The sequence below is a fragment of the Siniperca chuatsi genome, linkage group LG4 (assembly GCF_020085105.1).
Source record: "Siniperca chuatsi isolate FFG_IHB_CAS linkage group LG4, ASM2008510v1, whole genome shotgun sequence".
Classification (NCBI taxonomy): domain Eukaryota; kingdom Metazoa; phylum Chordata; class Actinopteri; order Centrarchiformes; family Sinipercidae; genus Siniperca; species Siniperca chuatsi.
The window spans coordinates 15078251-15649602 of NC_058045.1; the positions used below are offsets into that span (position 1 = coordinate 15078251).

At 41.4% G+C, this 571352-nt stretch overlaps 33 protein-coding genes and 1 long non-coding RNA gene across 92 annotated transcripts in view; 22 read left to right on the forward strand and 12 right to left on the reverse strand.

The window, feature by feature from the left end:
• The first annotated feature begins 701 nt into the window (after positions 1-701).
• Positions 702-8915, forward strand: chkb (choline kinase beta). Of its 2 annotated transcripts, none has more exons than XM_044192896.1 (11): positions 702-1321; positions 2149-2257; positions 2464-2577; positions 2857-2990; positions 3057-3182; positions 4686-4744; positions 5676-5763; positions 5932-6040; positions 7157-7257; positions 7393-7474; positions 7624-8915. In XM_044192896.1, exons 1-11 carry the CDS (start codon positions 810-812, stop codon positions 7678-7680), a joined length of 1491 nt encoding a protein of 496 aa, XP_044048831.1. In that variant the 5' UTR covers positions 702-809; the 3' UTR covers positions 7681-8915. The 2 variants fall into 2 exon arrangements, with proteins under 2 accessions (XP_044048831.1, XP_044048832.1); XM_044192897.1 differs by having other exon boundaries at positions 3078-3182.
• Positions 8916-9200: 285 nt separating this feature from the next.
• Positions 9201-13075, forward strand: LOC122874694 (kelch-like protein 1). Of its 5 annotated transcripts, none has more exons than XM_044192905.1 (8): positions 9201-10139; positions 10245-10429; positions 10548-10712; positions 10796-10850; positions 11034-11212; positions 11333-11487; positions 11636-11793; positions 12466-13075. In XM_044192905.1, the coding sequence occupies exons 1-8, from the start codon at positions 10011-10013 to the stop codon at positions 12646-12648; spliced, it is 1209 nt and encodes a 402-aa protein (XP_044048840.1). In that variant the 5' UTR covers positions 9201-10010; the 3' UTR covers positions 12649-13075. The 5 variants fall into 5 exon arrangements, with proteins under 5 accessions (XP_044048840.1, XP_044048841.1, XP_044048836.1 ...); XM_044192906.1 differs by having other exon boundaries at positions 10548-10691; XM_044192901.1 differs by having other exon boundaries at positions 10548-10899.
• A 298-nt stretch (positions 13076-13373) lies between these two features.
• On the forward strand, positions 13374-21058 carry cpt1b (carnitine palmitoyltransferase 1B (muscle)). Of its 3 annotated transcripts, XM_044192898.1 has the most exons (19): positions 13375-13554; positions 14804-14946; positions 15164-15303; positions 15501-15672; positions 15885-15986; positions 16665-16802; positions 16888-16965; positions 17233-17340; positions 17585-17669; positions 17996-18191; positions 18284-18469; positions 18581-18686; positions 18773-18889; positions 19001-19165; positions 19283-19417; positions 19893-20045; positions 20183-20296; positions 20411-20503; positions 20630-21058. In XM_044192898.1, the coding sequence occupies exons 2-19, from the start codon at positions 14806-14808 to the stop codon at positions 20762-20764; spliced, it is 2364 nt and encodes a 787-aa protein (XP_044048833.1). In that variant the 5' UTR covers positions 13375-13554; positions 14804-14805; the 3' UTR covers positions 20765-21058. The 3 variants fall into 3 exon arrangements, with proteins under 3 accessions (XP_044048835.1, XP_044048834.1, XP_044048833.1); XM_044192900.1 differs by lacking the exon at positions 17233-17340 and having other exon boundaries at positions 13374-13554; XM_044192899.1 differs by lacking the exon at positions 15885-15986 and having other exon boundaries at positions 13374-13554.
• A 345-nt stretch (positions 21059-21403) lies between these two features.
• Positions 21404-32512, reverse strand: sephs1 (selenophosphate synthetase 1). Of its 4 annotated transcripts, none has more exons than XM_044192910.1 (10): positions 32436-32512; positions 30137-30259; positions 29911-30007; positions 29228-29331; positions 28934-29041; positions 27245-27399; positions 27024-27114; positions 26827-26926; positions 24931-25143; positions 21404-22678 (listed from the first exon to the last, which is right to left on the reverse strand). In XM_044192910.1, exons 2-10 carry the CDS (start codon positions 30230-30232, stop codon positions 22464-22466), a joined length of 1179 nt encoding a protein of 392 aa, XP_044048845.1. In that variant the 5' UTR covers positions 30233-30259; positions 32436-32512; the 3' UTR covers positions 21404-22463. The 4 variants fall into 4 exon arrangements, with proteins under 4 accessions (XP_044048845.1, XP_044048844.1, XP_044048846.1 ...); XM_044192909.1 differs by lacking the exon at positions 32436-32512 and adding an exon at positions 32186-32286; XM_044192911.1 differs by lacking the exon at positions 32436-32512 and adding an exon at positions 32109-32133.
• Positions 32513-32849: 337 nt separating this feature from the next.
• Positions 32850-38426, reverse strand: bend7 (BEN domain containing 7). Of its 2 annotated transcripts, none has more exons than XM_044192908.1 (10): positions 37744-38426; positions 37169-37246; positions 36730-37083; positions 36308-36424; positions 35859-36211; positions 35178-35285; positions 34872-34989; positions 34656-34769; positions 34354-34395; positions 32850-33820 (listed from the first exon to the last, which is right to left on the reverse strand). In XM_044192908.1, the coding sequence occupies exons 1-10, from the start codon at positions 37805-37807 to the stop codon at positions 33762-33764; spliced, it is 1407 nt and encodes a 468-aa protein (XP_044048843.1). In that variant the 5' UTR covers positions 37808-38426; the 3' UTR covers positions 32850-33761. The 2 variants fall into 2 exon arrangements, with proteins under 2 accessions (XP_044048843.1, XP_044048842.1); XM_044192907.1 differs by having other exon boundaries at positions 36308-36427.
• On the forward strand, positions 34407-36382 carry LOC122874697. The gene is made up of 3 exons (XR_006377656.1): positions 34407-34459; positions 36023-36169; positions 36279-36382. It is a non-coding gene; the product is annotated as an uncharacterized LOC122874697 (long non-coding RNA).
• Positions 38427-40100: 1674 nt separating the features above from the next.
• prpf18 (PRP18 pre-mRNA processing factor 18 homolog (yeast)) lies at positions 40101-47298 on the forward strand. Of its 2 annotated transcripts, XM_044192914.1 has the most exons (11): positions 40101-40279; positions 41274-41351; positions 41613-41639; positions 43113-43214; positions 43311-43424; positions 43634-43780; positions 43985-44053; positions 44931-45071; positions 45177-45248; positions 45331-45486; positions 46446-47298. In XM_044192914.1, exons 1-11 carry the CDS (start codon positions 40214-40216, stop codon positions 46524-46526), a joined length of 1053 nt encoding a protein of 350 aa, XP_044048849.1. In that variant the 5' UTR covers positions 40101-40213; the 3' UTR covers positions 46527-47298. The 2 variants fall into 2 exon arrangements, with proteins under 2 accessions (XP_044048849.1, XP_044048850.1); XM_044192915.1 differs by lacking the exon at positions 41613-41639 and having other exon boundaries at positions 40103-40279.
• Positions 47299-51755: 4457 nt separating this feature from the next.
• Positions 51756-61674, forward strand: si:dkey-234i14.6. The gene is made up of 5 exons (XM_044192916.1): positions 51756-52781; positions 55691-55867; positions 57523-57732; positions 59689-59902; positions 60433-61674. The coding sequence occupies exons 1-5, from the start codon at positions 52296-52298 to the stop codon at positions 60609-60611; spliced, it is 1266 nt and encodes a 421-aa protein (XP_044048851.1). The 5' UTR covers positions 51756-52295; the 3' UTR covers positions 60612-61674.
• A 45517-nt stretch (positions 61675-107191) lies between these two features.
• LOC122874702 (transcription factor Maf-like) lies at positions 107192-160850 on the forward strand. 3 transcript variants are annotated; one of them, XM_044192925.1, is made up of 3 exons: positions 107192-108787; positions 115483-115553; positions 116657-117055. In XM_044192925.1, the coding sequence occupies exons 1-2, from the start codon at positions 107811-107813 to the stop codon at positions 115508-115510; spliced, it is 1005 nt and encodes a 334-aa protein (XP_044048860.1). In that variant the 5' UTR covers positions 107192-107810; the 3' UTR covers positions 115511-115553; positions 116657-117055. The 3 variants fall into 3 exon arrangements, with proteins under 3 accessions (XP_044048860.1, XP_044048859.1, XP_044048858.1); XM_044192924.1 differs by lacking the exon at positions 116657-117055 and adding an exon at positions 116524-116542; XM_044192923.1 differs by lacking the exon at positions 116657-117055 and adding an exon at positions 154298-160850 and having other exon boundaries at positions 107193-108787.
• wwox (WW domain containing oxidoreductase) lies at positions 154240-282825 on the reverse strand. 3 transcript variants are annotated; one of them, XM_044192919.1, is made up of 10 exons: positions 282575-282825; positions 281651-281715; positions 281288-281345; positions 280982-281151; positions 272208-272314; positions 247661-247749; positions 243241-243426; positions 239342-239606; positions 168540-168621; positions 154240-155684 (listed from the first exon to the last, which is right to left on the reverse strand). In XM_044192919.1, the coding sequence occupies exons 1-10, from the start codon at positions 282679-282681 to the stop codon at positions 155407-155409; spliced, it is 1407 nt and encodes a 468-aa protein (XP_044048854.1). In that variant the 5' UTR covers positions 282682-282825; the 3' UTR covers positions 154240-155406. The 3 variants fall into 3 exon arrangements, with proteins under 3 accessions (XP_044048854.1, XP_044048855.1, XP_044048857.1); XM_044192920.1 differs by lacking the exon at positions 168540-168621 and having other exon boundaries at positions 282575-282824; XM_044192922.1 differs by lacking the exons at positions 154240-155684; positions 168540-168621 and adding an exon at positions 183655-184356 and having other exon boundaries at positions 282575-282824.
• Positions 282826-286626: 3801 nt separating this feature from the next.
• On the forward strand, positions 286627-307550 carry nfat5a (nuclear factor of activated T cells 5a). 2 transcript variants are annotated; one of them, XM_044192917.1, is made up of 12 exons: positions 286627-286987; positions 293859-293987; positions 296421-297051; positions 297218-297401; positions 298338-298528; positions 298645-298817; positions 299080-299214; positions 299341-299393; positions 299542-299674; positions 300058-300242; positions 300330-302493; positions 302667-307550. In XM_044192917.1, the coding sequence occupies exons 1-12, from the start codon at positions 286915-286917 to the stop codon at positions 303035-303037; spliced, it is 4422 nt and encodes a 1473-aa protein (XP_044048852.1). In that variant the 5' UTR covers positions 286627-286914; the 3' UTR covers positions 303038-307550. The 2 variants fall into 2 exon arrangements, with proteins under 2 accessions (XP_044048852.1, XP_044048853.1); XM_044192918.1 differs by lacking the exon at positions 286627-286987 and adding an exon at positions 295810-295872 and having other exon boundaries at positions 293857-293987.
• Positions 306153-309201, reverse strand: nudt7 (nudix (nucleoside diphosphate linked moiety X)-type motif 7). Of its 3 annotated transcripts, XM_044192928.1 has the most exons (5): positions 309054-309201; positions 308467-308652; positions 308225-308383; positions 308052-308123; positions 306153-306631 (listed from the first exon to the last, which is right to left on the reverse strand). In XM_044192928.1, exons 2-5 carry the CDS (start codon positions 308620-308622, stop codon positions 306578-306580), a joined length of 441 nt encoding a protein of 146 aa, XP_044048863.1. In that variant the 5' UTR covers positions 308623-308652; positions 309054-309201; the 3' UTR covers positions 306153-306577. The 3 variants fall into 3 exon arrangements, with proteins under 3 accessions (XP_044048863.1, XP_044048861.1, XP_044048862.1); XM_044192926.1 differs by lacking the exon at positions 306153-306631 and having other exon boundaries at positions 307535-308123; XM_044192927.1 differs by lacking the exons at positions 306153-306631; positions 309054-309201 and adding an exon at positions 308865-309028 and having other exon boundaries at positions 307535-308123.
• A 3359-nt stretch (positions 309202-312560) lies between these two features.
• Positions 312561-321113, reverse strand: hprt1l (hypoxanthine phosphoribosyltransferase 1, like). Of its 2 annotated transcripts, XR_006377726.1 has the most exons (10): positions 320741-321113; positions 320276-320382; positions 319715-319898; positions 319379-319444; positions 319248-319265; positions 318707-318789; positions 317274-317517; positions 314847-314893; positions 314242-314318; positions 313113-313151 (listed from the first exon to the last, which is right to left on the reverse strand). XR_006377726.1 is itself a non-coding variant. In XM_044193702.1 (9 exons), the coding sequence occupies exons 1-9, from the start codon at positions 320756-320758 to the stop codon at positions 313104-313106; spliced, it is 648 nt and encodes a 215-aa protein (XP_044049637.1). In that variant the 5' UTR covers positions 320759-321107; the 3' UTR covers positions 312561-313103. The 2 variants fall into 2 exon arrangements, 1 of the variants encoding a protein (XP_044049637.1); XM_044193702.1 differs by lacking the exon at positions 317274-317517 and having other exon boundaries at positions 312561-313151; positions 320741-321107.
• A 971-nt stretch (positions 321114-322084) lies between these two features.
• On the reverse strand, positions 322085-327524 carry psmd7 (proteasome 26S subunit, non-ATPase 7). The gene is made up of 8 exons (XM_044193701.1): positions 327386-327524; positions 326836-326927; positions 325047-325139; positions 324853-324950; positions 324652-324732; positions 324183-324274; positions 323726-323924; positions 322085-322708 (listed from the first exon to the last, which is right to left on the reverse strand). Exons 1-8 carry the CDS (start codon positions 327457-327459, stop codon positions 322445-322447), a joined length of 993 nt encoding a protein of 330 aa, XP_044049636.1. The 5' UTR covers positions 327460-327524; the 3' UTR covers positions 322085-322444.
• LOC122875019 (dynein light chain roadblock-type 2) lies at positions 327486-328628 on the forward strand. 2 transcript variants are annotated; one of them, XM_044193704.1, is made up of 4 exons: positions 327502-327618; positions 327891-327966; positions 328048-328215; positions 328332-328628. In XM_044193704.1, exons 1-4 carry the CDS (start codon positions 327502-327504, stop codon positions 328373-328375), a joined length of 405 nt encoding a protein of 134 aa, XP_044049639.1. In that variant the 3' UTR covers positions 328376-328628. The 2 variants fall into 2 exon arrangements, with proteins under 2 accessions (XP_044049638.1, XP_044049639.1); XM_044193703.1 differs by having other exon boundaries at positions 327486-327618; positions 327891-328215.
• Positions 328629-331122: 2494 nt separating this feature from the next.
• LOC122875025 (genetic suppressor element 1-like) lies at positions 331123-369219 on the reverse strand. 5 transcript variants are annotated; one of them, XM_044193717.1, is made up of 17 exons: positions 351799-351891; positions 351481-351675; positions 345903-346082; positions 344179-344378; positions 341277-341443; positions 340914-341117; positions 339886-340041; positions 338878-339179; positions 337362-337683; positions 336642-337249; positions 336342-336454; positions 335977-336256; positions 334954-335067; positions 334485-334865; positions 333974-334282; positions 333189-333292; positions 331123-333018 (listed from the first exon to the last, which is right to left on the reverse strand). In XM_044193717.1, exons 3-17 carry the CDS (start codon positions 346078-346080, stop codon positions 332881-332883), a joined length of 3576 nt encoding a protein of 1191 aa, XP_044049652.1. In that variant the 5' UTR covers positions 346081-346082; positions 351481-351675; positions 351799-351891; the 3' UTR covers positions 331123-332880. The 5 variants fall into 5 exon arrangements, with proteins under 5 accessions (XP_044049652.1, XP_044049648.1, XP_044049649.1 ...); XM_044193713.1 differs by lacking the exons at positions 351481-351675; positions 351799-351891 and adding an exon at positions 368535-369219; XM_044193714.1 differs by lacking the exons at positions 351481-351675; positions 351799-351891 and adding an exon at positions 354761-354914.
• A 16749-nt stretch (positions 369220-385968) lies between these two features.
• Positions 385969-389824, forward strand: LOC122875112 (F-box/LRR-repeat protein 14-like). Its single transcript, XM_044193905.1, has one exon. The coding sequence runs from the start codon at positions 386569-386571 to the stop codon at positions 387778-387780; it is 1212 nt and encodes a 403-aa protein (XP_044049840.1). The 5' UTR covers positions 385969-386568; the 3' UTR covers positions 387781-389824.
• A 140-nt stretch (positions 389825-389964) lies between these two features.
• Positions 389965-412773, reverse strand: LOC122875091 (ELKS/Rab6-interacting/CAST family member 1-like). Of its 13 annotated transcripts, none has more exons than XM_044193857.1 (22): positions 412562-412773; positions 410369-411150; positions 410043-410231; positions 407197-407488; positions 406191-406318; positions 405969-406043; positions 405712-405867; positions 405411-405578; positions 405011-405178; positions 404744-404881; positions 404468-404608; positions 404083-404223; positions 403720-403913; positions 400313-400324; positions 399352-399487; positions 399119-399250; positions 398797-398853; positions 398005-398165; positions 397664-397811; positions 396772-396867; positions 395497-395685; positions 389965-393007 (listed from the first exon to the last, which is right to left on the reverse strand). In XM_044193857.1, the coding sequence occupies exons 2-22, from the start codon at positions 410912-410914 to the stop codon at positions 392870-392872; spliced, it is 3405 nt and encodes a 1134-aa protein (XP_044049792.1). In that variant the 5' UTR covers positions 410915-411150; positions 412562-412773; the 3' UTR covers positions 389965-392869. The 13 variants fall into 13 exon arrangements, with proteins under 13 accessions (XP_044049792.1, XP_044049793.1, XP_044049791.1 ...); XM_044193858.1 differs by having other exon boundaries at positions 395497-395682; positions 405969-406046; XM_044193856.1 differs by having other exon boundaries at positions 405969-406046.
• Positions 412774-414037: 1264 nt separating this feature from the next.
• LOC122875090 (serine/threonine-protein kinase WNK1-like) lies at positions 414038-444930 on the forward strand. 3 transcript variants are annotated; one of them, XM_044193853.1, is made up of 28 exons: positions 414038-414252; positions 416036-417243; positions 426874-427046; positions 428493-428713; positions 430389-430546; positions 431878-431966; positions 432060-432279; positions 432439-432540; positions 432721-433099; positions 433216-433379; positions 433826-433909; positions 434294-434329; positions 434799-434933; positions 436302-436381; positions 436476-436638; positions 436726-436842; positions 437183-437296; positions 437384-437432; positions 437524-437667; positions 437935-438968; positions 439061-439135; positions 439263-439382; positions 439486-439804; positions 440467-440644; positions 440776-440963; positions 441120-441254; positions 441351-441580; positions 441738-444930. In XM_044193853.1, the coding sequence occupies exons 2-28, from the start codon at positions 416446-416448 to the stop codon at positions 442128-442130; spliced, it is 5898 nt and encodes a 1965-aa protein (XP_044049788.1). In that variant the 5' UTR covers positions 414038-414252; positions 416036-416445; the 3' UTR covers positions 442131-444930. The 3 variants fall into 3 exon arrangements, with proteins under 3 accessions (XP_044049788.1, XP_044049790.1, XP_044049789.1); XM_044193854.1 differs by lacking the exon at positions 414038-414252 and adding an exon at positions 414380-415022; XM_044193855.1 differs by lacking the exon at positions 434294-434329.
• Positions 444931-445392: 462 nt separating this feature from the next.
• Positions 445393-449738, reverse strand: rad52 (RAD52 homolog, DNA repair protein). Of its 4 annotated transcripts, XM_044193875.1 has the most exons (12): positions 449582-449738; positions 449265-449333; positions 448398-448499; positions 448013-448106; positions 447854-447921; positions 447559-447677; positions 447310-447385; positions 446974-447212; positions 446689-446873; positions 446069-446149; positions 445709-445948; positions 445393-445636 (listed from the first exon to the last, which is right to left on the reverse strand). In XM_044193875.1, the coding sequence occupies exons 2-12, from the start codon at positions 449316-449318 to the stop codon at positions 445575-445577; spliced, it is 1320 nt and encodes a 439-aa protein (XP_044049810.1). In that variant the 5' UTR covers positions 449319-449333; positions 449582-449738; the 3' UTR covers positions 445393-445574. The 4 variants fall into 4 exon arrangements, with proteins under 4 accessions (XP_044049810.1, XP_044049812.1, XP_044049813.1 ...); XM_044193877.1 differs by lacking the exon at positions 446069-446149; XM_044193878.1 differs by lacking the exon at positions 449582-449738 and having other exon boundaries at positions 448398-448486; positions 449265-449310.
• Positions 449739-451321: 1583 nt separating this feature from the next.
• prr5a (proline rich 5a (renal)) lies at positions 451322-460061 on the forward strand. Its single transcript, XM_044193873.1, has 11 exons — positions 451322-451594; positions 452802-452932; positions 455471-455596; positions 455705-455785; positions 456412-456460; positions 456640-456697; positions 456806-456897; positions 457007-457147; positions 457573-457708; positions 457816-458094; positions 458175-460061. Exons 1-11 carry the CDS (start codon positions 451553-451555, stop codon positions 458462-458464), a joined length of 1425 nt encoding a protein of 474 aa, XP_044049808.1. The 5' UTR covers positions 451322-451552; the 3' UTR covers positions 458465-460061.
• Positions 460062-460725: 664 nt separating this feature from the next.
• tmem60 (transmembrane protein 60) lies at positions 460726-462790 on the forward strand. Its single transcript, XM_044193879.1, has 2 exons — positions 460726-460919; positions 461188-462790. Exon 2 carries the CDS (start codon positions 461261-461263, stop codon positions 461663-461665), a length of 405 nt encoding a protein of 134 aa, XP_044049814.1. The 5' UTR covers positions 460726-460919; positions 461188-461260; the 3' UTR covers positions 461666-462790.
• A 672-nt stretch (positions 462791-463462) lies between these two features.
• On the reverse strand, positions 463463-474180 carry LOC122875094 (lysine-specific demethylase RSBN1L-like). Of its 2 annotated transcripts, none has more exons than XM_044193872.1 (8): positions 473384-474180; positions 473002-473127; positions 471860-472545; positions 468062-468199; positions 467784-467926; positions 467406-467573; positions 466863-466971; positions 463463-465972 (listed from the first exon to the last, which is right to left on the reverse strand). In XM_044193872.1, exons 1-8 carry the CDS (start codon positions 473865-473867, stop codon positions 464281-464283), a joined length of 3546 nt encoding a protein of 1181 aa, XP_044049807.1. In that variant the 5' UTR covers positions 473868-474180; the 3' UTR covers positions 463463-464280. The 2 variants fall into 2 exon arrangements, with proteins under 2 accessions (XP_044049807.1, XP_044049806.1); XM_044193871.1 differs by having other exon boundaries at positions 466863-466974; positions 473384-474174.
• Positions 472440-485812, forward strand: LOC122875093 (muscle M-line assembly protein unc-89-like). Its single transcript, XM_044193870.1, has 3 exons — positions 472440-472575; positions 479903-483444; positions 484608-485812. Exons 2-3 carry the CDS (start codon positions 480090-480092, stop codon positions 485315-485317), a joined length of 4065 nt encoding a protein of 1354 aa, XP_044049805.1. The 5' UTR covers positions 472440-472575; positions 479903-480089; the 3' UTR covers positions 485318-485812.
• A 948-nt stretch (positions 485813-486760) lies between these two features.
• Positions 486761-491832, forward strand: fam185a (family with sequence similarity 185 member A). The gene is made up of 8 exons (XM_044193395.1): positions 486761-487802; positions 488016-488125; positions 488319-488411; positions 488609-488747; positions 489272-489313; positions 489412-489507; positions 489623-489757; positions 489904-491832. Exons 1-8 carry the CDS (start codon positions 487373-487375, stop codon positions 490014-490016), a joined length of 1158 nt encoding a protein of 385 aa, XP_044049330.1. The 5' UTR covers positions 486761-487372; the 3' UTR covers positions 490017-491832.
• Positions 490801-507665, reverse strand: fbxl13 (F-box and leucine-rich repeat protein 13). Of its 4 annotated transcripts, XM_044193387.1 has the most exons (21): positions 506966-507665; positions 506627-506733; positions 505762-505858; positions 505554-505621; positions 501189-501343; positions 500648-500757; positions 500465-500563; positions 499506-499601; positions 499269-499404; positions 495712-495764; positions 495261-495361; positions 494685-494814; positions 494112-494210; positions 493796-493916; positions 493525-493687; positions 493316-493435; positions 493102-493225; positions 492922-493002; positions 492427-492561; positions 492151-492314; positions 490801-492065 (listed from the first exon to the last, which is right to left on the reverse strand). In XM_044193387.1, the coding sequence occupies exons 1-21, from the start codon at positions 507053-507055 to the stop codon at positions 491873-491875; spliced, it is 2442 nt and encodes an 813-aa protein (XP_044049322.1). In that variant the 5' UTR covers positions 507056-507665; the 3' UTR covers positions 490801-491872. The 4 variants fall into 4 exon arrangements, with proteins under 4 accessions (XP_044049322.1, XP_044049324.1, XP_044049323.1 ...); XM_044193389.1 differs by lacking the exon at positions 505762-505858; XM_044193388.1 differs by lacking the exons at positions 505554-505621; positions 505762-505858.
• LOC122874892 (leucine-rich repeat-containing protein 17-like) lies at positions 494608-499126 on the forward strand. 3 transcript variants are annotated; one of them, XM_044193391.1, is made up of 7 exons: positions 494608-494744; positions 496079-496211; positions 496331-496807; positions 496903-497117; positions 497819-497974; positions 498454-498595; positions 498677-499126. In XM_044193391.1, exons 2-7 carry the CDS (start codon positions 496087-496089, stop codon positions 498957-498959), a joined length of 1398 nt encoding a protein of 465 aa, XP_044049326.1. In that variant the 5' UTR covers positions 494608-494744; positions 496079-496086; the 3' UTR covers positions 498960-499126. The 3 variants fall into 3 exon arrangements, with proteins under 3 accessions (XP_044049326.1, XP_044049327.1, XP_044049329.1); XM_044193392.1 differs by having other exon boundaries at positions 494611-494744; positions 496065-496211; XM_044193394.1 differs by having other exon boundaries at positions 494614-494744; positions 496020-496211.
• LOC122874890 lies at positions 501955-505888 on the forward strand. The gene is made up of 5 exons (XM_044193386.1): positions 501955-502203; positions 502286-502344; positions 502420-504805; positions 505157-505193; positions 505286-505888. Exons 1-3 carry the CDS (start codon positions 502187-502189, stop codon positions 504801-504803), a joined length of 2460 nt encoding a protein of 819 aa, XP_044049321.1. The 5' UTR covers positions 501955-502186; the 3' UTR covers positions 504804-504805; positions 505157-505193; positions 505286-505888.
• Positions 507666-507876: 211 nt separating the features above from the next.
• On the forward strand, positions 507877-511774 carry armc10 (armadillo repeat containing 10). The gene is made up of 6 exons (XM_044193396.1): positions 507877-508410; positions 508680-508825; positions 509032-509166; positions 509291-509467; positions 509697-509768; positions 509991-511774. Exons 1-6 carry the CDS (start codon positions 508155-508157, stop codon positions 510240-510242), a joined length of 1038 nt encoding a protein of 345 aa, XP_044049331.1. The 5' UTR covers positions 507877-508154; the 3' UTR covers positions 510243-511774.
• Positions 511775-513110: 1336 nt separating this feature from the next.
• On the forward strand, positions 513111-530610 carry LOC122875609 (DENN domain-containing protein 5B-like). Its single transcript, XM_044194980.1, has 21 exons — positions 513111-513427; positions 517656-517765; positions 518521-519241; positions 519638-519825; positions 521119-521616; positions 521768-521999; positions 523154-523304; positions 524180-524270; positions 524361-524480; positions 524581-524733; positions 524883-524961; positions 525048-525123; positions 525301-525429; positions 525547-525668; positions 525798-525943; positions 526038-526156; positions 526678-526856; positions 527027-527109; positions 527403-527529; positions 527787-527961; positions 529250-530610. Exons 1-21 carry the CDS (start codon positions 513319-513321, stop codon positions 529431-529433), a joined length of 3792 nt encoding a protein of 1263 aa, XP_044050915.1. The 5' UTR covers positions 513111-513318; the 3' UTR covers positions 529434-530610.
• A 1009-nt stretch (positions 530611-531619) lies between these two features.
• LOC122875611 (SIN3-HDAC complex-associated factor-like) lies at positions 531620-538267 on the forward strand. 3 transcript variants are annotated; one of them, XM_044194986.1, is made up of 7 exons: positions 531620-531815; positions 531952-532013; positions 534247-534374; positions 534459-534558; positions 534657-534780; positions 534909-535059; positions 535990-538267. In XM_044194986.1, exons 3-7 carry the CDS (start codon positions 534247-534249, stop codon positions 536321-536323), a joined length of 837 nt encoding a protein of 278 aa, XP_044050921.1. In that variant the 5' UTR covers positions 531620-531815; positions 531952-532013; the 3' UTR covers positions 536324-538267. The 3 variants fall into 3 exon arrangements, with proteins under 3 accessions (XP_044050921.1, XP_044050919.1, XP_044050920.1); XM_044194984.1 differs by lacking the exon at positions 531952-532013 and having other exon boundaries at positions 531622-531815; XM_044194985.1 differs by lacking the exons at positions 531620-531815; positions 531952-532013 and adding an exon at positions 532041-532419.
• A 1539-nt stretch (positions 538268-539806) lies between these two features.
• Positions 539807-542767, forward strand: kxd1 (KxDL motif containing 1). Its single transcript, XM_044194987.1, has 5 exons — positions 539807-540039; positions 540374-540493; positions 540686-540838; positions 540916-540962; positions 541054-542767. Exons 2-5 carry the CDS (start codon positions 540396-540398, stop codon positions 541308-541310), a joined length of 555 nt encoding a protein of 184 aa, XP_044050922.1. The 5' UTR covers positions 539807-540039; positions 540374-540395; the 3' UTR covers positions 541311-542767.
• Positions 542768-543494: 727 nt separating this feature from the next.
• Positions 543495-548481, forward strand: ergic2 (ERGIC and golgi 2). Of its 2 annotated transcripts, none has more exons than XM_044194982.1 (13): positions 543495-544026; positions 544142-544250; positions 544346-544392; positions 544503-544570; positions 544716-544756; positions 545109-545210; positions 545362-545454; positions 545595-545650; positions 545846-545944; positions 546096-546193; positions 546288-546450; positions 547508-547587; positions 547752-548481. In XM_044194982.1, the coding sequence occupies exons 1-13, from the start codon at positions 543921-543923 to the stop codon at positions 547815-547817; spliced, it is 1128 nt and encodes a 375-aa protein (XP_044050917.1). In that variant the 5' UTR covers positions 543495-543920; the 3' UTR covers positions 547818-548481. The 2 variants fall into 2 exon arrangements, with proteins under 2 accessions (XP_044050917.1, XP_044050918.1); XM_044194983.1 differs by having other exon boundaries at positions 544203-544250.
• Positions 548482-548898: 417 nt separating this feature from the next.
• The window catches only part of LOC122875608 (membrane-associated guanylate kinase, WW and PDZ domain-containing protein 2-like), an 80202-nt gene continuing 57748 nt past the window's right edge, over positions 548899-571352 (reverse strand). For 4 of the 8 annotated variants that reach the window (XM_044194972.1, XM_044194976.1, XM_044194975.1 and 1 more), the window contains exons 8-22: positions 571346-571352; positions 570486-570668; positions 566723-567252; positions 565760-565928; positions 560433-560464; positions 559631-559823; positions 559402-559517; positions 558816-559008; positions 557348-557587; positions 555979-556164; positions 555224-555518; positions 554244-554463; positions 553926-554069; positions 553167-553305; positions 548899-552109 (exon numbers count right to left, since the gene is read on the reverse strand). The exon at positions 571346-571352 is cut by the window's right edge and continues 115 nt beyond it. In XM_044194972.1, the coding sequence (XP_044050907.1) occupies positions 551415-552109; positions 553167-553305; positions 553926-554069; positions 554244-554463; positions 555224-555518; positions 555979-556164; positions 557348-557587; positions 558816-559008; positions 559402-559517; positions 559631-559823; positions 560433-560464; positions 565760-565928; positions 566723-567252; positions 570486-570668; positions 571346-571352 (3342 nt within the window). In that variant the 3' untranslated portion in view covers positions 548899-551414. Of the gene's footprint in view, positions 552110-552687; positions 552799-553166; positions 553306-553925; positions 554070-554243; positions 554464-555223; positions 555519-555978; positions 556165-557347; positions 557588-558815; positions 559009-559401; positions 559518-559630; positions 559824-560432; positions 560465-565759; positions 565929-566722; positions 567253-570485; positions 570669-571345 lie in introns of all 8 variants that reach the window. The other 4 variants (XM_044194979.1, XM_044194977.1, XM_044194978.1 and 1 more) reach the window with 4 other exon arrangements.

Here is a 571352-nt window from a genome sequence, read left to right on the forward strand (position 1 = left end):
CGAAGCGACCACTGTCTCTATTTTGATAGCCGTTTGTGCATAATACGCAACCTTTTACTATGAGCCGAGAAGTAGAAAACAGGTCAGTTTTAGCCCCACTTCCTTAACTATTAACGTTAAAATACCCTCTGCTGCCTGGTCTTTCAAGTGGACAGACTGTTGAACCAAACTCCATTCTAAAAGCATGTGTTTTATGGTAGGGCCATATTTTTTCACAGTAAAAACTTTAGTCACACCATCAGTAAGACTCTTTTCTGATTCGCTTTGATCTGCAGGCACAATCGGCACACATGCCATTTACTCAGTAACATCATTAACTAACCTGTGATGAAGTGTTTGCCACAGATGTGCACGTACTGAATGGCCGGGTCCCACAGTTGACCATTTTCATCGTCTCTGTAGATGGCCTGATGCCACAGATCTTTTTACTGTCCTTCGCTCTTTGGGGGGGAAAAAGAAATTGTAAACAGGGTGTTTTTGTTTTGTTTGACGTGCAAAATGCGACGCAGCAGCTTTTAGGCATGGTGTTAACAGTTTTTTCAATTGGCTCTTTACAGCGCTTGTTTTCACTCAATAGGGGGCGTGGTCGTTCTGAAGACAGGAAAGTGACGTTTGCCTGCTCTGATCTGACGTGTAAATTTACCATCCAGCAACGACCAATGAGCTTAGCATGTGAACGCGGAAATTAATTGTGATTGGACGTTGAATACGCCTGTTTGGAACAGTCCAAAGCACAGGTCGCTGCGCGTGCGTGGAAGTGAAACAGTCATCTGAATATATACATTAATAGTTGCTATCAATCGCCCCCCATGCGATTCAGACCGGCCAACCATGTTTGGCTCTTCCGGTTAAGTAGCTTTAACGTTACCGGAGAACTGCGTTTGTCAGCGAGTCCCTCCTGCCGTTTCAGACCGACATTTCACACCGGTCTTCCTTTACTTTTTGCCCGGAAACTCACGATGCAGTCGAGTCGAAATGTGACCAGCAGCAGTTCTGGTGAGGATGGCCTGGGCAGAGCAGATAAACCGGGGTCGGGGCTTTTCAGTAACATTCCTGTTGTCACAACAGAAGACACGGGTCCTCCGGTGGAGAAGAAACGAGTGGAAAGCACGCTTATCGTTAACGAGAGAAAGTTGAGGACCCCGAGTCCTCTGTTTGGGGCCAACTGTGATGACGACTCTGAGGCAGAGTCCTTCCGGGATGGGAGAACCGAGGAGGTCGACCGGGACACCAGGGGCAGGGCGTTTGCTTGGTGCCGAGATTTTCTCTCAGGGTCGTGGAAGACCATCAAAGAGGATGATTTTCAAATCAGCATCGTCAGGTAAATAATGTCGACTGTACTGAGGATAAAATCACTAGAATGGCATTATCATTATCTAGAAGGATTTAGTCATTTTACACATTAATGTGTGGGGACCACTATTGTGTGTCCATTGTCTCCAATAATGACTTTATATTGACCATCATTCACTTAGCTCACTGTAACTAATACTTTTCATCGTTTGGCTTGGGATCATTTTAAATAATGTCTGCTTTGATCACCGCAAGTTGTTATGTCCTTAGTGTGGACATGAGTTGTGAGCAGTTGAACCGAAGGGTGATTTTCTTTCTTGGATTGTTTCATTTGAAGGATTTATAGTCATAAAGAGGTGAATGTATCTTGTATATCACAAGGGAAAAAAAGCTAAATTAGAAAAATATATAATTTTGTGTAACAGAAGTACCTGATGACTCCTCAGATTTTCCTGTGGACTCCTTAAGAAGTCTTATGGTATTGTTGCTGCTATTGAAATGTTCTAAATGCCATATTTGTTGTGATATCCATTCTGCATCCCTCTAACACTATAGGATTACCATTTATTTCTGTAAGGAGCCCTCAACTTAACCATCCAAGCTGAACACTATTTACAACAGACAGTTTTGTCTGTATGTGTGTGTTGAGATGCTAAACTAAACCTATTTTGTACTGTTTGAAGTTGGCTTTGCCAATATACATTGGCAGATGTCATGGCCAGCAAGGGTAAACACAACATAAAAGCATTCTAAGTAAAATCTACTGGTGTTGTCTGACTAATATGTATGACTAGATTCTGTGGGGTCATGTTCACTTTGCTCAGATGTGATAAGACTAGTGTTTTTGTTTTCCAGTGGTGGACTGAGTAATCTGCTATACCTGTGTAGTTTGCCTGACCATGTGCATTCTGTGGGAGAGGAACCTCGCCAGGTGCTCCTCAGAGTCTATGGTGCCATCTTACAGGTTGGTCTGTCTAGTAGGGGTTCTCATGAAGTTATTTGTCCATGAATGTGTGTGGCTGCACATATATAATTATCATGGAGAGAAAATTCTTTACCATTGTTTCAGTCAATCTACTGTAGCAGTGTCTTTGTCCTTCACATGGCAGTATGAACCAAACCAAAAACACCATCAAACTGTGTCTGACTGTCTGTCTTTCTGTGACGCAGGGAGTGGACTCCCTGGTGTTGGAGAGTGTGATGTTTGCCATCCTGGCAGAACGAACTCTTGGGCCAAAACTTTACGGCATATTCCCTGAGGGACGCTTAGAACAGTACCTTCCGGTATGATGCACACATACAATGTATGATAAAAACAGTTATTGTTTATTGACTAAAGCATTCAACATTCAGGGTCATGTGTAGAATGTTTTGTGCAGTGATTACAAAAAATAATTTCTCTTTAGAAATACTGAACAATACTATTTAGTTGCTTATATAACACCATAATTTTTGTGCAGATTTAAAGGTCCTAAAAGGACCACTTACTTGACCTAGGTAGCTTCTAATTTAAAAGGAAGCATTTGTATGAGTAGTCATGTCTTTGTGTCTCTGTTTTCTCAGAATACCCGCATGCACACAGATCAACTCTCAGATCCGGCCGTCTCAGCTGAGATTGCCACCAAGTTGGCACGTTTTCATGAAATGCTTATGCCCTTTAACAAAGAGCCTAAGTGGCTGTTTGGGACCATTGACAAGTAAGGACACCTTGATACCACTCTTTCTTCTACTAAAACTAACTGTTTTTTAATAATTAAATGTAGTTTGTTTTTTTTCCTTTTTAGATACATGGGTCAAGTGATGAAGCTTAATTTTGTACGTGAAGCACATGTGAAGAAGTACAAGAAGCTGATGAAGTTGGACCTGCCTGCTGAGCTGGAGAGCCTCCGGTGAGTTGGGGGACAAGCCTCAAATGGCCAAATACTGTATATTGTGTATGGAGTGGCTTTACATACATAAAGCCTTAAAGCTGTGGTAGGTAGGGTTAAGGAGAAAACCTCTAGCATCCCCTCTCCCCTCCTTCCAGTACCCACCAGTGTAAGTGAGAAAGTGCAAAGAAAAACCCTCCTGATCCAGAGCTTTCTGGTCAGTTTCAAAATTACTTTGAAGCCAAAGGCAAAGCAGAACGATGATGCAATCACTATTGCCTAACCAAGTGCCAACTAGATGTTGTTTAGTCAGCACCATCTCATATTACCTACTGTTATTTCCATCTAGACTTTAGGCAGAGTGGCAGTTTAGCCTGTACAACTACTCACATTTCAGGGCCACCACCAAAAACCTCAAGAACGTTTGATTAATCATCATGTCCCAGATGGCGAGAGGAACATGGGAGAGCAATTAAGCGGTTAAATGGTGTGTGTGCAGACCCTTTTGTTTGCCGATGAGACTACAAAGTAACCCTGCCAGCATGTGGATTCTGAAACCCAACGTGGGACAGCAAATGTATATTGATATGAAAAGATTGCATGTTACATGAATAAGGCTTTAAGGGTTATAGTTTTGATTTGTTACACACACACATTATACATTATCTTACATAATTGTAGGGACAGGACTAGCTGTATTTTTGTTTCCAGTCTAATGGCTGACCTTTGTTCCAGTCCCTCCATGACTTTACTGCTGGCTCCTGCTGGCAGTCTGACCTCAGCTGCCGGTAGAGAATCAGCCCAGTGTTTATTGTCTTTATCTATGAACACATTTGTTATCTTGTAGATATGTACCAGTTTCACAATGAAGCAGACTAAGATGTAACAGCCACTGCATGACAATCCCCTGGACTTCTGCTGCAGTCATTTGAAGTCCTCAAACGTATCTGTGTTGATAACATGTCTTTACACAGATATAAGATTTCAAGGTACTATGTTCTTAGCTTGCTCCAGGCAGTTCAGTCTATCAGTGACATCTAGGGTTTGATTATTTTTCTTTCCACTTTCAGGAATTATCCTCCCAGTATATTTCAGATTTCAGTTATATACTCCAAAGCTTCTAGAGAGTTGAACACCAGTTTTGCCACTTGTTCAATGAGCAATTCTGGATCATAAAATCATACACACTAAGAACATATTGGGTAATCTGACTGGGTTCATATGTAGATGCTTTGAATTGCTTGGTATATATTACCTATGATACCTCCATATATACCTACTGTCCAGTATAAATAACCACACTAAAATATGGATAGTTACATTAAATACAGTTAATCTTATGTATTGCTCATTGACATGACATGGCATTTTCACTTCTTTTCTTTGGGCTTAATTTCTCATAAATGAGTAATAATAATGTGTGAGTTACACTACCTGCATATGCAACACTGACAAGCTCTTTCTGGCCTCTCCCTTTTTCTTTCATCACCTACTCTGTTCATCTGGCTCTTGTCTCCACAACAGTGCATTGCTGGCAGCGACTCCATCGCCAGTTGTGTTCTGCCACAATGACGTCCAGGAAGGTAAATACTTATCCTTCGTTATCGTCACACCTCTAATTTGGGCCAATTGATCAACCCTCTGGCTTCACTGTCACATTGCTTAGGAGAGCAGTATATAACATAAGACAAAGGAATGCTAGGGTGTGGTTATTAATAGGGACAGCTCACATTCATACACTTCATCCTGTGAGTGAAAATTAGCCTCTGCAGTAGATGAGGTGGCATTCAGAGATTTAGGTTTCTAATTAAGGGGACTGTGTCACAGAACAGGTAATCTCCTAAAATGAACTTACATACTAAAAGTATGTGGCCACCTGAACATTATACCCATGATGTATGTGATTACAACGATATATCTCATTCCAAAATCATGTGCATTATTATGGTGCTATAACAGTCTCTGCTCTTCTGGGAAGCTTTCCACAAGATTTTGGAACCTGGCTGCAGGGATTTGCTCCCTTCAGCCACAAGAGCATTAGCAAAGTTTGGTGCTAAATTTGGGTGATAAGGCCTGGCTCGCAGTCGGCACTCCAACTCATCCCAAAGGTGTTAGATGGGGTTGAGGTCAGGGCTCTGTACAGGCCAGTCAAGTTCTTCCACACACTTCTTTATGGACCTGGCTTTGTGCATTGGGACGTGATGTCAGGGTGAAACAGAAAAGAGTCTTCGTCAAACTGTTGCCACAAAGTTGGAAGCACACAGATGTCATATATCATTGTATGGTGTAGCGTAAAGATTGACCATAATTGGAATTAAGGGGTCAGACCCCAGAACAAAAGTACCTTTATACATATACACACACAAGGACCACTCACCAGACCACCTGTGTGTGGTGACCAGTATGAATAGTTCAGATACATGTCATTATAACAGAAATACCACTTTTCCATTTTGTTAAGCTAAACTGTCCTCTGGTCTAAACCTTTTCTCACTCCTTGTTTTGCTGCTGCAGGTAATATTCTGATGCTGGAAGACAGGGACCACAACTCAACAGATAGACTCATGCTGATAGACTTTGAGTACAGCAGTTACAATTACAGGTAATATGTGAACTCTTCATAAAGGGATTGGTTTAGTTTTTCAGCATATCCAGTGAGTCACATCAACAGTATTGGTACCTTTTGTTTAGAAATCAGTGGTTTGAGCTCCAATTTTAGATTGTGCCCCTGTGTATTAATATGAATGCTATTATATTTTCTTTTGTGAAGGGGTTTTGACTTTGGGAACCATTTCTGTGAGTGGATGTATGACTACACCTATAACCAGTGGCCCTTCTACAAAGCCACTCCAGAGAACTATCCCACCAGAGAACAGCAGGTCAGTCTAAACACCTTACAGCTAAAGACTGTCTACCTTTCTGTGACCCAATCCTTGCTCTTAATAGAGGCTCACAAGAATAAAATTTAAACAGAATGGCTTCAATACTTACGCTTATGCTTGGCAAATAATTGCCACACTGCATTGTAATGGTAAAATGTAATTATAAGTATCAAAGTTAAAAGACATAAGAGTACTAGAAAACTGGAAACCTCAAATTAAATACTTACAGAGGAATATTAAGAAAAGTCAAAATCAAGCATAAAATTTTAAACTTAGTTTAATTCTAAGTGTATGCTTAAGATTAGAGAAAAGGTCAAATAGTGTAAGTGGAGGTTATCCTTTTGATGAAAGACAAAACCTGCAATTACTTAATTACTTACTTAATTAGAAGCATTAAATACATTAGGCAAAATGGCATTGGGGTTTTTCCTCAATATTTATAGTCATGCAGCATCTATGATTTTAACTATCAAAAGAGCATATAAATATTCCTAATTTTAGTATAACTCTGATAATTTATATTTGGATATAGAGTTGATTAAATATTTTTATAGACAGATACTATATACTACAGTGCTGATGTTTAAACCCAAGATCTAAGTGTTCTGGTTACACAGTGCCATCTAGTGGTAAAACTTGTTAATGCATTTTTGAGTTCAAGAGAGGGCTTATATCAAATGCTGTCACACGTGGGAAATCAATCGAATTGTTAATGAATTTTTTCCCCTTAGAGGGCTCTGCCCTCAGATATGTCAATACAACACACTAAACATTTATTGTCTGCTTGTTGGGTCCATTGTTTAAACCATAATTTCTCTTTCTGTGCACTTAAGTAATTTATTTGATAATTAGACATTGGAGGTCTTTCTTGAGTTTTTTTTATACCTATTGTTGAAACTTAAATCACTACCTTTTAAAGATAACCAAACATGAAAAAACAAAAATATTCAATGGAATGGAACAAAACTAAAACAAATTTAGGGATTATTTTCCTATAGTCATTATATAATACGAAGTGCATAAACAAATAAGGATGTAGCAAATTACCAACAAATGATAATTTTACTACATTTATTAAACATGTCACAATTCATTTTGCTTTTTTTATTGCAGCTTCATTTTATCAGAGGTTATTTGGCAGAACAGAGAAGATACTCAGACATTACCATGGACCAGACACAGATTGAAGAGGACATGATAATTGAAGCTAACAGGTAAGACATGATGTTGTATATGGTGTTACATAGAACGATTTAGAACAGTGGTGAATATGCATGATTAAATGTTATAGCAGAATCACCAGAGCCCTGGTTTTGTTTTGTCATCATCATTTTTGTTTTGATTTGTAGGTATGCATTAGCATCACACTTCCTCTGGGGGCTGTGGTCCATCATTCAAGCAAAGCTATCCAAGATTGAGTTTGGATACATGGTAAGGAGAGTTTTTCTCTTTTACAGTCTGATGCAGACACCAGCTGCATACTACATTTATTTCAATACATGCAATAATGTTTGTCACACATGTATTTAATGTTGAATTTTAGTAAACCTCGCCTCATAGTAAACCATATTGTTTTGCAGGACTATGCCCAGTGTCGTTTTGATGCCTATTACAAGCAAAAAAAGCTCTTCTCCTGATTTCCACCATGTTAATCAGAATACAACGTCTCAGCTATCTGTCCTTCATCATTCTTCAAGCTCATGTTTCTCTGTTGAGTTTCTTTTTTCAGCTATGTGTTTATTGAAACTGCAGTCCTATGCAGCACTGCTTATGGAATGTAGACATTTACATTTGAACACAGTGCAGGCATCATTTATTGAAGCACCTATCCCCATAGTGTGAAATTTTGTTAGAGCAGGTATAGCTCTGTAGCACTGAATGTTGTTGTATATCATTTAAGGGACTCAGTCAGTGTGATGTTCAGCTATTGTAATGGCCAATGTGGTTTGCCAGAGAATTAATGTATTTTAATTTCAGACAGTAAATTTTAATGTAATAGTAATTTCAAAAGCATTGAAGGCTTTTGTATATCTGTTTTTAGTCATTCTACCTCATTTCTTTCTTCTCATGTTCATTCTGCATTGGGGTTCTTTTTTAAAGGTCCAGTAAAGTTAAGTTAAAAACTTACATACATTCAGCAAATTATTACACAAGGGCTATTTTATACACGTCAACAATACTGTTAATTATTGTTAAACCATTTGAACAGTTACAAAGTGTAAGGCATTTAAGTCAGTAATATTGGATCTCTTAACTGTACATTTCTGCTGCACTTTTAACTGCCAGCCCGTATTTAAGTTAGCTTGTATTACCATCTGTCATCTACACCGTCTTATTTGTCATCTATGTATCATTCTATGCTGACAATATTATTCAGAGCTTTTTCTGTTCTTAGGTTTTGTTTTGTTTTTTGCCACAAATCATAACTTGGAATATCTAACCTGTAATATTCTTACCTATGTAACTTAAATGTCTGTCTGGCACATGTATGCTCTAAATTAGATCCAACAATAATTGAAATCTGTGTTAGATCATGACTTTCCCTTTAGCTTATTTGAATGTGAAGTAGGGTTTTAACATTTCCTTTTTCCTTTTATGATTCTCCTGTTTTTTTAGACTGTCTCCTGTATTTGACTTAATGTACTGACGTCAATTATGGTCTTGATATCCTTGTTTTACACATATGGCATCAGTTTATTCATGAGAAAAAGCTAGAAGCTTAACTGTGCCTCATTAACTACCTGTAGCTGTTGTTTTTAAAGCATCATTGTCCCAGCACAGTAAATTATGTGAAGACTTCTCTGTATTATGTTGGTCTTCTTTGCACTACTAAAAATATCATTCAAAAGCTAATAAACATATGTGCTTAGAACCTGTGTCAATAAACCTGTTTTTCTTTTCATTAACTCTGTATCTGTCTTAAAATATATTTTAACAAATGTATTGCTACATTTTGTGAAATACAAAGTTACTCATATTACTGTCACATAACTGCTACGTAACTCGAGTGCCCCATGATGACGTCTAGAGCAGAGTGAAGGAGACCATGTTTCATCCCAGAGGGTTGACTGTTGTCCCGCCTCCATGTGCCGAGAATAGACCAGTCAAAAAAAATGCACACTGCTCAAAGATTGAGGGACACTTCTGAATCGACTAGATCTGTTGCAGAACAAAAAGGAAATCTGAAGTTGAAGATGTAGCCTTGCGTTGCACTGCGCTGTTTTCTTTAACATGCTGTTTATGCCTGCATGTTGTCTTAAATCTTTGCTCTTAGCTGATTAGCTATTTTTGCTATAAAAGTGCACATGACTGTGAGAACTGCAGCAGGGAAAAGGAGACGAGCCGGTGGAACATGGACTAAACTGACTGGTCTGTCCTATTTTTCCATTGCAGTTGGAATTCAGTTGGAATGCTTGTCTTGCCTTATTTGAAGGCCTTACAGTGCCATTCTGAATGTGTGAGAGGTGTGAGAGGTGTGAGAGGCATCTTTAGAATTTTAACAATCAAATAACATGGCACAGACAGTTATAACAGACTAAACAACAACACTGTCAGTGAGATGAATCCTCTCATGAGATGTTTTATGATACTCTTTGAGTGGATAAGCTTATGGCTGAAATATGGTCTTACAAGACTTTGGGGAGCTTTTCCAGTAGTCAGCAATTGGATAGCATCCCCAGGTATCACAGACAGAGGAACATGCAAAGCAGACTCAGAGGAGTGGAAAACCAATGAGGCACTCCGTACATATCACCTTGGAGATGGAGATGAAACCATGGTTACAGTTCAAACCAGCACATGTGCATTCCATGTAAGTAAAAAAACAAAACAATGCTCCCAACCATACAGGTTAATCAAAAACTAACTGGAGGCCGCTGGAATTTTGGTTTAATAATTCATTTTTAAGGTGGACCTTGGGAGACTCTCAGAGTGCAGCGAGTACTTCCGAGCTTTGTCCCAGTCCAGAATGAGAGAGACCTCAGAGAGCCTCATCCACCTGGACCATGTGTCCTCCTCAGTCTTCTACAATCTCCTTGAGTTCGCCTTCTACAATAAATTTAAAGTCCCTCAGGAGGAGTTGGGCACACATATCCAGGTGTGCACACTTATATCTCCATGTCTATTTATCCCATTGGACATCTCATGCTTTCCTTTGCAAATGTTGTGCTGTAATATGCTTCCTCCCTTTCTGACTCTGGAGGTCAGCAGCTATCTCCTGGCTGAGGCCTTCCTCTCAAAGTGCCTGTCAGTCCTGGCAGATGAACTCAGCCCAGGTAACAGTTTGTCCTACCTGAGTCTGGCTCAGGAGATCTGTTGTGTGGAGCTGAAGATGACTGTGTTCACCTACCTGAGTAGAAACCTGCTGGAGCTGCCTGACCTCATCAAGTATGCAACACTTAACTGTATAACTACATGACATGAAATCTTTGAACTGTACTCAGGATTTGCTACAAGGACTGAGTTTGCTACATGTTCTTGTCCCTAAAACTGATTCATACCTCAGGTGTCTGAACGATGAAGAGAAGGACATAGTTGTCCACCTGAGGACACAAGGACACCAACGTCTCTGCAGCCTTAGGAAAGAGAACCTGACATCTTGGAATGATCCAGAAACAGAACGTGCCCGACATATCTTCACCCTGAAAGGGTCAGAGGACAGTGGAGATTGGTATCCAGTTACAGAGCTTCCTTTCAGGGCTGATAAGTGGTGTTTCACTACAGTGGTCCTGTATAACTACCTGTACATTATAGGAGGCTACCGGCAGCGTGTCAAGAGAGGCTGGGAGTTCAAGATGGCTTCCTTCAGGTATAATCCCTTTACTCATACATGGGTCACCACAGCTCCTCTGCTTAAGGTGAGACAGTCTTCTAGCTTGTGAATCAAGCTGATGACCAGTCTGTCTTAGCCAAAATAAAACTTCTCTTGTCTTTCCTTCCTCAGTCATTTGTATAACACTAATGAAAACTGTCACCTCTGTTGCATCCACAGCACAGAAGGCACTTCAGTGCAGTGGCCTGTGAAGACTGCATTTACGCTGTGGGAGGCTGGTACTTAGACTCACTGGTGACTCCGGACTCCAGCACGGCTCTCTATACAGCCGTGGAACGCTATGATCCATGGGACGACGCATGGAGGTTTGTGTCCTCTTTGTCACTGTCTTCCAGCTGGTAGGTTTTAGGGATGACCCTGAGAAATTGTTATATTCTTTTCTAATTGATATATTTCCCTTTCAGATTCCTTCAATTATTTGTTGGTGTATTAGTGACTGAATAGAATCTCTGCCTTAGGTTTGTTTCCTCACTGCCGCTCACTGACTTCCAGTTCACCATGTCCTTGTCCCATGACGTGCCCCTTGCCACTAGCCTTGGACACTGTCTCTATGTGTTGGGGAGCATCCAGAGGACTGGAGAAAAACTGCTGCTGCAGTACAACACGGGGAAAGGTAAGGCACAACAGCATAGCCCTGTTTGGCAAGAGGAATGTGTTTTTTTTACAGCCCAGAAAACTTGTACTTACAGTTTACACAATTCCTTAACATGCTAATCTGATTGTATGAAAAACTGTGCTTCTGTATTTTCTCTGTCTATTAGACTGCTGGTCTGAACTGCTTCCCACCCTTACCAGAGTAGATGCAGACCTCCCTACTCTTTACTTCCTGGGTGCCACTGACAGGTTGCTTGTGATTGGTACAAACAACTCAGAGAATGTGGTGACATCATTCTGTGTGCAGTCAAAGAGATGGGGACAGGTAAGAATCTAACAAGAGACTGTGTTGTTAAAAAGAAACATCACTTCTTCCTCACATTTAGATATAGCTGAGTTATGTGTGACATCTTTCATATTCATGCCTAATATTTTTAAAGGAGCTGTATGCGACATTTACTGCCACTAAATGTCATACTAGACCACCAGCATCTCAGACCAAAATACATGGGTGCTATGGCCCACCAGACTCCATTGAGAAAAACAGTAATTTTACCTTGCAGATTATCGTAAAACACACTTCATTCAAACTAGACAGATACAAAATAAAACTCACCAAAACAGTCTTTGTCAGTCTTTCCACTGTTCCAACAATCACCAACTCTGGTTTGATTGAAATAAATCCTTAATTTACCACGTTAGATGAGAAAAGAAACAGCCGTTATATCGCTCTCCTCTAAGCCAACAGTTTCACAGGAAGGACCTCACATGCACTAACATGCACATGCGGCTGGACAGGCTACCAAAACAAAGAACCGACAAGCTTGGATGACAACACACACAGAGGGCGTGTGACGTCATTCTCTGCGCAGGTTGCTGTTACTCCACTATATCTTTACATAGCAAATTGTTGTTTGCTGCTATATCAATGTTCAGTATCTCATATACAGAACCTTTAACTAAAGTCAAAATCTGTTTTATCCTTTTTTCTTTTTAGGCGCACAGGGCTGAGAAAGTGGCATTTGCAGGACAGGGGACAGTTGTAGGTGACCAGGTCCTGATGCCAAGTATAGAGCACAACACTGTTGCAAGGATGGATCTCCAAACTCTCTCCCTGAGAGTTCTTCCTCCTCTACCCATCTCCACCCGCTATGAAGCTATCTTTTATCTTAACTTTTAATGTTATAGTTAGCTTCTTTGCTATACTGTACATATTTTGTGATTGTTTTTGTGGCTGAATGTAATAGTGCTCAAGTCTTTCCCAAACATAAGGAGATAAACTCCCTGGGTGAATTATAAATTACAATTGCTTTGAACTACGATTCTCTTTGGACATTGGTACTTATTAGACTGTTGTGTACCTGTATATTCTGTATACATATAATTTCTGCTGTACAAAATCTCAATGGGATTTTTCTAGGTTAATAAAGATTATTTGTGAATAAGGATCTACGTACATAAGGTATCCTGAAATGTAAGACCCAGTCCATGACTGTTTGTCCAAAACAACATTTTGCTTTCTATCTTCTCTTGATAAACACCATTAGGTCCCATTTTCTAACCCTCTAATCGAAGCAAAGTCATGACGCTTGAATCTGCTGATAATAATCTGAAGGTTGTATGCTGTTATTCTTATCACACATATTTTTCATTATCACAGTTAAATACTGCTTGCACTCTCAGTCACTGAAAAGGAAATCACATTGCTGGTCACATTGCTCTCAGTTACTTCCTAACACAGCACTGCAGCAGATTCAGTTACATAGCAGAGACCTCAAGGCTCATTAGGCTCTGTCTATGTTTGGTGTCTTGTAACAAAAAGAAGCATGTCATGGGTGAGAGAGGATGAGGTAGAGAGGGAGAGAGAGAGAGAGTGGTGTTGAGGAAGGGGGATAGAGAGAGGGTTGGAAAGCACATGAAAAGACAGCTCTGATCTCACTACCTGAGGAAAGCCACATCAAGGGCACTAGAGTCACACAGCGCATACAAGCCTGAGTACAGAGGAATTTCACTGCCTCGCTGACACAAATCAAAGTCACAGCTTTGTTCTGCCTGAGTGGATTATACTGAATCTGTTCTAACAAAGGTAAAGTATTTGTAAGTCTTGTTCAGTTCTGCATGTAGTTGTGTTAGCTGCAGAGGTTTTTCTGGTTGATAGTAGTGTAAACTGTTTTAATTGCAGTACAGAGTATAACAGCTTATGGGGAAAATTCAAAATTATTGACATCTTTTAGTGTGTTGTTTTCCATGTGTTAAGCCTTGTATGTAAAAAACAATCAGGTGAAAATCATTGTGGGGAGGTTCAATGACACAGTCAAGTGCTGAAAAAATAAACGTTTCGTCTTTGTTCAGTTGTTTAGTAAAAATGAATGCTGACTGCTGGGTTTTCATCTGTTGGTTGTATTCTGTGTTTATATTTTCATGCCCATCTGAGGTCTGCGCACATGCTCAGCCGGTGCACTGCTATATCTGGCCATTGAACTTTGTCCCACTTGGTGACTGTTCAGTCATATGACATGGAAAAAGAAATCCTAGAACTGTCACCCTGACAATTACATGGAGTGGTTTGTGAACTCCAAATATTTTAATTTAGAATTTCACAAGGCTGTTGCATTTAAAAGGCAATGACTGCACTCTTCCAACTTTATATTACATTTATCTTTTCATGCTGACATCTGAGAATCCCAGTGGCCTTCCCTATCACATCATGTGCAAACACCTCAGACAAACAGTGCAACTTTCCTTCAAATAGTGTCCCAGCTCTGAGTCAGATCTGTGAGAGTCTGTTACTCTTTATGAAAATGTTATGATTAGTAAAGTGAATATAATACCAAAGGATTCTATAACTGTGCATGGCTCAATGGAACTTTGGGTCTTTGCAGCAGATTTTTTCCCATGGGGAATTGATAGGAATAAGAGTGTGCTATCTGATCTTTAAATAATACAAGATATGGAATATGGACATTGGGAGAATTAGCATCCAGAGCTGACACAAAAGCAAGATTATGACATAGATGACATTAAAAGCATAGAAGACCTCAAATGACTTAAAAGTTGATTGACCTGAAAATAGACCTATTTATTTTTCATTTCAGAATCTAAAATTCTGAAATACTTATTGACAATATAAACTTTACATTGAAACATATGGAGAAGGTAAACAGTTGTCAATATTTCAAATTGCAAAACAGTTTTCAGTATACTTTTTATCAGGACCCACATCTCCCACTGAACTTTTTATTCTTTTTTAATATTTATATTATAGTCATTATTTCCAGTCAGAAACCTGATGACTCAAAAAGCCCCCCTTTGATTTCCATGGTTGTATTATTCAGAGATGGCTGAGGCACATCAGGCGGTGGGCTTCCAGTTCACCGTGCGCCCAGATGGTTTGGACCTTAAACTGAGCCAAGAGGTCATCAAAAACATCTACCTGTCAGGAGTGACAGCATGGAAGAAGCGAGCCATTCAATTCAAGGTACAATAGCCAACACTTTAGATCTAGCTTTGGTTGTCAGTGTTGAAAAATGTGGAGTCAATCAGTAAGTTCACAAACAAGCTTTCAAGTATAGCATTTAAGATCTATAAAGGTATTTTCAATAGCTGTGCATTTTCTTTCACATTATCTAAACAGAACATAGATGATGAAGATTAATCCTGTGTTAATATTGAATCTTGTTGCTTTTTATTCACAGAATGGTGTATTGGCTGGAGTCTATCCTGCCAGTCCGTCCAGTTGGCTGATAGTTGTGATTGCAATAATGAGTTCCTTGTACATCCACATAGACCCATCTCTAGGAATGATTGACACAATCAAGGAAAACCTACCACACAGGTCAGAAATCTGCTGCAGCTAGTATTATGTCTTTCCTTGTTGTGTTTCAGTTTTTAAGTATTCTACTGGACCTTTTTGTTTGCTTAGACGGACATTGCAGTAAGTCAGCTATCTAAAAACAAAGTTATTCTGCATTTTTCTTTTTGATTTCATATGTTACCCTATTGTTGACAAAAGCTTTTGTCTTTTCTGAGCAGAGACTACATGTCAGTGCAGTCTCGAGCGGTGCTGAGTGCCATCATGTTTGCCACTGGACTGTGGCTGTTCCTCATCTACCTCTTGAGATACATTCTCAAAGCTCTACTCTCCTACCATGGATGGATTTTTGAATCCCATGGAAAAATGAGCACGTCAACAAAAGTGTGGCTGGTGCGTTTGTCCTTCTGTCTTCACTCACTCTGTCTAAATCTTTAATTGTGCTACGTGTGCCATTAAATTGTCTGGATGCCCGTACACTGTCCATTTAATCTTCATGTCGCTCACTCAGTGCGGAGGCTATGGTTGATTCTCGTTAGAATCTGTTATAAAGGTTCATCTCGTATACTGTATGTGTATGATGTTGGGGTGTTGTTTGTTATCAGAGCCTTGTGAAGATGTTCTCTGGGCGCAGACCGCTGCTCTACAGTTTCCAGGCCTCCTTACCCAGGCTCCCTGTGCCCAGTGTGGATGATACAATTCACAGGGTTTGTAATGATACAGCACTGACTTTCCATGACTGCAAACACACTACTGAATGTGGTCCATTAGTTTTTTTTAAATGAATGACATGGAAACACACTAAATGCATAATTTTTAACTATATGTGGGGTTTTGGTATTTTGGTTGAAAAAAACAAACTCTTGTGCACTTTGATAAGTTAGTTTGATAAGTTAGTTATGAAATTCTTCAAACATTTCAAGCTGTGGACTGGGAAAATACCTGACCTGCATGGGTAGAAGGTAGCCAGACTGGTAGATGGTAGTCAAGCATTGTCTAGATATGTATGTCAGCTTCTAACCACACTTACAGAAACTCATATACCAGAACTATATTTCAATGTTATAAAGTGTAACCTGACATCTAAACATTAATATTTGTCATGTTATCCCTTGATAATTTCAAACTGCCATTTATAACTTTTACACCTACATTTAAACCCATATCGCACATTAACTAAGCCTTTTTTTCTAACCACTACTGTTCTAGCTGCCTTCCTGTGCCCTGTGAAAGACACAATAGTACAGTAGTACATAGAAATCTGCCATGTCCCCTTAGATGCACATGTGCTGGATGTCTTTCTATTAGCTGCTCTATTATATCTGCTGTGTTTCTACATATACTGCTCCTTTGTCCTGACAACACACACTATGTTTTTCCAACAGTACCTTGAGTCAGTCCTTCCTCTGCTAGACAGTGAACAGTACAACCAAATGGAGATTTTGGCCAATGACTTTAAAGATTCCAAAGCAGCCCAGCTGCAGAGATACCTAATCTTGAAATCCTGGTGGGCAACAAATTATGTGAGTAGTGTTTACAAGTGATACAACACTGGAAATCAAATTCAATTGAGTTGTAATGTTATACAGTGTTAATAATCTTCTCTAGGTAAGTGACTGGTGGGAGGAGTACATCTACCTCAGGAGCAGGAGTCCTATCATGGTGAACAGTAACTTCTATATAATGGTAAGATAGACTTATTGGCTTGGTATAGCAGTGGAGTGCATTAGTAATGTTCTTTGTAAAATTATACCAATACAGAAATTATACATTAAAAGGCGGGAAAAGACTACATAACACTGATATATTTTATGAGAAGTACTAAACAAACAAAAATTCCTTTAATTCTTGAAACTTGCCAGTAACCGAGATAATATTTTGAATAAATGTCTATTTTTGTGAGTTAATAGACTCACTCTGCTTTCTCTGTGTGGTGAATGTATTTATGCAAAGGACCTCTTGTACGTGACTCCAACACACCGACAGGCTGCACGGGCAGGGAACGTGGTTCATGCCATGCTGCAGTACAGACGCAAGCTGGAACGTGGTGAACATGCCCCTGTAATGCTTGCCATGACTTTACTACCACTCTTCTCTAACCCTAGTCACCCAATTAGGTTGTAACCTACCCACTGTAAAACCATATATACTTCTTTTCCTATCTCTCATTCTTCTCATTTTCTACTCTTTGTCTTCTCTCTAGCCGAAGCATAAAAATTCAATTTTTCTGCTTCTTTAAATCTATTAATTTTCTTTCCCAACTAGGTTAAACTTAGTGATGATTTATTTTATTTCTTCTTATCAGCTGAGGGCTGTGGGGACCGTTCCTATGTGTTCCACTCAGATGGAGAGGATCTTTAACACCACCCGCATCCCTGGGATTGAAACAGGTAAGCAACTGCTTAGGTCTGCACAGTTTAAAGGGTAAAACAACACTCAGACGCATAGGGTAGACAGCTCCTGCTGTCCTGGGTTGAAACTTAAAATTTAAATACCTGCTTTGACATCACTAATTGAGGTATGTCAGGATTAGGTATATGGGCTAAAGGGGAGCATTCATCCGTCTGTTTGTACAAAAGGGTTATGCTGGTTCCTAAGTGGTTAGTCTTCTAATAATATTCAACATTTTATCTTTGAGATTAGTTATCTGGACCTTTCCCCTTACTTCGTCCTTTGTCCAAACGCCCTTCCTTTTCTTACTGGCCCTTCCCTGCAGATATTGTGCAGCACCTGACTGACCGTAAGCACCTGGTTGTTTACCACAAGGGCCGTCTCTTCCAAGTGTGGCTGTACACTGGAGGGCGCCACCTCTCACCCAGTGAACTTGAGACACAGTTTCAAAGGATCCTCAATGATACATCAGAACCCCAGCCAGGAGAACTCAAATTAGCTGCCCTGACTGCAGGAAACAGGTATACAATCACACACACATGCACAGGACACATATAAACATACACACGAAAAAGAAGATGTAAAATAGTTTTACTTTGACATCCCCTTCTAGACTTCCATGGGCTCAGGCTCGGATTAAATATTTCAGCCAGGGAGTAAACAAAGTGTCACTGGACGCCATTGAGTCAGCTGCCTTCTTCCTGGCACTAGATGACAAGCCACAGGGTTATGATCCTGCAAAGACCGGTTCCCTTGACAGTTACGCCAAGTCCCTGCTTCACGGAAAATGTTATGACAGGTAGGCAAAGAAGTAAAGGGAAGGTCTCTGCTTTTGGCTGCAGCACTGGTTAGACTTTTAGTGGTTTGTTTCCCTAAAAAAACAATAACTTTGTTCTTTCTTTTTTCACAGGTGGTTTGACAAGTCTGTCACCTTGATCTCTTATCCAAATGGAAAAATGGGTGTAAATGCTGAACATTCTTGGGCTGATGCACCAATTGTGGGACATATGTGGGAGGTATAAAATGTGTGCTGAAAATGTGTGCTCAAAACAATGATTCAAAGTTTTCAGATATCATCAGCCGTCATTTTCTGTGTGTGTAGTATGTCCTTGCAACAGACTGCTTCCAACTTGGCTACACAGAGGAAGGACACTGTAAAGGGGATGTGAACAAAGGCCTGCCTCATCCCACTCGACTACAGTGGCAGATTCCAAAGGAGGTACAGTAGAGCCTTACATCATTTATTGCCAATGACCTATTTGATTTGCATTCAATGGCATTACAAATCACAAAATGAATCAGGATTTCTTTTTGTTTTCCCCTCTCTTAGTGCCAAGACGTCATTGAGACTTCATACCTATCAGCCAAGCAGATAGCTGATGACGTGGACTTCCACGGCTGTCTGTTCACTGAGTTTGGGAAAGGACTGATCAAGAAGTGCAAGACCAGCCCCGATGCCTTTATTCAGCTGGCCCTGCAGCTGGCACAGTACAGGGTAGGGCTGCCATCATTTGTCCTGTCTCTGGAATGACATTACTCACATTATTACCTTTTGAATGTTTAATTGTATCATCCACCATCACTAAATTACTTTAAACCGTCTGCTTTATAGGACCAGGGAGTTTTCTGTCTGACATACGAGTCATCAATGACTCGTATGTTCAGAGACGGTCGGACAGAGACGGTACGCTCCTGCACTTCGGAGGCTGTTGCATTTGTCAGAGCCATGGAGGATGCAGATGCAACAGTAAGCAGAACACACAAAAATACTTAAAATAAATCAGGAAAACACAAAATAAAACCACAGAAGTCTGTTAAATATGCATTTTTAGTAGTGGATTCACAGGTGGGTCCAGCGGGGTTGAAGACATTAAAATCCTCTACTGGAATAAATAATTATAATTTTTTGCAGAATAATTGGACTTTGGAAATATCTGGTGTCAAATGTGTGCGTGTTATCAGGCTCACAAATTTTACAATCAGTGGCATGGTGTGTATGTACAGACTTGCTGTAAGTATTAAAGGTTACATTTTGAGAGGTCACTTTGTTGTGTTTAGGCCTTGGTCACCAAGACCTAGAGGCAATGTGTCTCTGCATGTCAGTGCCTTGGACTCTGAACTCCCTGATGTTCTGGCAGGATTAAATTGACACTCATGTCAGAAATAAGGTCATTGTGATATTATGTCAATGTCAACTTTGTGCCGGTTGTTTTTGTGATCAGAATGTCCAGAGACTTGCCCTATTTCGGAAGGCAGCAGATAAGCATCAAAACATGTATCGTCTGGCCATGACTGGTTCTGGTATCGACCGTCACCTCTTCTGTCTCTACATAGTGTCCAAATACCTTGGTGTTGACTCGCCATTTCTTAAGAAGGTAAGAACTATAATCATCTTTCATCTCTATAATTTTATTGGTTACTGATTCACATTTTTCCCTTAACCGACCTATCACAACCTTTCTCCTTTCTTATGTGCCCTTTTCCATACAACATTCAATGTCTTTGCTTCTAGGTGCTTTCAGAGCCCTGGAAGCTGTCTACCAGCCAGACTCCACAGCAGCAGCTCAATTTAGTTGACATCAACAAGTTCCCGAAATATGTGGGTGCTGGTGGTGGATTTGGCCCAGTGAGTTGAATTGTTTTATTTTAGGGATGTGCACAGTCACAACATTTCACCCTGTCATCCTGATTTGGGAGGGTTTTGTACAGTAATATTACAGCATCTCTTGTCTACCCGCAGGTGGCTGATGATGGTTACGGTGTGTCTTATATAATTGTTGGGGAAAACCTCATCACATTCCACATCTCCAGCAAGTTCTCCAGCCCTGACACCGTAAGAGCACAAAATGAGAGCAATGCATTTTATAGGTCCATCTCTATCTTTCAAAAGTCAATACTGTGTGTGTGTGTGTGTGTGTGTGTGTGTGTGTGTGTTATTGCTTTTCTGTGTGACCTGCAGGACTCATACCGGTTTGGTCAGCACATTTGGAAGGCCATGCTTGATATCCAAGCACTTTTCAAGTCTGAAAATGATAAGAAGATGGTGGAGAATGCAAAGCATGTACACCTGGAAAATGGGAAAAAACACATATAACAGACACTGTGGGATGGTATGCTGCATTTGGCTCTTTGTCATGCTTCATTCATACAAAAAAAACCCAATGTTTTGTTGACAGGTTACATTTATGATCTTTTTGCTTTTCTGGTAGGTCACATTATAAGAGCTGGTCATTCCACTCTGACAGACAATATGAACAGTTGTTACTCTAATTTATTACTATTTATACAATACTTTTTTTCAATGGTTGTTTCTCCAAACTTGAAACTTGTCAGTTTATGCCATAGACTGTATATAAATCTAATGTAATAAATCTAAATATAATCTTTATATTTCGTCTATGGTTTGTGCATATGAAAATTGTAAATATATCTGCTTAAAGAATTCAGTACTATGTTTGAAAATATAAATTCTTTGTTACATGCCAGTATTTGTGAATTTTCTGTCCATTTTAAGGTGTTTGTCATTTTTGATTAAAGATCATTATATATCGATATCGACTATATATAGTGCACCATCAGCTGCTTTTGTGCAATTGATCAAATGTAGACATACGAATCATTAGAAATTAATTAATATTGGTAACTTTGCTGATAATCATTTTCCATTCTTTACACATTTAAATGATTATTCAAATGCTTTTAATGCATCAAAAACAGACACAGAAAAACACCCTCTTAAAAGAGAAGTTTATTTTAAGATGTGGGGTGGAGGTCATATCTTGTTCTGATATCCATATGAACATTTACAGAGGTCTTCCAGATTAATCCTGGCTATTAGGATAAAGAAAAATGATCTGGACTTTGACCAGCTGGAAGCTTCATAACAGTAAGTCAGACTGCTCTCAGCACATCTTGCAGTAACATTCAGAGAGCTAAACTAAATGCACCTTCAACAAAGGCAACAAGCTCACTGATTAGAGTGCTTGTTGTCAACAACCCAGAATGCTTTTTACAGTTGCACAGATTTCTTCTTAGCTATGACTTTAAACCACAATTGATCTATGACTTCAGGTCAATGCAGGATGGAACCGCATCAATAGTTAAGTAAACAAATAAATCAGCAGTTTTATGATGTAAGCAGATAATGTCACATTCAATTTAGTTTATTCGCATGAGTGCAGCTCCCAGGTAGCCGGCAAAAACAAACCATCTTCTATTTGAATATTTATTAGTTTAGGTGGGGACAATACAAAAAGTCAAAGTAATAAAAAACAAACCATTCTGGTCACACTCAGTTTCTTTCAAGGCATCAGTTACAGCAATGAACTAAAACTAGGGTTTATAACTGTACAAAGTGAATGGACAAACAAAATTGCCATCACACGGTCCACTTGCTTGATGAGAGCAATTTTAAAAGACCCAAAGAGGCAACAGACACCAGACTTCCTAAGATTCAAAATGAATCAACAGTATCAGATTATTGTCTTCATCATCATCACCACCACATTTAACACAACAGAATACGACAGACACGAAAGGCAAATGGATTTTAAGTATGCTCTATTTCTTAACAAATTTTATCATGGGAATACTGCAGGTCCACTGGGTGATGACATGCCTTTGGGCCACTGTGTGGGGCTGTTTTTCATGTAGATGCACGCCAACCCAGTCTTTTCTGTGTACATACTATTCTGTGTATATATTTCAACACTCTAGGATGGTTTTATAGTTTATGTGTTTAAAATCACTCAGCAGAGCTTTTGGGTTCCGGTCTATGGTGCATCAAAGAAGGATTAAGAAGTTGCACCAGGAGTTGGGTTGACATTCTGCGTGGCTGCTTGTGGTGCCACCTCTATGATCCGTGGTTTGTCAATAATGCGAGCAGTGCGGTTTCCTTTCTCTACAATCCCGATGATCCACGCTTGGTGGCCCTCGCCGTATTTTGGGGATTTAATCTCGGCACAGAAGCGAGCAGCCTGCTCCCGAGGCAGACAGATAAGAAGGCCTCCTATAAAGAAAAGGAGATTTGGTCAGTCACAAGGGTGTCAAAAGACGTTTTGTTTAATGTGTAGTGATGTTGGGGAGTGCTCAGTTCTCTTACTACTAGATCTACGTGCTGCCTTTGATACTGATGCTGAGCACATTATTGTTGTCCTAAGGCACAAGGCCCAGGTGGCATTAGATTATTATGGGCTGTAGTGCGGTGGGTCTCATCCTATCTTTCTGACTGATATTATTAAGTCTCTGTAGGGATATATTTGTCTTTTTGGGCTCCTCTTTCCTGTTGTGTCTCTCAGGCTTTAAGTCTTGGTCCAGGCTTGTTCCCACTTAGACAGATCATTAGTAGTTTTAGTTTTTTTCTTAGCATTGTTACACAGTTGTGCCTTTCCCTCAAACCAAACCATTTATACAAGTTGGCTGTATTACAACAGTTTGCTTGACCCAGAAAAAACAAATAACAACAAAAAACCTGATGTCATTATCAGATCTAAGAGCATAGCATCAAATGTACAAATGAGCCTCAGACCAACTTTAACCTATACTAAGTCATATTCTCAGGACTCGTAATTAGCAAAAATTACTATGAGATTCTTGCTTTTTCCTACTTAAAATATTTCACAATTATGGCCTGATGTCTCTCACCATGTTGTAAAGTTATTCACACTCATCTTGTCCCAATTAGAACTCTTAGTTACACATACACCCAAACAAAGGCTGTTTACACCTGGCAATGACATGCATCTTGGGTGATCTGATCACAAGTGGACAGCTCTAAGTACAGGTGTGAATGCACCCAAGATGCATTGAGGAAGCATTGAGATCCGATCGCTCAGACCACATTAGGAGGTGGTCTGGGCCGCATATTGCCACATTCTTTTAACAGTGTGTACGCGAATGTGTCCTGGGCCATATTGAAGGACCGCCTACTCAACTGACATCCTCTGCGCAAACGGAAGTATGTACTCATTCACGCACCAACAGCATCAAGTGCGAAACAACAAGAAGAAGCCACAACAACAGGCAGTCTCCGATTGCTCTGTCTCAACTCTGTGATTTACAGTGTTTCCTGATGGACAGATAGCTTTACTTGTTGCTAAAGTAACCGCTAGCTGCACGGCTAATTGTAGCTGTTCAGCTGCTATGTAATCCTTGTGGGCAATAATGCACCGTCAATTTATGGCCACTAAAAGTGCTTATTTATTTCCACTGACAGGCTCCGATTGTTATTCTAAGTTTCTGACAACATTACGGAAAGGACCATACAGAGATAGACCTTTTTGTTAAAGAGTAAGATCCTTTTTGTTTAGAATTAGCAGTTATATTGCTCTCCTCAAAGCCACCAGACTAGATTGACAAATGCAGTAATTTTACCTCGCAGATCATCGTAAAACAAACTTCATTTAAACTCGACAGAAACGAAATAAAACTCACCAAAACCGTCTTGGTTTGTCTTTCCATTGTTCCAACAATCACCAACTCTGGTTTGGTGATTGTCAAAGCTTACAGCTACAATTAGCCGTGCAGCTAGCGGTTACTTTAGCAACAAGTAAAGCTATCTGTCCATCAGGAAACTCCGTAAATCACAGAGAGTCGAGGTAGAGCAGCCAGAGGACGTCAGAGGGAAAACCAGAAAATATTTTCTCCATAAAATGTGACCCAGTTTCACCAAAATCAGTGAATAAAATTATAAAGTTGTGTTTTTGTACAGTAATCAGTGAGGCCTCATTTTTCCTTGTCACATTTGTGGTCTGATAAACAGTAAATTCATCAGGTTAAAAACAACAATGCATTTGATATTTGCAAACGGAAATGATGTACGTGTTTGTTTACATATATAGGCTAGTGGGAAAGTGAGATCCGAGGACAAGCGGTCACTCGAGACGCAAGTGGGGACCATTCTAATGCCAAGTCTAAACTGACGTACTTGCAACTGTCCACTTGTGATCGGATCACCCAAGACGCATGTTAATGCCAGGTATAAACAGCCTCAAATTATCACTAGAGAAACCAGATTGAGAATGCTCCAGCAAGGGTCTTTTGTAAAACCAAACCAAGGGTGACTGAATCTTTGTTGTTGTGGCCCCCAGACCATAGTACAGCCTTTCATTAATGTTTTGGTATATTGGGCATTTTGTTATTTGTTTTTATTGACCTGTAAAGCACTTTATGAGGCTCACTCTAGATGCCATATACTGTACATTCAAAATAAACAATGGTTAGGGAAGAAAGAAAACAACAGAGCCATGTATACACACACACCTGATGTTTCAGGGCAGGTGCCGTGCATGAGTCCAAACATGTTCCCACAGGCCTTGGACACGGCGGCCATCTTGGCAAGCACCGGGAGATTGTGGATGACAAATGATACCTCACTTCGTTGTTGTCGTGCCAACGTCTGAGCGTGGCCAAGGATGCCAAACCCTGTGATGTCAGTGGCTGCGTGAGCATTGAAGGTGTGCATGAGACCAGCCGCTACATGGGAAGACAGAGAGAGAAAGAGAGAGAGAGACAAAGAGACTTAGAAGGGCTTTTAGATGATTAATTGGTTGATAAGGGATGCACACAACTGTTTTCAAACGTGTGCCATTTTGAACGCAAACAAATAACCATTATGATAACAGATATTGAAATTCAAGCATTAATCCTCATTAAGCTCTTAATAAATGAATAAGAGAACAATCTAATCCAAGAAAATAAATAAAAACACTAAATCGAACATGTGTACCCATGAAACACTTGGAAGAAATATTTCTGTGCATCTGTGTGACAGGGTCTGTTATTTGAGATGATTTCTAACATTTAAATTATTAGCAAAAGCTACTTAGCCACAGAGGGTGCAATACAGCCTAGCTGTAGCTCTGATGACTCTGCTGTGGTGGGAAGTATCAGCGGTGGTGATGAGACTGAGTACAGGGCTGTGGTGGATAACTTTGTCTCATGGTGTGAGCAGAACCATCTGCAGCTCAATGCGACAAAGTCTAAGGAGCTGGTTGTAGCACCGGTGACCCCGGTTTCCATCCAGGGGGTCAGTGTGGACATTGTAGAGGATTACAAATACCTGGGAGTACACATGGACAATAAACTGGACTGGGCTAAGAACACTCAAGCTCTGTACAGGAAGGGCCAGAGGCGCCTCTATTTTCTGAGGATGTTTTATGAGTCTGTGATGGCCAGTGCTATCCTGTATGCTGTTGCATGCTGGGGCAGCAGGTTGAGGGTAGCGGACGCTAACAGACTCAACAAACTGATCTGTAAGGCCAGTGACATTGTGGGGGTGGAGCTGGACTCTCTGGCGGTGGTGTCAGAGAGGAGGATGCTGGCCAAACTACATGCCATCTTGGACAGTATCTCCCACCCCACTCCATGACGTGCTGGTCAAACAAAGGAGCACCTTCAGCGGAAGACTCATCCCCCCAAAACGCACCACAGGAAGTCATTCCTGCCTGTGGCCATCAAACTCTTTAACTCCTCCCTCTAAGGTAGTCTATATGACCCTAAGTCATTAAACTGGACATTGATCATTAACATCACTGCAATACTTGACATCATTGTGCAATATTCTGTGTTAATACTGCTGTGCAATATACTCTGTTTTCAGTTTAAAATTCCCTATTTATTGATATTTATTCATACTTCTATTACTGCTGTGCAATATCCACCGTCTCATAATCATCTTAATAAGCTACACTTAACTTGATAGTACTCATTATCATTGCACTATTACTTATATTATTACATTGTATTATACCGTACATACTTATCAACCTCTAAATCCACTTTGGTACTTAGACTTATTTTAGCTTTTATACTTACATCCACTTTGTACTTAATTTATCTTATGTATGTATCTGTATTATAGCGTATTATATTTTAATTTGCTTAGTACTTCTATTACTGTGTGCATTGACGTGATAGTGAGCAGCTGTAACGAAAGAGTTTCCTCTCGGGGATCAATAAAGTATTTCTGATTCTGATTCTGAGCTGCCGCAGAGGATGCTGCTGTTTACACTTTTTTTCTCCCCAACAGCTGATGTAGCTTTGCTCAACTTGACATGTTTATTTAATGGAAAAATACTGACAATAATCAAAAATAAAAAAGTGTAAGGCAGTCATGACTGCAAATAAATTATTTGGACACATTCATAGCTGTTTTACCTGTCCTGTTGAGCCGAGCCATGTTCATCATGGCTTCATGGTAGGCCAGCTCTACATCTTCCTGGGTTACCACTAGCTTGATCTTGTTCCACTTCTCAGGCTGAGAGATTAAAAAAACAAACATATACAGCCAATGGCATTAGTGTGTATCCTAAAAACCCAGACAAAATTATTCACAAATCAGCACGCAGACTTACAATATCTAGCCACTGGTGAACTGCAACGGCCACTTGTGTTCCAAGTGGCTTGGTCAACACCAACACGTCTCCTGGCACTGCATTGTCTGGCCTGAGAAATGTCAAACATGGCATCATCAGGATTTTTTGGCATTACAACAAAATGATATTTTTTTCTGAAGAAGGTGTGAATAGCACAAACAGCATAAGTAAGGAAATAGGTAGTAGGAACTCATTCCCACATGATAAATTCGTTGGGCTGGCAGACTGTTGTAGCAACTCCTCCCATCACCACCCAGGGGTTGAGCACCGTCTGTCCTCCTGTTACAGATGTGCCTGCCTCCTCCGATGCATCCTTGAATCCCTGGATGATCAGTGGCATGACTTTGTCTCTCTCCTGTAAAGACCCAGGACATTCAGAGCAGAGACAGGCATCACAACGTAATATTACTACTAATAAACATGTGCGCCTGCAGCACTGTGTGTCAGACAGCGTGGTTAGCAACACTGGGGCCCCTCAGGGGACTGTCCTCTCTCCCTTCCTCTTCACCATCTACACCACAGACTTCAGCTACCACACAGAGTCCTGCCACCTTCAGAAGTTTTCTGATGACTCTGCTGTGGTGGGATGTATCAGCGGTGGTGATGAGACTGAGTACAGGGCTGTGGTGGGAAACTTTATCTCATGGTGTGAGCAGAACCATCTGCAGCTCAATGCGACAAAGTCTAAGGAGCTGGTTGTGGATCTACGGAGGGCCAAGGCACCAGTGACCCCGGTTTCCATCCAGGGGGTCAGTGTGGACATTGTGGAGGACTACAAGTACCTGGGAGTACACTTGGATAACAAACTGGACTGGACCAAGAACACTCAAGCTGTTTACAGGAAGGGCCAGAGCCACCTCTATTTTCTGAGGAGGCTGAGGTCCTTCAACATCTGCCGGACAACGCTGAAGATGTTCTATGAGTCTGTGGTGGCCAGTGCTATCCTGCATGCTGGGGCAGCAGGTTGAGGGTAGCGGACGCTAACAGACTAAATAAACTGACCCGTAAGGCCAGTGACATTGTGGGGGTGGAGCTGGACTCTCTGGCGGTGGTGTCAGAGAGGAGGATGCTGGCCAAACTACACGGCATCTTGGACAGTGTCTCCCACCCCACTCCATGACGTGCTGGTAAGCAAAGGAGCACCTTCAGCGGAAGACTCATCCCACCAAAAAGCACCACAGGAAGTCATTCCTGCCTGTGGCCATCAAACTATTTAACTCCTCCCTCTAAGGGTTAGTCTGTTTGACCCTAGGTAACTAAACTGGACATTGAGCATTACATCTCCGCCATAATTCATTATTAATAATTGTGCAATATTCGGTGTACTACTCCCGTGCAATATTAGTTTTCCCATGTTAGTTTTTCTTATTTATTGTATTGATATCATATACCTCTATTACTCTCGACAGTACATGCACCTCCGCTTATTATTACTATTACTTATTACATATGTGGTGACACTGTATTTTATACTGTACTTTCATCATCAACCAGTAAACCCACTTGGTACTCGACACTTAGTTTATCTTATACTTATACCGACAGGATACTTATTTATTTTCTGACCTGTTTATAGTGTTTATAGTGTATCATATCGTTTTCTAGTACTTTCTCCTGTGTGCACTGACGTAAGGCAAGCTACTTTAACAAAGAGTTTCCCTACGGGGATCAATAAAGTATTTCTGATTCTAATAACACTAATAATATCTTTCTTAACACTGTTCCTTATAGTGTTCATAACTGTTTCGTAACATGTTTTTTAATTTTGATTCTCAGAAACCTTTATGAGTTCTATTTGGTTTGTTCTGTCATCAACACAATTGGTTCTTTGCAGTTATTTGCCAGACACAAGATCCAAAAGTGAACGCAGCAACTGACATGCCTCTTACCTTCTCTGACATTTTATTGCTGACTCCCAGAAGCATCAACATGTTATCACACTCTGTCACTCCCATGGCATAAAGGTCACTTAGAACATTGGCACAAGCAATTCTTCCCTACAAAATAGAAATACTGACATTAAAGCACATAAAAGGGGTGTGTAAAGTAGGCCTACATCAGACCCAATAATACAGACGAACAAAGAATTATAACAGTGACATCCTTCCATTTGTCACATGTATGTATAATAATAGGACCACATTGGGGCAAAAAGTAATGACCATAAAAGAGGAGATCCATACCATCATGTAGGGGTCATCCACAATGGGGTAGATGTAATCTGTTGTCTGGACCAGAGAAAGGCCTCCATGTCTGAGGGGGATCACACAGGTGTCCATGCCTATGCCTTTAAAAATAAAAGACCTGTGATATTTTGAAGAGGTTTATGTTCTGTTGATGTATGTGTGATATGGTACTGTACAAACAAAACCGTAACTAAAGAAAGTCAGACAGCTTCAGGTTGAGCAGAATTTGACTGGTGGGCTTTAATGGAGAGGGAAATCATCAAATTACTCTAATTTTAGTGTGTATACACTAGTAGAGTGTCCATTTCAGAACTGAGGGTCAGGTGTTACTTAATACTTTTAAAGCAATTTCATCTTTTGTACCCTGATGTATTTCTTGCTTCCCTGATGCAAGAACCCTCACTAAATCGCAGTCAACATTGTCAGGTCATTTGGGGCTTACATATAATACAACAGGACTCTGTCACTGGTGTGGAAGAGTTCTATATGAAATAACTATGTCTTCAATGCAGCCACAAAACTGGTTTCAACCAATATGTCCAAAACTCGGCAACTCACACCAAAACAATCTAGATGGATAAATAGCACTACAGGTAAGAGGAAAAATATGTATTTTTGATTTGGGGGTGAACTGTCCCTTTAGGTTATTTGTTATTATAGTGCAATAAGATCATAATTACCTAATCGAGGCATAACTGCCCCCAGGAACTGTTCATCCTCTTGATAGTGGTTCTCCTGTAGAGTTTCTAGCAGCTTCTGTAACACATCTTGGGGCACCTGTGACCGAAGAAAATAACCACCATTTTCACACATCATATTGCTTATCTGGCTGAATACTTATTCATTTGTATAGCTATAAAAAAGACAATAATGCATCCAAGGCAGATTTTGATAAGGAGAGCCAACCTTGCAGCCTGTGCCCTTGAGCTCAGCAAAGCGTGTGAGCCTGAAGTTCTTGTCCAGCTCATAGCTTTCGGGGTTAAAGGACTCCCTCACGGACATGTCTGAAGAAACTCTGGGCCCTCACCACTAGAACCACATCAATGACCAGGAAAGAACAATGAAACTGGTGATTAGAAACACTGTTTGGATGTCACTTCTTTAAATAATAAAAAAAAAACTCATCTCATTCACCATAATGCCCTCTCAGATTATTCACAAATGTGCTTCTTTGTGCGTCAGTTCAAGTGAATCATGATAAACATACAAATCTATACAATCTGAAGCAAAAGCACTTCAAAAAATCCTGTTTCAGAGAGCAGTTGATTTAACTCTGTAGTCACATTTAGGGATGCAACTAACAATTATTTACATTATCAGTTAAACTGCCAGTTACATTCTTGATTAATCAATGAATTGTTTAGTCTATAAAATATCAGAAAATACTGAAAAATAGCTGTTAAAATTCCATAAAAGCACTTGCTAACACCTTTAAATGTTTCTTGTATTGTCTGACTAACAGTCCAAAAACCTAAAAGATATTCAGCTTATTATTGTTTACATTTATATAAAAACAGAGAAAAGCAGCAAATGAGCACAAATGAGAAGCTGGAAACGGGAAATGATTTGAACAATTAATTGATTCACGAAATAGTTCAAGATCAATTTTCTGTGGATCAACTAATCGATAAATTGACCAATCGTTTCAGCTCGTCATCTTTTGTCCCAGTGGTGGAAATATCTACAGAGCTGAATCAGCATTTAATAACAGTAAGTAACAATGTTTTGTAGACAAAATATGAGGTGCACTTTACCAAAGCAACCCAACACCACAAGTTACAGCTACAAACATGACCAGAATTAAATCAGCACCTCTCTGAAACTATCTCTACATTAAATTAACAATTCACAGGTGTAGTATTTTTGTACATCTATTGCATTGGTCTGCATTAGATTATCCAGATGTATGTATGTTCCAGGTAAAATAAATGGCAGTGATATTGTATATATTAAGAATAAAACAATCAATCAATGTGTATTTTCATTTTCAGGCACAAGATTTATTAGATTCTGTCAGTTTAGTAAGAAAAAAATGGAAAAAACACACTATTCAACTGTTACAAATTACAAGACTCTAAAATGAACACCTCTGTGCCACATACACACACCACTGGCAACATAAAACTGATTAACTAACCGACTTTAATATATTTAGGTTCAGCTAAATAAATTAATGACACTTGGCCACCAGTTAGAGAAGCCAGTCGGGTTATCGGCTACTTATAACCCCATTATGTTGTTTAAACAACCCTAAGTTGCTGAAGGGGCCTCTGTTAGTCAGTACACTGTGGGAGCGTTCAAGAGACGAAATGCTGCGAAGTTCATTCAACCCTTAGGTACTGGCTAAACATATTGGTGCTGACCAGAGGTAAACTCTGTCTATTCGGTGTGATGTACACTACATTATAAACTACTGGGCGCTCAACTTTGAGACACGTGTACTGATAGTGACAGCTACATCTTTCACGTTTGTGTTTGTTTTGCTAAAAGTGCAGTTTCGTTTCCATGCTAGCTCTTGCTCGCAAACGCCGATCCATGCATGAGGTGATGTGCATAAGCAGCTCTGTGCAACAAAGAACCGAGGTTGTCCGAGATTGCTAGCTGTAATACATTTAAAAAACACACACTGTGCAGGCTACAGCCTAAATGTAATACACAGTTGTGACACATAGCGCCAGCTCGTTGCACATGTAAGTTAAAAAGTTGCCGTAGAGCGCCGAACAAAAATGTCGGCGGCGGAAAAAATTAACCCTTTCCTGTCCCACGCCATGCGATGTGTGCAACATCAGAGTTCATATCAATAAAACAGCGCTAAACATGCTACTTGTGTATACTTTGTAATGATATGGTGCAATATAAGTGTTTACAATTGCCCTACATGCGATTTTAGCACCAACGCGGAGTTATATTCTTGCAACATTTCCCCTTTAATTGCTCTGCCCAGTTTATCCTTACCAGCTTCACGTTAGCGGTGGATCTCGACAGAAGAGCGGGGACGGCACCAGAATGCATTGGGGCTAGAATCGGGCGTCCTACGAGAAAGCCTGACGAAAAGTGAGGCTTGTTTGTCTTGTAACTCAGAACTAGACGACAAAATATTTAAGCTATCACGTACAATTGAATATATTTTAACGAAATTACGTATCCGACCACGATTCATCTTCATAAAACAATATATGGTTTACAATACGAAGAGGAAACTCACGAGATCTCAAAGGGTCCTCTGCCTGCACAGTGGCGGCTTTAACATCCCCTTTAATGAGCTGTGAAGTCTGGCAACAAAATCTCTACAATGGAGTGTACCTTTAATTTACTGTTTTCCCTCCAAATGCACCTAGAACAACATAACATATTCTGAGTAGGTGTGTGAGTACTTAACAAAGACTGAGGTTTATAAACTTGCATTTGTGAACTTATCTTTTGATAGAATTATTTCAATGCTGCAACAAATATTTTGTTACAGTGCTTTGTTACATTAGAACAGTACTATGTTTATTATTATTTCGGCCTCAAGAATGTTTCAGGAAGAAATCCAGCAATATGAAGCCTTTTTCTAATTTATAATGTTGTTAATTGTACTACTGTCTAGCATATAAAAAAAAAACAACACAAAACAAAATCAATGTCAAGAAACCATATTTAATGGTGGAAACAACTATTCATTTCATATGCACAGTGAACAGAAAGGAAAGAAAAATGCTGTGATTACATCACAATATTAACAACAATAGCACTGGTTATGCATAACCTAGAGATTCTAATAATGAAACGAAACAACTATTCATAGAATACTGTATATTTTGATATTGTCAGCCAGATGTAGCCTATCAATCTATTTTTAATTAGCAAAATTTGCCAAAAATACATCAGATATTTACTTTTGGATGTAATATTTGTAGCTGAGGTGGATGCTGTACTGCACATTACACCCACTGAAGTACTGGTCACTTAAAAGGCACAATCCACGATGGACAACTTCCCGTAAAAAGTAATTTGTGCAAAATATATGAATGCTATACTGTTACAGTACTTTGTCTCATTTTAGACTTGTGACTCATCCTAGTATTGACATATGAGAACTAGGCAAGCATGCTTTTAAAGCTGTAGCCTATAATGTAAACAGTAAGTCCCTTTTAAACATGAAAATGACCTGACATTTTTTAACCACTGTTTAGTTCAGTGTCTATTGGCACAAAATTCCAGATCCCAGTATGTGTCCATTGAAAAGTCTTAAGGACCACAAAAGGTGCAGTCTGTGTATGTGTCTGTGTGTGTGCGTGTGTGTGTGTGTGTGTGTGTGAGAGAGAGAGAGAGAGAGAGAGAGAGAAAGAGAGAGAGAAAGAGAGAGAGAGGATATCATTAAGCAGGCTCCTTCTTCATTTGGTTCCATTGTTTTTTTCCCTTTACATCCATAACACAGAGCAGATTACAACTGCAAAGGAAATATCTAAAGTGGCAAAATGCATCAAGTTAGAGAAGTAATGAAGACAATCAACAAATCTGCTGTAAGGCCATTGTGGCAGCCCTTGAATCAACCAGTCATGTTCACCACTGTCCCCTCCACACTTGCAAGCTTGTTATAGTTGCAGCCTATAAAGGAAGGAAGACAATAATGTTAAAATTTTAAATATCACTGCCAAAAAAGCCTCAACGCATTTGTGTGTGCATGTAAAGAGAACTGTGTTCACACATTAGGTGGATTTTTCATGGGGTCTCATAGCTTTCCTTGAAGAAGAAAAAACTGAGAAATGCTTTTGTGACAGCGAGAATGAAATAGAGAGGTGAATGAACTGATATGGTGCATGTTGTGAAGATAATTAGCTGACATTTTGGAAAGCTGCGTGAGAATGTCAAATGTCACAGCGACAGCATGACAAAGACATATGAGCCAATGAGTGAGTGCGTGTGTGTGTGTGTTGTGACAGTGAAGTGGTGAGAGGTAAAGACATTGTGGGTTCAGAGGGGGACTGATGGAAAGATGTTGTAGGATGTAGTACTGATACAAGGGGAAAGGTGCAGATACAGAAAGATAAAAGAAGACAACTGAATTAATGGGTAGGATAGCGTGTGTGTGTGCGTGTTAGCTGCCTGTATGTATGAACATTTTAATATGAGCTTCATACTTGTGGAAGGTCCATTTAAGACTTCTTCTGCTTCTGCAGCATCTGAGGAGCCAAAGGAAGAACAAGGTTAAACTGACACGTCCACAGAAGGTCTCCTCTTTGACTGGTAAACTTTGCAATTGACTTATACTAGCAAACTTACTGCTTAATAATAATACATTATACATTACATGCTCACAAAACCCTTATTTAGTGGTTAAAGAAGGATACAAGATGAAATATAAGTATACAGTATAAGCTACTTCAGTTAAAGACAATGGAGGGGTGGGGGGTGGACTTAGCAGCAGACTCTGTATCAGTACCTCGTTTCAGCCTCCTCCGGGCAAGTTTGATCTGATCTTGAAGGATCTGAACCCAGTCTCGTGGCCCGGGTAACTTCTCTATTCTGTGTTCAGTGCAGTATTTCTCTGTAAACACTGGACACAGTTCACACAACTATATTAATGTTTCCTCAAAAATACTGTGTCGTTATTGTACAAAGAGACTGATTCAATCTTTTGTTTCTTTCTCTCCCCTACCTTTAATGGCACCCACAATGTTCTGGTCCAAGCCCTTACGGTTATCATTGAGCCCTCTCTTCCTTTTACCATTTGGTAAGGAGTTAGCCAGGGTAGCATCGTCAAAGAAGGCACACACCTGAACACATAGTAGCTCCATGTTAAAACTTTGCTGAGCCTTTAGTGACCTTAGCTTATTATTGAAGTAAATGATTAGATGTTTGTGTTTTTAATTAAATGTAAGTAACCAGTGATGCCACATGACTGCAAAGTTAGCTACAATCAAAGGACAGAGGAATCGGCTCTTAAAAACGTATAGATGTGCACCAGTTTCCGGAACAGCAGGCTGCCAGAGCGTGTATAGTTGACCAGAATGGAGTCTAGCTGAGCTTTTGAGATATACACATCATGATCCTCTGCAAGACGCACCTCAGACTGAAAAAGAATCAAATAACACATAGTGTGAAGTATTATAGGAAAATTGCATTATTAGCATTATTGTCAAATAAAGCATGAGGATGATCACACAAAACTTGATATCTCGTACTTTCCAAAAATTATGATTTGAGTTCCTAAGAGGTCAAGAGACACAAATGTCCTCCTTAGCAGCATAGCATCACTTGGCAACAGCTTTTAATATATGCACATAAAGCTCATGGATTTTAAATTTCTTAAATGGAGTCAAACATGGTAAAGAGAGATGCTAAGGAGAGAACTTTTTATAATAGAAATAGAAACAATTTATGTAGTTCTGTATTTTAATAAAAAATCTGAAAGAAAAATTAAGGCAGCATTATTTAGTTAGATGAATTCAACACGTGTATTTCCACCTGCAAATTCTATGATTTTTCAGATGCATTTTAGGTTGAGTTAAAATAGAATTTCTTCTAAGTGTAAATACAGTAAATAAACACATCTAAAAACGTTCTACTGGGAGAGAGTGCAGTATGCTCAAATAATCAATTAGAGGTACACTAACTAATTCATGTACACTAACATGGAGCTTACCTCTAACGACTGAGGTTCCCTTAGTTGGTTCAGGAGAGGATTATGTGTGTTGTTCACAGTTACTGGATTATTCTGAGGTGGCAGCACAGAAACCTCAGAGGAGACACGCTGACTGTTGGGTGTAGATGAGTCTTGCTCTTTCTCACATTCCTCCCTCTTTCCAGATTCCGCAGGTGCAGCTATAAGTGGTGATGCCTCCAGGGGGGTAAGAGCAGCGCTTCTGGTACTAGACACAGTCACTGGTGTCACTTTATAGATCGGCCTCCTCTTGCGGGGCCTACAGCGAGGAGCGGGGCCTGGACCAAGACGAGGTTGGCATGGTGATGCCGCCTGTTCCTGTCTTTCCAAGGATGCTAGAAAAAGACAGTAACACATTATATTTTCTCTCTTTCTCTCTCTCTCTTTCTCACTCTCTCACAGTGTGTGAGTGTTTGTGTTCATCCACTGACCTTTTTGAGTCTGCATTAGCCTCCTCATGGCACGCAGTTCCTGCAAAATAGCCTGCAAGGTGCCCTTACAGTTACACATGCAGCAGGAGGTTTCTGGTACAGCAGGAAGGACTACATCTGCTGGAAAGTCAGGAGTGCGTTGGTTAGTGATTGTCTACTCCAACATTCAACATCCAACACTCATACTGGTGCAATGTGCTTTCTTGCCATGTCTCTGATAACAAAGTATGTATATGGGTGCATGAGTGTTTGACTGTCTTGTATGGATAAACAAGTGTCTGCCTTACACAAAAATACCTCAATATAGTGTTTGTCCCTCTATAACAAAACGCCTGTCTGGTGTTCAGCATCTCCTCTCTATTCTATCAGCATAATTTTTTTAAGGAAATGAAAGTTGATTTTCATGCTTTGGTGTACCGTACCGTTAGCTTCATTCACTTTGATCAGATCCTTGGTATTGTTGAGGATCCTCATGGCTTTGGAGCGGGTGCTGTACTGGCCACAGCCTGGACCGTTGGGGATGGGGGTGGATATGGATGAAGGTGAAGGCCCTGGGTCCCCTGCGGAGTTCCAGCTGTTGCTCTGGTGCTCCTCTGATACAAGAGATGAAGGTGCAAGCTGATGTACCCAGGTCAGATGCCTATCCTGGGGCTCCTTTGTTAAGCTGTCCTGCTCTGTTCCCACACGCTGATATACCCTGCCGGTCTTATCACTCAGAAGCCTCATCATTCCTGTGATTTGCCTCTTGATCTCCATCCCCTCGTCCCTGACCCAAACTAAGTTGAGAGAGATGGGTGTCGGTATAATTAGTGAGATCTGCCATGACATATCATAGAAATTAATCCTTACAGTGGCACATACCATCAGGCACAGCAGCAGCCTCAGTCTCTCCATTGGCATCTTTACAGCTGGAATTCATCATATATGAAGGGTCAAAAGCTGCGGAAAAAAACAGCAAGGTTTCGTTGTGGAATAGTTACAGTATAGCTGTAATGAAATTAAAGATGTAAAGATGAAGCTTGTGCAGGCTGATAGGAACTGTGATGTCAACCCCCACCACCACCACCACCACCTGTAGGTGGTATGAGTAGTGTAGGCAAGAGAGGTGGCCTAGAGCTTACGGCTCCTAAAAAAAGTAAACAATTTCAGCTGCATGTTGTATGTTCAGAATGCGCAACATGTGTTCATATTTTCATATTCGTTTACTTAATTTATTTTTGAATATATGTTGAGACTGATTCCCAGGAAGGTTTTCCACATGTAATACTTGAATCATAGAGTTAGCTGTTGTTGGTTAAAACCGAGGCACAGACTATGGGCATTGTCGTGGCCATCGCTTTTGTTTACAGAGTCGTCTCTGTTGGCACACAGCGCCAGACAAACACCCAGACACAGACGCGCGTCTTGCAAGGTCTTGCATTCATTCAGCAGCCTACCTTCATCCGTGACCAGTTTAAAGCTCTGTGACTTCCTTCTCCTCTTCCGTTCCCCAAACTGCATCTTCAGGGGGAATATAGTCTATAGTATATACAGCAAGTCGTGCAGTCGAAAATCGCTCTTCAGAAAGACGAAATCAATGACTAGGATACACTCAGCGGAATCACTGTCCGTCCTCCTTATTAATCAGTTAAATTTCTCCTCAGGCTGTGCTATAGATCCTGTCATCCACGGATTTTCACCGTGCTGATCTTAAATGGAGCTGATAAATGCTATTGTATGATGTATTCCCGTTCCCAACATGATGCTGGTTCTTCCCTCTCGCCATGTAAATAAATTAATGACTTTAATATTAAAAATTCGTCACATATCCCTTTGCGCCACCTGATGGTATGTTCTCATCTAAAAGGTCGAGTCAGACATTTGCTACTGTAGTGTCCAGACAATGGACTGGCATTTGAACAAAAGCAATGAGAGCGCAAGCATAAACTTTTTTTTTCTGGATTCTCAAATTATTATCACATGAATTCTGTTAGTAGTGACTTTATTGTTGTTAGAGCGCCTGATTTTCTAGATTTAAAAAAACAATTCAATGACCACCTCCAATGTTTGACTGGAGCGAGTAGCAGACTGAAACGCATTGGTGAGTGGGTTGTTCAGTTGTGTTAATGTTTGTAATTTGTTAGAACAAAATATCATCTCTCATGGCAGGCAGGACTTGTATAAATCCGCTTTCTTTAGGCATGTGGTGGATATCCATACCTATCTGAAGCTGATGGAGTGCATCAAAGGGTGAATTTTCTCTCTCTCCAGTCATGACCTCACTTCAGGCAACTGGATAAATTCTGAGTCTCTGGCAGAAAACAGGAGGTAGTATTGAATGCAAAGTGGAGGCCAGATAAGCTCACTTTTTCCATCATTTCCTTCATTCTCAACCCAAAATGGTTTCAGAAAGGTCTAATCATTTTCAATCCCCCTTCTTGGTATAAGAAACACAAACTATACCATTGTGAATGGTCACCCGCCAAACCTAAAACCTCTCAGCTTGCAAATAGCCTATTATTGCATTCAAAGAAGTGGAGCATCAGCTGTCTGTTTGGAATTTGGTTTAGTCCTTTATATTTTAGAATATGCAGCAAAATAGCCTATAGCCACATGACATGTCAGATCAGACAGAACAACATTTAAAATGTTGTATATATATCATAGATCATTATGTCCATAGTACCACTTGTAAAATATTTTCCTAATACTGCTCTATCCTGCATTTATGCACACACTTTATATCCTGCACTTGCTTATTGCACTTCTGGTTAGACCTAAACTGCATTTTGTTGCCTTGTACTTGTACATGTGTAATGACAATAAAGTTGAATCTAATCTAAAAAAATCTTGAATCTAATAAGTAGCTATTCAAACAATACTTTGGCAAGACTGTGTCTGAATATGGGCATGGCAATAAAGCCATATTGATTTCAATAAAACTAGGTTATTTGTTTAAAATTATTTTATTTGTTCCTGTCTAAATGTCCATATGCAATGACAGAGAAAAAGATGTAATGAACACATTGTTTAATTTAGAACTGTGTTTAAATAATTTAATCAACTGAAAAAGCCCATTGTATATGTGGTGGTATAGTATATATTGTTTTTTTAATTAATAGCCATACACTGTAAGCTACAGCTGTGAAAGAGCTTTAATCAACACCCAACTCAGAAATATATAACTTTGGAAAATCATTTTCACTTTTCAGAGTTTGTGCATGTTCATTTTGCTTTTCAGTTGCCTATACACTACCGCTCAAAGGTTTGGAAACACCTGCTATATTAATGTTTTTCTTCTTTCCTTCAATAATGGCTATTTTAACATAGATAAAAACAGTATAATTATACAACAAATGCATTATTTACATTTTACAAAGAGGACTTTCTACAATCTAAAAGCATGAGAGACCACTGAAAAATATAGAGTATTCGTCTCAGCCATCTGACTAAATCAAGCTTTTGTGGCAGGCGACTCCAAACTTTTGAGCGGTAGTGTATGTGCCATCACCCCTTTATTTTTTATTTTTTTTACTGTAGCCTAAAATATAATTTTCTTACAGTAACTATACCTTTATCCAAAGAATAACACACACAGCAGTGTTTTTGCTGTTTTATAATGCCCAAAGGAGAGTGCTTGGTCATGAAAATGATAAGGTTTTATGTTGGTATCCATGCTAAACTCTCTAAGAAAATAAGGCTTAAACGGTCAGTTTAAGCCCATACATTTTATTTCTACATTTTTATTTTGAAACACAATCAGCAAAACAAAGTGAATCACTGAGAACTCTTATACTGAAATTCAGTTGTCGGGTGTTTGGGTAAACATCCGGTTTAGGCGTTTAGGTTGTAGGGTTTTTTCAACAGTCCTGCATTTGTGGTTATTTGTTGAAATAAACGAATAACAACCACAATTACTTTACTGAAATGGATATACTGAAAGCTGAGATCGCAAGGAAAAGGAAACTCATCGAAGATAAAGAGCTTGTTGACGTGAGTAGCGGATTGCTTGTTTTTGTTAGCTTGGTAACTTAGCCCTGTTGCTAAACTGTTGACTAGCGTTAACTTAGCTAGCTTAGCTAGTTCAGTCAACGCTGTCTTTCCAGAATCATCGATGTGCAACATGCAACCTAGCTGTTATTGACAGATGTATCGGTACAGTACTGAACTCCACGTACGTTAACGTTAGTACCCTAGATATAGAAAGACTGATAGCACACTGAGGGTGATAATAGTAACAGTTATTTAAGGTAAATAAAAATAGCAGATAACACTACGTAACGTAGCGTTAACGTTAGATTATCATCATGTAAGATGATATTCTGATCTTCACTTTGATATTCCGCTTAAATTAAATTAGCTTTGCTTGCCGTCCGCTGCAGAAACACTGGGATTCAAACACAAAAATGTGCCACACACTGAAGAAAACCCATTCAGGAAACTACTAATACAATATTCAGTGTGATGGAAAGATTGGAATAAGCTTATGGATAGGTGATGCCTGCCAGCACAGCGGAAGTGTTGACAGCCTCATGTGGCAGTATGGTTCACTGTTCATCAATACAGATATAATGTCGAAGTTCAGGAAACATCAGTCTAACTCCTGTTTTCTATATACCGTGGCACTCTTACTCATGTTCTCCTTAAATTTGACTCTTACCTGTAACATAACATATCATGTTACCTCGTAGACTTACTTTAATAGTTATATCTTTAGCTTGCATGCAGTACAGTATGTTGTCACTTTTAGTCCAACACAGGTGAAAAAAAATATTTCTGTTGGCTAAACTACTAGCTATGTTTTATTAAAGATATACACACTACAATGCCATAGTGAAAGAGAAGGAAAGAATTAGCACATCTTTGTTGTGAGAGTGTTACTCTGGCATGCTTCTCTATGCTTCACCACCAGTATGACATTTTCATTGTGCTGTACATCCAGTTTGAATAAAAGTGTAAAATAAGTCAATTATATTTCTGCTTCCAGGGCTCCAAAAGATTCTTCAAAAGGGCTGATCTTGCACGCAAGGAACAAGAAGAGTACTTCAGAAAATGTGGATATAAGGTTGATATCAAGATCTCTCTCTCTCTCTCTCTCTCTTACTCACTCACACACACACACACACACACAAACACATCTAAATCACTATCTTTCTTCAGTTCAGTTTTATCTCATGTTTAGTATGACACTCTAACACTGTAGTTAAACTTTTTGATAGGGAAACAAAATAAGGCCAGGCTTTGATGCTCAGGTGTACATTAGTGTTTGTATCTGTGTTTACTGTGCTGTTTTTCCCCAACCTGCCTCTGCTGCCTGCATCTGTAGGTTCAGAGAGAGACTCCTGAGAGCCAGGTATGGGATTGCACAGTGAAAGTAGCTGACAGGATGCATGATAAAAGGATAAAACACACTGTGTCCCAAAGGCTTCCGCTTCCTTTGCACCGTTTCTGAAAGTTTACTCACTAAAGCCAGTGAGGATAAAAGCAGAAATAACATGGTGGAGGTATCTTTATTTTCCAGTGCGGTTATTAGAAATAACCCCATGAGGGCTGGGTGTTTTGGTGCAAGATAATGAGATAAATTCAACATCGGACAATTCATTCAATCATTAAACATATACTAATTTGATATCAGGCCTATAAAAATTGACATTTTCATCAGCTCTTCTCTGCTTATTGTGCTTGATAAATTTAGTATTCCAGGTGATTCTGAAAGGAGAGGGATTTTACTTTTATTTCATAGTACAATCTCTTGCTGTCTGAGTATCTAGCCAATTACACAAAGCATTTGAAATTATGAATTTATTCAAATTCACCTGCATTATGTGAATTTGCAGAACCGCCTCATGCTTCCAATACTCCACCATTGTCAATATTTATGCTTTTAACAATCTATTTATATGTGCAGAAACTGCTGGACCAGTTATGTGTTACAAACTATTTACAAACTTGGCAACAAACACTCGTCAGAAAACAAGGGAACAAGGAAAGGAATCCACAAAGCCAAAGTGGGACACAGACATGGTGTGGATTTCAGCATGGGATACTGAACTGAAATAAAAATAATAATTCTGTTATCAAGCTGCACTTCTTATTTTGCACATAATATGTGACAGCAGCTTTAATATTTAGACCAACTATAAGTTTTCCCTGGTTTTGTGTCACTAGTTTGCATTGCTTTGTACCAGTTGCTCTATGGAAAACTGCATTTCTACTTTGTGCAAGGCCAAAAATGTCAAACTTATTAAGCTATGCTCTTTGACATGCAGTATACCGTGATTATTTGAGCAAGGGCCATTGTTTGTTTGGAAGGCTTTTTGTAATCAGTTTCTGTTTGTTCTTTTAGATTGTGCTCCTTAAACCACAATCTAAGAGTACCGGGATGCATGTGCCTATGAAAGCATGATGTGGTAGCATACTTTGAATTTCCTTGTTGCAAAAAAAGACTGTTTTGCCTGTGTTTAGGCTTTAGGCGGTGCAGCCAGCATTCAAATTCCACTAAATGAAAGTTTAATGTAATATTCAATATGCTTGCTTTTATTGGTAAGTTATTAGGTGACTTCTCTTTATAGAAGAGCTACAGGTAAGATAGAGGTGTGAATGGGGCAATCCATTTTATCATAGTGACACACATCCCCTTCAATCTTGCGGTCTTATCTCATGAAGACAATGCAGATGCTTTTCACATATCCCAGTTGTATTAGTTTAATTTTCAATGGCCCAGAAAGAGCAATCTTTTGAAATTATCAAATTCTGGACCTTCATATTACCTCTACAACCCTCCAATAACTCAGTATATTTCTGTTCCCTCCATATTACTCTTAAGGTTGATAAAAAGGAAGAAGATGAGCCATCTACCTCAGCTAATCCAGTGCTAGAACTGGAACTAACAGAAGAGAAGCTGCCAATGACACTGTCACGGCAGGAAGTGAGTCATAAAAATATTAACACTTCCCTCACAGTAATTTTTCTTATTTTTCTATTACAAGTTAAATGTGTCTTTTGCATCGCCATACTTGTGTAGGTAATTCGGCGGCTTAGAGAACGAGGGGAACCAATCCGACTGTTTGGAGAGTCCGACTATGATGCCTTCCAGAGACTCAGGAAGATTGAGATTCTGACCCCAGAAGTAAACAAGGTAGGACTGAGTGTGTCTTGGAGTGGGACACATCATCCAGTAAAGATATGCTGATTCAAGTCCATCCTATCTAGGAAAAAAATCAAACAGCAACCTCTGCATTGCAGTGGATGTGGCAGTTTATTTATGTCATTATTTTAATAGTGTTATTGTCCTAATTTTTATTTTTAATTTCAATTGACACTGTTTAATGCTGCCTCTGTGTCTAGGGCTTGAGGAATGACTTGAAAGCAGCCATGGACAAGATTGACCAGCAGTACCTGAATGAGATTGTTGGAGGAACAGAGCCAGGAGAAAAGGACACACAGCACGACCTGAAAGTGCATGAAGAAAACACCACTATAGAAGAACTGGAGGTACATTGCATAATTAACTGGGTCAAGTTATGGGCAATTTATTAATAACTCTTGACTAATTTTGTAGTCACTATAATATTGTTTTAAGGTTCACAGGGATCACAAACTGAGAGTTGCAACATTTTTATCAGTTATACATTTTTATAAATTGTGTTAAAGCAGGTTATGATTCAGTTTATGTCTGATATTGAAACTCTCTTTTAGGCTCTTGGCAAAACCCTGGGAACAGGAGATGATGATGGAGACCAGGATGTTATTGACAAGTTTTTGAGGGTAAGGCAAGAAAATAATGAAAATAATGCTTAAACTTTTGGCTGCTATTAACATTGCCTTACGTTAAAGCAAGTGTGAAATAAAAACATATACATAAACATAGGAAATGTACTATTAAAATATATACAGATAGGTAAGATATGAAAATAATAATAATGATAATAATAATAATGTTGATGATGATAAAGATTGTTGACTTGCAGTTAAAAAATACAAATAAGTGAAAACTATACAAACACTGCAACATTTTTCTTATGTGTGTGTGTGTGTAGGTCATTCACTGTCCATCAGGTTGTGGCATGTTGATACATATCGGGCAGCAAGATCTGCCCTGTCTCCTTCTAGGAGTATTTTTAATTTTAGCTCTATGAAATCTGAGATTACAGAGTTGAACTTGTTAAAATATATGTTCCTTATTTCATTGAATGTTGTACATTGTAGGAGGACGTGCATCTCTGTCTCAAACTCACCTGTCGAACAATGACCACAAATACTGTTTTCTTTTGGTTGCCAGGATTTTTTGTGTCTTCCTTTTCCGATTGCCAGTTTGTGGTCACTGAGCCTGTACTTGGTTAGGATCTGTCTCTGCTTTCTATCTCTGACGGTAGAGAGAGATTCAGGGCCAGATAACATTCTGATCTACTTTGGCTTTTAGTTTATTCTTTCCAATTTTCCAAATAGGTTTCTTTACATTGTTGTTGTTTTTCATTTGTTTACAGTATTGATTTGCATTGTTCTTAAATAGATGAAGAGATATTACAAGTTATTTTGATGATGGGATGTTTTTTGTGATGTATTTTAACACCACCGGTCAAGAACAAATAATCGTAATCTGTCTACTATTTTGTTAATAGTCATGTGTCCTGTTGCATTCTAGTTTCTTCTTGGTGTTTGGGCCAAAGATCTGAACAGCCGAGAGGACCACGTGAAGCGAAGTGTTCAGGGCAAGCTGGCCAGTGCAACCCACTCCCAGACTGAGTCTTACCTCAAACCTCTCTTCAGGAAGCTCAGGAAGAAGGTAACATTTGTGGAGATAGTAAAACAAACTGCAAGGATGTTGTTTATAGAGTGGATATACATTTTTCATTTCTAATAGTTATAATTTCTCTACTATCTCTTTCAGAGTTTACCAGCTGACATCAAAGAGTCAATCACAGACATCATTAAATTCATGTTGGAGAGAGAATATGTCAAGGTACGTTATTATCTGTATAACAGTGTTTTTGACTAAGTTAGCTCCTTTATTAATTTACAAATTTATTCAACTTGTTGTCCAGGCAAATGATGCCTATCTGCAGATGGCCATTGGTAATGCTCCCTGGCCTATTGGTGTGACAATGGTGGGTATCCACGCCCGTACTGGGCGAGAAAAGATCTTCTCCAAGCACGTGGCCCACGTTCTCAACGATGAGACCCAGAGAAAATACATCCAGGTGAGATTATTACCTACAGATAGTGTCTAAATCTCTATTAGGTTGGGATTTGTTTCTAGGACAGTGACCCTCAATATCCAATACAAGCTAATAATGATTGCAAGATCATTACTCTGCCAGTGTAGGAATTTATCATTTTCATCTTTGTTGTATCCTCTATATTAAACCCATGACTGGTTGGACACCATGTGCCCACATTTCACAGTTAAATGTTGACATGGTGCATGGAAAATTATTGGAATTACACAATATAAATGAATGCCCCAAGCTCAGTGATAAAGCATCAGTGCATATTCTTTTCTCATCATTTCAGTTTATGAAATGCTATATTCGGACTATTGTGAATTTTGCACTACAAATTACAATCATTGTTATTTTGATTACTTATGTAGAGGTGCACTATTTTTTAAGACCCTTCTTGATAACATTTCTGTGCTTTCCGCGGAAGTGGTCTATTACTAAAATCAGAAAGACGCATATTGACTTTTCATATAGCCACATTCAGTAAGAAAATTGTATGACTGGGATTTATGTGGGACAACTGCTAAGCTGAAACCTGCTAACACAGTAGATATTTTGCATGTATTGCTGCATTATTCTTTTCATTGTACAGTCACCACATCTGCATGAATTGGCAATTGTCGTATGTTAATAATGTGTATTAAACCAACTGCTGAGGTTTATACGGAAGGTCAGGGTTAAGGTTATTGGCTGGTCATGTTACTAGAACTCAACAGATGATGTTATGCATCAATTTGCACATCAATATATCTCCTGAAACACTGTAGTCATGACATATACATATTAATGAAATGTTAATAGGTCTAAAAAAATAGTTAAATATGTTGATAGGCAAGCTGAGAAATTAATTCACCAGGTGGCATTAAAATTTCCTAATTTTTATACATTTCATTGCCACCTTAATTTCCTTGCCTTGTTTTTTATTTTTCTTTCTACAGGGACTGAAGAGGTTAATGACTATGTGCCAGAAACACTTCACGACTGATCCATCAAAGTGTGTGGAGTACAATGCTCTTTAACTTGTAATGTTAGCTTAACTTATCTCAAGGACTACACTGTCTTATCTCAAGGCTGTCATGTCCATTGTTATTACAATTCAAAATGGGAATTTTTCACAGCAGCTCAATTATGGGTTCTGGCATGACTGAAGTATGGTTGTGACAAAAATTTCTCAAAATGTTGTATATCAAGGGCCTTCAAGTACATGTTCACGTTGCGGGGGATAACTGAGAAAATGCAGAATTTGAGTAAGACCTGTTGTATACAGACAGAATTGTGCTAATTTACAAATGTAATAAACATATCTCATATTTAGCTGGAGAACACTGAACAACCCTAAAGTCTTATTACACTTGTCGTTGTGAACTACTGGGACAACCGATGCACCTGTCATGCCATTAATAGTCACAAGTCTTCAGTCCTTCGTGAGAACATGTTTGTTTATGGATGCTCTGAGGAGTCTTAACCAGGAAATAATTGCAGGAAATATTAAAAAGTGGACAGGTTTAACTTTGTTTACTGTTCAGATAATATTGAATTACACAAGTTTTTCAAAGATTAATTTATATGATGTGGAATGCAAAGTGTCATTTGCCAAGGAAGATCCTAGTGTAAATTTTATTACACCTGAGACATTACAGTTCTGAACTCTTTATTGACATGCTAAAATCAATGCAGATTCAATTATATGCGCATGTTTGAGTTTTCATGTTTTTCAGCAGATCATTAAACCAATCAGTGTGTCCCTGTAATATCCAAAAAAATAAATAAATAAAGTGTTGTTTTATTATACCGGCTGTTGAGATTGTTGGTTTTTATGCAGTCTTCAAGATATATTTAGTTCTGTGATTGTCGAGTTTTGCTCTCTTGTTTTCTGCAGCTCGACTGCTGAATGGGACTATTTTTAGCCACCATGGTTTTTGAAAATGTGTCTGCAGGGAAACAGTTTCTAATAAAGAACTCTCCTCTGTTAATGTGCCTTGACATGCCTCAGTAAAATTTTGGATTGCCCACTGTGTGACTTAAGAATTCATTAAGAATGTACTAGTAAGATGAAAGTAGCCAATTAAGGAACCAGTGTACTATTATGTGCTCTATTGGACAGCAATGAAAGAAACTAGATTTGCAACAACTGATAGTTGATGGAAACCTTCCAGTAGTTTGCTAAGATGGTAATATCCAGCGTCACACACTGACTTTATTACACTGAGTAACCATGGTGATCTGATCCGTTCCTTGTGGTCATAGTGTGTTCTCGGCTGCCTGAACCCACCACACCACAGTTTCATTCTGTCAGCTCTGAACAAGTCACTTACTTGAGACTGAGCTAGACAGGTTGACAATTGGCAGTGCAAATACCGTGAACTAGTGCTGGGTTTTCCTCCCACTTTCAGCACCCACATCTAACCCACAGTAAAGAAGACAATTATTTCCTTCTAACACTTACAGTGCCGAAACATATAAAACTCAAGAGTATGAAATAACCTGGTCAGAAGTCATTACATTTGTCCACCCATGGAGACGTTTATCTGCGTGTCCTTGAGATAAAGTATGCTAAATATTTTGGCTATTGTTCAGTCTAATCTGTTGTGCCACTGTCAGCTGCGACGTTTGCTTAACCAAGACCTTGAAACGATGGTCCAAAAGAAAGTATTTGCAATTAATTGTAAGTTAACAAGGAACCTTTGTATGTTATCATACCAGGGGGTTTGTGTGAGTTCTGTTACCTCCTAGACCTGTGGTATGCCCAACAGAAAGGAAATAATAAATTTTAGGTGGACATCCCAGAGATTAAGAAGGAGCTAAATTAAATTTCTAAGCATAATAAAAAGACCAGGCAGGAGAAACCCATTGTGCTACTTAGACAGATGTCAGACTGATCAGTGTAAAACACGTGCTGATACAGTGGGCAGTAATGGCGACTTGTCTGGCTTAGAAATTGTGCAGGAAAGGATGTTTAGGGTGAGCAAGGGAAGAAATTACTCCCTGAGAAGGAAATGGGACTAAAAAGGCTTTGCATTTTGGATACACTGCCATAACAAGTACTACTGTATGTCTTCCCTATTTTCAGAACGTACTGAGTTTGCAGTTATGTGTAACGCTACATGTTGGACTTCTTGCTCCTAACATTGATACATTTCGCATCAGATTAGTTTATGTGTTTCTGTGACACTTCCTGCTAACTGTGAATTTCTCAGTGGTTATTTGAATCTCAAAACATGATGCTCTCATTCACGTCAAGCCATTGTCTCTGTCTCTTGATTGTCCTCTTCATTTCACTTCAACTTGTCCAAACTATTCAAAGACTGCAAACTAATAGGTGGCCTCATCCCATTCTCTCGGCAGTGACCCTGTATGATTTGATACCGCCTGAACTCCCAAACAACAATGAGGGTTTGTATTCATTATGTGGGGGCCTAATTTGTTCTTTCTCTAATGACCTCAGATCTATGCATAGCCCCATTATTGGCTGTAAGATGTGGGCAAACTGGTAAAAACCTGCTTTCTGTGCTCCTTTTGCTTAGGCGTAGGATTGTGTCAGAGCAGGACGTGTGAGGGATCCACTCATTGTCATTAACACATTCAAATCTGCAGGCTTCTTGGAAGGATTTATCTCCATCACTCCTGTGTAACTGCTTATATTAGCATACCAATGTGGAAATCAAAGCAAAATTGTTGCTTAATTGTTTTCTAGTGTATTAATTCATGGTAATTTATGTGAGGAAGTACTTGAGCTAGGTGAGAAACAGCTCAACTAATCTCAATTTAGGTTAAAAAAAATCTATCCACAAACATGTAGAAATATTATTTAATCTGGTTATAAATGTTTCATGCATGCAGTATGTTCTGAGAATATTGTGCTTTTAATTTGTCTTTACCAAGCTGTCCTTTCAACTAATTCTGCATTAAGATCAAGACAACAGTTTAGTTCTATAAAGTGATTATCAGCGCGCCATTATGGAATATTTCAGCTCCTCATTTTGTTTCCAGGTGACCACTTTACGTTCAGTTCCAGAGAAATGCCTTGTCTGTGGTTGCCTGCCAGCTTGCAGGTCTTAACTGTAATTAAAGCTTCATTTCTCTTTTCATCTGCACTGGCTGGACAGTATGATCGTTGCCAGGCACCTGCAGAGATGGAAACCAATTACTGGTGGAGGCATCATGTATCACACCAATATGTCTCTCTCTCTCTCTCTCTCTCTCTCTCTCTCTCTCTCTCTCTCTCTCTCTCTCTCTGTATGTGTGTGTTTGTCTTTCTCCCCTCACTTTCTCTCTGGATCCCTGGCAATTTAAATGGATTTATGGATTTACCCACTGTTGTGCCATAGTCATAGACGAATATACCGTCTGAACCTCTCTGTCCGTCTCTTGTCAAGGCTTTGGCTTATATCAGGAGTCACTTAAGTAAATTGATGTCATCACCACCTTGAAAGTCACTAATAAAATGAGTTATTAGTGGGGCTCAAATGGGGCTTTAAGGTCAGAGCATTAGTTAAAATGCTAAATCTTTTGATGAATGTGATGCATTGGGGTCATTCAAGGGTGGCAGCAGAGAGGAGAAAAATCATGGGGAATTTCAGTGACAGAATATGGCGCTGAATGCTGTTCATTGGTAATATAATATTCATTCATTTATTCAGCTTTTTTATTTATTATTTCTATGAGAGGCATTACAATATACATGGTTCAAGGTAAAATTTATATCATTTTCTCAATATAGTACACAGGGGAATGAAATTGTGTTCCTTCAGTGCCACAGTGTACATAATTTAAGGACAGCTACAATAAAAAAAACAAGTGCAAAGACAGTCAAGTGCGAGTAGTATAAAGTGCGATGAATGAAAAGTGCAGTCACACATGTAAAGATGTGTCTTGTTTCATAAAAAACAGTTAAAAGTTCTAATGGATAAAAATGTACATTAAACAATAAGGGTGAAGGGAAGGGAACCCATACCACCCTGAATAGGAGAGGTCTGAACAGGTCACTTGTCGATCACAGTGCAGAAATAAGTTGAATGAAAAATGAAAAGAGAAATGCCACTGCATCTCCGCTCTGCTATTTTCAGTGTGCCATTACAATCCATTTTCAGCAGCAGCACCACATAAATGCATCTTTTCATATAAATTGGGCTTCCTCTGAAGAGCCATCAGTATGGTGAAGTGTGTTCATAGCCACTGCTTCCTTCAGTTCAGAGAGGACAGTAGGGAAAAGGAAAAGGAAAGGAAACAAAAGTCAAAATGGAAGCCACACACAACACTACAGTGATTAACATGGCCCATTAAGAGATATAGTCAAATGAAATGGAAATGCATGGCCCAGAGGGGTCCAGGAGAGACTAAAGAGGATGTGAGGCTTCCTCAAGCAGATATGATTTGCAGTAACATTCACCAGCACTCAGTCATCAGGACTACACTAGATGAGACACACATCCCTTTAGAGGTCCTGCATGCAGAATTCTGTAGGTCCATATTAAACATCCAAAGAAAAACATCAACCAATGCATGCAGAGCAGATTTAGGCTGTTACCCATTGATTAATTAAAAAAAGAACACTTAAAATTTGGTTACATCTCAAATTGAGCTCCCAAGACAAACTGAGTTTTCAGGCACTACAAACCCCAGAAACCCAAAAGAGTCTAAGAGTCCAAAGAGTCCCTTCTGTCAACTGGTCCTGAGACTTCCTGATCAAATAACGCCCAATACTGTTCAACCTCAGACCAGCACTGCTTTCCAACTGCTAATCAGGGTAAAGCAAATTATTAAATCAACAATAATTGCTATCTGGCCTAATCCATGAATACAAATTGGCAGAGTTTTTCTTTACTGTCAGAGATACAAAGCAGAGACCAAAATATCCTGACCAAATACAGACTCAGTGACCACAGTCTAGCCATAGAGAAAGGACTTTGGCAATATTGTTCACCTGACTTTCATGCCAATAAAGCATACTGAAATGAAACATTTTTTTAAATTGAATCTCCTCTCTTTTTTTTCTTCAGACCAACTCTGTTGACTCTCATCATCCAATCAGATTTGTCAGCATCAGCTTTTTACAGCACTTGTCTTCGCATTCCTAAGGGAACATTATTGTTGGAAAATAGATGTGTACACTTTGTAATCAGTCCTTTGGGATTATACAGTAGGTTTGCTGTTGCTGTCTGTGTGTGTGTGTGTGTGTGTGTGTGTGTGTGTGTGTATGTCTGTCTGTCTGTGTGTGTGTGAGAGAGAGAGAGAGAGAGAGAGAGAGAGAGAGAGAGAGATCGACGTCTCTTGTTTTAGCAGCAGTAAATCAATAGTTTCTCAAAGTAAAACCAAAGCACAACTGTCCAACCCCTGCAGTTTGCTGTTAAGCATCTATTGGATTTTAGGAGGGGAGAATCACATGCCTACGGCCAGCATCCCAGTGACTTTATGAAGTCCTGGCACTTTCAGATATGTGACTGATTTAAACCTTTACGCATAGACTGCTGATACATTAAACTGCTCATTTTGTGCTGACGCTCTTTAGACACACACATTACTTCAGGCTAGAGAGAGAGAGAGAGAGAGAGAGAGAGAGAGAGAGAGAGAGAGAGTGCTGCAACAACTCAACTTGCAGCGGGGGGAGTGGAGAGGACGCATGTGGCAAGTCGCAGCTGGTTTGGCTGTGTACATGGTTGTAAAGCCTGCTTCTTCCTTTCAACGAATGCGCAGATGATGAATGGACGTTCCGATAATTGATAAGGCAGGATACAGCTTTTTGCAAAACATCGCCTGGGACACACTACTGTATAATTTCTGCTCGCGGTATGGACGGGTTGCAGGCAGACAATGCTGGAGTTGGCGACATCGGGGAAAACGCGGAGGAAAGGTATCGTGCTCTAGCCTATGACACTGCTCTGAGCACTTTGGTGGCAGTGGCCGTGTACGTGGTGGTGAAAGTGAGCCTGGACGGCATCAGACAGTGGCGGGCCAGGATCTCGGTGCTCATCGTGGGTTCGGGACCCGTGGGGCTGACAGCCGCGCTGGTCGCTGTCCGCTCCGGTAAGGTGCTGAAACTGACCGTGCTGGATGAGAGGTACCGGACTGCCCTGCTCTGCCGGCCCCAGCAGATCGCCCTGGATCCTCACACTGTGAAGTTTCTGCTGGGACTTGGGGTGGACTTTGATAACATGGAGGGCTGCTGGCACAACGAGCATTTCTTCACCAGGATAGGAGTGTTTCAGGAGTACCTGCTGAGCATCCTGGAGCAGAAGAAACAGAAAGTGGACGTCAAGGTGCAGCTGGGAACCAAGGTATAGCCTCCTCAGTGATTTCAGTAGTTTGGAAAAACTACTGTCAATCATCTTATGGTTTTTATGCGTTACAGTGACACCTCAAGGCTTTACACAGTCTACAATAATGAACAGGTGGGCTTCATACTCAAAATAATCCTCATGTGCCAGTCTCCCAACTAGGCTATCAATCCTATGTTATACAACTTCAATTTCCTTTATACATTTCTCTCATGCAAATGTGTCAATAATACATTGAAGCAGAGCACTGATCTGTAAATAATGTGTGATGACTTTGTAGAGAGGAGAGAGAGACTCCTGTCTCACACTACCTCATCTTGTAATAACTGTGCCTTCATAGTCTGTCAGAACCTGATCCTCCCTAAGTGGCAGCGGTTAAAGAAAAGAGGCTGGTGTGTGCCTCCCCTTCAGCAGGGGTCTGATAGCTATCAGCAGTGATGGTGACAGAGATGTCTGTTCCTATGTCCAATCAGAAGCCCCAGTCTCCTCAGGCTCTTGAGTGAACCTGAACAAGGCTGCTGTCTGATACTGTAGCTCACTCCTTCCTTTGCTGACATTTAAAGAGCCTTTTCATTTTTTTTTGCGTCTCTCAGCAGGAGACAGTTTGCCCTTAAAGCACCGTGAAACACAGAGAACATATTTTTCTTACCAAACAGAATTGTATTTGTTATTGTTAGTTGTAAATTTATACTGCAGCAGCAATCATCCTTACATTTGGCTTTCTGTGAATCAGTTTGCTCATTTACACCACATACTGTAGATATACTATTCTATAATTTTCCCAAAGCTTCTCATCACACAACATTGTATAATGTCAGACTGAAAGCAGCTCATCAGTTGAAATAACCTGTTATGTAAGCTGACCTCAAACCTGAAGAGAATCCTCATTACTGTTTTTAGGCCAGTGGAAAGTAAAAGACAGAATTATAGTAAACAAATTCCAATCCAAACATATTATAGCATCAAAATAAAATGGATTATAAAATGTAATCCTATTTAGTTCCTAAGGATTTAATTACAGATTTCTACAAGGGATTTTGTGAGGGTATCCCCAAGCCCACTGCATATTAAATGAAACGTTACTGTGTGCCTGATTTCATAACATAACATCAAATACACCACAAATTGTGATCAATTATGATTATGATAAAATCACAAATCTTATCCCTGTTTTATTAAAAAGTTATTTATTTGTATAGCCCTCACTGTGGGCTTCATAACAAACACACACACACCAAGATAATGATAACATGAGAACAAAATCCCCAGTCAGACCTCAACTTAGGGCAAAGAAATAAATAAACTACTAACACGAAAACCTCAGAAGGGTTTCTCAGAGAGAAGCAATGAGTGCTCAGAGTGGGCAAACAATGATTAAATGTTCAGTGAATATTTGTGTCATGGCTGGAAGCCAGAAACAAGACTTTATTACTGCTTTATTAAGGTTGAGCTAGAGTACAGAGAACATAGCTATCTTAGCTGTACACTTGTGTGTTGCTACTCTTCCCTGGCTCTGGCCAGCGGCTTCTTTCCTCCTGAGCTCCAATGTCATTCCTGTTAGCTGCTGCTGTCCTTCTGCTATCCAGTGACTCACCAACCTTTGAAAGATGGAAGACAAGGTCAAGGTTTGATCACCACAAACTTCACTTTCGTTTAGAGTCACTGCCAAGTTTGCCATTTGCTCTTAATTAGTTAGTACATTGTGTTTGTGCTTGTCAGTGCTTCAGAGGTCTGAGAATACAAAAGGGGTCTTTTAAATTACCTGTTCTCTGCAGTCTAAATGGATGGAACATATATCTCTTTGCCTCTGAGCCATTATAGGCCCTGCAAGGTGCTTTTATTCTCCCTTTCAGCCTGTCAGTCTTTCCTCAATTCGCTTTGTCCTGCTTGGTTTCCTCCTCTGCACAGGCAAGTACCTGGTGTTTTACTGAGGGGCAGTGATGCATACACAGTCATAATAATAAATCTCTCTGAGAGATGCACTGTTGCCAAGACAAGCACAACCTCTGGAGCCCATTTTAATGGCTTGTTTGGGTAAATTACAATACAACCCACCTGTTTCTTAGATTAATAGGCTGTGGTAGAAGAAGAAATCAAATCCTTTGGTTAAGTCAAAGTTGTAATAATGCAAAATGTAACAGAAATATAATAGAAAATAGAAACTTCTAAACTATTAGCAGTAAAACGTATATAAAAAATAAAAAGTAAAAGTAGTAATACTTTTCAGAATGTTTGAATATTGATACTGTAACCTGTAGAGCTGAAATTAGTCGATCGATAGTAAATTAATTGGTTATTATTTTGAGAATTGATTGATCTTTTTTTTGAGTCTCTTTTTCTATCAAAAATGGCAAACATTACCTAGTTCCAGCTTCTCATTTGTGGGCATTAGCTGCTTTGCTTGTCTTACGTGGTAAAAGGAATATCTTTGGGTTTTGGACTGTTGATCGGGCAAAACAAGCTGAGGCCCCTTGAGCTTTAGGAAAATGTGACAGGCAATTTTCTGTCGTTGACATATTACAGACCGATTAGAAAATAATCGGCAGATTAATCAATAAAGAAACTAAGTATTACTTAGTTGCAGCCCTAATAACCTGTAAAACGTATTTTAAAGTTGCTCTAACTAGCCTACATATGTTATATAAAAACTTAATATGCATAATAATGTACATTTTTTATGAGAATCTTATTTTACAAAATACTTAATAACTGCAGCCACAACTTTAGTGAAGTGAAATATACAGTATCTAAGCTTCAGCACAGTAAATGTGCTTTGTTACTTCCAACCTCTGTTAATAGAGTGACCTGTTTTTAAGATGAAGCTATGAAAATGTAAATGAAACTGTAAATGAAATTCTAATATCCAATAAACAAATTTTCTTGTTTTTGTTCCTCTCTTGTTGTCTCAGTTTACAGAGGAATACCTGCGGCGGATCCCACACAATGAATGGCCACGTGTGATCGTGGTGGCTGACGGGTCGTGTGGCGACTCCTGCTCGGTGCTGGGCATCAGCTCTGACTACACTGTGGAGTCCTGCCATGCCTATGGAGCTAATGCAACTATAGAGAGACTAGACCAGAGACAGGTCAGGATACACACACACACACACACACACACACACACACACACACACTATCTGTATACACATACATGAACATACACATACACTAATGGATGCATTTACTCATGTGCACACACTGCGGCAATGACCAACAGGTTGCTGTTTGTGTAAAGAATGAAGGCAGCAGAAACAGGATATTGCAGGATATTACAGTCAAAGCAACGTTATTTGGCCTCATAAAGCTGATCTGAGCAAACACTGATGTGAACCTGCCAATAGCAGCTGAACACAATATCTGACTCTCATATTAACAGCCAGATTTCAGCAGACTGTTGGCTCTCATTAGCATCAACACTGGTCCTATTTTGATTTACTCATCGAATTTGATAAGAGCAGCTGTTGTTCTGATGGAGGCAGGTGATGCCGATGATAAAGCTTGCGATTCATTACGCCCCCCCAGCCAGACTCATAACTGTTCCCTGCCAGGTGAATATAAATCAAGATATTAAAATATCAGCTGCAATGTTTTTCACATAGTGCACCAAAGGTCACTTGACATTACATAAGCAGAAGGTTCCTTGAATGATGACTCAGTGATGTTACCAAGAGGCCCACAAAAGACTGAATAGATAAATATGGAACACTTCCACAGAGTAATCACCTCTAAAAATTGATTAAATACATTCTTTCTTTGACTGTGTAATATTATATGAGCTGCAGATTAAGAAATAAAGACAGAAGATAAGAAATGTGCAAAACAGCGACAGCCGACCAGCCTTTGGGCACTCATTCAGGCAGAAGTATTGTTCAGACAGACTGACAAACAAACATCACATCCCTACTGGTTCACTGGGGTGGGGACATTGAAAATGCAGACAAATGATATTTACAGCATTAGTCTGCTCGTCATCCTGCGCAGATCACATTATCCATTGTACTGTTCATAAAGACTGACTTATGTAGATGAAAGGTTGCTCCAAGGATTATATACAGTAACAATCTGTACAGAAGAGAGAATTAATTTGGAGAAACGAATAAACAGGTTGAGGTGAAAAGCTTCCGGGCTAATATTGACTAATATCTGAACACACGCATAGTATCCCTTTCTATTTTATGCGACCATAACCATTCATATCACGTTCTCTTTAGTGGCTGTGTGGCTGCCATTTATTGGCCCCTTTTCTCCCTGGCTGTTTCCTGTAGTGATTGAATTTACCTCCCAGGATATGACCTGGTTGTCCCTACCGTCCCTTCCATCCCCTTCCAGTCGCAGCTCTGTTCCCTCGCTATCTCCCATGGCTGCATTAAATGCTGTTTGATCCCACTTGGCTGGTTTATGTCACTGAAAAGAAAATTGATCAATTCTGGCTTAAGGGAAAATGGGGAGTCACTGCCATATCGATCCACTGAATAAAAATCAAGCTATTCTTAATCTCCACTCAAGTGACAACAGCCCAACAGGGAGAGAATAGGTAATGTCCTATGTCTTTTCACCACATACACATCATAGGGTGCATATATGTTAAGAATTAGACTTACTAAGTAGATATAATGTTAATGTCAAAATGATGACATCAAATGTGACACTAATCTCATTGGTGCTTCCTGTATATTTTATTATATCTGAAAGGATTTGATCTAGTGTCTCTTCTTTCTTTCCCTTTCTCTCTTAACTTCAGGTACCCACTCCAGAGATCCGTGCCCACAGCCTCTACTTCGACCTGTCCGCTTACGGAGTGGAGGCTCTCAGAGAGCACCGAAATCCCTCAGCCAAACCTGGCTTCCACCTGAAGATCTATGGCACCTTCAGAAACCGCTACATGGCCCTTTTCTGCCCCACGTCTGACACCAAGATGGTTCGCTTCCTCAGGCACACGGCCAACTCCTCTGTGAGACTCATATCCCCTTTTGATCAGATCTTTTCAGAGCTTTGTTTACTGCTTGTTGTTGACAAGGATTCTAGCTGAGAAGGATATGCAGCTGTATTTCTATGTTAATGTTGGGAAAGAAAGGTAATAATAATTCCTCACCATTCATTGAGCAAATGGTCTTTGACTGCACTATTGTGGGAGTCCATTAGTGTCTGTATGTGTATATGTTTGCTTGACTGCGTGTGTGTGTGTGAGTGTTTAAGTCTGTTGACGTACTTGAGTGTGAGTGTGTCTGAGCCAAAGAGAGCATGAGATGTGAGATGAAGAAATGGGGAAAGAGGGGGAGGAGAAAGTAGACCTCACCAGTGTGTGTGTGTGTGTGTGTGTGTGTGTGTGTGTGTGTGTGTGTGTGTGTGTGTGTGTGTGTGTGTGTGTGTGTGTGTGTGTGTGTGTGTGTGTGTGTGTGTGCGCGTAGATGCCATCTGTATCCTGCTGTTACACATCAGTGACTAAATGGAGGGCAGGATTTTTTCTTCCTGTGCTCAACAACAGGCTGTGGGTGCAGTTACAACCACGGGGCAGATGTTATGTTATTTAAACTCTCTATGTTTTCATACTGCTCTGATCATGCATAGCCTGTAGCCGCAGCATGTAGTGTAGTACACACAGGTACGTAGCAAGACCATCCTTGGAGCGCTTGTTGCTATGTGGGTGGCCATTCAGATGCACTGTTACTTGGTAACAGATGACTGCGCAAGTATGGGTCGAAGAAGAGCAGAGTTGAGCAGAGAGAAAGAGAAACAGAGGCAGAGAGAGCGAGAGAGAGGCTTGTCACTCGATACCCACAATTTCTGTAGAATCGATGAGAAGGCACACAGCAATGTTTGGACAGATTTTCTTCTTCAGCGTTCATGCATCAACATAAAATGATGATGTTCTTTTATGAGTCATTTCAGATGGTAAAAGGTTCAGCTGCTTTGGTACAGATAGAAGAAAGGATGCAAGGAAACCTGTTACTTCAGAAGTGGGACTTGGTCTTGACCTTGACCTTTGAATTAGGGGTACAACTCATGATTATTTTCATTACTGATAAATCTGAAGATTATTTTCTTGATTAATTGTTTCACCAATGAAATGTGAAGAAATAGTAAAAAAGAAAATGCCCATCGCAATTTCTCAGAGAAATTACATCTTCAGATTGCTTGGTTTGTCCAACCAACAGTTCAAAATAAAAAAATATGCAAGTTAATGTCATATATGACAAAGAAAAGCAGAGAATTGTCACATTTGACAAGATGGAACCAGAGAATCTTTGGCATTTTGCTTGTGAAATAATTAATTTGAGTATCACACATCAACAAATCGATTAATTAACTCATTGTTTCTGCTCTGGTTTGAATCAGTTGTGGAATTAGTCATGATGCATCTTTCCATGGCTCTCATCCCAGTGTTAATATAAAACTTTATATGTAAAGTGACCAACTCCTCAGTATAATCACGGCTCGATAAGCATACTTCCAGTGACTTGTATTAAAGCAATTCTTGATGGATTTTGCTGATTTTCATTGTAATCTCATCTATTTTTATATACCATTAAATTATTACAGTTGTCTCTGAATTTCATGGGAAGGCTTTATTCACCTCCCCAAATCCTCTACAGTCATGGTCCAAGAAGTTTACAGGATAACTAATTTCAGCTAATCAGCCTTTCTTCTTTTACACTAAGAAAACGAAAGGCACACACTGAAGTCAGGAAAACCATGGTGCTTCTTGCTATAGTTCCATTGTGGCAGCATGATCAAGAGTAGGATATACTGTAGATGAACAGGGCCTTAATACATGTATACATTTAATGGTGTTCATAAGCAAGTCAATTTACATAACAAGCTGAGGTTAAAAATTGGTGAAGTTTACCTTTAATAATGCTGCAGATCATGAGAAGTATCTTATATCTGTCTCTGTTTTGCTGCTCAGATCATGAAGAACATTTTCCACCAGTCCTTTAATGCCTATAAGACGGACATAGAGCCTCGACTCAACGACGTGACGCTCCACCACATGCAGTGCAGCCGCCGTCTGTTTGAGATTCAGTTGTCACACAGACGCATCAGCGCTGCCTACATAGAGGGGGACAATGTGGCAGTCACAGTGGAGGGGGAGGCAGCACGCGTCCTCAACTTCGACACAGGTACATATGTCTATAAAACACCAGTTATTGCATTGCTGAGAATAGGAGGGAATATTTGTCCTAAAACACAGTACAAGATTCCAATATGTGCCATCTTTTCTAACCTCAAAGTATTGCTGGGTGAGGTGAGACATCAAACATCAAAGACCCATATTAGCAGGGCAGAGAGCCCTTTAAATAAATGAGAAAGAGAGGAGAGGATAAATAATTTTTTATGCGTGCAGTATGTGTGCGTTGATGGGTGTGTGACTCATTAATGCACTCAATGGCCTTTCAGCCGACGCTTATCTGGTTTTGTCTCCATGCTGCTTCATGTTTATTTATGTGCCGTTGTGTTCTTTTCATTTAAGCCATAACTACGACTTCAAGGCTACAGTTTAGTATTTGTCTGCAAAATGGAAACAGTACTTCTTATCATAAATATGTGTTTTGCATTACTGAGATAGATTTTATTTGATATATGATGTCTGTGACTTATGTTTTCCCTTTCCTTTCTTCTCCACTTCTTCATCCTCCTCCTCATCCTCCAGGTTGTGGGGTGAATCTAGGTATGCGGGGTCTGGAGTCAATGGGGACGTTCATTTACCAGACAGCCACCGCCGTAGACCAGAATGATATTCTAGAGGCACTGACGGCTAAGATGCGGCACTCCAGACAGGTGGCTGAGACCTTCAAGCAGACAGGCCTGGCTGAATCAATGTATGAATGAAATAGGAGGACGACCTGGCGAATGCATAATGCCACCTAGTGGAAAGTGGTGGTGGATTATTTGTGTTTACAATGAATGTTTACAATGAATCATGAGTCTGATGCTGAAATGGACCACTAATGTTTGCATACTAAATGGAGCTGAATTAGTTGCAAACAGATGGATAATGGATGTAAACATGTTACCATTAGTCTTTGTAACATAGTGAGTGGATCTACTCTTAATGGATGGAGCTAGAATAACCAAGGCCACATTTAGTACAATACATTTGAAGCTGTTCTGATTTTTTTTATTTACAAAACTTGTTAATACAGCAAACTATGGCATAAAGATATATATAATCTCTTACAGTTGCAGTGACACAATATACATTGAGTACTAATGCGCCGCTCTTTGGATTTTGATTCCTAACTGTAAAGTGTGAGAATGTACGGGAAAGAAATCTAGAGAGTAGTTGTAATAAATGAAAACTCTGTGATCTTCATCATTTCCATCACTGTAGTCTTCTCCTTTTATTAGGGAAAGAATTGACTTAATTTCCAAAATCTAGCTGATTGTGCTCTCACATCAATGGTGCTAGATGATAAAAATGAGATTGTGCCGTTGCATCATCAGCTAGAGCTGAGAAATGTGTAAAACTGTTATTGTCCATGATTTAATGGAGGAACATGCGTGTAGAATCAGAAGTGAGGAGGCAACGGCTCCAAAGTGTTATTATCAAGCCTTTTGTCTTTGTGTTTGTTTGACAATGTGGTGATAATTGTGGTGACGACATTCTGAAGTATTTGCTAGAGTGGCCTATTTTTGTGTGCTGCCTTGTAAATTAAGATTTTTGGAATATTTAAAAAATGTAGAATATTGCAACCATATTATGGACAAACTGTATTATTAATGCATTTTTCTGGTGTCACATTTTCATTTTTTTAATTTTGCTCCAGGTGATCTGATATGACTCAAGTATTATTCCTAACAGTATATTACTTTCAGATGAAGGAGAGTATGCTGATAATAATGTTCTGCTCCTGTTGAAGTGCCAATAAATATGGTGATTTGGCAAAAGTGATATGGGTGGTCTTCACATTAAACCCTTTCATTTGTTTAATTAGAAATTAAAAATGCAATTTAATAAAGATAAAAGCAACCTAAATGTAGATGCTAGTCAGAGCAACAAAAAAGGAGAAAGTTAGTTCAATTATGGCAATCTATATAATGTGCATCAAAGTTGCCTTGATAATAAAGTTTTATGATAAAGCCAAATGTATCAATTAATCACATTTTGTCCCTGTAAATTAATTCATTAATTATAAAATAATTAATTAATTTGATCAATATCTGTGAGCTGCACCCTATGCAGACAGTACAGTATTGTCAGCACATACAGTAGTTTCCATAATGGCTAATATGAGGCAGTACTGTCCTCTAGTGGTGTAGTCTGTTGCATCTGCTCAGCCTGAAACTTTAACACCTCTCAGTCCTGTTTTTATAAGTAGGACGATTCATTTGGTATTTAATGCATAAAAGCAGCTGATCCCTTAAAGATAAAGTAAGTGATCACTATAGCTCACCAGTCACCAATGGGACTGACAGGAACACAATATCTCCCTCTAGGACACAAGTATTTTAAGGCTTTATTATTGGATTATTGGGAAATATCAATTTTGTTTGTGAAATCACTCTTTCTTTTCATTTTCTTTCAAGCACAATACCTCTACTTCTACTATCACTACTATTTTACTAGTATGACTCCTGATGCTTCTCCAGTTGTATTGCTTGATTGCAACTGCATGAAATACCTCAAGGGCTTAAGGAGTTGATCTTGTTTCCTCTCATCTCCTCTCCTCTCCTTTTCCCTCCTCTCGTCTCCTCCTGTGTATGTGAAAAGACATAGCACCTGTCCAAACTGCTATTCACAGCCTGCCCCTACATCTTTGAGATTAAAAAAATGATTTATAAAATGATAAATGTATTAAGAAATGATAATGTTCAGAAATACATTTTCCAAGTTCCAGAAAATTAGAATATGAGAATAACTGATATTAGGCTGGCATTAAGAGTAAGATGTCACAATATACTGTAACTGGCGCCATTATAGTACCGCGTGTTTACAATAACGTCTCCGGCTTACTAAGAACTTTTTCATTGGATGATCATCAGACTTTAAAAGAATGATGGACATAAATAGAGCTGCAAATAAAACAACAAATTCTAAAATCATCAAGATTTTAGATCATCATGGTTAATTATCTGTTGTAATCAATACTGCGATTATTCATATGGGACATTTCAGCAAGGCTGAATTTGATTCGAGGGTGATTTTATTCCATCCTGTCCTGTCATACATCATAGGTTCGGACCCAAAAGCACAACTCGAAAACCAAGTAGACAGGGATAAAAGTTACTCTGAGTCAGAAGACAGGCAAAGCCGTTTGCTCTGTCTAATTAAAAACATTCATCTGCAAGCTATGCCCTCCAAGGTCAATAGCCTGGACCTCTGAACTGGCCTCTGCTGAAGCACAAGGCCTTTCATTAGATTAAACACAATAATGAGGAAATCTTTTATCTTTGCATATAATTAAAGTAGGGATGAAGGACAACTTAATCAATGATGTGGAATGACAAGTTCGTAAATGAATTAGACCTGCCAATGGGGGCTTGACTGAGATCAATGACAAATGTTAAGCAGAGAGTGGATGGGTTGTAGTCACAGCAATGGGCATCTATCAGTCCAAACAAGAATATTTGATTCTGCGGTCATAGACTGAGATTTAGCTGGATTACTGATCAACCTCTGTGTTTGTGTGAGTGTGTGTGGCATTAAATGGGCAAAGGATCAGTTTCCAAAGAAACTGTAAAATCTTACTTTTCATTGTATATTAATGAGACAACACTTGTAAAGAATATTTGCACGTATACCACTGATCATGAGGTGCATTTTATATCTTTTTTGGATGACTTCAATTATGCTGAATTGCAACACATGCAACTTGAGAGTAAAGCCAGCATGGGTGTCTTATTTTAATAGCATCATCCAGCCAAACGAGGGCAGTGTTGTCCTTTGTAACAGCCTCCAGGGTCTCTGAGTTTAGCAGCCTGCAGAGCCAAAAGGCAAAACTGGAAGAGAAACTTGAAGGGATTGTAGACGGGATAGATGGATACTGTACAGCTGCTGTGTCCTGTTAAACATCCATAAAAGATAGATTAAAAAGAATTACAGTATTTTGTCACACTGAATGCAACTAGTCTGATGCAAAAAACAAATTCATCCTCTGACCTTGGCTCCTCAAATTGTTATATAGTATCAACTGAACAATTATAGTTTTTGTGTGTAAAAATAGCAATTGTCAGGGTGTAAAGTTTTCATTCCTTCGAGAAGCTTGACATACATTGTAGGGTAAGCAAAAAGAAGAAAGTGGTTTTTACGTTTCTTTACTGGCTGTGTGAGTTTGTGTTTGAGGAGATGGGAAAGGATGTGAGCACGAGCTTGTATTGACAAGCCTTCAGTTGATGTCTGACATACAGACAGGAAGTCACTGTCACATGACTGAGATATCGGCACCTTGTCCGATTGCACAGAGGGCCTCTTATGTATGCTGCCAGCACAAATACAGGCCAAGTCATTCATACACACACACACACACACACACACGCACACACACACAAAGAGAGCAAGAGTGAGAGGATGAGAACAAAGCCAGAAAAAAGGAAATGTAAAGACTTTTTTGGGGGGTGTTAGTTTTCCAGGGAAAGTGACTCACTTATTGTCTTATTGGTGAATCGTGAAATGTTCTTTTCTGCATTTGTATACATGAAACAGAGCGAGGTGAATCCTGGAGCTGGATTTCTACCTGACTTGGGTGTCTGTCGAACAATTATCAGTTCCCCTATCTGTTCGACTCCTATCTGTCCAATCACGCTCACGCCCAATTTCCCTAAACTGTCACAGCTAATAATTGGGCCTCTCTGTCAGGAAGGAAATCAGGCCCACTGTTGTAACTAAAACACACATCCCTCACCCCTCCCTTTATCCCCCCCTTTCCTTCTCCTTGTCTTCTTCCTTTCTCCATCACCCTGCTCCCCTAATACAGTAGAAATCAACTCTCCAGATAGAACACAGCCACCTCCTCTTCCTCCATCTCCTCTCCCCAGTCGGTGTGTGTGGGTGTGTGTGTGTTGGGGGGGGGGTACGTTGTGTGACAGTGGTAGCCTCAGGGCCAGGTTGCTGTTGACAGGGACGAGGGTCTCTGATTTGAGGAGAGCAGTCACACCAGTGACTGCAGCTGCCTCCCCAAGTGACACCTCCCTGTTAGTGGGGGAGATGTAGACGTGTGTGTGTGTGTGTGTGTGTGTGTGTGTGTGTGTGTGTGTGTGTGTGTGTGTGTGTGTGTGTGTGTGGCAGTGTTGATAGTGGGGTTGATGGACTGACTGGCTGCCTACAGTGCTCAGGACAAACAGGGAAACTTTCCCTGATGAGCTGACAGGCCCTCATGTTGAACACCTAACTGGGCTCCGGTTGGTGTTTGGACAAAGTGCAGAAGAGGTGAAGGCAAGAAAGAAGAAAATGAAAACACAAGCCAAGCAGGTCAGGGAAATAAAAAGCGGTGGAAAGAGGAAACTAAACAGCATCTAGTCCTAATATGTCATGCTTGTGTGCAGCGTGCATACATGTCTGTGTGGGTTTGTGTGTGTCTCCAGAGTCCAGGCTGTGTAGATCACCATTCCACCTTATCTAATTTCATTAATGTGATCCCCTGTCCATCCCCTGACGGCTTAATAGCCATTATTTGTGGGTCCCTTCAAATAAAGGCACAGCAGTAAATTGCAGTCTGTGGAAATCGAGATATAAACGCCACCCTGCATTACTGTATAATATCTTTCCCTTTAATTAACTGAAAGCCATGCTGACATTTATTGGATTGCAAGTTACTTGTTAATGGCAATAAATTGCGAAACAAAAAAAAAAATCATTGCTTATTTTACATCAATAATTTGTGGACCTTTTGCTAATGATTATTCATTACTCGCCTATGGGGACTGTCGTGTTTGGTGAGCTAAAGTGAATGAAGAATATAAAGATTTAAGTGGGCAGCATCTACTTAGTGCTATGGTCTTTGTGCCGTGCATTAAATGTCTCGCTCTGTTGCTGTCCCTTTACCCTGTCTTCTGCATCTGGTATTGGTGAAGAATGTGTTCAGTGAAATTTATTGCAAGTTCATTCCATCACACTGAACTACTTTTAAGGAGAAAGTGTTACTCTTCTGTGTTTTACTTGCATGCATTTACGATGATGGACGAGAAAAATGAACTGAAATCAGTTGATGTGCTTTCAACATTGATGTTTGCTGTGTTTTTGCTGATGGTTTTTAATCTTTTTTATGAGGCTTTAGTGATGGGTAACCCTTTGCCAAAGCAGCATGGTGTGCATTAGTCAAATTCATCATTCAACAGACTTCTGGGCCAGGAGTTTACTCCTCTTCATCACAGTATGTCACATGTAAAAAGTGTTTTATTAGTGACAATGAATCAGAACTGTATTTTCTGAATCATTTTGAAATAATACACTGTATAATTTAATCACCACTAGCATATTGGGAAGCAACATATTAATTGTAACTGAAGTACAGCAATAAATTCAAGCAAAAATTGGAGCAGTGATTGGTCAAAAATACTAATTAGCTAGCTGATACTCATTTTAAGTGATTACTTTTTTGGTTATAATGAAATTATTAAAGATGAAAACATTCATTAAAAAATGGCACAAGTTCAATGGCACATTTATTTAATTTTTGATAAATTGGAAGGAATTGTTTGTGGAAATTGTCACTTCATATTCTGTTGAAGGAATCAGCTACTAAAGAAGGATAAATAGACAAATATTATGTTTACTGAATACAGATTTAAGAAGGTAATCAGTAAGCTAGTTTCTTTATAATTAACATCCCCAAACCATATTGTGCACATAAAAGATAAATAATCCACAAGTGTATAAGGTATTTGTGTTGGCATGGCAACAGGCAGACCTCAAGTCTTCAGTTTGCCACTACTTTCAACAAAAAGCGTTCCTGTGCAGTGAAGGAACCCGTTTCCCTCTGTAGTGCCACTCTGTGTGTGCGTCACTCAGTTGCTACCAGCTTGCTATTTGGAAGAACATATTCCCTGTCGTAGCGGGCACCCGTCAGTGGGCGGGTGGCTCTCATCAGGCGCTGCCACTTGCTTGGTGCTGGCATTGATCTGGCATGGAGGGAACAGAGATCTGACAGCCCTGCCACAAAAATCAGACCCTTCAGATGCCAGGAAAAGAGACTTACTCCCCCGCCTCTCATTGCACACAAATGTAAGTACATGTGTGCCCACACAAACACAAAGTCAAAAAGAGCAGTCGGTCAGAGTGTACGCACGCAGCTACGATGTGTCAGTGCAGATCTAGTTGACGAGGCTCTACACGTAGAGAATGATTGGGGAGGAAGAGAATGGCAAGTGGAGGGAGGGGAGGCGGGGGCAGACAAAAACACAGTTTAAATGATTGGACATGAACGGAAGAGCCAGCTTACACTTGGCCTGATGACCCCTCCACCCCTGTGTACTCTCGCTCTACGGTAACCTCTCCACATTGCCATCCTGCCCCTGGGTGATTGCCCGGGTTATCCTTTCTTCTGCATCATCTGTTGTCTCCCGGTTGTGGATATGACCAGAGACAGGCTCTGAGAGAGACGTCCCTCTCCACCAATATCAAGCTGTGTCTCTCACACACTTGTCTCAAATGCTTCTTACTCATCCCTTCTGATGCCTCCCATCAACCTGTGAATGAGCAATTGTGACAGGGAGAGAGAGAGAGACAGAGGGAGACAGAAAGGGAAGGGGGTGAACGAAGGGGGCATTAGAGAGAGCTGTTTATTTTGCAAGGCTGACAGAAAACTCTCTGAAATGCTGAGTTGGGCTCACGTTGAGTAACATAGACTGTGACTTTTTAGGGGAGAAACAACCTGCTTTGGTAAACTTGGAATGACTTTGGAATAATCTGGACCCTCCTCCTCATATTGTGGAATGTCAGAAGAAAAATGCATTTCAGCAGTTAAAGCTGCACTATAGAGTCATACACAAACCATCTGAAATGACAGGTCAATCTCAAAATGTCTGCGGTTCATAATGTCATCTCTCTTGCTCTTTCTCTCCATCTCTGTCTCGCTGGATCAGTTTTCTACAACATTGTGTTTCCTGTATGTGTGCAGGCTTGTGCAACATCAACCAGAACAAGCTCTGCGATATCAGATGGTTTATCAAAGACTTATCGTCAGGCACCTGAAAAAAATCAGTGGCCAAGGGCTCAGTTTCATGTACAGTAAATCTAGGGAACCTTAAGGTGCTCTTGAAGATGAAAAACCTGGGCATTGATAAAACAGATTCCTAAGGCACTCTTAGGCAGACCAAGTAGGAAAAATATATAAAAATTCTTTGTTTAGTTGGGCATATCAGTGATTTAAAACGCTTCACATAGTCTTCGTCAGGGTGGAGATAATGAAAACAGAAGTGTTTCTGTGGTCTCAGAGCTAACGAAACAGTAAGTTCGAACAGTTTATTCATTCATTCAAGACATATACCACTGGCTCCTGTCTCACACCTCTCTTCAAACCATTCCTCTTTTGAGGAGCAGTTAATAGGACAGGTAATACTACAGAGGAGGGTTAAATAAAAGTATATGGCGTAACACAGCTAAAAAGCTATCATAGCCTCGTCCATTTTGAAATCTCTGGCTCTCCGTTCCCCCAAAGCTCAGCACTGTCAGGATGGCTTGCTACTGGTCAAACTTCACCAAAGTTGTACTCGACGCAAACAAATGTGCGGTTTTACTTTGCCCTCGCAAGGCAACCAAATGATGCTGCTGGGCCTTGAAGAGTATCTCATGTATTTACAGTAACTAAATGTCAGGCATTTGGGAACTTCATGTAATCTGTTATACATTTTTCAAATCACTGCTAACACCAAATGTTGCAACAATAATGAGAATTTTATCAAACAACCTCTGTTGGGCAATAAATGAATTAGACAATACAAAGTTAAGATAGAGATTACACCCTGCAAGTAATTTATAAATAAAGAACAGGCTTAAATAAAACCATGATAGCTTTACGTGGAATCACCAGCTTGTGGCAGATAGAGCTTTAAAACCAGCTTTCTTCACTTGGATCTTTAGTTAATCCAGAGTTATCCGCACTTCCTTTACATAACATTAGCTCAACATCCCCCAACACAAAGGGAATAAATCTTATCAGCCATCTGGACCATTCATTTACAAAATGATCAATTTCAATCAAAGGAAATTAGAGGAGAGCTTGATGTATTTGACAAATAGATCATTGGCCTGCTTTACCTCTGACCAGAGTGTGACGCCTTGTCAGACTATAATCTCTTTAGAATTATTAGAGAATTCAATTAGCCAGATTAAATGACACAGCCAAGAAACATGTTGCTAATACAGGGAGATGAAGTTGAATGGGCTGTCTCTGTTTTGCCATGTCACTGCCACTATTCTGCTACATTTACCTTAATCTTCTCCCTGACTCTCTGGCTTACTGCTCACCTCCCACCCTGTTTTGTAAACTGTCTAGAAACGTTTCTGCTTTTTTTTGTGTTTGGGACCATGTGCGTGTGTGTGTGTGTTGTTTGGCTCACGACAGTAGACGAGTGCCACTGAAAACAGGAATGAGATTAGAGAGGGCAATGGAGAGTGCAGCAGTGGCGAATCATCTCATAGACCCACTACAACAAGGAATGCCTTTAATGCCACACACACACACACACACACACACACACACTTACTATCTAAATATTTCCTTTGGTTACAGTTGAAATAAAAGTTCACAGCCCCTTACAAGTCCTCAGTGCTGTCTGAGCAATGCTGTCTGCAGTGGGACCATGTCATTATCCAGTGTGTGTGTGTGTATGTGTGTGTGTCCCACTCCAGCCTCCTCAGCCAGCAACATCACAGAGCCTGTATAAGCTCGAGTCCCAGGGGCTGTGTTACTGTGTCACTGGACCGGCGCCTCAATGCTTCCTCCACCAAATATTCTGGGTACCATGGTCACCGGCTCATAATCAAACCTCAGGGGCCCCTCTCCTCATGTACAGTACACACACACACACACACACACACACACACACACAGACACACACACACACACACAGACGAAACATGCTATAAGGAGTGAGATGTGCCATGTAACATCCACTTGCATACATGTGTATATGCCTCTTCATTCATAAAGAAAATCTGTGAATTTACTGTTCATATGAACACGATTCTTTGAACCTAACACATGGATGTAAGCATGTGTGACTTAATGTTTCAGCTGTGAAGAATGACAGAGTTTAACTGGCTGCATTTGTAGTATTAATTACGCCACATTTACAACCTCTTTGGTCCACACAGTTAAATTGCATTACTGTATATTTTGCTGTTTGAACTGAAATGAGACTGTAAACCATGTAGAATAATAAAAAGGATTTTCTGTTGTCTGTACAGACATATGTGTGACAACTAATTGCTCCTCAGATGATACACGGAAACTCCTTCAAACACACACAAAGCACAGAAAAGGAGGGAGAGAAAGAAGACTTTCTACATACACAGGGAGAGATTCATGTGAACAGTCCCACAATGACAGGGTAAACTGTATATATATATATATATATATATATTCCGTGTATCATCTGAGGAGCAATTAGGCAACAAGGAAGACGGCAACGGCCAAATACCTCCAACGAGTAAGGCAAGTCCTAAGAAGTCAGCTCAATGGCAAGAACAAGGCCCAGGCAATAAACAGCTACGCCCTGCCAGTGATCAGATACCCTGTGGGAATAATAAGGTGGCCAAAGGAAGAGATACAGACCACAGACGTTAAGACGCAAAGCTCCTCACCATGCATGGAGGGTTCCATCCCAAATCCAGCACCCTGAGACTGTACGCTAGCCGTAAGGAAGGCGGCCGTGGACTAGTGAGTGTGAGAGCCACTATCCAGGATGAAACATCCAAGATCCACAAGTACATCCAAGATAAGGCCCCAACAGATGACGTGCTCAGGGAATGTCTCAGGCAATGGGGAACAGAGGAAGACGTGCTGGAGGAAGGACCATCATGGGAGGACAAACCCCTACACGGGATGTACCACCGGAACATAACTGAAGTGGCTGATATCAAGAAGTCCTACCAATGGCTAGAGCGGGCTGGATTGAAGGACAGCACAGAGGCACTCATCATGGCTGCACAGGAGCAGGCCCTGAGCACCAGAGCAATAGAGGCCCAGATCTACCACACCAGACAAGACCCAAGGTGTAGGCTGTGCAAAGAGGCCCCTAAGACAATCCACCACATAACTGCAGGGTGTAAGATGCTGGCAGGAAAAGCATACATGGAGCGCCATAACCAAGTAGCTGGCATAGTGTACAGGAACATCTGCACTGAGTATGGACTGGAAACCCCGAGGTCAAAGTGGGAAACACCACCATAGGTGGTAGAGAATGACCGAGCCAAGATCCTGTGGGACTTCCAGATCCAGACCGACAGAATGGTAATGGCGAACCAGCCTGACATCGTGGTGGTTGACAAACAGCAGAGGAAAGCTGTTGTGGTTGACGTGGCAATACCAAGCGATGGCAACATCAGGAGAAAGGAACATGAAAAACTAGAGAAGTACCAAGGGCTCAGAGAAGAGCTGGAGAAGGCCTGGAAGGTGAAGGCAACAGTGGTGCCCGTGGTCATTGGAGCACTCGGGGCAGTGACCCCCAAACTGGAGGAGTGGCTACAGCAGATCCCTGGAAGAACACCAGACATCTCGGTCCAGAAGAGTGCAGTACTGGGAACAGCAAAGATACTGCGCAGAACCCTCAAGCTCCCAGGCCTCTGGTAGAGGACCCGAGCTCGAAGGACGAGACCACCCGCGGAGGGTGAAGGAAAAAGTTTTATATATATATAGAAATGGTTGTTTCCATAGAGGATACTGTACAGTATCTACCAGTTTAGTGCTTTATTTATTGAGCATGTATCATGCCTATTCTGGTGAAATTTTCTAACCTAAGTTGCATTTTTTATGGCCTCTGTACATTCAAAGTTATTTTACACATGTTTCCATGGAATTCCGTATTACATTGACTTCCACTGTTTGAAATCTTTGTTTGAATGATAATCGCATAAAAGGCTGAAAGTGTGAAAATATTGAATTGGTGTGTTTTCTATTGTAGAACACAATGTAGTGTAACAGGTCATATGGACTGGAGTTGCACGTGCAATGTTTTATAAGGAAATACTTATTTGCTAATTAATTTGTAAGACAAATTAGCACACTGATACAAGAGCAAAGATACTGAATTTGTTTGTTTGGACAGTTTATTTAATGAAACTAAATATACTGACTTGATTGGCAAATTTATTTGCTTATTGGTTACACTTGAACAAGCGTGATGTTGAAAAAGGTAAACATTTTTAATTAGTTTGCGTTGTTTGAAAGGAACTGATTCTGATGCAGTGACTGAAATTATTTTATTTTTTCACTTTAATTATTACATTTCACATTTATATTTGTCTTTTATGTGTATATTGTATCCAATAAATCATTATATTACTCTATATTCATTATTTAATACTTTCTCATAATTAATTAATCTAGCATATTTTAAGGGCAACCCTAAAAAAGAAAAGAAAAAAAGAACAACAGAGGTTAACATTTAGACCCCTTGTTTATCTTAAAGTCACCCATTGGCCCTACACAGTGGATTTCCTGCAAGATCTCCATTTACAATAGACTGAAACAGGTGCTAAACTTCCCACCTCCCATTAATTATTGGTATTTAATTTCACAGGCCTAGATGTGGCTGTTACACACACACACACACACACACACACACACACACATACACACACAATTTGAGCCATAAACCCCTTTCTGCCAGTGGCTGATGCACGGCACCCTGTTGACACACACTAACAGTGATATATACCACTGGATGAATCTCTAATTAAGCTTTGGCAGGGACTCCACAGTTACTTAGTGCCACACTTCATTATCTGCACATACTCCTGCTCCAATGGTACAGGCCCATCGTTGATTTAAGGTAACGTAAACAAAAAAGTCTCCTCACTACATTGCATCTGTTTCTACTCTTGAAACATTTTTCTGTCTTAGGTTTATGTAATGTTTGGTTTCAGTGAGTATAAATTTAAAGATACAATCTGGGATTTATTTGACCATCTAAATTTGTGGATATAGTCTCGTATGTTACCAAAAACCATATGATACTTCATCTGATGAAACATAAAGTAGTTTGGACATTTTTTGGGACTTTCAACAAGAGAAGGCATGCTGAAATTGCAGGCCAGGACACGACTGCCAGAGTTTTTATTTTTCTTCTTGAAGAAAAACACACCAGCCAATTTGCAGCAACTGAAAAACCTCTTACTGTCTGATACAATAGACAGTATTATGAAACAGCTTTTGCTCCCGGACCCACAGCCAATCAGTGAGTTGCATTACATCTGATCGCTGCATGCACCATGACAGGGAGAGGTCAAGAGTCCTGACCTGTGATGATGGCTGGGGTGACAGATGTCATGTCAACTTTGTAATGGCTTTGTTTTAATGACGGAGTGAGTCACTGCTTGTGTATACGCAGGATCACTGTTGAACACATATTGGATCACTGTCACACAATTTTCATTCTTCTCTGACGCAATATACTGTAACAACTTCTGATCTGTCTGTCACTCAGCATAATAATGTCCTGTCGGCTTGCTGGGGAACTAATTCTCCCATGAACTAGTGAAAACACGAACACAGTAAAAATACAAAGTGTGTAACCACTGCAAATTGTGATCATTAATGGAGAGTGAAAACACCTCTCAGTTAATAGTGATCTCCTGTCATACCCCATTTTGAAAAAAAATGAAAAGTTTACTGAGAGATGCAACTTTTCACTAATTAGCTATGTCAAAATTCTGCAACCTATCTAAAACATCTCTGTTTCTAACACAACCTATCATAATTTAATTTCCATTATCGGTATGTCCATACCAGTGCACTGAATTCTTTCTTTTTTTTTCTCTTGCTCCAGGCCCATTTCTCTCTCAACCATGGCCTTTTTTTACATCATTGTTTGACCAGTGCGGAGGCCTACATGTGTCTACAACATATAACAAACGAAATGAGGACTACAAATGAATTACAGGGGGTGTGAAATTCTTTAATAAGTGTTAAATGCTGAGTCGTGTTAAATTACAACCAAAGAAAGAGACTCTCTAAAGAATTAGCACTTAATTAGGTCTTAATTAGCATAATTATGCATGCTAACATTGTCTCGACAGAATAGCAGTTGTCAGGAGGGTTGAACCATCTGTAACAGCAGAGGATTAATGCATCATCTTTTATATCCAACAACGCTTTACCTCTTCTATCTCAAAGTGCTTTTCATTAATCAATTTCGCTTTTATTGGAGAGGAAATTTGTCATTTTTCATTATGTGCCATTATACCACTCCCTTTGCAGCTATAACGGTTCTAATTAGGCCTCAAGTGTATCCTTAAACACAAACACTTGAATAGACAGACACAGAGACGTGTTCACACACAGACATATACACACATGCACATTTATAGCAATTGGCAGTGTTGTGCTATGTTGACCGCACTTAACATGGATGTCATGAGCCGGTTCTGGTGCTGTTAAAGAAGGGACCGAGATAAGGGTGGGGAGAGGATTGACAATGAGGAGGAGAGGAGAGGCAGAGAGTTTGCAGAAGGAGGAGGGGGTTGGTAATCAATGAAAAGTCTTGAACTTAGGAAAACCTTTTCATGTTTGGTAATCAGCTAAGAGTACTTGTATCACCTCCCCAAGCTACAGAGGCGATGAGGACAGAAAGGAGAAGCAAGGAGAAAAAAGTGATGCCTGTTGAAAGAGAACAGGAGGTGAGATTTGCATGAACAAGCGTTTTAACTTTGTAGAGCAATCATAGGTGTCACAAATTTAATGCACGTTCATTCAAAGTAATTTTACATTACCTGCCCCAAAAACCTCCTGTCACCACTTTTGTTCAGGTTATTTTCCCAGTTCTGTAAACAACCAGTTATCTCTTGAAACTTTGATTGTATAACAAATTGTTGGGGGACTAGTTTGACAAAACAATCCCATCTCAAGGTCCACTTACTGGCTTTTTCCAGAGCTTTGGTCACCTGGTCTTCATTAGCGGATAGCAAGGGAATGCTAGTAAGTGGACCTTGATTTGGGATTTCTTTATCAAACCACTATAAGGACACTAAGTCTTAATTGGAAGATTACTTTAATCACTGGTATACATGGGCAAAGAAGTATTTAGAATTAAATATGACACAAAACTACAAGGGCTGACTTTATGATAAAGATGTTCATTTGAATTACTGTCTGCTTCATTGTTATACAAACAGGCTAACAATAATTTGGATGTCTTTTCTTGTTGCATTTCCACCTCTCTGCCTTTTTCTATATTCCATCAGAGGAATCGATGTCTTGATGGATAACAAGCAAGGCACATCTCACCTTCCTCTTTAGGGAAGGGTGACAAAATCACTCCCACTGCTGCCATTTCCATCTACCAGCCCTGCAACACACACGTTGACATACACTGAGGTGTGGCCAGGGCACATACACACCGTAGCTGCAATCTATAAAAGCCCTGAGCCTTAGGCGACCTTGAGACACTCCACTCACTCCGGCCTTGCCAATAGCATAAATGTGCGTGTCTGTGTGGATGTATGTATATGTGTGTATGTGTCAAGCATGTCTCGTCTCCAAACATTAATTTCGCCTTTCGCAGAAACTCTCCAACACTTATTTCATATAAAACTCTTCTAGCTGATGTACATGCTAATTCACTTCATATGATATTTAAAGTGGGAGTCGAACACTTGAACAAGGTCTACCCCTCTCCACCGCATCTCTCCCCCTTTCGTCTCCCTGGCCCACAGGGACATTAGCATTATCGATGAGCTCACCCCGTCACCTCAGACACAGGCTCTTAAAAGAGAATTATTTCATGCAAATGAGATATTGATGAGCTAATGATTAATTGGCTGCCTGACTGTGTTAATATGCAATAGCTGTCGTGTAATATGCATTTCTAATGACTCTGTCTCAGTGTGTTCAAACAAATGGGCGACTTTGATCATTGGGGTACTCAGAGGCTTTCCAGCATGTTAGCTCAGGGATAAAGCTTTGCCTGAGGGGTTTGTGTAAACTACCATGGTAATGCAACTGGAGAGAAAGTTCTTCTCTGTGGTTAGCTATATGTTATGTATAATATCAGAACAATATTGTTGCACAACTCTAACACAGACATACAGTCTGAAAGCAAAATAAGCAAGCAAAATTAAAAGGCATTTGAGAAATTTCACACGGACCACCTGACCACAGCCAAATCACCTGGTAGCATAAACATGTCTTTAACAAAGTATGACAATAGGTATATTCTATCTTTTAAAATAATTTCATAAAATCAATTTATAATTTTACATGATAGGTGAAAATGTAAAACATGTGCAGTAAGCTTGTTGTGATTTTTTAAACATATTCTGTGTACACATTTGATGCATATGTACAACACTGCAAGTTCACTGTAGAGTGTGAAAAAAGCACCATGAAAGCCAAGTTCTAAGTGCTGTTGCTGCATATGATGATATAACTGACACTGACAATGTTAAATTTTAGGTCTACAAAATGAATAAATCTGTTTCTGCCGTGTTGTTGGATTAGAGACGAGGGACATTTTTCTCTTAATTGTAAGGCTCACTTTTGCATCTTTTGAAATGCAGCTTTTCTGTGCACATTTCCATTTTAAGTAGACTCAGATGTAAGTATGAATGCATCATTTTATCAACCATTTACCAAACAACTAAAAATACACATATTTAAGAAGTAAATTAGTATATCTTACTTACCTCCTGGTGAACTCTGTCTCTTGTCTCTGATTGAGGTAGACCTTTGAACTGACTGACACATTCTGAATCTCATCTTCAAGTCAATCAGATTAATTATTTGAGCAGGAAGGAACCTTAACCTGAGTTAACTGTCAGTCAATAAACAGTCACCAGACCCATCTCCAGACATAAAGACTGCTCCATCCCACTACCTCATAAAACTTCATATCATTCACCATAGATCAACTGCGCACTGGAACATTTAAGGACAAAAAAAGCACAGTTTGATGGCTGTAACAGCCCCCATTGAACTAATGTCTGGTGATTTGACACAGATAACGTGATGGCTGACACCAGGCGGTTCCTAGCTTGGGCCATTTTGGTCCTAATGGTCCTTCTTCCAAAATGTTCTGATAATGGCGAAGTCGAAATATCTCTATAATGTCCTAATTTGTTCTAATCAAAATAGCTTGATAATGAAGAATACTATACAGCATAAATACAGTTCTACATTAAATATGAAATGTATGACCTTAATTGTGGTAATTCTTCATTTAAGTTTTTACAATATAAAATAAAGAGATAAAAACAAAATAATAGTTTTCACTTAAATTAACTGATATCCCATTGCCACTCTATAAACATGTATTAACATATGTTAACATAATATATACTATAATACAGTAAATACTAGTATGAAATGTGGCTTGCATTGAATGTCACATGCTAAACAATTTTGTATATTTAGACATTTAGGAGGGATTCCAAATCGGCCTTAATAATGTACTCAGTATAATTACATGCATGATATCAGTGGAGAAACATCATATTGGAATGTACTGAGGTGTGTGTGAGGGATCGTGTTTGTGCGTGTATGTGTGTGTGTGTGTGTGTGTGTGTGCACGTGTGTGTGAGTGCATGTCCATGCACATGTAAATTCTGTGCTGGTCACTGGAGTAAGCTAGTGTGTGTGTGTGTGTGTGTGTGTGTGTGTGTGTGTGTGTGTGTGTGTGTGTGTGTGTTTTGTGTGTGTGTGTGTGTGTGTGTGTGTGTGTGTGTGTAAGTGGCTGCATGGGCCTATGAGTGTGCCTAATCAGACTGACTGCAGCGGCCCTTTGGGGTCTTAGATCAGTCCAAGTGTCATTCAGTCTGTCCATCTGTCTCTCTGTCTGAGGCAAAAAGAGAAACTGTGTGTGTGTGCATGGCACCAATAGCAAAATAGGCAACCAGGATGTGATGTGGTTGATACAGGTCCTGAAGACAGATGGATGGAGAGACAGGACTGGACAGGCAATGGAACAGGCAGACCTGTGGCCAGACCTGTCAACAGAGATAGGCCTGCTGACACCTGCAAGCGTGTGTGCATGTGTGTGTACGTGCACACACCTGCAGAAATGACAGTTGATGCCTGCCACTCAGTCGACTAATCTGCCATCAGTTGAGTGACAGGGGAATGTGCTGTTGCCCTGACTTGCTCATTTAATCACCAAGTGTCCAATGAGGCTTCCCACATTGTTAGCTGTAAACATCTCAGGTTTTCCACCCATTGAGGGTGTGTGTGTGTGTGTGTGTGTGTGTGTATGTGTATGCTATAATGGTTCTGAGTTGAGGTTATCATCTTGTTCAAACTTTGAGTGTTATAGGGAGCTTAACTCTGGTGGTGGCGCGGGTGGGTGTGTGGCATCTGTTCATTTGTGTGCGCATATAAATGTTTGTTTTGTATTACTTTCACACAACCCATGGCATTGACTTACAATTTTGCCTAAAGCTGAAATTTACAAAGCTAAGCATGGGTGGTCAGATCAGAATAGATCTATAAAGGGAATAGTCAGAAAATTCTGATACATGATTAAACATCTAATATTGACCTGGGAGGTAGAGACGAAAGCCCCAACAGGCTAGCCTCTGTTCTCCCTCTGTTTCCATACTTTATGCTAAGCTAGGCTAACTGGCTGCTAGCCTCACATTTACCGTACAAACATGAGAGTGGTATCTTCTCATCTAACTCTCGACAAGAAAGCGAATAAGAGTATTTACCAAAATGACAAACTATTCCTTAAATGCTTAGCCTGATTGGAGCAAATTGACAAAAAACACATTTTTGTTGCTATACTATGAATATTTTGGTGTACTTGCTGTGGTTGGAGTTGTTCATTTGTTTTCTTTTTTCTTCTTTCTTCCATGTTGCAGGACCCCTTGAAGACAGAACAATACATCTAAAAAGTTGTATCATATTAGTAATAAACTGCATGGAACTTATTTTAGAAAAAAACAAGCATGTTAAGTGGACTTTCACAGGATAAATAAGCAATGATAAATAAATAACCACCTGTTGTTGCAAACCTCCAATCCAGCAGTTATTCTGCTGATATCAATGTCTGTGTATAGTATATATAGTCAATGGTCTGTCTTCCAGCCAGGCTATCTTCCAACCTGTCACTGTGGGTGGACGTGTGGAAAGCTATACGTCATCAGCAGTGAAAGAATGGAGCAGTGTTGGACAGATAAGAGCAACAACGTGGTTCCCAGCTGTGATAAATCCTCAGGTCAGACAGCGTTGCTATTTCCCCTCTTTCATATATGGGCCGTTTTATTGAATTTAGCCACTGATAAATAAATGGACTGCCACAGACCCATTTAAGCCTGCCCTGAGGAGAATACTTGGCAGAAGTTTACACAGCTGGCCTTCTTTCTCGCTCTTTCTCTCTTGTGATAGTGATTTTCTTAGAGATCAGAGAAGTACAGATAAAATCCTGGATGCATGTGAAAACAATCTCAGAAAGGATTACATTTTTGCAGGAGCAGTAAACCCTACATGGATATATAGACAAGAGATTTCAGAATTGCAGGGACTGCGTCCGACAATTTCTCCAACACCCACTTCACACAGTGATTGGCCAGGTGTGTGGAGGTGAGAAAGTAAGCAGGTTTTGAACGTCCTCCTTAAGCTCTTTTTTTTTTTCATCATTCAATTTATAACCAAGTGCAACACTTCCAGGAGAGACTGTCTGAAAATGTGCCACTTATTAGCCACTGACACAACACATCTGGGAGACATCAACATAGCATCAGTGGAAATATTGAGTCGTGGAATTACATCCTCATGTCAAACTTGCAACATGCAGGGCCAGGCTCTCAGGCTGCGGGCATGAAAGGTGGTTTAAAAATTTCCACAGTGGCCCAGTGTTTTGCTGCGTAACAGTATTATTAGAGATACACCCTTTGTAAAAAAATTAAATTAAATTAAATTTTATTTATATAGTGCCAATTCATAACAGAAGTTATCTCATTGCACTTTTCCTGTAGAGCAGGTCTAGACCGTACTCTATATAATATTAATTACAGAGACCCAACAATTCCCACCATGAGCAAGCATTTGGCGACAGTGGCAAGGAAAAACTTCCTTTAAGAGGCAGAAACCTTAGACAGTTAGCCAATACATTCATGTAACCTAAAGTGCTGAATTCAGATTAACTTGATGGACTTCTCAGGCTTTGTTTGTTATTAAAAAATGGTGTCTTCCATTGTGATTTCTACATAATTTTAGTATTTTTTTGACATATTGAATCCCTAAGTCTTCAATCTTTTCTGTGGAATAACCAAAACCAGCATTGAAGATAACAACTAAAAAAACAATATAAAGATTCTAAGGGGAATAATTTTAATTAGACTTTAAAACTTACACATTGTAAATGGACTAAAACCAAACTGAGACTTACTTTATGACATATTATGACATGTAATCTGCTGCTGTTGTCTGTGACAAAGTAAGTGTTCGATAGCCAATGTCCATGTGCTGGTCAGGTCTGATTAAGGTAAAGATCCATTAGGTTACTATGCAAATATATGTATATAAGGGTCATTGATTGGGGTGAGCAGGCCGTTTTTAAGGCCTGGTGATGCTGATGAGTAAGGAAGGGTTGGTGTGACCTGTCTGGATCTAACTCAATACAGTGTCACATTACAGCACAGCTAAATCACTTACAATCCTGAGTGGACCAGGTAATAATGTCGCTTTCTATTGGACAAGAGAGCATCGCAAGATGAATGTGACCTCTACTAACCTATAGAGTGATAGCGATGTTACAGTTCCACCTGGATGTGGTCCAACGCTTTCAATCCCAGAGGAACCTAATCTGAGGAACTTTAACTTTTGGGTACCTCTTTTTCTGTACAGACTTCATTGGATCGGAGGCCAGAATTAGTTATTCTGAATTTGTACCAGGAAGCATTTTGGAATACAATATTATGGCATCAGGGACAGAGCACAAAAATACTGTTCCTTTCTAAAAACTGAGAGAAAAAAAAGACATAAATCAGAAAATATGTTCCATTTTGTGTAGAATCCATTCAACACAGGGCACAGTAGAAGCAGTAGATTGTCACTGCAGCAGTTTTCACAGTGACAGTGGTTCCTTTTGTGAAGGTGAAGATGAAGGTGCCTTTTGTAATTTCAGAAAGAAACAAATAGTCACCAAATGATTCAAGTTTAATTACTAGATTATAGTTTTAGATTGGAATATGTTATGTATATGTATTTTACTATTGCCATTACTGTTAATTGTAGTGCTGAAACAATGAATCGATTAATTGGTTCCTCAGCTTCATATAAGTGCAAATTGCTGGCATACCCCTTTCAATCGTTTAAGTTATTTATCAAGCAAACATGCCAAACATTCACTGGTTCAGCCTCTGAAATCTCAGGACTTGTTGCTTTATATCATTGTAAATTATATATCTTGTGGTTTTGGATTTTTGATTAAACAAAACAAGCAGCGGACTCCAAGAACTTGACCTCAGGAAATTATGACATTTTTCAAGTAATTGCTTGGTCAAGTATGACATTGTTCAAGCAATTAATCAGTTAATTGAAAAAATATTAAACAGATACATCGATAATGTATAATTGTAGGATAAACATGCAGCCTGCTGGGCCTTTACGTTTGCAGGACTAGAGCTTTTCAGTCACTTTGAATCAACACACAAAGGATGAACATTCAGGATGATGTTATTGCAAAGAGTGAAAAATGTCACTTTTGTCTTTCACATTAATTTATGCTTTTATAACAAATATAGGCTCAATTCATAGCCTCATTTCCTTACCTAATACTGTTAGCAAGACAAATAACCAAGATCCCAAATCTGGGACAGTAACCAGGAGTTACTGATGAGGTAAAAATTCTCCAAGGACAGAAACCTTATAGGAGCCATACGTACAGTATGTAGACTGCATCAGAATCCATTGTGGGTGAGGGGTCTGTGTGTATGTGCACGTGTGTGTGCGTGTGTGAAGCTATACCATCTGCAATAACAGGACTTGACAGCTCCCACACCCCTCAGTGCAGTGTGTGTCTATGGGCTCATTCAGAGTGACAGTGTAGATTAGGGGTGTAATCCTTGCAGAGCTACAGGGGATCTATCAGTACCCTGGGCTCCAGACACACACTCACACACACTCATCGTGCTGGAAATTAATTGAAATGTTAATGGAGGCGAAGACTCCATTCTTAATTGCTTGGTGCTGGATTAAGACAAGATCGTTTATGAAGAGAAATTAAATCAGGATCCAGGGCGATCTTGGTTGTAAAAAGGTTCCAGGGTTGTGCAGGAAGGTCATAAATGAGTGCTGATTATCACAACGAGCAAACCACGACTGGCACCCTCTGTATTTGTTAGCAGGTCATGTTAGCAAACTGAAAGGCGATAATTAGTTAACAATATGTACTCAAAGAAAGTTCACTGTATTTGTCCTTTTTTCCCAAAATGAAATATCTGAGGTGGCAGAAAAATAAAAGCAGTGTTTTGAGTTTTCCCGGATGTGTCGAGGAAAAACACTTAGAGGGAGGCTTTGATCTTAGTTTTAATTAGCTCCTATTCCCCTCTAGTATTCCTCTTTTCTGTATTTGCAAGAAAGCGTACGAACAATGCTCATAACGAAGCCTCTTCTGCCTATATCAGCATTTTACTTAACTTTCCCTCTTAACTTGTGTTTTTTTCCTCTTTACTTCTCAAAGTGTACCCTCTCTCCCTCAAAATGTCACCACATATAGGAACAGCAAGGAGGAGCTCACAGCAGCACATGTGCTGCTTTCCTCCATGTCCATCTCATCTCATTTACTCTCTTTGTGCCTTTAAGGTGTATCCGACATACCAAGCACATGATAAATTCATCATGTGGATGTTTTTGAATCAATATTAATTTCAGGCCTTTCGTGATGGTAAATCAATAGCAGCAACATTAAGAGGCTCCTTTGCATTTTGAGCACCTTGTCTCTGTCAGTGAATGGAGACATGATGAGAGGTGAGAGAGCATCCATGGTGGTGCCAGCGGGGAGGCCCAAACTCACTCATTATCTCCCCTCAATTAGACCCACTTGCTTCGCCACCCTGGGCCTCCACAAAGCATGTGTGTGTGTATGTGTGTTTCTATTCGCCTTCACCCTGCTGAGTTCATCATACAGGAAAGCGAGGAGTGTTTTCACTGAAAATCTCTCTCACTGATCATTCAGATGTAATTGGACAAGCCATCTCTCTCTTTTTCCTCCCTCTGTGTGTGTGAATGAATAGTGATACGCAGCTCTTTAAAGGGTTTGTTTGACAAATACACAGAGGACAGAGCTGAGCATACAGGTTTTAAACAGCACCCAAAACTTATTTTAAAATCTAAACAAAGGTGTAACATAATATTATTACGCAAACTGTACATTGTAAACGTCCATCACAGTTTGCAGGCCGAGGTCACATTTGTTTTACCCCAAAATAAAGTGGTTCAGATAATCTGGCTAAACATTTTGCTGCTTGGTCTGATTATCTGACTGCTCGTGTTTTTGCCCTATCTGACTTAACTGCCATGTTCCCTGATATCAGAAATTACTTTGGTGAGAGCACTGTTATCATAACTGATAAAAATGATGGCCAAAACTTAGGAAATATGACAAAAATTGTAATAAATTTAAATTAATAAAGTATCCTAACTCATGCTCTGTCACAGACACACACAGACACGTTAACTAGTTAGCTCTCTATCGTTGCCTCGCTTTCCCTCTCACACTCTTACTCTTTGGGGTTGTAATGTATCCCAGCAGCCCTGTGGTTCAATCGTTAGAGTGAGTGAGTGAGTGAGTGAGTGAGTGAGTGAGTGAGTGAGTGAGTGAGTGAGTGAGTGAGTGAGTGAGTGAGTGTGTGTGTGTGTGTGTGTGTGTGTGTGTGTGTGTGTGTGTGTGTGTGTGTGTCACAGCAGAGGGACTCCAATCCAACATTTATGAGGCCTGTGTGTCTGTGTGTAAGTCTCTGGCCTCTTGTAGCACTGAAGCACAGGTTATAACACAGGAGGAGTTACACACACTCGTGTTCATCCTCTTGACAGGGCATTGCCAGGCATGCATTACAACATGCACATAAGCAAACAGACAGACCCAGACACAATGAGGAAATGCCAAGGACAGTGAGCTGAGCTCTAATGAAGTATGAAAGTTAAGTCTCTCAGTCTGTGTATCTTTGTATGCCTGTGTGTGTGTGGGTGTATACTTGCTACATATTGAGGTCTTCACAACTTCAAAGGGCTCAAAGACTTGGTTGTGTGTGTGTGACACACCACAAACCATTTATTTCTCTGTCTGACAGACAGAGAAATAAAGGTCAATTTGTGTGATGTATAGTTTTACAGCTTTACAAAAGCAGTCAGAGAGAGCATCAGGAGACAGAGATGGAGAGAGAGAGAAGGCAATGAATAAATAGTGAGAAGTAGCAGTGTATATAATATGTGATGAGCAAAGTGAGGAGGAGTTGCAGAAGTTTTTTCTCTCCATCAGTAGCCCAGTACTTGGTCCCATCGGTGCACCTTCCTACCCCCCAGAGGGCCTGTTGTTTAGGGTTGCGCAGCCACCTAGGCCTTGATGAATTTCTCCCCGTCAACAAATTAAGAACTGCTATTGTTGCTGTGACAACAAGGCATCCCGGTCGCCGTGGGGAGCACCATGGAGACCAGTGACAGAACTCCAGAATTCTCCTAATCATCCCCAGCTGTCAGGAAGCACCTGGCCTGACACCTCTGCTTAAAACCTGTCTCCCAGGCATAAGATAATTACAAGTGCCAGCAGAAAAAGAGAGAGAAGGCAGGGAGAAGGAGAGCTAGTGAGAGAGGAGAGAAAGAGAGAATTCTTTCTTATAAGTGACTGTGTGAGGAACGGAGTGCAGGAGCTTTTTTAGACAAGTTGCCATTGAAGTAGAGGAAGTGTTCAAAGGCAGAAGTGGAGCTGAGTGTGGGGAGGTGTCTCGGGTGTCTCCCCTCTCCCCTACAGAGAAGGCCTGGGAGGGGGTCCCTAGATAGCGCTGTGGGGGACAGGTGAGGGACGGAGCTGTCACTTGGCCCACATTCACACACACACACACGCACACACACACACACACACACACACACACACACACACATACAGACTGTTTGACTGGTCCAGTACAAATGCTCCACGGATTGCACCACATTTTGAGGGTAACAGTTTGTGGAGTCTCCTTTTCTTTTCTTTTTCATTATTATTTTAGAAAAGTTATACTAAAGTTATGAAAGCTCTGGTCTGCTGTATGTATAGTTTCAGGGGTAAATAGAGTAATGGCTGGGAGGAAGTGTGTACAGAGCTTACAAAACAAAAATCTCACTGCTGACATGCCAAACTGCCTCTCTGTTTCTGAAAAAAAGAAAAACACACAGGGCTCGTGTCACACCAGCCCTCTCTATTTCCAGTCTGATTGCTAAGTGAGAAAATACTTGCCAAATCAAATGTACTGAGCCACTGAGGAAGAGCAACACACACATTGGCCACATACACACAGTCACACAGAGACACGCACACTTACGTTTCATTACAACCTCTCATTTCTCTAGCAGCGGGGCCTTCCTTCAGAATAACACTCCTGTCAACCCAGCCACAGGGGGCTAAATTATTCAAATACTCTAATTCTTCCCTTCTTCCTCCCTCTCTCTCTTTCCAGCACTCTGCCACTCATAATTTGTCTTTTCATTGTTGCCAATTTAGAGGCAATCCCTCCCATTAATGATGCCAACTGTTCTAAATGGTGTCGGAGCTGAGAGAACGAAGTAGAAGGGGGAGAAGGGGGGAGATGTCAGTAAGAGGGAAGCGGTGCACGTGTGGCAAAGACAATGCTCCGGATTTTACAAGCTGCTGTGCAGATATAAATGGATGATATACTGACTTTCACCCATCTCCCTCTCCTGCCCTCCCACACGCTCTGATTGTTAAACAGGCTTTGTTTTATTAACTGTTTAAATGTACATATGTGGCTTTATTTGCCTGTCACTAGTAAGCATATTTTGGGAGATTAAGAAATATATCTACATCTGTTTCCTGTGCAGGGTCTACTCGGAATCATAAAACTCTGGAATATATTTTCACTACGAATCAATTAGATCATATACTTTTATGGTCGCACCTTTGTATTGGCAAGTGGCAAGCTATCTAAAAAACACTTTCTTTTTGTATTGACTGAATGAAAAGTACAATAAAACTGAATACATCAGCGAGGACAGTGATGATACAGCAAAATGGCACTTAGAATATTGTTATTGTCCTTTTATGTGTTCTCCTGAGATCAGCTATATAAAAATATATATAATATATATAAATATATAAAATCGCATTCAAATCATGAATATTTGAAGTTGAGAAATAATTTATTCACATGATTCAATCAGTGTTATGAACAGGAGAAACAATGTCAATATTTCATCTCAGAAATTATGCAAAGACACAGACTCTACCTTGTCTTGAAGCTGAATCTGCATGTTTATAATCTGGATATTTTTCTTAAACTGATAAAAAAAAACAATTACAGTGAGCTGCAACGTCTTATGATTTTGACTCCTTTATCTTTGGAGGAGAAACATAGGATTGAGTTGAAATACTTGGAGGTAATTAACTCGATATTTTTCTTTATCTGTTTCAAGCAGCTTTGATGTGACTTACTTAAAAATACTGGACCCTTGTCTAAATAAATCAGAATAATAGTAAATAAATAACTCATGAAGGATGTTGGATCAATGTCAGAACCTCATTTCTTCTCAGTTATACCTGTGCTCGAAATTAATCTGTAAACTATTTTCTTATGATGTTCTTTATTGCAAACACCACATACTAATTTTCAGTTTGTTTCACGCAAATTTCCAAATTCACTACTTTCATGTCCAAGTTATAGATTTTGTTTGATGTTATGACTAAACAGAAGCATTTAAATACCACAGTTCATTTTTTTCAGACCTTATCAGGAGCGATCACAATCACAGGTAGAAGGAGAGTGAAGATGTAGACACAGAAAGACACATGGGGAAGGAGAGAGCAAAATAAATATTGATTGGTATGTCAAAGAAGGGGCGAGAGACAGAGAGAGAGAGAGTGAGAGAGCCTTGGTTAAGCTGTGTGATGGAACTGTGCTGCTATCTTAAATTAGGAATCCCATATGAAGGTCTGGATTAACCAAATTTAATCCCTCATCAAACAGACAATAACAGTGCAGCCTAATCCCCCCAATTCTCAGATTAGCAGCGCTCCTGCTCTCGTCTTGGCAGTGCAGTAGGGGCCGGTGCTGGCCCGTTGAGCTCTCCTCCACAATGACCTCTGGATGAGAACAGGCTTACAACCCGCAAGCCTGAGCTTCATCACAGCAGCCGCTAGTCAACAAAGTTTCACCGGATGAACAGTTATTTGAGACATTCACAGGACATGGGAGGGTAGAAGAGAGGACGTTTGGGAGTTCTGGATTAACCTGAAATTTTGTTCAATTTCATTTGTACTGTCAAAAACAAGTGTCTCTGAGATATTTAAAAAAGTGTTCAGTTATACAAATACTGTATATGATTAGATGGAAATTAAATGACGAAAGCTCAAAGAAAGGTCTTTCAGTTCACTTTGACTTTGAAGACCTTGATTGTACTACAAAACCTGTAATTAGAGGTTGAGATAGGGGGATGTAATTACCTCTAAGAGTGAGCACCCTGGAGTAAACAAATATGTTCATCAAGCAAATAAAGGATTACCGTGTATATGCTCACTTCACTCCTTAACCCATCTGATTCATCTGGGAAATGCAAAGCACAACATAAGGCGAGAGGGTGAGAGAGACGAAGAGAAACAGTGAAAACAAGAGCAGAGACAGCGGGCCAAAACTGCTGACAACTGCTCTTTTGAGCCAGCTGGATGAGTTTCCTTAGATAAAATATAAATAGGCAAATGCTCATTGGGAATACGTGTTTAACTGAGAAGCATTTATTTATGTTTTTCTTTACTTTTACTTTGAAATTTGTGAAATATTACCCTAGAACAATTTGATCCCAAACTCGTTGAATTTTGAAATATTTCATGATTTAGTTTCTGTGATTCAGCCTCATAACAATTGACCACATTTAAAGCTTCAAGAGGTAATGTACCCACAAAGGCAGGACTCAAGTCAAGGTCTCGTTAGTTTGTTTTTGGAATGGAGTCATGCACCACAAGTTTGGGCACATCGCTGAAATTTTGATTCAAACCTCTGTTGACTATCTCCAGCATTGTCTGTTGCTTTGCTAACGCTGAGTTTTAGTTTCTCTCCTAATTAAGGGTAATTGTGATTGAAGAGTGGCCTGTTTTAGTGTAGCCTTGAGGCAGAAAAGGTTGTGTTTTTGCAGAGCTAGTTGGGCTGTACTCAAACCTGAGACCCTACAGGCACCAGTAGACAATGTGTGTGATGTCTCCTGACCTGTGAAGACCCTGCATGTTTAGGTAAAGATGTACAGAGACAAACTGAGACATCTGTGTTGACAAACCAGTGTACCTGAGTGCTAGAGGTGAAGATGGGACATGACAGAGTGCCTGAAAGCTGTTTTAGAGACTAAGTCTTACATGTAAAAACACAGACATAAAGGACTGCAGACTTTGTAGCACCATCATGCAACCTGAAGCAAGAATTCCGTATATTTTGTCCTCCACTATTGAAAGGGAGCAGTTTGCTGTTTAAATGTATTCACTATTGTCATATAATAAATCATATTATTGTCATATGTTTTTAATAAGACACTCCCTTGTGTGTGTTACATCGGCAGAAACAGGAATTTACCTTGCATACGTTTGTGCTTTGTAACCACCAAAAAATTTTTGCGTTTTCTACCAGTATACTATTTATTTTATTATTAGAACCAGTTGTGCTAGTAGCAGTAATAACTGTATACTCTGTGCTTCCGTAAATTGTCTCTTTTTTTGTGTATGTCTGCATATGCCTATATTGTGTTCATGTGTGTTCAGTATAGGAGCTTGTGGCTGTGTGTGTGTGTGTGTGTGTGTGTGTGTGTGTGTGTGTGTGTGTGTGTGTGTGTGTGTGTGTGTGTGTGTGTGTGTGTGCTTCTTCTTTGGAATGAGACCAGCACAGTAGTTATGGAGCTCAGGCGGGCTAATGTTGTACTGTTGCCAAAAACAGTAAAGCAGCCCCCACTGATATCAGTTATTAATATTTAACTGTCCACTATTAAAGTTTAAGGCGGTTGAGATGGAGCTAGGGGGGAAAGAGGCTGCTTCATGATCACTGGCCGTACAGCACTGTAAACACGTTCACTAAAGCCCCTGACAGTGTTACAGTGTGGATTTAGGGAGCAGGAGGCAACAGTGCATGAGGCGACAGTTGTTCTGTGTGCAGACATACAGTATGTGAGCAGAAGGCACTGGATCTGATAAATGTTTTTATTTCTGCATGAATATGATTCCGTTATGTCCATGTAAAAAGTCTGAGCATGAATTTAAGCATTTTTGCGAACCAGTGACCAACATGAACAATAGGCATATGTCTTATAATATAAATGAATAGATGTGGTGTTGTGAAGCTGCATTTCTCGGCTGTTGAATGTCACATTTACTGTCCTCAGTCATCAGGGTGCAGTGAAAAGTCTTGAGTAATTTCCTTTGCCATAAAACTCATATACATTTACTTTTATTTGTTGCTGTAAACCTGCACTAGAAAACAAATAAAAATGCCATATGGTGTATTGTGTTTTACACTCAATACACAGTTATAATACATGGCTTAATATGAAAATATATATAAAAAATATAACAAGGTGTTTGCCTCACATGTGTGCCCCCACATTCTTAATCATACTCAGCAGAAATTCATCTTAAAAAAACAGCTTGGTGAAATTTGTGATATTCATGTGTTTTGAGTATTTTAAAACGCATTTCTGTTATTTATCCTTTAAATTCAATTTGGAAAATCAATTTAGTACACTGAACTGTAGGGCAGTCAGAAAACAGTCTTGTAAAACTTTACCCCCCATCACTACACGCTGTTTTCAGTGTTTCTTTTCCTCCAAAGAGCGTGACCTCCCCCTGACGTTTTGAGGTAAACAAGTCACACCAAGGTTAAAACAGGAAGAAATGCTGTGTGAGATTCAGCGATGTTCCAACTCGCTCATGGAGAGGTTCTATAAAAGAATAGGCTGGCTGGCTAAAAGTGAGCATGAAAAATACCCCACCTCCACGTTGACCCATATCATCCATTATGTGTGGTGATTATGAGAATAGAACTGCCTTATGGGTAGCCACAGTTCCAGGAAACAATAGCTCACTGTCAGGCTGCGTTTTAACCGTAGGATGACCAGCTTTATTACAGTCTGATTATTGAAGCCTCACTGAAGTTTCACCAGTGTTATTCTGGTTGCTTCACTGAACTGCTGGATCAGTCAATGACCTGCTTAAATTTATATTCAGATAAATGAACCAACAATTGTACCACACACAGGCATTTTGAAAGAGGTCATGACCACAAAGAGAGCACAGCTGACAAAGGTTTGTAATAGATGTGGCCTGCACATAATACTGGATCATACACCCACTCCTTCCTCTCTCATATAAATAAAAAAGGGCTTGAAATAAAAGGTGTGTCTTTTCCTAAACTGCTTTATGTCACAGTGCTTCTCATACATAATGCATGCATGCAAATGACAATGTTCTGCCTTCAGAAATAACAAGCGAACCTAAATCTTTGCCAAAATTAGTCTTTTAATGAAATTTCCATGAATGCAAATGCAGGCCAGGTCTGAGCGTAATTCTGCCCAGGAATTAAACTAAGTTGGCCTGGTTTATCTTAATAGCTGATCTCAGCCCAGTGGGACTGGTATTAAGACTGTCGGTCGCAGCACAGCGCTCAACGCAATCACAGCTTTGCCTTCTCTAGCGTAGCTTACTCCAGTGACCAGCACAGAATTTACATGTGCATGGACATGCACGCGCACACACGCGCACACACACACACATTTACACCTGCACAAACACAATCCGTCACACACACCTCAGTGCATTCCAAAATGATGTTTCTCCATTGATATCATGGATGTAATTATACTGAGTTGATTATTAAGGCCGATTTTTCTGTGGAATCCCTCCTAAATGACTAAATATACAAAATTGTTTAGCATGTGACATTCATGGCAAACCACATTTCATACCAGTATTTATTATGGAATAAGTGACAAACATATGTTAATAAATGTTTATAGAGTGGCAATGAGATTCCAGTTAATTTAAGTGAGAACTATTATTTAGTGTCTTTATTCTCTTTATTTTATATTCTTAAAACTTAAATGAAGAATTACCAGACAATTAAGATTATAAATGTCATATTCAATGTTGAACTGTATTTATGCTGTATAGTATTGGTATAATAATGAGGTGTGTGTGTGTGTGTGTGTGTGTGTGTGTGTGTGTGTGTGTGTGTGTGTGTGTGTGTGTGTGTGTCTCTGTGTATGCAAAGCACTCTCTCCATTACCTGACATATCACCTAAGGGGTCTTTACAGGCAGACAGCACTTCATTATCAAACCATTTGGATTAGAACAGATTAGGACATTATATAGATATGTAGAAGAGACTTCACTACGCTTCACTAACTAACTCATCATTAAATCGAGATCACGGCTTGTGGTCTATGATGGTAAGTGTGTGCATATGTGTGCGTACTGTATTTGCATGTTCACATATATGTATTATGTCCTATGTGTTAAAGTCCATCTCCAGCACAGCATCTTAACAGTTTTTCTGTCCTTGTCTGTTGTTCACAAATATTATCCTTCACAGTGTACTGCGTCTCTCCCTCTGGTCAAATGGAGGATCTGAATGCTGAACTGAAGTGTCACAACTGTTCCCCTCTCAGGACCACTGTGTGTTTGGTATATAGCTTCCAGTGTTGAAGAGAAATCACTGGTCCCTTCACTCTATTCCTGCACAAAGTGACTTGGAGTTACTGCCAGTGATAACTAGTAATTACATCCATTTAAAATGTGCATTATTTTACCCCTGCATTGAATAAACTAGTGAGGCAGAAAATTGTCCAGTTTTATCCTTTCCCTTATAAACACACATTTCGAAAGGAAGCACTTATTTTTGACAGGTTTTATCCTTGAGTGAGGCTAAACATTCTCGAGGAGTTTCCATGTTAATTGTCGCAATGACAGACAGACAGAGGGAGCCAGACAGACAGCGGGACAGACGCACACTCAGTCACAGTGAAGTACCCAAGGCCAAAATTAATCTCTCCAGTTCACTGCAATGACTCTTACCCTGAGCCATTGAACTTTGATAGAGGATTCATCTTTTGAACCTTGACAAAAAAAAAAATATATATTATTTTCACTATTCCACAAAGAGGACATGATTTCCTGGGTGGGAATACATTTGAATGGACATGTGCTGTCTATTCACTGGGGGAACTTTCTCTTAATACCAGTCTGGCTCTGGCTCTGTATGTGTGGACTCATTGTATGCATGTGGCACAAAGACTGATAGGAGTCTTTAGAAAAGAGTGAAGCTCTCCACAGATTAGACTCCATTAGCATTTAAGGTACTGTCATAAATTCCGCCCCAAAGTGGAAGGAAGAGGCAGGACAAATGAAGTAGGATTAATAGAGGACCGAGTCTGACCGATAGTGGGGATTGGGAGGCAGGGTCACCTTGGGATAGAGGGGCAGGGTGGTAAATGTGAAGACTAGTAGAGGTACAGGTAAGATGGACTTATACATACATATACGACAGACATATGAAATATAGTACTGTACAGTCGAATGTTGATAAAAGAAGAATGAGCATGAAAGGTAAAAGGTGAGAGAAGAAGATATGAGCTTAGAGTGTACAGGAACAGAAACAGAGTTGGTAAGGTCTGTGACCTTCCCTGCAGCTGACCTCCAGACAGGTAATGAGGTCAACGTACGGAGATAGATAGCTAGTGTGTGTGTCGGGGTGGGGGTGCACTTGTGTAAATGTACACCTGGCCAATACTTTATTTCTCATTCTTATTAAGTTATATACACTTTCAGGAACAGTCTTATGTGTTGTCAAGCACCTACAAAAAATGAAAATTTCTTTATATGATGAGAGGATATTAATTCCATGACAATGATAAAAACCTACATTCTTCTCCTGTTATCTGGTGTGGGATTTGAGAGGTTTTTTTGTTGTAAACAGCTGCCTGCTGCAGCTAAAAATGCCACTGATGAGAGAGTGAGATGTTGCAGGCCAGAAAACCAAAGCACTGAGTTAAAAGACACTAAAACATTCAGTAGAACAGAGGGGAACTGCAGAACCGCATGAAAGTGCTTTCTGGGTGACACCTGTTGTGTTTAAAGAGACATGTACTTGATGTGGACTTTCATACTATGGACTGTCTCTCAAAAATGTGAATTTGAGTTAAGGTGACATAATGTGACTTTTGGTTACTACAGTATCTCTTGCAGTGTTTGTGTTTTGTAAGAGAAACTTTTTGTTGCACTTAATAACTTCACGTGACTGGTAAGGCTTTAAATGGGTTGGGTAATTTAAGTTTGGTGACAGGACTAAACATTTACTGATTATTGTTGTTTTTACAGACATTTATGCACTTGATATGGACTTCTCATATTGTGGACTGTCTCTGACGCTACACTCCCTCGCCAGTAGGTGTCTGTAAGACTGTGAATAGTACATAGAGACTGCAGTAAGGATGTACGGGGAAGAAGGGTGTAACAGGTAGAGTGAGTCCAGTATGCTAAGCCATGTACACTATCAATGTTTGCTGTTGCTGAAGTTGAAGTTGTCAACAGTTCACTCGTCTCATAACAACATCTTTCACAAAAAAGTAGTCATGTCATCCATCGGTAATATAAAAATATTGATTATAGCTGCTTTAAAGTAAAAGACAACTTTAATGTTTTTGAGGTTTGTAATTCTACATACCAATAGGTATTTTAAGGCATATGAATTCTACATTTCGCTATTTCCTTTTGTTCCTGACTTCCTGAGAAAGCTGAACCGAAAAGCAAAAACAAAAAACATAATTCAAATGGCAACACATGTTTGTGCAGTACAGTAGTGATTTGACAAGCTATGGTTAAACTCAACTTAATGCCAATCACTTTTTAAGACAAAGCAGGGGCAGCAAAAGAAAAAGATTTTTGGGGGGCTTTAAACCACAGTTTGACTGGATGCTGAATCATTGACTTGCAGCAGACTTGTAACAAAGTTTCCCTCTCCTCTGATCTGCAGTTTGAATTGACTTTCAGCCAGCCAAGGAGGTGAGGGTGAATGTCTGCCTTTATGCAGCTTAACTCCCAACCCTTACAGTAGCAGGGACAAGGTGACTTACAGGTAATCTATAAGAATAAGGAGCCAGGCAGGCGCCCAGGGCTTTTATTAGATCTCCGATACTCCCCGGCCCCAACCCCAGTCCCAGCCTCGGCCCCAGATTGGCACTCGCTGGCTCCACCTAGAGAAGGGCTACGTCGCAAATTACTCCAGACAGCCACTATGACATCCACCTAAAAACTACCTTTCCTTTAACAGGGGGGCCGGGGTGGTGGAGGATAGAAGATGTCAGTGTCTCCTCGCATTCACCCGTGGAGAAAGTGAGAGAGATCGAGGCAGAGAAAGAGTACAGAGATCTGTCTGAGCTTAAGGAGTTTTCTAACAGTACATTGACCTTGAGTGCTTGCCATTGATTTCCAGTAACGCCTCCCAAACAGCGTTGCGAACCCCGCCGAGCACTGCGGGACCCTGATTGGGAACAGATTTCCCAAATTCCGATAGCGTGCCACCTGCCCAGGATGATGGATAGTCCTCCTGTATCCCATCAATCCTCACCTGCTGCTGAGGAGGTGACACCTGGGCCAGATTTATCATCATATACGACACCCAGCCAAGCAGCCAATCAGAGAGTGGCATACTAAACTGAGGCCCCTCCCCCCTGGAGGGCTCCATTATGTTTGGAAACAGATTTATTCCTGTGATGTGACAAGAGGAGGGGAGATGAGGAGGGACAGGAAGAAGAGAGAAGGGAAGGGAAGATGCAGATGACTCCCTGCAATAAACAGAGGGTTAAACTACATGACGCTTTAAAGGAGTATTACAGCTATTAAGCATTGCACTTCCATAAAGTTGGGGGAATCACAAGAGACATATTAAAAAAATAATGGTCAAACTCAAGCAGCAGAGGCCAAGATATCCTGACTTTGACTGAATGATTTGCAAATATGTTCAGTGCAACATTTTGCGACTTACTAGATAAGTTAAAAGTTTCCTAATTATGTTGATGATGAATGTAATGGCATTACGTTCCTTTCAAATGTATTTGCTATTGCAAATGAATAGTACACAAATGTAATTTCTAGGAGACAGGGTTGCCGTAATGACATTGTCAGGGTTATTTTTTCAAACTTTGGAAAGCTTCCTCCAGAGCCACAGAAGATAGCACCTGTTTTTACAGGAAGTGTTGTGTTCGACATGAGTAAACTGATCTTCATGTGTAAAATTCGTGGAATGCCCCTTCAAAGATATATATAGCGGATTGTAAACTGTGTTTGGAAGTGTTTTTCCATAATTGCGGAACACTGGCAAAAGTTATAAAAAATCTTTGCAAACTTTCAGGAAGATTCACTGACATATTTCAAACTAGCCTTTATGATTATTTTTATTTATTTTTTATTTTATTTTTATTGTCATGCATACATAATGTTCCCAGCCCAAATAGACACCATTATTTAGAAAAAGAGACCAGAAACCAGAGTAGCAACATAAACATAAATATAAATATGTTTTAAAAAATTTTTGTCTGTATCACTATCATAGTCAGTGTGTTCATATGATTCACAATATAGAGCATATTACATGATGAATTGATCTAATTCAATCTCTCAGAAATGATCATGGAAGCAGAAGAGGCGATCACAGGACCATGAATGCGCTAATCTAATTAATATCCTCCTGTTCCTGCCACTGATTTTACGACTTGTTAAAAACCTTCTGCTGCTTTTATGGCTATTAGAAGCCAAGTGTGAGCTATCTTCTACTCTATTTTCTCTCTCCACTAGTGGTTGGCCACCCTAAAAATTAAGAGCCTCTAGGGAGCATAGGGTTCAACAGACTCAGAGGCCAACTACCTCTGGATCATTGCGACAAGCGTCTGAAAAACAATCCAGAATTAAACCTGACAGTTGTGATAATGGTCTTGTATTGCTAGCTATTTTCATTTCTACAATTAACTTACCATCTCCCTTCCCCCAAAACCCTTTCCTTGCCCTCTCACGCTCTACAAACCCCCTCCTCCTTTTCCATCCTTCCCTCCCTTTCACTTGGCAGCGCTACAGCGGTTTCTCCAAGGCTCACCAGGCACAGTGCTTTAGCCGTGTGTAATCCTGCCAACCCTATTTCATTAGCCACGCGGACTAAAGAGCTTAACGACACAGCCCCATCGCAGTAGAGGGAGAGAGAGAGAGAAAAAAACACAACACAAATTCCACAGAATACATGGCTGCTCAGCCAGTATTTACGCTTTCTCCCTCTCTTTCCTCACGCCTTGCCATACCTCTCTCTCTGCCTCTCCATCTCCATCTTGCAAAGGAGCCCAGAATGGATTAGAGATGGCATCAATGGGATGAGAGGTATTACCAATCGATTTGGAGGGAGCGTGGCATTGTTCTTCTGAGTGGAAAACTTTGGATCTGGCCAGTGTGCCAATGCCAAATGTAGCTGATTTGGAGATGAAGTTGTGTGGAGGAGTGACTCTCACTCTCTGTCTCTATTGCTCTCTCCTGTCTCATTTCCTCCAAAACTACTGCATGCATTTAATCACTTAAGTCATTGAGGACCGTCTGTATTGTCTTGGAGAAACATGTCGGGTTTAAGAGGCTGTAAAGTAGCTTTGTACTGATCTGGGGAGAAAGGAGGATAAACAAGCAGATTGGAAGAAACCTGATCAGTGTTAATGGTGATGGTTTAGGCTTTCGTCTTTCACTGATGCCTTCTGCCTGACAGCCAAAAACACCATTCGACTGATTAGACAGCGCTACTGAAACAGAAAGACAGGAGCTACAGACTAACCATGCCCATAGTTTCCATTCCTCTTCTATAGCCTGATAAAAAAAATCACAATTTAATTCTGTGCTGACAGATCCTACATAAACTTTATTTATTTAACGTATAAACGCTTGTAAAATCATGGTTCCACCCCCCACCCTGGGTTGTTTGTGTTGAAATGGCAGGGTCTGAACCAGAACCAGAAACTGTTGATCATTTACTTGATATTAGTGGAAGAGTGGTAGGAGTGACAGGGGCCCAAGAATGTAGGGGGGGCCTGGGCAGGTTGTCAGCTAAGGGCACAAGGTGTGGGGGACAGGGGAAGAGGCTGCTGCCATATTTCTTCATGAGGGCGACAGTGACAGAGGGGCGACAAAACGAATGGGATGTCAAAAGAAATGAGAACAAATAGTTCCCATGTTCCATGGAAAGAAGACCCTTCAAGCATCAAGGGGCGGTTCGTTTGGAGGCAGAAACCAAGACCAAGTCTGCGGCTAGCATGACTGCTAACTACTGTGAACCTTGAGTCTCTGTAGAGGCCAACATAATATGTTGATGATCACCACTAATAAGGGAGGTAGTAGTGCATAAAAAGGTTGGTAAACTGTGACATCATAAGTGATCATCATGAGGAGTTTTTTTCAGGAAAAAAACATTTTTCTTAAGTAATATGCATCGGTTTGACATAGCTCACTAATGTTAAAACATAATTGAAACATAATTAAAGGCTTCACAGGTGTTTTAACTTATTTTGCCTAATTAGACTCCATCTCATGGCGCAGTCACACCGAAATTCACTTCCCATTCATTTCTATATGGAACAGGGCGAGACACATTCGCTTCTGGTTGCGAATTAACCCGTCTCCTTGAGTTAAATCTGACTGAACTTTGATGTGTGAAATCGCAGGGCTCTCCAATGTCCAGCCAGTTTGAGGGAGGGGGTGGAATTGACTTCTCATTCAGGAAATATTGTTTACATATATGAGTATATATATATATATATAATATAACTGCACGGCGAAATGATACAAGCAGCAGAGAAGAAGGATGCTGTTTGTCTGTGAGTAACAAAACACTGGCAGAGGTTAATGACCGTAAAATATTTGATGAAATGCTGTATAATTTACAACTTTGTGGACTGCTGTTGTTACAGTATGGGGCCAGGTGAATGTTGGTCTGACTGCAGCAGGATGGTTGGAGATGCCCGACGAGGAAACACAACAACAAGCTGCAGTCTGAGGAACTTTGAAAGCTAGCGAGCAGTCAGTGCAGCTAGCTATGTCATTATCATGTCGGTTGATCATTTTTGCCGTCTTTGTAAGGAAAATTTGTGCATCTGGCGAGTCAGGTTATAGTAAAACAGCATCTACGCTAACCTCTTTAGCAGCAGCCATTGTTGTTTTTTAAAGAAAAGTCGCTTCTCGCTGTCATCACACCTAAACCACGCCCGTAGCTGCAAGTAGTTCCTCATAGGACACTGATTGGTCCGAACCACTGTGGGTTGGCCACAAGCACATAACTTGAACCCTGGCAACATGGATTCTCACGTGGTCTTGTGATTTTGCGAATCCAGCTGCCTCGAAAAGTAAATCATTTCCAGCATAGCTTCGTCCATTGGTTCTCAAACATTTTCTGTCATGCCCACCTTCAGAAGCCGAAAAAAGTTTCTGCCCCCCCAACCACACGTAATGGATTGAATTTTTGTACATCATTAACAATATTGGGGAGCACCAAATAAAAAAGGAGCCAAGTTGAGTTTGATTAAAATAAAAGAAATTATTCAAGTCAGCACGATAGCATCAGCAAACTCTTGTTTTTTATTTCCCTACATAAATCATGTTCATTCAACTTAGTTCCACTCCATAGAGTTGAGCAGAGGTTTATAATCCAGAATAAGTGGAAATACCTGTGTGAAAAGTTTTCATAGGGACTGTTTCTTTGGTAAAATGTAGTTCCAATGAAAACCAAAACTATTTGCACGGCTTGATACCTAGGATGAGTGTAAAGTTGCTGTTGTTTTTCTTTTTGTAATTTGGGTCAACCAAAGCTTTTAAGTATCTGCCAGTAAATTTAAAGCGATCTAGTTTGTGTTTACTGTCAGTACAACAAATTGCCCTTTGAATATAACATTACTTTGTTGTATGATTGCTCAATTTTCTCTTTATCTCCATCTCTTTCTCTCCACATTCTGTGTCTGTCTTTTGGTATACTGTAGCTTCTCCCAGCCATGTTTTTTTTTCCTTTAATGCCCCCTCCCCGTCTGCCCCTCTCCACTTCTTTTTCTGTCTCATCATTAGTGGCTATCCCATGTTGAGGGGAGAGTAATCTGAACTACGTGTCCCAAGGGCCCATTCCTTTACTTCCGGCTGTAGGAATAAGTGGCCTATTGATTAGTTATCAGACTGTAATTGGGCTACGATCTCCCTCGCCCTCAGATATCCCCCAGATATATGACACTCCTGACAGCCTGAGAGGTGGGTGAGGAGGCGAGAGTTGAGTGGGGGGGTTCCTCTTGCCTGCCTGCCAACACTTTACTCAACAAAATGTCTTCCTGACCACATAGATGCCAACTGCTGCCCATGTCTCTCTTCCTGCAAAGGGATTTTCAACATCATGCCAGGGAAAGATTATTCAATCTTTTTATACAATCAAATTAAACAGCCAGCGAGAGGTCCAGAAGGATTTTATACTCTGTATTAACTAGGAGCACCCATTTTTGCCATTTTCTCATAGGAATAAACTCCGAAATTGTAATCAGAGTTTTAAAATGAAAACGGTGCGGCTTACCGAGAAAGAAACTTATATAAGCTCAGAGTAAGTACACCATTCGCATATGGATAATTGCCTGTGAGGGATTTCAATACAAATTGAGGCTCAGGAAGCGGATAAGCAACAGGAAGAGTGTCTCTGCTCCTGTGTAAGCATCCAAATCTACTGTGAGTGCGCAAAGAACCATGACTAACTCTTACTAAGTCTGTTTGTGCGTTTTTAGGAAAAGCTTAAAGATACTTTCCCTTCTTCTTCATCTCACTCCCTCTTGCTGTCATAACCTCCTTTTCCCCCCAAAATGATGTGTCGCTCTCAGGGTCTCTTTCTTTTAGTTAGAGTTAGAAATTTATATATCACTCTCCAAATGCTCCCACATTTTCCACTCATCATCACAAGGTGTTAATTGTGAGTGTTTGTGAGCTTGATCAAAGTGTGCAGAGACGAGATGAAGAGGAGAGGTGTCCCGCTGGGTTCTCCAGACAGACACAACATGTCAAACCCTCCATTTAGCAGCCAGATTAACACTTATCCCAGGCCTCCCCCTGCTCCCTCGCTCCTCCCGTCTCTCCCTCAAAACCACATCTGATAAACATCTCATTTCCACACTCAATATTGCCATAATCAAAAATCCACCCATTACATGAAGCCTGTTCATCATCCCCCTTCAATCATCCCCGGTTCGGCAACGATCAACCTCTTTGCCCTCCGTTCTCCTCTCTCGCTCTCCCCCAGAGAAGTAAATATCCCAGTGGAAGTGCATTTGTCTCCTGGTATTAATCTAGTGGAGCTATGAAGGATTGTTGTATGAGGCTGTGGTGTCCTGTGGGCTGTATTGTCTCTGCATCTTCCTCTCTGACAGAGTGCAGAATAACGCAGAGAGATGTGACTTTAGTTTTCCTGCTCCCTACACACTCCTCTGCTTACTGAGAGCTATAGGCAAATGGTTCTTCAATTTGTGGGGAACAGATGAGGGGATTATCGCAGGGAGGTTAAAATGAATATTTACATTATTCTGTAATAATCTTAAATCACACTGCATGCAGAAGTGTTTACATTCTCATCTTTCTTTTGGCTAAATCTCTTGTAAATAGTGTAATAAAAAGTGTAAATAAAAAGGGATGGAAGCTCGTTTGGGGAGACTTTAGAGGTGGTCTGCGGTGGGAGAAGCAACGTGGGTCATGTTGACTGTTGTATCTGTAATGTAGTGCCACCTTTCTATTGTGTGGTAGGGCTGCCCACCTGATCTTTACAGAGACAGTGGCCTCTTCAGCCCCCTGAAAAAACACAAACACTGTGAGAGAGTGTGTGTGTGTGTGTGTGTGTGTGTGTGTGTGTGTGTGTGTGTGTGTGTGTGTGTGTGTGTGTGTGTGTGTGTGTGTGTGTGTGTGTGTCTCTGTACGAGCCTGAGCAGCCTGTAGTCTTCTTGTATGTAGTTCTAGATACAAAGCATATGAACTACACCGTTATTGTGTATGCTATTCTACAAATTGTTTATTAATATCGAGTTACTATGTGAGTTACTTTTTTAAGGATTTATTTTCTTTTCTTTCTATTTTGTGGCTATACTAAGAGTTGCCTTAACTGTTTGACTAAAACCCTTACCTTAATATTTATACAATTAGAATCACCATAAATACTATAGTTATCCTACCATATGCAGTAGTTCGCTTATATACATTTTTTATATTCAGAGTATTTTTTTTATCTTCACATATTTTTTCTGAGGCTTAACACTCATTTTCACACATAAAAAGTACGTACATGCAAACAATTCCAGTGCAAATGAGTTTTTATTTTGTTTTGTTTTTAAGTTGTTCAACCACAACTTCACTTCACAGTTTCATTATTGATTAACCTTTTTACGATGAATCAATTAGTCTGTTAAATGGTGGAAAGATAATGAAAAATGCCAGAAGTTTGTAGAGCTCGAGGAGACATCTTCATATTGTTTGTTTTGTTTGACTAACAATAAGAACCCACAGATATTCAATTTACAACCATATAAAACGGAACAAATCAGAAAATCCTTACCAGTGAATGTTTGGCACTTTGGCTTCATAAATAACTTAAAGGATGACTCAATTATAAACTTGTGGATACATTTTGTGTCAGTTGATGAATCGATTACTCAATTAAATGTTTTTGGCACTACTTATGTTAACTAAATTTAACGCTACTCCTAAACTAGGTTCTTGTTTCATTTGCATTAAAAGAACCTTTTGTAATATATCATAAGAGAATGAAGTCAACCAGAGAACTTCACAGAGGGTGTGTCATTCCTGGTGAGTAAATCTGTGAACTCAAGAAGAGTTTATTAAGAGAGGCCTGCTGTATTTGTATGTATGTGTGTGTGAGATTTTGTATTATAGTTCAAACATGGGATGATGGTGATGTATGACGGCACAGTTCAACTCTGACTAATGGGGAAACTCTTTATGTATATAAGTCACATTAATAACAGCACAGATTGGACACTGTGGACATTAATAACAGTGTAGAGAGTTGCAGAGAGCATATAGCACAGTACATATCCCAGCCACATCAATAACAACTCATAACTTCCAACTGCAACATGAATCATCATGCCACGTGTACACTGGAGGTCACATGCTGTGTTCATGTATACACCTAAAAATAGAAAATCACAGTCATTAGCAATGAAAAGCTAAAATTATCCACGTTTCTCTCTCAGTTAGGTGGACTATTAGAAACCATTAGCTTTGGGGAAAAGTAAATAGCTTGTTTATTTTATTTTGTAAGTGTTGACTTCTTCTGCCTGCACCTCCACATGCTGGGTGATGCATGGTGGGGATCGCTAATGAAGCCAATAATGTAGCAGTGTGTGTCTAATGAGAGAAGATGAGCTCAGGTTCCGTACGATTCACACTTCATTTTAGTGTGCAAACATGATTACATTCCTAAACCTGGACTGTGGAATCCACAATGAAGTACTGCCTTTTGCTGTACCTCACAAAAAACCTGCAACGTCCAATTTCACGTATTTGTGTATTCATAAAGCCCTTGAAAATCATTAACTCCCAGACTGCGCTGACATGTGAACGACCCACATCCCTTCATCATGTTACCCGTTCACGCTAGAAATATCATATTTTAAACTACATGTGCAGTTTTGCTGGGTTTTTAGAGTATAATAGCAGTGTATCCCGTGTTACACAGACACAGAGAGCAGATGAGGCCGCTCAGACGATGCCTGTGATGTCCACCTGCTGTGAGAGACAATAACCAGATGTGAAGAGGAGAGTTTGACACATGCAAGTCTGCTCATTGTGGCCAATTACCAGGTTGAAGCATCCTTCTTGGCAGGCACAGAGCCAGAAAGAGAGTGGCACAGCCTGGTTTTCTAATCAAGAGCATGCAATCATTTGAATCAGAATCTTTCACTGCTCTGGTGTTTTATTCTGCATAATGTTTCCATTTTTAGGCTTTAATGGTGTGATTGACTGTGGTGACTTGGACATTTCTGCCACTGTAGAGTTTAAAAAGCAGAACTAGATCAGAGCAAAAACAACAGAGGAACCTCAGTCCTTTATATCATCATATCACTGGTAAGCATGTCCTGTCTTTCTCTGGGTACACTGTTCCACAATCTCTTTGTGTGTGTGTGTGTGTGTGTGTGTGTGTGTGTGTGTGTGTGTGTGTGTGTGTGTGTGTGTGTGTGTGTGTGTGTGCACGGCAAGGTAATGATCAAACTCACTTGTTGAGGGCCCGTTTCTCCTACATTAACCATGCAAATGTTTTTCAGCTTGTCAAGTCCACACATAAACAGACAGTACAAATTCAGAGCCACTACCTGCTTCCTGAGCAGGCAAATGATTCGAAAAAGGTTGTAAAAGTCTGATTAATGCAGGATTGGAGAACAGGATGGTCAGATAGTTACAGAGAGAGAGAGAGAGAGAGAGAGAGAGAGAGAGAGAGAGAGAGAGAGAGAGAGCGACGAAGCCTGCTCTTTCAGACGTAGCACTTTGCAAATATGGCACTTTGTTTCCGTGATGTGGAAGCTTATTATCTTAATATGCATTCTTTTATTCCCCCTATAAAACACTGGCAGAGGAAAGCGTGGTGCCGTTCTTCATGCTCCTCCTTGTAATAGCTTCTCACAGCTCCTCATTCTATTACAAAAGATACAACAGTTAGTTAAGACCCCACGAAACATTTCATTTTCTGTCCTGCTAATTAAATGTGTCTCAGATGAGCCCACTGAGCCCACTCGTCTTGTTGTCCCCCATTTGGAGTGCCACCAGAGTTTAATATATGGCATTAAACGGGGATTGAGAATGAGTATGAAGCCTACCTCCCATTGGGAGTGTAATGAATGATTATAAGGCATAATCTTGGTAATGCAGAAATCCTTTAGTTTAGTTTCTGTCTTTTTATTTAAGTTACTGTCTGTTAAATATGGTAATGTCTTTAGCTATTTTTGGCACACTTATGATTTTGTATAGTGTGAATGGGATTATAAAATGCATATCTTGCAGATGCATAAAGTGAGCTTTAATGAGGCTTTTTTCTCAACTCTTTCATTCCTCCATTTCCTTTCTTTGTCAGAACATTGTGATAATATTTTATGCAGCATTAGGATCATATCATGGTGTGTAAGTTGCCATACTTGTCTTAAATCAATTGTGTTTTTGAATGTTATTTATTTTACAGACCTCACAAATAGCTCCTGCTTCTACAAATAGATGTAAGCAAAACATTTCTACAATAAAGGTGGATAACAAAGCAAACAACATGCGCATCCTCTGTAAGTGCACAACTTCAGGGAACCCCAGAGGCAAACAAAAGGTTAGCATGCTGAAAATAAAAGTGAGGTGTATTGCAGCGTGGCACATAAGTTATACTGTAACGAGGATGTTTTTAATAGATGTAACAATTAGCAAAGTCACTGTACCAGTAAATCACAGGGAAGTCCGGGAGCACCGGTTATCCTTCTCCCAGGATGCATCAGTGTTCTCCTGGGGTGAACTCTGAAAGGTCAGACAGTGTCTCATTAACACGTACAGTAGATGGGCTCCACATGTAGGGCCCAGACTATTAACACAAAGCTGGTTTGCACATGCAAGGCCGGGGCATTAGCAGTGTTAGAAAAGAGTCACTCTGCCTCAAAGAGTTGGATGTTTTCATTAACAAATCATTTGACTGCATGGTTCTAGGTTCACAAACAGATACAAATATTAGTTTTCCAAGAACAATTTAGTAGTAGACATATTTAATGTTATTAAAGATTGGTTTAGGCATGTCATTCTTACATTAAGTAAACACAGCCTCAATTTTGAGTTAGAGTAAGCTATTCAATCCACTTGGAACATAACTTTTATCCAAAGTGAATTTAGTTAGAGAACAAAATCTCTGATTAGAGCTGATCTGGTTGCTCTCCATATAGGTGTGTGGTATTAATTCTAATATATTTAGATATGTCAAAATAATATAACACTGGTGTGCAAATGCTCTTAACTTTCCTCTGTACTAACACTGTATAAGTGGTCCACCTCCTGCTGTATAAGCTTATTTTATGATATATGCCTAAGTGCAACCCCTGTATAGTGCAGGGAAAAAAATAAGCTCCGATAAAATAAAGACAGTAGTAAACTTCAAAGCAGTGAGCTGCCTAAGTGAAACTCCAAAGGGAGACAGAATGTGGTGCATACAGGACTATTAGCCCTCAGTAACACAGCTGATGCATTGGCTCTGGACTCTGCTTGTTAACCCTTGAGACTCCCAGGCCAATAAATCCAGGTTTAAGAGATCTGGCAAACCCAGAGCTCACACAGCAGCTAGTGTCCACTGCTGCATCAAATATGGACCTGTGTGGGCACATGAACAACTTCAACTGCTCTCTGTTTCTGCTGGTGACTTGTGTGTCAAACAAATTTTGCATATACTATAAGTGAATGATCATTTCAATGATTTTTTAGGGTTATTTTGCCAGTTTTACAGGACTAAATAATGACACGTGGCATACAACAGGATAATTTTTATTTACTCTCTTATGTTTATTCACCTCCCTCAGTTATGACATGATTTTCCTGTCACTAAACGTGATGTCATGATAGTGGTTCAAAGACATACAAATGAATGAATGTTTAAAAAGCAATACCAACTTATATATGAAAAATATGTATTGCTGTTACTCTGAAGTTCTTTTCCTGTATATCTTACCAGTCTGAATTAACACTACTACAACAGCATCAACATATAGTAGAATCAGATGGGACACCTCATCTGTTTAATATTCATTCAAAAGCATCACAGAGACCTCTGTTGTGTGTTCTAATGAATAAAACACAATGTTTATCCTTCATGTTTAACGTTAAGTCCCCATGAACAGTCACAGGGACCAAGAGAATATTTACTTGCATTGGGACACGAGGGAGTCGGATTATCTGCTGGCGGCTTTGTATTTTTCTGAAGCTTCCCCGTGTGACATGTTCCAGGGAGAGTGCTCTTATTTACTCTCCAGTCCTCTGTGTATAGCCCTCCTTATTGTTTGTTCTCATGTGCCACCACTCCTGAGAAATGTGCTCCAGGAGAGAGAGAGAGAGAGAGAGAGAGAGAGAGAGAGAGAGAGAGAGAGAGAGTAAAAACACTGATGCTGTGATCATTACATGTGATTGAGACTATAGACTCCTGAAGGACACAGGTGGAGGTGTTGTAACTTCAGAGTACTCCACCAGAAAAGGGATTTTATGTTAACAAGGACTTGCATGTAATGTGAATACATTACATTACAGTTTTCTCCTTAAAGAAAAATAAATGATTTGTGTACAGATTAAATTATGGGTTTTTTTGTTGTTGTTTTTTTTTTTTTTTTTCAATTTATTTTTGAAACCACCAACAACCATGTCCTTTTTGTCATGAGGAGTCATGGAAGCAAATGTTTGCCCTGTTAAATAATCTTCATATCCAACAGAGAGCAGAAGAGGCACAAGAGGAGAGTGATAAAAAGCAGAAAATCATTTGCACACCAAGAAAATCTGACACATAGAGCCACATTAAGTATTATTTTATACCGAAAGGTGGCGACGTTGGGTTTCCAAACAATGTCATTCAGCCAGACCCAAGCCATGCTCTTTTCAAACACTTTCACCTTCCTCGCACACCGATCCGCTTTGTGTAGTAATCTATTTCTGCGACTTTATGTGGTGTACAGACCAAATGCATTTAATTTCAAAATGTTTGGGTATAGTGACTAAAACGGATGTGTTGTCCGAGACGAGTTTTGAGATCAGTTTGACTCCTAATTATAAAACTGCCTATATAATGAATGAAATGCACCTGCGCAAAGTCTTGCTACACACTAAATGACAGCAGGATTAAGAAAGCCTGACCAATGATCAGACAATGCTGAAACAAACTATATTGTTAAAAAATATGACTCCAAAATTAAATTTAAATTGATTTTATATGATTATTACGATGATAGAAAAACCTTAAATATGTGTTAAAAATATAAAGACAAGAAACAAGAAAAGTATTTATATTTACCAACATATTTACCGTTCTCTTAATCCTGAATATTAAATCTCGTGTGTCAATCTGATGACGGTTTGGACAGTTCAGAAAACTTTGGTTTCTATTCTATTATGCTAATTACATCCCCAGGCTTGGCACCTCATTGGCTGAGTCCCAGTCAATTTCATATTTAAGTTCTGACGTCAGAGCGCCTATAAAACTAAGCAATGCTTTTTAACTCGTCGGCTGACTGATCCCTTAGAAAAAAAATCTATCAATCCTTGGGTGGAGGATTTTTTTTTCCCCAGTCTCCACAAAGCAACTATTTGCCCGGGACACGTACGTGAACCTCCTCAATTTGGCGCACTAATCCTAAAAGGAGCCATGAAGTGTTAAATGGTAGAAACAGAGAGAGCGGCGCTCAGACACCCGCACGCTGGGAGAGAGGGAGGAAACAGCGCTGCTCCAATGCGTCTGTGCAACACAGACTGAAGAAAAAAAAAACTTATCGACTCACAAAACCAAAACCTGCGCTGCGCAATTAGTGCGAGGAAATCCACTTTTTCCTCCGGTTTTGAAGAAAATAAATAAAGAAATCAAGCTGGCTCAGTGCGTGTCTCAGCAGCCTACTTTGACAGGTGCTCCTCACCCCCTTTGGAGGACTGTCAACAGCAAGAGGATGGCATCAGAGCTGGCAATGAGCAACTCCGACCTGCCCACCAGTCCCCTGGCCATGGAATATGTTAATGACTTCGATCTGATGAAGTTTGAAGTGAAAAAGGAGCCGGTGGAGCCCGATCGCAGCATCAGCCAGTGCAGCCGCCTGGTCGCCGGGGGATCCCTATCTTCCACCCCGATGAGCACGCCTTGCAGCTCTGTTCCCCCCTCTCCAAGCTTCTCGGCGCCCAGTCCGGGATCAGGGAGCGAACAGAAGGGGCACTTGGAGGATTTCTACTGGATGACCGGGTACCAACAGCAGTTGAACCCCGAGGCTCTGGGCTTTAGCCCGGAGGACGCCGTAGAGGCGCTGATCAGCAGCAGTCACCAGCTCCAGACCTTCGATGGCTATGCCAGAGGGCAGCAGTTCGGCGGCGCAGCCGGGCCAGGAGGCGCCATGGCCGGGGAGGAGATGGGATCAGCGGCCGCCGTGGTGTCCGCGGTTATCGCTGCAGCCGCAGCTCAGAACGGGAATCCCCACCACCACCACCATCATCACCACCACCACCACACAGGGGCACACCACCCCTCCTCCGGGTCTCAGTCCGGCGGCGTCGCGGGGGGAAACCACCAGCACATGCGCTTGGATGATCGGTTCTCGGACGAGCAGCTGGTCACCATGTCGGTGCGGGAATTGAACCGGCAGCTCCGAGGGGTCAGCAAGGAAGAGGTGATCCGTCTGAAACAGAAGAGGAGGACGCTAAAGAACAGAGGCTATGCCCAGTCCTGCCGGTACAAGCGGGTCCAGCAGCGGCACGTCCTGGAGGGAGAGAAGACGCAACTCATCCAGCAGGTGGACCACCTCAAGCAGGAGATCTCCCGGCTGGCCAGGGAGAGGGACGCCTACAAGGAGAAATACGAGAAGCTGATCAGCACCGGCTTCCGAGAAAACGGAGGATCCAGCAGCGACAACAACCCCTCATCCCCGGAGTTTTTCATGTGAGTTTCGGCGTTGAAAAGTTTTAATAACCGACTCTCACAAAAAGAAACTTTTTGATTTGCGCGCAGCTAAAAATAGGGTGTGCGTTCTTGTGTTGAAGTTGTTTTGTTAAACTTACGTTAGTTAAGGACAGAAGAATTTTCCACTTTTCTGTATTCTAAAAGTATTTGGTTTCAGGGTGAGGGTCTTGTTTGATTTATGTTTTATCACTTCCAAAGGATACATAAATAGGCCTGTTTAAATGACTCCGAATAAGAATTCGGTTTCCACTAATATTTTGAACGATTTCTGTCCAAGTCGTGATGTTTGTCTTTAGACACACTGCATAAAATTACTTAACACTTTGCTGAATAGGTCCGCCCTTGTAGCTTCATCCTGCGCCTCGTCCATCCTGTTCCCTTTACCCAAAATTTGTTTTGTGAAATTAAACCTCAAGCACAGCAGCTTTATTTTGATCTGAATTTATCTTTGTTTGTTTTGTATTTGTTTAAAGTCAATTTATTTTGATATGAATTATCTCATTTTCACATCATCCATATTTGTCTTGTGAAAAACATCAAAACTCAGTTACAGCAGTTTGGAAAATTGATGTCAGACTGTAACAGTTATGTGAAGCCATGCATGCTGGTCATGTACGGATTGTGTTTTTACTTTTGGTTAATTTTTCCTTATTTTTGTGAACTTGTGTATAATGATTGTCTTATACCATGACTGCATTGTTCAGCCCCATCACCCTTTGGGATTTATTTGTAAAAAAAGTGCTTTCATCCGTCACTTTGCTTTCACAAAAGTTCCCCGCGAACATGGACCCTTCAACATTTAGGCTTCTTTTGGAGCCCTGTGAGGAAAAAGGACATTTTGGAATAAAGCAACTTTGTACTCAATATTGATTTACACTGACAGACAACATACTATCAAGGTGAGCAGCATCGGAATATTTAGCAGAAATTTCTAATCTTTCCTGACAAATGCACAGACTAAATATTTTATTGCGATCAACAAGTGGGGCTGACGATAAAATGCTTTGAACAGAAGCAGATTATGATACATGTCCTGAAAAAAAATGAGAAATAGGCTGCTTTGTCACGCAAAATGGTTGCAACAAATGATCTCTTCTTTCTGCAGTTCGTTGTTAATGTGTTGTCCTTTCATTTAAGGAACTTAATTAAGTTTACCGAGAACTCTATGGGTGTTATTCGGCAAATAAACTGTGAACTGTTTGGAAATAGAAATTTAATGTTCTCTCGGTGTTGTGAAATAATTAAGCAAAGCATCATGCAGCCATACATCTTTTGTGATGTCCTGGATTTCTATACAGTAAAATGTATTGTCTGGACAGTACAGTCAACCGGAAGACATCGTGTTCACTTTTAAAAATGGAATTTAATAAATTTACCATTCATCAATAAACCTTCATGAATGGAAACAAACACATTCTCCTGAACATGATTATTATTTTTGTTCTCGTTAGTTTTGCATGTTGTTTGTCACTGTGCCTTTGAGGCGACACCACACTCTGTCTTCTCATCTTCTCTCGATCTTAACTGAAATATAAACATAAGGAGAAAATGCCAATTGCAAATGTTACTGAGTTAACGTAAACATCTGTTCATAAACATCTGGTTTTGATTAAAGCGCGATGCAGATGCTGCGCACAAGGCGCGTAATTATAACAGATCCAAGATCTGTGCGTTTTTCATTCTATCCCCTGAAAAATACACAGCGAATTCCTCCAAAGTAATTTCTTTTTCTTTTGATAACTTTTGCTTCTCAAATAATAAAAGGGACGGTCTTCATCTGTTGCGTAATTAAAGACAAACTCTTAAATAACGTGCAGAAAAATCTGATCATAATGCTCTATATTTCTAATGTAATTATATTTTTGCCTCAGGGCTTAATGCTTATGCTGCATGTGTCCTACAAAAGGTTGAGTTAATGATTGATGTTAGAGTAAACTTGCACTTTTTACTCGGTAGCTGTTCACTTGTTGAATATTGACTGTGAAAAGTTTCATTTAAAATCGGCCAAAGAAAAAAGGTCTACATGACAAAATACTTTGTCTCGAGAAGATGAGGCAAATATCCGATTATACACAAATATGTCTAATTTTGAAAATAGGAATTTTGACTTCCTGCAAATAATTCCTGTCTGAAAATGAACTGTTTGCAGTCAAACACTTTATAATAATTCTGTGGTGATATGATTCAAATTGCCTAATTTAGACTAAATGATTCTTACAGTAATATTTAGTAATATATCCACAACTTTCTCTTCAGTGTAAAGAGCCTTTGTTTGACTTCTGACCTAAAAACGCTGATAAGAGAGGAGGCACTCAAAGTAATTTGCTTTTGTAGCCACTTACAAGTCCAGTAGCCTGTAACCTGTCTCTGCTCTGGACTGAATCCGGCCTGTAGAGTGTTTCCCCTCCTGAAAGCAGCCTGATGAACTCAGTGCATCCTAAAGAGCAGTATGGTTGAGATAAAAGCTACACCGGGTCTGTGTTGGACTGCCATACAAGGTCACTGCCACCACAATGCATTCTGCTGGAAATCTGTGTGGTTATGTGTGTATGAGTGTGTGTGGAAGAGGGATATTATCTTTTTCCCACTGCAGGACCATTGGCAGTCTGAGTGCCTGCCTGTGCTGTGTGTTTGTACATTCAAATGTGTGTGTAGCTCAAGGAAACTTCAAAACGCACCACAGCGGTGACGTGGCAAAGACTGTACAGGCTCTGTATTAGCTCGTCTCACCTGTACAACAGTGTCACATACACACACACACACACAGAGTCACCTGCCTCATATTGGCTCCCATGAAAGCCCAGAGTGAGGGGCAAGATGGGAGAGCATGATCCCCTCATGCCTGGAGGAATGATTTTCTTTGTGATTAAAAGTGAGTGAGAGACAAGAGGGGGAGAGAGAGCAATACAGAGAGAGAGAGAGAGAGAGAGAGAGAGAGAGATGCTGGCTGCCTTCCTGCTCCTTTCAGATGATAAACGATCAAAGATGCTTCCTAGCTGAGAGGAGAAGGCCTTTTAGTGAGCATGTGTCCACTAATTTATTGCCCTCCTATCTGATTAGGTCAATATAGTGTGCTATTTAATTACATTTGTGTTATAACCTAAAACTGGAGATGCTATACTTCTTTCATGGTACCTCTTTCTTCTGTGCGGCAGATAGGATTAGTTGAGTCTCAGGATTTTTACCTGGAACCTGCTTGTGCATCAGCAGTGTCATGTGACAGCAGGAGGTCTGCTTTGTGTGATGGTTCATACGTTTCCAGTGTTTGTGCTCCGTTATTCGATATGGAAGAATGAAAAAGTGGAAAATTGCTGATCGATGTACGGGTGTGGAAATTGTGTGGGATGCTTTCTGCTCGTCTGTGTGTGTGTTTTGACTTCTAGACACACCAAGGGGCAGGAGGATTCAGTAGCACTGATTCACTTCCTGCGTTGAAGGAGGACAGAGGGCACAGGAAACAATATTTCAGCGCTTCCTCCTCTTTTCTTAGTACTCAGATTCGCTGCTTATTTTCTCTGTCTTTTGCTTCCTCTCTTTCATTTGTACAGTATGAAAAAGTGTGCACATATATTTTACAGACGCACACAGGCACACCACATTATTAATCTTATCAGTATGAACAGTAATTATATTATCCGGCCCAGTATATTGACTTCTGCACTGTGATCATTTGCAGTCTGTCCAATGATTAGGTTATTAAAGATAATGTAGTTGTCTGCTGTCACAATATTGGACTCACTCTTTCAGGTCAACTATGGGAAATCACTTTGAAATTTATCAGTATTGACATTTGAATCATCATCATGTACTTCGCTTTAATGCGTCAGAATTAATAGGACAAAGGATGTGCGCAGTTTTTAGTGTCTATTTGTGTGAGTGCTCAGTAACTAGCCAGCATTGTCTTTTATTTGACCTTGTGGTGGAATGGAGTATATATGCTTTAACTGAGTGCATTAAGTCTATAGGAATGAGTCATTTTATCATCACACTGTGATGCTTGTAGCTTCTTTTTGTCATTCAGAACAGAACATAAGAGAAATCTAAATAAATGTAAGTAAAACAAATAATGTAAATATAATCTCACTTAGCACAGAAAAACTCAAAAAGCCAAAGGTGCAAAAAAAAAAATCTGGCTGCATTTTTTTTCCTTTACATTCATTTAAAAGCCGCTGAACCAAAGTTCAAGTTGCTCCAATGTTTCTTCTAAGTAAACCGTTTATTTCTTAAAACACTACTGAAAAAGCATTCTTACCTTAAGGTGTCAGTATCTCAAAAATATATAAAATCCACCATGTTATCATTTTATCAAAAGCTATTTGTCTTGTATTACTAAAAAACAGTTTAGCAACAATTGGAGTCAAACATCAAATTTTGTGTAAGTTCATTTTCATTTCTTCCCCCATGAGCGCTATACTTTCCCCATGACAAATCCCCCCCAAATGGTTAAAAACATTTTTGCATTCAAAAGAGGAAACAATTTCAATCTCTTCCCCTCAATCCACATCTGCATCACTTCACGCGATAAACATTTACATTTAAAGTGATTTAAATCAGCTGCATTTATGTTCCTCTGTGGTCCGTCTATCATCTAGACCTGCAGAGCCTCTCTCCCTCTGTCCGTCTCTCCCTCTCTCTCTTTCTGTCTTGCAGTGTCCTGAGTTATGTGTCATTTATTTGAAACCCTAATAATTTAACTTGTCCCCTGTCGTGGCTGTGCATGTGGTAAGAATGCAGCGGCTGGAAAGAAGGTTTGTGCTGCTGCCTCTGTGTGTATCTCTGTCTGTACTGGCTTTACATGGTGATTTTTTTCCCCCGCAAATAGAAGCATGGGCAGAGTGGAGGTAATGTGATTGTCTGAATCCAATCCTATAGTCTTGTGTTGAATTGAGATTACTGTAAATGCTCAGCTGTAAAAGAATGTGCATATAGGCACATGTAATGTGTCTCATGTTTTGTGTTGCAGCTAATTATGATTTAATTATATGTGATCACAATATTCTGACTCACAGATAAACATGTGTGTTGATGTTTTCAACAGTGTTTGCTACAGAGCTGAGTTGCAGGGCACAGAGTCAGTGGAGTGATGTGTTTTGGATCGCAGCAGACGTGGTGGGGGGGTGTTTGAAAACTGAGTGCATTATGCGACTGTGTGCGTGTTTAAGTCTGCGTGTGCACGAGTTTGTGTTATGCAGGGTGGAGCTGGAGCCGAGCCCGACCCCTGTGCGTTTTACCTGTATCTCAATGAAGCGAGAGAGGTGATTTACCCTCTACTGCAGTCAGCCTCTCCCTCTCTCTCTCTCTCTCTGTCTCTCAGCCAGTCAAACAGACATTGATCTCTTTGCAAGGCAAGGTGACCCACAGTGTTGTTCAGCTCTTCCAAAGTCTCTCCTCTCCCTTTCATTTGTACCTGGGAAAGGCCTTGACCCCACACACTGCTGCGATGTAGCAGCCCTCTGCACATTGGACCTCACTTCCCCCATCAAGCCCTGTGTGGTGTGTGTGTTTGTTTGAGTTAGTAAGAGTGCACACAGAGTAGAGACGTGTGTGCAAGTATGTGTGTGTGCAGTGAGTGTGTGTATGTGTGGGAGTATGTTTACATGCCTATGTGTGTGTAATGATGTGCAGATTCATTTCTATGAGGCTGAAAGTGCACATTCTCAGCAGAGTTTAGGTACATCTGAGAGTCTGGTCTGTCCATGTTGATGTTTCAGGGCATTTTTCAGGTGTCAGCAGACTTCTCTCTGCTGTAGGTCTGCAACTGGGAGTTCCTATGTAGCTGAATGGGTCAGAGTCCATTTGGCCCCAGTGTGAATCGGATTACAGGGAAATGAATGGCTCTCATTGTTGCTTAAAGATGGATTGGGGGGCATTAATATACTTTGTCGCTTCTTTGCCTCATTTCGCTCTACAGTAGCCCAGCGAAAAGTTTTTCAGGATGATTCGTCACTTGGTTTTTAAACCAGGTTTTCTGTATCCACGGTCGTCCCTGAAATGTGTTCATATAATGCCCACATGTGTGCATATGTTCATACACACATGTGTGACTACGCTGTTGTCAGACATGCATACTGTAGATATGGTCCTCATGAACTGATTGATCTGAATGTTTAATTTCAGCCATTCATTAACTAATGCATATCATTAAAAATTTGGTTTATTATTTTAAACAATGCACTTTAATTTGAAGTTTTTTAATGAAGCATAGAGTAGTTATAAAATCATGGTGTATTATCAAATATTATCAAACATGTTATGACCTGAAATTTATTACTTTTGATGTGTATTGATTTTGCTTTTCAAATACACTGTGTGTGTGTGTGTGTGTGTGTGTGTGTGTGTGTGTGTGTGTGTGTCTGTATCCATGTCTTGGAAAATTAGATACATAAAATGTATTTATCAGTATCAGCCAAATTTACAAAGCAAATCTAAACCTTCCATTCAAATCTAATATCTGATCAACTGAAATATTTGATTGATTTTATTTTACTGAGCATTTGATTAAGTTTTGTTTGTTTGTTTGTGTTTGGTGCTGCCTGTCTCTTAATCTTTAGCTCTGCTTATAATTTATATATGATTATTCTGAATTGTTTAAATTGTTTACCTAAATAGTTACATTTAAATACTTAATTTAGATTGGCGGTTCAATGATACATTTCTGTTTCCTGTCTTTCCAGGACGTCAAGAAAATTCCTCCATCTGTGATAGAGAGCTGTGACTTCTCCGTCCCACCACCCTGGAGTCTGAGGTAACTTGTCCTGTTCAGTATTTTAATCTTCAACGCTCCTTTACTTTACAACACAAATTCATTTAATACGTTTAAAATTTTAAAATATTTAAAACTAATGTCAAAGTAAAATAGAACATATACTGCATCAAAAAGTTTGTGTTAGTGTTGTAGAAGTCTGATGATCTAAATTTCATGTCTGCTGCATGTTCATCAAAATACAGGAAAAATGTTAACACTTAGCTTTTAATAATGCTGTGTTTAGTAACTGATTCATTGCAATGATGTTAATTATTTATTATTAATTTCAGTATTGTATAATGTTTATTTTATTTACATTTTCAACATTTTGGATTTATACACAAAAAGACTCAATCTCCTTCACTTTGATTCAGGTTTATACTCAAAAAAGCCCACTTTATATTTAAAAACAAGAAGAAGGGTTAGAGACATAGTACAATATTAAATATACCGCATTCTGTAAATGCTGAACAGAATTGCTGCACATTTTTTAATCTTTAAAACCATTATTTATGTTTGATTTCATAGATGTCAGTGAAGTAGGAATATGAATAGTAACTATAAAATGTAATATTTTCTGTTACCTGCTTTCTGTTCTTAATTCAAACAATTTAAATACAATCTGTTTTTACATGGTCAGACAGTTCAAACAGGAGCCTTAAATCTGTAGCCCGATAACATCTTATACTATTAGTATAAATATGACAAAAGTTTGTCATGAAGACATAAAGTAAGATTGTTGTATCTTTCTCCTGAGTGAAATCAAAACCACAAACCACTTGTTTATATTGATTTCATTTAATAAGGATGCACTCATTCAAGACACCTGGGAGGGTTTCATTATTAGATGCATTTTTTTTCTCACTTCATATTTAGCTCTATGACAATCAAACGCTCTCTCAACATTTGTTGTGTGTGATGTTATGCATTTCTCTATTTTGGGGCTCTGACAGTGCTGCTTGATTGACAGGAGGGTGACATGCGCAGTGCTCATGGGATGAGGCCAAAACCTTTCTCTTGACCCTTTCACCTCCTTCACTCTCTCAGCTCTCTCTGCGGAGACAAACACTGTACATTATTTTTTATTTCTGGCTGACACGCAGATGGACGGATTGTGGGATTGCAGAGGATGGCGGCAGATGATGGAGTGAGCGAGGGAAAGCGAGGGCTAGTTTTTTGTGCTCTTACATCGCCAGTCGGAAGATGGCGGGAGAGGAAGGATGGATGGAAGGAATCAAGGCAAAGTTAGGGCAGGAGTTAAGGGATTGAAGAAAGGAAGGCACCTGGATTTGAATGCAGACATGCACGCCACAGTGAGAGATCAGGAGGAGGTGAGGAGGCGAAGGAAGGGATGGCAGGAGGGCTCCTGGCCGTGGATGCAGACAGACAGGCAGGGTAACCAGAGGCAGGCGGTGACCTTCTCTGCTGCTGGAAGATCGAAGGCTTTATTTAAAGGCCTGGTCAATGCTGGGTGCTGCTGAGGTATCAGCCTCACAGCCAGGCGACTCATCACCACTGTAATACAACTCTCTAACCCCACACACACACACACACACACACACACACACAGACGGGACAGGACACTCTCTGGACACCTCAGGTTTTACACTGTACAGTTGAGAGGCTGGACAGAAGAAACTACAGCATCAGCATCGGCTAATTTTACTGTGCAGCAGACAGTATACTCCTTCCTCATGTGCTCAGCATTGTGAAGCACATGCTTGTTTTGTCTTTGATAGGCACTCCATCACTGTCCATTTATTTTAATGTTGACCAGCTATAAATAGACAGCATAACGCACAATTTTATATGTGACGGTACTGACACAGTTAGGCTGGAGGTGTTGAAAGAGTTAAAAAATGACAGAATGCAGGCTGCTAAGGTAGCACACCTGTGTCTTTGTGTGTGTGAGTGTATGTGTGTGTGTGTGTGTGTGTGTGTGTGTGTGTGTGTGTGTGTGTGTGTGTGTGTATACGTGTGAGAGTGGAGCATGTGTGAGTGCGCTCGCATGTGTGTGGGGCTGCAGCGTTAGGACACCTGCATGCTTCAGCATTTTCTGGCTGTCAGAAGCTCTGAGGTCACAGGCAGGGGGGTGGAGAGGGCACATTAGTGGAAGCTTCAGAGCCCCCATCCACCCACCACGCCTCCACGATCTTTCCCCACTGCACCTCCCACCACTCCAACCCCCACTTTTCCTTCTTCCCCCGTCATCCCTCCGCCTCCTACTCATCTTCCCCGCTATGGTGACGGGGTGAGTTGGCCACTCAGGGGGGAGGGGGCGCAGGGAGGCAAGGTGCCTCTGTGGCTGACAGCAGGCAGGTCAGGTTCTTGTAGACACGGCAGAGGAGGAAGGACACATGCGCACATGCACGCAGACACATCAAGGTGTGTGAGTGTGTAAGAGAAAGGACGAAAGAGAGCATATATTTAAGTGCTTGCATGGACATACGGGCTGTGTACAAAAACACCTAAAAAAGCTTTTGCCATTAGCTGGTGGTTAATATCAAAGCTTCCAATGCAGCTAGCTGTTCAGGAAAAATATAAATATCAACTAGGCAGAAGATCGATATCGATGTATATCATGATATGTGTTTAGGCTTGTTAATGTTCATCACATTGGACTACCTGTTAATGAGAATCAAACTAGAGCATTTTCAGCTTCTCAGAAAATACTCTGGGGAAAATCTGACTAATATTAAAAAGAGTACGGCCTAGACCTGCTCTATAGGAAAATTGCAATCAGATATCTTCTGCTATGAAGTGGCGCTGTATAAATAAAATTGAATTTAATTGAATATAGTATCAATGTAGTCAAAATTGTATATCATAATTAATCATATTGAAGCAAAATTCCACAATATGATTTCAGATGATAAACAATAAATATCAATGTATCGCCCACACTTACTGTATTTTAAATATTGAATTGTCATTTATAAAACACTGTAGCTGTGTTGGGGTTTTGTCTTCTGCAGAGACAGGGATTTGCTCCATCCACAGCTTGACACACTTCACTATCCATTTACTGCCTGGGATATATATAACTACTAGCTGCTCAGTGTGAGACTCGTTACACTGTTAGTCTTGATAGTGACACAGACGTCATCCCTCAGTCCAGAAAATCCAAATGACAGGGAGGATATGAACAGGATGTATGCTCATTATTAGGCCTGGTCTGAAAAAAAAAAGAGAGGAAGCAAGTAGAACTGGGTCTGGATTAGAAATAACAAAAAAGATTTCATTCTGCAGTTGTGAAGATACACAAACTGAACACAGAACAACTGTGTTTAGATTTGGATTGTTTTTAAAAATGTGTTGTGTGTTTTTACTTTCTTCTAAACTACAGAATAGATGATACTTCAGGAGAAAGCTGCACCCTCGAGCCAAACCTCTAAACCTCAGCCCGCTCCTCTTTTCAACTTATGTTAATATACAGTTTTCTCTCCAACGTTTCAGTTGTTTAAGCCTGGATTGTGTTGTTTTATTCAAACATAATTAGTTGTAAAGCTGTTACCACTGTGTGTGTGTGTGTGTGTGTGTGTGTGTGTGTGTGTGTGTGCGTGTGTGTGTGTGTGTGTGCGTGTGCGTGTGTGTGCGTGTGTGTGTGTGTGTGACTGTGTGTGCATGAGAGCCTCAGAGCCACTGTTGTCCTCAGGTTGTGACTGTGTGTTCACAGCATGATTGAGAGAGGAACTTGTGATCAGCCGGAGGTTAGTGTGATATAATGTATTCCCCTGAATCACAGCAGCTAGCGGCCCAGGGCCTTCCTTTCGCCCGCAGCCTCCTTCTCCTTACTTACACACAAACACACACACTCCTTCCTTGCTCCCCTCGCGTCACCATCCCCTCCTCTCCCTTCCCTGCGGTGACTGCCCAATGCTAGCTGCTTAGCGTTGCACCCAGTGTCTAATTGAATTCCAACACTCTGGCGTTAGCTCCTGATGCTATAGAGATGTTAACACGGCACAATACTAACAGTCCTCGGGACGTGTTTCAACACCCCTCTCCTAAAGAGAAAATTAGTGCTAAGCTCCCTCTGGCAGCACATGATTTATTCAAAGCTCCAAACTATGTCTTCTGTATCCCCTAAAGGATCGTATTTTATAGCCATGAGCGAATCAGCACTTCATATACACACATACAGCACATGCAGAATATGTTTTGTGGCTACGTCGTTGGTAGACAGAATGTGTGTTTCTTCTCCCTTCACATGCTTCTACTTGAGTGTATCTATTGTCCCCTATATAAATGTGTCTGCTGGTCTCTCTGCATCCATATTGCTGGCGATGCCGTCCATCCCCTCTCCCTGACACCCTCACTTTTATTCCCTGGCTCTCAAACACTAGCTCTGGGCTTTAATGGCACATATTTCCTGGGCCCGGCTGAAACGGGATGCATCTTCTCCTTGTTAGCTTGATAAATAACCAGGCTGCTGGGAAAGTGCTGAATTTTAGCTTTCAGCATCTATTTTCTGCTGGATGACATTAATTTTAAGTGCTGAGAAGGAGCTAACTAATACAGACAAATAAATAAGGAGGAGGAGGGGAAGGTGCAGAGGTGCTGGAGTCACTCTGCTGTCCCCCCGTTACCTTTTTATACACAAGCATATATGCAATATGCAAACCTGCAAAAATATACAATACACACGTGCGACAAGCAAGCAAGTACGCACACACTTAGTTTCTCAATAGATGCTTCTGTTGATGTCCAAACTGTGAAATCATCTTGTCTCATTATTAGTACGACTCCTGCAGAGGTCAAATGTTTAACATGTTGCAGGTAGACAGACAGTCTGACAGGTAGAAAGCAAGACTGGCTCCATGCGTCTCTATCTACTGTCTGCTTCCGTCCTTCCTCTCTGTGTGTCCCTCTTACCCTCTCATTCTGTCTTCCTGAATTCTGTTTCATTAGAAAAAGAGATTAGTCTGGCAGTAATGTGGCGGCGGATCACAGTGCACAAAACACTATGGATAAATTGCATTTAGAGACAAAATGTAGATCAGGTTCGAGTCTAAGTAGCTCATTTGTGGATTGCAATTTAAATATTGAGAGTAAGAATAATATTGGGGGTGAAAGACAAGAAAAAAGTTAGATTAAAGTATGCTTAAACTGGATGAATAAAGGTTTAATTATATTATTTTTACATTTCTGTTTGGGTGTGCTGCATTTGTGCATACGTGCCATAATTGCTTATGTATGTGCTGCGGCAGCAGGTTCATCTCCATCATGTTTTTCATAACCGTTACTGTCTTCTTGTTGTCAAAATCTGACTCTAAGCTTCATCAGCTCACTAGTTTGATTTTACTTTTTTTAAATAAACAAGCTGCAGAGGAGAAAAATATAATATAATAAAATAGATCAGAATACAAGATTAAAGTAGAATCTCCCAAAATATCAACTTTTGTCATATTTTGCTTTTAATTTTCATCTTGATGCTTGCACATTTTCATTGCTGTCATTGTATTTCTTTTTTTTAAATGTGGTTTTATTTAATTTTACATAGTTTTTCCTGTTTTACAATTTTGAACCCACAAAACCCCAAGATGACTTTACATTTAGAAAAAGCATCTGTCACATGACAGCAGCAAAAGCACAACAATAAATGTGTTTTACTGCAGGCCTATAAACAAAGAACACCAGGATGTCAACAGGACATACACGGCATTACTGCTGCTGTGAATCTACTTTCATCAGTCAAAACATGCAGAATTATACTTAAATGTATGACTATCAGTTGCATGTCACTACAAACACACACACACACACACACACACACACACACACACACACACATTGCTGATAGTTTTTTTTTTAAATGCTTTTGTTTGGTCTCTTAACATCAAACACTATATTTGCTCCTGTGCATTCGCATTCGGTATTTTTTGCACAAATGCATGTAAGCCGCACACACACACACACACACACACACACACAATTACCTCTGTTGTGTATAACACAACACAATGAAGTGGCTTTGGCTGAGACACCTCATACATTATTTTAACAATGTATAGTGCGGTGAATAAAAAGGTCAGTGGTTGAGAACTGGCTCCACGTAACAATAAGATGCATGAACTGAGCACTGCTGCTGAACGATGTGAGGAAGAAACACATGTGAGCTAGAGTGATAGATACTACTAGGCTGTGTGTATGTATGTTAGTGTGTGTGTGTGTGTGTGTGTGTGTGTGTGTGTGTGTGTGTGTGTGTGTGTGTGTGTGTGTGTGTGTGTGTGTGTGTCCATTCAGTGTTTATGGGGCACCGTTGCAAAACACCTTATAACAATAGATTTACTTGGTCTATCATTATTGATTGTACATTTTTCCCTTTTGCCCTTTGCCTCACTTTGATAAATGTCTTTTATTTACGACAACATTTCGCTTTTAAAGCATATCGTGAGCTGAGATGTTGTTTTGAAAGCAATGCTTTTATTAGACTAGTTCTATTTTTGTCAGTATCTGAATATGCTCTCACTCTGCAGATGCGATGCAAGCATCTGCGTGTTTCTGTTTGCAAAGCAGGGTTTAATTTTCAGGGTGTATTTATCACATGCTGTCATGTTGCGGTCACATGACCACATGAACCACTGCCAGCAATTAAGGCTGATAAATCACTCATTTACAGGAAGAGAAGGAGGGACAGAGTCGAGCAAAGAGGAAACGAGAGAGTGGTAAGAGAGAGGGAGAGTAATAATGAATAGCCTGTACCCCTTCACAGATATTTTATTCTTTAATTTTTTTTAAACCATGATGCTGAATGTTATTGTGTTTGGGCAGTGTAGTATGAACTGTTGCCAGTGAGGCTCATTGACTCCTACAGGCAGAGACAAAGAGACAGATGGTAGTCGTTTGTGTGGTTTACTGTGATTGTGACCTGACTGCACTGCTTTATTTACTGGTGGAGGTGTGTGTGTGTGTGTTCATGTGTGCAGCTGAGTGCACGTCTGCACAAGCAAATGCATTTGTGTCATGACAGAGAAAGAGATGCAGAGACCATACAAACACAACCGTCACTTTGCACTCTTTCTCTTGGGTTCCTGCTGATGGATTTCCTCTCAGTCTAAACGAGAGGAAACACACTGATGGCTCTGCATGCAGCTATTCCAGATACCAAACAATGCTGCAATTTAACTACAGTAGCCTATATTTCCTCAGTGTGTAGATGGAAATATTGTTTTAAAGTAGAATTGAAACTGCTGGCATAGAAACTAAGACTTAGCACATAACTGTGAGCTTTAGATGCTGATCAGAAACAAGTCTTAGAGAGTTCCTGGGATGTGAACGGGGTCTAACCTGTGCAGTGTCTGTATAAGTTACATCAGAATGTGGGTTTCAGCAGCCCAGGTCAGTGCTCTGCAGAGAATCAGCCTGCCCGCTCACTTGAAAAGGCTGATTAAAGATTCATGACACAAAAAAAAGAATAAGAAAAAAAAAACAGCCCGCTTCTAATGGGCTGGAAGAAGAGAGCAGTGGGAAGGAGACAAGCTGTGGTTTCTTTTCCGACAGTCTGAACTCACATTCACTAAAGACAGCGGTCACTAACTGACTAAAGGTGTCTTTACAATGAGACCACTGAGAGAAGTTGAGTCAGTCAGGTTTCCTGCTGCAGAGGGAATATGAAAACAAATGATCTCGAATCAGCTGTTACTCTGTACGTGTTTGAGGGGGTGTTTGGTGTTTAAAGAGTTATTATATTTTAAATTAATGTGTGTATTAATGCAGTAGTCAACAGAGGCAGGACCCTGCTGTCTTTGTCTTACCAGTAGTATAATTATGAAAGTGCATGCCTGCGACTGCAGCAGCTATTCTGGGGAGAGAAATAAATTGTGTACACATTAACTGCACTAGAATACAAAGTCAACACTCTGAGTGTGTGTTTTGTGCGGTGTGTGAAGTATTGCCAAACACTGTCTAGCATGGGAAAATCTTTTTTACAGAGAAGACGAGAGACAGTGTGAGCCTCTACATTCTGTCTGAACTTCGCTGCCTACTTGCTTTCTAGTAACATCAGTAATGTAGACTTTGTAATGTGTGTGTTTTTTCTGTGAAGAATGTTTAGGGGGTTTTAGCTTTTAATTCTTGTCATAAATTACACAAAATTTTTTTGTTTTTTGTTTTTGTTTTTGATCTTGTTATTTTATGGTCAGTAAGGTCACAGACAACAAGAGTAAGACAAATTTCTCTTTAGTATTGGATTTTTTTTTTATTGATTATTTCTATTAATAAAATTTAACAGATGGGAGTAGCAGCGCTTGAGAGGCTGTGCAGTGAATTTCTTTTGATTTACTCCCTGAAGAAGTTATCCTCCAAATCTCTTATCCCATAAAGTTTTTTTTTTCACCATACACATGTGGTAGGAAGGATGCTGCACCACCCTCATCTCCCTCTTTCTCTCTATCTCATCTGCTCTGGTTCAAGGTTGATTCACATATGGGGACAAAACGGGGGAGAGAGGGAGGAGACACGAGGGAAGGAGGAGCAAACTGGGGAGATGGGCGCGAGCATGCTCATCTTTGGCATGTGTGAACATAATCTCCTGCCAATATAAATTGAGGGGGAAAAGGGGCCACAAGGGCTCCATGTACACCTTCTCTCTCTCTGTCTCTTTCTCATTTTCAAACATACACGTATAACGTTTTAAAAGTGGCAGTGAACTCATTACAAGAAATAGTTATTTCTACAAGAGGCCTAAGGCATCCAACTCTAGCATTACATGTTTCTTAAGTATGATAATTGTCACAAACTGCAAACTGCCTTTTTTGCTCAGAGTAATAAATCAAAAGAGTTCATCACACACAAGGATACTCGTATACGTTGTTGATAATCCATGTTTAATGTCACACTACGTTAATTGTATGAATACTGAACTTGGCCACAGGCTTCGTCAGGTCCGTCATCTAGTACCTATAGACTTATAGATATACAAATACATTAAATAGACTGGATTAAATAAAGTATCACAGCAGGTGCAGTAAATAGACTGTTGATAACACAAAGTCCATGAGGGGCAGCGATCTCTGATTACACCTCTACGTCAGTTTTCTAGTTTGAAAACAGCAAAAAATATGTGCTTTTGCTACATATTTATCATTTTTATTAAATCAAAAATGATCAATATGAAGACATTTTAAATAGAATGAGCCAATATTTCAATTAAAAGAAAGAAATGTGTTTTGGTGGTGCTGATAGGAGCATCACAGTGTTCTGTACTGTATATTTTATGTGGCGTTATCTCGAGTGAATTAAAGGGCCTGTAAAAAGTGGAATGTTATTAGCGTCAGACCACCTGGGGTGAACATCTGCAGCCTCAGACTGCAGACCCAACATGCATCACTGTTTCTCTTCTCACTATTTACTGTCACACACACACACACATACACAGACAAACGGCTCAGCTGCATCCATCTTTTGCATGTCTCTTGTCTTATTGACATATGCGCAGTTGTGCGTTCCTGCAGGTGGGCGAGCTGGTTATTAACAATGCCACAAGGTCACAGGTCAAGTACAGGTTTTGCTCTTCTGGTCAGCCAGAGGTAAAAGGTCAGCAGGTTAGTGTCGGAGGCCAGGGTGATCACAGCTGATTGGTTCATCACAGTGCAGCTCACCAGTCATCCACTGCCGATTCACAATCAAAGTTTAGGATGATTTGTGGAGCTTTGATTGATTCCTCTATATTATTCTGCTGAGTTTTGCATGAAACCTTTGTATTTGTTTATCTTATTTTTTATTCCTACAGTAACTACTCTCATTTGAATAATTAGATGTTCTTTTCATGTTCTATTAGGACTGTTTTTCTGCATGTCTCTGCTCGAATGCTATTTTTTCATCTTCAAAGTGAAAGCTAAAATAGGGCGATCATTGCAATTTAATTACTACAAATCCCTTTGTGAATTTGCTCTTGTGTTTGTTTACATGCATAGATTTGCCGGCTTCTGCAGTTTTTTTGTGTGATTCAGTGAATGTGTTTACTTTTTTTGTCGTTCTGTATATGCCTTCTTATTTATAGTGTGTGTGTGTGTGTTGATGAAGTTGCAGTGGGGTTTATTCAAATAGATAAGATGGTGTTTTATTCCCAATCAGAGGAATCTCCTGTCGCATCTCAGTCTCTTCATAATAACCCCCAGCCTTGCTCCACATCCCCCTGACACACACACACACACACACACACACACACACACACACACACACACACACACTGAGTATTGCAGACACTGCAATTTTTCTTTCTCTCAGGGGTGTAAGGCTTTGATAAATGAAAATAAATACTTTTTCTTCATACGAGGAACAGAAGGGGAGAGAAGAAAATGGCAGAAGTGACAGGAGGTCTCTGGCAGTTTGATGCCTCAATACAAGCAAATATATGACAAAGAAACACCTTCCATAACTCTGAGTGTGTGTGTGTGTGTGTGTGTGTGTGTGTGTGAGAGAGAGAGAGAGAGAGAGAGAGACAGAGAGAGAGACTTTGAGTGTGTCGTACAATTTAGTGCTAAAACACAGGTACAGTAACTGCGGGGAATAAGAGTGAGGAAGACTGGGTTGAGGAGAAGGGAGATATAGCAAGTGGCCTGTAGGCTGACATGTCAACTGAGTTACAGTGAGGGGGAAAAAACAGCACATCACATGATTTAGAGGAAACAGGTTCTCCTCCCTCATTTGTCTGTTTCTGTGACTGCAAGGTCACGTATACGCCTCCCTCTCTCTCCCTCTCTACCTTTGTTTCCCTCTGCTCCTCCGGACCTCATTTCATTCAACACTCCCTAACCTCCGACAGCTCCATAACTATAACTCTCTCCTCCCTGTCCTCTCCTCCTCTCTTCTCTTCATCCACAGCTAAATGACTCTGTCAGAAATAAAGAGCACTTATCTTATCTACGGCCTCCACTCTGCTGTCTCTATCCCCGTCGACGTCACACACACAAATGCACACACACACACAAAAAAAACAACAACTTCTATCAGCAACAAACGGATAGACACATTGCACTTATAGACTTTTATAACTATTATTACATTATTATAATTACTTTCCAAACCGATAACTTAAACCTGTGTCCTGTATTGTCTTGTTCAGCAATATTTCAGCTTGTTGTACTGACTCAAAGTCTTCAGCCACCTGCCAGAAAGAAAGACATATCAGCCCACAGTGCAACAGACAGACAGGTAGACAGAGGCTTGACAGAGGACAGCTGTCCCCCTCCGACTCTTCCTCCTCTTTCTTGTCTTCCTCTCCTGTCATTACCTTCTTCCCATCTCCCTGTGGTGTGGAGGAGAGAGAGAGAGGGATCTATAGCTATCTGCAGCCTACGGAGGGCTTACTGTGTGTTTTTGTCTTTGTGTGTGTGTGTGTGTGTGTGTGTGTGTGTGTGTATACGAGCCACCTACCAGGCACTCAGCAGGGGGACACAGAGGGATGAGAGGAAAGAAAGAAAGATGAGGAGGTGGGAAGGAGTGTGATTGGGATAAAACTCTCAGCAAGAACAAACACACACAAACCAACTTCATACACACACACACACACACACACACTCAGCTCAGCCCGGCACATGCTCCCGCAATCTGGTAGGTCTCCCTGAACACCGCTAATAGTCACGTTACAGAGTGCAACATAGATGCAAATTTTGATCAGCAGGTATTGTGATGACTTCGCCTTTCTGTTACCTAAAAGTGCACACACACACAAAGTTGTCCTGCTTTTACAGTTCAGATGGATCAAACGTTGCGAGTAAACTCCATCGACTGATTTATCTGCACGTGGAGGTTATGCATATGTATATTGAACCATGTCCAATTCGGCCACCTTTTACCTGAGTAAATTAGCTTGAAGTATTTGCATACTATAACGTTCAGTTATGTCCTTTGTTCGCTGTTCTGGAGGCCAGTAAACGAGAGAGGGAAGGAGCGAAAGAAAGGGAGTGAGCTCGCTCCGAGCAGATAGTGGATATGCGTATGCAAGGATGCGCAAGAGACAGAGAGATGAAAAGAGTGATAATTCTCCTGCTACCCCGAGGCCTCTCGCAGCCTCACGGGCTCCCTATAGGTCCCCTGACACATGCCTGAGCAGAAAGCCGGGGCCCGCTAATTGGCCCCTGTGATAACACCAGAGAGAGAGGCAATGTGTGTGTGGACGTGTGTGTGTTTGTGTTTCGGTATAACAGCGCCATTGAAAGCTTATATTTTCTACAAGTAATAATTTATTGGTTTGTAATTCTGCTTTGAAGGGTGTTTGATTTGTAAGCTGTGAGGACATTTAATATGATGTGCTAGCTCATTGAAGTCGGAAGCCACCGAAAGACAATTAAAGCATATACACTAGTTCAAAGCACTACTTCAATCTTTAAACAGCTTGTTTCTCTCTAATTGTTTCATTATCTCAGTGTGCTTATTAAATGTACGATAATTGTTAATTACCACATGAGGATTTGTAAAGGATTTGTCTTGAGTATCAAAACAAATTAATTAAACTGAACACATTTAAAACAACAGCAATGATAACAGCAGGTGCAGTGTGTGTGTGCTTTTGAGTGTACACATCCACATTTCCAGTGTTATGCCTGTTTGTTTGAATCTCTATGTTTAATTGAGATTCATAGGAGGGATTTAAATGAGATTCAAATGAGATTCATAGCTAATTGTAGCAGCGCAGGTAATATGCAGATAGATTTAATGATGATTCAGTGTATCTTGCAGTCTAAGGAGAGTTTGATTAGACCATTGGAAGACGCTGGCTGAAATCGTTACTGTGGTTTGAGAGAAAAGCAGTGGAAAGAGGAACTGTTTTTTAAAGACATTTAAAGGTAAACAAAGTTTTCTAAATTATAGTTTTCTCAAAATTTTATTTTAAATTTAATTTTGAGAAATCCATGCTTTGTCTTAGAATATCATGTGTAAAAACAAAAACAAAAAAGTCTCAGTATGTTTACAGTTTATGCCATGATGCAAAATTAAAATCAGATCTTAAATTTGAACTTACTGTAAGTCTCTTTGGACAAAAGCATCTGCAAAATGAATGTGTAAGTAAAGATTTTGTTCGGGATAAATTCCTACAGTGAATTATCTCAAAGTGAGGACACTGTACTGTACATGTGATTCCATACACTCACCAGTTTAATCTGTGTGAAATCCAGCTGCTCACGACAGCTGGGACATCATAAGTAAATAAAACGCAGCTCCTGAGCTTGCACATACACACGTTCACACATGTCAACACTTATTCTTCTGTTGCCTTCCATACATGAGCAATGAGTTGTTTCCTTCCCTTTCTCCTGCTGTACATATGCCTGGACAGATGTGTACTGCTGGATACTGCATATGTATCTATAGTATGTTTACCATAATTACATTGATGGGAATGCACTAATCAGTGTGTGTGGGTGTGTGTAAATCTGTGTGTATTTGCGTGTGTTGGAGGGTAAAGGGGGGTGCTGGGTTACATTTGAGACACGATGTTCACGGTTGCAAAGAGATTCTTATTTCCTTCTTCTCTAAAGATACTCAAATACCCATAGTTCTCCTCTGTGGGGTGCTCCCATTTGTAATCCCTAATTTAAGTCTAATATAACCTGACTACTATAAGCTCTCTGATATTACACTATGAGGGAGAGAAATATTTATTGCTAAACTCTACTTGCATGGCCATGACCATAGACTCAGACTTTACATGACACAACCAGCACAAGCACACATATAGAGCATATAGATTCATAAGCCATTCATTGTGCCTTATTTTACTTACTTACAGTCAAAGTCAGTCAGTTAAAAGGGGGCTTACACACCAGGTAGCATGAACACACATAAAATGTAGGCATGGTGATGAGCCAAAAAATGAAACAAATATTCTGTGGGACTGGTTAAGGCTGTAGGCATGAGGCTCTCTCTACTGTACAACTGCAGTATTGATAGATGCTGCAGAGCCTGAGTCTACCGTCCCACTTTATTTCAATTAGCTCACAGGAAGCAGGAAATAACCTGCAAATCAATTGTCATTTCTACGGTCCGAGGCTGCAGGCTGAGATTCACTTTGTCCACCAATAAAAGATGATGTAGCCATGAAGAAGATTAAAGGGAAATTTCCTCCTCACGTACTCTCACACTGTTGTACAGTATATCATTAGTGTGTTATGTTCAATGCCTTTAAGGCTGTTATGGTTATTTATTTTAATAATTTGTTTTCATGGTGTACACACTTGCCTTGTCCACTGCTTTAGTAATTGATTTCCTACATATCCCAGAATCCTGCTCTAATAATCCTGCCACAATTTGTGGTTGCTGCATTACACTCTGGTCTTTTGAGGATAATTGAAGAGGAGATGTGGATTTCATTGGTTTTTGTATGCCAGTGAAAAATGGTGAGGAGGTCACACCTAAACCTGACATTAAAACTTTTGCACAGGATCATTTTTTTAGATTATTTAACTCCACAGTATCCATGTTTTTGGGGTGTTTGCTAGGTAAAGATAAATACACCACCAACAACTAAAAAGGTCCAGAAATGTGTACATTTTCTCTGCTCCTCGAGTGTTTTAAAGTAGATTTCCCATTTAAATACATTCTGTTTTTATGATGGACACTAGTGCTTATATTAAATCAGCCTTGGAATCGCACCATGGAAATAAATGTGGTGAATGCTGATGTACCCTCTTTAATGACCAAGCACAAAACACACTGTGTAGTGACAGAAAACAGAAGAGCAGGAACTGTATATTCGTCATGAAACACACTGAAAGGCTTTTAGTGAGGGAGGTTGAGAAAGGGAGGTCAATATGAATTGCAACCGAGCAAGATATAGAAGGTTATGATCATATCAGAAAACACAGTCATGTATGCACCCCACTTTACAGTATATCTCACACACACAAACACACATTCACCTGAAAACACCGAGACGCACCGCAGTGTGATTTGTTTGTGTTGTTGGTGCAGTGGACTGAAGCGATGGAGGTAGTAACTGTTTGATGGTAGGCTTTATGGAGACACTATATAACGTCTGTGACAGTTTATTCAGTGGTTGTCAGGAAGAGGGGATTTGTGACACTACAATGGCTGGGACTCTCCTGCAGCCCCATGCACTTATGCACCCACCATTCACGGCTCCGGAGGGAAAAATGAGTGAGGGAGATGTGAATTTGTTTGCATGTTAAATCATAGAGCTGTGGGCAGTATAATGCTGAAACAAGGTACAACAAGTACTAAACTCAGATGCTGGGGGAATTGACAAAAATAGCTCTTTTTTAATTTTAGCTGCTGATTTAAATGTTGAACATCACACTTATCCCTTTGACATGAGTAGACACAAATGTCTGAAACAGTTTCGTGAGAGATTTTCCCTCAGCTTCACAGCTACAGTGGTAGGCGATTAGACACCAAACTGAGATCGTTAGACAGTGCATTTTCTTTACCGAAAAAGAAATTCTGCCTTCTTTTTGCACTAACTTTTTGTCAAGCCAGTTATTCCCTAAGGTCCGTTAGCCAAGTTCTCATTGGTTCTCCTCTCAGCTGGATGCTATTAGCCCTGTGATTGGGTATTGAATTAGCCTGCTGATTGGGTATTGAAGGAGTGAAGACTGATGAGAGGATTTGGCTAAGCTTTCTTCTCCAAACCTCATTACTCACACTCACACTCAAAGAGAGCAGAGCTGGAAGACACACACACATTTCTGTCCTGCTTAAACTCACACTTTTCAAAGGTAAATATAACAACTTAAACATCATCCCACTCCACCAATCCCCTGCAGGTTTAGGACAATTCATTCCACACAAATCGACACCTGCCCCGCTCTCAGCTCACCTCTCACACGTGCTGCAGACAGAGCATGGTCAAAACCACGACACAAATATCTGATATGATGCCTGAGCAGGTGCTGCAGAGACTGGAGACACTGGGAGACAACCTTTCTATAATGAAAAGAAAGTGTTGTTGGCCCAGGAGAGTGCTGCATGCAATTGGAGGCTGCTAAAGAGAGGGATGTGTGAAGGGCTTTGTGCTGATTTATGCTGTGTTTCATCCCACAATAAAGATTATGGATGATGATATTGATTTCGCCGGGTCTGTGGCCATGACTGGACTCAGGCTCTCAGGTTGGAAGAAAAGAGAATTTAGCTCATTATCATTCTCAGACACAGTGAGGAAGCCTTTCTCTCTGCCTGTATGTGTGTGTGGATAAATGTGTGTCTCTATATCTGTGTGCCAGATTCTTAGATCATCCTCTGTATTAGCAGCACGACTTTTCCCTCCTTTAGTGTTTGTGAAAGTGTTGAACCCCATCCTGTCCTCCTCTTTCACAAGCCAGAGGGCCAGCAGCAGGCGTTCCCAGCAGCACAGCAGAGCAGACCAGGAGGGAGGAATGAAGTTATTGACTCCACTTTGATTTAACCTCTCCTGCCTGATCCTCAGAAGCGCACAGACACATGCAGATTGGGGAATTCTCAAAATAACAGCTGCCCTCTCAGGGATGTACACGTTAAAGATGCAATTCAGAATTGATTTCAGGCTTGTAATTTCGGATTTAGTTGTATATATCAGTGGTGGAAGTAGTATCAAGATCATTTACTTAAGTGAAAGTAGCAATACCACAATGTAGAAATGCTCAATTACAAGTAAAAAATTTTCATTCAAAAGGTTACAGATGTTTGTACTTAAAAATCAAAAGTAAAAAGCACTTCCAATGCAGCATGGAGACTGACTTCCCAAGAAAAATGAGCGCATCAGTCGTTTCAGCAAATACCCACAAACAACTTGTGTTTGCTTTCAAGTGACAAAGCCCTCTAGTGGCTGTAGTAATTATGACTCTTGTCGGTAAGGAACCAAGGAGGAGGAAGTGTGACGATATGATAGAGCCACAAAGTCCACAGAGGGAGGACGTTGGGGGGGTCAACAAAACATCAGACTTTAACACGGGAGAACGCTAGTCATCTCCGTTTCATACCAGCAGTCAATGTTGGTTTCTATTAACCATGACCAAGTGTTGAGCAAGTGTTTATTATTGTTACCATGATGACGCAGGTCCCCTAACCTAAATCAAGAAGTAATTTTAACCCAAACCGTGATCTTTCCCTAAACCTAAACCCAAGTCGTTTTTGTGCCTAAACCAAACCAAACCTTAACCATAGCTATGTTAGATCAGAAAACAGTTTTATATTTGAAACAGCGATGTCGTGCTGTTGATAGTAGCATCAGATCATAACAATGCTTATTTGTGTCATTCAAGTGGGAATGGACCAAGAACGTATTTTGTTGTTTAATTTGAGGACTTGTTGGCAGAATGGCGCCTTTCAGGCTAATTTTATATATTATATTACTAGCAGTGTTGGGCAAGTTAATTAAAAAATGTAATCAATTACTCATGAAGTCCCATCCTCACAGCCACAGGCTTCACACACCCTAAAACTCTGAACAAAACACAGCTCATTTCTGAATGAAGGTTTACCCGTGGCTAATGTTAGCAAGCCAGCTAAGGACATACAACATGTAAAGACAACTTTAAAGTTACCAGGAGGCGCATTTCTCCTCTTTTGGCAAAGTCCTTGTTACGGACAGAGTGACCGGAGACGATGGTAAGGATACAGAGAAAGTTTATTGCAACACAGAAGTATAAAGGAGTGAAATAGATACTGTCCTTTATCTTACGGATGGCGGATTCGTGTGTGCATTGGGGCGACACACACGGAAGACAGGAAACACACAGGAGCTCGGGATACAGGAGACAGGCGGGAGCCAGGAGTAGGAGCAGCACACTCAGGAGATTAGTGACAGACAGGAGCCGAGGTTCGGAGTTCAAGGGGGTAGGTTTCAATGAATCGTAGTGGTGAGTCCGTGAAGTATACGTGGGAAGACTGCTATAATCTGTCCTTAGTATTAACGAGACCGGACACTGACTGAGGTGCGGAGCTGGGTTTTATAGGGAGTAGGGTGGTTGATTAAGTGCAGGTGTGTAATGGTTGACAGGTGTTGGGAATTAGTACTCCGGTGAGGGAGTGCGGTGTGGCTGTGATGAGGTGGAGCCTGGCGTGTCTGTAACAGTACCCCCTCACGGTCCGCTCCTGAGGACCGGAAACCCCGACGCCACGGCGGCCGTCCTCTTCCTCGGGGCTGGGCGATCCGGATGATCTGCGTGGAATTCCGTCAGAAGAGAAGGGTCGAGAATGTCATGTCGGGAACCCATGACCTCTCCTCTGGACCGTACCCCTCCCAATCCACCAGATATTCCAGAAGGCCACCACGGCGTCGGGAGTCCAAGACCTCGCGGACCTGGTAAGCGGTACCATCCTCTAAGAGAAGCGGTAAGGGGGCATCTGTCGTTTCGCCAGGCTCTGTGGAGACAGGAACAGAAGGATAAAATGGTTTCAGTAATGAGACATGGAAAGTAGGATGGATCTTGTACTGGGCTGGTAACTGGAGTTTATATGTGACAGGGTTGATCTGTTCGATTATGGTAAAGGGGCCAATGAATCTGGGACTTAGCTTTCTGCAGGGCAGGCGCATCCTGATGTCGCGAGTGGATAACCAGACCTTCTGGCCGGGTAGGTATCTTGGAGTGGTGGATCTCCTAAGATCGGCCGTCAGCCTGCGCCTGCAGAGTGCTCTCCGTAGTTGATGATGAGCTGCGTCCCAGACCCTCTCGCTCTCTCGGAACCAGTGATCCACAGCTGGAACTTCTGAGGGTTCCCAGACCATGGGAAGAGAGGGGCTGGTAACCGAGTACGCACTGGAAGGGAGTGAGTCCAGTAGATGGTTGACGTAGGGAGTTCTGGGCGTACTCGGCCCAGCCCAGGTACTGGTTCCAAGAGTCCTGGTGGTCATGGCAGAAGGTGCGTAAGAAACGCCCAATGTCCTGAATCTTCCTCTCCGTCTGACCGTTGCTCTGAGGATGGTAGCCAGAGGAGAGGCTGACGGTCACACCCAGGAGGGAAAAGAAGGCTTTCCAGAACCGGGAGATGAATTGTGGTCCTCGATCAGAAACTATATCCTCCGTAACCCGTGAGTACCGAAAGACATGGTTAAATATGCATTCGGCAGTCTCCATAGCCGTGGGCAGTCCTCGAAGTGGGATGAGGCGGCAGGACTTGAGAACCGGTCCACGACTACAAGGACACAGGTGTGATTGTCTGAAGGAGGGAGATCTGTGATGAAGTCCACCCCAGGTGTGACCAGGGTCTGTTGGGCGTCGCCAGGGGACAGAGTTTGCCTGCGGGAAGATGACGTGGAGATTTAGATATGGCACATTCTGTACAACCCTGGGCGTACCTTCTCACATCCTCGCCATGCTTGGCCACCAGAAGCGTTCCCGTAGCAGCGAGAGGGGGTTCCATTGGCCCCTGGGTGACCAGTGCCCAACGAGGTATGAGAAGTATGGATGAGTTGATTACGCTGGAGTCTCGGAACGTACTGTAGACCGGGGACAGCCCGGCGGAGTACTGGTGGAGACATTGGAGGAGGGATGTCGATGGTTTGGGTCGGCGAGGAAGCAGCCAGGGAAACAGGACTGACCCCACTTCAGGACTTCTCCAGTAGCCCAAGAAACGATGGGGTCGTGGTGTTCCAACCATGGGCGCCTAAGATTACCTCTACAGTTGAACCCTCCAGAACCATTAAACGTTGTTGTTCCTCATGCAGCAGGCCTACCCGGATGGTGACAGGATGGGTAGCCCTCTGTATGCCACGGCGACTGATGGATTTTCCAGTTATGGCTCGGACTTGGTAACTGGTAGGAGTGATGGACGTCTTGATGCCAAGCTGACGGCAGAGGGAACCGGAGATGAAATTGCCGGCTGACCCGGAATCAATGAGGGCTTGTACTGGAACGGACACATTATGGGTCACCAGAGTTATTTCAGTAGACAGGGGTTTACTGCAAGGGAGACTAGGAAGAATCACACTCACCATAGGACGTGGTGGTCTCACTGGACAGGTGGCCCTACTATGTCCAGAAGCTCCACAGTACAGGCAAAGTCCTCGGGTCAGCCGTCTCTGCCGCTCCGTCGGGGTTAGATGATAGGAGTCCACCTGCATGGGTTCGGATTCAGGTTCTGGAGGGCGGAGTTTCTCTGGCGGACGGAGGTTGCGTGTGAGTGATGGCTGGTCCTGGTGTTCTGGGTAACACGTCTGCATACGAGTTGCCACCCGAATGGCTAACTGGATAAACCGTTCGAGGCCGATGGTGTCCTCGTATGCAGCGAGATGCAATCTGACCCGGGGTTCCAATCCCTGACGGAAGGTGGTAATAAGGGACTGCTCGTTCCATCCACTAGCTGCCGCGAGGGTTCGGAATTCCAGGGCGTAGTCCTGGATCGACCGCTGACCTTGTTTCAACTGATATAATTTCTCTCCGGCCGAGGAATCTCCAGCTGGTCTTCCCGAACACCTCGCGGAAGTGCTCCAGGAAACTCGTCAGGGATTGAGTGACTGAACTGTTCTGAGACCAGATAGATTCGGCCCACTGCAACGCTCTCCCCTGTAGCTGAGAGATGACGAAAGCCACTTTTGAGCGTTCAGTGGGGTACAGGGAGGATTGCATCTCCAGGACCAGGGAACACTGTAGGATGAATCCGTTGCAGTCCTCCGCCAGGCCAGAGAATGGCGCTGGTTTGGCCATGGGACTGGGACATGGCGGAACTGCTGGAGTGACCGAGCGGAAGCGGAAGCATCGGAGGTAGATGGCGATGAAGCGATGAGACCCGGCGTAGAATCTCCAGTAACTCCTGTACTGGATCGGTGGTACTCATGCTGAGTATAGTTGTCTTCTTAGGTCCGGTCTTCTGTTACGGACAGAGTGACCGGAGACGATGGTAAGGATACAGAGAAAGTTTATTGCAACACAGAAGTATAAAGGAGTGAAATAGATACTGTCCTTTATCTTACGGATGGCGGATTCGTGTGTGCATTGGGGCGACACACACGGAAGACAGGAAACACACAGGAGCTCGGGATACAGGAGACAGACGGGAGCCAGGAGTAGGAGCAGCACACTCAGGAGATTAGTGACAGACAGGAGCCGAGGTTCGGAGTTCCAAGGGGTAGGTTTCCAATGAATCGTAGTGGTGAGTCCGTGAAGTATACGTAGGAAGACTGCTATAATCTGTCCTTAGTATTAACGAGACCGGACACTGACTGAGGTGCGGAGCTGGGTTTTATAGGGAGTAGGGTGGTTGATTAAGTGCAGGTGTGTAATGGTTGACAGGTGTTGGGAATTAGTACTCCGGTGAGGGAGTGCGGTGTGGCTGTGATGAGGTGGAGCCTGGCGTGTCTGTAACAGTCCTCTCCACACCCCCAACCACTGTACCAAGTTAACACTTCCTGGATCAGTCTGTCAACTGAACCCACAGAAACGAAACTGTTAACCCTCCGTTAAAACATGGACGTAACAAAGTGTTACTGGGATTAGTAACTGTAATGTAATTACTGAATTTCAAATTGTAATCCTTTTCACTACTTGTTGCCCGACAATGATTACTAGCTAATAATTACTGATGCATTATCATGTACACAAAATTTTTATCTTGTAGCTGATCAAGATTTAGCTGATTTCAGCTACTTTAGCACTGTTCAGTAGTTTAATCTGTAACAATTAATCATACTTTATAGGCTGATCATTTGTTTTGTATAAATCTGAATCCACCTAAAGTAACTAGTAACTATGTAGTGGTGTAAAAAGACAATATTTTCCTCTTAAATGTAGTGAAGAAGGATTAGAAAGCAAGAAAGAAACAGAAATGGAAATACTCAGAAAAAAATATTGTATTTGTACTACAGTACTTGTGTAAATGTATTTCACCACTTGCATTCATGTACTGTACAATATGTTCTTGTTTGACTTGTAAATAGACAGTAAACCTTTCTCTGCTCATTATGTTGGTTTAGCTAAATGCATCTACACAATGTTTAACTCATACATCCCTAATTTCAGACCATTTCAGATTGAAACAACAGCTATTATTACGAATAATATCACTGAATGCTGTTTTGCTGAACGCTGTTAGAGTTGTTGAACAGGACAATGGCAACAAAGTGCACTTCTCTTTAATTAATTACCTTTTGTTTCTGGAGGCAATACATAAACACACACACACACACACACACAGATAATCACACACATGTACACACTGTAAAACGCACAAGAGTTTGGTTTTTAGAGGAAAAGGGAGGAAGCGAGGGAGAGAGGAAGAGGGTAATATCAGCAGGCTATCTATCCTCTCTTCCACTGGTGCATCCCAATCCTCTTTGGAAATAACAAATGCATAAAGGAGCCACAACACAAATATATCTGCCTGGCTCAGATAGATAGGGCTATGCGAGAGTTTAATACCCTTATGTAAACCAGTAACAATCAAGCCCTAACACACACCCCCACATCACCACTACGGGGACAATAAGGAACACGCTCTATTCTCTCTCTCCAGATATGAAGTGAGGAGTGATTGTGTGAGTGTGTAAGAAAGACAGAGAGAGGAAGAGAGAGACCCGAGCTGTTTTCTTCAACAGATAGTGAACAATGCAGTAGCTCAGATTGGTTGGCTCCCTGGTGCTCGTTGTGGTGGTTGTTGTTTCAGAAGCAAAGAGTGATATAGACCCTGACCTCAGAGACCACAGCACGTCTGATACTCTATTTCATTCATCCCTCACCATCCAGTCTTTTGATATCTCACTCTCATCCCTCTGCGCCAATTTGTTTTTATACTTTGCCTCCTCTCTCATCCTCCCTCTGCTCTTTTTTTTCCTCACTAAAACTGACGATTCAGTAGACAAAGAGAGGAGCGACAGTAAAAACCAAGAAGCCCATTTGTCTAAAAAATGTTGCCACTGACAAGCAATCCAAAAGAAAATACTCCTGACTGACACATTTATCAAATTAATTTGTGTAAAATATGCTGCACATATGGCAGGTTTACTTACTTTGGGATGCTCAGGAAAAGTTATTACATGCTTATAATATATCTTGACTTCCGAAATAAAATATGAGATGATTGTGCATCATTTCCTAACTACTCACACACAGATTTTGACCAGGAGGGAGAAAAACGACAGGGCTGTCTTTTTAAAGGTGGATCGATATGATTAGTATGCCATGCATATATGTGTGTGTGTGTGGGGGGGGGTATAGACAGGAGTTAGGATAGCAAAGGTTAATATCATACATCAGTTTCCATCTGCATACGTCTATGAAGGAGAAAAACACTCTTTGTCTCTTTGCTTTCAGTAGGGTTGATCGCTGTAAGATTATACAATAGATGACATTTCACATTTGCAAGATGGAGAAAAATTTGGACGCTTTCTTTTAGAGGTGTAGAGGGGGCAGCCATAACAGCTCATCAATTTAACACAGTCTCTCTGGCAGCGCTAATCTCTCTCTGAACTAGAGGCAATACATTGTAATATTTGAGACATTTGTTAACAATGTTTTTATTAACCAGTTTTAACCAGAGCTTAAACAAAAATGTTTTTCATGTCTTCCAGGGAGTAGTACATTAACAAAACTTTACAGTGGCCTTCTAGTGTTAGCCGCTTCTGCAGACATTCAAAGCTTTTCTACAGTTTCTGTCAAAGCATAACAAGTTGCTGTGTGAGAGTAGCAGTGGTCTCAAAGATGTAAAGTATCTGTCTTTTCACTGCAAGCTCAGCGAGACATGATCAACATCTGTAAACTAAGCACACGCAGAAAGTGAAACCAAATGCAGTGCAGAGAGAGACAGACAGACAGAGCAGTCTGCATGTGTGTGTGTGTGTGTGTGTGTGTGTATACATGGATATTTGTGTGTGTGTTGTCGTTAATGTGCATGTTGGCCAACCTGATTGCAAGCCTGCATTGCTGTTTCCATGTGTTTGAGTGTGCATGTGTCTTTGTGATTGCATGTGTGAAAGCATGCCTTGAAGTTCTCCTTGATCATCAAGCTTAATGTTGCACTCTCTCAGCCATATAAGACCCTGCTAGGAAACCATCAAATATTTATACAACATTATCCCTGATCCTATAGCCTGTAAGTAAAGAAAACACTCTGCTGACTTTCATTGCATTACAGAGGTTCAGGATTCCAGCTCTGGTTTTGGTTTGGAGTTGTTACAGATTTATTGCCTCTCATCCACCACCAGGTTTTCTTGGGGAACGCTCACCTGATTGTGCCAACAACCCGCTGTGTAAATTATATAGTGAAGAAGACGTACCGTCACAAATATTGTTTACAGCTCTCACCGCAAGATTTGTGACAGTTTTTGATATAGTGATTGAGAGGGAGGACGGCGGCAAAATACAGAAAGAGAAAGTGAGAGAGTATTAATTCTACATCCCAGACACTGAATGGCTGCTGTTGTTCTGAAGGCTGTTTTATGGAGCAGAAACAGCCTGATCTCTGTGTTGTTTTCTCCCTGATTGATTGCCCTGGCCTGAGGCTCCTCGGAGTGCGTTGCGTTTTGTCTGAGTATTTACTGGAACGTTGGGAGGATAAAAATCGCAGCCTCAGCCATCACACTACAGAGGCAGAGTGGCAAATACAACCAAACAGAAAGGCAGAGGAAGCCCATACAGACAGACAAATGAAGACACAGGAGAACATACTGCACAAAGAGGTAGACATACAGTATCATAAACAGACGCAATGCACAGACAAATACATTTGTTAAAACCATACATTTTCTGTTCATGTGCCACTGCAATGAATCCGTTTCCTCTCTGGGATCAATAAAGTTTAGTGCATCTTTATTTAAACCAATGGTTCCTAAACTTTTTCTGTCATTTCTGTCAAAGTTATTAATGAAAACCAGGTCAGTGATGTTTGTCTTCAGCATCAAAACTCCACAATCACTGCACACCTTCCTGCCACAGCTCCAGAATCAGATTCTAGAAGATATTGTGAAAAAATCTGCACTGAAAGACAACAGAATGACATCGTACACTTAAACCAAAATGCAGTCCTATATTTGTGAAGGTTAAAATGTACAATTTTTGAGGCCATAGTTAGTGGTGGTGCTGCACTGGAACACCACAACTGGAAACACCTCTTAAATCAAACTAATACAACAATGAAGAACTCAGAAATTATCATGGAGTTGAATCAATAACTCTCTGACACAGTGTCAACAAAACCGAACATTATAGGCTTAACAAAGAATTTGCTGCAGTGCTGTTATATTGGATTTATATTAGATTGGACACATGTGCCTAATAAAATGGTAACTCAGTGACAATATCATTGACAGGCTTAAAAAAATAAATAGGCCCCTTACAAATTTCCAGAGGGAAAGCCAAAGTAAAGGTGTATGAGCCTCTCCTCTCACTGTGATATTGAACAACTAACTGTAACAGGACAATTTGTTGCGCTTTCTTGCATTGATTTCACTGCACACCTCAGAAATGAGTTATCAGTCAGTTACAGACATACAGAATTCTCTGGTGTCCCACTTGGCAATGAGGAAAGAAAATAACATCTCATTTAAACAGCTCAACTTCAGATTTTTCAAAACAAGTATACACATTTCAACTTTCACTTACAGATTTTTCAGAAATGGTGCAGGGCGTCACACCAACACTTATTCTATTTCAAAATGTTTTCTGTGTACATGTACTGTAGGTGATGAAAACAGGTAGGTGGGCTGTTCGAGTTAAGTAAGACAGGCAGCCAGACTGTAGGGCTTCACTGCAGACTGTGATATGATGTGGACAGGACAGCCCTTGGCTCTGTCTGTCAGCGTGTGAAGCCCCTGTGTGCAGCAGTGTGGACCGAGCTGTTTAGGGTTCCCCACTGTTGCAGACCTGTCATGGTGACAGTAACAGACTGACACAGTGTAGCTCTGAGAGGTCGCAGCCTTCAATCTGTCTCATTTTTCAATCCATTCATGTTTCTCAGTTTCATTCAACCTCTCATAGTCTCTCACTTTCCTTGTCTTTGTATTGCTCATTATCTCTGAAGGTGTCATGGAAACAGACTGTGGGTGTTTTGAAATGAATGACGTGTTTTTGATCATTTTATTTGTTTTTTAAATTCATCTGTAAAAAGTATCATAATATAGGTTTTAGTCTGTGTTATGAAACATTTTGTGAAAGTTTGTGCCACATAATACAAATGACAGAAGTGCACAAGGAAACATTAAATAAAGTATGTCATATGTCAGCCTAACTGTTTTAAAAGCTTCAGCATTAAGTGCATGTGTGTGTGTGTGCGTGTGTGTTTCAGCCCTGTGATGTACTGTAGGAGGGGAGTTGATTGCATAATCCTACAAACCTCAAAATGGTGCTTGTCAGATGATAATCTGCCCACACTGCAGATTACTGCTCAGATTAACGCACAATGAACACTGGAAAGGTGTGGGGGATAACACCCCCAATTTGTGTATCTGTGTGTGTATATTCAATTGTGTGTGTACATGTGTATGTGTGCTAAAATATTTGTGTCAATGAAAATGTGTGCAGAAATTTGTAGGTATGTTTTGCGTGCATACTGTATGTAGTTGTGTGTGTGTGTGTTTGTATTCATACACTCTTGTTTGTCTTGCTGCTGTCTGTCTGTGGTGTGAGGGAACACACACACACACCTCCTTCTGTAGCCTGGGGGGGTCTTGCAGCTTATTATGAGTCCTTAGTCAGAGAGGGAGGAGAGAACAAGAGGCCGACTACACTTAAGTGGCAGCAGACAGCAGAGACAGAGAGATTTACTTCTCTTATTCCAGCGTACAGAGATTTAAAGGAGCTCAGTATGTGATTAAGAGAAACTACTTCTATAATACTATAATGCTTGAATGTCTGCTGGCAAATGTAACGATTAAGCATGTGTGTGTGTGTGTGGTAACACTTCCAAGAGGACTTGCTGTTACAGAGAATATTACAGGGAATCTCCATATAGTTGTATGGGAAAATGTAGCTGTGGTTGTTTCCATTTGATACAGAAAACCAAATTTCCCTCCGCTCCTGTCTTTTTTCCAGTCTACCTCCTGTCTGCTCCCTTCTCTCCCCATCCTCATTTTGTCGGCAACCATGCTGAGAGTGTGTGCATGTGTCTGTGTGTATGTGTGTGTGTGCATGTCCATTCCCATTCTGTCAGGTTTATTTCTGTTATGTTTCTTAATTAGCTAATAAAGGTCATGGCATCTCTCAGTCCGGGGGGGTGCATGCAAATGAGCCAGAAGGTCAGATGGATTAGTGACCGCCTCACACCGCGCAAATATGGACACGACCACGCTGCCATACAAATACCTGCAGTTATGAAAGCGCTGTTTCTGTACCAATACACACCCACACGTTGATATAAATATGACTGGTTTACTCAAGTGTAATGGTGTTTATAAATAAACAGTGTTAGTGTAGTGCCAGGCCAATGAGGTTACTGAGCATGTTTTCAGGCAAATTCTCAAGCTGTATTTTTGGGACTGTTCTCACCAGAAAAATGTAAACATTGGTCGCAAAACCTCTTAGGAAGGGTTGTGGTGGGCAGGCATGCAAAGTATCTAACTGTAACATTCCCGTTTCCTAGTCAACATTGGTTTCTTTTAACCTTTCCCTAACTTAAAGGGGCTCTTCACCAATTTTACATATCTATCAGTTTAGTTGTCATGAGTAGTAGTACTCAGCCTGTAGAAACAGCTGTATAGTGTTCTGTGGCTCTGAAGGAGCTTTCTAGTCTAAAAGAAAGCCCTGATGATGTCACCAGGCTCTCAGATTGAGCTTTCAAGCAAAAGACTACATTACAAACTGGTGGCGTGGAGTTTGAAAGACATGGGTGTTCACCATACAGAAAGGGTCTCATAAAAGCCACTACTGAATTGCATTACAAGAATTGTTGGATCCTGGGTTTCTGAAGCTTGACTTATGCTAGGGACTAAAATTCAGGATATTTCAGCCTCTGCTGCTTCAATCTTTTCTTTTAATCTGTCTCTTGCAAGTCCCCCAACTTTGAAGTGCAATACAAAATTACAGAGAACCCCTTTAAACAAACAGTTCCTCTTTTAATCATGACCGCGGTCATTCCCTAACCTTAACCCAGTAGTTTTTGTGCCTAAACCCAAACCTTAACCTTGAGAATTACTTTTGTAATGGTGCATTTTAGAAGGCACTGACAAACAATGTCGTTCTGTCATTATGAGGTCAGATCAGAAAATGCTTATATGGGTCAGTGTGGAAAGCATAGATAAATGACCTATTTGTTGTTTACTCTGAAGGACTCGTTTTTATTTAGAGTGGCAATTAAATTTTTTCTTCCCATTTTGTATTTATTCCTTAGGACCGTATGTGTACATTATCATTTCATCCTGATACACAAGATAAACACGAACTTACTGCTCTCATCTGAAAGTGTCTCTTTCGAATGGTGAAGTGCTCTCATGATGCTTTAGTCCTCAAAACATGTGGTGCATGAATGTTTGCGTAGATAAGATAATAGAGGAGGCACAGATGCTCCAGTGCTGACACAGTCGGCGCTGTAGTGTTGCAGTGGATCTGTTACTACTCTTTAGGTCTATCACCTTCCGCAGCAGAGCTTGTCTCAGTGTCCTTTAGCCCTAAATCACCAGGCTGTCTCCATGTGTGAAAGCTCTCTCTCTCTCTCTGGGTCTATAACTCATCTTGTCTGTCTCGCTGCTCTCTCTGTCTCTCCCTCCACCATCTCACTCACTCTACCTCTCCCATAACTCACTGGGTCTCTCTCTCTCTCTAACTTGCTCACTCACTCCTCTCTCATAGCCATTCATGATTATATCTTCGTAACACTCCTCTTTCCCCTCCTCTCTTTCACCTTCTGTCTCTCTGTTTCTAAACAATTTTTAATCCAATTTTACCCCCATTGTGCATCTCTTCCAAATCCACCATTCATCTATTTCTCTCTGGTGGGAGGTTGTCTGGCTGCCTGCCTGACTTACACCAGGCAGAGTGATAGACACGGGGTGAGACCCAGTGCATTAAACTCCTCTGCAACACAGCACAACAGAGACCAGACACTACTGTATAACACTGCACTGAATACAAAATGATGCACAGAGGAGGATGATAGACAAAATAGAACTCAAGTGGAGAAGGAATGATAAACAACACATCACTCTGAGGGGAGCATCTTCAGTCTTTGAGCTCATTATGTTCATGAGCGAAGATAAACGCAGCCGCATATCAGCATGAGTGGAAACTCTAATAACGGAGATGTGAATTAATGCCAAACTTTCTCACACATGATGAACAGATGTGAGTAAGTACACCTACTATCTAGAGTCGCAGGCTGTTTGGCCTGCAGCATTAAAAAGAGCGAGTCAGTCTCTGTCAGTGCCATATCTTCAGCTGAGCAGACCTTCATAGGAGATGATAGAGAGAATGGGACTTTCTTTGTTTAGATGCTTTCCTCCTCCTCCTCCTCCTCCTCCTCTTCTCTTTCAGTCAGTAGTATTTACCCAGAATCTAGCTTCTCTCTTCGAACACATGCGCCAAGCCTTAGCTGTCCTAAACTAAAAAAACATAAATTCTGCAATACCTTCTCAGCAGCAGATATACATACACAGAATAAAAAATACAAACACTGCCAGAAGAGTATGTTTTACAGACATTGAATAGCGCATCGACCCTTTCTCTCTCTTCAGAAGTCCAGTATTTTTGCCCCTCTTTTTGACATTAGATCTGTCTGAATATTTAAAATACCCATCTCTTCTCTCATGTAATTTTTCACCCTTTTATCTTTGAATATGCTAGTTATTTCCCACCCGTGACCCTTACTGCCTTAAACCAAGAGTCAGCTCTTCCCTAAAGCCCCCTCTGACTTTGTCTCTCCTCTCTTTTCCCCTCTCATGATTTTCCAAATGCAAACATGTCTCCTGTCTTCTAAACGTCTCTGTGTACGCCCCCGGGGGCCGTGAGATTCAGAGCCGTTTTCAAAGGAGTTTTAAAAGGTCCGATCCGATAATCACCAAAAGTGCCTCCGCCATCTGCAGAATTACAATAACATGCATTTAAATGACTGAGCTAAATCACTGCTGTATATCTCAGCTAGTCATGACTCATACTGCAGGCCCAGCCGAGCCACACGCTTAGTTTCAGTTTCATGTTAATATCCTGCAGATTAAGTGGTGGGGTGACCATTGTATCACCGCGGAGCATGTTTGCTTCTTGTTTTCCACGCAGACACCATGGAATATAATTAGTCGATCGCTGTTTCGCACTCAGGCCTCTGTTTACTGCTAATAAATGCTAACAACAAAGAGTGAGGCCGTATGTCATTCGCTGCATTAGCTACTGTACAGTTTTGTCAGGCAGACTGCTTGTGAGTACATTACATACATTAGCTGTGCTTCCATTCTGTGTCAGTCCTCTGATTACAATAAATGCTCCCTCACATTGTAACGATGGGCTTTACAATAATGGACCATAAATTAATACAGTGCTCAGCAGCAAATACTATTATGCTGTTAGTGTTTACAGTATACCCATGTATATATGGCTGAATTGGTGGATAATTACTATTCACAAAGGCAGTCACTCCAAGACAACAGCCACTTACTGTCCATTTGTCACCATGTCGGGGGGGCACAGAGGGGGAAGGACTGCATTCTGATCATGGATATCAATGCCCTAAATGCTCATTGATTTCAACAGGGGATCAATAAGTGTACCACTAGCTGTGTCTTACCTCTATTAAAATACACCAGCAGTGGGCTGGATCTCTTTTCTTTAATCTTACAGAAAAGGAGGGCAGGTGTGAAAAGCTTATTAAGGTATAATTCACTGCTCTGTCTGTGTCATTTGGGCTTTGTGTTATCACTGAGATCATTCCCATACACAAGAATGTGTAGAAACCCTTTGAGTGAGTGGCAAGCAAGCATGTATGTGTGTCTGTGTGTGTGTGTGTGTGTGTTGGCGGGGTACTTCCATATGAAATGTACACGAGGGTGAATCTCAGTGGTGTTAATGGCTTTTTAAATGTCAGGGAAAGTCAGGGAATGATAAAAGAGAGATCTGTTATCCACTGTTCTCATGATCACCGTGGAGCACGCCGCTGCTCTCACCTCACTGAGGAGCCTCAGTTTGTGTGTGTGTGTGTGTGTGTGTGTGTGTGTGTAGGAGTAGGCCAACTTCCACCCCGTGCTGATGTCAGCGTGATTTATGCACCAATCAGATTAGCTTTGAGAAAGAGCGAGAATGAGAGAAAGAGAGTGGGGAGGGAGCGTCAGACATAACTTGCTCGTTTATTGTTGTGTTTTTCATCTTGTATTTGGGTGAATCAGACTTGAAAGATAAATAAATATCACTTCAGTTGATGCAGTTTTGTACTTTCACCCAATACATGCACTATTGTGTGTATGTATGTATTCACTCCATAGATGAACACACAGTAATGTGCCTTGAAGAGAATATTCACATACTGTCGACTTCACTACCTGTCAAACAACACTCGATATAGAAATATCAATATCTTCACATTCATACAAATATTCTTCTGATACTGATTCTTCTGAAACACTTTTTTATTAAGTAGACAAATATTTCATGAAAAAGATATTAACAGGAGAGATTAAATAGAAGGAACAATAATAATGTGTGCAAAACAATTATATTTAAGATAATCAAATGTATAAAATCACATATACCATAAATACAATAATCAAATTGATGTTCAGTATTAAGAACTAGAATCTGCAAAAACTCTGCAAATGTAAAACAATTTCTAATTACAAATAGTATTTAATTTGGAAACAGAATTTTGTAAAACTAAAACTTGATATGATCTTATTGCCACAATACAATTCCCCTGAAAGTTAATAAACAATAATTATGATCCAGGCCAACAACACATATACAGTAACACATCAGTCTACCCAGACTAGCTACAGTCCAGTCAGTGTTTCCAGTAACACACACACAAACACACACACAGGCAGGGAGACAATAGTGAAACCACAGGTTACTCTGTTGGTCGACTCTGTCGCCGTACCGACTCTGGGACTCAATTCAACTTTCACCGATTCACCATCTCAAATCGTCCCTAAAATCCACACAAACCATGCATTATATACATAGACTGTTTGTGTGTGTGTGTGGTTTGCCCGGTGCCCTGGCCTGCTCTAACAGAGGGTTGAGTGATGTCACAGCAGACTGCATTTTAATAGAGAGGGAAGCAATTAGAGAGGGGACAGGGCGAGAGGTGGAGAGATGGAGGGGCTGTCTGTGTGACACACCGTACGCACAGTTCACACACACACACATACACTCACACACTCATTACTAAGGATGAGTTAATTAATTGCACAGTGATTCACGGTACTTGTAATTAATCTCGTAGGTATGTGACACACACACACACACACACACACACACACACACACACATTACTATTCTTTTAGAGTCACAATCCAGTCTTTCTCAGTGATGCTTCACAAAAATACAGTATCTTCTTATTAACAAGGTTGTTGTTATTGCTAGTATTGGCAATTTAATTAGGTTAATTAGCCTTTTACACCATATTCTTGAACTTAAATTTATTTATTGCTCCTTAAATCTATTGCTGTTTACTGTAATTTCATTTTTTGAGCCATATCTTATCTTTTTTACGTTTTACTGTTTGCCATCTTTTTTTTAATGTAACTCTTCTGCCTTGTGTCACCAGTCCTGTGTACACGTGGTGCCTGTGCAAAACAGTAAAGAACTTAACAGTAAATAAAGGTTTAATGAAAGAATAATGTAAATGAATATATTTTTAAGATTTTAAAAGACGTGTGTGTAAGCTTCAGTACCCATAGGGGAGTTGTATCTCACAGAATAGACAGTAAAACAGTGGGAACTCACATTATGCAGGTAAATAAATGACAGAAATGAAGCTATGAGGTCATCGAGCCTTTTCAGTGCTGTGTAGTTTGGCTTCGTTTTTTATTTGGTTAAAAGGCTTTTCACCCAAGCAGCCCCAATTAGGGAGAGAGACAGAGAGAAAATGCACCGTGTGATCTTACATTTATTTACCTTATATAGTACTCAGTTACATCATGTCCCGGCAGAAATGGCTTTTATTCCTCCTCAGAGCTCTTAGCACATTCCTTTCTTTCTTTCTTTTTTGGATTAGTCCAGTTGAAGAATTATGTGTATTAATCTTGGCCTCCTCTACCCATGATCCTTTGCATTTATCAGCGTGAGTGGGAGTAGTGGAGCAATCACATTTAGAAATTAAACAAATAAAAAAGTTGAAGATAGCTGAGTGAGTGATGATGCCGGCCAGTTGGTTGCAGCATAAATCTCCACCTGTCACCACCCCACCTCTGCCTACACACATTTGGATATTGTTATGATTTTACTGTGTTTGCATATATGAGCCTAATTTATTAGAATCAAACACCATCAGGCTTATTTACAAGCAAGTCCTGGTCCACTGCCAATAAGCCCATTAAGTGCATTGTTGGAGAGTGTTTATATGATCAAATACACAATAGTAATTGTAAGTGGAGAGAGGCCGGAGCGTTTCTCAATGAGGTGATTATCGGCGCGCAGGTTATTGTGCTATTTCAGCATGACATGTAAATCTGCATCACACCGTCAATCACAGAAGTGAGGTGTGGAAATGCCAGTGACAACACTAAAGGATGATGAGGGGAAAAGAATAACAAGAAACCGGAAAGAAAAAATTTGTATTTCTCATTTCTCTGTAATACAATCTTAATAGCTCCAGATGGCCAGACAGAAGAGGACATGAGACACTAGTTCTCTCTCAATTCCTTCCTCCTGTTCCCCTCTATCATTCATCATTCCTTCCATACATGTTCTTCTCTATCTCCCTCCTTGGTTTCCTTGTGCTCTTTGTAAATGTAGAGGCCCATATTTTTCAAAATACAGTTTAGCTGTGTAAATACACCTATAATACAGCTTCATAAAGCCAGGTGTCTCTCTTGTGCATCCAAAATATTAAACTCCTCACTGTGCACTTACATCAGACCTGCGGCCTTCAAGTAATCATATAGATATGCCCATGAGTACACACTCAAAACACATACGTACACACTACGAAGCGACAACAAAAGAGACAGAGAGAACAAGGGTCTGGGGCTAAGTAAGCAGTGCACAAGGTTATGCATCATTTATCGCAGCTCAATAACAACCTTTTTCTCCGCCCGACACACCTGGTCACACAAAATGACACTTGCTGTCCTCTGAGAACACACACACACACATATATCTCCTTTCACCCTATGGTGGCCTTAACCAGACACATTACATCCCCACTCTACTATCTGCTTGTGACAGATGTATTTATGTAATGGTTTTGATAGGTATTGATTCACACGGCAGAGCCAGTTAAGAAACAGAGAAAAATGAGATTTCAAAATCAACATGGCTGAGGGGGGTGTGTGGTGGAGATGATACTTAACAAGAAGACGAGTGACGCAGAGAGAAAAGGCGAGAGAGAAAAAGATGTGCGGGGAGAGGAGAGAGGTCAGCAGTGACGGCAAAACATTTAGAGGAAAGTGGAAAGCACACACAAACACACTTGATTCATGAAAAGAGCAATGGGACAGAAAAACACGCATGAACTGTGTGTGTGTGTGTGTGTGTGTGTGTGTGTGTGTGTGTGTGTGTGTGTGACCTTGGCTTGGCCCAGTGGTAAAGTGGAGCGTCAAGAGAGTCAGTGTGAGAGCAGCCAAGCGTTCTCCCTCAGATTAGCAGGCTTTATTACTGGCACCAACCACTGGCTTGACAAATCCTCTTATTTCATTTTACCTTCCTTTACCTCTGCCTTGCGCTTTCTCTTTTCCTCACTCTTTTATTTCCCTAAAACTTTCCTCCCCCCTCTTTTCTCCTGACTCTAGTAGCTTTGCATGCTTCACCTTGCACCCCACCTGGCTCACTCTCAGTTTTCCCTCAGTACCATACCACTCTGCCCATACCTTTACAGCTTTTTTTCTACCTTCCTTGACTCCACCTCTTGCTCCACTCCTCTCTGTATCCACCCCCCCTCTCTGTAGTGTGATGAATCTGTAGACAGGGGCTAATAATTGTACTTCAGCCCAAGTGCTCATTTTTCTTTGTGTTTGAAAGCTGTGACAGGCAGGAGCTCCTTTTTTTTCTTTGCCCCCGTCCCTCCTCTTTCTCCCTCTCTCTTGCTCTCTCTTTTCTTTCTATCCTTGCACAATGGGTGAGTAAAATAACTCAGGGTTTACAAGGTCATGCTGTCTAGCGGTGAGGACACGCTGGGGATTTGGGGCTGGAAGGATTTCCTCAAAGGTGCCGTGCTGAGGCTTCAATAAAAACAGAAAGTTATAGATTGCACAAGCAGATCTACAGGGGGAAATAAGTGCATTTGATAGTGAACAGGCTAACTGAATCACAGCTATCTGGATCCAAATGTTATCAATGCTGCTTCTAAGATTCTTTATAAAGGAGTACACGAAAGACTGAGGTGGAGAGAAACTTCTACTTTGTAACATGTGCCAACAACTACAACACCTTCATATTACACAAATTTCATCATTTGCAAAGAGAAAACTACTTAAAATGCTATACTTCCTGTCACATAAAACTTTCACATCTTATTTGCAGTGTGTTTCTGAGCAATGTGTTGTTTTAGTAGTGTGCCAAACAGTAAAGGATACTGGTTTGTTAGATGTCCAAGAGAAATGCATCCGGCACAGCCCCACTGCAATGTTTACTTCTAAAGCCTCATGCACACAAAAAGAAGCTGTAATGGTTTTATCATCCTATAAGTGAATTAAAATGTCATTTTTTTAAATCTGCAAAACAAGACATAAAATAAAAGAGATTTTATTTTGACAAGCAGACTTTTTTTTTATTAAAATGTACTAATTAAGTACAAACAAGTCTGGGGGAATGATCAGCAAATTTTTCTTTTGCCTGTGCAAGCAAAGCACATGTGCAGATATTGAAAGGAAATAATATTTTCATCGACTCTACAGTGGTACTTTATGAAAACTGATCAACAGTTTTAATCACAATATCATCCTCAAAAGAGATGGAAAGAGAGTGAGGGGAGGGGAGGAGAACAGAGAGCAAGACTTTATTGCCTGCTGTAGTTAGATGGTAAATTTCCTCCTGGCAGATATTTATTGAGTTAGTTGAGTCTAGAGAGAGCTTTAACATTGATTGTGATCATTAAATATATCCGCTTGAAATGGCAACATGGCATTCCCTCAGTCAATGGAGCCAATAGGAGTAGAACAAAGGCATAATCAAATCAATCCTCTCATAATTATTCTTTGAGAGGTGAAATTAATCACAAGAAGAAATAAAAACAATAATGGAAAATGAAATGGTCAGTCGTAAACAATTACTGCCCAAATTGAAATAAACTCAGTGAAGGGAAAAAAAATCAACTGTAAATCCAACTAATTAAAATAACATTCTAATGTATATTGGTGATTTGGTTTACACAGGCTTTCGGTTATTATTCTGTCTTGTACTGTTATTATAAGAGAGAGATAAAGACACATAGAAATGAGGAGAGACAGAAAGACAAAGTGTGTGTGTGTGTGTGTGTGTGTGTGTGTGTGTGTGTGTGTGTGTGTGTGTGTGTGACTGTGGGGTGAAAGGATCAAGGTCCTACTCTTGTGAGAGCCGTGCTTCTCTCTCCTCCCTGCTCGCTGAGAGGAAGTGTAGTTTATTGATTAGCTATCAGATGATTCCGATAGGGCCTGATCGATAGGACTTTGTATGAAAGCCAGGCAGGACCCTCCCTTTTCACTCAGGCACACATCCATGGATCAGCCACCACAGTGCACAGCCACAGAGACGTCTGGTTGTTTGTTGTTCTCCTGAAGATTCTCCTTTGTGTCTTGAGTCTGCCCCTCCAATCGATTGGCTTCCTCAAACGCTCCGTCTGTTTTCTATAGCTCCACATTCATAGAGTTGTCATTGATAAGCTAAACCTGCAAGCTTAGCTGAGCATGATGATGTCTCATGGTGTAACAGCACTGGTTGAAATGTTATTCTGACTTCGGCTACTAACAACACGTGGGGAATGGGCACATAACACTTTGAACTTTGAAAAAATTGCAGCTGTACAAAGAAGAAAGATTTATTAGTTAAACGGATGTGCTTCCAGCATTCAGGCTTCATCATTAGCATCAGTTTCCTGATATATAGTCACAAACAGCTGACATTATTCTTGTGGTTATTTTATTCCCAGATTGAGGCTTCCTCCTTTAGTAGGGAGGTGGAGGAGAGGGAGCAAACATTACAGAAGTGTGGAATTACTCTCTTTAGGATCATCACAGAACGCAATAAAATAACCATCTTAAGAAGTTATTTCATCTAGAATTCTTTTGAATAAAATTATATTTCAATAGCAGTGGAGTGTGATACACTATGCAGGAGTCGGACCCAACTTAAGAGACCAGATGAGGCAGGAATTGTCTTTTAGTTTATTCACTGGTGGCACCGCCAAAGAGGAAGTCTACAATTGGAAACAATAAACACAGCAGGGCAGGCTATCTAACTAACTGGCTGGGGTCTAACAACAGAAAGAGGGAAACTAAACAGCCAACATGCTCACTGACTGAGAAATACGTCTGTTAAAAGCTGAACCAGGCAGACACTAGGGAAGGGAATAGTGTTGTCTCTCACAGAGGCTCATGTCAGGGCTCAGCAGCCTGCAGACTAAACACACATGGTGAAAATATGCTCTATAACTGATTAACAAGCAAAGTCTCATGTGTGCCAAATTTTTCTACGGATTGTTCACCAGGGACAGAAGTACAGTGCCATGAATGAGCCAGAGCCAGGTCAGCACCACAGACAGCAGTCGGGGGAATCCTTTATCATTAATACTTTTAACACTGTAGTGGTTGTGTAGCTAGCATTGCTGTTTACTCCTATTTAGTATGGCTATATAGTGAAATCACTCAGTATGTAATAGATGAATGTCATTTTCTTCAGGGGTCACAGCACCACACTGCACCTAAACACAGATGTGTTGATTTAGAGGCGAGACACATTCTGGACAGTTTTATCAAATTTTCTGCTTGTTTTCTCACTTGATTCCTCGCTGGGTACATATGAGACACCGACTGCTCTTGCAGAGTGTGTGGGTGTGTGTTTGTGCTGTATCTCTGTTCCTGGTATGTGAAAGGACAGTGATAAGACACCTGTACTCTAGCTGCAGTACAGATTATAATAGGACAGGACACCGGTATCAGTTTCTGTGCAGGCCACGGCTGTGTAAAGGCACGGCATGTTTCTGACTCAATGTGTGAGTATGTGTTCTGTGAGTAAGTCTGCATAGGAGGGACTGAAAGAAAGACAAAAAAGGAGAGTAAAGGAAAGTATATGGAGGAAAAGAGATGAAAAAAGCATAATTTGTCATTGTCATGAATTGTGATGTAACTCTGAGACTGTGTGTATGTGTTTGTGTGTGGGCCAAATGGAAGGACAGAGCTATTCTGCTGCTTTTCTGATTGGAGGAGGAGTGAATCAATCAGGTAGCTGAAGATCCACGTGTGAGAGTGCAGGTCATGTGTGGGATCAGCTGGTTGATCCTGTCCCAGGTCTGACATAAAGCATATGAACAAAGCAGAGAGAAAAATGCTTTTTTTTGCTTCTTTTTTTTTAATTAAATGTATCATCAAACACACTGTGTAATGCTGATGATTTCTTAGTTCACACTGAATACCTTTTTCTTCTCAGGAACAGTCCTACTTTGTCAGACTTCAGTGTTGCTCACTTGTCAGCTCCCGACACAAATATCTCCCATAATGGCCTCCAAATAAATGCACTTCCACTTGCTGTGTCTAAAAGAATTTCACACGTTTCTGTAAAACAGATTTTTATTAAATGTTCTCTCCCATTTGTTTTTGTTTTTTACAGATATCATGACACAGGAATGCTGATGTTTCAAGAGCAACCTACGGCACCCAGACTGCCATAAAGCACAATGTCTCAAAAGCGTCCCAACAGTGGCTTCAGGGCAACCAATCCAGAGCAAGCCCAAAGCCAGAGTTAAATATTAAAAGAACAATAATAAAATAATAACAGGAGACTGAAATCACTCTCATTCTTCTACTTCAACAACAAGGGAAGAAACACAAAAATTAAAGATCCTGGACTCTGGAAATAAGATTCTCCACCATCTGTATTTGCTATTCAAATGGACAAGGATCATCCCTCCATCAATACCTCCAAATTGTAATTTAGACTTTAGAGTTTAGATTATTAATACGTAGGTTGAGTCAAATAGCAAACAGAAAAAAATATGATGTCCACACCCCTTTAGCACATGCCCAGAAATCAGGATATTGTAAATATTGTACAGAAAACTAATAGGGACACTGATAAGAAATACAATTATTGCAGAATTATGTATATAGCCATAATAATCATACCTCTAGTGTGTTTATATATCCATGAGTGTCACATGCCCATTACTCCTTATTTCTCCTATGCCCAAAAAGATTTAGCACAAAGATTAACCAACACTCTCTGTATCTCAATAGGAAACATCAACATCTACGTAGAACTAGACAAAAGGATACTGAATATACTGACATTAATCAGGAAGACACAATATTTGCCATATAGTGACACTATTGCTGGAACCTGATGCATATGCCATTGAGTGTATGCTTATTAAGTAACCATTTGCTTTTTTGAACTTTGCTGTTTTAAATAGAAAAGGAAAAGGAAAAGATTGAGAGAGTTATGAAAAGCTACTGAGACAAACAGAGAAAGAACAAACTTTAAGAGATTCCTGAATTCGTCCCAAATCTTCTCCCGTCCCCCACCTCCCACTGTAAACTACCACAGCAGAGCTGCACACAACTCAAACTTTCATTTATTTAATAGAGTGTATATGAAACCCCCCCCGTACTGTATATGTAGTGTGTTTTAGTCCCCGTAGTGACGTGACATATCCAGATGGACTTCCGTGGTTTGGCAGCTCTCTTGTATTGTACAGTCAGAGTACAGTTACCTTTTATTCAGTTCAAACCTAAATGGACATCACCGTGACCCATCCTCTTTGATTCCTGTTTGGCTAGTCTCCCTCCTTCTCCTCCTCTGTCCATCAGAGAGCCTGTATGCCTGCAGACCTCTCTGCAACTAGACGCTCGCTCAGCTCCCACAGGCTGGCGGCGCTGCTCTGGTCCTGGGCCTGAACGGACGGCAGGCAGCGGAAGCAGTTGTTGAAGTACATGCCGCCTAACCCCTCCAGCTCCGGAGCTATGGCACAGTACACCGTGGTGGCCGCCCCTTGTTGCTGTGGACAGACAAACACACAGAAAGGGATAAGAGTTCAGTGGGCGAATCATGAGACTGAGACAACGAGACGGCGTCAACCTGAAGGAGGAGACAAAATACAGAGAACTCATTTACTGACACACAGACATTAGGACATGTCCTGTCCAGAGAAAAAGAGAGAGGACGAACAGCGGACACCGAACACATCACTATGTCCTCTGTGAGACACCTACATCTTCACACACACACATACAGACACACACAAAGACAAAAAGAGACAGCAGGACAGTGTCAACAGGAAAAAAAAAAAAAAAAAAAAACTCCACACGCTGTCTCTCCCCGCTCCCTGCAGCCCATGATGACTGGGTCATATTACCATGGGAACAGCATAACCCCTTACTGTACATATATTTATATACATATATTTATTTATTTATTTCTCTACCCGGTGTGTACAGGACCTCTGGCTATTTGGGACCATGTGAATGCTACAGATGTTTAGACTCACAGTGGAGAAGGTGAGAACATGGACAAGTAAATTACACCAGCTCCTGTCTGGATGGGAATCACCAAGGAAACCACAGCTTTTTTGTATATTGTAAAAGAGCAGGTTTTAATGCCATGGTAATGAATATGTATATTTTCACATGATGTGTATATGGGTTCAGCCAGGCTTTCAAAGTTGAGAATAAGTATTGGAAATGATGCAAGTACAATTCTGTACCTAAGTGTTTAAATCAGAAGTTGGTTGGTTATAGATATTTTGACATACAATACACAAACACACATAGACAGACAGACACAAACACACACACACGGCTTTCCCTCCGGTTCTTTCTCAGTAAGTCCTCTCAAATTTTTTTTGCTAGTTTAAATCTGAAGATCACTCAAGTCTCACCCCAGAAATTGACACTGTTTCATGTCGTCTCAATCCGAGACGCACTGTACAAGTAACGTTGCAGTATTGGGACGCAACCTGCTAAGTTCTCTAATACACCCTGTCCCATCAGTCAGTAATTAGTAGGGATATTCTTGGAGGAGGGAGCTTTCTGTGACATTTGAAAATGAAAGTTGAAACTGCAGCAGAATAAACACGTCAGAGAGAATTACACACATAACCCAACTGCTCAAAGAGGGATCTTTCATGTTGCAGCTCCGGCTAAAAGCTGCTGTGACAGCTTTCCTGGCTGGAGACGACTTCTATACAGTCACATGAAATGGTTCGTCTCTTTATCTCCCAATGAGAAGCGGGGGGTTTAGAGAGTGAGAGGGAACAGTGATGTGAAGACTGAGGACTAATGTTTAGCACAGAGTACTGGCACACAGTGAGACAACCCCATATTCGCAGTAGTCAAACATGGGCAAGACCCACAAACATACACACATGCATAATGGAGAGATGTTACATGCCAACTGTTTGAACAGCTTCCTAAAGCAGCTGTGAGACTAACACACATGAAGTGGTAAGATCCACTGAGGTCTAAAGAACTTTCACATGCAAGTAAAAATATGCACATAGATGCAAATGGAATGATCGAAATACACACACGAACCAGATTCCAAGAAATATTTTTCTCATCATCACACACAAATCCACACACAAACAAACATACACACACACACACACACACACACACACACACACACACCCCTCTAAGCTCTAAGTAAACTTCCGCCAGGACGAGCCCTGGTTGGTAACGTCGCAGCAGCAGATTGAGTGTGTTTGAAGCACAGTGTGATGAGAGAGCTGGTAAACAGCAGATGAAAAGGCAGCATCTCTCTGTGTGCCACTGTCTGTCTCACCTGCCAGTGGGGCGATAACTTCATCCACATCAAATATCAAAGACAGACAAATGCCAAGCAGTGTCTCAGAGTTGCAGGTTCATACGCGCTCAGTTTAACTCATCTCCCTCGCTTAGGGCATCTGATTTAGCTCGTCTGAAAGCTAAATGCCTTTTAAACTCCACTGAAGATTTCAGTGCTGCAGGCTCTGACTTGCTGACGCCCCCTTGAACTTGGCTGACTTTCAAAGCAGTTTGTTTGTGTCCAGTTACCAAACACTGGTCCTGCTGTAAGTTTAAATATTGATAAAAAAAACTTTCATGTTCATAATTCAGATTTATGTGGCTGACTTCATAATGACGATTTCAGTATTTTTTCCAAAAGTGCTTCCATTTTTTGAAGATTTTTTCCTATAAAAGCAAGAGTCTGTACTACTGTTTCTCTACGGGCTGCAACAGTCCAGTTAGTAGTGAATGGATCAGTACATATTGGTGTTTAGCTCATCCCCCCTCACCACTTGACCTTGTGACCTCTGTAGAAGATAAGGCTGATGAGATTAGGCATTAACATGCTCAACCACCCACCACAGCCATCTATCATTGTGTGTGTGTGTCAGTGTGCGCGTGTGTTTGCAGATAGGCAGCAAGGGGTGTGTGAGGTAGTGAAAAAGAGAACAGGAGGGGGTGTGCAACCACCTTGCTACACTTACATTACACAATTACACATAAACACAGAGTATTCATATGTGCATGCCTGAACACAAGCATGCGCCTGCACACGAGCACGAACAGATACACAAATAAAAACTTGGAACAATCTACATGAACGGTAATATCACTGAACCAGTGTGCATCATACACATCTCTGGTGTAACAGCCATTTCTAACCCATGTGACACTGTAGATTATGCCTGTAAATTTAGCTGTCTACAAACTGATGGATTTTGCTGTGTGTCTTTCTATCTTCTGCAACTAAATGTGAATCATTACCTTGTGTACAGTAGTTTTCAGAGAAACATCTGTGGTGTTTTAGAGTTGTTCTCTACTATCCAGAGCTGTAGACTGTGACTTGGACTTGCCCGACAGCTTGACTTGACATGAAACTTGAAAACAAAAACTTGAACAGTTATGACTGGATAAATTCTCAATAATAATATGCCACAATTTGTCATGTTGCAGGTTATTGCAAAGGTTGTGTAGCTGTAGTAAATTAAGTGCATTTACTTATCATTGTGATTAAATTTAGGATTGTCTGGTCGCCCTGCCTATAGCTGTGCAATTGGCCTATTCAGAAGGCCAATCATATGGACCCACATCAGATATCTTATTCTGGACCCTCTAGTCATCGCTATAAGAGAAAAGGGTATGACTTAAGCATTTTTGTTATAAATGTATAGCTATTTCTTATTCTTTAAAAGATCTAATAAATTGCATTAAGTAGACTTGGGCCCAGCTATGAAAAACATTATTTAAAAAGGTGTTGACTAGTGCCATGTCATTAATGAGCACAGTCAGCATCCAGAGACCTGAAAGACTTGAGACTTGACCAGGACTTGTTTTGAAATACTTGAGACTTTCCCCAAAAGAAAAACAGCTCTGCTACTAACCCACTGATTTGGGGAGGGGAGAAGATGGGACAGATGAAGTGCACCAAAACAACCCTAAATCTAAAATGATCCTCTATGCTAAAAAATAAAACATAAAGATCACAGCACAACAGCAATATGACAAACCAAAGGACCAGGACAGTACCAAGTGAGGGCAGATTTTACTTACTTCTGTGTATGTCTGCTTTTGCAGGTAATAAAAACACACCCAAATGCTGAGAAAATACTCACAAAACACCCTGCAATAAGCTGACTGTAGATAAGCAGCAATGAGCCTGCATTTAGCCTGGGATCCACTACTATGGCTCTGGAACTGCTCTGGGATCAGATCCAAGTCTTCCAATCTCAGTATCGACTCAATACCCAAGAACCTCATGGACTTGCAATAGAAATGTCCTTGTATAGTGTTACGCAATAATCAGTTGTTGTAAACTCCTTATTGAGCGTATTCAAAAGCAAAAAGGGTATGTGGGGAAGATGTGATGTTGTTGAATTAACAATAATGTTACTTTGCCTGTTCTGTTCTGTGTCTTCATCATCCAAGTTGTACTCAGCCGTATGAGCTTTCTCTGACCCTATGCATGTGATCCTTCACCCCCACATCTGTAGTTATGACACTGACCTCTCCCTCTGACCTGGATGTAAATAAACCCAGTACTGTAGAGCAGTCTGTTTTTGGCCCGTCCCTGTACATAAAACCCTGTAAATACAAACAGCTATGCATGCTGAAAACCTAGCAATTCTTTCAGGTACTTTTATAATCCCCAAATTCTCATATGGCATGTGCTGAAAAAAAAAGAATACTTTAAAAAAGTAGAAAAAAGAAAAGATTAAAAATAAAAAAAAGTTTAAAATAAATGAGTTGATAATATTGTCAGGCAATATCCTCTCTTGGACAGTGTGTGTAGAGTCTTCCAGTTTTCTTACTCCTGTGGGTGGTTCTCTTCCTTTGCCTGTCCTTCTGTGTTTCTGCTCACCATCTGTGTCAGTTGTTGTCAGTTGGCATTTGTACAGCAGCAAGGGTTGAGGCAGAGCAGAAAAGAGAGGGGGAGCATTCACCAGCTGACCTCTGTGATGGCACTCCAATTCAGCAGCAGTGCTAAATGTTGGCAAAGCTATTTATGCCTGGGACACAAAGTTCAGTTCCTGGCATGAACCACAGATCATTATAGCATATGTCCATGCTTGTCATGTGAAGGCCCTCTGGATATGCAGCAGGTCAAGAAACGGTCTGAACCAAAAATTAGATTTTTTTTAATCATTCTTGTTAGCCTGCTTGAAGTTTTGAAGTTTGGTAAGCTGTCAATCATAAACAAGCAGCATCTTGTGATTTCAAGTACCCACTGTGTACAGTAGTTCTATAAGGAAAACAAGTGCTGATCATTCCTTGCAAATACTCTTTTACCTTGTTTTAGACAGAGTAACATTTTAGGAAAACAAACATGTAAACTACAGATTTTTTTCTCATCTATTAACTGGTAAAATACCTGAATTCTAAAGGTACTTGATAAATAAAAATGATTTTCTACAACCCAATGTAATAAGGCTGCAGCATGCATTTGGAAAGTATTTCCTGGCTTGCAGCCCCAGTAAAGGGATCAGGAGGAGTGCAGTTTTTGCCTCAGCCCTCTGCCCAGCCTAGCTATCCTGAAAGTGGGATTCCAAAGGGATTGTGATTCTGTTTCAGGAATGTTTTTTTTTTTTCAGCCTGTGGTGTTTCAAATAGATGGAGGTGTCTGATTTTTAATCTGTGCTAAAGATATTTTACATTTAATAAATAACCATTGAAATCAAAAACTTCCTCTGTGTATGTGTGCAGTTTATGTGTGAATGTGTGTGTATGCAGAGCTATCTTTGCCCTCAGTCATGGTAACCTCTGCGAGCCGACAGCTCAGCTGAGCGTGCCTGGCCCAGCTGTAGAGGGAATCCTTGGTAACGCGATCCCCTCAGATAAACAAGCTGTCCCTCCATTCAGCCTGACCACTCAACCAAGAGGAGAGGAGATTAGCACCTCAAACACCTCAGCGCACACTTCAGAAAGCACCCTGACTCTCACCCCAGTGACTCTGTGGTGACCTTAGTCACCCTGACTGAGGTAGGCCAAAGGTTATATTAGACATAAGCAAGTAAAGGTGCTGTGCATTTTGTCAGTTCTAGCGTGATAAAATAATCCATATGCACAAATGATTCACTTCTACACACCCAAAAGCATTGAATATAGGCTAAAGCATTTATTCGAATTGGAGCCATGTCCATAATCTGACTGAGAGTTTGTTTAGATCCCCAGAGAATGACCAGCTCTCCTCATCATGGGTCTCCAGTGATTAGTCTACCCCTGGTCATCTGTATGTACTAAACTCTATTTCATACCCGCCATTAGCCCACAGGCTGATGGCTAATACTCACCTACAGGCAGTGTGCTCCCCTGAGGGGCATTATTGACAGGATGGAAGGACCAGCCTCCTCCCTCCCTCTTTCTCTTTCCATTCCTTCATCATGCCCACTCAATCTCTCTAAGTCTGTCAGCCTTGCCCCCCCCTACTCCTTCCTCTGCCCCTTCTTTTCCATCAACCCTCTGCAGATCCCTATTCCCCTGCAGCCCCATCCCCCTCCAGCCTCATAACTTACAGGACTGGGCATACAGTGCTACTGTAGCTGAGGTCTCATGGGTAAACGGTCATAGTAGGACCTCTTGAAGGTAAATGGATCTCTTTCCCTGGAGTCCAAGATGAGCCCTGTTGACATTCTTTCTTTCTATATAAGCGAGCAGAGTGATATAGTAGAAGATGAGAAAGCAGAGAGAGAAAGGAACAGAGGAATAAACTATGTAGGAGTGACAGGAACACAACACAAAGCACAGCAGAACCCCCACCCCCACCCCAACACCCCCACCCCCACTATTTTTCTCTCTTTCTCTCTGCGGCCCTCTCTTTACCCCTTTTGCGCCAGATAAGATCAACCAAGTGTCAGTCATCAACAGCCTCCTGTCACACTGTGATTGTTCATCTGTTATGTGTGTGTGTAAATGTGCAGTCCAATGCGATGTTGCTGCATACATTTAATGCCGCATGTTCAAGGGAACAATAGAAGAGGAAGTGAGAAACGAGGTGGTGGGAATGCAAAGGACAAGAGGGAGAGGAGGAGGGGAGGCATAAAGATTAGAGGAGGGACAAGGAGAGCGGAAAAGGAAACAAAGGAGAGGAGGAGATGAGGGAACTAGGACACAAGCCATCCAAGGGGAAAACGATGAGGAGTCAGAAGGACTTGTGCAACGACTGTGAAACTATCTCATTTTTATCTTGCAAGAGGACTTCTGAAGTGATCCGCACAACCTAATTATTTTCCCCTAATAAAAGCAACATATGCTAAGACAATAAAAGGCCTTATTGGACACCTATTCATTAAAGAGGAGCAGTAAAAGGAGCAGGACTCTGGCACAGGGATTAGCTTTTAAAAGGGCTTTTCTGTGGCTGGAAATGGCCTTAGTCTTCCTTTAGCACGCCCATATGGGTGCATAGCCCACCATAAAAGATCTGAATTATACATGAAGAGGCCTGGCTGCTTTATTGGCTGTAATCTGCTTTTTCACTCTCACCTGATTGCGTCAGTGCACGATACCTCAAAGTTTGGACTGAATAACTCTTGGATCTCATGTACTGTGTATGAACGTTACAAGGCGTGCAGTTTTGAGCGAAGAAATGCTCAAATGTAAAGTACATATTGGTAACGACAACCACTCAGCAGCATTAAGATAACCCATAATTCACAAAGTTGGTTAAGTTAGTAACACCTGGTTGAAATAACGCATGCTGGTGACTCACGTCGGACAGTTTGACACAGTGAAGTCATTATTTCATATGGTCAATGTACTGTAAGTGTCAGTATGTTTCTATTATGAGCAGAGCAATGCTGTCTCTGTGTCGGTATGTGTGTGTGTGATGAGCTGGTGTAATAGGGCCTCACACAGGTGTGTGTATGCTCACCTCCTCACTGATGCACCATCTAATTGGTCTCCTGCGGCAACCTGACATATTCACACACTCACAATCTTCCCCACACCAACACATTTTCAGGTGTGCACATACCAAAAAACATGTAGTGTGCAATAGTTATATCCACGTGTATACAGAGTGTGCAAATAAGCACATGTACAAACACAACCTTGCATGCGCCCACATGCACAGGCAGCCCACAGAGTGTATTTCCAAATAAACTCATTATCACAGTGCTGACTCCAAGTGAAGAATGACACCCTGACTGCTCATACTGTACACACACCTACTGTAAAGTACTGTAAAAGAAAAGAAAAACCAATGACCAGAAAGGCATACTGTAAAACACAAGCTATGAAAGAAAATGTACCCAAGAGCCAAACATCTGTAAGCTGCCTCCAAAATTCAAAGTGTTATTTCTCCACCAAAGAAAAAGGCAGGAGCCCCCCAACACATGGAACACAATGCAAACATTTTCTGTTTTTTTTGTTATGTTAAATACTGGCAATGATACCAGCCGTCACTCCAGCAGCAGACATGCACCGAGCTGGAACAACTACTGAGAACACAATCCTAAAATTTAACATTACAAGTGGGAAGGAAGCCCCATTGTTCAACAGAGCAGAGATACATTTTAAAGCCATCACACAAAGCAGAAAGGGAAATGTATTTTCAGGCAAATGACTGACATGGTTGGAAAAAAACTGTGAATGATAATTAGTGTAGTCCCACTGAATGCACACAAAGTGAGCTTCAGTTGCAAATGAAAATGTTCTTCATTTTGTCTAAGATCTTTCCTCCACAGCCGAATTATGTAGTCGTCCCCCCTCATAGTGGAGGTCGAGAGAGGGATGTTCTGTTTTAAATAAGAAGGCAGCACTGGCCCATTAAACTCTGATAGTAGTGATATTAATTTGGCAGGAACGTGTCATTTTCACAAGAGAGCAACTAGCTGAACTGTCATTACGCGCGCACACACACACACACACACACACACACACACACACACACACACACACACACACACACACACACACACACACACACACACACACACACACACACACACACACACACACACACACACACACACACAAACACACACAGGCAAAGCATTCTGTCTCATTCACAGTCTCTTACAAACACTCTCACACAAATGCATCTCTCTCTCTCTCTCTCTCTCTCTCTCTCTCTCTCTCTCTCTCTCTCTCTCTCTCTCTCTCTCTTTCACACACACAAACCAGGAACATGTCACAGGAGAGCAGCTAGCGGTAACATTATGAGAGAGTCGGAGAGATCTCCTAATGGGATAGATTAGTGTGCCCTTGGTCACAACGGCTACAATGGAGTGACTGGAGCTGTGACTTATATGCATGTCCCACCTCTTCACCCCCTTTTACTCTCCACGACTGCACTTGCTCCTGCTTCTCTTCCTCTGACCTCTTCTTCCTCTCTCCCTTCTGATCATCCACAGCTTCACATTTTATTCCGTCTCTTGTGTTATGGAGCAGACTTGTCATCACCAGGTTTATGACTGGGTGCTGTAAACTTCATCAGAGAAGACGTTGAGCGAAGATCAGGGAAAGGATGACAGAACTGTTTGTGTTGCAGCCAGAATGCAGAGCACTGACACATTATCAGAACTTTTTTTTGTCACTATGGATCTTTGTTAATGGAGCCTAATTAGCACAGACAACCTTACTAATCAATACATGAATAAAAGTGATGGCAATCACAAAGTGTTAGTTGTATGCTGAATGAAAGCTGTCACAATCAACAAGATTGCACTAAAATGTTCTCATTTACTCTTATCTTTTTATTGTAGATTATAGGTTACTATCCAAACACTTTTCATTTTTGTTCACATCTTGATGTTTGGGTTTGGTCAAGTCTCTATGTCGCCAGCTTGATATTGAGGAGATAGCAAGACTGGTTATTTAAAAGAACAAACACATTTCTTAGAAGAACAGGGTGCTAAGATTAAGACAACTTTGCATTAAGAAAAGCAGGAGTAAAGTTACTCTTGGGACAAAACCCCCAAAGGACGAGAGAGCAAGCCTCTGAGACTTAACCGTTACTTGATATAATTAATGTAGACTGTTGAATAGTCAATGTAGGTCACTTTACTTTTAAATTCCTTTATAAGAGTTGTCACACTGCCTGAGAGAATTTCCTTAGTGATGGCTTCAATAGAGAGATTTAGTGTCATGTGGTCTAAAAGGGGCGTATTGATTAAACATGTAAGACTTTAGAGACACATGAACAAACATGCAGTATTTTATCTGTGAATTTGCAGTCTGTATTTGATGTGCTTTTGAGCAGCTCCTCTGTTGCACTTATCAGGCAATGACACTAATAAGATCTGTCCAGCACCTGCCTCTATAACACTGCTAAATATACACACTGTCTCTCTGGCACACAAACACAAACACACACACACCCACACCCACACACAGGTCACATGCATGCCTACATACGTCCAAACACACATTGACCCTCAAAGTGGTAAAAACACTATAGAGGGATGTGCCACCGCATTGTGCAGTGTAAGAAGAAACTGAATGCATTTACCTATTTAGATTGGTATGCTGATCCATGTGTTGTGTGTGTGTATTTGTGAGTCAGTGTGAGAGTAGGTGTCCCAATATGCTCCTGTGAGTCTGTGTGTGATTGCATGTATGGGTGTGTGTTTCTGTGTGTGTCCATGCTGACCCCATCTCGGCACTCCTGACCGGTTGAATGCGGGCTGCATAAATTAGTGCTGATGCTCTGCGATGTAATTATGCTGCTGTCAGGACGGCCCCTCTACTCAAATTCATTTTAATAAAGTTGGTCTCCAAGGTTACCGACCAGGGGTCACCTTCGGTGTCAGCCCCTATGGATCGCGCCCACGGAACATTCTGAAAGTCTGCGGTCGGAGTATGGTAACACCTTAACACGACAGCCTGAACCCCCCACATCACAACACAAACACACACGCACACCACCTCCCACTGACTTACTCAGGATGGAGAGAAGCAGGTAGCAGACAGAAGGAGGGAGGAAACATGAGTGGTAGAAATGAAGAGGTGGTGCACAGAGAAAGAGAGAGGAGGATCAAAATGGTTAAAATGGAAAGGTAGAATAGAAAATGAGGGGAAAGGAGGGGGAAGAGGTGTGGGAGGGCGAAAACAGAGAGAGGTGGGAGCATGAAGGAAGGAATAAAAACGAGACGAAAAGAGTAAAAAGAGAGGAGGGGGACAAGGGTAGAGGGACAAGGAGAGGGCGAGGGAGTGTCTCTCTTGGGCAGATGGCAGGGTGTATTCTCATTTGTCCTGCTACAGTGTGTGTGTGCTAACACTAACCTCCAGGGCAGAGCTGCAGCACAGAACACGCTCTCAATTAGCCAATAACACAGACCTGTGCACACAGCTGAGAGAGGGAAAGGCACTGCTCTGTCTCCACACAACAAATAGTTAAACATACAGGGACAGTGGACACTGCCACAGCACCAGCTGAATGAAGTCCCATATATATTAACTGTGGATACGTTTCTAATTATTTTCAAATGCCATCAAATTACTGGATGTTTGAGTGGTATGTGTTTGTGCTTACTTAAGTAGAGGCTATGTAATTTCAGGTATACCAGTCATGCTCTAAGTGATTGAGACAGATAGGCCATTTGCAAAAATGTTTGTATAAAAACATCTAAATGGAAAAACCCTAGGAATTTGGCACATCTCATTTCATCTAAGTAGACAGAGAGAAAAATTGTGGTGTAAAATGACTCTGCTGGATGTTCTTTATTAAATGACAAATTTAAATTGACAAATACCCCACCTCTTAAGCTGTATGCATACATTTGGGAAAGTTGGATAATGGTTTTATTTTTTTCTCTTCATATTTTAGGTTTTTGTTTTTCTCTACTACCTTTAAATATTTGTTTTACTTGTTTTTGAATTGACATTTGTACAGTGTGATTAGCTGAGTTGAAAAGGTATTATATATATACATACATACATGTACATACATATATACATACATATACATATATATATACATACATATATACATATACATATATAAATACATATACATATACATACATATATATATATACACACACACATATATACACACACACACATATATATATAATGCATTATTATTAAATTAACCCATACTTTCTGATGCAATTTTACACTAGTAAAGTGAAGAAAATGGCTAGGAACAATGGAATACAAATACTTCTGTCTGGTTTTAATATTAATCCTAAAATCATATAGGTTTTGCTGCTTGTTGCTGAGCTATCATGCTGATATTAAGTCATCATCTGCCTCTTTGACTGGACTGTATTATCACCTTTACCGCCTGTGTTTGAAGTATGCTGTGAATATTGAAATCTCAGTGCACGACAGACCAGATTCACAAAACACTCTACCTGCACTCTCTTTGGTCTGCTATCATTCAGTGTGTGAGGGTGTGTAGCCCAGCCGTGTGGGCCGGGGTGACTTTGACTGTGTAATAGTTACAGCCACACGCTTTGTTAGCTGCAGGTAATTTATGGTTGAACTGGCCTGATAGTCTGATACGATCGACTGCCCAGACTGTCTTTACCAGCCGGCCCCAAAGACACGGAGGAAGACTCTATCTGAGGAGGGAAGGTAAGAAAGAGACACAGAGGGAGAGATGACGATAGCAGGCTGCAGTGCAACCTAAACTATTACTACTGGGGGGAAGAATCTGGATATGTGCTATAAGATGCAGAGAAATAATAAAGCAAAAATGAGTGTGACAAAAGTGTACTGAGGAATGAGTAATGCAGGTGAAAGGCAGTGAGAGGGTGAGAGAAATTAAAGAGTTGCAGAGCAGTTAAGTTCTCAGCATCTCTCTTGAGGTGTGCTGAGAATTAGATTGCATTAAAGACTGACAGTCCATTCATCTGAACCATACCAAGACGGAACATTTAGTTAATTGAATGATTAATAAATTCAGCTCAGTCACACTATTTCACTGGTGTTGGCTTTGGATAAAAATGTCTGCCAAATGGGAGACATCATATATCACTTGTTTGAAACCCTTTGCCTAAGGCTCGCGCCGAGCATCAATATAACTTGAACTAGTCCAGCTGTGTATACAAAGTAGGGGAGATACAACAGCAGCAGCACAGTGAGTTGTTTAACCTTGTGTTCTGGCGACCTGTCTGTCTTCCTCTCTGTTTCATCAGGAAAAGACTGTGTTTCGGCATGTGAAGTTTATTTGTTGCTGGCTCATCATCACCCCTGTCTGTGAGACACGAGTCCTTCAGCTCAAACTAAAGTGCAATGGGCGAGCCCACCAACACCTGTCTTTCTAATATGAACAGGCACACGTGTCTCCACGCCCACTTTGCTACACCTTCCTTCCCCTAATAAAGACAAGCACATACCCTTGCTCAACATATACCTTTCCTTCACCCACTCCCCTAATCCAGTTAGGCAGGAACATCCTCACCCTTCTCTCTCCTCCCTCGTACCTCTTTCTCCAGGATCAGCGACTCTAATCCGGTCTGTCAGGCCAACCAGGTCCCTGACTGCTGTTCTCCTTTCATCTCCCACCTTCAAACAGAATGAGGATGCTTTCATAACGCTGGGTGAGTGACAAGTAAGGCAGTCAGGTGGAGACAGGCCCAAGATATGGACAGGCACTTTGTCCTGTTTAAATACACTAATGGAGGATAAGAGGCCTGTCACAGGGACAGGTGGAGATGGGACGGGACAGAAGACACAGGCGCTCGTCTACTATTGTGAATGCAGAGACGGGGATGTGCAATGTATTACATCAGATAACAGAGGATGCTGTAGAGCGCAAGCACCTCCAGTCTCTTTCACCTTTTAAGAGATTTGACTGATTTGACACTCTTTCCTCTCAGTGCATGATGATGTGAGGTTAAAAAAAAAATTCAAGCTTTTTTTGCCTTTAGAGAACAAAAAAGCTTTTTAGTTAGCCACAGAACAACTGACTGATGTCTGCAAACACAAGAGTCCAAGAACAGTGATTCTCTTATTCCTAGGTGGAACACTCCAATTTCAGTGTTACATTAACACACAAATCACTGGTGAACACACACACACACAAATAGATCTGAATCACAGCCTACACACACCCAGTAGGGCAGCCTTTTGGATAGATGGCACCTGCATACAGGAGGAGGGGGCACACAAATAGGATTTGAGAGTGGAAGGGGGCGCGTAGTGGTGGCAGGGTGGGGGTGAGTCCATAAATAGGATTGTGTAGGAAGCAGGGCGAGCTAAATAGGATTGTAATGTACAGGAAAGAATGTATAAATAGGATATGAGAGTCAGAGCTGTGTTCTCACTAGTTCCACGTCCCTGTGGTATAGGAGTTCTCTAGGACTGGCTTGCAGCGTGTATGCATGTGTGTGTAAGTGTGTGTGTGTGTGAGTAAGTAAAGGCCATTAATGTGGAGGCTAATCTTGAGGCACCTGTCTCCTCAGGCAGAGTGTGACCTCCACTAGCCAGGTTCACGCATGTTTGTCCTCCCATCTCATTCCTCACCTCCTCCCCCTCCCCTCCTTCCTCTCCTCCTCCTCCTCAATCCTTACATCCCTTTCTTTTTTTAATTTCTTCTAAATTTGCTTTTCATATTTCATAAATGAGATGTGGGGTTTTTTTGTTTGTCTTTCTCACTTCTTGACCTCTTTGAACAGGTAAACTGTCACTCGTACTGCGTGTACACTGCTCCCTCTCCAAGAGAGGTCGGCGGTCAAAGCTCTATCTCCCTCTCTTTCTCTCTGTCTCTCTCACGTTCTCTCTGCTTTTGGGGTCAGTGGGCTTTGGGAGCTGTCAGCTCAGTGCTGGTGTCTGCTGGCTGACGGACTAAGATCAAAGGTCAGGGGTCAGGAATTAGAGGGCAGGATGTGACCCTAAAAACAAACAGCATGGGGAGAGGGTCGTACCCCAGAAAGAGCCTGTCATTCTCCACACAGGGGTGTAGTGTGTAACACAGTGTGTGTATGAAAGTGTTTGGATCTCTTATATTTACATGTTGATGCCCTCTCTCTTTTGCATATACTCACACCTGACCTCAACGTACTGTGTGTGTGTGTGTGTGTGTGTGTGTGTGTGTGTGTGTGTGTGTGTGTGTGTGTGTGTGTGCGTGTGTACGTGCGCGTGCGTGCATGTGTGAGTGACATGGCATACAATGTGATGTGTGAGATGTGTCATGTTAGCATGGCATGCATCTATTAGCCTGTTTATGGTTTCTTGTCAGAGCATTTCCTCTCATGATTACATTACAAACCCGTTTACACAGCCAAGGTCACAATGGAATGCTGTGAAAACACCATCTTCTCCATAAGCCAAGGCAACAATGCATACAAACCTGACAGAGACGCAGGCAGTTAGTCACACACAGTGAGCAATACATACATACTCTCATACAGTCATATCATCATATTTTAAGCGGCAAGGTAACAGTGTAGGTTTGTGTGTGAGGCCCAGGAGAGCATGCTGCCTCCTCAGACAGGTAATGGATGGTAGGACTGAAAGAGACTGAGGGGAATTAAGATAAACACACTCTGATAAAACTAACCTGCCTGCCTGCACCGCTGTCTGTTTACAACGAATTAAAACATATCACATATGCTGCATGCACATACAAGCACGCAAGCATGTGCACATAAACACTGATACCTGCACAGGTGCAAGCACACAAACAAACACACACACACACAGTTTACACTTAGGATTTTATGATGGATTTATATACAAAGGCATGCTTAAACAGTAGAATAAATGTTTGGACAGTGGTGGCTCTTTGAGTAATTGATCTATGAATCACACACAAGAGATCTAGTAAATTATGAAGACAAATAAACTCTCCATATATCAGGCCCCTATTATAAAATGTTAAGCAGATTTAAACAGATAGAAATGTATCTGCTTAGACAAGGACTTTTTTTTTTTGCTTTAAGGTGTCCTGCATACAGATTATACAGACTAACCCTGTGACAGTCTTATTCTGGGTCCAGAGCCAAGCTTGGGTCAGAGGAAGAATGAAACTGGTCCCAAAATTATTCTGGAGTAATTGCAGGTGAAAGAGCCTTCACTGAACAAAATTAATGTTATGTAAAGTTACTGTCTACTGTGGATTATAAGAGCATAGGTTCCTGCAACCTCTTACATAAAAAAGTATAATATAGATTTATGTAAGTTACCTAAAATACAGTAGTATTTTAGACAATTCAATATTCATTGTAGGTTTAATTTTCATTGTAGTTATAGTATGGTACAGCAATGTGGCAAATTATTTTATTATCCAATCATTTTTTAGTTACATAAAATCTAAAAAATGAAAAAGTAGGTCCCAAAAGAAAACAGTAGTACCTAGTGGTCTACTTTGCAAGAGGAGAGTTGTGGCCAAAAGTTGGTATAGCCACACACTCCCCAGTGCAAACATACTTCATACGTGTGCACACACTTTTCCAAGTTTATGCACCACTAATCTAAGTACATAATGAAGTGTGACATATCAAGCAAAGGCGCTAATGGGGTGTGAAGTCATTAGTGAACTCTCTCTCTCTCTCTCTCTCTCTCACACACACACACACACACACACACACACACACACACACACACACACACACACACACACACACACTTGAACAACCTTGTGTGTGCATGACAACACACCTATTCTTTCAGTCTTTACTTGGAAGGTGTGATTGTGATAAGCCCTTTAGGCGATCCTGACTCCAGGGAAATATTAGTGAGCTATGTTTTACAGAATAGCCTCTCAAAAATATATTTCCACAACATGAATGTATCATACATGAGTTGTGTTAATGCAATCTTTATCATGTGCACAAATTAAGGCAAATGTGTGGGAAATTAGAGTTGACAGAGTTGCTGGGTTTCCCCCATTTACTGGTGATCATACACCTGACACTCCCAGACTTCTAACAAATGCGCGTGTGTTACCCTAACATAACTGACATAATGTTGTCTGATATACTCCACATTTACAGCAGGCACAGGTACGGGAGAGAAAAAGAGAGAGAGAGAGATGAAGAGAGAGATGGGAAGAGAGAGAGAGGGGAAGGGAGAGAGACTCTAAAAGCTTGTCAGTCCCTCTTAATTATTCTAATTGCTGAGCTCAAGCTTCATGCCAAGGCTTAGACATTCCCCTGGTACAAACACACACACACACACCATTCAGCCACTGCATTGCCTTGAAACCTCTCCTCGCTCCTCGTTCCGTCCTTTCCCCTCATCTCCATATAGAACTCCCCCATCTCCCTCTTTTCCTCAGCTCCCTCTATCAGCATCCTTCCACCCTTTAGAGCACCCTCGTATTCCTCCACTCCTCCTCTCCTCCCATCACAACAGACCCTTCTGCTTCCTCTCCCCAGCCACTCCTCTCCTCCACCCCTCCGTTCCTCCGAACTGGATTAAAAGTACTTTTCATTACCCGTGCGGGAGATATGGCACTTAAAAATCACCCCATTATCATTTTTCACCCAGCAAACAGCACACACTCTCGCAGAGACATAATTACCACACCCTGTCATACCAGGGAGATGGAGGCTGCTGATTTCCAGCCAGGCCGTGTGTGTCACTCTGTGTGTGTAAGTGTATGTGTGTATAAGAAACTGCTGCCTGTCCGCCTGCCTGCCTGCCTGCTTCTCTTATTGATATTAAAAGCGCTGCATAAACGAGTGTTTAAAATGGCTGTCAGAGGGGGAGAGAGAGGATCCACTCCAATCACAAACTGCAGCACACATCACTGGATCTCTTTCCCAGCTTGGCACATGGTAATGGCCTGGAATAACAGAATACTGCCGGACGATTCCCATTCCCATATTCCAAGTTGTGTGAGGTTGAAGAGGAGGCAGCTTAAATGGGAGGGGATGAGTGATAGAGCTCGCTTAAACCAGTCAACACTTAACACATAATGAATTGGGAGTCATATGATGAATTGGATTTATGGCAATGCTTGTTCTTAATGGGTGAAGTGCTTCAAATTGTGAGGCTGGGGAGGGAAGGGGGACCCGACTCATTCACACTAATATTCATTTAGGAAGCCGGTCCTCATCTAACAGTTAGACCAGTTCTGCAGGGGTCATGCCTTCACTCACAGCAGTCACAAGGGGGTGTTAAGTATATACGTGTTTAAAACACTCCCCACACCCCTAAGACATTCATCACCATGACAACGCTGCGTGGCGGCCCCCCAATATCACTCCGCAGGGGCCTGCCGTTGGCCTGTCACAGGAATGGGTGTCTATAATTATGCCTGTAGATAAAGCAGGAACAAACGTGGGTCCTGCATGATTAACTGGGTTGCTGTTTGATCACATTTGACTAATTTGTGGCATAAATCTTCAGGCTGGCGACCCTGTTAGAGACCATTAGCCCTGACACTGACACCCCTGACACACACACACACACACACACACACACACACACACACACACACACACACACACACACACACACACACACACACACACACACATGCTCAATGCTCATACCTTTAAGAGGAACTGAAAAAAGGAGGGGTGTGCTGTTGGCCTTTTAGTGCTGCTGCAGTGGTGGGGAGAAAATGTGAAAACAAAATACATACACTTGCTAACAGTTTCTGGTAACATCAATTCCAAAACTCTATCTGCATGAGGTCAAGAGTGGGGGTGTAGGTGGGGCGGCTGGTACACCTAAGCACTATAGAGAGAGAGTTGCAGGTGTACCGGATTATAATATTAAGCAAACATGAGCTCTGAGGTCTAATTATGACACAGGGGAGGTTAGAGAGCGAGAGAGAGAGATTCAGTACTGTGTGGTGGAGTTGATGCTGAAGCCAGCAAAACCAGCCTGGTCATTTGTAAACAGGTAACGATGCAGGCCAGGTGTATGAGCATATGTACCAATGAGCAGGGGAGGAAACGGGGGAGACAGAGAGAGTCAGAGGAGAGGGGGAAGATGGGGGAAGAGAGTGGGAGGAGTAGTGGGAGGATCTAATTAGGGTGGATTTACAGTGCCCTGTGCCAAACAGCTAAAATGGCCAACTGGGCACAGAGATTTATTACTGGGTTAAATTAGGTTGTCTGATGAGGGTTGGTAAGGCCACCTGCAGCTGTCAGTTGTCACAGTGATTATTATAACTGCGGAGAAAGACAGTTATAACACCAGCTACACAAATACACTACAAGTGCAACAGTGCATTGTTACATATGCAGGCTCATGAAGAGAAACCAATATTCTTTTGTGTTTAGGACAATATCAATTGAGTCAAGTGAATGATTAAGAATGATGCTTGAACCCATTTAGCATGAATCAATGAACCTCTGGACAGAAGGTTTCCAGTGCAAGGAGCCTTTGCCTCCATTTGCATCAGTATCCTTGATCAAATCTGCAAGGTAAACAGGTTAAAAACCTGATGGGGGATATTAAACTTGCAGATTGAGCCTGATTCCCCCTCCCCAGGCTTGTCTGGAGCTCAGGGCTGGGGTTTGGGCCTCTGCATTTGACTCTGGCTGCTGAGAGCAAGGACGTGGCACAGTGAGCCAGCCCTGAACGGCCATACTTTCATGGTCGGTTTCCATTTAAATATCTGACTGACAGGGAACATGGCGCCATTAAGGCGTCCCGAGGGCTCAGCACGAGAGGAGGAAATGGGCAGATAAAACCCCCCAGGGAAGAGGAGGGGGTTGAGAGAAGGGCCACACTGCCTAAAGCCTTTAACAGTGGGACCAGCTCTTAAAACCGTGTAGGCACCACTCCTTCCATTCAGTCCTCCATCCCTCCACACCCAAAACAACCTTGTCTCTCTGGAACAAAAGCAGGATTTATCTAGCATGACTTATAGCCCCAACCTGACTTTCTTCCTCTGTTGGCAGTATGAGGTCATATACTATGTGTAAGTGCGCATGAGTGAGTGTGTGTGTGTGTGTGTGTGTGTGTGTGTGTGTGTGTGTGTGTGTGTGTTCACATAAAATAGTAAAAGATTCCTCCAAGCCTCTACTGTCCAGTAAATCTTAAACATTTAATACACACAGTACTATACCTAGGAGACACTGTAACACAGTTAACATGTTGCACACAAAAGCAACAGACTTGTCAACAGACTGGTCATGAGACCAGTGGGCCCTGACATTGTCATCCCTTGGTCTTGAACCCATTTTGTCTTGGTCTTGTCTCAGTCTTGAACTCAAATGGTGAAATACTCTGACTATAAAACTTGTTTGTCCTTCATTTACCAAGCAAATACACCAAACAATCACTGGTTCCAGCTTTTCAGATGTGAGGATTTGCTGATTTTATCAAAATGTATATCATTGTAAATTGAATAACACTGAGTTTTGGACTTTTGGAAAAAACAATTAAAAAGTGCATTTTTCAATTGTTCCCTTTTTAACCCAGTGTTAGTACTGTAAAACTTAATTAAAAGCAGAGTCCCAATTATATGCCAATTCCTTTTACTGGCCAAATAAACGCAGGTCTCAATCCTGGGTAGCAGGTCTCAACCCAGTTTTTATAGAAGTTCTTTGGATCTTTTGTTCTTTGTAAAAAACCTCTTAAAGCCCACCGGGTCGCCCTCTTGAGCGAGTTCTAAGCTGCTTAGATAGCACATACAAATATAAATATTTAAACTTCTGTCAATATAGATATGCTACACATCATTAGGTTGGTTAGATTCTCCACAATTCAATTAATTTTATGATGGTGGTGGTGACTCCCTGCCTTTGAGGCGGTCATTCAGTCCGAATATGTGTCCATTCCTCGATTATTTATTCTGTAAGGGTCCACCGATCAAAAGAATCAACACGGTTTTTCATAAAAATGAATCCAAGTTGAAATAACTACGGTAACCTTCGGCTTTCATCCTTTCTAAGGTAGGCTACTGGTATTTTGATATGAGTCTCTCTCTGTGCATCGGAGCTAGATCAAATGAATAATTTGTAATTGATATCTTATTCGATAGCCAAATTTTTACACAAGTAGTAATATTTATACTGATTTAAATAAACAATTTGATAGTATGAAGGTGTGATTGAAGAAGTGATTAAACTTTTTTGCCAACAACCCTGCGTTTTTTTTGTCAGAGCCCTCTGCGTTGGCACCCCAGCTTTGTCCCAATCCATCGGTCATACTGAAATGAATGAGGGAGCTGCATTTTTTCCACACAGTGCTACCATCTGTATGAACATGGCCTTAGTCTTAAGCATTGGTTGTTTTAGGTCTCGGTCTTGTCTTGGTCCTAACTGATCAAGTCTTGGCTACAACACTGGTGTTAACTATGCTGAGCTTCAGTCTGTTAGGTCAAGAAACTTAACTGTGGATGGTGCCAGGCCTAGAGGTTAAGTGGCTGTCAGAAAGGGTGAAACACAGCAGCGAATGGCTCTGACACACAGACACAAACGAGCAAAGCCAGCCGGCTAGAAAGCCGACCGGCCAGGCAGGACAATGGCACCACAAAAACACTTAGCAAGACTGAGAGAGAAAGAGAGAGAGAGTAGGAGTATTGTCTGCCAGTGATATACTTTTCCCTATTCACTTCCCACAATTCAGCTTTCAGAGGCTACACTCTACCCCTCCTTCTTCCCTCAGTGCCACCGTCCATACTGCCAGGCTCAATAAAGGTCAAGTCTCTGCCTTCCTCTTAAGGAGCTCATTTGCATCCCGCCGGCAAACAGCCAGTCAGGGCTTGTTCAAAGGGTCTGCTAATCCAATCAGATTTCTCATCTGCGAGGCCTTATCGCCACGGACACCGGCATCTGTGGGAACCACATCACAGGGCATCATGGGGCTGCTGGTTGTGATTGGTGGAGACACAGAGGCAGAGGGAAGTATGCATCACAAGGCTTCAACACGGCTTGGAGTTAGCAAGGAGTGACAGTTAGAGAGCAAGGAAGGCTTAACCAACACTTCCTATGTTATGACTGCTGCCCCAGGAACGGCACGGATACATATTGGGTGTGAAATACGAATTAGACTGGTAGGATTTCATCTTTATCTACTGTTGAGCACAGTGCAAGAGAAATGTGTGGTCTATGAACAGTGCATAAATACGAACACTTAATGGGAAAAGTAAATGCCAAAAAAAAAAAAAACATGTTTTACAACATACCTTCATGATAGCAAGTGTATTTCAGGTCCAGCAGCACAAAAACAATAAAAATAAGGTAAGCTAAATAATTAGAGAGAAAGTTGAGATGAATCTTTTTTTTTAAAGACAAGTTGAAAACACAAACAAAAGGCACAGTATAAAACAAACAAATGGGTAAGAATTGATGTATATGCCCTTCAGCCCAAAAGGGAGGCAGACAAACCTTTCTTGTGTAGGTTAATGTCTTTCAGCACACACATACATACACATAGCCATATCACCAGTACAACAGCAGCCACAGGAGTAAAAACACAGTATGCTCATTCAGGTATATGAGCTACAGAGGTGATCTGACTGTGCGAGTGTGACTTTGTGTCCAGGGACACGGCTGGACATAAAGGGACATGGGGGGGACATAAAGGTACAAGGGGACAGAGAAACCAACTTGGCCGTCCTTGCACACAATCCCGCAGAGACCACAGTCCCATCCGTCTCTCCTTCTCCATTTCTGCTCCAGCTATTCTCCTATTATTCCAACTCCCCACTCTCCTCCTGCTCCAACTCTCCTGTTCGTTCTTCCCATCTCTCCCTCTCGCCATCTGCCCTCCGCCATCCCTCCTCCCCATCCCTCCCCCCACCACCCGATTGTCTCGCCCTCGTACTTGCTCTCGACCCTGCTGGTGTCACTATTAGCAGCATCACACTGGGATCACATGGCTGCTGAGGTATGGAGGCTGAGTCAATGGAGCGTGGCACACAAAGACGTCCATATACCCCCATCACCACTGCTTCCTCCTACTCCCTCCTCTCAATAATTCTCTCTCCCGCCTTTTCCCATCCCTTCCTGATCATTAGCTTGGAATGCAGCCAGATTGGATTTAACCAGCCAGACTAACTGTATTCTTTCAATATATCCTGTGCTTTAATATGCAGTTCAGCATATTACTTGTTTAAACAAAAACTTCCAGAAACTCAAAAGATAAAAATGATAGATGACTCTTCATAATGGTTGTTAACTATTATGTGAGTCGTCATTTTAAAATGGTGGATATATCATCGTTTAACAGAACCACAGTTTGTCGGTTGTGTGACCTGCTCTTTGTCCCAGCCTTGGCAGACTATTAGACCAAGCAAGCAAGGAGTCAGAGAGGTGGGACAGGCGTGAGGAGGAGGCAGAGGTGGATCTATAACAGCTCTCCAAGTAGAGCGCTGCTACAGGAGAGGCAGCTATGGATTCAAGCCATCCCGCTCTTTTCTCTTACTCTCTCCTTTTGTGTCCAAGAGTGAATGGCTGCATGTGTGTAGCATGTTTGCAAGAGGCACGTGTGTGTGTGTGTGTGTGTGTGTGTGTGTGTGTGTGTGTGTGTGTGTGTGTGTGTGTGTGTGTGTGTGTGTGTGTGTGTGTGTGTGTCTGCAGCCCATGCATGTGATAAGCCTGTGGTAGTAGTGGTCCTGTGAGGGACCTAAGGCCCTGTTCTCCTGATTAGTCATTTATCAGGCCTGGCAGCCTGGGCCCACCATAATCACTCTTCTCTTACCCCTCCTCCTTTTTCTCCGCTGATCCCGCTCTATCCCTCTAGATCTCCCCTGTATCCACCCCTTCAACAATGCTCTCCATCCCCCAACACCAAAGTCTATATGGTGGTGCATGTACATGCCTATCCAACCTCTACCTGCAGCTAACAAAGCTGCACGCACTCCATCTACCTTGTCCTCTATATGCACTCCCCTCTGTTTGAGTGTTTCAAGCCAGGAGCCCCCTTTCCCTCTCCTCTTCCTAAACTCCAATCCAATTTCTCTCCTTGTCTGCTGTGCTTGAGCTGAAGAGCCAAAGCTGCAGCTAAAGACAAATTTCCAATTTGTCCATTTGAATTTTGCGAGCTGGAGCTGTTTAATGCTAAAGAAAGAGAAGAGGGGTACATGATGAGAGGAAGATGGGAGGGCAAGTGTCTTTTCTGGAGCGACAGGAGGACCTCCCTATCAACCAGCGCCACACTCCCTCGTCCTGCCATGTCAACAGAGAGGGATTAGGGTACCAGACTTATTGAGGAGGCCAAAATGCGTTAATGCAGTTAACCAGCTGCTTCTTCTCAACCTGTCTTCCCTCGGTTGGGAGAAATTGGAAAAGCTGTCTAGCCAAGGAGAGGGAATGTAATCTGGCCTATGCAGACCGGAGGATACGGGTACATGAAAGGACTGTCCTCCTGCTTCCCATGCCTCTTTTCTCTTTCCTTCACCCTTCCTTACCATCATTCCCACTCTCTCTTCCCTATCTCTCTCCGAAAGGGAGGGGTGTAGAAGAAGGAAGGAGAGAAATGTGGAGAGAAAAAAACTGAAATTTGGTAACAGAAATATATATAGAGGAGGCTGAACTCAAGATGGGGTTAAAAGGAAAAAAACTGTAAATAAAAAGAGGGAAACTGAGGATAAAGGGGGTGTATAGATATGGGGAAAGAGAACAAAGCAAGTGTGTGTATGTGTGTGTTATTCCAGTGTATGACAGCTGTTTGAACCCCCAGGGAGATAACAGCTGGGACTCCACCACAAACACACACTCCTTAATATATCCCTCACTTCATTTCTCCTTAACCATTTCCATATCCCTCCATCCCTGGCCTCATCTTTTCCTCCTGCTCCTCTTTCCATTCATTTAATTTTGATTCCCCCGCTCAAACTGCTCCTCTGGTTTTCTTGCGGCGTATTCATAGTTTTCCACTAATTTTCCTGTTTTTTTCTCTTCGTATCTATTTGTTTTCTTTTTTTGTCAGTCTATCATGTTTTACAAAACTCCTGCCTTTTTGTCTCAAGCTGATAACAGAGTATGGAAAGCCAGTGAAATGCAACGTGTTTTTTCTTTAATTGTAGCTTTATCATTTCTTTTTAAATTGTGTTCATTGTTTTTCCCAATAGCACTGCTCAGTTCTTACTGAGGTTTATTCCAGAGTAAAAAATTACTTTGATCTCTTTAGTAAATGTCCATGTAAACAAAGCTAGCACTGGGGTTTAAAAGGAGGGTGTCTCACTACAATTACAAACAGGGCCTTTAACCACACCTCTCCCCCGCTGACTGTGTCTCTTTATAGAGCAGTCTGTATAATAGGGGCTCTCTTATAAAACACAGCACCGTGTCACACACACATTACTCAGCCCACCACCCCTTTAAATGATCCAAAGATGTATGAGGCCATCTGTGGGCCGCAATTAAATACCAACCCCTTTAATTCAACTGCGTGCTACATTACCACCCTCCGTCCAAAGCCCCATAAACCAGTTACAGGATTGGGTGAAGTCACAGCAGAGTTAGTTACACTGCAAAAAAAATGGCGACATTAACATTGTGACTCTTATTTTCTTTATAGTAAGTGACACAAAATTTTTCTTTCTAGTAATTATTTTTAGGGCATTTTTTGCCTATATTTAATAGCAATAGTAGAGAGATGAGGGGAAAGAAATGAGTAATGACCTGCAACAAAGGCCCCTGATGCCTGATGCCAACCAAGGATGTTGCATTTCATGGTTGGAACCCTTGGCCACCGGGTTGCCCCCAAATTAAAACTCCTTAAATTAAGTGTTATGTTGATCTAAAGCAGAAAAGTTAATTTGTCCTGAAACTGCATTAAAATGATCTTGCTCCAAATGGAGGATTGTTTTACTAATTTTAAGAAAAAGTTTAAACTCACAATTTAAAATTTAAGATTAATGTGAAATAAAGTTCATTCTGCAGGCCACAGACCAGGCAGGGTTAAATGACGAAATCATTGCTGATGTTTCCCCTACATCCTACATCCATGAGCATCTTATACATGAATCACTTTTCTTCCCCTGCTCCTTCAAATCCCTTACTCCTTCTCTCCACCCCTTCACTAGCAATCAGTGGAAGAGTTTCATGAAATTAGTCCACTGTTGAACACATACTCCACACACGCACTCACTCCCATCTGATTGCCTTTCATTGTCAGACTCATAAAAGTCTCTCTCTCTGCTCTTCCTGCATCTCCTCTACCTTCTTAGAGAATCTAAAAAGACCATTCCCCAACTATCTGTCCGTCTCTCCCTCATTTTTTTCTTTCTTTCTTCCTCCGTCACAATATATTCCTCTGCTAAATTGCCTCTCCCCACATTGCCATTCCTCGTCCATTGACTGCACTGGCCTTGTCTCTGAGCGCTAATTGTCTCATTCTGAGGACTTAAGGATGCTAGATGGGCGCTAGATGTGTTAAAGAGACAGACTGTGAAACCAGTGTGAGACTGGCAAATTACATCCTTGGCCTTTCTATGGTTGGCAAAGACACTTAATAAGCTCTCAATGTGTTCAACAGCTAGGTGAATAGTTCACTGGCTCCACTGTTGAATTTGAATAGCTCTGAAAGATTCTGCACAGTGTGCGCTCATGAGTGTGTTTGTGTGTGCGTTCAGTATGGTGCTGTTTGTATTCTCAGTGCAGTCGACCCGGCGTTCTTCCCAGTGACAGGATCGGGGCAGATCAGCGTTCACTTACAGAACAACTCACCTGAGGAAAAACTCTCCTCTCAGCTCGTCGCCCTTTTCTCTGTCTGCCTTTCTACTACTTTGCTCTTTTTCTCTTTCCCTCTCTCTCTCTCTCTCTCTCTGACTCTGACTCCTCTGTCTCTGACCCAGACAGAGATCCCCCTGAGCTACTGTACTCAGCTCTCCCTCTCCCCTTTCTTTTTCAGTTTTCGTTCTCTAAACCTATCTGTCTCTTTTTATAACATGCTCTCTGTAAAGATACCCTGTGGGAGGGCAGTATCTAACAAAGACAACCGCACACACTGACTGTACATGCTCACACTGACATTGACGTGCATACGCGTGCACACAAGCACACAGCATCCGTAACAGACGCATATATGAATCACCTGCAACACTACTTTCCACTATAGTTTTCAGTGAGACCAGTGATGGGAATAAAAGATTCTCCTACTCACTCCCTCATTCCCTCACACACTCCCACATATGCACAAACATACACACTCACAAACATACACACATACACAGACAAGTACCCAACCAAATGCTCTATTTTCTGCTGCTGTGTGGTGATTTATGAAAGGTGTTTCTCACAGCAGGCAGATAGTCCTGTTTGGAATGCTTCATTTCATAAATCTATTCTCCATTCTCATTTCTCTGCATCCCCTCCTTCGCCTCCTCTCTCTTATTTCCCCTTTTCTCCCCTGTGCAGGACTCCCTCAGCCTCTGTTGACACATACAGTGTACTGTATGTATGTGTGTGTGTGTGTGTGTGTGTGTGTGTGTGTGTGTGTGTGTGTGTGAGTGTATGGATGGGGAGGGGAAAGAGAGACATAAGTAGGCTTTGTCTGCATTCGGGGTAATGATGCAGGAACAACCAAAGCCCCTGCAAAAACCCCATTCTCCTGGGCCTGGGGTCCCCCGACTCATACACACACACACACACTCATGCATGCACACACATACGGGCATACCTGACACAGAGTCAAGCAGCGTTAAGTTGCGTAAACAAAAGTGAGACATCAACTGAGGGCCAACTCCCCAATGAAGGCGCACATCCAACTAATAAATACACACATTAATAACTGGACTTGATATAGCACCTTTTTCAACACACACACAGGGAGGGAGGGAAAAACAGCACTGGGTTAGGAACACAGTAGAGGTGTTACATATATAGGGAATAATAAACAGCCAAACAGAGAGAAGTAAAGTGATATCGGTTTTAAGGCAAGTACATGTTATTGTTGTTGATCTTGATGGAAACAAACAAAAATAAGGTGGACGTGAAAACTGTACATAGAGTGGAGAGCCGAAGTCTTGGTGTCACATCTGGGCTAGCAGTGACACTGGTGTGACACAGGCGTGTTCCAGAGGTTTGTTTTTTTAGAAGGAGAAACCTTTTAACAAATGTAACAGCAATTAATTAAATTTAACATACAAAAAAACTACAGCTCCCATGAAAATTTACCAGAATGGTAGCACATCTAAAACAGCGGCGGCCCCTCCACTCACCCATGGACTCGCCTCTTTTGTTGAGCTGGTGACGATTAACCTGCGATTGTCTTGGACTTATGGGAAATGGTGTCGCTAAAAACAGTTGCTAAAAACAGAAATACTGACAATATTAGATTGTTTTCTAAAAAAAATACTGTCCTTATCTAGACATATGGAGTGAACCACACATATTGTTGATTACGATTAGGTTCCAAGGATGGATTTTTAGTAATTTGTGTTGTTGCAAATGTCAGTGTGATTTTGAGGTTTTCTTACACCTGGAACAGAACCTGGAAGTTTCTGTTTCACTTTGGCTCCTTACAGGTCTAGCATATTATGGAAAATCTACTAAATACACAAGATAGACTAAACAGTCAGTTATCAGACCAATGTATATGCATGGGTGAAAATTACAATATCAACAGAAATTGTAATTATTACAAAGAATTCAGAACTCCTAAACATATTGAAATGTAGTTTACTTGAATTTATCCACATACAATATAATCACAAGATAACCAATTTTAGAGGCCCTCTGTGGTCTGGAGCCCTGGAGAATGAGCCCTGTGTGTTGCAAAGAGTGATGGACACGTTGTTTGTAGCACTGAAGTTAAGGCAGGCAGCCTCCACCACAGTGTGTGTGTTTGTGTGCGTGCGTGCGTGCGTGCGTGCGTGTGCGTGCGTGCGTGCGTGCGTGCGTGCGTGCGTGCGTGCGTGCGTGCGTGCGTGCGTGCAAGCTCTGGGTTCATCATGACTGTGGTTCATCAGATAGTGGTGATGGTGAGAACATGGTGGGAAAACACTTCTTCAAAGCGCAACTCTACATCTGCTGCAGCGCAAGTGTGTGTGAGAAGAAGAAAAAGGGAAAAGAGAGAGAAAGAGATGGGGGCCACAGTGTAGATAAGGCAGTCTTGTTCCTTATTTATGTCTTATTATAGCTACAGCGGGGCCAGGCCACAGACACAGTCACCGGGGACACAATGATGAACTACTCGACAAGACAGCCTGCTCACTCTTGGGAAGACACACTCCCTCCATTCCTCACTCCTCTCCACTCCTTCGCTTCTTCTTTAACACCTCCCTCTCCCTCCAGTCTCCTGCTTGTTTTTAACCCTTTTCTCCCTTTTTCCTTTCAACAACCTCATTCTGTCTATGTCCCTCCTCCACCTCCAGAACTTTCTTCCGTATCCCGATTCATCTTAACTCCTCTTCTGCTTTCCCATCATCCTTTTCTAGTCTCTCTGCAACACACAGAGCAGAGAGGATGGTAGTGTAAACACAGAGTAACCCAAAGGTGCTGCAGTCGGGTGGAACGGCAGACAGGTGACATGATTAAGACATCCCCTTTCTCCCTCAAGCACACACAGAGTACCTCTGCTCTTTTCTGTTACACTCCCTCTGTTGTCTCTAATCCTCTCTCCCTCTCTTTCTCTCTCTCATGGGGTGACCTGCAGAGGCGGATGTGACTGAGCTCATTACCTGCCTTAATGAGAAGACCGCACCACTGAGACTGCAGCTGCAACTTACCTGAACACTGAACACACACACACACTCACAGGAGAACGCATGTAAATACCTGCTACTAACTACTGAGACGAGCAAATACACTTGATTATACCTCAGAGAGAGAAAGAGAGAGAGTGAAAGGGAGAGGAAGGAGGGAGGTGTGTGAAGTCTCCCAGGCTTGCTGTTGATACCACAGACTCTCTGCTCTATCTTAGTTGTTGTTTTATGGAATTACCCTTGTACCAACATGCTCTTCCTGTGAGTAAAGCTTTTTTTTGCCTGGTTCAGGAAAATTAATGTCTATGAGCGCAATACAATCCATCATAGGCTGAAAGCAGAGGTCATTCAGGAAATGATAGCAGGCAAGATAGGCTTCTACTCCATGTACACACACACAGATGGAGAGAGACAGAGTGTGTAAGGAGGATATAGAAACATGGGGGGCATAGGATCCTTGAATCGCTAAACCTTTCTCCCATTTTACTCTTTGACTTTGGTAAGTTAGAGAAGGTAATAAGAAGCTGAAGAAGGTTGTGCATGTGGATTCTACACAGAGTGTATTCTGAGACAAAGGCTTTGTATTGTTTTAAAATTTTGGCACTGGTGCCGGTTCGATATCTGTGTTATCTGAGGGCAAAAAAAAAATTTAAATCAGGAACTATCTGATCTAAGGATAAAGGGAGATACACACCGACGACATCTGAGGATTGTCAATATACCTGAACCTATAGTTTACTGTGCAAGCCTGCACACCAGCAGTGTCTTAACCTGCCACCACTGTCTTATTTACCAGTGTTAACGCACATCAAAAAGGTAGGAATTTTATTACTTTGGCTCTCTGAGTCAAAACTTATTCTGTCTGCATGGCGCATTCAGTGTGTGCTACAGGTGTCAATTGACACGCATCAAATGATAGGACCCTCCGCAATGCGACCAGTGTGTTGCACCAGTGTGGTACCCTGCAGAGTTTTTGACCACTAGTAGCTCTATGGAATGTTTTGACGAGTGAGTGCAGTTTTGTTTGTATCACGTGCACTAGGAGGCAAATGCACATGCATGAGCACACGGGTGATGCAATATGCATTCCTGCCGATGATTTCACGCTATTACGCTGATTGACAACTGGTGGCAGTAACACATCAAGAAATGCAGTAATGTGCCAACAAAGGCAGGGAAGAAGAAGACTGCAAGCTAGCAAACATGGATGTAAATGATGCTATATTTCAAATATTTAAAAAGCTTTTTAAATGTTTTATGAGAAAGGAAATGCATTCAACACATTTGTCAGGCCTCAAGGATACACACCTTGGTGAGTAACACTGAAAGTAAACATAACTTTGTTTGTTTACAAGAAAACACCACAGGGCACCTTTAACAGGAAGTTGATTCTCATCACCCATTTGATGCCAGCATTTGGGTCAGTACCAAAAAATGTGACATTGTTTGTAATTGATTTACAGTTTTTTGACTCATTAACTTGGTACAGTATGTACAGCATGTGTCCATCTCTCTGATTATGGATGAATGATTTAAATGTAAAACCTCAAATCAGATATTGTGGTAGTTTAGGTGTTATGACTTCCTGGTTTATTTTGTAGTATTCTCCTTCCCTTGTGTATCTTGTGTTTTTACTTCCTGTCTGTGTTTTCCCTCCAGTTTTGATTGTTGGTCCTCCCTTGATTGTTTGCACCTGTGTCTCGTTGTCTCACCTCCCCTAGGGTATTTAGTCTGGGTCTTTTCTTTGTTCAGTGTTAGATCATCGTTGTACACATGGTGTTGTTCCTGCCGAGCATTGTCTCTGTAAGTTGTGTTGGATTTTTTGTTCTCCCGTGGACCTTGTTTGGATTTTGTCTGCTCATTACACGGTAGTCATCCGGCTACTTCACCCTGAGACCGCTTCCTCGTCATCTGCTTTTGGGTCCACATACCTCCATACAGCACCCCTTACGACAGATATATAATGAGAGTGCCATCACCACATACAGGTATGACTGTCAAAGTCCCAGAGCTTATAGGGAATCAAGGAGGTCAAAAACACCCTTCTCATCCTTTCCCACATGTGAAGTTGTGGACAGATTAATCACATGCATTAATTATTGACAGTAACTTCAATGTGAAACGCAAACATCTGTCACCCTCACCCTGTTTTAAATCATTTAAACCTTCCCTACATGGATAATCATATGGCTATTGATTAAGATACTTACAGCACAAGGGCGTATTGATAACACATACATGCACAACACTTTCCATTCAAGATGAGCTTGGCAGACAGATGGACAAAAGGAAGGAATCCAAATGCATCTAAAGTGGACACACATCGAATACCTGTGTGTGAGTGAACACACACTCAACCAACACTGTCCTACATATGGCAGAATCTGGCATAAAGGTGGTTGAAAACTGTGCAAGAGGATGACATGGGAAGAAGGACATGTTGACATGGAGATAAAGACAGACAGAGAGCTAAGCCTTGTCCTAAAAATGGACAGAAGGGGGCCACTCTCTCCCTCTCCCTCTGTCTCTGTCTCTCTCTCTGAGATGGAGAGAGGGGGGGTTTATCTGTCTGACAGAGTGAAGGATGTGTGGTCAGGTTCTACTCTGATGCTCCTGTCCTTTTAGTAAATCAGCCTTCACTGTTGTCACCTGGCCGACCCACGGTCACACATCACTGGTGTCAACCTTACATGATGTCAAACCCCCACACACACACACACACACACACAAATCCAGATTGTATAGTAGTTTCCCTTACTTAAGCCAATGACATGAAGGCAAACGAACCAAAGTGACCGACTGAAGAAACCACAGAGGAAATGAGTGACAGCTGGTCTTAAAAGATGGAGGTTCAGTGTTGAGGTGTACAACTGATAAAAATGTCCTCCTGCCTTCCACTTAACCTCAACAGACGGTGTATTCAGCAGCATAAGCCATGGATAAAAACACCAGCTGGATGATCTACTGTACTGAATATTTCTGCCAATGTCACTGTGAAAGAAATATACCAAGCACACAAGGCACATATTTTTTCCTCTCTAAAAAGGGTCTTCTTTTTTTTAAGTGGAAAAGATTTTAAATTAAACTTAATAAAATGTATCAACTTATTTCCTAACATGTTATATGGTGCAAAGCATCTTAAGGTCAAATCTGGAGAAAATAAAACAAACAGGAGGGTTATTTAAAGCTTTCAGATATATTCAAGCAATCAATCAAAACCTTTCCAATAGAATCTTTTATCTAATGAAATACCCCATGTCTTATGACACTAAGAAAATGACTAAAATCTCATGTACTCTAATGTTTTAAATATCTGAGGTACAGTTATTGCAGAGATACCATTAGCTCTATAAGTGCTCCTCAGACATCAGTAATCTATCCATGCTGCAGATAATCACAATGATGGGAGAGGGATCAATACAAGCCTCTCACAAGATCTATTGCTTTCTGGTCGATTTCTCACTGTGATCAGCCTCTCTGAGATCAACCACACTTCCTGTGCGTTGGTACTGCAGCCTAGAACCAGGGGTGAGGAAGGAGTAATAATATGGCTGATTCACCTTCCTCTCATTGCATTACGTCATCACCTGTTATTACATCATCACAGGTGCAGTAGGTGAGTTTGAGCGTCTCTGTCTTTTCGGCCCGCTAATGGGAAATTAACTTTGTTACCATTAAGAATTAAATCAATTAAGAATATTTGAAACTGGCAATGCGTACGTATGTGCAACACTGGTTCCATCCATGTGGGTGTTTTCAGTGGCATAATTTCCATTCAGTTAAGATAATGTTTATAATGTGAGCAGCTTGGATTAGAACCCATGACGTACTGTAGGCAGAGCACAAGCAGGCACAGGCCTCAGAAAAAAAGCCATTCACCTGTCAAACAGAGCCTTAAAGGTGACCTGGCTTTTGCCATCAGGGCCTGAGAATTTAAGGCTTGCAGATTCAGTAACATCTTTTAAAACAATTTGTATATTATTAAATATGTTTTAAAAGCCTTTCATTAATATCAGCTTTTGAATTGTTTTGCATTTAACAAAATTTTGCAAATTTTAACTCCACGTCTCTTCTTATACTTCTTATTTGTTGCTGATATTCTCCGTTTTGTTTTAGTCTTGAAATGCTGATATCTTTTTATGTTTTGATATGGCTCTTTAAAGTACCTTGTGACCTTGTTATGAACTATTGCGTGTATCTTTATGTTTCTCATGAGAGATATGAACATGTGCAGACTGTGAAAACAAATGTCTCTCCTGGGACAATAAAGATTACCTATCTATACTAATAATTACCATTATTAAAGTTTATAAGATAGTAAGTAATAAAGTATTTCTGATCCTGATTCTGATTCTGAAGTATGTATGCATGCATGAATATGTGATAAGATTAACAACATGAACAAAAGCTTGGCTGAGGGAATTTCAACCAAAATCACTAAAAGCCAGTGCAAGAAAAGGGCAAGCAATTCAAATTTTATCAAATGATATTGGACTTATAATCAATAAAGCATGCGTGGCTAATCAAATTAAAGCCTCATGCTGTCTAAAATGAAGCTAAAATGTTTGTGTTCTGTGATTCATATTATACATTAATTCCATTCTAACCAATTGTTTTTAAAATAGAAACAAATGAAAGCTACTGAATAAAGAGTCACTGATGTGCCCATAAAAATAAAATAAAAAAACGGTGCACTGCCCACTACAACATGGTAGTACCAGTTACCTACATTACTCCTCCACTCTTCTCATATGCATCATGCAGGACAAAGTCATGCCCACCTCCGCCCCCACAGTCTCCCCTCCTCCCCTGGGCTCTCCTCTGTGATTGGAATGAAAGGTAATGGTCCTGAAAGAGGGAGAAAGGAGACTTTCCTCCACTCTTATCTCTTAACACCGACAGTCAGTGGAGCAAACTCTCGCACACACTGACAAACACACACACACACACACACACACACACACACACACACACACACACACACACACACACACACACACACACACATACACAAACTGTATATCTGCAGGATGATGGCAAAAATAACATTGGTTTAATTGTGAAACACATCAAAGGAAAAACACATCTCACATGAGGCATTTCAAAGGATGAAAGAGTATAGTAACAGTAACAGTTTTGTCTATTTGAGAAAATATACATAAAAAAATCCGGAAAGATGTAATGCTAAACAGATACAAAGTAATTTAATAGGAAGGTTTAAAATATTCATAAATATTGAATTAATCATTTATAATAGATCTTAAATTAACTGCCGTGCTTGAAGTATTAGATGTGAGGAGAGAAGCAAAAGAGAGAGAGAGAGAGAGAGAGAGAGAGAGTCTGTGATAGAGAAAGAGAACGATAAAGAATGAGCCCTCTAGACATTTTTCCTTCCCTGTGCTAATATCTCCTCAGTCTGATGAATAAATATTCATGTTTGATCCAGACACTGCTGCTCAACAAAGGCAGGGAAAGCCCTAAAACAGATATCGCTCTACTTCTGATGTAGCAACACCACTCAGAGAGCCTTTCTACTGTTTAGTGGAGGTCAGGTTAATATTTATCAGACATCACTGCTTGTGCTGTGTCTGTGATGATGTCTCCGATAGTGGATAAGGTGATGCCCCATAGAAAAATCTGGACAACACATTTTTCTTTTTGTTTTTATGCGTTCCTCTGTGCATGTATTTGTGTGTGTGAATCTGTGTGGGACAGACGGTGGAGTTAAGGACAGTGAAGGCTGCTCTGATCACATCCTCACTGCTGTTCCCGCTGACGCAGCATCCTGCTACTGGAATCTAGCTGGTGACCTCAAACTATTCACTCACTTCCCCTGAAATCCCCCTGCGTTAGTGGAACGTGTGTGTGTGTGTGTGTGTGTGTGTGTGTGTGTGTGTGTGTGTGTGATAAGGGCTGAGTTGGCGTTCTGTGAGCCTCTCAGAGATAGCAGTGTCTTACAGTAGATTACAGTGGATCCAATCCATACACCCACCAGGCTCAACTAGACCAGCTCTCTATTCCTGTATATCCCATAGCATAAGGAGGATAATAATGGGGGAAAACACACACACACACACACACACACACACACACACAACATGAATGCAGACACACACCCTCAGAAATAAGGCTGACAACAGAGGGTCAACTCACCAACAACTAAAGTTGGAGTAATACAATACCACTTACTACATATAGAGAGATGAATATTATATCAGTGTTGTGGCTGTCAGTCTAAATGTGTACTGTATTCATCATGGCTCACACACTGATAGAGGGGTGGAATACTTCATCACACACACATAAAGATGCCACACACCCCTCCTCCTCACATCGGCGATGATATGAATGACCAAAAGTTGGAGTTGACCTTATAGTGAATATAGTGGCAACAATATACAGAACAACTGTTTAGGGCAACTCTGATGAGCAACAGTGCTTGGTGAGTAAGCAGGGTCATTTCAGTCATTCATTCATTTTAGACACACATTACAAAACAATTTAACAATTAGTAAATTGATCAATGTGCCTACAGAAAGTTAAATGACCATAGTTCTGATTTTAGAAAATTCCTAACTTTCTCAATTTATCAGGTAGTAATATTTTGCTGATCACAGCTTCACAGATTTTCTTGCTTTTCTGTTTCCTATCATTATAATTAGTTTTTTTTAAGCAAATGATAGATTGTTGATTGAAGAGCACAATAATCATTTGTTGCTAATTTGAGGTTTTGATTTTGTTTCTCTCTTTTACTTTGTCTAACTTAATTGCCTGTTGCTAGTGTTTCCTTACCTGCACTGCCTTGTGTATCACCACACCTAATATTGACAAGAACCATCTTTAAAAAGCAAAGTGATTCTGGAGATTTTCATGCTATTTCTTAAACGTGTTACACTGGGAAATAAGTATGCATAGAGGGGACTAAACTGCAAAACAGCAAATGAGAAAGCGTAAGAGACAGGGAGAAACTTTGACGTCTTATTCCTTGACAGATGTTAAGTATGTGTTGTTGAGTATGACAGGAAAACAAGGCGTGTGAAGAAGAGCTCAGGTTAGTTTAGATATACATTCAGTTCATCTGAGAGTGCAGAAAAGAGAGTGAGGAGAGGGCAGAGGGGTTAATAAGTCAGTGGGAATAATACGAGCGTTGGCAGCTCAGTGTGTTACTGCCTTCTAGCCCCCTGAAAGAGCAGGACACTCACTCACACACACACACACACACACAGCAGGAGAGAAGGACACAGACTGCTCAGTATGCAGCCCTGACATTGTCCACATCTGATACGGGACATTAGCCCCTAACTCCCGCCATACACCGCTGCCCTTCACTTTATATTACTTTATGTTAATATAAAAATATTACATACAACATCATTTGTCTTTGTTACCACGGCACCCCACAACTGATTTAAATGCATGTGTTTACCTCTACAGACAGGTGAAGACAGGGGGAAGGGTGGGTGACTGACTGTGTGTGTGTCTATTCAGGTGCGTGTCTCAGTGTGTGTGTGTGTTTGTAATAGGGGAGGGTACAAATGCACGCATCTCGTTCAGTTTTATCGATCTTACCCACATCTCACCAGCACCATGCTGTATATTATCTCTATATATATACATATATATATAGGCATAGACGAGTGTGTGTGTGTGTTGCTGTGCAGATGGGTGTTAAGTGCAGGACCCTGACATCAACCTGCCTTCACCCCCTACTCAAGCTATATATTGAACACTGGTTTTATTCTGAACCAGTTAAATATGTTTTCTGTTTGTTTGTTTGTTTTTACTGGTAATTATTAGATGTTTCTTGTTTTATATGTACCATTCTATACTGTCTGCATTGATAAACAATAGCAAAAAAATCTATGTTTAAATATATAATAGTAATCCAACAAGTCCAATAAGTACAGTAAATGACAAACATATGATAACCTTCTGCGTGTAGCTGTAATCTTGAGCTGTAGTACGGTAATACAATTCATAAACACATCTTCAGGAGAATTTGTGGGTGTACAGCAAATTGTGCAGTTACAAAATTATAATTTTTCAGGTATTTAAGTTTGACAAGTGATAATTAGAAACATGTTTGTCCACCAATAAACCTGACAGAGTGTTGATTTTTACACGGCATTAAATTAACAGTGCATTTTGTCATAAGAATACAGGAACTATACGCTAAAAGCAACAGAATTTCACTCTACTGTGTCAGGGGCAACTATTTTGAATAAACCTCAGTAACTATGATACATCACAACGTAGTTCACATGTCAACTTTCGACATTAGCTGCCACATAATAGGTGAGGATAAGACCTCTGACAGAAAGGTTGATGTCAAACTGTCTCACACCACATCTCACCCCTGATGTCCTCTCTGACTGGATGGGCTCACCTTAGAAGCTTAGAGGTCACCTAAACCTGCCTGTCTGAGATTATGTATATGACTGTGTGAGTATGTATATGTGTGTGTTTGTACTGTTTGTCATTACCACATTCTCTGTGGGCTATCATCAGTGTTCCCATTAATCCATAAGTCAATTGATCAATGTTGGGCTGCAACTGACACTGAAAGCTCTCAGCCGTATCGACCTGTCATTTGAAACCCTGATGATCACTGGACTTTAATGTAAATGCCACCTTAACATCAGTCAACAATTTAGGTATATGGTATCTATCCACATACTTTAAGGAGGAGCAACCTTCTGGTACAGATGAAGCAGCGTCGTCACTTAAATTTCAAAGATTATTATTTTGACCTGTGTTTTGGTGGTTGCTGGGTTCAAAGGTGCAAGGACTTGTACTTCATATCAGAGCTATATGAATGCCATATTGTGAGGCTATTGATCTTGCAAGTGAGTAAATGTGGGTACATTGTAAATGATCCTGCACTTTGTCATCTCTGGAATGTAAAAACCTCATACGTTATACTGTTAAAACACCCCCATAACTCTACCACCCAATGCTAATACTACAGCACACTAATATGTACGTGACTGTGTGTGCATGTGTGTGCTGTGTATGTATACTGCATGAGTGTGTGTGTTTATGCTATATATTGCTCAGTTAGTTTAGTACTGATTGTGAAAGTGTAGATTGATAGTTGGCCTCGACACAGTGTTTAATCATATTGGCATTCCAAAGCAAAAGAAAATAGCAGTTGTTATGAATTAGCATGGTGAGATCATGTAAGTGTCATTCATTAGCAGAGATTCCGAAACTGAGGAGAGGTACAAGACGGAGGAATTGGATGGATGGCATTCGAATAATATGAAGGGTCTAAAATGGTATATTGGAGTTAAGGTGAAATTGAGTTTGCCACTGTGATAAAACACAGTCAAAACAAAAAGAGAAGGAGACAAGAAGTTGGAGGCGAGAGGTGAAGTCTGACCGTGAGAGAAAAACTCCAGACCAAATTGGGTTGCACAAACCAGTCAGCATACTGTAGATCCCCTTCTGGAAAGGTGCAGAGCTGTCTGACAGGTACATGATTTTATCTGACAGGTTCACATCTTCACACAGGCATTAAAGACATCGTCTTCAAGACAGGGTCTGACCCACACAGCTCTGACTCACCCCAAGCTACTGTTCAGCAAGTCAGATCCAACTGTTTACCCACTAACCCACTCAATATTAATAATAAACCAAAAATGACTAAAGATACCAATATACTTCAATAGAAGTGCTCGCCGGATCCTCGAACAGTGTCTGAAACCCCCTCCCTCCACACCTTTGTCGGAATTCAGGGGGCCTCATCTGACAATTTCTGTAACTTTCCAAACCTGACAATCTCGACCATTTCACGCAGTGATTGGCCAGGTGTAAGACAGTGGGGAAGGTAAGCAGGTTTGAACTTCTCTTAAGCTCTCTTTTTCAATCTTTACACAACTATTTCTGGCCCTATTCATGTGTACAACTGAGTGCAACACAATGATGGCCTTACAGAAGAGAGCCCTATTATACACCTATTTAAAAGCTTATCTTGTCTCGCCCATTTTTATGACAATTCGGAATGGCTATAAACTCTTTTGCCTTCCAACGTGGTGGGAAGACACATCGTACGAGCTGGGGTTTTTTTGAGCATACCCCGGCCTAATGCTACAGATGGATTCTAACAAAGGCTGGACCACAAGACTAACTGGTCGAAAAATGACCAAATGACCTTGCAGAGGAGAATTGGACATGAGTCTTTCACATTTAAGAGGTCTCCCAAAAGTGGCACAGTATTAATTGTACAACACTTGAGCCTTTCATAGGCTAGTAGGCATGTCCTGACTAATACAAATTTCTATAGCTACTCAATACTCATATGGACACAGTCGGAATTCATGTCTCCCACACCGCTACACACACACAATAAACGAAACAGGAAGAAGACATAGAAGATGGGATACTGGGAAGAGGGTATAAGAGCTTGTGCTCATTACAGTCAATTAGGGTCAAGTTGAGAGCAGAGAGCAGTGGTGAGAGGGGGGAAGGAAAATGGGAGGCAGCAGAGAGGAAGGACGGGGGCTAGGTGGTGGCATTCTGGCAAATGTGGAAAGAGGGCCAATTAAAGTGAAAGCAAAGGGAAATATGAATGATTTAGTGTTTAAACACACATGGGGACACACGCATATCTATGTAAAGCCCACATCCATTGAATGTAATGTCAAGCTCAGTGTAATCCTACAGGAGCTGCAGTGGTGTGTGTTTTGTTAGTTTGGACATGAAACCTAATAACTAAAGGATGAGTGAGTAGCCTACATGAAAGGACCTCTCAGCCTCCGCCCATGAACACTTTCAATTCTGCAGCCCTCATGCCACACATTCACTGCTGTTTGACTATTAAAGGAATTTCACAACCAAGGTTGGAATCATTTTCTTACATTGAGGGGAAAAGAAAGCAATTGAAATCAATTCAAGTTCAAACGATAATCCTCAGGTTATATCACCACCCTCAGCCAGTGAGCTGGATTTCCAATCATGTAGACTAAAGGGCCTGAACAAGAGGGATCCACCACACTGAGTGTTCAAGATGCAGCTCCTCTAATGGCCACTAGATTCAAAACAAAACTTCAATCTCTTCAAGTCAAATATTTTCCACTAGAGGTAAGCAGTGTTTCAGGGTTTTAGTGGAGGCAGTAAGTGCTCCATTGTCTCTACTCTTCCATACTTGTAACAACTCAGAAGGTTTTTTTTCCCCTGACATTGTGACGTGCTGCTCTGATTAATTACTACGAAGAAGAGCATGTGTTGTGATTGATCAATCAAACACCTGCTGCGTTGAATTAAACAGATCCTGATGCATTTCATCTCGGTTTTAATGGGGTTCCTTGATGAGTGTTTAAGCAATCGCCTCACTCATTAAATATGTGGTCTTTGCTGTGTGATGTAGCTGCTAGTCTTCCCTGAAACTTAATAAGCTTAATATTATATTTTAAACATATGTAATAATTTCTTTTGCCGTTAGTAGAGGCACTCCTTATTTTAGGCGAGGCAGGGCACCTCCATTGTAAAACACATCTGACCCAGGCACACTGGGCTGAATAGGCTGACAGCAACACATATCAATTTCCACTGGGAGTGTCTCATTTTGCTACAAACAAAAACTTAATGACTTGAAGAGAATATTTTCAGGCTTAAAGAAGTGTATGTTTGGGGATATGTTTCTTGAACAGTATCTCAGGCTATCATAGTCAGCTGTGGTGTTTGCCACCACCCAGTTGCTCAGATTTCAGTTGGCCTAAAGGACTACTCAACCGATTTTGAATTGCATTTCCATAAAGTTGGGGGACTCACAGGACGCAATAGTGTCTTTCATTAGACCCCCATCTTTCAAACCACACCAAAAACTTTAACTCCCAAGCCAAAGCTAATACAACCTGATGATATCATCAGGATTATTTTCTCTGACTTTAGAAAGCTCCCTCCAGTGTCACAGAAGACTTTAAACAACTGTTTTCACAGGTTTAGTACTGTAGTACTCCTCATGATGAGTAAACAGAACTTCCTGTATAAAGTCAGTGGAGTGCTGCTTTAAACAACAAACAAATTGTGGTGAGTTACAAATTCAACTCTTGGCTTCTAAACATCCCTTCAGGTAGCTGACATTAAAAATGCTACGTCCATGATTTTCTACCATCTATGGGCCTAAATTCAAAAATAAACCAATCCAGACATGAAATGAACTACAGCATCACATTTCACTGAATAATTGTTGAAGGCTTTGATTGGTAAAAAACAATCTACAGTCAAATCTGCAGCTAGAAAAGCTTTATTAGCAGTTAATAACCTCAAGTGTGAAAATCTGTTAACTCAAAGAAAACAGGATACAGGTAAACCTTGAAATAAAAAAAGCACTCACCCTCACACATCTCTTTCCCTCTCCCACTCCTACTCACACACACCGACACACACGCACATCCACACAGAGTGCAGCTATGTGTGTTTGACTCATCTAAGTGAGATAATCCAGTTTTCCGGATGAATTCGCCTTTGTGCCCCGAGGGCAGAGATTAAGATAAAGATATTAAACAAACAAGAAGCCCAACTCTCCCCTTCCCCCAGCTCCCCCAGTATCAGCCTCGTCCCCCTTCCATCACATCCTCCCCTTCCTGTGGCCGAGCCGGTCTTTTTGCTTCCCTTTTCTGCTACACTCAGGCTTGATGAAGACAGCAGGTCTGACTTTGTTTGCTCCAGAGAGGTGCAGGTCCTGAGCAGTCAGTCATATAGTAGGTCAATTAGGTGGGGTACAGGGAGAAAGGTGAGTGCGTTGATCTGAAATGAAGCTCCCTCCCCCCTCTGCTCTGCTCTTGTGGCAGGGTTGACTGGCTCCAGATCGGAAGAATAAGAAAACATGTCAAAGGCATTATCAACAGTACAACAGCTATGATTGTGCTGAGAGAGAGAGAGAGAGAGAGAGAGAGAGAGAGAGAGAGAGAGAGAGAGAGAGAGAGTTGCTCTACTATCTTCAATTCTATTTCGCACTGTACAGACAATAACAAGAGGCAGATTATGGGTACCGTGAGTAACTCAGAAATACATTAACTAGTTACAGACTGAGTGACCACAGCCTGGCCATTGAGACTGGTTGACTGGTTGACATTGGCAAACCAAAAAAAAAAAAAACACTGTTTTGCCAACAACATGTAGAAACAGATAATCACTTCCTGCTACTGCAGCCTGTATAAAGAAAGAAGAACAACTAAGTTCTTAACAAAATAAACCTCAAATACCAAAAATTCAAAACACTCTTAGACCAAAACAAATGTCAATATAGTGGTACTAAATAGAGAAAAAAAACATACTGAGCTCCTTCAAAATCTGCCTCCCTCTTTTTGATTTTATCTCTTTTCTTCTGTTGCCTCACCATTACCATCACATTCAATTGTTAAACTATATTTAATAATCACATTTTCTTTTCAATCATTTGTTTGCAAAGGTTTTTTTTTCAATTTTAGTATAGTATACTATACTAGTATACTACATACTAATTTTAGTATGTCATGTTTGCTGTATAGTGTTTGTCATGGTGCCAGTGCAACTTAAGAAAACACATGTAAACAAACAGTAAAAACACAAACAAAAGAAGAAAACCATATATACAACACATATACGTCTCATTTAAAAACAAATGCTGCAAATAAATAAAAAAACAAGCAAATTAAGAGACACATTCACCAACATGACAACACATACTCATGCATAAAGCAAAAAGAAATGTGATGCAAATACAGAAAACAAATGCAGAAACACTGCAAGTTGCACACAACAACGAAACTAAAAAAAGTTTGCAGGGGACATGATGAAACTGATGAAAACGCCATATACAGTGTCATGCCATGTGAAAAAATGTCTCTTCTCTTTGTCCATGGAGGTCAATGTTTTATTTCATTGTGGGAAACCCTAAACTTACATTGTAAACCTGGTGATGGTGAGAACCTGGTGATCTGAATTTGAGAGAGACAGAGAGAAAAGGAGTTCTCTCTTAATGCATTGGTGTGTCTCTCCCTCCCTCCAGCAGGAAGACATCAAACAAACACACCTGCTCCCCAGATCAATCCCCTCAGCACTGCCCCCAACTCTCCCTGCCTCCGCTATAGACTCACACACTCCCATTCCTCATTACACACAAGCACACACAAAACACATAAACGCACACACACTCACACATGCGCACACACACAGTCCCATTCCTCATTACACACACCGAGAGCAGAGCAGTGAGAGATCGCGGAGAGCGAGCGGGAGCGGTGCTTTGGTGTAATGGGAGGAAATGTTGGTGTTTCATCTGGAATTGATGAAGTCTTGTTTCAGCGGCTCTCCCCGGAGCAGGGCCGCTGTGCGCTGGCTGTGTAAATGAAAGGAGCAGCCAAGACTCGACCGGAGGAGCAGAGAGCCAGTCGAAAGAGCTACTGGAGAGTCATACTGAACTGCTTAGAGACTCAGCTTTAGGAATAGGAGAGGACTGTTTCACAAAACTAGGAGAGGTTTAAAATAGGAAAGGATGAAGCACAGAACAGTTTCCTAGAAATACAGAGTGATAAGTGTGGGATATACTATATATTTTATGTAATAAAATCTGATTTTATCATCCCAACAAACATTATCTGAAAAAAATAAACACTGAAGCCACAGTAAAAACACAGTTGATGGTAAGATAGAAAACAGAACAAGAGGACATTGGCAATGAAGTGCTAAAGAGTTAAATAAACAGGATACACGGGTGAAGAGGGAGTCACAGCACATCCTCTAAAGCTTTTGCAGCTTCAACTGTTTTCAAGGAAGTTGAGAATTCGGGAAGACCAACATACAGTAAGTGCGTCACTTGCAAAATCAGATACATTACAGATAATATTTTATATATATCTTATCTTATCTTTATTTATATATTTACATTATAGTTTTATACATTTTTTATCTGTATATTTTTCATTATTTAACTTTTTCTCATCTACTTATTATCCACGGTCTTCTCTGTAACTGGTTCTTCAAACAAAACGACAGGCACTGATAAACCCTGACCTGGTGAGCAAAGACAAGCGGGAGAAGACTTGCATGAGCACGTATCTTGAATGATGTAAGAGGTCTTAGATCTAATAAAGCCAGCGTAGAGGCTGATGTAAATGCTTGTTCTAATAAAACCCTGGTGTTAGGGGGTGTGCAGAAGCAGATTTAAGTGCTTGTTATAATCAGGCTCAACTTGGTGTGCCTGTACTCGCCAGTCAGAGAGTGTTGTCTCAGGTTAAGCAGACAGAAATGAAAGGAGGAGAAGGAGGTCACCTCTACAGACAGACTGTAATCTATTAAGTACTAAAGAGACAGCGATTATACAGACACAGATTTGACTTTTCAGTGGAAGCTATAATGTTGAAACAAAACTACAACAATCAGAAGAATTTATCACTTTTTGCTTGCGAATATTTTTTATTTTAGAATTAATTTAGATAAATGTATATTCTGTGTTATACTTTTATTCATACATGTTACGTATACAGATTTAAGTAAGAGAGTTAATCTTATCTATATAGCACCTTTCTAGATTAGAAAGGTCACAAAGGGCTTCACAATAAAAGACAAAACCAAGACATAAAATAGAGAAACTAATAAGTGAAGAAATGAAAACAAATTGAAAAGGACTACAGCACAAAACAAGTAGTGCGCATGCACTGAAAGTCTAGAAAAAGCATCCAAACAACTGTTACAGTACACACTCATAAACTGTAATGTAGATGTTAAACCACAATTATACACACAAGCAGATAACCCACAAACAGTAGCATTAATTTGCAATGTTAGTTTGAAATAAACAGTGTGAGTGTGTAATCACTGTGAAAAGCTTGTCTCCATAAGATAAAGCAGTTCAGACAGAAGGAGGGAATCTGATCAAACATTGTGGACGGGGACAAATAGAAAGACGGCCATCAGTGAGATAGGCACTCCAACAGTGTTCACACACATGGCCTTGTATGGGACAGCTGTTATGAGGGTTGGCTGAGACTTAACTGACACATACTCCACACGCACAGATCACACAGACAGATATACAGTACAGTACACAGGGCCATCTCAGCCTGACTGGGCTAAGAGAGAAGAGATTAATTAACATTTTTATGTAAATGAGGCGTTTGTGTCTAATTATTTCTGTTATTCCAGTAGCAGCAGGCTTTGATGTGCCAGCGGTGGATTTAAATAGAGGGAGATTTCCATCACATCCTCCCTCTGCGTCACAGCCAGGCAGGAGACAGAGACAGCAGAGATTACACACTCCACTGGGACACATACACACGGTCTCATCTTGCAACACACATTTTCACACATACACACAGTTATTTTACCTCAGAGGAAAAGTCCTTATGCGTTTTTGTGTATTTGCTGCCAGTGCTCAGACTCAAGCATTCACATGTTTACAAACCCACACTCACCCTGCTGCTTCTCCCAGCTGAGGCAGTCGAGGTGGAGATGTGGAACCCTTAATTGGCAGAGCATTCATCAGTGTGTTATCTATCTGATGGAGAGAGGGTCTCCATGGCCTGTTTGGTGCTAGTTTATGAGCTGATATTAAAGGCTGTTAAAGTACATAAAGGGGATAAACTTTTACAACCTGAACTTATAGCCAGAAACACAGGCAGCGTCATAAAGGGCCGATGTACACTCTGTGCACACTGCATCGCCAGGTCAAAGAGTCTACAGTAACTCTGGAATATCTGTAGAGACTCAGTAAGAAATGGGTCTGCTTTATCTGAACAAGAAGAAACTCTCAAAAAACTAAAAACTAAATTTAACAACCCAGGAAACCGTCAGCACCAAGGCAGTTTCATCTTATTTACCCTCTACAATGCAAGCTATAATTAAAAAGTTAAAAGGTACCCTGTGGAGATTTTGACCTATGGTACTATGGCGCAATGTTTTTACAAGTGGGTCCCCATTTGTTTGGTGGTGGTAAAGTGCAAAGAAGCGTAGCAATGCGCTTTAGACCTCAAGGATACAACTCTAACGTGATATCTAACATTTCTTTCAGAAATTAAAGTTCAACATTTAAAAAGATTCTGAGAGGCTGTAACATTAAAGTCAACCAGGATGTTAATTCTCATATTTTTGTACATTATGACTACTGGTCGCAATAACATTACATTCACCAACCCCTGAATTTCCAGGGGATTACTTTTTGTTTTTCCATTCAGTTCGCCTCAAAAGCAAGTGTTTTCAGATGATTTCTGATGCATTTCTTTAAAAATGTTGACTAAAACAGTCATGATGGACAAAAATATGAGGAAAAACACCCAGGTTGACAAATTTAAATCACTGGTCTCATTTTGAGGAAACCTACATCATTCATAGGCTACGAGGTTTAGTTGTTTTTCTTGTTTGTTTGTTTCTTATCTTATAATCTCTTTCCTTCCCCATTGGCTCTTAGCCAGTAAGGTTATGCGCCAGGAGAGTAGTGGAAACTTACAAGTGGAGACAATATGGCCTGGCTTGTGGAGAGGCATGGTGGAGACTGACGGAGGACTGCTGACAAAGAGGCGGACTGAGCGAAAAAGAAAGGCAGGCATAAAGAGGTAGAAAAAGTGTCTGAAAAGGGAGCAGCGCAGTGACAGTGAGAGAAAACACATCTATGAACTGTGTACAAACAGGGATCAGAGAGGCAGAGAAATGAGGGTTATTCCTGAAGGGGCTTTTGCATCTGATCCTACAAGTCTTCCCTCCACACTCGCTATAATAATGTGAAGGCTTGAAACAAATATTGTGATAACACCATGACACTGTACCCTGTCATTCTGAGCCTGAGAGAGCCAAAAATACCAGGTATCCCACTCTTTCATAACTCCTGACACTACTTGGTCTCCTCCTGAGTTCTCCCAGCCTACATTCATTCTTACATTACTGTCAGGTAATGCGCACACACACACACTGTGCATACCCTAACATGCCCTCCACACATATATTCCTGCATGCACCTGCATGCACCTGCATGTGCGTTGCAGAGAGTTTCAACCACATTTTTAAGATATTCATTCTATTCATAACATCCTGCAATGTTGGAGAAGTTATATTCTCCAATGACTCCACAGATAAGCACTTCAATTACATGTAGTGAACCCAGCAGGGCTCTAATCTGCATGTAGCATAAGGATAACTAGCTTTCTCTCTCTCTGTCCAATCTCCCCCCTTTTCTTTTCTGTCTGACACTTCATGTACTGCTGATAGGGATCACTGAGTGTATTATCACAGAGAGTATGGGCTGTGCTATCAAAGTGGGAAGTATTACTGGCCGTGCATGCATGAGCACATGCCATATGGGTATGTGTTTGTGGGGTTAATAAACAGACTATCCTGCTCATTTAAACAGCCCAAAAAGCCTTGATCTGGTGACCATCAGTTCCCTTTGGTATTGGCTTTGTAGAGACACAACAAAGGTTTATGGTGAGTTCATTTTTTTCCCCAACCCCCTTCAGTGCTTTATAGCTCTGCATAGTCATATGTTATTTTGGGGGGAATCTGTCTTGTTAAAGGTCTTTGCAGTGAAATATCTACAGAGATTATGTGGGCTTTATTGATATCATGCAAATAGATTACAAACAGGGCAAAGCAACACACATCATGTCTCATGAGAATACATATAATGCAAATAGAAATCCAGATGTGTCAAGTTTTTTTTCACGGTGCTCACTCTGGAGTGACAGCCTAACTGCTCATTATGTTACAGTGGTGTGAAAAAGTGTTTGCCCCCTTCCTGATTTCTTTTTTTTTTTTTGCATGTTTGTCACACTTAAGTGTTTCAGATCATCATGATCACCATCATCTGAATGGCTGAAGAAGAACAAAATGAAGACTTTGGAGTGGCCTAGTCAAAGTCCTGACCTGAATCCTATTGAGATGCTGTGGCATGACCTTAAAAAGGCAGTTCATGCTTGAAACCCCTCCAATGTGGCTGAATTACAACAACTCTGCAAAGATGAGTGGGCCAAAATTCCTCCACAGTGCTGTAAAAGACTCATTGCAAGTAATCGCAAACGCTTGATTGCAGTTGTTGCTGCTAAGGTTGGCCCAACCAGTTATTAGGTTTAGGGGGCAATCACTATTTCACACAGGGCCATGTAGGTTTGGATTTTGTTTTCCCTTAATAATAACAACCTTCATTTAAAAACTGCATTTTGTGTATACTTGTGTTATATCTTTGACTAATATTTAAATTTGTTTGATGATCTGAAACATTTAAGTGTGACAAATATGCAAAAAAATAAGAAATCAGGAAGGGGGCAAACACTTTTTCACACCACTGTATATGTTCAGCTTTTCTGAATAGTCCACCATTTTCCATTTCCAGTGTTGAAATCTGCTCATAGAGGCCATTGATTCAAAGACAAGCTGCCTTGACTGATTGCTGGGAGGAAATGCTGGCATTATGGGCATTAATGTGTTTGTGTGTGAGCGCATGTGTGTGCGTGTGCATGTGTGAGAGAGAGAGAGAGAGAGAGAGAGAGAGAGAGAGAGAGAGAGAGAGAGAGAGAGAGAAGACAGTACGGCTGTAGAAGGAGGCAAAGCGGGTATTAGTCTGATGAAGTCATACAGGAAATCAATGTTGTATTGAAAGGAGAAAAATGCCCTGCCCAGGGGTGGCTGCACACACGGGCCCGCACGCAAACACACATACACACTTAACAATGAGCCAAAGTGTGATGTGCTGTGAGCAAAAAAGACAAAAGGCTGGATTCTGAAAAATTAGTCAGTGATATGTCAAGTTCAAGTACAATGCTAATGAGAGAAAAAGGCAAAAACTGGCTATTGAGGCTTTCGGATACTCTCACAAGTGTCCAGCCTTATTCCTGCAGTTTTTTTGCTCCTAATGTTAATGTTGATGCAAGTGTGCAAGTATACTTCAGACTATAAGTTTCCATATGAGAATTTGTGTGCGTTCTGTATTTCAAAAGGCACAGAGTGAAGGGCAGGCTCCAGGAGAGTGTTTAATAATTTATGGGGCCCAGAGACAGGGCCCTATAGATGGAGATGGACTGGGTGACTTAATTGTTAAGACACACACAGATCTTCGTGCACACAAAAGAAAACACAGACACACTTATAAAACATACTCCATCTTGTTTACACTAACATACACACATGTACATACACAGCAGTCCATAGCCGCTCTTCTCTTGATCTCCAATCCAACCACATCAATTGTTAATAAAGCCAGGGCCCAGGCTGATTACTAAAGATTATTCCACTGTTTATTCTGATCAATAGAGCATTTCTATTCCTGCAGGACCTCGTGGAGATGTTTGAAGGAGCGAGCAAGGGAGGGAAGCAAAGACAGGAAGACAGTGAGAGAAAGAGGTGGGCCTATATCTTAATGACTTTAGTCGCAGTAGTGTCTCCAGTGCCTGCTGGAGCTCAGAGCTCAGAGGGGAAGTTAGGCAGATCTTTGCCTTGGGCTACGTCTCATGATTCCTACTAGCAACTTCAGGACTCAGAGCCCGGCTTAGACTGGAGTGGATATTAATTTCACTGACCAAGTGGCAGACAGAGGTGCTCCATAAGACCATCAGTCACCAGCCCTAAGCTACTCAGCAGCTATTACTATGGTAATCTATACCCTAGGCCTGTGTGTGTGCGTGTGTGTGTGTGTGTCTGTGTGTGCATGTATACACACATTTTGTGTATACGTGTGCAAGAGAGAGGGAATAAGACAACAGAAAGGGATTGAACAACTACTGTAAGCGTGTATCAACACTCATTAACAGAGACACACAATTACATAGTCCCACACTTATGTTTCTGTTCAACCGGCATATGATGTTCACAGAGTAATTAATCATAAAAGGGGGGGAATGAGGGAGGGGCGGTGGGGGGGCGTGGAACAACATTATGAGTCTGGGTAATTGTCTAATTTTCCTTCAGAGAGCCCAACGAGGAATTAGAAAACAACCTGCTAGTGCAGTTGCTCTGTTACACAGCTGAAAGATGGCGAAAGCTAACAAAACATCCACCATTCACTAGAAGTATAAAAAAAATAACTAGTAAAGACATTGGTTGAAAAGTTACTGTTTTCCATTTTGTCACTAATGATTGGATGTTACAACTCACCCAAAAGAGCACAGGTTGTTTGTGACGACCCAAATGCACTGGAATTACAAAAAGCAAAAGAATGACATGTCCCGCAATTCTACAGTGTTTTCTGCGAGACACAATACCTGAGAGAGATGTGTGGACAAGTGGATCATTGTCTTGCTGGTGATAAAAATAAAAACCTTCAGCTCACTCACTCAAGCGAAGCTCATGGAGATAGGAATACACTCCCTGAAGAGAGCCAAGTAGGGCACACACAACTACACATGTGTGTGTGAAAACCAGGGGACATTTTTCCACACATGTACAGATGTGTATGAGTGCACACACCAGCTGTCATATAGATGTAAGCACACAAGCACTCTTAGACAACAATGTAAATGCACATTTGCAGAAGTGGCACAGTCATGGCATTATGGATTTTGTGTAGCTTTATGGGACAACAACAGGAAAAAGACATCATCATCACAGATCAAAGGTATTACTACTAAATCCACTACCGCTAAAAGGATAGACAAGGCTGAACAGGATGGGCCTAAAAGTGACAAATCAGACAGACAGACAGACTGACACTAACTTGTTAGCCTTCCGGTCACCCATACCCAAGTTCTGCTAACGGTAGCACTTTACTTTAAAGCGCTCTCTTTTCAGCAGGATAAAATAACAAGGTAAAAGTGTGAAAACAACTTTAAGTTACCTGCACTTCAGTAAGAGCTGTTTCTCCCCACAAAATTAATTGCTTCTTACTGGGGACATTGAGTGCACATGACAGTGAAAGTCAAAGAGGCAGGAAGGCATTGCCTCGGTCCTCCTTTGTTCGGTAAATGACTAAATATTTAATGTTCCAGGGCTCTTAAGATTAAAGGTAACATGTTGTCAGTAATAGTGGAGCTACTTCAAAGGATGTAAATTATGCATTTCTTCCTTTAGCAGAGAAATCAAAGCAGGTAATGAAGATTAAAGTTTGTAGACCTCCATTCTCTCTCTGGTTGAGGAGAGAGGAGGAGAGGAGACGAAGAGAGAAGAAAGAAGACCTGCATTACGAAGGTTAATCTATTTGGAGCGTGGGTTATCTGATTAAAGAATCATTGTGTTCATTTAATCTGTTCCAGTGAAGCTGGTGTATGGAGCTGGGAGATAGTGGCAGGGCAGGGGCCTAACCACCGTCAAGAGGTGCTGAAGCCAACCAAAGTGGCAATCAAAGAACTGCATGACTTTGGGGAGACTGGGAGACGGGGTGGGAAATTGTCAGTGTAAAAATAAGAAACAGGAGGAAAAATTACAGAGCTTCTAGTCACAGCAGCATCCAAAGTGCCAGGTATTAGGCTTTTTCCATAAAATGACATCTGACACAGTCTGACTCCTTTTCCCTTTAACCTTTTCCCACTTCTGATGTATCTGTGTACAGACAGAGATTACAATGTTTCTATCAGTCCTGAACTGATCCTGGACTGGTCTGTGAAGACCTGTGCTTACAAGTCACCCCGGGGCTACATTTTATTCCTATCGGCCTCTCTAAGACACCAGTTAGAGCACAATCCCACTGGCCACCAGAAGGAGTTGACATTTTGAAACACAGGGTTTTTTTGTTCTCTAACAGTCCATACTCCTCCATGAGAAATTAGGAAAAAGACAGGAGACGCTGAAAAGAGAAGAGCGGCGCTTAGCCCCGTCTTCACACCTATCCAGTGTGTGCCAGCTATCATTCAGGCTATCCCACAATGCACCTCCCACAGGCACCAACAGAGGTGTCAGGCCCATTAGCCTAGCGACAAGAACGCTAATCGACACATTCCATTACAGTCAATGGAGGCGTGGTGATTCTAATGCCCATTTGGAAGAAGTCACACAAGGGCCGATGTTGCGTCACCAGAGCAAAAGGGGGACACAAACCAAAGAGTGACTTTGAGGTGACGGAGGCATTGGAAAGAAGAAAATCTAAATTATTAGTCTTTGAGCCTTTAACTATGTTCCTTATGAATTGGGTTGAATACACTTTGGGATCGTTATCAGCATTTCCTCTCACATCCGCTCCTGATCTAGCACAACTACAACCCTCTAATGTGTATCACTGTACAAACAGCACTCTTGTGAAGCTGAGACAGTGTCGGGAGGCACAAATGCGAAGTGAACAAAGCCCAGCGTTATTCTATTGGAATCAGATTCCTCTTTAACTGAACATAGACTTATCGATCACTGCAAAACTACACAAGAGCAGCTTCCAAATGGAAGGAAGGTGAGAGAGAGAGAGGAGCGAGACAGAGGGAAAGAGAGAGAGAGAGTGAGAAAGGGGTAAATAACATCTTCATCTCCACTCGCTCGTCTGCAGCAGCCAGTCAGTCAGGCATCATTAATCCAGCAAGGAGCCTCATCCGTTGTGTATTGGTTCATTTTACAACACTATAGTACTGTCTAAATATTGACAGAGCACTGTTGTCTGCGCTATTGACTGTCATCAGAATGCTCCCCTTCAGAGCCAAGTGTAAAAGGGAACTGTGAGGATCTGATGTGTGTGTGTGCATGTGTGTGGGAGAGAGAGTCAGAGCGCTTGTCTATGCATAATGCTGCCTTCACATGGGCAGCACATGTAACAGCACAGGTTAGAGCCCACAAAAAATTCACACAGCGCACGTTTGTGCAAAAACAAACTTGAGACACATGCATGTATTGCAGACAGAAACACACAAACATACACACTCAAACCCAGACGCACAAAAGAGGACTGTAGCTTCTCACAACTTGGCTGTCCTCTAAAATTCACTCACCTCAAATCATTTCTATGCAAATACTGTAGAGCAGCGGAGAAAAATGCAGCAGCTGAATTAAATCCAAAACACATTTGGTCAAAAATCAATTCCCCTGGTCCTCCCCTCATCCACACAGACAGCCTACTCTCCACTCTCCCTATCCCACAGCACACAGCCCTGGACCACTGATAAATATTCATTTTTTATATTTATGTTACAGAAAAGAGCTGTGATGGGCAAAATAGGAAAGCATCCCGAACAAAAGCCTTCTGCAAACACACACACATGCACACACAAACATGAGAACACATGTAAAGATAGACTCGCAGTTTACAAATAATCAGATAACTCCTGTGATTCCACACGTGGATCATTTAATGGAGAATAAATAACACTAGATTTACTAGGTTAAATGACTTAACTATGTAATACTTTAAAAAGATTGGATACAGTGTGTAAAGCAGCTTTCTGACCTCTGAGCTCACACGGTGCTTTTAAAGTTCTTCTATAGCTTTCCACCCTGTGTGTCTGAACAACCACGACTCTCCTACAATAACAGCACTTGATCATTCTCTTTCCAGAAAGAGATGGTAATTACTTGACAAATCACTGCCTCTTTTAAGTGCCAGATGAAAGAGTATAAATGGGGGGAAATACGCAGGAAATAAAATAAAATCCTTTTTTTTCCTGTTCTGTTAAGTGGCCGAAGAGGGAGAACGGAAGATATTTAATGTTGCTTAAATATGCAGTGTGATTCCACCCGCTGATTAAATTATAGCAGATGAGATATTCTGTTGGCTGGAAACTTGAAAAAGTCCAGAGCTGTTTAAAAATGCATCAAACATGCTGTTGGATTAGCTCTCTGTCTATGTCTTTCACTGTCTCGCTGAGGGGGAGAGAGGGGAGGACCGGGCCATGCAGAGGGGGAGAAGAGGAGAGAAGACAGAACTCTTTCATGAATGAGACTAACGCTGGTGTGTTCGACAGAGAACAAATATGATAATGAAGAAATCAAAGCGCACTTAATAATGAAACGAATGGAAAAGGAATTATCTGAATTAAGTCAACCCACTGAAAAATGTGACAAAGCGTCTGTGTGTGTGTGTGTGTGTGTGTGTGTGTGTGTGTGTGTGTGTGTGTGTGTGTGTGTGTGTGTGTGTGTGTGTGTGTGTGTGTGTGTGTGTGAGAGAGAGAGAGAGAGTGTATTAATTAGTGTGTTTGCCAAATGGTCCAAGTGAGAGCCCACTGGGTCCTGTGCTCTGCACTTTTTGCCCTCTTCCTCCACTCTATCTGCTCTCTCTTTCTCTTCCTCTCCAGAGCCAAGATGTGCATTTGTTTTGGGCTGCTTTAATTTCTCCGCTCATAATTGGGCTGAACTGCAGGGAGCCCTCATCCACTGGGACAACACTGTAAACATGAGTTTACTCTCTCTCTTTCTTTCTGGGTTGGAGAGCTGCTCTCAGCTCTCTCTCTTTCTCTCCCGCGCACACACACGCAAAAACACAACACAGCAAACTGATCAAACAAATAAACTACCAACCAAGACAACAAGAAAAGGCGCTTTTCTTCGCTTTTCTATTTCCAGTGATGAACAAAGAAACACAAACTGCTCAGAGCGCTGCTCCCGCTCAGTCAATGACAGAAAAAAATAAATAAATAACTGAGCGCAAGAGAAACTGTTTGAAGAGTCAGAGACTTCTAGCTCACCACATTGCATCAGAGGGCCAGTAGACATAGAGTACTTTCCTGAAGAGACGGGTAATGAAGGCGGGTGGGAAGTTATTCATAAGAATCTGACCATGTAAGCACTTGTGTAGACATGATGTTTAATTTGTAGTTTGAGCAAAAGAAGTTTTCAAGTCCGGCTGTAAATATGGCACAATAATGTCACACTTGAGTGGGCAAACAGGTCAAACCACCTCCATTGTGCTCCTTCGGGAACAGCCAAAATGCAGCGTGGGACTGCGGCACGCTGAGGGTTAACAGATTGAATGAGCTTTGGTGCAGTAATAGGTTGTCCAAAAATGTTCCGCTTATCTTATATAGCATACTTCCATAATTTAGATGCTGTTTGCATGTCTGTGTGTGCATGTTTTCGTTTTGTTTGTGTATGTGTGTGTACTGCATGTGCATTGGTAGGGGCTAAGAACGCTCCCGCTTGTGTGTATGTGTGTGCTCCTGTCTGTGTGTGCATATACTGTATGTGTGCAGGCATGCTCCTGAGTTCAGAGGTAGTGACAGCTTTGACAGCTATACCTGCCAATGGCCAGATCCCGGTGATAACCCCTGCTGTCGCCACAAAGCCGACAGAAAGGCTCCAATTTCCCCCCCAGACACTGGGCCAGTCTGTGGATGCAGAAGGGGGGGGATTGAGAGACAACCTCCAGCCATTCTCCACAATACACTCTCGTCATTCCACCCCACTAACACATGAATGGGGATCCAATTGATTCTTTTTCACCCCCGTCCATTTTCCCACCCGGCCTGACACAGAGAGAGGATTTTGTGCTCATCTGCCCTTCCTTGTGTACTTCATATCGGGGAGAAGACTTATAGAAAGGGAAGGTAAAAAGGGGGGATCTTTATCAGAAAGCGAATTAACGCTCAAAGTGCTCCATTTGGAAGGTATATCAGGCCAATCCATTAAAAGGGCCTTCAGAAAAGAGCCGGCGCGAAGGACACCTTGAGAATGAACAGAAGACCTTGCTGAAACAGCACTCTTCACACACAGGAGGAGAGAGAGTGAGAGAGAGAGAGAGAGAGAGAGAGAGAGAGAGAGAGAGAGAGAGAGAGAAAGAGAGAGAGAACGGGGTTTGTGCCACGTGGAGCTGCATAATCACCTGCTAAATAATATTAACTTAAGAAGACAGAAATCACATAAATAAACTTGCTTAAAATTCTAATGAGTAATTGATAAAATCACTCCACAATGCAACACTGTTAAGAAAATAAAAAACCCAAAATGAAATTTAAACCAATTTATTTATTTATTTATAATTTTGATTTGTCTCATTATTGTCTATGAATAATAACTTTTGTTCCAATTTCCAGTATACATTCTCTCTGTCACACACACTGGCCTGTGTGCATTTCCTCTCTCTTGCTCTGTCATGCACACGTACACACACACACACACACACACACACACACACACACACACACACACACACACACACACACACACACCTGCTCCAGCAGTGAGTTCCATTAATCTTCTCCCAGGCCCTGTCCTCTGCGGGCTGACCCAGGTGAGGGAGGGGAGGCTGGGGTCAGAGGCAAGAGTAGTGCCCCCTGTCTGGATGGGGGCCTTTTGAACATTAGCCCCTGGCCAGTGGGATGGGGGCAGTGCAGGGACCACCCCATACTAACTGCAAGAGGTCAGCGATTAGAAAAAGAAAGTGAATTCTGAGATAATCTAAAGGTGGAAGTAACTATAGACAAATGGACAAATTGAATTTAACTATCTGCGTGTGACAATTAAAAAATTAAAACCAAATTCCAGAAGAGGAACATAGTAAAGATCACCACTGTTAATAGGGTGCAGTCACGCAATGCAGTAAAAAGGAATAGAAAAATGTTCATTTTTTGTGCTATAAATTGATAGAACACATTTTTCATAAAAACAGTGGCAGAGAATGTAAAATACAGCGTAAAGCCCAATTTATAGTTTCTGCATTCACCAAGGCCCGCCAAACATAAATTTGGTCATCAGCCCAGTTTTTTAAGTTATGACTGCTTGGACTGTGTGCACACTCAATGTAGTAAAAACAGAACTGCGTATGCGTCCACTACCCATGTCCCCGTCCATTTTTGAACTTTATCCGTGCCTTAAGAGTAGTGGAGGCTGCCAGTCTTCTTAGCAATGGTCTTATTTGTTAGAGAGGTCACAATCATGCTGTTTTATTTTGTTTATTTCAAGGTTATTTAATAATGAGAATCTGCTGATGCTGATGTGTAATCTGATATTTCTATTTTACTCCATAATACAGCTGCACTCTTAGCCTCCAGTAGGCCTATATTAAAATTAGTAAATAGCTGATATCACTCATTGATGCACACTTTCAGTGTGGATATTTTATTAAAACTGATGGCTGCTATTTATTTGTGCTGCTCCATGTTTCATTTGCTCACAACACTGTACATTAAGAAAAGGTGAAAAAAAAATTGACAGCTAGCGTAACTGGAGATAGATGGTTTACAATAAACACAGGACCAAAATGGATCAAGCTTCATATTGCAATTACTGGTCATTTAAAATATGTATTGATTGGCCTTGATTTGTACCCTGCAGATCAGTTTGGGACACTCCTACTCACTTGTTCATAGTAATAATATAGTAAGATTCAACAACAAGTCAACACAAACAAAAAGTCTGGGTATACAGACAGTCATTCATCATAAGCATCATAAACTGGAAAGACATAATGGCAACATTCCAATTATGATGACAACGAAGATGTGGTTTTGGCTCTTACAGATCCAGGCTGTGCCACCGTGCAGATCACCCCAGAGCTGACCTCATCCCAGCCTGCTGACGGGAGAACAGAGACCAGGCCCCAGGGGTGAGGCTGTCTTTTTGTGCCTACGCTCCCCCTCTCGTCTCCAAGGGAAGACCCTGAACAAGCATCCCCTCTGTCTGGAGCACCTACCAAGAACAGAGACTCAACTCTTCCCCTGGCATTATCAAACAGCTCAATGAACAGGGAGGACACACAAAAGTTACAGAAAGTGAGGGAGCAAAGAGAGAGACAGGCAGAGGGAAAAGAGCCAGAAGAAAGAACTCTCATTTGTATTAGCGTACATACACAAGCACATGGGACTTGGCTGTATAGTTTGAAGAGGATGACTGTCATCAACAAGTACTTTATTAAACAGAAAAGACTCTTCTCTCTACGCAACAAAAACTCTACACTCCTTCCCTTTCATCTGTCATCCTGCAATCTTATATTCACTGCAAGGTGTTGATGATCGTAATGACAGTGATGATGATGATGATGACTGCATGTGGTTTGTGTCAATCTTTGAGCATCACAGTGTAGTGCTGAGAAGGAAGACAGTCCTCTAAATCCAGTTCAAACCCAGAACTAAGTAAGACAATATTATAAAAAGAGCACATAAAAACTTAAAAACACACAGTCATCTATTCCTAACTACTACAGCCCCTTCCACCTTCCCACTCACACATGCACACACACACACACACACACACACACACACACACACACACACAGACTTGAAAGTGTCTGACATGCGAGGCATGTTGATCCTGTTTATAATGGCGCGTTTCCTGGTGTAAGCTGTTGGTCTCCCCTGGCGTTGGTCTCCCTCTTCTCTCCAGCCCCTCATCTCTAATGCATGAGCCAGCCAGAGAGACTGCGGAGGCCAAAGAACGAGCGAAAGGGAGAGCGAGGAAGCGAGAGCGGACAGAGGGAGAGGCTAACCCTGGCACTGCGGTGCAACACTTTCATATTCTAATAAACCCAACATGAATACACCCATATACAGAAAGGGAGGAAATTGCATTTCTAAAACTCTCTCTGTATCAAAGGGTATTCCGCTGAACATCTCTCATACACACACACAGACACACACAAACATGCAGTCCAGCATTTTCCAAACCGGGAAAAAATGGACTAACACAAACATACACACACGCACACACACGCAGGGAAGGCTCAGAGGGATTACAGCCTGCTGACGACAGCAGTTGAATACACACACAGGCATAAAAACACAGAAAACTTCTTAAGAGAAGTTATGTTTGAGGAAGTTCTAACTAGATGTCAGATGCGTGGGAAACAGTGGAAACCAATTTTTCTGATCATATCGATATTTCACTGAGAGCATGTGGAAAACAAGTGATAGGTAACAGAAAGAGAAAGCGAGACAAAGAGCAGATCAGAGGGCACAGATCTGGAGCAGAGAGGCAAATATTGTGCAAAACACGTACGCCGAACCCGGCGGGTGCCTCATTTCTGGCCTCATCTCCTTTGGAGCGAGCCATTTAATTTCAGGCCGCTGATACCCATCCCTCCTTTTACAAGAGTTAATATCCCATTCTCCCTCATCCTCTCTGCTGGTGTGTGATGGAGTCTCAGTGACAGCCTGTAATGCAGGCCTGTATGCATTGATTATATGACACCCTCCATTCAGGTGTGCTATTAAGGTTCCCCTCCTCTCTTCCTTTCTGCTCTGCCAGTGGAATAATGTCCAATAATAAGAGGAGCAGGTGACTGGAGCCGAGGCAAGAGCCAGGCTGGCCCAGACAGAAACACTAGTTCCCTGGGCAGGACTAGATGAATATACGCCCATGTTATTTACCCCAGAACCATGAGCCATGGAGGAACAGGGTGGGGGAATGCATAATTGCATTTAAATTACATGAAGGATGCTTTGACTACCCCCTTGTCTGGCTGCCACTCCCCTCTGCATATCTGCACCCATGTAAAATCAACCCATCCCACCTTCTGTAGCTCCCCTCCCCCAACGACCTCATATCCATCCCACACATGAGCATACAGCAATACAGGACACAGAGAATATGCCTTTAATTAGTGTTCAGTAATGAGTGTGTCTCTGTGTATGACGTGGAACAAGAACTCGACATGGCGACATATCGTGTTTCAAACCAGATGCGCTCGGGGAAAGGTAAGTCAAAATGCAGATGGTAAAGTATTTTTTTAAAGGTGGCTGACCAACAACAAACAAATATGAATGAATTGATTACATTAATTAAATGAAGCAATAATCAAATGTAACCGAGACAAAATACAAGAAAAGAAAGGACCATGGCCAAATCAAAAACTAAATATAACTAAGACTAAACTTTCAATAAGAAAGTCCTACCTAAGAAAATACACCTGAGTGAACAACTGCACTTCAGTTGTTGTTCGGTGACTGCTGTTCAGTCACCGAACAACAATACAAATTTAAAACAAAAACATACAAACCCCTTCCACCTGTACTAGACAGAGATTAGTCTCTGTGTTTATGCAAAGCAGAACATAAGGATGAAAGAAGGAAGCTAAACCTGCTCCAGCCTGCAGTGTAACTTTAAATTCAATTCCAAACAATTACAACACAAAAAACTGCCTCGAATTAGTGGCATTTTAAGGCAGCCACAACCCACAATGGAAACTCTGATTGGGCAAGTGAGACTGGTAGCCTAACAGCCAATCACACAAGGTGAGAGATGATGTTGGAAGCTCGGTAAACCAGGCAAATCCTGGAGGCAGACCTGCACAGGAGACTGAACCAGTAGATACACACCATATACAGAGCAGAGTACCTGACAGAGGCCAAGACAATCATGATACTAAATGTCATCTTTACACTATCTGTGTTTTCATTACATGTACAGCTGCACTATCCCTCATTAAGCCCATTATTTTGTCAAGACAAAAAATGATAGCCAAGGTGGTAGATAAAAATCCAGTTAGTGAGGTCCTGTAACCTGTTTGTTATAAGGAAAATTTCACAGTGATAGGACAAACAACCTCTTTAAACACCATCCCTAATATTTCAACAATTTAAAAACTGTAATAGTATCATATCGTGGGTTACCCTATGACTCCACCCCAATTATGGACAAACAGATTTGTGTATCTTAGCGCAGATAATTGAATAAAAGTCTTGGTGTTTTTCTGAAAGCTGTTAAACTTATCTAAATCTAAGGCATATTACAGGTTTCAGATTCACATTATTAGATAATGAGGCAATGACAAAATGAATATTTATTTATATAAATATATATATTTCAGAACCAGAAATTTATAGTCTATCCTGTAGGTTGGGCTATAGGTTGGTACACAAACCCATTATAGTAACTAAAATCAGGTCATAGTATACCAGCTGTAGCAAGCCTCAGACAGACAGCATCTTTAAGCCTTCTGCTCTCACCCACACAGTATTCCTGCTGTATAGCACAGCGGTCTACCTTCACCATCTCTGCCTTCTCTTTCTGTCTTTCTGAGAATAGAGCTCAGAGCTCTATGGTTTACATAAACCACAATATCTTCTCAGCTTGGAGGGGGAAGAAAGGCACAAGCATCTGTTTTTGTTTGCATTTTATTCCAAAACATAAAATTGAATCAATCTTTTAATACTCTGGATTGTATAAACACGGGCGAGAACTGCTTGAATAAATATCAAGAATGAAAATGGATTTCTCGTCGACGACTATTATCTATGTGGTTTATTTATGAATACTACGGCTGGTGCCAAAATAGGCAAGACATAAAAATACAGAGATAATGTGTTTAGCCTTTTTCATTTTCTTCTTTTTAAGTGAAAGAATAAATATTAGGATTTACATCACATTTACATTTTTATCAAAACCAAGTTCGGTGCCACTAAACCTGTGTGCACCATTTTCATCTGTGGTTGCCAGGACAACTGTGAAAATAACAAGAGCAACATGACACTGACATCTTTAACAGGAAAATCATTAAAAGCAACATGAGGGGCCAGATGATGCTGTCTGTGCCACAGTCAGACTGTGACTGATAAACACCATGCTAGATCCATAAATAGACTAATAGCTCTTTCACTGCTTCCACTACAATGCACTCAGTCAGGACAGTTAGTGGGTGTTTTTGTAAAAATGATAGATAAAATCCTTTCCATCTCAGAGACTCATAATAGTGGTGTGTAATATCAGACACAGTGTGAGATGCAAACATACACACACAAACACAGCACACACACACCTAAACATATCCCAGGGCCATCTATCGCTGGCCACACAACACCCACCGACACTTAACTACTTCTCATATACACATATATTCATAAGGTATTATGCAGAATAACAGTTTTATGGATTTTAAATGGCATTCATTTACGAACACTGTGGCTAGCCATCACATGGAAGGGCTATTTTATCCCCCCTTTATGTAGATCAGTCTTCTTGGGTGAGATGCAGAGGGAGGTCCAGGACATTAGGGAAGTTGGATCTGTCTTCAGCCACTGATTAAACACTGAGCGAGGTGAAGGAATAGAAAGGGATTGCTTCAACTGGGAGTGATGCACGAATGCATAATGGAACCATGAATGGTATGCCTCAATTAATACCCTTTGACTGTGAGGATTCCAGATAACAAGAAGACGTTTCCGTCAATATTTCTTAACTCTTTTTACGAGCAGCGCTCTAGTTACTACTGTGCACTGCACAGAGTGAAACAAACTTCACACAACCGCACTGAGAACCACAACAGATCCTCCACAGCCAGGGGATGACTTTCTATAGTCTGTGCACGCTCCAGAGTGTGTGTATGTATGTGTGTGACAGGTTTATAGGAGTCATTTATCCTGCTCAACGGGCTAGTGTAGTGCAGAATGGTGGCCTGAGTGCCAGGCGTAGCTTATTGTTGTGTAGCCTTTATGGGCTACATTAAGTACAGCTGAGTGAGAGGGAAACATACAGTACAATACCCTGAGCTCACACATGTCATACACACAGAGATTAACTACCTCCCTGGGCCCAGGGCAGGCCTACATCCACTCAGCATAAGACCCTGGCACACTCCCTCCAACTGCAGACGTGGGTGAAGGTATGTGAGTGTGTGAGGCACTGAAACTAATTACAAAAGTTCAAGGAAAAGTTCAGTTAGCATTTGAAGACATGACCAAAGGAAGATGCCTTTAGACACTAAGAATCGCACATATTATTCTTATGAATACTTGGTCTGCTTAAGATCACGGAGGCTGATTTTGCTCTAAGGTAGACAAGGCAGTATTTCAGTTAGAAGCACCACAGTCCAGATGGTGAGAGATCGGAGCAGGTCATTAAAAAGCCTCTCTCTCCACTCCTCTGATCAATCGGAGCAATAAAAGCAACATGGATTACACACCACCACTGGACTGCTCATGATTAACACAGACACAAATATGTGCGCACACACACAAACAAAAATACACATGTGTGCACTTGTTCTCAGACACACTGGCACAGACAAACGGGTCCAACAGTCAGGCGATTTGAAAAGCAGTTTTATTCTCTCACTTACCCACTTATAACACCCCCCACCCCGCATCGTGTCTGCTTTTTTGAAAGCTTCATAAGCGTCGCCTCTTCAACTGTGTTCCACCGTATAAAAATAGAGGCCATTATATTGCCTAATGCCTACCTGCCAGCCCTCTATGCTCCCTCCTGTACACGAAGGCTTTTACATGATGAGGTGGCTGACATGTTCCACACACACCATCCATTACCATATGTACACTGGATGAGACTCAGCCTGCGCAACTTATACTAATGCATGTTTGGTATGCCCTGTGGGGGTGGGAGACATACGCGCACATGTACGCACAGGCACACACACATACTACGTTTGAACAAAAAGATGTGCAAACTCTCTCCCATACAAATATAATGGCAGCACTGTGATATGCCACTTGTATTAACAGCAGGATGCTTTTAAAGTAAATAAAAACATTATAGCTGGCTCTCTGGGTGATGCGAGGTCCTGCTTCTCAGAGGCTCGCTCTGTGTGTGTATGTGTGTCTGCGTGTGACGAGAAGAGGGGGGCAATCCTCTGCGCTGGGGCAGCGGTTCCTCTCTAATTGCCCCTCTAGGTGCCTGTGTGCTGGAGAGCTGAACTGAGGGTAAACACAGATCTAGAGATGATTAATAGCCAGAGGTCAGAGCAGAGCACAAACAGGCAGAGAGGCTGAGACCTCACTCCATCCTTCCTCGGCCATCCAAATCTACACACAAACACACACACGCTGCAAGCAAGGAAAGTCAATTTTTTCGATGGCAGATCACTACATGCGTTTACACTAAAAATCCAAAAATATCTATCCATCCTAGATTCCCCTCAGCAGAGCGGAGGAGAGGCTGGAGATAAACGAAGAAGGTCAGTCAGGGGTGAGGGTAAAAGGTAAAGCTGAAGGGTGAAGGGGAAGGGTGAGGGTCAAGGTGTCGGCCCACAGCAGAAGTTCTTAACAAGCCATAATCAATACATAAATACAAATCAAAGACCAGGAAACCCTGAGCTCCTGTTTCTCCTACATCCCTATGCAGCTGTAGGTGGTCTTCCAAAGATTTTACACTGTAGCAGAGAGAGACACACAACCTGCTTCTATTACCTGCCCACTTTGTCTTCTCTGTCCCCTGACAAACACACACACACTGTTCTCTTCCCTACAGTACATCCCATGCACACATTTCTATCTCTCGCACCAATCTGCACACAACACACACACACACAAACAGCACATCCCCAGCTGAATGGAGTCAGGTTGGGCGGCCCTTCATTTTTCATGCAAACGGTAATTTAGTGAGACTGCCTATTGATTGAGCGCCGCTTGTCTCCCAAACAATGCCACTTCAATCAGCGGCCCGTGGGGGGAGGGGGGCTGGAGGAGAGGGAGGAGATGGAGGAGAGAAGGGGGGGAGAGGAGGGAGGGCTGCCGATAGCTGCAGTGACTGATTTAAGAGATGGATAAAAAGCAGATACGTCCCCCGCCCCTGTACTGATTAATGACAGTGGCCAGAGCAGCCCTGGACTATGCATCATGATTTAACCACCAGCCCCTCATCTAAAGATTAGCGTGCACGCACACACACACACTGTAAAAGCACCCACACACACAGTGTATAACCTACTGTACCACACAGAAAGACAAGACACGGAAGGTGTGAAGGGAAGAAAGGGAAGTGAAGCAGTGAGAAAGACAAGTGAAAGGATAATGGGGGCGCAAGGAGATACTGTATGACTGTGTTGAGTTGGTTTTACTGAATATTCAGTGGCAGAAATGTGCTTTTCAAAAACTAAACTCACTGAAATTCCAGGACGTTGTGGAGACAAATGAGGAGATGGATATGTCCAGTACAGTCAAATAACATGACACACTCTGGGTGTGAGTTTGTATTTACATAGTAATGTAATTTTCTTGCCAGTCATGTGGCTAATTGTGTGCACCGTCAGCTGGACGTGGCAGAGGGTTCAGGGAGAAGAGTGCAAGTGTATGTTTCTGTGGTAAAAGGTGTGTTACAAAGACGACAGGGGTGTCTACTACACTGGCCTCTCACACTAGTTGAAGTCTAGCTATTAAAGCATTGACAACAAGGCTGAAGGGTGGGCCTGCAACTTACAATAATTCTGATTATCGATTAATCTGCCAAATATTTTCTCAATTAAATGGCCTGATCTATAAAACGTCAGAAAATAGTGAAAAATGTCCATCCCAGTTTCCCAGAGTCCAAAGGTCACGTCTTCAAATGTGTTGTTTTGTCCAACCAACTGGAATGAGGTTAAATCAAAAGCAGAACAAAACAGCAAAAAATTAAGATAGAAGACAGAAACTCTGTATTTACTTTTTTAAAAACTGCTGTAAACAGGTAAGGTTTTATGTAAAATAGAGAAAAGGTGCCTGATTTGTTGGGGGACAGAAGGTGTGCTGTGGAAAGAGCAATTTCTACACTGTATCACCTCATACAGAAAGCCACGAGCAATGTCTAACTATAGTTTTGATCACAATACTGCCAAAAACCTGAAGTAAGGTGGAAGTACAAAGTAGGGAAAAAGAAATTATGTGAGGAGCTTTAACGCCACACTTGTTCTACAATGAGTCTTCAGTCTTTGACATTAAGGTGTTAAAAAGGTTGTGAAACTGTTTCTGTTAACTTGCACCTCAACATGCACAACAGAGTCCAGCTACAGTCCAATCAACCCCAGTGTTCCTAGTCCAGCCCATCACTGCTAGCCTTCTTTAATACAACCTGGACAAACCAGACAAAGTCTAATGTCACAGTTTGTGCTCAAATGCAGGGCTGAAACCTAGAGCGCAATGTAAAGTTGTGGGAAGGAAAACACTGACTCTGGTCCATTAGTTGTGCTGGAAGCTGAGGAGGAGGATTGGAGCCCCTCCCTGCAGCTGCTAAAATATTCATCAGACTCCCTGAGAGCATGTCTGCTAATAGTTATACATGGAGCAGGAGAAAGAAGTGAGAAGGAGGAGGAGAGGAAGGGTGGGAGCGAGGCAAGAGGAGGAGAAATTGGGGAGATGAGCGATGCTCCCTGTGTGCATGTCAGCTAATAGTCAAACATAAAGCGCTAGGAGGGAGGGGAAAAAAACAGGAGAAGAAATAGTGGGACGGGAGGAGAGGGGTTGTTTAAATAGTCTGTGGCTGAAATCACAGGGGATGGACCACGTAAAAAAGCAAAAGTGAGGAAGAGAGAGAGACAGAAGGAGAAAGGGAGAGAAAGATTGAGAGGGAGTAATCACTCCTTTTCCTCCTCCCCTGCCATCACTCGCCCCTCTGAGCTGCATTCCAGATTGATTAAAAGCCCCTCTTGTAATTGTCAGATCTTGTAGGAACCATCTCTGTATGTATCATGTGTGTAAGAAGGAGGAGGGGGGGTACTCTGTGTGAGCAGGGTAGAAAAGAAACCCAATTTCAATCACGTCAACCAGTGTAACAGTAGTCACTTCAATAGCCACCATTCGCTACCACATCAATCAGAACTCCCACTCAACTAAAGAAATATTGTTGTCTTTACAAACACCAGCACAGGTAGCCAAGCTCTATCTTTGGATCCCACTGAAAGAAAAAAAACATACATGTGCATAAACACACACTCATTCACACACATTCATTTCTCCAGTCATTAAAATGAGAAATGGCCAATGGTGTAGAAGCTGTTGAAATACCATTAAGAAATGGAGACAAATGCAGTGGATCCCAGCCTGCTATGGCAACCTTACTACAGTAAATCAGACAGTGACGAATATTACTGAGACCATGCTGCACGCATATGTACACACAGATACACGCACAGACAAAACACACATGCACACACTCATTCGCAGACAAACTGTGGAAACAATCTGCGAGGCACCTTCCCAAAAAGCTCCTTTGGTGGATTAATGAGTAATTATCCTAATTAAATGTTTCCTGATCATCCGTTATGATATATGGATGATTATTATGTTCTGAGATATTAAGTGATAGTATAACAGAGCAGTCTGATATCATTTCAAAGAATTAATGGGCGTTTATACAGAGGAACCATGTGGAAATATGGCACAAATTAAAGATTGAATTAACTTTTGTTATTTAATCACAGGTTCTCTGTTCAGGTTTTTTTTAAATGCAGAACGCTCACAGAAGAAGATCCAAAAAGTGAAAAAATGCAATCAAGTGCATCCTGTGCAAACACATTCGGTGCCATACAAAAATCACTATATCAAATACAGTGCACTTTAGCAGATAGTGACTATAATGTGGACCAGAAAATGACATTCCACTAAAAACAATACCAAGCAGACTGTTTGTAGTGTTAGATATATGCCAATATGTACTTGTTATTTCTTTTTAAGCTCACATGAGTCTCTAATTTATAAGCTGTTATTCAGATAACCACCTTGCATGCAGATTGAGAGATGCCAAAAAATGCAGTGCAGTTTTCTTTTGATCCTTCGAAGACATATCTGCTCTTATGACCAGTTGATTGTGTTACTTAGCCTAATGTAAACCAATAAACAAGGCCAACCTTGCAAGCAGGGTCGATGCTTATTTAAAAGCTCATTGATTAACAGTTGTGATTATTGATCATGCCATGTGGCCCAGACAGGATTGACGGATCTGATAGGTCAGGGTCCAGATTCACACAGACAGACCAACAGGACAGGGAGAGAGAAGAGAGAAGGCTGACAGGCAGAGAATCTGATAGACACACACTCTGATACAGCTCCTCTTCTCAATCATGTACTAACTTGAAGAGATTACTTGACGTATCAACTTATTATCTGCACAGTACTTGAACCTCTTCAATATTTTTGCCCTAACCCCTATCTCGCGCTCCACCACCTGATTTGCTTCTCCATAGAGTTCACGGTGCAGAGCAGAGTAGTTGCATGTGAAGGAGATAGTAAGCAGTAATATTCAATTATTGTATGCACGGCGTCCCCGTCCCACCCTAAATTGATTTCTTACAGAACGGGAGGCATCGCTCAGCACTGACACACAGCCATGTTTCCGCCATCTACCACATCCCACGCAAATTACTCCTCCATCTGCTCTCCCTCACCACATCGCGCATTTACCCCTCTCCTCCCTTCTTTCCTTTCCTCTCCTCTCTTCTTTCTCCTTTCCTCCCGTCTGTCATCATCTACTCATCTTCTCCTCTCCTCTCCCCGTCAGGCTACACAGCTATCTGTGGTTGGCATAGGCCCTGGCTCCCATGCAGTACATTTAATCTGTCTTTAATCTCTTTGCATTGTAATGGAAAATGGTTTTGTGTTTTACTATTTGATTGAAGCTGCGAGCCCGCCCCTCACCACACCATGGGACTCTGTGTTTAGGAGTGGGAGGTGTTTTCAATTTTGCCCGTGCTCAAATTGTCTTTTATCAAAGAATTCATATCAGTAATGTGATTCTACATATCAACCAGGCTGTTTGTAAGTGGCCTAATAGGAGAAAGGCAAAGAGTGGAGAGAGAAAGATAGAGCCAGAGAGAAAAATGAAAACTGGCTTCCACTCACAGAATTACACTGAATTAAAAGGCTGCTGAAACATTTTTCATTGTAATATTCTGAAGCAGAAAAGGTTGAATGCGGCTCATCTGTAAAAGGAGAGTGCCTGTTTTCACCTGGAGCTGGCACACAGTAGTTGTGAAAGTTTTCTCCCATCAGGTTATACCATCATCATAAAGACCTTTACAATTGTACCTTTAATAAAGCCACACAGAGTGGGAGTAGGTCTAATCAATACTTCATATAGCTGGGATTATTTGTTGAGACTCAACATAGATTCAAAACATCTAGGTTCGATAGTCATGTAAAGCTAGAATTGATTTGTTCATAAAAGCTGTGAAATTTTTAATGTTGGTGTCACATTTATTTTTTTTTCCCCCCAGCATCACATTTTTTATTCATACGCACATTGTCACTTTTACAAAAAACAGGCCTGTGTTTAACGCTGATGGTTAAAATCAACAAAAATCCAAACATATACTATAAACACATGCACAAACACACATATAGGAATGCATGTACACATACACACACACACACACACACACACACACACACACCCACAGTCTCCTCTCTCCTATTCTAATTAAAGGGACCTCTCTGCCCTGGGTGTGTGTGTGATATTGACACTTAGCTCCGTACAATAAACTTTATTGGCAAGCCCTGCTTGATTACAGTACTAAACTAGAATAACAAGGAATATGGGAGGAGGGGACGTGGATTATATACTAAACAGACATTAGTGGGCTCTATTCAAATATCTGGTGCATTTTAATAGCGAGCCCTAAAAGGCCTCTGCCTCTGAAGAAAGCCTCTGTGTGGAAGCCAGCAGTGACATGAAGCTGATATATACTTTTTACTATTACTATTATTTATACAAATAAAAAATGACATGGGTGAAATACAATAAAAGGTAGAAAAATAGAGAGGAGAGGAGAAAAGAGATATATATCGAAGGACAGAGGAAGGGAAAGAGGGATAGATTTCCCGTCATTAATGATCTATGGAAAATCCTCTGTCTATTTTCAGATATACTGTTAATGGCTGCTCGCTGCCATTAAAATCGTTGCCGTCGTGAACTCAGCTATTCACATATTGGCTGCTGCTTCATCTAATATTCATCTACCGGAGGTCAATGGCAGTGGTGGCATGCTTAATTTGTATACACAAATTAAGGGTAGAGAATAAGAGTTTTAAATGAGCATAGAGTTGAGATTCAACAAATATAGAATTTATACATTTACTACACCTCAAAAACCTTTGAGGTCCCGGTCACTTTTGTTGCCCTTTTACAAAATCTTTTACAAAATAATAAGATTGTTTTTGAAATTAACACATTTTGAAACGTCTCTACAGACAGAGATGCGAGTTGTATAAATGTATGAAGCAAATACACACAAATAGACATGCAGAGAGGAGGAAAGAAAGAGAGAGTTTGTCTCTCCTCAGCACTCCAACAGCCCTGGTGAAAGAGGCATCCTTTTAAAGAGAACAGACTCTGCAATGATTTCCTCAACAGTGGTGTCTCAAACAATACCTGCAGGCGAAGACTTTGCAAAGCCCTCTTCTGCCCACTAAGCTCTGTGCCATTAGCAACCTTACTTCAGTGAGTGGTGCACTGTACATCAAGCCTACCTAGATGACCTGTGGTCTCCTGCAGAGGTCACCAGCTATTAAATGTATCCAACTTAAAAAGTTTAACAGAATGAAAAAAGATTTTAAAATATGTGGGGGGAAATGTACCTGTTTCAATAAATGCAGAATTTTAATTCCATACATTCAGAAAAGCCTATGATAACAGAGTTGTGACCCAAGAGCAAATGAACAGCAGCTTCAACGCTCACTGATCGTCTCTCTCTGCTCAGTCAGTTGAACTACAATGACCCCTACTGGCCTAAAATGGTACTGGGTTAGTGCACTCCTCAGACAATGAGCTTGTACTTCATTGTGAACTTGTGGCTTTGCAACAGCTCTGGATCTTCATCACAAAAAAAGTCAGGAGGAGAAATGACAGAAAAAAATCATTCTCTTTTCCTTCTTGTAATATAAACTGTATTTTTTCTTCCAAAAAACGTTCAGTCCAGTTTTTGTTGTTTGGAGTTTCTTTCTTGATCTTTTTTCATTCACTTCCATCATCTCTCTCTCTCTCTCTCTCTCTCTGTCTCTCTCTCTGTCTCTCTCTCTCTCGGGGCCTTGGCACCCTTGGCAGGGCCTCTCCCGCTGAGTGTGTTGGCAGAACTCTGTCTCTGATTCACCCACAGCGTGCCCTCTGGCTTAACAGGCTGGCACAAGGACATGGAGCAGAGTTGAGAGAGGAGGGCAGGAAGCATGGAGCTACAGACTGATAGAGCCATATATTACTGACAGAAAGTTATCACAGAATAGGTGAGCAGTATGAGTTAAGATATTTGAGGTGCAGACAACAGTTTTAGGCCTGCGGTTTCTGTGGGCAATGCAGAAAATGTGAGATTGGAGCGGCAGGTACTACTCCGTCAGGTTGCATGTGTGTCTGGAAGAGAACATTAGAGGGAGACACACATGCGGCCTCACCTTGAAGAACCACTGACCCCACACACCTTTATTGCATCTCCAATTAGAGGAGAGGGAGGGAGGAAGAGGGAGATACAGAGAGGGAGAGATGGAAAGAGAGAAAGAAAGAGGGGGAGAGATGTATTTCATAAATGTAGTTCCATAAAGAGCACTGACCCAAATGGCATTCAGTAATTCTTCCCTGTGCCATAGAAGGTGGGATAATCAGAAACTTCATCAAGCTCACTCCTTCCTTCTCTCCTTCCCTGCGTCTGCAACACCTCCTACTGTCCCACCCTCTGCTGGAACCTCTTAAACAAAAATCGTGTGTAATAGCTGCATAACGTATACAGTGCATCCGGAACACGCATCAAAGAACATCCCTCTATTCCCACTTCACCGCTTCACTTTAATTAAACAAGTATCCTCCACTCAGAGTCTCGCCATCTCTCATCTCTTTGATCTGTTCCCATCCGACTCACAGTAAAAGAAACAGTCCATCTCCACTTTGAGAAAGTTGTAAGTGTTTGATTCTGAAGACTTCCAAGCAGCAGTGGTACAGCATTGATTTTCCACACACCAAAAGGTATTAGAGCACTTACACAATTTTTTTTACTGAAAACATTTTTTTTTTTAAACAGTTCCTTTGTCAAACACTAAAGTATAACTACAAGCCCTTGTGGTCCATATGGGTCTACTGATAAAAGCAAAACAAATTCATTTTTGAAACTGTTCAATAAATTCAAATCTGTCTTCATGACAATGTTGGCAATACATATCAAATCTGTCACTGTTATGTTGAGATGGATATGGGAGGGCAGAAATCTGAAAGAAAATAATACAATTAAAGTGTGTCTCAAGCACCAAGTCTCCATCGATCCATTCGCTCTCTTTTCCGATACACTATGGACTTAACATGGACTTATTCTTTCTTAAGCACAACCAGGACTGCTCCCTCCCCCCAGGGTGCAACACTCACACAATGCTTCAAAAGAACATTTTGTTTATATGTTCAATACCAGAAACATCAATAAAATTATCCAATCATTAATTTCCTATTCAATACAAATTTAATGCAGAGCCACGGAGTAGCTAGCTCATATCCAACGAGGACATCTATCCCCAATCACTCAGCTCTGTGCTTCACATTGCGCACACACACAAACACACACACGTATATATATCAATGGGACTGTCCCTAAAACAGCAATTCCTCACAGACTGACTCAATACTGTAGAGAGGGGGGGGGAGCAAATAAGAAGGATGGTAGTGGTAGGAGAGGGGCCGTATTATTTCTTAAGCACAACTGTCAAGGTGAGAGTCTTGACATTGGATGGTCAGGCAGAGCCGAAAGAGACACACTTACGTATTCTAGTCTACACATTTGGAAAGTCTGGTTTGGTCATACAGGAGTAGTGAACCAGTGGGGGAGGAAGTATTAGTAAGTAGTAGTACTACAATATAAAAATACGTAATACATTACAAGTAATAGTCCTGCATTCAAAAGCTTACTTAAGTAAAAGTACAAAAGTATCCAAAGTAAACGTACTCATTATGCAGCAGAACAGATCCTGTCAGTTATAATATTACATATTATATTTTTGGATGATTATTAATAATGCATTAACATGTAAGCAGCCTTTTAATGTTATAGCGGGTTAAGGTAAAGCTACTTTTAAAGGGGAAGTGCACCAATTTTACACATCAAAGCCTGTTTACAGGTCTTGTGAAATACCACTATATGTAAAAAATAAATAAATAAAAAAGTTGTATAAAGCCTTTTGTGGATTCAGAGCAAACTACGCAAAGTCTGATAAATGCTGAAAACTATAAATTTGAAAATGACAAAAATCTGGAGGTGTGGAGTTATAAAGACGTGCGCTTACCAGACCTCCTCAGCCCGCTCCTCATCTCTGCTTGAGGCTAGCAGCTCGGGGCTACATTAGACGCTACGAGCATAACACAAGAATCTCTGACCAAATTGTCGGCAGTCGAGTTGCAATGTGGGTAGGAGCACTTATTTAGCCACTTTATATACTGTCGGGTAGATTAATCTGTAACAAATCATCATTATCACATTTTTCATTTGTAAAACCTTCATCTGCAAAGTAACTAGTAACTGTAGCTGTCAGATAAAAGTAGTAGAGTAAAAAGTACAATATTTCCCTCTGAAATGTAGTATAAAGTAGCATGAAATAGAAGGAAATAGAAGTACTCAAGTAAAATACAAGTACCTCAAAATTAAGTACAGTACCTGAGGAAATGTACTTACATTCCATACTCTCAGGGGACAGGTCAATGAAAGCGGAGGAACATGGAGGAATGGGGGGTTGAGAAAGAAATAAAAACATTAAAAAAAACCATTTCATACATCATGGTTTCACTCTGACTTTTGTAAGGAGCTCTTATGCACTCCAATCAACAAGCTGGTTCATGGTAAATTTTGCGATCAATGACAGGTTCAGCAGTTCCATGCTCGATGATAAAATCTATAGCTCTCTGTTGCATGTGATTAGGAAATGCGTGGAAATGCTATCATTATTGAATATCATACAGGTAGTGAACCCAGCTGAACCCGCACCTACTATAAACCAGACATAATACATATCAGATGAAGCTGTGAGCTGGGCGTGCATGTGTGTATGTGTTTAACATGTTAGAGCTGACGAGATGACACGAGAGCCACGGTTCACAGGTCAAGTAGAGTCAAACCAGGTAGGTGATTGGCTGATCAGGTCTGAGTGTAATGACTAATCAATGGTTGAATGCATTAGTCTAATCTAATGGGCCAGGTGGGAGAGGACAACGCTAGACGCATGGAACACATGATTGAGCACAACATGCAACAGAAATGCAATCAATAACACATAGAGTGGTCTAATCCCAGGAGAGGTCCCCACTACTGGAACGACCTACTCCACGTGCATTTAAGAGGCGCTGTCTGTGTGTAAATATGTATGGTTGGTTGGTTAGGGGAGGACAGAAAAGGAACCAAGCTGTTTTAGTCTGATTGATTGGATTATGAAATGAAATGAGGGAAATCAAAGCCTTTTGTTTCTGGTCAGCACCCTCACAGACCTCAGTGAGTAGCTACTGTGTGTTTCTGCCCACCTAAGACAGAGTGATGCACTAAAAGAAGCGTGAAAGAGAAAGTGGTATAAGTGACGGGGCGCATTTTAGAATGCAAACAAGAAGAATGTTGATTTTTTTAAAAATGCAAAATACAGGAAATTAATCATCAGTCTGTTTATACAAGCAGGGCAAGGAGAGGTAAGATGGTCATATTTAGGTTTGTCCCAGGAGAAAAGCCACCCTCCTCTGTGTCTGATTTGACCTTCAACCATCACTCAGTGACGAGCATTATGTGAACCTGTCTGTGGGTTAAAAGTATTGCTGAGCTCCCAGGTACTAGTCTGTACATTACTGAGGTCGTTCACATCTATCAGACGAATGTGTTTTAATGCTAAGTATGTAATGGAGTAAAATGCTATGACAAAAGAAACACAAATCAGACACTGACGTTTGTTAAATAAAAGGACAAAGCTAGCAGAATTATTTTTTTGAAAGTTTTTGGAAATTTACAATGACTTAAAATGTGGCAAAACATTGATTAACTCACAAGGAGATCAACCATGAAGAGATCCGCTATGAGAGAGAGAGAGAGAGAGAGAAGACAAGAGCCAGTCAGAGCAGAGGACAGGCCTGGGTCAATACTTGCAGCACATGCTGCTGACACTGCACCACTCAACACACACACACACACACACACACACGCACACGCACACACACACACACACACACACGCACACACATGTACGCACCACACACACACACACACACACACACATTTACATGTACACAAAAGATAGAGAGCCATCAGACCAATCAGTCAGCCGATGTCAATATTTCAAGAGGAAGGCAGAGAAAAGGAGAGAATGCAAGTGTGTGTGTGTGTTTGTGCATAAGAGAAAGTCAGACGTCCCAAACATCCCCCACAACTAAGGAACTTTTACAGACTGAATTAGGTCTTTGTGGACACCGGTCCTCCTTTCTTATTTTCTCTCTATCTAAAGGAAGAAAATAACTAACTAACTAAAATAAACTAATATTTCACCTTCTGACATTTCTTGAGGGACAGCCATTTTCAGCCAGAAGAACAATGAAGACTGCACTTCAAGGGTAATTCCAGTATTTTTAAACCTGGGGTCTAAATGACTAATAGGTACAAAAAGTTTTGGAATTGGTCCAGTAGATTGCCTTAGCCAGCAGCTGCGAATTGGGCTGCAATGGCAAAAACAAGCACTTTTAGTGGGGGTACTTTTGACAGGCGCAAATGCCCCCAAGGATTACGTTGCAGCCATTGCAAATTAATATTTGGTTTCTTATTTTTCTATGATACTAAACTGGCTATCTTTGAGTTTTGGACTGTTGGTTGGACATAACAAGATATCTAAAGACATTACCTTGGTCTATTGCAACTTGCGATGGACATTTTCGACTCTTCTTTAACATATTTACACCTTTTATTTTATAGACCAAATATTAATTGATTAATCAAGTACATAATAATACATAATAATAATACATACATGTGTGTACTGTGTATACACACTAACTGAATCTGGTGACAATTGTTTTAATATCTGTGATGCTGTTGCCCTGTAACTCATCTCATCTATATTTATGTTACCTGAATGTGTAACTATTTTATTTTGTTTGTTTTGTGTCTATGAGTATGTACGTGTGTGTGTGTGTGTGTGTGTGTGCGTGTGCATGTGTGTGTGTGTGTGTGTGTGAGAGAGAGAGAGAGAGAGAGAGAGAAAGAGAGGTCTGTGATAAGGGCCCTCTCCATCTTTGAAATGAATTAGCGTGTGGTGCCTTATTGAGTGAGGTGCAGTGTTTAAGTGAAACTGATGAGAGATGTGTGAGCAGCGGGGACTAGGCTATAAGTATGTGGCTGGGGTCACAGGTTAATCCCTATTGATTCACTCCACCGTCTGCATACAGCCACACAGGAAGACAAGGAAGGAGAGGCCTGCTTTACCAGCTATCACAGAGCACAAATGCAGGATAGAAATCACTGCTCACACACACATACACACACACTCTGTTACCTGATGCTAAGTAGGGTAAGGACAATTTTAAGTATCCTTTAATCTAAATTGATAGTTAAACACTCTCTACTTAGAAAGATTGCAGAGAATGGCCTCCTAAAGATCAATGAGAGATATGATCATTGTCTCATTGTCTTTATGATCATATGATCAGGAGCACTTGTCCTCATTTGAAACAAACCCACTTTGCATAAAAACATTCACCTCCTTATATTCTAACATGGGAAACACACATGAACATGCAGCTATATGTGTCAGTGTTGTGACAGATTTAAATTCTACCTTCAAACTGTGAAATCACAGTGACCCACAACAGACCAATAGACCAGTGTGTTTGATGAGAAACCCAAATAATTCCCAGATAAAGCTGCATTTATAAACAAGCTCTTCACAATCTCACCCCAGAGGAGGAAAGGTGAAATATTACATTAATATGAACAACTATTAATAATACCCCCCTTCTCTCCCCACCTCTTACCCCATCACTCCTTCTCTCTCCATCTCTATCTCGCTCCTTCTCTCTCTCTCTCTCTCTCATCTCTCTCTCTCTCTCCATCTCTATCTCGCTCCTTCTCTCTCTCTCTCTCTCTCTCTCTCTCTCTCTCTCTCTCTCTCTCTCTCTCTCCATCTCTCTCTCTCTCTAATCCTATCATGCGGGCAATAAGTGTATGCACCATGAGCACATTTAATTTCTGCGGTTGGTTTTCAGCGAGCCCAGAGGTGAGCCTTAATAAGGATCAATGGCACTTTATCTGGGACAGCACCCACTTCACAGCATGCAAATTACACAGCAACCCTTAAAAAAAGAAATGGATTTAATTAAAAAATGTAGAACCACGGGCTCTGGAAATTCAATTAAAGGATTTATGCAAAGGTTGGCTAGCTTTTTGTGTTGCAGTTCCTGCTTATATAATGAGCTTTTCATATTAAAAATCAATAGGTAATCTGGGCTAGGGGATCGGCTGCTTATGTACATTTTTGAAATCAATTTGAAAAATAGTCCATCAGCTCCATGTCACAACAAAGAGGGGAGGGAGTGGCGTGTGTGTGTGCGTGTTTGTGTGTGTCGAGTTGTGGGGGGCGGGGGTCAGTGGCAGGAAAGGAGTAGGAGTAGATGGGCGAGGAAGGGGTGATAGGTAATATCTTTCTCCTCTCAGAGGGTCACAGGAGAAAAGCTCTGGAGTTCTAAAGGTAAGAGAGATGGAGGTTGAAGGAGGCAATGTGGAAGAGTAGAGGGTAAGTGAGTAAGGATGTCTCTCTGGCCAGGTCAGTGTCTGGCTCTTTGGCCTGTTCTGATCCCTTCTATTACAGAGAAAGTCCCTTGGCAATGAGGGTCTAGCTGGCTCTGACCTGTGGCTCTGGGGTAATTTAGCCCAGCCCCAACTCAGACTCAGCCCAGACTCAGACAACCCAGGCTGGGGAGACATCCTAAGGGCCTCCCTGAGGCGTCTGGAACTGGAGGAGCAGAGAGGATGTGGTTGAGGCTTTAAGTAATGTTTCTTCACAGACAAAACCATCAAAGTCTGTCACAGAAAGACATCTTATAATGAGGTAAAGGCAAAACTAATGTGCTCTGTGCAAAAATGTATTTAAAAAAACAGCAACATTATTAAACAAGACAACACAATATTGCAACATTAAGCAGCTGCACAAAATTTAATTTTTAAAAATTTGATTGTTAAAAAATCACTTTATTCATCAACTTCTGCTTTCCACACGGATATTGTTCATGCCTCCTTCACACTCATGTTGTATAACTGTATGCAGGCAGGAGGGGTGAATGACTGACTGCATACAGTAGCAGACTGTCAGCATTTGATTGGTTCTTTATTGATCCAGACACGCTCTCCATCACATCATCTCATCCACAATAAACCATTTACACAGCTTCCCTGTGCAATGGACCACATAACCAGGCCTCAGGCCATCTCTGTTCACCCACTGTGTGTGTGTGTGTGTGTGTGTGTGTGTGTGTGTGTGTGTGTGTGTGTGTGTGTGTGTGTGTGTGTGTGTGTGTGTGTTCTTTAATGAAATGGTATCTCCGTGGACAATAATCCCAGTAACAGGATTGGGCAGGAACACACATGTCAATACAGCCCAATAGGATTGTATGCGCATGCTTTTATCCATCAGCACACCAGTGTTGGTTTCTCTCCCTATGACTCCCTCTCTCTGTTTCTCTCTCTCCCCCTCTGAGTCTCTCTCTCTCCCTCTCTGTCTCTCTCTTCCCCACTTTGTCTCTCTCTCCCCTTCAATGTCTCTCTCTCACCCCCTCTATGTCTCTCTCTCCCCTTTATGTCTCTCTCTCTCCCATACGTAGTGCAGCAGCACAGCAGGGAATGTCTGGCAGGAATATCACATTTATTATAACTAGTTCCTCACAAATGATCTAAAACACGACCTCTAAAGGATATCAGTGCATCATCAGACAGGTCCACTCTGAGTATGTGAACCTCATAGCAGTTAGCATAATGTGTAATATTCTGTCTACACCACTGAGGAGAAACCTATGCAGCGTCTCCAGTCAGGCTGGAGCTGACCCCCTCCTGTGTAGCTCCTAATCATCCAAGAGGACTCTATTACAAGGGCCTGGCAGCTCATCTAACCCCACAGAAGAGAAGGGGGGCTGGCGGGTAGATTGGGACCTCTGCTCCTCTTTCTTTGCACATGGTTGAACACCACACACAACACCGGAGCACACATACATACATACACACACACACACACACACACACACACACACACACAGACAGGTTGCCTGGGTGTGCAGCAGAGCCACTGCGTCTGTGTGCTACACCAGATAGCAGATAGAGCACCTGACCTTACGTCTGTCTGTAGGAGAGAAACTGATAAAGAACACTGAAGTAAAAGTGTCTGCTGTGCTCACTTACAGCACCAACCTCACTGTAAGTCTGTTATATGGTAATGCTGATGTCTTCGATGCAGGACCTGTCTCTGGGGTTAACCCCTGAGGTGCAGGAGGGAGCTCCTGGTCACAGTAGGCAACGCTTAGCAGAGGAGGCACTGGCGGTCCCACAACTCCTGACTGAACAACCGTTTCTCTAATACAGTCCTGACTGCTGGTGCCTGGTCAAAAGTTCAGCCTGTGCATATGTAAAAAGGTGGCCTGGTGCCCGAGGCAGGATCCTGGGTAAAATAATCACGCTAAAACGCTAAGAAGCATGGGACTAGGCGAGAGCGCTGATGAAACCCGACCCTGGGGGAACTAAGGTGTCTGATTGGACCAGCAGGGCCTCTTAGGCCTGTGCCCACAACACCTCCCTCCCCTCTTTCTACCCATTATAGTGGATGATGAGGTACTGGAGCCACTGCCCACACTGATCTCAATTCAGCTCAGCACTGTCTGTGCGTATAGTTAAGGTATAGATTAGATGAGTATAGGCTGAACACAGCTGCTCAGAGCCTGAGGGTACACTGATCTTGAGGGAGCAATCAGTCAGTCAACAAAATGTCACAGGGCCAGCGTTACAGCATGACAGGATGGTGACAACTTCACAAAGGTTAAAGCCCAACTAATAACTGCAAAAGCCACTGAAATTCATTCTGTGCTGTTTAAACGTGTGTCCAGCCTGAGTTTTGATTCAAAGTGTACAGTCTAATAACTTTTACAGCATGTACGTACATTGTCAAAGGCCCGAAATCCTATCCTGAAATATTATCCTAGATCAAATAAATCAATCAAAATCTGTGTCAATCAAATTTTGAGCATTAAACTGAACTGTGATAACCGCTGTTTTTTGCCTCTCTCGCTCCCTCCTTTAGTCTCACTCTCTAACACACATACAGATCCAGGCACATACACATAAAGTACACACCACTGTAGGCCAGATTATTCAACACTGATAATCACACCAAAGGACACAGGGAAAACTCCCACTCTAAACACGCTGAATTAAAGAAACAGGAGTTACAGGCCTGGTCGCACAATCTCTGATAAGTAGATCAAGGCATGGGGAGGGGAACATGATGTTAGTGAGAGATAGTTTGGCTGATTAAAATGTCATGGCTCTTTATAGATGCCTTTCTCAACTCAGCAAAATGGAATCAGCTCTGTACATCAATAGCAGAGTGGGCTGTGCTCCCTGCTAATAGAGAAGTTTCTTTCCCTTAAGTAGAATCCACAACACAAAGAATGCAAAATTGAGGAAGTCAAAATATATTTTGGCAATACGCGAGCAAAATACAGCAGCGAAAAGATAAAAGTGAAGGGTAAAAGTGAAGAGCTGATAAAAATAAGAGAGCATGAAGCACAATTAATGAGTGAGAAAAGCATGAACATGATTGGATGACCAAGTATGGAGCGAATGGCCTGACGTGACATTTCCTTGCCTTTACTATAACAATCAAATTAAAGATTTAGGACCACATGTAGCTCCAGGTGTTTCAGTAGTCGCCATACTGTGAATTCATGTGTGTGCTTGTCCATGAGTGTGTATCTCCTTGTGTAGCGCAACTGTATATCACTCCACCTGTGCTCCTATAAATCAAACCTGTGTTTTAAATGAGAGGCTGGTTATTTGCGCAAGAACACACACGGGGATTTTGTGATTGTTTTTTGGAGTCGACATTCTGCTTATGTTTGCATCCCAGAACAATCTCCATGGATCCCGCAAGCGTACGCAAGCAATTAAAGCGATACCATCTTCATATCCCTGCAACCAATAACTGAAATAATATCACTGTTTTATTAAGCCCTTAATGTGGGGGCAGAAGAAGTGAGGAGTGGGATTTTAAAGAGGATACACTTTCAGGGGCCTTATCAACCCCAGATTTAAATAAGAGCAAATGCTCAGCTTAAGGGTGTGCCTCTGTATCTGTGTGTCTGTGTGTGGCCTTTATCAGACATGAGTTTTAGCTAATCGCTGTGTCAGCACACCAGAATTTAATTACTAACTCTACCTTTGTCCTTTAATATTTACTAACATCTACACTATGTTTAATTAACCACGTGTAGGAAAGCCATAGCACCATTCTGGAGGAGAAACTGCGCTGCTAATTGCATATGTATGCTCAGATCCAAAATATTAACACCCTAACACACAAAGAACACAGATGTGTCATCCACTCTAGGGTACACTTCCAAATTATCTGATTAAAAAGCATGTTTAACAAATTTTGGTCCAGCTAAAATTGACACAGACCAGATTTGATGGCATTTGAAGAAGCAAGTGATGAAAAATATCGAGGAAAAATTTTACAGAAGGTAAAGACGGAGGGGGAAAAGAGTGTTTTGTGACAGAAATAGTCAAATTGAGGAAATGTTCAGCTTGGCATTTTGTGAAAGGTGCTGAGGAGCAGTTCCTCTCATCTCTCATCCTATGTCAGAAGGAAGAGAGACAAATGACGGCCTGAGGCCTTGTGTCTGTCAAACATGATGGATCAGAATGACGCTTCACTAAAACTCCAACACGCTGCCTTTCAACAGATCACATTTTCCCTTCAGTGCAAACACTAAATTGATAAAAGTGTGAAGAGTAGCTAATGGAAAGATGTAATAGTCAAACTAAAGCATATATTAGGAGGCTATGGAGCCTAAAGGGTAGAGGGCTGCTATCAATTGAAAAGTCTTACAGAGCAGAGGACACAGTATAGACTAAGATAAATCACTGTGTTGGATTTTATCGTTCATATCTAAAGTGTGTGAGGACGTTAACCTCAGGCACCTAACATCACCTTAAAGGCACACACGTGCTGTGAACACTCTGCAGTCATTTATTGTACACCCCATCGCAGACGCAGATGCATCCTTACACACTCACAGTTACCACTCTGAGCTGTACTGTAGAGGTTTTTGCCTTGAGAGGAAACTTTAGCAGTAAGTCATCTTATATATTATGATCTAACTGGATGCCATTTACAGCAAAAGTTACTGTAGATGTCCTGGAAGTAACCCCAATGCAAACATTGTATAAAAAAACTGTTGTATCGAATGAAAAATGCTTCATCAACTTGAAATGTTCATCCAAATTTGGCTTAAAATTCTTAAGGCTGCAACAATAGAGGTAACATTTTTGCAACATTTTTGCAAATTGCAACAGTATGCACACAGTCACAGTCTAATGAAGCCAACAGATATTACATAACCAAGTAACGGTTAGCAGTTATCCTGCCCTGCTGAGAGCGGCTTGAGCAAAACATACTGCTGCAATCAGATGATGCAACTACAGTTGATGAAGTTGATCATCAATCTTTGTCTAACATCTTGTACAAGCAAAACTTATGAACTAGCCTACGTTATACTCAAACATGGAGTTCATTTTGGACAGTGTGTATCTGGCACAGAAGTCCAAGAACAAAACGCAACACAGATTCAGATCAGGCAGACTGTTCCTCCCAATCACCCCTCTTCAGAGGTTTCTCCATCATTGCCCAGGTGAGCATTAAAGTATATCCACAACACGACTATAGATATAACCAGGTCCTCCCAGTGACCGCAACCACATACTACAAGAAAGTTGGATTTTCGAAAGTACTGTTCAGTGCGTAGGCATAAAAAGCAGTCATAGTCTTCCTCTCTGCAAAACACAGATGAATAGAGGCCACACTCTCAAATCAGAGGAAAACTCCAAACCAATGCAGCTCAGCTGGGGGCTTGTGAGTATTCCCACACTTGACCAGCTCCTGTCTCCCTGGGTAACTCCGTAGAAGGAGAAGGTACAGCCTGTATGCAGTAGTTTGGTTCCAGAGCCATTGCTGTGTGCAGAGGTGAGCCCAACTACACATACTTGTTACAGCTGTGTCACTTTCGGCTCCTTCCCCACCAGAGAGTAACATTCCAAGTCCCAAGCCCCTTACCTGGGACTAGTTTGCCAAGGGAGATCCTACCTGGAGCTGTTGACCCAAAAACACAGCTACCAGGATCACAGGGGCGCATTAACTAACCACTATCACAGTCATGTCAATTCTCTGAGGGGATCTGGTTTTATTGTTGCTTCAAAATTAAACTTGTAAACAGAAGAAAACCACAGGTCCCTCTGGCAGAGCCCATGGCCTCCTCTCTTTGTATCTCTCAAAGACAGCCTGAGAGGACCTGATGTCTTTACTGTATCTCTGCTCCCAGACAGGTCTTTGAAAAAACAAGGTTGAGTCAGCCTGCTAATATGACTCAGAACTTAAGATAATGCATCGGAAAATATCTGGTAATAGATTCTCCTGATGGGAATGGGGTATATGATGAAAACATATTTGACAGAGAGCTTATTATCTTAGTACTCTAGAGTACATGACTGCATAGGAGTAGAAACTTGAGTTTGTGCAGTGCATTTACTGTAACCTAATAGTCACAGTATACAGGATCTGGAATATCGCCTACCCTTGTGAGAGGATAAGGGAACCGCCTCTCAGAGTTAAATAAACAGTGACAGGAGGAAGAGGAAAACAAACCACAGAATATCTCTCTATCTGTGAAAACCAGACTCTCTCCCTGAGCCCTCAGCACTCAGCAGATAAACCTCTCTCCATCCTTTTCCTCTCCTCTCTCCCAGGAACGCGCCAAGACAAATATATAGGCTGAGTAAGGGACACATCAGAGTCACAACTAGAAAAAGGAAGATAATAATATAGTGTGGTGAATTCACTGACTTTCTTCCCATGCAGAAAAATACAACTAGCTACAGAGCTACTCTGGTGGAATGAAAAGTTACCAAATGTTAACCAATCTATTCCAGTGGTTACCAACATCTATAGGTAATAAAAAGTGTTTCTGGTGGCCATCGGTCAGGTTGTGCAACAGTTTGTGAGGGAACAAGGTTTTATAACACTTTTTCAAACATGTTTTCTCCCTTACCATAGACTTGGTGAAAGGTCTGACCAGTGTGAAGAGAAAGGTCATCAGCCACCAGCTCCGGTGAATGGAGGTGTACATCATGTTCCCAGGGTGCACTGCGTTGGAGGTGACACCGTGAGGTGAGAGGCGGCGGTGGAGCTCATTGCTGAAGAGGATGTTGCAGAGTTTGGCACGATTGTAAGCCAGCATGGACCAGTACTCCTTCTTTGGCGGGGACAGCAGGGATAAGTCCACCTTGCCACAGGAGTCTAACAGATCTGTGAACCTGAAACATAGTCCAGATCAAGAGTAGTTAGAGTGTGTGTGTGTGTGTGTGTGTGTGTGTGTGTGTGTGTGTGTGTGTGTGTGTGTGTGTGTGTGTGTGTGTGTGTGTGTGTGTCTGGCTGCCTTTCTTCTGGTGGATGTGTGGTGCTTGCTGCATACAAATCAAAGACGTGACATGATGTTCTTTAATTGCCTGCGACAGAGCTGTTAAACTCCAGATGTTTGACAAGGCCCCTTAAACATTACACTACTCGTTGTGTTATGCAGTCGCACAATAACATCACAATACACAGGCACAAAACCTACACTCCCTGTATGTCGTGTGTGTGTGTGTGTGTGTGTGTGTCGTGTGTGTGTGTGTGTGTGTGTGTGTGTGTGTGTGCGTGTGTGTGAGAGAGACAGACACATAGACTCCAAACCGGTGGAACACATCCTACATATTAATCCAGTCATTAGAAAACAACCAATCAAAATGTCACCTGGTTTCCTTGTTGTGATTTTACAAGCTCGCTGCCTCTTGTTTACTGTCGCCTTCCGCAACATCCTTGCTTGGCTAAATTACAACATCTGCAGGCTTTTCATTCCATGTGCTGCAACTTCATAACTACTTAAGCAAGTAGAGGTTGATAAATCAATTGCCTGAGCACCAAATATAGTTGTTATATATAGTCAAATGTGTGTGTTTACTTACAGTGATATTGCAATCAATGAACTACCCTGCCAGATGATTCACATAAACTTGCATAATAAAATATAGAGATTTTGGTTAGCAAAAATATCTTGTCTGTACATAAAAGTACGGAGCCAGAGCTGCAGCTCAGATCTATCAGAGGAATTTTCATTAAGGATATTATCTCCCCTTGTTTGACCGAATCTGATGCAGTACTAGGGCAAAGTAAACCTGTATTGGGCCAATTCCACAGTAAGCCCCTGTGGTGGAAACTGATAAAGTGTCCAGCCATTACCCATGTGTCCATCTCTCCCACCCCTGTCCCTTATAGGTCAGTGCTTTACCAGCAGACAAGGAGCTTAGGAATACAATATGCTGCCAGGTCAGGGGTCACACACTGCGTGTGAGGGGAGACTAAGTGAATAAACAGGAAATCAGCGGAAACAGAAAATAACGCAAACAAAAAAGGGAGCGACTTCAATAGATGTAATATAGGTCTGGAATGAGGTGGACAGAATGGAAGATGTAATATGAGATATTGTCTATTTCCGCTCCTTCTTCCCCTCCTTCTAGTCGGTGTCAGTGTGTAACTGACTCTCTCTGGTCCTGACTAAGCCCTCTTTGAAGGGGTTAAAGCCACTGCTGCTTGTAGAGGAGAGAAGGAAAGCTGAATGTATGTGTTGGGGAGGCAGGAAAGGAGAGAGGGAGCTGTAGGGCAAAGAATGAAGAGAATACCTGACCATTCCTGGCCTCGTGATGTGTATAAATTATACACTTTTAGCCTATTCCAATATGTATAAATCATACACATTTTGCCAGTTTGTACACCACCAAAACTTGTATGAACTCACTGTTCTCACTGTCAATACTCCCTTCATGACATGCTTTCTTTCAATAAGCTTTTCCTACTCTCTCTTCCTCTTACTTTTCCTACAGCATGTAATGGCTGCGTGACCCCAAGTGAATATGAGTGTCAAATCATCCCCTTCGCTGCTCCGGTCCTCTCATGTATGGCAGTCTGTATAACATAACTCATATGAGGGCCCCTGTAATAGTGCTGCTGTTTGATCTGCCAGAATAACTCTGTGCATGTTCTCCTTGTCTCAGGTCACTCTGCCGAGCTCCAATCAATCACTCTGCTTGGCCGTCTGACTGACTGTAGCCAGGATCAATGTTGCACACACACACACACACACACACACACACACACACACACACACACACACACACACACACACACACACTCACACTCACACTCACACTCACTGTCTGACTCTGAGACACATGGCTCAGGGCTTGGGCTCACAGATCATTGCAAGACATCATGCTTGTCTACTGTATGACAGGAAAAACAGAAGCCTACGGAGTGGAGTTGCTTAACAAAAAAGAAAGACTTGGAAAACAATAGATGGCAGAAGGAGGGAAAAGAAGGGAGAAAGGGCTGAGTCAGGGGGTCAGACAGAAAGGAGCAGACACTTGATCAAAGTAAATTTTAGCTGAGAAGTCCATCCATCATGTTGATGATACGTTTAATTCATAGTGACAGCGTGTAGAGGGAAATGAGTTTTCAGTGAGTGAGGCTGTCATGTTTGACAATATGCATTAAGTCTGATCTATCAGTTTGTAGTGAAAACTAGCCAATGTAGCGGCATTAACTGCATGACCGGAGTTGAAGAGTTGTTGGACTACACCGGGTAGTTTTGGGATATCACTGCTTAAACTCAGCAGTGTGACTTTAATATGGCTTAACTGTGAATGTTGGGAATACAGGGCAAACAATAGTGTGGTGCTCGCGCTTAAGAAGAGCCCTGCATTCTGCCAGGGGGGTTGATTTCCATTATGGCAACCTCTGTGGAACACTTGTCCACAGCGTTGGAAGGTACATTAGAACAAGGTGGATGTCATCAAATGTTAACCTGTTATCACAACGTCCTTTCACTGTCAAGTAAAGCAGTAATAATAGGACAGTACACTTTCTAGAAAAATGAAGATGTGAGAAGAGTGTGGTACTATAGCTTAACTGTAAAAAAAAAAGCACTGTGTTCACTGTGTTGATGGACCAGACTAGTTGAATAGAGGGTAAACTAGGTTAAGTGATTTCTATCTTTAAGAATTTAAAAATAAAATCACTAACATTTGGGGTTGTGTGTAGTCAAGTAAAGTAATCAAAGCAATTGCATTTATGTTGGCAATAATCACAAATTACAGATTTGCCTCGAAGGCAGCAGTGTGTTATTGTTCTAGACTCCTTTGAGGGTGTCTTGAAGAGTCATTTTATCCTCCTCAGTTCATGCCTGTCTATTGTTTCCAGTGGCAGCTTATCTCAAATATAGGGAAATCACTTTTTGTAAGTGGTGAGGGTTTAATACAGTGTATGAAACAGCATAGCCTAGACATTTTTTCTTAACAAATGTTTTGTCAACCACATATCATTATCACTAGAAATCAGTATATCTCCAAACCCAGAGACATAAGAAAGGCACACAAGATAATCTACTATGAGGGGAAAAATAAGATGTATTCAAAACTGAATTAAAGGTAATTTAAGGTAACCACATACAATGTGTCACAAAGATCAGGTAATTACACCTTGGAATTTGTCTGGCATTATCATGTTTTTCATACATGTTGCATAAAACAAGTCCTGCTTGAGTTTAAGGAACCCTTTACTTTAGTAGCACTATGGAGCAGCATCTTTAAGTTTACTAAATGTATAGATGTACAAAATTGGCCAGAAATATATTTTTCTTTGCACATTCTTATTACGAATTAGGATGATAGCATTCTATCTCAAATAATGCACAGGTGCTTATTATTTATTGAAACAGCCAAAAAAACTTTCAATTTTAAATCCTATAAGCATTTTAATAGTCTTCTCTTGAGACCATTTGGATGCACTAACAACAATCGAGTTAACTTTAGAAAAAAAATCCACTTTTTTACATGCCTAGTTTATTGTCTTTACCTGTGGGACTCAGAGGATACCACCACAACACGGGCGGGGGCCGAGCGACGCAGCACATCCTGTAGGCACTGGACTAGCAGGAAGTGACCTAGATGGCAGATCTGGAAGGTGGACTCCAGGCCATCCTCTGTCAAGCTCCAGGGCTGAGTGCACACTGCTGCATTACACACCAGAATGTGCAGGGGCCTGTGGGGGGAGGAAGGCAGAAAATAAAACATGTTTGATTGTTTATTGATTATAAGTGAAAACAAAGAAGACAAAGCTGCATAAAAAGTGGATTTTCATACCATATTAGGCTGAAGCAGAGGTAAGGAGAGACAGGGAGCACAAATTAAAAAAAGAGGATGGAATAGTGAGAAGCGAAGGCAGAGGAAGGAAACAGGGTGTCTTATTCCAGAGAGTGGTAGACGTTAGAGGTCTACAGAGACAGAGCATCAGTAATGCCGATATGATCCAGAGGTTTCCAGTGCAACTCCCCATGGCTCAACAGGTACTGTAGATACCGAATACAGCTGGCAGGAATCCAAGAGCAACAACACATTGAAAAGCAATCTAAAACATTTCAACACACAAAGGGTGGTGGAAGTAATGGGTGTTGATACAGGCTCTGTGTAACTACTCTGAGAAACCAAACCCACCAACACAGCGACTCGGAAAAGCTGAGCGGAAGAGTGCAGATCAAAGGAAATACACACACAAGTCATGATAAAAAACAACTGACTTTATTCAGGGGCCATTAACAAAAAAAAAAGCATAAGCTTTAGCACACACAGACACGCAACACATTTCCATTCTTGCAGACTTGGTGTGGCCGAGTGTGTAACACTCCCTGCTCGCGTGCCAGTGAATGTAGATTACTGGATTGGTCAGGGTAGCGAGAGATCCTTGTCGGTGACAGTGTCGCTCCAGCGAGCTCGAAACCACAGTAACACAGCCGAACAATCCAAACACACCCCACCAATTTTTAATTTCTTCCATTAGAATTAATTATGAGGCCGAAGGCAATTTGTGTACCCTGTGTTTAAGACTGCCTACTGGATTAATTAAAAACTGGATGCTGGAAAATTAATGTGTGAATTGTTATGCCTTGCAATAATGAGCCATCCCATGCTATTACATAGGAGTGTACTGTACGATCACCTTCAGGCCTCCGAACACACAAGGTTCATTAAAGAGCACAATCCTAGTCGCCAAGTCAACTGAATGCCGACCTCAGCACATTATCAACAGAGCACAGACTAGCAGCGAGATATTCACATTTTCACCCAAAATAAAAAAAATATGTAAGGAAGTCTAACTTAATGGCTTGGTAGAAAAAAAACATTGGTAAATAAATGACCTTTGTGACCTGCACTTCAACCTGATAAAACAAGACAGAAGAGTAAAACACCACAATTGCTGTGATGTCAAGTTCTGCTCTGAAATTGCTCACAGCTTAAACGCAGACAAAACACGTTGGTTGTTTTTGGCCCAGTGTTCCCCTGTCTAATAGAGTGTGAAGTACAGTAACATTGTGCTATAAAAGGCAAAACTCTTGTGTCTGTTACCAATGTACTGGCTAGGGGCTGCACAATAACACCACAGGCATGAACTCTTGACCTAACTTTTCAACCTTTCACTGTAGCTGTTGTTTTAAGCTAATCCTTGTGTCAGTTCCACCTCTTAAGATTTTAATTTGGTTTATGTCCTTTTTTGTGACCCCACAATGTAAAGACTGAAGACAAAACTGTGTCACTCAAAGTATATCACACATTTGTGATCAAAAATTCCAATAAACAACTTTTCTCTGGCCAGTAGAGCGATTTCCCACACGCAGCTCAGATGGGCCTCTGGTGAGTCTGCTTGTAATGTAAAAGGCCTGTTAATTCAACTGCCCACCAGTTAGTCCCTCTCTCATAAGCGCAGGTCTAATGAATGTCTTTAATAGGCCTATTGCAGTGTACCACAGTCCCTCTTTCCACATTAAGACCTCACACAACACTGTGTGCACTGTGCAATCTCAGCGCTGGTCAAACGAGGGTGTTAACTACCAAACAGGGAGACATCAGTTTATATATTTACTTTAAATAACCCCCCTGGGTATGACCCCTGACCTCTATGATAATGGGGGCCAGCAGGAAGAGATTGCCTGTGTGAGCTGCGCTCAGACTACTGGTCATTAACACTGCACTTATTGGCAACAGGGAAACTGGTACAGGTAATACACATATAGATATGCACTCATCCTGATCCATATTCAAACTCACACACCAGGACTGCATCTACCTGTAAAGTGTGCAAAGACACGCAACAAAATGACAGTGTTACGGTCACCATAATGCAAAGGAATGGAAGAATGGTAGACTAATGTTATCAGGCTTGCATGTGTTTATACATACTATACTATTACACATAATATACTTGAAATTAGAACAGCATAAATGCAGTTTTAAAAAAATCACAGGTGAAAACAAATTGCATGTGTTAATTACAGACCGTTCAGGAGAAATTGTATTAGGGGCATTCTGTCAGTGCTGTCCTCCATCAATTATATCCCAATGAAATTGCACTGCATTCAACAATATCAATATCCAGGTAATTTCATTTCAAAGGACAGGCAATTAAAGCAGAATCGGGGTCAATGGAACACAAAGCAGCGTGAAAGCCACTGACTAAAGCACTTAAAAGCAAGGGAGTGAGAAACGAGAGAAGGAAAAGAAAAAGACTCTGATTACATTTCACCTGTCAATGACACGCTGCAGGAGCATTATTGTGCGCGTGTGTAAGAATGTGTGTGTCTGTTTGTCTCTGTGTGTTTATAAAACTGTGTGTGTGCGTCCATGCATGTATGTACATATACATGCTTGTTGTGTGTGCGAGCTCCTGTGTGTGTTATGCCTGAAGACATACGTGCAGTAATAGAGTGGTGGCAGAGTCAGACAGCTGCCCAGTGCCATTCACAGCTCAGAGCTCCCAGCCTCCACTCTGCTCTGTTCGCCTTCTGATGAGAATTAATGTACTCTGACGTCCCGTGGGACTCCCCCCCCCCCAACAGCACAGCTAATGAAGAAATACAACCTTGCCAAAATACTGAGGTAGAGAGAGAGAGCGACACAGACAGAGAAAGACTGAGAGACAACATGAGAGAGGGAGGAAGAGAGAGAAACAACAAGATAAACAAATTGCAAAAAGGGATATGCAAAAAACTAAACCAGGAAAGGAATTCTGGGGACAGTAGGGTTAAAGGGAGGTCAATATACTTCAGTGTAGATGGGAGGGATACATGTAAGAGATGGGAGGGAACTATAGGACACAGTGTGAGGGAAGCCACCGTGAGGTTTGGCTGTGACCCAAGACACGTGTCCTGGATGGCCATACCCTGCCCCAGGGCTGCTACGGGCAATGACTGCCCTGCCTCTCCCCAAGGGGCTCCCCTGACACCAACACCAGCACCCACACACATACACAAACAGACACACACACACTCCCCTGCCTAGAGACCTGAGGGTGGATTAGCAGCATGGATGACAGAATACATGACCCCAAAATAGCAACTGTGCGACCGGCCACGAGACGCAAGACACATGCTGTAAAAGCTGACCACCACAAAATAAGTGTCTGTTCGGCCAATGTCAAGCAAATCGACACAAATACACATACTTACTCCTGGGGGCCTCGTCCATATGGTGTCCATCAGTAACAGTTTGGATGTCCTTTAAGTATGGTGTATGCCGGAAGTAATAGTGATGAATACAGTGATAGGCCTGAATGAGAGACCCAGTTTAGTCCTCATTGCTCTTTACTTATTTGTTTCTTTATTCTTGTGTTTCCTTTTCATTAGAATGAAAAAAGTTTGAGCAGTTGAAGTGGGACTGATAGCTACCAACTGAGAGACTGTGTCACGATTTGTTAGTTGGGTGTGCTGCTAAACATTTCATTCACAAACCATTTTAAGACCAGCTCTGCCATGCCCTCTGCTCTGTCCCTTCACAATGAAGACTCCCCTGTCTTTTAATGGTCTTTTAGATCCAAACTGATCCAAAAGGTTATTTTCAACCTGTGAGCTTCAATTCAAAACAGCTAACTAGGATTTTTGAAGAACCAGGTTAACCCTGCTTTCAGTCCGAACACACAAGTGCAACATTGCATAGAGCAATATTCAATCTTCAGAGCATCATGGCGACGCGCAATGCTTTGATTTTCTGCAGGGTCTTGCAGCCAAAGGTCAATTAAAATGAACTTTGACCCGCAGATACAGCACTGAAAGGAGATGAAAGTTACAATGGTGTCTAAGAGAATGTAGGAGATGTACATTTCTAAATGTTTTTAGTCTACTCTCTTATCCCACCAAAAAGTCGGTAAATAATGTGAAGAATGGCAGAAAATATCTGAGAGAATAGGAAATCCAGCATAGAAAATTTATATTTTCGTTTATACTCACAGTTTCTTGGCCTTGAAAGACTCAGCAAACTCCCTGACACTGCAGAGAGAAGCCAGGTTGCACATCATGGCTTCTACTCTTGCTTTGTGCTGTAGAGACAGGAAACACAAAAGTATGATTGTAATAACCAGCAGTAACAGCAAAGCAACACGGTCCCCACCGTTATTTATGGTTTTTGCAAACTGCTACTGTTATCATCACTGTCATTACCTTCAGCAAAAAGAGCTATCACAAAGTCAAGGTTCAAATGATAAAAAAGGTGTGCTGTTTCACCCTGTTTAAAAATGCAATGAAACAGGTCTCACCAGAAAAAAGAAGGATCTAAGGATCTCCCTATGTGTGACTGGTAAACACATCTGTCCATCCTGGAAGAAGGATAGCTCCTCCATTGCTCTTCTTGAGGTTTTTTTCCTAGTTAAAGTTTTTTGGGGGGAGTTTTTCCCGAATCGAGGGTCTAAAGGATAAAAGATGTCGTATACTGTACAGATGTAATGTAAAGCCATTTAAGGTAAATTTGCTGATTTGTGATTTTGGGCTATATAAATAAAAATGACTTGACTTGACTATTACTTTTATTCATTTCATTCAAAAATATGTAAAAAGAGTGCTGATACGCGGTGACAGTCCTGTCGAAAGACTCCTAAAGAACTCCATAGCTTTTGACTGCATGTTCTCATCGCATGTTTGTGTGTGTGTGTGTGTGTGTGTGTGTGTGTGTGTGTGTGTGTGTGTGTGTGTGTGTGTGTGTGTGTGTGTGTGTGTGTGTGGAATGTGTGGCTCATCTTACACCATATGTTGGGAGACAGGGTGAGGATAGGAGAGGAGAAGAGAAAGATAAATGACTTAAGAAGTGAATGCATAGCTGCATTTACACACTGAGAAAGACAGGCTAAATATTCATCATCCTTTCCATCCCACTGTAGCATTCTGCTGCAGGGCAAAGGCCTGAGTAGAGACGCATGCAGGCCTAAAGGAGCATATCTCTTTAATAACAACGTACAACCATATTTTTGTTTTTTTGTCTGTGATAAACTTAGACTCTCTCCCCATCTTCCTGTCTTTCCCCTCCCCTCAACTTGCCATTCTCTACATCTGTATCAGTTCAACCCACCCCCCAACAGACAACCCAGGTTCAATCTCCCTACAACATATGAGCTCACAAGGGACCTTGGTGTACGAGTGCGTGCAGCGTGAACCGAGGTGGAGCGTGTTCCGTTCAGACGGTCCATTAGACTCATCCCTCATGCTGGAAAGGGAAAAGGAGTGAGATATTGCTCCCAGGGCTCCCAACTGGGCTCTGGGTTCGGTAGCACCGGGTATTCCTTCGTCCTGCCCACCATCCCTGAGGAACGCTGTCAGCTCACATTACACCCCGGAAGAGTATTCAGCGTTCCGCTCCCCATCCGCCACCACCACCACTGCTGCTGCTGCTCCCCTGTCAGCCTTTTTCACTGATCTGATCTCCAGTCTGTGGGCGTCATATGGGAATGTCTTTCCTCTGCGTGTCTGTCTCTCTCCTCTGCAGAGCCAAGCGAACATGACACTCACAGCAAGGACGCTCCATGGAGCAGTGAGCACAAAGAAAACAAGAAAGGGTTAAGAGCACCTTCTGATGGAAATTTGATTCTTCAGGCATTTTACAGACAACTTAACTGCCCCAGGGCATATTTATACATGCATACACAGGCACATGCACAACCCCCCACACACACACACACAACAAATTCAATGTTGTGACTCAAGGGTAAAACCACGCCATCACACCATTATACATGCCTGAATTATTCTCTTGATGCTACTCTATACCATTATATGGATGCTATTACAAAGCATTAAAGGGCTGATTATGGCTATTATAGATATGATTATAGGGTACCTGCTTATGTGATCTGCACACAGCAGTAATCACAGGTGAGAGGAGACAATTGCCTAATTTAATGACTTGTGTGTGCAGCATTCAAACTTCTGGCCACTTTTACACAGCATACATACACAGAAATTCAGGTAAAGTGAAAAGGGGTTAGCTGTAAAAGAAATATTTGGTCACCAATTATTTGTACGAGTGTAAGAGGAAGATGAACGATATAATGAGAACTTTACGGTATAAATGTAAAAAGCCTTCAATTGTTCTTCTTGAAATGGAGAATTGAATTTTACAGCGAGAAAAATCAGACATTACTTCCAAACAAGGTCAGAGCAGGCAGCAGTGTGATAATTAACAGGTCAGTATAAGGCCTCCTCAACAGGGTAGCCCTCCATGTGTGTATGACCAGCAGAGAAGATGAGAGCAGGTGTCAGCTTGACGAACACATATCCCCTTCTCGAGAGACAGGGGGGGGAAAGGGAAGGAGAGATGGAGTAATGGGAGACCAGAGGGAAGACAGAGGGGGGTTGAAGTGGGGCCACTGGAGCAAATCCAGCAGGGAGAAGGTGAGCAGCCTGCCTGCCCGCCTACCCTCCCCCTGCAGATTGAAGTCTTGCGAAGAAAATAAAGTTTATTGCCTGGAAAGAGGGGGGAAAAAGCATGTAAAAAGCATTAAAGCGATGGAGGTGAACAATTAGACAGATGGCCAGGTTTTGGAAGGAGAAGAGGGAAAAAAAGGGTAGAAAAAGAGAGGAAGACCGCACAGACGCAATCGTTCAGGGTTTTTATGAGGACCCTGACAACTCCTGGTCTCTTCAAGGGCGAAGGAAAAGTGAGAGGCAGCGAAGCCTCTCTGGTTAACTCCGGAGTAATCGCTGAGTGTGCAACACCACACAGCTCAGCTTGGGGTGACAGAGCTTACTGCCCCCAGCTACACACAACCTATCGCTCTATCTAAATGCAGAAGGCTAATTATAAATGAAACACGTGTAAATAAGCTTCATGGCTTGAAAAGTAGAAACTGCGCGTCCATCTCCATGGCTGCACATCCGCAAAAAAGCCGCCTATACGGGACAGAGAGCAGCAAGGTCACCATGATGATAACATGGGCATCAGATCCCTCAGCCCTCCACTCCTGCCACCACCTCTAACCTTCCGCCCCCACTTCCAGCCGTCAAACCCAAGAGAACAGCTGTCTGCAACATGACAATAACCTTTACGACCTTCACCAGGACGAAGGAAAGAAGGAAGGAGGCAACCAAAAGTGCGCCTTTGCCTGTGTGAGTGGAGGAGGTTGGCCTCTGCAGAGGTTCTCCTCATCTCTCCTGGCGTTTTCCACGTGTGTTGGGGAATGACATGTCGTCACTGCTGTGGAGAAAGATGGAGGCAGAGTGGGGGGTTGGAGGGGGGAGAGCGCTAATACAATTATAACTGGGGCCATCCAATCCAATAAAATGAAGAGGTATTAAAGCAGGGGAGCCCCATCCTGTTCAATAAGACACTGGACCACTCTACTAACTCTTAAAAACACACACATGTAGGTATACTCACACACGCACACACGCACGCACGCACACACACACACACACACACACAGGTACACACACTTCGCTGGCCCCTTTAATAGCATAGCAGCCACCCCTAATGGACGCAAGCAAGTGGAACCGCCAAATAATACACTGTCTTAATGCACTAGGCTCAATCTCATCCCCCTCTCCCCTTATCCTTCTCAGCCTTCCCTCTCACACTTTAACCCCCATTTCCATCTTCCCTCACCTCGTGCTGCCCCCTCACCACCTCAGCTCCCCTTACACATCACCAATGCAGGAACAACACTTAAGAAATCAAACGTACCCCCATATATACAAAACACTTACCCTGCAGACCCCGGTAAATATCTCAGGCATGGAGAAGGATAGTAAAAGAGTGAGTTGGGGAAGAAAAAAGTCTTCTATAGTTTGATGTGGTTTCTATTGCTCCCACTAAATATGAGATACCCAATATCAATATAAAGCAGCAACAATATTACATGACCATTAACCAGCAGGTGCGGAGGTAAGGTGTTGTAAAGGTGGTGAAAGTGAATGAGCAGGGAAGACACCATGTGAAAAGGGCACCTTATAAAAGCAATTAGAGAAATGACTTTGAGTCCCTCTTCTTGCTCTGTAGATTAGTACAGGCCTCGGAGGGAGGAACACAGAGGAACTCAGATCTCCATGACCTTGTCCGCAACACGCCACACTAAATTGGTCATCAGTTTTTAAGACTGTATTTTATCATAGATATATTTTTAGCTAAAACGAAAAAGAGAAAAGGAAGGAGGGGGGAAACTGTGGAATGGGCTGGTCATATATCATCCTGTCACAATTATGACGTTTGTTCATAAATACCAACCAATTTCCTCTCCACCTGGCTAAGTCACATGCGCTTGTGCTTATGCACGCACCATATACCAACAAAGAAATATGGACACACACCACGTGCGGTGAACACACATGCACAGCGCAAATAAAGAAACACACATCTGGCTGGGTGCCCTACCACAGGTCTGAGAATTGACCTCCACACAGACAAAGAGACTGAATACACACTCAGGAAACATGCATTCAAGCACCTAACACACATATAAATGTGCACGCTCTACACATTACAAACACAAACAAACAAACAAATGCACGCACACATACACATCCACTTACTCACTGACATACACACACACTGCAATTAATAGGGAGGCAGGTCTCTGGTGAGGAAGAGAAAGTGCCTGTTCAGCACATAGAGGCAGAATATGCAATTTCCTCCAGTTAAGTCTGTATTAAATTGATTTCTTCTTTCTCTGACATGGACTGGGTTTTTCCCCCCTAATGAAAGCTGGATAATCTACAGGTTTTCCCTTTCCTGAAATCAAGTTACAAATCAAGCAATTGCAGGGGCAGATATGGGAAAGGTGAAGGAAGGACATGGGATGATTTTCCAGATGAGAAACATGGAGAATGAGGCACATACGTGCTGATACTCTTAACACAGACATCAGGGGCACCTTTCACACACACACACACACACACACACGCACGCACACACAAACACGGAGCAAAGGCCAGGCCTCGGTTAAGTACCTGATGACATTTCCGTTCAGTGACGTACTAAGGCTAATGCAGGCCATGTTAGTAAACACAGTATTAATTTCTGTAATTAATGAAACACATTAATTAGTAAGCAGCACTTCAATGAGTTAATCACTCACTCAAACCTGACAAGGAGTCATGTAGAGGCTGCAGAGAAACACCGAGCATGCTGAGGGAAACACAAAGAAGGAGGGAGGACTTAAAAAGAAAAAAAGAGAACGATAACAAGTGGTGGAAGACGTATTTATTTCCTTCAGTTGAGTAAAAGTAGCAATACCACAATATAAAAATACTTTGTTACAACTCTATTAAAAATTGACTGAAGTAAATGTATTAGTAAGTATTAGCAGCCATATGTACTTTAAATAAACAAAATAATTACATTTTATGTAATAGAATTATTAATACTGATGCAAGCAGAATTTTAATGTTTTAGCCGGTCGAGGTGACGCGATTTTAAGTACTTACCTACTATATACTGCTGTCATTTCATTCACTGTACAGTGATGCATTATATTTTATATGCTCATTTTAGTTTTTCAAAATCTTAATCTGCAATGTAACAATTAACTTTAACTGTCAAATAAATTTTGTGAAATAAAAAGTACACTATCTCCCTGTAATGTAGTGGAGTAGAAGCATACAACAGCATCAAATGGAAATACTCAAGTAAACTACAAGTACAATACAGTAATTGAGTAAATGTACTTATGTACTTTCCACCACTACATATAAAATGTATTTTAGAGCACAATGTCAATTGGAAAAATTATAATATATAATGTTAAAATTGTACCACATGAAATATAAACAGTATGTATGAAATGATCATGTAAAAAATCATGATAATAGCAATAGTGTTTTGCATTATAATATACATTGTTGTTATATTTCAACAAGAATCATAGAAATACACAAACCTACTTGTCTGATAAATTGGGAGGACAATTTGAGCAACAATAAGAATCTTTTTTCAAAAGTAGAACATTTTAAGGAAAGGCGATACCCGAGTGCGAGTGCGAGTTACATGGACTGCACAGAAACAAAGTGCAAGAAGACTTTATATTGTAGCTTGAGGTGTAATCAAGCCTGTTATTGTCTTACTATTGAGAATTTCTTTACCTTTCAGAAGAGAGACAAAGAGAAAAATAAAGACAGAGAGACAGAAAGAGAAGGAGAGAGAGTGTGAGAGCCTGAGACAGAGACAGAGAGAGAGAGAGAGACAGACAGAAATGGGAAATGAAAAGGACAGGGCGGTCATCATAATTGCAGAGTTTGCTTTTCAGATGCAGACAGACCAGGGCCATGGGGCCTGAGGCAGATATCAGATTCCACACAAACACACACATAGACACGCACATTCAAAAACTTACACATGCACCCATATATACCAACACACACACAAAATATTCCACAGCCAGCCTGTATAAGTTGTGTATGTTTTTTCATTAAGGCGAAGGAGAGCTGATATCATTTTAAAAGTGTTTTGTGTGCATTTGTGTTCTATAACAGATAGTGTGAATTGAGACAGTAACATCCAGCTTTCAATCCTAACAATGTTATATTATGAACCCGCTCTCTGTCTTTCTGCATCTATCAGTGTGTATGTGTGTGTATGTGTGTGTATGTGTGTGTGTGTGTGTGTGTGTGTGTGTGTGTGTGTGTCTCCATTTCTGCCTCTACTTCACTTCTCCCCTCCTTCGTCCAGCGCAGAGCCTGATCAGATTTACATTAAAAAGTGATGGAGATTTAAATAATGTGTCTATGTTCTCAGAAAGACATTAAGAGATTTTCATCTTACTCTCCTCTTCCTCTCTGTCTCTTCCTCTCCATTTCCTCACCCTCTCCTGCTCCTACCTCCCCCCACATCTCACCCACTCCATCTCCGCCAGATTCGCAGACAGTGCACATTTTCCTGCATGTCTTCAGTGTAACCGATACCCCTAACAACCAGGATTTTAATACGATCCATATTGCTCCCTAATATTTCAGATCTCAGAATAAGCACTGGCAATTACATATTTACACCCAGCTTATTTTGCAATTCTGCACAGGGACTTTGGTGTCCTGTTGAACGGCACATGCGGACTTAGATGCTGATTATGACGTGGTCAGATAACAATAAAATCTGAGAAAAATTCCTAGACCCTGTGCACTTATACTGTATATACAACTTTCTATTTGGGGGTGTCAGCAATAAAGCTCAGCACTCTCAAGTACAAAATAATATGTTCTTTTCAAGTGCGGCGGTAATGTGATTGCTTTAGCTTAACCTGCTAGTTTTACACTGAATAATTTCTCCTGAAACACTCGTGCCTTGTATCATTTCGGTTTCCGGAGGGCTGGTAAAGTACCCAACACACTCGCAGAAATGCACGCATTTACACATAAGTACACTGTTGTAGGGAACACACATCGCTGTACAGAGATGATAAATTAAGCCCCTTTTGATTTGGTTACCCAAGCTCTTTTTGTATCAGCTTTATAAAAACATAAGCATAACATAATTGAATAAGAAAAGAATCTGGCAATTAAGAAACATGGAGGCCTTTGATGTGAGTAAGTGTATAATAGGCCTTTTGATGAGGGAGTGTTTTACACTCCGCAGGGTCTGGTATGCACTTTGATTAAAAGCTCTTTTGTTTGGCAATATTCTAAACTGCTTACCATTTTCCACTGTCACAATAGTTTAGCCTGGAAATACAAGAGATTGTGCCTTTTTTTCCCTCTTCTCTCTGGGATAAAATCTCTTGTGTTCTCTGGTATAAAATCACACAGTAGTGATACTGAGTTAGCTTTACAAGGGGAACAAATGAATAAATGGAAGAGCGACCTGGGATCAAATCAAAGGGGAAAGAGGAAATAAAGGGGGGAAAAGCAAAGAGCTAACAGTGGCTATATCAGATATGAAACAATAACAATCATTATTATCATTATAATGGGCATTTTCATATTCATAAACACATTCATTACCACCAACTGTAGTTGTTCAAGCACCATTTACATGATCTACCCTGTCTGTAGATAAGGTCATGTGCTTTTGCATTCTGTTACAGTATTACACAGATTTGAATAATAGGATTCTCATCATGCATCTTTAGCCCCTTGTCGCCTGATAATAGCCTGAAAGACTCTCGTTGAACAATGTAATGAATGCATCATGTGACCTCAGCAAAGATCGGGGGTCAGCAAGCCACGGATTGTCAACGGAGCACTGGCCTGACAGAGAATAAATGATGCCTTGTAAACAAATTGAATTATTGCTTTAATTCATGCAGTCTGATTTAATTTGACGAGAAAAGAGTCCTTCACAAGGGAACAGAGGAGGAAGGAAAGAAGAAGAAGAGGAGAGGCGGCGGAGGGCGGGACGTGGACACACACCTTCTCCCTCCATCCCTCTATTCCCGCGACGTCTTTGGCTCCACTGAAGGAGAGTAACTACATTAACAATCCCGATCATTTCACGAGACTGTGTGCTGCTTTCCGTAGACAGCGAGTCTTCCTTTTGTCTCTCAGCTAAATGTAATAAAGTTGTGTTCAATTGAGTTGGGCCGGGCCACTAGGCTGACTCCTTGCCCTGGCACGAACTGAGTGACAATAAGCAGGAAACAGATCTGAATTTCATAAACTGATACATAGACTACAGTTTGTCTGTAGGATAAACATTTTAAGAAGGTTAGCTAATTGAGAAAGAAAAGAAAATGTACATAGGGGTAAAAACAGACTAAGCTCAATTAGGCAGCAGCTGGGGATTGAAGATGCTTAAATCTGAAGAAATCTTTGAAGAAATTTGTGTAAGCTTATTGTAATGGGCAAATGGGAAAGCCCATATCCTATGGTACACCCCATGAACCTAAAAAACTCTGAATGAAACATCAGTATTAAGTTTGGTCTATCACCCAAAGCTGCATTAGGTCTCTCCTCAGTTTGCTCCTTAATTCCATCCGAGTAATCCCACATTATTGCCCTCTAACAGTACCCTAAACGGAGAATAAAAAGTTTGCTCCCCTCTAGCAGTGTATTACCAGGAAACAACAGGCCCTCTCCTCATTAAGTTATAGATATAAATGCTCCAAAGCATGAAATTACCCCCGAGCCTCCCTCTCCAAATAACCTGGTTTGCAAACAAATGATCCGAGCACAAGCAGTAAAAGGCAGATTATTAAAATAATAGGAGGGATTTAAATTTGCATCCACAGAACAATTCAGCAAAGGACTGTGCAATTACTCCTCCCCCTCCTCTTCCCCTGTTTCCACCTTTCTACTGGCAAGCCGAGTCCCTCGCACTTTATTGTGTCCATCTGTTCTTTCTAAGAAACAGAGTAGCAGAGTTTGGTATCTTCAGGTGTGTCTATGCGTGTGTGTGTGTGTGTGCATATGTGGTCAATCACAGGAGTATGTGCACTTATCTGGTAGTATCTGGTTATTGTTTACCTTCAAAACCACAGTCACTTTACATGCTCATACTTTCTTATTCTCCTTGGCCCACAGCCTTATTTCTCTATTCCTATCTTATACTATGATAAATATCTAACTTTATCCTGAGACAATAACAGTCCCTCCTCCTATGCTGGAGTAAATGGGGAGCGATGAGAGAGTGAGGTGAGCAGGAACGGACAAGGCAAAGGGTGCTCAGGTCTGCATTACCTCTGAGTTATGGCCGCCATTTGCATCTCAATCAGCTTCTTTGGAGAGCCCACCACCTTGGTAACACCCCCATCACACCACAGCCACCCTGGGTAATCAGGGAGATTTAGTGGGATTGGCAGCCTACCGTGGGCACCCCCTGGCTGAGGCTCGCAGCTCATTCCCAGCTCCTGGTCTCGCTAAGGGCCCTCTGGGCCACATCCAAACACAGGAGAATGGCAGCACTTAACAAGACTGAGGAAGACCAAAATAGACGAGCAGCAGGAACAGGCCATAAAACAGAGGGAAAACAAAGCACCCGAGTGATTGTAATAGATGCTCCAGCATAGATATCTGCATAGTGTTCTGTATTGCTGCCTCATTATAGCAGGAGAAAAAAGAAAACAAACTTGAACTTGGGACCTCAGGTGAGAACATTTCATCTCAGAGTTGATGATGGTACTGACATCATCCCACTGCTCCCCTGCAGCAAAAACAGGCTCTCTCTAACATGTAATGGGAGTATGTGCACCCACAAACACAAACATACACACACATGCACACAGCTACATGGTGTGATTTGCAGATAGTGAATGCTCCACTTGAGAGTTGCCTCTCTAGTTAGCGCTGTCTCATGGCTGGACCCTGCTAAGGTATTATTACCTACACTCAGCCCTATTGATATTGTGACTCCAGCATCTGTTCACCTCCTTGTTACTGCCTGGACCCCAGCACAGCGTCCTATCTGCCTGTGTGCATGGCGTGTGTGTATGTGTCTGTAACCGTTTGTTTGTGTGTGTGTGTATCCCAGACCTCTGGGGTAGAGAGTAGTCACTGTGCACAGTGGAAAACGAGAGGCTGAGGAGGCTAATAGAGAAACACTCGACACACCAGGGGCCTAATCAACTGCGACAGACGCGTACCCATAGCTCCAAATCTCTCTCTAACACAAACGCACTCTGGCCTTTCTTACTCCCTCTAATCTCACTGATACTCTAAACTCCACACTACACCGATGCCACATTGCACAAAGACTTAGTAAGCAAAGCTTGTAGAAAAACAATAAAAGAGAAGGCTGGAATAACTGGAAACCAAACTTTCGCTGCAAACACAGATGGCTCAGGTGAGCAGAGGCTAAGACTAAACAAAGGGGAAATGGGAGGAGAGTGAGGACTGTAGATGGAGACACTCAGAATGAGGAGCTGAGTTTCAGTTATCAGAATCAAATATTAGTGGGGGAAAAAACTGGGGAGTGGGCAACATTAATCAAAGTGTTCACCTAGTGGGCAGCCATATGGCAGATCAGCACGCCAACAGTGCAAACTTGCTGATCTTCAGTAACGGGGTGCAATTAATTCCACTGGCTGCATTCATCTCTCCCTCACACACTGAAGGAAGGGAGGTAAAAAAGAAGGAGAGAGAACAGAGGAGGGTTTGTTATGACTCTTTACTCTTCCTCCTCAACTCTTTCTCTCTCTCTCTCTCTCTCTCTCTCTCTCAAAGCAGAGGAATCAAACCCAGGTGATGAATGAGGTGGACACAAGGGCCTCAGGTAGCTGCTGCGGCGATGGTGGGGGGAGTAATGGGGGGGTGGGACAAGAAAAAGTGAAGAAATTAGGAAGCTGAGAGAGGAGGAGACAGCGGTGGGGAGGAGATTAGTCTCCTCTAAAGGTTTGGCCAAGACATTTGTAAGGCCTTAAAATCTATATTTATGTGTGTGCCTTTTTTCAAATTCAGTGCACAACTTGGTTCAATATCAGATAAGTAATATTCATCCAGTGACTGCAATTATTACTAAGATATTAAGAATTGCGTTTACTAAAGGTTTATAGAGGAAAGTATACCACCAACATCACCAAAATGACAGTCAGAATGCCATGCTGTTTAAGAGCCACCCTAATGAGTGGAAGGTACGCACAATACCACTGGTCAAAAAATAAAGCCTCATAAATTTGATGTAAATCCCATTATCTGGCCCACATAACAGCTATTTCTACGCATGGCTATGCAAATAAAACACTGTGTCTATTAACACTTTCTCTCCCAAAAATTATTGTAGTGCCCACAAACTCTGAAACTTTGATAGGTGGCAGAAAAACTTTGTGTTAAGGTCTGTGATTTGCATGAATTTGACAGAGGACTCTTAGCAACTGAGGCACACGAAAAAAATGCTCAGATTACCCTCAAAACACAATCTTAGTGAATCTGGGCCGAAGTCTCTCTGTGCAAGATGAAACCAAATAGTGTTTTTTTAAAAATCAGATAGCAGTTCATTAAAATGTAAATTAAAAGAGCAAACATGATAATGATAAGTGACATCACTCACTTCTTCTAGAGCTTTTATGGGAAAAGATGGTCAGCATTTGTGAATTCACTTGGTGAGCCAGCAGAATAAATTGAGCACAACCTGACCACACACACGCACACCCCCCCACTGCTCTCAAACCTCTTTTATGTAAAATTAGCGTCTCCCCTGGCTCTTAACACAAGCTCATCTCCATTAGCCGCAACCTAGTAAAACTGACTCCTGCAAATGAGTTGTGGATATGCATTCCCCCGGCCCTCTCATCTCTCCCTTCCATACAAATATACTGCATCTGCTATCTCACGCCCATATCTCCGTAAGTCAGCTCATCCCATAGGCCTAGTCACCATACCACCCATTCCAATATCATAAATGACTGTGGGGGAAGCCTTCATTAGGGCAGCAATGCCTCTCCACCCCCCTAATCAGGGCATTTTCTTTGTGCGCATTGGGATGGTGCTTTATGGCCCAAATGGGGTTCTGTTAATGAGGAAGTATACATGTCTCCATTTCCTGTCTAGCCAGGTCGGCAGTTCCTGTATTTGGCCCTATTATAATCACAAGGCTTTTTTAATGAGCTAAATTCATCTTGGTCACTCATCAAACACCATGTAGACATACAATAACAGAATAAATGAAAAGACACACAGAATTAGTTACATTACAAAAACACACCAACAATCTTGCCAAACATTGCGATAAAGCCATGTAGCTTATTGCCAACCTTTGGAGATGAGTGAGGAAATAAATTACAAATTGAGTGTCGGGAAAGATATTTAGATGTCTTCATCTCTTACACACGGGGTAGGACTATGCAGTGCACTCCAAGCAATATGGATTTAAACCCACACGATGACAGCTGAATCACTGTCACAGTAAATTCTGTTACAGTGTCCCCACAAACTCGGTGCTTTTTCACATTCTGCTCTCAGCCCGCTCATTCTTCTCAATCCCCCTCTCTATACCTCTGATCTCTAGATGTCTCCGTCTTTCCTTCTCTCCATCATCCCCTCTTCACTCCCAGGCCTCGTTGACATTAACCTGGAGCACTCACATTTTCCCATGGTTCTCCGTGTTGCTCTCCGCATGTCAGAGCGGGAGGCTTTATGGCCCACATCCATCAGCGTCACATGGCAGGATTTATGGGAGATGGAGTCCAAACCTGATCGCTCTGAATCAGTCTTGCTGAAGCCGACCCCTGGGCCGCTGTGGGATGTAATGGATGAGCATCCTTGGCCCCCAACACCCACCTCACTCTCCCTTCACTCTCTTCTCCTTCCACCTCCCTCCTCACCCATACTCTGCACTCCTCCCTTCATCTCTCATTATTTTTCCTCTTCTCTGCCCATCAGTCCAGTCCTCTTCTTTGCCCTAGTTGGCTCGTCTTGGTCATTCATTTAAACCTAATGGAGATTTGGTTACCAAAAATTAATGAGGCAGACTCACTCAAGGAAACATCCAAGTGCACATGCACCAACATACACACTCACACAGACATAAGCTCATCATTCATTGCTGTGTGTAAGGTTTTATTTGGGCTAATTTATCATGACACTGTATTAATAGGCAGCAGTGCCCTTCAGAGGAGAGATGAGAGGCACCAATTAACTCTGTTCACTACCACACTAGGAATGACAACGTCAAATTACTCTGTCCTGTAGCAGGTCTCTGTGTATTACAGAACATCCCTGTAAATGACGAGGGTGAAGAAGCTCAGTGGATGATCAAGTAGAGCTGAATTAGAGCTAATATTTTTTCAGACATTTCGTATTGGAACTTTGTACGCCTCCACCTGCTCTCTAAAATCCCCATAGGACTTCAAGATCTTTTCTTCTGAGTCCGCTAAGCCCCGTCCCGATGGTTGTTTTTTTTTTTTTGGAGGAGTTTATCCTTATCCAAATTGAGGGTATAAAAACAGAGGGTGTCGTATATTGTGCAGATTGTAAAACCTCCTGAGGCAAATTTGTGGCTATATAAATAAAATTGACTTGACTTACTGTTGCTAGGACTGTCAAGCTTTTTGTTCTCGCATGGCACATATGCAATTTACAATAATAATGGGGGGGCAGATGTACCATTTGAAATTCTTTGTCATTTTTTTAAACAATTGGGTTGTTGATTTCTGACAGAGGTGGCCACTAGGAGGCGACCTTCAATTTTGGTGGCTGAAATCACAACTGTTAGCTGTAGATTGCTAGTAGCTTTTATTAGCTGTAGCTAACTAATTAAGCTAATGTTAGCTCGGGCTTGGGTGAAAAGCAGTCTGCTGCTGAGTTTTTAGTCTTTCCAGCTGATTCATTTTAAACAGAGAATTGCTATATATATGTGATACTGTGCTAAAAGACTGCGGCTAAAGCTACATGTCCGAGGCAAAAAGTGAGCATCTTCATCAGTTGGTGATCCATTTAGAAGACATGGAAGTAAAGAAGCAGCATTGATCTTGTATTGCAGTGTAGTAGCTAATTAATCAGGAATAATCAGGAAAAAGGTTAGATTAATGCTTTGTTGTTCATATTTTTTAACAGTATATTTCACTTTTAACATTACAGGAGTAAAGGCTTTTAGGATGAGGACTAACCAAGGTGTTAAGCAAACATAACGCTATCTCAGAAAACAAATTTGGCCCCAAATTCGATAAAGAGCAGGACAGAGCCGCTAACGGTACCCTGAACTCTGACATAGTAGCATCCGGGCTTTTTATTGTAACTCCACAAAATAATGTAGTATGAAATGATCCTTGGTCTTAACCCTTGGTTACCACTGCAGGTAGTAAGCTAACTAGCTGGACATGGTAACATTTGCAGTTTACTTTAGGACAGACAAAAACACTGTGTATTTTTGGTCTTGGAAAGGCTAAAACAAAAAGGCTGTAACCTCCAAAGTCCTTGTATATAACTCTCTTACTACAGAACTTTACAGGACTGCCTGCCATAGTTACGGCTGTTCAGGGGTGCAGACAGTCAATTACTAAAATAGTGCTTAAAAGTTAACTGTCCACTAAGAAACAATAACCAAATCCATTATGACAGCACCGGTGGAACAAAAAGCTCACCAAAGTTTAAGACATCATACTTTCTCCTCATGGTATCCAGTCCTCTGCAGAATTAATCAGCTGAGCCCCCATGGTCTACATATAGTGCTGTGACTGAGGGAGTTAGAGGTTAAAGGTCAAACTGTGTTTACTGGTTTACAGCAGGTGTTATTACAGTTATTTGATATATTTACTGAACCTGTTCACCTTCTCACCTGCTTCTATATAGAGCTGGTTATCTAAAAGTAAACACACAACCACACATGCTCATTTCTCAAGTGGAACACGTGAAATAATATTGCCCTGCAGCCCCCCAAACAGGTCTGTACCCTAATAAAGGCTTTACACTATGAAAGAAACACAGAGAGGCAACTCCGACACCTCTGAGCCTCCCTCAACATACGCACAGACACACACACATCCATACACAGGGGCTGTGTCTGGTCACAGGTCAGGAGAGCCTGTAGCTCTCTGTGGTCCAGGGGAGTAGAGCCGCTTGAACCTGTAATATGCTCCTCTCTCCCCTGGTGCCACTTGTTGGGGTTTTAGTGCAGGGGAAATTACACCTGCTCTCTAGCCTGAGACCAGCATTAACACAGAGATGACCGAAACTGGAGATCACACACTCACAAACACACAGACACATGAACACACAGGTAAACCTAAAAGGAACTCTGAGTTTGGACAGTCAGACAGAGGGAGCACATGTGTGGGTGTACAAGTGTAATGTTTCATTTATACCCCAACATCACTGATCAACAAAACATTTTATAGGAGTGCTTCACACACCATTAAAACCCTGGTACCCTTTTGAAAGTATGAGCAACCCAAATAGCAATAACAGATTAACAGTCCTGCTCTCCATCCACCATTCCTACAGGAGATGGATGAAAAGAATAAAGACTATGACCTGGCTTCACCATCTAAATGCAGTATGCATGGTGTAAAAATAAAGTAAAAACATGATTTCTTATACACAAGATCAATCTCAGGTAACCAAGTTGTGTAAGATTAGGATACATTATGCTGCTAATACTGTTCGGTAGGACTAATCATTTGCCAATGTGTAGGCTTAATCACTGGTTAGATGGGGAGGCTGTTTCATCATTGAAATGTTCAACTAAAATGAACACAACATCTAGCCTACTCTGCAAGTCAAATGTGAGCTGAGAGATAATCATTGATATGGGGCAGGAGAGAATGAAACTAATAAAAAGGCAGTGTATCAAAGTATCGCAGTTAAGCATTAGTCACGTGAGGGCAACTACGCCACAACTCTGGTGTTCTCTAAATGAATCCCCCTCGTCCCATGCTTGATTTATGGACCTGTAAAAACACACGTTGTTTTTAATCTACTGCTGCCTGAATCTGCCCCTCTAATGAAATGTGGATCTGTGTGTGTGTGTGTGTGTGTGATAATGATGTATGGGCTGAGGTCTGATTCTTTGAGCATGAATTTTCTCTCTGATAAATATGCATTCAGTTACACAGACTGATTAAGCTGTAAAACAGTGTTAACTCTGTGTCAAAGCACATACAAACACACACACACACACACACACACACACACACACATGCATGCATGCATGCATGCATCCACACAACTTCCCAGAAAATAATGATAGCTGTGCCTGGGGCAGGATTGTTTGGATGCCTGGAGCGGTTCACTGATATCAATTCCATGAGACCTGACTGCAGAGGATATCCTATAAACACAAGACAAGCCTCAGAGATGCAGCCATATCAGCAAAAGCCATTTTACAGAATTATTATTTGCAGAGTTAGGCACCAAAATGCTATCTATCGATTTTGGGGAAATAAAATTAACACAAATAGAATAAAATTCAACATATATACATGGTAAATACATGGAAAGAATTAAAGATTGCCAAGTGATTATTGCTTTTTAAAGGTCACACCTTTGTTTGAAAAAACACCCATTTTCATCTCCAGTTTTGTTTGCTAATAAAACACTTACAGCTTAACTGTAACAGCCTATTCTTTTCATGTTCAGCATCATCATAATTCCACACGTTCCTTTTCGAGAGAGCACTTGACTATAGAGAGCTTTGCGACTGTTGTTCTTGATCGGGCTGACATTGAAATATGTGACTTACAGTGTCAGAATGGTTGAACGTGGCAGCTGTTGACTTGCTATGACGCACTTGTCTGTTCATTAGCGGACAATCCCTCTGTCCTTCGCAACAAACACAAAATGACAACAGGGTACATGCATGCACAGAGATTTTTTTCCCCCCTTTCTCATATGTGAAACACATTCAGACATGGACATGTAGGGTACCTAATGCATGCACGTGGATACAAACACACACATACTCACTAAGCTCCCATCTCATGTCTGAATATACTCTTGGTGGGTTATGAAAGATGACGAGAGACAGCATCAGACCATTTAAATCTCACAGAGACATCAAACACAGAATTACATCTAATTAGCCTTTTGCATCTCATATGAACTTTATCGTGGGATCTGAGTGCCTGTGCTAATTTCAAACTGCGCTAAAGATGCTAAAAGAGCTTGGGGTAATATCGGATAAACGTTATAGCCAGTTGCCAGATGGTTTCTGCATTCAACATTACTATGTTTGCTTGTTTGGCAGACATCGACTAAGCCTGAGTCTATTTGGCTGCAGTTTATTACAACTGGCTCATCTCCTGATTTAAAACATTACAGTGTGTGCTGGACTTGTCTGTCTGTGGTCAGCACTTCTCAGACTTCAATAAAAACATTCTCTGCTGGCAGAGAGAGAAAGAGGGAGAGAAAGAGTGAAAGAGATCCAAGCAACCTCTCACCTCTCTCATCATAAGAAACCCTCGTCCCAGGGCTATGAGCCCTTTTTCAGAGGGGAGAGTGAAAGAGTGAAGGATGAGAGTCTGTCAGGTTCAAACAACAAAGAGGTGCTGCCTTACACATCTTTCCTCAACCTGTCCCCTTCAGTGGCAGTGACATCATTTAAATCATTTAAATCCTCCCCAACATGACCTATGGCAAGTGACCCATCATTCTAACGCTCACACCTCCATGTGAGATGGCTGCTGAACTGCTTATTTAGCAGAAAATACCACCCGGCTAACTATGTGATTTATTCAAAATTATTCCTCCACGGTGCTCCTTCACACAGAGCATTTGCCCATAGTTCACTGTGGTCCAGGCAATTAGGAGCAGGCCACACCTCTTCAGGAGACAGAGCACCTGGCTGTAGCAGACAGACATAAGGAGGAGGAGAGCTGAGCGCCGCACAGCTTTTCACGACAGGCTGGAATAACTAAGCAGAACAGTGAGGGAGAGTGAGGGAGTGAGGAATGCAAGCCAGGCACTTTAAGATTCATTTAGGTTCCCCCATCTCCCTGGTCACTTTATTAGCAGTCTGGGAAGAGTGATGCATGTCCCAAAGCTATGCAAAATGCATAATCAAGCATTTAAATACACACCATGTGAATGGGCAATGTGCATGCACGTGCTCATACGTGTGCACACATACTGTACTTCTGGAGTGTATTACATAGATGCACAATCATACATACACACAAAATGCTTACTACTGTAAAACCTCAAGGTATTACTCTTATGTACTCTTGCACGTTTATACTAACAGTCTGTACTACACAAAGCCTCCTTTAGTATTCCCACGAGCTGCATTGTAACCGTCACCTGCGTAATGTAAAGAAATCCTCAATGGTATATTACAGTAAATCCTATTGTAGTTGTCAAGCTTTGTGCAGTCGCTTGTTGGAAGAATCAGAGCTGGATATATTTGAAGAAAAGGGGGTTTCCTCATCAAATTTACATATCGCAATTCCACCCTCATTCCATCCATCCTTACGCTCTCTTCAGCGTAAAATACAATGTAGAGTAGTTGGCAATGTGGGACCTTTTTATTCCCAGTTTACAGATAGAATGCAGGTAGGCAACAAATAAATAAGTATATAAAGAGAGATGAGAAGGTCTCCCTGGAGAGGCGGACGCGCACTACTAATATGAGAGGAAACAGACTGATTTGCACAATGCCTCATCCTGGACATAAGGAGAGCCACCACTCCCTCAATGATTCAGTGGATGCACCTGAGATTGGAGGAAAGGATTGGGAGAGGAGGGAGAGGGGGAAGTGCAGGTATAATGTTGGTATAGTCTGGGGACAAACTGAAAAGGGGCTCTAGGGTTGCTTAAGTACAAGCGTCGACATCACCAACAGCCATCTCCACTGGATTTATCTGAGCTTTAACAGTGGTGTGTCAGCAAAACCACATGCAAAACATTATTTTTGCCTATGCTTTTTAATGAAAGAAAGTGCACCATGTGAGACATCCTAAAGCACCATAAAAAGGTATGTCTGTTTTAATTAAAGCAATTGAGAGAAATAGTTGTTTTGGTATTAGTTGTTGCATTGTTTTTAGGTCAAAAATGCAAGAAAATAAGCTTGTTATGACATGATGTTGAAACATTTAGGCAGTTGTGAAACATCAGGAAAAGAACTTTAAGGAAAAACAAGCTCAAGTTTCAAATCCTGCAAGATATAAAGATCTAAAAATGATGAACTATGATCTACTGGGCTCTCTTGCAGTAGAGAAGAGCGTTACAGACCTGCTCACTGACCTGGGAAATGGGCTGCAATTTCCTTAATCATTGTGGGAGAGAGAAGAAGAGGAAAAGAGTGGTACAGAATCGAAGGGTGAACAGAGGGGGACAAAAGTATTTTGAGGCCTTTCTGAAAGATGAAAAAAAAGAAAGAGCCAGGGAGTGAGGGAAGAGAGGGGAAGAGTGACTAAAAGAGCAGCATCCTGAGGCCTTGGGGGGGGGACTGCAACCAACCAGGTCAGCATTTCACATGTGTCGCTTCCTGTTGGCCTCAGCGGGAGGAGCGTGGCATGGCATGGTGGCCAGCGGGGCATAAGGCCTGTCAGACTGACACAAGAGGTTATGCACCGGGCAAACGGGCAAATGCAGGCATACATGCCTCCACACACATACACATGCACCACTTTTCCTATGCAAACAAGTGTGACTAAGGTTAAAGGTAGAGTGATGGTGACACAGAAAGGGGTCTGAATGCATGCATGTGTCCTAATGAAAACGGTTAACAGCAAGACAGTAGTCTTCTATAAGAAATGAAGAATCGTTAAGACTGTCTCTGGAAGGTATGGGAGCACAAGTTTATGTACTGACATCCTCAAGGAGAGACTGCCTTCTTTCTGTCTGGCTTTCAAGACCTTTTCCCCCTCTGCTTTGTAAAAATCCAGTCATTTCACCTGAAATAGCAGACGCTTGGAGAGGAACATTGTGTCTCCTTGATTCTGATGTTACCTTATCCTACAGCCAGCAAAAGAGTATCTACAGTACATGGGTAGATATATTTATATCTAAAGGCTTGAATCTGATAAAACTGGTGAAGGTAGAGGTTTATGGCAGAGGGTATGAGTGTCTTCTTTGTCTGATTTTCATATCTAGCAGAGGAACTATCTGTCTGCCTGTATGAGTGACCGCTTCTTATCGGCTCTCAGTCCGTCTGTCTCGCTCTGCCTCTCTGTGTTAATGTTGCTGTTTGACATTGCAAGCAGCAGGCTTTTTTCTCCCAGCAGCCTCGGTGGACACTGAGCTTTAGCCTAATTGGTTCCAGAGCAGACCCTGACAGAACTCTCCTCAGCAGCACACAGCCATATTAATACCCCCCCTGCCATACATACACACACACACAACAAAAACAAGCACAGCAATCAGTGACTAGCTCGCTAATTAACGGCCTTACAAAGCATCTCATTAGCATGTGTTGTAGAAAGGGGCAGTGGGGGAAATAAGCATTTTGGATTTTTTTTTTTAAAGGAAAGAAATTACAAAATAAGACCATGTATGGCCATGTGTGTATGTGTGTGTATTGTATTCTACTCAGGGGCCAAGGGCCTTGGTGGGCCCACCAAGCAGTGAGCTATATCTCAGGGGAGTCCATTACAGGTTTCTGAGGGACACATTGGAGTCAAAGATAAGCAGAATTTTAAAAGCAATCAGGAAAAATAAATCTCTGGAACGCAGGCAACCCTTTGGTTGTTAACCAGCAACTTAACCTGCCTGTACTGTGAGCAGAATAGGACATCGATAGGTAAGGGGCTGTGGGAAAACAGCTAAGTTATGTCATCGTTAAGGCAGAGGCCAAGAGCTGCAGAGCTGAAATATTTGCACAATAGCTACCTTAAGGACTCTATATGACAACTGTAAGATGAATTTATTACAATCCACAAAATTAAATTTGTTAGTGTACATGAATAAAGATTTTGACTCTCCAAATCTATCTGCCTCTGTCTCTTTTTAGTGCAAATCTGTTACCACCCTTCACTCTCAGCATTTTCTCTTTCTCTATCTGTCTTCCCATCTCTCCCAGCACCCATCTGCTGCTTAATCCCCTCCTGGTTTTACTGTGGCTTCATCACAGCCTGTAAAAACAGCCCCCTTTGAACCCAATAAAGGCAACCAGCATCAGGCTTATTGTAAAACACAATCATAAGGTAAATGTTTATCCCCACTCTGCCACTCTAAACTCCCCTAATGAGCCTGCTGGAGGGGTTTCACCTCACAGCTCGAATAGAGGCAGAGAAAACAACACATTCTGCCCAGATTAGGCCTGCGGTGGAGATGCAGCGAAAGCCCCATCATGAAAACAGTATGTAGCATAAACACAGCAAGAAACTAATTTCATGGTTAAAAAAAAAGAGTCAGCAAAAACCCAAACAGGTAATACAATCTCTAAAGTGCCAAACAAGCTCTATAATGTCAAGCATGAATGTGTGAACAGTTAAATGTGTTAAATTACAGAAACAAATACTTTCAAATTAGTTAAAGATTAAGTAGAAGTACAGGACAGATTTTTTTGTTCCAGGAATCTGCTGTAAAGTGTATTGTTATGTTTATACTGTAGACGTTCCTGGCAGAGCACAGTATGATTGGCTGGGAAGGATAAGCCCTCTGACACTGCTCTTCCTAACAGACAGTGGCTGTTCTGACCTGCCCATTATCCATCGGTGACCCCACTATTATACCCACTGTCAGTACACGGCGCTGCGCTGGACAGCACCACCCTGCTCTGCGGACGAGCCATCACTCTCACCTCTGAACAGCAACGCTGGCCCACACAGCCAGAGACACACAGAGAGAGTTAGAGAAAGGGAGAGTTCAGAGTAATAGTAAGCAGGTAGTTAGAGGTCACAGGTCCTATGCAATCGGGACAGCAGTTCCACTCCTGGCAGCCAGAGCGGAACTTTGAGAGGGACCTGGAAGTAGATATGATGACCTTTTGTACAGAGGACCCCAAAATATACCCTCTTATCAAAATGACCTTAACGCAGGAGCATGGGAAGGCGAGCAGAGTCCATCCATCATCTTAAAGATTAATCCTCCTCTCTATTCTTCTCCTGAATCTATTAATAATGTCGCCAGAGGGGAGAAATTTGCGGCAAAGATTTATTCTGATATTGTGACTTTTATTCATTAGTCTATAACAGGGGGATTCCATGAGAAGGAAATATGGAGTGAGCTTAGGGAATGGTAATTCACTACTCGTTCTCTATTTGAACTATACAGAACTCTATAAACTCAATCATTTAATTTGCTGACAATCGGCACATGCCACATGCCAATGTACCACAAATATGGAAGATTATCATTTACACTGCAGAGGTCACCAATCATTTAATCTCTTGAAACAATTCTAAGCAGCTTCTCGGATAATTCTGTGGCAGGTGTAAAGCTTGAAAATCAATCTGACTGCAGAATCTGGTGCTCGGATCAGAGCTTTTCCTCACTCATTTAGACAAAGCAGCTACATTAATAGATTTGTACACTGGATTTCACACTGTGGAGCAGCACTGACAGCCCCAGGGGCATACTTCAATTAGAGACTTGGGTGAGTTTAAACACTGCAGATCTACTCTCGCTCATAGGCGTTTGTCTCCCACTCTCACTCCCCCTCTTTTCCTCCCTCTCAGCCTCTCTCTTTCTCTCTCTCTCTCTCTCCATATCTGCGCTGAGCACTCACTCTCCTTCTTCTTCAAGTCCTGCTCTCTGTAATCAACCCAGTGCTAATGGCTTATTCTTTCTGCTCCAGCACCCACATTTCACTTGTTTATTTTCCCACACTCGTAAATCTGGGGACGCGTCACAAGCGCGGCGATATTAGAGCAATAATCTCAGGTAATTATCAGATGCCCTCACTCACTTTCTCTCTCTCTCTCTCTCTCTCTCTCGCGCTTTACGCAGAGACACCCATACAGAAGTTTCTTCACCATTCCTGGGAAGCGTGCAGGCAGTTTGTGAGAACACGAATACTTCAATTTTTTTTTTTTCTCATTTAGAAAAAGGGTTTCTCTTTAACAAACGAGACCTGAATATGTGTATCATAGGCACTGTTTACACCTGGCATTAACATGCGTCTTGGGTGATCTGATCACAAGTGGACAGCTCTAAGTACAGTTGTGAATGCACCCAAGACGCATTAAGGACGCAGTGAGATCCAATCGCTCAGACCACATTCAGAGGTGGCCACATGCTTTTAGTAGTGTGTACGCGAATGTGTCCTGGGCCACATTGAAGGGCCGCTTACTCAACTGATATCATCTGTATAAGCCGAAGTAAAGTGCAAAACAGCAAGAAGAAGCCACAATAACAGGCAATATGGATTCTTGTGGATGGAGTACACACAAAATACGTTGTCTGATGTCTTCCAGCTGCCCTGCCTCAACTCTCTGTGATTTACGGAGTCCTGATGGACAGATAGCTTTACTTTTTGCTAAAGTAACTGCTAGGTCCTATTAACGCTCACTGACTCACAAAACAGCACAGGACCTTTGGACCGATGAGAGGAGGAGGTTTAAAATTATAAAGCTTTAAATCTAATAGGACCGCTAGCTGCATGGCTAACTAGCTTACGGCATCAAATTTACAGTTAGCCGCAGTTATTTTAGTAACAAGTAAAGCTATCTGTCCATCAGGAAACTCCTTAAATCACAGAGTCGAGGTAGAGCAGCCAGAGGACACCAGAAGGAAAACTAGACTTCTCCATAAAATATGATACAGTTTCACCAAAATCAGTGAATAAAGTTATAGAGTTGTGTTTTTGTACAGTAATGAGGTGAGGCCTGGCCCCAGAAACACTTCACTCCGGTGGCATTTGTCTTATTTGTGTCTGATAAAACAGTAAATGAATCAAATTCAGGTTAGAAACTACAACGCATTTGGTCTTTGCAAACAGTAATGATGTATGTGTTTATTTGCATATAGAGGGGGGAAGTGAGATCCGATGACAAGTGGTCACTCAAGACACATGTGGAGACCAAGCCCCCAGGAAGTGATAACATATGGAAAAGTCTAGATGAGCCGCACCATTAAATCAGATCTCATATATACAGAGTATACTTAAGTACAGAGAAATAAGCTACTGGATATCAGGCTTTGGCTATACAGATAATTGCTGTCAGTAGGATCAATTCATTGTTGGTTTTGGTCTTTTCATGGAGATTGTTGACATATATTTTATACTTTAAAGAGTTTCAAGCTAAATTGAGGGATTCTTGAAGTTTCGACTGTCACTTACCCACTCCTGCTGTATGAGGCTAACTGCCTTGCTGGCCCGGAACAGGTTTCGACATGCCAGGATCACATGGGCACCATGAAGAGCAAAAGACTTGGCTGTCTCAAAGCCTGAGACATGATCAGGGAGACAGAGAGACAGACAGACAAAGACACGAAGAGAAAAAAAAGAATGAAAGCAAGCAGTGCTTCAAAGATTCGTTTTTTTCTGAAGATAACTTTGATTCTCAGGGGTTGAATCTAATGGAGTGGTGATGGTGGGGGTTGGGAGTGCAAGTTAAAATCACTATCAATTTTCCATATAATTTCTTTCATTGAGTAACCCAGTGGTCTAGTAGAGGGAGTTAATCATTTCTCTCTGAAGTGATGAAACTGATTGAATTATTGTGGTTCAAGACTTCTTCCTCTCTTCTTTAGATAAAGTTTTGGATCTGACCGCTGGCTCTCAAGAAGGTATCGCTGCTCATACTGGGTTAGAGGAAGGGAGGTTGGTTGTTAATTATGTTGGTAATTCTATAGTGATGGCAGTAATTATGAAAACATAGCTCATAACAGAGGGAGTCAAATGAACAATCGAACAGACATGACATTCAAACTGAACCTTGGTGTGATATTTCAGCATATCAAAGGGCCTCTGATAAGGACGTTTCTCCCATGAAACGAGGGTCACAGATACACACAGAATTTATCAGTCCAAGACTACTTCATGGTTCCATCCAAATCATGTAGTCACGATAAAACTGACAAAAACTGAAGATAGAGGGAGAGAAGTTCATTTCTAAATTACAAGTCTAAATGGGCCATTTCAACTCATAGGTTCAATTAATTTATGAGATTAACTTTTTATTTCCTTGGACATTTACTATCCTTCAGTGTGTCTTGGAAAAGTTCAACAGCACAAAGCAGTGTCACATTTTTCAGTCCCCTTCTACAGTAAATACAAACCACAGTCAGATACACACACATATACTATATAGTGTGAGTGTCCTGATCGACAAACTGACGGGCACAATAACTGATTGTGGCAAAGAGGGTCTGAGAGGCAGAGCAGCAGGCAGAGTGTGTCAGAGGGTAGATTAATATGAACTGTAATTAGATTATATGTCTTAATCTGATTTGCATTAAGAGCAAAACTGGGAGGCCTAATTGTGAGGAGAGTGTTAAGGACTAATATCTATTAAAACTCAAAATTGGAGTCAGATTGGAAGCCCTCTCTGACAAGTGAAGCATGGAATTAAATTATATGACACCTTATTAGGTGTAATGGAGGGGACTGTGGCTGTGAGTGGAGATCATTTCACTCACAGGAAATGGAAATGAAAATAAAAACAACGTGACAGAAAAAACGAACAGTGTGTTTCTGGGAGTAAATATGCGCTTTTAATTTGCAGGTGGAGCAGCAGGCTTTAGGAAACAAATGTCATAAAAAACTTCTCAGTGTCATACAAAATGTCTGCATTTTCACAATAATTTAATCCCACTATTAATAGTACAAATACTAGGAGTAAACCTCTGAATTGCTAAGGATGTGTCTTGTATTAAGGTTATAGCATACTCAAAATTTGTATAACAGAAATAATCTAAACATAAATTTGTAAATATAAAAAAAGGATTCCAAACATGCCATCATTTAAAAAAAGTTTTTTTTCAGCCTTTATAAATTGGACAAGAGTACTGGCTGCTAGTAAACAACAACACCTCACACTCACTTGTTGTGTGTACAAACCATGAAAGTGAAATTAATCGACACCGGTGTTTTCCATAATGGAGAACAAATTAGAATATGGCAGCAACAACAGCAGCAGCACCGATGCCATGTATTTCCAATGACAAATAACAAGGGCTTGACATTAATTGTGAAATAACGAGAGTGCCGTTGCTGTAACAGAGACTCCCCACCCTCTCACCCATGTTGCCGGTAGAGGGGGCCGCACTGAAATTAGTTCCTGGTCAGGTGTACAACAAAGAGAGCCTGTTTCAGCATTGTACGCTGATGGTGGAACATGACATGAGGTCAGACAGGGGTTTCTTTTGCTCTGTTGGATCGACAGACGCCATAAGCTGTTTTACAACACACACAAGGCCTATTATGCAGTTATGCTGGGCTGTAAGGATCTTTCAGGTTCTTTAGTCTAATCAGACAACAACATGGTAAAAACATAGACACGTATGTTAAGAAGAGTCTGTGCATGGTCAGAACATTTTGAAAAAGCTGGGAGATGAAGATAACATAATTCAGCCCAGTTAAAGCAGATGATTGTGAGCTTGTTCAATCTGAACATAACAACAACAACATAATAACAACATAACAAAAATACAGTAAATGGCTCAGCTATTGTTGAAAATTTGTTTTACTGTAATGTATAAAATGCATAAAAAATTGTGTAAAATGTCCATTAAGCAGTGAATGCTCTTCATGGTACATTACAATCCTGGTCCTACTGATATCCCCCAATAATGAGTGTGATTTAGTGATTTCACGCTTTGTTTGTCCTCCCTGGCCCGCCGCCCCTCTCTGGATCTCCCTTGTACACAGGTGTATTGGCTCAATGTAATGAGATCATTACCAGCCTCGTCAGTAAACGTGTTTATTTGGCAAACGGAGCTGCCTGCTCCTTCTCGCTCTTGATCTGCATCCAAAGAGGCATTTAACTAAAATAAGCTCCGTAGTACAATTGGGCAAACAGAAGTCAATTCAGATCATTACAAGACCTGTGGGTAAACATGTCGAGTTCCCACAATCCCCTTTCGACAAGAGCTGAATTTGAGCTCAAAAGAAACACAAGAGCAACACAGATCATGAACAGCCTACATATCACTCCACCCCAATGAATTATATGGCATTTTTAACTGTAATGCACAACATAAAAATATGTTGTGTGCTATATTTCTGAAGCAATGAATAAATATGATAAATATGTAACTGGTAATTACACCATTTATGTCTGTGTATCTCTGACTGGTTTCATTTGGTGCAGCAAGCCTGATTTATGCATCAAACTTAGTTAATTTGGTGTTTATAAATTTGTAGATTTATTGAGGGCGATGCAGATCACAAGAAAAGGCCTCAATCGGCAGCTACTCTCCATTGCAACACGTTTCAAGCTTGGCGCTCTGCCTCATGAGGTCAATGCTGACGTGTCTCTAGAAATGTAAATAAAAAGCAGGAAGTGACGTCAATTTGTCATAACATAAAATTGTAAACACAAAAGAATAATGCGATGCTTACACTATTGATGAAGGATATTGAGCACGTGATCCTCTAAAATAATGACATCAAGACTTTTTCGTGCCACTGAGTGACTGTATTTGAGCATATATTTAGCATAATAAATGCATCTGATGGCTCCTCGCCTTTTTTTTGTATTATCACTATTTCCTGTTACTAACCCCACATTTTATAGATGCAAATTTTACAGTTGTGCCACTCTACACATGTCAGTGATGAAAATGATCAAAATGATGATGAAGTGTCCGAAACATCTATTTACAGCTTACTAGAGTAAACTATTGAGTGTCTTCTGTATAGAAAGCAGTGAATGAGTGATCACAGTCGGACACAGCCTAACTCCTGAGTCTCTCAGTGATGAGTGCACCTGTTCCTGCCGCTGCTGTGTATTTCTTGTCCCGAGAAGTGGGGAACGGCACAACTCCCCCCACTCTTTCTGACTTTTAAGATCCCCTCTAATTCCCCTCCATTAGTCCACGAGGAGGGAGATGTCACCCCAAAAGTGGGATGTATGGTTAGTAATTACAGCCCAAGGTTGAGCTGTTCCAGGCGAGAGCACTGGAGTGGTTCTATTACCCCTCCCTGTCCCCTTCTGCCTCTCTCCTACCCCCCACCCCACCCCACTGTTGTCTGACCATTGATGCAGCCCTATCTAGTAACCACCCACCCCCCTTCTCTTCCTCTGACCCTCTGTGTCAACCTCCAACTCCCTACACAATCTCTCATCATAGCCTCACGTCGCACTGGTCACCCCTGCTCCTCCTGCAGCCAGCCTTACCTGACTACCTCACACGCACACACACAGAGGCCAGTAAACTTGATAAACACACACCAAATCACACACATGACATGCACAAAGATAAACACAGACATCAGATGCCTGCTGATGCACACATATCTCCTGAGCATTGGGGCTATTTTCATCACTGTCATGAGAAATCCCCCCCATCATGTAACTTTCATCCCATCATCATCCGTAGACTGTAAACTCGGTCTATAAACTACTTGACTACACACAATAACCAAGTACCAATTCATTTTATTTTACCTACAGCCTGTAAGCACATATATGTATTCCATCCTGTCTCTCTAACCACTTCAGTTCTATTATATTAGAGCTGTAATCATTATTGAACCCTTCTGGCCTCCAGCATAATACTCTTTGCATGTTACACCATGCCTTGGGTCTGCATAGCAAATTTCATCCAAGGTTAATAAAGTTAAATAATTTGACTAACTAACCGTAACTGGTTCTCATTACGTAGCCAATAAACACATTCATCAGAGAGGACATGAAATGCCCGTTGAAAAAAATATATAAAACTCTCCTTCGATTTCCTCAGTGGCTCAGTTCACAAGCTGACACAGAGGAGACAGAGCAGGACACAGGCCGGCCGCTCCCCCAGCGGACACACACACACACACAAAATACTATCAGACTTCTGAATATAAACACAGATGCAGTCTGGATGTCATCTAAACCACACGCAGCCACTCAGAGATGCTCTGAGACACACACACACTGAGACACAGGCACCGCATGCCACCCTCACCAGGAACATCTTTTTATCCATCTAATTCCTCCTACTATGAATAATGCATTTCCCTCCTTACCGAGGCTCGGGTTTAACGCATCGCTGCGCGGGTCTTTAAGGGGGTCCTTATTCATAAACAGCAGTGCAGTAAATACCAGAGCTTTGCAGCCAATTTAATGGCAGTTATGCTTAACAAATCTGCCTCAATCTAATGATCAGCCACAAAGCTAGGCTATGGGTTTAATCTGCACACAGAGGCTCCCCCAGCTCTGCGACTCACTGAATATGCTTAGGGATCTCTCCATCCAGAGAGAGAAGAGCACCGGCCTGACACTTAATCCTCCCAACACAACACTGGGATCAACACAAACATAGAACAATGTTAGTCTTTCATGAATAAAAATAACATTCAAAGTCCTAAAACACTGCAGAGACGATGCATAGACATACTGTAACATTATAAAGCGCTCCATTCCAAATCCTTGCTATTCCCTGTCTGGACCGCCTGAGTCTTTTCTGATTCTAATTCCAGCATTGACCCTGCACCTAAACAGCAATACCATGTGGAATGTAGTGCATGCATTTAGATTGAGTAGAGCTTTGCAACTGCAGGCATTGCTCTGTAACAAGCCACTGTACAGAAGGGCCAGAAAAGTTAAGCTAAAATTCAAAACAAAAAGAATAAACACTGCAAATGTAGAATAATATAAGTTGTGAGAACATAAAAACTTTTAAAAGTTTGCTATTCAGTTGTTGCTGATCAATATTTCTGTGTTTGTCTAGAAATAGAAACACAATTATTAAACATTATTAAAACAAACATCAGTTTTCTGTCATACATCAGACATACTGTACTGTGATTAAAATAGCACATGGAGGATAGGTGTGCCTACCTGAATGTTTTATTTGAGTGAAACAGAGGGTCAATATGTTATTTCTGACCGCAACATACGTTATGCTGACAACATGGCACCTGCTGTAAAAGCCTGGGAGAGTGACGCTGCTCCCCAGGTAGGGCGACACATATATGCAGTTACACATGGGTCCCAAAAGAGATGTCACAGGGCAAAGATGACTGCTAGGAGAGCACAATGCAAATATAGTCTTGCCTCAACAGAAAAGAATATTTTAGGAAAAGGCTTACGCATTAAAGATTAGTGTGGAAAAATAAACAAAGATTTTAGATTTTTATTTATTTATTTATTTAACCCATCATTTAACCTGGTAAAACCCGTTGAGATCAGCAAACTCTTTTACAGGGGCGACCTGGCCAAGATAGCAGCATAAAAAAGGTTACAGACAACAACAAATACCACAGGACAACATATACAACATACATTAACGTGTCAAAATAAATTAAAATACCAACCAAATTAAAGTACCAACTGATTAATTTACCACTGTACTTATAACAGCTTTAAAGTCAGGTAAAGTTACCAATTCTCTTAAAGTCAGGTAGACTTTAAAAACAATGTTGTGCACTCATTTTATATTAAGAAAGAAAGTGTTTTTCCTCTGAACCTAGTGGGTGCCAGAGATATCATGACAATGGCCCTTTAAGGACAACTGTTCCATGCACCCCTGGCCAGTAAATAACCTGAGAGTTTGTTGATAGGAGGGGAATTAGAGCCAGAGCAGGAGTGTGTAATGGGGATGGATAGGAGGCTCAGGCCTGGGTCAAAGCCGCTTAGGAATCAATGCAGAGGTACAGGTGTACAACCACAGGTCTATAAGAGTAAGAAAACCTTTAAAGAGAAGGGGGAGAAAGGGAGAGAAGTAGAAATAGGGGGAAAACAAACTGCGATCATTCATTTCCATTATCACAATTAAAAACACCATTCAGGTTGCTACTGGTTTTTAATTTACAAAAGAAAGCAGAGAGAGGAAGACTAATGTTGTGAACCGAGCGCAGTGATCACATCGGCAAGACAAACCGCATTACTGTCTCGCCTCCCAGCACTTTTGCGATGGAGCATCGAGGCTGGTCACAAAACCAGACACTATGACATTTCTTGCATAAATAAACTCATATGTGTTTTTCATGTTCATGTGCATTAAGAACTAAATCAAAGAGCTGAAATGTAAATTGGCTAATTAAATAATATCCCACCATTAATTATAAAAATGTCACATTTCCTGTGAAGGAAATAAGCACTGAAGAAAATGGAAATAGCCTTGACACTTGGATTAAAACACTATTGATGTCATTAAAATGCTAAGTGGGTCCAACCAATTGGCATAACCACATTTCACTAGTGGAATGTCAAAGGAGCACACGAGTAGTAGCAATTACTATTAAAATACAGTTAATTACGTGTGCTGCATATTTAATATGTGGTAGTGTAAAACAAAGGTTATGTTAATATGGGTTTATTAAGCATTCACACACTATAAAAATGTATGTTGTAGCTATTTGATGCATTGTTTTGAGAAAAGCTGCTTTTTTTCAGATGAACAGATTTTCATTTACTAAATACATCGCAACAAATCTTAAATGTGGATAATCTTTTTCATTATATAGTTTTTTAACTGAGGAAAAAACAGGCTCACGTGAAGCAGTTAATGTTTTAAAACCTCAACAGCAACAACATCATGGACCTCCTGTGCCCTCTTGTGGTGAAAACTATTTGCAATTTTCTCTTTCTCACCACCTTTAAATCAAAAGGCCAAATGATATTGTTTTATTTCAGAATCCACAGTATTCCAGCAATCTTTCAGAGCTTCTCAGAGAATGTCTTGTGATGTTGACAGTGTGCTTTTGCCTTTTCCCTTCTCAAAAGATAGTGATGGAGTTCTAGTGACTGGCAGAGAAGCCATTTATTTTAAAATTAAAACAGGCATCGCGTGATAATAATAATAATAATAATAATAATAATAATAATAACTTTTATTTATATAGCAGCTTTAAAAACAGAGTTTATAAAGTGCATTGACAGACAAAGTAAAGCAAAAGCAAAATACCCAGAAGGCAATATAACAACAAATAGCCAAACAGTAAGGCCAAACAAAGTCAAGACAAAGTTAAGGTAAAATTAAAACAAGAAGACAAAAGACGCAGTGCATGTTTCGGGTCATTCTTCTGCTGTTGACAACATGCTACATTCTCTTTTACACAACTTCAAGCCAGAAGAAATGGCTGTAGTTATTCCAGAATTATAAATTCTATATATTTGTGTTTGTATACTGTACGTTATTATTAATAATATGTAACTATTTATAGTGCAACTATTTGAAATCATACACCATACAAGAATTTCTCAAGGACAATAACATTCTGATTTGTATTATTTCTATATGATGTAGCCTTGAAAATGTTTATAGATAAAGATAGATAGATGGAAGAACATCAAGGTCAGGGAGGCATTTAAGTTCACAAGCTTCTTTGTTCAGTGAAAGTCCCCAGGCTGCTGTAAATCTATGTACTACAGCTTTGCAGCATCTCGTAATACACACACAGTAATTACACTGCTGTGACTTTCCTTGGGACAAAGGATTTGAATATAAAGACAATTAATGATTTTATGTTTATTTGATTTCCCGCATGCTGTCATTATCTATCCCGAACAAAGCAGCAAGGCTGAACAAATGGCCACTACTTGTGCCAATTTAAACTAAAGGAAAGAGGAAATACATTTGTTTCCAGACCATTATATAGTGAGCCATGCATTTGCTGGGTACAAATGGACACCATTCATTACAGTTAACAATGACATCCAATTCAGCCCGGCTAATGAACTTCAATACAATCATGTTTGGTATTAAGGAGTGATTTGTTGAGTCTAAGTGTATCATTTTGGAGGCTAATGTTGATGAATGCCTGGTTGTGGAGAGATGGGGACTTGCAGGGAGCAGAGACGCTCTTGTCAAGTACCCTTCTACTACAGTGTAATACCACATCGCCACCTAGTGGCTTCATTATGGAAACACACTTTATTGCATACTGAGGATTTCTAGCATAGCTATAACAAAATATTATTAAATTGGTAAAACAGATTTGGATTTTATGAAACTCACCAATGCCACAGTTGCCTCCAGTAATGAGGACAACCTTGTCAGAGAGGTCACGACCCTGCAGGATCTCTAGTGCAGCAGTATTTCCATCATATCGTTTTGGCTTCACCACCACATCCTCTACTGTAAAAGCCTGCCGCGGGTCAAAATATGTGGTCCGCTTGTTAATGTGACTGAAAATGACAGAGGAAATAGGATGTTACAATAGAGACGTTATCTCAAATTTATACTGCATATCCTGTGAGACCATAATAAGCTCATTTGTTTTATCTGTTAAGCAAACAGAGGTTCAATCATCAATCTACTTACTCAACATAAATGATCTGTCCTTTTTCATCAGTTTCTTGCTCCCAACCATACGGTAAATCTGTGGGAAAAGACAGACATCATTTTTCTTTAATAGCCTGAATGCATAGGAACAAAATTAATACAGTTGACATAGGTGACAGCTGCATTAAAATAAAATAAAAATGATTTATGTAGCACATGTTTCACAAACAAAATTACTGAAAACAAGAAACAAGGCATTTAACAAGGCAACTGTCAAATCTGAGGGTTGTAAAGGTTGTAAAGGTGGTGTTATAACACCATTAGAGAGCATACAAGGCCATTTTAAGCATGCTCCCATATGTGAGTGACCCTCAAGCAGATAGAAATACAGATAAGACAAACCTCCAGCACAACGTTTTTTCTTTCCAGTTTTGGGGTGTTCCCACTGTGTCTTCATCTCATCATGGCTGTTGGTACACAAAGACAAAAGAAGATTGGAAAAATGAACCCAGCCTTGTTCTTTACATTACTACATGTATTAATTTATAGACTTGGGGCAGCACACATTGATCAGAATCCATGTGATGTTAATGTGCCTTGGTTGGTTGATGTTTTTACATATTACAATACCTAAGGACTACAAAAATGTTGCAATTCAGGCAAATACACATGGACACTGTGACACATACACATATTCATAAAAGAAAACAAATAGAGTGAGCACACAAAACATCCAATATTAGACATCACATAGAATATGTCTAACATATCAATGAAAGACATGGTGTATAGAGTGAGATGACATTAAGCAGATAACCATGTTGGCACTGTTGTTTCTCCAATGACCAAAGTTCACATTTTCTAGATAAAGAACCACAGGTTGTGTCTTCCTCATTTGTCACCACGAGCAGCCTAGTGAACTGTCACATCACTGCTGAGTGTTTTAGGATATTATATTTTCAGAGAGTAACTGTCATTAAGTTATACCTCTCATTTCACAACCTCTGAGCTTCAGTACTGCAGCTACTGCATACTACTGCAACAACAGTAGGACTCGCGATACCACGGTTACAGTCTTGTCAAGACATTTCATATTAAATATCTTTGTAGCACCAATTATGCCTTAACGTGAGCAATGCAGACTTTATAATTAACGCTACCTATTCAGATATCAGGGCTTATTCAAACGTATAGCTAGCACACTGTGTTAGCCACAGACAGATAATACCAATATGATCCTTTGGGTGTGAACGGGGCTGAAGCTAAACACCTAAATACAGACATATTGGTGTTGACAGTTAACGTTACTAGAGGGAATTCACTTACTTTGCATAGTAGACCCAACCATCTTTCGTAGATCTCTCTTCCCATCCGGGAGGTAACTCATCGTCACTATCTGTATCGTCCATACCTGCGTATTTTAGAGCTGCCATAACTCACGTTTTTCACGTAAACGATGGCGCTACAACACAAAACCAGTGAGAAATATCTGCTCTGAAGAATGAATCCAACAGTCAGAGAATTACCTACACAGCGTTACCCGGCACTTCCGCAACAACACGGTGACGACAGCCGAATTGCCTTTTGGGAATTTGAGGCTGAAAAAACGTGCGGCTGTTGCCCCAGCAAAGTCAGTGTCCTTTTTGAGTATTTAAACTTTCGTTATTATTTAAAAGATATATACATTTAAGTCTATCTTCATAGCATACCTATGCCTTATAGACTATTTTAATGTTACAGTACAGGACTGGACTAAAGTCAGTCTGAACTGGTCTGGCCCTAAATCCATCAGGACTCCCCACCACCAACTCAACACCCAGAAATAATGACCACCACTAGATCACCAAATAAAAGCCAATGAACAGGGCGCAGCAGCGTTCCCTTGTTCCTGCTACTTTGCCTGCCTGTTAACCTGTTTGGTTACCTGTGTCCTGCCTGTCTGCTGAGTCCATGTTTCCAGGTGATGGCTGCACAATTATTAGGGAACAAGGCACCTGTAAAAAAAATAAATAAATAAATACAAAACAATAAACAAAAGATATTTATTTTGAAATTGATAACAGAAATATACAAATAGCACACTGATGCCTCCAGCCGGCTACCATCCCTGGAAATTGACTAACAGTATAACTCTCACACACTTGACTGCCAATGAGTAGAGTAGAAAGAAGGGGAAGATGAGCCACTGGTCTATATCTTTTCTATGTACTTAAACTGTGACAACCTGTATTCAAACAATGTTTTCATGGAAGATATTTTGACATGTCACAGTAGGAAAAGCACAGGTGTAAATAACTAAATTAATGATGGCTGAATTCCATTTAGCTGATTTCTGAGTCCTGGTGTGCATGCTGGCTTACTACCACACTGTCATGGGACACATGGGACAAAGAAGCCATTATTAATGTTAATAGAAAACATGTGTGCTTTTCCTACTATGCGAAAAGGCCTTTTAAATCATTCTTTCATATGTTTATACAATGTTATATACATTTTTTGTATCTTTTATGTGTATGAGAAAATATTTTGTGTCTGTATGTCTTTGCAAAACGACCTTTCCTTAAATTACCCCTTGAGGGAAGAATAAAGTTTTTTGCATTGAATTGAACTGAATTTGCTTAATTACTATTAATCGGCCTGATAAACCACTGATGTTGTACCTGATATTAATAATACCTAACCAAAGAAATTGATAGCCATGTAGCTGACATATGGCATAAAAATCCGATGCCCTTTTGGAGTTTAGTGTGGTTGTAAAGCAGAAAGTTGCAGAAGTGAGGGCCACATAAGCAAATACAAAGAAGCTTTATCCATTCTCTGCGTTATAGCATGCTGCCCCCTCACAAATGATCAAGAGTGGCAGCATTGTTATGTACTCAGAGAGTAGCTGCTCTGCACACTGGGCTACTTTCTTGAGTTCCACTTGTGCCACTCCTGTTTGCTAGTGTAGGGATTCAACTACTGCTTTTAAGTTAGCAGTTTCTGTTATGACTGCAAAGTGGTCACTATTCTGGCTATTTCATGGCTTCCAAGGAAACTTGAAATATGAGACACATGCATGCTGTACTGTATGCTGACTTTGAAGAGTCTGCTGACACTTGTTCAACCAGGCAACTGGTTTAGTATAACTGACTGCAAAAATACTTACTTTCATTTTACTTATTGCAAACAGGCTGAGAATTCCTCCAGCTCCAGTGTGCCTTTCAGAGAATGGCGTATGAGCACCCCTTGGCTACTCCCTACCTCTCCAACAATGTGGAGCAGCGGTCAAGTTGCTGATGCACTAAAGCATGAGAATCTTCTGTTATCTAGATGACCTCATCATGATGGCATAGTCACAAGAATGTATGATGTTTCAGACAGCGCAAATGGTGCAGAGCTTAAGACGATGTGATTAACTGGAAAAACACTGGACCTGGATGTAGAACTGAACTCCCTCACACTTTAGGCTAGGTTTTTGGAGCTTAAGTAGACAACCATTGCAGTGGCAATCCGGGACACGCAGAAGGAAAGGCCAGCTGCTCATCCAGTCATTGACCATGAGTTGTGAGTGTCCTTAAGATGAGGTGCATACAGAGGTTGGTTTGTGTCTGGGCTTGGATTTACTATAAGCACTGATGCCTACATGGCTCTCAATTCAATTCCAAGACTCCAATGTCTTGATGTTTACAGACAGATATTGCAATCAAAAAGACATTGCCAACATCTGTCCAGACCAATCTGAACACCACTCAAATGGGCAGATGTGGACCTATTGTTACTGATATGATTCTCTTGGTGGTTCTCCACCCAAACAACGATCTACACATAGGGGTGGATGTGTGTGCACATGTGCCATCAGACAGGAGAAGGTGATATTCATTCTGGTACTTCCTAATAGCATGACAGTACACAGACCTGATCTGAAAGCATCAACCTGGCCCTTCCCTCAGTTTTGAGGAGCCTCTGCCACAGGTGAACAGTTCAAAACACAGTCCACCTGGGACAGCACCTCAAGGCTTGGATCCTCAATGGGACAGACTGGTGAGTCTGTTTGTATAGCTCTGTGGTTTGCACAGAGTAAATTCAATTTCTGTCCACCACGACTGCTTACAAAGAAAAAATGTCAGCAATCAGAAGTTGTGTGACCTGCTGAGCTACTCCATCAGTTCAGTGCTCTCCTGACAACTTTCTGTGAGACAGGGTCCTGTCACATTCAGCTGTTATGGTGTGTCCGACAGGGAGCTTTTTCACAGCACATGGAAGATGTTTTTTGACAAAATAATCTCGACTCATAGTCCACTTTCTAGCTTTTTCCTGAGCTTTCAGCTGTATCAAACAGCCTTCATCAACAGAGTTTACTCAGTTGAGATGTTTTTTGGTCAAAATACCATTTCCAAGGTCACAGATAAACTCTCACACTCAATGGGAGACGTTGTGTAATGCTAACAAAAAAGTTGCATATTATTTAAAGCAACCAGGTGTTTAATGTGTTCAAATTTTAAATACTAAGTAGCCTTCTGTACTTACGCAAGTACTGTACTTAAGTACAATTTGGAGGTACTTTGCTTGAGTATTACCATTTTATGTTACTTTATAATTCTACTCCACTACATTTCAGAGGGAAATATTTTACTTTTCACTCCAGTACATTTTTATCTGACAGCTATGGTTACTAGTTACTTTGCAGATTAATATTTTACATACAAAACATATCACGATCTTATAATATATGATGCATTGTTATATAGTGAATTACCCAATAGTCTAAAAGTAATCCAAATTAGCTTTACCTCCACCAACTATAACATTAGAATCAGTAATAATAATCAAATATTATACAATGTAACACCAACAGAGGTAATTCTGCTGCATAATCTTTACTTTTACTTTGATACTAAGTATAATTTGCTGTAATTTTACCCAAGTAAGATACTGAATGCGTCATTTTGTATTTTTAAATTGTGGTATTGCTGCTTTTACTTAAGTACAGGATGTGAATACGTTTTCCACCACTGGCCAATACACTGTAGATACCTACAGTATATGGCTTGGAATACGGACAGGATATGTATGTTTCAGTTTTTCATAAAGCCCAACGACAGAAACCTTCTATGAGAAGATACCTGTTATCGACTGTGGAACAGAATATAACCTAGGACTTATCTAAACATTCAAGATTCAGGGAACCTTAGGAGGAGTGTCTTTCCAAGTAACTAAAACTGATTCAACTTAAGTGTCACAATCGGTCCCTCTACCCAAGGTGTATAACGTATAAAGTAGATACAAGTTACACACTATATGACATTACTTCCCGCTATGATGATTGGAGCTCCACTGTATTCTCGACCCGGCCACCGCGCATGCCCATAGGCAGCAGAAAGGGGAGGGGCTAGAAGGTGGGCCGACCAACTGTAGGCAAGTGTGTGTGTGTGTGTGTTAATGTGTGTTCGTCTCAACGTATCACGAAATGTGTCTCCTCTCAGCAAAGACACACTAACGTGAGACGTAGTTAACGTTTTTTTGGTATTGAAAGTTTTGCTTTTGTCGCCTCAAGATTGCTTCGATGTTATAATCTGTATATTAAAACATTACGCTTGTAAAACGCAATATTTATCGGCCAAAACCTGCCGACTTCGTTTCTTCTAAAGAGTGTCCGCTTCCCCTCCCCTCGATGAAGCGCTGCGATGCCCTCTGATTTTATATCCCTCCTTAGCTCGGATCTCGACCTCAATTCCCCCAAATCTCTATACTCAAAAGGTAAGATTTTACTAAATAAAGGTTACTATGACGACACTAACCCGTTTTGTCCTGGTTTAATCGGAAGCAATATGAATGTCTCAATAGCTCACGTTAAGCTGCTAGCTAGCAGTAGTTAGCTTCTTTTCTGCTGTTAGCCAACCTAGCTAGCTTAGTTAGTTAGCTGCATTTGGCTTGTCCATCTGCGAGTAACGTTACCTGGCTGGTTGGCTTCCAGGTCACATAGGTTGCTCGTTTAATTATAACAGTGATACCTGAGATCATATCGATGTGATTAGATTTGCCATTATTTAGTGGGCTGATGGCTAGCACTATGTTAGGTACATACTATTTGCTAGCCACAGCTACGTGAGGTCGCTTTCCAGCCACCACATTGTTCAGTGTTTTTTTTTTTTTTTTTTTTGCAGAGGTGTGTGTGTGTGCATGCATGTTTATATCGCGAGGGAAGGACAACATGTAGTTGTTGTTTAGTTTTGTTGAGTGACCGTCCCTCTGTTGTTTTGCTTTATGGGTGGAATTGAGCCAGTGTTGTCCTCCTCACATTCTCTGACTGGTGTCACAGAAGAAATGCAGTTACTGACACTTCAAAGCGCAGGGCATGGCATTCACCCTGTCAGGATAAAGGGTGCTGCCACTGCTGCCAACATGTATTCTCTCTGTAATAGGCTTTGGACACGTGTCAGCCAACTGTTATGTTATTATTAGGAGGGTGTTGCTGCATCATATTTGCCTAGGTCCAGACCTTTGAATCCGCCCACTCCACCGAGTTGTCAGATTCTGGTGGAAATGGTGTGTAACGAGTTGACAATTCTGTCTGATATCAGGCAAACATCATCTCGGAAACTAGACCGTTAACTCTTGCTACGTTAACCCCGTGCTCCGCTGAGTTGGTGCATTTGTACAGCCTATCAGCAGAACTTTGTCTGTAGGTTAATTTCCTTCCTGTTAACAAGTGTGTCTTCGTGTGTAAAGACACTGTCTGAATCTGCTACTCAACACTGGCAGCTATCATGCTATTGCTTATTCATGAGCAAGACTTGTATGTTGTGTGTTGTTGTGTATTATTCTTAAAGTGGTAACATGAGACACATGGCTTTATGCATTTTGCAAGGACTCTGGTGGACCGCGGGGCTTCCTCTATTATTTTACTGGTCTTAGATGTAGTCCCCATTTTTGTGGCTAGTGGTTAACAAATAGCATTCATACCCAATACAATCTTCACCTGCCTGCTGTTGGACCTGCTGGTTCCACATCTGTGTGGCTACTATGTATAGGGTGCTCATTAGCTAGCAGAAAGCATTGCTCTGTGACTGTGAAATGCTCAGTTGAGCCTGCAATATGGTCACGCTGTATCACATGACTGTGTATTTATATCTCAGTAATTGGGTGTGTGCTCATCAACGATCTAGTGGGAGACCTCATGTACATCCGACTGTAAGTGAGAGAAGGGTCAGCTGGCCAAGTTGAATTTTGGCCTGCCAGAATACATTGCGCCTTTTAGTTGGTGTGGTTTTTCTGCCTCAAAATGAGACAAATGTAAAACCTCAGCTGTGACCTACTGAACCCTGATCTCTTTAAAGTGGAAAATAAATATTAATATATATATAATAAATATTTGTGGGCTAGGTCTTTTAGCAGGTGCATGGGACCCAATTTGCATACCCTGACTCTAGGAAGCACCTCTAGGATTTGTATATAGTGTTCCAACTCTGACTGACTAACTGAAACAGATGACAGTAATTTTAACTATGTTTCAGTGTAGGTAACAAAGGGGCTTAAACAATATATATATATTTTTTTTTTTTTAAAAAGAAGAATTTTCAGACCACTTAATCATTAATATCAATATGCTGACTCAGAATGAGGCTAGTTTTACATGTGAGCGAAAGCAAGCATATCTTCCAACATTGCGAAATATTCGGTATGAGGGGCAAAAAATGTGTGCTACTTTAAGGGTTATCTATTTGACACCATCAGTATTTGTTTTTCTCCAACTTCAAGTGGAAACATACTGTGATTATGCATGTTAGTTTTATTGCAAAAATATTTTATCTTTGCATGACACAACTTGTATATTTATCCTTATCCTGCTCCCCTTTTCAAGTGTTTTCATTTAGATGGATAGAAAATCCATCTCTAGAAATCTAAGAGATGGATGTTTCAAAAACTGGAAAAACTGGATAAATAAAACCAAAACCATCTGTATGGCTCGATACCTCTTGCGGTAAGTGAGAAAATGTTGGTGAGCCAATCCTTTAAGAGACATTAAGGCTCATTTTCTCAGCTCCAGAACAGCAATTTGTTATCTGTCATTGATTTTTGTACATGATGAGAACAACCAAGTGAAGACCAGAATTCATGGTGGTAAATATGTGTATGTAAATCTGAGTTTATTTTTGTTCATTTTTATTGTTATTTCATTTTGAGTATTCATATTGGTGCATGCATCCATTAGGCTCTGTTTACTGTCAGCCACCTGAGACATATGAGAAGAAATGAAAGTGCCCCCTGGAAATAATCCTTTAAAAGCGTGCTGCCTCATAACTTTTATTGACAAATCCATGTCCATTTGTTTATTCACTGCACCTTTTGTAAGCTAGTACAGTGGTTAATTTCAGGCTAGGTTGACTACTACAAAGCTTATGTATGGCATGCATTACTGTATCTTTTGGGGGAAATGTAAACTATATTTAAATGGTAGTAATGGGTTATATTTTAAGTTAAAACCACTGATCTGGTTTATTCATCTGATCTACATAAGCAGGCCCATGGAGAATCAAATCAGTTTCAAGGTAAACAGAGATGGTGTAAATAGCCAAAAATGGCATTCTTTGTGGTTTGAGTGCAGTGAGTAGCTCTTTTGTCTGTACTCTGGCTTGAGCATATAGTTATGTGTTCAAGAGTGTAATTAAAGCAGCCATTATTGGGCACTGAGATACATTCTTGTCCTGCATATTCTTTCATTTACAACAAAAACATAGCCCTCATGAATTGTCTATTCATCTGTCATCCCCTTTCTTAGTTCCAAGCCAGCTGCAAAGAATAAAAATGGACTGGTGGCCTAGCCATTTGGCAAAACCTTTAAAGCATGTGTAATGTGAGCAGTGCATAACTATGAGATGAGGTAATTTAAGTGTAGGTTAAAGTCAGTCTGCCCCCTGGCTGGGTAGTGTGTTGTTGCAGCCTATTTTTTTGGGCAAATTCTGACAACCTTGTAGAGCTGTGCACATAAACTTGTACAGATGTCATCTGACTTCTATAAAAGCAAATAGAGACTAACACCAAAATTCATTCCTTGAACATTCCCAGTGTCCAGTATTCATTTGGGAACAGTGGGAAGTTAAATTTCTATTTTTTTTCAGTGGAGGTTTATCTGAGTCAAGACTGGCCTTGTATTTTCTTTTGTAAAGTAATTATCTAAAGCTTTCCTCTGTCAGTCAAACAGTTTGATTAAGATGGTTCACAGGAGCCATTTCTCTGATAACCAGAAATTATATGATGAGTTCGATCTGTCGGGTATTGCAAGGATGTGTGGTAGCCTAGAGGAAGCACCTTATTCTGTCCACAAAATAAGAGATGGAAAATGAAGGGACTTTGATAGTGTTAAATGTTTTCATGTTGATGAATAGAGCTTTGTATCAAAGCTCAACACCTTCTGAGTCCCAGACGTAATGTGGCTGTAGAATGGAATAGCAAAAACCATCAAGTACCAAGCAGTTAGTCTGATTCTTCTTGTGTACTGTTGTAACTATTGTCAATTCTATGTACAGCTGTTTGACAACAGTTAACACATGCTTTGGAGACTTTGAGTTCTTTGTAGGGGAATATGTTTATACTCAGGAAAGTATGTTATCAAAAGTGTTGTGTTTATATTGACACCAAAACTCAAGTATTGGACTGGTATCAGTATCAGACAATGGAGACAATGTTACCAAGCTATGTTGATTATTTTTCTTTAATTTCCCACCACCACAAGCCACACCGCAGTTTGTATATACAAATGCTGTTTTGCATAATGTTCACTCACCTGGCCGTCTGGCGCCTGAGTAAATTCAAAATACTGAATGAAATCCAGACTATGTTTTTACATACCCAAATAACGTGAATGATTTAGCAACAGTGTATGTTAATCATTTTGTGCATGCACTGATTATCAGCCTTAAGATGATTTAGACTAAATATTATATGTAACTATACTAAACTTAGTGTGGCAGGCAAACACAGACATCTGTCATTGACATTTATGGTTGATAAGCTTCATGGGAGTTTTTTTATTTATTTATTTAATTAATTTTCCCATATTAACACTATAAAATACCCATGATCTTGTTACATTCATTTGGGTACTTTTCCCATCAATGGGATTGCTAAGAATGTTTTAAACAAACTAAAACTATGAAGTAAACAACATTTGGAGTAAATCCTGTACACTTAAACAGCACTGTAGTAAATGTTTAGGTATGTATTTTAGCTCTGAATATTATTTTCCTGATTTTCAGTCTGAAGAACCTCCTACACCACTGACTTGAAAATATTATCTATGAAGTTTATTTCTGACTTTGCTACATTATATTTATAAATAATATGTGTCCTGATACAAAACCCATGGAAAAACAATGGCTGAAATAAACTAATTTACAGTTTACATGTCTGAACGAAAACTTATAACAACTGTTAATATGTAAAAACAATCATCTTTTTACATTCTTGGCTGACCATAGATCACTTTACCAGAGGATATTTATTATTTCTGTTTGACTTGTTCTTGTGGATTTCATATTTTTATACCGGTGTTGACTCATTTTGATCTGGTCAATGCACGTCATCCAACCTGGCTTTGTGACCCTCCTCCCAACTAGAGGGTGACACAGGAGTGGATTTTCACTCCTGTTCCATCCCACGGCCACAAAAATACTCCTGTCCCATCACATCCCATTTTGATTATTAAAAAAAAAAAAAATAAAAAAAAAAAAATAGTGTTTATTCATATTAGAACTGCATTTAAAAACTGACCAATGATTCCCATCCTGTGAATGCTCTTCTTGCATATGAATGGGTTCCAGGCAGGTTGAACACACATCCAGTAGACTCACATCATACATACATCTCCTGTGTAAAAGGGCTAATAGTCAAGACTGAGGTCATGTCGGGTTGCCAGTCCATCTGTAATACATTCATGCACAAAGACTCTCTCTTCGCACCATGAACAAAGCACAACGGACACAGATGGAGGGTTATCATGAGGATCATGCACACTCCTATATTTGCTTCAAGACCACATTAAAGTTTATTATTTGGCTTTTGTCCAGGATCCATAGGTTTATGGAGACCTTTGGCATTCTATTTTAAAAGTTGTGTAAATACACTGTTATGGTTTGTCTGGTTTAAAGGGACGGTTCACTCAAAATGAAGTGGTTTAGACAAAAGTCTACAGATGTTACTATGAGCTGTGTCACTGAGGGCCACTTTTTACTTTTCTACCTGCACAGGACACTGTTCACAACAAGATCTGTGAATTAGCCCAACTCTTTCTATGTTGGAACTCATCAGCAATGTATGGAAAGAAACATTGCTGATGAGTTTTCAAATGGATTGTTTTGGCACTTGGAGCACCAAAAAACCTAATGTCATTCTGCTATAATAATGTTTGCTGCAGGCTATATCTCCAAGCCCTTTGGATGGATAAACAAGTTTTTTTGAGGGAACTATCCCTTAAAGACAGATTAGCTCCGGATAAGCAATAGAGTTGGCCTCCATCTGAGTGCTTTACGTTTTGCCTGTCTGTGTGAACCAGAGCACTGTGTAGTTCTTTGTGTGAGCTGTGGTGACTTTGTGTTGTCACTCGCTCGACAGCATCGCTGACGTCACAGAAGTGCGAGATCATGTGTCTTGTCAGTTTCAACATTCTGCTGATGCTAAGTCATATCTGAGTGTCAGTCGACTACTACACATGCTGGGTGCCGCCAATCCACAGCTGAAATATCCATGTCAGGGTGTTAATGGGTCCCTGTTTCTTAGCAACCAAACTACCTAATCGTGTTTATCTGCCATCAAATGTGGTTGATTATAGTCTACTAGGAATCTTCTTACCATCAAATATCAAGGAATGTCTCCATGGGTCTTATTACACTAAACCCCATGGGATGTTAATTTAGATGATCACAAGATAGCATGTGTCGTGTTAGTTTTGACTGCAGAAGTTTTTGTGGGAAGAAAGTTGATCATGAGACCCAGTTTTGCTTTCAGTCCCATCCCAGGATTGCTTTCATTAATTTTTTGAAAAGGGAACAAAGAAACAACAACCAACTTGAGTGAGATACAGTAGTAGTTTTGTTATTACCACCAGGATTAGATTAGAACAAGTGAAATTAACTATTGGCACCATTACATTTTAATACACCGATTGTATTTCAAAAGAGAAGTTGGGTCTTTTTGAATTTAGCTCAGCACAGTCTGAACATTTTTGGAGCCTGCATATGGCTGTCATTAGTGGTACTGCATCTTAAGGCAATTCTGCATTGGCCAAGATAATGGCTGTCTGGTATGGAACCCTTGAGGTCCTATGTTCGACATGGGAAGTTAGTTCATAATAATGTATGCTTGGTGTTCAAGGGGTTTAACTTGTAAGAACAACATCTCAAGTTAACTGACAGTAGAAGCAGATACTGTTCTGTCTTTTTAAAAATTATGAGTAATTTTACCATAAAGGTTATTCATTTCAGTGGGCTCCATTTCTGAACAGGCTTTCAGAAAATGTCCACTTGTGCCAAGTGGACAACCTTTTCTAGTTACTTGGTCCTGTCTTAAACAATAATCTGATTCATTTTTTTCAGAACCTAATTTCTTTTCTCCTGCTCATCCTTTATGACAGAGTCGGTATATGACCTCCTCCCTAAAGAGCTCCAGCTCCAGCCACCGTCCACCCAGACAGACCCACCCACCATGAGTCAAAAGAGTGGGGGAGAGGCGGGACCTCCCCCCTCTGCAGCCTTGGCCTCAGGTGAGCTACCTGCTTAGTTTATGAAAACCATGATCTGAGATCAGTTTCCCCTTGCCAATCTATTCCCCAAGACAGTAGGGGTGAAGAAATGAATATGGCCTTGTATAAGTATCTGGGGGCAACTTCACCCTTTCACCAGTTTCTGAGACAGTTAAGAATTCTGACTTTTTGAGATTATATGGGGTAGCATAGTATTTATATTTCAGCAAAAGGTCTTACTACTGGCATGACAAGCCACAGTCCTAATAGATTTCATTTGCGTATATCAGGGGTTTCGCTGGTGCCACAAAAGCTACGGTGGTAACAATTGACGGGTGGGGACAGTGTTAAAGCTTTTTTACAGTTGGACTCAGGCTGTATTTAAATATATTTTAAGATTGCCATTTTTTCCATTATTGTGTTGTATTAAAGAAACCGCCAGTTAGTGAATATCTGGTGTGTCATTGTTTCGGTTAGTCCTGCCTGTTAGCTTGTTTGACATTGTCTGTGTTAGGTGACCCTGTTAGATACTTTAGATGTTTGTGTGACAAACATCCTCTCTTGTAATCCTAGCAACAGCATGGGAAGAGGCATTGCTTACCTTGACGCTGTGTGTTGGGGCTTTGATATTCACCCAAACTGCAACTGCAGCTTTTCACCTAACCAGTTCACTTTATAAAACTGATTGACTGAAAAGAGAGATGTTTAAAAGTCGCTGAATATTGTTTTAGACCAATTTCTAAACTTAGTTAATATTTAACTAACCTATAAGGCAGTGCCTTTTTCAATGGCTAGTATGTAATGAAACTCATACACACTCCTCTTTTCCTGGAAAGCTTTACTCTGAATAACAGCTCAAATAAATGTTGAGTTTGCATTAACAGCATGCTAACAAAGCTTGTTCTTTGTCATTTCACTCATTTTTTCAGTAGCACTTTTCCCTGTGATGCTTGTGCTTAATGCTTTTTTATTTTCACTCTGCTTTTTAGGCAGTTAAGAATATATTTAGGTGCATCATAACCAGTACTGCTGATCCAGATACTGTCCTTACTGGCTTAAGCAGTCATCTCAGACATCCCTCATGTTATGACATTACTGTATATTGTGTTCCAGAGTCTGTGTATTAGCACATTTGAATTAGCGCATCTCTCTCAATGTGTCAGTACAGTTAGGTTTTGTTTTTAAATACCTTAACAAGTGCCTAAAGCAGAAACAGCCTATGCACATTTGTCATTCACACATACTTTTTTTACACACAACAGTAGGTCATCTGAAAATTTATTTAGGTTTCAAAGCAGCTGACATTTTCAGTGATTATGAAGGTTCTGTCTCTATGAAACAGTGAAGTTGCCCCTAGCAATCGATGGACTGTCTTTAAATATCATTTATCAAACCAAAGGAATATGGTCTGATCTTGGATCATGGTTCAGGGCAGCCAACTTCAGCTATAACTGTGAAGGATTTTAGTCATGAATTTCATCTAGAGAGCAAACTAACTGGTCTAACTAACTGAAAGAGTTTCCCCCTCTGGGATCAATAAAGTATTTCTGATTCTGATTCTGAACAGTCATGTTGGAGAGAGCGCTTTTGTTAACGCTACCTTTTAACTATCCTGTCTGACTTAGCTGGCCCTAAGCAATGCTGATCAAAAGCATGACTACTGTAATGTCCTTCTGGTCATCATTAACCAAATACACGTGCTTCAAACTGTCAATAAATGATCAACTTAGAAAGTTACTCCTTCCTTCAGTGTATTAACTCATCCAATTTACTGATTGACAGAAGTTGAATCTTGAATGATCAGCTCTCTTGTTGCTCATTGGCTGTCTCGTTTTTATTGCAGGAAGTTCCCTCTGAGGCAGGGAGTGTCTGCATATAAAATGGTCTGCAGTTCACTGCTCCATAGGTCAGAGGCTTGTTTATTCTGTCTCCATGGCTACGCTCAGTCCCAACCAAATCTTCCAATTGGCATGCGCAAACTACTGTTTACTACTGAATGCACATTGCACAAACTGTACTGTAACCCTGGCAAATTTAATTTGGCGCCACATTACCAGCTTGCAAATTTGGCTGTACAAGAAAGTTTGACCAGATTTTGTCATGTTTCTTTCTGGCAATGTGTATGTAACAAGTTGTAGCTTGCTTTTGTTTTTGTAAACAAAGCATGTCAGTTTTGTCACATTGATTTTAATTGAGAACGGTTTTGTAGGAATCAAAACATTGTGGGACCTATAGTACCCTTCTCAACTTTAACTTCAGAATATTTGACAAATGCTTGACAGCTCTCGCATGCACAGTGAGAGCATATAACCCACAACAGTCTGTTGAAATTATAGTTGGGAAGAGGGGAAATCAATACAAATCATGCACAAATTCAGCTGCTTGAATGGGACTGCTAGCCTGCTTTGTGCTGAACATCTGTACTAACTTATTTATCTGTATATACTACTACAGATGCCACCTCTTCCACCTCCAGCCCCTCTGCCTCTTCCTCCCTGGCCATGGGAGTCCTATCCACTGGCCCCTCTACCTCACCCTCAGACCATCTCAAGGTTCCCCAGCATCTCCACTCCAGCGGAGGGGATGGAGCTGGAGATTCAGAGATGCAAGGTATGGAGGGTGCTGTATCTACCCCCAGCAGAGGCAACAGCGGAGCAAACACTGCAACAGGAGACATAGTGGCAGGAGTGTTGTCAGGGCTAGGAGTCCAGCAGCCACAGAGCACCCCATCCAAACGGAGGCCTGTGTTGAGTATATCCCCGCCACCTGAGGACCTATTTGACGACAGCCAGATGTCTTGCCAAGAGGAGCCTACCATATCTGGTCCACCAGGTCCAGACTCAGAGCATAGCAGCAGCATGTGGGCTGATGACTCCGTCTCCAACTTCAGCTTGATCAGCTCTGTCTCCTACAATGACAACACAGAGGTGCCACGCAAGTCTAGAAAACGCACCCCTCGCCAGCGGCCTGGCCCTAAGCCTGCTCCTCCAGAAGACAGCATGGATGTGTTTGATGCTGACAGCGCCAAGGCCCCTCACTTTGTCCTATCCCAGCTGGGCACAGACAAGACCAGTGCCATGGCCAGGTGGGGTGTCCCTTGTCCAAATGTGTATTCTGTCAGCATTTTAACTCAGAGTACCTCTGTCCCTCTGTAGGAATACAGTAAAGCTCATTTAATTTAGTTTCATCTAGGGTAATTGAATTTCTGAAAGTCATATAAATGTCATCATGTGATTTTTGTTGCCTTGCAGCTCTCTTGAGTCAGGGACTGCAGTGAAGGGTGGGTCACTGTCTGCTCAGTTCCCACTGAAGAGTGATGGGAAGGAGCTAAAGATCCTGGTGCAGCCAGAGACCCAGCACAGAGCTCGCTATCTGACCGAGGGCAGCAGAGGTTCTGTCAAAGACCGCACACAGCAGGGATTCCCCACTGTCAAGGTTTGACGCAGAATACCACGGCTGCTTCCTGACGAAGACAAATATTAACACCAGTTGGAGCTGACTAAATAAGGCCATAAATACACAGGACAGGAGTGTGGAGTGCTGCGCGCCACAAGAGAATGCTTATGCCAGTTCAGACACATCAAAAGCATTCACTCATTAACCAATACCCATGAGCACATGTTTGTTTTGAGCTATTTCAAATGCTTTATTTTATAATGGGTAACCTAGTATATTCTGCATGGTACATAGTTTTTTGACAAATCAACAACAGACCCAATTTTCAGAGGGCAAACAGTTGAAAATCAGATCATCCTATAGAAACTCTACCTGTTACTGATAAATCGGCAGCAAAGAGAAGGAATCGTGCCTGCCCTTCATTCATTAATAAGGCACTTAACCCTTTTCTGCTCCACTGGGGCTGCTTAGTGGCCAACAGATAAAACTGTGGCTATGTTGAGCAGCTCCCAGTTGTTATTGTGTGTAAAGTATGAAGCACTCAACAAAACAACCCTGAAATTCATCAATGCACATGTATGATAACAACAGTAAGGTTGCTAGAAAGTTTATTATTGAACAAATTCATTTTTTTTTTCTCTTTTGTGATATAATTGAAAATTTCCCATCTGCAGTGTATTTCCCTTGTATATTTTTGTGATATCCATGCACAGAGAAAGATGAGAAAATAGATCTGACTCTTTCTGGCAACCCTGGCAAGCATCCACACATTACATTGCACTTTTCAGTATGCATGGTTTTTGTGTGCACTCCCGTTGCTTAACATGGATGCTTTTGTATTTTGCAATTACTCCATGACCAGTGTGCTTTGGGCTTAGAACAGCTTTATTCTTTAATAGTGTTATGTTTTCTATTATTAGTGAAGGTCAAGGATATTTACACATTTTCCTTATTTTATTTTATTTTTTTCCCCAGCTGGAGGGTGTGACTGAACCAGTTGTGCTTCAGGTGTTTGTAGCGAATGATGCAGGCAGAGTGAAGCCTCACGGTTTCTACCAGGCATGCAGAGTGACAGGACGCAACACCACTGCCTGCAAGGAGGTGGACATAGAGGGCACCACTGTTATTGAGATCCCTCTGGAGCCCAGCAGTGACATGACACTCGCGTAAGGGGTTATTTTTTGTGGATAATTCGGGATCAGTTCATATTTAAACAGTGTTGATGTTTAAGAAGTACATAGTGTGCTTGTCATGTACTCCCCATCCTGTGTTGTTTCTACAGGGTGGACTGTGTAGGAATTTTGAAGCTGCGTAATGCAGATGTGGAGGCCCGTATTGGTGTGGCAGGGTCCAAGAAGAAGAGCACGCGTGCCAGGCTGGCCTTCAGAGTGAGCATCCCCCAACCTGATGGATCAGTCCTTACTCTACAGGTCCCCTCATCACCCATCCTCTGCAGTGAGTAGTTCAGGCATAACAGTCAACACCATGCTAAAGCTACAAAAGTAACTGCCACCACCAGGCTTCATGAGGCTAAATGCTTGGGAATGGTGTGTTTCCAGTGATGTCTGGTCTTTGGCTTTCGTCAAACGTAGCATTTAGGATGATGGCCTTAGAACTTTCTTTCTTTTTGTTTCAGAGTCTTGCACATGCCCTCTGGCAAACACTAGCCCAGATATCATGTGAATGTTGATTCTTTGACTCCTCTGTCATTCTCCAGCCCAGCCAGCAGGAGTGCCAGAGATCCTGAAGAAGAGTCTTCACAGCTGCTCAGTGAGAGGAGGAGATGAAGTTTTTATTATCGGAAAGAACTTCCTCAAAGGAACCAAAGTTATTTTTCAGGAGAACATTGCAGGTGCTGTAGCCAGCTTTGTGGTGACAGTGTTGTCCTTAGTTATGTAATTTGTGTAGATATGGGTTTCTGCATGTAAACCTCTGATGGATAGAAGAATAAAAAAAATATTTGTTGTTTTATTTGTAGATGATAATTCCTGGCAAGCTGAGGCAAAGATTGACATGGACCTTTTCCATCAGGTAAATGCAACTGAATGATATATATCTTTTTTTGTTTCTCCTTGAATAATATAAGCTGCCATGTCAAACCTGCCTGCTTTCATTGACCAAACTCTTCATGAGATTTTACTTAAAAATGTGATTGCCCTTTTGGATCTCTGTTTTCCAGAACCATTTGATAGTGACAGTCCCTCCGTTCCACAACCAGTCAATCACTTCTCCAGTTTCTGTAGGAATTTTGGTGATGACCAATGCTGGTAGATCACATGACGCCCAGCCCTTTACCTACACTCCAGACTCAGGTACAGCCACTAGCTCAAGCACAGAGGTCACCTAGGTCATAATTTTCAGTCCACATGGGGATATTCTCTTTGGAATTGGAGGCCTCTTATAGGCAATGTTGTAAGATGTGTAGATGGGGCTTTATGATTATGGCTAATATGGTAATCCCATTTTGAAGATACTGTGATCGTATTATTATGAGGAAAAATGCTACCTGCATTGGCTGTATAAATGACTTGACTTTTTTTCAGTTACAGCAGATGCATTTAAATGCTGAAATGCCAGAATTCACAGAATCTTGCATCACAATACACCATTATAGGTTGATAATCTGTGAAGTACAAGGTATAGACTTCAAATCAAAGGCACAAAATTAATCCTGTGTTTCCAATCTTACCCCCAGCTGATAACTCAAATATCCAGACAGTAAAAACAGAGGGACCCTCCCTGGTCAAGACGTGTATATTTGATGGCCAGATAAAATCGATATCTTCTGAGCGAACTGACTGCTCTGGTCAGCCTTCCAAACGGCAAGAGGACACACCAATGGAAGTGTCTAGCAATCCACCACCCACAGATGTCTTTAAGGTAAGATACCATTCATTCTCAAGAAAGCAGAATCAAAATTTCAGAATTTTAGTTGGTTAACATTTTTTGTTTCCCCTGTTTTCTTAGCCATCCCCTGACCCTCTAGTCTCAGTACAGCAGACTCTGGAGCTCAGCTCTAGTCCTCATCCAGGTGGAGAATCCTTTCAGAGCCCAATGCCCCTACAACCTGAAGATGTGGAGCTTCCCCAGGCACCACCTGTCTTTCCTAGCCTAGAGTCTCTCAGCACCATACAAAAGCAAGACATTTCCCCCACAACCTCCTTTCCAGTGTCGGGAGATACTACAATCCCCCCTGTGACACCAGAAGTCCCTCAGCAATTCCTCAGAGACCCTCAGGACAGCCTGCCTCCTGAGAGTTCCAATAATAGTGGAGGGGTCGTAGTCGTGGCCATGCCCCAGATAGCAACTCCCTCTCAGCCCCAGCCACAACACTCACAGGTTCCCCTGTTCCCCCAGGAAGGGGTGGCCCAGCTGGAGAGGGCAGTAAGGGAGCTACAGGCTGGAGGTAACACCACGCTCCAGCAGGTGTTGGAGGCGGCTGTAGCCCAGCAGCAGCTGAACTCTGTGCTGTACAGCCCCACGCCCTCTGCAGACTCCCTTCAGCAGCACGTCCAGGAGAACATGAATAGCCTTAGATTGGGAACCACAGATAATTCACTATCGACACAGCAACAGCTACAGATACAACAGCAGCAGCAACAACAACAACAACAACAACAACAGATACAGCAACAGTTTCAACAGCATCAACAACTGCAGCAACAACAGCAAATCCTTGGTAACCTTCAGCATCAACAACAGCAGCAACACTTACAGCAGCAACAGCAGCAAGTTCTTGGCAACATGCAGATCCAACAACAACTTATATTACAGCCACAAGACCAACAGCAACTGCAGCAGCAGCAGCAAATCATGGAGAATATTCAACAGCAACAACAACAGTTGCAACAAAATCAGCAACAGCAAGTCCTTAACAACCTCCAACTTCAGGATCAGCAACAACAAAATCAAATACTTACCAATTTACAACAACATCAGCTACAACAGCAGCAACAGCAGCAGCAAAATCAAGCGTTGAGCAACTTACAACAGCAACAACAACTGCAAGAGCAGCAGGTCTTGGAGAATTTACAGCAGCACCTTCAGGCTGAGTTGCTTCAGCCCCAGATCCATTCCTCCCCCCAAGTACAGCAGCCAGTGTCCCTCCTTCAACAGGCTGGAGATCTGCTCACCATTCAGACCAGCTTCCCAACACAGCCTCCATCTCATACATCTCCACCACAACAGCTCTTCCAATCGCCCAGGCCCCTGGCTGAGACCCAGGGCTCCCAACAGCAGGTCCAGGCTGCCCTGCTCCAGAATACTCTGACTGTTCTGACTAGTGGCAGTCTCAACTCAGAGCAGCAGTCCACAGGGTCAACCCTATACCTGTCCCCAAACCCTCAGCCCCAACAACAGCAACAGCAGCAGCTGGCATTCATCTCATCCATGGAGACATCTAACAGCCAGCCCCAGTCTGTTGCAATGTTTCAGAACCAACCCCAAGCTCAGCTTTCCCAAATGCAGCAACAGAGCACCCCCATGGAGCAGCAGCAGTCTCCACAGCAGAACCAACAACAGCCACCACAGCTTCCAATGGGCCAGCAGGGCTCCTTGTTCCAAAGTATCCCAAACCACTCACAGGCTAACCCTGTCCCCCAGAACCAGCTTTCCCAACCCCAGCAGACAGGTCTGCTCCTCTGCACCACAGATCTAAACCCCCAGGCTATTCCCCCAACTCTTCTCTTCAGTACCCAGACCCAAGGCGCTTCTCCTATGGGGAGCATTAGCGTTGGAATCTCCCAGCCAGACCCAGCAGAGCCCATGTCCTTCCAAGACCAGAGCTCCTCAGGCAGCAACTCAACATCCACTGAGAACCAACAGCAGAGCCTGTTCCAGGAACAGCAGCCAATGCAAGTGGGGCCAAGTTCCAGCACTATCCAGAGCAGTCAACCCGTGGAGCTGTTCTTGCCACAGACATCGCTATCCAGCCTGCAGAGCACTATTGGCTCACAGGAGCTGAACAACCAGGCTCCAGCCCCTGGCGCAACCATCTTTGTGGTACAGGGTGGTGTGGGTGTGGTAGCCAACCCTGGCCAGCAGCCCCCAGAGCAGCTTTTCCAGACAGCTGTGGGTGGGAATGTGGCTCCACAAGGACAGGCCAACCTGTTTGTGTTTGGTATCCAGAATGGTAAGATGATTTTGGTCTTCTCCACCTCTTAAGTACAGCAAATCAGAGTGAAGTACCTGTGTACTCTACCCATTGACATACCCAAATGCTTCCTGAGTTGCTCCAATGTCAGTGCCAATATGTTTACCTACTGTTTGATTATAGTGATTATTTCCATTTTCTCTTCCTCCCAGACTCGCCCCAGCTGCTCAATTCCTCCGGACCCACCCTGCCAGCTCAGAGCCAGCCCCAGAACTCCAGTCACATGCAACCTCTGTTGGACCAAGCTGCCTCCTCGATGCCAGCCACCATGCACAGCAGCTTACAGAACACCCTTCAGGCACAAATGCAGACCAGCCTACAGAATGCAATGCAGACAAACACACAAACAGCTCTGCAGTCCAGTTTACAGGCAGCCATAGAAACAAGCCTGCCAACTCCAATGCAGACCAATCTACAGACACAGATACAGAGCAGCTTACAGAATCAATTGCAGGCATCAATATCTGCATCGTCCAACATGGATAAAATTGAGGACCTACTGGAAAGTCTACAGAAACAGTGATAAATGTTTGGACCGTATGGGCACTAAGGAAATTGAGTGATATGTAGCAGAGAGTTATACATCCTTACATTAACAAACAGAATGGTGGTGTTTTGTGCTCATGCCACAAAACTTAGAAAATTTAAAATATTTAAGAATTAAATGCCCCTTTTACCAAAAAAAACAAAAAAAACAAAAAAAAAAAACAACCCCCCCCCATTATAAGATCATGTAACTCCTTGTTTTTATGGAATATTTATAATTACTTATAGCTTTCATACATCCATTGTCCTTGAATTGATGAATCCGCCTTGTTATTACCCCTCTTGCAGGATCAGAGAGGCCTGTAATAACTGCTTTATCCATCAGTCTCAGAAATGCAGTGTTTTGTTTGTGTTTTAATAATGTGAGCCTAAGAGGAGGAGGAGGAGATGATGATGATGATGAACCTACCAGGTTTGGTGGAAAAACTGGAAAGGGATAAAGAATGTCAGTGACAGGGAAACAGGGGAATAGTAATATGACAGAGATGTGTCTGTAAGAGTAGGCAAAGTAGATAAAACAGCTAGCCATGGAGTGAATATCAGATTGCACATAAGTGTCAGATATAGGCTGAATCTCATTTTGTGAGTGTATAAACTCCAAGCCTTCACTCTGAGAGGCAGTCTGTGAGATGTGTTTTAGTCTGTTCTGGAGTGACAGTGGAAATGGGGGCAGATTACCTGACATAAAATAATTATATCACAACCACTCAATTTAAACTTCTTTTGCCATGGATAACGTCATTTTTTTTTTTTTTTTTTTTTTTTTACAATTAATTAAACCTTGTGTTTGCATATGTCAACAATTTGACTAAAATTTACTCTAAGAGTAAAAACTATTAAATTAAGTACATTTGTAGAATGTTTTGCCTCCATCATATTTGCTGGCATGGCTGGAGTATGCACCTGAGCAGACTATCAGGAGGAGGAGAGTTAAATATTGATGTCAACTCCACAAAAACGAAATTAACTCACTCACCAAAATGGGTATCAATACATTCTGGTATTGCAGGGGTTTCCCCCATGTTCAGAAAGTGGAAGGACTATTAAAGGTGGGATATGCGATTCTGGAGAAATCCAATATGTCTTAACGTTAGCTAGTTTGTGGGTTAGCAAACTGTCGCTACAATTGCTGCGAAGCTAACATCCAGACAGGACGACACTTTTCCCAGAGCCGGCAAACCAGCTCCAGCCAGCGATACTCACAACTCTCCTGCTGCTAATGCTAACATCACAATAACAGTTTTATTTTCAGCGCACACTGAGCGGACAGTGAGGAGATATTCGCTGAATTTGACAAAAAGACGTGTATTGGATTAGAATCGCATACCCCACCTTTAAACACTTGCAAATGAGATTCAACCTGGTGAATAATGTGACTTGGCCTTTCATTTCAGCATCTCCCAGTGTTTTCACACATTTAGGCCTCATCACTGGGTTTGCAGAAGCTTTCTTGGTGAAATTGTAAGACTATATAGTGTGTGTATCTTTTTGTTTTGAATAAGTTGGTAACCTTTACCAATTTGATGTGGATAGAAAGAAACTTTCCACTCGTGAAAATGGAGTGTTGTGTGGTTTTATAAACATTTTATCTCAAGCACTTTATAACCTCTAGCTAATCCTTATATTCGTCCACAGCTCTCTACTGACCCAGCTGAATTTGTACTGGAAATGTCCAGTTAAAAAACAAGAAAAACTGAAAAAAACATAAAGCAGTTGTCTTTGTAAAGGTAAATACATCTTAACCAAGCATTTTTACATTTTCTCATGAATATTTTTGAGGTCTAGGACAACTTTGTATAGAATGTCTGCTCACTGTTGAATTCCTCTTTGTATTCAGTCTCAGTGGTCCGGTCAAGTCTGTCAAAAAAAAAAAAAAAAACAGCCATTCCCACAAAAGCATTGTCATTTTTCAGTGTTGGAGTGGTAAGTAGGCCTTTGTGTTTTACAAACAACCTAAAATACTGATTCATTTAGTTTGTGCATTGAAATGAAGGATTTTCATCTTATTGCTATTTGTACTATTTACTGTTCAATCTGTCACTTGAGACTGTTTTACCTTGTGTTGTATTAAATATTTAAGTTTTTGTCTCAGTGTTGGTACCGTGTGCAGGCTGGCGCCATGTGAAGTTGGCATCCAGTACCCGTCCCTTGTGTTGTGAACAGGGGGCTCACTGGTAAATGAAATCTCTGTTACATAGAGGCCGCCATTTTGATTCTATCTATGGTGCTATGTGCAGGAGTGATGTGCACTTCTAATGTGATGTTAGTACACAACAGTTTATATTTACATCAATAGCACTGACATTAATTGTTAGTTTTGAAGCAGAGTTCAGTCTAGAGAGCTGGCTGCTGTTGTGGGGTCAGACTGGAGTGCATCCAGGCATACCAAAGCTCCTGTTGTGACTCGCCATCATCTTGTCTCATGCTCGTCCTTGTAAACGCTCTCATTATGTTTACTCATTTAAATTATGCAGCTCTTACATGGATAGCAATTCAGCATGTTTTATTTTAAGTACAAGATTTATAAAAGATATGTAAAGGTACTTTGTTTCATGGATCATCTCTCATTAACATTTCCACCAATTTGATACTTTACATTTCTCATTACATTATTCTATTTCTTTGATGCAAAATAACACTGCTGTACTTTCCATATCTACAACAGTAGCCAATTTGGCATTATCAAAAAGCCAATTTTTGAAAATAATTCAAATGTTAGAATAGCATTGCTCACATATGCATTTGTTTACATTTTCATAGTCATACTATTTTGTCCTGCAGCTGTTAGTGATCCATTTTAAAGTAACTTATCTTTTTTAGAATTTTGTATCCATGTATCAAAATGTAGAATATTTTTGTAAAACTAAACTTTCGGGTTAAGCTCATAGCACAGAATATCATTGCTGGTATGTTTTCCTGAAATGAAGCGCTGGTTTATTGTGAAGTGTATGACTGAAATTAGAAATGTTATTAAGTGGACGTCAAGCAAATATGTTAGAACTTAATTCTACTGTTTTAACATTGACTTTACCCAACCTGTATAACATAATACATGGCTAGGTTTCTTGTGTGTTTGTTTTTTTAGTTTAGTTTTGTTGTTTCTTTTTGTCTTTTAATGTCATGCATCTCAAATGGCACTTTGACTCATCCATTAACTGTAGATCAGGTTACAGCACAGTAGTGATGTTTCCAAGCATTCCATTCCTCTTGGGTGGGGGAGTTTAAGAGCACACGATGTTGCGGAAGAAGTGCGGAACAGTAATTCTTCTTGAAGCCATACCAACACAGAAAGCCAACCTGTGACTTCAGTTTCATGAATGTAAATTTTACCTCATGGTGTGGACAGGGAGTTTGCTCTACATCTAACATCGGACCAATTACAATTTTAGAGAACATATATTTTGAGGTAGAGGGGATGGGTGGGGTGGCAACAAACTGTCATTTGTATCACTGTACATTTGTCAGATTGTTTTGTCGTGGATTGTGGTGTAATTTCATGTTTTCACGTCCAGTCGTTTCATTTTGAGCAATCCAGGATGCTCAGTCTGACTCTTCGATTAGCCACTTCCACCTGAAAAAAACCATGTGAAACATGAATTTAATCGTGGTGAAGATAGCACACAAATCTGTACACTATCGGTTTTGTCCTTCAGTCATGTAAATGAATATCCATGTATATTTAAATGTGAAATATACTGCAGGGGTATCTTGAATTTCAATTGTGATGCTTTCAACAGAACTTTGTGTGCCTTGATAACTTAACCGTTTCTCTGCTGTGTTTATTGGTGTTCCTTTTGTGCTATTTGGCTCTTTGTCCTTTTTATTTTCTAGGACTGTTTAACATTAGGACACTTTTCAGTGATTGAATCTTTAGTTCTAAACACAAACATAACCATAGCCCAAAACCGATAATATTTTAGTTTTAACATTTTGTCTTTGGAAATCCATTGCAAGATATCAGTAGTATTCTCCACATAATGTTGTGCAGCTTCACCAGTGAATTGTCAACTTGTTTGTTGTTATTTTCCGTTAAAAAAAATGTTCATGCCTCATGAGATTTGTACACGTGAGGTAAAAGGGACGTGACAATGGAGATTGTTTAATGGAGAGCTTTCTTGTGTTGATGTGCTTGTCAACATTACTATTGTTGCTGTGAAATGCTTGATCAAAAGGAGCAACCATGATGAATTAACTGTTAATTGCCAATAGTGTGAGCTGTATCTTGTGTGTAATCAGTTTGCTCACTTTTCCTAGTTCGCTTTCTATTTCACATTCTCCAACAGTTCTGTTGTATCCGTTCTGTGTAGCTTGAGCTTTAGTATCTAGCCTTATGACCCTGCAGTCGGGATAAAGGTCAACCCCAGTGTGTTATCATACATCTGAACTATTACTAACATGTACTTTGCCTTGGTCTGGACATTTGTATAATCTTCTGTTTATATCTGTAATCCTGCTGCTACATTAAATGAATTAATAAAAATTTAAATGTCTTTATTTGCTTCTTTTCTCCCCACTGTAAATTTTAGATTTGCTAGTTGTAAACAGTTCTGAAAGGTTTTTATATTAATCTCTTCAAACAAATATTACATATAAGTAAAGTTCCACATTGCAGTCTTATCTAAACAATTAATACACAGCAATCACATAACAAATCTGGCTTCAGGTATTTTGTATTGGCACAAATGCATTACTAGCATCTGGAAAACAGTTGGTCATAGTTTACTCGTTCTTCTATGTAGAATCTGTTGAAAGAAGGATAACGGATCCTCAGAGTCAAAACCAACATCAAATTTGGGTTTTTTCCTGAGCGCAAGAGCAGCAACCAGTATGGCCAACATGGCAGTCAGGCCCCATATCTGATACTGGCTTCCTGAGACAGGGTCCACAAAATGAAAAAAGTGCAACGTTCCCACCATCTCAGCAGCACCATAGGCAGTGTAGTGTTCTTCGCTGGTGAAGAAGTCTAGAGGGACTGTGAACACAGCACTGACCTCAGCTGGGTTTGGACAGGGGCAAAATGATTCATCTATGAAGCCAACCACCGGGGTCACCAACAGACCACTCTGTTAACAGAGATGAAGATGAAAGAGGGTGATGTGTGACAAAGAGATGGACCCAAAGCAGCTGATGCCCTGAAAGGAAAGAATATTTTTTACTGTCCTACCTTATTGATGATAGGGAACAGTCTACAGATCACATGAACATCATCAGGTGGTAGACCTATCTCCTCCTCTGCCTCTCTCAAAGCTGTGTCCACATCATCTCTATCACTGGGGTCTCTCTTCCCACCAGGGAAACACACCTCACCAGCACTGGTCCTCAGCTACAGAGACACACAAGCCAGTCAAAAGTTAGATAGTAGAGACAGCATTAGTCCACCACCCAATTGACATCCATTCGGGTTACCTCTTTTGAACGCAGGGTCATCAAGGTGTGCAGCTCTCCATTCTTCACAAACAGTGGGATCAGCACTGAGGCTTTGGGTAGCACCGGTAGATAGGAGAACTTGTTTCCAATGTCAAACTGCTTTAAAATGGATATCGTCTCCTCTTTAATATGCATGGTTGCTGCTCGGTTTCAAATCAGAAACAGCTAAGTGGAGGACAGATACGAAAAAAACAGACGCACATTTAATATACAGTAGAAGTCCGAACAAAACAAATTGGAAGCCAGCCTATATCCTATAAGTGAAAAATACTGATTGTCGGGTCCGACAGTCTTAAATAGTTTCATTCTGTTCTGTCATTTCATTTCTGTTAACCAGTAAGTACATCAAGGCTATTAACAACTGGTTTGTAGTTTACCATAAAAGAAGTGTAAAAGGGCTGGAGCTGTCCCACGTACTTCACAAATTAAGGTGAAACGATAAGCTAAGCTTAGGCACAATGCTAATATTAATGTTAGTTATATATGGTAACTGGGATAACAAATGTCACTCTCGCTGTTGAGAAAATGTGTCAGGTGGTATTCGTATGATTTCCTGCATTATTTACCTGGTAACGAAAATTGTTCACACGACTGCTTGGTTACCGTTTCATGAAAACAAAACCTCCAAAACGATAATGTGACGTCACAGTAGGCGACGAGCTTCCGCGTTCGCACAATTAGCCAGTTAGCTGTCGAGGCACCGTAGTGACGAGTTTGACGTATTTATCTGTTTAGAGATATATGTATATATCTTTATAATATAATGCAACCGCAAGGGGGCACAAGCCAGTGTCTTCGTGTGCCAGTCCCAAGTCTGGATAAATGCAGAGGGTTGTGTCAGGAAGGGCATCCGACGTAAAACACATGCCAAATTAAAAATGCGAATCGTGAAAATGACTTCCATACCGGATCGGTCGGGGCCCGGGTTAACAACGACCGCCACCGGTGCTGTTGAGCTACAGGGACCGGTGGAAATTGGACTACTGTTGGTCAAAGACGAAGAAGGGGAGGAGGAAGGTGTGTTCGTAGGCAGAGATAGAAGAGGAAAGCTAAGAATGTAGGACTGACAGTAGGGACTTTGAATGTTGGGACTATGACAGGGAAGGCTAGAGAGTTGATTGACATGATGCAGAGAAGGAAGGTGGACATACTGTGTGTCCAGGAGACCAGGTGGAAAGGTAGCAAGGCTAGAAGCTTAGGAGCAGGGTTCAAGTTGTTCTACCATGGTTCAGGTAGGAAGAGAAACGGAGTAGGAGTTATCCTGAAAGAGGAGTTTGTGAGGAATGTTCTAGAGGTGAAAAGAGTATCAGACAGGTTGATGAGTCTGAAGCTGGAAATTGAAGGGGTGATGTTCAATGTTGTGAGTGGTTATGCCCCACAGGTAGGATGTGAGTTAGAAGAGAAGGAGAAACTCTGGAGTGAGTTAGATGAAGTGATGCAGAGCATCCCCAGAGGTGAGAGAGTGGTGATTGGTGCAGATTTCAATGGGCATGTAGTTGAAGGGAACAGAGGTGATGAGAATGTGATGGGCAGGTTTGGTCTTCAGGACAGGAACGCAGAAGGACAGATGGTGGTAGACATTGCAAAGAGGATGGAAATGGCTGTAGTGAACACTTTCTTCCAGAAGAGGCAGGAACATAGGGTGACATATAAGAGCGGCGGTAGAAGCACTCAGGTGGACTACATCTTGTGTAGACGTTGTAATCTGAAAGAGACCAGTGACTGTAAAGTAGTGGTAGGGGAGAGTGTAGCCAGACAACACAGGATGGTAGTGTGTAAAATGACGGTGGTGAGGAAGATGACGAGGACAAAGGCAGAGCAAAGGACGAAGTGGTGGAAGTTGAAAAAGGAAGAATGTCGTGTAGTTTTCAGGGAGGAGCTGAGACAGACTCTGGGTGGTCAGGAAGTGCTCCCAGATGACTGGACCACTACAGCTAATGTGATCAGGGAGACAGGTAGGAGGGTACTCGGTGTGTCATCTGGAAAGAGGAAAGTGGACAAGGGGGACTTGGTGGTGGAACGAGGAAGTGCAGGAGTGTATACAGAGAAAGAGGTTAGCTAAGAAGAAGTGGGACACTGAGAGGACTGAAGAGAGTAGACAAGAGTACAGGGAGACGCAGCGTAAGGTGAAGGTAGAGGTGGCAAAGGCCAAACAAAGAGCATATGAGGACTTGTATGCTAGGTTGGACACTAAAGAGGGAGAGGTGGATTTGTACAGGTTGGCCAGACAAAGAGATAGAGATGGGAAGGATGTGCAGCAGGTTAGGGTGATTAAAGATAAGGATGGAAATGTATTAACAGGTGCCAGGAGTGTGATGGGAAGATGGAAGCAGTACTTTGAAGAGTTGATGAATGAGGAAAATAAAAGGGAACGAAGAGTAGAAGAGGTGACTGGTGTGGAGCAGGAAGTAGCAAAGATTAGCAAGAGTGAAGTGAGGAGGACGTTGAAGAGGATGAAGAGTGGAAAGGCAGTTGGTCCTGACATACCTGTGGAGGTATGGAAGTGTCTAGGAGAGGTGGCAGTAGAGTTTCTGACTAGTTTGTTTAACAAGATCTTGGAGAATGAGAGGATGCCCGAGGAATGGGGGAGAAGTGTACTGGTGCCAATTTTTAAGAACAAGGGAGATGTGCAGAGCTGTGGCAACTACAGAGGAATAAAGCTGATGAGCTTGAAGCTGTGGGAAAGAATAGTGGAAGCTAGGCTAAGGGCAGAGGTGAGCATTTGTGAGCAGCAATATGGTTTCATGCCTAGAAAGAGTACAACAGATGCAGTATTTGCTTTGAGGATGCTGATGGAGAAGTACAGAGAAGGTCATAGGGAGTTGCATTGTGTCTTCGTAGATTTAGAGAAAGCGTATGACAGGGTGCCGAGAGAGGAGCTGTGGTATTGTATGAGGAAGTCTGGAGTGGCAGAGAAGTATGTTAGAGTGGTGCAGGACATGTATGAGAGCTGTAAGACCATGGTGAGGTGTGCTGTAGGTGTGACAGAGGAGTTCAAGGTGGAGGTGGGTCTGCATCAGGGATCGGCTCTGAGCCCCTTCTTGTTTGCTCTGGTGATGGACAGGCTGACAGATGAGGTTAGACAGGAATCTCCATGGACTATGATGTTTGCGGATGACATTGTGATTTGTAGTGAGAGCAGGGAGCAGGTGGAGGAAAATCTAGAGAGATGGAGGTCTGCTCTGGAAAACAGAGGAATGAAGCTAAGCCGCAGTAAGACAGAATACATGTGCGTCAATGAGAGGGAGCCAGGTGGAACGGTGAGGTTACAGGGAGCAGAGGTGAAGAAGGTGCAGGACTTTAAGTACTTAGGGTCAACGGTTCAGAGCAATGGAGACTGCGGAAAAGAGGTGAAGAGGCGAGTGCAAGCAGGTTGGAACGGGTGGAGAAAAGTGTCAGGTGTGTTGTGTGATAAAAGAGTATCAGCAAGAATGAAAGGAAAGGTGTTCAAGACGGTGGTGAGACCAGCGATGTTGTACAGCTTAGAGACAGTGGCACTGAAGAAAAGACAAGAGGCATCCTCGTCACTCTTAGTGACGAGGACAGACAGGATCAGGAATGAGTAGATCAGAGGGACAGCGCATGTTAGATGTTTCGGAGATAAAGTGAGAGAGGCCAGACTGAGGTGGTTTGGACATGTTCAGAGGAGAGACTGTGAATATATTGGTAGAAGGATGCTGAGGTTGGAGCTGCCAGGCAGGAGGTCTAGAGGAAGACCAAAGAGGAGATTTATGGATGTAGTGAGAGAGGACATGAAGTTAATTGGTGCGAGTGAAGAGGATGCAGAGGACAGGGTTAGATGGAGGCACATGATTCGCTGTGGCGACCCCTGAAAGAGAACAGCCGAAAGGAAAAGAAGTATATATCTTTATAATATGGAGGATATTATACATCCATGCAATTGATACATTTGCTCCTCAAAAGTAAGAACGCGTGTCATAAATTTGAATGCAAAGAGTATCACGTGAATGGACAAAAAAGGTTTTTTTAATATGGCTACAAAATAGCTAGCGTTGCGTTATTTTTAAACATCTGAGAAAATTGAAAAAGTGCAACAGAAAAGAAAAACAGGATTCAAGGTTTCAACGGGATTTGTATTGCTGTAAACAGGTCCTCGATGAAAACAGATTAAATAAAACATACAGTACATTCCAAGTCAGTCATTTTATGCCATAATGAGAGGATATAATCAGCATTATAAGTCGAAACAGAAACATGTACAAACTGAAGGCTACTTAAATTTGACTGACATCTCACTGAACATAAAGCAGCATAGAGGTACTTGATGAGCCAGAACAAATTAATGAATTTTTTTTTCTATCTCCAAAATAAAACTGAATGTTACAGGAAAGATCTATAAGACATGTGAATAAATAAGTTAAAAGTGAACAACCAAAATATTCATACTATACATAATTGATCCCACATAATCAATAGGGGGGGGGGGGGGCATGAAATATTCTTCTTTAAGTTATTTACAACCCACAAGTCACATTTTGTGGATTCTTGTGTAGAAAAAATAAATAAGATTCAAAACACAGCAAAGCTAAGGAGGGTCATCACAGTGGTTCTAGTCTTCATTGATTCAGTCATTGCCTCTGCAGGAATTCATCTTCTCACACTTTGTACTTCTCCTTGGCTTGATCATTCAGTATACAGATGTGCTGTGAAAAGAAATAAACCAGAGGACAGTGAATTCATGTTTAATGCATTTCTACTGTCCAGGAATCTGATTTAAATTCGACATTTTGTACAGCTTGTACATATGCTCTTTCCAAGGCTGTAGCTACCATTGTGGACACTGAGGTCATGTCCTCTGTACTGCTTCTGGAAATGTGACAGTTTTAACAACCTGAGGAAATCTTTACATTCTACAATTACACACAAATTACACATGATGGATTTTAAAAGACAGATTTTGGACTTTGATTAAAGTGTAATTTAAACACCAAAGAAAAAAAAGTAATTTAATTTGAATAAAGTAAGAATGATTTAGCAATTCTCTACCAGAACAGACATTTCGACTTTAAAATCATAGGAAAAGCACAGGTGTTACTAATAACATTAACGATGGCTCTGTTCTATTCAAGTGTCCCAGTAAGTCATGACAGTGAGCCAGCACAATATTAAGACCCTGAAACCAAAGCAGCTTCGAATTCAGCCATCATTAATTTTATTATTTACACGAGAAACACTTTATCCTAAATATATTGAATAAATTAAATGTAAAAAAAAAAAAAAAAAAAAAAAAATTACAAACAAGATTACAAACATTCCTCAAAAACTAATGTTGCACCTATGTGACACCTATAGTCATCCCAGAACAATTTGCTGTGAAATATAAATGCTTCCAAATACAAGCCATGTCCCAGTTCTATGCTACACACTAATTGTAAGCAGGTTTTTGCATATAAAGTGCATTCATACTGGAAAAGTGATAAAAAAAAAAAGTATACTCAAAACAGTCAATATTAATTTTTAAAAAAAAAAAACACTTGCTTTTTGAGCATGTTAATGTACACTATTCTTCCACAATGCAAAAGGAAATGGGGGAGCTACTCACAGCTGCAAAACATTAAAATAATTTCCTGTTCTTACAAAACAGTAAAGAACAATAATATTTTGTATGCTAACTGCAAAAACTGTATACATACTGTGTACAATTAAAATGTAGCATGGAATTGGAACACAGCTATTGTTTCATAAGATGTCCCCACACTTTTCACCTGAAGAAATCAAGTGCAGCAAACTTACACTGAGATCTCTGAAGTACTCATTGTAGTCCAAAGCGTAACCCACCAGAAAGGCATCTGGCACCTCAAAACCAATGTCTGAAATAAATATAACAATGTGAGTCATATAAAGAAAACAGCTACTTTTAAGTGCAGTGGAAGTAAAACTCTGATCTGAAATGAGATCTGGAAACATTTACTATTATCAGAGGCTCTGTAGTGAACTAACAGATGTTGCTCTTTTAGTCTGTGTGAGGTTGTACTTAAGCAGTCAGTGCTGTATAGTGGAAAGTCAAACCTCTTACAGGAACAGCTGTCCTTGAGGGACAATCTTAAAGAGATTATCCAACTCAAACCTAGAAGCATTACATAATCAGAGACAGTGTGAGCAGGGGGTTATCGGGCACGTATTAGTGCGTAAGTGCCAGACTCGGCTGCATTTGGAGTAGATTTTCCAGAAATCAGTGTTAATCCTGCATGGAAAATGCAGCTTTATTAAATAACAGTTCACCAGCCCTTCAAAGAACCAGCACACATGTGCATGATTAGCATCAAATGAGCACTACCATACATTACTACACTACTAGATAACAAGTCTTAGTGTAACGTGAGTAAAGAGGTGCTCACAGTCTGGTCTGTACCCTGAACTCCTTGGGGTCCTCTTCACCAGAAGGCTGGAATGACAGACGAGGAAAATACAGGATAAGTGAAAGAAAAGCCTTTAAAAGAAAAATGTATATGCCAAAAGAGAAACAACTGTTTTGTGCAGGTTTTAATTCTGACAGATGGCACTGATTGTCTTGGTAAGTCTGCACAACACCTTGGCCAAACAAATTCCCATTCACGGTTCAAGATCAACCTCTTTGTGTGGAGCTTATTTTTCATGCATGGATGCAATGTTAGAACCATAGTACAGGCTACGTGGTGCCAATTAATAGAGATCCCCTGTCTTAAAGCTCAGTTCACCAAAAGAAAAGAAAACAAGCAAGGTCTGAGATTATTCTGAATAACTGGAACATACTTTCTGCCTTTCTGTGTTGAGTTTGCATGTGGATTTCCTTCAGGTGCTCCGGTTTCCTCCCACAGTCAAAGACATGCACATTAGGTTAACTGGCGACTCTAAATTACCCGTAGGTGTGAATTTGAGCGTGAATGGTTGTCTGTTCCTATGTGTCAACCCTATGATTGACTGCCCAGACCCCGTCTCTCGACCAGTGTCAGCTGTGATTGGTTCCAGCCCCCCCCCCCGTGACCCTCTAAAGGTTAAGGAGTTATAGCTAATGGATGTGTGGATGGATAGATATTGTTTCTGGAAAAAAGATATACAAATAAAAAAAATTTGAATTACCACCCCGCATTTGTATGCCTCTGCCAACATTAATTTCTGTCCAGACTCATACATGTAGTGAATACTTATCACTATATTAACACATTTATGATTCCAGTGAATATACATTATTGAACTGATTAATGAAGGATAATTATAGATGTATTGGCTAAACAGGTGCACATGTACTTGATTACTACGTAAAGATAGATTCTTATATAGAGTATAGCTACACAAAAGGTGGTGCTTTTGTTTTCTCCTGGCTTTTTAGATGCAAAGCCTCTTTATGAGCTGTAGGTGAAATTTACTCACTCACTCACAGGATCATGATTAGCTAGGCACGCTCCAATACGTTGTTTGCAGTCACGTGATTCCAATGATGTGAAATTCAGGATAAGGCAGGAAGTGAAAGGCAGAAATGGACGAGATGGAGGAAAGCCTGTACTGTGCTAGTTATTGTTTACTCATTGTGTCGTCCGAGTCCGCATGTGTGTGAAATCTGGAATCGGCCAATTCATTCTTAAATTATGGTTAAAAACCTATTGAGGTCACAATGACCTTTGAGTCAAAAGTGTCACCAATTCATTATCCGACCAACTGTGAAATATGATCATCAGTTCTTGAGTTATGGCCAAAAACGTGTTTTGTGAGGTAACAGTGACCTTGACCTTTGACCACCAAATTTTAAATCAGTTCATCCTTGAGTCCAAGTGGACGTTTGTGCCAAATTTGAAGAAATTCCCTCAAGGCGTTCCTGAGATATCGTGAATGACACAACCCGATGGACAACCCAAAAAAATAATGCATAAAAATCAAGCTGCAACCTCCCGAGGGGACCCCCTAAAAACCTATAGTATTTCACCAGCAAGCAGTGCCTTACGTCCTGCGTCACACAGAGTGTTGTGTGCCTAATGCATTCTCGTTGGCTCGCATTGGGTCATCTCGTCACTTTTTGGATAACCTAGCAAAACCGTAACCTAAAAAGTTGTTGATTAACCTAATTTGCCTTGACCCCAAGATTAAACCTACAGGAGACCTCATGTGTAATTGTAACTTCCATGAACCATGAATAGTATATTGTTCTATATGCTTTCATACTTGACATGCATCAAATAAACTGATCTCAATGTGTGTGTGTGTGTGTGTGTGTATTATTCAGTGTAGTTTGCCTAATTTTCCAAGCTTTAGAAATAAAACTAGCCCATACTCACAGTACAACTTTGCATTTTCATCAAACCAAAATAATTCAGGATTTTTGTTCTGCATTCTTACAAAAGGTGTACGTAGGTTATCACATAAAGTAGCCTACAATAAAACTAAGTGCAATTTCTTTTCATCATCTCCCAGGTCAAAGACCAAATACACTACCTTCCTCACTGAACGTGCACTCAGAGCGTGAGACTGTCATGGAGCTCGCCGAAGCGCGCACTGCTACCCCCTGCCAAACCACGCCCTCCGGGCAAAATACCAAGTTTTTAGAGAGTCCCACCTCCTGGGCTGAAATATAAACCTAACGCAAAAGCGCCAAAAACTGCAATTTCTTGAATGGCCACTTGAGGCTGGCTCCAAAAGCAAGTTAATCCCCATAGACCCCCCCATGTTAAAATGCCCAACTTTACAACAGAAATAAACATGTTTACAGCCTGGTACAAAAAGCGGTTTTGGTCTCTATAGCTAATTTCCTCCTTCATGACAACTGTGAGGGGTTGAATTTTTATATAACTCACCTGTTTAAATTATATTAAGGCTTAAAGTTATGCATAATTCAGGATGTGGCTGCTTTGAGTGACGGGGGTGCTGTCACAGGTGGCTGGTTTCAGCAACCAGGCTTCATTCGGCCCACCGCAGCTCCACCCACGCTCCACGTCTTTGCCCATTTTTGGATTAGCCAGGAGCTGGCGGAGTCAGGCACTCCCAAGATGGCATCGGCCGGAGCCCCCACACTGAGCTTCACACTGGCTTTTCAGAAACCTATAGGTGTCGTCACAGAGACTATGTCCATATTTTATATAGTACATGATAAAAATGTATAAACTCAACAGCCATATCACTTTCCATAAATAATGTTCAGAATAATCTCAGACCTGCCTACTGTATTTTTTAACCAGACTGTAAAGACTGATCGATCTATACAAAGATCTATCTTTATATAGACAGTACAGCGTAGGATATTTACGTAAAAAAGGGTTTATTGGGGTGTAGGGCTGGGACGATTCATTGACGTCATCGATTACAGAAATACGTCGATTTACATATCGTGTGTCGACGCATCGCAATGAAGTATGGCTGCACCCGGTCAAATCATGGATTCCCCCGGGGGACGAGCTGCAGCATTAAAACCTCGCCCACCATCTCCCCTCGCTCTACCCCTCCTGTGCGGCCTACTGACAGTCGCACATGTTCTGCAGAGAGTCTCCTGTTAATGTAGGCGTACTTATGCTGTTGTTTTTGATATAACATTTACCCAAAATAAATATTAATCAATAAAAAAAAATTTAAAAAATCATCTTTAGAATAAATCGATAAATTTGTCATTAGATTCATCAATTAATAGAAGAAATAATCGTTAGGTGCAGCCCTATTGGAGTGGCAGCAGAAATGTCAACGGTAGACATCGCAAAACCTCAGCAGGAACAGAAACTATCTGCATGGATTGGTACCACAGTGGGTGTGTATGTGTGTGAATTGGGAAATCTGGCCCATTAAGTCAGAATTTTAGATAGATTAGTTAAGAATTGTTATTCACAATGGAACTTCGGCAAAAGTTGGCGATAAATTATTGTTATATGGCCAATATCAAAGCAACAGAACTGACCCTACCTATATACAGTATATCAAACAAAAAACATCTACCATCTTTTATACAGCATAAGCATCAGAGGAAACCCACATTACTTCAACACATTTCCTGTTTCAACCAGCTACCAGGAATACATCAGAGAAATGGCCTCTACTTCCACAGTGCAGTTAATAGTACGGCAGATTAACTCTTAAGCTGCTCCCTCCCTCCGTCACATTACATCTCTAATACAGTCCTAAAGGACAGTGTCCATTAGCTAAGAGCACTGTTATATGCACTCTCTCTGCACACATAGCAGCCAGTTATAGTGGAGGTCTTTAATTCAGCTTCCTGGGCTGTAAACTATCTGATGGTGCCTACCTTACAACTTTAACCATCTTGGGGTTACATTCACTCAGCAGGGAAAGTAGCGTCTGCATCGTCTTTCCTGTCTCCACAATATCCTTTTTATAAGGCAGGACACAGGAGGTGGTCACAATAAAGTGGAGGTATAAACAAAAAGAAGAATTACTTAAAATTGTGGCATTTATACAACTTATGAGAGAGTATTTTATACCCAATTCATTTGACTAAAAATGATGTCTGATATTTAATTTTAAAACAGATACTCAAACTTGAATACATAGTGGTGTTTATACCAATGTATTCCTTTGAGGTAATATTGCAAATCAGTGAGCAGGACTGATGTATTGCAATATTGGATCGGATTGAAATTAGTATTTCTGCATTATTGTTGTGAAGCAGCTTGATTTGTCATCAGTCAAGTCATCTATAAACAGTTTCTCAATTGAACTTCCAGAAAAGTTACAATATCATGATATATATTGATATCACAGTATAAATTTACATATACTGATTATATCGCACAAACATAATACAGAATAAAAATGAGAAGTCTTACCTCAACAATCAAAACATTCTGCAGTAAAAAAAAACAAAAAAAAAACAAAGAAAGAACAGTTGATGAAGTATACAGCTTTACAAAACTGTGTGGTTCAAGTATTTCTGCCTGACAAACACCAGTAGACTAACCTTGCCTGAGAGATTGGACAGCTCATCCCCTCCTATGACTTTGACACTGTTTGTTGACTTGTCATTCTAGGGGACACGACAATCATCCATCTCAGTGTGGTTACAGTTTGGATTAACCTTCTTTTATTTGTAGTGCTAGAATTATGAGTAAAAATCCTCACCACAAATCTACATAACATTGTTTAAAATGTCTGTACCCAGAATCTCCACACTTTGAACACCTCAGTGGCCCATTTCTGATTGAATAAGATTGTTCTCATTTGTATTTTGCCAACCCCATATCACACACCTCACATTAGCACAAGTGGTTCCTGGAAATGAGAAAAGGCAGCTTACACAGTAGCTCTTCACCCTAATGAAATCCACTGTCAGCGGGACTGATTTATCACTGTTCTGGTTCAGTGCTTTAATGTAGTCCAGGAGGTCTGCGAAGAACTTGTAGCCCCCTTTTAGCACACAAAGAGCTACGATGTGGTGTCCCCCCATGTCCCGGATTATGTCGCGGGCTAGACGCTCTGTTCTGGACCAGAGAAGTGGGACACACAAAAGAGTAAAGGCGGGGAGAGAAAGGAAACAGATGCGTAGTAAATTACAGTGCAATCGAGAATGCAGTACAGTTCTTAAGGGTCCTTAACATGATATTGCACTTACACATAATTGCTTACAATACATTTCACTGGACATTTAACCCCTACTTCCAAAATCCACATTCAAATGCACATCAGGATGTGGGCTACAGTGATTTGGCAAACAGTGTAGTGCTAATCCTAGCATAAACCTGTGTGAATGTGTGTGTCAGAGACAGTGAAATAGAAAGAGCCAGAGAGAGTGTGTCAGATGACTTGACAGAAATATAAGAGTCCAGTGTTTGGTGCTGGCTGCTGTTGACTGGTTTACCTGTCCATGATGAGTCCATGGGGGATGATCACCTTGTCCAAATCGTTCTCATAATGTCTGGGGACACAGAAAAGGTCCAGCTCATGGCCTTTCTCATCATCAGCGATCTGGAACAAGAAGAAGCCATCTCTTCAACTCAGCGCAAAACGGTTGGCACTGACAGATGTCTAAGACGCATTTCGACACAGTGAAGCCATCCTTTTCTCTCGCCCCTGGAACCAGTGAGCCTCTCAACCACCTGTTTGTCCCCGCACACACGTGACATTTGGGGGTAAACGGGCATCACGCAGATGTGGCAGCGCGCAGCTGAAACACTCAAATGCTGATTGGAATGCTCGTGCCACCCATCAAAACAGGCCTACAGTACACGGAGCACAACCACACCCTGACAAGTGGACAAGTTATCAAAATCCCCGACAAATCCCCGAACATGCCGGCAGCAAACACAACAGTTTATAACCTCACCTGCAGATACGACGCCATGTTATCGGCCGGCGGTCGTCCGTCCTGTTCAGTCGCAGTTTAATATCTGAGGAGTCATACTCAGGTCCTGAGAGAGAGAGAGAGAGAGAGAGAGAGAGAGAGAGAGAGAGAAGGGTTTGTTGACTGGTGGTGGCACGAGCTGCTCCCCTCCTCACCGACTGCTGCTGACCGTGAGCGAGCTCGCGCAGAGCACGTGCGATGGTCCTCTGCCGGGATTTAAACCCTTTACGTCAGAATCCCGTTTACCTTCCCAGTAATCTGATTTGCACGACACAACCTGAGTTTAAAATGCGCTATACTGGTTACTAGACCTACTACTACTGTATGTTTAGGTAACTGTGGCAGCGATGTACTGCGAGCGGTGTGGAGAAGCTGCAGATGACGCAGTTATAAAAATATAACGGACAGTTACGCCTGTACTCACTAAAAGCTGCTCCCTGTGTGTGGTTATATTGCAGCTGTGCTCTGTAATGACTTTATAACTACATATGCATTTTTATAGACACGGGCTATTTAACCCAAATATCCCGAGATAACTACTCACTATTACATTTAACTACATCTCATTGTATCCTTATTTTTTAAATAATTTGATTTACATCATTGTATACTATGTAGTGTGTGCAATCCATGCTCTTATTTTCTAAATGATTGCATTGTAAACACTGCACATTTGTTGACAGAACAGTCTCACCCCAAGAGCAATTTAGTAACTGTTCAGGAGCTTCCAGTCCTATCACAAGATCTTCATCAGCAGATGGGGTCTGCCCAGTTGTCATGGAAATGTAGACGTTCAAATTTCTATAATTTTTTTTCTGAGGATTTCCTAAAGACTTCTCCTCTTTGTCAACTTAGAGCACAATATGCTTTAACAATCCTGTACTTATAATGCAAAAGTAAAAAGCTAACACAAATTTGAGTTGGATTTGAACTTGTTCTTAAATCTCTTATGAAGTGGTATTGCCATATTTTATAGTGTTCTAACTGTAACGTAGGTTGTGCAGTGTCGTTTGCTTGTATAGTATCAATTTAAATTCCTAGTGTTAGAGCTGTATCACTTTCAATAGTCTGTCCAAAGCAGGTTCTCAGCAACAGCATAACTTCTGCACACACACCCTTTGTCTGTTCACTGCTGTTTTTGTCCTAAGTTTGCTCTCTCTCCATTACTCCAAGATGATCTAAAAAGAGTTATCAGCACATCTGCCTACAGTCATGTCTATTATACAACAATTTACCAATTGTTTTTAAATTTAGAAAGATAAAATAATAATAATAATAATAAGAGTAATAATACGAGTGAAAACTGCAACAAAAAAAACCCAACCATTTTTTAATATGATCCCAATTTAATGAGTGATACAGAAACAAAACATTTTTTTTCCATCTTACAAAAACGCAATAGCAGGTGTTGTACAACACCAGGAGCATGGCAACTATGAAAACAGAATAAACATGTTCTCGTAGTTCAAAACACCAAAGACACAAATATCATCTGTGTGTGATAATAACAGTCTTTATGAGTGCCACTTGTGACGGTGAGGCCAAATCTCAAATGACATCGTTCCCCATATAGAGTCCTACTTTTAGCCTGAGACCCAATTACAGAGCTGTGACTGTGGGCAGAAAGTGGAACACCATCCAGATGAAGACGACATGATTTGAGAAAAGACCTTAAAGGAAGCACACTCATTTTTTCTTCTTCTCATCTTTCTTGGCACCGTCCGCTTTCTCCTTCTCCTTGTCTTTGTCCTTCTCATCTTTTTTCTCTTTGTCATCTTTCTTCTCTTTCTTGCCTTCCTCCTTCTCCTGACCTTCCTTCTTTTCTGCGTCTCGGTTGGAAATCTTGTTGTTGATCAGGTTGTGCAGAGCCACCACAGAGCGTATGAGCGAGGCCAGGTAGACCACCAGCATCTGGTCATTTGTCTTAAGGTAGAAGGCTTTTGTGAACTCCTGCAAAGACAAAATCATAATATTCAGCAACACAAAACCTTGTCTAAAAACAATACAACAACATACATCATATACATATGAAATGAACAAGGATCTGGTTCTGGATAAATGAGATTAGAAGCAAACTGATTTCTGCAATTTTACGCAGGGATGCTGAAACTATTTGACCAAAAAGAGTTAAAGATGAAAAGAAGCCATAAAAGACGAGCCATGGATCAAACGCAGAGCTGGGTTTTTATAAAGATATGAAACAAGCAGGTATTTATCACAGCACACACATCACACACATCTTGTTTGTGCCATTATTATGCTGGTAAATCGCAGGAGTGCAACCAAGAATTATTCTGGTGGTTGAGTATTTTATCAATTAATCAACTCTACCTGATAACTGAATTACATTTTTTTTTTTTTTGCAAGTGAAGAGTTCAAAGTTCATCACAAAATTTGATTTGGAAAACATCATTACAGCAAATCTCAACCCAAGTCAAAACCCAAATAAAATACTGTCCACAGTTGACACATTTCTTAATTAGAAACTACAGTTCATACTGGTCAACATTTGAGCACACGTGCTGGAGCTGTATGCGTCTCACTAAACCTTACTCAGTTTGCCCTCCAGTGGATAAAATGAGAAGCTGCTGCTCAGTTAGAGATGAAAGCTAAAAAGGTAGATTTTATATTTTCTGTTCAGTTTTTTTGTTTTCCTCTCCATGTCTTTTTAGTTCACTGCATTCATTTAAAATTGTGCAGTAGTTGTAATTGTAAGTGTGTGGTATTTATAACATAACAAGTGTGCCAATGTTGTCAATATAACTTAGAACGAGTAATTGCTGCAGTTTTAATTCATTGTAAAAATCCAGCTACAATAAGCAAATTAGACTAGAGAACATGTTTGTGCAGATGTCACTTAAAATCATGTGAAATTGGCTTCACTACAATTCAAAAGACACCACTTTCTCTACAATGATTACAGTAAATAAATACAAAGTAAATGAGCGTCCAACACAAACAACTTACCAGTAGATTTACATCTGGCAGCAAGTTGAAGACATCCTGCAGCTGGTAGATGATCTGGTGGTTGATGGGAAGTTTGCCTGCTGTCACTCTCTCCAGGTAAGAGCGGATGTCCAACAGCTTTGAATTGAGTCCCTTAAGGCCGTGAACCTGATTTGTGATCCGTTGCGACAGAGTGCCCACTGTGGTATCCTTGATATCTCTGCAGACGGTATGTAGCAGATGAGAAGTGAATGGGCATGAGTGTGAATGTTTTAAACATTTTTTGCAAGATGTTTCCATTTGTTGATCATTTTCATCAGTATGTCTTTGCACATTTGGTGATTACACTAAAGTAGCAGCAGAGTTGTATAATTTACACGCTGTACTATAAATCACAATTATTTACTGTGGTGACTAAAATGGCTCTTACTTGATTAACAGTGTAGCAAAGTGTGTGAATCAAAGGTTTGTTTAGTACCTGAGCAGGTGCTCCACACCCACTTCCTCTGCTTCTTCAGCTCCAATCTCACTGGTGACGTGTTCAAATGTCTTGGATGTTGGAGTGCCATCCTAGAAAGAGACAAACGCAAAAATGAAAATAATTCTAACTCTACTCTAAACCAAAGTTTGTTTTCAACTAACATACCAAAAACTCTCAAAAGAAAAGTCTCAGTGCAGTGTCTGAAACCAACAGATGTAATGGGATGGAATTGGAATGGACAGATTAACTATAAAGGAGTAGTCATAAAAATCGATTTCATTGTAAATCACCAGAGTTGTGCCCAGGAAACCCTGCATGCATCGTCACCAAACTCACACAAATGGAAATGTATTTATCTTGTCATTTATAATTCATTAAAAATTCTCTCAGAAACACTGCTCAGTCCAAACACTTTTTGAAACAACTGGTATTCTATCTGCCTCAATGCAATCCATGATTCACTTACATCATGTATTTCCTCCACAGAGATGTATGCTTCTGTAGGAAGACCAAGATCTTTGGGCTTCACATCTATAATGACTAACACCTGGAAGGATAAAAGAGAACTATGAGTAAATTATTCAACATCAGAAAGAATGTGTGTAGAACAAGGTGATGTCCAGATACATGCACATTAAGCAGAGGAAAAAGCAAAGCAGTTACATACTGAGTTGGTGCAGTACTGCTTGATGAGCTCATTAATGGCAATGTCATTCTTATGTAACTTGGGTCCTGTGTGGTACCATCCGACTATTCTTTCTCTGGCTGAAAACCAGGGAAGACAGTTATACACAGGAGTAAGATCAGGGTGACAGTCAAGTAAAACACAACAGAATTACGTAGAAGTAGGAAGTGCCTTACCATTAACTTTCTTGAACATGCCATACATGTTCTCCAAGTAGTCATGATCCAGGAACCACACTGAGTCATCCCTGTCATCCTCGTCAAATGGCACTGGAAAGGCACATTGACAATGAATTAAAGAATTGACAGAATCTGTCTGTGGCAGACTTGAGCCCAGTTCAGGCCAAAGATCGCAACAACTAGTTACAACTACATGCAATGCGCTGGTCTGCAATGTTCTGACACTTGCCAGTTTGCACCAATGTGACTAGACGAGACGGTGTGTCGTCTCAATAGCAATGACTCTGTACTTCCGTTCTAACTGGCTTTAAAGGCTTTTTTTTGGTAGCTGGATATAATTTGTAGCATCTTAAGATATGAATGAGGATAGTGAGGTACTTGCTACAGTTGCATTTCTAGTATTGATGAAATGGTGAAAACATAAAAAAAACGAGAGGGTCACACATTGCCGTTGTGCAATGTGACAAAGGCAGTTTGCTTGTTGATCTTATTTCAGTAAATTTTTAGGCTTGCGTCATTCAGACACAGCTGTTCCTCAAACAAATTGATGAGGTGATATGCTCCTTCCTCCGTCCAATTGACAGTTTACTGCCATCAGCCAGCTTTTGTCGAGCTGAGACGGGCCAGTTTACACTGCTGCAAATTTTCCCTCATCTTGTCTGAGCTGGGCTTTACAACATTGACTGACTGACTTTTAGAATAATTTTACTTCATATTGTGCTGTAGCAGTCATGAATTCACTATAAAATGCTATCTAATGCATATTTACATATCTTAAAGTGGTCCTCTACATGATCATCATACCACGTGGCGTGTGGAAACTGTTGTGTAGTGTTTTCTGTGGCTCTGGGGGAGCTTTCTAAAGTCTAAAAAAACTAACTCTGATGATGTCATCTAGGTTACCTTAGTTTAGGATTGGAGACTTCAAATTTCTAACAGAAAGCCTGCCTGGGATACATAAAGTTAGAAAGATGTGGGTATTTAGCAAGTAGGGATGGTAAAATATAAGATACTACTATAGTGAGTTGCATTATGGGAAGTGAAGGATCCAGTCTTTTAACAGGTTGAATCAGAATCAGAAATACTTTATTGAAACCCGAAGGGAAACTCTTTGTTACAGCAGCTCGCCTTTACGTCAGTGTACACAGGAGAAAGTACTAGCAAAAAATATAATACAATACACTATAAAAACTATAAAAAACAGGTCAGAAAATAAATTAAGTACCAGGTGGGTATAAGTATAAGATAAAATAAGTGTGAAGTACCAAGTGGGTTTACCGGTTGATGATGATAATACAGTATAATAATACAATGTAATAATATAAGTAATAAGTAATAAGCAGTGGTGCATGTACTGTCGAGTTAAGTGTAGCTTATTGAGATTATTAAGATATTGCACAGCAGTAATGGAGGTATATAATACCAATATCAATAAATAGGAAAAACTAACATAGGAAAACTAAATATTGCACGGAAGTAGTACACAGAATATTGCACAATTATTCAAGTATGGCAGAGATGTAATGATCAATGTCCAGTTTAGTGACCTAGGGTCATACAGACTAACACTTAGAGGGAGGAGTTAAAGAGTTTGATCATTATACAGTATCATTATACGGACTAAAACTCAGTATATCTTGGCCTCTCTGCTTCTAGTTGATTTTTTTTAAACTTCTTTATTGAGTCTGTTGCTCATATGGATATGGTGTTGTATTGTTTGAGGCAAGGTTTTGTGTTTCTAATATTGTGTTTTGTCTCACCCAAATGCTGTCACCATGTCACTCACCTGCAAAACTATTTGAGACATCAAGAACTTTTTTGTGCCATGATCCCAGAAGGACACCAACCACTCGTTTCTGATTGCCAACTTTTCCTATCCTGTAAATTGAATTGTCAAATGAACAGAACAAGTTATCTTCTTAGTTCACCATAGTTTTGTCAGAATTGAACGCCATGACTCATAAACATAGACTGAGTCGTTAGCTAGGTTGCTACTGTAAGCTAAGCTAATGCTCAAATCTTCATGTTCTCCATCGCTAATGAAATTAATGACAAGACCATAAGTCATAAGTGTGTATGTAATAGCGAGTTACACTACTGATCAATCCTACTGTGTTACTGATTCACACATATTGTTTGCTAACACTGGCTAAGTGACGAACTAAACTGATTTCACTGAGCTAACTAGCCTGATCATGCCTTCATTCACTCTCAACGGGGCTCTGACTCAGCAGGGCTAACAATAGCTTAGCTTAGCTTAGCAGCAACGTTACGCTTCTGGACATTTTAATTTCCAACCTTTGTAAACACGGAAAACAAATATTGAACTTACTGACCTGTTAAAATGATCAACCACGCTGAGCAACACCAGGGGATGAACGACCACATTTTCCACCGCTAACTCCGGCATTTTTGCAGTAAAGATAAACTGCTCACAACCCACCTCCACACAATGACGGCTACGCTACACTTCCGTTTGCGCCTGACGTCTTTCCGTTTCTCTTGGCAACAGAGAGACGCGGAGCGAAGGCAGAAGAGTTGTCGCAGACAGCCGTTCACAGACAAAATGGTAGGAACTGAGCACTTAGCTAAGTTAACTGTGTTTTGTGTCGGAAATGTTTTCCAAAATGTATATTCCATTAACCCACATTTATAGTAGCTATAACATGCAACTTACCTTACTAGCACTAACCTTTCTAACTGTTAACTTGACTGAAATAAAATCAAACTACCTCGACGTTGCTGTTTATTAGCCTACTGTTATATTAGCATACTCTGCCAAACAGCCATAAGTGGGTGATGTATTAAATATTGCGTCTTTAATTTCATTTTGTCCTGCAGGCTGAAGTTGAGGAAACACTGAAGAGGATCGAAGCCCATAAAGGTGTGATTGGAACAATAGTTGTCAATGCAGAAGGTGAGCCAAAAAGCACAACAGTTTTCTCAGATATGTTTACAACACAGTCTGACTGTAAAGGTTACAGTTTTATCTTTTCAGGTATTCCCATCAGAACAACTTTAGATAACTCCACTACGGTTCAGTATGCAGGACTTCTTCGCCAGCTCACGATGAAGGCCAGGAGCACAGTGAGGGATATTGACCCTCAGAATGACCTCACCTTCCTCCGCATCCGCTCCAAGAAACATGAGATCTTGGTTGCACCAGGTGAGTGTGTAGTAGTTGCATTGGTATTGTTGACTTATTGATGACCACTGAAACAAACATTTAATATTTATGTCACATTTGTATCCCCCGTCTTCTCATCTTTTATGTCTCTGCAGAGAATGACTTTCTGCTGATAGTCATCCAGAACCCATGTGAATAGCTGCTGGACATTTCCATGAGAGTCTCCCTTTGGTTTGTCACATGGCGATGCTTTATCCAGACAAAAGATCTTTGCCCACTGTGTTATGTAGCTCCATGTTGTGCATAATCCCTCTTTTTCTACTTGGAACTCAAGTATGTCGCCTTAATCTACATGATGCATTGTTTGTTTTACCTTATGTATTTCTTTCACTTTATGTCTGTGTTGATATTGAATAAGTCTGTGGAATAAAGCTGCTGGTAATCGTACAATACTTACTAGATCATCCCTGTTCATTTTGTTAATGTACAGATGGGAGACAAATTCAATGAAAAACCTGAATAAATGAGAAGAGTCACAAATACAGATACTTCCATACAGGTGTACTGCATCATACAATTAAAACATTAACTATGATGTATGAAAATGTATAATAGATGTATAAAAATGCTGAACTAGCATTGGTTAGGACTTGATTTTATATCAAGATGGCAAGAGGAATGAGAAGAATGAGTACAATATAGCATAAAATGGAAAAACTCAAGCTAAGTACAAGTACCTCAAAATTGTACTTAGGTACAGCACATGAGTAAATGTACTTAGCTACTTTCCACCTGTGCTTTTATCTCGTGTTTCTATCTTGATGAGAGTGGTCTTTTCCAGGATGACAATGCCCCCATCCACATCAGAAATACTTTATTGATCCCCGTAGGGAAACTCTTTGTTACAGTAGCTCGCCTTTACGTCAGTGCACACATGACACAAGAGGTCACTGAATGGTTTGATGAGTATGAAAATTATGTGAATCATATGCTATGGCCTTCACAGACACTTCATCTCAACCCAATTAAACACCCATTTGAGATTTTGGAGCGACATCTCAGACAGCATCATCAAATCACCAAATGAGGGGAATACCTTTTGGAGTATTGGTGTTCACTCCTCCAGTTCAGAGACTTGTAGAATCTGAAAAAAAAGATTATAATTAAGCTGTTCTGGCATTTCCTTTGATCTGTCACCTGATGTATATGGTACTTATACTACAGGTAATGTATGCAGTAAAATTGCCATACATACCTGTGCATTGGACTTCATGTAGCCCTTTTTTAACATGTTTTTTTTTTACCCAAAGAAGATAGACATGGCATTTTATTCAGAAACTTTCCTCAGAATACCTTTTAATTCAGGAATCATGGAACTGATGTGGAATAAGAGTGAAACTAATCTTAGATTCACCTTTGACCTTCACCAACCCATCTTACATCAGGTCAGCCTCTTCTCATGCAGAGGTTCATCACATCATATGGCAAGTAAACTATCCACTTTATTTACTATTTCAAGAGAGCAAAACATCAAAAAAACAAACATAAATGTTTGCATTATATACTGTAGGAATGTTGGCTCAGCTCCTGCTGTTCAAAGACCAAAGAGTATTCTTTTTTTTTATGGAATGAATTATATGTCTACATGTTGAATAAACTAATGTGTAGCCCTCTTTACATATCAGGTGAAGAAATTATCACAGGGGATGAGATGCTGGCAGTGACAAAGAGTTATATGGATAAATATTTATGGATATATATATATATATATATATATATATATTGTCTCAGGCAATGGGGAACAGAGGAAGACGTGCTGGAGGAAGGACCATCATGGGAGGACAAACCCCTGCATGGGATGTACCACCGGAACATAACTGAAGTGGCTGATATCAAGAAGTCCTACCAATGGCTAGAGCGAGCTGGATTGAAGGACAGCACAGAGGCACTCATCATGGCTGCACAGGAGCAGGCCCTGAGCACCAGAGCAATAGAGGCCCAGATCTACCACACCAGACAAGACCCAAGGTGTAGGCTGTGCAAAGAGGCCCCTGAGACAATCCACCACATAACTGCAGGGTGTAAGATGCTGGCAGGAAAAGCATACATGGAGCGCCATAACCAAGTAGCTGGCATAGTGTACAGGAACATCTGCACTGAGTATGGACTGGAAACCCCGAGGTCAAAGTGGGAAACACCACCATAGGTGGTAGAGAATGACCGAGCCAAGATCCTGTGGGACTTCCAGATCCAGACTGACAGAATGGTAATGGCGAACCAGCCTGACATCGTGGTGGTTGACAAACAGAAGAGGAAAGCCGTTATGGTTGACGTGGCAATACCAAGCGATGGCAACATCAGGAAAAAGGAACATGAGAAACTAGAGAAGTACCAAGGGCTCAGAGAAGAGCTGGAGAAGGCCTGGAAGGTGAAGGCAACAGTGGTGCCCATGGTCATCGGAGCACTCGGGGCAATGACCCCCAAACTGGAGGAGGGGCTACAGCAGATCCCTGGAAGAACACCAGACATCTCGGTCCAGAAGAGTGCAGTACTGGGAACAGCAAAGATACTGCGCAGAACCCTCAAGCTCCCAGGCCTCTGGTAGAGGACCCGAGCTCGAAGGATGAGGCCACCCACGGAGGGTGAAGGACGAAGTTTTTTTTTTATATGGATGAAGGGTCTGACACAATGGAGTTTTTCATTTTTTCATTTGCTACTGTGTATTTAAAACCTGTTAACAACGTACATCAGTCCAAGGACAGAAGCTTTTGTAATTATTTAAAAGCAAGTGCATCAGAAGACTCAACATTCATTAGTGTGGCTGCACGCAATCAAGTTGCTGTTTATCTCAACCTGTTTATCTCAACCTGAGTGAATGCAAACAGCCCACTGTTAAATATTTATAAGTGAGAATTCGCCCCAGATATGTGACAATGACCGATAAAAAACATTTTGCAAATATTTTAATGTAAATTTCCATCAGAATTTACAGCAATATATGTTAATAAATAATTCATCACAATTATACAGCCCAAATAATACATTACATAACAACTGATTGAAACAAATATGCAGGATTTCACAGCGAATGTCTAAAGGAGACTGAACAGGTGACGCAGTAAGGTCAGGTGATTTTGGGAGATTGCTACTGCAGCTTGTGCTTGTGGGAACGGGCTCCTGGGATTTTTAATATTCAAAAGGAAAGAAGCAGAAATTAAGAATGTCTGACATTGACTTATCTGGCTTGAACCAAAATAAATCTCATCAAAAGACCAGAAGAGGTGTAGTTTATTGTTATCCACAGGGGGATAGTGTCATTCAGATGTTTATATCACTCATAAACAAGTATGTAACTGTTTAAAGTAGTCTAAGAGAGAAAAGATATTGTTTATTAGTTTTGACATAGTCCTGAAATGGAACTGAATAATAATTTGGCTTTTTTGTTTTGTTGACAAAATCAGTTAAACTTAGTTTTTCAAAATAATGCCACAAGGAATCACGTTCAGATAGGTGAAAACATTTGACAATATGTCTAAAAGTACTGTAGCTCCACTCAAGTGATGCCAATTATAAGAACATGTGTAGAATGTTGCAAAAGGCCTTTAAAAAAAATATCTAAACTTCTATTCTCTTCAAGTTTTGTCAACATTTATAGGCATGTGGAGGGTTTAGGAGACATACTCTGGGATAAACCATATGAACAATAGCAACTTCATAATGTTGTGAGACAAAGACTGATATTTTCCATGTCATCTTCCATCCCCAGTACATCTTGGTCAACCCCCAAACATTCTGACATCACATAACATTTTTCAAAACTGTCCTAACATCCTTCATTTTCTAAACATTTTTATTCTGACCAGCAGCATATGCAACACATAAACCATCAACAAAACATATGGCTTCCCACAAGAAATGGTTAAAACAATAAAACATACAAAATTTTTCATCTATCACAAGTGACATTACCAATGGGAATTTTATTAAACCTCAAACAAAAACTTAATTGATACCATTTGCCATTATATAGATACTATCTTTTAGATGTTTCCTATCCTCTGCAGAACCTTTGCCAGCACACAAACTGCTTCATCTGTCAGATACAGTGCTCAGTAGACACTACACCATTATACCACACAGAGGACGGTCAAGTATTTCCTCCAATTGCATTTCAAGTGCGTCCTATCAAGTTTAAGGCCTGAGGTGTGCTTTGATTCAATGACTCAATTTTCATTCTCTGAGTATTAACCAAGTGACCACTGCACGCTTAGTCTCTTCTCATTGCTGTCCAGAGAGGCTACAGATTTGTGTCAAGCGATACATCTCATTAGTGTGGATCAATACAGTTGATATGATATGAGCTAAAATGGTGGAAAGTCCTTAAAGCCAACTCAGGGACTCGTGGGAGTGGTTGGCGTTACTCTGACAAAGATGCTGTTTCACCTACACAGTGTTGTTACAATCCATGGGTAGCATGAGAGAGAGTAGGAATGCCCAGACTATATGGTCACCATGGTTTACGGTTACCGTGGCAAGCATGGCAGATAATCAGTTGAAACAATCAGGTAACAGAACTGATTGGCCAGAAGGGTAACAAGACAAGGATTGGCTCCTTCAAGTGCTTCAAGTGGTCTGGGTCCAGTCTTGCTCTTGTTACTGTTCCTTCGCTGTTAGAGGCGCTTCTATCAGAGTCGGTGTCAGAGGTCACCTCGGCGTGTGCCCGTTGACTTGCCCCCTGCCCCAGTGAATGTTAGGTAGTGTCAAACACCTCCTGAAGTGCTCGAGCTGGGCCTGCAGTCTCTCCCTCTCCTCTCTCACTTTCTGCCTCTGACTCACCAGCTCCTGACAAATGAAGGACACGACTCTCATTACAGAACCGAGACTTTCCACACTAAGCTGCATCACTTACAAACAGGAGTACAAATGGAAAATGGGAACACTGAAAGATGAAAAGTACACACATCTGCAATCCACAAAGAGGCAGGCACGCAGTTATGGTCTGAGATACTTACCCCCATAGTGAGAGAGAGCTGCTCTGCAGTTCTGGTCAGATTGTAATTGTGTGCTTCAAGTCTTTTACACTGACCGTGAAGAACCTGCCTCTCTATACTCCATTCTGTCCATAGAGAAATACACAGAAAAAAAACAAATGAGGGGAAATTATATCTATTCTAATACCTCTTTCACACAAATGATCTGAGAATACAGTGAGTTACAGTGGTAGGCCAAATCTGGCCCCCCAGTGAACAGTGCTGAAAAAACAGGCCCACAGTTGAACCCAACTGCTGACTCCTGGTGTAGTCCCTCTGAGCCTCACTAACAGTAATGTGGAGAATGTAAAATAGAGTAGTCTCACAAGGTGCAACTCTGTTACTTTGACTTAAAAAGACAGAAATGTAATTTAGAAATAGTGACCCCATTACATAGTTTTTCTTCCAGAGAGCGCTTTCTTTGATAACCAAATATAAGGGATTCTTACTAGATTTGTTTCTGTTATGCGTTTCTGTTAAAAAACGAACATTGGCCAATATATTGTTATATCTTTTTTTAACTGTTAAATTTCAATATTGGTATCAACCTCCAATATTGGTCAGGCTTTATTTTGAAAGTATTTCTCTTTGAAAAAATCTCTTTTAGATTATCGACTTTGTACATTCAAAATAATTAAAGAACTAATCCTAACATCTCCAAAAGGATTTATGTGGAAACAGTCATTCAGTGAATCCTTTAAGCCAAACATGCAATTCTGGGCTACATACATAAAAATGACATTGATAGATAAATGACATTGACTCACCATCCACATACTCCTGGTAGGTCTCAAAAATAGCTTCAATACCCTGCCACTTCCTTGGAGCTTCTTCCATCTCCTCCTCCTCCTCCTCCTCCTCCTCCTCCTCATCTTCCTCCTCCTGACCAGACTCTTCCTCGTCCTCATCAGACAGGTTTTCCCGTGGTCCTGGAGTGTCCCTGCTGGCTGCAGGGAAGTGGAAGTGTTGGCTGTTGACGTGTGCAAGCTGAGGGGCATGGTTATTATTTGAACTTTTTAGTTGAGGGATGTTGTGAGGCAGCAAGCGGTTGGCCTCTGGGACACAATTTGAAACTCCTTAGAAGAAAAGAGTGAGACAAAAAGGCAATGTTAGTCTTTGCAGCCATTTTTAGCACAGTACCTCATGAGGAGCCAATATCGTACTGATAGACATTTTAACTGGTATTGCACGTAAACACCACTAGGTGGCAGAACATTGTCATTTTAAAATTCACAATCAAGCCTAATGGTCATGCCCCTATGGGGGTGAGGGGCTAACCTTTGTTCTGCAGTGTGTTGTGTGTGGACTGCAGCACGGCCTGGTGGAAGTGCTGAGCAAAGGCCTCAGGTGTGAATCTCTCCCAGGGCCGATTCCGTCCGTTCTGCACAGGATTGGGCTCCTTTTTCTGGGGAGAAGCAACAACGCCGTTCTGGAGGCCCAGGAGCTTCCTGTTTGGCTGAGCATCCACGAATTCAACCTTCTCATGATGAGGGGTCAAGGGTGGAGGGATACGGGCCCCGCGGGTCTCCATGGAGGGTTTGAATGTGTCGTTATGGAGGAGATGCTTAGGTTTGTGTAAGTAGGGAGGGGAGGGGCTGGGGGAGTCTGGGTACAGATGTCCATTTGATTGACACGGCAGAGGGGCTGATGAGGAGTCACCTAAAAACACATTTGTACAGTTCCTTAGAAAGAGTTTTTGCAACTTTAATCATGCATATAAATGTGTGTGTGCATGTGTGTGTCTCACCAGTTGAGGGAGCAGGAGGACTGCTACATGGTGGTAAAGTATTATATCTGAGTGTGTCTAACGTCACAGTCTTCCTCTGAATGGCCCTCAGCAACTCCTCTGTCCTCTCCTTATCTACAGAGAAAAAGACAGAATGAGAACAGCTGTCAGTCAAATTTGAAAATAGGACTTAAAATATTGACTGGCACAAGGAGCTGACGGAAAAAGGTCAGCAAATGGGTGACTTGAGCCGAGGTAATGTCCGGTACAACACCATCACAGACAGACAGACTATGGCCACAAAAATTAAAGTTTAATGAAGACTTTCACCTAAAAATTGTTTTTTTTTTCCAGAGGAGCAGATTTTCACCCAGATGTATGTCCCTAATCATCCAAAAGCTGATTATACAGTACAGTACAGTACAGTAAACTACGTCCTCTTGCGATATTGACTGATCAGAAAAGGCTTCCAGTAACAGAAAATTAAAATTAGAATTGAGAGGGAGCGCAAGAGAGCTGCTGATTATGCACCAGTGTCCTTCTAAGCAACCGGCAGCAGCAGATGGCCGCCCATGGCCGAGTCTGGTTCTGCCCAAGGTTTCTGCCTCTTAAAAGGACGTTTTTCCTTGCCACTGTCGCCAATTGCTTGCTCATGGTAGGAATTGTTGGGTCTAGACCTGCTCTGTAAATGCAATGAGATAACTTCTGTTATGAACTGGTGTTATATAAATAAAACTGAATTGAAAATTGAACTGAATTCAAATTATATTAGTTTAATAACTTTTCAAAAATAATTCATACATTTTTAACTGATACTATATTTTGACAGGCTGTGGATTAAAATCCACCTTTGCTGGAGAAAATCCTGCTACAACCACAAATGCACCCTAACTTTATTTTCTTTTCACCACTCCTACAGCCTCAGTAAATAATAAAACAGAGAGAAACTGCATGTTGTATATTTTTCCACAGGGGAATCACCAGAAGTACTGTGAAGAGAGCAGAGTAGCACGTAGGATGTGTGGATACCAAACAGGTTGTTACCTCTCCTCTGCTGTGGGCTGACATGGGAGAGGCTGACCATATGGAGGAAGTCTTTTTTCTCCTCCAGTTCGGGGGTGCTGTCCATCTGCTCGGCAGAGTACGGGGTAGTTAAGGGAGTTGTAGGTGTGGAAGGTGAAGAGGCCTTTCTCTTGCCCTGCACAGCCGGCGGAGAGAGGCTACGCTCTCTCATCATCCTCCTCCTCTTCCTCCTCTTCCGTGCCAGAACCTCATCGCGATTGGCCAGTGTGGTCAGACCACACACGCGCAGAAAATCCACTTTCTTTGGAGAGAGAAATTTGGGCAAGTGAATCACCAGAAATGTTCAAACCTTATATGTATATATGAGTCTGTCTACATTCATGTACCTCGGAGGACGCGTCCAGTTTGAGTGGGGGCTGTTCTGTCACTCTCCTCAAATGGGCTTTCACCTCCTCTTCATCACTCTCATCATATGACTCGTCCAGGTCATAGTAAAAACCTGGTAAGAGAGAAATTATCTATATCTTTCATTATAATGAAATAGCAAGTCTATGGGTTAGTTTTAATGGCACAAGCGACTGTAATCCCTGTAGTCATCTCTTCTGCCTAGCACTTCCCCTCCTGCTCATAAATCTACCCTCTTTCCACATCCATGCCTCCTCTTTATCCTTCATCATCCTCCTCACCTCCCTCTCTGGCCTCCCTCCTCCTCTTCTCCTCCAGGTCCAGCTTGCTGAACAGCCGGCGGTGCTGCTGGAGAACCTCGTCGTACACCAGCATGCTGTCGAGCGGCTGACTCTGTCGCTCCCTCAACAGAGACGGAGAGGCTGCCTGGCACCACCACCCCGGGTCAGTGCAGGTACCGGGAATCGGCAGAGCCACACAGGATCTCTGGTGGAGGCTATTGATGTGGTGCCGCTGATAGAGGCTCTGGATGGCTCTGTCCTGCTCTGCCTTGTTCCAGGAACCTGCATCCTGTAAGCCAGCCCCCCTCAGTGAGGTGTACCTCTCTGTGCCTTCTGCCCTCCTCCTGCCTCCTTCTTCCAGCTTCTCCCCCCAGCTCAGTGGGGGTCTGTCGGCTCTGGTCAGTCCTGGAGGTGGCCGACTTGGCGGCGTAGGAGGGTTAAGTGTTCTGCGGGAGTCTGCAGGGGTGTCAACAAGGGAGGCTGGGTTCCACAGTGTAGTCGGAGGGGCAGGAGCATGATGGGGACCTTTGGGGGAGATGAGGGGCGGTGGAGAGCCGAGGCAGGGGGGAATATCTTTGCTGCCTGGGTTGTGATGGACTGAATTGGTTCTGTTTAGGAAAATAAAAAGCAAAATAAAATTCCATTTAGATTCTCACCACAGTGAGTGACATTGCAGAAGTATAAATCATTTTCTAAAGCTCATTCTTTTGGAATTTTCACCTGTGGCTGTCTCTTCTTGGCTCGACACCTTTCCCAGGTGACCTGAGGCCCATCTCCAGTGGACCCTCCCTTTCCTGCCCTTGCCCTCGTTGTCGTGTTAACCACGGCGCCTCACTGGCCCTCTGAGTCATCATAGCAGCTGCCAGAGCACCATGGATCCCCCCAGCAGCAGCAGCAGCAGCAGCATGATGCTTCCCCAGGTGAGAAGGCACCAGGCTGGGCACTGGGTGGGGGATAGAGCCCCTGGAGGAGTGAAGGCCAGGCTGCAGGGACAGAGGTTTGGGTGCTGGGAAACCTAGGTGCTCTGAGTCCTTGGTTTTATCTGGAGAAACAGTGGGGTTTGGAAACCATGAATAAGTTCTTAGACGTATCATGCCGACAGCATTATGTCTGTATGGACATTTGAATGAACAGCAAAACATCTTCAACTATTATATAATATTTAGAGATTTATTCAGACATCATTCTGCATCTTACACTGCAGTTTTGACAATGTTGAACAAGATGATGGATCACCAATAAAAGTTTATTTAAATAATTTTATATTTATTATTATAATTACAGCCTCACCAGTTGGATGGTAAGAAATTTTAATATTTTCTTAAAGGTGGCACTATGATCAGGTACATAGTACATAGCACCCAAAAGAACGCAAAAGGCACATTAACTAACATTCAATATCCACATAGTATACCTTCACTGACCTACAATGGTAAAGGTCATGGGGTCACTGTAAGCAGAAGCATTTCTAGTCTGCTTAGATTAGATTATCAGATATCTTGTGTGCACAGTTGACATTTTGGTCTGAGGGTTACAACAGAGGAAAAGTCTGAAAAGCAGGTTTCATGTTACATTTAAATTTGCCCAAAAGATTATGATATATGCTGGCATACAAATGGAAATTCTGGCGTAATGGTTACGCTAGAGGAGAGGTCGGGGTGTCACCATAATCATAAGTCATTTCATTTTCTAACCAAAATCGGCATCCTTAGGCCTCACAGTAGCAGGACAAAAATGTTATGATTTGCAACTATTAAAACATTTAAACTACTGAAGCTCAAAACTATGTAAATGGCCTTCTGAGTTTCTCTCTTCTTCTTTGATTTCAATTGAGTAAAAATGTAACTGTTTCCTCATTTGGGTAACAGAAACAAGGTACATGTTATGTCCTGTGTAGTGTGTGTGTTTCTGTGTACCTACCCTTTGTTAACAGTTTCAGGAAGCCCAGACCAATTAACTACCACCTACAAAAGGCCCTTCCTCCACCTCTTCTCTCTCTGAGCTAGCAGACTCTCTCCCCAGACTACATTGTTTGTTCTTTTTAATTAATTTACTTAATAAACTAAAATTTGGTTTATCCAACTTTTTTTCCTCCTTCATGTTGCATCCCCCCAAGTCGGGTTGTAACACACAGAATGCCAGTATCTGGTTGTGTATGTGTGTGCATGTGTGTGCACATACATGAGTGCACTTGTGTGGTCTGTGTGTGTGTGTGTGCATGTTCGTGTGTAGGTACCCAGTCTGTTCGGGGTCAGCCTCTCCCCTGGCCTGGCCCTGTCCTCTGGTGGTGCCCTCCGAGCCTGCAGCTCAGCCAGGTAGTGGCTCTCCGCCGCTCTGACCATCTGCTGCTGTCTCTCCCTCTGCCTCTCCTTCTGTCTGTCCAGCTCTCTCTCCCGCTCTCTCCCCCTCTCCTCCTCCCTCTCTCTCTCCCTGTCCCGTTCCCGCTCTCGTTCCAGCCCTGCCTCGCGCTCCCTTTCTTTCTCTCGTTCACGCTCTTGCTGTCTCTCTCGCTGGCGGAGCTCATTCTCCATCTGTAGCCTGTGGGGGAGGTTGACAAGTATGCACACACACACACACACGCACACAGGGGGAGAAGGTGAGAGATGCAACACCCAACATGAGGCAGATATTAACCACACACTGATGAACCTCACACAAACATTTCTGCTCAAACATTTACACACTCGCAGAAACACACACAAATATGCACACACACTATCCACTTACCACGAGGAAAATAATCCATACACAGCATGACTGAGCAAGAGCAGATGAACACTTAATAGGTATCCACAGGAAAAGGACACACACACACACACACACAACAGAACACATTCACCAGCAATCAATAGCACACAAACAAACCTACAGGATACGCAGGAGCCATTGCAGAACCAGACGATAAATACCATCCATTTCAAACACAAACATTTCCACTGCGCAATATGCCACAGGGAAACAATGTGTATTGTGAAACTGAGAAAAGAGCTAAAAGTACTGAAACTAATAGAGATGCATGTGTACAAGTATGCAGTGTGTGTGTGTGTGTGTGTGTGTGAAGGGCAGTGCATGTGATGAGTGTATAGGAGGCACTGTGGGGTGTGTGCTAAAAATATCACACACTCAGCAACCTGTGCCTACCCTGCAGAGAGAGATTACACAGCCCTGCAGACAGAGAGAGAGAGAGAGAGAGAGAGAGAGATAAGAAGGAAAGAGTGTGCATACATGTATGTGTGTGTGTTACCTCTCAGCCAGCGCTGTGTGGTTTAGTTCTCCGGGGTAGCGGCCTCCAGGCATGTGCAAGTGGAGGGCAGAGGGGTGGAGAGGAGGGAAGGCGCCCCCTGCAGGCACAGAGTAGAACTGCGATCGCAGTGCAGAAAGACACAGAGACTCCTCCATCCTGTGACAGACAGACGGAGGCAAACCAGTCAGACTATATCTGCACAGGTGAAGTGTGGAAAGGTGGAAGATTATTTGATATATAAAGGTAACATCGCAGCAGAGACGTTGTAGTAGGTATTATAGGGTAATGAACAGGTACAGAAATATGAAATCTGAAAGAGGTAAGCAGATTAGGTAGAAAGTTTTAAAGAAGTTCTCCTGTTTTTTAGGAGCATGGAACATTTTTTCATTCAGTCCAGTGTTGCATTCTAACATAAAGTAGAGACGACAACATGCCAGTTGATCCCCTGTGGACATGAGCTTTTCACCTCTGCTTTTGATAAAATTGTCTTATCAAAAACACTTTGTATTACGCTGTGTATGAACTGTGCTATTCAAATAATGTTTGAATGCTTGCCTTGCTGTCTACTGTATGCGGTAACTGTTTTAATATGTACACTGACTAAACAATCTCCTAAAAACTGTGTATTCTTTTAAAAACTGAAATGGACAGTGAACACGGGTAGGGTGGTAGGAGTCTATCTACAAGATGATGGGTTGGTTTAGCACCGGTAGTATTGCCTTTGTAAAAAGAGCAGCATAGTTTAGCATTTGTACCCAAACGTTCCCAAAATTCCCCTCAGATTTCACCTTAAAAACTTTGGTTAGATAAAACATAGTTCCATGCTGTTTAACAAGATCACCAGCACTTAATTTAAGCTACAACACTTCTGAGAGAAATATTCAAACCAAAGATGTAATTTTTTACGGCTTTCAATCAAATGGAAATGTCTTCATGTCTTGTCTTGATTAGAATTGAAACAGAAATTCTGTGGGTGACTAGATAACATGAGTTTATTAAGGATTGAGAGTTTAAAGTTGTGTTGTTACCTTGGTAAGGACAGCGGGTGGTGCAAGTAGGCAGGATGATAATAAGCAGCAGCAGCTGCGGCATGGGCTGCAGCCGCAGGGTCGAGACTTAGGGGTAGAGAGGTCAGTCGGAGGTCATCTGAGGTGGCAAAGGGCCGGAGCGCTCTCAGGTATTCCTCTGGGACAGCACCCGAGGGAACCACAGGGTGCATCTGCCCGGGCAAACTGCACAATGATTGCAAACTGGCATTAATCAATTAATTAAAAATGTTTCATGTGGTTTCAAATAGGTTCTGTATGAAGATTTTTTAGGGGTTATAATCAAAAACAATTACTTTCTATACAAATACATACAATCCATCTATGAGTGTGTGTTGCACTTACCTGAGGCTCTGTATTCTGGGGTCTTGCATGACAGAGCTGGGGGTGAGGCCAAAGGGGTGAGCCAGGGGGTGAGGTGAGGGGGTGGGCAGAGTCCTCTTATCTTGTTGTGGCTGGGTGCTCTCAGCACCCACTCGCTCCCTACTGAGTCCCTCAACACTCAGCTCAACCTGACAGGGAGACAGACAGACAGACAGACAGACAGTGTGAGAGCTGACATTCCTATGTATATCCATGGGGTTTGAGTGAGTGCTAGATTGAAATGTGAACAGAAAAAAGTTCAGGAAAAAAGGAGAGGGAAATGAGAAGGAACGACTGGGTAAAATCCCCCCAAGCTTCACCCAGAGGTGCAGCAGAGTGGAAAAGTGGGTCTGATATGTCATAACAGGTCAAGATCAAAGTGGAAAGATGATCTTAATATCTGTCCAACTGCTCTCTCCTTCATCGCTCACTCTCTCTCTCTCTCTCTCTCTCTCTAAGAGCTTCCCACTCAGGATGTGGTCGCCACAAAGTTGCATTTGATCTTTGATTGATTATAGTAAAATTCCGACCTTCAAATCGTCACCATGACAAAAGCAGTCATGGAAAAAAAATAATAATAATTACAAAAGGATGTTTCCCAAACTTGCATATTACATTACAGTAAATACACAGTTGGCAAGGATGCATACCATGTGACTGTGTTCTGGGCTTGGATCTGTCCCAGTTTGCTTAATATGTCCTGTGTCATTATTCTACTCTTTCTCCAAAAATCTCAACTAAAGATGCAAAATGCCAAAAGAAAATTTTAAAGAGTGTCTACAGCCATGTGAGACTACTTAGGCACAGCTGTGCTTTGAGCTACATGCTAACATCAGAATGCTAACATGCTCGCAAAGACAATACTAACATGCTGATGTTTAGCAGGTATAATGTTTACCATGTTCATCATCATAGTTTATCATGTTAGGTTTTGACAGTTTGATGTTGACAAGCACTGGGACTATTTCTTTAATAGAGGGAGCAACAGCAGGGCGGATAAAGGAGACAGACAGAGGCAGACGACTCATCTGTGCGGAGAGAAAGCACGAGAGAGAGAGAGAAATGAGAAAAGGGAGAAACCAGCAAGACGGGAACAAAAAGTACAGATATACAGAGCGAGAACAGCAGATGTCTTGTCTCAAACTTGTCTGGAACACCAGCAGGTACGACGGTTTGATAAACGTTTGTCTTACCTGTCGTCCGTCGGCCCTCCACAGGGCCTAAATGCTAACATTTACTTATTAGGACTAAACACCAAGTACAGCTGAGGCTGATTGTCATTAGTTTTGCAGGTATTTGGCCATAAACCAAAGTTTGGGACAAATTAAAATTTTGACTTGATGATGGCACTAGATGAAAAGTCAGGGGAACACCAAAGTCGTTAAGATTCAACTTCTGGGCATCATGAATTTGTCTTTAACACTGGGACCAAGACAACATAGTGGAAAAAGTCTTTGTGGACACTGATTTTTCCAGTATAAAGAAGAAATAGCTGCCAGGAAAGCTTTGGCTACAGTATGTTCATGAGAAGAAAACATACATTTCCACTATAATGTCAGATCTTGTTGCTAGAGGCAGCAGTGCAGGTCAGACAGACCGCAGACAAACCACAAACAAATGACCTCTGCCAGCAACACCGATCTGCTACCTTAGTTTTGTAACGCTTGACTTGCAGTGAAATATCTGTGCTTTGAATATGTTTGAATACTTTTGAATGTGTCACTCATGGAAAGCAGATTCAAAGCAGTGATGAGTCCTCTCTCTCTCTATCATTCAGCGATCTTCATTGGTTCAAAATGAGAAGGGGAGACGACACACGGAGGGTCTGGAGAGCAGCCGTCACATTCCTTGACCTCTGACCCCACAGACAGCCAACGGCCTTCACAGATGTAGCAATAAACACAACTAAATAGTCTTTTTCATTTGCTTAAATCGTCCAACCCTGGGTCTTTCTGTGTTCTAGGACAAGCTGTGCACAGTAAGGACAAATACTGAATCTACGCAAAGCTTTAGAGCCCTCTCTCTGTTACTCTCCTGCTCATTCTTACTCTCCCTCCCCTCCTTTCTTCACATCCTATTCTCTATTTTCCTGTCTCCCTCCCTCCCTCCCTCCTTCTTTCTCTCTGAATGTCTGAATGGGAGCCCCAGGCAGGCAGAGCCACAGAGTGGTCTTTGTGAAGGGGGAGAAAGGCAGCTCTGATCCAGGGGGAAGTGGCTACTGTGGGGGCTAACCCCTGCATTGTGTGAGGGGGCCTGGTTCCTCGCCCCACCTTCACTCACACACCCACAAGCAAACACATCCACAGACATGCACACACATACACGGGTCCCTCTTCACATCCTTAGCCTTTTGTGGTGAAGGGTCAAGTACACACACACACATAAGCGCACGCATACACATACACACACAAACACTGCAGGAAGCTGAACACAATAGGTGCCAGTCTCTGTAGCCGCCAGTGTTTCTTTACAAACCCCTCATGTGTTGCTGAAAAAAACATGGAGTGATTAGCGAGAGGAAGAGGGGCTGAGGCAGAGGGGTGAAAGCATGAAAATGAAAGAATGAGACAAGACAGAGAAGAGTGGGGGGATAGAAAGAAAGAAATGGAGGGATGACTGGTTTTGACAGTTTGATGTTGACAAGCACTGGGACTATTTCTTTAATAGAGGGAGCAACAGCAGGGCGGATAAAGGAGACAGACAGAGGCAGACGACTCATCTGTGCGGAGAGAAAGCACGAGAGAGAGAGAGAAATGAGAAAAGGGAGAAACCAGCAAGACGGGAACAAAAAGTACAGATATACAGAGCGAGAACAGCAGATGTCTTGTCTCAAACTTGTCTGGAACACCAGCAGGTACGACGGTTTGATAAACGTTTGTCTTACCTGTCGTCCGTCGGCCCTCCACAGGCCGTTGCTGGTCTTGGTGGGGGCAATGGTGACTACTGGAGGGGTGCTGGGGACACCGTGGCCCCTGGTCTGGCCCAGGAGGGGCCCTAATGAGCCCCGCTTAGGGGTGTTGACTGGCGAGCTGTGGCTGGTGGCCGGCGAAGAGACTGGAGACGATTCACCGCTGACGGCAGAACCTTTCCCAGGGGAAAGACGGGGTTAATGACAGCGGGAGAGACAGGAATAAACTGCAGCTATCAGACAGCTGATCAGATTAAAAAGATTTCAGGATCAAACAATCCCCCCATGACATAATACAGATGGTACACGAAAAAGAGAAACTAACTTTTTTGTCAGTGTGCTGGCCTGCGACGAGGTAAACAGTGATTCAATCATTTTGATGAAAAGCATTCTGGCAAAAATGTGAAAGTGTTAAAAGACACACAAGGTAGAAGAGATTAGGAAAATGGTACAAGATGAAAGTGTGTGTGTGTGTGTGTGTGTGTGTGTGTGTGTGTGTGTGACACTGATGCAAAAAGACAAATATATAGAGATATAAGAGAGAACGAATGGAAGATGTCGTAAGCAGAAGTGCTAAAAAAGAGGCTGGAGTGTGACATGGCGAAGGGGGTGGTGTTAAATGTGATAAAGAGAGAGTATGTGTGTGTTGTCTGTAACATTGACTCTACCGTTACTCTACTAACACTAACTAATCAGTAGACTCACACAGAAAACACAAACACATTCAGAGAAGGTAAGAAGAAGGAAATAATGAGATGGTGAGAAAGTGGAAGCTCATGTAGAGCCTTAGATAGTAAAAAGGGAGTCCAGGGAGAGAACAAGAGAGAGAGAGAATGAGATGGTGAGAGAGAGAGAGAGCTTGTTATAATTGACTGTAATTAGATTCTCATTATTAGGAGATGAATGGAAACGGATGAAGGAAGAGGCAGAGAGGGAGAGGTCAGAATAGGTCAGCTCTTATTCAACACCTTCATTAGGACACCAATGAGCTGAGTGAGGACACACACACACACACACACACACACAGATAAACCAAAGAGCTACCAGGCAGTAAAACGTTTCACATTATTCCACAAAACACAACCTTGGTCTGTGAAATGATCTAGTTACACAGTTATTAGCACTATGTTGCAATACACTGCCCAATTTTCTCTAATTAATACCTCGTTCACATCTTAAAGGAACAGTTTGACCTTTTGGGAAATACGCTTATTTGCTTTCTGGCTTTCAGAGTTAGATGAGGAGATTGATGCCACTCTCATGTCTGTACGGTAAACATGAAGCTACCACCGGCAGCCAGTTAGCTTAGCTTAGCATAAAGACACAGGGGGAAACAGCTAGCCTAGCCAGCACCTCTAAAGCTCACTGATTAACATGTTATATCCCGTTTCTTTAATCTGTACAAAAGTGTAAAAATTACAAACTGGGGTTTAACAGGGGCATAAGCTTGTACCCTTTTCTCCATATGAAAAGGTAATAAGCAAATTTCCTAAAATAATTTAATATTTATAATTTAGTTGTTATGAAAAAATGAATGAAAATCTTTTTGGGTGTGACCAAGAAAGAAGAGTCTGAAGAGCTGTATGTGTGTATGTGTGTGTGTGTGTGTGTGTGTGTTTGTTAGTTCAGGACCATGTTAGATCTCCAGGGCCTGGAGCCGCTGGAGCTCTGGGTTTCAAAGAGGTTAGATCACCACTCACCTCTGGGATCCTCAGCCTGTTTAGCCAGTTTACGCAGGGCAGCAGCGAATCCGGAGTTTGCAGATTGGGCAACTGCGTTCCCATTGGTTAGTGGGCTGAGGGGACTGATGGTAGCCGTGGTGCGAGTTGCTGTGGAGATCATTCCTAATGATGGTGATTTATTGGACTCATGGTTCATACCTGAGGAGGAAAGTGGGAAGACATATGTGAGGGGCTTTGATATATGGAGAAATTGTACCAGGAAGTTTTTAAATAACACACAGACAATCCAGTTAGTAAAAGTGTGTCATTCTTTTGTCAACTGGGGAATTCGATTCCCACCTTTTTCTAAAAGAAGAAAATTCAGCTTTGAATCATTTTGTAAGAAAAAGCATTGGTTTTTTAACACAGTTGGTATCTCATTTATCTTGAATGAATGAACCTCATCATACATAAGTGCTCAGAGAAAATGGACAAGTGTTTGCGTGCGTGTGTGTGTGTGTGTTTCTGCCTTTGTGTCTGGATATCATAGTGAGCGCATATGCGTGGGTCAGCTCCGCTAGAGATAGAGTGAAGGGAGTAGAGCTGTGTCAAATAGAGCGGTGACCCTAATAGCAAATCACACACATGAGTGCACACATGTCCATTTCCTCAAGGGAGCCAGCCAACACATCTTAAGACCTCGGGAGTGTCTACACACAAACATTATTAAGTATCATCACTGCAGTTTTACACTCTCACAGATGGAAGCATGTACACACACGAATAAGCACACACAGCCACGCACACAGATGACAAGCAAACCCATCGATCTACTGAATAGTGGACACACTTAGAGTGTGTTAGAGTAACCTTTGTCTTCACCCTCTACCCTCTTACTGACCCACTAATGTTAATTACAGCTGGAATTAGCCAGCAGCCCCCTTGCCTGCTACAGCAATGACCTCATTACCACTACAACACACACAACCACCTTTCAAACATGCATACACACACACACACATATGCCACAGGAAGGGCAAACAAACAACCAAAGCAGAAAACACACTCATGAAAAATTCATACGTGCACATTGAACGCCATTAGAGTGTTCTGCTCATCACACGGATGATTTTGAAAGAAGTGAAAGAATAAAGGGTGGTCAGATCTCAAGAGTTTGTTCATTGGAAGTATCATAAATCTCATATTCACAGACTTTGAGATGTCTACCTTCTACCTGCCAGCTTTCACACATGTGAGCAAAAACAGGCAGAGGAAGTTGTGGAGCGATAAACAGAGTGAGAGAAGAGAGATATATGAAGGGGAGAGTGAGGAAAAACACAGAGAGGGGGGAGAAAAATGAACAAAAGCCAAGAAAGTGAACATGAACTGAAGATTGACAGAGGTTGCTATAGGAAATCATGTAAACCATCATATCTGTACATTTCTTCTGCATGTTTTGAAAATTTAAAAACCATTAGAGTGAAATATTATCAAAGTTTTAAAAAAAAGCTATTCCAGGTTGATGAAAAGCTTCCTTTCCTCAGTTTGTTACCAGCTGCCACAAAGCCACACATATAACAAATAACCTGCCAACCTACACCTAACTGCTCTGAATGACATATCTAATGTGTAATGTGTACAATTAACATGCATGCAGCTTCTGACATGTATGAAGTATTAATATATCAGAAGACAATAGCATAAACAATATGTATGATTAATGTTCACTGTTCTTTTCTATTAAAACCTGTTTCTAGTATAATTTCATTCATGTTCTTTATTCACTTTATTCCTTTATTTCTTTGGCTACACTTATGTATTTACATGTCATGCCAATAAAGCAAATTGAAACTGAAACAGACAGAAAGGAAAAGAGAGATGAAGAGAGTAAAAGCTCAGTTCCTGACAGGCTCTGTGTGTGTGTGTGTGTGTGTGTGTCTCTCTCCGTCTCTGCTGAGCCCAGCAGTCAAGGGAGAGATGATAAGACAGTTTCTATCGACTCTTTCTCTCCCTCCTTCCTCTCTACTCACTCACTCTTTCCTTCCCGTCTCTCTCTCTCTCTCTCTCTCTCTCTCTCTCTCTCTCTCGCTCTCGCTCTCGTTTATCTCAGCGTACTGGAGCTTATTTAACAAAAGCCAACACACATAATCACCTCTCTGTTTCTTGCTTTCTTTCTTCCTTTTTTCTACAATCTTTTCTTTACAGGCTATTCCTCTGATATTTATCCATATCATTCACAAAGACACACACACATGCTAACATATGCATGTGCACATAATTCAAACATGCAAAAAGACACACTCACCCTCCCGCTCACTGTTCTCCTCCTGCTCGTCGTCTTTCTGCTCCTCTGTGAGACTCTTTCTCTCTCTCCCTCTCAGCCTTGCAGCTGCTACGTGGTCACGTGACCTCTTTTCTATCCACATCCCCCCTCCTCCTTCCCCTGTCCATCCACCCCCCCCTTCCCCTCCCTCTCCATCTATCACCCTCTCCATCCTACCTCCTCCTCTTCGCTGTCACTTTTTATCTTTCCATTTTCTCTCTTTAGTTGTCCCTTCTCTCTCTCTTTCTCAAACTGTGCTCTCTGTCGTTTTCTTTTCTGTCTTCATTCTTCATCCTTCCTCCCTTTGGCTTGCACTCCTGGGGGTAGAAAGAGGAGAAGGAGGTGGAGGGTTTATGGTGATGACGGGGAGGGTGGGTGTGTGGTTTGAGCTTTGTGTGTGTGTGTGTGTGTGTGGCAGAGGGTAGTGTTAACCCTCCATCCATCACTCTGTCTCTCTGCTAGTCAGCTCTGTCTGCTTTGGGTACAGGGGTGAGGTGGGGGAGGGGAGGTTCACCCTTCACCTCTGACCTCTGCTTCCCTGGACAGCACAGGGTTGGAGGGTGAAACACTCAACAGTCCTAAATACAAATTAAGACATGTAACTCCCTCTAGCAATCTTTTTTAAAAGTGATGACTGAATGAACAAACACAGCTAAAAGGCCATGCTAGCAGCCCCATGAGGCTGTAATGCTCACTGCACACCAGAAAACTGTTGGATGGATGAAAAATGGAGAGACAACTTTGCTATTCATATCAACATTAGGGAGAAAAAAAATTTGGGCTGAGGATTGTGCCAGTGGAAAGGACACGTTGTTACCAAAAACAAAAGGGTTTATCCTGCAGTGGCCATTATAGGACATCTCAGCTTGTCAGGCTCGACACTTCATTTTCTGCTGTTTCAGCTTAACTGTGCTTTGAGCTGAATGCTTGTTAGCTTACTAACATGATTACAGTTATCATGTTACACACAAGCTAATATACTGACATTATATACAAATGTATTAATGTCACTACAAAAATGATAACATTTAGCATGTTAGCATTAATCTCATTCAACAGCTAAAGGTGTGTTCAGACCGAATGAAGCATATTTTAGAGGCGGCATGGGAGATAATGTCCACGCAAGTTGAAAATGTTTAAATTTTAAAAGAAAAGTGCTCGTCTAGAGGTTGAATGACTCTACTTCATGAACGTACAGAGGCAGGAGGAAAAACAAGGTCTGGAGAAAAATAACAGAAAGAACTGTTGTTGATCTGAAAATTTACAAGAGTTCCTGGTAAGTGTTCAGATCAGTCTGACAAACACAAACAACCACACTTCGCTCACACAAGGTCAGGGTGTAAGTTGCTAACTAGCTAACAGCTACAGCTGATGACTGTGTACAGTGGGGTAAATAAACACAACTGCAAAAACAAGATGAAATTTTTTGTTTTACATAAAATCTGTAAGTACCTTCAGACTTAGCTCTCCATTGTCAGCGTCAGCTTTGCTTTGAGCCAATTGTAGACAACAGTATGCTACTTACAGTTAGCATACTAATCCATCTCAATATGTAACATTTAACTTGTTAGCATGCTAATGCTAGCATTGTTAACATGCATGTGGTTACAAACATGCTTACATGCAACATAGCTACACATATACAAAGATTCAGTATGTTAGCATTAACCTCAAAGTACAACTGAAGCCATTAGTGTTTGTATGTAGTTTTAACGTGTCCTGTCTAGAAGTAAAGTGTTGAACAAGTGTAACAATTTGACCTGCTGCACTAAATGAAAAGTCAGGGGATCACCAAAGTCATTACAATTCATCCTCTGGGAACCATTAATGTCTGTACCACAATTCTTTGCAATTCATCCAGTTTCCCATATAATTTTACACTGGACCAAACTAACTGACACTCCTCTCCCTAGAGCCACCAACCTGCCGTGGCTAAAAATATTACAACATACGCCAACAAACTAATAATAACACTACCCCAGCATTGCCTAAATGGAAATTACATCCAGGTGTGACTTCATTCATCAACACACAAAGACGCCTACGTACGCAATCGCACTATGCTCAGCATGATGTAAGTGATATAGGACATGTTGAGGCCTGTGTCTTCAACACCTTTTTTGTGTCTCTTGCTTTCTCTCTTTCGCTTTCACTCTCTCTCGCTCTCTCTCTCTCTCTAACACACACACATACACAAAAAAAACAGGCAAACACCCACTACACAGGGGGATTGTGAGGACAGCAGGGGGGGACCTGCTCTGCCCTGTCAGCTCATTAAAAAAAAAAGCACAATGTGTGTGTGTGTGTGTGTGTGTGTGTGTGTGTGTGTGTGTGTAAGCAGGGATGGAAGAAGAGGTTGTAACACACTACCTACTCATTAACCCTCATCACATTGGCATGTTTACGAACATTAGACCAATAATGAGACACACACACCAAATATGTTCTATTTAAGTTTTAAGACATTATTATTTGGGCTCTAATCGCAAAAACAGCTACTGTTGCTGTTACAATTGCTGGTAGACTTTATCAAATTCCTCTGACAAGCACGCACACACACACACATACATACAAAGAGAGAGAGAGGAAAAGTAGCCAAATGTTTTACAGCCTCTTAAACTTGTCTGTAATAGCAGTCAGAGTGGCGTCAACACAGCAGTCTCCAGGGTTACTCCAGGGGCTGCTAAATGGCTTTACTAGCTCCAGTCACTCTGCAGCTCGCACAGAAACACTTAACACTTCCTTACAATCCATAAACAAAGAACACACTCACCCACACCAACATCTCACACTCACGAAACACAGAAATAAGCACGCAAATTAACATGAACGTCAGAAAAATGACATGAACAATGACTTCAACCAAACACACATATGTAAGCTGTCTGCGTAAATGCATGCAAAGACACGCACATACACAATTAGCTGACTCAGGACTTCAGGCACTGTGCGTCACAAAACGTATGCATGTGACCCCTAGGGACCAAACAGCCAGCACGCATTTATGGTCCTGGGATAAATGGAGCAGAAAAAGCACATACTGTAATAACCAACACCTCCAGCAAAAGAAAAACAACAACAACAACAAAAAAAAAAAACAGGAAGCATCATCCAAAGACACACTGGAGCAGAGAATTAGCAGCACACAGCAGGAAGAGAAACAATGGCGAAAGTATGGGAAGTGTAGCAGTCATTACTCTGTTTCATATTAAACAGTGTGTCCGCTAGAGCGGAGCCATGTTTACTGCGCAATCATAACATAGTCGAGATGTTAGTGAAAGGTCTATAAATTACCACTGCCACAACTTAGAGCAGAAATGTGGGCTGTCAGCAAAGATGGGATGGCTACATTGGAAAAGCTCTTCTTCTGTTCTATTCTCTCCTCCCTTGAACTTCAGGCCTTCACTTGCACCTCCTCCTGGCTGCAGGGCACCTTTCCTCTTTCAGTGACCCCTACAGTGTCTTCATGTCTACGAGCATCTTGTCTGTCTGTCAGATACAGAAGGAAGATATATAAATAAGAGACCTTACACTTTTATCTATCTATCCACGTTATCGTTTCTTTGCCTTGTCATTTCCTCACTCTCTATTTTTCAGTGTCCTACCACTCACTTGACAGCCTCTCCCATCACGTCGGCTGCATTTCTGTTTTTCCCCCTCCGTGTCATCGATCTCTTCTGCAGCGTGTGCCTGAGTCTCGCCTCTCTGATACGGAGATGATGCAAAAAGATAAAACAATCTGAGGCAAACCAATCTTACTCTGTCTCAGTTTGTTTCGGCGCCTGGCTGCATCTGACTCTTGCCCCCAGGTTTTTTTTGTGTGCGTGTGTGTGTGTGCGTGCGTGCGTGTGTGTATCAGCGTTGGTGGTGGAGGTTTATACAGAGGGTTGTGTCAGACAGTTGACAGCCACAGTTCCTCCTCTTTTGGCCCGAGGCCAGCTCTGCTCACCAGGTGCCGACACCATGGTGGCTAGAGCTCAACCATCTGAACAAACATGAGGGGAGAACACACGCAGACACACTCTTGTTGCACAAAGGTGTACGAAGACAAACAGACTAGCAGATGTACATAGACTGGCCTGTCAGGCTGGTGTTGGATACGTGTAAAGTGCAGGGTGTAATTGAGGCATGTGCTGCGAAAGAAGACCTATCGCTGTAGTAAACAATGATGTTAGTGCTGAAAGAGTAACATTCATGGTGAAGTTTGGTTCTGCAAATCAGAGAGGACCTGATACTGTTGTCTCTGAGGAAATTAAGTTTACAGATTTTATGGATTATTTCCTCATTTATTATCACTGTATAGATTAGTCTGGATCAATGACAAAGCAGCCTTGGCAGCTGATTTATTCCTGTGATCACCTCTTTCCCCTGTGTCAGCATGTATACCTGACTTTTGGCTGTCTGATGCTGATACTTGTAACTGAAACATGAGACTGTTACTGCTGTAACAAAATAATTTGCTTTGTGTCTCCATGTTGTACTCGTTCACCTCTTCCGTCCTAGTTTTTCTCTGTATATGGAAGATGAAGACTATGCAGTAGAAATTCATACTATAATACAGAATATACATTTGTATTATCCAGGAATACATTTCAGGACATCACATTTAAAATATCAACAATTGCCAGTCTCACACTCATCTAGGACTAGAATAGGACTATTTAAGTAATATAATACACTTGTGGTGACATTGTTTCCTCAACTGTTGTTTCCAATTTACAATTCCATGACAACCGGGCAAACTCATTCTTGCTGATGAAGATCATGCAATATAAAGCTCCAGAACCGATAATTAATGGCCCCTATGGTGAGATTGTTTACTCAAATGCTGTTTCCAAGGCCAAGAAAGTATTATTTTCTCGATTAATCAATGAATCATTGGTCTACTGAACATACTACTGAAAATAGAGAAAGATGTTCATCACAGTCTTCCAGGTTCCTAGGTGACATCTTTAACAGTCCAAAACCAAGTCAGAATATATTAAATGAACAATGATATAAAACAAATCTTCATATTTTAGAGGCTGAACTAGAAAATGTTTTTTTGCTTGATAAATTATGTTAACGTTTAATCAGTTATCAAACTAGTTGCCTATTCATTTTCTGTCCATCGGTTAACTGATTGTACAAACGTTTCAGTTCTAATGATATTAGAGGAGATATATAGTATCATAAAGTAGGATCAGGTAATTAGATGCATACCACTGAGTAGCCTACCAAAAACACACTATGGAGGAATAGTATGGTGATAATCTAAACATGATTTTTATAATTTAAAGAAATAAAAACACTGAGGTGAATGTAAAGCCATGAGCGTAGCGGAGCCTGGGTTTACAGTATCTGTATGAGAAGGAGGTAATTAAAGAGATTGGAGGTTTACTCAGTAACCCCTGCGGAGCAGCTGGTCTACGGCAGGTCAGGAGCAGCACATGGCGCATGGACAGTGTGTGTGTGTGTGTGTGTGTGTGTGTGTGTTGAACTCCACCTGCGGGCTGTGTACACACAAAAGCGACGTGATCCGCTTGACTGCTGCTAATGCACCCGACGGCATCTATCTCAGCCAAACAATACAGTCGCTGTTAAAGAGCGACTCCTCTAACTCCCATGGGTGCTGTGTGACAAACCATCACAAGGAAGCTGTGTGACACACGGCTGTGTCTCAGGTCTGCCTTCCTGTCCGTTAAGTTTACCAGGAGCAAATAGGAGCGGTGTTTGATCACCGACAAGTTTGACAAGAAAGATAAGGAACCACAAACACCTTTACAAGCCTCACCTTCTGTAGCTGCGTCAAGACACACATAGTTAACAACACGAAACAGGAAGTGAAGGATTCTAACTTCGAAATAAGAGCATGTGATGTCCCCTACATGATGATATATAATGTAAAAGAGATTAAAAGAAAATAACTCATTTTATTTGCTTGTTCTTGAATCATCCTTGCAATACACTCTTTGGTCCCATTATAGATCATTGTGACACACGCCAATAACGCTTTATTTTGAAAATGGTAACCAGAAGCTGTTTTCTCCTGATGTCTTCACACTGTCCGTCAAGCTCAGCCAGTTTGTCTGATCACTTATTGCATACTGATTCAATCACACGCTGCACACTTTGAGGGCTATAGTCTACTACAGTTCATCTAAAAATAACCTCGACTAAAAAAAGAATTTCCTCCAACTTCCTCCAACAGTCAGACAAAAAAGATTAAATGAACAAAGTGAGGATATAACTGCCCACACATATCAAAGCGAAACAGCTGCCATAACACAGGAAAATAAAATACCACAAAGTAGATACAGTCACTGTTGACTACTACAAACAAAGTAAAGAGCGTAGAAATAAAATATTGTAAGGTTGTTGATTTTCTTAAAAAAAGAAAGCCATAAGGTAATTAGATAAAGTCACCACTCGATATCCAAGCAATAATTCAGTAATAATTTAACAGTTCAACCCCATGTTAACTTTAAAAGCAGTAAATACGCTTAAATGAAAGACCTTATCATTCACTCCGGGCTACAACAAAAGCAAACCCTGAGACGTTTTGTACTAAAACAACAGAAAACACACGACTTACCGCCTCAACAAAGAAAAGAGAATCCTCGGTTTCTGCGCATCCTTAAGTAGATAAATTATGTGTGCAGCGATATAAGCTACCGTGTGATCTCCCCGATACCACTACAACACACATCGATGTGGTGATGTGGGAAGGACAACACGTTAACTGTCCTCAGGGAGAGAGAGAGAGAGGCGGCGTTTTTAGAGGGAGGGAGGAGGGAAGAAGAGGAGGAGGAGGAGGAGGGAGGGAGAGCACCTGCTCCACTGAAGCTCCCTGGAGAGGAAGGATGGAGAGAAGGAAGATGTGGCCCCAGACTGCTGATACCTCACAGCCCGGACACGTTTACTGTCCACTGGAGACACTCAGATCTGTTTAGCTCCTCCTGCTGCTGCTGTACACTCACACAGTACAGAAGAGTAGGCCAACTAACAGGCTAAACGAGCATTATAATACCGCTAGTACTGATCGTGCTGCTGCTGACATGAACCCACTACTCTACTGCTTCTACGACTAATAATACTATTATTATCACCAACAGTGTAAAACTATTCAAATCTTTACTTAAACAAAAGTAGCAATACCAGTGTAAAAATACCCAGCCGCAGTATTTTAAAGTTGCAGGTGCTCCAGGTGTTAAGTCTGTTTTTTATACTGTCCTTTATAATAGTGTATTATATTAGAGCAGCTGATTGTATTTTTAGCAAGTAAAAACTTGCAAAGGAACTGTATATATACAGCCATTAGATAAATGTGATGAAGAAAAACTAGAATATTTGGAGCGAAACTATGAAGTCTCGTGGATATTGTCAAGTACAGTACCTCAAAAATGTAACTTCACTCAACTTAAAGCTGAATTCATTGTTTGGTTGTTTGTTTTTTTGGTCACTTGGGGGCAATGCAACCAACTGTAAACACAAAACTGACATTATAATACTAAAATAAATATTCACATTATCACCTCGTGAAGTTACTATGGTTGAACTTGTTAGCAAACATTTTCCTAATTGAGCAACATCAGCATTAGCAAGTCCAATATTCACACTTCTTGGTCTCTACCAACTCCTGGAAAAAAAACCCATCCGGTTCTCTAGCTGCTAAATGCTCCACTATGATCATCAGCTAGCTTCTAACTTTATGTGTCTGCTGTTTGGTGCAGATCAGGTAGTGTACGGTGGAATAATCAAAGCTTTTTCACTTAAAACAGCTGCCTGCTGCAGCTGGAAACAACACTGATGAGAGCTGTGAGACCAAAACAGTGAAGCTGCCGACTGTAAAACCAGAACAAAAAGCTGAAACATGCTAAAACGCTCCGTGGAGCTGAGGGTTCATCACTGAGAGCGACACCTTTCAGATTAAACATTGCACATATAAAAATATTAATTAGTGCTGCTTTAATGCTAAAACTGTAACCTAAGCCCTTGAGTAAATTTACTTCAGTTAATGTAATAAATTGACAAAAAACATTTTTTAGCTTTTTTTCAGTGTATTTTTTTAGCTTTTATTATTTTTCTTTTAATTCTTTATAACATTAAATCTCTCCAAATCATTTCTCAAAGTGTCAGGAGAGCCTAAATCATATTACATTCTAGTATGCATACTATGTGTTATGTAAAGAGAAAATACTCGAATGACTTTACTGATTTTTTCATGAATTCCCCCTGACAAGTCACAAACATACTGAATGAAGTATGAAGTTATAAACATGTTTATTAACATTTATCTGTCATCATACGACATAAGCTCACTAAGCCTGCTTCATTTAGTCTAATATTTCAACATGTCCCCTGGGCCTCTCTGTCTGTCTCTCTGTCGCTCTCTTTCTTGATCGTTCATCCCTTCATCTCCCCATCCCTCTCTTGTCTCCCAAGCAGCTGCTCCACTTTGCAGCTATTTAACAGCTGTTTTGCATCGACTTGCGCTTCCGAGAGCAGATTTCTACCTTGTCCATCCTCCTCCCTCCCTCTCACTTTTTATTTCTCTCCCCCTCTCTTTCCTCTCTTCCTCTCGCATTTCTAAGATGCCAGACACACAGTAACAACAAACAGCCTTGATGTTTTCCTCAATGAATATTCTGTCTCCTTTAAGTCTTTCCCTGAGATCCATCAGTGATGAAAGACGCACACACACACAAGCATGCATAAACACAAACTGGCATGCATACACTCCTAATAGACATTTGCACACACATGCACACAGATTAGCGGCCCCCTACTTCCCTACTTCTCTCTCTATGGAAACAACAAGTACTGAAGGAAGCAACGAAGAAGAAAAGAAAAAAGTGAGGCTCCCCTATAATCCCCAAATCCCTCTCTCTTGTACTCAAACCTACACAAGAGAAAAGAGGGGGAGTGAACGAGAATTGTGTGTGTCTGCGCGTGTGTGTCTGCAGAGACTTGTGTAGCCTGACATGATTTATGGTTTGGCTGTGCACTGCAGGCAGACACTCTCAGTTTTCTCTGAGGTGGGTGTCTCACCTCCATCCTTTGTGACCTGTACAGCTTGTACAGTGTGTGTGTGTGTGTGTGTGTGTGTGTGTGTATTTGAAAGGAAGATAAACTGCAAAATGTACACATGAGCTTGTGTGTGTACAACTGCAGGTGCATAAAAGAGAAGATAAACCTTTTTGTGTGTGTGTTTTGTGCGCAGTGTCAGGGTCAAAGTGCACAGCGGTGTGTTCTCCGGGTGGGTTATACTTGGCAGTGGACTGTAGGATCCCCCATTAAGCAGCGTGTAAAAGAGGCCAAGCACAGAGGCCATTATGAACTCCGGCAGTAATAGTAATAGCTCCAGGAATCTTACTGCCTCTGGAGACCTGGTCATTAGCCTATTCCTCTCTCATAAAGCCCTCTATCCATCTCACACGCAAGCATACATACATTTATATGCAGACGCAGCCACACACAAACACTCAAGCACATGCACAGTTTGTCTCTTGCTTTCTTGCTCTCTGTCTATTCATCTCTGGCAAAGAAGAGTACAATGCTGGGGATAGCTACTGCTGCAAGAACAATCCACCAAGACATCCACAGATGTCTTTAAAAACTTGCACGTAAACACACACACACACACACACACTCTATCCGCACGCGCACACAGATGCTCATTTACAAAAGCAGCGAGGCATAATATCAGTCATGAACCCAAACCGCTGATTATTTAAATGTATTCCTCCTTCCCCATCCAGTGAAAGTGAGACGCTGTAGCACCCTGTTAGCTGTGGTCAGGTAGGAGATTACATGCAGAAACACTGTCACATACAATGGCGCTACGTGGCTGGACAAGCATTATAATGGCAACTAAACCCACCTTCTGAGCATTAACACACACACACATACGTACATGTGCGTACACACACTCTGTAGCAAGATTTATTCAGTTCAGCAATTCAGACAGTGAAGACAAACTGCAGAGGCAACAAGGAGGTGAGTACACTCTTTACCCCCAGGCAGCTGCACAGACACACACACAGGACAGTGGTGTGTTCACAATCACCATGCAAAACAGCGTGCACAAACACACACACACACACACACACACACACACAACAGAACAGAATAACTACTGTATTACCAAACAGTGCAGTACATGTATTTACTTTTACCTCTGCACACACACATAAACTCACACCTTCAAAGTACACAGACTACAGCCAGAGCAACTGTGGTTTTAATATAGGCGCGTACATGCCCACACGCACATACACACAGAGTACATTGTGTACCAGCACACACAAAGCAGAGGGAGTCCAGAGAGAAGAGATACCTGGGGATGGAGACACATTGGCAAAGGTAATGCTGGAGTCAGTCATTCTGTCCTCAGGCAAAAAGCACAAACTCTCTCTCTCTCTCTCTCTCACACACGCATGCACACACAGTGCTGTAAAGATAAGCACTAATCCTGTTTATTACCTCCACCCCCTCTACACTCTCCCTCTCTTTTTCATTTTATCTCTCTCATTTTCTCCCCTCTTCTCTTATTTTTCCTGTCTCTCCTCCTCAAGCCTATTTCAGCAGCATGCACACACACACTTCGTGCACACACACAAACACACGCGCACACATTGTCAGTTTACCCCTGTGATGTTTGTTGGCCTGGGGCTGAGACAAGGAAACAGGGAGGGGAGTGTTGATGTGTGCTGCTCTTTTCCAGCTCCAGCTCTGTTCACGTCCTGCAGAGAGAATTACCTTCCCTTTGTCTGTGTGAAGGGGCTGCTGCCTTTACCATCTGTGCAGTGGATACAGTGGCAGGCGTGGGTGTATGTGTGTGTGCATGTGTGTGTTTCGGTACCGCTATACTTCTTTAATCTTCCAAAATAAAGACGTTTCACATGGTCTGACCTTTTTAAGGGGGGATTTTGTTTGTTAAGATTTAAGGTTACAGGTGAGGGAAATGGTAGTTTAAGGTCCTCACAGTTATAATAAAGCAAATATTACGTTCTGGTGCTTTCAATCAAATGGAGTTTGTTAATGTTAAATTTGTATGTGTTTAAAGTTAGATTTTAATAAATACTTTAAGGACATCTTGACCTTGGAAACAGCAATTGACGAAACAATTTCACCTCAGAGTCTATTCAATACTGATGCTGGAGCTTTTGGTCATATCACATGATCTTCATCAGCAGATGTCAGCTCAGTTTATGAAATTTTACATGTTTTATGAAATGTAAAGAATTTTTGGAATGTAATATAAAACTTTTCTATGCTGTTGTTACTTAATCTAATTTTCTTTTTGGTCTGATTTGGATTATATGTGTATTTTTTGTATGAGCTTGTTTATTTATTGTAATTTTTCTCATTTATGTACTGTCTATATTGTAGCCTCCCTATTGGTTCTTCTGAATTACATGTGTATTTGATCAGTTTTTGAAGTTTCTGGACATTTAAGATGCTAGACTGTACGTACAATGTGATTGTAATTCTGTTTCTCTACACAATAATGTATGTGGAGCTTGCGATCACATGATTTGAGTCACAGTGATTTCTCACCCTCCAATTTCCAGGAAATGTTTGAATGAAATACCAAAAAGTTTTCAAGGATTTCTTAACCTTTTTAACTGGAAAGTTTTACTGAAAGCCAAGCTTTTTTGTGGGGTCGCTCTGATCACACTCAAACATTTACACACATTCACAGCTGATTACAACCCCAGTCTGTCCTGATTGCCGCCGAGCAGTTGGCGGGTTAAGGGCCTTGCTCGAGGAACCTCAAAAGAGGTAATGAGTCCTGGAATGAAACTGGTGACCTTCCTCTTCTCTAACCTTTAGGCCACCACTGCTCTTCAGATAAGACTGGCATTATTCTATGTGTTCCTTATTGTCGACAATTCCCATGAAAAGACCAAAACCAATGTCAGTCTGTTTCTCAATACTTTATGACCTACAAAGCAAACTACAAAAGAGGGAACTAAATCAAGCATTATATTAAAACAGAAGAAATCAGGAACTTTGGGCGAACTCTTCAACAGATTACAAATACAGACAATCACACATTTCTTCTTTCATCCTTTTTGCTCTTTACGTTTCCACTTTTTTAAATTCTCCTCCTCTTACTTATCTCCTCAGCCATCCCTCCTCTCATATGTTCTTTCCTCAACCTTCTCCTCAAACTGTCCTCATTTGTTCATCCCTCAGTCCCTCTTATCTTTCTCTTTCTCCTCTTTTTCGCACCTCTTTCTCTCCTCCATTTATGTCCTCTCTCTCTCTCTCTCTCTCTCCCTCTCCAGATGGGTGGCAGAGTAGCAGCTTGCTGTGGTCAGGCCAATTATTTACATAATTATGATCTCCCACTTAACCACATGATCCCTTACCTGGCTGTGGGCAATTAAAGCCGGCATCATTATGCAGATTATGCAAATACAGTCAGAAGCGGAACAAGGTGGCGAGAGATCACACATGAGCAAACACGTGCCCCGTAACCGTGAGTGTGTTTGTGCGCTGTTGACATGTGTGTGTGTGTGTGTCTGTCTGTCTGTCACAGCTGACATATGTGTGCAACAGAATGTGGGAACATATTTGACAGTTTACGGATTTGTAAATTGTATGTTTTTGTCTCTTTTTGCCACTTACTGTCCACAAAACATCTAAATGTCAGACACCAGTCTGTCTGCAGATGTACCTTCATAAGCTGTATGCTGTGAAATGTTTTCTGGGATCGGTGCTAAATGATTCCAAGACTGAATTTTATCTGAATTAAAAGGTCTGTTCATATACAAAGTGAATGGAATTTAGTTTATGGTGGTCAAAGCATTAAAAAATAACATTAGGACATTTCTTGCATCAATAGGATCAATACCCCCCGAATAAATGTATCTGTCTCACGTTAGATCTAATTTTATCATTAAAAACTGTTATACTGTGTTATAACAAAGAATAGTAAAAAACAAATGCTTAATGTTTAGGTGGTAATGAAATGTATTCAGATTCTATTATTTATGCATTCACCTCATGAATAATGACACAAGGCTTTCCCCTACATGATGTTACAATGGCCATTTTTGTAATTATCGGTAATGGTATCAGTATTGATGTTGATGATTTTGGCATTGGGATAACTTGGGGTACAGACTGAAACAAAATTTCAATCTCCAGAGTAACTGGAATGTTGTTTCTCAAAACAGCTGAGCTTTACAGATATAATTTGTGTTGTGAGCATCAGCAACAAAATTTACCTCCACTGTATTGGGGTGACAGCTAAAATCTCAGGAAAGTATTTCTCAAGAACTCAGTAAATAAAATGGGAAATAGCTTCATGGCTAGATAGTGGAAAGTTTTTTTTTTTACCTTTTTAAGATTTGGGTGAACTGACCCTTTAACCCTGTAAAAGTCAGACTACATCTGTGGTGCCTGCTCGCGTTTAGAACAAGATCCATTGGCCACTGCTGAGACATAATTAGATACACAGAGAGGAGAGGACTGTAAGTCACCCTGAGTGTGTGTGTGTGTTTAATCACATGTACACGTTCACTGAGAACCTGCTAACATGGTGCGGCCAGGTGGCAGACTGAGCGATGCACAACAGGCTCTTCAGTGAAGCGACATCATTGATTGTGTGTGTGTATGCACGTGTGTGTGTGTGTTAGTGAGTGTGTGTGTGTGTGTGTGTGTGTGTGTGTGTGTGTGTGTGTGTGTGTGTGTGTGTAGGGTGGGGCCTCTACAGAGAGCAGGTTAACAGCAGTTAGGTGGCAGTTACTGTCATACAGGGCATGTATGCTTCATAGTGCAGATGTGTTTTGCACATGCTTTGCTTGTGAGGTGCCACAGAGCTACTGCCGGAGGGGATGTAGTCCTGTCTCTCACTCACACACACACACATACATATAAACTCACAGATACACACATACGTACACACTGACACATTCAATCAATTATGTTTTGACATGGTTCATGAACATGCAGATGGTGCAGAGGACTGAGTATCTGAGTACTTTCTCTCTCTCTCTCTCTCTCTCTCTCTCTCTCTCTCTCTCTCTCTCTCTCCCCTGTTTACCTCAGCCCTGTAGATGTATATGCGTTTGCCTATGTGTGTGTGTGTGTGTGTGTGTGTGTTTGCCTATGTGTGTGTGTGTGTGTGTGTTTGCCTATGTGTGTGTGTGTGTGTGTGTGAATGTGTGCTTGCATGTAAGATCTCACATCAAAGCTTTTTGCTTGTTCTAAATGAATGTAAACATCACAGAGCAGGCATGTTTGCCTGTGTGAGCATGTGTGTTTGTAGTTGTGCTTGTGTACATGTGTTTTAAGTGAATTCTCTGTTAATTAAGAGCTCATTAGTGACACCAGCTCTTTGACCAATTAGGGTGGCTGGCTTACTTGCTCACTTGTTTGTTTTCTGGTTGAGACATTACCAAACATGCTGTTTTATTCATTCCTTTTCTTTTACACTCCGTCTTCTGGTTATTTTCACTGTCTCTGGAGGATAGAAAACATAAAAAATAGATTATGGTTGTTTTGCACTTTTATTCTTATTTTTTTTTTCTTGGCAAGAGAAAATCACCCAGCTCCCACATGCTGTGTGTGCATGTATGTGTGTGTTTGTGTGTGTGTGTGTGTGTGTGTGTGTGTGTGTGTGTTTTTATCTCCTGTGTTATCAAGCTGTTGTCATGGTCTTTTATTCATCTCATTAATAACAGCGCCCTTGAGGTGGAGCACCGCGACCCTGTTTTCATCGGAACAAGCTAGTGAGCACAAACATGCACACAGTTGCACACAAAGATGCAGACACACACACACACACACACACACACAATTAACTGTACAAGAGAGCCTGACAGCAGCTTCCTTTGAGGCAGCACCCATCTCAGCCTCCTGCATGAATACACAAAGACTCTCTCCACATACATACAGAATAGCAATACGGCCAAACACACGCCAGCAGCTTCTCCACCCACTAAAAACATATACATATATATACACACAACACCTTGTGTCCTACTTAAAGACTCAAAAGCAGAGGTTTGAATTCTGGCTCCACCACAGCACAGAGCCTCATGTTCGAGGCAGAGCCCACCTGGCATCTTAATCAAGGTAAAATGAAAAACAAGGAGGTAAGAAATGAGAGGGAAGCAGAAAAAAAATAAAGAAATTGGGAAGCAAGAGAGTTACACTAAGGTATCCTCAATCTATCATTACAGGCTCTCAGGACTAGTTTCAGTCTGTCTGTAGCAGAAAACAAGCCATGCTGGATATAAACATTTAAACGTGTGTATGTGTAAATGTTTTTGTTTTTAATTAATAATTTTCTTCTATTCTGAACTCTATTTGGTCTTCCTCCCTTTTGCTCAGTGACACTTCAGCAGCTCCCTGGATGGAGGGAAAGTCTCTCTCACCACGTTCACAAGCATTTTGCAAGTCTGTTGAAGTCATTACTCTACTGCAGTCTGAGAAATTAGTATTTATTTGCGTTTGTAGAACTGCTGCTGCTGTGCAATGCAGGGAGAATATTTAGAGTGAAGTTATCAAATGCCGCGCTCACAGTATGGCAGCCTGAGGCTGAATGAGAAGTGTGTGTGTGTTGTACTCTGTGTGTGTTGTACTATGTGTGTGTGTGTGTGTGTGTGTGTGTGTGTGTGTGTGTGTGTGTGTGTGTATGTGTATGTTCATGTGACATCTGCCATAAATCACAAGCCACAGTGTCCTTGTAGCTCTAACACATATCATGGAAATCAATGCAGAGGTCAAGTCGAACAGAGCTACCCAACCCCTGAAAATACCACAGCAGCCAATAAATATGGCAGGCTAATACACACATCAACAACCCGGCTTTCTATTGACTCGCTGTGGATAATGTGTGTGCGCACGTGAGTGAACGCATACATGGACAGAAACACTAACGTCACTGAGTGTGTGTCCATTCTTCATGCAGACATCTGAGCCGGGTTTGACCTGGTGACATTGCGAGAACTGGAGTTGAATTATCTTTGCATTCAATATTAAACGATAAATCTGGTGATATTCTATATTTTTCTTATTGTCAAGAAATCCCAGGAAAAGACCAAAACCAACAATGCAATGATCCTATTAACAAGTATCGTCTGTGTAGTTAAAGCCTGTAGCTTATTCCTTTGTGCAGTGAGCTCCACAGTGGGAGAGGTTTTTTCAATATGATGAACGTTTTTATCGGATTGAATTCTACATACACCGTCCTGCTGCTGTAAATACTCAACCAAACGTGGGTTAATCTGCAGCTGAAAATAGTCCCCAAAAAATACACTATTAACTCCTCTTTGAGTAGTATTTGTTAAAAACTACAGTGCCCAGCTAATTTAGTAAATTACCTTTTTTTAAACAAGAAAATTTATATTTGTGACCCGTTTTTAAAGATTTACATCTTCAGTAGTAACAAACAGTCTCTGGGCCTGACTAACGTACAGTTGGTTTTTTGGTAATTTCATGGGATTTGTTGAGAACAAGAAAAATATAGAATAGCGCCAGCGCCATCTTTTAAACATAGTAAAAGATGGTTTTGTTTATGACTTGCAAAGTCCCAGCAGCCTTGATGTACCTTCTCCTGGGAATACGTTCAGATTTTAAAAAATACAATTTTTGAAAAGGCATTTGTATTGCGATCGACTGAGGGAAAACAGTAAACTGCTGTAATGTGTATGGTGCATATCACCAGGGGGTACAGAGCGTGGGCGATAACCAAATGCCACTTTCTTTTCCTTATGATACCATGTTAAGGTCATGGTGTGCTCTGGGTAACAATGCAAGAATGTAGTACACACACACACACATCCTCACTTTGTGTCATGTCTCCTATCTCACACATTCTTTTTTCTTTCCTGTTGATGGTTTTATGAAAGATTGTCATGATAATATGTATCATTAACCTGATTTTCAATTGTTGCCTCTAATCTCCATTCCTGTCTCATCCTTACTCTGCTCCACTCCTTCTGCCCTGACTAATCACACAGTAATCACTACACACACACACACACACACACACACACACACACACACACACACACACCTTTACCCCTCACCCCCCACATTGTCAAATGATCATTGAGGAGCAAGCGTGTGGCTGACAGTGTCTCCACAGCAACGGCAGTTAGGACCAGGAGGGGGGTTGGGGCATCTTCCAGTGTGTGAATGATGATAGTGCACACACACACACACACACACACACACACACACACACACACAGACACACACACCTACATAAACACAAACAGAACAGACAGGTGCACACAACAACACACACGCACACACATATATGAAAGTGCCAGCTATGACAAAAACCCATTTACACACACACACAAAAACACAGTCAAGCACACACACACATACAAACTCATCCACACATACACGTTCAAAAGTACACACACTACACAGACATTAAGCGAGACCTAGGAAACTGAAAAAAAGAGGATAAATGCGAGAGTGGAGGGAGGAGGGGGGACTGGGTTGTTGCTTCCTGGAGAGATTTTCTTCTTCTTCCTCTCTTGTTCACATGCACGCGCAGATAGAAAACACACACACACACAAATATACAAACAAAGACAAAGCAGCACATAATCACTCTGATTCAATCATTTATGAAAGCAGATGTATAATTCAAAAACCAGCATGAAAGATTCACAAGGCAAAGAACATTGTTTAATCTGCCCTCCGCCCTCTAATTCCCCCCATCAATCCCTCCCTCCCTGCTACTCTCTCACTCATTGCCCCCTCCCTCTCCCACTTTTCAGCATTTACCACAGCAGGGCTTTTAATCATTGACCACAGTCTAGCCAAGGCAACTAAAAGGTCAGAGATCAGGGTTAGGGGTCAGGGGAAAGACACGTCTGCCTTTGTGCAAGAGAAGTGTTCTGTTTCAAACATTATCCTTCATATCATATTGCTTTACTGCTTAAACTAACACATTCCCAGTTTACACACCTTTTCTTTCCTCCCCACCATGTCATTTTAATGCACTTCTTCACACTACCTTTTCACTGACCTCTCCTTCCCCCCTTCTTTCTCTTGTCGTGTGTCGTTCTGCCATCCTGCCATCAGGCATGTTTACAGTTTTTTACAATCGCTGTGACAGTTTTTTCAATACATTTAACAAGTTTCCTAAACTCTTAACACGGTTAGCACAACATCCGTCTTTGTAGGCTATACAATTAACACATTTCTTGTTGCTTGGATACAAAATGCATACAAGACGGTGTAGTCCCTCATTCATCCAGGAGTGTTCTATCGTAGAAAAGGTTTCAATCGTAGTCATCTGGACACTGTTTTCAGAATCAAGACGTTTCGGCTCCCATCCGGAAGTCATTCTCAATTGTGAAAAAATTGGACGGGAACTGGAAATTTAAGCTACTCTGTGTTACATAAGCCCTGCCCTTGAGGGCACAGTGTCCAGATGACTACGACTGAAACCTTTTCTACGACAAAATGCATACAGTTAACACCAATTTAAAATGCTTGAACTTCTTTTACACACAAGCTCAACCAAGACCAAAACAATGTAATTTTACAGTCAAATTTACAAATGCTTTCACACTGTATGTCAGAACAGATAACATCATGTTCTAAACAACTTATATAGGCTAAAGTCAAAGTGAACAGCTGTTCATATTGTGAATTGAAACACAAATATATTCCCTGTATTTTATTCCATTGCTAATGAGAAACAGCTTATTGCAATTATGCAAATATATAAATCACAGCTGATTCCCATCTAGGAACCACACTCAGGTGTTGAGGTTTTTTCAATCGCATGATCATATGTTCTAAAAGAGGACTCTTTGGGCTGATCTTGTGTGGAAAAGGAACAATATACATGCATTTACTAAACCCAACAAAACAAAAATGTAGAGAGGCTTCAAAAGAAACTACAATGCAAAACACAATCTATGATCAATACAATATACTGTCTTTTGTATAAGGGCAGACCTGACACAAAAAATAATGTAGTTTCTGTAATTTTAGCCTATGATAGTGTTTTTTTTGTCATTGTGTTATGATTGACTAAATGTTCCTGTTGGAAGAGAACATGTGTTAGTGTTTTAAATAATTATTTGATTTTAAAACATGTTTTCAGTGTTTTGTTAGACATAGTGTATTGTGTTAGTTTATTATTGTATTTTGAAAATTAGTTTTGGGGTTTAGTTTACAATGTGTGATTTTGAGCATAAAATTAACCATTTTGCCAATTGTGTGTTTTAGGTGTGTTGGTGCGTTAAGAGTTTAGGAAAATTGTTAAATGTATCGAAAAAACTGTCATAGCGATTGTAAAAAACTGTAAGCACCTTTCTCAGGTAACCTGTCTCCACACTGACACTGGCCACACTCTCTTATATCTCACACAGTTGCCTGGAAGACTACCGACAATAGATGTCCAGGCTGTTTGGTTAATAGGAAACAGCAAAAGCTCCACAGCAAAGGAGAGATAAACCACAAAGAGTGAAAACACCACTGCTACAGACCAATCTTCATCATGACACCCTACAATTATTTAATTTTAGGTTCGCACCTAACTTTTTTAAATTATTGATTAAACGGCTGATTAATTTCTTGTTCAATCAAACCAACCATTTTTACTTTAAAGAATTACTTAAACTATTAATCGATAATAAAAGTAGTTGCTGATTCATTTCCTGTGGATCCGCTAATCGATTACAGTAATCGACTAATCTTTTCAGCTCTGTTTCATTTTGTTTTAAGATGGCATTTTTGTCCACAGTGAAGGTTACACTCATTCAATCAAGCCTAAAATTAACAAAAAATCCATATCAATAACATAGCAGAGCAACAACTTTGAGAAAACTAACAATAATATAAACAATAGAAAAACAATTTCAAAAATTCAAGAGTGTACACAGATACTGTAGTACACATTATAGAAAATATCCAAATTGTAGATATAACAATAGTAGCAAAAAGAAAATACACAACTGAAGGCATGCAATATGTCTTTAGATCAACACTGTGAGCAAATGTTATTTTGACTGAGAAAATTTTCCTGAAAGAAATATTAATACAACAATAACAGTTGCTAATAAATTTTGGCGCCAAGTCTGTCTCTTTTAAACTGATAAAAATGATGAATTTAATAACAAAAATATAATTTCACACAGTGGCTGCAATATATGTGACTATTACAGAAGCACAGGGTAACTCTTCTTACCGGGCATAAGACAGCAAATCAATGTGACATCACTCAAGCTATTAATTATGCCTTGGAAGAAGGATTGAATGAAAGGGAAATTCACTCTCTGCAGCCATGTGACCAGCCTACAGTTTGATACAGAAGGAAATACCGACACAGAGTGTCCACAGAAAGATTAAATACTGAATAAAAATGGTCTTACCTGGGAGGTAGTAGTGTGGAGTCTTTAATCCAAACATGGTCCTGGATCAGTCCTCCGCTGACTCAGAGAAGAAGAGTCTGGGTGACAGGAGGCAGGGAGGGGGCGAGCAGGGGGATCGGGCTGTGGTTGGCCGGGTTAAGGATCTCGTTGTTGGTGTAAGTCATCAGACGGCTCCCTGCTCTGGCTCTCTCTGGGCACTTTGAGGAGGGAGGAGGGGAGAGGTCAGCCTCTGTCTACCTCCCTTCCCTCCTCTTCGCCCTCTGGACTGAACCCGTGTAGAGCAAAGAGGTGGATGGAAACAGAGGAAAACAGAGAGGAAGAAGAGACAGAGAGAAAGTGACAGCAAGAGAGAAAATGAGGAGAGAAAAAAACACAAGCTCCACAAGCTGAGGATGGGTGACAGTGTGCTCATGCCATCTTTTACTGGGAGGGAGAGCCTCTGAGAGAGTTGGGAGGGTGACAGGAAGGATAGAAAGAGGGGGGAGGGAGTCAGAGAAAGAGAGAGTAGAGAGAGAGAGTCTTCAGCCGGCGTTCTCTCCTTTTTATAGTCCTGTGCTTTGTAATCCCTTCCTTGTTATTCATTCAGCGGCCTCTTGCTTGTTTGCTGTATAATGATCTGTTTTTCTGGGCGTCTGTTCTCTTTTCTGTCTCTATTCTTGCTTTATCCTCCCTCCTTTGCCTCAGTCCCACCACTGACTGCTCAGCTCAGTGAGCACAGAGGAGGAGGAGGAGGAGGAGGAGGAGGAGGAGGAGGAGGGGGAGGGAGAGAAAAGAGGGAGGGAGGAAGGAAGGAAAAAGAGGGGAGGAGAATCATAAGATGGATGAGTGTAGGAGAGATGAATGAGTTTATATGAGTGTGGCGCACACACGTCTGTGTGTGTGTGTGTGTGTATTTGGGAGAAATATGGAGAAAGGAGGAAGGATGATTTAGTTGGTGTGTGTGAGTAAAAAGAGATTGAGAGAAAGAGAAACAAGGAGGAAGAGAGGCGAGAGGGCGTTGATGCACTTCTCATTATCAGTAGATTGGACTGGTGCCTGAGTGACAGCTGATTCATCATGGGAGAGAGAGGAAGGGAGAGTGAAGGGGAGGAAAAAGTGTGTGTGTGTGTGTGTGTGTGTGGAGCATGGGGGGGGGGGGTGTAAAAACCTGCCCTTAAGCATCTGCTCCATTCAGATCTCCTCCTCCTCTTCCCTCTTTCCTCCTCTCCTCTCCTCTTTTCCAGCCTCCAGTCCTGAAAATCAACAGGATCGCAGACGTGCTGGTGAATACCGTGATGTGACCAGCATAACTGTATCGACACACACACACATACACACAAACACATACACATAGTCCCAAAACCGGTCACATGCTCCCATGGATTAGACAGACCTCATATGTCTGACACATCACGTTAGCCGGGCTTTCCATCAATTACCGTCCACTCTTGGCGAGCTAACGTCCCATCTACTGTCACTGAGACCCAATTCTATCACAGCCATGTTAGAGGCAGAGCCAGAAACCACTGCCCCCACACACACACACACAGCATCAAACCAAGCTGCATCACAGGGGAATGATATGCCATTAGGAGCAATTATTTGAGGTGGTGGTTGTGTGGTGTTCTGCTCATTGGTGGTATAAAATCAACCGTGCCATTTTGGAGCATCTTTTTGCCGCTCGTGGTTTCTGTCTGTGTGTCCATGGCAGCCCAGAGGAACCTGGCCTCTCTATCAGTGTCTCCATCTCCACACAGTAGCCCTAATTTCTCTCTGGCACTTCCCCTCTCACACATATGGTGCATGCAGCCACATAGCCTCACGATGCACACACATTCGAGTATAAGAACGTAGATGGACACAGGCATGTTTTTCAAACTGAACTCCTTTTTTTCTGTTTCAGTAATTTCACCCCTCTCTTCCCATTTCCTCTCTATTTCTACTTTCCCTCCTCCTCTTCTTCATTTTTTCTCCCTTCTTTACATTTCTTCCTTTTTCTTTCTTTTTTTTACCTCTCTCCCTCTTCTTTGTGTGTTGTGAGGAGGAAGTGTGTCAGTGATAAGATTGATTGCGAGGGACTCAAAGAGCTATCTATAACCCTGTGTGTCACCGCTGAATCAATGAAGAGAGACTAGGACACACTGTATACAGTACACACAGACACACACAGACACACACACACGGATATAAACACCTACATTCATAAACACACGTGTAAACACGAGCAAGGACACACAGTAAGAATGCATACAGGAACTCACGCACATAAATGCACGCTCACACACAAGAACACACACAAACACACACAAACACACAGACTGATCAACAGCTGTGGGAGAAGTTGTGAAACATCAGCCAACCACAAACTGACAGTGGGGGCAGACTGGAGAGAAGAGATAAAGAATACCAAGGAAACAGCAAAGAGGATGGAGAGGTGGTGGTGGGGTTGAGGGGAAGAGTGGAGTTGATGCAGAGGAAGAGAGTGTGTGTGTGTGTGTGTGTGTTGTGGTTGTGATGGCAGAGAATGTTATTTTTTGTCAGTTTCTTGCAGTTGGTTGCAGAAACTATTATTTGTCTTCTTTTCTGTATGATCAGGCCAAGCTGTTAACACACACACACACACACACACACACACACACACACACACACACACACACACACAGACAACTCGCCAACACTCTGTAAACACCCCTGACCTTTGGCCACCGGGGGTCACGCTCTGCTGCACGGAGCAGGGTCGTTGAGGTCAAGAGAGGAGGAGGAGGAGGGCCGAAAAACACACAGCACGATCTGTGATGATTACAGACAACAGCCAATAATGAGCCTCCACCTTTGACCTCATCGTCGTGGAAACATGAGGGAATGCCTGTCACCGAGGGAGCAGTATAACTCAATCTATCACCGACCAGTGAAGGATGAGAAGAGAAGGGAGAGACTTTAGAGAAGTGGTCAATAAAATACCATCCCGCAGCCCTCCTTCTCCTTATTGGAGCTCTTGTTCTGTCTTCAAAACAAACGGCATCACAGACACAAGAAGCACCCCCCCCCCATCTCTTCCTCTCCCTGGCTCCATCTCTATCATATGCCTGACAGATGCATGCTGTGGCAGAATAAAAGCTGACACCCCTGTCCCAGCAGCAACCAGGGGCTGCCATCCGCACTTAAACATTTTCTCTCTCTGCCACGTCCTCCTTCTCTCCCCTGTGTCCATGCAACACTCTAACTGCAAGGAAAACAGAGAAGATGACAAATAAAGGGAGGGAAATGATGGGGGAAGTAAGCCCTCCTCCTCCATCTTGCTTTTATTCCTGCTTTCCCTTCCCCTCCTGTTTTCTCTACTCCTCCTCATCTCAGTCCCAGGTCACTGACCCCGAGTGACTGAGCCTCATTACCCAGTTACTCTGTATACACTCACATAGGAGGGGAGGGGATGTCTATATGTGTGTGTGTGTACATGAGCAAGTTTTGACGGGACGAACAGTAAACATATTTGTCATTCCTGAAGTCACTCGGGCAGTTTCAGAAAAGACGTTTAAAGAGACAACAGAGGACAGGCATCATCGCAGAGAGGCACAAAAAAAGATTAAAAGATGGTGAATTGAGGATGGGTGGAACGGAGGATAAAGTGATGGGGAGATGAGGGGAGAGGGGAGAGGGGAGGGTGGAGGGGGAGGGGGAGGGGTGGCTTGCGTTGGATCAAAGATAATTGTCAGCGGGAGTCATTATGCACATATTGTACAGAGAAACCCGAGGACGCTTCTTTCAACTGATCCTTCTCATCATTTCTCCTCTCCTCTTCATCAGCCTCGCGGTGTCTTCCATACCATCAGGGATTTAATTGGACACTGATGGGTTCACTGAGACCTCAAGAGAGAGAGAGAGAGAGAAATAAAATAAAATTACTGGGACAGGAATTGTTGGGACATGAAACCGAATCCACACCACCATCAGCATTAGTCTGTTATAGAAAAACACTTACAAATGGTCCAAAAGGAGGCGCAGTCACAGGACCATCTCCTCTCCTCCAAACTTATGACACAGCCTCAGACGCTCAGTAATAACACCCTAAACTGCAGTCTTATTGAGGTTTGGATTGCTATGGTGGCTTTAGATTGGTTTGGTATGTGTGTCTTTGTGTGGTGCATACTGTTTACGTGTAACGGTGTCAGTCTCTGTGTGTGTGCAAAGCAAATGAGGATGAAATGGGAGGGAAGTGTGCTGTGTTTCTCCAGTCCCCCATTACCAAAAAAAACTAAATAAACTAATTTCAGCCCCCAAGCTAAACTCTGGACTCAGGCTGTCTGGTGCCTGTCTGGCCACGAAACTATCCTAAACACGCCATCCGTGCATGCTCACATAGACATGTATTATCAGAGTGCGGCCAGCTTAAGGCCTGAATCAGCACACACACACACATACACATACACTCGGCTGACGTTGTCCCACCACAGCATGCAGAGCAGCATAAATCAAGACTGTTAATGGGCCTGAGCCACAGGGCTCCACTGTACTTCTCCACCCCTTCAAACTCTCTCTCTCTCTCTCTCTCCCTCTCTCGCTCTCTCCCTCTCTCAATTCAGTTCAATAAGCTTTATTGGCATGACATTTGACATGTGTTGCCAAAGCACAATTACGATTATGATAGACAAAGAATGAAAGGAATGAAATTAAAGCTGAAGTAGGCAATATTATTTCATTATAATTTCAGTTGAAATACCTCATTTTGACCATTGCATGTCAAACAAGTACAATTATACAATTGTACAGTGCAGTACAATATTTAATTGAAGGGTTCCTTTAAAAAAAAATGTGTGTTTGTGGGGGCTCGCCCCTTTGTATTTAGTTTTTTTTTTTTTTTAACTGGACCCGATCTGAATCAAACAACCAATCGGGCTTAGCCAGCACGTAACTAGCCAATCACAGCGACTCTGTACAAACAACGGTCATCCGGTTTAGACTTGCCTTGGTTCCTCCCATCCAGAGCGGTGTGTTACATTACAACGACATATAGCAGGCTACAAAATAAGCCAAAAGAAGGAATACTTTGGAGGAGAAGGGAGAGAAAAACAAAGTGCTAGTTAAAAACAGAGATCGGACGAGGGTCAACATCGGAGGCATTTTCAAGACGGTGAGAGCGGAAGCAGAATGTTTGTTGCAAGGTAATTAGTACTTGTGGCAAGCCTGCTGTTAGCCTCGTTGATACGGTGGTACTGTACTACTATGATACTATGGTAAGGAGCAGAAAAGCCATGCAGAGGTTGCCTTATTCATTCTTGACAAGCGCTAACAGTAGCACAAGTCATTTGTGCGATGTTGATAACTAACCAAGCCAGCTAAATTAAGCTAACTTTGCAAAAATAAGATAGGAAACTTTCCGTGGCTAGCCTGTTGTTAGCCTCAGCACTGTTTTTAAGTTAGTGCTTTCTTTTTCTCTCTCTTCTCCTCCAAGCTCTTCCTTCTTTTGGCTCGTTTTGTAGCCTTACGCCATTGTAGGCAAAAGAGGAATTGGAAATTTATCAGCTGAGCCTAGCAGAGATTAAGGGAGCAGAGCCATGTTGAGAGAGGATAAGGGCGAAGCTGGATGTGGTCAATGCCCCACTGGACCACCAGAGTCCACAGGCACTAACACACACCAGTTCACAAGCACCATAAGCACACAGTGCACAATAAAGATAAAATAACATAAGCTGCATGGCCCACTCCTGCTCCAAGCCCTGTCTGAAAGGTCAAAGCATTACACTCCGCTCAGTAACACACCTCTCTACATGGCTCTGGATGGGAGGAACCAAGACAAGTAGAAACCGGATGACCATTGTTTGTACAGAGTCGCTGTGATTGGCTAGTTACATGCTAGTTAAGCCTGATTGGTTGTTTGATTCAGATATGGTACAGTTTTTAAAAAATGAAATACAAAGGGGTGGGCCCCCACAGACACATTTTTTTCAATTAAATATTGTTAGTAACATGCATTAGTCAAAATTAGGTATTTCAATTGAAATAAAGTAATATATATATATAAGTTAAATAAGTAATCAGGTTAGCATTGTTCAATTTCTCTCCCTCCCTTCCTCACTCCGTCTCTCTCTCGTGTCCATCTGTCCACTTGCAAGTATAAACAGACAACAGTGACACACATACTGAATGGGAAATGAGCCTGCTGCTGTGACATTCGGTCTTGTGTGTGTGTGTGTGTGTGTGTGTGTGTGTTAGTGTTCATGTAAACATATATAAAGCAGTGTGTATATATATATATATATATATATATATGTGTGTGTGTGTGTCACCATATGTGTACACTTGATTTTCTATGCTTGATGTTTTTCTTCATAGGAAAAAAATAACATTATATGTCCTCTAGATTGTACAATTGTATATTTTTATTATGTTTATTATGTTTATTATCTATATTATCTTTTACTATCTTTCTATCTATCTATCTATTTATATCTGTCGAAAAAACTGAATAAATTAAGAAACATAATGTGATAGACAGCGCTCTCCACCACCATCATTATCAAAACAACAAATGGGTGAATATCTTTCGGAAGAGTGGTTTTCCTGTTCTGGCAGCTTGTGGTAATTTTTTCCACTTTTTAGCTATAATCTCTGCTGTCTAATAACTTCTACACCATTTGCTCTTCTCTGTACTGCTGTTATTACAAACATGTCTAAACTAGCTGCGGCCCCTCCATTCATCCATGGACTTGTCACTTCTGTCGAGCCTTGGCGTTTAACCCACGTTGATTGTTGTTTCTTAAATAAACGTTCTTATCTAGACACATGGAGTGAATCAGACAACATACTGTTGAATAAGGCTTTGTTCCAAGGCATTTTAGTAATTATCGTTTTTACAAATGTCAATGAGATTTTGAATGAGGTTTTCCTGCTTCTGCAACAAAACAGCTGTCTATAACCACAACGTCATCAGTAAATACTTCTGTTGCATGTCATACCCCTTTTTCTTCATAGGAAAAATATTTTTATTAATATATAATATAATATAATCTGATTGGGTTTTTTTTTTTCTTTTTTTACTTTAGAAAGGTCCCTTACAGAGCCACAGAAGACAACATGCCTGTGATGAGTAAAATGAATGTCAATCTATCATCCATCCATCCATCTGTCTATATATCCTGTCCATCTGTCCATTTGCAAGTACAACAGAAAGACACACACACACACACACACACACACACACACACACACACACACACTGAGTGGGAAATTAGCCTGCTGCTGTGACATTGGTCTTCAGTGTGTGTGTGTGTGTATGTGTGTGTCTGTGGTGTGATGAGATATGTGTTGCCTTTGTTTGGCCCTGCTCTGTCTACCCAGTTGGTGATATCTAGTGATTATCTCTGTATCTCCTCCTCCATCCTGCAGCCCTTCTGGGTCAGTCAGGTCCCACCGTCTCAGTGCCACCATCCGCGGTGCCACATCGATTATACTCCCCCGGGAAACACACGCCCCCACGGCCAGGATCACATCAGCAGAGCTCCACAGGAGAGTTTTAAACTTCTCTCAGCACATTTTCATCCCCTGGCCTGACCACCAAGGTGACCCCTGACCTTTGACCTGGCTCTGTCACCTCTAAACCTGCGTCTGTCCCTTCTGATGCCTTCTGACCTCAAAGGATCATAAATCACTACCTCAGACACAGACTGAAATTTTGCCTTTTTGAAATTCAGTCAAAATCTCTGTCTAAATTACTTCATACATCTTAGGCTCGCATCTAATTCTTTTGAGGCGCATCTGTAGGAAGTGAGAGCACAAAGTGGCATAAGAAGAGAGAGGGGAATGGGCGATGCTGATGTCTAATTAGGAAGGCGCAACATGGTCTTGTTGCAAAACATGTAGCTTTTGTTTGATACTTGATGTAGTCACATTAGTAATGTGAATAGGAAGTTATGAATCATAACTAACAGGGTAAAGGTGCTGTAAATACTGTAGCTTTTTACAGTAGCTGAAAAATAAATAGAGGAATATGTGTTGCATTACTCATAAAGATATAAGAGGTAAAATTGAAGTCATGGTGAGGCATAAAATATTCTAAACTCAAGGTTCACTTACTAGCTTTTTCCAGAGCTTTCGACTGTGTGCTAAGGCCTTCGTTGCTGACTAGAAACACAGAACTTCAGTCATGTAATTACTAGCGCTGCAACGATTAGTTGGATTAATCAACCAGTCAATCTATAGAAAATTAATCAGAAACTATTCTGATAATTGTTTTAGTCATTTTTCATGCAAACAATTTCCAAACATTTCCTGCTTCCAGCCTCTCAGATGTGAGGATTTGATGCTTTTCTTTATCATGCATGATAGGTAAGTGAATATCTTTGGGTTTTGGACCGTTGGTAGAATAAAATGAGATGTATTGAGACGTCACCTTTTGCTGTGAGCATTTCTCACTGTTTTCTGACCAAACAATTAATTGATTAATTGAGAAAATAATGAGCAGATTAATCAACAATGAAAACAATTGTTAGTTACTAGCAGACCTAGCAATTACAAGTGTACAAATGGAGGGAGATTGTAACCTCTGTCTCTGTTTCCTGGTGATTTTCTCCCCTTTCCTGAGTACTTTAAGGACCTAACATCCATGTTAGCTACAATGTGAGAGTTGAGATTAAATCTTGACTTTGGGAACACATGACAATTATTGCTCATTGTTCATTATTGCTTTAAATAATGGTTTATCACCACGGTAGTTGAAAATAATGTATTCCTGTTAATATCATATTATAAAAAAAAATAGTAAAAGTAAACACAGTTTGTAACCAGCCAGATCATGTATTGATTAGGGTTAATAACAAAATGTGTGTCATCATTATATATATTCTGATGGGTGTCTTTTTTTTTGTATTGCATTAATCATCATTGTGAAGACATGTCCATCCCCAGTGTGTTTGCTAAGAATTGACTTTGAAGGTCACTCTACTTATCAGCATGCATCTACCTTATTGAAAAATTTCAGACAGATGTGTTAGACTGATGCATTATGGTGGTCATACTGTGTCATGATTTTCTGCAAATCACAGCTCTGCCTTCTGGGATATCTGGCATGCTGGTATGTGCAACCGGTGCTGTCACTTGTCAGTCAGCTGTCACTTAATATCTTGCACTGCTGAATTAAAACACTGAGGAAAGACTGAGGAGATTTTCTATTGAGGGAAAGCAGTTTTTTAAACATTTTATCAAGATAACAAATATTCAGATGTTTCATATTCCGTGGCTCTGGAGGGAAATCCTGGCATTCTGCACTAACTAACCAGATCAAGGATTTGTCTTGCTCCACTGCCAACACACACACCTTCACACACATGTCCACAGACACACGTACACATTCACATTACCTGGGGGGTCTGAGCTCCCCCTCTCCAGGCCTTCACCCCACATGCTCATCTCAATTAATCACCCAACAAAACAGATGTCAGGAACAAAGGAACGATCTCCAGGCCTGTGGGGTAAAGGGGGGAGGAGGAGAGGGGGTAGTTAGGAGAAGGAGGGAGGAAAAGCAAAGGGCAGAAGGATGGCAGGAGGAATATAGGAAAAAGGAGAAGGAAGTGTCAGTGCATTTAGAGCTGGGTGGTTTGTATGAGGCAGGTGATTGGAGGTTAGAGGGGCAGTTAGAGTGGGATGTGTTAGCTGTTTATGTGTTCAAGCCCAGTGCTACTGCTACTGTACAATACAAGATGAAACTGTAAAAGAGTAGGAAAAAGAAAAAGAAGTCACGATGTAAGAGAGGGGAGAGAGACGGCGAGAGAGTGAGAAAACAACAAAGCCCTGGAGATGAAAGACGGTCTACAAAACAATGGATACAAAATAATGCTCTGCGGTGTGCAGAAATAGAGCAAAGATTGAAAACCTGCCAAGATAAAGACAAACCCCCTCTTTTGAACTGTCACTTCACCGCGATACTGTCAGAAAACAAATGGCAATCTTGACAGGTTTCAGCTGCTTTGAAAGAGACAGAATCATATTTTATTCACAAACGCATATTTTATGGCTTTTATAGCAAAGATCGTAACCTGTTGTTAAGCACTGAATTCTTGAATCTTGTGCTAAATTATTGACATCTACATAATGTACAGATGGAGGGGGGGGTGAAAGCAGAGGAAATAGGAAGGAAAGAAGAGGGAGGGTTGGGAGAAAAAGAAAGGAGGAGGAAGGGAGAGCTGCAGAGTGAAGGAAATGATGAAAGCGCTAATATCACTACATTTTAGGGTTGTTTTTAATAAGCACACTGTTGTTTTTACATGAATCCATGAAAACACCACACAGTCAAAAGTCTGAGCATTACAGGGAAAGCCATTAATCTGCTGGCATTATCTCTACATTGTTTCTTTTCTTCCATCCACCCATCCTTCTAGAGCAGCAGTCCTCTGTCTCTCTTTCCGTCTGCCTGTAGAGTGTGGACAGTGAGAGTTACAGCTCGCATCAATAACAGCCAGATAACAGCCAAGTCTTCAGTCTTCAAGCACAGCCTTAAATCACATCAGCCCTGGAGGGAAGCAAATGAAGAGAGAGGAGGAGGAGGAAAGGATGGAGAGGAGGGGGAAAAGCTTAACACTTATAAGGCACACTACAACAACAACAACAACAACAGTGCAGCGTTGGGAAAATACACACAAGTGGAACAGAGCTATACTGGAAAAAAATTTACAAGAACGCATTAATTTATGCAGCATAAAAACAAGGCTCTGTGTTGTAACTGAGAGTTCACACAGTGAGCAACACGCTGAGGGAGGAGAGAAAAGCAGACATGATGACTGAGAGTGTGTGTTTGTGTGTGTGTGTATTTGCATATGTGTCGCTGTATGTTATCAAGCCCCTTTTCCTGTATGTTTGTACTGACAGCAGCACATTACTGAGCTGCAGCACATGACATGAAAAAGCACTTAATGAAGCGCTCCATCCCACTGGCATACATTGATCCACAGCACACTGAGAAACGCTGACCCCAGTTGTAGGCATTGAACTAACACACATTAATATACACAAGCACTCGCGTTTTAAAGGGTAATTCTGTCTGTTACAACTCTTATTTTCCTTGTTTTGCCCATCATTCCTGTCAGTAACAGTGACAATGTACTTACCAAGTTAATTGCTGAAATCTAGATACACGACAACATCACTGAAAAGGAGTCAGACAGGGCAAAAAACACAAGCAGTCAGATGAGCATGCAGGTCTGAAACAACCCCCCCCCCGATAGCCATTTGAAAGAGAAAATGAAGGGAAACTGTGAAAGTTCATTTAGTGTATCACACTTTACAGACAGACTTCCTGGATCAAGTTTGACCCACAGTACTTGCCATAGTTTTGCCCACAGACAGTTGTCCTCTGCAAATGTGGATTATCCACATTTCAGGTGCAGTCATTTTCACTTTTCATTTCGAATGAAGTGGTTTAGATCAGTGGTTCCCCAGTTACTGATTCTATTATTTTACAGCTTACTATAGGCAGTACATGACGTCCATGTGTGGCTGAGAGGTCTATCTGTATTTTGTTTTATTTAGTAAGTAACCACAATGATATACTACAGACCAAGTAAAGTAAGTTTGCTTGTTTAGTTTCATTTTTATGCCCTTTGTCCTCTCTTTTCTCTCTCTCTGTCTCTGTCAAACGTATAACAAAGCTTACGGTCCACAACAACATGTCAATATAAAAATGGTCAGCAGTGCTGCTCCTGTTTCTTGACCCATCAATTGCTGTTGTAGCAGCAACTACTTTGAGAGTACAATGTCATGACCACCAACAGAAATGATGGCCAAACTATGAAAATCAACCTTTAAGTCGAAACCTTCATCTTACATCTTACAACTCAGGATGTCTCCTTTCTTTCACTCCCTTGCATGTCTCCTTAATTCCACCTCCCCACCCCATTGTGCCTCCATATTTTTGCTCACACACACACACACACACGCACACACATCAATGCCTCTACACCTCAACCCACATCTCGCTCATCGCTCCTCATTTGTTTCGTTTGTTTCTTCCCAACTAGCTCCCTCTCTCTGGCTCCCTCTCCCCTGACATAATGATTCAGTGACACCTGTCTTTTCACTTCAGTGTCATGCCGACAGGAGTACACACACACTAACACACACACTAAGGAGAGAGCTGGAGGGACTGTGCAGACAAATAGGAGGTCTACTTCAGTCCATCCTCTACAGTAAACAGTGTGTGTGACATCCTCTGAGCTGAGGTCAGAGGTCAGCCGGTGTTACGACTCCCTCGGTATCCTCTGTGCTGCCAGGGTCACACATTCTTCACAGACAGCTGCTGTCCATACTGCCCCCATGCTCTGAGGTATGGACCAGAACAGCTAAAGAGATTTAAAGGGATTACCCCACTCTGCTCAAACACACACACACTTTCACTCACAAACATGCACTTTCACACACAGCGTGTACATGCACACTTGATAGAGATAGAAAGGCTTATGAAGTTCCATGTTCCTGCGTTATGAGAGTGTTTATTAGTGCAGCGGTATTAAATAATGTCATTGTGTCCAGCCATGTAGTGGCTGACCTCCTGACCTTTGCCCTGCGCTCAGCACCTGCTGACCCCGTTTACAGAGGAGGTCAGAGGTCAGACCTCCCAGTCACACTCCCAGAAGGAGCGCTTTTAGAAGCAGGGACAACACCTGTTAAACACACACACACACAAAGGCAGCAGGTCACACACTGTGTGTGTGTGTGTGTGTGTGTGTGTGTGTGTGTGTGTGTGTGTGTGTGTGTGTGTGTGTGTGGTTTGCGTGTTTCTTAAAAAGTGTGTAATACTGTACATACGTTAACCACAATGACAATATGTGACACAACGGTTTCTTTTGTTCAGTGAATGTTTCAAACAAATATCTGCAATATTAAATATATTTTGAATAAATGATGAAACAGATATTGCTCTCTTATACAATACTATCTGACAAATTCTAAGACAAACAAATGTAATTGGCTGCAGGGTCTCCAAATTACTTCTCATGTTCTTTTGTGTGTGTGTACGTGTGCGTGTGGGTACGCGCGTGTGTGTGTGTGTGTGTGTGTGTGTGTGTGTGTGAGCTGTCACAGGAGATCTGGTGAGAGTGGGCTAATTGGAGTTAATTCACCATCTGTCTGTGTGAGCCAGCAGACAGGGTCATTAGCAGAGACAAGTCCAGCCACAGGGGAGGCCGAGAGGGGAATCACCATCCCTCACTTTTTCTCCCTCTGTCTTTAGTTTTCCCCTTCCTTCCTGTCTACCAAACCGTCTCCCTTGTCTGTCTGTCTTCACGTCTCTTTGATCCTCCTTCCTCGCATTTTTCAGATCCTGTTGTCTAAATTTCTTCCCTCTGCAGAGCACAGACTTAAGAAAACGTTTTAATTCTTTGTTTGACATACTGATTCTGATATATGCAAAAGATTATTTGAAGTGGTGATGATCTAACTGGGTGTCGAGGGATCAGTGAGAGAGCCCTTTTTATTTTCATTAACTGTTTTGTCAGATCAGCACTGCCCTCTGCTGGCCAGATGTGAGCCTGAGCTCACAGTGCTGAGCAGAGATAAAAGAGGTAAAAGAGAAACAACTAGTTCTTTTCCTATCCGCCACAGAGAGAACAGAGTGTCTGTCAAAAGTCTGATAAATCTTCCACTAATGAGAAATGAACTATGCCATAATCACTTTTTGCGTTGATGTGACAACACTGCATACACAAACTCTAAACACATCAAAATACTGCAAAAATATAATGTTAGTTTATGATGATACAATAAGCTTATATTTCTTGACCATCACATCTGCAGATAACGTCTATTTAATATTTAACTTTGCTATAATTTGTCCAGGACCTTTGTTGCATGTCGTTTCACCTCTCTTTCTCCATATATTTCTCCTATTTCTCTCCACTATTGACTTTAAAACATTCTTTTAAAAATTTAAATCACTGAGAGGGAGGACTATAAGAGTCTGAGTGAGCAAGGAGAGTGACAGCTAAATCAACTTTAGTTTATTTATAGTGAGACATCACCCAAGGAGTCTCACTTTACAGATCAAATATCAACATCAGACTAGTATGGGTACTCACATGCAAACACACACACACACACACACACACACACACACACACACACACACACACACACACACACACACACACACACAAAGGCAGAATCCCGCTCAGCCATTACAATTACAAATGTTGAATTAAAGTTAATAGATGCCAAGTATAAGTCAGTTGAATGTTATACTCCACCAAAGTTCTTGTGAAATAACACTGGATTACTAACTCAGAACATTAAGTCTCTGCATGTTCATGGAGGCTAGCAGATGTGGTTTGACTGATGTGTCTCCAAGAGATGTGCTGTCTCTGTATCAGTCAGAGCTGTTTCAGAGACCAACAAAGAAAACTTTAAATTTGGAAGAAAAGTTTTTAATCCTTCTTAATAGGTGTTTTCATCTCTGCCAAGTCTTAACGTGAAAAACAGTACAGAGGTTTGAGAGTATGGTCATACTTACTGTTAAAGAAAACTGTTGGGGTTTTTTGTCACCACAGACTGCAGCTCTGGATGTTTTATATTTTACAACCTCTGTCATGTACTCAACCTCTCCACAGTACTTCTTTGGGAGGCACTTTGCAGACAGACGTTGATGGGAAAAGACCTTATTCACATCAAAGCCAGAGATCAAGTAAATTGTGCCTGACACAACATCATTATGTACTGTATATGTGGTATTTATAGAAGCATTAACATTTATGAGTGCATGGGAAGTTTGGTTTCTCTCAAACACAAAATGAATCCAATGCAACAAATAATGTTCAGATGTTTTCCATATTATATGGCTGGCAAATGAAAAACAATACATACGGTCTAAATTTCAAAATAACTACAACTGAAATGGTCTATTCCTTCATTTTAGAAATTCACAGCATTAATATATGTACTGTATAAAGGAGTGAAAATATGACTATTTTCTTATTTCTCATTATTTACCTGCATTTCTTTTGAATACAGGAGAACATTCTGGATTTATACATGATTAATAAGTCTCATCCTTTAGGATGCTTTCTGAATTTTGATACCTTTTGTTTTGAGCAGCCTCCGTCTGTTTGACTCCTTGCAAAATCCAGTGCCCCCTGAAGGTCAAAGGTGATTCTAAGGTAAGATTCACTTGAATGTTAACCCCCCCCCAACACTTATTTATATCATTTCCAAACAAATAATATCAAATAGCAAGTTGGGCTTCAATTCAGCTTTTAAATAGATATAAAAGCAGATTATATAAAAAAAGAGAACAGCAGAACTCATAAAAGAGGGATTTGGTCACAGATGAGAAATAAAAAGTTCCGTAGCTCCATGGTAAACCCACTTTGTACTTCACCCTGATTTTATTTTATACTTATACCCACTTGGTACTTAATTTATTTTCTGACCTGTATTATAGTGTATTATATTTTTTTGCTTAGTACTTCTATTCCTGTGTGCACTGACGTGATAGTGAGCTGCTGTAACAAAAGAGTTTCCCCTCGGGGATCAATAAAGTATTTCTGATTCTGATTCTGATTGATTCTGAAATATTAAAAATGTATATCTATATATGTGTATACATACATACACATATGTAATAGTGAACACAACAATGAAAGACGAAAGAAATTGTTCAAATAAGTTAATTAAAAATACTAAATATTGCACAAGAGACGTAAAGCTATAGGCCTTTTACACAGCAGGCATTTTGACTTGTTATGGTGGGAAAAGCACAGCTGTTACTAACATTAATGATGGTTTCGTTCTATTCAAGTGTCCCAGAAAGCCATGACAGTGTGACAGCATGCACAATACCAGGACCCTGAAATGGAATTCAGCCATCATTCATTTTATTATTTACTCCTGTGCTTTTCCTACTGCAACAAGTCAAACAGGTCTTTTGTTTTGGATTGCATTTTATTGTGCACCTTTTGTTCATCTTTGTTACTGTTGGTGTGTGAGCCAGTCAAATGCTTTGTGTAAACAGCCCAGTGTGTCTCTGACACATCCTGCTGCTCTTGTCCTCCCCGCACTGAACCACTAACAGTCATTGTAAAGCACCCGCTGTATGTCCTCCCAGCAGCCGGAGGTGATCAGGTCAGCGAACGCCTCGCTGCAGTAACTCCGGGCTTCCTGCCAGGTCAAAGATATTTCCACCAAGTAGCACTTAAGAGGGAGGCAGGTGACACAGCAGAGTCACAGAGAACAAAAGCACCTGTCTCTGGATTGATGCTGGATGAGTGACTCATTTGACAGGTTATACTGTACTTAGTATAAGGATTCATAGAGACTGTTTTAAGCTGCACCTGGAGGACGAGGCAGCCTCTCTGGTTGCTAATAGTCCTTGAAAAGCTTCCAACAACAAAAATGGTTACATGACTCCTGTTTTCAGTCTTCTCCACGGGGCAAAACACTGAGAACGTTAGTTTTCTCCAGAGACAGCCTTCACTAAAGTATTTATGTTACTCATCTTTTCCATGATACAACATTAGTCTAAAGGGGATTTTTTTTTTCATGTCCAGATAGTATAACCGCATTATATCAGGGGTATAATAATAATCAACTGCAACATAAAATGTTTGATCATGGAATATTTTAATCAAGTCCACCTAACATTTTGTGTAAATATTCTCAACACCTGGGAATATTTAACTGTCACCTGAAATAATTTCACAATGTGGAAAATCACACAACTAATGTGGGAGGAAGTCCTTTGGGCTTTTCATCCCAAATATATTTGTGCTTAAAAGCATTTTGCTAAAACACATTGCTAAAAATAACGTTCTGTATGTGTATGTCAACTTGTATATGTTATCCCACATTTATTACCAGTAGAATACATAAAGTTATAAAAACTTGCTGTTGCTGTCATTTTCTTACCTGTCAAAATTATTGTTTAAAAAATGAGAAATGGACGGACTACTGGGGTAAAAATATCAAGCAATTAGGATCAACAGGTTGACAAAGAGCTTGGTTTCAAAATAAGTTAGCACAAAGGATAGGAATATTTCAAAAAGGTTGACAATGTAGTGGACAGAGAACATTTTGTCCACTGAGCTGGTTAAAGGCTGATTCTAACAAGAAAGAAACAAGAAATGTATGCTCATTAATCATTAACTTGTGATGTTTTTACCCACCAGGGTAGGCTACATTAAGTATGCCTGTGTAACCGTTTCTTGTATTTGTAACTAATAAGTAACTAGTAACTTTGTAACTAACCTAAGCACTAGCCTAATTGCTAATAGTTTCAGCACATTTAATTTACTCCTGAAGCACTGCACGCTGTGTTGTCTCGTCGTCCTCTTTGCTGAAGGACGCTACAGTATTTTTAATACAGCCATATATTATTATTGCTGTTGTTATTAACCGTGTGTCATAGAGCCAGTAGTGATTGTAACGATACGTATTACTTCCACTAGGAGCCGCTGGCTAGTGGCTAAACTCGCTATAAGCTAATAGAGCTGGTTTATTCATTTGTAGAGATCCGGGATGCTCCGACTCTGCTGGAAATGCCTCAGAAGTAAAGGAGCCTGGCAGTTTATCTATATGAGCAAACAGCTTTGTAGATTAAAAAAAAAATCTGCAAACAAAAAAAGTTCTTGGATACGCTTTGCGATGAGCTGGAGTAAATGATAAGTTGTTTTGGACATCTTGGACGAGGAGGAGAGTCGGCTTTGAAGCTCACAAGTTTAGACAGCTAACGCTACGCCGACGTTTGCTAACGTTAGCGGCGCAATAGCCTAGCCTGCTAGGTAAATATTACGACTGCCTTTCGGAGTTTCCTGCATTTGCGTCCACGGTGTCAACATAAGAACTGTGTCGTTAGTAGTCATTTTGTACCATCATTTTATTAAATATAATAGTACGCTTCGCTCCAACGAGATGGGTGGATTTTTGTTACGTTACACACAAAGCTAACTGGCTATAGTTAGCCTGTTCGTATGCTAGCTGACATTAGCTAAGCAACTTCGGCAGGAGAGTTTCGGCGAGCTAACCACGACAGTATTGTCGCTCACAATCAACCTCTGCTGTTAAAAGCAGACAGCCTGCAGTCATGTTTGAAATGGAGACACATATATCGTGCCTTTTCCCGGAGATCTTGGCCATTATTTTCAGTTATCTGGACGTTAAAGACAAAGGAAGAGTAGCCCAAGTGTGCGCGGCCTGGAGAGACGCGTCCTACCACAAGTCGGTATGGAGGGGGGTGGAAGCCAAGCTCCATCTGCGGCGAGCTAACCCGTCTCTGTTCCCCAGTCTGCAGACCAGGGGGATCAAAAAAGTTCAGATTCTCAGCCTCAGGCGAAGTCTGAGCTACGTGATTCAAGGGATGCCGCACATCGAAAGCCTTAACCTGTGTGGATGTTTCAACCTCACAGACAACGGACTCGGACATGCCTTTGTGCAGGACATCCCATCCCTGCGGGTGCTGAACCTCAGCCTTTGTAAACAGATCACTGACTCCAGCCTGGGCAGGATTGCCCAGTACCTCAAAAACCTGGAGGTGCTTGAACTTGGGGGATGCAGCAATATCACGAACACAGGCCTGTTGCTCATTGCCTGGGGCTTGCACAGACTCAAGAGCCTTAACCTGCGCAGCTGCAGGCATGTGTCTGATGTGGGCATCGGTCACCTGTCAGGCATGACCCGCAGTGCTGCAGAGGGCTGCCTGTCCCTGGAGAAGTTAACCTTGCAGGACTGCCAGAAGCTGACTGACCTTTCTCTCAAACATGTCTCAAAGGGCCTGAACAAGCTCAAAGTGCTCAACCTCAGCTTCTGTGGAGGGATATCGGATGCAGGGATGATCCACCTGTCGCACATGACCCACCTGTGCAGCCTGAACCTGCGGTCGTGTGATAACATCAGCGACACAGGGATAATGCATTTGGCCATGGGCTCCCTTCGGCTATCTGGACTTGATGTCTCCTTCTGTGACAAGATTGGAGACCAGAGCCTGGCTTACATCGCCCAGGGGTTGTATCAGCTCAAGTCCCTCTCTCTTTGTTCCTGCCATATCAGTGATGATGGCATTAACAGGATGGTACGCCAGATGCACGAACTCAAGACTCTCAACATTGGACAGTGTGTGAGGATCACAGACAAAGGGTTGGAGTTGATAGCTGACCACCTGACCCAGCTGACAGGGATTGATCTGTACGGTTGTACTAAGATCACCAAGAGGGGTCTGGAGAGGATAACGCAGCTCCCGTGCCTTAAAGTGTTAAACCTGGGACTGTGGCAGATGACTGAGAGTGAGAGAGTGAGGTGAACGCGCCCCTATTTAGTGTACATGTGTTTCTTTGTGTATAGTGCTCAGTTGTGTACTGAGAGGGGCTGCCTGTATCCATTCTTAATTTTACCTTCCAAACTGTGACTAAAAACAAGGAGAGGGACTCGGCATTGATCACTGGAATATTGTTCACCTCTGCTGCAATACTCCACTCTTACTCACATTTTGTTTCAGTCTTGTGCTCTTTTTCGATGTGCATTGTTTAATCTCAGCCTGTGTACAGTTCCTACTATCTAGCTACCTCACCCATCAAACACAGGAGTGCCTACTATCGCTGAATTCTAGATTACATTGCATATTTTTGTGGCTCGCATACCAATGGAGATTTTGATATTTAAAAAAAAATCTCATTGCAGAATAATAGCTAGGCATTTTAACTCTTGACAGAAAGGCTGGAGTACCTTGGATTGAAGTTTTTTGTTTGTTTTTTATTTTTTGGCTGATGTATTTTTTACTTGTGTAACCAATATTTTTTGTATTGAATGACTGTTGTTGACAAAATTGTACTTCAAATTGAAGTGGGTGGATCACTCCTGTCTGTCTTTGTTTACCTATGTATAGTTGGCTATGTTTCATATTCCTGAGGAAATAAGCATGTATCAGATGTTCCAGTATGCTACTCTGTCAAAGGTTCATCAACACAACTACAGTAATTAACAGCTGCCAAGGCTATATGCAATACCTTTTTTAAAACTGGTTATCAGTGGTTTTTCTCCTGAGGAGCTTCCAGCAATAGTGTCAGAGTATTTGTTTAAAAAAGCAGTAATTTAAGATTGTTTTATATTCATACAGTAGTGATATTTATGAATAAAGATGGCAAATATGTTTGAGTTTTATGTGCTTTACTTGTAGAATTTGTAACATTTTTACCAACAATTATTTGATTTATGATCATAGATCTCTAAGGTTTGTGCAGTTTAGGGCGCCTTTTGCAATGTCTTTCGTCTGTAAAACTATAGTCTTAATTGCCAAGTTTTTTATGTATATGCTGCATAAGATAATCAGGAGAATGCCTTTTATTTCTTGCTTTCAGGGCTCTATAATACTGATGAGTGCTTTGAGGGCTCTGCCACAGACATGTTGGGCCCTGTATGCTTACTTTTTTGAGGACAGCAATCCTACAGAATTCGCTTGAGGAAACAACCCACAATTCATTGCACTGAACACTTTTGGGATGATGCACAAAGAATCTGGCGAGATTGCAAGCACTGTGTTTAGTTGTCTTATGATGACATCCTGTTTTCCAAATAAGTTTTCATCCTGAAACTTTCTTGGAAACAGCAGTTGAAAACATTTTAACCACAGGGTCAATTTCATAGCTTTTCTGTTCTGGAGCTTTCAATTGGCGTTTAATGCTCAGAAATCAAACAGCTACAAATCCATGACAACTGGACAAACTCTGCTTAGGACGATTGTGTGATACGGTTAAAAGCTCCAGAAGAGCTACTAAATGGACCTTGAGGTGAGATTAGTTTTTTCAGCAAGCTTTCAGCCGATATGATCCAGGATATTTTATTTTTTATTTTTTGCTAACAATCTGGGAGCAAACAACAATCACTCCAGTTAATTGAACTACATAAAATGTGAGCTCCACTTTACAGCCACAGAAAAGCTGTTTGTGACAAAGTGCTTTTATATTCCTCATATAGCAGATCTCTTGCACCTTTTTGCACTCACATGTACACTGAATATACAGATGGCATCCACTTCTGTAAATCTCTAAGGGTTTGATACTTGTGTGGACTTCGACTGGGGCGTTGAGTCTATCACTGGCCTCTGATTGGGCAAACAAAATCAGACATTTCTTGAGGAGTTAAATAAATGAACATAGACAGTGGGCAAGTCTGTGGCCAGTTAATCAATGTAGAACTTAATTTCCACAATTACTAATGGTCTTCCTGGAAAAGCATACGTATTTGCCCAGGATAAACATGGGTTTAAAAACTTTACTTTGCCAACTCCACTTAAATGTCATACTATACAATTTGGTTTCCAATAATAAAGGTGCTCAAGTCTGAAACTACCAGATGTATCTCTATTTTTTTTAACCTTTAAATCAAATCCATAATAGCTGCAAATGTGAAATCAGTTGCTTGTCTTCAAACTGGTTTAAAAACTGGTTAAAGAATAAATTTACACAGAAAAGTGCGAGAAACAAGAAAGCAAGGCTTATAATTTATTTATTTACATACATACAAAATCCAGATAACTCACAAACATGTCTGTTTTGCTTTCTTTTTACACAGTTTGACTTTTAACACAAACAGACAGAAGGCAGTACATTTCTTATACAAATGCAAAAGAAAAGAAATACCATGAACTTGACAGAAGCCCCTTAATCAGTTTGGTGTTCCTCAATAAGGAGAAAAAGAGATGACAAGACATTAAGACAAGGGCAGGGACACACAGGCCAAAGTAAGGGAAATAAAACACTTTAAAAATGCTTCTTTCTCTCAAACCAGTGGTGAAGGGTGAGGGGTTAAAGGGGACAGAGGGAAATTAATCTCCACTCCGAGAGGTTTGACAGACAAGAAGTTCAAAAACAAGCATCCAACTAACATCCTCCAAAACCAGGGGGTGTGTTTTGTTTTCAGTAAAACACATTGTTAGTCCACCCAAATTTATCTGTAAATCAACCATACATAGAAAGTTTGTCAGAAAACTTCCAGATGCAGTTTTTCACTGTTTTTTAACATTATGTTCCTCTTATAACAGCAGGAGGGCCATGATGGTTGGAGACTTATTTTTATCCACCAGGCGCAGTCTGCCTTTGACATCAACCAACAAAAAACATTGACATAGCAGGTTAAGAAGAAAAAGACAACAACACTGGAATCTCAGGATAATACATTTACATCACCATATGGTGAAAATATATTTAAAAAATGACCATTAGAAATAAATGCAAGAAAAGTACTCTCCCATCACACAGTCACGGTTTGAAAACATTTGTAGTTCACACATTATTTTGACACAAAAGTTTTTTTTGACACTTCTTTTCCTCAGTTTCTGCTGAGGACACTAACTTGACAGTCATTTATTTTGTTCAGAGCAGCTCGCTCTTCAAGATTCTGTGCAAACATTCAATGCATATCCATACAGTAAACATTTTATTTTATATATATATATATATATATATATATATATATATATATATATATATATATATATATATATATATATATATATATATATATATATATATATATATATATATATATTCTATTTATATATATCTATAGAACATGACTTTCTGCAAGTTATGGCAGTACTGTCACACACACACACATACATACACACATACATACACACACACACACACACACACACATTTTGACAAAATTAGACACAAAAGACAACTGCACTGCTTTTAACTTTTCAGAATTTTTTTTAAAAGAAAGCACAACACCTTCCACTTAATTACCTTTATTCAGTCACTGTACGTGTTAAATATCACGTTATTTACAAACTGATCTAAAAAGTCAAAATCTGCTGAAAAGTGACTTTCATTTCCTGTAAATGTAGATGCACTTAGTAATTAAAAACCTCAGCCCTGAAGATTTCAAAAAATACAATAAAGGAGGCATCACTTGCATTTGTAAATGATCAGAAAAATACAAGAAAAAAGGGACGTAATTTGTATTCTTCGGTGATTCAGTCGACAAACTACGGATCAGGTGGGCTTTAAGTAACATCTATAGAAACTTTGGATGAGACTGAATGATCAGTCGATCAGATCGAAAGTTCTCACATCATGCCTTAGCACCAATATTACAGAGGAATAAATATCCCTGCATTAGGTCCAGTACTGATCTCTGTGCATGCTCCAAGGCCACTAGAACGTTCTCAAAAGAAACATTGCATACCTCATAAACAAGTGGACGTTGTGTGCAAAACCATCTAAAAATGAATACGTCACCCAGAATAAACACTTTTTTTGTTTCCTCTCTCTCACTGGTATTTGAGAACATAGTGTGACTAAAAGCCAACCTTTGATCTGTGTCAAAGGTCAGGCCCTGAGCCTCCTCTCGTGCCAATGACCCAGCCACAGATTACACAGTAAAAACGTACCTACAACTTAATCCTGGCTACAATGACAGATCCACAGATCCAAGCTGGGAGAGGAAACATTTGGAGAACATGCTGCATTTATTTGGTTAAAAAGTGGCATTTCCTAAGTGTTCAGATGATCAGCCACCAGTAGCTGTATTTCGAACTGTCTAAGTAGGCAACACTGACTAAAATACCAAACAAGCATCTACATGGCTCCATGATTTACCCACTGAACTCAGCTCCTCTCTGCTCCCCTCTAGATGTAGCAGCTCCCCAGTTCTCTAAGACAAAAAAGTGCTTTCCTGCCCCATATCAGGAATGAATTTACCCTTTTTAACTTGAAAGATTTGTGTGAGGAATCTACGGGGCAAAAGACTCAGTTAGAAGTGGGCGAGGTAACTGTGTTGATCTAGCAGTTCCTGCTGTGAATGAAGTCGTCTAGGGAGAGGAAGGCTGGCAGTATACTCCAAGACTTTGTACAGAAGTTTGCTTCTTTCATCTGATATCCTTTCTCTCCCATCACACCTGTCCCAGAGTTACAGAATCGAATTTGGTGAGTTCATAAATGCTAAAGGGGGTGCTTTTATTTTTTCACAAACCTCCAGCATGCTTTTGCCTGCCGAATATGTGATTAGATGTGCACTTGTGTTCCCTCTCTTCCCACTGCGACTCCACCATCTGCCAGCACTGTCATTAAATGAGTGGACCTCAGTTTGCAGTGAGCAACCAGATATATTTGATAACACTTCGACAGACTTTGTGGACATCCCTAATTCGATTTTGCGGGCCTGACATTAGAGAGACACATGAGACAGGAAAGCACTTAGGAGTCCTGAAAGTTTGTTCCAGGGTGGACGAGGGGAGCGAGGAAGAAAAGCTCAGTGGGGTGAGATGATGCCCCAGCTGTCTCTCATCCGTCCAGGAACCGCGTTGAGTGGAGGTAGGGGCGCCTGGGCTCAGCTACAGGTTATGCGAAGACCAGGGGCCAGCCGGGTTGTGTCTGAGGTCAGAGTTGTCAGCATGACTCCTCCAAGGCATTGACAACCTGCTCCAGGATATCAGGGCAGTAGTCTGCGATCTGCTGGAGAACAGAGTTGGCGTACTCCTGCAGCTCTCCGCTCTCCTTCTCACACACCTCCAGCTCCCGCTCCAACTGGAGGGAAAAAGCATGAATTAGTTTCTCTTAACATAGTTTCAATCCAACAGTCAGCAAAATTCTGCATTTCTCAAAAGATAAAATACATATTTAGGAATGTTTTAAGTTAAAAAAAGGCATCTTGAACATGGCATGTAGCTAAATCAGAAAACCCAAGCTCATGATTTACTGGACCAAAGCAACTGATAACACCACTGGGATTCTCTAATGTGAATTTAGCAATAATGTTTTATAAAATGCTATAAAAATCCTCATCATTTACCATAAATCTCCCTTAAAGTCACTATCTCTGATACAACTATAGACAAAGGGATTGGCCCAATAGAACAGAAATGTTCACACGCTTCGAGCTGCCAGGAATTATGAAGTCCATCACTCTGTGGAGGACAGCTTGAAGATGCAGTGTGGCAAGTTTGGTGTCAATTGCATAAAAAATGTGGGGAGGAGATTTAATTGGTTTTACAGTTTTTGAGAAAAACAAACGATCCAGCCAGATTTTTCTCAAAATGTTTTACCGTAAACAGTACGTAAACAGCCACTGTAGATTCTCAATAAAATAAATCTCTGATGTTTATGAAAAAAAAAACAACTAAATTTTGTAGTTATGGTAGATGTAATGTGGTAAATTTCAGAATTGTATCTCAAAAAATGACTTTTTGACACTATTTTGAATTCTATCCTCAAGTAAACCATTGCAGTCAATGAAAATAGAGCATATGAGTGCTCTATTAAATATGAGTTTGTCATTTATGGAGCAATCAATCTTTGTAAAAATAAATTACAGACATCTCTATGTTGTCTCGATGGAGTCCACAAATTCTCAGAATCTTGTCTTGATAACTGAATTTTTCACACTAGTTTGAAATCTGCCTTTAAGCCGTTATCATAACCAAGTCTTAGTGTGAAGCCGCCTCCAATTTTCCTGTTTCTGCGGGTGGCTCAACGTGATCACGAAGTGCCGTTGTAGCTCTGCAAGATCATGACTTGCCCTTGGTGTCTAAGGTTGTGAGTTTGAGTCCTGGGTGATGCAGAATGCAGAATAAACATGCTAATGTCTACTGCTGTGTGGCTCAGACAAGCATGACTTCAAGGTTTAATAACTTTGGTTCGGGATGTTCTGCTGATGGACTGCATTTGTCTTCTTTATTTCATCTTCCTCCTCTCCCTCTTTCTTCTTCTTCCTCCTCCTCCTCCTCCTCAAAATGCCCGGCCCCAACTCACAGCTGAGTTAATTTAATTTTGTAAATAAATAAAATAAAATTGTGTTTTTAAATGTTGTTCTAATGCATCTCTTTGCAGCTGTGTTTGAAAGGTGCTATACAATAATAGAGATCTAATAGTCTCAGATCTCACTTTCACCAGCCATATCAAAGCGATCACTAAAACAGCCTTCTATCATCTTAAAAATATAACCAGAATCAAGGGTTTGGTGTCCCAAAATAACCAAGAGAAGCTCATCCATGCGTTTATTTCCAGCAGGGTGGACTACTGTAATGGTCTCTTAACTGGTCTTCCCAAAAAGACTATTAAACAGCTGCAGCTCATTCAGAATGCAGCCGCTGGAGTTTTATCCAGGACCAAGAGGACAGAGGACATCACCCCAACTCTAAAATCTTTACACTGGCTTCTAGTTAGTTACAGAATAGATTTTAAAGTGCTGCTACTAGTCTATAAATCACTGAATTGCTTAGGCCCAGGATACATCTTTGATAATGCTTGAAAAATATACACTAAGTAGGGCTCTTAGTTCCATGGACTCAGGTCAGCTAGCCCAGAGTCCAAACTAAACATGGTGAAGCAGCATTTAGCTGTTACTTTGTATGCAATTGGAGCAAATTGCCAGAAGATCTTAGATGTGCCCCAAATGTAGCATTTTTTAAATCCAGGTTAAAAACATTTCTCTTTTCATGTGCCTATGATTGAGCTCTAGGACCTGCACTATATTCTTAACACACTTTAACCCTGAAGTAGACCTCTAGTCACTCCCGGCGGGGAAGTGACGTCTCGGGCGTCTACAGCTAAACTCTACTGGCAGGCTTTTGCGCTATGGTTCTCTATTCGGTGTTCCAAAAAGATATAAACACAGTCTACTTCCACTATGATTTTATTCTATTTTATGTACTTATTTTCTTTTTATATGACTTATCTTTGAATGACTCTTTTTTAATTACTATATTATGTAATTTGTACTTTTTAATTATATTCATTACATTTTATACATGGATCTTCATTTTTGCTTTGCCCCTGTGTACGAAATGTGCTATATAAATAAACTTGCTATTACTATTAATCTTGCCTTGTCTAAAAACAGGCCTATTCATTTAAATTATGATCAATTAAGAAGCAAAGCAAATGCTTATTTTTCATCACTGAATTAAACTCTTGATTCATTTATGCCAATATACCTGTAATTTATATACTCCACAATAATTACAAGTCACAAATGTAGACATGAATAACAGAGTGACTGAGACTTCCTCCACTACCTGTTCGACACTCATCTTCTGGAGCTCCTCCTCCAAGTCTTCGGGGTCGCTGTTGTGGTAGTGAGAGGGCGGCGTGAGCTGGCTGAGGATGCTGGGGTCCCGGTCATGGCAGAGGTCTGTCAGGTGGGCGATGTAGAGCTTGAGCTTACTGCGGTTCTGGGACAGGGCTAGAAGAGGGGGTATCATCTGCTGGGTGGGAGATAGGGAAGAGAGTGTGAGGCAGTGTGAAAAACAGAGGAGAAAGAGGGGTGAGGGATACATATAAATAGAGGGAAAGGGAAAGAAAAAAAAAAAGATTTTCTTCAGACTACACACATGTTTAACGAAGGAAGAGTTATGCTCCCGTTTCAAAGGTTGAACATAATGAAAGACCCAAGCACAAGACCCCACTTGCATGAAAACAATACATCAACAACATCTGCATGCATGCTTATAAACCTATCACCATCTCACATTATTAAGAGTATCTATGGATTGTTATTTATGTATGCACAGCTCAACAACGTGTCTTACAAAGCAACTTACTCAACCACATCAAGGTTAAAACCATTATCCAATGCAACACTCATTTGTGTGGGTCAAAGGAGCTAATCATTAGTGGAAGAGTAGTGGCATGCAAAGCTAAGATGCTTTAGTTTGAGGCGATGAGACTAAGCCAGGATCAAAATCATCTCATCCTCTTAGCTTGTGCATGCAAACAAACACAAAGACACACCACTGATCCCCATCCCAGAAGCCACACAATAAATGAACTCTGTTAAAGCACAGGATGAGTGGTAAGATCTGCTCTCACAGAAAGACCAAGCAATGATGACAATGATTGACATATCAACATTAAGAAGAGAGGAATGTGCATATGACAAAAAGAAAACCACAATGAATGGAAGACGAGTAAACATGCCACAGAGCAATGATGAAGAAAGGTGTGACAGGTCTGGCTTTTCATGCGAGCTCACCCTTCTAAACAAAATGGCTGAGAGAGGGGGGCAAAAGGTTGGCTATGCCCAAATACCCTCCTCATCATCCTTTTAGCCACAAGGTAAGCCAATCGCAGCATTATAAAGGAACATTTGGTTAGTGTGTATACAGACAAAGAAGTTAAAAAGACAGATGAAAATTTCCCATTTCAAAATGATCGTTCCCTTCAGATAGTAGGCATCAGTTCAACCTTCTTTACAACAGACATTACCTTGTTAACCAGTCAGTTGCAGAAATGTTAGAGAAGCTGTTCAGGATGAAATGGAAACATGACAAATCGATGGTTAGGTAAGCTACCTGATCTGGAGAGGGTTTGTGATTTGTCTGGTCAGGGGCAGTCTTCAGATGGTCATCCTCATAGTTGTCCGCCATCAGTTTCATTCTGTTCTGAGTCTGTAAATCAAAGATGATAAAAATAAAAAAAACATTTGAGTGACATAATGAAAAAAAGAGAGGAGCAGATGGGTGATGTGATACATTTTTAAATCAGAATTATTTATTGAATAGCTTAATTACTGAGGTTTGGGGACGTGGCTACATCCTAGAATTGAGTCCAGCAATAACAGGAGTCAGACAACAGCAGATATTTTGACTCACTAAGAAAAGCACAGGTGTTTCTATTCAAGTGTCCCAGAAAGCCATGACAGTGTGACAGCAAGAACAATACCAGGACCCTGAAACTGAGGCAGCTAAATGAAATTCAGCCATCATTAATTTTATTATTTGCACCTGTACATTTCCCTACTGTGACATGTCAATGTATCGGACAAGTCCCAAGATCACAGCAGAAGTCGGCAGAAATAACATGTTTTTAAGTTTGAGTGAAAGAGTGAGAGAGAGAGTGAGAGTGAGAATGAGAGAGAGAGAGACAGACTACATTGAGGCACTTCAAATACTGTTGGTAGAAAAATTTAGTAGACAGATAGTATTTGGCATGTAACTTTGCAGTGTGCCTGGTGATGACACAAACTATTGTTAGTGAAAAGCCACACTGACATCCGGTGTCCAATCATTTCAAGTTTTTTTTTTTTTTTTCTGGTAAGACACTGCGCTCTATTCCCTACCGGTGAACATATTCTGTGTGAGCGACAGAATATGTGGGAAAGATAAATGGAAATAACATGACAGTGTGTAATCAACACCTCAATCATGTATTCCCCTCCATGGATACCAACAGCCCCCTCCCCACCTGCTGTTTGAGTTGTTGCACCAGTCTGTCCTTCTCCCGCTTCAGCAGAGCCACCTCATCCTGGGTCTTCTTCTTCTTAGAGGAGGACAACTCCAGTAGGGCAATGTTAGCATCCTTCTCGCTGATTGCAGCCAACAGCGCCTCCTGCCTGTTAGGTTGGGATGAAACAACATGGCATTTAACCACACAAGTAAATAGCTCAATTATCATTTATTATTCATTGTGCAAAATCATCCTGCCAGCTGAGGAAGGCCAGAATTGGATGACATTTTAGAATATGAAGGGAGCAATCAATACACCACAGTCTACTCCACCCTACTGTGTTTGTGCGTGTGTCTTACTTCATCTCCAGAACCTCCTCCAGGTGTTTCCTGCGCTCAGCTCGCAGGGTTGAGAGGTGTGCCTCTTTCTCACCCAAAGACTGCTGGGTGGAGGCCAGCTTGGCCCTCATGGACTCCAGCTCCTGCTTCACCTTCTCCATGGCCCCCAGCAGCTCTTCCATCTGGGAACAAACACACACACACACACACACACACATACACAAGAGCAATTTAGTTATGAAAAGAGTAAAACAGATGACCTAAATCCATTAATGAAAGTTTGGGGCTTTTGCTCTAATAAGGAGGCAGGGGCAGCAGAATTCATGTGGGCTTTTGGGAAGGACTAGGGGTCAACTATAACACAGATACCATTAAACTACAGGACTACATTTCATTTACCTGTTATTCTTTTAAACAGGGAACAAGAGTACCAAGGTTTCATATCAATTACTTTAATTACAATTGACTGATCATGATCATGATGAATTATTTACTCTTCCATTCACTATTCACTATTGGCTACTTGATGTATGAGCCAACCAATTAATCAGCATTTCTATGTTTCATAAGCAAACAGCAGGTAAACAAAATAACATGAAAATTACATGGGATGGAAACAGCAACACCTTATAAAAGAACGCAATCCAATAACATCAAACATCAACGTCCTCAAAAATGGTCAAACTTCACTAAGGCATTTATTGCAGGGCTGTTGTATGGGATTGCATGAATTGTAGAGGTGTTGCTGTTATTGTGTCCACCCCTGTAAGTGTTGTTGCTGACTGATGGAGGTCACATCTACTGGGCTCATACCTTAGACCACTTAAAGTGGGCGAGGTTGGACTCATGCATTGGTTTGAGTGAGTGCTTCTGAGAGGCGGAGTGTACCAAAGAGAAAACAAGAGAAAAACGACAAGCAAAGATAAAAGAACTGAGAAAGAGATGGAGGTCAGAGGAGAGGAGGGAGGTGAAGAAAGGATGAGAAACACCACAATGGCAGCAAAAATGCAAGGGAGAAAGAATCTCAGTCTATGAAGGCGTTTCTTTTAATCTGAATATAGATATGCATGTTTAGATATGCAGGTGTAATACTGTGGCTTGATTAATAATTAAAATTGCGGGAGGGGGGGTGTACCTGCTTCTCCTGGAGTGACCTGGCAGCCTCCTCCTGTGCCAGTACCATCTCTCGCTCAGCAGTGATCTGAACGCTCTCTCTCAGGGCCTCCTCCAGCTCCTCTATGCGCTCCGATTTCTGACGCAGAGAGTCCTTCAGAACAGGAGTAGGAAGAGGTCAAATTATGGTTTGTTGGGCAATGAACTAGTAAGTCCAAGTTCATACAGTCCAAGCAAACCACGCACATTCCTCACCTTCACCTGTTGGGAGTTCTCGGACATGTTGTCCTCCCTCTTCCTGGCCTCCTCCATGAGTCGAGCATTCCTACTCTTCTCCACCTGCTCCTTGTGCTTCAGAGATGCCACCTTCTTCGACTGGTCTTTCATCTGCCTACACGGGCACCATGGGATACATGGGAGAAGTTACATGTTATGTAAAAGTAAGACTATGGACCCACTTGACATGCAAATGTAATTTATCATTCCAATTGCAAAGAAATGGTTAACTGGGGAAAAAGTGCAAATAAGCTATGTTTTAAGTATAGATATGAACCAAAAAAATGTGGGTCTGATTCCAATGGTACATCAAGCACAGCTAGCATATTCCAATATACCACTGAAATTTCACACATTAAGCTTACATGTATATGACACAGATGACAGTTTTATACAAATATAGTCATGGCACCAAATAAAGGACATAGTATATTAGATATGTGCTTGTTGACTCACATAATGCCACATCAATGATCATCCATGTAGAATGTTTATAAGTCAGTTATGATTATAGCCAATAGATCACTGCACGTAAGTAAATAGTGTCAGGCAGCAAATAAAAGGCATTTTCAAATCAAATGCAGACATAGAGATGCGATCCCATGAAAAGCTACCATTTTTACAAACATTGAAATGACAGTTACAACCATAGCCTTACAGACTTGCTTTGGCAAGATTTTAGACAGTTCTGCAAAAGAGTCAATCTCAGATTTGCCTCGGGGTGAAAAGACAGAACAATAAGAAGGCGAAAGAGGAAAAATGAGCATGAACAGAAGTATGAGGAAAGACAAGGAGTTCAATATGTCGTGACAAGGCAATTGCTTGCGGCACCATGTGCTCTGGAGAGTTAAGAGGTGGAGAGAAACATGGGAGAGAAATGTGAGAAGAGGACAATAATGATGCCGGGGTCGGGGAAGAGAGAAAAAGAGCAAATACTAACCTGGAGGCCGAACTGGTGGGGTGGGAGATTTCCGGTGTAAAGACAAGAAAGCAGTAAAGAGAAAAACAGACTTAGACCAGGAAGATGAGTCAATATGAAGAAAAAGAGAAAGGAGATGGAACCTCATACACATCAGCTCTAAGATTATACGGAGTGTCTTGGACTCTGGTATCACAAGGTCACATGGTTCACCACATACGCTACTGTAGCCGTACCTACGAGCTGTATAACAGTACTGCTAATAACATTCACCACATCAGCTTTTAAAGCAGTACAGCTAAGTTGCCAAATGGCAGATGGCCAAATTACTCTAAAATTCACCATATAATGTGCTGAGAACAATATTCTCCCGAGTGACATGATGTCATTGAAGGAAAATTTGCATCAGTTATGAGGAACAGTGGTCATAATTCCAAGCTAGCAGGGATGAAAACAGATAGCAGAAAGCACACTGTAGCTGCCTAACAACACAAAAAACAGCATGTAACTATAGCATCAGCTGCGCGTCTAGATGCAGCAGCCATTAGCTCCCTCAAACTTTGCTACATTTTTGTTTTAATTTGTTATTATTACTGAAGCATGTATTACTTATAACAGTAATACACTCATCAGCATCATAAAAGGAAGTGCAGAGACTGGACTAAGTGCAGTGGACCTTGAGAATATCACTGCTCAAGGCATCTCCCGTCCAGACAACCAGACCAAACGTCAACGCAAGTGGTGTGATCGAAACAGGAAGAGAGGAAAGAGAAGCGGCATAAGAGCTAAGCTAACCCAGGTTGGACCTAAGGCTATTCCACTACCCAATCTACTCCTGGCTAATGTCCGGTTGCAGGAAAATAAAATGGATGAGATAAGACTCAGCAACGTGATGACAGAACACAAGACTCCAGTAAGATGAGGAGGTGGACTCTGTGTTTACATCAATGATGCTTAGGTGCTCAAACGCAGTTGAAGTGGATGGACATTGTTCTCCAATGTTTTTGTTGCTGTTGTTTACATTCCTCCAGATGTGAATTCAAAAAACGCACTTCAGGAAGTGAGGTCATCAGCAGTCACATGACAAAACAACCAGATGGTGTTTTTATTGTAGCTGGTAATTTTAAATCAAACTGACCTCAGAATTATTTTACCTAAATTCCACCAGCATGTCCGCATCCCAACCAGGGGAACAAATACACTGGACCATGTTTACACGAACATTTCTGGCAGCTACAAAGCCCTCCCACACCCCCATTTTGTTCAATCAGATCACATTTCCCTGCTTCTCCTGCCTACTTACACCCAGCTGACAAAAAGGGTCAAACCATCAGTAAACAGTTAGTGTGGACAGATGAAGCTACAGCAGCTCTAAAGGACTGAGTGCACAGACAGGCCCATGTTCAGAGATGCTGCCACACAGGAGAATGTGTTGATGATGTGGTGATCACAAAGACAATAAAATCCCCAATTCCCCAACCAGAAAGCCTGGATGAATGGAGAGTTGAGGTTTCTACTCAGATCCAAAAAAGCTACTTTTCGGTGAGGAGACAAGGAAGCTTACAACACTGCTAGAGCGAGACTGAAAGCTAGGAGGCAAAGCTGAGACATCAGGAGAGACTGGAGAGAGACCTCAACACTAACAACACCAAAGATATGTGGCAGGCGATCAAAAACATCACAGGCTACAAAAGCAGGAGCACCCCCATCATGTGTGAGGCCTTGTTATCAGAAGAGCTAAACACATTTTATGCTTGTGTTGATCTCCCCAACAGAGAGTCAGCTGTAAAGCTGCGCCACTGCGTCTCCAGAAGGCCGGCCACTGTCAGTATCCACAGCGGATGTGAGAAGAATCCTGCTGAGAGTGAATATGAGTAAAGCTGCTGGGCCTGATAACATCCCTGGCCGAGCACTAAGAACATGTGCCAACCAACTAATTGATGTTATTACTGACATTTTTAACATATCACTGTCACAGGAGAGTGTTCCCATCTGCTTCAAGACAGCCACCATCGTCCCTGTACCTAAAAAGTGTGCAGTGTCTAGTCTAAACGACTAACGCCCTGTGGCTCTCACCCCCATTCTGATGAAGTGCTTTGAGAAACTGGTTCTCCAGCACATAAAGAACATCATCCCAGCCAGCCTGGACCCTTACCAGTTTGCTTTCAGAACCAACAGATCCACAGAGAATGCCATCTCCACTGCCCTCCACTCTTCACACACCTTGAGAACAACACCTACATCAGAATGTTGTTTGTTGATTTCAGCTCAGCATTCAACACAATCTTACCCATGAAACTGATTGGAAAACTTGGGTCTCTGGGCTTGAATCCCACACTCTGTAATTGGATATTGGACTTATTGGACCTCACAAACAGACCACAGACAGTTCTGATTGGCGGTCACACCTCCTCCCCTCTAGTGCTCAACACTGGAGCCCCCCAGGGCTGTGTGCTCAGCCCCCTCCTGTTCACGCTGTACACCCATGATTGCAGCCCCGACATGGAGACAACTCTGTTGTGAAGTTTGCGGATGACACCACCATCATCGCCCAGATTTCAAACAACGATGAGACTTCATATCGGGAGGATATCAACAATTTTGCAGAGTGGTGCACAGAGAATAACCTACTGCTCAACATCAGCAAAACCAAGTGGCTGATCAATGATTTTAGGAGAAAGGAGCCAAGGACACACACCCCTATCTACATCAGTGGAGCAGGTGAACAATTTTAGGTTCCTGGGAATCAGCATCAAAGAACCTGACATGGTCCTCTCACATCTCCACCCTGGTCAAGAAAGCTCAGAAATGGCTGTATTTCTTAAGGAAACATAAGAAAGCAAAGTTCCTGTGCCAAGTTCTTATTAACTTTTACAGAGGAGCAATAGAAAGCATCCTGACTGGAAACATCACAAATTGGCATGGGATGTGCACGGCCCAGAACAGGAGGGCTCTGCAGCAGTTGATTAAAATCACTCAGAAGATCATTGGTACCAACCTACCAAGCATCATTAATATCAGTGAGGTGAGGTGCCTGCACAGAGCCCAAAGGACACTAAAAGGCAGTACCCACCCCAGCCACAGCCTGTTCACCCTGCTGCCATCTGGAAAGAGATACAGAAGCATCCGCTACCACCAGACTACAGAGCAGCTTTTTCCCCTCAAGCTGTGAGACTACTTAATTCATCCTCAGCAGTCCACCATATTATATATTCACTTATCAACTGTATATAATTTTGTACATAACATTTATTTTTGAGTAGCATAAAGGGAACTACAATCAAAATCTCATTATACAACCCTGTGTTGGAAAATGATCAATAAATCTATCTTGTATGTAAAAGACTCAAATCATTCAAAACTTGTGTGAGACAGTCACAACAAAATCTGTACATCGCAGAGTCGTCAACATGCATGTTTCCACCCACCTCTCCAGCTCACTGATCTTTTTGTCCTTGTCATTCTTCTCATTCTCCATTTCCCGAAGGATCTCCAGCAGGCGGTCCACCTCAGCCTGGGCCTTCCCAGAATCCTCTTTGTGGCGAGCCACTTCCTGCTCGAGGTTCTTAATGCGCTCGGCCAGCTCAGTGTTGGCCTGAGCCTCCAGGGCTGCGTTTTGAGCCTGACAAAAGGACAGGATGCCGGTTAGAAGCAGTTGTACTAACTTCAGTGTCAACAGGTGCGGATAAGATAGGTGAAAATTCAAAAGTGGCAGACTATGTCAAAATCATATAAAGTAAACATTTATTAGCATCATGATGAGCTTCCTGATTTCTATATGAGGATCTCACTCTCTTAAGCTGGTTCTCCACTTTGAGGCACTCCTCCTTCTTCTGCTCCAAGGCGATCTCCAGACTCTTGAGTTTGGAGTCCTTCTTCAGCCCTGAGGAGGCCAGGGATGATGCATGCTCCTTCAGGTCCAACAGAGACGTCTGCACATACACAGAAGTACAGATGAACCTGTTCCAGCTTATCAAACTAACAGAGCATGGGCCTGAGGAGACTGAAAATACATTAGATCTAATACAGGTATCCATGACTCATTGCAAAGTGAGAATAATGGAAAAAACCTGATGCTCGTTTCTGACAGTAATGTTTCACTGTATTAATAGAACTGCAGCAAACAAGAGTTTGCCTGTGTTTGTGTGAGCTTGTGTTTCTGCATCTGTTTCTCACCTCTCTGTCTGACAGGTCTCCCTGCAGTAAGCTCAGTCTCTCCTTCAACTCTTTCAGTTCCTTCTTGTTGCAGTCGAGCTCCTCTGTCTTCTCCCGGTCGTCTCTGTCTCGCTGCTCCTTTAAACGCTCAATGATGCGCTCCTAGGAGGAGGCAGAGAAAACGATCAAACATGCTGCCTTCGCAAACATAACCAACAACACCACATACGTCGCTACAAATTAACATGCACAAACAAATACAATCAAGTAACTCGGTATGTGCAGACATAAACTTGCCTTTTCTGCAAGAGACTCCTCCAGTGTGGTGAGAGCAGTGTCAGTGTTGGAAGTGTCTGCCTGCAAAGACTTTACTCTCTCCTTCAGGCTGCTCATCTGCTTCTCCTTGTCCCTCAGCTGCTCCTGCAAGTTCTCAATCTGCAGAGCAAACACAAGCAACCATCAGTCAAAATGAACATCAATCACACAAGACACATTGTAGCATGATGAGTGCATCTTTGTGGTCATTTCAGACAACACAAGATCTTTGAAACAGCTCCAAATTACCTTCTTCTGTAGCACATTAACTTTGCGCTCCTTAACCTCCAGCATGTCCTTGAGGTCGTGGATCTCCCCGTTGAGTGTGCCCTTCTCTTCTGACATTTCTTGTATCTGCTTGCTCTTCTTATTCAGAGTTGCCTCCTTCTCTTCCAAGCGCTGGCGCAATGCATCCACCTGGCCAGGAAAAGGTAGACAACTTACCACCATAACTTTGTCATGCTCACAAGTTTAAAATCAAAAGCAAAGAAAACAACAAAACATCCTTAACATATGGTGCTTTTGTTTGTAGTACTATGAGATCGACGTAGGGGGAACAAGTCTCTCCCCTCACTGCCTAACATATGTACCCTTAAAGTGCCCTTGCTAGTATTCTGGGCAAGAGTATAAAGTTATGTATCTGCTGTACCTCTGTCTGTAAGATGGCAGCTCGCTGCTCCTTAGCAGTGAGGGACTCCTTGAGGACTTCAATGTGCTGCTTGCTATCTGAGAACTGGTTGGTGAGCGTCTCCAGCTTGGTCTGCAAACCAAGCAGCTCAGTGTCCTTCCTGGAGAGATCCTGCTTTACCTGCTCCATCTGAAAAAGATGAGGCCAAGGGGGAAAGAAAGAGGGAGGGATGGACATGAAACTTAGCAAATTGAAGTTTCTAGTGAATTCAACACTGATAGCTGCTGAGGAAAACTAAACTCCATGTCATGTTGTATCAGACCTTGTTCTTCATGAACTTGGTGTGGCTGCGATAGACCTCCATCTGCTTCATCTCCTCCTGACGCTCCTCGCAGCTCAGAAGTCCATTGGATTTCAGCATTAGCAGCTCCTCCTCCATGTCTCTCAGGCTCCGGTCCATTGAATTGATTTTTGCATCCTGGGCGTTGATGAAGAGGAGTTCATACACGTAGTATTGCACATGTGTGACCAAACACACCACAAACAACCTCATATACACTTCTCTATTTAAATCCTCACCTTCATGTCGATGACCGTCTGTAGAGCCTTAGTTTTGGTGGACTCAGGGGTTCCCTCATAGCGGCGGTGCAGCTCCTGCTGGGCCAGATGAAGAAGAACATGTTGCATGTATGTATAAAATATTTATGTGCAGTTTCATATCAGAATACAAATGAGAGAAAACAACATAACTAGACCAATGAAATGTAAGGTTACACCTCCCATGGTTGGGCTGGACATTACCTCTCTTAGTGCAGTAATCTCTCTGTCTCTCTGGTCCAGTAAACTCTCAAGGTGATGCCTGTGCATCTCTGCATCAGCCAGTCTCCTGGTCCGCTCCTGGTCCTCTTCTGATGCCTTGGCAGACGGCCCTGAGATAGAATACATAGCAACTTGGTTAACATGATGAAATAGGTAGAAAAACCATGTATGTAGTCGAAAGGTTAAGTGCAACAGCCAACTTGGGCTTTATAAGCCACGTGGTTAACTCGCAGAGGCTAACACAGGAGCAGAGACTTTGTTTTATGCTCAGACAAAAGCTCATCTGTTCAGCAGGGAAGGATAGCTGAATGCACTGAATTCCCAACTCCACAGCCAACATGAAACAAGAACAAATAACCAAATAGCTAAAGCACACAGCATTTCATTTATTTGCCAATGTATTTTTTATTTTATTTATTTATTCTCTGGGGTTTAAATGGGTTTTGGGTTTCTTCTTAGTTTCCTGGTTTCTCAAATGTGATATATCCTTTTATTTTGTGCCCCCAAGACCATAACATGAAATTATTTTGAGAGACACCTATGCAAAGGTCTTTGCATGAAGCCCTCGGATGTTCCTAGCCTCAGAAGCATACTTGGGTTTAAAGCATGCATCGTGGTTAGTTTATGGAGCAAACAAACCCATAATTGGCCAACGGGGGAGAGAGCTTGAGTGGAGCTGAGGGGGAACAAGCAAGCAGCAACCATCGTAGCTTTAAGTGACAGCCTGAGACCAAAACCTTTTTAGACCCAAAAGTTTGACTTAGTATTTCAAAGAGTTTGCTGGTTTTCCTATTGACTTTAATACTGTTTTGTTAAAGAATCTATTGGCTAATAGAAGAACTGCTCCATAGCACAGTTCTGCATTGGCTTCAACATTCAGCCAATGTGTTTGCCACTTGTAAACAGTCAAGTCTCCACTGATACTTTATAGGGATAAATTAGCTGTAAACTTGGTTGTCGTACTTCTCTCCCAAGCTTCATTATCTACCTTTGCTCTGCAGCATCTCCAGAAGTTTCTTGATGGACTCGTCCCTGGCTCCCAGGGTTTGCTTTTGTGTGTCAATCCTCAGCTCCATCTCCTCCAGGGTCTTTCTAAGGAGGAAGAGCTCTTTGGCCTGTCTCTCATGCTCGGCCTGTAGCCGCCGGTAGTTCTCCTCCGTGGGTTCAGATGCCAGGGCCAGGTCCCGGCCTTGGCTGGAGGGGTCTTGCTGGAGCAGCTGGTTTAGGTCCCTCTGGATCCTCAGCTCATCCTGAAGAGCCTGAACAGTCATCTGGAGATGCTACAGACAAATAAGAGACAAACATTTGTTAACATTTGTCTGTTCTTCTGTCTGTTTGCTTAACAAAACAATTTACACAGGGGCAAATAAGGTGAAGGAAATTGTATCGATTATTTGAATAATACAGGGGCTGCTCCTACCTCACTTTATGGGAATGGATCCTGGCAGAATATTGTGTTACAGCCTGTTAAAAAATCTGCCTCTAATCATAACTGAAAATATAGCACTGCCCTGACAGATGCACCCCCAACAGCAGGACTTTGTGGACAGTGTTACATTTCATACCCAGAGAAATACAAGTGGTGAAACACAATCAGCCCAGTATAGTATTGCATTGTTTGTGGCATCTGACGCCACAGACATTTGGCAGAGCTGCTGTGAGACAGTAACACAAGGCTGTGTTACACTCTGGTCTGAACCAGCTGCGAGCGTTTTCAGACGACAGAACAAAGAGAGAAGTCAGTGTCTGCCTTCATTTCTCTCTGTCCTCCTCCTCCAGACCCCTCCCTTTCCTTCCTTTGTCATTCTCTCCTTCGCCCTCCACCGGCACACACTATTCTGCTCCTCACACACTATTCATCTACCTTGCCTGCCCTATCTCTTCGCTGACCTCTCCTCTCACTAACCCTCCCTTTCCATCACCCTCTCCACCCCGTGACTAAGGCTGACTCACTGCTGTGACTGCACCGATCCACCCCACAACATACACACAGGCAGATACACGCACTGACAAGCATGGAATCACACACACACACACACACACACCTCCCTTCTCCCTTCCTCAGCCCCCATATTCTCACTTTCTCTGCCTGAGGAGAGATAACAGTCAGGTTTGAGAGAGCACAACAAACAGGAGATGCGATGCACTAACTAAGCTCATCCAAACACTAAGGCACAACTCATAACGACACAGTGCACACAGAACCAAACCTTTGCCACACATCATCCACAGCACTGGACAAACTGTATATAAGTTGCTCAGTGCGTGATACATACTTTTTGAATCTCCCTCTCTTATTGTTAAAATCTCATATCTGCTCCACTAACATTAATACTACTGTATATCAGTTGATGAAAAATCACTGGCATTTCACAACATCCTATGATAAATGTGATATTTTTATCCATGTGGCAAGGAGTATTTAGCAAGAAATAACTGATGATTATTAGGTGAGTATCTGACTTTTTTTTTTTCAACATAAATGGGAAAAGGAAGATGAGAGCCATTTCACACTATTATAGACTTGGTAATAGCAGTCACTTATCACTGAGAATGACAGGCATAAATGCCTTGTAGTAGGGATTTTGGCAAAGCCGTGGCCAGCACGAATAGCCAGCATAGCAAGCACAGAAACTCATCAAAAATGATACACATAAACATTAACATACAATTGCAGACGTATGCACAATCAGTTGGACCCACATTCAATAAGGGCATGCAGTTTAACCGAAGCTGTAATTAGCCTTTGAGAGTGTGTGTGTTGTTAGTGCTTCCCACTGCATGTGTGCCAGCATGGGAGGTGGAGGATGACATATGAAAGCAGACATCTTTAAATTACAGAACCCACTGATTAGTCCTGCACTAGTCAGGCATTACTGGGAATTAGTCCACAGTGTGATCCTGTGTCTCAGCAGGAGTGAAAACAGCAAATTATACAGATCTGCCCAACTATTAAGAATCACAGTGAAACAAAGACTATTTCTCTTCATTAATGACACTTAATTCCCACAACATACCGTAGGTTTTAAAAATAGACCATGTGTGCCTATATTTATTCACTTATTGTTATTAAATACATATTTGTTGAACATGTGTGCATACAGTATGTATAAATGTGTGCAGGCTGACACAGACTGCTGAACAAGGAATTGGCCTCAAATTTTGCAAAGTACATTAAAGTGTTGAAAGTGAATTCTGCAGTTTTGGTATGTATTTATCTGTTTTTTGGTCATTTCACCTCAGTGTACCACATCAACTGTGTCCAAAACACACAATAAACTAAAAGAGAACAATAAGTTCAATGTTTTAGAATGGCACATAACGAAAATACTAAATCAAAAGTGTTATTCACAACAGCTCCTTTATGACTGCTACCCATAACCACATTCGTTGGTTTCTTATTTTCTGCAGTGGTTAAAGTACTATAAATATACACAGTTTTAAATGTTTCCACATCTTGTATATGTACACATACCTGGCCAATAAAACTGATTCTGATTTCCACATTTTTATCCTGTTCAACAAATCCAGCAATTTCCAAAACATACAGAAATGCTAATGTAGCCATTAGACTTACGGCCTCTTTCATCTATTAAGCATGAGCATATAGCTGCATATAAGAGGATTAACTAGATGTTAGAAAACTGCCTCTAACCTATGCAGAGAGAGAAGAAAGAGCGAGAAACACACTTGCACTGAAGCTGACACACTGGTTGAAATGCATTTTTCCAGTCAAACATTTTCGACCCAGGCAGACTGACGAAACAGAAACAGGAATTTTGAGGCAAACATTGATTCTATCTATTCAAATAACTATAAAAAGGGGACATTCACCTGTGCTTCATCTTGAATCACACGGTATTGTTCCTTCCAGACAGTGATCTTAGAAACCTCATCTTTCCTGAGAGCTCGCTCCTTTTTTAATTCTGGGCTCCAGAAGGTCTTGATAGAATTCATGGAGGAACTGAGCTTGCTCTCCTTAACTTCCACTTCTCGCCGCAGCATTTCATTCTCGCGCAGGACCTGAGAAAGCAGGATAAAAATAGTAGCACATGAATACTGTATATATGGTTTGTCGAACCTAGAAAGTCAACCTCTTCATCAAAAATTCCACATCCTTGATAGAGAAACTCAGACTAGGAGAAAAATTAGCAAAATACCTCTTTCAGCTGGGCCTGCAGATCAAGTATGGTGTTGTCTCTGGCCTGCCTTAGAGAATGGGGCACAGTGGAGGCCATGTGGTGGTCCCCAAATGCTAGAGCATCACCTGCCATCATGCCTGCTGGCAGCACAGCATTGGCAGGCACTGAGGTGGAGATGTTGGGGGTGCTAGCAGCCACAACTCCACTGCTGCTGCCCCTTGACCCATATGTCACCCTCTGTCTCCCCATGGTCGTCACCGTCCCACCACTTTTGGGAATGTGGTCGCCTGCCATGGCAACCTCATTGTCACTCAGGTACATTGGTCCTGAGGTGGCATAAGCAGCGTTGAGGGACTGGATGTTCTCCATTGAAAGCGTCTTGCCTCCTGCTCCTCCAGGACCCCCTCCACTGCCTCCAGTGCTGTTGGTGCGACGGTGTCCCATCCGAGGAGAACGGGGAAGGCGAGGGGAACGGCCAGATCCCTGATTACCAGTACCACCTCCATCTCTTCCTCCACTGTGGTTGGCATCCCCTCTGCCAACAGAGCGGGCACTACCGTACATCTTCTGCTTAATAGAAGAACAGAGCTGACAGCAAAACTGAATTACGACCTCAAGTATCTGTATATATTCTTGCTGATTTTGTGGTTGTGACTTTCACCAATTGTGAGAATATGTGGTGGTGATCCTGCTTCAACTGAAGATGGTGGGCACAATGTTCATGATAAAATAGAGGTCTGATGCTCTCCACTTTCCACGTCCAACAGGCGCTATCCAGAGTTAAAAATTATGACACCAATCTGCAAAGAAAACACAGTTGTTCCCTATAAATTGCATAGCAATAGGATACATAAGGTGTGTTGTCAATTAACAAGATAACTGAACGTACGTAAAATTGACAAAGTACTATCAGCACCAAACTCTGGGCACGCCATATCATACAAGCCAGCGGTTTCTAACATGCAGTCTAGGGTCCACTGGGGGTCACTAAGAGGGTATATATCCATCCTCAGCAAAAATGGAGAATAATGCATGTAATGTTAGCAAAGAGAGAATGAGTTGGGATGTCCACTCTGTGCTAGGGTCTTAAATGGATTCCCTCATGCAGTACAGACAGTTATGCAACTGTATAAAAGTCAGGTCAAGCACAAAAATGATCTCAGATGGGGTCCTTTATAACAAAGTCCTTGTTAATCGACCCATTCATTATACATCTACTTGATGACATAGATAAGGAACAGTTTGGGAGCCACTGTTTTTAGGTTTATCCTTAACAACGGCTGAATGCTGTAACGTTATAACAGTTAAGTAAGCCATAACCTTTCTGTCAGACTAGTCGGACAATTTGAGTCACAATTCCGGTATCTAACTAACAAGAGTTAGACTTCGAGCGGCTTTGTGGACGGAAATGCAACTGACTAGTCTGGTTTGTGCTCTGTTTTATATTTTGATTGCAAATGAATTTCCACAACAGCCATTTAACTGGGCAGTCTGCGTGGACTTGCTAGCAGCTAACGTTACGTTAACATACCTGCTAACAGTAAAGGCTGACATTTTCTAGCTTTAACTACGCGTTATCCCTAAATTGTTGTCGTTTGCTTGAGACGTGTGTAGATTGGTTTGTAGATTTAGGTCTGCGGAATAAATCTTGAACCTCTGAATCTTTTTTCCAATGTGCTGACGCTATGGATTAAAACTAGCTAGGGAGGGGAAAGGGGATTGTCTATGGTGGACATTGTAAGGGGGAAAAAAATCTTCCTGCTTGTAAAATTGAATACAAGTCAAATGAATACTCTGACATATAGATAGCTAGATATCTGACTTGATAAGTTCATTAACTTTGATGCGGTGTTAAAATGTGTCACATTAAATCAGAATTAAAGCATTTTGCACAATCCTAACGACACCGTAACTACACGGTCTGCTTTGGAGACACCCACATCAAACCATATCCATTTTCCTCCACCTCATGCTGAACGGCTTTTCGTTTTAAGCTACGGTTTTCTTCATTCAGAGGTTCGCATATTTAGCTGCGGGTCCAGTAAACATCGAGGAAAGAGCTAAAATGGCAAATGCACATACGTTTAACGTTAGCTCGCCGTGACATATGGAGGCTAGTCCATCCAATGTATGTGGTCAAGCAAAACCTCTATTTTTTTTTTTCCTCGCTAACACAATAGCCAGTGGTGAAAACCTCTCCAAACAAACTACCTTTCTCGTTGTCTGGTGGAGCTCAAATCGGTGCCATTACTGGATCCTCTGTCAAATGGAAATCGGCTGCAAAACCCGTCATTTTATGTTAGTTACTCGATAGACGTCTATCTGATTTTCCCATCTTTTTGCCAGCAGTACCAGCGGCTCAGGAGAGCCAGGGCGCCTCAGTGACGTCAAGCCTCCTGTGCGCGCTCACGACAGTCTTCCTCGCCACGCTTGAATTTTAAACGCGCGGCCACGAGCTTATGGTTGGGAACAGAAAGCAGACCAAAATTAAATTCAGTCAGCAGGCGCCGATGGATATGTAGTTTACCGCAATTTAGAATATGTTCCTCTGATATACAATACAATATTAATTAGACTTTGTGAATATACTGTTTCAGCTGCGAGCTCTTCATTTTTGGGCGAAACAATATAAAAGGAGATACATATAGCATGTTTAGTCAACAAATACCAGCAGGGGGCAGTGCTTACTTGTAGGAAAATATTATCTCCGAAATGGTTGCTACAAAATTCAATAAACAAAATTGAGTCCTATGTATTTATAGCAATATGCCGGGGTAGAATATTAGCCCCTCATTATGACAGAATAAAATGTATTTTGTTTTTTCCAGTCATTTGTAGTCTGACAGAAATTTGACCTCTGGGCTTACAAACAATTCATCCTGGTCTCTCTTTTAATAATGAGACCATATCTTATCATTTGTTAACAGGGCTTCAGGTAATAATGGTCAAAAAGTTAATTAATTAAATTAAGTTTCCATTTTCATAACAAACGCGTTAAACAGTATAAATGGAAGGTACGATCAAAAATCATAAATAAATACAATAAAATAAAACATATAAATAAAATAAAGAATATTAAAGTATTTTAAAAATAAAATTGTATACATTTAATTATATATACTCTAATTTTAGAGAGTATATCAAATATATAAAGTCTTGCAGGGGGTAAACATATATTTTTTTAATTTGTGAATGAAAAGAAATTCCTATTACAATATTGCAATATAATCATTTTTGGTCTTTACAGTCTTTACATTCAAAATGTATTGTAACATATTTGACAAACAGCTTTAACTTGTGTTTAATTGACATCAGCATTAGTGAAACAAAATCATAAGTGGAATAATTGTTATGCAGGATTTTAAACGTATTTTTTCAAACCTTTTCTTCTTAATAGCCTACATTAACATATCCCAAAGGATTTTTCCTCTCGGAGTGATCTTTCTTATAATAAATTGAGAGTATGCTTATCATGGCATTTAGAATCAGTGATATCTGAGACGACCTATAAATGGTTTGTGGTTTGAATTCATATGGCTTTTGATTGTAAGTATACACAAATCCATTGTAATAATTAAATCAGATCCAAAATTGATAGCATGAAGGTGATTCAAAGTGATATACAGTATGTATGTGTGTGTTATGGTTATGAGGTCATTCTTCACAGGCGCAGGCGCTTTCGGAAAAACCCGTTTCTTCGTCAATATGTAGCAACTGCGCTGCTTGTTTGTCGGTGAGCCCAGAAATTGCAACTATGATATTCACTAATTGGGTCATGTATATGCCTGACACTTAAGGACAATGTACATGTATTCCCTTTTATATATGCGAATAAGGATTCACACTGTGAAGACAATTTAAACGCCGAGGACAGTCAGTTGTGTCGTGGATACGATATTGAGGTAGGTTGATATCTGCCACCCGGCACTGTTCTACGTTAGCTTGTTTGTGAAGGGCTATATTGCTAACTGTTAGCAAAACCAGACTGACCAACGAACAGCAGCTAGCATAACGTTATCAAACGTCATATACATGGTGTACCGGTCGGCTACGTGTAGTCGTCGTGAACCAGCTAGTAAACGTATCATTGTAAAGTTTGTAATAACAATAAACGGAGCGCCAGTGTTATTAGCGCTTCAGATAACGTTAAATTGAATGGGGACAGCCAGGAGGTGGGTCTAGCTTTTTAGGCCATCAGCAAACCATCGTTAGCTAGCTGGGTAGCAGTGGCGCTAATTGTCACTGCCTGGTAGCGTTCCAACTGGCGTCATACCGGGTGGACGTATCCGGTGTGTTAGCACGGCGTGTAATGTCTTGGATACGGTTAAGTTGTCAATATAGAGCAAACGCTTGTGTTAATTGCTAACAGTTAAGTTACAGTTACCTTACGTTAAAAATGGCAACACTAGCTAGCAATGTGAATACATATATACCTGTAACGTTAAGCTGAATTGCCCACAACGGGGCGGAATATATTTTAAAAAGACGTGACGTGGAAATCATTCATCGTTGGTTAACGTTTCACTGGTTAAGGATCAGCTAACGTCAGCTAACTAGCTCCGTGCTAGCTGTGCTCGTTAGCAAGCTAACAAAGAGCCGTTGCTCCTCCTTGCTTTGTATGCTCGATGTTGCCATTTCAAATGGCTGTGGTGTCACTGCGGTGAAGAAATAGGTACGTAAGACGAGGTTTAAGTTAATTAAACTGCTAATTTAATTAATTCGCGTTGTCGTTTCTCTTATTTTTCTGGATGTTATTGCTGCTAATATTCCCAGGTTTGGTTCTGACATTGTGGTAGCCTACGCTGGTAATGGCTGCAACCATGGTAGGGTATAGATGGCTAATAAGCAATAAGATTGTCATTGCAAGCCTATGGTAGTAGATGTAACGATACAAAACTGTTAACAATTACAAAAACAGTCATACTAAATTGCACCGATCTTTTGCATATACAGTTTAAATGTTGGTAGGTTTATATCTTTGTGCAACTTTACAGAGGCGATTTCAACAATGGACCTAATATTAGTTATTCAGACAATATTCACTAACCTCATAAGTAGCAATATATGTAGTTTCTTGTTGGAGACTGAGGAATATTCAGCTGTTATCTTTGCTCAATTCGGTACTTCTAGTCTTTAACAAATGTGAGGCATCGAGAGGTTAGTGTCTCATTCTGAAGGGCTGTGGAATGCATTCAGGATTTGTGCCACATTACATACGTATAAATGCGTGTAATAATATAGATAAACACTTAATGCTTAGTAAACAAATCAGTTGAATGGTGTATCGATTGGGCACAGCCGAAGAAAACAATAAAATTGCCTATTAGGACTTAAAATGATGCCTGTGAATGCAAGCATGTGCCGTAGATTACATGTCCTTGGGCAAGAGGCAAATCTGATCAGAGTGGGGGAACCTTAAAGACAAATCTCTCCTTCATTCATCAAAAGTGAATCACAAAATCATCTAGTGGTTGTGGTTGTCAACTTAAGTCTGAAGCACTAGTTATGTAGTGTCTGTCAACTGTGCTTCTGATGAAAGCAATGTTATTAAACTTTGTGTACTGTAAATTCTACCTGTGAACACTTTTTGATGATGATGATTTCAAATCTTGTTGACATTTGACATAATGTTGGTTACATTCTGAAATATGTCAGGCAGCTCTTGTTTTCTTTTTTCTCTTGCAGTGAAACTGGACTGGAGCATATTCAGAGGGTCTGACCATCCTGCCTTTGCCTACAGTAGGAAGTTTGGTGCCTGTTTTAGGCTGTGCGTGTTTGTTCCTGACCAGTGATTCCTTATGCTTGATAGAAGCTGTACCCTGTGTCTTACAGGATGGATGATGTGGACTTACTGTGTATCAGCAACAGCACTCTGTGTGCCACCTCCAATCTCTGCTCTCTATATATATAAAGATCGTCTTTGAGCATTAAAAAAGATAGAAGTTGGAGATAGAAGTTGTAAGACTTTCTATCTTTTTTTTCTTTTTAAAGCACACACCGAGACTGCTTATATAAGCCTATATGGCGGCTATGGAAGCATCCTTATTTTGATTTTTCCGTTAGTGTATCCCCTTACTCTTAGTGTGGGTGGTGGGATGTCGGAAAAGCCAGACGACAAAATGGTAAAATTCCTGGCTCCCCCTCAGAAGAGTGGAAATGGCCCCAGTTCTGGTTCAGATTCGATGGTGAGTGAATGCCGGCCAACAGAAGTGAGACGCCGGCATCACACCATGGAGCGTGATCGATGTAACCCTGAACACCGCTTCTTGCGCCGCAGTGTCATCAGTGATTCCAATGCTACAGCATTGGCCCTCCCTTTACCCAGCAAGATCCCCATCCCTGCACCTCAACGGGTTCAGCCACGGGAAACAGTCCCCCGTCAACAGGCTGCTGCTGCTGCTGCTCATTTGCCGCGGGCTGAACCAAGTTTAGCTCAAAATGAGGAGTCTGCTGATAGTGGAAGAGGAGGAGAAGAAGGAAAAGATATAGAAATAGCCAAGGTGGATGTAGTGCCTTCAGAGCAGGAACCTGGCGTTGTACAACATATCTGTGATGGAGAGGTGGTGTTAGTAGCCCGCTCCGCACCAGGCTTAGGAACAGAATTGCCAAGTCAAACAGAACCTGAAAGCACCACTGAGGTGGAGGTACATCATGAAGAAGAGGGGGAGGAAGAAGATAAGGACTCTGCCAAGGCACGAGCAGAGGCAGAGCAGAGAGAAGCTGAGAAAAAAGTGCAGGACGACATCGAAGAGGCCGAGACCAAAGCAGTGGGAACATCACCGGATGGGCGTTTCCTAAAGTTTGATATAGAAATTGGACGTGGCTCCTTCAAGACCGTCTACAAGGGCTTGGACACCGAGACCACAGTGGAGGTGGCTTGGTGTGAGCTGCAGGTATGAAATTGGGATAACCATTGGTGTTATTACCTTCTATACTATTACCTACTAACCTTCCTTCATTGCTATTGCTATCAGTTGCTATCAGTTATTAATGTAATTATTAATGTTCTTTAATTGAGTCACCCTTAGTGTTGCATTGTCCTGCAAGTGTCATCATCGTCTCCTTTTGTTTAGGCTTTTGCTTCTACCAGGCTTAGGCATGGTGGAGTATAACCAAAGCAATTTCTTTCCGCACTGTTACCTGAGCTACAGCCTCTGGCATTTCCCCTCTGAGAGACATGGCTAGCATTTCCCTTTTGATTGTTTCACATTGCATTTGCCAGCAAAGCAAAATAAAAAACTTCCCATTTCCTTCCCCATTTTACTTTTTTGGTGCAGCTCAATCCATACTGTTTGGCATGACTGCATGTAAGACTGAATATCTGAAGTAAAAAGTGTGTACTTCGCCATAAGACATTGGCAAATTACCAGAAGTTATCAAGGCTTGTATAATTAACATTTTTAACACTATGACTAAGGGATACCTGGAAATGACCTTGTACTAGGTTCAGTATTAGACGTTTTTTCATTGCACTGGTAGTGTGCAGAATTCATGTAGTCATAATATTCAGTTTTTACACTGGCAGAGGACATTATATACTATTTCAAAATAAATTATGACTCTTCCTGACATGCAGAATTACCATAACAATACATTAAAGCAGCTACATGGCCCATAGCAAAGTCTGACTCCATTCACCACATGAATGTTTGCATTTACTGTCAAGATTTCACCCTGCCATGAGAGGCATAGGCTTCACACGGCAGCTCGACCATAGCTACACATGCACACTGGTTTCAGAACAATGTGAAGATTACAGACACGTGCCCCTCCCCCCTCACACAGAGCAAATCCTGCGCATGCTCAGTGCATTCCTGCTCTGAATGCTTGTGTGAATGTAAAATGGGTCACATTCCTGACAGAGGAATCTCCTGTGTGAAGTGCAGTAGGCCGGCCTGCCAAGGCCTGCTTCTAAACTATCAATCCACCTCCCACTCTTTTAATTTACTCACATTTTACCATATTTCTGTTTTCCTCAACCCTTTTAAAGCAAAACTCACTGAATATACCTACCCCTTCCTACTTCCATTAGTTAATATTATACTATGTGTTACACTTACTTATTTTTGTCTAAACTTCATTCTGTAATATCGTCTCTTTTGGCCTCAAAGCAACTTATTTGCCAGCTATTTTTAACCTTGTCACTGTGATTGCTCATAGTTAGTTACTTTGTTCGTAATATATAATATTGTGATATGTGAGGTGGACGCTGCTCCATAATGCTATTGATTGATTAGTATTAGGGATACAGCTAATGATAAATGAACATCACAAGTTACCAGAGCCAGTTGATTAAAGTGATTTATGATTTTCTGTTGATCGAGTCGTTAATTGATTGACTGAACATTGGCACTCTAATCTGTATGCTATCGGACAGAAAAACATTCTTGTTGTCTCGTGACTTCCTGAGGACCAGTTTGAAAAGCCAGGGGAAAATCAAAACCAAAATGTAAAACCTGTCTTTGTCTGTGTGGTTTGTAGAAAGGTGTAACTGGCTGTCTTTTGAGGCTCACCTAAACTTGGTGTAGGATCTAGCTGAGGTCTTTGTTAGTTACCACTTGTATCGGGAGACCGATCCAGAGCAAAGAGGTGATTTCTAGATTCTTTTTTTTACAGTTAAATGAGAAGCAGCTTGGTTTTATGAACGTGGTCCGTTCTGAAATATGAACATGTAACCTGATACTCTCATTCCCCTTCATTCCTCTGTCAACTCAAGAGTTTCAGTGCTAGAAACTGTTCAGTTACACATGAAAAGAAATCCCCTCTCACATGGTTGTTAAAGCTGTCCCATGATCACTCAAGTGCTAGTGTTACATTCCCAATACATCCGAGAGCATATTTAGTGGAATATAAAGTTTAACATACATTATTTTTCCGTATGCTCTTGTTCAGTGTCTTTTCAAACATTCATATGATTACAGCCATTTCCTCTGAGGAGCTTTTGATAGTATTAGAAGTATATTGACTATTTTCAACTTTTCTACTTTGGTTGCATGAAAAATGCAAATATTTTCCTAAAAAGCAAACATCAGAACGAATTTTAAGATTGCACTGTTTAAGAAAAGAGTAGGGGCTCATACAGTTAATTTATTATTATTTACTTATTGTTTTTTTGCCTGTTGATGCAAGAATCAGTGATGCAGAAAGTAATCAGCCTTGCCATTTATTTATTCACTGGGAAATTATGTGTCAGCTGGAAGCAACAGCAGAATTCTTGCCTGTAAGCTAACAAAACAAGTCTGACAGGTTTTCCTCTCATAAGATCCTTTAATCTTCCTTAAACATGGCAAAAGTCTAGAGCCATATTAGCAGTCCTGTGAGGCTGTAATGCTCAGTACACACCAGAAAACCATGAAAAATGGTTTGCTATTCTCAGACAGATCCATATCAATAGTGGGACACAAAAATTAAGTTTGACCTAAAAGTGTTATTATTTTTTAAATGCCATGTACAAAAAGGGTCTCAAACAAAGAAAATATGCTTTAAGACTCTGGTTTTATGAAACTGAAATTACCCTTTAATCTCAAAGTACAACCTAAGGCTGACTGGAATTCAGTCATTTGTTTTAGAAGTATGCTGTCATGAATTGAAGTGTTAGACAAGTGGAAATTTGACATGACAAGTTCTTCAGTAGTTGAAGATATTTCAGTCTGGACCAGAGTGTTGGACTGATGGACCAACCAGTCCACTTTGCCTTCCTTCAAGCTATGCCGCAATCATGGCTAGAAACTTTAGTGTGTAAAGTTTAAATAAAATAGCCCTGGCTTATTCAGTCTGGAGGGCCATCTGTCCATGATCGTCTAAAAATTTCTAGGCGTCTACCCCTTTTCACCCACCCATGAACCCACACATTTGTTTCAGATCCCACATTGCAGGCATGTCTCAACAATAAGTAGGTCACCACAGAGAGGAAGTCGAGGGAGTAAAAAAAAAGAATAAATTTAGGATCCTCCCCTTTCTTGCTCACTCATCCATCTTCACCCATGTCATCTTCCACTCGCTGCCTCCCCACCTCCTTCCTCTCCAGCACTTGCTGCAGCCAAACATTGAAAGATGAGGAAGAGAACCCCAGGCATCCTTTAGAAGTCATGGGAGCTGCATGTCCAGCTGGCTGATGGCATCCAGTGGGAGTGACACACTATCGCCAAGTAGTATAACATAGTGACTCATCTGTAATTACTCTTCATGATTGGTAGTCTTTAGGTTTACCATAAAATTTAGAATTTTAATTGCTTTCTATTTGTTAGATGCGACAAATTTGGGAAGAAACATCATATTTTGTAAAGTGAAATTTCTAACTGCATTGTCAGCATTCCTCAATGAAACCATGGTGTAGACTTCCTCATGACATACAATGGTTTACTGTCTAAGTCGACTTAAGATTGTTGACAAGGGCAGTCAAAATGTTGGACCCATACTTTTTATGTTTTGTGAATTACAAAATCACAAGAAACCTAAGCTTATTGTTTTCCCCCAGTCTCTCATTATTGTGTAAATTAAAGAATTGAGCAGGCGCTAACCTGTTACTGTCCAGCAGCAATACTTGAACCGTTTGCTTATGTTGGAACAAATAGTCAGTGCTGTATATATATATATATATATATAATGAGAGAGAGAGAGAGAGAGAGAGAGAGAGAAACATTATTAATACACTAGAAAATACGCTCTGAAAATAATGGCTTTTGTCCTGCAACAGCTGTATTTCTGTATGTTTAATAGCATTAAGGGCTGTGCACTTAGTTACAAATGGTTTCATATCAGTTGCATCTACAGTTTATTATACAAAAATAACTTAAATATATATATATATATACAGTAAGTACATCAGTAAGGGGTACATAAATTAAAAGAACAGAATTGAATGCCGGCTTTATGCAAAGCAGCCCTCAAAATAGACCAGAAAGCAAAACTGATGTGATTAACTGTTTAGCATGATACTGTGTCCTTCTGACTGTAACTGTGTGGAAGGTTATGACCTTTCAAACTTTGATGTCTTAAATCACTGACCCATTTAAGAACAACAATGTAGTTTATAACCTATGTATATTTTATCACCTGGAATAGATTGGACAAATAAGTTGTTTTGGTTTTTTTTAGGTTATTTGTGGGAGTGTAGGAAGTGACCACTGACTTAATATAAACCCTCTTTGCCCACATATTATCAGACATGACTGCAGGGGTGTTTGAACCAGATAAAGCAGTTTCTACTCTACATAGACCATACATGTCTGGTGTATAATTTATAGAAAGAAAATTTTAAACAATATTGGTCAGAAACATTGCAGTCATATTTTTTCCAGTTATTCAGCTCTGTTGTTGATACAAGGTCTTTATTCATCAGAGCAAAAAATGTGTGTTGCCTTTAGATGCTCAAACAGGTTTCATACTTGACTTGATCATTCATTGGCCATAAGCAGTTAGATAGGGATCATGGTGTTATTTAGTATATCAGTAGTCCATTGATTGAAATGACTTTGAAGACGCTGCACTTGATGCCTTCTCAATTACAGTTTTTCATTAACTATTGGAATTGGCTCAAAATAATTTAGATTATAGTGGGATTACACAATGTGTATTTTATAATCTACATAAACATTATCTGTGGTTTAACAACTGTGTATATAGGCTTTTTCCAGATACAGACCGTTGGAAGGACCTTGCTGGGGGAAAAAAAAAAATATATATATATATATGAATCAACAAAATCACACAGAGCAAAAGATGAAAAGTGGCTGTCATCTAATAATGCAGATAGGTAACTTTTTTTCAAGCAATGTGCTTTCACCTTTCATTATGTTGGTTCTCTTTGTGCCTTTTTGGACCCACTTTTTTTTTTTTTTTTTTTTTTTTTTTACTGTATTTGAAGTGGATACCTGGTTTTCTTTTTTACCCCATTAAAATTTGATGACTAATCATACTGGCAGATCTGAAATGGCCTGCATCCGTCATCTTGTCTTTTGCTGACAGTCATAGTGATCTTTGACCTCATTGGCATGTGTCACACTGTCATGGGAACACCAAACATTTCTGTCCACAGAGACAAACTGCACTTAATGCAATAACTAAGTAACATTTAGAGTGGAACTGTTTACTGTTGCCCATCAGCTGTTACCCAGATCCAAACCAATGTTACCCAGAGGGTTCCATCTAGCCCTCATAGCAGACCTCAGAGCAGGGACCTGACAGAGCCAGCCTTTGGTGTGATCACATGCTTTTTTCACTCAACTATTTTTAGGGTTGTTGGGTTATTTATGATGCCCTTTGCCTAGAAGCTGTATTTTCTGCTCTGCTTTGGTGATACTGTAATGAATTGGCATTAGATGTGTATCGCATTGACTGGAAACTCCTCAGCTCATGAAGTCGTTCAGATGGTATTGGAGCTTGGCAATTAGGGTTGAAATTAATATTACAATTTTAATAGCAGTATTATTTTCATAGTGTTATATATCATCACATGGCCAGTGCATGGGAAATCGCTTAAAATAATTAAATTGATTCTCAGTGTTATGAATTGTGTTCCACTGTTATGCAGTATGTCAGAGAAAACATTAAACATAGGTAAAACAAAAAACTTAAGTAACTGTTGTGATTTTAAGATTTACTCACAATAATTTATTTGGATGATATTAATATCATAGTACAATTTTGCTGAAAATGGATAGAAGATTATATTGAACTGAATTCTATGTAATATCCTGTCCTATATTGTTGGACCCAAACTATGGCTGGGCAATAACAGTTGATTTATTGCCCAGCCCTAGTTGTAGCCTTAGTTCAGCCCATTTAGGTTTTGGTTTTGCATGTGTAAAATGTATACATTGTGGAAATCAAGTTATCCTTAACCACAGCTCCCTGTCTGCTACATAAGTGAGTATGGAGCTATCTGACAGAGATAGTAACTGTCTATCTAACACTTGTTTGATCTATATTTTTTAATGTTTGCAGGGGATTTCTGTTTGATCAGTTTAGACTGAGCAACTATAAAAATTTAACTCTGATAATAACTTGGGCTTTCACCTCAACTGCCTAACCACGCATTGGCTTGTTGAGGGTGTGCCACTGAACTGAATGCAATGGGATCATGGTTTCAGATAAGTCTTGTGCTGACTCTGCAGAGATGGTGTTGACTAGTGTGATTTGGAAGATATTACTCTGAAGGTTTAAAACAATCTTAAGTGTTTAACATACATTTCTGCACCATTGTCACGCTCCACTAGTGCAAGTCTTCACAGCTGAGATGTATTATATTGCAAAGATATTGCAGAGACAGTGGTGGCAACACAGCTCTTTTGTGAGCTGACTCATGCCCACTCTGTCAGATAGAGCTGCTGTGATTCAGCTGCAGCTGCTGTTGCCCTCCGAGTGCCTGCCAGGTTAGGTTTCCTAATTTATAGACACGTAAAGCCTCTCCCTCAAAGTGGTATGTAGAATATGATGGCACCATCGACTGTAGAGAAATATGGACACAGAATCTGTGAAGCACCTAAAAGGTTTTGGTGTAAGTTTTTGAAGTAATGCTTTATGTCAGCGATGGGGGAGCCTAAGTGGGGCTGAGGTGGGCAAGCGTGGGTAAGCAAGCCACAGAGACCTCAGCTGATAGGTTGAGACACCTGTCAGTCAAGCAAACATATCCAAAACATTATTTTTACCTTTTGCCTTTATTAGATAGCTGAAAGTGATGAGCCACAGTAAACACGGGGAGAAAAGCTGCAATCTAAACGTCAAACTATTGGTCCACCAAGACACCCTTATGTTTCTGAAAATGTCTATGTTAGGATCGATCTAATGGAACAATAATTGTCAAATTTGCTCCCAAAATACACATTCGAAGATGTGTTGTTAAATATTGGGCCATAATCTGGATATATGTATGGACTTTGTATTGAAGACAGTGGAAAAAATGGCAATAGTCTGTTTTTGATAGGTAGCCTTAGTAATAATGAAAGTATTTCTGTTTCCCTTCCATTGTTCAGCGAATGGTGGATATTTGGCGTCTCTGATCAGGATTTGTGGATGTACCAGAGACTGCCAGGCACTGTTCCCAGTGACCGTAAGAGCAGGACATGGCTCCGGCCAAAGAACTCTTTCAAGTGACAGTTAGGAAGAGTGTGATGTGTGTCTTATGATCGCAAGATTGTAAATTCCTGTAGGGTTTTTACAGGGCTTGGGTACTGCATACTTTTAAGTAGTAAGAGCTATATAATTAGTTCGACCTGGCTTATGCTGAGTAATTTGTGGAAAAATGTTATAGGGGTAGGGTTTCGGAGTGTGAGTGAAATGTTTTTCTCTATGTTCCTTCTTCATTTTTGTTTAGATCACTCAGCTGCAAACTACTGAAGTTTTTTTCCCCCCACAGTTTTGAAAAACTATCTTTGATCAATTTAGTTACTGGGTTATGGTCTAAAGTTATCTTCCTGTGATCTTTGTTCTTTGATATTTTCTTGTCATTATGCACTATGCTGGAAAACTCTGTTTATTAAGTAGATTTCCCAAAAAATGTGCTTTCTTAAGTCATAGCAGTGTTAGCATGTGCCTTTTAAAAAATACCACTCCCAGTTGCTTCAATGTTTTCTTTGCAGAAGTTAAAGTAGATGTCAGTTAAGCAGGTGACTGTCTTATCTCTTACAGGCATTAAAGTTTTCAAATAGTTTGAACTTGTATTGTAAATGAGTTTTCAATGTGGCGGTGTGCCTGCAGTGGACATGCTGTTATTAATACAGTAGTTTGTTGTTTGTTGGGGTTGGGGTGCTGCACACCCTAGGCCGTGGATGTTTTGCATGACTGTTCACATGGTGTGCAGAAAAAGAAAGGGGAACCACTGCCCCACTAGATAAATACTATGTTAAGTAGGTGAGTTGGTCCAAGTGAACAGCAGAGCCTCCATTACACTCCCATCTTCCCTCACCTTCTGTTTCTTGACACTGCTCCCTTATTCAGGGTCCTCCCTTGCTCGCAATTGTTTACACATGTTTCCCTTTAACTTCTCATTTTGTCTGCCTGCGTTGCCCCCAGACATTGAAAACATTCAACCTCAAACATCCAAAATACCTCCAGCAAAGACTGTAGCAGTCTGTTATGTTTTTCTCCAAGTGATGTCAGTCACTGGAAAGTTTTCTATCTCTTGCTGACACATACAAAGAGAAATGCTCACTCTCCACTTACAAATGGGCTACATTTCTTGGACAGCCTAGCCTGTTGCCAGGTCCCTGGGGGGTTCAAGAGAGGTCTTTGGCTGTGGGGTGTCACTGGGTTTTTCTGACTGGTATGGGTGTGCTGCTCTATAGTCATGCATGCTGTAAATGTAGGTCACGCCAGGAATTACTTGGGGAAACTTGAGGAGGGCGGTTGTACACATTCCAGATTTTTTGTTAATACGCAGACCCTACAAAAGGACTTATTGCCAATCCTTATTTATGCATCAGTCAGTTTATGTAATGTTAAATCCCACTTGGCAAACAATGCTATCAGCTATGCGTATAATTCATTGACAAACCCATCAGCTGCCAGACATGTGTTGACTCTAATCATCCATAGCTTTGTTTAGAATATAGGCCTTGGTGAGCACAATGTTCATACCAGATACAGTTGGTATCCGTAGGGCTGGGCAATATATCAATATTACATTATAGTCTATCATTGTTGATATTGTTAATAATGATACACAGTTTTGTCTAAACAGTAAGAACCAAGTCAGAATTACTCTCCTAATAAATATTCAATTATTATTATATATTAATTACAATGTTGTAATGGAACATTTTCAACACTATAACAAGTAGTTTTCCACATCTAAACACATCACATTAAATAATGCACATTGAAATCGTCTTCTGGTTATGGTGATTATTTATTTGTTATTAATGTTCCCCGCATTGCTTAAACCTACTTCAGAGTGGTGTGTGCCTGTTGTGATGACTGTAGCTTGTGTTGTATAGTAAAACGATTTGTAAAGAGGACTGATTTGGTGTAACAAGCCTGATATATTGTATATTTGTTTGACATTTTAGTCTACTCAGTACTGATCTTCTCTATTTCTCAGTCATGCTGTGGCTCTCGTCTCGTTTTGGTTTTCTTGGAATTTAGGACAAAGCTAGACACATTCCATTTGGTTCACAGTCATCCACCAGAGAAAACAGGGCCACATCCCTTTGCCCCCAACTATATGTACTTTTGCAATTTTGTGTGTGTAGAAGGAAATGTAAATTGCACTACCTTTCAATTAAACTTTCAAAGGCATTTTATTCAATTTGAATCATTTAAATTGCATATTTCACCACTGTTCAAACCTGGAATGTCAAGATGACTGTAGATTCAAAAATGTTTTCTTCTTATGGATGGACACATTCAGACGCTACCTGGGGAAATAAAACTTGACTTGCCGTTGGTATTGATAATCTTCATCGTGCCATTAATGCATCGTTTAAACTGGTCATTACTCCAAATTAATCTGTATACATCTATAAATAGTGCATGCTCTCTGTGATGTGTGAAATCTTTAAGTATTACCTTTTTGTACCCTGCAGGATCGTAAGCTGTCAAAGTCAGAGAGGCAGCGCTTTAAGGAGGAAGCGGGGATGTTAAAGGGACTACAGCATCCCAACATTGTCCGCTTTTACGACTCCTGGGAGGGACCCTCCAAAGGCAGGAAGTGCATTGTGCTGGTCACTGAACTCATGACTTCTGGCACACTTAAAACGTGAGTCGCAAACTTGGCAGAGCTAACACATTAATACAGAACTCATACATGCTTTATACACTAGGGCTGCGCCATTTTGATAAAAAAAGGTATCGTCCTGATTATTGATTATAAATATTCCGACCAATATTTGTCTCATATTTTAGAAAACAAAGTATTTCAGAATCAGAATCAGAAATACTTTATTGATCCCCGAAGGGAAACTCTTTGTTACAGCAGCTCGCTTTTACATCAGTGCACACAGGAGAAAGTCCTAGCAAAAAATATAATACAATACACTATAAAACACTATAAAAACAGGTCAGAAAATAAATTAAGTATAAGATAAAATAAGTGTGAGGTACCAAGTGGGTTTACCGGTTGATGATGATAATACAGTAAAATAATACAATGTAATAAGTAGTGGTGCAAGTACTGTCGAGTTAAGTGTAGCTTATTGAGATTATTAAGATATTGCACAGCAGTAATGGAGGTAATACACAGAATATTGCACAATTATTCAAGTATTGCAGAGATGTAATGATCAATGTCCAGTTTAGTGACCTAGGGTCATACAGACTGACACTTAGAGCGAGGAGTTAAAGAGTTTGATGGCCACAGGCAGGAAAGACTTCCTGTGGCGCTCTGTGGTGCTTTTTGGGGGGATGAGTCTTCCGCTGAAGGTACTCCTTTGTTTGACCAGCACGTCATGGAGTGGGTGGGAGACACTGTCCAAGATGGCGTGTAGTTTGGCCAGAATCCTCCTCTCTGACACCACCGCCAGAGAGTCTAGCTCCACCCCCACAGTGTCACTGGCCTTACGAATCAGTTTGTTGAGTCTGTTAGCGTCCGCTACCCTAAACCTGCTGCCCCAGCATGCAACAGCATACAGGATAGCACTGGCCACCACAGACTCATAAAACCTCCTCAGCATTGTCCGGCAGATGTTGAAGGACCTCAGCCTCCTCAGAAAATAGAGGCGGCTCTGGCCCTTCCTATAAACAGCTTGCATGTTCTTGGTCCAGTCCAGTTTGTTATCCAAGTGTACCCCCAGGTACTTGTAATCCTCCACAATGTCCACACTGACCCCCTGGATGGAAACCGGGGTCACTGGTGCCTTGGCCCTCCATAGATCCACAACCAGCTCCTTAGACTTTGTCGCATTGAGCTGCAGATGGTTCTGCTCACACCATGAGACAAAGTTCCCCACCACAGCCCTGTACTCAGTCTCATCACCTTTGAACTTTGTATAAACTGGTATAAACTGGTAATGCAAAGTGATTTACCAAAATTTGATAAAATGTTCATAAATATATTATTTAATACAGTTAATATATAATGCAAGTGCATTTGCTCTTATGAGGTGCTTTTATTAGGACGTGTACAGAAAAAGACTACATTTGCTAGCAACATTTGTTTCCTTGCTTCTCAGAGGATATGTGAAAATTCTGATCTGTTCTCTTGTAGATATCTGAAGCGGTTCAAGGTGATGAAAATTAAAGTGCTGCGGAGCTGGTGTAGACAAATCCTCAAGGGGCTCCACTTCCTTCATACTCGGGCTCCACCCATCATCCACAGGGACCTTAAGTGCGACAACATTTTCATCACAGGCCCAACAGGATCTGTCAAGATTGGAGACTTGGGACTGGCCACACTCAAGCGTACATCATTTGCCAAGAGTGTTATAGGTACGACTCCAAAGTCATTTCTACCTCTTGGTCCCCGTTCTGCTGTTGGGCAGTACCTTTTCTGAGGTCATATTGTGTTTGTACTGAAAATGATGGTGTTTTAAAGAGGGTATTTTTCTTTGACTTGTTTTTCTGACGATGTGGTTCAAAAACAGACCACAGCGTTTCAGCTGTCTCTCAAACCACAGCTCAAATGGAGGCCAAATACTGTGGTAATCTTAGGCAGATAACCACAAGGCTTTCTCTCTTTGCACTCACACAGTAACTCTATCAAGTTTGGTCATTGTACAGAATATTTCTGTTCTAAGAAGAAAAAGAGAGGGTTTTTTTCCAGGCACCTACTGAATGTAAGTAGCGCCTAACGTTTCTTAAACTGTTAAATATTAATATCATTAATATAATAGTTGTCATGCCTTCTTGCAGGCTAACCTGGCCATGGCTAAAGGTATGGCCTTTGCTTCTGTCTTAGACTGGTCTTTGTTCTGTGGTTTGGAAATATGTGGTCTGTTTGCCAGTTATACTTATAATGTTTAACATCTCTTTCTATGGGTTTGCCTCAACAGGTTTTTTTTTCTAGTGTTTGTCTCTTACTGTCTTTTAAAATATTGCAGGACTGCAGAATCTTTAAGCTTCATCTTTGTGTCCAGGGAGCTCTCCCCACTTTGTCTCTGTCAGCCTTTTGCCTTTGTTTTTTGTTTGTTTTATTTTTATTTTATTTATTTTTTTACTTTCACATTCTTGGGTATGTTTTTAAAATGTAGGCTCTAGCATCAGCTGTGCCCCATTCTGCTGTTTGGAATGATTAGGGTACTGCTGGTCATTGAGTAAGTATGAACTTTTATGGGCCTGGTAAGTCTGACAGTGTGCTGTAACACACATCAATATCAAAAACAAATTACATTCAAATAACCAAATGAGTTTTTCTGTGTAAGACCTGAGATTGAACGTAAAGTTATCAATGGATAGAAGAAGGCTGATGTGCAAAGACACACTGCTGAGCACAATAACTAGCTATGGGATCTGCTTCTCTCAGCCTTGACCATAACAGTTTCCTCCTGCAGGTCATGAAGAGATGGTAAGTCAGACTTCAAAAGGTGAGTGTATTAGAAAAGACAGTGTTAATGTGGTTGTAAGGTAAGGTCTTGACACAAGTTATTTCCATAGCTAGTCATATTTCTCTTACTGAGATGATTGGCATCCCTTTGAACAAATTTCACTGTATTCTGGCATGGGTATTATTCTCAAGTGCCTCATTTTAAAGCTATTCTTCTTATTTTTTCTTTTCTTTTTTTACATTGCAAATAACATTCATTTTGGCTAACAAGTGTGTTCTGCACATTGGCTACCTCAGTCACATTCCTTTATCCCAACATGTTAAGGTCTTACACAGACAAACACGTGCTTTCTTCTCTGCAGTCTAACTGAGCCCAGCCTCTCCCTCCTTTTTTGTTTTCTGTCTCTTTTTTGCTTTCCTTCCCCTTTTCTTTTTTTCTCTCTCTTCCAACTTTCATCTCACAGGTTCTACTCCAGGAGATGTCAACAGGCTGGTCACTCTTCTCATCCTCCTCTTCCTCAACCCCTCACGGGTTAGAGGAGCAGAGGGGCAGTGGGTTGTGAGAAGCCCACTCAATCAGTAAGGGAGTTCGAGAGTTCTGAATAGTTGTTTTGATTTAAGGTACCCCTGAGTTCATGGCGCCTGAGATGTATGAGGAGAAGTACGACGAGTCAGTGGATGTGTATGCCTTTGGAATGTGCATGCTGGAGATGGCCACCTCAGAGTACCCTTACTCAGAGTGCCAGAATGCTGCACAGATCTACCGCAGAGTTACCAGCGTAAGTCTTCTTTTCAACCCTCCATGTCACCCCTCTGCCCTGCCTTCACCTCTTCCTATGTGCCAAGAAGGCTAGTGTCCCATTCTGGAATGATTTTATAATCCTCCTGCCACCTCTTTATCAAGTTTATATTATAACGCTATCTTCTGCTATTGTATTTCACCTCTTAACTTGAGTGTATTCCTGCATCTCGCAGATGATTTTCCCTGTTTGAAGAACCCACAAATGTAGAAAACCTACAAGAGAAAACATGTTATTTACACCAACAAGCCCCTTTGCTTCACCTCATACTGTTTTTTCTTTCTCTCTCCTTCTGAATTATGGTGTATGTTGGTTAAGCATGTAGACCTGAGGCGTGGATGATTGATAAGAGGCTGAACAAGCACAGTCGTGTTGTTTTCCTGTTAATGGTTCAGTCTTGTGCCAGAAGGGCAGTAACTGTCATAGAAAAAACACATATTTTTAGTCTTATTCATAGAGTTCTTACTTTTGAAATGCATAGTCACTGATATGATTCATACTCTTGCAATTACTAAGTCTCAGATAAAAAGGTTAAACCTGTTCCTAGAGCGTTATCAGCAAAATGTGGCTTGAAATCTATACCAATCCCCTCAGTTTGTCATTAACTGTACAAAAGTACAAATACTGAAGTCTTTGCCATGTGATTCAACAGACTTTTTCTTTTATTTGCCCCACTGCTAAGTATTGAGTTCTTTAGCTCTCTTTAAGAGCAACAAATATCTCATACTGCAGAACACCAGACACAGCTGACTAAGCTGAGAAACAAAGTGCTGTTGTGGTTTTGAGCCTACACTTAGTTAGTGTCACATGCTCTAGCTTTACAGTAGTATTCCTTGGGGAGATGGGCTGCTGTTCTTCCTGTTCTGTCATTCAGCTCAGCTGGTCCTTCATTTTCCTGTAGCACCATGCAGTTTCCTGTTACTGTTGATTCATCACCTCTCTTTAGCCACCCTCTACTGACTTATGCACTCCTTTCCCCATCACTCAACATTCTGCAATTTTTAAATGCCACCAGGTAGAAAGCATGCCATCCTTTTAACATTATTTGAATGGTTTGCTGTGGGGATTAAGTTTCATAAAACCAGCCCCTTCCAGTTACACATACTGTGACTTTTTAAGATTCATTCCAAAACAAATTTGAGGAAGTTAGTTTAAGGTTGTAATTATCTCAGTCATCTGGGATATGACAAATCTTTTTGTGGTGCTAATGTAGTCTCTGAGCTGAAAAAGACAACAAGGTATGGGGTAGTATCCAAAATAAGAAAAGGTCTGATGAACCATTCTCATTCAGGGTTCTGTGTTTCCTGTAGGGGGTGAAGCCGGGCAGCTTCGACAAGGTGGCCATTCCTGAAGTGAAGGAGATCATCGAGGGATGTATTCGCCAGAACAAGGACGAGAGGTCTCTAACTTAAGAACACAAATAACAGGTTTAGGGTAGTCTAGCTCTCCAGGAAAACATATATTTGCTCACTGCTTGTCTCCCTCTATTTAGGTATTCAATCAAGGACCTTCTGAACCATGCCTTTTTCCAGGAGGACACAGGGGTGCGTGTGGAGTTGGCAGAAGAGGACGATGGAGAGATGGAGGCTATTAAGCTATGGCTGAGAATTGAGGATGTAAAGAAACTCAAGGGGAAGTACAAAGACAACGAAGCTATTGAGTTTTCTTTTGACCTCAACAAAGACGTCCCAGAGGATGTGGCTCAGGAAATGGTGAATTGAGCTTTTAATGCTTGAATCAGTATTTTAAAAATACAACACCTCATCAATACTGCATGACAAATGAAAACAAGAAAAGTTAGCTTAAAGGCTTTTCATTGTAATCTTTGAAATGTTCATTGCTGAATTGTACGTCATGTCTTTGTGCTGTAGGTTGAATCTGGTTATGTGTACGAAGGTGACCACAAGACCATTGCGAAGGCCATAAAGGACAGGGTGTCTCTAATCAGTCGCAAGAGAGCACAGCGGCAGCAGGTGTGTCCATGCTCACCATAGTGCATCTAATGTTATTTATGTTTGCTTAAGTGCTTTACTTGAATTCTTATCTCAGTAATAGGATGTATGTACCTGTGCTGTGATGTTTAGATATTGTCGATCAGTGCTCTCTTGAGGGTAATACAAGGGGTAATACAATTACCACTGACTGTCTTGAAGGTCAGGGAGGATCAGGAGAAGAGAAGGCTAGAAGAAGAACAGCAGAGTCAGTTACTGCCAGCACAGCAACCAGGCCAACAGTCAAGCCCGGAGGTGCCTCAGTCTCAGCCAGTGCCGCAGCCTGCTCCTTATGTCCCTCCACAACCAAACCAACACGGCATACAGATGTCTGCCCAACCTGCATCTCAGCAGAGCCTTCAGAGCTCTAACTACAACACTCCTCAATCAACCCAACTGAGTGGCATGGCACAGGGGGTCCCTTATGTCCCCCACTCAACTGGGCAAGTTCCAGTTCAGGGTCAGAGTGTGGCCACCATCCAGCCAGAGTCAGAGGAACCTGAGACTGACCAACACCAACAACTACAGCACACTGGAGGAGGTATGTATCAAAGATGTTTCACAGTCAAACACACCTGCAGCCCACTGCATGATAATAAAATGGTTAGATTTTTGAAGGTGAGTGCAGTTAAAGTACTTCTTGTCCCCCTCTTACAGCCAGTCACATGGGAGACAGACTATCTAGTTCCTCCGTCCTTCCCGAAGCCCAGCCTCCTCAGTCTGGAATATCTTACAGCTCCCCTCCTGGTCAGCACCTTCAGCCCCAGGTGTCGTGCCCACAGACACAAAATGACCAAACGCAACAGCAGCAGTTATCAATGGTGAGTCATGTTGAAAATAAGACACAGTTTTGTGTGTTGAAGAGAATCAGATTATTTCCTGTGGTATGTGCTCCTCAGAATTAAGTATACATTAAAGCTTACAGACTAAATGTCTGTTTTATCTATTTTTGCGGTTTTGGCCCCTGTTTTTTCTCCCTTTTGGAATGCCCACTTCCCTATTCACTGCAGTTCTTGCTGAATCCACTGTTGGCTAACTTATGGGAGTTGACTGTGAAGTGACAAGAATGAGAATCCTCACCCACTTCCCACCCACGAACATGGCCAGTTGTGTTCAGGAATTGAACCTGGGGTCTTGGTGGGCCGGAAGTTTACCTCTGCACTATACATGTGCCCCTTCATCTATATGTCTTTGCTAATAGAATTTGATCCTCTGTCCGTTCGCCACATGTGATGTGATGTGATGTTTTCTCTCTGTGGTGCACAAGGTTCAACCCCAGATGCAAGGTGTCCAGCCTGAAGTTGTTCCTGTTGCGCCCAACAGCCAGTCTGTTCCAGTGGCACCTCCACAGGTATATGTTGTACTGCAATGTCTTTTAAAGAGTAACTTGACACCAAGTGAAAAGCAGTTTCGCTGATGACCTGGTTAAAAGTTTCAATCCTGTTACACCTAACACACCTTATAGTAATGTTAGGTTGTACTGAACACACCCTGAATACACCTCTATATCACTGCAGCAAATCTGAACTTCAACCACTCAAGGTCAGCAAAAACAAGATTTTCAGAGGGTGTTAATTTAACCTTTAAAGCCTATATTCTCTGCTACAGGCGGCTGCGTTGAAAGCAGCTGAGTCCCGTGTTTTCCAGTCTCTTCTGTTAAATTTTCCTTAGTTTTCTTTTCCTTTCATTCTGAAGTTTCGTACTCTTACGCTGTGTTATGTTTTGTTTCTTATAGTATGGAGTTTACTACCAACCATCGCTTCCCCCTCAGGTAGATAAAATGTCCCATTTTCCTGTTACCACTTTTAAATACACCCACAGCCTTTCGGATGTTCTGGGAAACCAAATAAACGTATTGTCTATATTGGTCCGCATGGCAGACTCTTTGTGCCTTTGTGGTCAATTTTCACAGATGTGACAGTTGGCTTTAGATCCAGTCATTTTTTTAAATTTGCAAGTACAGTGTGGATTGACATGCAATGAACATGTCACTAAAATACACTGCGAAGTTGACATTAAATGTTCACTCGTCAATTCCTTGACAGTCCTGTCAAATAAATAAATGGTCTGATTTATGCAGCTATGTTATCTGACAGGTAAGTGCATGTGGCTTTGGAATAGAGCCAAAGTAAATCTCTGAACGATTTAGATTAGCAAGAAACCTGGTTTACAGAAAGTAGCCTAAATGCTACTATGACTGTGTCAGTTTTTATCTTGACCTCTTATATACCATCTTATAGATTCCCACCCAGCAAGTGATGATACCCCCCTCCTCTCAAGCGTCTCCCTCTCAACAGCAGCAACAGCCAGAGAGCAGCACTACTCTTCAGAGCTCCACTCTACCGCAGGCACAGACTGGAGTTCAGCAGCTACAGGTGACACACACACATCGCCTGCTTGCACTTAACATGCTCATTTATTTGATCTTGCTTACATACACTGAAATATACAGGTGTTTAACTCATTAATTCCATCGTTTGCTTGGCCATGCAACAGTATGAATTTCATGTTCTCCATTTTTATTCTCACGTTTTTTTCTAAATATTTTTTTCTTTTCTCACACAACTCTTATTACCACGGCTGTCCCCTTTTTTCTTCCACTCTTCCCCTCTGCATGCTGCATATTCCTGCATGACTCAGTCTTGGGCCAATGATCCAAGTCCTCCTATCATGTCTCCTCCACTCAACGCAGAGCACCTATACTTCCTCTATCAGGCCTCATGCCTCTCTGTTCTGCAGGTACTCTACAGAGCACAAAACAAGTGTGCGTGGGTGGGTGTATGTGGGTTAGGTGTGAAGCATACACACTTTTTTGCACAGTTCCTGTTCCTTGAAGTATGTTTACATTCATCCTTCAAAAAAATATCTTCAGGGTGCACATTTTACATATTTTTTAAATAGATTTATATAAAATAAATAAATACATAATCATTTATGTAAATTATATTATAGGACACAAATAAACATATGATTAACATAAACAGGGCAGTACTTATCAAGCTCCAAGAATGTTTTTTTTTTTTCACTCACATTTACCCCACCACAGACCACAATACCTTTTTTATTAGATATTTTTTGAGAACATAGAAGAAGAGTGTTTTTCAACACACTGTAAAATTTTGATCAAAAGGCAATTTAAACAATTTCATAACCTTCTGGCTGTTCTGAAAACCTAACAGCTCAAGGGTTTTACTCAGAGCTTAAAATCCTGAAAACAGTACTCCAATAGATAAAATCTGTGTGCATGTAATAAAAGACATTTTATCAGTTATAAAAGTCACAGTACTGTAACTATCCACAGGGCTGGAACTAGACATTGATAGAACAGCAGTGACAAATATATAATACAAAACTAATATCCATGTAAACCCAGCAAAGGAAAATGGCCACATTCTGAAGGAAATTAAATGAAAACTCTGTTGCACAGCAATATTTACACTCTTCCTGAGAGCTGAATAATGGCATCGTTTGTAGTAACCTGATACAACAAGTTTCACCAGGTTAAACAGCGCCATCTGGTGGATGGTCTGGTTTAAATCATTCCTTTCTTGTGAATAATGGTCAATGTAAAGGACCAAATAAAAGTGAATGAATGAATGCGAATGACATATAAATGATCATCAATTTACTATGTTAATCCCTAAATAATTTCAAAAGAGTAATGCACAAATGATAGGACTTTCCATTTTGAGCTTTGCTTTTGACATGAAGTGCTTGATTTATGAAGGGTTTCTGTGTTTCAGGCCCCTGTGAGTGTTCCTCAGTCAACACCAGTGGAGCAGCCAACAGGATCCTCTGCTCTGGTGCTACCATCTGTAGAAAGGTGAGAGGGAAGTTATTTTAAAAAAAAAGCAGGTTTCATCAACGCCTCACAATGTGTCTGATCTCTCACTCTCATGGGTGCATTTCTCTTTCAGCTGCCTGTCAGATGCAGCTTCAGGTCTTAGTGATGGCAATGATGGAAGTTCTACATCAGGAGGTCGGCATGAGGGGCGCTCACTGAAGCGTCACCAGCGGCGATCCGTACGCAGCCGCTCCCGCCATGAGAAGACTGCAAAGGCCAAGCTAAATGTTCTCAGTGTACGCATTTGAACTGATGAGTTCATTCATATTCTGTCTGCAGCTCTTTGTCGCTAAACAGTTTTAACCTGAATGAATGTTTTGCAGATCTCTAATGTGGGAGACAGAGTAGCAGAGTGCCAGCTGGAAACGCACAACAAGAAGATGGTGACCTTCAAATTTGACCTTGATGGTGATAATCCAGAGGAGATTGCACAGATCATGGTAGTAGTTGTTCTCTAGTTTTTGTCACTAATCATTAAGGAAATGTTAATTGTCTAATGGTTGTTTGTTACTATAAATAGATTCTCTATACATGTATAATACACACTATATATTAATAGAGAATTCACAAAATCCCACTGAATTGGCAACTGACCATGATAATCCACTGTAACTGAACAAAAAAACAAGAGCAAAGGATACATACAACTAATGTTGCTGTCCTTTTTCCTTTTTAATATCTGCTGTATCAGCCAGTAATTTTAAGCCATTCTGTGGAACGTTCTCACAGTATATGTAGTTTTAGTTACAGTAGTTGAACTTCTTTTGCTTTCTATTTCAGGTTGAGAGTGAGTTCATCTTGGAGAGTGAGCGGGAGTCCTTCATCGAACAGGTCCGTGAAGTCATAGAAATGGCTGATGAAAAAGGAGAGGGCATGAAGGATGGCTTTCCCCAGGTATTTCTTAACTTACCTATATTGACAATTGTGATCCTCACCTGCTGAACCTGAGGACGTAACCACCTACATTTTATCTCTTTGCAGATGAGTGATCACCAACAACAGCCTGAGCTGTCTGTTCCCATGCTGCCAGGTTAACAAAGTTTAGACAAAAATACAGTGCTTGATGTCCAGTTATTGATTTTTATGAAGTCCAACTCCTTTACATTTGACCTTTCACTCAGGCATTTCTCACAGCACTACATCCCAGGTGGTGCATTCAGCAGGACGAAGATTCATAGTCAGCCCAGTGCCAGAGTCTCGTCTTAAAGAACAGTTCTTTGGCGCTTCTTCTGCTAATACCTCCTTTGGAGATGAACCTGCCTTAGGTGAGAGAAAAGATTGTTTTATTCCCAGTGGAATTAAACTGTCCCTACTATTTGGTTCCTCAAAGTAATACATTTGACACTGTATGAAAATAAAATTAAATATTTTAATTGATTAAAACTAATTGATGAGTACAGAAAAATTAAGTATAAGTGTTCTAACCCAATCATCTGACCGAAAACAAAATGCAGTTGAGCCTTGGCAGATAATATTTTTGTCAACTTCCGTTTATTTTCATAAAATGACTTCCTCTTTTTACTTTTTTCTAGCTCCCTCCATGACATTGGGCCTTTCTCTGTCCGCTCCATCTGGGACTCTCCAGCAGGCTTTCAGTAAAATGAAGCCAGCTTGTGTAGAGAGATGCAGTACTCTTGATCCCCCTCCTACTGAACAAGAACCAGGCACTGTTCCGTCCACTGAGGCTGGACTCGGCCCATACTCTAAGAATATCCTGGCTCCGCCAGAAGCTGTAGCTCCCACCACTAGCACTACTTTTCCTGCTGTGTCTCTCACATCTACTGCAACATCCTCACCACCTCCCTCAACTGGGAGGGTTTCCCCTCCACCTACATTCACTCAGTCCCAAACTCCAGCTCCTGTCACCAGTGATCCCAGTCCACCTCCTCAGTCTTCCCATGAAACAGCCCCCTCACAGCTTCCACCAGCCACCATCATCCCTCCCTCATCTTCCACCATTTCTCCTCCATTAGCACAGACCTCCGTCCCCACAGTACCTGGGCCTCAGCTGAGCAGTAGTTCTGTCTCTGTCTCTTCAGTTGTCAGTGTTACATCCAGTAGTACTGGCACTGTCCCTGCTTCAGAGCAGCAGCCTTTTAATAGTGCTGTTACGTCCTCTCAGCCTATGAATTCGTCTATCCATGCACCACAGCACTTAACCACCCAATGTCAGCCTGTCCCCATTTCTGCACAGCCCCCTCCTCCCACCTCATTACCCAGTCAGAGCCAGGTCCAGCCACAGCCAGTGGAGTCAGAGGGAGCTGAGCTCCAGACCAAGATTGCTGGCAGGGATGATATCCAAGCTCTAGATAAGAAGCTACGGTCCCTCTTTAAAGACCCAAGCTGTGCCTCGTCCTCTGCGTCAGCGGATCCTAGTCAGAACACGGGGACCTCCTCTCCTCCCACTGGGACTTCCTCCCCTCCACCTGGAGCCGCCCTGGTGCCCCCATCTAACCTTCCCCTCGCCTCTGGGGTGCAGGGTATCCTGGGCCCCACAACCACCCCAGGACAGAGTATCACCCCGGCAGGACATGTACAGACGCCTCCAACTAAGCCCAGGGCACAGGTTAGTAAAAACTGCAGCATCCAAGAATAAATCCAAAATGCTGTTTATTGCGATATAATTATTTTGACATCCCTCTTTGTTCTATTTTTTAGACTTTACCTACTGGTTTTGATCAAGCTGCTACACCTCCTTCTGACATTGTACCCCCGTTTCCTGGACCAAATCAGGTGAGGTCTACTATGCCCCTGTAATACTATCTGCGCTACTACTTTTGTAGGTTTTTAACAGATAGTGTAGGTGTACACATGTCCTACTTTGGATTGTTCCTTATATCCTCTTTGTGTGACTCCACAGTCACAGCAACCCCTGGGTAATTTGGACGCCGAGTTGAGGAGAGCTCTGAGCCCAGAGACTGTTCAGGGAGGTAACGTAGTCCAGCCTCCAGCAGCAGGTTTCGTTCTGGGACGTTTCCAAGTAAGTTTAGTCACAGCTTAAAATGTATCTGGTTAATTGAGTCTAAAACGGTTAATCCTCTTAAACCACACAACCAAAATTGTCTCCCTCCACTCTTTCTCAGGTGTCTGTTGCAACTGATGGTGTGTCCAGCAGTGTTCCAGGTCCCTCGAGTATTGTTTCCTCTTCTTCCCTCACAGCGTCCTCTACCTCCTCTTCTTCCTCCTCCTCCTCCTCCCCCTCAAGTCCAGAAAATACCCTCCAGCGGTCATCCTCTCTGTCCAGAGGAGTTTGTGAAATTGACGCTATAAATGGAGCCTCATCTCTCTCTGCTCATCCTGCCAGTCAGTCCACCACTATTGGGCGCTTCCAAGTGTCCACGAGCACCAATGCCACATCTGGGCCAACCACTGGCTCTAAAGTGGGACGTTTTTCAGTCACAGGTACATACCAGGTTCACAGCAAATTTAGCTAGCTTTGATAAACTAGTGTAAAGCCCTGCTCGCACGGGACTAATATTACACATGGTCCTCCTATACTATACTGAGTACCATACAAAACTAATGCTTCACACGATCTTACCAGTTATTTCACTGCTAACACTGTAACTGAACAGGCTATATGAACCATAATTGTTTTAAAAATGGAAGACCATTTTATGACAGCCATCCTTTGTTTCCTTTGATAAGTGGCCATGGTATAAGTGGTATAATGCACTCTGAGGTGTCTTTATAGAAAGTCATACTCTGTGGAGGCATTGTTGCCTCATTCAATAATTTAAATCTATCCTATTGGCAGAGGCTGCAGTGGGAATTATTAATTAGGGCTTTGATAGCATTTGCAAATTCAGCAGCCTTATCTAGCTACTAGGCTTAAAAATCTATTATGTTCTAACCATATCAGAAGATAATCCTTGGATTTGGTCAGTAAATTGGCATGAAACAAAGATTTTCTTCATCCCATCCACAGAACACAGATGTTTAGGGTACATTCAGAATCAGAATCAGAAATACTTTATTGATCCCCGTAGGGAAACTCTTTAGGTTTACCCCAGGTAAACCTACTCTATTGCAGTAATGACCTTATGTTTTTTAATTTCCCTCAGTGACCCCAGCTCCAGCAGCAGGCTCCAGACCATCACATGGCTCCGGTATACAGAATGGGCCCTCATCCGCAACCTCTGATCCTCATAAAGCACAAACCCATTACAGTAGTGACAATGACGACGACTCTGAGGCTGAGGACGAAGCTTTGCAGAAAGAAATTAGCCGTCTCAGAGAAAAGTAAGTCACGTGTTCACAGTCCCACTTCACACTACCTTCATTTCCTCTTATGAATGTCACTTCACAGCTCAACAGACATGTTTTAACATGACTGCCTGCCTGTTTTTCTGCATTTCTTCTCCTGCTCACAGACATATGAAGGAGATCCAGGCCTTGCAGACTCGTCAGAAAGAGGAGATAGAGGCGCTGTTCAAACAGATGGGAAAATATCCTCCTCCTTCTGTCTTCTCACCTGCTGTGGCGATGGCTGGAGGTCGACGTAGGCGCAAAAGCCACAAATCTGCTCGCAGTAGTGGACAACCCAGCCCCATACACTCAGGTAAGGACAGTGAACTGGCGTGTTTTTTGTTTTTTTTTGTTTGTTTTTTTTGTTGTTTTTTTTTTGCTCTTAAAACAGATTTAATCCTCACTTTAATATCAATGCTACAATTTGTGTTTCATGTACATGCTTTACCACTGGTGGTTCATGGTTCAGAGTCCCCTCCAAAGCAAAGTTCACCCTCAGCAACATGTTCAGAAACCGCAACAGAGGCATCACAAGCAGTTAGCAGGTCATCCATACAGCAGCTCAGATTCTCTCCATCCATGTCCCTCAGTAGTTGCTCCACAGGTATGTGCAAGCACTTAATCTTGTCACAGTGAGCTTACTTAAACCGATTTTAATTTATTTTCTAGTTCACATCTCACTTCCCTTCTTGTTTCCCAGGATCAAGCGGGACTAGCTCCACAAATGGTTCAGGCAACTGCCAGAACCACTCTACTTCCCTGACCCAGGCAACTGGACCGACTCCTCCTGCCTCTCACACCCAGAAGGGCAAGGGCACCTTCACTGATGACCTGCACCAACTGGTGGATAACTGGGCCAGAGACGCCATCAGCCATTCCCAGTGCAAGAAAGGTTCTAAAACTGGAGCACAGGCAGCACTGGGACATGATGTAGGCATTCAGTACTTTCTTTGAATGTAAAAACTGTCTTGTCACTGGAGCATTTTATGACTGTATGGCCTTATATGAAACTTAAGTTTTTGTTAACCACTTGCTGTCATGTAATAATCCTGCATATTCAGTAGTAACACTCTTTTCTCTATTACAGATTATCCCTCAAGCCAACATGGGCCGTAAATTCTCAGCTCCTGGCTACCTCTGCCCAACACTTCCCACATCTTCCAGCACCACATGCACCACCACCACCACCTCTCACCTCCCCAACCCAGCTAATCCCTCTGTCCCTTTGGGGCCTCGCAAAGGCTCTCTGGGCCTAGTTGCCCAGGGGTTTGGATACGCCTCAGCCCCGTACAGTGCTCCTCAGTGGGCCGGACCCACAGGCACATGCCAGGTCAGCATGCTTAACCCTGCACAGCCAGTAACACAGTACCAGCCGCCTACGACAGCCTCAGTGTCCATGCACCAAGGCTACCACATGGGAACCACACCAGCCCCCCAGAAATCAGTCAGCCCCGGAGTGTCCAACCTGAGACCTACGTAGCCGAGTCAGAGCCCTGGTTCAGGCTGAGAGCGAAGGCCACACAGGGCGGAGAGGGCAGACAGTTGTTGAATGAGAACCACTAGCTCTAATTGCAGTTTCCTGGTTAGCTGGCTGGATACTGTGCTTTTTATTTTTATTTCAACTTTTATTATTATGTTTTTTCTGTAATAGAGTTGACCTGTGTGGTTCAAGTCCTCTCGGGCAGAACGAAATCTGTCTTCTTTGAGGGAGAGTGCAATATGCATCCACAGCACAAGAGTCTCACACTTGGCCTGCTATTAGCTGTGGATTTTGAGCTGTGACGAGTCGGTTGGTCGTGTCTGGTGATGTAATGACCCAAAGGCATAACCAACAGCTGCCAAAGATGTCTTTTGAGAGCAGACATTGAAATGTCGTCATTCCTTTGAAGAGGAGACGGTAGGAGGGATTCTGGTTCACATCCTTACTGGTCCTGACTTTAAACCGAGCTGGGACTGAAGACAGTTGAACTAATACACCACAATAGACACACGTGTGCACACACACCTGACTAAACATTAACCTGCTTGAGTGACTTGGGACGTTAGGTTAAGTTGTTCAGAGAGTGAGGGGGGGAGTGTACAGAAAGTGGGAGATAAGAATGGGACAGTTAGTTTGTCCCTGATGGATTAGAAAAGTGTGACTGGTGGAGTTAGGAGAAGAAAGACATAGTAAGTTAGGCAGGCGGGAGTGTAAATGAAGGTTGCAGTATGAATACATCCCAGTGACTACCTATTAAGTAAAATGCAATAATGGCAAAGAGTAGATAAACTGTCCCTTGTAACTGTGGCCTTAATCCCCAAACACATTTAAAACATTGACTTTGTAAATAGATATTTCTTTACTGGGTTATGATTTCATGTCTAGCATATTTATGTCCCTGTGAGAGTCTGGTGTCGTTGTGATTTGAGTTGTCTATCCATACAGATTTATTGTCGTACTGATTTATTCTTCATGTCTGATATGTAAGCCAGCGGATCTGCCACATAGAAAAGCATTGTCCTGGTGTTGACCACCATTTTCAACTTAAGAGTTGATGCTGCTGTAAATCACGATCTGGGTAGAGGGTGTTTGCAGGGTGTTCAAGTTTTTGGTTTTTTTTTTTGTTTTTTTTTACACAAGAATGAAATCTTGTTAAGAATCCCAAGTCGACACATGAAACCACTTCACTTAGTGTTTAGCAATGAGGTATGAGCAGCTCACAATCTGCGTATCATATCATACAAAATGAAATTTTGGTTTATTGCAATGGTATTTATGGAAGGTTTCAGACTCCCCACTTCTCCCAGTTGTTTACACAGATGGTGCACAATGCACAGATGAACAGGTTGTTAGTGAAGTCATGTTAAATATCTCCGCTCACAACATTTAGCCGTGACCTCTCAAATCACAAGTGTCTGGGGTTCTCTCTTTCTGTGGTCTGTTTTTGTATGCGTATATTTAATAAAACAAATGTTCTTTATGGACCTGTATTCAGCCATCAGATTTTGATGTTGTTTCACTGTAATTATTATTAAAGGTTGTTAAACAACATGTGTAGTTAAAGGAATATAAAAAGTGCAATTGCAGGGTTGTTGTTATTGGTATCCTACCCACCAAGCAGGAGTAATCCTGTGGTTTATTAAGCTCTTCTGTCTATGACTGCCCTGCCCCCCTTTTCTATTTTATTGTGTATATATGTTAATGTGAGGTAAATGCTTTCACGTAATGCTCAGCCACTAGAGTATGCCTGTGGTGACCCACTCTACATGCACATGCACTCTAATCTGTAAACATGAGGAACACTTTAGTGCCTTGCATCCTCACTAATGACCAGTTCCAGATTCATCCAGTCCTGTAGCTGTGACTGTACTGCAGAAAACCAGTTAACTGGACCTGTACAAAACGTAAACACTCACACGGCTAACTCAGCATGCAACACTCTGAAACATTAGACTGAACACCACACAGGACTGCAGAACAAAGAGCACACTGAGTAATGTGGCAATGTTTCTTTTCTCTCTCCAGTTACATTTGTGTTGGTTGTGTAATCAGCTGTGTATTTATATTTGGCTCATGCGTACATGAATTTGGCTGACATTTGTTTTTTGTGGATTTATCATTAAACCGTTTCATAGAAGCACTTGTTCAGGCAGTGAGTGAGCTGTATAAAGGTTGAAAAATGCTCACCACCTCACACGAGAGCCATGCTGTCATTCTGACTCTTTCACCTGCTCGTAGATTGGATGAATAGTTAAACTTCTCTAGAGAAAAAAATAAGTTACTGCAATGCAGAATATGCAATGTTTGAAGTTTTAAAGGGACTGAGAGGTTATGGAAACATTTGCATGCTGATGAGGGTTGTTACTGACTTAAGCGTTTTTGATATTGGAATGTTAGAGATCTTTTTTTTTTATTATTCTTTGCCTTCTTGTCATCACAAAGTGTTGATCTGTTCATTTGCCATTCACCAATATCACAGACACCACTTCAATATCAGACTATCAACATATGATTTCTGCATGCCGGCTTCACTGATGTTTAATCTTACAAATGACAACCAACTCACAGCTGGCCACTGTATGGCACAAGCTCACAACAAAGTTTAAGGTCCATGTGCTATGCTATTATCAGTAATTGTCACAGACCTCAGTCCTGTTTGAGGCTACTGACACACAGTAATATCTGTTGAGCTCTTATTTCTGATCCCTCCTTACTGACTTCCTGTGATTCAGTGTCTGTTTTGTGTATGTTTTTCACATTGTACAAAATGTAAAAACAAATAAAAATAATATCAATTAAAGCACTTGTCATGCTTATTGGTGTTATGTCTGGCTATGTTTGTTTTTCTTTATCTGCTGTACTCCGTTCTCGCTTGCAAAAGAGATCTTGATCTCAATAATTAAATAAATGTTGTATATATAAATGAGGGAATATCTTGTGGAGGAATTCATCCCATACATATATATGTACACACACGTTGTTCTAAACTTTCTTTGATTATTTTGCCATATTTATATATACACATACATGTTTGTTTCGCTATCCCCATGGGGACAGTCATTGACAATGCTTTCCCTAACCCCTAATCCTAACCTAATTGTAACCTGTATCCTAAAACCAAGTCTTAACCCTCAAAAAGCAGTCTCTACCTGTGAGAACCTCAATTATTGTCACAACCGTGACACAAGTCACCATGGGTTAGTGTGCATTCAGGTTAAAGTCCCCTCCGGGATACAAGAACATGAAATACACACACAACTGATTTCTGTGGTTACGTTTTTATTTTTTACAAAACCAGATAACATTTCTCCAAATATCGGACATAGCACCAATTCATTGCAAGATGAACTTAATAAATGTATGAAATAAATATGAAAACAAAAGGAAAATCGTGGCTGGATTCTCTAAAGCGTTGAGGAAGCTGTGGAACAGCAACACAAAATCTCAAGTGTCCAGTCTGCGTTTCTTCATGTACTGTCCTTGTCTGTACGGACTGAAGGCTTCACCTGTAAGGTTGAAAAAGTAGATTAAGCCAACAGCTTACTAACAGATCAGCGACTCTTCTCATGAAACCTCACCTGGTCTCGCCTGATACTGGTTCTGATGTTGAGGTCTGGACTGAGCCCGGTCCTGTCCTCGGCTGTACGACGGGGCCTCGCCTGGAGGTCTGCCCGGGGCTCTCTGAGGGGTCTTACTGCGCGTCTGCATCTGGTGATTCCCGGGCGTGCCGGGCTGGAGCCCTCTGGAGGACGGGCCGCCTGCGGGGACATCCAGCTCCTCAATCCCATCCAGAGTGAAATCCCAGAGCTCAGGATCATCTGCAGAAAAAGACAAACCAGAAGAACTGAGTGAGGCTGACTGCTAAAAGATGAGGAGAGGCAGGTTTCCTCACCACACTCTTTAAGTATGTTGAGCCCTCTGGTGGTGGCTTACAGCACCTGCTAAATACTCGTCCCTGCTGCTGGGCTTCCTGTGTTCAGCCGAGGTGCCGTCACTGAATGCAGGCCCACCTTCGTGACCTGGAGGAATGGATACCTCTTTATAAAAACACCAACACCAGAGAAAAACACATTCATATTCCTAAAAGTTAACAATAAAGAGACAAACCAGCAGTCTCAAACCTGGAGGTCCCCCACATGTTTCAAATTCAGTGTTACATCTGGCCTGCATTATTTTCTGTTTTTTATTTTAATCGTTTTATTTCCTAGCAAGGCTGAAAGTCAGAGCATAAAAATCGATTCTATGTCACATTTATCGAGCTGTGCCTAATTGCACAATTTTCAACACCAACAGTTTTAGCAGTTTCAAGAGAGTTGGACTTTTCAATTATTTGTTGTGGCATTAAATGTGACGGCAAGCAGAAACCTGCTGTTCTCAAGGTAAACATGTTCACGCAGTATTACTGTACTGTGAGGGAGACATCTATTTCACACAGAGTATTCATGCTGTCCCTCCTAGTAAAGAAAAACCTGTCCAGTGCAAAAGGTAATTTGAGTTTGAGACCGCTGCTGTAAACAGAGTGAAATCACTCGAATTATGTTACACATGAAGCCCTTACTGGATCCTCGTCCAATAGGGACCTCTGTGTCCTCAGACTTGGCTTGATCCTGGTTCTCCTGCAGCCTCTTGGCCTCCATCTCTCTCCTGAACTTCTGCTGAAGCTGCTGCTGTCGGAGCTTTCTCAGCTGTTTGGGGTCTGTGTGCGCTTCAGTCCCGACGACGTCCACCGAGTCCATGACAGGTCTTAGGTGAAGAAACGGAGGAAATAGATTGGAGGTGATGCACAAGAGACGAAGACGAGTCAGTGCCATTAAAAACAGAAACTAGACCCACTGCTGTTTACCTGGAGCCGACGTTCTCAGCCCCCCTGTCAGGAGCAGAGCCAGCAGCATTAGGAGTATGAACTTCTGAACAGTTCTGGTTCTGGTTCTGGTTGAGGACTCTGGTCTCCAGCGGAGTCCTGCTAGGACCCACCGCAGATAAAAGCTTTTCCTCCCGGACCAGACTGGAGACCCGGGCCTCCTCCACTGAGGGCTCATCCTCCGAGCGTTTAGTCTGGGCTGCGTCAAGAGGAGGAGGAGGCTTTGTGGAGAGAAGAAGTCACAAGATTCAGCATCCAAAGAATTTGTGAATGAAAATAAAAACACAAAATGCTAAAAGTTTATAAACTGTATCTGACCTGTTTGGGGATCTTGTTAATGGCTTGGAGGTATTCTTTATTTAGGATGCAGTTTCCAAGAGCATTACCGAAGCATCTCAACAAGACCCCCCAAAACAACAACAACAACAACAACAACAACAACACACACATCTAAAATCAGCAAAAGTTTTTGATTGATGATTGAGTCTTCTTATAACAAAACATATTTTAGAAAGATTGTATGTTCTAAATGATTATGTCTTCATATAAAAATGCAAATTCCAGTACTTCAACGCTCTCTTCATGCCATCAGTGACAGCTTCCTTTCTCGCCTTTTCTAGTGACAGAGCTTTAGACTTCAGTCCTTCACTGACTCCGTACCCTACATCCTCATGAAACGACCCGTCCTGGAGGAAAAGTACACGTTACACACAAATTCATGTGGACAACGGGAGCAACAGAGGGTGATAAACATTGCAGGAGAGAATACATAATACAAAATTCCAAATGAAATTAATCTTGATCAGATGATCCACCATGTGAAAATATTGCTGAAGGAATAAAATAAATATATTTATCTAACCTTCAGCTGCACTTTGACAAACGCGCTGACTCCGACATAAAACTTCCCATTGATGAGGTCGACAAAGTCTGTAAAATACAGGTGTTTTGTTAGTCTGACTGCGAGGCAATGGCTTGACTTTAACAGGATCCTCTGGCAACAAGAAGCTCTGAGTCGTACCGACATTCTGCTGAGAGATGGAGTGAGACCATCCGTTGTATCCAAACATCTCATTAGCCAGGCTGATTACACGATGCCCTTCAACATAGCACACCTGCAGGAGTCCATTCAGGTGTTTTAAGGTTATATCTAAGTGGTCTTATGCAAACTGATTTGTCAAACTGGAAAATTTGGGTAAAATTTCCTCCATATTGCAACAAAATCTTACTATTTCCACTTGAGGAAAACTACTACCACATAACAGCGATGAAAATGCGTTTGTGCAATAATTATGTGACTATAAATTCACTTTAACCCAGCTGAGAGAAACACATGTAACTTTGCTTGTTTGCAACATTTCTACAGTTCACACAAAACAAAGGCAGAGAGATAAACAAAGACTTGCCCTCTGTCCTCCTCCAGCCACTCTGGTGCTGATGTACTCTGGTCCCAGCTTCTGTCGCAGAGCGTTTTGCACCGCCTGGTACTCATCGGCTGTGTAGGTACACTGACAATACAGTCCAGTTAGGTGAGCAAAAACAAACAAACCACACACATATAGCCCATGACATAATAAAAGGGTGGATGGTTTTTCGGTCAACCCTCATTGATCTTTGATTGAGTAACACCCTCAACCAATGCTGTCACACTACCTTCTGCTATCACATGGCCACACGGTTTTAAAGTTGATTTTCATCTACAACTGATACAATATAGCTATGTATTGCACATATAGTATTGATAGAACAGGTTGGAGCAATGTGTTTCAAACACAGTGTTGTACCAGTACAAGCTTATGTTGTGCATCCAAACACTGTTCAAATCCACAGAACTTTATTAACTTCAAATTCTAGTGGAGATCCCAAAGTTCCCAAGGAAATGTCAGGATGGATCTTGGGGAAATGTGTATAAAATGATGGACAAGACATTGCTGGAACGGTGCAGCCATAAAAAGATGTAGTCCTGGGTTTAAATATTTCCCTCACTGTAAACATTATATAGCTTCTTTTCACTACCAGTGCATTACAACACACACACACACACAACACACACCTTGAGAGGCACTACCATGCTTCCCTGACTGATAAAAACCCAGGATTTCTCTCAACTTCAACATCTGTACGACATGAACACATGCTGAGACCGGTGCAGCTGTGCTTTACCTACTAGTTAATTAATTCTGCACACCTGAGCCTCATTTGAACGAATGCGTCAGAGTCAGGAGCTTTCAGTTAAAGGAACTGGTGTGCTAGTGTGATGTTTCTCTGCCCACCTGTCCGAAGCACTTGGGTGCAGAGATGCTCCTCTCCTCAGCGTTACTGGACATGATTGAAGAGCTCTCCTATAGTCACAAAAATAAACAGGCAATAGTTAAGCTAACCCTAAATAACAAGCGCCCTCTAATCATCCATAAGGGTAACTCCATTATTAAAAGCTAAAATGAACCTAGAAGTGAAGCTAACGTTAAAGGTCTGTTTATCGGCAGGTCAAACAACTAATGCTGGCTTCAGTTAGCTTGCTAATATTACATTAGCCATGACCGAATGTCGTTTTAAGTTAGTTAGCCCATGCATATAAATACAAACTCACAAGTTAAAATTCCTTAAAAGTGATTTTTATGTTGAAGTAGCTAGCCGTAGCACCGGGATATTTGCTACATTTTAGCTAAACAAGACGAACATGTGAACTTCCCGCTCGGACAACCGGAGGAGGAGTTTGTGCTGCCTTCAGGTCCTGTCGGAAAATAACTATTTTAACTGAAATGTCGGGATAAACCAACACGGAACTGTGTTTTCGTATTAATTTTCTCATGGGGAATTTCATTGTTAGTCAACATGTTTTGAGCATAGGCTGTGGTTGTATGGTACAGTCAGTCTGATTCAGTTTTGTTGATACGATTTTGTGCGTTATCCCTGACTTCTTCAAGAGATCAAGCACTAAGCACAGTCTTTAGCAGGTTCACACTAATCACAGCTGGTGTTGCTGTTGCCATAGAAACGTTGTCCTCTTAATGGTGGGAGGCCAGTCCAGGACCTACAGTCTCTGTCCAGGAAGTAGTATCAAATGTGTTCAAAATGTGTGTTTGTAAAATAAAATAAAGAATGAAATAAAACACAACATGCAGCCCTACAACTTGCTTATTCTGATTATTAATGTGCATTTCGTTTATTTTTTATAGAAAACAATGGCAGTTTTACCAATAGCTCCCATGTAATGTGACCTAGTGACTCCAAATCAATACCAAAAATGATTACAACACAGAACACATATGTGTGTCCTAATTCATGCGCAAAGGTCTCAAGAGCTAGAAATACGACTTTACGAGGCGGGCGTGAAGTGAACATTACATTAATGGACTAGGAAGATTCAATTAAGAGATTCATGATTTCACGATAACGCTGTCATGGACGATATTCTTCTCGTCTACTCTTACTTGGGAGTGGCTGTAAATTCGTGATACTGTCCACTGTTCATTTTGTTATTTTAATTTTGGAGAATGAATGGACAGTTCATGTTTCTTCACTTTTTCTTATTCTTAATTTTAATATTTGACTTCCACTGTAGGCCTCCCTTGTCTTTTCACATGTTATCACTCTTCGCTTTTCAAATGATTAAGACTGAATCTGAGGTGAAAGAAACTTCATCTGATTGTCTATTTGGCTTCTTTTAGGCCGACTGCATGAACAGATTAACTTTCACAACATGCATATGAATGTCATGATTTGGTGTCTGCTGGATTTGCGCACCAGGCAAAAATGTAATTCACACATTTGAGGAGGCAACTGAACTGTAGCCTACTGTATGCCTCAGATCTTGCGTGATGTTTATACCAGTGAAGTTTCTCACGAGACAGAGTTATTCACATCTCGACCCATGGCAATATGGGATTATCTGCAAAATGCTTTGACAGATGGCACAACACCCACTGTGTTAAACGCCATAGATTGGGGTCAGTGCTGGATACTATGCGTTTACTACCTCCCCACTCTGTTTATGTAGCCATACACGAGACCAAAGCAACGTGGCATTTGCAAGCCTTTCTCCTGTACTAATGTCTGCACACCTGCTTGTACTCTTGTGCTATAGCGCAAATACAGTATAGCTCTTGCTTTGTTTGTGGAGGACTGTGTTGGGGGTTGATGGCCTATATATATATATATATGTGTGTGTGTGTGTGTGTGTGTGTGTGTGTGTGCCAGTGGATCTGTCTCTGTCGGCGTTTTAATACTTGATGAACAAAGTGCTTTTGTGTTTTTCTCTTGAGTCCCAGTGATTCCCCTCTTTTGCATAAAGCTATAACCACAATGCGCGCGCACGTGCTGCTCGCGCGTGACCGCGTCCAGGTTCGCTTTGCATCTCGTCAAAACAAAGCTAGGGCGAGCCAGAGAGCGACGAGCGGCGGTGCATGCTTCATGAATGAGTCCCCCTCCACCGCACCGCAGGTCGGACTCTTCATCCGCCTGCACCCTGATGCTCGTGTGGGTGCGCAGACCGGCGGGGAAGAGTAGAGGAGCCAGCCGCTGATGAACCCGGACAGTAAACACCTCCCATCTGTACTACATGACCGTTTCATCCCATCAGGAACAACACGACGCAAGAACGGTGAGTGCGGGCTACAGTAGGCGGGCAGAGGCGCATGACACACGGCAACTTTGTGGCCATTATGATACAGTTTTTATCCATAGGTGGACTTTGCGATACCAGCCTACGTGTGTGCACAAGACAGTCACGTTGTTTACAGTGATACTTTATTGCCTCATTCTCTCGTCCACACAGGTAGAAAAAATAGAAAAGCCTCCACGTACGCACGACTGCCTGTACATTGCACCCTGTAGGACAAACGTGGACTGTTGATTGCGTGTCTGGCCGATTGATTGCCAATTTTATGTCGAATAAACATGACGGGGTCCTACAGCGGGGTGTGAATAGGCCAGAAAAGCAATAGAGACCAATAGTAGCCTAATTATAAGTGGCATCGATCTGACTGTATTCGCCCCCAAAAGACAAGGAGGAGGGGTGAACAAAAGCAGAAATGCCCAGACTGGCGTGGCATGGCATGTCGGGTAGACAGTGTGTAGTCTGCCTCTGTGCCTCTGACTGAGATGTGATCTTACTCTAATGAAACTGCAGGCCAATCCTTGTGAAAACACACCAGTCACCCATTTTATCAGTCGCATGCAGGGTGGCAGTGAAGGAGGCTGGTGTTGTGTCTTTGTCTGAAGTGTGACAGCCCAGACTGTTGTTCTCCCCTCTGACCAGGGGATGGTGCTTTACTATGTACAGTGTTTCTATGGGGAGACACCCAAATAGACTATAATACTGTAATGTCATACTCCAAGGGAGGGCCTGGCTTCCTGGCTTTACCAGGAACAGTTCTCACACACACACTCATACTGTACATGCACACACATGCATTTCCCTCCTTTTTGTTGGGGCGTGTGTTGAACTCTGATTGCAAAACTTCCAATGTGTTGAAATAACAGTCACTGAAGGAATAAGGAAACAGAAAGCACCCAGCTGATTTCACACTATAACTCCTTTAAGGAGGTCACAAATGTGTGGCTTGAGTTTCTCCTGTGCCCCTGGGAGCGTAAGTTTGACATTAATTTAGTGTTTTAGTGCTTCAGTGTTTCAGTATCATGACTGTGCCAGGGTCTCACACATTTTTCACTGATGCCTCACAGTTGCTTGATCTAGGCTACCTTTGACCTGTGATCACTCCTGTGTGCTTTATGCGCCTTTGATGATATGTTAACCTTCAGTCAAACCTTAATAACCATTTCTCCATCATCTCCCCTCTTATGTTCAGATGCTTGATGGACTCCGGCGGAGGCACGCCTCCAGGCCCTCCACCCGGCCCCTGTCCCTCAACTTCAGCACCTTCTCGGCCCCTCCACCGAGCCCAGACATGGACAGCAGCAGCGAGCATCCAATCAGGAGGTGAAGCTCAATTCCTGGGATTAAAATTTCACAGCATACAGCATCCTGGAAAATGCCTGAAATATTAATTAGCATTCATACAAAATCCCACCATCTCTCCTCCCAGAAGATTTCATTAACCAGCTGAGCTTTTGCTTGCAACACATGTTAACCTAATGATAATGATCTCCTGGTGGGATGTTTGATTGACTCATTTCCTTATGTGTGTACAGCTCATCAGTTTGTTCACTTGCTTTCCATGTTTTCTGTGCCTGTGTGTACGTGGGTGTGGAAGGGGGTCTGTTGTTTACTGTCGTGCTGTCAGCAGAGAGTTTCTGGACTGCGTGGGTTTGAACTCATTTCTTCTTCAGAGTGCTACTTTTCACCAGTCCCTCCTGAAAATATGCAAACTGTGTTCTGTGTCTCATTTCAATTCAGGACATTTTCATTTTTTATGAAAGCAAGTATTCATTTAAAATTGCGATCACACCTGCGGTCCTGAAGTGAGTTAGGAGGTGAGGTTATCTCATGTAGAGCTAGACTTGACAAATTGATGGGGCCAATATATGGATGATATTAGCTCATTGCAGATATATGGTAGTATATATGTTGGCCGAGAATGAGAAATGTCTGTACAGAAATGCCAAAGATATGTTTGAGGTAGTTTAGAAACAGTGTCTCCATTACATAGTTTGTCCACCAGAGAGAACTGACCAGTTAATTTTTCTTTGTTATATGTAGATTACTATTGGCTGATGTTATTATCAGATTTTTTAAAGTAATAAAAAAGTGGGAAGTATTCTTATTCGCTTTCTTGCTGAGTTAGCATGAAAAGATCGATATCACTCTTGTGTGTACACCAAATATGAAGCTATAGTCAGCAGCCATTTAGCTTAGCATAAAGACAGCAAACGGGGAAACAGCTAGCCTGGCTCTGTCCAAAGGGAACAAAATCCACCTTACAGCACCTTTAAAACTCACAAATTAACAAGTTATATCTAGCTTTTTTACCCATGCAAAGGCTAAAGCCACATGTTTTGGTTTTACAGGGGTTTTGTGCTGGACTGTTTATTTGCTGGGTGCAGTGACTACCTGGATTCTCTACTGGTTGCCTGGTAGTTTCACAGTGACGTGACTCCAAGAAGTCACTAACCCTAACTCTTTTTTTTACCTTTGGGCAGAGCCAGGCTAGCAGTTTCCCCCTGTTTTTTATGCTACGCTAAGCTAATCAACGACTTGTTGTAGCTTCATATTTAGCGTACAGATATGAGACTGGTATTGATCTTCTCATCTAACCCTCGGCAAAGAAAGTGAACAAGAATATTTCTCAAAATGTCAAACTATTCCTTTAATCCCTTAACAATCAATCCCGCAACAAACTCAACTATCTATCTATCTATCTATCTATCTATCTATCTATCTATCTATCTATCTATCTATCTATCTATCTATCTATCTATCTATCTATTTATTTATTACAAACTCATGCTGTGCAGCCAAACATTGTTCAAATTCACATTACTTTTTATTTTATTTTAATGGAGATCCCAAAATTTCCAAAGAGAGAAAACAGGTCAGGTTGAATTTAGGGAAATGTGTCCAAAAAGATGCACAAGACATCCAGAATATTTCCATTTGATGGAACGGTGCAGCCATAAAAACATGGGAGTCCTGGGTTTAAATATTTCAATCAGTGTGAACATCATAGTTTTCATGAACAGTTCAAACAAGCAGATACACAATATATATATGTGATACTGTCTGGCAGGGTAAAAAAAAATATTTTTCCAACCTTAAAGCTATTTAAGGGGATATAAAAGAGGAGAAACTGGATGTTTAAACGCTCAAATATCATTATCGGCTTCAGAGAGCCAATATCAGTCGGGCTCTACGCTAACACATTGCACTACGTTTTACTTTTGTTGTCCTGCACCAGCTGTGCTGAAAATGGGAGAGCAGGAAAACCTTCTTCATTGTTCCGTATTGTGTCACTGCTTCCTATCCCTGTTGTTGTTGTTGTTAATAAGCCGGATGACTTCCTCCTCCGCCTCCTCGCAGTACAGTGACAAGCACAACAAAGTCCCGGCTGCTTCAATCTGCTTACCCTGCAGTTCTTCTGGCATCTGTGCTCTGCATAAATATTTGTTTGCATCAATGGTTGTATTGTACTGAAAGCAAGGAAGAGTATGCCCCCATCAGCTCATGTGCTATTGTTTTCTCCTCTTCTGAGACCTCGGGCAGTGCGGTGGCCCACCTCTCGGCTTGGCTCCACCCATCCTGCTCTTAACATGCTGCCCCTCTCTCACCATGCATCATTCTGTCCTACTTCTCTCCTCCTCTGTCACTGGCCACTCTTTGTATTGTCATTGTGCTTTTTTTCCCTCTGCGTACTCTTTATCTCTCTCTCTCTTAGACTCATGCTGCTTATGTTCTCTTCTCCCCTCCAGCCATCTCCTCGAGTTTCTTCTCTGTCGCTCATAGCCTGACCTTCTTTCTCTCCTGTCCAGTACTTAGTGCATACTCTGTTTCTTTCCGCTTCCTCTATATCTCCCTCATGAGGACTCTGCACCGGCTGAAGTTGATGAGCTCCCCAAGCCTCAGCGAGCTGGGGAAGAGCGAGAAAAGTTCACCAGAGGACAGAGGGGAGAAGCAGAAGAGGGCAGGAGCCAACGCCACCTGGAACAGGTACACCAAATACAATCCAGGTGCAGAAATTGTCGTGCTTAAAATGCATTTTGCACAATAATATAGACCAGTTTGTGTTTGTGTGTGTGTGTGTATGTTATATTGCAGCATCCACAACGCTGTCATAGCAGTCTTCCAGAAGAAAGGTTTGGCAGATAACGAACTCTTCGTCCTCAATGAAGGTGTCCGGTAAGTTTCGACAGCCACAGAAACAATTACACACACACACACACACACACACACACACGCACGCACGCATGCACACACACACACACACACACACACACACACACACACACACACACACACAGTAATAAGAAAGCTTCCTTATTTTAGACTGTGCTATAATTAGTATAATTATTGTCTGTCCTACGTTTGCCGACTGAATGCTTTCTTGTGAATGAGTTTGTAGTTTGTGTGTGTGTGTGTGTGTGTGTGTGTGTCTGTGTGTAGTGTACTGTATGTGGGGGCCTGGGGAGTCATGTGGTCGTGCCAGATATCTCATTATCTTTCTAAACCAGACCCATCACTTCTGTCACATCGGCCTCCATTATAGCCCAGTAAACATGTTTCGATGTACAGTAAAGCCATGAGGAGCTTGACACACATTACTACAACTACACAGGAAACTCTCGGTTATAATGCAAGAAAATAGGGTGCATAGTAGATTGCTTTACATCCTGTGGTACTATGTCATGTGATTGCACAGTCACATGTAATTAAATGCAGGTTGTAAACACCCCATTCACACAGAAATGAGAAAATAGCTATTAATGGTTGAATACTGTCCATCTTATGATTATTTGTTTCCGCAGGCATCTGTTGAAGACTGAGCTGGGGTCCTTCTTCACAGAATACCTTCAGGTAATATACTTTTATTATTTTATTACTGAATTAAATAGTAGGATTGGGATTAGTATATGGCTGCAAAACATCATTCAGACGAGACTTATTCATATATATTACATGTTTTACATTTGGTTATGGAGTGGTGGTGTCTCAGATGTTTATATTTAAGGGCATCTTTTCACTGTATTTCACAGAACCAGTTGCTGACAAAAGGCATGGTCATCCTTCGGGACAAAATAAGGTTCTACGAAGGTATGACTGATTGGATAAATGGTCTGAATGCAATTGGTAGCGGCCTGTGCTGGTGAATTAAGCTTTAATCGACTGTCTTTTTGGCTTGCTCCCATGTGATTGATGCAGGTCAGAAGTTACTCGACTCTCTGGCAGAGACCTGGGACTTCTTCTTCTGCGATGTCCTCTCGATGCTGCAGGCCATCTTCCATCCGGTTCAGGTACACAAGCATCTTATGATGCCCAAAGGATCAACAACTATCGAACCTTGACTGGATGATGGTCATTGTTGCTCAGTTCTGCTGTTTTCTGTGTCCTTGATGTGTGCAGGGTAAGGAGCCCTCTGTCCGACAGCTAGCTCTGCTTCACTTCAGGAACACCATAGTCCTGAGTGTAAAGTTAGACGATGCCCTGTCACGGCCTCGGGCCCGAGTGCCCCCCTCTGTTACACAGATGCTGCTTATTCTACAGGTATGCCTGCAGGCACCAAACTTTATAGTGTGTTTCCTCGCTCACTGTTTGGCTATTCTTTGTGTTCCCAACAAGACGAAGCAACACCAAATCATGTTTGGTAGTTTGTGACTGCTTCCAAGCACAGAAGGGTAAAACCACTATCACAGATGATTAACACCTGCAGTTTTGCATCTTCCCCCCAGCTCCAATCTGTATTGTGTCTTGTATCTTGACATGAATATATACACATTAGACTGATATTTCAGAAGCTGCCAGGTTTGATATTTTTATTTTATAAATGACTTATTCTGTGAATTAATGATCCAATCTTGATTGCTTGAGCACAAAGAAGCTGCTTTAGTTCAGACGAACAGAAACAATCCATTGGTGTGTTTGGAGCCTTAAATTCACACTTTGATGCCTCTAGCTCTGTCTGTGTTTAGGGGGTCCATGAGTCACGTGGTGTGAATGAGGACTACCTGAAGCTCGAGTCTCTGGTTCAGAAGGTGGTCTCGCCCTACCTGGGCACCCACGGGCTTTACTCTGGAGATGGTGCTGAGGCCCATTGCTGTGTTCTGGGTGAGACAGTGTGGGCACAAACCCAAAAAGCACACTAATAATGGCATGTGTCTGACGAGTAACATAAATTAATCAACACCTTCCCTACTTTTCCTCTCGTCTTTCAGAGAAGTGTTTACCGTGGGGCTGGCCCAAGTCTGCGGATCAACCGTCTAAAAACCCTGTGGTACGCTCAAAAAGCTACAATATCCCTCTGCTGCTGACCCCGGTGGCTGAGTATGACCCAGATGCCAGCTCTGTTGGCAGTGGAGGAATCCGGCGCCACTCGGCCTGTGAGATTATATCATGCTTGGAGGAACAAGGACTGGCCTACGCTGACCTGGCTTCAGGATCTGAATTGTCTGGCCCCTCCTCCAACAGGCTGTGTTTGGGCTCTCAGTTCAATGGTATGACACAGATTAAGATGTCTGATGTTGGTTATTATTAAAAATCATAATATAATAATCCAGTACCCTCTCATTTACAGGTATCGTACAAGCAGGAGCGAGTGCCATGGGCTTGCCTCTTTCGTCTCCCTCCATCCTTCCCCTTCATTCCTCAGGAGCTCTCCATGGCACCGAGGCCACAACAACAATGACTGATCTCAGTAAGGGTGCATCCTCCACGCCACCCAGTGAATCATCTAGCCCTGAAACCATAATTGGACAAGTGCTAGAGTCTGCAGACTCAGACTCAGATGGGATATTTATTGATTTCCCACCTCACTCCTCAGAGGCTATGGGGTACAGCCGCGAGAGCAGGCAGAGCACTGTGTAGGTGTAGCCCCCCACCCACCCCCAGCCCTCACCCCCAAAGTGTGTACGGTAATAATCTGTGAGAAGGATTAAAGAAATCTTACAACTACATTTCATTAAATGCGTACCATTTTCCTTTCTTACTGTAGTACGATGAGTTTCCATGACGAGTCCATTCCAAGTGCTTTCACTGGTGAGTGAAAACCTCGCAACTCTAAAAGGTCAACTTTTTAAGAACTAAGAAAATCACCTTTTTCCAACAACATACACAGCAAATCTCAGTGGAATTGTTATTAAAGGACTAAAATGTTCCCCAGGTTTTCAACTTGAGGACACAGTAGTTGTGACTGAGCTTTCAAAAGGTTATATTCCGTATTTTTCTTATTGACAACAAATTCTATGAAAAGACCAAAATCAACAATGCTTAACAACAATCCTACAAGTATTGCCTCTGTAGCCAAAACCTGATACAGCCTATTCCCCTCTGCCACATACCTCAAATTTTGTCCAAAAACTACTAAAAACACATCAATGAGCCGCTCTGTTGCACTGACGCGTTTCTTCATTTGGATGAACGTGGGCACTGTAGTTTATTGCTGGTACTGTAAGTACTCACTAGATAATCAAATGTGTATTAATATGTGGCTGAAAATAGTCCCCAACAAATACACTGTTTACTCCTGTTTAAGTAACTTAACTAAACTACACTGCCCACCTTTTTTTTGGATTGAATTTGTGACCCATTTTTCAAAATGTATGTCTTTAGTAGGAACGAATGGGCGTGAGTGTCACAGACATGCCGAGGAAGTCAGAAAGTATTGAGAGATTGTTGGTTTTGGTATTTTCATGAGATTTGTTGACAATATCGAAAATATACAATATAATCAATATTATCCTTTCATAGAGAAAAAAATTGGAGTTATGAGGTTTTCACGCAGCATCAGTTTCTTACCTGGCTGCGGATGGCTGTTACAAACACCATTTACATGGAAAAATAACTTAAAAAATAACTTTACATATTTATCATGGATTTGTTTTGTATATGTGTATTTTGAACCTCACAGCAGTTTTATATTTTCTGTTTACGCTTTGTTGTCTGCCTCTTGGCGGTAACACAGTGATGAGGTCTTCTGCTTTCACTTTTGTACAACATGTGGACTGTTGAATTGTTTTTATTGTCAGCGGCAGTTATCAAGCTCTAATGCAAAATGATCTTAGAGAAAACATCAGTGTGACAGCATTTGCTTTTCTGTATTAGCTTTGTACAGCAGGAGTTTGAGGAATGTGACGATGTTTATTGTTTACATTTGACAAAGACATGAACATTTTGGCTGAATGTCGTGTCACACACTGTATTTTGCACCACCACTACCTTGTAAATAAAAGTTCATTGTTTGTTTTTAGGACAGCTAGATAGTGTAAAGTGAGCTTTGACCTTTAAATGAATTTAGATTTTAATAAGGGCTTTTTAACTGAATCTTTTTCAAATGATGTTTTACCTCAAGCGTTTTGTACTTTACTTTTTTTGACAATCTATGATGTCTATGGAGTTGTACTTTGTATTAATTTGTTATACTAGCCCAGTAAAAATTAAATAAATTCCTTCTATTTTAAAAGTGTGGAGGATCTACAGTTGCAGCTGGAATTAGTTTTCCCGCTTAGTCAAGCTCCATTAAGCCACCTTTTAATCAGGGCCGTAGCCTGGATTTTATAAATACTGAGGTCATGAGTCCTTATCCCCCCAATATACCTACCACCCCTATCTCTATTTTTATATGTTTTATATTAAGATAAAAAAAAAAATCAAAGTCTAAAAATACTGGAATCACCCCAAATATCAGAATCAGAAATCAGCATGTATAGGTTTTTATTTGTAAACCCACCTCAGGTTGAGCTTTAAGGTTCATTCCTGACCTTGGCAATAGTACATCCTTAACTCAAGGTCCACTAGATTTTGTTCAGAGCTTTTAGCCACATCTTGTGACCTTTATCAGAAGAGTTTGCTCAGTTGTTGCGAGTAAGAAATCTAGTAAATGGACCTTGAGTTAAGATTGTTTTAGTAAAATCCACACCAGGTTGCTAAAACCCCCACATTTCCAGAAAAACTACAGAAGGCATGAACTCAACAGTAACTACAGCCATGCAGTTATCAAGTTATAATAAAAAAAGTACATCAGCTGACAAACTCGTGCTTTTGTTTTGAAAAGGAGTGCCAGAAGCCTTGCATTTAACTATCAAAATAAGATACACCAGTTGGTTGAAAACATGCTTTTGTTTTGTAAAGAGTGACCGGAAGCCTTGCTGTTACTGCTAGCGGAACACTAGCTTGAACTAGCTAAAAGCTAACTACACTGCACTCCTCGCTGTGATCGAGCTGCTCTGCTGTTAAAAATAAATAGTTTGTTTAAAAGTGTCGACATTTGTCTTGCTGGTGAAGAGTTGGTCTATCAGACAGGTTGAATCTCCCGGTCAGCTTGGTAAGACATCTTTCTTTGAACAATGCTTTTACTTGGGTTTCAAAAGTTAGCTGTAGTTATTATAGCTAGCCAACATAGAGTAGCTTCAGGTGTGCACTAAGTGGAAGTAACAGCAAAAGGATTTCTCAACTAGATACACATGTATGAAAGCCTGGACGTTAGTGGTGGGAGTTTTGATGTATGACCAAAGTTAACTCTTATTTTCAGTCGTTACACCCATCTGAGAATGAGAGTGAGCCTGCTGTGTTGTCTTTTGGTTTATACTCAGATCGCTCACCTTGGCTGTGGTCCTCAGTCTCTCTGGGTGTGGATGACACTGGCTCCGTGCCAGACCTCTGTAGATGAAGATGTCCCTGGCCCAGCGAGTGCTCCTCTCCTGGATCTTCGCCCTGATCTTCCTCATAATGCTGGTCCTCAAGCTGGACTCTAAGATCCACTGGAGCTGGTTTCTCATCTTCCTCCCTGTCTGGACCTTTGACACCATCCTCATCCTCATGCTGATTGTGAAGATGGCAGGGCGGTGTAAGCCGGACTTTGACCCCAGGGATGGTGAGCAGAGCCTGAAGAGGAGGTTGTGGTACCTGACAGCCCTGCTGCTGAAGCTGGCCTTCTGTCTGATACTGTGCTCCCACCTGGAGAAGCTCTTCGAAATGTGGGTCAGTGTGGTGTGTGTCCCCCTGTGGGTGCTGCTGGGTGGGGCGCTGGTGGAGCTGGGACACAGTGTTTTCCACTACAGGAGGGACTGAACCCGAGGATGCTGCAATACATGGTTTTGAAATGTAATATAGGGAACAAAACCTTTTACACTTGAGCATCTCTCGCTTGCTATGCACCAATCCGATCCACTGGAATCAGGGCAGATACTGACCGTATGAAGTGGCTCGGGTATCGGTCAGACATGACAGTCCAGTTTATTTGTCGATGTGATTATAAAATTCACAATTTGTGCTGTAAGTTACATTTAAGTCACAGCAGGTTGCAGGCTCAATGGCACAGGGTTGGGGACCCAATGAGTTACTACAGTGTGGTTTACAGGTTTTAAATATGGGGGGAAAGAGCACTAGTCAGTTGGTGCAGCCTTTTCTCTTGCCATAGTTGGAGCTAGCTGTGTGTCATTCTGAGATACCATTGGATCTTCGTTCAATAGGAAGATGTTACGTACACCAGTCTGCACAGTTTGGCATATTTTGAATACATCCAGCCTTCACATTGTTTTTGGCATTCACATTACTGCCTTCTGGCTCGTTTTTAGGCTGCAGGTATTAATGAAAGGGTGAACTGGGCTAGAGGGAAGTAAGATTTTCATTGTCTGTAAGCTAGACCTTTACTGCCATGTGAGACTGGGTTTAAGAAATGGAGCTAAAGCAAACTACGGTTCACATGATCTGCCATTGTGATCCAAAATCAGTTACTTTCTACACTAAATGTTGGTTTACAGTTCACCCATATGTACTCACTGATACAGTAATGTCTAATCCTTGTGACACTGAGAGCCATGTATGGACCGTATGAAATTTTCCAATCACTGAGCCATATTATACCTGTTTGTAAATTCACTGTTCAAAAGTAAGTCAATTTGAATGTAAATTCTTTGTAATATACATCCTAGGGGTGAATTTTTACCTGTCATCACACAATATCTGCCAGATGAACAGCCATGTTACATAAATCAACAGGGTTTATCCTGACTCACCCGGTCAGGCAAAGCTCGATGTTGATAGACTCAACTTTCATAAGTGCATTTAACCTCAGTTTTAGCTGTACCTAATGTCTGGAGTGTTAAATAGGCCTTTTTCACTGAAGACATTTTAACATGTCATAGTATGAAAAGCACAGGTGTAAATAATAAAATTAAAGATGGCTGAATTCCATTTAGCTTGTTTCAGGTTTCTTGGTATTGTGCATTCTGGCTCACTGTCATGACTTATTTATTTTATTCTATTCTATTTTATGTATATGTGTATATATATTTAACAGGGGTAATGGACAGTCATTGACTGTCCCAGAGTTAGCTAAATTTCATCAGCAGTCCCTGGGCAAGCAAATCCACAAAAGAATTATGACATCAAATGTTATAATTCAAACAGGGGTACAGAAAATAAACACTGCATCATACAAAACTAAAAGCACTTTCCATTTAAAACATCACATCATACATTACTGGGACACTTTAATAGAACGGAGCCATCATTAATGTTATTAGTAACACCTCTGCTTTTCCTATTATAACAAGTCAAAATGTCTGCTGTGAAAAGGGTCAGCATGCTACATGAGCATTTAGCATGTTAGCATTCTATATTAAACTAAAAGTACAGCTCAGGCTGAAGGGAAGTTTTATAGATATCCTGATATATCCTGAAGTGATGGAGAAGTGGATATTTTGAATTATTGTGGCACCAAATTTCATGGCAACTAATCCAATAGTTTTCAGTGTTGGACCATCATCATCATCATCTGTAGACCCAAGACTTAAGTAGCTTAAAAAGACAAATATTGACACCTTAATGATATGAAATGCAGGAGAGACATTAACACTAAGTCAATATTTTTGAACCATTTATTGAGAGGTTCTGATCAGAGTATAAATCACACTACCAAGTCTTATCTTAGGAAATAAAATGTATTTACAACAAAATTTTCACATACATTGGTTCAAATAAAAACAGACAAATGATATAAATAAGTTCCATGGAAAATAAAACTTGTCTTACAAAAAATATATGCAATTTCTGTATACATTTTCTCACATTGGTGCTAATAACATCTATACTGTACAGTTTTGGTACATACAGTATCATTTACAGCCCTGTGTGAGTCAAACACCGTCCAGTCTGAAAACAACTACTTGCTCCATTTTGGAGTGTTATAAACATCAAACCCCATCGACTAAAGCAACATGGCAAAGAGGATTTCAGCGGGAGCTCGGTGACTTGCTAAAACGTCCCAAACAGTGAACGTAGGTACTTCCTATAGAAGGGAGTAAGGATGGTTGTTTTCAGATTGGTTAGTCCAGTACCTAAAATAGGTGCTTTAAGAGCGAAGCTAAGTAGTGCACAGGCACTGACACATGGGTCACATAACATTTTATATAGAGCCTACGTACATTCGCTAACAAACGTGAAGTGAGCTACTTAGCTTACATTCTTAGGCACTGATAAAATACTTGGAGAGTGCATCCTCTTTTCACTATGTCACTGGAGTAATGTGGCTGTGTCGGCAAAATAATGGAATGCACCCCGCTCATCTATTACAAATTAAAGAAGACCAGCTGATGTCTGAAGGAAGGATGCATTTTCAAATACTTTAACAAAGCCTCAGCGTAAGTTGTACAGTAAAAAAAGAAGACTAGACATCTAGACATTCATATTAAGAAGTCTTTCTGTGTTTGGGGGGTGTGTGTTTTAAGGGGCTGTTTTAACGAGTGCTGCTGTGGCCGAGTGTCCTGTACGGGTGTGGCAGCTTTTCCCTGCACTGTGTCCTTTACTTTTGGTCCTTTAGAGGGCACAACTGTCCGACTGTCAGATCCAAGCTTAGAGGAAGAGCCTCGAGAGTCACTGTGATGGTGGGTCTTAGGCCTACTGTCTGTGAAGGAAAGGGCCAGAGTTTGGTGAGCCTCCATCGGCTTAAAGAGGTCAAAGGTGATGAGTGTCCTTGGTGGTTTGTGTTCTGGTGGCGCAGGACCAGAGGCAGACTTCTTCCTCTCCTCTTTACTGTTGACGTCTTTATCCTTCTTTCCGTCTTTCTTTACCTGAATGTTCGCAGGTTTGGGAATGCCTGTCTTCCCGTCCTCTCTCCCTGACTTTGTCTGCACCCCCTGCGTACTCGACGTGTTGCCCTCCTTGCCCTCCCTGTGCCCGCTTTTCTCCTTCTTCCCGTGTGAAGACTTGTGTTTATGCGAACAGGCGTCCCGAGCCTCCTCTCTGTCTGGCCGTAAGTGAGACGCTCCCTGTCCCTTCTCTTTATCGCTCCCTGCGTGCTCCTTCTCTCTCTTGACGTGGGGTTGTGTCTTTGAGTCCCACTTCTCGTCTCTCTGTGCAGGCAGGGAAGTTTGAGAGGCTTTACTGCCCTCTCTTGTCCGCTCCTCGTCCTCTTTTTTCCTTATCTGTGGCAATGGCTGTGTCGATGTATTACCCTCTCGTCCTCCCTCGGACTTAACTTTCTCCTGCTCTCTCACCCTGTCCTTCTCTCTATCCCTGTCTTTCACCCTATCCTTTTTATCCCTTTCCTTCTCTTTACTCCTATCCTTGTCCTTCTTAACCCTCTCCTTTTCATCTTTATCTCTTTTGCTTTTATCTTTTTCCCTTTTGATTTGTGGTGTGTTGTAAGTGCTTGTTATGCTATCTTTAGTTTTCTCTTTCAGACCTTGACCTGGTACAGTCTTTTGCTGCCTCTCTTCCTCCACATCGTTCTCCTTCCTAATTTGCTGTAGTGACTTAAAGGATGCACTGTCTACTCCACTCTCCTCATGGCCCTTCTGCGGTGTCCGGCATGTGTCTGCATCTTCATCTCCCCCTCCCTTATCTTCCTCTTTTTCATCTTCCTCAGCTTTAGGCTCCATTAGTGTGTGAGTGAGTACACCTTCATCTCTCTCCTTCTTGACAAAAGGTAGAGACTGTGTCGCTGACAACTCCTTTATCTCGGCTCTGTTCTCTTGCTCTTCTTCCTTGAAAATCTGTGTCGGAGTTTGTGAGGGCAGCCCCTCCCTTTCCTCAGTCTCCTCATCCTCCAGCTTTGTCACTGTCTGTACAGCAGGGTCACACTCCTTCCCCTCAACCTCCTCGTCTTCCTCCTCTTCTTTGATAGGAAGTGCCACTTCTCTAGGTGCACACTTCTCTTCCTTCACCTCTTCCTCCTCCTCCTTCTCTTCGTGCTGATGATACTGTCTGAGTCGGATATGCCAGGCCAGACTGCAGACAGCAGACACAGTTTTGAACTGGTGGACAACTCCTCTGGGAATGAAGTAGATGTCATCGTGGTAGAGTTGGATTCGGGCGTATCGGATGCCCTCCCTCCTTAACTGGTTGAGCTTGGCATCATCGATCCACTGTACACACTGTGGGGGCAGTAACAGGAACACGAGATTCAGTAAAATAAAATCAATAAAATAAAAATAAAATGTCCAAATATTTAAATTCTTGCATGGAAGAAAGAACAACTGATTCTGATCATGTATTGCACAGCCTAACAGTATTATACTGAGGAATTCCTCTACTCTAAATTGATTACCAAGAGACAATGTGGCATGTTAGAAGTCAAAGAAAAGCTCTGGGTTTTCTTTTTTGCACTTAAAGCTGCATTAGTTGACTTTTTTTTGACACTTGGGGACAACAAGCTGTAAACACAACTTTGACATATTAACGCATATATATTATATACATAGACATATTATGGTGAAAATGTTAGCATCCGGTTGCTTATTTACACATCCAGCAGACACAGCAACATTATCATTCATTTGGAGTTGTGTTTCTGGCCACCTGGCAAATGTACGTCCAATATTCACACTCTTTGCATACTCTTTGGTCTTCACCAACTCCTGAGAAAAATGTCTCTTTAGCAGCTAAATGCTCCACTGTGTTCACAAGCTTGTCGTTTGGTGCTGGGTAAGTAGTGTACAGTGGGTTTATCAGAGCTTTTTTTTTTTTTTTTTTTACTGAAAACAGCTGCTAGAAAGCAGGGTTGACGAGAGTGGTGAGAGCAAACTAAGCTCGAGCCATAAGACCAAAACAATGAGCTTTATTGTTAGTTTCAGCTCCTTGTTTTGGCAGAGCTGAAGGGAGCTACAGAACTGGGTGATAACTATCTGTGGATTATATTACACAGCCATTTGATTTATTGTTAATATGAAAATGTTGAGTAGTGCAACTTTAAAAGGATATTTGAAACATTTGATTTCACAATACCGCTGTATCCTACTAGACACAATTAATAAATCTGACCCACCTGAGACAGCGGAGGTTCGTGGAGGTCCAGCTGCAGCCTCATGACCACATCTGGGAAATCTCCAGCGTGGAAACACACAACATCTTTGGTGATCCGGGCAGGAGCGCAACTGCTGTAAGACAATACGAGAAGTCCTGTTTACTGACATGAGTTAAAATCTGAATGCAAAAACAGCAACACCAACTGTGTTTCTTACACATCACAGCTGTACAGTGAAAGCCTTTAGACGTTGTCAACCACACAAGACACCCTGAGATTGAAATGCTCCCCACAGTTTATTATTTCACAGTATCCTTATATCTGTAAAGAAGTATTCTGTTACCTGTGGTTTTAATGTTTGTTTGTTTTTTTAACATTGACCATCTACACTTTGTTGCCTTCTACTGTGTTACCTTCAACATTTTTAACTGTCTATAGCGGCAGACCAAAAGGTGCTTTACCACGGCTATCTGGGCAACACAGCTGTCAGGTTGTATTCTATACAAAAGTGTAAAAGTGTGTGTACTGTGTGTGATAAGGAAAAAGATGTCACTGTGTACTCACTCCTCTCCGCAGCGCACAGCCTTCAGCACACCTACAGCAGCAGTAGTTTGTCTCTCAAACCCCTGACCGATGTGGTCAGCGTGGGCTCTCGTCCGGTCCTCAAACAGCATCTCCCTGGGCTCGCTGGCTCTGGGTAGATATTGCAGGTTCTTTATCTCATTGGTGGACCTGAAATACATTTATTCACAACAGTCAGGATATGTTCAAGGCATGTTTAAGTACCTGTGCATGGCATGTGGTGTTGAAAGATAAGCTGAAAGTATTTCACTCATCAGCTTTACTGCAAACGTTTTTCTTCTTCTTCGTTTTTTAAAAATGAGGATACTGGCGAACACCTGTGCACTGGCAAACATTTACACACTCAATATGTCAACCCACCTTTTCCTTTTGAAGGGTGATTTTGGCATGTCCGCCATAGGGATCATCTGTTCTCCAGGTCTGACCCACATGATGGGGCCGTCGTCACTCTCAGTGGGGCTCTGCAGCCGCAGACTGGAGAATGTTCCCCAGGGCAGAGTCCGCTGCGTCAACACATGGTGAGAAACTTCGAGTTACATAAGGACTCGTAGCTATACACAGGGAAAAGTGAGACAGACGTTCACACGCCCACTGGCTGTAGGGGTGTTTACCTACACAGACATAACAAACACACTAACCTCCAGAAAAGGAGATTCCTCTAACATGCTGATGAACTCGGGGAAGTAGTCTCCAACCTCTTCGTCCACAGCCCCGACCAGACTGACCTGCCGCATGGCCCCAGCACGGTACGTTCCCTGGGAATATGTCCGCTTCACCTGCAGGAGGGACCACAAAGAAGACAGATCAGACCTTCACCCGGCAGGTTTCAAAATATCCTAATTTGACAGATCTAAAACTAAACCTGACGTGTACTTTACTGCCAGCTGAGACCTTTTTAAAACATCATATGCACCTTTTATAGATGACATGTTAGTCTAACAATTGAGGCTAGCACTGTCAATGTGTTTTTAACATAAATGGTGTGACCTTTTCAGTGCACCTGCCTTTAATAATGCACTCATTAAGAGTACCATCAGCATCTGCTTGGTAGTTAACAGGACCTTAAATACAAAGATTAAGGTCTTTGGTGGAACTCCATGTCACCCACAGTGACAAACACACGACAAATTCAAGACACGCTATTGTTACGCTGAGGAAGTTTAACAAGGAAATTAGTGAAAAACCAACAGATTTTCAAGCACTGTGGATTACACTATCAAATCTAGAAAACGGGAAGACAACAAGATCAGACCTCAGGTTAACATCAGTCCCTCATCAGACATTAAGGCTCAGCTGAACGAACGTCAACATTAAAGTGTGAATGGGATTGCATGAAGCAGGGACGACGCCTCAGAACAGCTTATACACCTTTAGTATACGTATGTGTCAGAATCAGGGTGATTCTACTCTGATCATTTTGTAGTTTTAGTTGGTGGTGTTATCGTACGTTCGTAATAGAGTACCGCAAGATGTACAAAATGTGTTGTGTGTATGTGGAGAGGGGGGCTACATAAGATGGTAAAGATGTTAATGATAATGTGTCCACCACCTGTATACTCCATCTACACTACAGTTACATTGTACTAAATAAGATATAATTTTATTCATCCCGATGGAAATGGACATTTACAAAGTAAAGAAATATACGATATAATATGATATGTTTATATACAATAAATATAAACTGTTTATTTGATGTATACATATTACACACATAAAGCTCAGGTCTCTGCACGCTTTACACAACGAGTTTAACTTACTTCCATCAGGACAGAGGTTTTACCTCCGTAGAGGCGGCACTAAAGGGTTTATGAGGTTTTTTACCCCATAATTTATTGGCTTCTTAAACAAAATGTAATTTGGCCTGTTACTAGCTGTAGCTGCAACAGGGTTTCTGGCTTCTTCTTCTCCCTGCTTTCACTAGATGATTGTGGTGACATTTACTACAATGACATTGGTTGTGTACTTTGTGTTGTGTGTTTTTTTATTCATTGCTGTGCTTTTCTGTATTTATTATTATTGACTGCAGTCTGTAAGCCAAAGTGCCCCTCTGGGACATTAACATTTGAATACTGCTCGCATCACCCTCCAAGTGTGTAGGAGAAACTACGGTGGCCGCGGAACTCGAACAGCCCTATCTAGAGCCAGTATTTGGTTTGTCCGTTCTGGGCTACTGTAGAAACACTCCGTGGAAGGGGACCCCCTCCCTCTGTAGATAAAAACGGCTTATTCTAAGGTAATGAAAATACAATGATTCTTATTTTCAGGTGATTATATGTTAATGAAAACACACTTATAAATATTATATTCCATTTCTGCCAATAGCTCCTTTTAAAATGTTACACACTGGGCCTTTAAATGTCGGCCTTTCAATAATATTGACACCAGATGCCGACTAAATTAATACGGCCCTGTAAGCGTTCATTTAACTACTGCCAATGGGTTAACGCTGAAAAAAAAATAAAATTTTGTTTATTATAATTTTTGCTATATCCTCTCTCAAAGTGTACTTGACTTTACCACTTCAATAATTTAGAAAGAAAAAGAAAAAAGTTAAAACATGCTGCAGCATCACAAGATGCCGTTTGTGATCCTCTGAAATGATGATTTTCAAAGTGAGAACTTAAGACCCCCGGGGTCTGTGACACACAGTCGGAGGAACAAAACACTGTGACAAAAATGTGCTGTGTTATTAAAAAGTACATATTTCAGGCTTGCGAGCAAAGCTATGCAATAAAATACATGTAATACTGTATCCATTAATCCCACACGTAAGCTTAGTGTCAGCAGAAACTCTCCATCAGTCTAACAGCAAACGCAGTCATGAATCACTCACTCAGTCACAACTCGAGGGGCACTGAACACTGCTGCTTCACCATCTCAACACTGTTTGCTGGCATTGAAAACACAGTCCATATCATCAAGTGACGTGAAGCCCAAACCGGCTAAATTAAAAAAATATGCTGACAGTTGTATCGAGTTTGGTTTTATTGAGAACAGCAACAGGATGAAATGCACCATCTGCCCTACGTTGGTAGCGGAGGAAGTCATGATGCCAGACGAGCTGAAGCCATATCTGATTACAAAGCACTTGGAGTATCAGTACGATCAAAAAGGAGAGAGAGAGAGACCTTGGAAAAATGTAACCCCAGTGTGGGGTCCCTGGCTTGAATAATTTTAGGTTTTCCTGACCTAAATTAATTCACTCAATTTCTAAAAACATGTTCAAATGATACTAGAATACAAACTGTGATTGAGGTGTAGGGTGGACATCACGTCTGACTTTTCTTAATTTAAGAAATATAGTTTAACTAACTGCTGACTCAGGTGGATCAGATTTCTTACTCGTGTCTTAGTTTGTGTAAGATATAAATAGGTATTTAACCAATTATTAATAAATCATTTGAAAACCAAGTTCTTGGTACTTCTTCAAACATTTGTGCCTGTTAATATATTTCTAACGTGTGTGCAGGGGGGAAAGACTCACGTGGAAAACATTGTGAACCAAAAAATAAAACTGGAGGTTTCTGATTACAAATCTATTTCATGAAAGGTTCTTTCTACAAACGATCAAAGACAAATGCTTTACCAAAGGATTTAGGCCTATCTCAGCAGCAGTCTGCACTGGTGTTCATTATTTATTTCCTGATCTGTGACTGGCAAAATCCTATTTATATCTTGTCAAATTAACTCACATCACAGGATTTTAGATTGGGAAAGAGCACTACACTCTTTGAAATTAAGAAGTCAAAGAGAATTATTTCAAACCTATTCAGCACGAAAGGAAAGTGACCATAAATTCTTAGCCAATAAAAAAAATAATCAAGTGAAAGCAACACCTTTAAGATTATCACTCACAATTGTCAGGAACTAGTGGAGAAGTGGACTTAATTTAGCGCCCAGGAAGCTGATTTGACTCTCTAACACAAGCCGAGGCTATTATAAAACAGTAAACCCTGTGCAAAGCATACAATAACTTTTTTGAACTCATAGACCACTAAACTTTCTTCAGCAGTATCTTCAGAGGCTGACATGAAAGCACAACTCCAACTGAAGGTGCCATAATCACCATCAAGCACATAACAAAGGAGCTTTCCAAGAACCCATTATGGTGAGTGACAACAAACAACGTGACACACACCATTAGGGCTTACAAGACAATCTGGACCCCGAAACACTTTGAACACGAGGCAACGTGCAAAGCTCTACCTGTCAATAGTCTGGACAAAGACTGACAGATAACTTCAAAGCACAAAAAAAAAAGACGATGTGTTGTTTCAGCTTGTGGCAGTTGAGTCTGTGCTGCTCACACCTCCAGACAACAAACTGACACTTCACAGTATCAAAGTGGACAGTTCGGCATCCTCACACACAGAGCCTTCTGCTGTATTGTTAACTATAGAGAGGAGAAATAATACCAGAAACAAGCATCTTACCTGAGAGTGGAAGTTGACCATGGTTGTCGTCTCGATGTCCTTCTTCCCCAGCACCTCCATCTTCACTGGCGCATTGGGGAACTTGTAGGAGAAGTAGTCCAGGAAGTCTGGGAGGTAGGACGCCGCTCCATGGATGATTCCCATCACAAAACACGCAGCCTGGGCCTCGTCCTCGCTGAACGACAGGGTCACAAACTCCTGGGCGAAACGCTGCATCTCAGCCGGAGACAGGTAGGAGAGCTGCTCAGTGTAGGCGTGCACCACAGACGCCCCTCCGTTGGCCTGCTGCTCGATGTGGATCAGGTGGCCAAACTCCAGACCAGGTAGGCCCGGTGCTGGGGTGCAGTGGAGCGGGGAGCTGTAGCCGAGCCGGTCCCTGACCATGGAGGAGATGGAGGCAGAGGTAGCGGCAGCAACAGGAGGATCCTGGTGTTGTGGTTGTGCAGTGGTAGTGTGGAGTAGACTGCTGCTGTTAATGCTGTTGTTCCCATTAATTCGACTGAGGAACTCGGGCAGACCCAGGGACACTCCTGAACACACTGTCTGGCATGAGCGGTGGTACATTTTGGGTCGGCTGTGCCTCTCCTTCACCCGCTCGCCATCTTTGTGCTTCTTTTTCTTCTTCTTCTTGAGTTTCTTCAGCAGGAGGTCTTCCTCTGAACCAGCTGTGGGCTTCTCCGTGGACTCTGTGATGGAGGAAAAGACATTTTTACAGAGTAAGTACAATGTTGAGCATCATTTGTGGCCTATAATAAGCAGTTCAGGTGGGGACTTCAATACACTTTATAGACTTGAGATTAAATATTAACTTTGAAAACTTTTGTGTAAAAGTAATGACATTTGTTCAGCTAGGTTATGTTTTAATGTAACAGTAAATTAATGTATGGTTTGTGTTTGTAATTGAACTTTAACATTTTTACTCTTAAAATGTAATATTTTATTCAAATTTCTGACATATTGTTATAAATCAGATATTTAATCATATTGGATGTCATCTGCTCTGCTCCGACTTGTTTTCTACAAATAGTATATGAGAAGTGACTTGAGCAAAGTTGCCTCAGTATGCAGGCAAAACATATTTAAGAGACTAACGTAATTCAAAGTTTTCCCCAAAATAACGAAAAATCACTTTTCATCCCTACCTTTCTGTGGAGAAATCACCTCTCCGTTTTCTCTTGCAATGTCATGTACAGGTGGAAATTTGTGATTTTTCCACTCTTTATTCTTTTCCTTTTTCTTCTCTCTGTCCTTCTCCTTCACACGGTGATCTGGGAAGAGCAGAAGAGCAGACAGAGTGAGGTGAAATGCTGCTACATCCATGCTGAGCAACATAACTGACGAACAAACATTTCCACGTGTATATATCACCATCTGGGCCTAATAAATACTGGGGCCTGTGGTAGAGACAATTATGTAATAATTTAATAAATCATTTAGTACAGTATTGCTTCACCTACAGTTTTTAATTTGGCCATAAAGTGGTTTAAGAGCCTTGCCGTGAGCAGGTTAGCTGTGCTGTCCTACCTCTCTGTAGCATTTTCACGTCGCCGTTCTCGGTCTTTGTATGGCAGCTAGCTGGGCTCACTATCTCCACACCAACGGCTGAGCTCCGCTGCGCTTCACTGCTTTTCTCCTTGTGTCGCTTCTCTTTTGCCTTTTTCACTTTGTGAGGCGAGGCGAGGAAGTTGCTGATTTTGAATATTTTCCGAGCGGGAGTAGCGGGCACCGCGGCGGCGGTGGAGTGGCTCGCCTTGGCCGGGCCGAAACTCCATTTCGCTGGGCTCCCACAACTCTGCTTCCCGTTGTGTTTTTCCCCTGCGCACACCTCTCCGTTCAGTTTCCTGTGCTTCAGGCCCTTCTCCTCCACCCGGACCTTCTTAGGGGGCGGTGGGTAAATGTCGCTGGAAGACTGCGGTCGGCTCTCCGGCGGCCGTTTAGCTATCAAGGGTTTAGGGGAATTTGTTTTGCTATTTGCTGCGAAATGCATGGAGTCCACGGCCTCGGCCATCTTGGAAGTTTCTATTTTTTACGGTCAGACGTAACTGGTGCGTGAGAGCCAGGCCGGGGGCGGGGCTTAGCGAGCTACGTAAGACGCACGGAGGAGGGAGCGCAGCAGACAGGGTTGTTTACAGCCTGCAGGCCAAGACACAGTACTGTACTGCTAACAGTGCAGGTACACTGATTGCAACATTACCAGGGATATACAGAGGAGACCTGCTGCCAGAAGGGACCATTCATGATCTCAATTGTTTGTCAGTTTTGCTCTGCTGGGCTGGACAATCACTTTCAATTGTCAAATATGGAGGAAAAACGTGGACAAATAGGTTTAATTCCTCAATTATTTTGATCAAACAATATATCAGAAGTCGAGTTATTCATATTAGACCTCTAGTTTCATTAAAAAAAGGTTTTCAATTGTACGGAAGCACTGAAGCTCAGTACATTTACCAAAAATGACTTGTTTTAATTAATGATTAGATTTGTTGATTTGTTTTGTTTATTTTTACTTTTGTTTCTGGCTGTTTGTTTTTGGATACATGTTAAGTAAAGTCAATTTTATCTATATAGTGCAAAATCATAAATGACAAATTTGCCAGAGAGGACTTTACAATCTACAACATATGACAACAACAAAAATCCCCACAGAGAAAAAAAAAAGAAAGAAAAATATGGATCAGAAAAGAAGAAACCTCCAGGTGTTGCTACATTTTGTGATAATGGTGTGATGGTTACGCTGTTACACCCAATGAATGCTTATATTGTTCTGCCATAAACAATAAAGAAATTTAAATTAAGTTGCCAAAAACAGAGATTTTATGTGTCAAAACTATGTTTAAAATATTAATATAGAGTTTATTCATTTATCAACAAATGCACCAGTAAAGTTTTTTTAAAGCACATCATGTTCTATGACAATTTTCATAAACCTAATTTGCTGATGTATAGATGGTATATCTTACCAAAAATAGCTGGTACATTACAAAACTGTTTGAACCTATTAATAATTTTCTGATAGGCTTTTTAAAAAAGGTCTGGAAATTAAAAGTCCTCATATATATAGTGTTGTGCATTATTCATTAAAAAACCTTTAAACTAGTTCAGTTATTCATAGCATTTGTGCAGTGTTTGTGTGGAAATATTGTCCAATGTCCATATGTGACAACAAAGTATATATACATTAAAGTCTTCATAGATGTCATTAGTTGCAAATGACTGAATCTGTATTCTGAGATATTTCTTAATAATGTCACTAGGTGGCAGTATAGTGATGAAAATACATTGAGGGGCATTTTGTTTCTCTGTGAAAATCATCACATCCACTGACCCTCACAGCTGTCATCAGGGCTCCTGCAAAAGACCCACAAATGTTGGGAGGTGTCAGTTGAAAATGTGCCAATTTCTATTGCACAAGAAGACTTGATTAGTCACTAGTTTTATTACATCCAAGATCTAAGTACTATTATTCATTTAATGTCAACATTATGCGATTAGAAGTTCAATACAATGCCTAAACGCTTTCTTTCATAACATACTAATATTGGATGAAAGTTATCTTTTTGTTATGACAGAAAACAGAAACAAATCCTGCAACAATGTGGAAAATTACATTTCTCCCAACCCTTCTGTCAAATGGTCATCTCTCTCAGTCCACATCCATTTATATGCTACTCTTATTACTCTCCGTATCTGCAGCCACTAAAGTAGAGGTCTTAATCTGCCAGAGTGATAATGTACACAGTGTTCATCAGCGATGGCATTGGCTTACTCTAAAATGAGATTTGTTTACTTCTTTTGATCCAAATTGTTCACTGGGTGAATGTTACACTCGGCACTGACACTTAAACAGTTGCCATAGAGAAGAAGACACAGTTTACAGGATAATAAAGTAAAGGTTATTTCTGGTTCCCTTAACGCAGGGCTGTGCAGAGAGAATAATCCTTGAGTAGTGGTGGAACATTTGTACTCAAGTACACATTTAAGGTACTTTCCATTTTATGCCACTTTATACTTCCACTCCACTACAATTCAGATAGAAATATTATACTTTTTCCTCCACTACATTTACTTGACAACTATAGTTACTTTGCAGACAAAACATAATGAGCTTATAAAATATGATACATTTTTCAAAACTAACTACCAGTACATAAAATCATTCAAATTAGCTCACCTTGACCAGCTACAATAGTAAAATGCTACTTACACATTAATGAATCAGTAATAATAATCCAATAATATATTTATTACCATAAAACTCACAAGGGTCAATTTGTGCATTGAGTACTTTTACTTTTTGATAAGTACATTCTGTTAATAATAGTTATAATAGTTTTACTTAAGTAACATTTTCGATGCAGGACTTTTACTTGTAATGGAGTATTTTTACAGTGTGGTATTGTTACTTTTACTCAAGTAAAGGATCTGAATACCTTCCTCCACCACTGACCTTCAGCATTCTGGATAAGAAAGCAAGTTGTCATTCCAATGTAATTACTTTCACCGGCCTAAAGTATCCTGTAAATATTGATGTAAAATACAGAGAAGAGGAAAGGTCGATGCACTCAGTCACACCTTTCTGTGCATTTACATGTAGTCCATCCACGTGGTTTCTATTAACCACAGCTGGGAAATATACAGAATCAGAATCAGAAATACTTTCTTGATCCCCGAGGGGAAAGTCTTTCGTTACAGCTGCTAACTATCACGTCAGTGCACACAGGAATAGAAGAACTAGCAAAAAATATAATACACTATAATACAGGTCAGATAAATTAAGTACCAAGTGGGTATAAGTAAAAAATTAAAATAAGTGTAAAATACAAAGTGGGTTTACCAGTTGATGATATTAACACAGTATAATAATACAATGTAATAATACAAGTAGTAAGTAATAGTGCATGAACTGTCAAGTTAGGTGTAGCTTATTAAGATGATTATGAGATGGTGGATATTGCACAGCAGTAATAGAAGTATGAATAAATATCAATAAATAGGGAATTTTAAACTGAAAAGAGTATATTGCACAGCAGTATTAAACACAGAATATGGCACAATTATGTCAAGTATTGCAGAGATGTTAATGATCAATGTCCAGTTTAATGACTTAGGGTCATATAGACTAACGCAGCACAAATCTATTCAATATGAATATCAGGATATGGTATAATGAAAAACCAAACAGCTTCAATTTAACGCCTTTATGGCAAGTGTCTTTATAGAACCATTTATTTTTTATGCATGCCAAGTTCTAAAAAATGTCCACGTTCACCTCAGAGTCCACTCCCGTTGGGCAGAGGGCGACAGCAGCAGATAACCTGTTCCCATGTTACACCCGCTTTCCATATCCTTCATCAGAACAAGGATTCTTAAATATAAATTTCAAACAATGTCTTAATGAAGTCCAGGCTTTTGGATTAGAAACAAATTGACCTGCCGTTATCTGGTGTTGGCTAGCTGTAGGAAATCCAGCCCAGATGTGAGGGACACTTGGTTGTTTCATTTTCAAGAATCCCTATCAGTCAATTGACAGATGAAAAACATTCTCACACATGGCAAAGGAATGTATCAGTTACTGAAGAATTAAGGAATCGGCAACGGACGATTCGTGTGAATATGAATGTGTGTGCGTGTGTGAGACAAAGAGTAAGAAAGAGACAATTTTAAACTGATACACACTGATCCACATGATTAAGGCAGGTGTTGTATCATATAACTCTTTTGCTAAATGAATATATGTTCATTTCTTCTCGGCATGCAAACAGTGAGTCAGTAGAATAATATTGTCCAGGTAGGTTTATACCTTCAGGCAGGCAGACTGAGTGTGGTATTACAAGAGGCTGGCGCTGCACTACCACAGTCATTGGGATCACTCCAGTTCAGCTGGAAATGGGACACTTATGCACATAACAGACATGACCGACGACAGTGGCTCCTCTGCCCAAAGTGGAGGGAGATGAAGTGGTCTGCCAGGAAGCCCAGGCAGCAAAGCCGGACTGATGGTCAGATGTTTGTTCTAGTCTGCATGGAAAAAACCACAGTGTTTACACAATCCAGGACAAAGAGTGGGCCGAGCTAGCTCACTGGGGGAATTCTAAACACTGTATCGCAAGAGGGCACACTGAGGAGAAAAAAACTGCTGTCCATAAATGGGTAAAGCCAGGAGTGAGGGTATTATTGGTATTAATAGAGTTCCTGGCTGTGCTCTGCTGCTGTCGAGAACAGAATGGATTCATTTAGATTGGCTACGATCAAATGAATTGACCCTCTTAACCTTAATCAATTGCAATAATCATTATCGTTCTTCATACAGCCCGTGCATCAGGTTAGTTTGTTGTGGCTAAGCAGCGACTGTCTGAGATTTATGCTTGGCTGTGCTGTGAAAGATGAGGCTCTATGATAATAAATCGATACGGCCTAGTGTTCAGACACAAGTCTCTTGAGTGTGTAAACATTTCTCTCACACCATTTCCCAGTGTAAGTGTTGAAGTACTGAAGTGACTGTGAAAGGTGAAAGCATACTTATTCCTGGCTTTTATCCTGCCAACAGTTGTCAAATGAGCTCACTGCTGCATTAGCATAGAAGGAAGAGGAGGAAGGGTCCAACTTGCAGCAATGTAAAGTCATATAGAGTATGTTTGGAAAGTTACTACCTTTATATGCAAGGATTAAAAGGCCTCAATATTGTCTAGTTGAAACATTTTACAGCCTCTTCTCCTAAGTAAAAAACTGAAATGATTGAATCCTTTTCTTTCATCCTCTCAAAACTCAACACTTCTGCAAACAGTAGCATTTAAAGTTATTATGCTCTTACAAGGTGCTGTTTCTCCAGGCTTATCTAGGAACTTGCAGGCCAGTGCTGTTCTATATTGAGCCATTTTCTTCCATAACTCGTTCTTCATTTCTAACCTGACGCTTCCCACAGTCCTCTTGCAAAACAAATGGTTTCCTTTGTCATTATTAAAGGACAGCTGAGTAATCTCTCCAGCTTCATGCAGTCAGAGCAACCGGCCAGTAAAAGAGACCAAGAACAAAAGGCACAAGGGTCAAGTTTCATCACAGTCTAAAAACAAGACAATTTAAGTGGTCTAATTTCTGAAACATCAAACGCTGGCATTGCATGCTATCACTCATATCTCCTATCCTGCGGTGGGACTGACATTTACACCCCGGGTCTGAGAAACTAAAGCCTCATTATCTAAACTCCCTGCCAAGCAGATGCCTCATTTAGTTCATGTGACTGTGTTTTCTCACTTTCTTTTTTCTGACTATATGTAGACACAATGAATTAGCAAAGAACCAAAATCTTACATGAACTGACAGTCTGCACACAGCGAGCTTAGCTTCTCCACCCAGAGATTGCCTCACCAATTCTCCACACTTGCTGAGGATTAGTACTGTCCGAATAAAGTCAATAGTACATGAGAAATTTCTCTCCCCTGGAATTGCATTTGAATCAAGCGGCCTTCTTGGATAAATCTGACATTCCTGACTTTCATTACTCAGAAGCTGAACTAAACCACACAGCTTACAGTAAAATGAAATATGTCCTTACAAATAGCAAACAAACTCTTGGCTCTGGCCCAGCAGCTAATATTTTGCTTCAAATGCATATTTTAACCTGTTGCATATGTTACTCACATGTTTGTGGACCCACTGACAGGAAGCTTGGGAAGCGCCTGCCAAAGCAACTGTGACACACATGCATATATTCAAGGCTGTGATACTACAGCATGGAGTGAGAATGCATTACAAATGGTCTTCATTAAGTGATGTGATTACAATGAGGATACACTGGAATGTAATCATAGGATTACAATAAGACACATTGGCTTTCTAAAGCATTCACAGTTTGTGCCTTTTTATGACTAATTTAGAACTGTTATGGCTAATTCTGCTTATGTTATAAAGTAGAAATATTTGACCATTTCCTCACGCTTCATGTTTGTCATCCACTATCTCACAGAGACAATCTACTGAGAAGTACATCCACATAATCCTCCTCTCACTCCCTCTGTTTTTTCCCCACCTGTTTGCCTCTCAAAGCTTCTCGCTCCTCATTTCTCTCACAGACTCACTTTCCACTGAACAGCTCACTGATCAGTTCCCCCTCCCTCCTCTTCTCCCTCCCACCTTACCTCCTCCTCTCACTGTCACTGCGCTTCTCAAACTGAGGTGGGTCTTTTTTACACTCTCTCCCTCAGCTCCTTTCACTCTTTACTCTCAGGACGCGATGAGGTTAACAGCACTGTGCGTATGTGGGACCCTGCTGGCCTTCTCAAGCCTCTCTTGGACCACAGCGGACTCTGACGAAGGAGACCTCCTGGGGGATAATGGTTTTGGGCCCTGCGCTGCAACTCTGAGACCTGAGGGGTCGTGCAGACAGGGGCAGGATGAGAGCATGTGCCCCTACCTATTCAGTCTGCCACCGCTGACTGTCCTTTTGCCAAAGCAGCTCGGAGAGCTGGAGACGATTGTGAAGGATCTGCAGAAGCTGAAGGACAATGTGGATCAACTGAGGAAGATGTGCACAGATTGTACAGTAAGCCACATTGAGAGAGAGTGTGGAAGGCAAAGAGAGCATGAAAAGCTGAATGAGAGTACGGATGAGGATGAGAGGAACTGGCTGAATGAGAGAAATCATGAGAGACTAAAAGATTTCAGCCAGGAGTGTGGGACAGACAGGGTTAAAGTGGAAAAGACCATGGAAGGAGATAGTGACACAGACTCAGAAAAAAGAACAATTTTGGAAGAGAAAGGGAGAAAAAAATGGGAAGCAGAAAGAGAGAGCGATAAAGGGGTCGTAAAAGAAAATGAGAAAGAAGAAACCCTAAAAAAAGTGGCAGAAAAAGATGGAAAAACTCAGACAGAGGGGGCAAAAGGAAAGGGCAAATTGGGGCAGGTAAAGGTGCCAATTGCTGGTGGAAATGAGAGAATAGTGGATGTGGTCAGAAAAAAGGTTGTTGAAAAAAATAACAGGGAGACAGAGGCAGACAGAAATAAAGAAAAAGATGGAAAAGGGAATTCTAAAGGATATCGAGAGGATAAGCTGGAGAATGGAAAAGAGAGGAAGATTACAAGTAATGCAAAATATAAGGAGAAAACAGAAGAAAGTGACCATCCCATGTGGCGAGATGAAACAGAGAAAAAAACCCAAACTAAAGAAGACAGGGGCAGTGATGGAATAAAGATGTCTGACGACCATGATGAGCATACAAATAAGGAGCGAGAGCAGCACGGGGAGGAGAGGAAAAAGGAAATGGAAAAGGGAATAAAACAGGAGCGAAATAATGAAAAACCAAAACAGACTGAAAGCATTGGGCGCGCAGAAAAAGAGAAGACTATAAAAGAGGGGGAAGAGGAGGAGGAGGACAGGGAGACAGGGAAGGAGATCAAAACAGAAGGAGAAAAAATGGTCCAGAGCGTACAGAGAGACAGTGATGGAGAATTAGCATCCAGCAAGGCGACTGAGAGGACATACTTTGTTTCAATCAGTCCGACTCCTCACTCTATCATTAGTTTAGCTCTGAGGCATGACTCCATGGACTCAAACGAAGCTAAAACCTTTACGTCATCTCTTCCATCTCCTCCTTTGTCCAGCTCTACTTTACATTTGATCACACATGTCAATCAAGGGATGACAATAACTGCTGACAGACTACCAACCCAAAGCACAGGCCTCGGAGCAGCTGGCATTGCTAAGCACCCAAGCCCTGGTGTAGGGGCAGGCTTTAGGACCACAAGTAGGCCAACAACAACAGCCACAATAAGCACACTGGGTGGCCCTGGACAGCAGATAACCAGTGCCACCATTAGGTTCACCTCTACAACCAGTGCAAGACCTGGGGCAGGCTTCCAGGGTCGAGTTGGCTCAACTACGGCAACTACAACCACCACAACTCCTCATCAGAATTTATACACAAGTACATTCCCAGGAGTCGCAGACCGCAGCCGTTGGACAGCTAAAAAGAACATCAGCTCAAACACTAAGACTGGCGTGAAGCCTCTATCAGGTCGAGGACCAAAGCCCGGTGAAAAGCATAAACCTGCAATTAAGCCTGAAGCAGACCAAAAGCTTAAAAATCCTAAGAATGCCCGTAAACCTGACCAAGCTCCTTTGCCTGACAAAAAAACAAAACATGTCCAAAAGCAGAAGCCTCAAAAGTCAAAACCTGAGAAGCCTGTTCACCCTCTCAAAAAAGACAAGCCTGACCAAAAACAAAAACCTCACAAAACGCTAAAAGAAGAAACAAAACCTGGGCAAAAGTCTACATCAAACCAATATCTCACACCTGTTCAAGAGCCTGAACCTGAAGGAAGTGAAACAACTAGTCTCAGGGCAAAACCTAACCAAAAGTCTGCAGAATTAATAGAAAATTCTGATGAAAATCCTTCCCCCGAGCCTAAATCTGCCCAAGACTCAGCACCTGGACAAAAGCTTACATCTGATCCTGCCCTGATCAAACCCCCTGATCAAAGGCCTAAACCCAGCCAGAACCTCCCTCAAATAAACCAAAAGCCTAAACCTGGCCAAGCACCTAAACTTAACCAAAAACATCCAGAGCTCATGACAGGCCAAAAGACTAAACCAAATGTCAAGCCTAGACCTGACCTAACACCACAAAACAATCAAGGGCTTAGAACACCTCGGCCTGACCAAATCCTTCATCTTAACCACGAATCTGTGCCTGACGAAAGCCCTGAAGCAGAATCCAACAAAACCTCCAAACCGAGGCCTCCTCCACCAACCAGACCTACATTCAAGCCAGGAGCAACACCTGCTCAAAGGCCAAAACCAGCAGCGCAACTAAAGCCAAGTCCAAAGACCAAAACAGATTTAGATCCTCCTCAAATCAGCGCGACTACTTCAGACGACATCCAAAACTCTCAAACTGACATGCCACCTGCATCTGGCCCTGTAAAACAAATTGCTGAAGTTACTCATTCCGCAGGGGACACAGAGTTCAGTCCCAGCACGATGAAAACTATCACTCTGGGTCCAAAGACCTCCAACAGCCTGGAGACTATACCCTTCCCTCGCCTTCACACTCTTTCCGAAGGCTTCACGATGAGCCCAGACAGCAGGATTACATCTGATCTGAGGCCACAGACAGCCGGTCAACCCCCACTGATCCCAATGACAACAAGACCAAACAAAATCATCCGTGGGATCCACCCAAGCGTTATCCCTAGCACCAGTCCAGGATCCACAAAGCCAGATCAAACTTCTAATACTGACTCCACCTTAGATGCTAAGATACGTCACAATGTGGAGGAAGCAGCACCCAGACAAACTCCAGATCCAGACAAAATGATGATTCCAGCCCCTTCCCCCAGTGCTACCTCCACACCCAGCCCTGACCTCAGGTCAACAACCCCTGCCACCTCTGGCCCCGAGCCCCCAGCTGCTGAGTCTTCCACTCCCAGTGCACGTGAGCTGCGTGTGAAAATCAACCAGGTGGCTGCTTTCCTCAATAATAATGGAAGACCACCGGTCAGGCATCCAAAAGAGCACCCAGAGGACAACCAGGGTGGCAGCAGGCCTGGCAGGACAGACAGCAAACTGCCAATGCTGATACCATCTAAAGGCAAGAGATATTATTTTTTTGTCTTTGTACGCATGCTCGACCATGAATTTACACATAAAGTAGGTAACTTTATGCTGGGATTATGGATGTTATTACAAAGCTTGCATGTATATTAGCATGTGTCGCAGCAAACAATTTTGATTTGCACAACAGTATAATGATTGCTTTGTTTCAACTTGTCAACTCAAAGAAATGTTTTCGTGTTCACCGTACAAAGAGTTAAATACAAAATGAAGCTCTAAAAGGAAAGAGAGGAGGCACATGCAACAACCAACCTCATAAAAATCTACTGTGTTTTGTTGACATTACATCACAATAATGATTAGGCTGAGAGAAAACTGTGGAGGAACTGTTGTGCCTTAGTATTTGAGTGCTTGAAATTATATTACTCACTCAAATGACCTGAGCTGAAAGGATTTTAAGTAAGAGGACCACATGGTCAGCTGTAATGATCCTCATATCAAAAGAATTTCATATAATCATATAATTATGTGGTCTGAGATCATCTTTGTACCATACATCATGGCTAAAGGAGGAATTTGCATATGTTCAAAATGTGTGTCTGCGTTAGTATCGTGATTAAGAAAAAAAAACACAACTATGTGTCGACTAAGCTTTAAAACATCCTTCAGTGGAGCGTGGCTTACAGTAAGTGGATAACTTATGATAATAGTAATATGAATTAAACTAACAACTGCCAGTCTCCTTATCTTGCAGTAACAGGTGAATCCCATTTGTTCACCTCATTCTTTACAGACTACATCATACTGTTGTATTTATCAAAACAATCACTAGGAAAAGATTGAAATCTCACATAGCTATTTTATAATTACACATTTTAAAATCTGCACTAATTATTTTATCTCTCAAATCCAATTTTCATTTTAAATGCTATATGTGAATCTACTGTGGAGGTCCACCTTCAAAGGCTGCAAAAGCACTAAATCTTTTAAGGTGGGAAAGCAGTTTTACACTGACCTGTTGCACTTGTGACCTCATTTCACGCTACTGCCAGCTGCAAGAAGATAATATTACCTGCAAGAGCAGGACTTTGGTTAGATCAAGCTCTAACTGTAGAAGGGTGTGTTTCTTTTGGTGAATTTTTAGGGGGGAAAAGGTATTCATAATTCTTTGCAATTACTTCAAATTTTGCTTATCTGCAGTTACCATGGCGAGAAGAGACTGCTCCGACCACCTGCTCAGGGGTCAGACAAAAAGCGGAGTGTACCTCGTGACCCCTGACATCCGCACCAGCAGATTCCCGGTCTTCTGCGACATGGAGCTGGATGGAGGAGGCTGGACCGTCCTGCAGCGCCGACAGGATGGCAGCGTGACCTTCAACCGCACCTGGGCTGAGTACCGATCAGGCTTCGGGGAGCTGGACGGAGGGGAGTTTTGGCTGGGCAACAATATGATCCACCTGCTGACCCGGGACAGGGACATGGTGCTGCGGGTGGAGCTGGAGGACTTTGACGGGGTGATGGAGTATGCAGAGTACGAGCAGTTCAGAGTGGCAAGTGAACGGATGCTCTACAGACTGACAGTAGGCAGGTACTCGGGTACTGCAGGTGATGCTCTCCGCTTCGGCAAAACTTATGATCACAACAACAGGGCGTTCACCACCCCGGACAGGGACCACGACCGCTATCCATCCGGGAACTGCGGGGCCTACTACAGCTCCGGCTGGTGGTTTGATGCCTGCATGGCTGCAAACCTCAACGGGAGATACCATGTGGGGAGGTATAAAGGGGTCCGGGATGGGATTTTCTGGGGAACATGGCATAACATCTCTACAGAGTATTACCCCACCAATGATAGACAGTCTTTTAAAACTGTCAGGATGATGATCAGACCAAAGGGCTTTGCACCCTGAGCTGTGACTTTCTCCAGGGCATGTTGGAAAAGAAACATAGAGGGTCTAACTACTAACTTCAACCATAAACTCCTAAGGTACTCTTTACAATTGAATAAAACCTAGTATACGCTCCACACACTTATTGTACACTATTAACACAGCGCTGCCGCCTTGTGGTGTTTGGTTCTGCAATACTGATGTGTTAACAGGATAATATAACGACTGAGGATGTACATAGTTACAAAGGTTATAGTCCTAATTACATCGTATCTTTTTTTATAACCTTTTAATATTAATATGTCATGTCAAGAGTGTAATTTGTTTAATGACGAGAAAGGGAAATCCTCTTGTGAAGAGTTATTTGTCAGTGAATCTGACGGGTATGTAGCAACAGAGACTGATATTTTTTATATTATAGGACTGGAAAGCCAGTTGATGGTTGATTGAAGCTGTTTGGGATGTTTTATAATTAAGATTGTTTTGTTAAGATAAATAAAATTGATGAATATAAGAGTTTTTGCATTTGTTTCTCCTTCTTTCTGTTGAAATTATCTGTGACTAAAGTACAAAATAACCAATGAATTAAATAACAAGTAGAGTTAAATCAACAATTTCTATAGAAAAACAGCCACACATTCCTCTGAGACATGCGACCTATCAGATTTACAGAACAGACTTATAAGTGGAGCTTTGGACGCGAACAACTGCTTCAAGACTCAAATCCCCAACAGCCTTTGCGGCGAGAACGACGTCATTTGCGACTGGCTCACACAGGACTACTGATTGGACAAGACCAAAAGAGGGGCGGAACTAAGTTTACGCAAGATTGCACATCCGGTTTGTCAAGTTAATTAAAGTGACGCGGACTAAGACCGGAAGTAAAAGATTTTGCCTTCAACATACAATAAATAAAAATGAGGGAGAATACGGGCTGCTGGTATATTTAGGCCATTATTTCCATCTAAAAGGATGAAACGGGAAAGCACTCCTAACTGCTTACAATGTGTAGTGTGCAAGGCTGCATTACAAACCGGACGAAGCGGGCAACTGCCCCGGTGCCCCACGAGTACAGGGCCCTCAAAAGCTCCAGGCTTAATGTGTGCCAATTTTGCCAAATTATTTGTGCTGATTTAATTGGAAAATCGTTTGGGAATATGCACTTCTAAAGCACAATGTCAGGTGACATGAGGTGGGCTCTGCATTATTTTCTAATCTTGATGTCCTTTCTTGAAGAGGATCAATGTGTCAAAATCTAGTTTAAAGTCTTTTATTTCAGTTCTGTGCTTACATGTTCAGAATCAGAATCAGAAATACTTAATTGATCCCAGAGGGGAAACTACTTTGTTACAGCAGCTCACTATCACGTCAGTGCACACAGGAATAGAAGTACCAAGCAAAAAATATAATACACTATGATACAGGTCAGAAAATAAATTAAGCACCAAGTGGCTAAGGTTGTGTGTGTGTGTGTGTGTGTGTGTGTGTGTGTGTGTGTGTGTGTGTGTGTGTGTGTGCATGTGTGTGTTGTATCTTTACAATAACAGGGGCTAAATGAGTATGGTGTAAAAGGTATAAATTATAGTTGTGAAAAAATAATTGTTTGCATATATACTATAGCTTCAACAGAGCATTTTACAAAGTATTAATCTAACAGCAACTCACATTTTTTTTAGTGTGGTGTGTGTGTGCTTCACTTTGATTGTGTGTTTAATTTACAGTGGCCTTCTGTTGTCTTCTTTTATCTTGTAATGTATTATGTAAAAACACAACTTATTATAATTTCCAATTCAAATGTAATGTTTTTTCATTAGAGCCATTACTAATACCAAGGTTGAAGAGAATTTTTTTAAAGTGATGTTGTTAGAAGTTGAGGTTGACGCTTATAGTCTGAAACCTCGTACCGGAAGTACTAGCATTGTGCTAACTGTAGCACACAGACTTGACAGCGTTGTGACAGTCCATGTTGACCGAATGGCAGCTTGTTTAGCGAAAGTAGTGTTTGTGTAGTTAATTAGCTGTAACAGCAGCAGTGTGAGGCGTGGAGGAGCTGGTCTACCGGGAGGTGATAAAGAGATGTTTTGGAGCTCAGCAGGTCAGCTGGGATGTGTCAGACTTCTCCGCTGCTGGTCCCTCACAGTCAGCCCCAGGACACTCCCCCGGTGCTCCGCACATACTTCACGGTTCTTCTCCATCTCTGCCCCCGCGAAGTCTCCAACACATGAGGAGATGAACCAGCCTCTGAAGCAGTGGGCTCTGGAGGTGAGCCCCTTCAGCACGGTACGGGCACAGCTGGGCTGCAGCATCTCCATCCGCCCGCTGGACCTGCACGCCTTCCCTGAGGCTGACCGAGCCTTGGTCACAGTCCACGGGACAGACACCGAGCAGGAGGTCGGTCTGGATCACTTACACGTCCACTATGATGACCAGAGCAAAGAGCTGCTCATCTCCGCTGAGAAGGTTAACAGCAGCGTGTCGATTGATCTGGCTGCGCCTATCAAAAGTAGTGAGTGTCTCCTGTAAAATGATGATGCAAGAATGGATGAAAATGACCCCTTAATGTTTACAAAACATCCAGGGACAATGCTGGATGTCTCCAGTAGGGCCTACTATTGATCCTAATGGTGCTTTAAAATGCCATCAGATTTTTTTTTCAGCAGTTGGCTTGAAACTGTCTGTTGTCCTTCGGTGTCCCCCTAATGAATTTTGCTTTTGTCAGATCTCTTCATTACTACTCAAGGAAAAGGCAACGTGCAAGTGAAGAAAATGGAGTGTGATATCTGCAAGGTGCAGACAGAGAAGGGCAACTGTTTGCTGCACTCTGTCAAGGTAGGTTAAAAAAGCCACAAACAGTCCCCAACTACACCTAAAAGTACTTGTTCAAGTTAAAATTAAACGACCCACTGGACTGTTGTTGTAGAGTTGAAGATGTGTTTGGACTCATCAAAGAGGTTTTATCAGTTGAAGGAACGTGTTTCAGACTGACACTCCTCACTTCCTCTCACTGTTTGTTGTATCTCAGGGTCACCAGGTTGAGGTCCAGTCCCACGGAGGACATGTTACAGGTGTGGGAACTATCCATGGCAATGTGGACATCAGCACATGTGGGGACAGTGTAAGGACGGTGTTACACTTACACTCAGCAGTCATTAGAGGGCAGCAGCAGCCTGAATACAGGCTTTATCTAAAATGTGTTCACAGCATCGAGGTTTACTGTACACCTTTTGATTTGGAGACAAAACAGGGGGAAAAAAGTCAAATCATACATCACCTGGCCACGGTCCTGTGCAGTGATTAGTTGTGTGTTTGCAGGCAGTGGATGTCAAGAAGCTCCAAGGCACCAAAATGAATGTTTCAACAGAACATGGCCCTCTGAAGGTCAAAGCCATCTATGCCGAGTCCAGCTGTGTCTCCTCCTGCTCTGGGAGAGTAGAACTGGGACATGTACACGGTGAGCAGACATCAGCATCTTTTCCTCATCTATACTAAAGCATCTGTCTGTCCTCATCTATATTGTTTGCCTGGTTATTAGTGCTACAGCCAAACTCAAATGTAGAGTAAAGGAAAAAGTTAAATGTTACACTAAATTTATTACACTTTTGTCCAAAACAACATAATGTTTTTCATCAATTTGGGGTTTGTTGTATTGTTCAAGAACACTTCAACATGTGGACAGGAAGAGCCAGGAATTAGGCTACCAACCCTACGATTAATAGGCAACCCACTCTACCACCTGAGCTACTGCAGCCTGCACTTAAAACTAATTGAAATTATCTATATCATCATAGAATATCTGAAAACAGTTATCTTGTTAACTTCAGCAACGCTTACAGTCGGTGACAGAGGCTTGTCTCTGCCAAATTTTCCACAGTCTTTACCAGTTAAAAATGTAATAATTCACCTGCTAGTAACTGAAATAATCTGACAGCTAGTTATATTAGTTAAAACCAACCGTGTGCTTTCATTGATTAAAAGGTAACGCCACTGTGAAGAACGTGTCTGGAGATACAGTTATTGGTAAGCAAGCTGATTCTCTAATTGCACAATTAACTACATATGGTATCTATCAGTGGCTGAGAAAAGCAAACCCTCTGAGGCTTTCTTTGCTTTTGCAGATGGTTCAAATAGTTTCCTGAAGGTTTCCTCTCACAGCGGAGGCATTGATGTCTATGTGGGAGACGGTGGCAGTGCCGAACTCCACAGTCAGGACGGTAAGCACACAGCATGAGAAGAATATTCACCTTTTGAACCACAGTTTTCCTTCTCGCGCACTGTTGCGTCATATTCTTTTTCTTTGTTTTTGCCTCATTCTTCTGTCGTACGTAGGAGCGGTGTGTGTACGTGTCCCTTCCTCGTTGAAAGCCGGGGTGGAGCTCTGTGGAGCTGCGGTGGATATCAGCCCAGAAGTTGTTCTGCATGGAGTAGAAAACAGCACAACTGAAGGCCAAACCACAGTTACTGGTAAGCCATTATTTTTCATTACATCACACTCCATGGCAAAGCTAATTAACTAAACCCTCCATCAAGTAATTCAACACAGAACGTTCTGTTTCCTTTCTATAACCCGTCTTGTTTCTCTCGTTTCCCCTGCTGTGTGTTTCTCTCAGGCTATATAAATGGAGGGTCTCCAGTGGACCAGTGGGTTAAAGCTCAGGCAGACAGAGGCTCTGTCAGGCTGAAGACACAAAGCTGGTTTGAGTCCCTGAAGCTGGGGAGCTGAGTTATGAGTGACATTGCATCACTGCTCTGGGGCTTTACACTAACAGACAGAGCCAGATATTTACTGTCGCTCCTCAATTGGATGAACCTTTACCTCACTGAAGTATTTAAAACTCTGTGCTCAGGATATACTGTACTTTAAAAAAAAAAGGACATTATGTATCATCCATAGTATTTAACAAATATTCTATGTGTGTTAAAAGTCACTGTACGTACACTGAGTCTGGAAAGCATACTGTGTAACTGCACACCAGTGTTGGTTTGGGCTGTTTTAAATGTTAATTAGAAACAGTTTGCTCGCTCAGATTTTTTAAATATTTTTGTATGGTATGTAAATACTTTTTTTTTTTTTTTTTTTTTTTTTTTTTTTTAAATGGTGAGTCTCAAACTGTGACAAAAGCATGGAAAGTTTTAATCAAGAGGCAAATTCAGTCAGAAACTTCACCTCTGCCTCTGTGCTGTCAATTTCAATATACCTACAATTTGACTAGTTTTGACCTGGCTCCAATTATTGAAAACCTTTTAATTTAAGCACTAAGTATTGATAACTTACAACAAATTTTCCACAAACCTCTTTGCATATTCCAGAAGAGCTTTATATCATTGCCCCAAATGAGAAGCAAACTGTACAGGATGTGAACTTGTTTCCAGTAATGAGCTTTAGTATTAAAAATGTAGGTCCGGCATTAAACAAATCCACACATTAGAATGTCAGTAAAAATAAAACCAAGTGAAATGCAGTTACAAAGTGTTATATAATCAAAGGATAAACCAACATCGTAATATAAAAGAATATAGATTTTTAATTTAAAGAGCATAATTAAACACATTTCTAAAGGAAAAAGAAAAACACTGAGTACACAGACACTGCATAGACGAACCAATGTTAATCACAAAATGTAGACATTTAAAAATAATTACAATCAATTTTAACAAGCTCTGAAATCAGACTGTTGAAATGGTGAGGGACAGAGAGATCAAATTTAAAGTGCGTTGTACTTCCATGTATATGAAAGTATAAAGTTTCTTAAATAAATAGACACCAATTATGGTCATGTCTTAGTGCTCAAGATGCCAACTTTTGCATCCACACAGTGGTTTGTGCTGTTGCTGTCACCCTTGGTAAAAAATTAGTGGTAGACACCATCTGGTGATTGCATCTCTGTACTTGTCCTCAATCTGGATTCCAAGGTTTTAAGACTGAGGTATTTTCTCTAGTGTCTTAAGACCACAGCTGGAACACTTTTTTAAACATCCACTTAGTTGTTTCAGAGCTTAAAACTTACAATTGAGAAGTTGCAGACTTTTGACTACTGACTGTATGAAATATGTGGAGCAATACACACATGTGTTGTCTTTGTACAAATGAAATATACTATATTACAGCGAGAAAACAATATCAGTACTATAAACAAAATAATAAAAGATCCAAAACTCAAAATCAAAAACTAAAAATTCACAAATGTTTATGCACTGGGTATCTAAATTATCTGTTATGGGTATCTGGGTTATTAACCCACTAGAGCCTAGCAGGGTCAACGGAACAGGACTTTCCACTGTCAGGATCTGATTAAATATTAAGTGTGAGTGAGGTGCTGAAACAGTGCTACGTCTGAGCCTCTATCCAGACAGGTGGGGTACAGAGAACACAGAAAGGTTAGTCTTAATCTGATTACTAACCAGTGATTTGGGATTTTATCCATGTGACTCAGTTTTGTGTGGATTATCTCAAGCGTATCATGCAAAATGGTTGGTTGAAGATGCTGAAGATATGTTTTGAAATAATGTCCCAAAGATGATGGTTGCTGTGATTGTGTGACCTCTGTTTTTACAAAATCATTACTTCTTGACATCTGTTTATATCCTCTCAGTACTTTCTGCTCTTGTCATCGCTGAGTGCCGCTCCACCACTTCCCAGGTGTCATCAGTCTTAATGGGTCTTGTGATTGGATGCACTATTTGGCACACGTTGTATCCAGACCAGTATGGAGGGTCGTCATTGCTGTGCTCCCAGTACTCCACACGTGGCTGAAGCTTTAAGGCGACCACCCTAAAAGGAGGAACCGCTCTCTGGTCATTAAAAGTCATTGTGCAGGAATCTAACTATGCAGTGTTCATCTAAGTTTGTGTCTTACTTGGAGATGCTGCTGCAGCAGGCCATCGTGATGGAGCAGAGTGGAGGACACATTTTATCTAAGTGTCGGAGAGTGCGATCTGTGAGAAGAACGCAGCCACTCACATCAAGTTCTCGCAGGTACTGAGATCCACTTGTCAGATACTGCACTGCCATATCTGTCATCTGAGGCAGGGCAGAAGAAAATAGAAAACATGTGGCATGAAATGACAAGGGGAAACACAATCAACTTTAGCCAGGGAACATTTAAAGGCTTTAGAAGAGTGTGTGTGTATACCTTGGGACAACCTGACATCCGCAGTGTAACTAGACTTCTGCAGTAAAATGAAATGGCTCTGATGGCCGGGTCTGACAGAGCTACACAGTGAGACACATCAACATGTTCCAGATCTCTCACATTCTTGCACAGCTTCTGCCCTCGCGAGGAACAAAGGAGATGAGAGAAAGATGTGGGATGAACTGATGAGAAAATGAATGAGGAGGATCTATCTATCTATCTATCTATCTATCTATAAGAAGCCATAGATGCCTTGCTCTGTTCATATCTGTTAGTAGTCAGTAACAGCAAGTGAAACAACAACTGTGAAAATGCTTTTAAATTGCTTTTCCAGGAAACCGTTTGGGTACAAGTTTATTTCCTGTCAGCTGTTGATGTTAGCACACACTGGAAAAGGAAGTAAACTTGTATTGTAAAAAATGAACTAAAAATTGTAAACTGTTCTATAAAAATGCCACAACTGGCCATGTGTCAAAATTCTAGCTAGATTTGTACCTCTATGCCAACGTCTGTGACGTAGACACACTCAGCGAGAACTAACTTTTTCAAGTGAATTCCCTCGAGAGCCGCCAGCCCCTAAAAATACAAATATATATATATATAAGTTACAGACATCACCAACAGGGCCAGTTACCTTTTCTTTCAGGAATTTGTGAGCAAACATCCAAACAATACCTGATCCTGGATGTTGCAACCGCTGATGTCAAGAGAGCAGATAGAGCTGCCACTCAGCCACTCCAGACTCATGTCAGTCAGTCTCTCACAATAACTCAAGTTGAGATGGTACAGTTTACACAACCTGATAAATTGTGCACACACAACACAAAAAGACCTGCTGCGTGACACTATTAAACAGACCACAATGAGATGTGTGTGTGAAGTCATATACCTTTGTGCAATCCTCATGACAGATACGTCAGTGATCTGACTGCAGTGACTGACATTAAGCTCTCTCAGTTTGGTGGATGAAGAACCTTCAGTCAAGCACTGGATCCCAATATCACGCACCCTGAAATCGAAAACAGTAAACCCATTACGTCATGCAATGCAACGAAAAAGCACAGAATCTGAAACCAAAGCAGCAACAAACACACACACTTGTAACAAAGTGAGATGTCCAGGTATTGCAGGTTTTTGAGGGCAGCGACAGATTTGAGGCTGGCGTCGGTCATTCTGGGGCATTCTGCAGCGTGGAGTCTGTGGAGGTCTTGTGAGCTGCTGCACAGCGCCTTCCAGCTGATGTCTGTTAGTTGGTTGTTACCTAAAGTGCACATGGGGTGTAGAACAGATAGAATAACTGGAATAGAATTACGTCCATCTTTTCATGTGTTCATGGAAATGACTGTTGCAGAACACAAAATGATATCACCCTCAGCGCTAAAAGCCTTTAGTTTGGCTACTTCAGCGATGGCTTGGAAGGCGACGTCGGAAAGATGAGGAGCATCCAGCAGAGAAATGGCAGACAGGCAGTGACATCGGGCAATTAGTGCCTGTTAGAGAAGAGTAAGACTCAAAACTTCTCTCTGCTGTGAGGGGTTATGTGTGTGTGGACAAAAAAAAAAAGTAAATTCAAAGCAAATTCTTTTCTAATTTCCTTATTTTCTGTGTCTTTGTTGAACATTCCAGAGCTGGGATGTTGACCCTGTATATGAAACCTGTGATGTGTTAAAAATGAACAAACTTACCAAGACACAGCTATCTGACAGCGTGGGCATGTCATTGATCACAATCTCCTTGAGTGAAGGACATCCGGCAGAAATGTACCTGAACCCATTTACTGTCATCTAGAAGGAGAGAGAGGAGGGAGGAAAATACGTGTCCACCTTGGAATCTGAATCATTCTCCTGGATGCAGTTTTTCTTGCACCTCATATTTTCATGGGCCCCATAAAGTGAAACCATACATCTGGCACAAATGCACATTCCCAGAGGAAAGTGCGTTTTATGTTGCGGTGAATGTGTGTTATGTTATGGAGTGTACACATGGTGAGTGGGTGGACCAGAGTTGGTTGTATAAACCCAACCCTCCGCTTGGCCGCAGCTGCCTTTTACTCTCCTTCAGATCTTCGTTCATTCGAGTGCAAACAGTCACCAGCGTACAGCCAGAAACAAGAGGAGACACGTGCAAACAGAGAGGAGTGACTGGAAGGCGGACTGAACACTGAACTTTCAAAAAAGGCAAAAAGCTGTGTCCTGTCCACAGTTAAAGCTGACTGGAGTGACTACATATACCAAACTGAGAGGAGCATACCAACTGACCTGAGTGCAGCCGGACAGGTTGAGGTGGATAAGATTGTGGCAGCCCTTCCCTGTGGTCAGGTACATAAACCCTTTATCTGTGAATCTGTAGCAGTAGGCCAGACTCAGGTATTGAAGGCTGAGACAGTTCCTGTTCGAAAATCAATAGTTAATAGTTAAGCTTTGTGTAGATTATAGCTGGTTGTTTTGTTGTTGATTTTTAACAAATGAAAAGGTGTACATTTGAGTACATAAACATTTTGTATTAGATATCTTCAAATTCTTGCATGGTAAAATGTGAAATATTTCCAGAACATTTTGCATAATGAGAGCTAATGACTGAAAACTGTTGAACCTGCAAATCTATCATCAATGCAATCATACAGTCCAAATGTTATAAGTGCCACATTTGTAACCTCTAAACCAAGCTGTTTTCAGACATGAAATGCGAGCCAGTAGTGGTCTGCACATTGGACAAACAAAAGTTTTTGTTTTTTTGTTCAATTTGGAGACCTGAGTGAGCTGGACCACAGTTTGGAGCACAAATCTCGTCACATGGTGTGATTTTTTTTTTTTTAACCACAACTGGAGGTTTACCTGGACAGTTCTCTTAGAGTTTTGTTTGTTATAAGTGTGCAAGAAAGGTTCAAGAAGAGCAGGCAGGGACAGCCCTCGACAATTCTCTGAACCATCACATCCTGTTAAAAAGCAGAGATTTAAATGTTACCTTAACTTCTCTCAGCAAGGCAACTGTTACTACAGTGTATGGCACAGTGTAATATCACAATCAACAGTGCAGTAACAAACATTTAAACTACTTGGTTTTCATGAAATGGAATCAATAAAACTGAGTAAAACTTGGAAAAATCCCACCAGACACTGAACAAATACTTATCTGTGACGTACTGCAAAATCTTAATAGACAAATATATTGTAATCTTAGATAAAAGACGTTGTTCAATGGATATTTTCAATGATTTAATGTAGGACATGGCTGATTTTGCTATCATCTATACATTATCATTAGTCTTAACAATGTTTTACTTACTGTAACATTAAAGCACTCTGACACATTGAGCTCCTGGAGATTTCTGCATTCACCTAAGAAAACAGAATGCAGAGAAAACAAGTAAAGAGCAGAGAAATGGCTGGTCTTTTGCTTTGCTATAATTATTATATGTACATTGTGATATGATAAAGTAATATACGACATTTTGTCTTCTTTCATAGCTGTATATACATATTCCTATCTCTTACATAATGTGCCAGCTCTCACTTCTTCCGCAAGGCAAGCAGCAGTTGTGTTCCATCAACAATAACACTATTCACCTTTGACCCATTGCTTCTGTGTCCAAGCCTGTTTTCATAAGACTTTCATCCCAAACTCCTGCTTACTGAAAGGACAATCCCTGCAGGGCTCAGGATGCGTGTGACCTCCTCTCTCCTTATAGCCTCCCTGCTCCTCCTTCTGCTCCCGTCCACCGAGATGAAAAGACCGGGGAAGGGCAGAGGCCTCAGAGGAGCAAGACACAAACTCACACGGGACAGGTGTGGATTTACTCTTGGCTCTAATTTGTTCAATCCATTTTCACCTACTCTAATGATGATGTCTAGACTGCGACAAGACATGAAATTCATTCATTTTTTGTGTGTTTGAAAACTGTCAGGGTGAGAGGTGTTGGGCGTCACAGCAGATCAAGCCCCTCCAGGCGTGTGGCACCTGACTGCTCAGTGTTGACAGAATCTGGAGACGTCTTTGTAGACTGTCAGGACCGACACCTCACCTCCATTCCCACCTCACAGACATGGTCCAAAAAACCCAAGCACCTCCTTCTAGCCCGCAACCGGATCAAAGTCCTTCGTGATGGGGCCTTCTTTGGATATGAGAGTTTAACTAGTCTGGACTTGCAGCAGAATCAGATCTCTTTAGTGGAGGAAGGGGCCTTCCAGGGCCTGACACGCCTTACAACCCTGCTGCTGCAACACAACCGCCTGGGAACACTTAGTGAGGAGGCCCTCATCCCCATGCCAAACCTTCACTACCTACGTCTATATGATAATCCCTGGAATTGTCTCTGCCAGATGGACAGTCTCATACTCACTCTGCAGGTCCCAAGAAATCGTAATCTAGGAAAACATGCCAGGTGAGTGATTCCACAAAAAGTGTTTGATCTATTGCTCGGATTCCACAGGTGTCACATCTGATTTCACCGTGACTTAACAGTGTTTCCTCTTCTAGGTGTGCAGAGCCCATCAGGCTAAAAGGCATGAAGTTGAAGCAGGTTGATCCCGAGTTACTCTGTAAAGAGACAGACCCAACGGGCGATCCACAGGGTGACCAAACAGATCTCACATACCCAGTAGAGCCCATTCCAATTCGCACCAAACCAGACGCCACCACGTCTTGCCATACTTACCTTTTCCCCCAAATACGGATGGACTGCAGAAACCGAGGCAAGCTCACAATCAGCTTTTATTTTCCTAAATCAGTTTGATTAATTGTACCCTACTCTGAGCCTCACTGTGTTTTTAGAAATTCAGCACACATGTTTCTTATGCAACAGAGAGGTTAGGAAAAATTTGTACCGTCATGTCAGAGAGCTCGTATGTTCATGATAAAATATTACTGTTGCATGACTGGAATAACTTAACTTCCATCTCTCAAAGGGCCAGACACAGAACTGGCAAAGAGACACATCTGGTTTAACAGGTGTTTTCTATTCAAGGTTACGTTGCTTGCTTCCTTAACCTCTGACTGATGCTATGTTATCATCATTTGTCACCTTATGAACAACTTGGACAGCATTAATAATAAGAATAAGTCTATTGCAAAACATGCGAGGCATTTTAAATTTGCCTGAGAATAGAGTAAATCAAATAGTGTGTACTCCTACTGGCAGGCCTGGATTTTAGTATCAAATTCAGGTTATGGATAGAGGCAGAGTATGAATCTCTCTGTGCCAATTTCTCAGCTACTTGACTTGCAGTACTAACTTGCAGTAGTAAACTCAATCTTTGGCTTGACAAATTTGGATGGTAGAGATGAAAAATCTTAATTCTACTTAAAAAATAATAATACTCAACATGTGGACAAAGCAGTACTATTTTTTGGGTAAAATAATCAAATGTAGTAACCCCTTCTCCTCGATGTTTAGGTCTAACTGAGGTGCCCACGGGTATTCCAGAGGATGTTGTTCATATCGATCTGTCCCATAATTCAATCCATCATCTCAGAGCCAGAGATTTCCAAGGAGCGAGGAGCCTCAGAACCCTTAACATCAGTAATAACAACATGGAGCACATTGACACAGGTATCTGTGTTATTATTACTGCATAGCTATTAATCATTATCAGTGAATATTACAGTAGGTGCTTTTTATTTCCTGTAATATCCAGGATGAAAACCTACACAAACAAAGTTGTGTTTTTCTTCGGCTTATGTGGAAAGCCAAAAGGTTGAGAATACATTACACAACTGCTGCTGACTTCTGTTTCCCATTTCTCATTTTTAGAGACAGCTGGCATTCTGCCATCTTTGTGTATACAGTATTGGCTTTATTTTGTAGTGGGAAAAGCTGAGAGGGTTACAGACATAAAATGATCACTGTGCTTTAGTTATTCAGACACCAGCCCTCACATTCCTATCAGAGTTTGATTGCACCACTGGCTTTTACCTTTAGTAATGGTTAATAATAAACAGCAACAGGTCTGTCTAAATATAACTATACTGAGACAAGCAAGCAACAAATGGATGCTATGCCCATGCATCTCTTTCTCTTTTCTCTCCCAGCTTCCCTGTCTGGGCTCCTGCACCTTCATGAGCTGGACCTGTCAGACAACAGCCTGCATTTTTTTGAGTACGGGGTTCTTGAAGACCTTTACTTCCTGTCACAGCTAAAACTGGGGGGAAACCCCTGGGTGTGTGACTATAGGTGGGTTATTCTGCTCAAATGTTTATAATATTTTTTTAGACAAATGCAAATAATTATTAATAAGTGATTGCATTTTCTCAGCATCCACTACTTGGTGTACTGGCTGCGTCTGCACCCAGGGGTGAAGCACTCTGGCCTGCTGTGTCGTTCACCTCCTGAACATACTGGGAAGAGTGTGGAGGAGTATGTGCATTCCTACAACACAGAGTGTCCAAAAGACAGACAGCACAGCAGAACAGATCAAGACCAAACGGACCCTCAGCTATGGAACACACCAATGGAAGTGCAGGGAGAGCTGGAGGAGGAGCTGGAGCCGAGCCACTTAAGAGCACCGCAGAAATACCAGATCATCAGGCTGTCCTGACTCAGTCTGACCTAAAATTTGACTTTAAAAAGGCTCTTTGTTTTCTCTTCTTTCTTAGTTTACAACATAATTTTCCATCTGTATCAGATGGAGAAACTACATTTTTCAGTGTTGCTTCTATGTTTTGTGTTGTCTTTTTAATCAAAATATAAGAATGATCAACTTTTTGACTGTTTTGACAATTTATTCCTATAAGAACATGATCTGTACAGGTCAATGCACACCTAAATGAAACATGGGTATTGCTCATGAAACACTTGTGACAAAAAAACCCCCATAACATCTAGCAACCAAATGTGCAAAACTCACTGATACATTTCAAGCTGGGCCATTTTAGAGACGTGCAGCCACGCAGGTTGAGGTGGATCACAAATGGGCGGTAGTTCTGCAGAATCTGTTTCATTGTGCTGTCTGTTATCCAGTCTTTCTCCACAGAGAAGTTGATCTAACAGGGAAACACATCAGGGGACATTTCTTCTCCTGTTTCAAGTGCAACTTTAAACACTGCTATAAATTAAATACAAGAAGCAATCTCTCAGTACAGACCTGACTCCACAATGTGCCTGACTGGATGATAGCTTTCCATGTGCAACACACCTCAGCACAATTTAGCCAGTCTCGCAATTCTAAATATTGAAAGATCTGCAGAGAAAACAATCATATGACATATTTGATTAATTCATTCAGAAACATTTGAATTTCGTCTCTATTTATTTGATTAATATCTAAGTACTTTAAGGTATTCATTTTATCCATTCTTCCATAATGTTCTTGTAAATAAATATATAATAAGGTTTAGGTTTTAATCTCACACAACCAGCTGTCACTATGGATTCATTGCCTCCTCTGCCGCTGCCACTTTGCAAGGCAGTGTGATGTAAGTGTACAAGCAGCCTCTTTCTTTCTCCAAACATAGTCATGTTGAAGCACAATTTATCGGGAGAAGTGTTGGACAGAAACACCAGAGCAAATAAAGCCAGAACTGCACTCCCTCTGCTAGCGAATGTGAATCCAACACAAACAGGGGCTACAACTACCAGAAAGTGGAAGCTGAGTCAGAAAGATGTTTACTGGAGTTTATAGAATATTTGTAAACTATACAGCCACTGGTATGAAACTACTCCTATAATTATATAAGATAAAAAAAAATATATGATATGCAAAAAACAAAACAAAAACACAACAACACAGCAACAGATCTTGTGAGAGAGTTGTCCCATAAACACAACCATTTCTGTGGTAATGGCTAATAGGTATACCAGACCATAATGAGCTGCAACTGACTGATTAATCAACTGGCCTCAAAGAGACTGAGGGCATATTTACAGTGGAGTCCCCTTTAAGTCTTACGTAACAGATATGATCTCATCACTGACTGCTTTTAGAACAGAGACATGAAGCTGCTACAGCTTTAAATGCAGGGCTATCATCGCTCTAATCAGGCTCATGAACTATAAAGAAAACATGAGTGGCACATGAATGCTGTGTAGTTTAAGAGGCACTACCTTCAGTGAGAGGCTGCTAGGGAGCAGTGAGAGTCCATCACATCCTTCCCCAATCTGGTGGACTTGTTTGCCGATTTCAATAAACCCCATTTCCAACATCTGCAAGATTCATATAAACAAGAAATGTAGAAAATTGCAAGAATTCAATATATTTGTTTACTTAAATTCCAAATAAATTTATACCTTAAAGTACTCTTTTGTCCTCTTTGAGTCCTTTGCAACATTACGCCATGCAGCTATGATGCGCTTAAGGTGGCCACTGTTTAAAAGTCTCTCAAGTTTCTCGATGGCAACTAAGTCAAAAAGAAATTTTAGTCTTGTTTCAAATGTCCATCACTTTTGAACAGAACAAGTATTTGCATTTCTGCATCCTTTTTTAGCAGAGGATAACATGTAACTAAATTATTGCAACAATATGATCACAAAGTTGGATTGTACTGAATCTCAAGACAAATTTAGTTTATAAAAGTAGAGTCAAGTCTCAGAGTTTAAGAGTGAAAGGTGCAAGGGGCAGAATGAGTCACAAAAATGGGTGTATACAGTGGGGAAGACATGAGTGTCAGGAAAGACTTACAGTTTGGACACATTTCTTAACCACACTGCATGTTTTCTCTGGCTGTATACACGGAGAGTTACAGCTTGTAAAAACAGTCGATCCACATTAGTTAAGCAAAAGCTCCTCATGATTACTTTTTCATTCAGAAATACTTGAGTAATTACCTACCAGCCTGTGTCTTCTTGTGTAATTTTACACAGTTTGACCATTTGGTGAGTGCAACTCGCTGGCATTTCCTCTCATAATGCTTCTTTGTCATGTCCATCTTCAGAGCCAGCTCTGTGGTTCCTCTCTTACTCTGCGTAGTGAACCTCTTCCACTTCCTGTCCCCAAACAGCAAACACAGCTCATCATTAATTCAGTGAAAAGGTACGCAGGCAGAACCTGCATGAACTCAACAGGACAGGAGTCAGTAACATAATATAATTTAATCTCAAGTAACTTTTTTTCTAACGATGATCTCAACTGAAGCAGGTTGGGACATTCAGACAGGACAGAGTGACTGAATGGACAAAAGGCCAACAATGCAGAAGTCTGCACTGACAATGGACAGGTGAAAGGCAATCTGTGAAATAGGATATCCTCTTTAACTCGTCAACTTGTTAACAATGATCCAGAGAAAACATTCAGGACTTTCATCCACATGGGTCAAATTTCTGCTTAGAGTTACATCTGAGTCACTCTCTCCTGGTATTATGGATGTTTCATTAATATTTTTGTGGATCAATTTCAGAGGCTTGAACTTTTTGTGTGTGAGAGGTTAGGTGAATGTATTGAATCTATGTCTTCCTATCACTCATGTACAATCTATATATATCCAAGACATGTGGATTTACAAAAAGACATGAAGAGGAAGGCAACAGATGTTTTATCATCTTCCAGATGAATTGCTGGATAGTGATATTTAAGCCATCACCATGCAGCCCTTTGAGTAAATGCTCATTTTCACACAGCACCAGCTGTCTACAATCACCTAATTGCAATCAGTGTAAGCAGAATCTGAAAAGTTTTAGTATCCTTCCTTGCACTTTTCCTTTTATTCCTTGCTCTCAAACTTTGTGGAGAAAGTAAGGGTAGAGCATGACTGATTGTTAACCGGGCTGGTAGTTTTAATCAACAGTCTGCTGCTGTTGCTGTAGGTGGACACTGTGATTGAACTCACTGACATGGCTCTTCCATTTGGGTAAATAAAATACAAGTGTATTTTTGGCTAAATTTGTTACTGTCTGTTACTGTTTTTTCTATCCAACTTTGTTGTTTTTCAGGGTTTCTTGGATTTGCACTCTGTTGTTATGGGGCTGCATTTGTTTTCCTCCTCAAAAAGGTAAGAATTTCTGTATTATTCCCCGAACAGTGTTCAACCATACCAACCATGTATTGTCTGTTTATTCCCTGATAGGTTACAATATTGCACATGGCTACTCTCTCAATGAAGATGAATTCAGTAGCCATGTAGGTGTGCTTGGTCCACAAACTTCAAACCAGTTTCATTCTGGAGCATCTTTAAACACAAACCATGACTCTTTCAGTCCAAGGGATGAGATGCAAGCTATGAGACTCCAAAACTTTGTTTCCCTTGAGAGTGAACCAGTACACCGTGAAAACAATGAGGATGCTAGCTCTGTTACTAGCCTCAGTGAAGAGATGGTGCAAAGCAAACCAGACTCAGGACATGAGCCAGATAAGTTTTTAGTGGCCCCCTCCGCTCCCCCTGAGCATGAAAGTTATGCTTATCGACACCCCTTTGGCTTTTTAGTGAAAGAGCACACACAACAGAAAACTATGGAGGGCATCAGTTTCCCAACAATCAACGATTTCAAACAGTTTATAGAGACAATGAAACGCTCCTTCTTAATGCCAGGAAGTGACTTGAGTAAACATTTTCAAACAGCACAGGAAGTTATGGAAAACGAGATAGCTTTTAATGCTCAAAATATTGAAGGAGAGCCTGACACAAGCTATAGGTCTAATTCTGCACAAGAAGGCACTGCCCATGATGACGCCGGTGAAAATGAAGTCTGGAGTGAACCTATAAATACAGTGTTTGAACAAGGTGAACAGGGCGCCAACTACCAAATGCCAAGGGAAAGTCTCTTTGCCCCTGATCCTATCAACTACACAGCAAGTCTCATTTCTACCAGTGTTTATGACAACCAAGACTCGGGCCTGGACTCTGCTCTCTACCCACACCATCATTTAGCAGCCCCAGAGCATGTTTCAAGTAATTATGGAAGTTTTGACAACGGTGGCATTTCTGGGGAAAACCATGATATTTTCACAAATGCTCCTGATGTGGGAAACGAAGATATTCAGTCAACAAGCTACAAGCTCCCCGAACAAATACCCTCTGGCTTATTCTTTGGAGAGGGTTTTTCTTTTAGTGGCCAATTGACTGCATCCCCTGTCAACCCTCCAAACAGCCCATCTCAAGATTTCAGCTACTACTCAAGTGAGACATCCAATATAACACCTCTAACCTCTGAGAAGAATATCCAACAACCAAACTATACAACTCACGGTAAAGACTCTTTAACAGGGTATCAAAAACCATCTGGTGGCTTTGAACTTGGTGAAGATTTCCAAAGTGAGGAGCTAGGCAGAGTGACTCCAGCCAATGTCCTTTCTGCCCCAAAGCCCCCGTCTTTGAATTCCTATGGCAAAAGTTTATATGTCAGTGCATCAAGAGGTCAACTCTACATCCCTGACAAACCAAAACACAGGGGAAGACAAAGCGTATCATTTCAGGCATATCAACCCGCTGTTGGCAAGGAATCAAAGGATATAAACTACACTCCCACCGTCCACCTGCGTGTATCTAGTGGCTCCGTTTCTTCAGGCTCTGAAAACCTTTCACCACAGAGTAGTAGTGGTCATGTGGGAGTTCAGACAAGCAGCCCACATGATGCTCAGAATGAAGTCCGATCCCACCCAGTGTTTACTGTGAAACCTTCCAGCTCTCTTCACGGCTCAAGCAGGCATGATGGCTATCTCGGAGACCAGAGAGTCAGTGTTAATCAGGCAAAAGATGAGGAGAAATCAGACCCTTCCAAGCAGAATCTAGTCTCTGCCATTCAGGAACCAAAACAAATGACTGACAATACCCTGATTCCCATTTCTATTGGCTTAGATTCAACTCAGAGTGGTATCTCCTCTCAGGTTGGAGGTGGTTATGGAGATTTCAACTCTCTAACTAACTTAGCTCCAACGTCAGCATTGGAGAGAGCCTTTTCAAGATTAGTTGGCAATGAAGACATGTCCAGGAACTTTGGCATCAAGAATAAGATCTCTGATAGGTTTCCAACTGGTGCTATACTTGGTGCCAGAAATCCCCAGGGCTCATTTTCTACCCCACAAAGACGAGGCATTAGTGGCTATGTGGGTGCAACCAGAGCTGGCCTTCTACAGACCTCCATACAACCGTCCAAAGTACGGAAGCGTCCAGCCAATGTGAATAAAGAGCCTGGCAACATGGCCTACTGGCCTCCTAAACCGCTGTCTGCAGCCAAAGTTTCTGGTTCTACTTTAAGTGGTGTCTTTCGGAGAAATGGTGGCAACACAAAAAGGCTTCCTCCTCAAACGGGCTCCAATATGTCACCATCTGTAAACACACATGTTGTGAAGTCCAGAAACAGCTATGTAAGGGGCAAAGTATCTCTATCAAAGACCCGTTACACACCATATCAGCTGGATGAAGGCAAAACCGGTAAACACCAATGGGATCCAAGGCAACGTAAATACAAGAACACTATATCCTACAATGTCAAAGGATTTGAAGAACAGTAAAGGTGAATCAACACTCTATCATCTATTATCTATCTAGTTTGCTGGTGAATATAACAGTTAGGTTTAGTTCTAATTAATCAAACACTTCTCACATCTCAAACTTCAAAATCAATTAAACTTAGGGGTAAATAAGACTACTTTTTTTAAAGCTGTAGGATTGCATTGGAGGCAAATATGCAAATACCAAAAATCTAGAGACAATTTACATCTAAAAGTCACTGTAGCCGACCAGCCTTTTGAGGAGAGGTAGAACTTGAGAACTTGAGAAAACGGCTGAAAAATTGACCTAGTATGAAAATTGTCTGTTGGTACTACAAGTTTGTTGTTTTTTGTCGTCTTTGCTATTATCGTAGGTGGAATTGCTGACAGCAAGTCCTTGTGCAAATATGGGTAAGTATTCATATTTTGAATGCTTAATGCTCACACAACTGAAAACTGAATTTGGAAATCAATTTTTTTTTTTTTGCCCCCCCCCCCAAAAGGATCTGTTGCCATCTTCAAATGGGAGGAAAATCAAGTTTCTGCAGTTCTACATACATCTGCTCTAATTAGTAAAGGCATGAACTTCAGTCTTGTTTAGCTAAAACTTCACTTAGTGCTTGTTAGGCTGCACTTTAGTCAAACAGGCTGACAAAAAAAGAAACTACTTGAATGGTGACGTGTCTAATGGCCCTTTGTTCCTTTTTCCACTCAAGAAATTCCTAATCAAACCCTCATGTGTTGATTGGGAAAGCAATACTGCAAGCCTACCTGAAGCAAGAGCTTGTTAAATGTTTCCTGTAACAGGAGTAGGCCTTCTCGAACAGACAAAAGGACAGCTAGAAAAGAATACGGAACAGCAATTATTATAAAAGCACTAAAACCAATATAATTTGAGTCTGAACAATGTGTCTGAGAAAGCTGGGCCTCAACCTGACTTTTGTATACTTGGTATGTATACTACTAAACCATACTGTACCATGGTGTCATGTGGGCCCACATAGACAGTGTCCACAGTCCTACGTGTCAGAGAGGTTGTTGCAGTGTGCTGTTCTGCATCAGCAACAAACTTGTGCCTCCAAAGAAGAAGGAAGTTGAAATCAAAACAGATCGTGTCTAGTGTGCATTTGTATCTTTGAATGATTTGGAGCTCACAGACAGATTTAACAGAAACCGTATGCTACTTAACTGTTAAAAATAGTAATGGAGTTATTAGTTACTAGTGGAAGAAGTAATACATGTTATGTCAAGATTAAACCGTTGTAAATGTACATGACCTGTAGTGACCACTCGTTTAACTTTAAAACATGATTTTTCAAAATTAACAAAGACCATATAATATTCTCCATCAAAAATGTTCTCTAAAAATGAATTATGCCTGTAAGTGCTGACACTGGTGCTTAGGATCCCCAGGGGTGTTGCTTTTGAAAGTCACTTTAAGTACAGTGGTGAAGGTCTAGAAAATCTATGTACTGTACATCCACATAGAGAACTTAATTGTTGCGAGTATGTACTTAAAGAGGCACTTAAAAATCTGTTACTGTGAGCAAATGAACAATGGTGGGCAATGTAACCAGAGTAGGACATGATGCAATTGGAAACACAATGTGACTCATTTTAGTTTAGTTTTGTACAAGCTTTCCCTTTCAGTGACTTACATTTTGGGGTCAGAGATGGAATGTAGAGGAAAAATTAGGTTTTCTTTGACATGGACTTTTAATCTTCACTCCTCAACATTTGTCAGCCTACTATGACTGTCACTCCCAGCAGTAAAATAAAACTTGAGAAAGTGAGCCACCAAGTGTCCGTCTCAAGGAAAGTCACAAGAAAGCAGGTCTACCTACCAGTCAACATCCTGAAGATTATCATGCCCCTGCAAGGCCATAAGAGTGTCTTTCAGAAACTGTATTGGGTCACTGGGACATGACAGGCATGAAGCTGTCAATAAGGCCTATTGTCAAAGAAAATGAAATAAAGATAGGAATTACTTTTCACATTCAGGAAAAATAAATATTCAAGTGGTGATAAGTCAACTACATAGGTAGTAATCAAACAGTGAACTGAATGTGCATTAACTACTTAAGAACTGACCTGAGCTCATGTTTTCTGTAACGTTACATGTAACTAACTAGCTTAACTAACATAACGTTACCAACATTTCTACACAAGACAACTTCGCTTACCTTATATATTTGTGGCAGGCAGTGTTTCAGTTCGCACTCTTTCAGAAGAGGCTTTGCGTTTGCTACAGCCATATCTTGTCTTTGACACATTTGCAAAGTAGAATTATTATCGAGGTATGGAGTACCTTACTAACTAGCTAGCGCTTGTTTCATTTAGCGTTTGTCAGATTTTGCCTGGTGCTCCATCTCCCTTTGGAAGTTCAACGTTGCCAGGTAACGAAGCAAGTAAAACTTCTAAGTAACGTTGGACAACTAATGCGTTGCAGCAAGATTTAAATGTAACGTAGTGTACAGGGTCAACGGTGTGACTCACGTGAATTTTCAGTTAACAAATTACACATGTTAACAGTTTAACCCTAACACTTTTGTTCCAAAAATATTTTGAAAGCTAAGATTTTGTTTATAGCTAGAAACTCATTGCTAATCACCCAGCAAAAGATTTGGTCGGCCACTCCGAGCTGGCCGCGGTGTTGCCAGATTGGGCGGTTTAGCGTTTTAAATGCAATGACTGACATGTGATTACTGCCAAAAAACTTCAATTCATTGTTTATTACAACTAAGTTGAAACTTTTCCTATTCCAATTATTATTCTGTCATAGCTATATGGCAAAAGACTTGTAAAAACTTGCATCTGTTCATATGAGAAACTTTTAACGTTAAATGTAACATCCAAAAGACGTTTGTTATTTATGACTTCTATTATAAATGATCATTTGTTTCATTATTGTAACCGTGGTTTTGAGTTTGTCTAATGATACTGATAAAACAGAAGACCGGAGACGATAGGACCGCTTATTATTATTCTTGCTCGTATTTTAACTTATATTTTTTCTTAAATTAACATTAGAAATTGGGTTAAATTTAAGACGATTGGACGGGCTCTGATTGGGCTACTTTTTTGTCTGTCCAATCTGGCAACAATGGCTGTCCGGAACAACGGAGCAGAACGTCACTGTTGACAACTGTGGCTTGTCAGCAAACTTCACCAGGTTTCAGAACAATGAATCTGTCAAAGATGAGTTTCGATGGGCTTTTTAGTGGTTTCGATGGGTTGTCGTCAGTGCTAGCTAACTAAGGAGCCGGGTTAGTTAACTGGTGAATCAACAGATTTGACAAAACGTTTCGAAGCATCTGTAGCATCGCGTTAGCTAGCTAGCTAGCTGAGCTTAGCTAAAGACATAGCAGCAGCATGGGTGATGGCAGTGTTACTCCCAGGCTCGGCAACATGAAAGCGTTACTTGGAATAGTTGCCGGAGCTGGGGCCTCCTACGGGATATACAAACTTATCAGCGGGGGAAGCTTCAAGAGAAACAAGAAAAGTGCCACAAACGAAAGTCCCGGTGTCAGGAGCAGTCAGCCCAGCGAAGTTACCCTACAGCCGGGGAGCCTGCTGGCCAAAGTGTCTGGACTGGATGTTGTCTGCCCCCGACCTGATGTTGCATCAGGTAAGAACCATAGATCTCATAAAGCTACTAATACTCACAGTAACTACAGCTAAACCTGTGCGATTGTTCCAGCTAAGTGAATACCTCAAGATAATTCCTCAAAGTGTCCTGTGTCTAAACACTTTTCCAAAACACCCATAGTAATTCCCTAAATATGGTCACATCTTTTATATCAAGAGTTTAATAAAACATCATTGAGAGTCTCCTCCAGTGCACACACATACTAAATATCATTAAATGTTTGTTAAATGGCTTATTTTGATCCATAGGGGACATCACCCACCAGTCCCCTGGCAACCTGGAGCCACAGCACTTGAAAATGCTGCTGTCATGTCTGCAGACCAGCAATAATCCATCCGACAGATGTCGGATCCTGCTTACATTAGGAAATGCTGCTGCCTTCACTGTGAATCAGGTACAGTAAAAGTATACTTTCTCTAAAACCTACAAGTGAGGTTAGTACTGGTTGCTTTATTGTAACATTGTAAGTTATCTAATTAAAAATGTGTAGCTGTTGTATTTTGTCAGTGATCTCACTCAAGGTTCTGTATATACCTTTTGGCGTTATATATCTCTTTTCAGCCATGTAATATAATTTGCCTTTTTTCACTAATCCTCCAGAATCTAATACGGAAATTTGAAGGGATTCATATCATAGCTGGTTTCCTCTCTGATCCTGCGGCAGAGGTCAGAGTGCAGACTCTGAATGCTTTAAATAATCTGTGTATGAACATCCAAAACCTGGAACAAATAAAGGTATGTTGCTGTAAACTGTACAGCAAATAGCATGCAATCTGTTACCGAGTATGAGATCTTTTTGGTTATATATCATGTTTCCTATTTTTTTTGTGGAAGAAACCAAAATCACCTTGTCTTATAGGTTTATGTGCCACAAGTGCTGGAGCTGATTGAGATGTCGCCAGTGAATTCTGACCTTCAGCTTGGAGCTCTAAGGCTGCTGACAAACCTTTCAGTCACAGATAAACATCAACACTTGCTGAAGGAATCAATTACACTTTTACTCTCTCTACTTGTCGTGAGCAATGAAGCATTACAGGTTGGTATCTTTTCATATGGCACCTAGTTGATCTTCTTCACATTTTTCCAAAATCAGTTGTCTAAAGCTATAAAAGTTCTTTTTAAACAATTCTCATATTATGATAATACTGTATTGATACCATTTTGGAACATTTGAAAAGTTGTAGCTCTTGTTGAAAAACAGATAAGGCCGGTGAGCTGTGAATGCTGTATGAATGAATTAAGCACTTCTAATATTTGTGTTTCAGGTTCAGACTTTAAAAGTCCTTGTGAATTTGTCATCAAATCCGGATTTGATAGATGACATTGTTCAAGCTCAGGTAAGAATAACGGGATAAAAATGCAGTCTTTATCTGACCCTCTTCATGTAAGTCAACCGGTGCAGTTTGTATGTTTTTATATAATACACAGCAAGTTAGCATGGCTCTGTGGTAAGAGGTCATCAAAACTAATTTTTTTTATTCAAACTGTTGTGACAACGGTCCAAGTTTCATTGTGAATCCTCATTTCGATTTTGTTTTTTCCCCTTTTTTTGCCTTTAGGCACCAGCTTCAGTTGTGGTGCTGTTTGACGCACGAACAACCCCTGCAGTGCTTCTGCGACTGCTGACGTTTGCAGGGAACTTAAAGGCCTGGAGGCCCTCTGCCCAGGTGGCTGATGAACTGAGGCGAAAGCAGGATTGCCTCTTCCGGGTCATGTTAGATGAGTCTTCCCAGCTCCACAGCAGACTGGTCCAGCTGCTTTCACACCCCGATGGGGAGATTCAGGCCCAGGTGGCTCGTATCTTGACATAGACGTCCCTCTCTGCACTCTTGATCCATGCACAGCTTTCGCTTCCACACACTTTGCCAAAGCCATCAACCTATCGCCCTTCCCGTTCTATTATAAATCTGTTAACCTTTATAAAAGCTGCGTAGCCTCCTGTGGATACTCAGCTTACACTCAAATACTCTCTATACCTACAGTGTTCCCTAGATCAATATTATTACCACACATAACTAAATTATCTATTCCACCTCACCAGCCACTCTTCCCTGATTTCTGGTTTCTTACACTACAATTAATTGAGCAATGAGTGAGCAGGAAGCAACTATTCATTCAGCGTATAAACAGGCCACCCCTCCCTGTTTTTTTTGTTTTTTGTTTTTTTTCCTGCCAGCAAGAGCTTTCTTCTCATTGCCAGAGACTATTTTCCTTCAAAGATCCACAGTGCCCTTCCTTCTGAGAACTTCACCTACTTTCTCTGAAGACATGTTCCAGGTGAAACTTTTGAACCCAAACCCACTGCCAAACATTTTCTAGAGAATGTGCTAGAACGACCTGTGCAGCATGACCCAACTTACTACCCGTCTGTGGTTCAGAGAGACACTTAGCTGAAGAGGTTTCTTGCCGCATGCCTTGGAGACACAAATGAATGGATGTGCTGTAGCACCAGTCCTCGCTAATTTATCAACATGTTGGATTTAAAGATCATGGTCTTTGTCCAATGAAAGCAAGATCTTTTATCTATGTATTTAATTTGAGAATTAGTGAATCACGACTTCGGAAGAGCCAAAGTGAGGTTAACCTACTCACGTTGGCCTCACGTTCTGTGACAGTGTGAGTTCAGTGTATTGGGAAGACTTTAGAGTGGAAACACTGCCTCCCCCGCTTTAAGAGTTAGCTGAGACACCTGGTGAGGATGCAACCTGGGTAAAGGTACCTGAGAGAAAACCCCAGGGTTGATCCAGGATGTACAGCTTGAAAATAAATGGAGGAGGGGTTGACCTCTGACAAAGCAGCCTGTAACAGTGATATTAGCTGTGATTGTTGTATTTGAACATTTTTCTGCATAAAATGGTTATCGAATTACAACAGTAAATGTTAAATTCAAGCCTTGTTATGTTATGCACTTACTGTAATAAGACAGGCTGTAAGTGACAGATCCACATGTCTAGCTGGAGGACTGGAGCTGTGGACCCATCTGCTGACTTATTAATATTTACAGAGAGGAGGATGGGTGTAGGTGCCGACCTCTAATTTGCATGAAAAATGTGACGATTATCCTGGAATATGATTTTTAATGCAAGGATTTTATGGCATGAGCCAATCCAGGTGTAAAGAAATGCTGCACTTTTTTATGTTTGGACACTGACTTTATTGAACCCAAATCCTAAATATCTCTCAGGCAATATGGTTTACCAGAACAGATACAGCAGGAGGCTGATTTCCTTGTGACCTAGATTATCATATTTATTGAATGAAGTTTGTCAGCATTTTGCCTATAAAATGACAAATATTGTTTGTTATGTCTATATGAATGGTTCAGTAAATACCCTATATGACATATTATGGACGTCCATGTCTTTATTTCTCCTGTTTACTCAAATATATTAAACTAGATACATTTGACTGAATTTGTGACAAGTTCTGCTGTTGTAAGATGGTAGGCTGTGCGGTTGGAACTGCTTTTTGGCTTTGTCAGTTCAAAGTCTGCATATACCATCTTAAAGACAACAAGAATCGGAGGATTCCTGTCCAGGTATGACGTAGAGAAGAAACCGCACAACTCTCAAGCAATTTTATATTCACCTCATTCACAATGATGCTGCTGCTAGAGTCATAACAAAGTTGAAGAACACTAAACACATTTATTTCACTAAAAGGTTTCAATTACTGCTGCTTTTCAATACATTTCTCAATGGCCTAGGACTAAAATACATCTCCAATTGTCTTTTATTGTGAATTTCCTCAGCCTCTCAGGTCATCTGGTTGGGGTCTTCTAACTGTCCAGAGTCCAAACGAAATATGTAGAAGAAACATTTAGTTCAAAGAGGCTATGAACTAAGCACCACAGCGTTGGAACAAATGTCCAGAAGATATGAGACAACCCCAACTTATCCAGGTCAAAAACCTTTATGTTCTCCACCGCCTTTGACAGATCCTCAAAGGGTTACTCCAGAGATTTAGTGCTGCTCATTCATAAAGCTGTAGGATTCAACAAAGAGATTCAAAAAGAATCGAAGCAGCAAAAGCTGAGATATCCTGACCTTTAGTCCCTAGTGTGGGTCGATCTCCAAAAACACTGGGTCCTATTTTCCCACAACTCTGTGTAGTTCTATTAGGCTTTCCCTGACTGGTAAAAGCCAACTTCTTTCAAACTCTGCACCTTAAGTTTGTAACGCAGGCTTCCTGTAAAATAAATCAAGGCCTCAAGCCAAATTTAATATAACCCTGATGACATAATCAAGAGTTATTTTCTCAGACTTTAGAAAGCTCCCTCCAGAGCCAAAAGACATTATACAACAGTTTTCACAGGCTGAGAGTGCCCCTTTAAGCACTTATCATCCATCTTGCACTTTCATCATTTCTAACTTCTCTGGTTTTTTTTCTCTGCTAAACTTCTTTCTAACGTTTGAATTTACATTTTAATGATTTATGCTGAATTTCCTTAATTTTGCAAAGCACTTTGAATTGCCGTTATGTATTAAATGTGCTCAAATACAAATAAAGTCCCTTGGACAAATGGTGATTTTTTTTGTGATGTGGGCGCAGATGATGAATTTTGACAACCCTTTCAAATGAGGCTGATTTAGCACTGATGATGATGCGTTCAGGTCTTTGTCTCCTCCTCCCTCCCTCGCCCCCTCCCTCGCCCCCTCGCCTACATACAGCCTCCTCCCCCCTCTGAACAGACGAGTTGACCATCGGTGGCTCATCCTGTGCTCCCTCAGAGCCACACACCGCGGATCTGTGAGTGCAGGCAGCCAGGCGACCACAACCCAGCGCACCGATTAGGGGGCGCAAAACATTTCGGTTTAGCCGCATCAGCTATGAACAGCCACAACGTCAAGTAGACGTAGAAGCTCTCACACCATAAACGCATCGAGGATGAACGGGTCTGCAGCGGCCACAGGATCGGCTTCTTGCCGTTTCGCCCACTATTTTGTTGTGTGTGGAGTGGACACGGAGACGGGCCTAGAGCCGGACGACGGAGCAGGTAGTTGGTCGATAAACATGATCGAAACAAAGCCGCACTACACTACCCGAGCATATGTTTCATGCCATGCTGTATGTAAAACATTTGCCATTTCATGTCGGCCTATTTGTGTGTGTGTCGGGGTGACAGCCATTTAAATAGAGTTTGATTGGACGCCACATTCCTCTTCCTTTCAAAGCGTTGTTGACAACATACAACCTGCGAGTAGCCTGTGTAGAATAGCTTATGTTATGGCCAATACAATTTTATTTTTAACAAATTTCATTAGAATTTGCTAATACGTTTTTTTTTTTTGGCAGAATTTGTGTGGTGGTTTTCTGAACCTATACGGTATATTTTTTGAGTTTGAAACAGAAAAATCCAAGAGAATGATCATTTTCCTATGAACTTGAAGCAATTTGATTGAATTTAAAAAGACCACTATACTGTGTCACCCTATAGTCTTGTCCTTTAGTATAATCTCTGCTTGGGGAAAACGCATTACAGTTCTGTAAATTGTGTTTTGATCATATTTTCAAGACTATACTGTAAGTCAATTGAGAATATAGCTTTGTTGGTTTTTGCAAGTCATCCACTGCTACACCTGAATAAGGAACATAGCAGAGAAAGGCTTGAATAGAGGGAGGACAACAGCATCCTTTCCTGCCCAGTAAAGCTGGAACACAGCTGGAGCAGTGGTTCATGGTTAACACAGTGTGAGAAAGAGCTCCCAGATTACACTGTTGTGTAAATGTAAAAGCAGTGTTAATCTATGTCATGTGGCTGGTTCGTCTGTTCGGCTCTCTCGTCCTCTTCCTGCTCTCAAACAGAGATGGACCCTTTGTCACCTCTGTCCTTTTCTCACCAAAAGCCAAAGGTGTGGAAGGAAGCTAAAGGAAATGGATGCTGTAATGTTGGTGGATGCGGGGGTTGCCACGGTGATGACAGCTGCAGTGGGTGATGGTTTATTTGTGTTGGATAGAAATCGAGATATCAGGTGGTGCTGCGTTCCTCCACACTGAGCTGTTGACATTCAGCTGAGGACAGATTCACCCAGGAGCTCTTTGTGACGTCTCCGTGCCTCCCACTCTTTGAGAGGGAAAAGAACCGTGCAGGTGTGCTGAGTGCCAGCATCTTGAACGTCACTTCCAGGTTTGCAAACAGTAGTCACACCGTGTATTCTTTGGAAATGTTGCTCATGTAGAGCAGCTTTTCTCTTTCAGCCAAATGTCTTTTGAGTAATAGCACAAAGTCAGACAAGAAAAATGCATATGTAGGATGAGCTCTGTATCATGTTGGTACACATAGCTCTGCTGCAGATTATTTACTGCTCTAACTAACCATCTGGGACTTTGATGGCTCTCTCCCTGCGGCGAGTGACAGCGCTGCTGGCTAGTGTATCTGGGCGCCAGCAATCTGCTTATGTAACAGCAGGTCATCTCAGACCCACTGCAGCAGGGGGCTCTGCTCCTTTCAAGGGATTTCTGTCCCTTTTACATACACATATTCTGTAAGCTGTAGTCAAGCAAGAGATGTTAATTCTTTCATGTACACCAGCCTTATAAGTGTTTGGATGTGTGAGGTCATACAGTGTCTCTTATTGTGTGTAATTAGTGAATGCTTACCAAGAAACAATCTGCTCTTGTTGGCTTCTCAATAGATGCCACTGTGTTTTCTGCAGCCTAATCAAATTTCACATGACGTTGCCTGTTGGCGTGCTGAATGGCAGAGGCTTCAGGGCCGGTTCGGGCCTGATGAGTGTCACAGGGGGATGACATCAGTGTAGGGCAAGAACTCCCTGACCGAAACATCTGAGAACTTCTTTATAATGTCGAACATTATAAAGAAGTGAACTGAACTGCAAAGAGATGTATATGTTTTGCACTTGTCCTATTAACAAATGTGCTGCTTGTACGCAGAAATGTTGAGTTATTTTATTTTTAGGCACTCAACACTTACTTTTATCATTTTTATTTTAAGCATATGAGCCCAGAACCAACGTCTGTGTCTAAGGCTGAGATGAAAAGCTAAATTTGTCTATTTTCTTTTTTTTGTCATATGATTCACCTTCAGTGGACAGACAAATCTGCAATGCAAAGACGCAGTGATTTAAACAGTTTGAGCCAAAAAGGAATAACTCCTCATCAGTCACTGCCAGCTGACATTTGCTGTAATTTTAATCTCTTTCCACTTTTTATATCTGTTCTCGTCTATTCACGTAACGATGTGATAAATGGGACGGTGGGGGTAATTCAGTTGGTGAATATGACAGATGTCTACCTTCATGGCTGTCCCTGATTCAGTGTGCCTGTTTTAGGGATGGGGGAGCATTCGGGGCCATACATTTTTGTGATGAATGTCTAAACTATGGCATGAATATGAAACACTTTGTTGTTTTTGTCCTCCAAAAATATTGACAGTATTGATATTTCAGTGACAGAGACTTTCATGTACTGAGGATTAGAGCTGAAAGTCGATTAGTCGATAGACTAACTAGAAAATTAATCAGCATCTATTTTTGTTAATCAAGTAATCGTTAAATTATTATTTTTTTTTTTTTTTTTGCAGAAATGCCAAACCTTAACTAGTTCCTGCATTTCAACTGTGAGGATTTGCTGGTTTTCTTTGTTTTATGTGATAGTAACCTGAATATATTTGGGTTGTTAAACTCCTGGTCGGACAAAACAAGCACTTTGAAGACGTCACCTTGGATTTTAGGAGATTATGATGGACAGTTGTCACTATTTTCTGACGTGTTTCGGACCAAACGATTAATCGATGAAAATCAAGAAAATAATAGGCAGATTAAATGATTATGAAAATTCTCATTAGTTGCAGCCCTTTTGATGACGTAAAGTATTCAGCAAATCATAGCTCGTAGACGGTTTCTACTGTGTGTATGTTAATGTGGTAAGAGGAGGAAACATGCTAATTACAGCCCAACTGAAACAGGCATTTAAGCTTTCATTCAAACACGAACAACAAACCTCCCTCTCACTCTGTTCTGTTAACACAGAAAGACTGCGGCTGAATGTGAACTCTTTGGTGGGAACTCATGTCAGGAGGAGTGTGGCTTTCAACTGGGTCAGCTGATGACTCTCTGGGTGACGTAACCACTGACGAGCTTTGTCTTGATGGCTATCTTTGAGGCCACAGTGGAAATTGCTACCATGGCAACTAGGTGTCCGTCTGTGAGGCTTGATTCTGCCTCTCAGCGCCTACACCAATTTGTATCTGTAGCAAAGAACATTGACTTCCCCCTTATAGACACTGTGATCCATTAGCTTCTGTCTCCCACCTACCAGTCTGACTCAGTTAAACTTGTGATGCTCCTTTCTCACTCTACCTGTGGCGCAGTTTTCCTCTCTCGGGATGCTGTACGTCATCTCATAGGCAGGTGAGGTGGCTGTTCCTAAATGCTGAATGATTGCGTCAAAGCTGGCAACTGAGAGAAGATGGTTAGTTTGCCATTTGCCGTTGTTTTTGTTCTTGTAACGCAGTGATGTCAGTTAAAAAAAGAGTACTATTCAAGGGCATCCCCTCAGATGTGTGGATGAATAATGTAAAGTACCTCAATCACTACTGTCAATCAGTTACACACACTGAATCATACACACACACACACACACACAGTTTATTTGTATCTGTTTTTCACTTATGCTCACACATACAGCAGTCTGTGTGTAACCGGAGCTCGAAGCTGACACAAGGTGCAGAGGCTGAAGAGGGGAGAAACTTGAGCCAGACAGGGAAATGCATCAAATCTGAGCATTGTGAATGTAGGACTATATAATAAAGTTTTCTTGCATGCTCTGCAAATTCAATCCTTTCATATACACACAGTTGTTATATTGAATCCTTTATCCGGAGCCTGAGCGCTCTTGATGTATGAAAAGGCAGCATATTTTCATCCTGTGCACTCCCTACAAGCATAAAGAGTTTCCTACTGCAGAGGGTCAGGGATGAGGGGTGTTGTACCGCTTTTCCAGTATATCTCTATGGTAATGAGTTGAGTTACATAACCCTTGGAATGGTTTTTCCCTCTTTGCTGCAGAATGGTCCTAGCTGTCGACAACAACTGTCTGAGCTTTTTCATACATCAAAGCTGCTGTCATTTTGTGACGTCCTCTGTTCTGTCCTTTTCATCTTTATAATGAATTCTTTCTCAGCAGTGATGGAGGTCAAAGATCACTGTACTGCTATGACAATGCCATAATTATCTTTTTCTGTGCATCTGTCTGTCTTTCAGGCGAGGGCTTTGAGCAGAGCCCCATTCGCCGGTCCTTTAAGTCAAAGGTTCTGGTGCACTACCCTGAAAGCACAGACAGGAACCCCTTCAATAAAGATGCTGTCAACATGGTGAGCTCTTGGATCGCACATAAATGCTCCCCCTCAGTGTTGTTCATTTTCTCTCACAAAAATAGAAATGATAAGGAAGGATGAGATGTGCCTTGTTAGTTGGGCAAATGTTCCATCCAGTGTATGTGAATATTGTGACAAATGACAAAAGAGGAACATGATAACAAAATCAACTGGGGGGAAAAAAGTGTAGTAGGAGCCATTTATCTTCGCTTGTTTGCTGCCTCTCATAGAAAACAATCTTCTTTCTTTTTTTTTTGTATAAATACACAGAACATATTTATTATCTGTTAGAAAAGCAGGTCAGGATGATGAAACCATAAGACTCAAAAGAATTGTTAGCAGTCAGATGGAATTAAATTTAATGTCATACTTGCCTTTTTCACATCAAAATTTGTTTTGAACAGCCTCCCAGTAGACACCACAGTATTATGTGTTATTTATTTATGGTATCATTTATTATGGTATGTATTTTTTTAATGTAATTGTATTGTGGTTTCAGACCCTGAAACAGCTACATTTGCAGGCAGCACAAATACAACAAAACATAGAACAAATACTGGTCGTGGGGTACTCAAACATATACAGTACATACATTCTCATAAGTTATTCCATATTTAACAATTAAGTTACTTGTTCCGCAACTTGTTTTGTATAATTGATACACTTTCTCAATTTCTGTCAAAAATATTTCCTTTAATCTAAACCCTCTTTGATGTTTTCTCCTCCCTTTCTTTCTCAACACTTCTCCTCAGCTCTGTATGCCGAGGGGTCTTTCCTTCCGCACGCAGGCAGACAGGCTGGATACTCAGTTTCACTCATTCACGATGTCTTTTGACGACGGTGCACGTTCCTACGGCTTTGTTCACACCTTCTATGAGGAGGTGACCAGTGCTCAGATCATCACTGCCATGCAGACTCTCTACCAGATGCACCATGTGGAGCACCATTCGGCTTCATCTGCCTCTTCGCCCTCACCCTCGTCCTCGTCTTCATCTGCCTCCTCGCCTTCCACCTCCAGCATGGACTCGCTTGTGAGCAGCTTGGATGAGTCAGACGCTGAGTCTCTGGCCGGGGTGTCCGCCTGCCTCGGCTGCGCAGGCTCCTTCGATCCAGCACGGGACACTCTGTATGTGTCCAAAGCCCTCTGCCTCCTCACGCCGCTCCCCTTCCTTCAAGCTGCTCGACAGTTTCTGTCTCAGCTGCACCAGGGTGTGGTGTCACAGACAGCCCCACCCCTCCCTTTAGAGAGCTACATCCATAATATCTTGTACGAAGTGCCCCTGCCTCCTCCTGGGAGGTCGCTGAGGTTCCACGGGGTGCAGGGACCCATCGTGTGCCAGCGGCCTGGCCCGGGTGAGCTTCCGCTGGGGGAGTATCCTCTTGGAGAGGCATTCTCCCTGCTGGGTGTCGACAATATGATGCAACTACTTACCTGTGCACTTCTGGAGACACAAGTCCTGCTTTGCTCTCACAGTAAGCACACACATTCAGTTATTAGCATGCTTGAGATGACACTCAAAATAAGACATTCCAACATGTTGCCAACACTTACTGAGCATGTCAGTGCAAATAAGGTCATAGTCAGGGGAAGCGAATCAAAGGAAGATGTTATAATATCAATGACAAAAAAAAAAAAAAATGACTGAATGAATGAATGAATCAACTTAATGAGTATGGAACATCCTCAGCCATTAATTGGGCTCTGATCTGTAGCATGTAAACAGGAATATGAATTAAATAGTTCCATAAGCAACTCATGTTAACAGCTTAATTAATTTACTTCATCCCTTGAAAATGAGTTCTTCCCTTGGTACTTATAGGTGATTAATTCACCCACCTCTCTCTCTCTCGTCCTTCTCATCTCCTTAGACTACCAGCGTTTGATGACAGTGGCAGAGGGCGTCACCACCTTGCTGTTCCCTTTCCAGTGGCAACACATCTACCTGCCTATTGTCTCTGCACCGCTACACCACCTCCTGGATGCTCCTGTGCCGTTCCTGATTGGTATCAAGCGCAGAGACGGAGCTCAGCGATCCTCCCTCCACCTGCCACACGAGGTACAGAACTAAACACTGTGTGTAAATGTATCTGTAGTTTCCTGTGTGAACATCCTAGTCAGAATTTCAGGACGCAGACATTTCAGTACACATTAAACTAAAGTATTCTTACAGCCATTTACTGATCCCCTCTGTGCTGCATGCGTGACAATTTGCCCTCTGCCTCTGGCCTGTCAGACTGAGAAGCTACACCCAGCCCCCCCCCTTTCACGAATCAAATCCTGTATCCGAGATTACTTTATGCTGCATGAATATCTCACTGAAGCCTCTTTGAAGTCACTCTGCCCCAGAAAAGAGGCAGTTGAAAGACAGCTCGGGGGGATAAAAGCAAAAATGCAGAGCACGAGAGATCCAGAATAATGGGATTTGCTGAATAATTAATGAGAATTAGGGATCACCACTTATTTCTTGAGTTGTACAATTTGATGTATGGGTGGTAATTTGCTAGGAAGTAGGAAATATTTTAATCATGCATGTATAATTTGGTTGGAATGTTTTTCCTTCTTTTGTCAGTTTTTCTGAATGTTGACAAGGGCACAGTGTGGCTGACGTGGTCCAAAAAAAACCCTAGACTTAAATGGTCCTCCTTAATATTGATATGCAGGGAAAAGCTGAATGCTCATTTTTTCGTGTCCTTCAAAACATATGATCCTCTCCTGATTTTCCTATTTGAATGAAAGAGACAAGAAGACTAAGAATTGCATTAGACATTATAGAAGGATGAAGCTGCACAGAGTAAGAGGATGTCTGCAACTGTCCACTCTACTTTACATCTCCCAACTTCCCCTGAGGCTGTAAACTGACTGCCTGAGGTCACTGTTGAAGGCCATGTTGCTGCTGACTGCGCTGCGCCTCACTGATGCTTACAGAAGCAGTATTTTTAAATCAATGCCTATCGTTCTCACAAAGTTCTGTAGTTCATTGCTCAGCAGCTTCATGGGCACAGTTTCTGCACATGTTTCTGATGTGTTTGCCTGTGTGAGAGCCTGATATTGCAGGTTTCCACTATTTCCCCTGTTGCAGTGATAATGGTAATCAGTAGATAATCCTTCACATGCTAATATCCTCTGAGGGCTTATCACGGTGAAATGCCAAGAATCTATTAATGGAATGTAAATCTTCATCTCTGATCGTAATTGGATGTTAAAGCTCATCCACTTTGGCTACATGAGATGAATAAGAGTCTATACATTGTGATTGGTTAAACCTGTTATGATTATCTGATGGAGGAGTCAGTTGCAAAGTGTTTTTTCATATTTTGAACTCTCCTGTTTGTCTCTTTCTCCTACACAGGCCAACCTGTGCTTTGTGGACATTGACAACTGCTGTGTCGAGGCCCCCGAGGACCTTCCTGTGTTTCCAGACCAGACCGAGCTAATCCAGGAGCTGAGTGAGGTACTGCTGCGTTTTGGGCTCCCTCCACAGGGCGGTGTGATCACTAAGCCTGCCACCACCTCTCCTTGCCTGAGCAGCCTGGTGCTGGAGGATCTAATGGAGGACAGAAGGAACGGGAACCTTGGAGGCGAGGAGCTGGCGGTGCTGGAGAGGCTGCAGGCTCTGGCGCGCAGGTGCGGAGGAGGAAAAATGTCAGATGGAGAGAAGACGCTGGGAAGCGTGTTTGAGGAGGAGGAGAAAGAGCTGAAGGCTGCAAAGCTGAACATTCAGCTGAGGGAGGTGTTTGCTGGACGTTTTGCCGCCATGTTTAGCAGGTATGAGGAGTTTGTCATCCACAGCGCTCTTGATTTGGACTCCTGGTTGAACAACCGAGAGGGGACGTTCAGCTTTGACAAGGTATGGATGTCAATGCACATCGATCGATTTATAAATCGAATAATCTAATAAAACTGCTGTATTTTTTTCTACATATGTTAAGATTGCTTTTCTGTGTTTTTGAAATACTTTTAATTCTTATAGAAACATTATATCCCTATCCATGTTTCAGGGTTCCTTCCTCTCAGTTCAGCCTGTGAACCACTTGCAGTTCTTGTCCCGGTTCCTGGAGACATCCATGTTTTCTTCCTTTGTGGATTGGAAGGTGATATCTCACTGGGCAGATAGAGAACCACTGCAGCAGCTGTTTGACAGCCGTCTGGAGAGACAACGACTATATGACACGGACGAAGAGTACTCCCGTAACTGTCGCTACAGGAAATGCACCACGCTCTTTGAGTCAGGTACTGTGAAGGTGCTCTTGGACAAAAGAGGATGAAATAAAATACTGTGATGTACGTATTATTGCAAGAGAAGTCACAAAATAAATACTGTATTCCTACAACATGGAACACAAGGCAAAATATGCAACAAAAACAGAAATCCAGCTCCGATGTTACTGGTAATATATCATTGATCAAGTTGCTCTAAGTTGTCTTTCTCACCAAGAAAGTCTTAATATATCTTGGCTTAATTTCTGTAGATTTTCATGTAAATTTGACAGTGATGTGCAGAGACAACAGATTAGTTAAGTGTACAGCTTCTGGAAATAGGAAATGACATATATACAATTGAAAGGACTTTGGCACGTTCAGAATGTTTCACTAGTTTCTTTTCAGCATTTAGCAAGAAAATAGATTGAACTCCCAATTGGTAGATTGAGCAGAATGATCAATCTACCATCTTCTGTTTGGGTTTATGCAGTGTGTTGATTATGTTGCTTGGCCTTTCTGCAACCACCATTTTTTCTTTTTCTTTTGTAATAAGCTCTGAAGATCTTGCTTAAACTCTGTTTAAAGGGACTTGTGTACAAGTACATTTAACTATTCAAATAGTAACGGATGGAAACATTTCTTAAATGGAAATTAAAATCAAATAATCTGATAAATAATTAAAACCCAAAATGGATGGGATATAATCTGATATGAGGGGGGAAAGATGGGTAGAGTTAGGGAATTAGAGAGGGGTGAACTGAAGGATTTAGTACGGGATGAGCATTATACGGTATAAACGGAGGGCAGAGCTTTGTGTCCTATGAAAACTGTTTCAAACCTTCTGCTTTGAAGTCCTGCCAACCTCTGCAGAAAATGCCCTGCTTGCATCTCAGCCTGTCTGTACCATTGTTCACATTTAGACCCGGCTCCATCTCTTTTTTTCATCATGCTGTCAATTATGTTATATAACTCTATGCTGTTGTAGACTGTGTGTTCCTGTCTTCCTGCGAGTCTCCTTGCAACTAAACAAACTTAGTAGCACTTAACCAACTTAAATACAAGATGTTCAAGTAAGAGGTGACATTAGATGTTAGGCACAAGTCCTCCCTGGAAATGTCTTTATCATCACTTTGTTCATCATGACCCCTGTTGGATCTTAACAATTGCTGTGTTTGTCTCTGCAGCTCAGGTCATTGAGCGCAGACTGCTGAAGGCTGACCACACAGCCATACACCCCCACCTGCTGGACATGAGGATTGGCCAGGGTCGTCACCATCCGGGCTACTTCCCTAAACTGCAGGCTGATGTGCTTGTACAAGGACAAAATACCAACAAGTGAGCCTTTGTTTTCTGCTACTATTCAGTGAGAATACATTAGAACAATTATCTCCAACCACGGGTACTTGTAACCCAGGCCCAGAGGGTACTTCTGCTGTTGCTGTGATTAAACCAATATTACATACATACATACATACATACATACATACATACATACATACATACATACATACATACATACATACATACATACTTGGTGTGATGCTGATCTTTTGTGAATTATTATCACAATAAATACTTAACCTATCTGAAAGTAAGCAGTTGAAATAGTTAGCTTAAAGTAATGGATAAATAGTTGAAATAGCTAAAAGTAATTTACAAACAGTTGGAATAATTAGCTAAATGAAATGGATTCACAGTTGAAATAGTCAGCTAAAAGTAATGGATAAACAGTTTAATAGCTAAAAGTAATGGATAAATGGTTGAAAGGTCCTGCTCCTGCCACACCAAGTAGACCTAAATAATTACAAATGAATTACAAGTAACAAATTTGACCAAAATGACCTAAACATTAACAATTCAATTGTATGAAAAGAATATTGTAACAATATCCACTTTTATGTAGGCAATGGTGTTACTTAACATCCACTTTGAAATAAATTAAAATAAACACATTTTGGAACATGACAGGTTGTGTTGAATACGGGATACTTGAGGTCATCTGATAGGGCTGTGGGGGTACGTCAGACAATAAAGGATAGGAACCACTGCATTAGTATATCACATAATTGCCAGGATCTACTTTATTACCTACCAAAATACACACACACACCACACACACACACACACACACACACACACGTGTGCTTTAAATACAGCTGCACACACTTGAAATTGTGAATTTTATTTTGCCATGTTATCTGGTTGAACAGGTGGTCCAGTCGTGTTACAGCGTCACGTAGGACCGACCCTAAGAGATCAACGGTGACTGAACACTCAGGAGTGGACAATGAACAAAGACAGGTACTTTAATGTGTTCAGACACACACACAGACAAACACACAGGCCTTAGGAGACTTGAGTCTGATTTATTAACTTTTGTTTATTTAACAGAAGCACACATTTGCGAGGAAGAACTTCCACCAGTCTAAGCTACTTGACTCATCGCCACAAGCTGTCACTCAGACTCACCGAGAGTTCGTTGACGGGCTGCTGAGCGAGTGCCGTCTGAAGGTGAGAGCTCCATCTGTGTGGTAACGGAGGCACCGCTGTCACTGGTTTCTTCAATCAATCGTTCATGCTTAATGCCACAAAATGTTCTCTGGCTTTTTAGACCAAACGGATGTTGATGGAGAGGATGGGGAAGGAGAGTGTGGAACTGGGTCAAGGAGAAGCCAACATCACAGGCCTGCAGGAAAACACCCTCATCCACGGTCTGTGTGACCTACTGGAGAGAACCTGGGGCCATGGTCTGCAGCTGAAACAGGTCCGACACACACACATAACATAATATGCCTTATCAGCTCAGATGACTTAAAAAAAAAAAAAACATCTGGACCTGTGTGTCCCCATTTACACAAATTCACATCATCAGCAGATGAATGCCAAGAGATGACTGTGTTTTATTCTGAACAGGGGAAGTCTGCTCTTTGGTCCCATCTGCTTCACTACCAGGTGGCCCAGGGGAAGATGGAGACACCAGCTGAGTCTCCAGGTCAGAGCACAACCCGACTGTTTTGTTTTTCTTGTGTAAATCACTGAGTCGAATGATCATTGCCGTTTAACTTGCTGTCTGTTCAGGGTCTAACGGTTCGGACCAGAAAACATTTGATGATGGCACTCTGCTCCTGAGAGGATCGTTAATACAGGATATGAGGTAATGACAGCAAACATACTTTGATGTTGGAAAGAGTGGTGGTAAATGGCATGAAAGGCTCTAGAAGATATAAAATGAAATACCTAGAATAGTCATTAGAAAACAATGTTAGGAGAAAAAGCTGAGCATTAGAGCTTGTTTTTCACTGTTCATGCCAGTCTATCTGTTGTTCTGCAGGTTTATCCAGGCCATGAGTGAGGGTCTGTCTGAAGTGGGTCAGGCTCGGGCCTGGATCCACCTGGCTCTGGAGAAGAAAAAGTTATCCCAACACCTTAAAGAGCTACTTACAAACCAGGAGCTGCTCAGGTCAAAATTCACTCATAATTGACCTAATGACAAGCAGAAAGAAATCTAATATTTCTGGATATTTCCTTTATAGTAAGTCCCATGATTTTGACTGACTTTCTTCTTGTCCCCTGACAGACAGCTATATAAACCTCATGCTTTCCTACTCTGCGAGGAAGAAAGGGAGCAGTTTTTGTTCCACCTGCTCTCTCTCAACACTGTGGACTACCTCTGCTTCACACGCGTCTTCACCTCCATCAGTAAGTCCTGTAAACTTTAACAACAAAATGGTAGAATTTACTGGCAGGTTTATAGCTTTCAAGGACACTGAAAGTTTGCTTCATCCATCTCCACCCCACTGGCCTCATATACTTGAATTGCACCTCCAGGTATTCCATACCGTGTTGTTATACTACCCATGAAGAAGCTGAGCATTGCGATGGCAACAGTTAACCCTTGGGTGTGTGTGTCAGGAGAACTGGGTGATTCAGGAGTTAGACAGATCCCGAAGAATGCTCAAGAGATTTTTTTCCAGGTTTGTATGCGCTCCGCAGCGGTAAGGTCAACATCACGTCTGATAGAGACGCATGCATGGCTACACTTACTGTGGTTTGTGCTTTTCCCCTCAGTGCAAGAACCTGGGCAGGCTGAGCACACTGCAGCTGGGACAGGAGAACTCTGGCTTGCTGGCTAAGTGTCTGATTGACTGTGTGATGGTGTATAATGAGATCACTGGACACACCTACAAGTGAGATTCTTACTCTGACCTTGGTCTTGTCTTGTACAAGAATGTGTTTGTGAACAACAGCTCCCAGTTTGATAAAGATACGATGACATCTAAATGATCCTGACTGTCAAATATTAAACACTCCCATGAGAAAACTGCTTTATCACATGATAACATAATGTAGACAGGAAATAATTGACTGCACGTACACTGTGATGGATTACCTATCTGGATCATATTTGAGGTCTCTGCAAGTTTATTTAATACCATATTGTCATGAAGCAGCTGCTGTCTAGTAGCGAGTAAATCTAAGTCAGTCTAAAGATATTTGTGTTGCCTTGGAAAATTGTTGTCCGTTATCTAAACTATAAAAAGACATGCCAAACCACTGTTCTCCTTGAAGTTATTTAGAAAAATAAACAATGCACACTCACCACGCTACACTAGCTGATTAGAACAGATGGCCCTTACCTACACCATGTGCTTGTATAAAAATCACGTTTTTAAGTTAGATATAATGAAAGTGTCTTCTTGCCTCTCAGGTTCCCATGTGGCCGATGGCTGGGGAAAGGCGTGGGTGATGGCAGCTTGGAAAGAGTTCTTATTGGTCAGCTGGTGTCACCTGGCGGAGAGGAGGATGCTGGAAGGTGGACACCTCCAGAGCTGGCCTCTCCTTCTCAGAGTATGCTGACAGTGCTGGGATCGCTTGGCAGCCGAAGCAGTACGTACTGACAAAGAACACATTCTTTTAGTACAATAGCTGACCTACTTGTAGTGATATGGGAGCAGAATCTGTTGTTGTAGTGAGCATACCAACATCATTTTCCCCTCATTTTATCATCGTTCATCCTCATGTTTCTATGTGTAACTATTCTTGATTTATCTTGTCAGGATTGCTGTCTGTTGAAGTACAAGAGGACATGAGGGAGGCAGCAAATAACCTTGTTAAACACTTCCACAAACCCGAACAAGAGGTATGTGGCTGTGATAGTGAGTGTGTCCCACCGTTTCAGCTACATTCATTTTACCTGTTGGCTCACTCAGCTGAAATGGGGTGAAAATCTCTCTCTCGTCTCAACAGCAAGTTAAAGGCGCTGAAGAGACTTGATCGATCACTTTACAATAAACAAATTGTTCACTGCTGCTGAGGATTTGGGAAAATTTTAGTGCCTTCTATCACTCATATGAGGGGATTTACAGAAGTTGAAAGATGAGCCTCTTGCTTACGGTCCCTCTATTAACTCTGTTCACATTTTTCTCATCCCAGAGGGGAAACTTGACAGTTTTATTATGTGGTGAAGGAGGTCTGGTTCTTTCCTTGGAGAAGTTCCTCCTGCACGGCTTCAAATCTAACCGTCTTTTCCAGAGGAGCGTGTTTGTTTGGGACTTTGTGGGTAAGTACTGTGAGTGTGAGTTGATTAAAAGTGATGTTTTATTTACTTGTTGATGTCTGTGTCCCGTCTCCATCTAGTGGCGGTAAATATCAATTCCACATATCAAATTGCATGCAACAAAGATGATTGATGTGTTTTTTTCACAACCACTGTTGTGCTCTGTATCTCCAGTGTTTGTCTTCTACAACCTTATTTTCCCTCATTGTCGGTGTATTGATAAGTTATGAACTGACAGTATGACCAACTCTTTCCCATAGAGAAGGCAGTGGTTTCCATGGAGACGGCTGATCAGATGGGTGACCTGCATGGATCAACACTGACAAAGGGTCCACCTTGCGACTCACTGTGCCACTACGTCAACGCCATCAATGCCTCGCCACGAAACATCGGAAAAGAGGGCAAGTTCCAGCTGTTCGTCTGCCTGGGAATCAGGTAACTTTTTAAAAATGACAGTTTAAAAAATCAAAAGACCCTAAGAGTAACCTAAAGAAGACAAGGGAAAACTCTGGGGGTGTAATAGGGGCCATAGGTGAGAAAAAGTTCATTACAGAAAGCGAATAGAAAGATGTAACAGTTATTGCATATACAAAAGGGATTATAATCCAACAATAGGTGTATGATTGGACTGATACTAATGTAATTAATCCAATGTGTTAAGTCTAAGACATAGATGTAGTAACCATATTTAAACCAGCAACAGGGAGACAGTATTCATCCCACTGGAATCTGTGATTTTAAAGCATCCTGGTCATATTCTATGGTGTTGGTAATATAGTTTCCTTCCTGAGGCCCTGAGGAAGTAGCCTGCAGCATCACTGCACTCTGAGGTTTTCTCACACTGAATCATTTACGTAACATACAGTTCAGGGAAGGAAAGTGTCAGCCTTCGTCCTCTACTGGTTGGACACGAGATGCAGAAAAATTATCCATGTCTCTGTGACATTTTGTTGTTTAAATTCACTAAGGATTTTACTTTATTTTACTGTTGTTCTTTACATACAGCAACTGTGTCAAAAAAGCCCTGATTAGTGGTGGCTGTCACATTTCTTTGTAATTTACAAGCCGAGCAAAGCAACAGAAATACACATTTCGAAATTTAGCTTAAATTTATTTCAGTTGGAAAAAGAGAATTTCAATTGGATAACTGCGACACCACTGTTACAAAAATCCTTGATTTCTCTTGTCTCTGCAACAGTCAGAATCAATAAAGATTGGCTTAAAACAAATCTAAGTGGTATAGTTGGCTGAAATTTCAAAGCAAACTTTGAACACATTTTTTGTGTGAAATATCGCACGTAGACAGGATAATTATTTAGACAATTATTGTGCAAAGATAGTGCTGGGGTCTCTGTGGCTTAACAAGTTGAGGTGTGCACCGTCAAATGGGTTTGGGTCTAGTCGATAAGTAAGGTCACGTTGTCTCTTTTTTTCTGTCCTTTTCTATTTCTCCCCATATATTCTGTCAATTAAAGCAAACAGTAGGAATAGTTTAGCATTATATTTGGGGTATATTGTGTCCAATGCCTATAAATTGGTTGTTTAAAGATATTAGTTATTCTGTCTGTGCTTTGGACTGACATTGAATGAACTGAACATTCAAGTTAATGAACACTGAAAGCATCTTAGTTTCTCGTGGTTGAAAGCTGTTTCAAGACAAAGTACATGGTATTCAGGTGTTTATGGGGGCCAACGTTGACCATTGATCTGTTCCTCTGGGCAGGGACCGGCTTCTCTCTCAGTGGCTCCCCCTTCTGGCCGAGTGTCCCCTGACAGCGCGGACGTACGAGGAAGGCGCACTGCTGCGGGACCGTGCTGCTGTACACTCCCTCTCCCGCATCGTACACACACTCAATGAGTTTGCCATCACCCTGGAGACTGCACTGGTTAAAGGAGTTGACCTCTGACCCCTGACATATAAGAACAGAGTTCAGCCCCTACTCTGTAACCTACTGCAGGAATGCTGATGGGTTAAAATATTCATCTTTCCATCTGCAGGAAAAGGAAGTACATTCAGACACTTGAGAAAATGTGACTTTATCATAAAAAAGTGGACTAGATGAAGTCACTGGCAAGTCGAGCTCCAAACATATTGCCTTCACTGATGTAAATGTCTTACTGTATTTGCTTCAGGAAATAGTCCGATTTTTCCTATGCTTGTTTACACTGTGAAATTCTGTTTCCTCAAGGGAAAATAGTCATTCATAATCTCACATCTACAGTAGATATTTTCACAGCTCACATCATTTACTTTACCTGACCCTAGTACAACTATAACTCTCCTTCAACTGCTGTATTGTTTGCACATGAATTTTAAACTAAGCACATGCATGGCCAAAATCTGTTTTGTCTCAGCGTGCTGTGATCTGAAATATCAGGACTCAGGCCTTGTTATATTTTTCTTGACTTCATTCGTTGGATATCTTAGTAAATATACTCAAGAAAGATAACGTTCCTATTCTATAATATGTTACAAAATGTTTTATTACTATGCTCTTGCCTGTTTCGCATTGTTTATTTCAGTTTGGGGTCACATGCTGCAGAGTTGTGCTCATGAAATTCTCAGTTGGTGAAACATTGAAACCAAATTAGTGTCGTAATTGTGTCAGTTCAAATAGTCTTTGTCAGAAAGCTTTCCCCCCCCTCTCTCATTGTAAATATTTTGCTTCATTAGATCTTTGATAGGATTGTGCCCATTTGTTATGGTGTAATGGATTTAGTGGCATATTTTTCTGTATAAAGGCATCTTGTTTGTGTCTATGTAAAACAATAGATTCCACTATGGACACACTTTACTGATTATGTGCATAATAGTCATGCTGTTTGTTTCTAAACTGTTCAGTTGTCTTCAGACAATGAATAGAGCACAGGTTCCTAACAACGCTACGGTATTATGTTGATGTCGCATTTAATTTAACAGTTGAAGAATTATGAAAATGCTGTCTCCTGCACTCCTGCAAGCACTATGTAACCCTCAATGACCAAGCCTCTATTATCATTTAAATACAGATTAGAGAAAGCAATAATGAATTGTTATTTATGAAATGTGTTGTCTAAGATTAAAGATAATATTGACATAACTGACGTATTGTTTTTTGTGTGCTGTTCACTCAAGCGATGTCTGAAAGGATAAAAGATTCTTGCATAGTAAAATGATTTTTATTTGCAAAAAAAGTTCACTGTACACTCATTACAAGGGACTAATTGCATCTGATGGGTACAAAGACTTTTGCTGTTATAGTTTGCCAAATGCAAACTTAACCAACTACTGTATATACACTGTGTTGGGCTGTGCCCTCCGACAGAAGCTCCTTAGATCAGTTTGAGGATGGTGTTGGCACTGTTGGCAGTGTCACAGCCATTGTTACACCATATGAACCCAAAGAAGCATGTGTAGTTCAATTCAATAATCTTGAAGTAAAATCTACTTTTGTTATGCTGAATTTGTATTAAGACTCTGGGGAGCAATTTTTGAACACAAACTCTGAGGTGTCTTGAATTACATTATGGTGCTTATGGTGTACTTACAAGGGGTAGAGAGTAATGAGAGTATTTATAGCAGAATTGTATTGGATTGCTACTTCTATTTATTTTGATAATTCAAGGTTCCATATTATTTACAATACGTGATAACAGCATACATCCTAGTAAATGTTATCAAACCGGTGCAGTGTTATGTGGTGGTAGGATGGTTGGTTCGCTACTGTCTTAAAAAAAGAAAAGAAACCCAACCCCGATTAAGTGGTTGTTCGCCCTAAAGTGACCACTGGATTCAGGCCATGTTTCACCCACCTTTTATTTACCACTAATCTGGTCTGTTGTCACGCAATTCAAACCAACAAAACGCATCTCCCTGCGAGACGCCGAGCCTCCTGAAAGCCGTAGGCCTCCAGACGGGCCATCTGGCGTTGTGTAGTAAAACGACAGGCCCCGCCCCTTTGCTTACACTCTCCAATGTGCCATAGCAACCGGGGCCGAGCCCCCTGTTCCCGCGCAATGTTCCCATCCTTATAAGGCCAGTAGAATGCAGACGCACGGACACGTCACACGTCGTTTGTGTAAATAGTTTGATTGAAGAAAAAGAAAAAAAGCCTTCTGCCCTACTCTGAAATGGAGGTGTGGATATGACGCATGCGCACTTCGTCCACAACTATCCAGTCCCGTCCACAAGCGCAGACATCAACAAGGGAGCGGGTTACTGACGCGGGTTGATTTCCATAATACTCCCATCGTAACGTCGCGCTACTGGGACTATTATTTTGTATCAGCTTCACGCAACTTGCAACAAGGTAATGAATGCAGACGGTTTTTATTTGTTTTGTCGGGTCTTTGAGGCTTTAAGGGGTTTTAAAGTCTTAGCTGTGCTTTCCATTTGTGTAATTCAAAACAAGCTTCGAGTTGTCTCAGAACAATTGCTCTTTTTAGGCCTGCTGCAATACCGACTGGGTGGTCAACTTGGTGTGAAGGTCTCCTTATGAACACTTAAAGTAAGCGGACAGAGTGGAAGGAAGGCAAGATAAACGCGAGGATGTGTTTAATAGTGTCCGAATGAGCTTCACATGCAATCACGATGAGCAAGGCATGGCTGTTGTTATTATTGTTTGTTTCAGTGCATATGGCTGTTGAAGGAAATCGCTCCCGAAATAATCCTTAAATCGGTCACTGTGGGCGTTACGGTCAGAAACACACTCTTCTAAACAGCAATAATGCCCACATTGTCTGGCTGTAGTGCGCCAGCAGTCTACTACACATTTACGCCTGCTAAATACGCCAAGTTAAATCTCTCACGCCCACCCGGACCACAGATGCGCCTCAGCACGCGGCGGCTGCTGTCAACAAAAAAGCTAGCGCAAACACAAACTATGTGCGGACGCCTTATGAAACTCAAGCTGGGTAAAAAATGTTGTTTAGTGTAAGAAAATACTGCAAACACCGACTTTGAAAAAGCCGTCGCTTTGAAGTTCGTGCACATGTAGTTGAAGGAGGACTGTTGCAGTGACGCGGCTGTGGAATAACAAAGAGTAAAGATCAAATTACACGATTATCTCTGGACGGCTTTCCTTTAAAATAGAAAACGACATATTTTGCTTTCGAAATCTGTTTGCCTTAGTTTATCTCGCTACGTAAAGTTAACGTTGGGAAGGAAAGTCTGGCATCGTCGAGCAGAGGACGGTCATCATAAAATGGGTGCGCATGAAGCAGGTCGTGTGGCATGCCATGCTTCCTCGCTGGAGTGGGCGGTGAAATTGGCGACTTGCACTTTTCTCTCGATAAAAACAAGTGCATTTCTCGCCCTCTACTTTTATTTTAAAAAGTGGGGTTGTTCTTCACGCAAATCCTCGCTGCTTTCAGGGGGATTTTACAGTTTACTTTTAATATTACACCTTTTTCGGAAAATCGCATTACACCCCCTTCTCCACACTGCCTCCGCCTTTGAAGTGTGTTGCCATGTTGCGTTGCGTCACGTACTGTATTCTGCTGCAGAGATCGTCTGCAGTTTACAGATGAGACACTCGAAAGGGAATATGTGGTCGGACTTGTAACATACTCCAGAAGACATGCACCGAGCTCATACTATACAAAATTACAGATTTAAATTGATCATATAGATTGCTTTATTTTATAATTTTAATACCCTTCTGATAATATATGTTTAGGTTTGATTAGTATTGACTATTCTCCTAACATTTTATCTATTTAATTAGATGTCGATTATACTTTCTATTTTTAATCTCAGTGAATCACTTTCCTGGTTAAATAGAGTTATTACTTCAGCTTTATTTGCAAGTTTCTGCAAATTTACTCTGCAACAGTAAAGTATACATAGACACATGTCCGTGAAAGTTTGTACATTGAAATCTGGCTGTTGTTATACTTAGCCTATACTAGGGCTGGGCGTATGTATTTATTATTTTACAGACTTTAATTATAATATAATATAATTATATAATAGGCCTACATTGTGATGTATTTTAATACACACACACACACACACACACACACACACACACACACACACACACACACACACACACACAAGCAGAGTGAGAAGTCTTCAATGTTTGCTGCTGTCTGCTGTCTCTCTGCTCTCTGTGGCACCGCACTGTCAGAAGATCCCGAGGACTGATGGCAAGAAAAAAAACCCAGTCTGGGGGGGCGCGGCTCGCAGTTTTGCCGCAGTTCAGGTCTACACGTGCTATGGAGATACAATTTTGCCTAGCAGCATAAATCATAATTCCTCTACATAATCGGAGCGTTTATTACATTTGCAGTGGCAATACATCCTCATAGTTTGTAGTTTTTAACCATGGCAAATAATGTGTCCTCTGCAGCCTGGAGGATCGGATGAAGTGCGTGCTTATATTTTGAGTTTCCAAAATGAAGCGTGAATCCTGTGAGCGCAGCTTGGTGTCATGATCTGTCTGACACGATGTCTGAGTGTTGCTGACCTACTTCCCCCGTGTGGGTCAAAGCGGAGAGATGCTCCAACAAAATCGCTTTCCCGGGATGTTTTTAGTGCTCTCCGATCGTGTCAAAACACCAGATTATTTCTGTATTAATTCACATTAAGCTAAACTGAAATGCTACAATGAAGTAGCATCACCTCTGATGTGAGCGAGAAATGCACGGCTGCAGGGAGGTACTGCAGTTAACACATTATGCACACTGATGACAGCCTGAGATGTTAATATTTAAACCTTCTCTTTTTTTTGCACGCAGATGTTTGGCTTTCATAAGCCAAAAATGTACAGGAGTTTGGACGGCTGCTGCATCTGCCGCGCAAAGTCGTCAAGCTCACGTTTCACGGACAGCAAGCGGTATGAGAAAGACTTCAGGAGCTGTTTTGGGTAAGAGACACAGCTAAACACGTGGGGTTTGGAGAGAGACAATTATTCTCTGTCATTCCGTCACAAACCGTAATTGTCTTGCAGACTGAGTGAAACGCGATCTGGGGAAATCTGTAATGCCTGTGTGCTCCTGGTGAAACGATGGAAAAAGCTACCTGTGGGAACCAAGAAGAACTGGAACCACGTGAGTTTGATCTCAGTACTACTGATATTATGGTTGAGGGATTACTTGGTCTTGATAAAATGTGTAAAATTATGTAATTTCTCCTCTCCTCCATACAGGTTGTTGATGCCAGAGGAGGTCCCAGCCTAAAGATAACTTCCAGGCCCAAGAAGATAAAGTCCATCTCCAAGAAAGCTCGGCCGAGCCAGATCAGCAGGCTGCAGAAAGAGCTTAAAAGAAACAGTGAGTTTTGGCATTCAGTAACACAGTTACACATTTTATTCCTTAAAGAGTAGATTTTTTTGTCATGTGTTCCACTTTGGTCACACCTAATCATTCCTTAGCTTTTCATGCTTTGTTCTGCCCACCAGATTCGGATGCCCACAGCACCACCTCCAGTGCCTCTCCGGCTCAGTCTCCTAGCTACAGCAACCTGTCAGACGACGGCTCAGACACTGAGCTCAGCCCAGGATCCAGCCGCTCCCCTGTCTTCTCATTTCTGGACCTAACTTACTGGAAGAGGTAAGTCGGACAGTAAAGCACTAACACCTTTTTGATTTAGAGCGACACACTGCACCATGATTTTGACACAACGTATATTTTACAGTATTACATGAAAAATCAAAGAGCCCTTTGTTGTCCAAGTACAAGTTCATTATCACATGCCCAGCAGTCCACCCACGCATGTGTTTTCACTTATGTTGCCGAATTAGACTGTGTGGGCATGTACAGACTGACAGCCCCCTCACTGCACCTGTTAGGGTGGGACAACTCACACTCTTATCATTCTTACTAGGTCATAGTTTAGTGACATCTTCCACCTGACTAGAGGGCTAATCAGGCATGGGAATTGGAAACACTGTGTGGGTGTGCAGATGCTTTAATGCTGTGCGTTACAATTTTGGAACTTTTGGGTCAAAAGCTTAAAATTAATATGATGTCTGTCACACCAGTTGACCATTAACGAAAAATAATATTTACATTGCATTACTTCTGACTATTTCCCAAACTGCTTTTTTTATGCTCTTACTTCCTGCCTTTCAGACAGCCAATGGTTTGCATTCATTTTTTGTGTGTAAAAAGCTTGTAGAGACTTTGTTTAGATAGATAATCCATCACAGCAAACATCATGTCTTCTTTTGTATTTGTAAGATTTAAATAATTAAATAATAAAATTTCAGGCACTTTTAATTCCTGACAAAGATCCTCGACCGACATGTTGCCTTTTCAATAAACTTGAGAGGAGTTCACTATCTTCTTTTGCATGACTTACTATGCACCTGTATACCAAGTGTGCATTAGACAAAATTCACACTGACTTTAGATATTTGTACAGTATCATTGCATTTTAATGCAGTACTATAAATGTATGTAAACACAGGTACAGGCCTCTAATTGCTTTGGTGTTGCTTCACACACTTGAATAGATACATTGTGTCATGTTTTTCCCAGGCAAAAGGTGTGCTGTGGAATAATCTACAAGGGGCGCTTTGGGGAGGTGCTCATTGACCCCCATTTGTTCAAACCATGCTGCCGCAACAAACAACGGCAGCAGCAGCAACAAGAGGAGGAAGAGGAAGAAGAGGAGGAGGAGGATGATGAGGAGGAAGAGGTGGAGGTAGAGGAGGGCCAGGTGGGCTTGGATGTCAGTGGGCAGAAATCCCAGACGGAAGAGGAAGTGAAGGAGACACCAACGTGTGAGGAAAACGCAGAGCCTGCTCAGCGATGTGTTACCGTGAAAACACCTCCAACGAGGAACGGGGTGATGGTGGAGGAAGGGTGGTGAAGTCAAGCACCCCCCTCCCCCACCACCACCACCACCTTGCACTCATCTCTGAAGAAATCTTGCGGTGCTGTTTTTTTCCTCAAGCACTTACAGAAAGAAGTTGCCTCAGATTGCCTTCAATCATAAGCAGCTGGAAATCCTCTGGTCTTCTCCACAACAATCTTGGAGGTTTGTTTATTATGTTTCAACGGTAACTTATGGACTGTTGTGTTTCCACTTTGTCTTTTATTTTCTATTTAATATTCTTACCATCCTGACGATGGACCATCATCCGTGGTGTTTTTGTTCCACTTTAGATTAAATGCTGGAGCTCTAGTTTGCTGGTACATTTAAAACACTTTATTCCAAAACGCAATAGATCCACTTGCTTACAGAAAAAGTTGCTACTTGAAATTCATCACTCAACATTTCAAACATACAGCTGAACCCATTCTCAATGTGGATATTTTATAAGCATATATGTTAAGATGACTAATATAATGGGATTAGTTTTACATTATTTGTTAAGAGTAAATATCACTTTTTTAAAAATGGTGGATATCTCGTTTTGGAATGAATGACACTTTACACTGACGGAGCACAGACCTGTACAGTAGCCCTTGTGTTTGTGTCTATTCACACTGACATCAACTCCTATCAAAGAGTTTGTGTTTGTAGACTAGATTAGCATCTCTGTGTGCAAATTCGTATGTGGGTCCCATTTAAATAAGGCCTATTCACAGCTTCAACAGCAAATACACCAGCCTTAATTATGTGTTATAGACAGTGCTAGTGTTAATTCTGGTTTGGTATTAAGGAACAAAAAGGGACAGTAGCTATATTTATTGTGGCCTCAGCAACACATAGTGCATTTTGCGTAAATGGCAAGCCCACTCATCCAAAAAGACCTGATGATCTGATGCATGAGTCTACTTAAATTGCATGGCCTTATATAAACTGTAAATCTTATTTTTATTTTTTTGGATCCATTTCTCTGAAGTTTTAACTTATTTTTATATGTAAAAAAAAAAAGAAAAAGGAAAAATACAAGTGTCTTTGCATAATAATACCACACAATACAACAGCAAAACACATAATCGGTGTATAGTCATTAAGCAATATCAATATCAGTGATTTCCCTCATTCCTGGGTCAGTATAGGGTAAAAGACTTTATACAAGCTGAAATTCTATGCCATTGCCTCTTATATACCACACATGTGTTGTGATATATAACCTAATATTACCTTATTATCAAACAAAAGCCAAAGCACATTGAAATTCACCCAATGTCAAATCAATGCAGGTTTTCTATGGACACTTGTGCTTGTCCGAGGTCATTTGTATCTATGTTTATGGTATTCTAAAAACAACACTAATATGAAATTTCATACTTGTGATGTTGTAGTCGGGAGCAGAGGGTGTGTTATGTACATAAGGGGGTTGGGTGAGCCATATGGCTCTTATACTGTATGGGTTTCATTATTTATTTATTTCATATTTATTTGTATCACTGCATCCCTGCTTTAGAAGTGTAATACTATGAATTCTCTTCATCTCTAGCTCATACGTAGTACGGTTTTGTACATCAGAAATGTAATGAAATTCTCACGCAGGCTCTGTTTAACATTGCATCGAATTACTGGTTGTCAATATTTGTGAAATTTTGTTAAGTATTTATTTACTCATCAGTTGAGTTGCGTGCAACCTAACTTATTCTGTACCATCACTTTGGATCATGTAGACTGAAATGACTGATAGATTGCAACCAAACTGTGCTTTTCCCCTTTTAGCCTGTAGCTTAAAAATGTTACAGAATAGTAGGATATCTAACTCTAGACTTGCATGTACTGTTGCTATGCATTTACCTAGCTTACAAGTTAGACAAAGCGGTTTTGTATTTTTTATACATCATGTACTTTTTTTACTTGTCCCTTAATAAAAGTAATTTTGTGAGTTTTCTGGAAGTATGGAGTTACTGAATTTATTGGTATAAGGTGGGTAGTAGGTGGATAAAATTAACTCAGCAGGATAATCCAAATTCAGTTAACCATAAAGTATTTACCATCTAATCAGAGTCTCTCCTGGTTTCTACGGAGATTGTCTATATCAGACTTTTAGCAATTATAAGACTAATATACATGTTCACATGTACCTTACCCTGCTTAAGCCTACTTTACTTTAGTGCAACTACACTATAATCACCTTGCTTGAGATTTAAACACAAAGAAATATGGGTTGTTCATAAACTGTCAGGGTAGGACAAATTTGTCATACCGTGCGTACCTTAGGAAATTATTAATTGTGTCTTGTCAAAAAACTGAATTAACGTTTGTGTGGTGTTCAGGTCTGTGGGACCCGTTTTCAGTGTTCACTAATACAAAAATTGTATAATGAAATGTGTTTTCAACCTGAAACTCATTGACCATGGCTCATTTTCTGTGAAGAACATGTAAAACAACACATACAAATTGTACACCCCCCCTACACATTTACATTACATATGTGGTGTTTGGGTCCCGAGGGTACTCTCTGTAGTGTGTGAAACAACACACACACCTAAAGGTTTCAACATCGGTACACTTCAAACACCGAGAACCTGTCTGCTCCTGCATTTCCCTGAACTATGTACCCTCTGTAATGTGTCCAACTACACAATGTTTTACGAGAACCTGTATTATGTTATTTCGCATTCTAAACGTTAATTATTTTTTCACACTCTACCCCAAATTTGGGGAGGAACACAACAAATAAATAGCTCTTCGTGCGTGGCTCCGTATCGATCAGTATGGCCAACAGAATCTCTGCTCAAAGGGCCTTAGACTTTATTTTAGAAGCTCGTGTGGAAGGAGAAGAAGGACCAAAGTAAAAAGCAGAAGAAGTATTCTCTAGAAAATAATGCACAAGGATAACACCTGGACATGTCATGCAATTTGTTAACTATTGCAATATTAGTCTGTCCATTATCCGTGCAGCACAGTCGAAATACATTCAAAGAACCTGACTGTTCATTTTGTAAAAAGGGATGCAGAAAATTTGATCTACCAATTTTTTACATCCCCTGCTTCTGTAGAAATATTACTGTATTATTTTAATGTTTTCTCTGGGCTGATGAAAGAAGTAGCCTTTTGAAATTGTACCTCAGACGAATGTTTTTTGGATGATGCTATAAAACTTATGTGCCTCTTTGGAATGCACATTCATAAATCAATCCAAAGACTATTTTTGGTATAACTTAATGTTAGGCTTTTTTCAGTTACCTATAATAAGTGTATAGTGTCGAGTTGAAAGGCAACGAAAAAAGATATTATTTTGGATAACATTGCATGCACTTTCAGTGTAATTGTATGCATTTGTTTTTATTTATTTTTAAATATATTTTTACTTTTTTATTTATGTATGGTTTTGAAATGTCCCACACTTTCGTTGTTATTGTTATTATATAATTCTGCATCCGAAAAACATTGATATAACCAAATTCGATTTGTTAATAATCTAATTATTAAGAAAGTAAGTCGTAATTTGCGCAGTTTTTAAATAATGAAAAGAAAAAGGAAGAAACCTGAAAAAAGCACCGGAAACTGCGGTCATATGACAGGAAGTAAAAAAAATACGGAAGTGCTTTGTTTTTGTTTTACAGCAGCCAGCTGTCAGGTGTTTCTTTAGGCTGCAGATGTCGTTTTAAATCTGTTATTCAAACAGCCAGAGGTCGACGCAGTCAACCACCGAGGGGTCTCAGGTAGCTAATATCAACTGTGTTGCTTCGCTTGTCAGTTGAGCTCGCGAGCCAACGGTTATCAATGGTTCGTCCAGCCTGCTAACAGGGAAGTCTGCTGAACTGTTAATAAAGTTAATAAACATGCTGCGAAACTTAACTGCCCTTGTAGAAGGTGATAGTTAAGTATATTAGCGTTACTGACTGAGCTGTATCGGCATTGAATAACTGACTGTGTCCATTAGTTTCATGATTAAGCTTTCTTTATGGGCTCGTGGTTTCAATGTTTGTGTTGATGATACTATTATATTATACTACTCGCAAGAGTATATTTCTAAATAAAGGTTTGTATTTGCAGATTTTCCGCCTTGGTCTTCATCATGGCGGAGCCCACAGCATCTGGCGTGTTCTGTAACAGGATGCTGAGCATGGTCAACTCTGAGGATGTGAACGCCATCATCCAGGCTCAGAGGCACATGTGAGAGTCATGGTGTGATTAGTCTTTTTAGCTTGATGTGGCTTTTCTGCTACATCGCACTACTAAATATAAAATGGCTGTGCTGTTTTCTGTGGGTCAATTCACTTGCATGTTACAGTGATGCTGACACCTGCCTTGTGCTTTGTGAACTGACACCTGAATTGTTGCTTTGCTGAATTATTGTGAATTCAGGCTCGACCGCTTTGAGAAAACCAATGAAATGCTGATCAACTTCAACGGGCTGTCGAACGTGCGTCTGCAGCAGATGAACGAGCGCTTCCTGCTCCACACCCGCACACTCGTGGAGATGAAGAAAGATCTGGACAGCGTCTTCAGAAGGATCAGGTAAGTCACTACTCCCCCAGTGCAAACACACACACATACACACAACCTCTGATTATTGGTTTCCTCTGCTTCTCCAGGACACTAAAAGGGAAGATTGCTAAGCAGTATCCAGAAGCTTTCAGCAGTGAGTTAGCATTTTCTATCCATTCATCATTGTATAACCACTGTCAACTTCCCCAAATCCGCTTGTCTAAAATATCTAGTGTTTCTGGCAGATATCCATGAGTCACCCATCCTGGAGGACGACGATGATGAGTTTGACCCAGTTCCCCCCAGTGTTGCTGCAGCAATTACAACAGCCACCTCGGAGCAGAGCACAGAGTCCTGTGACACAAGTCCAGATGTGATCTCACCCACTGTGAGCAGATGCTCTGAAGATCTCTCTCAAGAGCCGCCTGACACGCCCACCTCCGATGTCCTAGAGACAGCCGTCCTACGGGACGAGGGTCCTGACTCTGTACCTGCAGAATAGAGCGAGCAGTTTGTGAATGGATTTCAGTCTCTTGAGCTTCAACCTTAAAACTATTTTAGCAGGAGGCCATGCTGTATATTTGAGTTTGTGTTGGCCTCTACAATGCTTGCTGACTTTTCCAGTCATTAATCTGTCTGTTGGGAAGAGCATCATAACTTTGATGTTAGATGTGTCTATGAACCGTCTATGAGGACGCTGGAATTTTGTTGGCATGCTTATTTGTCCTTTGCTCGCACAGCACTAAAATAATGCAGATAATACTTGAAGTTGTATAGTATCTCACTATAGATGTACTGTATATCTGTGGTACTCACAGTGAACCGGAGCAAAAGCCCTCACTCATTATGTGTTGATAAGCATATTTAATTTTTTGTTTTTGTTTGAAGAGATACACGCCTGACTGAAGGATGAAATATCTCATGATGTCTCTCATGATTTATGTTACTTGAAAGACAAAAGTTAGTGTTCTCAACCTGAATAATAGTAGTTAGGGTTTGCGAGTAGTTACTACTGTTGTTCTCATACTGATACAATACTGTCACATTGCAGCATTGTTATTCTGTGGGCCCCTGTTTGTTAATGCAGCATTTAATCTGATGATTTATCGATCCCTGCCATGAAATTCTCTTTGTTTGCCTCCTTCATCGCAGGGAAGTCAGGGATTAGGTTAATTGTCAGGGATTCAGCAAACTATTCAAGGAGCAAGACAGAAGCTCTTTGATACGAGAGCTGAAAAACAGGTTGTGTGAGTGGAGGATCCAAGCACTCCTTGCTGCCCGTTTAAAGATACCGTTTTGGTGTAAAAGGGAAAGTCCAGCCTAAATGGACTTCATTTGTTATTTCTGTCATATTTTTACATCTCGGTTTTCATTTGTGGATTTGAAAAATTATCTCCTTGAAAAGCAGAGAAAGCGAGTATAGTGACTAAATGCTGAAGCTGTTCAATAGTGGGAGATTAATAATTGTATTGACTCTATTATCCACAAACAGTGGAATAATATGAATTCACACAGTGGATTTTTACTTTGAAGTTAAAGATAATGTCAGAATTAGGATTGTGTGTTGAAAATTTTTTTTGGCTCAAGTATATGAACAACATCTCTGACAAACTGAGTCCTTTGATTAAAAAAAAACAAACAAACAAAAAAAAAGTGTGAGTTACAGCTAAGTCATTACATTGGATAAACTGAATATGTTCTTTTGGTACTTAAATTCAGTAGAAAATCTAATTTAAACAACATTTAAGTTAAATGACCAGAAATGTGTAGGCCCTCTCAAAATGTAGGCATTAAGGCAATAAATAAGGTAGATTCAAGGATGAAATACCAGTGGGGCTATGCTGGCACCCAAAAGCCCAAGGATCAGTGTGTAGCAAGTGGTTTGTGGTGGCATGATTGATTGTAACTTTGTTTGCAAATATGAAATGAAAAGGTATAAAGTCTTTCTGATAAACTGTAGGAATAGTCTGAACATTCACTCTGAGGTTGTCACAAGAAAAAAAAAACATGATACCTTCAAAGGGAGTGATTATCTGCTCAAGCTTTATGTAGTATGTAGAGGTCTGGTTCAGTTTGTGTTCAGTATTGACACCATGCAATAGTGGTCTTCTGAATATGCTAAAAGAACAAGACTACTCTGCTTTATGGTGTCTATGCCCAGAGGACCACCATCTCATAATCCATCAATGGGGCCATGTAATATTCCAGCATACCATACACAATGAACAGAAAAGGGGAGGAACAGGTTGTTAGTAAAGGCCAGGCAGGTCAATCTAACACTTGCCAAACACTAATTTATATGCACTATATGAGCATAATATCACATGAAATATTTAAGGTAAGGTAAGATTACCAAACAAATGTTAAAAAAATAATCAAATTAACACTAAGTAATTGCCTAATAGTATTAATAATAATTGCCACACAGACAAACCTGGGGCTTTTGTGGCCCCTGAAGGCCTGGGGCCCCTGGGGCAGGTGCCTGCTTAACCCATTTGGTAATCCTAGTAGATCAAAAGCTTTTATTAGCAAGTGGGAAATTAGCTAGCACCAAACTAGTTATATATGATAGTATACCGCGACATAGTTTTAAATATTTTAATTATTTTAAAAGTTTTAAACCATAAAATGCACATTTGTAACTTGTAAGGAAAGGACGGTTAGCGTTAGCAACCGTTGGAGGGCGCTAAGTCCAAATGGGAGCAGTTTTTTTTTTTCCTCCAGACAATGGGGTCAAGTGACAGTAGTTAGTTACCCCGGGTAACGTTACTTACCTCACGTTTCGGGATTTCCTGATGTTTGACTGTGAAAAGAAGCACTTTAACCGCGGACTGAGCTGACGGTACAATAACTTTTTTTTTCATTAAAGTTAGACCAGTCGCCGTAGTTATGTTTTAGCCGGCTAGCTATCTATGCTAGCTAACATTAACGTCAACTGTTAGCTCGGTTGCTAACAGCTGTCATGGTCGACGTCAGCACAGAAAAGAAAGACTGAACGTTAGCTGCACATTGCTCAGCGGTCGTCCCACAAAACAACCAACAGTAACTTGCTGCTGGAAGACATTCACTTTATGAGGGAGTCACCTGAAGCGACATCACCGCTGCTGCTAAAATGAGGAGACTGACCAAGAAGAAGGCTCTGACTCTGGTGAAGGAGCTGGACGCTTTCCCCAAAGTTCCCGAGAGCTATGTGGAGTCCACAGCCAGCGGTGGGACAGGTACAGATACTACAAAGCTAAATGTAGCCTTCGGTTCTAGCTATGTTACATACATACTCCTCCCCGAGGGAGTAACTTTAATGTTACAGTTACTCCTTTTTATTGCTCTCTCTAGTGTCTCTGATAGCATTCACTCTCATGGCTGTCCTTGCCTTCCTGGAATTCTTTGTGTACAGAGACACATGGATGAAGTATGAGTATGAGGTGGACAAAGACTACATCAGGTAAGAGCAAAGAAAGAAGTGCAAGTGATTATTGTGCTTCAACCCTGTGTCTTGGCTTACTATGTTTCCTAACTGCATCTGCTCTTCACTTACAGTAAACTGAGGATAAATGTTGACATTACAGTGGCCATGAGATGCCAGTGTAAGTACAAAAACGTACGTTTTATTTGTATTTCAGCTCTAGGGAAAGCACTCAAAAAGCACATTTGGTTGAGAAAGGTGTTTTTAATATGTATGTATGGATTAATGCAGATATCGGTGCAGATGTCCTGGATCTGGCAGAGACCATGGTTGCTTCTGATGGCTTAAAGTATGAACCAGTGAGTATGAGTGCCTTCAATGCGCAATATCAATTTATTTACTGTATTATAAAGACGGAATGAGAAAAAATATCTAATTTTCTTTGTCTTACAGTGGTAAAGTTCATCTATGCTCACTTGACAGTTGTGTTTTGTCACATTTTAGGTCAACTTTGAGCTCTCTCCAGAGCAAAGATTATGGCACATGTAAGATTCAGGTTTTTATCTTGCATTACAATTATACCACCACATTATTCAGCCATGCTATTTACATTTAAAATCCAGCTGTCATTTCGTGGCAAACAGTACAGTCTCTGGTCTTGATACAGTATTTACAAATCAGTAGACCATTGGTAGCATTGTCAGAAACTCTAAAGGACACCAAAAGTTATTTGCTACCTATAACCTAAATAGCTTGTGTGATGTTGAAACCATCCTTTTTCTTTTTGTGAACATAAATTAAAGGCCTAAATTTAAAATGCTGTTTCATCCATTTAATTGGTTTTGTCTCACTCCAAATGAGTTTTGTTTCCTTAATGTTTCTGTCCGTCACCGTCAGGACACTTCTGCACATCCAGGAGCGTCTCAAAGTGGAGCACTCTCTCCAGGATGTACTCTTCAAGGCCGCAATAAAAGGAGCTCCTCCTGCTGAGTCTGAAAGGTACAGGATCCTCAAGTTAAGCTCTTTTTTTGTATGGTGTTGAGAGATGGTTGAAAATATGATTACAAAGATAAACAAGGAAGTGTTCGACCTCCCATATGCTGTGGTAAAATGATTCCCTCCACATTGTGTTGCTCTTTTTTCCTCATAGTGAGGACAGTTCCACTTCCCTTAGTGCCTGCAGGATACACGGACATCTATATGTCAACAAGGTGGCAGGAAATTTCCACATTACTGTTGGCAAGTATGTATCTACATGGCTATAAAAAACACAGATTAAACATTTTGCGTCTGTCCAGAACATAAGAGTTAGACCTGACCATTCTAAACCATTGTAATGTCAGACGCACAGAACAGGAACTTGACCTTTTCATCCCTGCACAGGTCCATCCCACATCCCAGAGGCCATGCCCATCTAGCTGCACTAGTTAGCCATGACAGTGAGTTCATTATCCTTTTGACAAACCCTTGTTGTACACATATCTACTTTATGTATGTTCTCATACTTTGGTAACATGGCAACGATATTCACTCTGTACGTTAAAGTTGTGGTTGCTGTGACACATGAAATAAAGCCCTTGTATTCACTTGATGATGATGATTATTAATTGTTTTGGTTTGGCATTGTGTTACAGCTTATAACTTTTCTCACCGGATTGACCACCTGTCCTTCGGAGAAGCGATTCCTGGGATTATCAGCCCTCTGGACGGCACAGAGAAAGTCTCTGCTTATCGTACGTAATCCATTTTTATCTTAATTCATGCCTTTTCATTGATATCCACTGTTTTTGTTTTTGTTTAACATTTAACCAGTTTCATTAAAAAACCCAGCTAATTGACAACTGCTTCACTGAGCTAACAGATATTTGTGGTTATTATTTCCAGCTAACCACATGTTTCAGTACTTCATCACCATCGTTCCCACCAAACTGAACACCTACAAGGTCTCCGCAGAAACACATCAGTACTCAGTCACTGAGCAGGTAGGTTTAAACGTTTGCACAAGTTTGTATATTTATGTAGTGTGCTATGTATCAGTGTGGTGAAGGTGTTTGTATTCCTCTTGTTGTTCTGCAGGACCGAGTGATAAACCATGCTTCAGGCAGCCATGGAGTCTCTGGGATCTTCATGAAATACGATATCAGCTCACTAATGGTCAAAGTCACCGAGCAGCATATGCCTCTCTGGCAGTTTCTTGTCAGACTCTGTGGCATCATTGGAGGCATTTTCTCTACCACAGGTAGATAAACTCTCTCTCAGAAACACTTGTAACTGGTAATATGTTTCATCGAGTGTCAGATGCATCTTTAAAGGGCCACGCTGGAGCTTTATCATGTTTGGGCCCTATTTGTTTTAGTCAAATTGTTATTTTTGCACAGTAATGCAGTTGTGAGCAAGGACCTTACATTCACAGATGCTCCAGCATCCAAGATGTGTGAGTCAGCCTTAAATACACACAGTAACCTGCCAGTCTACATTAACACATCTATGTTTACTTATTATTTATCTGTAGGTTAATTGTTTTTGACATTAGCCCATGAATGCAATACTTTTCTCTAATCTTGGATGTTGTTGAGCATCCCACAAGCACCTGAACAGCTCAACTGTTTCTTAAAACTGTCCCACATGCAACTGCATTACCATAGATGACCTAACTCAGGAAAGTTTTAAGTCCTGCAAGTTGATTTTCACAGGGGCATGAACCGAAAACAACTGCCTGAAAGGAGAAAATCAATCTTAAAACTTACTGGATGCTTTTGAAAATGGTCAAAAGCTGTCACAATATCACATTTTTGTTGTAGTTCTTGCCTCTTCGACGGGGGCGTAACCAATCTAAAATCTAGACAATATGTAGTTAATGGGCTAAATCAGGATTTTAGACATTTACTGTTATCTAATCCAACAAATGGTAAGAAAGTCACCTTTTTAAAACTGAATCGCCACGCATTCTCACAGAAATTTTAAAGATAATGGAAGGGAGGTGATGAATGCCTTGTCATTAACTGTCCCCAAAGATGATGGAGTTACTGGCAAGCTAGACGTTTAAATTGTAGAGGAATAATTCTGCTTGTGAGGGTGATGGTTCATTAAAAAAAAAAAAATCACCCTTTATATATTATTTATGGATGTACGTGAACACCGAAACATCCATTTGTCAAACACAGACATGCACATTGACTCAACATCCTCTCCTACATGCAGTTAACATACTTATAAACTTAAACCAAGTTATTTTCACCTCATCTAAACCCTCATGAGCATTAGCATCTACAGTTGGATCTTTTTCTCACTTGAAGGCATGCTCCATGGTATGGTGGGATTCTTGGTCGATGTCATTTGCTGTCGTTTCCAAGTGGGAATATACAGACATCTTAAGGTAAGCCAATAACATGACCATTAATCTTGTAGATACATTTCAGTTCAAAATGAATAGTATCTTTGGATACACATTTGGAAAATGACAACAGTGGCAATTTATTTTTTACTCTTATTATTATTATTATTATTATTATTATACATTTTTTTGTTCTCCTTTCTCAGGAGGCTCCTCTGAATGAGCAGGCAAACTATGAAACCCCGGTTCCTACAGAAAATGCCACTCAATAATGAGAGTCTTGACAGCTCACCATCTTGGCCTAAACCACTACACAGCAATGACATGCTGGGGAAATGTTTACAGGTTGTTTTACTATGAAATATGTCCCTGCGTTATTCAGAAATGTGTAAATATTTGTATCATTTTTTAAAAATTGTTATTGGGTAGGTATTCAGATTCAGACATGATTGTTCATCCACATGTGAAGGATTTTAATCAATAACCTCCACTAATTATGTCACTTTCACTGGAAAGCTGTACCAGGAGGACTGAGCAGCAGCCTAAACACATTATTTACATCATTATCGTAGATCTGACTTCATGAAATAGATGGTACCTGGTGTTGGAGTGCCCATGGTACACCCACACAGGTGTTTTCACTTATTACGGCTAATTAGATCTTTTCTCAGGGTTAAGTTGTCATGTATTGACATCTCCCTGACAGATACGTTTTAACATGTGAAAGGGACATTTTTCTGATTCTTTAATGTAGTTGGGTGAAGCTGAAAAGATCAGCTACAGTAAAGGAAAACCTGTGTGTGTGTGTGTGTGTGTGCAGGGCCTTTAAAGATGAATTGTGTGTAAAGACTAGAAGGGTTTTAAAGTGTGCCTATGTGTAAATGATTGTTGCAAATATGAGGCTGATTTGTTAAATAAAATCCACTTTGAACTTGATGTGGGTTCACTATTAATATTTAGCATTGTCTCTTGTATATTCTGGTATAGTCTCACCTATGATATGATTATTTTCATTGTTGTTTCATTGATTAATATGTTTATTATTTTTACTAAAAATAATAAACATTTTGTTTTGTCATCCCCTCAAAAAATGCCCATGAGAAGTTTTGAGGGTCCAAGGTTACATCTTCAGATGTTTTGTCCAACTGTCGCTCTAAATCCCAAAAATATTCAATGTATAATTATATAAAACAGAAAAGCAGCAAAACTTCACATTTGAGAAGCTGGAAATTGAGAATATTTACCATTTTTGCTTGGGTAAACTAATGATAAATTGATTAATCGATTGACTAATTGACGAATTGCTCTAGTCTCACCGTTGTGGTTACACGTAAAACAATCTCTAGAAAAGAATATTTTACACCATGTCAAGAGTTTATTTGACAGTATTTCAGAATATCTTTCAGTAAACAAGTTTTGTTTTTTAGCAAAATGTAATATATCAGTACTGTCGCATTTCATAAAAATAGTTGTTCACGTCTTTGAAACTACAGTATCAATGATACAGTAAACCATATTTGTAGGAATACAGCTGTACAAGGTGAATAGTACACAACACTACACAGTTATACTTGATCTCAATGGGGATTTATGAACGTGCCATCCTTCACAGGTTCCAATAAAGCAGGTTTTTTTTCTGTATACAAAAATCACTCACAGCAGGCAGGGGGACGGCCTGGATGGAGACAGAGGGCTGGATGACATATTCTTTCACCTTTTCTGAACTTTGACATTTGTACATACAGTAAACACATTTCTACAGCCTAATGGCATTTCTCATGCTCCTCACTAACATGTTAACCAGTTTTATCACATTATATTCAGCTTTTCAACTCTGCTCCGAAACATCCAGACCTTACGTTTTACTCAGAAATCACTGCGGGTCAAGATCCGTCTTGATGATGCCTTATGCACAAGTTCTGACTCGTGTCCCAGTCCTCAGGTGCATTGTCTTGCTAAAAGCAGTTTACCAGTAGGCCTGTACCAGTACACACCATCGTGCTGCAATTGTCACAATGCACTGTGACTGTTTTTTTTTTTTAAACTCCTCTGGTCCTCAAAAGCTCGGGTGAATTTTTAATGAGAGCAAACATCTTGTTGAGAGAAATGGATGATATCAAAATGGAGAAATGCAGGAGGATAGTGACTTCATCTCGGGTCTCAGTTTAATAGCAGCATGCCTCGACTCTGCCAGTATCAAAACTTTGTGATCGAACACACGTTTCAATGCATTTGTGTTTCACAGATCATCTAAAGTCTTGGGTTCAGATTGAGTCAGCATTGGTGCCGCTTGCAACAATGCAAACTTAACATGTTTTCTTTACAGAACAGACAAGTAAAGCTGAAATGAGACTCATTTGAAACAACAGTCCACTTTGTGAATGACCCTGTCTGGATAAATGTTCACAGCTCCACTCTCTAAGAAGAGGATGTAATGCTACAGGCTACATTTGATCCCCTTTTTAAGCACTAGGGGACAAGGGCAATCATTGACATTGATAAGCTATACAGTTGAGAGTGCATCAAGATAACTGTGTATACTGCTTGGTGTTAAGTCAGAAGAAAACAGGCTCCACAACTCAACAGTTTGCTGATATGTGTGCACGGTCACATCTGTTTTGCATTCAGTTCCCAAAACAAATCACAACGGCAACAGCTCTGCATTAGTTTGAGTAAGGCACTCCGCCCCACCTCATAACCATCGGCCTCCCCTTCCCCACACCGATGCCCCTCTCCCACAGTGATGTGGTACACTTAGCACAGTAAAAGGCATAGAAATGGGAAATATAGACCGGACAAATTCTTCTGTTGAGCATTAAATGAATACAACACGGCTTATAATTGTGCACTATGACTGCATGGTTGACTTGTGGTCAAGTTGTGTACATAACTGTTCATTTTGCTGAAAAAAAGATTTTCTTTTTGTCTCACATGAGTACCAAGGGGTCAGTTCCACAGAGGATATCCTCTCTCTATCCTACCTCTAAAAGACATGTGAGTCCCTGTATAATGACATGGTGGTTTATATCCATGCACGCGACCACTGCCTCCCTCAGCGGTCTGGGTTTGGTGACTTGCACAGTCTTTGATATGTAGTTATAGACGAGGCCATGGAAATAGTGATCCTAAAATACTGTCCTGGTGTTTTTTTCTCTTTTCTTTACAATGTATCTAACTACAACACTGCCTCAAAAAACACCAACAGGTATGTTTTTGAGATTACCAAATGTACATATTTTTCACATCTTTACATTTACAGTATATGATATATTGGTAGGCATGTAAGATCTAACATATGTCGGGTTAACCAGGCTGTCACTTGGGTCAGTGCCATGTCCTCCAGGAGTTTCAGTGTAACTGCCTCCCTCTGACAGATTTGTAGTTTCACTCTTCTTGCTGCACAGAGAAAGTGGAGCAAAAGTAAATCTCTTGGATGCACATATGTCTCTCTCCTGCAAGAAACCTTGTTCCATCTGAGGTTATGTTGCACTAACCAATCTGAGCCAGATACGGTCGAGCAGTTAAAGGGACATGTCGAAAGCACAGCCCCACTCAGAATCAGATCTGTGATCACAACATTTAACTGTCGCATCCGAGGGTCCAAAATACCTACATATTGAGTAGTCGGCAACAGTTTTATACTGTATGTTACAATAGCTGTGAAAGTTCCTCTGTTTTTTAAGGTGGTGGGTGTAATAATTATCTTGTAAGAACAAATGAAACATAAAATATGATCTTAGAAGTAGACGGAGATGAGAACAAGACAGAAAGAGAGGGCGAGGGAGATTTACTGTTTTACTCAGACATCCGATGGTGAACTGAAGGAGGAGCCAGACAGTGTGATCCGGTCCAAACCAGCGAGATCCATTCTACCTGCTTACTGTGGAGGTCCAGGACCTCAGGGTGCCAGGCAGTTTGTCAGACCCAGGGACGTTCCAGGGCCCAGGGGAGGCTGCTGCGCTCCTCGCAGGAGGATCTTCCATGGTTTTAGAGGGGCAGCATAGCCCACTGTGGCCGCTGGCCCTCTCATCTTCTCTGGGGAACAGACCTCTGGACACCAGCCTCTCCTGGAGGCTGATATGTCCATCTCCACTGCCTAGAGAGGCTCCATTCAAATTCACACTCACATATGGGTCCCAGGGCCAGACAGTGGTCATGGCCTGTGTGTGCAGGCCCTTTCTCTCACAGCAGGGAGAGCAAGCCTCCCTCTGCCTCTCTCTTCTTTCAACAGACCTCCCCAGGACAGCTTTGGGAGGCAAAGCCCGAGGCTGTCTGTCGCCTGGTCCACAGTCCACCTCTCCAGACTCCTGAGGGGTTCCCTGCCCCCTGATGATGCACTTCTGCTGGGTGGACCTGCCACCTGTAGCCCCTCTAATGGAGCTGTGGTCTGTCAGCTGTGGAGCTTTGTCTGCCATGCACACTGTGGCCTCTAGAGGGAGCTGATGAGGGGAGTCTGGGGCTGAGGCTGGATGGGATGAGAGCAATGGATTCGGGTGGGGCTCGAGGGTCACTTCCTGCAGGGCAGAGTGGGTTGTAGAAAGGGAATCCCAGGGGCCGACACAGTCTGTCAGGGAAGAAGAAAACACACTCAGGTGGACTGAGATAAAAGCAGAGTGGCACAAACCAACATGCACATGCACACAGAGAGAGATAATGAAAGATGTACATAATAATACAATTAAACACCACATCCTAATAAAATATCAGTCACATGCAAACGTGTGTGAGCAGCACACACCTGACCATGTAGGCCTTTATGCCAACATGTTACTGCTAAAGGCTAATTTACATTACTTCCACAAAAACAGACATGTGGGACAGGATCCATTCAGTGCTCGAAAAACAATTAACATATTTGTAGTTGTGTGACAGACTGATCCTGAGCAGCCCTGAGCAGATTGATTTTACGCAGTCTACTTCACAGCCCTCTTCTGGATGATACAATTTCACCTGGAGGGTCACTTCAAACCATATTGCTCTCTTATTACAACACGCATAAGCACCCGCACACACATGGCTGCTATTTTCCCATGCATAAACTCATGATCATGCACACACACGAATGCATGACTAGAGCACAGCTACACAGCACACAGAGTAATCAGTATGGAGAGAGAGAGAGACATGCAGTTTTTCACAAACCGTGTCTTTAGAGTGGCCCATTAGGAAGAAATAGGGGGAGCTTAGTGTGTCACCTTTCATGCACATGGAGAGGTTGGGAGGTACCATTCCTGAGGGAAGGCAAGTAAAAGCCTATACCAATCATTAGACTTAAAGCAGAGGGGTTACAACACACGAAGAGCTAAAGAGTAGGTTGTTATTCTACTGTTTGATCAAAATAGTTTTTCACATAAAGACAAGTTTAATTTCAGACAGAATAGAACTACTGTGGACCGAGGAGTAAAATGCAGAAAGATATTAATGCGTGTTAATATGTTCTTGAGTAAAACATATAGTATTTGCAGGAAAAAGCCATTCTGGTTAATAAACAGTAATGTTGAACCTCAAACAATGAATCTCTAGTATGAGAGTGAGAAAGAGATCAGTTCAGAGACTGAGGAGAGAGGAAGAGTGGGAAGAGTTGGACATTAGAGACTTTACTCTGTGCCAGGAAAACCCACCATATTCTGGCACCTGTCCTGTGCCTCGCTTTAGCAGCAGCCTGACCCGCCTGCCTCCTGCCTTGATGAGTTCAATGGCTCGGGCGTGAGTCATGTCCCGTGTGCTGTCCCCGTTAATCTCTATGATCTGATCCCCTACCTGGAGGACACACATGGAGGACAGGGTCGATTTCTGTCAGTTTCTGTTTAGCCACGGATTTCTACACAACCACAGTCTTCTGCTGGTGAGTAGCGCCACTGGAGCAACGGGGGAATAAGCAACGTTAAGTGCCTTCTTCAAGTGTACTTCAACAGGAGTTGTTGATGGTGAGCAGAGTGTTACTGAGTTCACATGTACTTATACTTACTCACTTTCCCCCTCTCCTAACCTATAAGCTATTCCTGCCCCATGAAGAGGATACGCCAGACAGTAAAATAAAGATCTGAATTAACAAAAGAAAGAGTGAAACATAATTAGCATAGCAGAAGAACAACATAAGTGTTAAAGGCAAAAATCTATGCTGTATTAAATTTTACACCATCTTTAAATTCAGTGAAATATATCAGACACCATGCTTATGTGTGATTAAGTGGACATCAAGATGGACAAACTGGCATTTTGCTGATTCTCAGTGCATCTCTGTAACTGGATTAATTACACTCTTTCTACATTTATTCAACAAAACAACAACTGTTTTTCACTGACAGCAATTCCAATAATCTCCCAAAGAGCTTTTTCACTTTGTCATAGTTTTCATCATCTCATACATGTCATCTCACCCTCATCCGTCCATTACGTATGGCAGGACCATCCTCAGCAAGGCGCAACACAAACAGGTCCATCTTGTACTCTCTGCCCCCGCGTATACTGAAGCCAAAACCCTTTGCGCTTTTCTCCAGCTCCACCGTGAAGTAATCATAGTCCTGCAAAAAGAAATGTAGACAACTTGTTACAAACCCACTGCAAATAACAGTATATGACCATTATGATTAAAAACACCCTCTCCACAGTGTGGTGGCATAACTGCATCCAAATTATGTTCACTTAATGCTCAACGCAGTGTCAACTTGAGCAAACAGTTCTTGGTCTGGCTGTACCTGTGGTCTGAAGTCAGGAGGCAACCCCAGAGGGAACTGTGCAGCTGCAGGATGCTGTCTGAAGTCCAGCAGACCAGGCGGGTGTCTGTAGTCCAGCGTCGGGGGCTGTCGATAATCAGTAACTGGTGGGTGACGATAATCCACGGGAGGTTGCCTGTAATCAGTGAATGGAGGATGGCGGAAGTCAGGTTTGACGTCCTGTCTGGCTTTTACCTCTGACCTGTGTGGAGAGAGAAAGCAACAAAATCAAAGGAGAGGTTTGTGTCATGATGGAAAGAGGATTGTTTTGAAGAAGCTTTAAAGAAGGAGGTGTCCTACTGCACAGTCTCACATGGCCACATGTGTCTTCTCTTGTGAGAGTGGACACTGTCCCTAATGTGTAGATTTATGGGTAAAGTAACATTTGAGCCTAGTTTGCCATGTGAAGGAAGATAGTGTATGCATTACTTAGTGTGTGCAGCTAAGGAGGCTCATCACATAAAGGATGAAAATATCACTCTGTTTTGAATCTTTTATCAAGTTCCTACTTTTAAAATGGACATATATCCACAGCTCTGGGAGTGCCACTCTCACTGTCTTGATCTGAGACTCACATGCACACACACCCATCCAAGCACACTCTCACACTTCCATAGTTTTGACATGGAACAGGGCCTGATCGCTGGGTTCCTGTATTATAGAAGAGATACTCTAAGGTAAATTATTCACTGACACTGCAAGAGCTAAGTGGTGTTACGCAACAAAGTAGAAACCAGCCAGAGACTGACTGGGACAAAAGTTGTCTGCAGTCGCAGGTTTTCTCCTGAACTTGCTGGCATGCAAGGAGAAGATGGCACACTCATCTATACACACATTTTGATATATGTTGCCTTTGAAAACTCCTGCTCCTTTTTCTTCCAGTCACTTTCCGTGCAGTGAAGACGCTTACAAAACGATCCTGCTGAGTCCAAACAACAACATCCTTCTTAGTGCTGTATTACCTGCCATCGTGGAGGTAGAGCTGTGGAGGGAGGCCAGAGGGCTGGGTGACCGGGCTCTGCTGGGTTCCAGCTGGTGCAGGCTGGGAGGCTGCTGGTGCAGGAGGGCCAGTCACCGTTTGGCTTGTCGGGGCTGGTGTCTGGCCAGGCAGGACAGTTGCTTGACCTGTCTGAGTGGCCGTTTGGCCGGGCTGGGTGCCTCCTTGGCCTGGCTGGGCTACAGGGCTGGGCTGGGTCTGGGGGCTGTGTTTCTGGGTCATGGGGCTCTGCTTCTCTGAGCTGGGGCCAGAATGGGAACCTGTGACGGACGAGACAAGATTTCACCTGTGTGGAAAATGTCAAGCTCTGAGGAGAGGGATTTAGAACAAACTGACAAAGAAAACATGCTCAGGATGCACAAGACTGCAGTACTGATGTAGAATTTACTGAAATGTATTTGAGAAAAATTTGAAGAGTCTAAAGTGTGTCACTTTCATAAAACAAGGCTGTACAAATTTGGTTCTGGCTGAAATGTCAAGATTATGTTCAAGTGCCATAACATAACTCCTCCTAATCTTGCGCTCCTTTCTGGCTTACCATATGTGAAACTGCTATGACTTTGTGTAAGGCTCCTCTTGGCCAAGTAAAAAAAACCAAAACATTCACATAAGACAAAAGAGACTGACTTCTTCATCAAGTACAAAAATGGAAAACTAAATAAGCTGCCACACAAAATTCACGTAACAAAATTTGACTTCATTTCACACACAAACACTTACCCTCCTCCGGTATGATGTGCAGTGTGACTGTTAGCCCAGCGTCTTTAATGAGTTTGACGATGTCTGCGTGCGGCATGCTGATGATGGACTGTCCGTTGACAGCCAGGATCCGGTCGCCAACCTTCAGTTTCCCACATCGGTCCGCAGGGCTGCCCTCGATGATGCGTCCTATTTTATGGGGCACAGCTGGAAACAGACAATAACAAGGTGGTTGTCAATGGCAATTTTGAAGAAAGATGTCAAAACAGCACACTCATTTTTGAAGTGCAGAGAATAACATTTACAACATGAGCCTCGCCTGTCATGAGCAATTGTTTTTAAATTACAGTTCCAAATATTATTATTCCTTACGAAGTACAGTAATGTCACTGCACATATACTTACATTGCTCAAACCTGCTGAGAAATCAAATTTTCAAAATACACATCACTATTTTATGACAATAACATTTAAACGAAACAAATATTTTTTTAGTTTCAGCTTTTATCGACACGTTTCACACAGATGAAGACAGAAAACTTCCATATTAAACATTTCTGGACCCACCAAGCAGAGAAAATCCCTGAGGGACTGTTGAACATCTACCATTACATCCTGAACCAATGTTTGATATTATAATGACTTCTGTATACTTTTGGGGTAATCATATTCCTAGGTGTATGCAGAAACCTAGAGGGGGTATCGTGAATTTATGCATTCTTAGAAACTTATATGAATATTGTTTGAGTGCAGTGGATGTTCCCATGACTGCATTGGGCATCTGTACAGGATATATTAATTTTAAATTCTTCAGTGGGCTATCAGACCATGCTGACTCAAGAATCCCACAATCTGTTCAAAGATATCAGCTCCCTTTAGTGTAACCATATGTGTAATAAAGCCAAATTCAAGACTTTTAAAGACTCTTAATACTACCTTGGCATGAAAGACCAATTTGAGACCAACATAAAAAAGCAAAACTTAAAAAACAAGTCAATTTCTGTTTGACCCCAGCTAATGAAAGTTCTGAAGCTACTGGATGGGATAAGAAACACAACTCACAACAACAAAAGTAAATTAATTGTTAAGGGACATGAAGCCCACTGGTTATAAGTAAAGCAGATATAATGAATCTTATACTTCTGACCCTGTTTCTTGAGAGGACATGCAGTGCAAACACAACTGGTAGCAAAACTGTGGTAAAAATCTGATATCTTACAAATACATTTAACATATTTCAAATACATTTAAAATTATTATTAAAATTAAAACTACATTTAAATTGAAATAGTAGCAAAACCCCATAAACAATCACTTTAGGACAGTCACCACCCTTAGGATCACTTGCGTTCAGTAACAACCTTTAGGGCTCTAGACAGAAGCAACTCACTGATGACGGCGGCATTCTCCGGTCTGTTCAGGGAGCTGATGATGACGAAGCCGAAGCCCTCATTCTCCTTGCGGTGGATAACCACATCACTGGTTTGCAGGGTGGATCCCTCTGGAGGAGAGGTGGCAGCGGGGACGGCGACCGCCGGAGGGCCTGAAGCCGAAGCTGCATCGCTACGTGGAGAGCTGTGTTGTGTCGACACCGAGCCGGGGCTGCGGCCATTCACAGGACACTGTTCACCTGGAGGAGATAGGATGAGTCAAAGAAGCAGCTCTGTTACTGTAAAACGTGACCAATTTCCTCTCAGTGACTATTCATTTTAAAGCTTGTTTTAATATAAAGTGGCTTAAGATGTAGCCATTGAAGAAATTATAATTCTGCAGCATGTATTGCATGCAACACTGCACTTCTCTACCTCCCGCAGGGATTCTCTGTCCAAGTCAAAGTCTGTTTTTCATCAGCAGGTATGACCCTTGTGTATGTATGTACCCTTGCAGTTGTACTGTATTTAGAAAGACAACAACCACAGAGCCTGCTGTAGTGCTTAAAATGAACAAAGGATAGATAAAGTGATGGGGGGGCGTGGCAGCACGTCTCCCCTCAATTTTCAGTGTTAAACCGACTCCAAAACACACTGGATGGTCTCTAAACTCCTCCTGCATCATGTTGGTTCACATGTCAACCAGCAACAGTGAACACAACAGTTGTGCATGGCTCACAAGCATGTGGACCGTTCTGTATCCTCCGCACACCACAGTTGATCACTCACAGGTCTACTACACAGGTAGTAAAACACGGTCTGTTTAAATTGCAGCGGTCCCTACCACTCTGTGTGATGTGTGTGTTCTGTGATTAGATTTTAGTTTTTCCTTTATTTGATAGTTACAGCTGCAGGAGAGGAGGGAGAGAGAGAGGGGGGATGACATGCAGCAAAGGACAGTAGGTTGGAATTGAACCCAGGCCACTGCGGTAAGGACTCAGCCTTAATGGTATGCGCTCTTCCAGGTGAGCTACCGGGGCGCCCCATGTGTGTTCTGTGTTTTACTGAACATCCAACATGTAGCTGCTGGTTAAAGAGTTACTGAAAGTACACAGAAATACTAACTGTTTTGTTATTTTGTGCTCATATACAGTCTGTGTGGAGGAGCTAGAACAGGCACAGCAACACTGACCATGAGCACTTTATTTTATGTGTGTGTGTTTTTAGGGTTTTACCTACTCCCCAACCTGGTTGGTCCCCCCCATGTCTGATTGAAGATTTTTGCCCCTGGGATTATGTTCTACTACCACAGAAAACATGCGTGGGTGAGGAGTACACACTGATCCTGCATACAGATTATCAGCACATGTCCTGTCCAAGTTGTCTTTTTTAATTTGATGCCAGTGAAATGTGCAGCATGTTCTCCAATCTTGGTAAAGTGTGAAAACAAAAAAACAAGAAAAAAAATCTAATAAAACGTGTCCTCACCAGGCATTTGCACTCTCCTTCTCACAGTCAAGCTGACTTGACCGTTGCGAGCGGCTGCGTGCATCAAGTCTATTACGAATTTGTGTGGTTTCCCAGCAACCACATTTTTATCCACAGAAATGAGCTCATCCCCGGGTCGAAGCCGCCCATCGCGCTCAGCGGGAGTGTTCTCTATTATAGCGCCAATAACAATCTGTTCAAAAACAATCAATATTAGCAGCATAGATGAAGGTGAAGAGGATGAAGGAATCACACAGTAATTGCTTTTTGTAAACTAGTTTTGGGTCATGGTAACTTCCTAATGTTCTGCTGCCACATTCTCTCTTTATCATAGTTTGCATGCTGTTTTATACGTGGACAAGTTAGCAAGGCGTTCTTCAGTATGGGAGGTACAGAGCAGTTAGAGGGTCAGGACAGTGTGAGAAAGCCAAGCTGTGCTTGTGTGTAAGTGTGTGTATGTGGAGGGTATGTTGGTCAAATGTGTGTAACTGGATGAAGTGTGAGATGGAGAGATTAGGTGCAGGTCAGACGAGGTTGGTGTGTATGAGGTTAAATATGTGTGTGGTCCAGCCCGTCCCATACGAGCCTTGTCACGGGCGTCCGGACTCACAGCCTGCACGGCCTCGTCTCCCCCCAGGATGCGGAAGCCGAACCCGGTCTTCTCCCTCAGCAGGTGCACCTCTACCTCTTCATACTCTGGACCTGACATACAGACATTATAGGTCAACTCTTTCTTTAATGTCAAATCACCATATTATGTGCAATTTACAGCAACATACTGCTCCATCTGCCATGAACTAAGTTTCAATACTTACGTCGGCTCTCGTAGATTGCCCTCGACTTCTCATAAAGGTCGTAGGGGTCAGGTTTGTTAAGATCGAAGCCCTCGGTGGAGTCAGGCACAGACGTGCGGTGCTGTGGCTGGTTTGGGAAGGGAGTGCCAGGCGGCAAAACCGGGCCGGACAGGTTTGCTTGGGGGCTGCCATGTGGGTCCCACTGGTCAGGCAACTACGAGGAAAACAGCAACAACAATTTAATTTAAGATATGGAGACCTATTTTCGTGGCGGCGCAACGACCAGTGCAAAAAAAATTGTGGTCAAAGCAGGAGGTTCAGTAAAGCAGCATATGTGTGACTTATATTTAGTTAAATGTTTTGATTCAGTAATTCAATTATGCAATGAAGAAAAATATCTATTTGGCCAGGGGCAGCTATGAAAGTGAATTAAAATCAATATTCACAATTTACACTTAAATGAAATTAGTCATTTTGTCTGAATATTCTGTCTAATATCATGAATGAGTGCTGATTGTACAAGTAGTAGCAGGTGCAGTTTAAGTATAAATCTGAAGAGCTTTTCCCCAGCTGGTGAGGTGTGAGATCTGATGTGATCAAACCAATAAGCAGGTCAGGACAGGCTGGCTCATTTCACAATAAAGCAAAACCCAAACATCTCTGAGGCAACACAGCCCCTGTGACAAACACTGATCCTACACACTTCTATTTTACCTCTCTGCTTCAATAAACAAATGTGGTTCATAGACGCACATTTTCTTTTTTCCTCAGTCAAACACATACATACACACAAGCAGAAACACGCTTGGTTCAATCATTGTACCTGTTTGGAGGCCTTCCACGGAGAGATGTGGCCTGAGGAAAGAAGAGAAAACACAGTTAAGAGAAAGCAGACTCGGATAATCTGTCGGAGTCTTATGAAACAACAAAATGCAGACCATTACAACTATAATAGAACCTATGTGCAAAGGTTTCTATAAGTGAGATATTGGATACGAGTGTTAAATTATCTTCCCTTAACGTGAGAAAAAATTCTCAGTTTACTGATTTCATATTCCTCTGTTTTGACTTTGTGTAACTCTTCCTAAACGGGTTTGGTTGTTGCGTTTGTTTTCAACATAATTACATCATTAGCTGCAGGCAAAAGCACAGCCCCCCTCCCCTCAACACATATACAGTTTTCTCTGTAAGTCATATTTTCTCTGCATGTAGGAAGTAAGGGAGGACTCTCCATCACAACAACAATCTCATCAACACAGCTCCCCTGTGACTCCACTCAATCAAAGACATCCAGTACACTTACTGAGACCCAAATACATACACTTAGACATGGGGGAATAACATGCAATGGCTGCCTTGTATAAACAGGCAGTCTGAATCTTTACACATGTGGATGGAAACACAAAAACACACTCATCAAGCACACTAGACTCCTGCAGCATCACTGATGAATCCTTTAACAGATGTGGGCGCTTGTAAAATATTCTTTAGAGAATCTTGATATATTTAATATTTATTCACTTTATCAGATTTTCTGAGAAATGTCAGAGAGCACTGGGTGGAATATATTTATGGGATTACTCTCCAACAACATCCGCCTGCTTTTTAGATATGTGAGATGAAGGCCAGAGAACTTAGCAGCAGAGCAGAATGGCAGAACTTTCTATCAAAATCAGCCAGCGACGGGAGATTTGAGGAAAATAAAATACAATAGATCATCTCTGCGAGTCCATGTGAAGACAAAATGAAAATTGAAATTCATTTCTGCCATTCCTTACACTTATCTTTTATTTTCCCACATTTTCACCACCAGACCTCAGGACACAAGAAAAGGAGGAAAAGATCGGCGTGTCTATGAACGGCATAAACATGAATGGAGGTTTGAGGAGAGCTGTCCGTGGTGCTAAAATGATTCAGCACAGTGGGGGCAGCAGCAGAGGGAGATCTCTGTGGGACTTTGGGGACTAATAACCACGTTCTGCAGGGAATACAGGCCTTAAGGGAAGCCTTTAAAGAATTCTAATAACTCATTCTCAGGCAACTTTCCTTTATGACCCACTGAAGGAAACAAGCTACAAGGCAACTGTCCACTTACATTAAAAAGGAGCTTCATCCTCACAGACGCATTTAAGCTTAATTTAAATGCTAATACAATTCATCAGCATATGTGGCGGACTTGTATGAATGCTGATGAATTACAAATGAATGACTGGTATAGAGGCTTCACGTGGCCTCTCTCACGAGTTAGTGGTCAGGCAGTCTGGCAGGCCGGCCTCACAGACTAGCCTACTGAGTTCTGGATGGCCCTCAGATCAGCCTGATTGGCTTGTGCGGCCTGACACCCTTTTCTTCACAGCCATGATCTGCATCCTCATTGGTGCCCCAAAATGTGTCCAGTCTGTGGTTGGCTGCGCTTCAAACTGGGATGTCAGGGGACGGAGCTGTGAACACGACCAGAGCTCAGTGGAACTCTGGCAGAGTGCCCACGCTACAGCAGTCAGACACAGAGACAAACACACACACACACATGCAGTGGAAGTCTAACACCCTGTCTGTGTTATACAAAGCACCGATGCTCTCAGTCACACATCATAAATCATGTGTGCAAGTTAAATTCTACTGATGTTCTGCATAGAAATCCCCACGTCTGTGAACACAAACATGGTTAAACATTCCTGATATTTTGCACATGTGAGTCACTGTAAAGGACCTTGTCCTTTCTTTCACCCTACAGAGAGGAGAGAAACACACACAGAGTCAAAGAGGTTCCTGGTGTGTCAGGCTGATAGTCCCGGTGGGGCCGTTGTCTTGAGTTGTTTGATAGAAACTCGTGAGGTTAAAGGAGGAGATGGTATCTTTGGGGGAAGGGAGGTAATTTGGCACATTCAGCTCAGCATTTAGAAAGATATATCTATTGCAAGCTGTGTGTATGTGTGTCCATTTCAAAACAGATCTGTGTATGTACATGTGATTACGCAGTAATGTGTGTAGGGCAATCTCATTTGTGTACTGAATTTCAGCATGCTTTTTATATGGTGTATCTAACAATGAAACATGAGTGTGTGTCTTTGCAAAGGTTAACCACCAGGTGGCAGATGTTGGCTCTGCATGGTAATGCGATGCTCCCTATTCAGCACCACAACATTTGATCTCAGCTGCTCAGGTACACATCCATACATGCTGACGTGCAGTCACATACACAATTAGTTGTTTTTTTTCTATTCCTGCTGAAAATGCTTGAGTCATCTGTGCACAATACACTTGGTATAATTGATCAGCTTTCACATAATCAAGTGACTGAATATAATTCACTTAACATACAATCAGTTCACTAGGACCAGGCAGCAGTTCGTCAATACATCTCTGATAATGGTCAATAATGTACTGTAAGACAAAAGACAACAGGAGTGGCATTAAATCAGCAAACCGCCCTGCAGCCTTACATCAGATAGTCTGATGTATTATGCTAATATCTTTGATTGCTTTTCAGGTCTGCAATAATAACTCCTGTCACACTTCAATTAATTAAACCTGAGATGCATATGAGTCTGATTGTTTTCATCCCTAATTAAATACAATGCATGAAAAAAGGAGCGGTGCAAAAGGAAGTGTATCTATGATTCCTCTTTATTGTTCTGTTATCATCTCAGAAACAATGCAAATGAACTCTTCACTCCTGGCAATTTATCTCTAGAAAAAACTACAGACTTAATGACTAAATGAGCATAAAAATGTGAATTGCAAAGCTGCTTGGTGGCACATTAAAAGCAAACAGTGAACTTATGAACTTTGTCTCTTTAAATGGCCAAAGGACAGGCTTTTTTTTTTGACCCTCTTAACTTTTATCCAGGCTGTACGGTTAGTCATTGTGGGGTTGAGTATGTGTGTGTTCATCAGATGGCCATGGGCTTAGTGATATAAGCAGCCCTGGGTAATTATCAAGTCAGGTTTTGACCCTGTGACCAGAACACCTTTTAGAGAATCAGTGTAAGAGCACATGTCAAACAAATAAAGCTTTCACTGTGCAACTCAATTTCCTCGCAGGTGGCCAATCTTGCAGGAAATAGCAGAGGAGGGAAAATGGCCACACTCCGTATCGTTCAGGCAATATTACAAGAACTCTGCACTTCAAACCTACCCACTATGAAATTCTCCCTCATTCCTGCTACTATATAACTCCATTTTGATTTATTTTCTCAGACCGAGGGCATGTGGTTGTCTCCCTTCTTTCCTTTCAAGATGAAGGTAAAACGCTGAGCGTGTGCAGAAAATAAAAGGTGGTGTGGGGCAGCTCATTACAATGCAGAGCTTGTTACAGGGATTCAACATGTCACAGGTATTGTGGAACAACACTGGCCCTGAATTCTCTTTCTAAACACACAGACAGCCAACAATAAAATCAGTCAAAATTAAATGTTTGCTTTTAAGTGGGTGGAGGAGGAACCATTGCGCCATTGTGAGAAAGATCCGGAAGAACAGTTTTCCAGACAACACTGAGACAGGATAGTCGGTGGACAATCACACACAGAGATACATCATATTTAATCAGTGAATCAAGATTTGGTTGAAAATTTGAAGATTGCAACACTGAAGATCACAAATGGGACTGTGTGCATTTTGTTTAGAGATTTTTTTCCCCTCTTTGTTACAATTGTCCTTAACCCATCATCACATCAAAACTGACCTTTTATGAATACAGAACACAGTGAAAATGCTGTTTGAAATGATGACGCTTCGATTATAGAGAGTGTTCTGAGTACTGTCAGTACAGGTAGCCAAACAGCATCATGCCAACCAGTTCAGCTTGTTTGCCAGCTAGATGACACTCTCCGCAGTCATTTCTGTCCAAAGCACATTACAGTAAAATAACTGCATTTATTTTGAGGATGAGTGTGCCCCAGTGGGAATGAAACCGCTTCTGTACAGCAGTGTTGGTGTCATCTCTACCCACAGAGTTGTACTCTCACAACAATGAGATTAACTCTAACTATCATCCCAACTCTCCACTGCCTTTCAAATTTTACCAGCTTCTGATTTGCTATATCTTAAAACACTTCTCTGTGTTGCTCCAGTCTGATTCAGTGGAAAACATCGATGATATGTTGGTGATAAAGCCGCATTTGGAAAACTGACACCACACAAGTGTGACACACACACAACACTCACAATGACATCTGTTTACACTGTTTTTGATCTTTAGCAGTCAGCTAATGAAATACATTTAACAAAACATTGTTGTTAATTTCATTTCTATGTTTTCTATTTTCTAGTGTCTAATAATGAGTCCTGTGGCTGTTTGCTCCTACAATGATCTAATTTACCCACAGAGAACATTATAGTTTTATTTTTTCTTAACCAATATACGGAAATTATTGGTCTGTGAAATAATCCTGAACTATTACACTTTTTAGGAAAACACTGTTGTTATTTCAAGAAATACTATAATAATTGGCCCAGTTTTGCACCTGGCAACATTATTATTCTTCTTCTAAAACTATTTAATATTCCAAAAATAAAATCTCAACTAGGGACTTGAATAAAATCCAAAGAAGGGGCCACTGTGATTTAAATGTGTTCAAAAATAGAACAGGTCTCAAAATTATCATAATCAAAATCTCTTTTGCTCTCTCAGCTTTCACTGTCAACTCCACTTGACTCCTCTCTTGCAAAGCTGCAGCTGGGGTTGAAGATGCACAGTAACATGATATTTGTGCATCTCAATCAGAAGCCATCTTATATTTAGCTGGGCAGATGCTCCTGCACTGGATCCTTTTTTATTTCTGCAAAAACTATCTTGCTCTTTGAAAGGTACCAAAATGCCAGTTGTGATTTGATACTAATTGTACTGTAATCACACTCCTGACATAAATAGATCAAAGCCAATCACCAGGTATTAAAGAGTTGAAAATGATTTGAGTATCTTGAGGAAGTAAATGACATTTATTCCCCCCCAACAAATGTTATTGTCATTACAAAATAAAATATGCTTTATCCATCAACTTCATTTACTATCAATCTGAACAAAATCTAGTTTATTTGGCACAAGGTATATTATCTACAGGTTTCCTTGTAGCCCTTATGAATAAACAACAGAAAGAGTTAAACTGTATCAGACGCATATAACAGAAAAGAAACAAGTCTGTTTCTCACCTGTTCCTGCTCTCTGTATGAGGAGTGTTGCCTCGGCTCCCACTGGACACTCTTTGAGCATCTCCACCACTCGTCCATGTCCAGCTGCAGCGACTGGCTGCTGGTTCACCTCCAGGATCAGGTCTCCCTCTATCAGCCCCGACGCTCCCTGTGATCCCGGATCCAGCACCTGCACCACAACAACACAATACATCCAACGTCACACAATTTGACTTGCTGTGATTTGATTTTGTGGTACTTTCCAATCTCATTAACACAAAACTTTTATGTGAAAACCTGCACATGGTTTATTTTTTATAATGAGGGACCTTAAGTCATCCTATTTATGCTGCAAAAAATCTCCATCCAACCCAGTCATCTATTGTTGGTCCCTAAAATCATACGTGTCTAAAAATCTACCAGTGGGGTGGAAAGGTTTACTGCATCAGCCAATTGCAGTATTTTGACTTATTTCAAGATACTGACAGGAAGATTGTTTGTCGAGAATTCTTGAAACAATGGAAAATGCACTAGGAACAGGTGCAATTACCTGACTCCACAGGCAACTCATCTTATCTAATTTATCTATTCCTTACAGTCACGATTCCAAGTAAGCGGGATGGGATTTTTTATTCTGTAGCTTCTGTTAGGACAGTTTAGTCTTCATTCATTACTATGTTAGTAGATAGCAAATCCTTCACAGGCTGAGCTTACTTTGTTCTTATTATCTCAGTCTCTTTCTACTTAGTGGCGTTGACTAAATTAAATTTACCTTGACCTGCTGTTTTAACTCTGCCTAAAGTTTAATGTGTAACTCAACTCAACTACTGAGTTTAGCTAACAACTGAAGAACTGATTTACTTCCTGAAACACAGACAGTAAAATACAAGTAAAATATTTAACAGGTCTGAACCCTTTCATTTTTAAACTATTCATGGCCTACAGAGTGAATGAAGAGATATACAGATGATCACGATACAGCACCTGTTTTACTCGCTGACCAGTGGGACTGTCGGCAATGGTGAACCCAAATCCCTCCGCCCCTTTCACCATAGTAACTGTCAGAAGCTCTGCCCCTTGTGCTGTTGCCCCGGCAACCCCTGCAGTCCCTGAGGAGGCCATGGACACGTTGTCGTCGTGAGGCGTGAGTGCCGATGCCGAACCAGGTGTGGTGGGCGGCAGGGATGAGCCATCCAGATGTGTGTCCCCAGGGTGAGGGACTCCGGCCTGGGCCAGAGCCTGAGGGGGCAGCTGGGAGCTCAACGACAGATACTCTAGGTAGGGGTCGTAGCTGCCGCGGCCATTCACCACCAGGGGGCGGTGCTCCAGGCCGATGGGTGTCAGGGAGGTGCTCGCTGCGCCACTTGGGTCCTCGGGGTCAAAGGGCAGAGGATAGCCTCTACAGAGCACAAGGGTGACACTCTGACCGATGGGTACGGACTGGAAAAGCTTGACCACATCGGCGTGTGTGGTGCCGAGCACGCAGATGTCATTAATGTAGACGATGACATCACCTGAGGTGGAAGGAGAGGTTAAATGTTACACCAACCACATGATCTGGTCTCAGTGGTTCATGTGTAAACATTCTGTGCTGCAAAAATACAACTTGTTGCCATAAATGTCAAATCTCAGCAGTATCAGGACATGCTGTAGCACGAAAGAAGCACACTGTCCCTCTCAAGTGTCACATAAGAATACAATATCAGTTCACTGCCACTGCAGGCAATCTACAAGTGTATGTGTGAGACAGAGAGGTGAGAGAGACCAAGAATATGACAACCATCTGGTGCACACTGGCATCCACAGAGACTAATCATGAAAATCTCAAATCAATATTTAAATGGTTGCACACAGTACAGTCACAAGTAGTAACAGAGTCTTGACTCACGCATGATGCATTATGATGTTGCATCTCCCTCTTACTCTGGTGACCAGTTGGAAACAAAATGCAACTGAGTAACACTGTTTATGATCTTCTGTGTTCACTAAATGTTATATTCATGTTCACCTTACCAGGTTGGTCGATGACATTTTTCCTGTAAACCAATAACAAACGAGATGAAACAACTTCACAAATGCGACACTAGATACTCTGTCATCTCTGCTGTAGTTTGAACATGCAGAAAGTTATGGATTTCAGCTTTAAAGTCACAGCCCCATGACAAATGCAGCTGCCTTAAATCCTTTATTTAACACTTCTGGAGGCACTCTCTGTCACACATGCAGACACGCACACACTCCCATGAGCACATACTTGTCACATGCACAATCATACACAATCCCTAAGAGCAATGCCGCACAGCTCAAATAGGCCAGCTAATCTCTGCAAGGGAGTGCCTGTGTGTGACTCTGTGACTTTGTGCATGTGTGAGTGTAAATGTGTGTGTGCATGCATGTGTGTGAGCAGCTCTGGCAATGTCACAGAGCGGAGAGGAGCAAGTTGGAGAGAGAGAGGAAAAGGCTAACAGACCAGGACAGAGGGAAAAAGAGAGAAAAACTAGAGAGGTAGAAAGAGAGAGGGAAAAATATACTGAGGCTGAAAGCAGAGGAGTAGTGTCAGATGACATGGTTAGATAAGGAAGCAAAATAAAGGGTAAGCCAGAGAGACAAAGAGAGAGATAGAGATAAAATAGAAAGCGATGGATTCCAGATAAAAGAGAAACTGATAGGCAGAGGGAGAGACATAAAAGCAGTGAGCAAGAGCTGAGAGTAGGAAGGAGGATTCCCAGCTTTGAAATGAGCTCTAAATGAGCAGTTTAGGCACCAACCATGCCAGGCATGGGGCCAGCTCGCAGGTTCAGAGCAGAGCACACAAAGCCTCATACAGCAGTTCCTTCTCTGAGCCTATGACTATAGCCCACTATGACTTTTACAAACATCAGCTTAAAGTTAGGCCTAAACTAAGGTCTGTTTCTGCAAAAGATTAAAAATCAATCTTTGTAACCTCGAGGACCTTGAGAATCGACCCATGGACCACTCTTTAGGTATTTTGTTCTCCATGTAAGTCTGAGGCTTTCATCCAAAATGAAAATGAAGTAAATGAACAGGTAGGGATATGGTGTGTACTCAAGGATATTGCAAATGAAAACACACTGGTTACAGCACAGCAGGGTCTCTCTAACCACAAAGTAAGTAGTGTGAGACTGAATTACTGCTTGTGTGGATGTTTTATTAATCAAAGTACAAACACAAGTATGGGACAACTTCATGGCACTGGTGTACCTGCATGTATGACAGATGTTTGATAATACCATGACCACCAGTGCAGTAGTGTAGTGATTTTGCACCTCCAGTGCGGCAGAAATTAATCTCATAATGAAGCAGGTGTTGTGTGGGCTGGTGTCAGTTATGGCCAATCAAATCAGTTCCTCTCATTCCCATTAAAAGGAGAACGCTATAATGAGGACAGAGTTGAGCGGAAACCAAAGTCCTTGTCTGGGACACACAGTGCTACAGGCACAGATATAGGGCACCCCAAATATGCCACCAAGTGCCAACGATGTCCCTTTTGAAGATGAATTGATATTTCTGGGGATTTGGAAACCTGTACCACTAAGTTATTAATTTCTAACATGTGCTTCAACAGTTCTTGGAGGATCACTGCTATTGATACCATTTATTTTTATACATCTTAGAAGAATTTCATCAACTGTGCTTGAGTTGTATTTGTTAAAAATTCAAAAACTTTAGCACTCAAACAGCGAAAGACAAAATGTAGGCAACAAAATGGACCATAAGCAGGAAAAAAAGACACAAAACCCAAACTTCAGGCTTTAATGAATACAGAGAGCTATTTTGTGCCTCCTTTTGAATATTGTAAATGTCCATCCATATGTGTCCATCCCTTGGTGGGTTTATGGGAAGAGTAGCCTGTCTGTGCTTGATTTGAATGAAAACAGCCATTTATTTTGGTTGAAAAAAGTCCACAAATCAGGACCACAAAAACATCAACCAGTGGTTTATTACTGCTTTCTTTGTCAGTCACTAGAACCACAAAATCCAAATTTGGTGAAGCTGAGGCTGCACAAGCAATCGTGGACTACATCTGGCAACTGGCTGAGACACCTGTCAATCAAGCAAACACCCCTCAAAACACACTCGATATTAAGCCTTAATATCTACTAAATGAAACAATGATTCTCCAAATTATGACTAGGGAAGTGAGATTAACTATTGAGACATTAACTTCTTATGGAAAAATACTGACTTTGAATTTGGACTTTCAGTCCAGATTCAGTACATCACTAAATCACTGAAGACAATATATCAAAGATACAAACTTAGACACTGTGTGGATGTGATTTTGGAGGTTTATGTGGGTGACCATTGCCAGCTAAAGCCATAAAACTAACTAAAGCACCAGTGCTTATGCTAAGAAATATTCCGAGTTGGCAGAGGCACAACTAACTTTTAATGCCAAAATTACACTGCAGCACCAAATTTACTGAATACTGATCCCCTGGCCTTTTATGTGCAAGAAATGTTGACAGAAATTACCCGGCAGGTAAAAACCTGCTTGAATGAAATTGAAACTCTGCCAGCAAAAGGTCTTTGCACTTGATCTGCTTTGGCAGGAAATTAAGGTCCATAATGTTGAGGTGTCAGAATAATGAGACTGTACTTAAGCATTTCTATAAACACAGTATTACGGTATCATCAGTGACAGCAGTGTCAGCTTGTAGTTCGTTTAAACCTCAATTTATTTCTCAACCAGTTGTCAAAATTCTGCGTTGGTACACATAATTACCTGTGTCCATCTTTCCATCCTGAGCGGCGGGTCCGTCTGGTATTACACTCTTCACTTGCAGGAACTCATCAGGCTCGTCGCCTCCTATGATCGTGAAGCCAAATCCCATGTTGCTCTTCTGCAGGGCTGTCGACAGGAAGGTCCCCTTCAGCTGGCTTGGGTCCCTCGTAAACAATGGCTTCTCTGCAGGGAGAGAAGGAGAGAAGCATGATATTTTAGACATCCTTGATATTTAGAAAGAAAACAATTTGTACATTTGGTTTGTCACATTCATTTTTACTTGAAATGAAAGTTTGACATGATCTTTTCTGTACTGAATGAACCTATTGTACATTTTTTCTGAACATAAAAGCACCAATAAAGACACATTTGCTTAAATTACAGATAAGCTGACTCATTAGCGATATGCAGTTTTCACTCAGATGAAGCAGTACATTATGTACTGGTCTAGTATGTCCTCATACGCGTGCCTGGATTATCCCACTAGGGGCCTCAGGGTGAGCATGTTCTCTGTCCCCCGCACTGCCAGCAATCTCCATTCGACCCTGTAGATTGTGACATTGTGCATTGGCTCCGTCAAATACTCATGAAACCGCCCATTCTATGAGAGGTTTAGGAAAACAATGAAAAAATGCACGATGTTCAATTTGAAAAATCTGAATAAAAAGGGAGAATTTACAATTAATTAAAAAAAAAAATCTATCCGCACATGGGTTCCAGGGGCCCTTGATGGCCTGAAGACCAAGGCCCAGTGCTGTGCGTGCCCTTTCTGCAGTCCTTACATTATCATACTTGTGCAACTGAGTACATCAGCATGTTTTGATTTAAGTACTGCACATACTGTAGTATTCCATGTGTACCTCTGTA

What these genes read in the sequence shown, in the direction of transcription:
- chkb (XM_044192896.1), top strand. Translation starts at nt 810, where the DNA reads ATGCGATTCAGACCGGCCAACCATGTTTGGCTCTTCCGGTTAAGTAGC. An exon ending in GCTTAGAACAGTACCTTCCG is followed by an intron (nt 2,578 to 2,856) that starts GTATGATGCACA and finishes CTGTTTTCTCAG; the next exon opens with AATACCCGCATGCACACAGA. An exon ending in CTGTTTGGGACCATTGACAA is followed by an intron (nt 2,991 to 3,056) that starts GTAAGGACACCT and finishes AATTAAATGTAG; the next exon opens with TTTGTTTTTTTTCCTTTTTA.
- LOC122874694 (XM_044192901.1), top strand. Translation starts at nt 10,011, where the DNA reads ATGAGAGAGACCTCAGAGAGCCTCATCCACCTGGACCATGTGTCCTCC. An exon ending in AGTTGGGCACACATATCCAG is followed by an intron (nt 10,140 to 10,244) that starts GTGTGCACACTT and finishes CTGACTCTGGAG; the next exon opens with GTCAGCAGCTATCTCCTGGC. An exon ending in GCAGTACAACACGGGGAAAG is followed by an intron (nt 11,488 to 11,635) that starts GTAAGGCACAAC and finishes TCTGTCTATTAG; the next exon opens with ACTGCTGGTCTGAACTGCTT.
- cpt1b (XM_044192898.1), top strand. Translation starts at nt 14,806, where the DNA reads ATGGCTGAGGCACATCAGGCGGTGGGCTTCCAGTTCACCGTGCGCCCA. An exon ending in CCTGGTGGGCAACAAATTAT is followed by an intron (nt 16,803 to 16,887) that starts GTGAGTAGTGTT and finishes AATCTTCTCTAG; the next exon opens with GTAAGTGACTGGTGGGAGGA. An exon ending in ACAGTAACTTCTATATAATG is followed by an intron (nt 16,966 to 17,232) that starts GTAAGATAGACT and finishes ATTTATGCAAAG; the next exon opens with GACCTCTTGTACGTGACTCC.
- sephs1 (XM_044192910.1), bottom strand. Translation starts at nt 30,232, where the DNA reads ATGTCCGTGAGGGAGTCCTTTAACCCCGAAAGCTATGAGCTGGACAAG. An exon ending in GGCAGTTATGCCTCGATTAG is followed by an intron (nt 29,332 to 29,910) that starts GTAATTATGATC and finishes TTATTTTTAAAG; the next exon opens with GCATAGGCATGGACACCTGT. An exon ending in CACCTGCCCTGAAACATCAG is followed by an intron (nt 22,679 to 24,930) that starts GTGTGTGTGTAT and finishes TTTTCTTTATAG; the next exon opens with GAGGCCTTCTTATCTGTCTG.
- bend7 (XM_044192907.1), bottom strand. Translation starts at nt 37,807, where the DNA reads ATGCAGTTTGGGGAACGGAAGAGGAGAAGGAAGTCACAGAGCTTTAAA. An exon ending in GGGAACCTCAGTCGTTAGAG is followed by an intron (nt 35,286 to 35,858) that starts GTAAGCTCCATG and finishes ATTCTTTTTCAG; the next exon opens with TCTGAGGTGCGTCTTGCAGA. An exon ending in CATTGTGGGTGCCATTAAAG is followed by an intron (nt 34,770 to 34,871) that starts GTAGGGGAGAGA and finishes AACTGTGTCCAG; the next exon opens with TGTTTACAGAGAAATACTGC.
- prpf18 (XM_044192914.1), top strand. Translation starts at nt 40,214, where the DNA reads ATGGATATACTGAAAGCTGAGATCGCAAGGAAAAGGAAACTCATCGAA. An exon ending in CCACTATAGAAGAACTGGAG is followed by an intron (nt 43,781 to 43,984) that starts GTACATTGCATA and finishes ACTCTCTTTTAG; the next exon opens with GCTCTTGGCAAAACCCTGGG. An exon ending in TGGAGAGAGAATATGTCAAG is followed by an intron (nt 45,249 to 45,330) that starts GTACGTTATTAT and finishes CTTGTTGTCCAG; the next exon opens with GCAAATGATGCCTATCTGCA.
- si:dkey-234i14.6 (XM_044192916.1), top strand. Translation starts at nt 52,296, where the DNA reads ATGGACGGGTTGCAGGCAGACAATGCTGGAGTTGGCGACATCGGGGAA. An exon ending in AGAGACTAGACCAGAGACAG is followed by an intron (nt 55,868 to 57,522) that starts GTCAGGATACAC and finishes TCTTAACTTCAG; the next exon opens with GTACCCACTCCAGAGATCCG. An exon ending in CGTCCTCAACTTCGACACAG is followed by an intron (nt 59,903 to 60,432) that starts GTACATATGTCT and finishes CTCATCCTCCAG; the next exon opens with GTTGTGGGGTGAATCTAGGT.
- LOC122874702 (XM_044192925.1), top strand. Translation starts at nt 107,811, where the DNA reads ATGGCATCAGAGCTGGCAATGAGCAACTCCGACCTGCCCACCAGTCCC. An exon ending in TCATCCCCGGAGTTTTTCAT is followed by an intron (nt 108,788 to 115,482) that starts GTGAGTTTCGGC and finishes CTGTCTTTCCAG; the next exon opens with GACGTCAAGAAAATTCCTCC.
- wwox (XM_044192919.1), bottom strand. Translation starts at nt 282,681, where the DNA reads ATGGCAGCTCTAAAATACGCAGGTATGGACGATACAGATAGTGACGAT. An exon ending in GCCTCATACAGCAGGAGTGG is followed by an intron (nt 247,750 to 272,207) that starts GTAAGTGACAGT and finishes CTGTCTCTACAG; the next exon opens with CACAAAGCAAGAGTAGAAGC. An exon ending in GTATCCTCTGAGTCCCACAG is followed by an intron (nt 239,607 to 243,240) that starts GTAAAGACAATA and finishes ACTATGTTTCAG; the next exon opens with GTTCACAGATCTGTTAGACT.
- nfat5a (XM_044192917.1), top strand. Translation starts at nt 286,915, where the DNA reads ATGCCCTCTGATTTTATATCCCTCCTTAGCTCGGATCTCGACCTCAAT. An exon ending in AGGGATTCCCCACTGTCAAG is followed by an intron (nt 297,402 to 298,337) that starts GTTTGACGCAGA and finishes TTTTTTCCCCAG; the next exon opens with CTGGAGGGTGTGACTGAACC. An exon ending in ACATGGACCTTTTCCATCAG is followed by an intron (nt 299,394 to 299,541) that starts GTAAATGCAACT and finishes TCTGTTTTCCAG; the next exon opens with AACCATTTGATAGTGACAGT.
- nudt7 (XM_044192926.1), bottom strand. Translation starts at nt 308,622, where the DNA reads ATGCATATTAAAGAGGAGACGATATCCATTTTAAAGCAGTTTGACATT. An exon ending in TGACCCTGCGTTCAAAAGAG is followed by an intron (nt 308,384 to 308,466) that starts GTAACCCGAATG and finishes GTGTCTCTGTAG; the next exon opens with CTGAGGACCAGTGCTGGTGA. An exon ending in TGTTCCCTATCATCAATAAG is followed by an intron (nt 308,124 to 308,224) that starts GTAGGACAGTAA and finishes CTCTGTTAACAG; the next exon opens with AGTGGTCTGTTGGTGACCCC.
- hprt1l (XM_044193702.1), bottom strand. An exon ending in AAGATGGTTAAAGTTGTAAG is followed by an intron (nt 314,894 to 318,706) that starts GTAGGCACCATC and finishes CTGTCATTCCAG; the next exon opens with CCTTCTGGTGAAGAGGACCC. An exon ending in TTCAGGGTACAGACCAGACT is followed by an intron (nt 314,319 to 314,846) that starts GTGAGCACCTCT and finishes TATTTATTTCAG; the next exon opens with ACATTGGTTTTGAGGTGCCA.
- psmd7 (XM_044193701.1), bottom strand. Translation starts at nt 327,459, where the DNA reads ATGCCGGAGTTAGCGGTGGAAAATGTGGTCGTTCATCCCCTGGTGTTG. An exon ending in GTGGTTGATCATTTTAACAG is followed by an intron (nt 326,928 to 327,385) that starts GTCAGTAAGTTC and finishes TTCAATTTACAG; the next exon opens with GATAGGAAAAGTTGGCAATC. An exon ending in AGCAGTACTGCACCAACTCA is followed by an intron (nt 324,733 to 324,852) that starts GTATGTAACTGC and finishes TTATCCTTCCAG; the next exon opens with GTGTTAGTCATTATAGATGT.
- LOC122875019 (XM_044193703.1), top strand. Translation starts at nt 327,502, where the DNA reads ATGACGGCTACGCTACACTTCCGTTTGCGCCTGACGTCTTTCCGTTTC. An exon ending in AGCCGTTCACAGACAAAATG is followed by an intron (nt 327,619 to 327,890) that starts GTAGGAACTGAG and finishes TTTGTCCTGCAG; the next exon opens with GCTGAAGTTGAGGAAACACT. An exon ending in TGAGATCTTGGTTGCACCAG is followed by an intron (nt 328,216 to 328,331) that starts GTGAGTGTGTAG and finishes ATGTCTCTGCAG; the next exon opens with AGAATGACTTTCTGCTGATA.
- LOC122875025 (XM_044193712.1), bottom strand. Translation starts at nt 348,358, where the DNA reads ATGGAGAGGGTGATAGATGGAGAGGGAGGGGAAGGGGGGGGTGGATGG. An exon ending in GCTGACCCCGAACAGACTGG is followed by an intron (nt 337,684 to 338,877) that starts GTACCTACACAC and finishes CTGTTTCTCCAG; the next exon opens with ATAAAACCAAGGACTCAGAG. An exon ending in CAACACACTGCAGAACAAAG is followed by an intron (nt 334,283 to 334,484) that starts GTTAGCCCCTCA and finishes TTTTCTTCTAAG; the next exon opens with GAGTTTCAAATTGTGTCCCA.
- LOC122875112 (XM_044193905.1), top strand. Translation starts at nt 386,569, where the DNA reads ATGTTTGAAATGGAGACACATATATCGTGCCTTTTCCCGGAGATCTTG.
- LOC122875091 (XM_044193856.1), bottom strand. Translation starts at nt 410,914, where the DNA reads ATGTACGGTAGTGCCCGCTCTGTTGGCAGAGGGGATGCCAACCACAGT. An exon ending in GAGGAGGTTCTGGAGATGAA is followed by an intron (nt 397,812 to 398,004) that starts GTAAGACACACG and finishes CCAACCTAACAG; the next exon opens with GCAGGAGGCGCTGTTGGCTG. An exon ending in ACAAACCCTCTCCAGATCAG is followed by an intron (nt 395,686 to 396,771) that starts GTAGCTTACCTA and finishes TCTCCCACCCAG; the next exon opens with CAGATGATACCCCCTCTTCT.
- LOC122875090 (XM_044193853.1), top strand. Translation starts at nt 416,446, where the DNA reads ATGTCGGAAAAGCCAGACGACAAAATGGTAAAATTCCTGGCTCCCCCT. An exon ending in ACTACAGCACACTGGAGGAG is followed by an intron (nt 433,100 to 433,215) that starts GTATGTATCAAA and finishes CCCCTCTTACAG; the next exon opens with CCAGTCACATGGGAGACAGA. An exon ending in CCAAGCTAAATGTTCTCAGT is followed by an intron (nt 436,639 to 436,725) that starts GTACGCATTTGA and finishes AATGTTTTGCAG; the next exon opens with ATCTCTAATGTGGGAGACAG.
- rad52 (XM_044193875.1), bottom strand. Translation starts at nt 449,318, where the DNA reads ATGTCCAGTAACGCTGAGGAGAGGAGCATCTCTGCACCCAAGTGCTTC. An exon ending in TTAACAAGATCCCCAAACAG is followed by an intron (nt 447,213 to 447,309) that starts GTCAGATACAGT and finishes CTCTCCACAAAG; the next exon opens with CCTCCTCCTCCTCTTGACGC. An exon ending in CCCTATTGGACGAGGATCCA is followed by an intron (nt 446,150 to 446,688) that starts GTAAGGGCTTCA and finishes CCATTCCTCCAG; the next exon opens with GTCACGAAGGTGGGCCTGCA.
- prr5a (XM_044193873.1), top strand. Translation starts at nt 451,553, where the DNA reads ATGACCGTTTCATCCCATCAGGAACAACACGACGCAAGAACG. An exon ending in AGCGAGCATCCAATCAGGAG is followed by an intron (nt 452,933 to 455,470) that starts GTGAAGCTCAAT and finishes CTCCCTCATGAG; the next exon opens with GACTCTGCACCGGCTGAAGT. An exon ending in AGATGCTGCTTATTCTACAG is followed by an intron (nt 457,148 to 457,572) that starts GTATGCCTGCAG and finishes GTCTGTGTTTAG; the next exon opens with GGGGTCCATGAGTCACGTGG.
- tmem60 (XM_044193879.1), top strand. Translation starts at nt 461,261, where the DNA reads ATGAAGATGTCCCTGGCCCAGCGAGTGCTCCTCTCCTGGATCTTCGCC.
- LOC122875094 (XM_044193871.1), bottom strand. Translation starts at nt 473,867, where the DNA reads ATGGCCGAGGCCGTGGACTCCATGCATTTCGCAGCAAATAGCAAAACA. An exon ending in CGTGAAAATGCTACAGAGAG is followed by an intron (nt 473,128 to 473,383) that starts GTAGGACAGCAC and finishes TGCTCTTCCCAG; the next exon opens with ATCACCGTGTGAAGGAGAAG. An exon ending in GGTGATTTCTCCACAGAAAG is followed by an intron (nt 472,546 to 473,001) that starts GTAGGGATGAAA and finishes CCTCCATCACAG; the next exon opens with AGTCCACGGAGAAGCCCACA.
- LOC122875093 (XM_044193870.1), top strand. Translation starts at nt 480,090, where the DNA reads ATGAGGTTAACAGCACTGTGCGTATGTGGGACCCTGCTGGCCTTCTCA. An exon ending in AATGCTGATACCATCTAAAG is followed by an intron (nt 483,445 to 484,607) that starts GCAAGAGATATT and finishes GCTTATCTGCAG; the next exon opens with TTACCATGGCGAGAAGAGAC.
- fam185a (XM_044193395.1), top strand. Translation starts at nt 487,373, where the DNA reads ATGTTTTGGAGCTCAGCAGGTCAGCTGGGATGTGTCAGACTTCTCCGC. An exon ending in GTCTGGAGATACAGTTATTG is followed by an intron (nt 489,314 to 489,411) that starts GTAAGCAAGCTG and finishes TTGCTTTTGCAG; the next exon opens with ATGGTTCAAATAGTTTCCTG. An exon ending in CGAACTCCACAGTCAGGACG is followed by an intron (nt 489,508 to 489,622) that starts GTAAGCACACAG and finishes TGTCGTACGTAG; the next exon opens with GAGCGGTGTGTGTACGTGTC.
- LOC122874892 (XM_044193391.1), top strand. Translation starts at nt 496,087, where the DNA reads ATGCGTGTGACCTCCTCTCTCCTTATAGCCTCCCTGCTCCTCCTTCTG. An exon ending in AATCTAGGAAAACATGCCAG is followed by an intron (nt 496,808 to 496,902) that starts GTGAGTGATTCC and finishes TTCCTCTTCTAG; the next exon opens with GTGTGCAGAGCCCATCAGGC. An exon ending in GATGGACTGCAGAAACCGAG is followed by an intron (nt 497,118 to 497,818) that starts GCAAGCTCACAA and finishes CTCGATGTTTAG; the next exon opens with GTCTAACTGAGGTGCCCACG.
- LOC122874890 (XM_044193386.1), top strand. An exon ending in TTGTTTTCCTCCTCAAAAAG is followed by an intron (nt 502,345 to 502,419) that starts GTAAGAATTTCT and finishes ATTCCCTGATAG; the next exon opens with GTTACAATATTGCACATGGC.
- fbxl13 (XM_044193387.1), bottom strand. Translation starts at nt 507,055, where the DNA reads ATGTGTCAAAGACAAGATATGGCTGTAGCAAACGCAAAGCCTCTTCTG. An exon ending in GGACAAAAGAGTACTTTAAG is followed by an intron (nt 500,564 to 500,647) that starts GTATAAATTTAT and finishes TGAATCTTGCAG; the next exon opens with ATGTTGGAAATGGGGTTTAT. An exon ending in TGTCAGATAGCTGTGTCTTG is followed by an intron (nt 493,917 to 494,111) that starts GTAAGTTTGTTC and finishes CTTCTCTAACAG; the next exon opens with GCACTAATTGCCCGATGTCA.
- armc10 (XM_044193396.1), top strand. Translation starts at nt 508,155, where the DNA reads ATGGGTGATGGCAGTGTTACTCCCAGGCTCGGCAACATGAAAGCGTTA. An exon ending in CCGACCTGATGTTGCATCAG is followed by an intron (nt 508,411 to 508,679) that starts GTAAGAACCATA and finishes TTTGATCCATAG; the next exon opens with GGGACATCACCCACCAGTCC. An exon ending in AAAACCTGGAACAAATAAAG is followed by an intron (nt 509,167 to 509,290) that starts GTATGTTGCTGT and finishes CTTGTCTTATAG; the next exon opens with GTTTATGTGCCACAAGTGCT.
- LOC122875609 (XM_044194980.1), top strand. Translation starts at nt 513,319, where the DNA reads ATGAACGGGTCTGCAGCGGCCACAGGATCGGCTTCTTGCCGTTTCGCC. An exon ending in AGTCCTGCTTTGCTCTCACA is followed by an intron (nt 519,242 to 519,637) that starts GTAAGCACACAC and finishes TCATCTCCTTAG; the next exon opens with ACTACCAGCGTTTGATGACA. An exon ending in GACACCAGCTGAGTCTCCAG is followed by an intron (nt 524,962 to 525,047) that starts GTCAGAGCACAA and finishes CTGTCTGTTCAG; the next exon opens with GGTCTAACGGTTCGGACCAG.
- LOC122875611 (XM_044194986.1), top strand. Translation starts at nt 534,247, where the DNA reads ATGTTTGGCTTTCATAAGCCAAAAATGTACAGGAGTTTGGACGGCTGC. An exon ending in GACTTCAGGAGCTGTTTTGG is followed by an intron (nt 534,375 to 534,458) that starts GTAAGAGACACA and finishes ATTGTCTTGCAG; the next exon opens with ACTGAGTGAAACGCGATCTG. An exon ending in CCAAGAAGAACTGGAACCAC is followed by an intron (nt 534,559 to 534,656) that starts GTGAGTTTGATC and finishes TCCTCCATACAG; the next exon opens with GTTGTTGATGCCAGAGGAGG.
- kxd1 (XM_044194987.1), top strand. Translation starts at nt 540,396, where the DNA reads ATGGCGGAGCCCACAGCATCTGGCGTGTTCTGTAACAGGATGCTGAGC. An exon ending in AGCGTCTTCAGAAGGATCAG is followed by an intron (nt 540,839 to 540,915) that starts GTAAGTCACTAC and finishes CTGCTTCTCCAG; the next exon opens with GACACTAAAAGGGAAGATTG. An exon ending in GTATCCAGAAGCTTTCAGCA is followed by an intron (nt 540,963 to 541,053) that starts GTGAGTTAGCAT and finishes TGTTTCTGGCAG; the next exon opens with ATATCCATGAGTCACCCATC.
- ergic2 (XM_044194982.1), top strand. Translation starts at nt 543,921, where the DNA reads ATGAGGAGACTGACCAAGAAGAAGGCTCTGACTCTGGTGAAGGAGCTG. An exon ending in TTCCACATTACTGTTGGCAA is followed by an intron (nt 545,455 to 545,594) that starts GTATGTATCTAC and finishes ATCCCTGCACAG; the next exon opens with GTCCATCCCACATCCCAGAG. An exon ending in AGTACTCAGTCACTGAGCAG is followed by an intron (nt 546,194 to 546,287) that starts GTAGGTTTAAAC and finishes GTTGTTCTGCAG; the next exon opens with GACCGAGTGATAAACCATGC.